At 44.2% G+C, this 559321-nt stretch overlaps 40 protein-coding genes, 7 long non-coding RNA genes and 2 other non-coding genes across 110 annotated transcripts; 29 read left to right on the top strand and 20 right to left on the bottom strand.

The window, feature by feature from the left end:
- Positions 1-271: 271 nt before the first annotated feature.
- LOC147132009 (uncharacterized) lies at positions 272-3756 on the bottom strand. The gene is made up of 3 exons (XR_015082202.1): positions 2147-3756; positions 1615-1744; positions 272-535 (listed from the first exon to the last, which is right to left on the bottom strand). It is a non-coding gene; the product is annotated as an uncharacterized LOC147132009 (long non-coding RNA).
- LOC147132010 (class I histocompatibility antigen, F10 alpha chain-like) lies at positions 1872-6019 on the top strand. The gene is made up of 7 exons (XM_086015072.1): positions 1872-1984; positions 2161-2421; positions 2533-2811; positions 2907-2952; positions 3051-3073; positions 3199-3253; positions 3366-6019. The coding sequence occupies exons 1-7, from the start codon at positions 1894-1896 to the stop codon at positions 3433-3435; spliced, it is 825 nt and encodes a 274-aa protein (XP_085871198.1). The 5' UTR covers positions 1872-1893; the 3' UTR covers positions 3436-6019.
- A 146-nt stretch (positions 6020-6165) lies between these two features.
- On the top strand, positions 6166-10882 carry LOC147132011 (major histocompatibility complex class I-related protein 1-like). Of its 4 annotated transcripts, XM_086015040.1 has the most exons (8): positions 6166-6331; positions 6866-7132; positions 7244-7522; positions 8262-8570; positions 8682-8798; positions 8897-8914; positions 10047-10125; positions 10226-10882. In XM_086015040.1, the coding sequence occupies exons 1-7, from the start codon at positions 6244-6246 to the stop codon at positions 10103-10105; spliced, it is 1137 nt and encodes a 378-aa protein (XP_085871166.1). In that variant the 5' UTR covers positions 6166-6243; the 3' UTR covers positions 10106-10125; positions 10226-10882. The 4 variants fall into 4 exon arrangements, 3 of the variants coding, with proteins under 3 accessions (XP_085871166.1, XP_085871164.1, XP_085871167.1); XM_086015038.1 differs by lacking the exons at positions 8897-8914; positions 10047-10125; positions 10226-10882 and adding an exon at positions 8946-10020; XM_086015041.1 differs by lacking the exons at positions 10047-10125; positions 10226-10882 and having other exon boundaries at positions 8897-8922.
- Positions 10883-11573: 691 nt separating this feature from the next.
- On the top strand, positions 11574-17003 carry LOC147132012 (proteasome subunit beta type-9-like). Of its 4 annotated transcripts, XM_086015074.1 has the most exons (6): positions 11574-11729; positions 12876-12943; positions 13712-13843; positions 14123-14252; positions 15858-15999; positions 16625-17003. In XM_086015074.1, the coding sequence occupies exons 1-6, from the start codon at positions 11685-11687 to the stop codon at positions 16750-16752; spliced, it is 645 nt and encodes a 214-aa protein (XP_085871200.1). In that variant the 5' UTR covers positions 11574-11684; the 3' UTR covers positions 16753-17003. The 4 variants fall into 4 exon arrangements, with proteins under 4 accessions (XP_085871200.1, XP_085871201.1, XP_085871203.1 ...); XM_086015075.1 differs by lacking the exon at positions 12876-12943 and having other exon boundaries at positions 11594-11729; positions 13764-13843; XM_086015077.1 differs by lacking the exons at positions 11574-11729; positions 12876-12943 and adding an exon at positions 12954-13392 and having other exon boundaries at positions 13764-13843.
- Positions 17004-17578: 575 nt separating this feature from the next.
- LOC147132013 (antigen peptide transporter 2-like) lies at positions 17579-23676 on the top strand. Of its 2 annotated transcripts, XM_086015010.1 has the most exons (12): positions 17579-18437; positions 18688-18802; positions 18916-18984; positions 19087-19217; positions 19349-19554; positions 19685-19882; positions 20069-20197; positions 20853-21041; positions 21194-21367; positions 21775-21934; positions 22754-22890; positions 23073-23676. In XM_086015010.1, exons 1-12 carry the CDS (start codon positions 17897-17899, stop codon positions 23268-23270), a joined length of 2247 nt encoding a protein of 748 aa, XP_085871136.1. In that variant the 5' UTR covers positions 17579-17896; the 3' UTR covers positions 23271-23676. The 2 variants fall into 2 exon arrangements, with proteins under 2 accessions (XP_085871136.1, XP_085871137.1); XM_086015011.1 differs by lacking the exon at positions 18916-18984 and having other exon boundaries at positions 17581-18437.
- Positions 23677-24914: 1238 nt separating this feature from the next.
- Positions 24915-26993, bottom strand: LOC147132014 (uncharacterized). The gene is made up of 3 exons (XR_015082204.1): positions 26777-26993; positions 26253-26382; positions 24915-25172 (listed from the first exon to the last, which is right to left on the bottom strand). It is a non-coding gene; the product is annotated as an uncharacterized LOC147132014 (long non-coding RNA).
- On the top strand, positions 25933-28923 carry LOC147132015 (uncharacterized). Its single transcript, XM_086015094.1, has 6 exons — positions 25933-26268; positions 26791-26999; positions 27101-27146; positions 27245-27267; positions 27393-27447; positions 27560-28923. Exons 1-6 carry the CDS (start codon positions 26205-26207, stop codon positions 27601-27603), a joined length of 441 nt encoding a protein of 146 aa, XP_085871220.1. The 5' UTR covers positions 25933-26204; the 3' UTR covers positions 27604-28923.
- Positions 28924-30333: 1410 nt separating this feature from the next.
- On the top strand, positions 30334-37571 carry LOC147132016 (major histocompatibility complex class I-related protein 1-like). 13 transcript variants are annotated; one of them, XM_086015033.1, is made up of 9 exons: positions 30334-30475; positions 31010-31276; positions 31388-31553; positions 31616-31666; positions 32407-32715; positions 32827-32943; positions 33042-33059; positions 33306-33388; positions 35678-37571. In XM_086015033.1, the coding sequence occupies exons 1-9, from the start codon at positions 30388-30390 to the stop codon at positions 35707-35709; spliced, it is 1131 nt and encodes a 376-aa protein (XP_085871159.1). In that variant the 5' UTR covers positions 30334-30387; the 3' UTR covers positions 35710-37571. The 13 variants fall into 13 exon arrangements, with proteins under 13 accessions (XP_085871159.1, XP_085871150.1, XP_085871157.1 ...); XM_086015024.1 differs by having other exon boundaries at positions 33306-37571; XM_086015031.1 differs by having other exon boundaries at positions 31388-31666; positions 35678-35703.
- LOC147132017 (flotillin-1-like) lies at positions 35104-39697 on the bottom strand. Its single transcript, XM_086015103.1, has 4 exons — positions 39257-39697; positions 39039-39176; positions 38780-38941; positions 35104-37989 (listed from the first exon to the last, which is right to left on the bottom strand). The coding sequence occupies exons 1-4, from the start codon at positions 39680-39682 to the stop codon at positions 37969-37971; spliced, it is 747 nt and encodes a 248-aa protein (XP_085871229.1). The 5' UTR covers positions 39683-39697; the 3' UTR covers positions 35104-37968.
- Positions 39698-43245: 3548 nt separating this feature from the next.
- LOC147132018 (major histocompatibility complex class I-related protein 1-like) lies at positions 43246-47953 on the top strand. 8 transcript variants are annotated; one of them, XR_015082196.1, is made up of 9 exons: positions 43246-43411; positions 43946-44212; positions 44324-44489; positions 44552-44602; positions 45342-45650; positions 45762-45878; positions 45977-45994; positions 47119-47197; positions 47298-47376. XR_015082196.1 is itself a non-coding variant. In XM_086015051.1 (8 exons), the coding sequence occupies exons 1-7, from the start codon at positions 43324-43326 to the stop codon at positions 47175-47177; spliced, it is 1137 nt and encodes a 378-aa protein (XP_085871177.1). In that variant the 5' UTR covers positions 43246-43323; the 3' UTR covers positions 47178-47197; positions 47298-47953. The 8 variants fall into 8 exon arrangements, 7 of the variants coding, with proteins under 7 accessions (XP_085871177.1, XP_085871176.1, XP_085871180.1 ...); XM_086015051.1 differs by having other exon boundaries at positions 44324-44602; positions 47298-47953; XM_086015050.1 differs by lacking the exon at positions 47119-47197 and having other exon boundaries at positions 44552-44646; positions 47298-47953.
- On the bottom strand, positions 43265-59971 carry LOC147132019 (uncharacterized). The gene is made up of 3 exons (XR_015082208.1): positions 59763-59971; positions 52931-53203; positions 43265-46432 (listed from the first exon to the last, which is right to left on the bottom strand). It is a non-coding gene; the product is annotated as an uncharacterized LOC147132019 (long non-coding RNA).
- Positions 48499-54109, top strand: LOC147132020 (proteasome subunit beta type-9-like). 3 transcript variants are annotated; one of them, XM_086015080.1, is made up of 6 exons: positions 48504-48810; positions 49959-50026; positions 50802-50933; positions 51214-51343; positions 52964-53105; positions 53731-54109. In XM_086015080.1, exons 1-6 carry the CDS (start codon positions 48766-48768, stop codon positions 53856-53858), a joined length of 645 nt encoding a protein of 214 aa, XP_085871206.1. In that variant the 5' UTR covers positions 48504-48765; the 3' UTR covers positions 53859-54109. The 3 variants fall into 3 exon arrangements, with proteins under 3 accessions (XP_085871208.1, XP_085871206.1, XP_085871207.1); XM_086015082.1 differs by lacking the exon at positions 49959-50026 and having other exon boundaries at positions 48499-48810; positions 50854-50933; XM_086015081.1 differs by lacking the exons at positions 48504-48810; positions 49959-50026 and adding an exon at positions 50038-50475 and having other exon boundaries at positions 50714-50933.
- On the top strand, positions 54685-60788 carry LOC147132021 (antigen peptide transporter 2-like). 2 transcript variants are annotated; one of them, XM_086015005.1, is made up of 12 exons: positions 54685-55549; positions 55808-55922; positions 56036-56104; positions 56207-56337; positions 56469-56674; positions 56805-57002; positions 57189-57317; positions 57973-58161; positions 58314-58487; positions 58888-59047; positions 59868-60004; positions 60187-60788. In XM_086015005.1, exons 1-12 carry the CDS (start codon positions 55003-55005, stop codon positions 60382-60384), a joined length of 2253 nt encoding a protein of 750 aa, XP_085871131.1. In that variant the 5' UTR covers positions 54685-55002; the 3' UTR covers positions 60385-60788. The 2 variants fall into 2 exon arrangements, with proteins under 2 accessions (XP_085871131.1, XP_085871132.1); XM_086015006.1 differs by lacking the exon at positions 56036-56104 and having other exon boundaries at positions 54686-55549.
- A 1235-nt stretch (positions 60789-62023) lies between these two features.
- On the bottom strand, positions 62024-66475 carry LOC147132022 (uncharacterized). The gene is made up of 3 exons (XR_015082207.1): positions 66233-66475; positions 64615-64657; positions 62024-62286 (listed from the first exon to the last, which is right to left on the bottom strand). It is a non-coding gene; the product is annotated as an uncharacterized LOC147132022 (long non-coding RNA).
- Positions 64918-73238, top strand: brd2a (bromodomain containing 2a). 2 transcript variants are annotated; one of them, XM_086015000.1, is made up of 12 exons: positions 64918-66941; positions 68558-68864; positions 69049-69186; positions 69271-69421; positions 69590-69789; positions 69911-70525; positions 70623-70751; positions 70846-71040; positions 71126-71385; positions 71522-71841; positions 71965-72090; positions 72433-73238. In XM_086015000.1, the coding sequence occupies exons 1-12, from the start codon at positions 66910-66912 to the stop codon at positions 72558-72560; spliced, it is 2601 nt and encodes an 866-aa protein (XP_085871126.1). In that variant the 5' UTR covers positions 64918-66909; the 3' UTR covers positions 72561-73238. The 2 variants fall into 2 exon arrangements, with proteins under 2 accessions (XP_085871126.1, XP_085871127.1); XM_086015001.1 differs by having other exon boundaries at positions 64918-65533.
- On the bottom strand, positions 67571-74832 carry LOC147132024 (uncharacterized). The gene is made up of 3 exons (XR_015082201.1): positions 74565-74832; positions 72398-72556; positions 67571-68237 (listed from the first exon to the last, which is right to left on the bottom strand). It is a non-coding gene; the product is annotated as an uncharacterized LOC147132024 (long non-coding RNA).
- On the top strand, positions 74026-77464 carry hsd17b8 (hydroxysteroid (17-beta) dehydrogenase 8). The gene is made up of 9 exons (XM_086015078.1): positions 74026-74071; positions 75215-75417; positions 75577-75693; positions 75757-75852; positions 75991-76076; positions 76150-76234; positions 76691-76733; positions 76968-77042; positions 77133-77464. Exons 1-9 carry the CDS (start codon positions 74026-74028, stop codon positions 77150-77152), a joined length of 771 nt encoding a protein of 256 aa, XP_085871204.1. The 3' UTR covers positions 77153-77464.
- A 1332-nt stretch (positions 77465-78796) lies between these two features.
- LOC147132026 (uncharacterized) lies at positions 78797-120758 on the bottom strand. 4 transcript variants are annotated; one of them, XM_086014999.1, is made up of 67 exons: positions 120609-120758; positions 115528-115635; positions 107756-107996; positions 99208-99369; positions 97847-98057; positions 97471-97633; positions 97260-97382; positions 94117-95127; positions 93052-93171; positions 91263-91481; positions 90532-90585; positions 90209-90250; positions 90038-90100; positions 89891-89965; positions 89664-89750; positions 89230-89286; positions 89084-89137; positions 88947-89000; positions 88814-88867; positions 88689-88742; positions 88557-88610; positions 88427-88471; positions 88195-88248; positions 88073-88117; positions 87922-87975; positions 87802-87846; positions 87602-87655; positions 87479-87523; positions 87317-87370; positions 87197-87241; positions 87072-87125; positions 86869-86976; positions 86692-86745; positions 86555-86608; positions 86442-86486; positions 86308-86361; positions 86136-86180; positions 86002-86055; positions 85869-85922; positions 85730-85783; positions 85453-85650; positions 85325-85378; positions 85074-85181; positions 84890-84997; positions 84726-84779; positions 84591-84644; positions 84404-84511; positions 84270-84323; positions 84143-84196; positions 84007-84060; positions 83863-83916; positions 83665-83772; positions 83538-83591; positions 83374-83427; positions 83239-83292; positions 83105-83158; positions 82485-82592; positions 82326-82379; positions 82057-82218; positions 81915-81968; positions 81542-81577; positions 81403-81456; positions 81027-81312; positions 80836-80945; positions 80551-80619; positions 80237-80473; positions 78797-79985 (listed from the first exon to the last, which is right to left on the bottom strand). In XM_086014999.1, the coding sequence occupies exons 2-67, from the start codon at positions 115552-115554 to the stop codon at positions 79839-79841; spliced, it is 6483 nt and encodes a 2160-aa protein (XP_085871125.1). In that variant the 5' UTR covers positions 115555-115635; positions 120609-120758; the 3' UTR covers positions 78797-79838. The 4 variants fall into 4 exon arrangements, with proteins under 4 accessions (XP_085871125.1, XP_085871123.1, XP_085871121.1 ...); XM_086014997.1 differs by lacking the exon at positions 94117-95127 and having other exon boundaries at positions 91263-91478; XM_086014995.1 differs by lacking the exon at positions 94117-95127.
- Positions 116045-130001, bottom strand: LOC147132027 (retinoic acid receptor RXR-beta-A). 5 transcript variants are annotated; one of them, XM_086015019.1, is made up of 13 exons: positions 129898-130001; positions 129049-129197; positions 128197-128432; positions 127783-127933; positions 127375-127554; positions 126794-126814; positions 125720-125880; positions 125512-125641; positions 124689-124821; positions 123192-123227; positions 122099-122190; positions 121891-121996; positions 116045-121123 (listed from the first exon to the last, which is right to left on the bottom strand). In XM_086015019.1, the coding sequence occupies exons 2-13, from the start codon at positions 129062-129064 to the stop codon at positions 120976-120978; spliced, it is 1410 nt and encodes a 469-aa protein (XP_085871145.1). In that variant the 5' UTR covers positions 129065-129197; positions 129898-130001; the 3' UTR covers positions 116045-120975. The 5 variants fall into 5 exon arrangements, with proteins under 5 accessions (XP_085871145.1, XP_085871146.1, XP_085871147.1 ...); XM_086015020.1 differs by lacking the exon at positions 129898-130001 and adding an exon at positions 129621-129722; XM_086015021.1 differs by lacking the exon at positions 126794-126814.
- Positions 130002-140785: 10784 nt separating this feature from the next.
- On the bottom strand, positions 140786-144317 carry LOC147132028 (major histocompatibility complex class I-related protein 1-like). Of its 2 annotated transcripts, none has more exons than XR_015082198.1 (6): positions 144168-144317; positions 143568-143834; positions 142749-143027; positions 142251-142559; positions 141199-141329; positions 140786-141119 (listed from the first exon to the last, which is right to left on the bottom strand). XR_015082198.1 is itself a non-coding variant. In XM_086015065.1 (6 exons), exons 1-6 carry the CDS (start codon positions 144214-144216, stop codon positions 141097-141099), a joined length of 1044 nt encoding a protein of 347 aa, XP_085871191.1. In that variant the 5' UTR covers positions 144217-144317; the 3' UTR covers positions 140786-141096. The 2 variants fall into 2 exon arrangements, 1 of the variants encoding a protein (XP_085871191.1); XM_086015065.1 differs by having other exon boundaries at positions 141199-141315.
- Positions 144318-145015: 698 nt separating this feature from the next.
- On the bottom strand, positions 145016-148099 carry LOC147132029 (major histocompatibility complex class I-related protein 1-like). 2 transcript variants are annotated; one of them, XM_086015064.1, is made up of 7 exons: positions 147935-148099; positions 147191-147379; positions 146810-147088; positions 146410-146712; positions 145997-146116; positions 145546-145563; positions 145016-145439 (listed from the first exon to the last, which is right to left on the bottom strand). In XM_086015064.1, the coding sequence occupies exons 1-7, from the start codon at positions 148008-148010 to the stop codon at positions 145375-145377; spliced, it is 1050 nt and encodes a 349-aa protein (XP_085871190.1). In that variant the 5' UTR covers positions 148011-148099; the 3' UTR covers positions 145016-145374. The 2 variants fall into 2 exon arrangements, with proteins under 2 accessions (XP_085871190.1, XP_085871189.1); XM_086015063.1 differs by having other exon boundaries at positions 147191-147457.
- A 343-nt stretch (positions 148100-148442) lies between these two features.
- On the top strand, positions 148443-154218 carry slc39a7 (solute carrier family 39 member 7). Of its 4 annotated transcripts, none has more exons than XM_086015013.1 (10): positions 148443-148788; positions 150064-150588; positions 150643-151273; positions 151629-151753; positions 151841-152009; positions 152194-152262; positions 152461-152583; positions 152661-152732; positions 152874-153070; positions 153175-154218. In XM_086015013.1, exons 2-10 carry the CDS (start codon positions 150073-150075, stop codon positions 153427-153429), a joined length of 2157 nt encoding a protein of 718 aa, XP_085871139.1. In that variant the 5' UTR covers positions 148443-148788; positions 150064-150072; the 3' UTR covers positions 153430-154218. The 4 variants fall into 4 exon arrangements, with proteins under 4 accessions (XP_085871139.1, XP_085871138.1, XP_085871140.1 ...); XM_086015014.1 differs by having other exon boundaries at positions 148444-148788; positions 150064-150714; positions 150913-151273; XM_086015012.1 differs by having other exon boundaries at positions 150064-151273.
- LOC147132031 (C3a anaphylatoxin chemotactic receptor-like) lies at positions 153723-157627 on the bottom strand. Of its 2 annotated transcripts, none has more exons than XM_086015066.1 (3): positions 157367-157627; positions 155908-156098; positions 153723-155656 (listed from the first exon to the last, which is right to left on the bottom strand). In XM_086015066.1, exons 2-3 carry the CDS (start codon positions 156088-156090, stop codon positions 154853-154855), a joined length of 987 nt encoding a protein of 328 aa, XP_085871192.1. In that variant the 5' UTR covers positions 156091-156098; positions 157367-157627; the 3' UTR covers positions 153723-154852. The 2 variants fall into 2 exon arrangements, with proteins under 2 accessions (XP_085871192.1, XP_085871193.1); XM_086015067.1 differs by lacking the exon at positions 157367-157627 and adding an exon at positions 157221-157366.
- Positions 157628-158969: 1342 nt separating this feature from the next.
- Positions 158970-166136, bottom strand: LOC147132032 (uncharacterized). Its single transcript, XM_086015184.1, has 4 exons — positions 165718-166136; positions 164523-165429; positions 160083-160533; positions 158970-159958 (listed from the first exon to the last, which is right to left on the bottom strand). The coding sequence occupies exons 1-4, from the start codon at positions 165905-165907 to the stop codon at positions 159137-159139; spliced, it is 2370 nt and encodes a 789-aa protein (XP_085871310.1). The 5' UTR covers positions 165908-166136; the 3' UTR covers positions 158970-159136.
- A 1349-nt stretch (positions 166137-167485) lies between these two features.
- Positions 167486-175706, top strand: laptm4b (lysosomal protein transmembrane 4 beta). Its single transcript, XM_086015079.1, has 7 exons — positions 167486-167793; positions 169273-169390; positions 170799-170872; positions 170950-171072; positions 171213-171311; positions 172460-172555; positions 174180-175706. Exons 1-7 carry the CDS (start codon positions 167701-167703, stop codon positions 174252-174254), a joined length of 678 nt encoding a protein of 225 aa, XP_085871205.1. The 5' UTR covers positions 167486-167700; the 3' UTR covers positions 174255-175706.
- A 1550-nt stretch (positions 175707-177256) lies between these two features.
- On the bottom strand, positions 177257-178845 carry rpl30 (ribosomal protein L30). Its single transcript, XM_086015093.1, has 5 exons — positions 178758-178845; positions 178595-178646; positions 178154-178299; positions 177602-177732; positions 177257-177366 (listed from the first exon to the last, which is right to left on the bottom strand). The coding sequence occupies exons 1-5, from the start codon at positions 178832-178834 to the stop codon at positions 177314-177316; spliced, it is 459 nt and encodes a 152-aa protein (XP_085871219.1). The 5' UTR covers positions 178835-178845; the 3' UTR covers positions 177257-177313.
- Positions 178846-179421: 576 nt separating this feature from the next.
- LOC147132035 (uncharacterized) lies at positions 179422-182343 on the top strand. Of its 3 annotated transcripts, XM_086015097.1 has the most exons (6): positions 179422-179473; positions 179548-179639; positions 179777-180067; positions 181101-181349; positions 181666-181731; positions 181925-182343. In XM_086015097.1, the coding sequence occupies exons 3-6, from the start codon at positions 179977-179979 to the stop codon at positions 181936-181938; spliced, it is 420 nt and encodes a 139-aa protein (XP_085871223.1). In that variant the 5' UTR covers positions 179422-179473; positions 179548-179639; positions 179777-179976; the 3' UTR covers positions 181939-182343. The 3 variants fall into 3 exon arrangements, with proteins under 3 accessions (XP_085871223.1, XP_085871224.1, XP_085871225.1); XM_086015098.1 differs by having other exon boundaries at positions 179448-179639; XM_086015099.1 differs by lacking the exons at positions 179422-179473; positions 179548-179639; positions 179777-180067 and adding an exon at positions 180911-181010.
- Positions 182344-182542: 199 nt separating this feature from the next.
- On the bottom strand, positions 182543-185398 carry rida (reactive intermediate imine deaminase A). 2 transcript variants are annotated; one of them, XM_086015095.1, is made up of 6 exons: positions 185267-185398; positions 183908-184013; positions 183745-183799; positions 183609-183677; positions 183014-183069; positions 182543-182907 (listed from the first exon to the last, which is right to left on the bottom strand). In XM_086015095.1, the coding sequence occupies exons 1-6, from the start codon at positions 185344-185346 to the stop codon at positions 182851-182853; spliced, it is 423 nt and encodes a 140-aa protein (XP_085871221.1). In that variant the 5' UTR covers positions 185347-185398; the 3' UTR covers positions 182543-182850. The 2 variants fall into 2 exon arrangements, with proteins under 2 accessions (XP_085871221.1, XP_085871222.1); XM_086015096.1 differs by lacking the exon at positions 185267-185398 and adding an exon at positions 185049-185210.
- Positions 185399-186685: 1287 nt separating this feature from the next.
- On the top strand, positions 186686-189049 carry mrpl9 (mitochondrial ribosomal protein L9). The gene is made up of 7 exons (XM_086015073.1): positions 186686-187125; positions 187421-187580; positions 187661-187785; positions 187870-187923; positions 188275-188376; positions 188494-188577; positions 188650-189049. The coding sequence occupies exons 1-7, from the start codon at positions 187045-187047 to the stop codon at positions 188851-188853; spliced, it is 810 nt and encodes a 269-aa protein (XP_085871199.1). The 5' UTR covers positions 186686-187044; the 3' UTR covers positions 188854-189049.
- A 148-nt stretch (positions 189050-189197) lies between these two features.
- Positions 189198-190623, top strand: LOC147132038 (transmembrane protein 272-like). 4 transcript variants are annotated; one of them, XM_086015090.1, is made up of 4 exons: positions 189198-189543; positions 189616-189666; positions 189724-189915; positions 189986-190623. In XM_086015090.1, the coding sequence occupies exons 1-4, from the start codon at positions 189501-189503 to the stop codon at positions 190249-190251; spliced, it is 552 nt and encodes a 183-aa protein (XP_085871216.1). In that variant the 5' UTR covers positions 189198-189500; the 3' UTR covers positions 190252-190623. The 4 variants fall into 4 exon arrangements, with proteins under 4 accessions (XP_085871216.1, XP_085871218.1, XP_085871217.1 ...); XM_086015092.1 differs by having other exon boundaries at positions 189724-189904; XM_086015091.1 differs by having other exon boundaries at positions 189198-189519.
- Positions 190575-193434, bottom strand: prcc (proline rich mitotic checkpoint control factor). The gene is made up of 7 exons (XM_086015047.1): positions 192766-193434; positions 192642-192689; positions 191930-192448; positions 191760-191855; positions 191480-191626; positions 191343-191408; positions 190575-191005 (listed from the first exon to the last, which is right to left on the bottom strand). Exons 1-7 carry the CDS (start codon positions 193000-193002, stop codon positions 190919-190921), a joined length of 1200 nt encoding a protein of 399 aa, XP_085871173.1. The 5' UTR covers positions 193003-193434; the 3' UTR covers positions 190575-190918.
- Positions 193435-194152: 718 nt separating this feature from the next.
- stk3 (serine/threonine kinase 3 (STE20 homolog, yeast)) lies at positions 194153-198858 on the top strand. Its single transcript, XM_086015017.1, has 11 exons — positions 194153-194327; positions 194676-194756; positions 195024-195152; positions 195229-195343; positions 195657-195821; positions 196035-196202; positions 196276-196413; positions 196947-197072; positions 197152-197353; positions 197439-197662; positions 197899-198858. Exons 1-11 carry the CDS (start codon positions 194305-194307, stop codon positions 198055-198057), a joined length of 1530 nt encoding a protein of 509 aa, XP_085871143.1. The 5' UTR covers positions 194153-194304; the 3' UTR covers positions 198058-198858.
- Positions 198859-200194: 1336 nt separating this feature from the next.
- LOC147132041 (uncharacterized) lies at positions 200195-209562 on the top strand. Of its 2 annotated transcripts, none has more exons than XM_086015102.1 (4): positions 200195-200279; positions 202756-202845; positions 208233-208313; positions 209437-209562. In XM_086015102.1, exons 1-4 carry the CDS (start codon positions 200195-200197, stop codon positions 209454-209456), a joined length of 276 nt encoding a protein of 91 aa, XP_085871228.1. In that variant the 3' UTR covers positions 209457-209562. The 2 variants fall into 2 exon arrangements, with proteins under 2 accessions (XP_085871228.1, XP_085871227.1); XM_086015101.1 differs by lacking the exon at positions 209437-209562 and adding an exon at positions 208478-209162.
- Positions 209563-213923: 4361 nt separating this feature from the next.
- On the top strand, positions 213924-255069 carry arid1ab (AT-rich interactive domain 1Ab). Of its 2 annotated transcripts, XM_086014994.1 has the most exons (21): positions 213924-215075; positions 215142-215325; positions 229555-229830; positions 231372-231998; positions 232379-232495; positions 243685-243925; positions 244345-244434; positions 244553-244723; positions 245490-245793; positions 246251-246393; positions 246462-246559; positions 246649-246858; positions 246942-247146; positions 248646-248778; positions 248989-249164; positions 249269-249398; positions 249482-249601; positions 249937-250033; positions 250118-250937; positions 251773-251903; positions 252000-255069. In XM_086014994.1, exons 1-21 carry the CDS (start codon positions 214399-214401, stop codon positions 253782-253784), a joined length of 6735 nt encoding a protein of 2244 aa, XP_085871120.1. In that variant the 5' UTR covers positions 213924-214398; the 3' UTR covers positions 253785-255069. The 2 variants fall into 2 exon arrangements, with proteins under 2 accessions (XP_085871120.1, XP_085871119.1); XM_086014993.1 differs by having other exon boundaries at positions 213924-215325.
- Positions 255070-256539: 1470 nt separating this feature from the next.
- On the top strand, positions 256540-258397 carry LOC147132043 (uncharacterized). Of its 4 annotated transcripts, none has more exons than XR_015081948.1 (4): positions 256540-256651; positions 256722-256950; positions 257063-257175; positions 257277-258397. It is a non-coding gene; the product is annotated as an uncharacterized LOC147132043 (long non-coding RNA). The 4 variants fall into 4 exon arrangements; XR_015081951.1 differs by having other exon boundaries at positions 257066-257175; XR_015081950.1 differs by having other exon boundaries at positions 257026-258397.
- Positions 257830-279884, bottom strand: LOC147132044 (myocyte-specific enhancer factor 2D homolog). Of its 6 annotated transcripts, XM_086013567.1 has the most exons (18): positions 279691-279884; positions 276192-276497; positions 275543-275746; positions 274676-274813; positions 274502-274597; positions 274381-274441; positions 273638-273694; positions 273386-273570; positions 273064-273093; positions 271610-271739; positions 271292-271490; positions 270956-271024; positions 269875-269925; positions 262472-268181; positions 260004-260361; positions 259085-259546; positions 258862-258979; positions 257830-258784 (listed from the first exon to the last, which is right to left on the bottom strand). In XM_086013567.1, the coding sequence occupies exons 2-14, from the start codon at positions 276243-276245 to the stop codon at positions 267752-267754; spliced, it is 1704 nt and encodes a 567-aa protein (XP_085869693.1). In that variant the 5' UTR covers positions 276246-276497; positions 279691-279884; the 3' UTR covers positions 257830-258784; positions 258862-258979; positions 259085-259546; positions 260004-260361; positions 262472-267751. The 6 variants fall into 6 exon arrangements, with proteins under 6 accessions (XP_085869693.1, XP_085869691.1, XP_085869690.1 ...); XM_086013565.1 differs by having other exon boundaries at positions 273073-273093; positions 274381-274597; XM_086013564.1 differs by having other exon boundaries at positions 274381-274597.
- tmem79a (transmembrane protein 79a) lies at positions 260011-263672 on the top strand. Its single transcript, XM_086013571.1, has 5 exons — positions 260011-260189; positions 261065-261820; positions 261938-262132; positions 262489-262711; positions 263080-263672. Exons 2-5 carry the CDS (start codon positions 261187-261189, stop codon positions 263270-263272), a joined length of 1245 nt encoding a protein of 414 aa, XP_085869697.1. The 5' UTR covers positions 260011-260189; positions 261065-261186; the 3' UTR covers positions 263273-263672.
- Positions 279885-285569: 5685 nt separating the features above from the next.
- On the top strand, positions 285570-293855 carry LOC147132046 (uncharacterized). Its single transcript, XR_015081947.1, has 4 exons — positions 285570-285774; positions 287497-287561; positions 288501-288719; positions 293712-293855. It is a non-coding gene; the product is annotated as an uncharacterized LOC147132046 (long non-coding RNA).
- Positions 293856-300285: 6430 nt separating this feature from the next.
- trnak-cuu (transfer RNA lysine (anticodon CUU)) lies at positions 300286-300358 on the top strand. The gene has a single exon. It is a non-coding gene; the product is annotated as a tRNA-Lys (tRNA).
- A 142-nt stretch (positions 300359-300500) lies between these two features.
- trnak-cuu (transfer RNA lysine (anticodon CUU)) lies at positions 300501-300573 on the top strand. The gene has a single exon. It is a non-coding gene; the product is annotated as a tRNA-Lys (tRNA).
- A 3243-nt stretch (positions 300574-303816) lies between these two features.
- On the bottom strand, positions 303817-317118 carry LOC147132049 (brevican core protein-like). The gene is made up of 14 exons (XM_086014962.1): positions 316871-317118; positions 312063-312133; positions 311623-311979; positions 310614-310788; positions 310188-310315; positions 309824-310117; positions 308779-309543; positions 306893-308689; positions 305320-305427; positions 305069-305227; positions 304906-304988; positions 304601-304745; positions 304349-304531; positions 303817-304276 (listed from the first exon to the last, which is right to left on the bottom strand). The coding sequence occupies exons 1-14, from the start codon at positions 316888-316890 to the stop codon at positions 304155-304157; spliced, it is 4407 nt and encodes a 1468-aa protein (XP_085871088.1). The 5' UTR covers positions 316891-317118; the 3' UTR covers positions 303817-304154.
- A 2653-nt stretch (positions 317119-319771) lies between these two features.
- mrpl24 (mitochondrial ribosomal protein L24) lies at positions 319772-321590 on the bottom strand. Its single transcript, XM_086014630.1, has 5 exons — positions 321517-321590; positions 321118-321328; positions 320707-320802; positions 320079-320313; positions 319772-320012 (listed from the first exon to the last, which is right to left on the bottom strand). Exons 2-5 carry the CDS (start codon positions 321298-321300, stop codon positions 319876-319878), a joined length of 651 nt encoding a protein of 216 aa, XP_085870756.1. The 5' UTR covers positions 321301-321328; positions 321517-321590; the 3' UTR covers positions 319772-319875.
- Positions 321591-321757: 167 nt separating this feature from the next.
- Positions 321758-327731, bottom strand: hdgfl3 (HDGF like 3). The gene is made up of 6 exons (XM_086014849.1): positions 327287-327731; positions 326317-326393; positions 325961-326099; positions 325735-325884; positions 324129-324275; positions 321758-323806 (listed from the first exon to the last, which is right to left on the bottom strand). Exons 1-6 carry the CDS (start codon positions 327371-327373, stop codon positions 323786-323788), a joined length of 621 nt encoding a protein of 206 aa, XP_085870975.1. The 5' UTR covers positions 327374-327731; the 3' UTR covers positions 321758-323785.
- On the top strand, positions 326961-331247 carry nup42 (nucleoporin 42). Its single transcript, XM_086014848.1, has 7 exons — positions 326961-327999; positions 328746-328980; positions 329085-329173; positions 329258-329334; positions 329434-329520; positions 329686-329785; positions 329977-331247. Exons 1-7 carry the CDS (start codon positions 327846-327848, stop codon positions 330474-330476), a joined length of 1242 nt encoding a protein of 413 aa, XP_085870974.1. The 5' UTR covers positions 326961-327845; the 3' UTR covers positions 330477-331247.
- Positions 331248-331422: 175 nt separating this feature from the next.
- rims3 (regulating synaptic membrane exocytosis 3) lies at positions 331423-362835 on the top strand. The gene is made up of 7 exons (XM_086015120.1): positions 331423-331595; positions 338013-338327; positions 353736-353877; positions 353981-354093; positions 355288-355389; positions 355468-355607; positions 356318-362835. The coding sequence occupies exons 2-7, from the start codon at positions 338063-338065 to the stop codon at positions 356528-356530; spliced, it is 975 nt and encodes a 324-aa protein (XP_085871246.1). The 5' UTR covers positions 331423-331595; positions 338013-338062; the 3' UTR covers positions 356531-362835.
- A 287-nt stretch (positions 362836-363122) lies between these two features.
- Positions 363123-375035, bottom strand: smap2 (small ArfGAP2). 2 transcript variants are annotated; one of them, XM_086015438.1, is made up of 9 exons: positions 374780-375035; positions 368089-368222; positions 367704-367868; positions 367573-367632; positions 367432-367489; positions 367225-367361; positions 366956-367139; positions 366497-366819; positions 363123-365914 (listed from the first exon to the last, which is right to left on the bottom strand). In XM_086015438.1, exons 3-9 carry the CDS (start codon positions 367854-367856, stop codon positions 365807-365809), a joined length of 1023 nt encoding a protein of 340 aa, XP_085871564.1. In that variant the 5' UTR covers positions 367857-367868; positions 368089-368222; positions 374780-375035; the 3' UTR covers positions 363123-365806. The 2 variants fall into 2 exon arrangements, with proteins under 2 accessions (XP_085871564.1, XP_085871563.1); XM_086015437.1 differs by having other exon boundaries at positions 374654-375035.
- Positions 375036-376009: 974 nt separating this feature from the next.
- On the top strand, positions 376010-383632 carry trappc3 (trafficking protein particle complex subunit 3). The gene is made up of 5 exons (XM_086015243.1): positions 376010-376358; positions 376507-376604; positions 377825-377924; positions 378707-378889; positions 380090-383632. The coding sequence occupies exons 1-5, from the start codon at positions 376317-376319 to the stop codon at positions 380207-380209; spliced, it is 543 nt and encodes a 180-aa protein (XP_085871369.1). The 5' UTR covers positions 376010-376316; the 3' UTR covers positions 380210-383632.
- Positions 383633-429784: 46152 nt separating this feature from the next.
- Positions 429785-460422, top strand: col8a2 (collagen, type VIII, alpha 2). 2 transcript variants are annotated; one of them, XM_086015275.1, is made up of 3 exons: positions 429785-429823; positions 454376-454565; positions 455975-460422. In XM_086015275.1, the coding sequence occupies exons 2-3, from the start codon at positions 454394-454396 to the stop codon at positions 457876-457878; spliced, it is 2076 nt and encodes a 691-aa protein (XP_085871401.1). In that variant the 5' UTR covers positions 429785-429823; positions 454376-454393; the 3' UTR covers positions 457879-460422. The 2 variants fall into 2 exon arrangements, with proteins under 2 accessions (XP_085871401.1, XP_085871399.1); XM_086015273.1 differs by lacking the exon at positions 429785-429823 and adding an exon at positions 453026-453059.
- Positions 460423-462243: 1821 nt separating this feature from the next.
- ptp4a2b (protein tyrosine phosphatase 4A2b) lies at positions 462244-475806 on the top strand. Its single transcript, XM_086014948.1, has 7 exons — positions 462244-462407; positions 471039-471341; positions 471659-471767; positions 471873-471965; positions 472049-472179; positions 473774-473848; positions 474517-475806. Exons 2-7 carry the CDS (start codon positions 471337-471339, stop codon positions 474626-474628), a joined length of 525 nt encoding a protein of 174 aa, XP_085871074.1. The 5' UTR covers positions 462244-462407; positions 471039-471336; the 3' UTR covers positions 474629-475806.
- Positions 475807-559321: the final 83515 nt, after the last annotated feature.

Below are 559321 nucleotides of genomic sequence, written 5' to 3' on the forward strand. Positions count from 1 at the left end.
CGCCATCTAGTGATCATGGACAAACGTTTGTGTTCTGGGGCCACATTTGAGTTTGAAAACAGCCATGTCATTCGGAAATAAGGTTTAAAAAAAAAAAAAAAAAAGAGAGAGAGAAACGAAGAGAAAAGGATCACATGTAAGTTTTCGTCATTAATTCTGATTTAAAAGTGTATTATTCATAATAAAATACAAAATGATTCAATAAAGTAGATGTGGAAACAAATTCAAGTAGGTATGTAATTGTTTATCATGTATATTTTTTATTATCGTGTCAACAATATATCAATCAACAAATTATTTAATTAGATGAACAAATAAAACAAAAATGAACAATACATTTTAATGGATCGGTATAAGGGAGCAAATATCACAGTTCATTACCAACAGGGACACAACAAAGTAAATCATTTTACAAGATGTCTCAAGAATTATGAGTTGTGTGCTTACTGCTCTGTGGGGGGGGGGGGGGTGGACGCTTCTCCAAATGGCCAGTAGGTGGCGATCTCCCACTCCCAAAAGCTTGGAAGGTCGTGACCTACAAAGGATGACAGATAATTTAGGCAACATTTCAAATGCAGAACATGGTCATTTTTATTTATCTTTGTTTTGTTTTTTTTATTTGAAGTTTTATTTATTCTGTTCCATAAATTTACCTGCATGTCAAACACATTTTTGCCGCTGATGTACAGTAAATTGAAATTCTATTCATCAGAACCAGCCCCCAAGAGCAACCACAATTGTTTCTGTTACACATTCTTAAGAAAGAAAACTAGCTCGGTGTTGTATAAAAACTTAATAAAACATGATAGAAGAGAATGTAAAAAAATTAAGTGGTTTTGTCAAGCATAATTATTATACGCTGGGAAAATCCCAGTCACAACAACTGAGCTGCCTTTAAAGGGGGCGCGGCCTAATGAGTGACATCAGTTTCATGGCATGGAGAATTGTGGCCAACTTGTGGACATTCACATTTTCTATTTGCGTGTTTGAATGCTTGTACCATTCAATAAACATCCTAAAGGGCAGCACTGACTTTGAGTTTCCTTTTATTTCACTTCATTGTAAATTGTAGAATTGTGAAATGTTGCCGTGCAACTCAAAGCAAAGTGTAACCCCCAAATAAAAAAAAAGTAAAAAAAATCAAGCAACAGCACACAACTATTCAAACAAATGTTTAAAAACAAACATTTGTCAGATTATTAGCAAATATGAAAGTGAAATACAACTGAGCTCTTCTAGGGCAGTGATTATTTTGCATACCACTAGAGGGAGCCTGCGTACCACTGTTGGTACACAGACCACACGGAGAATGACTGGTTTAGAGATTAAACGCTTGTCGGCCATTCATAAAAGAAATGATTGGCCATTAGAGATCATTAGTAGCTTCTTTTGTCCTCTTTGCATCTGTTGGACGCATGCTGTGTTTAGTGCCTCTCTTTAAAAATGAGTCAAGTAGAACACCGCAAGCTTCCCAGTACATATGATGCTGGATTAGAAAGCATGTTAATCTCGTGTAATCTCGTTTCATCTCAGTGATCTCCTGGGCCTGCGTCAACAGCTTCCAGCATGCTCGAGAAGGACGTTTGCGATAACATTCACATGGAAATGGCTCACTGTATTCCAGAGTCTGGTGAGTTGGACAGCTGCGCCCAGAATTTGCAAGGCGACGACTTGCTTTGCCTGGCTGCATAATGTTGTTTTCTCACCCGCCCGTCCTGTTTGCATCTCAACCGACCAGTATTTGCTGCAGACAAGAACAGCGAATCAAGGCCTCTCTTTCATTTGAAAAAAGCGTAAACTATTTCAATTTATATTTTAAATTGAGTGACATTTTGTGTTAGGAATTAAAGAGGGAAAAAAATGCTTTTATTTTTTTGTAACTGTAAATCGCCAATGAGGGGGTGTCATTCTCTCTCTCACTCTCATTCACACTCTCATGCTCTCTCTTTCTCTCTCTCTCTCATCCACATAATTATTGACAGCTGTGAGTTAAAAAAACACAAAATGAATTAAGAATGTGGGTTGATAAGGTTGCTAAAGACATACGAAGTGTGAAATGTTTCAACTGCAGATGGAATAATTCAAAATACAAATTGTGTAACATTGATGGAACTAAAACAAATGAGTCAAATTTGTGTCATTTTACCATTTTTCTTTCAGTGATTCACACGCTCAAGTACTTCACGACAACATCCTCCGAAGTCCCAAATCTACCAGCGTACTGGGAGGTTGTTTATGTTGATGATGTTCAGATTTTGCACTTTGACAGCAACAGTAGGAAAATACAAATCAAACAGGACTGGGTGAACAAAATCACGGCAGATGAGCCACACCGCTGGGAGACATGGATCAGTCAGAGTAATGAGCAGGTCTCCAAAGCCAACATTGAAATTGCTAAAGAGCGCTTCAACCAAACTGCAGGTTTGTTTCCGTTCAACCTTCGTCTTATGAAATTCACCTGACGCGCTCAAACAAACACGTCACCGCTGGCTTCTGCTGTCGCTTCATCGTGTGTGCGTGCGATACTTTCAGGTGTTCACATGGTCCAGGTGATCCGTGGCTGTGAGTGGGATGACGAGACCGGTGAGGTTGACGGTTGGGCTGACATCAGTTATGACGGAGAAGACTTCATATGGTTTGAGGTGAAGACGATGAGATGGATCGCAGCCATTCAACAAGCTGTCATCACCAAAAACAAGTGGGAACAAAGGGAAGGATTCAGTCAACGCAGAAAGCATCGTCTCACTGAGATTTGTCCAGCTGTGTTGAAGAAGCATGTGAGCGATGGGAGGGACTTCCTGATGAGAACAGGTACATTGCTGTTGTTAGCACACCCCCAATAGGAAGGTCACTGTCATTACAACCTGCGCTCAACATTTTCTCTTCATCTTTGCCTCGGTGTGCAGAGCTTCCCACGGTGTCTCTGCTGCAAGCGTCACGCAACCAGACGAGGTGAGCGACACAAATGTTTGGCTGACCAAAGAGAAGATTTTTGGCCTCGTGCCGTTTGCGACGGAAAGTAATCTTCTCTTGCTTCTCTTTCATTTCAGCCAAATACTCTCAAGCTTGTGTTGTGAGTAAACTTTGCTTTGAGCCGCAAAAAACAAGGCAGCTCAAGATTCATTCAGCTCGGTAGAGCAAATGTACTTTCTTCACGAGTGCGATTGGTGTTGATTCACATCTCACGTTGTTTCGCAGCCATTGCCTACGATTCTGAGCTCGTTTCCAAGCTCGACGCAGCAGCCGTCACAGGGTGAGTTGGCTGACGCGGGCCCCGAGCGATCTTTCGGATTCTGGAGATGCTTTGGGCAGCGTTGGTTTGTGTGCACTTAACGCTTGCGTTTGCTCTGCTCTGCTTCCTCCAGGAGTCGCATTACAGGAGAGATCTCTCCTTCCGAGGCCTTTCTGATTCCTCCTGGATTTGAAAACAGATGATGTTTATTTGTATTTGTTCTGGTTTTGGTGTATCAGGTTAGATTTGAGGAGTTCATTGGATTGCTATCTTCTGTCTTTGTTCGTCTTTGCGCGGGGTTGGATTGTATGAAACCCACCAGGGTTGCGCTATGAAAAAGGCCTCTTCTTTTCTGGTGTCATTGAATCCATCCATCCATCCATCCATATCCGAGCCGATTATCCTCACGAGGGTTGCGGGCCACTATAATAAGATTACCGATGCTCCCATAACCGCCGTGGGAATGATCGTTGATATAGTAAGTACGATCATTTGATAATCGTACATTTGCTGCTCACGATGCATTCATAAACTAAGCGCGAGGAGGTCAGGTGAAGTCACGCTAACCATTGCTAATATGAAGGTGATTGCTGAGATTTCCTGCCACGTCCTTGATTTCTCTACTCATGTCTGACCGCACATGTATGGAGTAATTTTCCACCGACATGCAGACACATCGACAAGTACGAGACGTTTCAACTGCCCTTTTGCTCACCCCATCCTTTAGAGTTGGAACGTAGGGATGTGAGAATAAAAAGAAGGGAGACGGAAAGACTTTTTTAGAACGCCTGGAAGAATCGTATTGTACAGCTCTTCTCCCTTCTCCGTGCAAGCAGAAAATTCAAAGAGAGTGTCTTCATCTCCTATTTTGTGCGGTTTTCATAAATGTCTCTCCGATGAACCCGGCAACCGCTTTGACGCCAACAAACGACTGTCAAAGTCGATGTCGATCTGGACGTGACTTGCGATTTGAACGGCGGACGAACAGAGTCGACCCAAACAATTGATCAATGACACACGCGGAAATGCAAAACGGCGCGCACTACTTGGCTGCGACCAGCAGAGGCGCTGTTGACGCAGGCCCCAGGGGTTTGCCCGTCCGTCCAAAGAGGTTCGGAGCAAACCACACACAGCGAGGCCAAAACAGTCAAACGCTTGATTTTCTGTCTCTCTGTGCGGGGACTGCGGCAAATAAAAATGTTGTAAGAGATTTGAAAACTGAAAATTTGACAATCTGTGTGTCCACCTGTTAATCTCCATGAGAGAAAAAGGACAAGGCGATGCTGTCAGCCGTGAGTGATCTTGTGGCATTTTAGAGTCATTCAAGTTAATGGAAACTCAATTCCATGGACTTAATCGGGCTGTCACACAAATGAAAATAGCGCCAACTTGAAACTAACCTATGGACCACTTGACTAGCATCCACCTTGAGCTTTTTGAGCTTTCTCTGGAGCGATGGCCCAAAATATAGTCTGTACTATCGATTTTCTGCGTGTGGGAACAGCAACAGGTCTAAAATGCTAAATTCCCTTTAATCGGGTGGATGCCTGAGAGCTGAACTTTTACTTTTGTTTTCAAACACGCCACACTGCGGACACGCGATACTTTAGCTTTATTTGGGCTCGTCCTGCAGCTTCAGCCTTTGTGTTTTCACGCAGAAACTATCAATGGCGATCACCAGCGCGTCGATTGCCTTTCTGCTCATGTTAGCGTTAGCTAAGAAGGGCATTCTTAAGGAAAAGTTGCTTAGTCGCACAACACGTCATGTAATTGTCTCTGTGCGATATTTCGTTTGAGTGGCATGAAACCGTTACTGTTCAAGCGATCGGAAATGTGGACAAACCAGTGCGATGGGGAGCTTCTTGCTCGCAGCCAACAAGGCAAGTCGGACAAGCCCAACGTCAGGTGGTTAGCCAGGAAACCAGACAAGCACTCACACCAGCTACTTTGGGGCGATTTTGCAAAACACTGTAGACGACATTGTAATTAACCATCTGGAGGCGGGTTTCACCAAAGGAAGCCAACATTGTGCTGTGCACATACAGGATTTCATAGTATTGGCCACAAAGGCATCGCATTCTCTTGGCAAAATGATGTTACAATGGCCAAATATGATCCAAAGTCATTGGCTGTGTTGGGATTCACGTTCTAAACTAACCAATGAGTTGCGATGGGCAAAATATCCTTAATATGAAAGGAGAGCAACACAAATGGACAAAAAGAGTTGTGCGTTCACTTTGTAAAACACACCATAAACAGCTTGAAGATTTTTGGGGAATTCTGCCAACCTGCTTTTTGTTTTCAATGAGTTAAGTTGAATGATCTGCCAATATAAACTGTAGCGATTATACAGTCGGGAATAAGTCATTTGGAAAACCATAGCTCAGCCTTAAAAGCTTTACCGAGTGCCCCTCTTTTCCACATCCAATACGGCGGCGGCGTTAACATACGTTTAGCAATCAAAGTGGGCTCATGGACGTTTGCATCTCGACGGTAACGACGCACTCGGGTCACGTGATTTCAGAGAAAGCCAAACTAGCGCTTCCTTGCTGTAGTTACCGCTCGCTACCAGGAGGAGGGCGTCGCTGTTTTCACCACAAATCTCACAACCACTTGTGCTGCTTTTCACCCCATCTGACGTCTTCTCACACACACACACACACACACACACACACACACACACACACACACACATACATTTGCTGTCGTTTTAGCAACAGATGCAGCATGACGGAAGTGAACTGGTTTCCATTCGGGTCTAAAATGAATCGCTGCCATCAAACTCGAACGGGCACTATCCAGTTTGAGTGCTGCGTGACGTCTTCGCCACGCTGTACTCTGATTGGCTCAGGTGGGGTAGTCAAAAGCGAGTGCTGCGTGACGACATGGCCACGCTGTACTCTGATTGGCTCGGGTGGGGTTGTCAAAAGCGCGTCCTACCGTTTTTTGTCATTTCGCGTCAGCCTTTCGGACGGGCAGCCGCCCCTTTGACTTGTTCGTTGCCCAGCTCGATGAAAACAGCAAAACAACTTTTGATGCCAGCTATGAATGTATTTTTCCTCTTTGTTGCGGCTGTACAAGTGCACAGCGTGACGCCTGGTAAGTGCGCTTTTTAAAATAACTTTATTATCCCATTGCTGTCGCTTGTCGCTCTTGATTTTGAGGCCAGGCCTCAAGTTTTTCATTTTCTTCATTTGTCCGCTGGGTAATAAAGTTGATCAACTTAAAAGACGACACAAATAAAGATGATGCACACCAGCATGGCAAATAAATATGAAATATGGAAAAGCTAACAGGCAGCCGTGAAATGTTATACTGTGTCCTTCTAGAAATCACTTTTATATTTCTTTGTCTGTTCGACGTGGGGGGTAATTGCTAAAACAATAGAGTTACACTTCAAATGCTCTAAGCCGTCACATTGTCACAAGTAGAAAAAAATCGAGTGTGGGTCGTCACTCTCACGGGCGGGGAAGGTTGTGAGAAACAATGCGCCGAGATCGAGATGATATCAATGACGTCAAGTGTGTCGACGTTCACACTGCAGGCAGAATTATTTGAAAGAGGAATTGCGCAAGATTGCTGAATGTAAAACAAGTGAATAAAACGGGGGTCATTTTCCTGTTTTTCTTCCAGCTGGTCACACGCTCGAGTATTTCCTGACAGCGTCCTCTCAAGTTGCAAAGCTACCCGAGTACTGGGAGGTCGCGTACGTTGACGGCGTTCCGATTTTGCACTACGACAGCAACGGCAGGAAAATGCAAATCAAACAGGACTGGGTGAACAAAATCACGGCAGACGATCCACACTTCTGGCAGAGAGAGACGCGGGGCAGTGTTGAAACTGAGCAGGTCTTCAAAGTCAACATTGAAATTGTTAAAGAGCGCTTCAACCAAACTGGAGGTTTGTTTCCCTTCAACCTTCTTCTAATGAAATTCACCTGACGCGCTCAAACAAACACGTCACTGCTGGCTTCTCCTGTCGCTTCATCGTGTGTGCGTGCGATACTTTCAGGTGTTCACATGTTCCAGGTGATCCATGGCTGTGAGTGGGATGACGAGACCGGTGAGGTTGACGGTTGGGAACACTTCAGTTATGACGGAGAAGACTTCATATCGTTTGAGGTGAAGACGATGAGATGGATCGCAGCCAATCAACAAGCTGTCATCACCAAAAACAAGTGGGAACAAAGGGAAGGATTGAGTCAACGCAGAAAGCATATTCTCACTGAGATTTGTCCAGCTTTTTTGGAGAAGCATGTGAGCAATGGGAGGGACTTCCTGATGAGAACAGGTGCAGCGGCCTCTCACACCTTCGAGCCTCACACTCTCGCCATGGTTCGCCCTCTCACACCTTCTTTCATCCTGGCCCACGTGTCCGTCGTTCGCCTCTCGCCCTTTTGGCCATCTTCTGTCCTCTCACACCTGGTCTCCAATCTTTGGATGCCCCCCAGTGTTTGTACTCTTGCACGTTCGCTCCCCTCTTTCACTCATCCTCGCATGCTGTTTTCAGTTCCACATTCGAACCCACATACTCTCAAGATCCCTCACATATTTCTTCCATCCGTCCTTCTCCGCACATTTTCTCACGTTGTCTTCATGCCTACTCTCTTCAACTTTCATCCTCTCACAGGTTCATCATTCGCCTGTCCTGTTTTCCTTCCATCTTGAGTCACGTCACTCATTCTCTCATACTTTTCGCGTTTTCCTCTCTCACGTCTCTGTTGAATTTGCTCTCACATTTGCGCCGCCCTTTGTCCTCTCACACATTTGTCATTTTCCATCTTTCATCCTTTCACACTTTGTCTCCAGCTCTAGTCCTCTCAGACATTGTCGCAACGTTTCTCCCTCTCACACATTTTCATCGTCTTTTGTCCCCTTGCGACTTCATTTCCTTTTTCTTCCCCTCTTTCTATCTTGCAGATTCTCCTTGTTGTCTCGTCCACATTTCTTTCCTTCTCTCGCACATTCTCTCCATCTTTGGCTCCTTCCATCTTTGCTCCCTCACGCCTTCTCTCCACCTCCGTGTGCAGAGCTTCCCACGGTGTCTCTGCTGCAAAAGACGCCTTCCTCTCCGGTCACCTGCCACGCCACCGGTTTCTACCCCAGGGCGTCGGCCCTATTTTGGAGGAGGGACGGCGAGGAGATCCACGAGGACGTGGAGATGGGGGAGACCCTCCCCAACCACGACGGAACCTTCCAGACGGCGGCCCACCTCAAAGTGGGGGTGACGCCCGACGTGGAGGGCAAGTACGAATGCGTGTTCCAGCTGGCCGGCGTCGAGGGAGACGTCGTCGTCAAGCTGGAGAGAGGAAGCGTCCTGAGCAACGCGCGCATCCAAGGTGACCGGCGCCCACCCGCTTGAATTGTCGCGTGTCGGGCACGGTGGCCGACCGGCGTCTTGACAGCAGTCGGTCACGTGTTTGTCTTCATCTCTTGCTTGCCTTGTGAAGAAGAAGAAGACCGAAAGAAGGCGGTGGCCATCGCTGTCTCCTTGGCGGTCCTCGCTCTGGCGGCGGCGGCGGCGGCGGCGGCGGCCGTCCTTGCCAAGCGTCACGCAACCAGACGAGGTGAGCGACACAAATGTTTGGCTGACCAAAGAGAAGATTTTTGGCCTCGTGCCGTTTGTGACGGAAAGTAATCTTCTCTTGTTTCTCTTTCATTTCAGCCAAATACTCTCAAGCTTGTGAGTAAATCCTTTTTTTGTTTCCTTAGAGTCAAAATAAACCAGGCAGTCCTCAGAAGGCCCCGTTTAGACCTTTGCCACCCAAGTGTGAACGAGGGGTCACTTGACGCCACAAAGTCGGCTATGTTACAATGCACGCATGAATATTGACGTTGACGCAGAACCTCCGTGAGAAGATGTCGATGTGCGAAAAATGTACATTCGTGCCTTGAGATATGAGTTGAATCCGTCCAGTGACCACGCTCGTAACTAGGGACGTAACGATTCACTCAAGCCCCGATTCGATTCGATTTTCAGTTCCCGATTTTAAAAAAAAAAAAAAAAAATCCTTACCATGCTTGTCTCTGTGCTCAAGTGTGGTGCTGCAGCCATCCGCCAACGCAATAGGCAATGATGTTTGGCGCGAGCGCATAATTTCATCAACACAAGCGAAATGTGGTATGCATCTGGAATGGGAAAAAAAAGTTGAAAAATGAGGAGGACCTACATTTTTTAGCACTCTAAATGAGTATATTCTAATGACCTAGGTCACGAGAATGTTATGTTATGTCGGTTGTTAGGTAATTAATCGATTCGATTTTTTTTTTTGGCATCGATGCGCATTTTAAGCAGTTTCAATCGAGTTTCGATGAATCGTCGTATCCCTACTCGTAACTTGAAACACTCGCACCTTGAATCCTCTTTTTCCAATGAAATGAACAGAAGTGCCATTAATCAGCTCCAGTATTCCCCAAAAACAAAAAATTGAGGAAAATAGCACTCCATAATATTGCATTAAAAATAAACATACAATAATGAGATCATGAAAGAGAACTTCAAAGTATGGAATTTTTTTGTCTCACTGATGATTGATGGTCATTGCGCTCCGGTCACCTCGGGCAGTTCAAGTCAGACAGTAACTGAGACATCTCAACTCCTCTCAGCTCATTAGAACGGCGTAACATTCGCTGTTTCTACACAGAGGACAAAGAATATACAACCTGACTGCGTGTACTGTACAGTGGACACCCGCGAACATAAACGAAATAAGTTGTATGATAAAAAGACGCAAGGAGAACATTCATTCGGCGGTGAACGCCTGGGTGGAACAAATACTTTTCTCTCGAGTCTGAGTCGAGTTTTGAATTCACAGCTCGATGTGAATGCGCTCCCTCGGCCGTTTCCGACGATCTTGAGCCCGTCACCGAGTGAGACGCGGCAGCCGTCACCGAGTGAGTTAGCACACGCGTGATTTTCACATTCTGGAGATGGTTTTGGGAACATTTGGATGTGGATTCATGTGCACTATTTGCTCTGCTCTTCTTCCTCCAGGTGTTGGAACACAAGAGTGTCTCCTCCCGGGTACATTCTCATCACGCATTAGAGAACACAGCCGATTTGATCTTCTTCAAGTAGACGCTTATTGCAATTTAATTTGAAGTCATGCTCAAAGGTTTGGTTTTTTTTTTTTTTGCTTGTTTGGGTGGGGTTTTTTTTTGAACAGTTAATCGAGTTGCTTTCTTCTTTCTGTGTTGACCTGTTTGTCGGTTGAGTTTGTATGAAATCCTTGTATCGGGCAGTTGAATCATTCAAATATTGAATGGAACTGAGTTGAAGACAAAATGCCATTGCACTGTCCTTCAAAAACGTGCTTGATTGTTTCACCAGGCCGTATATGCATTGCTCCGACCTTCCTTCTTGTTTGATTCCATTTCACATTTGAAGAGTTGTCGACGTTCTTTGTAATAATTCATACATGGAGATGGCAACTGCGGTGCACTACTTGGCTGCGACCAGCAGAGGCGCTGCCGAGTCACGCTCAACAGGCGTGCTGTCTCAACAAGCTCAGCGTGACGTCAGCGACGGGAGGATGAGCGACAGCCCTGCCCGCTGGAAATGTTTTGTTAATTTCTCATTCGTGATTCTGGGACACGCCCAGAATCATGTTTGTAACTCTGTGGAAATGCCAATAAATTCTATTGGACTCTAGAGCGACTCCCTCTGTCGAAATGTTTATATCTCGACTTGTGACTTATTTCTACACTCTTGCAGTATGCCAAGACTCTCATCCTGATTTTGGCCTGTTTTACTCCCTCTTCTCTCTCTTGCGTCAACTGGGAGTCCATTTTAAGGCACATACAAACAAACAATGAATTGCTCACCGGCCAATGGGGGCGCAGGACATGTACAAACAATGCAAGTAATTATGAAACGTGGTATTGTACACTCTAAAAACAGTTGGGTTAAAAATAACAACATTTGGGGTCAAAAGTGGACCGATCGACAACTTGGGGCCCAAAAAAATGGATGGTTTGTACAGAACAACCCCCAAAAGTGGCCTGTTTTATATCAAACAAAGCAAGAAAGTGGGTCAAATGGACCCAATTTGTGTATCGGTCCATTTTTGACCCAAAATGTTATTTTTAACTCAACTGTTTTTAGAGTGTATATGATTGACAGTAAATACTCATTTTTAGTTTGCATCTCAGAGTCTGTCCCACGCTGCAATACTTCTGCTTTTATGAGTTGCTTTTTTTTTTTTTTTTTTCAACGCAATTCTATGTACTTATACTTACTCCAAGTAAAACGTGTGAGTACTTTTGCCAAATTTATATGAACCCATTGAGGCTTCCCGGTGACTGCAATGACAACGCAATCAAACCGCGAGCTATACTTTGACTTTGACTTTCACTTTCATGTTCAACGCGTCGGAGTCCTGACAATCTTTTGGTTTTATTGGGGCTCGTCCTGCAGCCTCGTGAGGAGGAAGACGCAGCCGGGTTCGGAGAGCATGTTGGACCAGTCGGCCGCACGATCCGAGGAGGTGCAAACCGGGGTGAGTACGTTCACGCACGCACGCACGCACGCACGGACGCACACACACGCATTGGTGATTGTTAAGAGCTGATGTTATTTGAATGATTTAGAGCTGTTAATAGTACATGCCGTGAAATTCGGAATGTGTTCGACCACATTTCATTCGGAAGATCAGTTGTCGTATTTAACTGAAAACGGACAGCATTAGTTGTGTCGTCTCAGTGGACACTTTATTTTATTCTGGCTATCATTTTAGCACGCATCTTCCTGTTTGTTTGTTTGTTTTTTTGTTCACAAACAGGATTTGGAAGCTGTTTTTTGTGTTGCCTCCAAGTCCCTATCCTCATTTTTCAAAAGTCAGGCTTTGTATGTCTGGCTCACAGCACCAAAAGGTTTTAGGTTGTGAGCTCCTTCTTGCGCGGAGTTTGCATGTTTCCCCCGCGTCCTCGCACATTCCGCAAACAAGCATGTGAGCCTGTTTGAGGGGGAGGTCCTGTCTCATGCAAGTGCGCGACTGAGCCAAAGGCGAGTTCAGCTTTTGTTACAATAGCGAAGGTACGGCGCGAAAGCGTGAATGAATTCAGTGCCAACAAAACTCGATGCAGCTCTGCCTTTCGGCTTTGACGTGATCGGGTTTTACACAGTGCTGTCCTGCCCGGCTCTGGATATTTGGCTAGCGTCGCTGCCGAGCCAGGGGCGAAGAAACTCAGCATAGGGGCGGAGTTATGCAAACGAGCCTCGCTGTAACATCACAATGGGGCAAAAGTTGATAAACTGGCAAGCTCATTAAAGCAAATGTGTACTCTGAAAACATTGCAAGCGTTAAAATGTGTCGAAATCACCGTACGTAGTGTCGTGTCCGTGCGCTAGATTACGTGCCTGTGCGTTTAAGAGGCGGGGCCTGGAGGGGCGGCATTGGCGGGTCGATGTGTTTCAATGTTCACCTATCCTTCGATAAATGTCTGATTGCGGCTCCCCTTTCCCACATGCGAGTGTACTGCGGGAAACCAAAATAAAATCACTTTTAAAAATACACAATATAGCGGGCCGCCGACAATCAACGCAACTCACTTGGGTGCTTAATTTCACACCTGATGGATGGGACACTGCTGACAATACCTATTTGCGTAGCCTGACATAACATGTTGTCTTTTTTGCTTGGCAGACGACAATCATCGCCACGGAGTTCGATGGCGGGGTCGTGCTGGGCTCGGACTCGCGCGTCACCGCGAGGTGCGCCCCCACTGCCTCCCCGGCAACGCACGCATGCCCACTTTTAAAATAGTCGTTTTCATTTCGATCGAAAACAAAACAAAAAACGTTTATCCTTTAAGAATTGAAGAAGTCTGCGTCGTACTGTGACTGAAAGACGCCGTCAAGTGAATTCAAAGACTAGTTTGCCACTGGATGATACATTTTCTTGTAGATAATTGCTGGAAAACAACAACAACAACAACAACAAAAAGTGGGCAGAACAGCTAGGTGCCATTTCTGAAATTCTCAATCCAAGAGGTGTTGCCGTGGATAAGCCTGCCGCCCATCCTCCGAGTGAGGCGCCACCAGAGGCTTGTTAGCTCGCAAGCTAGCTGCCGGCTAGCGACTCTTGTCATTTGGCCTTCAGCAGCTTCATGCCCCTTTCTGAAGAATTGTTCACTATTTGCCAAACGGACGCTTACTGTGAAGTGAGTAGATCTAAAACTGAAAAAAAAAAAAAAAATCGATGCTAACCGCTTTGTTAGCATCAAGCTAGCGGGCTATTCCGAAAGCAACATTGTTTTCAGTGTAATTGTTCATTTTATGTTATGTTTGACAATGAACTTTTAGTGGCATTAATCTGCTTTGAAGCCCCTTTTCGAGCGCTTGTATTTAATCTGCGGTATCTGTCAATCCAAACGACGACCCGTATCTCTAAGAACCTGTAAATCAGACTACCGGAGTCTCGAGGCACCACAGGATGACCGTGCGCTGCATGGCGAGCAACTCACTGTGTCGCCCGTGCAGCAATTCCGTCGTGAACCGCGTGATGAACAAGCTGATACCCTTCCACCCAAAGATCTACTGCGCTCTCTCCGGCTCTGCGGCGGATGCTCAGACGGTTGCCGATCTGTCCCGCTATGAGCTGCAGGTTCACAGGTATGCAAATAGAACAGCCTTTGTTTGGTAAGCTTCCATTTCCAATTGGCGATTGAAAACTGAAATATGAAAAATGGAGTCTTTTTTTTTTTTTTCTTAGTCAGTCCACCAAAAAATATACATATATTTTTTAAAAGGACAGATTTTCCACATTCTAATTTCCGGCTCAGATGAAGATTACGAAGTTGAATAGCGAGGAAGTGAATGACATTGTTTTTATCCGGTCGTGTCGATACGGTACACGTTCGCGCAATATCTTCTGTCTTTTACTCTCGGCAGCTTGGAGATCGAAGAGGAGCCGCGGGTGGTTGCCGCCGCAACCCTGGTGAAGAACACGTCGTACCGCTATCGGGACGAGCTGGCCGCTAGTCTCATCGTGGCCGGCTGGGACAGAAGAGGCGGCGGGCAGGTCAGAGGATGGCCGCCGCGTGTGCATGTTGTCGCAAACGTCTACAACAAGGGTGTCCACATTTTTTCTTCCGGGGTCGTATTCCAAAAAAAAATAAATAAATAAAATAAATAAAATGCAAGGTCGCAAGATCCGCTTTGACATTCTTAAACGTGAATCGATCAAACATGCTGAACAACACAGCAATGTGTACCAAGCTAACCAGCTTTAAATCAGTGTTTACTTGAGGATGTTTAATGCGGTATGTTAAAAATCGGACGTTAAAACAGACTCCCCTTCGTCTACGATCAATTCAGCGGGCTTTACAACATAAGGACACACGTCAAAGATAAGTCACCCCAAAATGTCCAACAAAGAGGAGTAAGCGATGTTAACTTCGCCGGCTGGGCCAACATGAGCTCACCTTCGTGTCAGTTGGCCATTTAATCGAACGACCATAAAGTCATTGACTTTATTGCATTAAGGCTGGGAATAAGTCACTCGTGTTTGCCATAAATCGGTCCGAAGTCCTTCAGCCGAGCCCCCCCCCCCAAAAGAATGATATGATGGTACTTCAATTGGTATCGTGAAATGTAATAATTGACATTTGTGTGGGGAATCTGCACCCCTGCCATGAAGACAAAGGAGCTTTTAAGCACTTTGCCAGGAAACAACAGGAGAGATTCTTGAGATCAAGCAAGTAGGACACTGTCATTGTTCTCATGTCTCCGTAGTAAGAGGAGGATACTAAATTGGAGCTCATTCGTACAAAGTGACTGCGAGTGTCATGTACTGTGGCGACGCTGAGACTGAGAAGAATAGATTCTTTCGGTGAACAGGATCAGCAGGGCGAGCAGGCAGAACACCGGCCACACCCAGCAAACGTCAAAACGAAAGCAAAAGCCCGGGGAAGCAAAAGCCCGGGGAAGCAAAAGCCCGGGGAAGCAAAAGCCCGGGGAAGAAAACGCCGGCACATCTACTACAGCGGTGCCTGGAGAACTCCGTTCAGCTTGGCTAATATTGAGCAAATGAATCCCGAAAGGGACTTCAAGCTGTTTAGCGCTTACTCCAAGTAAAAGTTGACTGTCAAACTAAACGTCAAACAAAGAGCATGACACATTTGTTATTGCCAGATGGGGGTGGTTTGCATCAATGGCGGGTTGACTTTTATATTCTTACCCACAGCTAGTTCTGATTTGAGATATTCAGGGCAATTCTATTTTAAGCGGCGCAGCACTTTGCCGCAGCGACGGAACGTATTGGCCGGTTACATGCGAGGCAAGTCGTTGCACGTGACCTTGCTCAGCCAATCAAGTCTGCATCTGAGACTCGGCAATTGCAGACAGTGAAAGTCGACATCAGGGGAACGCTACTCAGCGTGAAAGTTGAGTTCAAGCGCAAGAGAGGTAAAAAAGGACAGAAAATGACCGATAAAGGGCATTCGGGAACAAATGGCGCTCTCCCCCTCCCAAAAATCTAAATGGAACGGCCAGTCGGGTTCGTTTCTACTTTTGGAGTTAACTTGACTTGACACATTAACGCATTAACTTGCGTGACACTTGAAAGTTAAGACTTCAAACGGATTAGTCGCACCTCTGCTTGACGTCTTCCTCTGTCCTGTGGCAGGTGTTTTCCACGCTCAGCGGCGCCCTGTTGCGACAACCCTTCGCCGTGGGGGGCTCCGGCAGCACCTACGTGTACGGCTATGTGGACGCCACGTATCGCTCCGGCATGAGCAGAGACGAGTGCCAGCAGTTTGTCCTTAACAGTAAGTGACGCCTTCCTGGTGACGCCAGCTGGGACGTGAAGAACTCGACCCAAACGCGGCTCCGAGCCGTTTCATGGCGCTCCCGGTTGGCCATCAAACTAAACACAAATCAAAGAAAAATGCCACACGTATTTAAAGCAACTGCATACCTTTGCCTTTAAAATCTTATAGCTTCACGCTAACACATAAAGGGAAACGCCACAAGCGGGCTAACCAATAGCATCTTTGTGGCGGTGTTGTAACGCTTTACATCATGAATATTTGAACGCAAACGCTGCATGGAGACAGGCAATTTAACAATTTGGGTATATATTCTTTATCTTCTGTAAAGAACATAATATTGCGGCAGTTTACAGAGTCAATTACAGAAGTTGTGAAATTCTTCTCAAGTCAAGTATATAGTGTGATATTTTCCTTATTGAAAATAACATTACAAATATTTGGGTCGGGTTTTTTCATAGAGGCTGGCATTTCCATTTGATTCTGTCAAGGCACGACAGTGATAGATAGCAAAAAAAACCAAACAAAAAAACCCCACACACAACAGAGGGAAAAAAGCAGCCAGGAACTTCAAAGTTAAACAGGAAAACGAATCACAAAAATGGTTTTCTCTCTCTTTTCTCAGCCCTCACTCTGGCCATGAACCGGGACGGCTCCAGTGGAGGCGTGGCCTACCTGGTCACCATCGATGAGCACGGTGCAAAGGAGAAAGTCATTTTAGGGAATGACTTACCCGCCTTCTTTGACAAGTGACACATGCCGATACGACATGAACCCTTTGGTGTCTGTAACTAAATCTTAGTTCAGACGGTGTAAGATCACATTGCATCAAAAGTCTCTTAAATAAAGGCGTCTTATCGTCTGTCAAATTTGTCCCCGCTAATGCAAAGAAACTTACACAGAAGTCAACAGTAACTATTCTCACTTTTCTGTAGTCCTCCATCATGCAGACTGATTATCTTTGTGTTTAATCCCAATAAATCGTTTGCAAACATCTACTTTGACCTAGGAAATGATGAATATTTTTCACTGATTTCAGACATGTTACAGACCAAACCAGTAAATGAATCTTTGTACGTTTTCTGCAGTCAATTAGAGATAGTGTCCTATTTTGAATAATAAAGGAAGGACATTTGGATTATTAAAAAAAAAATCGAATTCATCAATTAATTTAAAAAATGACAGATGAATCGATTATTCAAATACAAGTTAGTGAACAGCTCTAAAATGGAATCATGTGCAGCTAATCCATGTAGATTGGAATCGGTATCGTCTGAGCTCACAAGATCATGATTATCTCTTATTTTTAAAGTCAACCCAAACATATTTTTTTTTCAAGAATATGTTCTATGCAAGCCCACTGGTTGAAACAAGGAATTCTGATAAATCTCGCATTTGTGGAATAAGAGTTATTCGACCGGTTCTTAGCCATCATTTTGTCACTTCTGTCGACTGAAAATGACATCACAACTGCTCAAATAACGACCAATCACGGCTGACCCTGTTTTCTCCAACTGGGCCGTGACGTGAGCCCTGAGCAGTTGTGCTGCTTAACTCATATTGCACAAACGCAATTCTAACCAGAATGCCGTGTTTCAACTAGTGGGCCTGCTGGGAACATATTCTCGAGAAAAAAAAATGTGTTTGGTTGATTTCCACTTTAATGTAGAATGTTTAGAATAATGTTAATGTTTAGAAACAAATCTCTGAGTTCACTTTACAGGGTCTTTGAAATGAATCTTGCTTATCAGAACAGGAAATGTTGACCTGGTAACGTTTGAGACATGTCATCGAACGCATATGTATCAGAAGGGGAATATCAGAAGAGGAAGTGTTCCAGTAAAGTGAAACCGAAAACAGATAAGAGTTGCTGCGGGTAGTTCGACACGCGGGCTGCATGTCCTTGAAAATGGGGAGAAAGAGTTCGACGCTTCGCCGAGCTTTTGCTGCCCTTTTTGCGCTCGTCGCGGACGCCTGCCTGGTTCAAGCCGCGGCGCCGGTGGTGAGCGCGGCGAGTTTATTTTGGCTGTCGGTGTGGCTGCTCGCGTTTCTCCGGTGTTGTTTGGCGCTGGCCGCCTTCTCCCTGCTCAACCTCGGGGAGCTTGCCGCGGCGCCGGCTCGTTTCCTCGCCTTGCACAGCGCGCTGCCCGCCGCCCTGGAGAGCTTCGCCGCCGCCGCCGCCGCCTGGCGCCTCGGGGACCCCCCGTGCGGCGCGACGATGACGGCGGGGGCGACTGGGGTCGCGCGCTACTGGATGATGTGCGCCGGAGCCTCGCTGGCCGCGGCGTTGTTTTGGGAAGTCGGCGTGCCGGACTCGAATGGCCGAAAAGAGAAGCAACAAAAGCCAAGAGCTTTGTTCATGAGGGTTGTTCGCATGTACAGGCCGGACTTGGCTCTGCTGGTCGGAGGCGTTTGCTTTCTCACCCTGGCTGCCGTCTGTAAGTATACGCCATAGCGATGACGATGACGATGATGATGATGATGATCATGATGAAGAGGGGGTCGAAATGAGCGATATTACTGTATCACGTAATATGCAGTGGTACCTTGACTTACAAGTTTCATTCGCTGCATGGGTAAATATACTTGTCATAAAACATAAGAGAATGTAAAGAAATACGACATAAGAACTACCCACTGAGGGAATTTATCTGTGTGTGTGTGTGCGCGTGCGTGGGTGTGTCTCAGGTGAGATCCAGGTCCGGTTTTACACGGGCAAGGTAATTGACAACCTGCGTGACGATTACGTGCCACATGAGTTCTTGTCAGCACTGCTTCTGATGGGCGTGTTCTCAGTGGGAAGGTGAGAACATGCACCCTGGCCGCCAAAATGTCAGACCCTGTCATAATCCCAACGCTACTGGAACATAATGAGCACTAAACGCCATAGGATTTAAAAAGTTGCCTGTTTTCCAGAAACAACATCTTTCCTATTTTTTTCCTGAGAAGAGGTTGCTTTATTGTGTGTTTTCCGATTGCCCTTATGTAGGTACGCCACTTCGTATGAGAATGATATGGCATCATTTGTCACAAATCATTTGTGGGCCCAAGTTAAGGTGAATGTCCGTCCCGTTTTTGTTTGAGCAGCTCGGTGGGCACAGGCAGCAGAGGGGGTTTCCTTAAGTGGGCCATGAGCTCCTTCAAATGCAGAGTGCAAGGAAATCTGTTTCAGGCTCAGACCAAACAGGAGATTGCGTTTTTCGACACCACAAAGATAGGTAAGGCATGATAACAGAGAGCTTGATAGACAAAGACTGCACAGCGAACAAGCTGCCATCTCTCTCTCTCCGACCCGCACCAGGGTACTGTTTCCTAAAAAGGAATATATTTCGATTTCTTCCGGGTGCAGGTGAGCTCACCTCTTTGCTTTCCAAAGACATCCCCCTGATGGCGGAAACGGTTTGTCTGAACATCAACGTTCTGCTGAGGACCCTGATCAAGACGGCGTACACGCTGAGCCTCATGTTGAAGCTTTCGTGGACGCTAACATTTTTAGTGCTCTTGGAGGTCCCCGCCACCGGCCTCCTACAGACCATCGCCAACAAACACCGCCAGGTAAAGCAGACAGACCGATCGGATCCCCTGATTGTCACGAGCTCGGTTCAGTCCCATCCCACGGATGACTTGGGCCGGTTGAATTTGACGAGCCGCCCAGCCCGACGAATGACCGACCGTGCCTTTGCAGCGGCTGACGCAAGCCACGCACGACTCCGCGACCGCGGCAAACGAGACGGCCAATGAGATCATCTCGGCCGCTCGGACGGTGCGGAGCTTCAACGCGGAGAAACTGGAGGCCCGTCGCTATGACAACCGGCTGATGGACACGCACAGGCTCAAGACCCAACGAAACACTGTCCAGGTTGTGTCCCTTCTGGCGCAAAGGGTGAGATGCCGGTAACCATTTTGGAGAGGCCCTCGGCAAAACTGGATTTCGGCGGCGGGGGCCTCTGTTTCGGCCAATAATATCGATTATTGACCTCTCTCCTATCAAGTCATGACAGGAGTGCGACACTCCAAGAGCAGACCGAGCTTGATTTGCGCATATCTGTGTGTGTGTGTGTGTGTGTAGCTGATAGGTTTGGCCATTCATGTGCTGATGCTGCGGTATGGCAGGCTGTTCGTCCAAAGCGGCCAGATGACCACCGGGAACTTGATCTCCTTCATTCTCTACCAGTCAGACATCGGAAGCAACGTCAGGGTATCGGCGCCGAAAAGCTTATGTCATAAAGCAGAGGTCTTTCAACCGGTGTTCCCCTGGGGTCCGTAAAAGTGCATGCCTGCGCGTAATAAAGCAGTTACTCCTCCCTATTCAAAGAGGGAAATCTACCCAAACGTATTTTTTTCAAGAATATGTTCCGAGCAGGCCCACTCGTCGAAACACGGCATTCTAATTCACATTGGGTTTGTGGGATATGAGTTCGGCAGCAAAATGCACTCGTTTTTCGCCCTCTCTGTGGGCGGCCATTTTCACAACGGCCGGCCAATCGCGTCTCGGACTCAGAAAACAGGTCAGCAGTGATGGGTCGTTACCTGAGCAGTTGCGATGTCACTTTCGGTCGATAGAAGTGACAAAATGGCCGCCCCCGGAGATGGCGAAAAACGAGTGGATCGACCCTTATTCCACAAACGCAATTGATCAGAACGCCTTGTTTCAACTAGTCGGCAGGCACGGAACATATTCTTGGGGGAAAAAAAATGTTTAATGGATCTGGTATGATTATGGCCTATCGCCACATAAATCCAACAGCTCCGCAAGAATAAAGTCGGGTTTAGCAGAGTTGCCTGTGCATTGTGGGTCATGTGGGCGCGGATAACGTAGGTACACTCCTCATATTGGGAATGTCTCGTGCCAGACAATGATCTACATCAGCGGCCACATGCTGACCTCGGTGGGCGCCGCCGGTAAAGTCTTTGAGGTTCTGGATCGCCAACCTCGGATCAGGACGGATGGGAAACTCGCACCCGAGTGCCTTGCGGGACACGTCATCTTCCGCCATCTCAACTTTGCCTATCCGGCACGCCCCGATGTGGCGGTGCTGCAGGTGGGCGTCACAATGGAGCTCTTGGTTTTTGTTGAGGACGTTTCAACGTCACTCACCAGGGACATAAATCGGTGGACGGCAGTGGCCTGCCTTCAACCTCTGTGAGCCTTTATTTTTGCACTGTACTCAATTCAAAACGTCTTTGTCGTCAGGACTTCTCTTTGGAGCTGCCAGCGGGTCAGATGACGGCGCTGGTCGGTGTGTCCGGAGAGGGAAAAAGCACCTGCGCCAGTCTGCTGAAGCGCTTGTACGAGCCGCAGGACGGACAAATCCTGCTGGACCATGCCAAGCTGGAATCGTACGACTGCCGCTATCTCGGCAAGAAGGTGAAAGCCCAAAGCAAAATTGTCGTTTTTTTATCCGATAACTGACTAGTATGGCTGCAAACACTACTTGTTTTCGGGTTTGGATCTTTTGGAACGGGACGAAGGCGGAAGGCGGTCCCACACGTTAGGTGAGAGACATGTTGTCTCAGTTGGCTGAGGCCAGTATTTTACATTTGAAAAATCTCACAGCATGCCAAAATACAAAAATGTCAAAAAAGTTTTTATGTGGACATAATCATGATCTCGTATCATTTTCCTCACAAATTCACTTTTCGCATTCCAAGTCCACAGACGGCCATGTGTACTCGCTCATCCTGTTTTTAACATTGAAACGTGCGTCAGTGCCACCTACAGGACTGGAGTCAAACGGCCACAATCCGAACGACAGTCTATTTGTGCTTTGACAGATTGCGGTGGTCAGCCAAGAGCCGGTGCTCTTCTCCGGCTCCGTCAGGCACAACATCGCCTACGGTCTGGAGGACTGCTCTTTGGACGCCATCCAGGAAGCGGCGCACCGGGCCAATGCCCACCATTTCATCACCCAGCTGGAGAAGGGCTACGATACCGGTGAGCAGAAGTGGACTTAAAGTGGAAGTCAACGCAAAAACTTTTTTTGTTTTGTTTTTCAAGAGTATGTGCTATGCCAGCCCACTCGTTGAAACAGGGCATTCTGATAAATATTGCATTTGTGGAATAAGTGTTAATCCACTCGTTTTTAGCCGTCTGTGGGGGCGGCCATTTTGTCGCTTCTATCGACTGAAAACGATATCACGACTGCTCGCGACGACCACTCGCGGCTCCGTTTGGGAAAACAGGTCAGCCGTGATTGGTCGTTGTGAGCAGTTGCGATGTCGTTTTCAGTTGACGGAAGACAAAATGGCCGCCCCCCGGAGATGGCTAAAAACGAGTGCGTTTTGCTGCTTAACTTATATTCCACAAACGCAAAATTAATCAGAATGCCGTGTTTCAACGAGTGGGCCTGCTGAGAACATATTCTTGGAAAAAAAAATGTTTGGGTTGACTTCCGCTTTAAGGCTTATGTAACCGGAGCTCATTTTGAGACTCGGGGCTTGCGTGGCTAAAATTTGTCTTGGTATTGCTGAGGCTCGACTTGAACTAGATGACATGACAATTCTTGCCTGTTGACGTTTAAAATTGCTTTCAAGAATTGAAAAAAAGTTCAATGCGGTTTTCGGCGCTTGATATTTGGTGAGGACCCGGTGCGAATTTTGACCGAGTAAGTTGCTTAGTTAAAGCTTAAAAGTTTCAAACTTGACTTACTTTTGACTTGCACGCTTCCACCTCTGCCGGCGAGCGTGTGCGGTGTTAAGACGGAGAAGCGCGTGTCGGCCGGAGCGCTGGACTGATGATTTGATTGTCTGTCAGAGGTTGGTGAGGGGGGCAGCCTGCTGTCCAAGAGCGAGCGGCAACGCGTGGCCATCGCTCGAGCGCTGGTCAGACGGCCGCAGGTTCTCATCCTGGATGAAGTAACCAGCTCCCTGGATGAGCAAAGCGAAAGCAAGGTACAGTCAAGAAGGGATCGAATCACGAAGAAGAAAAAAAACCCACAAGCTTCTGACGTATTCTCCCAAAACACTCAGCGCCGTCTCAAACTCATCTTACGACATTAACCTACATTCAAAATAAAAGCGTGACAAAAGTTTACGATATCCACTGTCGTGAATGTTTGTCTCACCCGGCGCAGGTCCTGCAGGATCTGCTGAGGCGCTCGGACCAAACCGTGCTGCTGATCACTCACAGGCTGAAGACTATCGACAAGGCCGACCAGATTGCGGTGATTGGCGGCGGTGGCGTTGAGGAGCGAGGAACCCACCGCCAGCTGATGGACCAGAAGGGAATATATTGTAAAATGAGAGAGAAGATAGCCGCCGCGGGAAGCTAACGTGACACCAATTCGGTTGGCGTACTCACTATCAGAAGCTCTGACCAACACATTCGCAACCGGGATTGTAATATAATATTGGTTCCATCAAACTGTATTCATTTATTCCCAATGGTCTATTCGCTTCATTTTGTAGAGTTTTTCTTGGCTGAAGTGCTTTCAGTACGTAGATTTGGTGAGTTTATTTTTTTTTTTTTCCCCCCACCAAATCAGATTCCAGACTCTGTGTGTTGCCGTGTCAATATAATATGCCCAGGACTTTTACAATCGGTAGCTGATGGCCCTCGATTTTTATCGTCCTCTGGTTGGTCAGCGCAAAACTTGTTACAGCCACTTCGACTGGCAAAATACCGTATGTCTGTAGTGATCCGCACATATTACTTTCAATAAAAAAAATCCACAACTATGGTGAGTATAATGTACGGTATTTTGGTTTGGTTTGGTTTTTGTAGGACTACATATTTGTTTTTGGAGAACTATTTCTTTTCTGCAGTAAAATGTCTCAATGAAATCAATGAACCAGTCATGTCAAACATAAATGTCCTGCACTATATCTACAAGTGTTTGTCGGTGAAAACCTCTGACTTGACATTTTTCAACTAGTCCCACGCTACTGTAGTTAGTTGGTTCAAGACAAAACTTTGAAATTGCACCAACGAACACCAACGTTAGTAAGATCGGAAGATGTCAAGATCTCCTACTAAAAATGTTTTGTTTCAAGAGCACTGGATCTCAGACCAAAAATAAAAGTTTGAAGTTTAGAATATCTGACCAATAGTTTTAGTAATTGTACAGGTACATTTTGCATACTTTTCATTAGCGCGTTGACATTTCACAGTACAGGACAGCAAACTGGAGATATTCACCGGATGTAATAAAATAATGATTCCAAATGATATCATTTCAAAAATAATTACAAATTATTTCATTTGACATATCGAGTAAATTTGTCTACCCCCTAATCAAGATTGTTTGAACTAAAAATTAAAATGTTATCATTCTCACACCGTAAAATGCACATTGATGGCTTTATCTCCCGGCACGCTTGCAATAAAACGCTTGGATGGCCTTTGCGGAGTGGCCTTGAAAGTGGAGAGCCAAGACAACAAGTGCAGCTTTTTGAATTAGTTAAACTCATCATATACGGCTGCAAGCATGACACAACGCAAGCGTCCTGTCGTTGACGCATTTCACGCTTACTTGCTTTGCATCGCATTGGCTTCGTTTGTGTTTTCCTGCTTGAGGAGCAACTATGCAGGTTTGAGGTCATGGTTTTGAAAACCTGGTGACGCCAAGCCAGTTACAGTATTAGTGTCCGCTGAAAAAAAAAGGCATGAGGGAGGTGGAAAAAGCATGGTTTCGTAGCGCCATCTAGTGATCATGGACAAACGTTTGTGTTCTGGGGCCACATTTGAGTTTGAAAACAGCCATGTCATTCGGAAATAAGGTTTAAAAAAAAAAAAAAAAAAAAAGAGAGAGAGAAACGAAGAGAAAAGGATCACATGTAAGTTTTCGTCATTAATTCTGATTTAAAAGTGTATTATTCATAATAAAATACAAAATGATTCAATAAAGTAGATGTGGAAACAAATTCAAGTAGGTATGTAATTGTTTATCATATATATTTTTTATTATCGCGTCAACAATATATCAATCAACAAATTATTTAATTAGATGAACAAATAAAACAAAAATGAACAATACATTTTAATGGATCGGTATAAGGGAGCAAATATCACAGTTCATTACCAACAGGGACACAACAAAGTAAATCATTTTACAAGATGTCTCAAGAATTATGAGTTGTGTGCTTACTGCTCTGTGGGGGGGGGGGGGTGGACGCTTCTCCAAATGGCCAGTAGGTGGCGATCTCCCACTCCCAAAAGCTTGGAAGGTCGTGACCTACAAAGGATGACAGATAATTTAGGCAACATTTCAAATGCAGAACATGGTCATTTTTATTTATCTTTGTTTTGTTTTTTTTATTTGAAGTTTTATTTATTCTGTTCCATAAATTTACCTGCATGTCAAACACATTTTTGCCGCTGATGTACAGTAAATTGAAATTCTATTCATCAGAACCAGCCCCCAAGAGCAACCACAATTGTTTCTGTTACACATTCTTAAGAAAGAAAACTAGCTCGGTGTTGTATAAAAACTTAATAAAACATGATTGAAGAGAATGTAAAAAAATAAAGTGGTTTTGTCAAGCATAATTATTATACGCTGGGAAAATCCCAGTCACAACAACTGAGCTGCCTTTAAAGGGGGCGCGGCCTAATGAGTGACATCAGTTTCATGGCATGGAGAATTGTGGCCAACTTGTGGACATTCACATTTTCTATTTGCGTGTTTGAATGCTTGTACCATTCAATAAACATCCTAAAGGGCAGCACTGACTTTGAGTTTCCTTTTATTTCACTTCATTGTAAATTGTAGAATTGTGAAATGTTGCCGTGCAACTCAAAGCAAAGTGTAACCCCCAAATAAAAAAAAAATAAAAAAAAATCAAGCAACAGCACACAACTATTCAAACAAATGTTTAAAAACAAACATTTGTCAGATTATTAGCAAATATGAAAGTGAAATACAACTGAGCTCTTCTAGGGCAGTGATTATTTTGCATACCACTAGAGGGAGCCTGCGTACCACTGTTGGTACACAGACCACACGGAGAATGACTGGTTTAGAGATTAAACGCTTGTCGGCCATTCATAAAAGAAATGATTGGCCATTAGAGATCATTAGTAGCTTCTTTTGTCCTCTTTGCATCTGTTGGACGCATGCTGTGTTTAGTGCCTCTCTTTAAAAATGAGTCAAGTAGAACACCGCAAGCTTCCCAGTACATATGATGCTGGATTAGAAAGCATGTTAATCTCGTGTAATCTCGTTTCATCTCAGTGATCTCCTGGGCCTGCGTCAACAGCTTCCAGCATGCTCGAGAAGGACGTTTGCGATAACATTCACATGGAAATGGCTCACTGTATTCCAGAGTCTGGTGAGTTGGACAGCTGCGCCCAGAATTTGCAAGGCGACGACTTGCTTTGCCTGGCTGCATAATGTTGTTTTCTCACCCGCCCGTCCTGTTTGCATCTCAACCGACCAGTATTTGCTGCAGACAAGAACAGCGAATCAAGGCCTCTCTTTCATTTGAAAAAAGCGTAAACTATTTCAATTTATATTTTAAATTGAGTGACATTTTGTGTTAGGAATTAAAGAGGGAAAAAAATGCTTTTATTTTTTTGTAACTGTAAATCGCCAATGAGGGGGTGTCATTCACTCTCATTCACACTCTCATGCTCTCTCTTTCTCTCTCTCTCTCATCCACATAATTATTGACAGCTGTGAGTTAAAAAAACACAAAATGAATTAAGAATGTGGGTTGATAAGGTTGCTAAAGACATACGAAGTGTGAAATGTTTCAACTGCAGATGGAATAATTCAAAGTACAAATTGTGTAACATTGATGGAACTAAAACAAATGAGTCAAATTTGTGTCATTTTACCATTTTTCTTTCAGTGATTCACACGCTCAAGTACTTCACGACAACATCCTCCGAAGTCCCAAATCTACCAGCGTACTGGGAGGTTGTTTATGTTGATGATGTTCAGATTTTGCACTTTGACAGCAACAGTAGGAAAATACAAATCAAACAGGACTGGGTGAACAAAATCACGGCAGATGAGCCACACCGCTGGGAGACATGGATCAGTCAGAGTCATGAGCAGGTCTCCAAACATTGCTGTTGTTAGCACACCCCCAATAGGAAGGTCACTGTCATTACAACCTGCGCTCAACATTTTCTCTTCACCTTTGCCTCGGTGTGCAGAGCTTCCCACGGTGTCTCTGCTGCAAGCGTCACGCAACCAGACGAGGTGAGCGACACAAATGTTTGGCTGACCAAAGAGAAGATTTTTGGCCTCGTGCCGTTTGCGACGGAAAGTAATCTTCTCTTGCTTCTCTTTCATTTCAGCCAAATACTCTCAAGCTTGTGTTGTGAGTAAACTTTGCTTTGAGCCGCAAAAAACAAGGCAGCTCAAGATTCATTCAGCTCGGTAGAGCAAATGTACTTTCTTCACGAGTGCGATTGGTGTTGATTCACATCTCACGTTGTTTCGCAGCCATTGCCTACGATTCTGAGCTCGTTTCCAAGCTCGACGCAGCAGCCGTCACAGGGTGAGTTGGCTGACGCGGGCCCCGAGCGATCTTTCGGATTCTGGAGATGCTTTGGGCAGCGTTGGTTTGTGTGCACTTAACGCTTGCGTTTGCTCTGCTCTGCTTCCTCCAGGAGTCGCATTACAGGAGAGATCTCTCCTTCCGAGGCCTTTCTGATTCCTCCTGGATTTGAAAACAGATGATGTTTATTTGTATTTGTTCTGGTTTTGGTGTATCAGGTTAGATTTGAGGAGTTCATTGGATTGCTATCTTCTGTCTTTGTTCGTCTTTGCGCGGGGTTGGATTGTATGAAACCCACCAGGGTTGCGCTATGAAAAAGGCCTCTTCTTTTCTGGTGTCATTGAATCCATCCATCCATCCATCCATATCCGAGCCGATTATCCTCACGAGGGTTGCGGGCCACTATAATAAGATTACCCATGCTCCCATAACCGCCGTGGGAATGATCGTTGACATAGTAAGTACGATCATTTGATAATCGTACATTTGCTGCTCACGATGCATTCATAAACTAAGCGCGAGGAGGTCAGGTGAAGTCACGCTAACCATTGCTAATATGAAGGTGATTGCTGAGATTTCCTGCCACGTCCTTGATTTCTCTACTCATGTCTGACCGCACATGTATGGAGTAATTTTCCACCGACATGCAGACACATCGACAAGTACGAGACGTTTCAACTGCCCTTTTGCTCACCCCATCCTTTAGAGTTGGAACGTAGGGATGTGAGAATAAAAAGAAGGGAGACGGAAAGACTTTTTTAGAACGCCTGGAAGAATCGTATTGTACAGCTCTTCTCCCTTCTCCGTGCAAGCAGAAAATTCAAAGAGAGTGTCTTCATCTCCTATTTTGTGCGGTTTTCATAAATGTCTCTCCGATGAACCCGGCAACCGCTTTGACGCCAACAAACGACTGTCAAAGTCGATGTCGATCTGGACGTGACTTGCGATTTGAACGGCGGACGAACAGAGTCGACCCAAACAATTGATCAATGACACACGCGGAAATGCAAAACGGCGCGCACTACTTGGCTGCGACCAGCAGAGGCGCTGTTGACGCAGGCCCCAGGGGTTTGCCCGTCCGTCCAAAGAGGTTCGGAGCAAACCACACACAGCGAGGCCAAAACAGTCAAACGCTTGATTTTCTGTCTCTCTGTGCGGGGACTGCGGCAAATAAAAATGTTGTAAGAGATTTGAAAACTGAAAATTTGACAATCTGTGTGTCCACCTGTTAATCTCCATGAGAGAAAAAGGACAAGGCGATGCTGTCAGCCGTGAGTGATCTTGTGGCATTTTAGAGTCATTCAAGTTAATGGAAACTCAATTCCATGGACCTAATCGGGCTGTCACACAAATGAAAATAGCGCCAACTTGAAACTAACCTATGGACCACTTGACTAGCATCCACCTTGAGCTTTTTGATCTTTCTCTGGAGCGATGGCCCAAAATATAGTCTGTACTATCGATTTTCTGCGTGTGGGAACAGCAACAGGTCTAAAATGCTAAATTACCTTTAATCGGGTGGATGCCTGAGAGCTGAACTTTTACTTTTGTTTTCAAACACGCCACACTGCGGACACGCGATACTTTAGCTTTATTTGGGCTCGTCCTGCAGCTTCAGCCTTTGTGTTTTCACGCAGAAACTATCAATGGCGATCACCAGCGCGTCGATTGCCTTTCTGCTCATGTTAGCGTTAGCTAAGAAGGGCATTCTTAAGGAAAAGTTGCTTAGTCGCACAACACGTCATGTAATTGTCTCTGTGCGATATTTCGTTTGAGTGGCATGAAACCGTTACTGTTCAAGCGATCGGAAATGTGGACAAACCAGTGCGATGGGGAGCTTCTTGCTCGCAGCCAACAAGGCAAGTCGGACAAGCCCAACGTCAGGTGGTTAGCCAGGAAACCAGACAAGCACTCACACCAGCTACTTTGGGGCGATTTTGCAAAACACAGTAGACGACATTGTAATTAACCATCTGGAGGCGGGTTTCGCCAAAGGAAGCCAACATTGTGCTGTGCACATACAGGATTTCATAGTATTGGCCACAAAGGCATCGCATTCTCTTGGCAAAATGATGTTACAATGGCCAAATATGATCCAAAGTCATTGGCTGTGTTGGGATTCACGTTCTAAACTAACCAATGAGTTGCGATGGGCAAAATATCCTTAATATGAAAGGAGAGCAACACAAATGGACAAAAAGAGTTGTGCGTTCACTTTGTAAAACACACCATAAACAGCTTGAAGATTTTTGGGGAATTCTGCCAACCTGCTTTTTGTTTTCAATGAGTTAAGTTGAATGATCTGCCAATATAAACTGTAGCGATTATACAGTCGGGAATAAGTCATTTGGAAAACCATAGCTCAGCCTTAAAAGCTTTACCGAGTGCCCCTCTTTTCCACATCCAATACGGCGGCGACGTTAACATACGTTTAGCAATCAAAGTGGGCTCATGGACGTTTGCATCTCGACGGTAACGACGCACTCGGGTCACGTGATTTCAGAGAAAGCCAAACTAGCGCTTCCTTGCTGTAGTTACCGCTCGCTACCAGGAGGAGGGCGTCGCTGTTTTCACCACAAATCTCACAACCACTTGTGCTGCTTTTCACCCCATCTGACGTCTTCTCACACACACACACACACACACACACACACACATACATTTGCTGTCGTTTTAGCAACAGATGCAGCATGACGGAAGTGAACTGGTTTCCATTCGGGTCTAAAATGAATCGCTGCCATCAAACTCGAACGGGCACTATCCAGTTTGAGTGCTGTCTGATTGGCTCAGGTGGGGTAGTCAAAAGCGAGTGCTGCGTGACGTCATCGCCACGCTGTACTCTGATTGGCTCGGGTGGGGTTGTCAAAAGCGCGTCCTACCGTTTTTTGTCAGCCTTTCGGACGGGCAGCCGCCCCTTTGACTTGTTCGTTGCCCAGCTCGATGAAAACAGCAAAACAACTTTTGATGCCAGCTATGAATGTATTTTTCCTCTTTGTTGCGGCTGTACAAGTGCACAGCGTGACGCCTGGTAAGTGCGCTTTTTAAAATAACTTTATTATCCCATTGCTGTCGCTTGTCGCTCTTGATTTTGAGGCCAGGCCTCAAGTTTTTCATTTTCTTCATTTGTCCGCTGGGTAATAAAGTTGATCAACTTAAAAGACGACACAAATAAAGATGATGCACACCAGCATGGCAAATAAATATGAAATATGGAAAAGCTAACAGGCAGCCGTGAAATGTTATACTGTGTCCTTCTAGAAATCACATTTATATTTCTTTGTCTGTTCGACGTGGGGGGTAATTGCTAAAACAATAGAGTTACACTTCAAATGCTCTAAGCCGTCACATTGTCACAAGTAGAAAAAACCCGAGTGTGGGTCGTCACTCTCACGGGCGGGGAAGGTTGTGAGAAACAATGCGCCGAGATCGAGATGAAATCAATGACGTCAAGTGTGTCGACGTTCACACTGCAGGCAGAATTATTTGAAAGAGGAATTGCGCAAGATTGCTGAATGTAAAACAAGTGAATAAAACGGGGGTCATTTTCCTGTTTTTCTTCCAGCTGGTCACACGCTCGAGTATTTCCTGACAGCGTCCTCTCAAGTTGCAAAGCTACCCGAGTACTGGGAGGTCGCGTACGTTGACGGCGTTCCGATTTTGCACTACGACAGCAACGGCAGGAAAATGCAAATCAAACAGGACTGGGTGAACAAAATCACGGCAGACGATCCACACTTCTGGCAGAGACAGACGCGGGGCGGTGTTGAAGCTGAGCAGGTCTTCAAAGTCAACATTGAAATTGCTAAAGAGCGCTTCAACCAAACTGGAGGTTTGTTTCCCTTCAACCTTCTTCTAATGAAATTCACCTGACGCGCTCAAACAAACACGTCACTGCTGGCTTCTCCTGTCGCTTCATCGTGTGTGCGTGCGATACTTTCAGGTGTTCACATGTTCCAGGAGATCTATGGCTGTGAGTGGGATGACGAGACCGGTGAGGTTGACGGTTGGGATGACCACAGTTATGACGGAGAAGACTTCATATCGTTTGAGGTGAAGACGATGAGATGGATCGCAGCCAATCAACAAGCTGTCATCACCAAAAACAAGTGGGAACAAAGGGAAAGATTGAGTCAACACAGAAAGCATTTTCTCACTGAGATTTGTCCAGCTTTTTTGGAGAAGCATGTGAGCAATGGGAGGGACTTCCTGATGAGAACAGGTGCAGCGGCCTCTCACACCTTCGAGCCTCACACTCTCGCCATGGTTCGCCCTCTCACACCTTCTTTCATCCTGGCCCACGTGTCCGTCGTTCGCCTCTCGCCCTTTTGGCCATCTTCTGTCCTCTCACACCTGGTCTCCAATCTTTGGATGCCCCCCAGTGTTTGTACTCTTGCACGTTCGCTCCCCTCTTTCACTCATCCTCGCATGCTGTTTTCAGTTCCACATTCGAACCCACATACTCTCAAGATCCCTCACATATTTCTTCCATCCGTCCTTCTCCGCACATTTTCTCACGTTGTCTTCATGCCTACTCTCTTCAACTTTCATCCTCTCACAGGTTCATCATTCGCCTGTCCTGTTTTCCTTCCATCTTGAGTCACGTCACTCATTCTCTCATACTTTTCGCGTTTTCCTCTCTCACGTCTCTGTTGAATTTGCTCTCACATTTGCGCCGCCCTTTGTCCTCTCACACATTTGTCATTTTCCATCTTTCATCCTTTCACACTTTGTCTCCAGCTCTAGTCCTCTCAGACATTGTCGCAATGTTTCTCCCTCTCACACATTTTCATCGTCTTTTGTCCCCTTGCGACTTCCATTTCCTTTTTCTTCCCCTCTTTCTATCTTGCAGATTCTCCTTGTTGTCTCGTCCACATTTCTTTCCTTCTCTCGCACATTCTCTCCATCTTTGGCTCCTTCCATCTTTGCTCCCTCACGCCTTCTCTCCACCTCCGTGTGCAGAGCTTCCCACGGTGTCTCTGCTGCAAAAGACGCCTTCCTCTCCGGTCACCTGCCACGCCACCGGTTTCTACCCCAGGGCGTCGGCCCTATTTTGGAGGAGGGACGGCGAGGAGATCCACGAGGACGTGGAGATGGGGGAGACCCTCCCCAACCACGACGGAACCTTCCAGACGGCGGCCCACCTCAAAGTGGGGGTGACGCCCGACGTGGAGGGCAAGTACGAATGCGTGTTCCAGCTGGCCGGCGTCGAGGGAGACGTCGTCGTCAAGCTGGAGAGAGGAAGCGTCCTGAGCAACGCGCGCATCCAAGGTGACCGGCGCCCACCCGCTTGAATTGTCGCGTGTCGGGCACGGTGGCCGACCGGCGTCTTGACAGCAGTCGGTCACGTGTTTGTCTTCATCTCTTGCTTGCCTTGTGAAGAAGGAGAAGACCGAAAGAAGGCGGTGGCCATCGCTGTCTCCTTGGCGGTCCTCGCTCTGGCGGCGGCGGCGGCGGCGGCGGCGGCCGTCCTTGCCAAGCGTCACGCAACCAGACGAGGTGAGCGACACAAATGTTTGGCTGACCAAAGAGAAGATTTTTGGCCTCGTGCCGTTTGTGACGGAAAGTAATCTTCTCTTGTTTCTCTTTCATTTCAGCCAAATACTCTCAAGCTTGTGAGTAAATCCTTTTTCTGTTTCCTTAGAGTCAAAATAAACCAGGCAGTGCTCAGAAGCCCCCGTTTAGACCTTTGCCACCCAAGTGTGAACGAGGGGTCACTTGACATGTCCCAAATTGAGATTCAACTGCTCTCTTTGCTCATCAGTACAGCACTAATTTAGTCATTCTATATGCTGAGGATATAAATTAGGGAACATTTGGATGTGGATTCTTGTGCACTATTTGCTCTGCTCTTCCTCCAGGTGCTGGACAACAACAACAAAAACAACAAGAAGAAGAACAACAACACTATTTCAACCCACACTGACTGTTCAAACAGCAAAAAGTACGATATTCCCTTTCACCCCTTCTGAAGCACCGACACACACTGTAAACGGACTCACAATTCGCCCCTCGCGGGTGAAGCCTGAGGGCATCCATCTTGCGTTGCCAGTGATGCTTACCACTTCCGCTTGTTTTTCGCTGAAAACACCGTTCTCGGTGCATGTTTTATGCAGAAGGCGTGTCCCTGTTTCCATGGACGCTAAAAACATTTATCCGATTCGCGGACTTGCGTGCTCATGCACTTTCAATCGGGGGAAAAAAAACCTATTTTGACATGCGCGGATTGACCAAACATACCAGAAGTAGTCATAGAAGAAGCCGTAGCGACTGCTGTGTCAACAAAACATCATTCCGTCCATTTTCTTCTCCAAACCTTAGCGTTATTTCGCTACATTTTTCCCCGTTTGCACTTTTACGTCGAGTTAACACTTCCTAACGGAGCTTCAAATATCCCATTTCAGTCGCCATGTCTTTCGCACTTTGTGCTACCACTAGCTTCCGGGAATAACAGAAACGCGTAAACACAGACACGCGCAGTAAACATTTCTGAATATGTTTTCATGTGAGCCGCTCGGATTAACAATCGAAATTAAACCACCCCTCTCGTTTGGAACAATATTCACTCATTGGAATGGACTGAATAGTCCCAACGGGTCGTGTACACAAAGCCTTTTTTTCCGATCGGGCTTTTAATCCGAGTAAATGTCGCCGTTGTTGATGCTAACACGATGCAGTCGAATCTTTCAGTAGCACTTGAAGATCACTACATTCTTAGCGATGAAATGTGGTTGTAGCACTTAACAGACTTTTTGGTACAACCGTTTTTGCCGTGTCGACAGGCAAAGTGAAATTGCAAGATGGCCGCCAGTGGCTTCATTTCTCGCTACGGCGAGTAAGTGGCATTGTGAGTCCATTCATTTAAAAAAAAAAAAAAAAAAAAGTCGTTCTTTAGGGGTGGGGGAGTCGACCGAAGCAATTCCCTCTCTGTATTCGAGATGAAGTCATGCCTTTTCTTATGTAGTTTCTCGGCGTTTTCCAAGCCATTCATTAGTAGGCACTTGAAGTGAGTACTACAAATCGTTCTGTGAAATCCATCCAGATGTGGTCGGGTGGGCATAAAAAGGTCCCTTGGTATTTTGTCACCAAGTCAGGGCGAGACGCGATCGTTTTCGTGTGCAGTCTGCATCTCGTTTTGATGTTAGGCTTGCTGTTTTGATCCACAGGCATTGCAATTGTATTATAGTTTAGACCAAGTTAAATACAGCATAACAAAACGATGGAGCCTATAGTCACTGTCACCATTTGCACCTTGATCTGCCCTCGGAAAATTGTACATTTGTTTTTACTGACTTGAGGACATGTAGTAGAATTGCAATGTACCTGTTTTTTTTCAACTGTGCAGATGCCAATTAATTCTTCTAGAACAGCTATCGCTGCATAAATGTTTTTCTTGGCTTATTCCACCACCCTCGCACACGGTTAAAGCACGCGTATCGTGTAATTCGTCTCGTCTTCATGTTGGTCTCTATTCTGACGCTTCCTCTCCTGGGAGTTTCAATGTTGTTTGGTGCAATTCCATTTTTGGCCATTGGGGGGGGCAGCGCGCCATTATTTAAAATGAAGAGAGAACAGCAAGCTCAGCATTTTAAAAATCCCCTCAAAAATGATAGTAACATCGCGTGTCCTAACACGCGAACAAGCAGGCAATCAGTCATCTTTGAAAAGCACAAATTTATTAAAAAAAAAAAAAAATTTTAGTAAGAGTTAGATGTGAGTACATGCGTATAGTGGCCATCTTCAGACAACAAGGTCTTGTCTAAAAATAAACAATGAACCAATTGTGTGTTATACTCTGTAAATAAGCTTGTACACAAGCCAATTTGTAGGGTTGACAATAACTGAGTAGGATCAAGCACATACATATCATAAACATTCCATAAAATTATATGCACGTTCCGTCACTTCAGCACACACCTGAGAAATGCTACAGTAGCTAACTAGCAAGACCACTCCCACCCGAGAGTGATTAACTATTGACATTTGGTTACACCCCCCCCCCAGGGAAAAAAAACACCAATGACACCAATAAATAATATATTTTTTCTTTTGCTAAACTGCTACGTTAGTCATCCACAACTGGATTAGTGGACAAAAAGTCAGTAAGGTGAGTAGCACTTGAGGTTCCAGGGCGTAGTAGTAACACAAATGATGACCTGAATTTTAATGTCTTGATTAATTTTCATTTCGATTAATCAATGACATGCCCCTTTTTTTTTTTTTTTTTCTTCAGTCGAACCCCAGGGTTCTCTTCTCCACCTTTGAACTTTTAACTAGTTCTGATTTTAATAAGTCCCCACAGAGACCAACAGATGCTCTCTGTGAGGACTTTGCAGACCACTTCAGAAGTAAAATCGATGACATAAGATCCAGTCTTTTAGCCCGTCAAAACACAAGTTTTAATAAACCCGGACAATCATATTTACATGAGGAAACACTGGAAAGTTTTGCCCTGGTTGATGCAAGGACACTTGTTCGAGTTTTCTCCCAGGTAAACCCAACAACCTGCCTTTTGGATCCAATTCCCACATTTCTTTTTAAGACATTTTATGGATTTTTTGAAGAACAAATTTTAAATATAGTCAATTGCTCTCTTCAGACAGGCGTCTTCCCCGCTGCCTTTAAAACGGCGGTGGTGAAGCCCCTTCTGAAGAAGAGCGGTTCTGACCCGAGCGTTTTTAATAACTACAGACCCGTATCCAACTTGCCGTTTTTAAGTAAGATTTTAGAAAAACTGGTTTTCATCCAGTTGAATCATTTTTTAAATACAAATAATATTTTGGAGAAATATCAATCTGGTTTTAGGATGAACCACAGTACGGAGACTGCTCTTTTAAGGATCTTAAATGATATTAGGTGCACTGCAGACGTGAGAAAACTCACAGTCTTGGTGCTACTGGATCTAAGCGCTGCTTTTGATACAGTAGATCACCAAATTTGATTAAATAGACTTAAAAATCTAGTGGGCATCTCTGGTACTGTTTTTGACTGGTTTTATTCCTATCTCACAGACCGATATTTCTTTGTAAGTATGGATACTTGTTCCTCTAAAACTCATGAAATTAAATGTGGGGTTCCTCAAGGTTCGATTTTAGGCCCCTTACTTTTTAATCTTTATATGCTTCCCCTCGGGGATGTCATCAGGGGACACGGCATCAGCTTTCACAGCTATGCTGATGACACGCAGCTGTATATTGCCGTGTCTCCTGATGACACAGGACCCATTGATACCCTTTTAAATTGCGTTTTAGATATCAAGTCATGGATGGCAGATAATTTCCTACAGCTCAATGAGGACAAGACTGAGGTTTTAGTTATCGGTCCCGAAGGTCAGAGAGAGAAGCTTTTACCAAAACTACACATTTTTAATCCCTCACACTGTGTGAAGAACCTTGGCGTCATTTTTGACTCTGAGCTCAGTTTTATTCCTCATATTAAAAATGTAACCAAGATTGGTTTTTATCACCTTAAGAATATCGCCGGAGTCCGCCCGTTTCTCTCTCAGGCTAACACGGAAGTGCTGATGCATGCCTTTATTTCCTGTCGTTTAGATTACTGTAATGCCCTGCTCTCTGGCCTCCCGAAAAAGAGCATTTCACCACTGCAACTACTGCAGAATTCAGCCGCTCGGTTGCTGACGAGAACCAGAGGGCGGGAGCACATTACGCCAGTTTTGAAATTGCTGCATTGGCTCCCTGTGTGTTTCAGGATCGATTTTAAAGTACTTTTATTAGTTTATAAATGTGTTAATGGTCTTGGCCCATCTTATTTATCTGATTTGCTTTTATCATACCAGCCCTCGCGGATCCTGAGGTCCTCTGGCGCCGGCCTTTTATTTATTCCAAGGGTGGGGACCAAAATGCATGGCGAGGCTGCATTCAGCCATTTTGGTCCTCACCTTTGGAATAGCCTGCCAGAGGATGTCATGTCTGCAGAGACTGTTGATATTTTTAAGAGGAAGCTCAAGACACACCTTTTTAGTTTGGCTTTCAACAACTTTTAAATAATTTATCTTTTCTTTTGATTGAAGATAATTCTATGTTTTGCTTTGAATGTTTTAAAGCACTTTGAGTTGCATTTTTATGTATGAAAAGTGCTATATAAATAAAATGTGATTGATTGATTGATTGATTGATTGAGTCCAGTCACATTCCTTCAACTGCCTGTTGCTTTCAAGGAGGTGACTTCGTTCATGCCGAAGCACGTGACTACGATTTATCGACAAGCTTTATTTTTTTTCAATTCTTTTTGTCATGTTATTGGATAAACACTAACACATACGTGACACATTAGCGTGCTGGTATATGTTGCATTTCTTATTTTTTCCAAGCATTGATGATTTCTATAATTGCGTCCACCGCTGCCAAACTTAAAACACAATTGCTAATACTGCTGGTGAGCCACAAATGTAGCAACAAAAATGTGTGAAGGAGGTGAGTGTGTCTGTGACTGTGTGTAGTGACGATGATGATGATGATCAATGCAGTTGATCGACAGCCCAAACACGAGGCCGGCTGCTCCTCCTCAGCCACTGCGGGAGCTCACCTGCAACGAGGAGAGATGACAGAAGGAAGGAGGCGGAGTTATCGAGTTCCTTCCTAAAATAGCACCTGTTTTAAAATCCTGAACGGCCAGTCAGAAGCCAGAAGGAAGTCATTTCCAGAAAAGGCACAGATATGGGAATTGGAGTGAATTTGTGAGTTCAGGTTACAAATGAATTGCGCACTTAAATATAAACTTAAAGAAGCATGAATTTATTCATGTTAAGTAATTGGTAAATTGATTTATTGAAAGTTAAAAATATAGCTAAATATATATTTTAAATCGTTGGTTGATTTTAATAACTATAAATAATATGGGCCCGTAACATTAAAATGAACAACTTCCACATTTTGCTAAATAATACAAAATGCATTTATCTGATTTAGAGGCACAACAATCAAGTAGTCGATGAACACGTTTATTTGAAAACAATTTTCAGAATTCATTAATCGTTTTGGGACTTTAAAATTGTCCAAAGGTAAATACTTGAATGATTTTTGTCCAATTTCTGACAGGCTAAACTAGTCATTGAATGACAACCAATTTGTGCATTTTCTGAACGGTTAATTTCTGTTTTGGAATAATAAAGGGTGCGAAGTTAAAAAAAAAAAAAGATTTATAAATTAATTGAAAAAGCAATCAACAGATTAATCAATGATTAAAATAATTGTTAGTTGTGGCCCTAATCTGAAAACTTGAGCAATGGGAGGGATAAATGGTACAATAATCAATTCTCAACATGTCACATTGGCCCAGCACTAGTTCAGTCAACGTGTGCGTGCAAGTGTGTGACCTGGGCGATGTTGACCCCAGTTAGCTTCTCTAGTGTTTCGGGGAGTCGGGTCATGATGTCCAGAACCTCGGCGGACAGTTTGGCGGCCCCCACTTCGCCTCCGCTGGACACCATGGTCACTTTGTTGGCTTGGCACAGAGGCTTGCTGATCTCTTCCGCCATCTAGTGGAAGTAAGTGCAAAAAGCGCCTCAAGTACGTCAATCCACCATTTTCTGTTTGGGTGAGCTGGAGTCCACCCGGGACTGGTGCGTGTCTCACCAGGGGCAGTTTCTCCAGCAACATGTCCACCATGGCGCCGTCGCCGTACAGCTGGAAGGCTTCGGCCTTCTTGGCCATTTGCTCGGCTTCGGCGCGGCCCTTAGCCTCCACGGCAAACGCCTCCGCCTCGCCCTTCATCTGCCGGCGGAAAAAAGAAAAGTGTCAACAGTTTACGTTTTTGTTTTTATCTGTCGTTTTTTCTGCCCTCCCATCGGTGCATTTAAAAAAAAATTTTTTTTTTTTTTTTTTAAAAAAGCGTGCACGACTGACCGCTGGGCCTCGGCCAGCTTCTCCAGGCGGTACTTCTCGGCCTCGGCGGGTTTCTTGACCTTGGCCTCCAGCTCCTTCTCCTTGCGCGTGATCTCCTGCTCCTGCAGCGTGATCTGCTGGCTGCGCTCCACCACCTGCACCTGCATGCGCTCCTCCTCGATGCGCTGCTTGGTCTTGGCCACCTGCAGCTGGTAGGCCATCTCCGACTCGGCCTTCTTGGTGTTCACCTCCACGTCGTACGCCGCCTTCTTCAGCTCGTAGTCGCGCTGCGCCTTGGCCATGTCGATCTCGTTCTTGTACTGCGCCGACACCTTCTCCTGCATGGCGTGCGCCTCCTGCGTGCAGAAGTTGTAAATGAAAATATATATATACATGTATACAGTACTAGTATAAGTGTGGACCTGGTTTGTTGCTAGGCAGAGTTCACGGGGCACAATCAGATCTGCCCTATGAACAATCCAGTGCTGTCTCCTACAGTACATTTGGTAGGAAATTTTCATCTTCCCTGTGTCCTACTCCAACAGTTGGCGTTATTGAAGGAAACATGCTAGCAAAGGTCACGCAACATTCTGCTAGCACGAGCGACCTAGCGACGTAAACGTTTGCGCGTGTGCGGTTTCATGCCGTCGAGTGTATGTCGCGTTTTGATGTGTGTGCTCTTTTTAGAATCTGAACTTGCTGGAATGGACATTTTTTAGCCCAATTTTGCCCTTTTTTTTCCTGGCAACTCAAAAAATGAAGACTTGCAATACGTTTGGGTGGGCATGGGCAAATTGGGTCCTACCTAGTATTTACTTTTTATTATTGGTCAATTTTTTTTTCTCCCAAAAATTGGTTTGTAAGAATGTATTTATTTTTCAAATTACATAATTATCGTATAATATTTCTAATTTGTTTTGTAAATAAGGTAGTTTGTGCAGTAACTTTTTAAACTTAAAAAAAATAGTCAATTAATAATGTTACTCATGTTTTCTACACATAATCATTTCTTGATTTATTGTAAATAAAGCGTAAAATATAACCTAATTACATGTGTAATTTTAAAATTAAATTAGTTCATTGCTTATCAAATTGAGTACAAATGAAAAATGAGCATACACTTTTACGATACCTATTTTGCATACACAGACCACGCAAGTTTGTCCAGTCGTGCTTGAGAGAGAAGGATTTTTTTGTTGTTGTTTTTTTTTGTTTGTACACTGGCTGTCAAAAAATGCCGTTTTGGTGACTATTTATTTTATTAATACTGATGTTAACGTGGCTGCTGATGAAATGCGAAGAAAGTGCAAAGGCTGCTTGTCTTGAATGTATTTTAAAACTGACGCCTGTTCAGAGTCATCAAAATGTTGTCCTCCATCTTGTTTTCAGCAAGAGTACAACTGTGGATAACTAAGCAGGCATTTTTTTGTGTAAATGTTATGTTGCTGATATTTATACTGAAGATTTATACATATATAGCTAAGTCCACCACTTCAGGACAAAGGCGTCCAAACGTAAAAGGAGTCATCTTTTGTACAGTTTTGCGGGGTGGCGTTAATCTAATGTGTTTAACACAATTGGGGTTTTTTTTGTTGTTGTTTTTTTTGTTTAAATATGCCTGTTTCTTGAGTGAAGACATACTTGGCACATTTTGGAAGGCTGTTCTCGTGGCTTATTTGTGCCAAAATTAAATCCATATAAAAGCAATCAAAAGTTGTTCTTGTCTCCCTGCTTGTCCTGTCTCATATTACGACTAAATATTTCTCGTTGTTAGAGTCCCACTGGTGGTTTGCGTAAGAATCACTGCCTAAATTTACAGTGAATCCCAGCATGCAGTCCTAACCTATTAGCAGATATTTTTTTTCAACATTTTGTGTAGAAGGATGTTTTTGTTTTTTTCAGATGGCAGTCAACCACCACCCCCCCTTTTTTTTTATGGAACATGCTTATTGATAGTTTATCTGCTTTTTTTTCTTTTTCTTAATTTTGTGTTTGATCAGGAGCTGGTTTCACTGTCCAAACGTGCAGTATTGTGCACATACAGGACTTCATAGCTTTAGCCACAAAGGTAACACATTCTATTGGCGAAAATTACATTTATAATAGCCAAAACGTTAATAGCTACGTTGGGAATCAAACAAATTTAGTTAGTAGAGCAACACATCACAACACGGGTAGACATGGACAAGTGCTTGGTTTGTATGATTTTTATTTTATTTATTTATTTATTTTAAATCCTCAACCTAAAACAATGTTGGCCACCTGAGGGCAGTATCCTGCATCTTTGAAGTGATGATCGGTGTTTTGAAATTGTAGTCACTGTCAGTGTCTTCAGTCAAAACGGACATTTTCTCGTTTTGGGACCTTGTCCCCTGTATAATTAAAAAAAACGGCCTGGATAGATTTTTGTTGTTGTTGATGCGTTGTTTTTAATTTTTTTTGTTTTTTTGTCAACAGCTCTTTACCGGTGATGCTCTCTGCTTTCCATCAGCAGGTTCTCCTCATTTGGAAGTTAATTTTCAAACATAACTTTACTTCACATCACACTCCAGTATGGAATAAAAAAATCAGTTTATGAGTAGGCATAGATGATTAGAGGGGTGTGGGTGGTTGCTCATTTCCTTGGCGGTAATGGGGACCTGGTACAATGTGAGAGAGTCTTTATATTGGGGTGAATTGTTGTTATTTTTTGTGATAAGGATATTGCAATCCTTGAGCATGTATTCTTCCCTCTGCGATTCGGTATGGGGGCTGTTTTTAGATCAAAACACACTTTTCTCCTTTGGAGTCCAACAGGTTGTTGCTTTTGGTGAGAAAAAAAAAAAAAAATCCCTGTATTGTCCCTGTACCAATGTGTTGTTATCGGGGAAGTTCTTTCTTAAAAATGTAGACATTTCAAGACGAAACTGTTTGAATCATTGGATCGATGAGTTTATTTTGCGGTATAGATCTTTGAAATCTGTGAAGAGTAAGAAAACCTTTGAATTTCTTTCATTGATCAAGAGACCTCGTTTACGGGAAATGGGCGGTACGTCTGAGTGGTGTGGAGGCGGGTTTCAAGCCAACATTGTGCTGTGCACATACAGGATTTCATAGTATTGGCCACAAAGGCATCGCATTCTCTTGGCAAAATGATGTTACAATGGCCAAATATGATCCAAAGTCATTGGCTGTGTTGGGATTCACGTTCTAAACTAACCAATGAGTTGCGATGGGCAAAATATCCTTAATATGAAAGGAGAGCAACACAAATGGACAAAAAGAGTTGTGCGTTCACTTTGTAAAACACACCATAAACAGCTTGAAGATTTTTGGGGAATTCTGCCAACCTGCTTTTTGTTTTCAATGAGTTAAGTTGAATGATCTGCCAATATAAACTGTAGCGATTATACAGTCGGGAATAAGTCATTTGGAAAACCATAGCTCAGCCTTAAAAGCTTTACCAAGTGCCCCTCTTTTCCACATCCAATACGGCGGCGACGTTAACATACGTTTAGCAATCAAAGTGGGCTCATGGACGTTTGCATCTCGACGGTAACGACGCACTCGGGTCACGTGATTTCAGAGAAAGCCAAACTAGCGCTTCCTTGCTGTAGTTACCGCTCGCTACCAGGAGGAGGGCGTCGCTGTTTTCACCACAAATCTCACAACCACTTGTGCTGCTTTTCACCCCATCTGACGTCTTCTCACACACACACACACACACACACACACACACATACATTTGCTGTCGTTTTAGCAACAGATGCAGCATGACGGAAGTGAACTGGTTTCCATTCGGGTCTAAAATGAATCGCTGCCATCAAACTCGAACGGGCACTATCCAGTTTGAGTGCTGCGTGACGTCTTCGCCACGCTGTACTCTGATTGGCTCAGGTGGGGTAGTCAAAAGCGAGTGCTGCGTGACGTCATCGCCACGCTGTACTCTGATTGGCTCGGGTGGGGTTGTCAAAAGCGCGTCCTACCGTTTTTTGTCATTTCGCGTCAGCCTTTCAAACGGGCAGCCGCCCCTTTGACTTGTTCGTTGCCCAGCTCGATGAAAACAGCAAAACAACTTTTGATGCCAGCTATGAATGTATTTTTCCTCTTTGTTGCGGCTGTACAAGTGCACAGCGTGACGCCTGGTAAGTGCGCTTTTTAAAATAACTTTATTATCCCATTGCTGTCGCTTGTCGCTCTTGATTTTGAGGCCAGGCCTCAAGTTTTTCATTTTCTTCATTTGTCCGCTGGGTAATAAAGTTGATCAACTTAAAAGACGACACAAATAAAGATGATGCACACCAGCATGGCAAATAAATATGAAATATGGAAAAGCTAACAGGCAGCCGTGAAATGTTATACTGTGTCCTTCTAGAAATCACTTTTATATTTCTTTGTCTGTTCGACGTGGGGGGTAATTGCTAAAACAATAGAGTTACACTTCAAATGCTCTAAGCCGTCACATTGTCACAAGTAGAAAAAAACCGAGTGTGGGTCGTCACTCTCACGGGCGGGGAAGGTTGTGAGAAACAATGCGCCGAGATCGAGATGATATCAATGACGTCAAGTGTGTCGACGTTCACACTGCAGGCAGAATTATTTGAAAGAGGAATTGCGCAAGATTGCTGAATGTAAAACAAGTGAATAAAACCGGGGTCATTTTCCTGTTTTTCTTCCAGCTGGTCACACGCTCGAGTATTTCCTGACAGCGTCCTCTCAAGTTGCAAAGCTACCCGAGTACTGGGAGGTCGCGTACGTTGACGGCGTTCCGATTTTTCACTACGACAGCAACGGCAGGAAAATGCAAATCAAACAGGACTGGGTGAACAAAATCACGGCAGACGATCCACACTTCTGGCAGAGAGAGACGCGGGGCGGTGTTAGTAATGAGCAGCTCTTCAAAGCCAACATTGAAATTGCTAAAGAGCGCTTCAACCAAACTGGAGGTTTGTTTCCCTTCAACCTTCTTCTAATGAAATTCACCTGACGCGCTCAAACAAACACGTCACTGCTGGCTTCTCCTGTCGCTTCATCGTGTGTGCGTGCGATACTTTCAGGTGTTCACATGTTCCAGGTGATCTGTGGCTGTGAGTGGGATGACGAGACCGGTGAGGTTGACGGTTGGGATGACCACAGTTATGACGGAGAAGACTTCATATCGTTTGAGGTGAAGACGATGAGATGGATCGCAGCCAATCAACAAGCTGTCATCACCAAAAACAAGTGGGAACAAAGTGAAGCATTCAGTCAAAGCGTAAAGCATTTTCTCACTGAGATTTGTCCAGCTTTTTTGGAGAAGCATGTGAGCAATGGGAGGGACTTCCTGATGAGAACAGGTGCAGCGGCCTCTCACACCTTCGAGCCTCACACTCTCGCCATGGTTCGCCCTCTCACACCTTCTTTCATCCTGGCCCACGTGTCCGTCGTTCGCCTCTCGCCCTTTTGGCCATCTTCTGTCCTCTCACACCTGGTCTCCAATCTTTGGATGCCCCCCAGTGTTTGTACTCTTGCACGTTCGCTCCCCTCTTTCACTCATCCTCGCATGCTGTTTTCAGTTCCACATTCGAACCCACATACTCTCAAGATCCCTCACATATTTCTTCCATCCGTCCTTCTCCGCACATTTTCTCACGTTGTCTTCATGCCTACTCTCTTCAACTTTCATCCTCTCACAGGTTCATCATTCGCCTGTCCTGTTTTCCTTCCATCTTGAGTCACGTCACTCATTCTCTCATACTTTTCGCGTTTTCCTCTCTCACGTCTCTGTTGAATTTGCTCTCACATTTGCGCCGCCCTTTGTCCTCTCACACATTTGTCATTTTCCATCTTTCATCCTTTCACACTTTGTCTCCAGCTCTAGTCCTCTCAGACATTGTCGCAACGTTTCTCCCTCTCACACATTTTCATCGTCTTTTGTCCCCTTGCGACTTCATTTCCTTTTTCTTCCCCTCTTTCTATCTTGCAGATTCTCCTTGTTGTCTCGTCCACATTTCTTTCCTTCTCTCGCACATTCTCTCCATCTTTGGCTCCTTCCATCTTTGCTCCCTCACGCCTTCTCTCCACCTCCGTGTGCAGAGCTTCCCACGGTGTCTCTGCTGCAAAAGACGCCTTCCTCTCCGGTCACCTGCCACGCCACCGGTTTCTACCCCAGGGCGTCGGCCCTATTTTGGAGGAGGGACGGCGAGGAGATCCACGAGGACGTGGAGATGGGGGAGACCCTCCCCAACCACGACGGAACCTTCCAGACGGCGGCCCACCTCAAAGTGGGGGTGACGCCCGACGTGGAGGGCAAGTACGAATGCGTGTTCCAGCTGGCCGGCGTCGAGGGAGACGTCGTCGTCAAGCTGGAGAGAGGAAGCGTCCTGAGCAACGCGCGCATCCAAGGTGACCGGCGCCCACCCGCTTGAATTGTCGCGTGTCGGGCACGGTGGCCGACCGGCGTCTTGACAGCAGTCGGTCACGTGTTTGTCTTCATCTCTTGCTTGCCTTGTGAAGAAGAAGAAGACCGAAAGAAGGCGGTGGCCATCGCTGTCTCCTTGGCGGTCCTCGCTCTGGCGGCGGCGGCGGCGGCGGCGGCGGCCGTCCTTGCCAAGCGTCACGCAACCAGACGAGGTGAGCGACACAAATGTTTGGCTGACCAAAGAGAAGATTTTTGGCCTCGTGCCGTTTGTGACGGAAAGTAATCTTCTCTTGTTTCTCTTTCATTTCAGCCAAATACTCTCAAGCTTGTGAGTAAATCCCTTTTCTGTTTCCTTAGAGTCAAAATAAACCAGGCAGTCCTCAGAAGGCCCCGTTTAGACCTTTGCCACCCAAGTGTGAACGAGGGGTCACTTGACGCCACAAAGTCGGCTATGTTACAATGCACGCATGAATATTGACGTTGACGCAGAACCTCCGTGAGAAGATGTCGATGTGCGAAAAATGTACATTCGTGCCTTGAGATATGAGTTGAATCCGTCCAGTGACCACGCTCGTAACTAGGGACGTAACGATTCACTCAAGCCCCGATTCGATTCGATTTTCAGTTCCCGATTTAAAAAAAAAAATCCTTACCATGCTTGTCTCTGTGCTCAAGTGTGGTGCTGCAGCCATCCGCCAACGCAATAGGCAATGATGATTGGCGCGAGCGCATAATTTCATCAACACAAGCGAAATGTGGTATGCATCTGGAATGGGAAAAAAAAGTTGAAAAATGAGGAGGACCTACATTTTTTAGCACTCTAAATGAGTATATTCTAATGACCTAGGTCACGAGAATGTTATGTTATGTCGGTTGTTAGGTAATTAATCGATTCGATTTTTTTTTTTGGCATCGATGCGCATTTTAAGCAGTTTCAATCGAGTTTCGATGAATCGTCGTATCCCTACTCGTAACTTGAAACACTCGCACCTTGAATCCTCTTTTTCCAATGAAATGAACAGAAGTGCCATTAATCAGCTCCAGTATTCCCCAAAAACAAAAAATTGAGGAAAATAGCACTCCATAATATTGCATTAAAAATAAACATACAATAATGAGATCATGAAAGAGAACTTCAAAGTATGGAATTTTTTTGTCTCACTGATGATTGATGGTCATTGCGCTCCGGTCACCTCGGGCAGTTCAAGTCAGACAGTAACTGAGACGTCTCAACTCCTCTCAGCTCATTAGAACGGCGTAACATTCGCTGTTTCTACACAGAGGACAAAGAATATACAACCTGACTGCGTGTACTGTACAGTGGACACCCGCGAACATAAACGAAATAAGTTGTATGATAAAAAGACGCAAGGAGAACATTCATTCGGCGGTGAACGCCTGGGTGGAACAAATACTTTTCTCTCGAGTCTGAGTCGAGTTTTGAATTCACAGCTCGATGTGAATGCGCTCCCTCGGCCGTTTCCGACGATCTTGAGCCCGTCACCGAGTGAGACGCGGCAGCCGTCACCGAGTGAGTTAGCACACGCGTGATTTTCACATTCTGGAGATGGTTTTGGGAACATTTGGATGTGGATTCATGTGCACTATTTGCTCTGCTCTTCTTCCTCCAGGTGTTGGAACACAAGAGTGTCTCCTCCCGGGTACATTCTCATCACGCATGAGAGAACACAGCCGATTTGATCTTCTTCAAGTAGACGCTTATTGCAATTTAATTTGAAGTCATGCTCAAAGGTTTGGTTTTTTTTTTTTTTGCTTGTTTGGGTGGGGGTTTTTTTGAACAGTTAATCGAGTTGCTTTCTTCTTTCTGTGTTGACCTGTTTGTCGGTTGAGTTTGTATGAAATCCTTGTATCGGGCAGTTGAATCATTCAAGAATTGAATGGAACTGAGTTCAAGACAAAATGCCATTGCACTGTCCTTCAAAAACGTGCTTGATTGTTTCACCAGGCCGTATATGCATTGCTCCGACCTTCCTTCTTGTTTGATTCCATTTCACATTTGAAGAGTTGTCGACGTTCTTTGTAATAATTCATACATGGAGATGGCAACTGCGGTGCACTACTTGGCTGCGACCAGCAGAGGCGCTGCCGAGTCACGCTCAACAGGCGTGCTGTCTCAACAAGCTCAGCGTGACGTCAGCGACGGGAGGATGAGCGACAGCCCTGCCCGCTGGAAATGTTTTGTTAATTTCTCATTCGTGATTCTGGGACACGCCCAGAATCATGTTTGTAACTCTGTGGAAATGCCAATAAATTCTATTGGACTCTAGAGCGACTCCCTCTGTCGAAATGTTTATATCTCGACTTGTGACTTATTTCTACACTCTTGCAGTATGCCAAGACTCTCATCCTGATTTTGGCCTGTTTTACTCCCTCTTCTCTCTCTTGCGTCAACTGGGAGTCCATTTTAAGGCACATACAAACAAACAATGAATTGCTCACCGGCCAATGGGGGCGCAGGACATGTACAAACAATGCAAGTAATTATGAAACGTGGTATTGTGCACTCTAAAAACAGTTGGGTTAAAAATAACAACATTTGGGGTCAAAAGTGGACCGATCGACAACTTGGGGCCCAAAAAAATGGATGGTTTGTACAGAACAACCCCCAAAAGTGGCCTGTTTTATATCAAACAAAGCAAGAAAGTGGGTCAAATGGACCCAATTTGTGTATCGGTCCATTTTTGACCCAAAATGTTATTTTTAACTCAACTGTTTTTAGAGTGTATATGATTGACAGTAAATACTCATTTTTAGTTTGCATCTCAGAGTCTGTCCCACGCTGCAATACTTCTGCTTTTATGAGTTGCTTTTTTTTTTTTTTTTTTCAACGCAATTCTATGTACTTATACTTACTCCAAGTAAAACGTGTGAGTACTTTTGCCAAATTTATATGAACCCATTGAGGCTTCCCGGTGACTTGTTGCGCAATGACAACGCAATCAAACCGCGAGCTATACTTTGACTTTGACTTTCACTTTCATGTTCAACGCGCCGGAGTCCTGACAATCGACGTTTTGGTTTTATTGGGGCTCGTCCTGCAGCCTCGTGAGGAGGAAGACGCAGCCGGGTTCGGAGAGCATGTTGGACCAGTCGGCCGCACGATCCGAGGAGGTGCAAACCGGGGTGAGTACGTTCACGCACGCACGCACGCACGCACACGGACGCACACACACGCATTGGTGATTGTTAAGAGCTGATGTTATTTGAATGATTTAGAGCTGTTAATAGTACATGCCGTGAAATTCGGAATGTGTTCGACCACATTTCATTCGGAAGATCAGTTGTCGTATTTAACTGAAAACGGACAGCATTAGTTGTGTCGTCTCAGTGGACACTTTATTTTATTCTGGCTATCATTTTAGCACGCATCTTCCTGTTTGTTTGTTTGTTTTTTTGTTCACAAACAGGATTTGGAAGCTGTTTTTTGTGTTGCCTCCAAGTCCCTATCCTCATTTTTCAAAAGTCAGGCTTTGTATGTCTGGCTCACAGCACCAAAAGGTTTTAGGTTGTGAGCTCCTTCTTGCGCGGAGTTTGCATGTTTCCCCCGCGTCCTCGCACATTCCGCAAACAAGCATGTGAGCCTGTTTGAGGGGGAGGTCCTGTCTCATGCAAGTGCGCGACTGAGCCAAAGGCGAGTTCAGCTTTTGTTACAATAGCGAAGGTACGGCGCGAAAGCGTGAATGAATTCAGTGCCAACAAAACTCGATGCAGCTCTGCCTTTCGGCTTTGACGTGATCGGGTTTTACACAGTGCTGTCCTGCCCGGCTCTGGATATTTGGCTAGCGTCGCTGCCGAGCCAGGGGCGAAGAAACTCAGCATAGGGGCGGAGTTATGCAAACGAGCCTCGCTGTAACATCACAATGGGGCAAAAGTTGATAAACTGGCAAGCTCATTAAAGCAAATGTGTACTCTGAAAACATTGCAAGCGTTAAAATGTGTCGAAATCACCGTACGTAGTGTCGTGTCCGTGCGCTAGATTACGTGCCTGTGCGTTTAAGAGGCGGGGCCTGGAGGGGCGGCATTGGCGGGTCGATGTGTTTCAATGTTCACCTATCCTTCGATAAATGTCTGATTGCGGCTCCCCTTTCCCACATGCGAGTGTACTGCGGGAAACCAAAATAAAATCACTTTTAAAAATACACAATATAGCGGGCCGCCGACAATCAACGCAACTCACTTGGGTGCTTAATTTCACACCTGATGGATGGGACACTGCTGACAATACCTATTTGCGTAGCCTGACATAACATGTTGTCTTTTTTGCTTGGCAGACGACAATCATCGCCACGGAGTTCGATGGCGGGGTCGTGCTGGGCTCGGACTCGCGCGTCACCGCGAGGTGCGCCCCCACTGCCTCCCCGGCAACGCACGCATGCCCACTTTTAAAATAGTCGTTTTCATTTCGATCGAAAACAAAACAAAAAACGTTTATCCTTTAAGAATTGAAGAAGTCTGCGTCGTACTGTGACTGAAAGACGCCGTCAAGTGAATTCAAAGACTAGTTTGCCACTGGATGATACATTTTCTTGTAGATAATTGCTGGAAAACAACAACAACAACAACAACAAAAAGTGGGCAGAACAGCTAGGTGCCATTTCTGAAATTCTCAATCCAAGAGGTGTTGCCGTGGATAAGCCTGCCGCCCATCCTCCGAGTGAGGCGCCACCAGAGGCTTGTTAGCTCGCAAGCTAGCTGCCGGCTAGCGACTCTTGTCATTTGGCCTTCAGCAGCTTCATGCCCCTTTCTGAAGAATTGTTCACTATTTGTCAAACGGACGCTTACTGTGAAGTGAGTAGATCTAAAACTGAAAAAAAAAAAAAAAAAAAAAAATCGATGCTAACCGCTTTGTTAGCATCAAGCTAGCGGGCTATTCCGAAAGCAACATTGTTTTCAGTGTAATTGTTCATTTTATGTTATGTTTGACAATGAACTTTTAGTGGCATTAATCTGCTTTGAAGCCCCTTTTCGAGCGCTTGTATTTAATCTGCGGTATCTGTCAATCCAAACGACGACCCGTATCTCTAAGAACCTGTAAATCAGACTACCGGAGTCTCGAGGCACCACAGGATGACCGTGCGCTGCATGGCGAGCAACTCACTGTGTCGCCCGTGCAGCAATTCCGTCGTGAACCGCGTGATGAACAAGCTGATACCCTTCCACCCAAAGATCTACTGCGCTCTCTCCGGCTCTGCGGCGGATGCTCAGACGGTTGCCGATCTGTCCCGCTATGAGCTGCAGGTTCACAGGTATGCAAATAGAACAGCCTTTGTTTGGTAAGCTTCCATTTCCAGTTGGCGATTGAAAACTGAAATATGAAAAATGGAGTCTTTTTTTTTTTTTTTCTTAGTCAGTCCACCAAAAAATATACATATATTTTTTAAAAGGACAGATTTTCCACATTTTAATTTCCGGCTCAGATGAAGATTACGAAGTTGAATAGCGAGGAAGTGAATGACATTGTTTTTATCCGGTCGTGTCGATACGGTACACGTTCGCGCAATATCTTCTGTCTTTTACTCTCGGCAGCTTGGAGATCGAAGAGGAGCCGCGGGTGGTTGCCGCCGCAACCCTGGTGAAGAACACGTCGTACCGCTATCGGGACGAGCTGGCCGCTAGTCTCATCGTGGCCGGCTGGGACAGAAGAGGCGGCGGGCAGGTCAGAGGATGGCCGCCGCGTGTGCATGTTGTCGCAAACGTCTACAACAAGGGTGTCCACATTTTTTCTTCCGGGGTCGTATTCCAAAAAAAAATAAATAAATAAAATAAATAAAATGCAAGGTCGCAAGATCCGCTTTGACATTCTTAAACGTGAATCGATCAAACATGCTGAACAACACAGCAATGTGTACCAAGCTAACCAGCTTTAAATCAGTGTTTACTTGAGGATGTTTAATGCGGAATGTTAAAAATCGGACGTTAAAACAGACTCCCCTTCGTCTACGATCAATTCAGCGGGCTTTACAACATAAGGACACACGTCAAAGATAAGTCACCCCAAAATGTCCAACAAAGAGGAGTAAGCGATGTTAACTTCGCCGGCTGGGCCAACATGAGCTCACCTTCGTGTCAGTTGGCCATTTAATCGAACGACCATAAAGTCATTGACTTTATTGCATTAAGGCTGGGAATAAGTCACTCGTGTTTGCCATAAATCGGTCCGAAGTCCTTCAGCCGAGCCCCCCCCCCAAAAGAATGATATGATGGTACTTCAATTGGTATCGTGAAATGTAATAATTGACATTTGTGTGGGGAATCTGCACCCCTGCCATGAAGACAAAGGAGCTTTTAAGCACTTTGCCAGGAAACAACAGGAGAGATTCTTGAGATCAAGGAAGTAGGACACTGTCATTGTTCTCATGTCTCCGTAGTAAGAGGAGGATACTAAATTGGAGCTCATTCGTACAAAGTGACTGCGAGTGTCATGTACTGTGGCGACGCTGAGACTGAGAAGAATAGATTCTTTCGGTGAACAGGAGCAGCAGGGCGAGCAGGCAGAACACCGGCCACACCCAGCAAACGTCAAAACGAAAGCAAAAGCCCGGGGAAGCAAAAGCCCGGGGAAGCAAAAGCCCGGGGAAGCAAAAGCCCGGGGAAGCAAAAGCCCGGGGAAGAAAACGCCGGCACATCTACTACAGCGGTGCCTGGAGAACTCCGTTCAGCTTGGCTAATATTGAGCAAATGAATCCCGAAAGGGACTTCAAGCTGTTTAGCGCTTACTCCAAGTAAAAGTTGACTGTCAAACTAAACGTCAAACAAAGAGCATGACACATTTGTTATTGCCAGATGGGGGTGGTTTGCATCAATGGCGGGTTGACTTTTATATTCTTACCCACAGCTAGTTCTGATTTGAGATATTCAGGGCAATTCTATTTTAAGCGGCGCAGCACTTTGCCGCAGCGACGGAACGTATTGGCCGGTTACATGCGAGGCAAGTCGTTGCACGTGACCTTGCTCAGCCAATCAAGTCTGCATCTGAGACTCGGCAATTGCAGACAGTGAAAGTCGACATCAGGGGAACGCTACTCAGCGTGAAAGTTGAGTTCAAGCGCAAGAGAGGTAAAAAAGGACAGAAAATGACCGATAAAGGACATTCGGGAACAAATGGCGCTCTCCCCCTCCCAAAAATCTAAATGGAACGGCCAGTCGGGTTCGTTTCTACTTTTGGAGTTAACTTGACTTGACACATTAACGCATTAACTTGCGTGACACTTGAAAGTTAAGACTTCAAACGGATTAGTCGCACCTCTGCTTGACGTCTTCCTCTGTCCTGTGGCAGGTGTTTTCCACGCTCAGCGGCGCCCTGTTGCGACAACCCTTCGCCGTGGGGGGCTCCGGCAGCACCTACGTGTACGGCTATGTGGACGCCACGTATCGCTCCGGCATGAGCAGAGACGAGTGCCAGCAGTTTGTCCTTAACAGTAAGTGACGCCTTCCTGGTGACGCCAGCTGGGACGTGAAGAACTCGACCCAAACGCGGCTCCGAGCCGTTTCATGGCGCTCCCGGTTGGCCATCAAACTAAACACAAATCAAAGAAAAATGCCACACGTATTTAAAGCAACTGCATACCTTTGCCTTTAAAATCTTATAGCTTCACGCTAACACATAAAGGGAAACGCCACAAGCGGGCTAACCAATAGCATCTTTGTGGCGGTGTTGTAACGCTTTACATCATGAATATTTGAACGCAAACGCTGCATGGAGACAGGCAATTTAACAATTTGGGTATATATTCTTTATCTTCTGTAAAGAACATAATATTGCGGCAGTTTACAGAGTCACTTACAGAAGTTGTGAAATTCTTCTCAAGTCAAGTATATAGTGTGATATTTTCCTTATTGAAAATAACATTACAAATATTTGGGTCGGGTTTTTTCATAGAGGCTGGCATTTCCATTTGATTCTGTCAAGGCACGACAGTGATAGATAGCAAAAAAAAACAAACACAAAAACCCCACACACAACAGAGGGAAAAAAGCAGCCAGGAACTTCAAAGTTAAACAGGAAAACGAATCACAAAAATGGTTTTCTCTCTCTTTTCTCAGCCCTCACTCTGGCCATGAACCGGGACGGCTCCAGTGGAGGCGTGGCCTACCTGGTCACCATCGATGAGCACGGTGCAAAGGAGAAAGTCATTTTAGGGAATGACTTACCCGCCTTCTTTGACAAGTGACACATGCCGATACGACATGAACCCTTTGGTGTCTGTAACTAAATCTTAGTTCAGACGGTGTAAGATCACATTGCATCAAAAGTCTCTTAAATAAAGGCGTCTTATCGTCTGTCAAATTTGTCCCCGCTAATGCAAAGAAACTTACACAGAAGTCAACAGTAACTATTCTCACTTTTCTGTAGTCCTCCATCATGCAGACTGATTATCTTTGTGTTTAATCCCAATAAATCGTTTGCAAACATCTACTTTGACCTAGGAAATGATGAATATTTTTCACTGATTTCAGACATGTTACAGACCAAACCAGTAAATGAATCTTTGTACGTTTTCTGCAGTCAATTAGAGATAGTGTCCTATTTTGAATAATAAAGGAAGGACATTTGGATGATTAAAAAAAAAAATCGAATTCATCAATTAATTTAAAAAATGACAGATGAATCGATTATTCAAATACAAGTTAGTGAACAGCTCTAAAATGGAATCACGTGCAGCTAATCCATGTAGATTGGAATCGGTATCGTCTGAGCTCACAAGATCATGATTATCTCTTATTTTTAAAGTCAACCCAAACATATTTTTTTTTCAAGAATATGTTCTATGCAAGCCCACTGGTTGAAACAAGGAATTCTGATAAATCTCGCATTTGTGGAATAAGAGTTATTCGACCGGTTCTTAGCCATCATTTTGTCACTTCTGTCGACTGAAAATGACATCACAACTGCTCAAATAACGACCAATCACGGCTGACCTGTTTTCTCCAACTGGGCCGTGACGTGAGCCCTGAGCAGTTTTGCTGCTTAACTCATATTGCACAAACGCAATTCTAACCAGAATGCCGTGTTTCAACTAGTGGGCCTGCTGGGAACATATTCTCGAGAAAAAAAAATGTGTTTGGTTGATTTCCACTTTAATGTAGAATGTTTAGAATAATGTTAATGTTTAGAAACAAATCTCTGAGTTCACTTTACAGGGTCTTTGAAATGAATCTTGCTTATCAGAACAGGAAATGTTGACCTGGTAACGTTTGAGACATGTCATCGAACGCATATGTATCAGAAGGGGAATATCAGAAGAGGAAGTGTTCCAGTAAAGTGAAACCGAAAACAGATAAGAGTTGCTGCGGGTAGTTCGACACGCGGGCTGCATGTCCTTGAAAATGGGGAGAAAGAGTTCGACGCTTCGCCGAGCTTTTGCTGCCCTTTTTGCGCTCGTCGCGGACGCCTGCCTGGTTCAAGCCGCGGCGCCGGTGGTGAGCGCGGCGAGTTTATTTTGGCTGTCGGTGTGGCTGCTCGCGTTTCTCCGGTGTTGTTTGGCGCTGGCCGCCTTCTCCCTGCTCAACCTCGGGGAGCTTGCCGCGGCGCCGGCTCGTTTCCTCGCCTTGCACAGCGCGCTGCCCGCCGCCCTGGAGAGCTTCGCCGCCGCCGCCGCCGCCGCCGCCTGGCGCCTCGGGGACCCCCCGTGCGGCGCGACGATGACGGCGGGGGCGACTGGGGTCGCGCGCTACTGGATGATGTGCGCCGGAGCCTCGCTGGCCGCGGCGTTGTTTTGGGAAGTCGGCGTGCCGGACTCGAATGGCCGAAAAGAGAAGCAACAAAAGCCAAGAGCTTTGTTCATGAGGGTTGTTCGCATGTACAGGCCGGACTTGGCTCTGCTGGTCGGAGGCGTTTGCTTTCTCACCCTGGCTGCCGTCTGTAAGTATACGCCATAGCGATGACGATGATGATGATGATGATGATGATGATGATGATGATCATGATGAAGAGGGGGTCGAAATGAGCGATATTACTGTATCACGTAATATGCAGTGGTACCTTGACTTACAAGTTTCATTCGCTGCATGGGTAAATATACTTGTCATAAAACATAAGAGAATGTAAAGAAATACGACATAAGAACTACCCACTGAGGGAATTTATCTGTGTGTGTGCGCGTGCGTGGGTGTGTCTCAGGTGAGATCCAGGTCCGGTTTTACACGGGCAAGGTAATTGACAACCTGCGTGACGATTACGTGCCACATGAGTTCTTGTCAGCACTGCTTCTGATGGGCGTGTTCTCAGTGGGAAGGTGAGAACATGCACCCTGGCCGCCAAAATGTCAGACCCTGTCATAATCCCAACGCTACTGGAACATAATGAGCACTAAACGCCATAGGATTTAAAAAGTTGCCTGTTTTCCAGAAACAACATCTTTCCTATTTTTTTCCTGAGAAGAGGTTGCTTTATTGTGTGTTTTCCGATTGCCCTTATGTAGGTACGCCACTTCGTATGAGAATGATATGGCATCATTTGTCACAAATCATTTGTGGGCCCAAGTTAAGGTGAATGTCCGTCCCGTTTTTGTTTGAGCAGCTCGGTGGGCACAGGCAGCAGAGGGGGTTTCCTTAAGTGGGCCATGAGCTCCTTCAAATGCAGAGTGCAAGGAAATCTGTTTCAGGCTCAGACCAAACAGGAGATTGCGTTTTTCGACACCACAAAGATAGGTAAGGCATGATAACAGAGAGCTTGATAGACAAAGACTGCACAGCGAACAAGCTGCCATCTCTCTCTCTCCGACCCGCACCAGGGTACTGTTTCCTAAAAAGGAATATATTTCGATTTCTTCCGGGTGCAGGTGAGCTCACCTCTTTGCTTTCCAAAGACATCCCCCTGATGGCGGAAACGGTTTGTCTGAACATCAACGTTCTGCTGAGGACCCTGATCAAGACGGTGTACACGCTGAGCCTCATGTTGAAGCTTTCGTGGACGCTAACATTTTTAGTGCTCTTGGAGGTCCCCGCCACCGGCCTCCTACAGACCATCGCCAACAAACACCGCCAGGTAAAGCAGACAGACCGATCGGATCCCCTGATTGTCACGAGCTCGGTTCAGTCCCATCCCACGGATGACTTGGGCCGGTTGAATTTGACGAGCCGCCCAGCCCGACGAATGACCGACCGTGCCTTTGCAGCGGCTGACGCAAGCCACGCACGACTCCGCGACCGCGGCAAACGAGACGGCCAATGAGATCATCTCGGCCGCTCGGACGGTGCGGAGCTTCAACGCGGAGAAACTGGAGGCCCGTCGCTATGACAACCGGCTGATGGACACGCACAGGCTCAAGACCCAACGAAACACTGTCCAGGTTGTGTCCCTTCTGGCGCAAAGGGTGAGATGCCGGTAACCATTTTGGAGAGGCCCTCGGCAAAACTGGATTTCGGCGGCGGGGGCCTCTGTTTCGGCCAATAATATCGATTATTGACCTCTCTCCTATCAAGTCATGACAGGAGTGCGACACTCCAAGAGCAGACCGAGCTTGATTTGCGCATATCTGTGTGTGTGTGTGTGTGTGTAGCTGATAGGTTTGGCCATTCATGTGCTGATGCTGCGGTATGGCAGGCTGTTCGTCCAAAGCGGCCAGATGACCACCGGGAACTTGATCTCCTTCATTCTCTACCAGTCAGACATCGGAAGCAACGTCAGGGTATCGGCGCCGAAAAGCTTATGTCATAAAGCAGAGGTCTTTCAACCGGTGTTCCCCTGGGGTCCGTAAAAGTGCATGCCTGCGCGTAATAAAGCAGTTACTCCTCCCTATTCAAAGAGGGAAATCTACCCAAACGTATTTTTTTCAAGAATATGTTCCGAGCAGGCCCACTCGTCGAAACACGGCATTCTAATTCACATTGGGTTTGCGGGATATGAGTTCGGCAGCAAAATGCACTCGTTTTTCGCCCTCTCTGTGGGCGGCCATTTTCACAACGGCCGGCCAATCGCGTCTCGGACTCAGAAAACAGGTCAGCAGTGATGGGTCGTTACCTGAGCAGTTGCCATGTCACTTTCGGTCGATAGAAGTGACAAAATGGCCGCCCCCGGAGATGGCGAAAAACGAGTGGATCGACCCTTATTCCACAAACGCAATTGATCAGAACGCCTTGTTTCAACTAGTCGGCAGGCACGGAACATATTCTTGGGGGAAAAAAAATGTTTAATGGATCTGGTATGATTATGGCCTATCGCCACATAAATCCAACAGCTCCGCAAGAATAAAGTCGGGTTTAGCAGAGTTGCCTGTGCATTGTGGGTCATGTGGGCGCGGATAACGTAGGTACACTCCTCATATTGGGAATGTCTCGTGCCAGACAATGATCTACATCAGCGGCCACATGCTGACCTCGGTGGGCGCCGCCGGTAAAGTCTTTGAGGTTCTGGATCGCCAACCTCGGATCAGGACGGATGGGAAACTCGCACCCGAGTGCCTTGCGGGACACGTCATCTTCCGCCATCTCAACTTTGCCTATCCGGCACGCCCCGATGTGGCGGTGCTGCAGGTGGGCGTCACAATGGAGCTCTTGGTTTTTGTTGAGGACGTTTCAACGTCACTCACCAGGGACATAAATCGGTGGACGGCAGTGGCCTGCCTTCAACCTCTGTGAGCCTTTATTTTTGCACTGTACTCAATTCAAAACGTCTTTGTCGTCAGGACTTCTCTTTGGAGCTGCCAGCGGGTCAGATGACGGCGCTGGTCGGTGTGTCCGGAGAGGGAAAAAGCACCTGCGCCAGTCTGCTGAAGCGCTTGTACGAGCCGCAGGACGGACAAATCCTGCTGGACCATGCCAAGCTGGAATCGTACGACTGCCGCTATCTCGGCAAGAAGGTGAAAGCCCAAAGCAAAATTGTCGTTTTTTTATCCGATAACTGACTAGTATGGCTGCAAACACTACTTGTTTTCGGGTTTGGATCTTTTGGAACGGGACGAAGGCGGAAGGCGGTCCCACACGTTAGGTGAGAGACATGTTGTCTCAGTTGGCTGAGGCCAGTATTTTACATTTGAAAAATCTCACAGCATGCCAAAATACAAAAATGTCAAAAAAGTTTTTATGTGGACATAATCATGATCTCGTATCATTTTCCTCACAAATTCATTTTTCGCATTCCAAGTCCACAGACGGCCATGTGTACTCGTGTTTTTAACATTGAAACGTGCGTCAGTGCCACCTACAGGACTGGAGTCAAACGGCCACAATCCGAACGACAGTCTATTTGTGCTTTGACAGATTGCGGTGGTCAGCCAAGAGCCGGTGCTCTTCTCCGGCTCCGTCAGGCACAACATCGCCTACGGTCTGGAGGACTGCTCTTTGGACGCCATCCAGGAAGCGGCGCACCGGGCCAATGCCCACCATTTCATCACCCAGCTGGAGAAGGGCTACGATACCGGTGAGCAGAAGTGGACTTAAAGTGGAAGTCAACGCAAAAACTTTTTTTGTTTTGTTTTTCAAGAGTATGTGCTATGCCAGCCCACTCGTTGAAACAGGGCATTCTGATAAATATTGCATTTGTGGAATAAGTGTTAATCCACTCGTTTTTAGCCGTCTGCGGGGGCGGCCATTTTGTCGCTTCTATCGACTGAAAACGATATCACGACTGCTCGCGACGACCACTCGCGGCTCCGTTTGGGAAAACAGGTCAGCCGTGATTGGTCGTTGTGAGCAGTTGCGATGTCGTTTTCAGTTGACGGAAGACAAAATGGCCGCCCCCCGGAGATGGCTAAAAACGAGTGCATTTTGCTGCTTAACTTATATTCCACAAACGCAAAATTAATCAGAATGCCGTGTTTCAACGAGTGGGCCTGCTGAGAACATATTCTTGAAAAAAAAAATGTTTGGGTTGACTTCCGCTTTAAGGCTTATGTAACCGGAGCTCATTTTGAGACTCGGGGCTTGCGTGGCTAAAATTTGTCTTGGTATTGCTGAGGCTCGACTTGAACTAGATGACATGACAATTCTTGCCTGTTGACGTTTAAAATTGCTTTCAAGAATTGAAAAAAAGGTTCAATTCGGTTTTCGGCGCTTGATATTTGGTGAGGACCCGGTGCGAATTTTGACCGAGTAAGTTGCTTAGTTAAAGCTTAAAAGTTTCAAACTTGACTTACTTTTGACTTGCACGCTTCCACCTCTGCCGGCGAGCGTGTGCGGTGTTAAGACGGAGAAGCGCGTGTCGGCCGGAGCGCTGGACTGATGATTTGATTGTCTGTCAGAGGTTGGTGAGGGGGGCAGCCTGCTGTCCAAGAGCGAGCGGCAACGCGTGGCCATCGCTCGAGCGCTGGTCAGACGGCCGCAGGTTCTCATCCTGGATGAAGTAACCAGCTCCCTGGATGAGCAAAGCGAAAGCAAGGTACAGTCAAGAAGGGATCGAATCACGAAGAAGAAAAAAAACCCACAAGCTTCTGACGTATTCTCCCAAAACACTCAGCGCCGTCTCAAACTCATCTTACGACATTAACCTAAATTCAAAATAAAAGCGTGACAAAAGTTTACGATATCCACTGTCGTGAATGTTTGTCTCACCCGGCGCAGGTCCTGCAGGATCTGCTGAGGCGCTCGGACCAAACCGTGCTGCTGATCACTCACAGGCTGAAGACTATCGACAAGGCCGACCAGATTGCGGTGATTGGCGGCGGTGGCGTTGAGGAGCGAGGAACCCACCGCCAGCTGATGGACCAGAAGGGAATATATTGTAAAATGAGAGAGAAGATAGCCGCCGCGGGAAGCTAACGTGACACCAATTCGGTTGGCGTACTCACTATCAGAAGCTCTGACCAACACATTCGCAACCGGGATTGTAATATAATATTGGTTCCATCAAACTGTATTCATTTATTCCCAATGGTCTATTCGCTTCATTTTGTAGAGTTTTTCTTGGCTGAAGTGCTTTCAGTACGTAGATTTGGTGAGTTTATTTTTTTTTTTCCCCCCACCAAATCAGATTCCAGACTCTGTGTGTTGCCGTGTCAATATAATATGCCCAGGACTTTTACAATCGGTAGCTGATGGCCCTCGATTTTTATCGTCCTCTGGTTGGTCAGCGCAAAACTTGTTACAGCCACTTCGACTGGCAAAATACCGTATGTCTGTAGTGATCCGCACATATTACTTTCAATAAAAAAAATCCACAACTATGGTGAGTATAATGTACGGTATTTTGGTTTGGTTTGGTTTTTGTAGGACTACATATTTGTTTTTGGAGAACTATTTCTTTTCTGCAGTAAAATGTCTCAATGAAATCAATGAACCAGTCATGTCAAACATAAATGTCCTGCACTATATCTACAAGTGTTTGTCGGTGAAAACCTCTGACTTGACATTTTTCAACTAGTCCCACACTACTGTAGTTAGTTGGTTCAAGACAAAACTTTGAAATTGCACCAACGAACACCAACGTTAGTAAGATCGGAAGATGTCAAGATCTCCTACTAAAAATGTTTTGTTTCAAGAGCACTGGATCTCAGACCAAAAATAAAAGTTTGAAGTTTAGAATATCTGACCAATAGTTTTAGTAATTGTACAGGTACATTTTGCATACTTTTCATTAGCGCGTTGACATTTCACAGTACAGGACAGCAAACTGGAGATATTCACCGGATGTAATAAAATAATGATTCCAAATGATATCATTTCAAAAATAATTACAAATTATTTCATTTGACATATCGAGTAAATTTGTCTACCCCCTAATCAAGATTGTTTGAACTAAAAATTAAAATGTTATCATTCTCACACCGTAAAATGCACATTGATGGCTTTATCTCCCGGCACGCTTGCAATAAAACGCTTGGATGGCCTTTGCGGAGTGGCCTTGAAAGTGGAGAGCCAAGACAACAAGTGCAGCTTTTTGAATTAGTTAAACTCATCATATACGGCTGCAAGCATGACACAACGCAAGCGTCCTGTCGTTGACGCATTTCACGCTTACTTGCTTTGCATCGCATTGGCTTCGTTTGTGTTTTCCTGCTTGAGGAGCAACTATGCAGGTTTGAGGTCATGGTTTTGAAAACCTGGTGACGCCAAGCCAGTTACAGTATTAGTGTCCGCTGAAAAAAAAAGGCACGAGGGAGGTGGAAAAAGCATGGTTTCGTAGCGCCATCTAGTGATCATGGACAAACGTTTGTGTTCTGGGGCCACATTTGAGTTTGAAAACAGCCATGTCATTCGGAAATAAGGTTTAAAAAAAAAAAAAAAAAAAAAAAGAGAGAGAGAAACGAAGAGAAAAGGATCACATGTAAGTTTTCGTCATTAATTCTGATTTAAAAGTGTATTATTCATAATAAAATACAAAATGATTCAATAAAGTAGATGTGGAAACAAATTCAAGTAGGTATGTAATTGTTTATCATGTATATTTTTTATTATCGTGTCAACAATATATCAATCAACAAATTATTTAATTAGATGAACAAATAAAACAAAAATGAACAATACATTTTAATGGATCGGTATAAGGGAGCAAATATCACAGTTCATTACCAACAGGGACACAACAAAGTAAATCATTTTACAAGATGTCTCAAGAATTATGAGTTGTGTGCTTACTGCTCTGTGGGGGGGGGGGGGTGTACGCTTCTCCAAATGGCCAGTAGGTGGCGATCTCCCACTCCCAAAAGCTTGGAAGGTCGTGACCTACAAAGGATGACAGATAATTTAGGCAACATTTCAAATGCAGAACATGGTCATTTTTATTTATCTTTGTTTTGTTTTTTTTATTTGAAGTTTTATTTATTCTGTTCCATAAATTTACCTGCATGTCAAACACATTTTTGCCGCTGATGTACAGTAAATTGAAATTCTATTCATCAGAACCAGCCCCCAAGAGCAACCACAATTGTTTCTGTTACACATTCTTAAGAAAGAAAACTAGCTCGGTGTTGTATAAAAACTTAATAAAACATGATTGAAGAGAATGTAAAAAAATAAAGTGGTTTTGTCAAGCATAATTATTATACGCTGGGAAAATCCCAGTCACAACAACTGAGCTGCCTTTAAAGGGGGCGCGGCCTAATGAGTGACATCAGTTTCATGGCATGGAGAATTGTGGCCAACTTGTGGACATTCACATTTTCTATTTGCGTGTTTGAATGCTTGTACCATTCAATAAACATCCTAAAGGGCAGCACTGACTTTGAGTTTCCTTTTATTTCACTTCATTGTAAATTGTAGAATTGTGAAATGTTGCCGTGCAACTCAAAGCAAAGTGTAACCCCCAAATAAAAAAAAAATAAAAAAAATCAAGCAACAGCACACAACTATTCAAACAAATGTTTAAAAACAAACATTTGTCAGATTATTAGCAAATATGAAAGTGAAATACAACTGAGCTCTTCTAGGGCAGTGATTATTTTGCATACCACTAGAGGGAGCCTGCGTACCACTGTTGGTACACAGACCACACGGAGAATGACTGGTTTAGAGATTAAACGCTTGTCGGCCATTCATAAAAGAAATGATTGGCCATTAGAGATCATTAGTAGCTTCTTTTGTCCTCTTTGCATCTGTTGGACGCATGCTGTGTTTAGTGCCTCTCTTTAAAAATGAGTCAAGTAGAACACCGCAAGCTTCCCAGTACATATGATGCTGGATTAGAAAGCATGTTAATCTCGTGTAATCTCGTTTCATCTCAGTGATCTCCTGGGCCTGCGTCAACAGCTTCCAGCATGCTCGAGAAGGACGTTTGCGATAACATTCACATGGAAATGGCTCACTGTATTCCAGAGTCTGGTGAGTTGGACAGCTGCGCCCAGAATTTGCAAGGCGACGACTTGCTTTGCCTGGCTGCATAATGTTGTTTTCTCACCCGCCCGTCCTGTTTGCATCTCAACCGACCAGTATTTGCTGCAGACAAGAACAGCGAATCAAGGCCTCTCTTTCATTTGAGGGCTCTGCTTGCTGTCTATGCCGTCGTCGTTATGAGATGTAGCCCAGAAGGAGAGAAATGCTATTTTAATCTTGCAATCTGCATGACCGGGAATGTAAGACAGTACTAAAAATGCAGCCAAGCATGGCCGACTGAGCCTGTGTGTGTTGGCTGTTTGCAAACGAGAGCGAGAGAGCGAGAGAGAGAGAGAGAGAGAGAGAGAGAGAGACTACTGATGAGTCAGAGGGTGCTGACTGTGATGTAATCCTCTCCTTCCACACACCAACGATACCGAGTGGCCCGGTTCAGACTGGACCTGCTCTACCTGATGTTAAACATGTCTTGTGCATACAGTGCTCGTCAATGAATTCCAGCTCTGGCTGGCCAATACAATAAATAAAAACACAACGACAAGCATTGTTTAAAAGTGTGGCTCTCAAACTTAAAAGTAGCATCTACAAAAAATACGTGGCTCTCCAAATACCACCATCGTGATTAACTAACTGATTTTAAAATGCAGCAAGCCACTGACTGTAACATTTAGCACAATTTCAATACCGCCACTTTGCTTGAATATAGAAACAACTAAACTTCAATGATTTCATTCAAATGTATTCCATATAAGAGTTAAACAACAACTGTGTCGAAATAAATGCTACAGAACAAACGCTTACAAAAGTATTGACCTTAAAAGTTAAATCCGACTGGACTGTACTTAGGCAATGATTCTGTCACATGCCGCAAGAGGGGATTTTGAGAAGACGGCTTTAAATGAAGAATCACAAAGCGTGAATGCAAACTAGACGCTCACTAATTATATTGAGGATAAGTCGAAACTGGGACTGTGGGAAGGGGAACAAAGACAACATTTAAATAGATGTAGTTTATCACCAGGAGACAAAAAATAAAGTGAGCGTTGGCAGTGGCTTAAAACAGAGAGTGTAAATAAGGCAATTTATTTCTTCATTTACTTGTAACTACTTTAACTCAGGAAGTAAGTGGTTAATTGCTTTTTGTAAATAGCACTTCAAAAAAGTAATAGGTTGATCAAATACAGTGAAATGAATTCAGTTTTAAAATTACAAAGATTTGCTCACCCACCACCTGACTTAAAACAACGCCTTCGCCATCCTCAAGTCTCTGAAAAGGAGGGATATGAATCAAAGTGATTATTATTTGTAATTATAAATCGGCAAAGTTGCCAACTTGACAACAGGATACGCTGTAAGACACATTATACTCCTCCTACCATTACCTTTAATCAAATATGAATATTGTGTTTTCTTATATGACTGGAACCCCAAAAAATGAATTCTCATTCACTCCACGTTTGATACAGTTAAAAAAAAAAACAGCAAGACGATTGCGTCATCTCTCTGGCCTCCATTGCAGTGACGCGCATGCGCAGTGCTTTGTCTCGTCGCCACAAGACCGAGCTCGTGAGCTATCCTCTTTTCGGACAAATTGGACGCTTCTAACATCTTCTACTACAAAAACTGGATTATTTTAGAGACTCTTTGTTTCGCGGAGCGATTAGTAGAAGCAAGAACGAGTTAAGCAATCATTATTAAAGCGAGGGGGGAAACGCGTCTTGTCACGTGATGAATGCTGGCCAATCACTGAGAGACTATCCCTGACTGAATCATGCTCTTTGTTTGGAATAATGTTGGCGTTTCTACACGAAATTGTCGAGGAATTACTTGTTGAATCCCCACGCGGAGGGACGCGAAAAGGACGATTTTCTTCACTACCTGAAATAGGCACGTCGCGGACCCATGTTCGATGGGCTAATTTCAATTGCATTGCAGTCGTTTCCAAGTTTCGCTCGGTCACGTGATTTCCCCTCCCCCACCCTTCCCCGGAGAATGGAGAAGGGCGGACATGTTGGGGGGAATGTGTTGCTTCAAAAAAGTATCGAGTTGGAAGACCAGAAGATGTTTTCAAGACAAGTTTCGCTGTATCTTTTGGATTTACCAATCGACATTTGTTTTTACTTTAATCCTTAGGATTTGGGGGGTATACTTTTTTTTCCCTTTTTCAAAACATCTCTGAGCACTCAAAACTTAACTTTGATCACAAAATGCCCCCCACCCCACCACCACAATGTTGTTGTTTTTTTTAAAGCGTATTCATATTGTGCTTTGATTTGCATGTTTCAGTGACATTGTGAGTAGTCTGTAACCTTGGAGAGTGGGGGATGGGCGCATGTGTTGGGTAACCATTGACACGTTAGACGAATTTGTTGTCGGGTCTTTTTGTCTAGTTTTCTTCCATGTGGTTCTTGTTTTGTAATGTAACGGATGTATTTCACTTTAGTTATTTAATACCAGGTTGTGCTATTACTGACGCCAAATGTTGAGCAGCACAGCTAATTATTTTTTTCGGGTGTAAACAAAATTATCCAATTCAAGTAGTTTAAAGCCGGTGATAAAACTGCTGCGTCATCCTGCTGTTCCGGTTGACCAGCATGTATTAAGCGAACGTTTCTTTTGTTTTCATAAAAGTCACGCCGCTGGCCACTTTTTATATTTAATGATGTCGCTAGGCACGTTTGTGTTAATATACTCTTTGTTTGCCACGCGGGTTATGTTAGACGTCGTTTCGTTCTTTTTGGTCTTTCAACTGAGGCGAAACACGATTGTCGTTGTCGTTTTGATTCGCTCGTGACACGCAGTGTGTATTCAGATGTGTCGTTCGGTAGGTTTATTCGGATACCTGAGCACAATTCGGGATTTTAAGTCGTCTTCGTCGTGCTTAAAGATGGCGACCGGCGCCCCTTTGCGACTGATCTTCTGGTAAGTGGGGAGAGGTCCGATGCTGGATGATGGTCGCGTCATCCCGCGGTTTGACCAATAGGCTTGCAGATACATGCACAGAAAGCCCGCGTTATCTACGCATTGGCCAATCGCCGCTTTCGCTTTGCATACGTTGACGTAATTTAAGACCTTTTGGAAGCGCTTTCAACGTCCTTGCAAAAATGTGTGGTCGTAATCGCGAAGAGGGGAAGAGAACACGATAAAGGGCAATACAAAAAGGCCACAAAAAGTGATAACGGTTTTGCGCGACACTCCTTACATTAAAGGAAAATGCTTTTAAGGTTCTCAACTTCAAAGGCTTAGCAAGCCGTTTCAGGGTGCGGTGAAGTTGACTTGCAACGCGAAGAGCCAATCGCAACTCAAAGGGCGGGGACGTTTTCAGCACGCGTGGCCAATAGGGTGCGTCGTGGGTCTATAAAGTAGCTGGCGTAACTAAGCAAGCGCCATTTCCACGAAGCAGGAGGAGTGCTACGTCGCCGCTCGGAGGGAGCCGAGAAAAAAAAAAAAAAACACGGGAAGCGGAACCGAACCGGACACTGGCTTGAGTATAGCAAAACGCAATCCGGATCCATCCTGATGGATATGGCCGTAAACCATCTGATTGACAGGTATCTACTGGTAAACTAGATTATCAGATTCCCATCGGATGCGAAATTTGCCAACATTTTGTGACGAATCTTCCTTTTATTTTGGCGAGATGTTGGACTCTGCCGGGCGCTCTCTGTAAGCGCGCGGCGAAATGTACCCTGAAGAAATAGAGGGGCACACGGCAAATGTGTTGACTGTTGTCGGGCATCGGACGCGGAGTTGATGACGCGGGCCTAAAAATGTGTGTAAAGTGTGGGGTTGGTGTTTGCGTGACGCCGGCGCCATGTTCGCAGCGCTGCTGCTAGCCTTGTTCGTTAGCATTAGCTCCCCGTAATCTTGTTGTATCCGCTCATCGCTACTGTGACCCATATATTCCACGTTAAAACGTAATTAACGCATTACTATTCACGATTCGATGTTTTGGGGGTGTTAAGTCAATTGCTGGTACAAAACGTCCGTTTTTATGCCATGTCGCCGGTTTGTTATGATTGTAGCCGCCGGTGGTGGTTTGTTTCAGCCGGCAAATGTTAGTACAGAGAGGTTAACCACCCCCGGACTGGTTTGTGTGATCTGTTGCCCATGTTATTGCGCCCAGCATCAAATAAACGAGATTTAAGGTTAAAATACATTTATTTTCATCATTTTACTTTGTTTTGCTACTACTGCCACCAGCATTTCGTTAGCCTAATAACGTAGTCACCAAGTCACATTTGTATGTTTTCGGGAAACCAGAAAAACTAATTCAACAAACTAGAGTCCAGTTGTCTCGATTTAACCTTTTCCGGTTACGATGACTTGACTTCAGAGTTAACAAGGGCATGAGAAATTATATTTCTTAGCAAGAAAACTGGTATTTTTGTTTGTTTATTGTGACAATGAGCTAAAAATGACTTGGGCTTACAGTATGTTTACCTCCATTTTGTTTTCTAATGTTGTACCTTTTTTAAAGAAGAAAATAATAATAAAGCACACTAACTATCAAATGTTTCCAAAGGCTCTATCATTCAAAAATGGATGAATACTACCAGATTTGGTGTATTTTGAAAATCTTTATCACCTGCTTCTCCCACCAACCCACCCCTAAACAGTGTACAAGGCAAATGATTAAAATTCACAAAAGTGGATTTTTGTCCAGTGATGCATAATGACATTGCTGCTGTGTACAGTTGCATACTGCTGTTAGTGGTGTAGGTATAAACACAGTAACAGCAGAATCAAATTCCTCCAGCTACGTGCACCCACTAGAGGCAGTAGAGAGTCAAGGGAAGCCACGTTGCAGGTCAAAGCAGCACTTCCTGTGACAAGATGACTGCCGCCTGGGCAAAAAGCCAACACCGTTAAATCAGTCGCGCATACAATATGACATCCTGAACTTGAGGCATTCTGTTGGGAATGTGAAGAACTTTGCAGCCATGACTAACGTGGTGGAAGTTCACCTGTTTACAGACCATGTAAATAGCTTTAGGGTGGAAGGGGGCGCTGTTTAGTCAGAATTACTCAGCAGTAAGGGATTTGTAGACTCACAATTGGTTCCCCGCACGATGCAATATTTCACTTGAGCTTTAAGACAAAATTGAGCATTAAAAATCTTCTTACCGCATAGCCCTGCTAAGATGCCACACTGTGCTCTCTACAGCTCCCGCGGTGGGCTAGATGTCGGCCTAATGGGCCTCACGGCATTGGACCAGAGTTCCGGCACAGCTGGAAAAAGGATCCGGAAACCGTCCCTGCTCTATGAAGGCTTTGAAAGCCCGGGGATGCCCCCGCACAACCAGACCACTGCCCCCTGCCCCCCGCAGTCGCTGGTGAAAGACCCCGGCCGGCGGGGCAAGATGACCAACCAGCTGCAGTTCCTGCAGAAGGTTTTGCTGAAGTCGTTGTGGCGCCACCACTTTGCTTGGCCCTTCCACGAGCCGGTGGACGCCGTCAAGCTCAACTTGCCTGTGAGTATGCGTCAAAACGGCGCCTTGGAGGGGGGGGTGGTTTGCCCGTTTGGAACCGGGCTAGGCGAATCAAGAGCGGGCATAATTGACGCATTAATGCAGCTGGCCAATTACGATTCATTTCAATGTCTTTTTTTTTTTTTTTTTTTTTTCCCCCAATTATCGTTCCGTGATCCCTTTTCAGGACTATCACAAGATCATCAAGATCCCAATGGACTTGGGCACCATCAAAAGGAGGCTGGAGTGTAACTACTACTACAGTGCCAGCGAATGCATGCAGGACTTCAACACCATGTTCACCAACTGCTACATTTACAATAAGGTACGACTGTCGGAACGGACCGACAAGATGGACGTCCGCATCACATGACTGCAATTGCTGAGCCATCAAGTGTGTCTCTCGTAGCCGTCCGATGACATCGTCTTGATGGCCCAGTCGCTGGAGAAAGCGTTTCTTCAGAAGGTGGCTCAGATGCCCCCCGAGGAGGTGGACCTGAGCCCGCCCCCTCCGCGCAGCAGACCCGTCAAAGCGGGAAAGAGGGGCAGAGGAAGTGCGGGTGAGTGCCCGACAACACGGACGAAAGGACCGACGCGTCTGCTCTCAGCTCGTACATTTTTCCCAACGCTCGTTAAACATAATTGGCCGTCTTGACTGACAAAGCGACATCTCGCGCACCACATTTCGAGAACCCCTTGCGAACGTTGTCTGGTCTTTGCCCCCTCAGTCTCCGGAGGAGTCACCACCGCTCACCAGGTGCCCGCCGTCTCCCAGTCTGTGTACTCGCCGACCACCCCGGAGACCCCCGAAACCATCCTGTCCGCCCTGCCGCAGACCATCATGGCCAAGAGTCTGGCCCTCACCCTGCCCAATGAGCACGGCATCCCCTCGATGACCGGCCTGCCTCCCACGCAGCCCACGACCAAGGTGATCCTCACCGTGACAAAGAGCTTTTCTCCGACGGCTAATGTTACAAATGTTTTTTTTTTTAAATAGGAAAAATGAATGTCCGGCCTCTGATGCGCTTGTCATTTTGTTTTGATGACAGAAAAAAGGCGTGAAGAGGAAAGCCGACACGACCACCCCGACCACGGTGGCGATGCCCATCATGAGCTCCATGAGCGTGGGCGGCATGGGCGCCATGGGCGCTATGGGCTTAGGCCTGGGCAGAGGGCACGACTCGCCGCTCACCCTCAGCGCGCTCGGGGTGGAGCACGACGCTGGCTTGAGTCTTGGCCAAGGTTTAGGCCTGAGCCAAGGCCTGAGCCTGAGTCAGGGTCTTGGCCTGAGTCAGGGTCTTGGCCTGAGTCAGGGTCTTGGCCTCAGTCAGGGCCTGGCCCTCAACCAGGCTATGGGAATCAATGCCGATCACGGTCAAGTCATGCTGGGCGGCAAAGCCCCCGGAGGGTGCAGGAGAGGAGTGAGCGGGCGGCCCATCAAGCCCCCCAAGAAGGACCTGCCCGACTCCATCTTGCCCACGCCGGTGCGTCGCAGCAAGCTGACGCCGCAGCTGCGCTACTGCAGCGGCGTCCTGAAGGAGATCCTGTCCAAGAAGCACGCCGCCTACGCCTGGCCCTTCTACAAACCCGTCGACGCCTCCTCGCTGGGGCTCCACGACTACCACGAAATCATCAAGCAGCCCATGGACCTCAGCACGATCAAGGTACTACACCAGCACGTGCTAGCGAGCTAGTCAAGTTTAAGGAAAAAAAAAAAAAAAAGTGTCGTTTACTAACGTGAATTTGTCTTGTGGCCCGCAGAGGAAGATGGACAGCAGAGAGTACGTGGATGCGCAGCAGTTTTCGGCGGACATCAGGCTGATGTTCTCCAACTGCTACAAGTACAATCCCCCCGATCACGATGTGGTGGCCATGGCTCGAAAGCTCCAGGTAAGCATCTCTCGTTTGCCATGAAGCGATATTTTGACGGCTGGCTTGTAGGTCTTGGATAAGGCGCCCAACTTAACTTTGACTCCTCCCTCAGGACGTTTTTGAGTTCTGCTTCGCCAAGATGCCCGACGAGCAGCCGGCGCCCCCCAGCTCATCGTCTTCCTCTTCGTCCTCGTCCTCCTCGTCCTCCGAGAGCGAGCTGAGCAGCGAGGAGAGCGAGAGCGAGAGCAGCCCCAGCTCGGACTCGGAAGAGGAGCGAGCCAACCGCCTGGCCGAGCTCCAGGAGCAGGTTATCATCGGCGAAAGCCAGCCTCGCCCGTCCGTCCGTCCGTCCGCCCGCCGTTCTCTGACAACGCTTTCCTCTCTCCTCCCAGCTGAAAGCCGTCCACGAGCAGCTCACGGCGCTCTCTCAGGGCCCCATCGTGAAACCCAAGAAGAAGAAAGAGAAGAAGGACAAGAAGAAGAAGAGGAGGAAGAGTGAGAAGCACCAGAAGATTGAAGAAGACCTGGTGCCCATCAGGCCCACCAAGCCCCCCAAAGTTGGCAAAACCCCCAAAAATAAGAGCAACAAGGCAATGGCCGTCCCCATGATGCCAATCAAGAAAGCCCAGAGCAAGAAAAACAACAAGAGCAAGTGAGTGCTGACACCTGCTGGGCAATGTTGGTACTGCTCATGTATGATTGGTGGGAAACCATCAAAACGAGGGGGAGATTACTTCATCTTTCGGCAACCTTGCTTTTATCCTCACGTGTTTTCTCTTCTGTGTCAGGTCCAAAAAGGGAGGCATGATGTTCAGCATGCCGCCGGCCATGCCGGAGCCCCCGGTGCCCCATTTCGACTCCGACGAGGAGGAAGACACGGCGCCCATGTCGTACGACGAGAAGCGTCAGCTCAGCCTGGACATCAACAAGCTGCCCGGCGAGAAGCTGGGCCGCGTGGTTTACATCATCCAGTCGCGGGAGCCGTCCCTGCGGGACACCAACCCCGAGGAGATCGAGATCGACTTTGAGACGCTCAAGCCGTCCACGCTGCGAGAGCTGGAGCGCTACGTCATGACGTGCCTGAGGAAGAAGCCGCGCAAGCCTTACGGTGAGGGAAGCGCACAAAGAAGTGGGCGGCGATTGGCGGAAAGGGCCGTTTTGTGGGCGGGGCCGTTTTGATGTTCAAAGCCACGTTGTCCAACCTCGGCTCAATGATGCGTTCCCTTCAAAGCCATCAAGAACAGCGCCGGAAAGTCACGTGAGGAGCTGGCGCTGGAGAAACAACTTGAGCTGGAGAGAAGGCTGATGGACGTCAGTGGGCAGCTCAACTCTGGCAAGAAGCCCACCAAAGCCAAGCGTAAGTCACGTTTCGACCCACCCGGCTTGCAAAGGGCTGGAAAGATTGCAGTGAATCTCCACCCCAAGTTACTTACTGAGGCTCGTTTGACGCAGAGGTATCATGCAAGTGCAAATACAAACATTTTTGGTCACAAGTATACATCCATTTTAAATACACTTTTTGGCACTGTCAATCTACCTCAACTCTACTTGCATGAAATGTAGTTGTTTTAGTTCATGATTATGCCGGAACGTATTAAACCCCAATTTCCCTATTAGCAATCGCATAGGTTTAAAAAATAAATAAATAAATAAAATCCTCTCACCAATTACCGCTGGTTTTTTTTCTTCTTTCTTGCAGTGGAGAAACCGGCCACCGAGTCGAGCACTCAGCCGTCACGCCTCAGCGCCAGCAGTTCCTCCTCAGACTCCTCCTCGTCTTCCTCATCCTCATCCTCCTCCGACACCAGCGAGTCCGACTCTGGCTGAGGGGCAGAAGACTTTTTTCAGATTTTCTTTTCTCCCCTTTATTTTGTTCGGGGGTTGGTCACCTGACACCCCCCCCCCCCCCCCCCATTGGACTGGACCAGAACGGCCGGTCCAGCCGAGAGTCGGACGGCGCCTTCCTTGGGCCGCATGAGGGGCGCCGAGGGAGACTTGGGTCTGCGAAGTGTCTGAATGGGGCCGAGCTGGAGAAGTTTATTCGGGGCGGGGGGGGTTGGGGGTGAGATGCGTTGCATGTGTTGGGGGAAAGTTTGGGTGCTAGAGCCAGAGTCCGTTCTACTTCTGGAGATAATTTCCCTTCTTACTGTGCTCGCTGTTTTGACGGTGTGTGTAGATGTTCTGTACAGATAGAACTCTTTTCTTTTATAAAGAAGCATTTTTACTTATTCCCTTTGTGGGAACCAGCAACTGTTCGTGCGCATCGGCTTTTCATAAGTGCTCAAGAAGACAAACGTTCGTGTGTGTGTGTGCGTGCGGCCTGCTGAAGTTCTCCATAGTTTTGACGCGGGCGTTGAAAAGTGGGCGTGGCGCTCCACCCGTGTGATGTTGAAGTCAAAGTTGATTTTTCCTACCAGTGTTTTGTTTTCTCCTCTTTTCCAGTGTTTCTGTACACTCAATTGCTTCTTGTGACCAATTTGCTAATAAAAACAAAAGCAGCGAGGACATCTGTGTTTACCTTCCCCCCCCCACACACACACCACACACCCCCAAGTGAAGCAGTTTACCATGATCACTTTGGAGCTGCTCAAAAAGCAATAGTGATAGTTTTGTTTGCTAATATATAGTTGGTAATGATGTACCAAGTGTATATGCTACACTGTAATCTTAAGGAAAGTTTCACCAAAACTACTCATGAGGCATCATTTGCATCAAATGAGGTAGAAAAACATTCTCACTAAACCATGAGGCGAGACCAGTTATCTGAAAATGTTGCAAAAGTGCGTGAATAAGCATAAAGTACAGAATAGAAAACTAATCGCAGAACATTACGTTGTGTTAAAATTTGCATGGAAAACTGTCGTGTAAAAAAATGAGGCTTCAATACAGTGGCTCATTTAACTCAGTGCCAGACGTTTTCAGACCCTCTTTTACCCTAACGTTTGAAAAAAAGTTGCTATGATTGAATGGCTGGACTGTGAAAAGACAAAAAGCTCCTTGGCAGTGAATGAGTCAAATATTAACTCATTCAACCCCAAAGACATATGTCAAGACATAAATATGTCCTTGGCACTGAATGAGTTAATGTGGAATGGAATTGTGCTTTGAAAAAATATGCACAAGTGATCTGGCATTATTCAAAAGAAAAGCAAGATAATGTGATTAAAAAGGTTTAGTGTTAAATGTTGTAAAAAACAAGAATTTCTGCCTTTCTCCTCCACTTCACCAAAGCGCCCACCTTTAGCTCCATCTAGCGGCCAAACGGAAAACTACCAAAATACAAAACAACAATATGGCGACCGCCGTGCGACTTGTGTCAAGGTTGGCGGTGGTGACTGGTAAATTAACTTAGCCAATTACGATTACCAAAATGTAGCATTTAGCAGCAGTGTTCACCATTTTAAAGTTAATCGTTCAATAGGGTGTTGTTTTTTGTCATTTTAAGTCGGAGTCCAAAGTTTACAGTTCAATTAATCAGCCACAGAGTAAACTTGGAATCTGCTATTTGCAATAGTTCTCGAAAGATTTCAACTACACTCAAAAACTCATTGGCGAGCGGTCGATATGGAACGTGGCGATTTACTTCAACTAGTTCTATCACGTCGCAAATATTTGAAATACCAACCGTGCGTCGGGGCATTACAAAGAGACGGTGCATTTCGCATTTGACGAAGAATTTTAGCTGAGAAAGCAACATAATTCAGCCTTTATTATTTGCTATTACGTCAACTCCAAACAAGTCTAACCGTCTGCACTACAATAAGCAGTTCACAGTCATTATCGTTCCTCTTGTACATGACAAAAACCGTCAATAAAATACGTTGTACTCACTGGCCATGCTTATTTGTAGACAAAATCCGTCGGCGTCTTTTGGTAGCTGTGTTGGAAAAGTCAACGCGAGATAGTTGTTGCCTCTCTGGAAGTTGTTGGGTTAGTCAACGCTAGCTAGTGGTTGGAAGTGGCGATAAATCCTTTACTGTCTTGAAAACAAGCCGGCCACCTCTCAGTGTCCACTAGAACTCGAAAAAGCCACCTTGAAAATTGATTATTTCAATATCGTGCGACATTCCTCACCTGCACTTGCACGTACAGTAATTAAAAATCCCACTCGTAGCTCTGACCAACCAATGAGAGGAACGAAAAATGAAGCTGAAATCTGATTGGTTCAGATTGGTAAAAAAAACAAAAAACAACAACAACAACAGCGATTACTTTTCCTTCCTCTTCTTCTTTAAACAATTCTTTATTTAACAATAAGTCAACCACAATATATAATTACGAATAACAATTATTTATTTATTTTTACGAACAACAGTGGTTTCTACGGTGTGTGTGCGCGTGTCTGACGTCAGCAGTGATTCAAGGTTGCCCTGGGTAGCTTTCATTCAGTGATACATTTTTATGCAAAATCAAATCAGTTTGCAGCATATCAACGAGAATTACTACAAACTAAATTGTAATGACTGACTTGTCTCATCCAGGTGGCGGCAGCGGAATTGGCCGCGCTGTGTGCCAGCGCTTAGCCTCCGAGGGCGCCTCTGTGGTGGTCGCTGACGTCAACGAGGTGTCGGCCAATGAGACGCTGCAAAGCCTGCCAGGTGACCTCAGGGGTCAGGCCCACATGGCTGCGGCGGCGGACGTGGCGTCAAAAGAGAGCGTGAAGACCCTGCTCACAAACATCCAAGTTTGTCCTTAATTTTACATGTTTGCTTGAAAATAAAAAAAAAAAATCAATGAAAAAAAATGCTGACAAATAAATCGAAAGAAATGTGATTACTCACCCCAGTTGTTATGGGCGATGATCGCCCCCCCATACCCCCCCCCCCCCCGCCACCCCCGGCAGGCTCGCTACTTCCAGCCGCCCTCAGTGTGCGTGAACGCGGCCGGCATCACCCTGGACAACTTCCTGCTCGACTTGGAGGAGGATGACTTTGACAAGGTGGTCCAGGTTAACCTGAAGGTAGGACGACCGTCCGGTTCCGTCCACCCGTCCTGCTCCGTCTCATCAATGTTGTCTCTCCAGGGCTCCTTTTTGGTCATACAGGCCGTTGCTCAGGCCCTGGTGGCCTGTGGAGCCACCAAAGGATCCATCATTACTGTCGGCAGCATTGTGGGCAAAGTATGCATCCATCACCCTCATTATATCTTGATAAGTGTCCCAAATGCACCCAGAAAGACGTCATAAAAATCAAAGCTATTTTTGTCATTTATGTCCATTAATGCTGGAGGTTGTTCATCCCGATGGAATATTCCGCAGGTGGGAAACATAGGACAGGTCAATTACGCCGCCTCAAAAGCCGGAGTGGAAGGTTTAACCAGGACGGCCGCCAAGGAGCTCAGTCGGTGAGCAGAGCGCACGCCGCTGTGAAATATCAGCGACACAATGTGCAGATCTTCACGTCGTTTGGGCTTTCAGGTTTGGGATTCGGTGTAATTGTGTGCTGCCGGGCTTTATATCGACCCCAATGACGGACACGGTGCCCGAGAAGGTGATCAGCAAGGTAAAACACGCACTTCACGGTCCTGCCACTTTATCTAGTGGGGACTTTTGACTTTGAAATGAATACCTGGACACTTCTTTTGACTTTACTATGAAATGTAGGAAAGGGATTATAAAAAATTGTCAAATTATACTGTTAAAAACATACTGTGGTGAAAATGAGCTTCTTTGTGCCTAAAATCATATTTGAATGTTTAAAATCAACTCCATTGTAGCCAGTATGTTTTCTGCCTACATTGCCACCCAGTGGCCGTTAGAAAGAATGCAGTTTTGATGAGTACGTTCTAAAAACCCATATAAAGCATGTTGTGCTATTATTTATTTAAATGTGAAGCCAGTCGTGTGTGTAAAACTTGTTGATGTAAAATTTGTGTGCCTGAGCTCATGTTTTTAATAGATAAATGCGTCTCTCGTCGCTTTTAACGCTGCGTCACTGGTTGCTTTGTTTTTATGTCAGATGAAGGCTCTCGTACCGCTGGGGAGGATGGGCGAGGCAGCAGGTCACTCATTTTCACAAATTTCTCCTTATTTTGCACCATACAGGGGGACCTTGACTTGCGAGTTTAATTTGTTCTGTGGCCAAGCTCGTAACTGAATTCAGCGGCAGTGTATCTAAAGATCGCTCATAATCCAAATTGTAGCTGCCAACGTGGGTCACTCTTAAGTCAAGGCACCGCTGTATTGTGTTTGAAGTTTGCGGTCCCGACTGTGTAATGTGGTCTGTCATCCTGTAGAGGTCGCTGATGTTTGTGCCTTCCTGGCCTCGGACGATGCTCGTTACATCACAGGGGCCAGCGTGGAAGTGACGGGTACGATATGACTTCACGCGCACTCTAGCGCCCTCTGTCGGACACTTTTATATCTCTCTGCCACACAAATGTCTTGTCTTTCTCCCACAGGTGGACTTTTCATGGGCTAAACCACAAGCTTGCTGGACAATGTTTGTATGCCTTAAATCATAGGTGTCAATATCAAGGCCTGGCGGACAGACCTGGTCCACCACGTTATATTTGTGGCCCATAAAAGTAAATAAAGTGTGTCTGCATTGTTTCATGCTAAATAGATTTATTCATTTTGGCAAAAAAAAAAAATCTGTCCCAAAATGGAGATTTGACTTTTTTTTACAAATACCGAATCCCTTCCTAGCACAAAACGAACAAAAGTTGTTTACATAAATACTTGATTATTTTCTCTGACTTGTGATTCCTAAAATAAATCTATTCAAAATATACTGAACAAAAATAAATGCATTTTTGCTTTTGCACCCATTTTTCATGAGCGAGAACCCCAAGAACTATGTACACAAGTGCACATTCCTCTTAAATATTCTTAACAAATCTTTTTTAAACCCGTGTTAGTGAAAACTTCTCTTTTCCTGAGATAATCCATCCAACTCACAGGTGTGCAGCACATCAGGATGCGGATTAGATATCAGGATTATTGCTAACAATAATGCCTTAAATCAATGGATCCCAACCATCGGTTAGCGTGCCTTTTAGCACTGGGCTGCATATTTGTTAATTAAAAAAAAATTGTAGCATTCCAATATAGACTGTATTTCAGCCAATTGTAGCGTCAGTGACACTGAACATTGCCCGAAACATAGTGCCCATTTACAGTGTAAATTGCAAAAGCAGTGATTATGTGAAATTGTAAAAAAAAAAAAAAAAAAAAAAAGGAAGAAAAAAGAAAAGTGAACTGAAGGTAACACTCACCCGTGTGTTTATAGGCACATAATTGACAAGAGTCCACTGTCTTGGGTCTTCAACTTATTAGTCCGCATTGTTTCGGAGAAATTGACAGCAGCGGCAAAATCCTTCCACGGAAGTTTTCATTATATGGTGTTCAAACATTGAAAAAAGGTAGCGAAGAATAAACAGCAAAGTGTTTTACGCATGAAAAAAAACAGAAAATTGACAACATGTATGTAGAGTTGAACTGAAATTAAACATCAAATAGACAAAATGTTAAGGGAGTATTCATGTTAAAGTGCACACTCTTCCACGTGTTTTGTTTAAACTGTCCTCCCCAAAGGAACAAAGGACCTAAAATAAACTTCCAACAGAGTCACCTTGTGGCCAAGCTTGGTAATGCAAGCGTTGCTATTCTTACGTTTGGAAGAAAAACACGAGTCAAAAAGGTCCTTTTACAAAAGATTATATATTACAGGAATTAGAAAAATACTTACACACATTATAATAATAATACTTCTCTTTTTCAGCACCATAGTTTTTTTTCCCACGTTGAAACGTCTTCAACTCAATAAAAACAAACTAGCAAATGAGGTCGTTCTCTCTGAAGGACATGTTTTTTTTTTATTTCGTTTTAGGCTTTCTTGGCCTTCCCCGCCCGCTTCCCTTATATATTTAAAAACAAAATCAACAGCAATAAGATTTTACAAACAAAAAACAGAGGACAGAGGGTGGGAGGCCGGGCGGGGGCGGGGGGGACGTCGTCCGCCGGGCCCTCCGCCTCCCTCTTGCCAACACCTCCTGCCCGCTGTGGTCTCTCGCGCCGACGTGAACGGTTAGAACGTGAAAGTGAAAAGCAGCGGCAACAGAGGTGGAGAGAGTCACCTTTTAATGGTTACACTGAAATGGAAGCAACATTGAACAGCACAGGACAGTCCTGGGGGGTGGGAAACACAATCCAGCATAGCCGCAGATTTCTTTGGTCTGGTCTTCCGAAAGGGGGCCGGTGGCAGAAATAAATACAAATGAAATATACCACATGTGACGGCGGGAATATTTGGCGGTCCGTTTCTTTCCTTATCTTTCCTTTTTTTTTTTTTTTAAATGTCAAAGCACCCTGTTTTGTTCTTAAATAAATACAATAGAATATCACTATGTCTGTACAAATGGAGTGTAATGCACATTTGCCCAGCTGGAGGCTCGATGACATGATCAGAGGAGACAAACGGAGTCAAACTTTTGGCACAATTAGCACTTTTTTGCCACACGCAGAGTTCTCTCAGGAAAACAAAAGATTTTTATTCAGCGAGGACGGCATCACGCCACATTTAGTTGGTAGGAGGAAGAACCCCCGTCCGAGGACGCCGAGTGGCGGCCAGGGAAGGGCACAGGATCACGCTAACAGGTCGGAAACCTCCCCTTTTGAAGGAATTCTGTGGTTCTTTAACACGTGGAAGAGCTGAGAGACGGCGGGGGCGGAGCGAAGGCGGCGTGACGGAGAAGTGGAGGGGCGGATGGCGGGTGGGCGGAAGGAAGGCGGCCGAGGGGGCGGGGCACTTTCATGGGCCGACCCCACCCCTTTTTGATACTGCGTCGCCGGAACGAAACCGCTCCCTCTCGATGCTCCTTCCCTCCGAGACCTCTTCCGAAGTTTTTTTTGTTCTTTTTTGGTTATTTTTTGACGTCCATTAGTTGTCGGGCGGATGTTGCGTTGCTCATCATCAACAACATCATCCCTAATGTGTGTGTGCGCGTGTGCGCGTGTGTGTGTGTGTGTGTGTGTGTGTGTTACATATCATTTACAAGTTAATTTACAAATTATTGAGCATGAATGGCTTGTATGTAGGTGTCTCTAAGTGCGTGTGAGTGTTTGAGAGTGTGTGTGTGCGTGCATGCGTGCGTGTGTGTGTGAGATTAGCCTTGGAAGCACACAGGTCCCACTTCAAATCCAAACTGTTGGTTGCTCTCCCCAAAGTCCGACACTTTGATGTCCAGCAGAGGAAGATGTTCCACCTGTGGCGTGTTGATCTCCAGCACCGTCCTGTCGAAGCCTTTGCGATACTGCAGAGACACGCGCAGGAAGAGGAAGCTCAGACAAAATAAGTTCTCCGGAGTGCAACAAATCGCAACTGGAAGAATGGACCAACCGGCTTTGATTTGGTTCTACCACACGTGGCCACAGAGGGCGCTGTTGCCAAGCAAAATCACATATGGTGAAATTCGACTTGACTCGGAACTCGAAACTGTCTTGAATATTAAGGGGGGGGAAAAAAAAAAAAAAAAAACAACGTCCAAATAAAAGCCGGACTCACGGAGCATCCGTCCACCAGCGCTTTGATGTACGGGTTGGTCTCGTAGCTCAGCTCCTCTTCGTTGGCGCCCTGGAAGTGCAGCGCCCTCTCGCCGTTGCTCTTGGCGCTCTGGTCGGCCCAGGCCACCGAGCGGTGGCAGTGGTAGGTCAGGTTTTGCCGGGCGACCACGCTCAGGAGGCGCAGGAATCCCAGCTGGACCACGCCCACCGGCTCGCCATCAGAGTCCACGTAGGAGAACTGCAGGGGAGGAGGCGGTTGGCGACCGTGAGGACGCCGAGGACGACTTGGAGCTTCATGTCGGAGATGGCACTGACCTTTCCGCCTGTAGCGAACTGACTGTACCAGGAACCTGGAGTCTCTTTTTCCCACGAGCTCATCTTCACCTGCCACCACAACCACATCACATCACATCAGACAAATGACTGCTTGCAGCAATGGTTCTCAAACTTTTGGGGGTCCAGGGAATCTTTTTCCAGGGGACCCACCTCATAATCCTAACACCAATTGAGCATAACTACCACATGTACCCTTAAAGGCCACAGTCGCGAAAAAGCTGTCGGTCCCAATTGTCGACGTGACCGCGAGACGGCGGGACTGACCGTGTTGATGCTCTTGTGGGGGTACAGGCACGTCTCACCGCTGGTGAAGTTACAGAAGACCTTGAAAGAATCTCTGGAGCAGCCCTGGTTGGGGTCAATCCAGTACTCGCCTGTTTTTTGAGTTAGCGCTTGTGAATCACGGTTGGAGCGAAGCGATATTCCACGAGAGGCGGGGAAGGCAGTCTCCTTACCGTCCTGGAGCTCGGGCTGGCTGAGGCGGAGATCCTGGCAGGTTCTCGCCGGACTGTCCCGCGTTCCCATTGGGAAGCGCATCGTCTCGATCTCCTGTCGTAGCGAGTTGAGGGAACCGAAGATCTCCTCCATGCCCTCGCTGGCCGCGTAGAACTCGGCGCCGGCGGTGTCGGAGGCGGGCATCTCTGGGTCGGACTCGGGGAGCAGTTGGCTGGCGTCGATGGAGCGCTTGGACTTGGGGCTCCTTTGGATGGGGAGCGGCTGGATGACCTCGCCGGGCGGGCCCTGGTGGAAAAAGAAACGAGAAAGCGAGAACCGAGCGTGAGTCCTCCTGCGCGTGAACATTTGAATACGCGAGAGAGGTTACGTGTGTACCGGAAGTCCTGGAGATCCTGGGACACCCTTTTCTCCTTTGGGGCCGGATCCTCCCTAAAGACAAGCGCAAGAGGAAAGACTCAGGAGGAATTGCGGCAACTCCTCCATTTGTTCTCCGACGTGGAAGCACAATACTCACAGAGGCGCCCTTGGCTCCTTTGACTCCTTGAGGACCCTGAAGGCGACAGAAATTGTTAGAAGATCTCGGCGCAACATGTATCGCTCTGGAATGAGGGTCCTGATATAGTGTGCAAAGATGCCAAATCGCCGTCTCTGCAAATGTGCGTTTCATCTTCAATTATGCCGGCTGTTAGCGCAGAAGCTGAGAACCTGCTCGGGCGGAAGCCCGCAATCAAGGTGTGCAATGACCCGGAAGCGCGGAAATGCAGAGTTGAAAGGAGTTTTTGCGCTCCGTTTTGCTAATGGCCAACCACGGATGCGCGAGCCACCACGTTTGTGCCCACACATTCCGTAAATCAGGGAGGATGGGAAGGAAAATTGCGACCACTCACAGGAGGACCAGGAGGACCGGCGGGGCCGAGGGGTCCGGTGCCACCAGGCATTCCCTGTAATCAGCACCAGGCTCATCAGAACCACCCTCATCCTCATCATCATCATCATCATCAACCCCACAAATCTACGTGCAAGGCTTACAGTCTCTCCCTTGGGTCCGCTGGATCCATGAGGTCCGGGCAGACCTCGGTCTCCTTTCTCTCCCTGCTCTCCCGGAGGTCCGATAAGGCCAAGAAGACCCGGATGTCCCTTCTCTCCTTTAGCGCCCGGGTCTCCTCGCAGACCCAGCAAACCCGCTGGTCCCTGGAGAAGAGACACAGCGGAAGGCGAGAGTTACATTTTTATATATGCGAGAGGAAGCGTGGAAAGATGGTAGATCTTCCCAGGAGAGAAGGACGCTGGGGCCTTACAACAGGTCCAGGTGGTCCCTTTGGTCCGGCAGGGCCAGGAGATCCTTGCTCACCCTAAAATAAAGAAAAAAAAAAACCACTCATCTCGAGACCCAAATAGACACGCAGAGAAAATGTGCGCTCCCTGACACCGAATAAAAACGCCCATCTATGACTGACCGCTGATCCCGGGAGACCTCTCAGACCCTCCGTTCCTGGTTTTCCTGGTTGGCCTTGAGGACCGACAGGACCCGTCTTTCCCGGCGGGCCCAGGGCACCCGTGTCGCCCTGGAATGAGGGGACAAACACAATTGTAGGACATACATGAATAAACACTGAAAAAAGTGGGATGGGGAATCATCAGTTGAGAGTGCGGTGATAAAAGTGGCAACTGGATCGCACAGTTTTCAATTGTGGCAGGAAGTAAAAAAAAAACAAAAAAAAAAAACGTTCTCCAACGTTTTATTTATTGCCTTAAGATATGTATACAGTATATTTTAACATCACAGATTCATGCCGCTTCGATCACTTTTTGCACACAACTTAATATTCAAATAAATTCGGAGGCTCCCAAGGTAACTGTGCTCACGCCGAAAAGCTTTAGCCGGCGAGGCTCATTTCTTGCTGCTGACTACTGAGATTAGTCACGTAGATTTTTGAAGTGTTGACTATTATGAACTGTTTCTCCTTATTTGCATGACATTTATTGCAAAATCCAGCAAATGTGGGGAAAAAAAAAAAAAAAAAAAAAAAAGAAAGAAAAGAAATCGGAATCTAAATGACTGGACTGTGGGGCTGACCTTGGTTCCCTTTTCTCCTTGCCGCCCCTCAGGTCCTCTTGTTCCAGCAGGACCCTGCAAACAGGCAGACAAAATTCAGGACATCTGACGAAGCGGATCCGACGCTTCCTCCAAGGTGGAAGTGGTGATCGTACCCGCTTTCCTGGCGGGCCGGGAGGTCCATTCTCTCCGGGGGGACCAGGAGAGCCCTGCAGCAGGAGAGGAGGATCAGCATCAGTGATTCACTTGAAAGGGCTTCTCGTGAATAATACAATAAGCTTTGGACATACGGATTCTCCCTGTTCCCCATCTTCTCCTTGCTCTCCTTTGGCACCATCTTGACCCTGAGAGGGAAAAAAAACAAACTTGTTGGAACATCTCTTTGGGTCTTTTCTCCAACCGAGACAATAATCCACGAGAGACATTGTGGATGTCAACTGGAGGGGACACTCACTCTGGGTCCAACCTCGCCGGGGGGACCGGGATCACCAGGGAAGCCAACCGGACCCTAAAAACGTCACAGTTTCAGATGTTAAAACGGCGCAGGCGACAAGGCACGGATCTTTGAAAAAGAGTCATACAGGGTTTCCTTTAGGACCATCATCTCCAGGCCGTCCTCGTCCTCCGGCGCCGCCAGCGGTTCCAGGCTGTCCGGCCTCTCCCTTCTCTCCGCGCTCACCTCGAGGACCCTGACAACAGGCGAGAAGCATCGTTGTTGTTTTTTTTTTTTTTTTTTAGCAGCATCATTCTTTTTCTCCGCCGCCACTTGAAGATCTCACCTTCTTTCCTGGTTCTCCTCCGATTCCGGGTGGTCCGGCCTCTCCTGGCTCTCCCTATGGCGCGTACAGAATGAGTTGTGAGTGGTAGGAAACAACCTAATGCACCTCCATAGCACCCAAAGTGGGAATTAAACGTCTATTTACCTTCTCTCCAATAGGCCCAGGATTACCCAAACCTCCAGGAGGACCTTGAGGGCCCTAGAAAAGACACAGGTTTCAGTCCGGCATCAGTGTTGTCCACGAAAATCTGGTGTTCATTTTATAAGAGCCGCAAACTCACATCAGCACCGTTGGGGCCGGCGGGGCCGCGAGGTCCGGGCGGGCCCGGAGGTCCCTGTGGACATGCGCATGTTTGGTTGCTCAGCATTGATCCTCAGGTCTGCTTTGACGGCAGTCTCCATACTCACCAGAGGTCCAACGTCTCCGTTCTCTCCCTTCTCGCCTGGTGGTCCTGGCAGTCCCTGAGGGTCAAAGTTGAAAGATGCTTTCAGCTGTCTGACCCCCTAAAGGTCACAACGCAACTACATTGTTATTGATGTACCTGCAGTCCGATGGGTCCGGGTGCACCTGGGAATCCTCTGGATCCTTCGTCTCCTTTGGCACCAAAAGGCCCCTGTTGACCTCTTGGTCCGAGCTCTCCGTCAGCACCCTGCAGACCAGAGGAGAATAAAAGGATGACGCTTCCAGCTGCTGGAGAGGAGAAGGTCAAGAAAAAGTACGGCACTCACGGCGGGACCAGGTTGGCCGACGGGACCCATCGGCCCGGGCGGGCCAGGAGGTCCCTAGAAAGAAGAATTTTGAAAAGGCCCATTGAGCAAAATGCAGTGATCCAAGACATTGTTTTGTGCTGAAGTTTCACTTACATGCTCTCCTTTCCCACCCTTGGCTCCCTTCTGTCCGGGTTCGCCCACCTCGCCCTGAAATGGCAGCAACAAGAGAAGTCACGAGAAGGACGAATTGACTGAACCGGGGTCGTTCTCAACACACATTTCCACAAACGACACCCTTTGCACTCTGTGCCACCGACCTTGTCTCCATCCTCTCCAGGTCCTCCTGGGGATCCGGCTGGGCCAGGAAGACCCACTGGACCCTGAACTCCGTCCCGACCCGCAGGGCCGATTGGGCCTTTCTCGCCCTGAGTTACAGTGATAACAACAACGCATTAAACACTTACAGAGTCAAAGGCTTTGACTGAATCCACAAGCACTTACAGGAACACCCTTCTCTCCAGCGTTACCAGGGGGTCCTTGTGGGCCTGGTCTACCAGGGGGTCCGACGGGTCCGGCGGTGCCAGCAGGACCTCTCTCACCAGGAGATCCCTATAGAGGTTGCGTAATTGAGCAGACAGCAGGTCAACATCATTAAATTGATTACCGGCAGAAAGTGTAAAGGTATTACTATTTATTGTCAACAATGGTTCTGCTGTCACTTTTTGAAAGGGTTTGTTTAATTTGAAACGTACAGCAGGTCCAGGAGGTCCGGCAGGTCCTTCACTTCCCTTCAGTCCTCCACCACCCTGGAAGAAAAACACAGGAGTTCAACTTTCGGGGACAATAATACGCGGCGGTATGGCCCGTTAGAATCTCTCACCGGGGTACCAGGCAGTCCTCTCTCTCCAGGGAAGCCTCTCAATCCAGGGGGTCCATCTTTACCTGGACCTCCTGGGGGGCCTGGGTCTCCCTTTGTGCCTTCCTTGCCTGAGGGGCCAGAAAGTCCCTGCTCTCCTGGTGGACCTGGTGGTCCGGGATGGCCACGCTCGCCCAAGGGACCGGTCTCTCCAGATGGGCCCTGGAGGAGAATCCTGGTTGAGAAACATGGAAAGGACGCAACAAATTGACAACTGCTGCACAGTCATGCCTCAACTCACCTGAGGTCCCACGACTCCAGGAGGCCCTGGTGGACCCATCTTTCCTTGGAAACCCTGAACAAAAGAGATGCAGTGATTCTCTGTCACCACGGCCTAATTTTGCACTCATAAAAAAACAAAACATAAAACTTGAACTCACAACTTCTCCTCTCTGTCCAGGGTGTCCGGGCAGACCATCCTTTCCTGGTGGTCCCTGGGAGGAAACATGCAAAAACCTTCAGATCCAGCCGGATCCTGCTAGTCACTCACCAGACTCCACCGCTCGGACTCACAGGAGGTCCCTTTGGTCCGGGGAAACCGTTGGCTCCCTGAGGTCCGGGCAGTCCCTGGCGACACAGCAAATAGGATTAGGGAGGTGACCTACAAGATGAGAAGAGCAACATTGAGTGAAAAAGCAAGAACTCACCCTCTCTCCAAGTGGACCAGGGGGGCCGTCGCTTCCTGAAGTTCCCTGTTGAGCAACGACAAAAAAAAAAAAAAAAAAAAAAAAATCCAGTGAACAAAGGAATGGAAAGTGTTGGTCTTCAATATAGAGTAAATCCTGGCTGCCCGGAAAATTCTTGTGTCCAAGGACGAACCTTTGCGCCTGGCTTTCCAGTGGCACCTCGTGGTCCTCGCTGCCCTCTGGGACCCTGTTGGACACAGACAGTAAAACTATGGGGAAAATGACAAAGGAAAAACTGGAGTTTTGTGAAGGATAAACCAACTTTACCGTTGGTCCTCTTTGTCCTCTTGGTCCTGCTTTACCCGCCAGACCCTAAAGGACAAACAACACAGTCATAAACATGCAAATGCAGCAAAATTGTGACGTCTGAGACCCCTTACCCTCGTTCCCTTCTCGCCATTTGAGCCAGGGAATCCCGGGAATCCGAGAGATCCCTACAAGACAACCAGATCGGGTCAAACCACTGCACACATACGAGCCCTGCTAGCCAACAAAACCTTTGACCTGATCTTCTTACCTTGGGCCCTTGTCTTCCGGGGTAGCCGGGGAGTCCAGGAACGCCGAGTTTGCCCTGAAACCACACGGTGGTCTCTTTAATGAGCGGTAAGACAACTCAATCCAATGTTACCATCACTTGACTTTGAAATTCCAATGTACCGTAACAGAATCAAACACCTGGACGAACAACTCATACCTTCTCTCCAATGACACCGAGGGGACCGAGCTCACCAGGGGGCCCCACTCGTCCCTTTGGACCCTCTGGGCCGTCCTCACCTCTGGGGCCTGACACACCGATCTCACCCTGTCAGCAGGAGAATAAATGCACTTCAATGAATCGGAGCGTATGAAGAAACACACCTCCGAAGGTGGCAAAAGACCGAATCAATCGATCGTTACCCTCTCTCCTTTGATGCCAAAGTCTCCCTTAATTCCAGGGAAGCCGTCTTCTCCCTAGAGGCACCAAGAAGATGTTTAATCATACACTCGTGCAGAGTTTTCCTCAGTCAGAGATGACCACGCACCTTCTCTCCCTTGTGGCCCTTCAGTCCTCGGATTCCTTGCTCCCCCTGTGAGCACAGAGCATCAGAAGATTGACAAAAACTCCACCGGAAACTCCACCAAAACGCTGACGTTCAACCGACCTTGATGCCACGAGGGCCAGGATAACCAATAGCTCCCTGGGGGCCGTTGGGGCCCTGCGGACAAATACGGGATATGAATTCAATCCATGGTAATTAGCATTTGCCTCTTCACATGTTTCTCTGGTGTTTGTGGGACAGACACGCCGATTCGGTGCCACTTACCTGGTTTCCTTTGGTGCCAGTGGGCCCTTCCTTTCCTGGGTGACCCTGCGGGCGAACAATGGTGGCTGTAATGACATCGCTCAGGGCGAAGTACGCGGACACAAAACGAAAACGTATACTCACGGGAGGGCCGTCGGCGCCCGGCATTCCCGGCAGACCGGGTTTTCCTGTGGGCCCCTGGGGAAGGAACAATCGCCTCGATTATACCACACGTCGCATTCACTTGACGGGCTCAGATGGATCGCATATATGGGAGGACTGCAATCGCAGTCGAGTGATCCAGAACCCGTGTCAGCAGAATAACCTTCTCTCCCCAGTCTTACCTTGTCTCCTGGGGGTCCCATGGCTCCCTGAGGTCCTGGCATTCCCTGTGGGAAAGAACACCCACACATAGGTTCAAAGTGTTGACTCCAAATAAAAAGTAAGAGGGTTCCATGTCTTACCTGAGTTCCTGATGTCCCCTGCTGACCTGGAGGTCCGGGCTCTCCTTGAGGACCCTGATACCAGAAGAAGAGTTACGCAGGTCAACACATGACTAAACGGGGGGGGGGGGGGGGGGGGAGAAGTAAAGTGAGGAGATGACAAGGCACTGACCAGGTTGCCCTTGGGACCGCCGGGCCCATCGTTTCCTCGAACGCCCTGAGAGAAGGAAAGAGCTTTGATCAGGGAGGCTTCAGCGCTGTCGCCGGAAGAAAATAAAATCTCTTGTGACTCACAGGAGGTCCGGGAATTCCTGGAGGACCTTTGGGGCCGAGCAAGCCGCGAGGTCCCTAGAAGGAAAGAGAGAGAGAAAAAAAAACTCTGAGAGCGCCACAAATTACAGCCTCCAAAATGAGCTCTGCACTAAGAGAACGCTCGCCATTGCCGCTATGAATAATTCAGCCGAGCCCGCTTCCGAAAATCGATGCAACCGACGAGCTGCCATGTCACCAAGGAAAAAATACTTACTGCTTCACCGGGGAGACCTCTGGGTCCGACCTCACCGTCGTCGCCCTGAGGACACACAGAAGGAGAATGCCGAAAATGACAGGCGTCTTTCTGAGGTGACCGATTTTCAGATTGCCGCGTCTCTCTCTACCCTCTCGCCGTCCTCCCCTTGAGGTCCAGCGGGTCCCAGTGATCCGGTGTCACCCTATCAACAGCAACAAAAAATGAGCCCAAGAAGATGTAATGGCTGAAATTGTGTGTGGCATGCTTCAGAAATGCTTACCCTGTGTCCTTTGTCACCTGGCAAACCAGGAAGACCATCAAAGCCGCGGTCGCCCTGAGAAGACATCCACGCCATTAGTGACCGCATGGATTCGTTCCGACTTTGGGAAAGTTCCAAAGCGCTACCTTAGTGCCAGGCTCTCCAGGCATTCCCCGGGCTCCGTCAGCTCCGGCGCGACCCTGTTGGACATGGCCGGTTAGGAAGGGAGCACCGTCAAGCCTGCGCCTTTGTGACAACGTTGATTCCTTAACTACTCACTCTCCTTCCTGCTTTGCCTGGTGGTCCCATCAAACCCTGAGCTCCCCTTGGTCCCTAACGAATTCACAAGCAGATCGTTCCAGGATGCCGCTCTCACAATGTCAAACGTTTTACCGCTTCAACCGGACTGTTCTTACCTGAGGACCAGGGTCTCCACTTTCTCCTTTCAGACCGTGACTTCCTGGGTTTCCCTAAAAGACACGCATGCATCATCCGTCGCTAAACTTGCACTAGGTTACATCCCGGCGTCAAATAAAATCTCCAGGAGGTGAGGGGTCCATACCAGGGGTCCGGGACGTCCGGTGAATCCCATTGGTCCAGGAGGTCCTTTCAGAGCCATCTACAGTCAACCGATTGTCATTCATGAAAAACAACTGAGGAAGTGCTGCGAAATCACATCAGCGGGAAACTCGACAAGGAAAAAGTATTGAGACACGTAAAGGAAGTGGAAAATTGTTGTTCCTTTGTAGCCCGGAGCTGCTTTCTGCTCTACTGGGAAGACAGAAGTCTCAAGAGTTTGGAGTATTGGATTTTTTGTCCTGTTTGTGTGATCTTCACACTGGCTCATCGAGAAGGTATTTTACGGGCTCACGCGAGGGAAACAGAAAACCGACTTGCGCATACGATTGTCCAACACGCCCGCGATTGATTTGCCACTGTGTCTCAATAATTTTGTTGCGAAAAAGTGATCACTTATTCTTGCGGCAGACAACTCACCCTGGCCTGAGACAAGATGGCGGCCGCTTGGGCTTCCTGAGCGGACACGACGGGACCTTTATCTCCTCCACTCTGGCCGAAGCGGAACTGTAAAAGTCAAAAAGAAAACAGCATTTGGACCGCAAACTTGTCCTAGCAGAGGTCCGGCCCCGCCACCGGGCCACAAAAACACATTTGCCAAGTATTGGCTGGGGAAGGAGCAGCGCGGCGACGTTTCAGTGACTCACAGGCAGCATCACAGAGGATCCGGGTGGTCCGGGAACTCCATCGGCACCGGGCAGACCGGCTTTGCCGGGGGTTCCCTGTGACATGGGGCAAGCGTCTCACTCTGGTGCACGGTGAACAATACAGCTGATGCCCGTTCTCAAACTCACCCTCTCACCAGGATCGCCAACAGAGCCGGGAGGACCGGAGCTACCAGGGGGGCCAGTAGGACCCTAAGAGAGTGATAGAGAGCCGAGCGGGGGGTGGGGGGGGGTGGGGGGCGGGGGACACGTGAAAGAAAGCACTTTTGGGAGGAAAATGATGTAAGATCATGAACTCACAGCAGGTCCTTCAGGTCCAGGGGGTCCCTCGATCAGCATTCCCTGCGGAGAAGGTTCTACATGTGGGTAGGCCCCAACTTAAGAAAAAATCAAACCGCATTTGGATCTAAATACCCTACGGAAACCGATGAATTTCTCCCCCCCCCCCCCCCCCCTCTCAGAGGGCTTGATTTGCTCAAGTCATCAATTGAATACAAACAGTTGGGTTTCCTGTTTTGGTTCAGACAAATCCCAAAGAGACTAAATGTATAATCACGGTAAGTAACCTGCGCATTGCAGGGACAGTAAACACAAGGCAAGACAGTGATTGCGGGTCCACTCACAGGCTCGAGCACGGCGGGCTCTCCTTTCTCACCCTTCTGTCCTCTGACGGCCGCCTGAGGACAAATACACAGAGGTGGCCGACACAACGCGCCACAGTCGATTTGGTAAGCCTTCGCCGCACAAAAGTCGCAATCTCGCATGCAAACGGGACTCCATTGCCTCACAATGCCGACTACTCTCCGGAAAGACGTTCTCATTCACCATTCATACCGTCAACTGAGTGTCGCCGCACAGAAGTCGTGCCAGTCAACGCCGACAGCGACTTCCTGAGCGAAAAAAACCTGCTGGCGCTGCGAAAGGAACTCGCGCTCCTGCGCCGACCATCCTGCCTCTGAGCGGCCTTACACTTGAACTCGGTGACATAAAGAGCATCAGCAACGGCCGCTGCGGGAATTTGATGCGCCCTCGGATGGCTCTTTATGCACCGCGGACACATTTCAACCAGCGACGTGAGGAGCGGGGCTTGCCAATGCACTCGGCGTTTGCACTGCGGTCACCTTGGATAACACCTTTTTGACTAATACTTTCTAACGTTGACACAACAAAAAACTGGGAACCATAAAGAGTTGTCTTTTGTAGTCACCTTGGAACCCAAGAGCAAATTTGCAAAATATACGGGCAGAATGCCTTTGATGCCGAGTAAACCTGCCAAATCCTGCCAATCACAGTTGGTTGAAATGATCATTGGTGATTTTTTTTTTTTTTTTGCCTTTGAAGCAAAATGACTTACGCCAGCCTCGTCTGTCACAGCGGACAGGGCGGGGCCAATGTCGCGTTCCACCTCTCGGGCCTCGGGCATGGGCTCGCCGTAGTCCCGATAGGAATAGTCGTATTCCCTCGTGCCCACATCGCCAGTCACATACTCCTCGGTGAAGTGCTCCTCACCAACACCGTCCGTCCCGGTGGAATCCACCTCTTCCCCCGCCAGAGCCGTCTCCACCTGTGACTGCTTTGGGGGTCCGAGGGAGCCGTGAAGGAGGGGAAGAGGATGGAGCGGTGTTTGCCAGGGGGAAAGGTTAGTGACAGAAGGGAGTGGAAGGGGAAGGAAGAAATGAGGCTTACCTTTTAAAATGAGACACACAGACACAAAAGACAGCTGATGGACTCATTTGCTCTCAGTTGCCTTTGGAGCTTAGCGCGTTTACGACACAGGATGTTGGGGCTTCCGCAAGCGTGCCCTCAACGGGAAACACTTTGCCCTCGTGGACTGGCGACTGCAGCTGTGACTTACCCTCAAAGTGGATTTACGCCGGACCGGGCGTCTCATTTGAGCACAAGCCAACCTCTCTGCGAACTTTGCGTTCGGTTGCCGATGTGAATATTTGCGGCCGCGTCGGGTTCGCTGGGCGAAAACGGACGAACAGAGCGGACGACGACACAACGAGTGAACTGCGAGAAACACACACGGGCGGCGGCGCGCGCTCTCGAGTTCGCGGGGAGCTTCCGTCAAACACCAACGCGCCACATCTGGTTCCCCTTTTGTCGCAAGACGTTTGCAGTCATCCCCGCCGAGATGGCCGCCAAACCGAGTCTTGGTGTTAAGGAAAAAGGGCAACCCGCGTTAAAATCGAAATGTGGCGCATGGTCCTTGGACAGGAGGCCTCTCCTCAAGCGGTCTTGTGTGGCGGCGGCAGCGCCAACAAAACGTGTTGTGAGGTGTGAGTCACACAGTGGAAAGTATCAGAGTCAACTACAAGACCGCTACGCTATGCTTCGATGAACTGATGCGCTCCTGAATTGCGGATTGCACTGCAAGGAATCTCATCCACTAGTAGGACCGGCAAATAGACTGACAGTTGGTCTTTGGTTCCTGTCCTGTTATTAGCAACGACAAAAACGCTATATTTCAATTCGGGCTGCTTAAAGCATTAACTATGGAGATGAATTTAAAAAATGAACTCAGTTTTATTTACTCCCTGCGGCAGCTGACCTCTGCTCACTGCGCAGCCAAACTTCGAGGAGAGTCGCTGTCGCAAAGACGGATTTTTACGTAGTTTTAAAAAGTTGCTTGATGGCTTATTGGAGAAATCCAGACTAATTTGCACACAGCCAAATTCAAATACCATATTTGTTCGAAAAATATTCTAGGTCGTATTCAAGGATCAAAGGAAGCTATTCAAAGTTAAAAAATGTAATCGCTTGACAGCACTCATTTTTTCGTTGGGCATGACACATGATCATATTTTTGTGGCAAAATAAGGGTAATGTCTGGCCGCTTTTGGCACCCTTCTACCGGGGTCCCACCCAGTGTGGTAGCTTCCCAAAGAGCCAGTCCATTGATTGGTGGACAGAGAATCGTACCCGCCGTAGCTTTTACGATTTTGAGACGGTTTCATTTAAGGGGTTTCTATTTTGAAGTTTTGGCGGTAACATTTTTGTGTATTTGTTGAAGGATAACCTAAGCAGGAAAAGCGCACCAGTGGCGATTATATATATATATATATATATATATATATATATATATATATATGTATATATAAAACGATTATATCGTTGGCGAGGTCGTTAGTGTGGGTTACCTGCGTGGGGTTCTCTTCCTGTGTGACCACCTCACCCTCGGGCTCTGGCAGCGTCTCCTCATAGAAATAATCGGTCTCTGTGGGGGTGTTGCCAGCCTCGGAATATTCAGTGTCTACATCCTGATTGGTCGAGTGGGCAGAAAATGGGGGAGCAGGGAGGAAGTAAGCAGATTTGACCGGAAGAGCGAAGGTTAGTTCAAAGTCTGCTCGTGAGTGATGATGAGTTATAAGAAGAGAACACAACAGCATTGTGGTTGCCTCGGCGGCAACTCACATGTTTTCACAAATATCTCGGAAAAGAAATGTCAGCCGGCCACCGACTATAAACGTCGTCGCGTGCGAGGTTTAGGGAGTCGCCCGGGACTTAGATGACATTTCTTTTCGCTGTACGGCAGGACAATTTCGACGGGGTTCGCTAAGCGGGCGCTGGCCTACGAAAGCCGACGCTCATCCCAGGAGAAGAAAACATCGCAACCGATGCTTTGGGATGTTAGCGGCGCTCATGACCAGAAAACAACCCTCCATTTAAAAAAAAAAAAAAAAAAAAAGCAGCCTCGCAGAACAGATCTCCATGAATTCACCGCAAGGAATGAATCGAGTCCGCTTCACGTGGGAAGTCGAAACTGCCGGAGCTTTGCGCGAGGCTGCTTCATTCACATGGCCAGAAGGAAAGAGCTTGTTGGGAAAAGGCAAACGCAGAACGTGACAGCGCGAGCCGGAGTTTGTGCGGCATGTGCGTGTGCGGTCCCGGCTCTCGCTTGTGTCTCATCGCCAATCCATGCCGCATTCATCTGACTGGCGTGCCGACGCCGTCCCGACAGGAGGTCCCCGGTTTGCGCAGCTCGCGGGTAAGAAGGAAAGTGCAGAGTGAGCCATGCTTCACTGCGCACCCTTGTATCATATCATATGGACAAGCTGGCCGCACAGTGACGAGCATATGATATGTCGACAGAAAGCCCGGCATCCCGAAGGTCAGACTGTCCACCGCAGAAGCAGAAGGTGAAAGAAGCCGACCTCCAGATGGCGCGGGCGGGCGGGACAATCCGACCCAAACCGGAGTCGTACCTGTTGATAACCGGTGTCAAATTTCTTGGCCGGGACTCCGGTGCCACTCAGCGCGGTCTTGTCAAAGGGCGGGAAAGGTTTATGCAGGGACTTGACGTTGACGTCCGGCACCGCCTTGGACTTGGCGGGCCTCGGGGGAGTGGGCCGGACAGGAGCCGCGGTGGCCGGGACCTTCTTCACGACGGACGATTTCTCCACCACCGCATTCATGGATTTGCTGACGGTGGGCCTGACGAGGGGGACTTTGGAGACCACCGTTTTCACTTTGACTTCTGACTTGGCTTGAGACGTTTTCCACGCCTTCGTGGGCTCGGCCTTGGCCGCTTTTGTGGCCTTTGGCGCTTTGGTCGCTTCTACTTTGGATGCGGATGTCGCCGCACTCACGGTCGTCCTCTCGATTTTGACGACGGTCTTTGTTCTCGTGGCGCTTTCCGTTTTCCCACCTTTCTTTTCGACCGCGGTGACTTTGCTGTCGCTAGTGGCCTTAGCCTCGCCGCTGACTTTGTTCTCCGTTTTACCGTTCACTTTGACCTTGACTTCTTTCACCTCCACGCTCGTTTTCCCATTGGCCTTGGATGCGGCTTTATCGTTTCCGGCTTTCTTCTCGGCGGAGGGCTTCCCGTGACCGCCCACCTTTTTCTCGTCCACCGCCTTTCCGTTTCCTTTGACCTCGGCCGAAGCTTTCGTGGTCTTCACCACGACGGCTTTTCCGTTGGCCTTCTTCTCACTAACCGCTTTGGCGCTCTTAGCCGGGGCGGTCGTGGTCTTCACCTTAGCGGCCGACGTGGTCTTGATCTTGGACAAGAAGACAGCCGTGGCGGTGGGCTTGGCGGTGGCCTTGCCGGTGGGCTTGGCGGTGGGCTTGGATTTGGGTGGCTTGGCCGTGGAAGACTTGGGGGCTTTGTTGGGAAGGGGGGGCTTGACTATTTTGAAGCCGCCCTTGGCTGGCTTAGCCGGGGTGGGCTTGGCTTTGACGGGGGCGGCTTTGGTGGGTGCGGCCTTCCCGTTCTTCTTCTAATGTCCGAGTTATATATATATATATATATATATATATATATATATATCGGTTGAGATGTTTAATGTGTGCGAGCGAGGTGGCAAAAACACAGAAAGGAGAAGCGTAGGGTTGGGAGGGGGGACAGAAGGGGAGAGAAAGACAAGAGTGGCTGTGTTGAGAAACAATTACATCAAGATGGCAAAGGTCGAGGATGATTTACTGAGACTGCACAGGCATTACTGGATACAGCGGAGTCCTTCTTTGACATTTTCACCAATCAGGAGCACGTGAGACATTCAATTTCCCATCATTGACCCCAGTGACTGATCTCTCCAGTAATGCCATTCTCAACATGAAACAACAAAGCGGCGTCTTTTGGCCTGATCACAACCGAGCCAATTGTTGGGCGTAGGCACGGAGGGCGTGGCTGTTACAGACGGGGGGGTGGGGAGGCGGGGGGGGGACGTCGCAAATACTCAAACATCCAATACGTACGCATACGATCACGCCTCCTCAGTCATGCGCATTGACAATATGAACCAAACGAGCGCACGTGTAGCGTACAATTATAAGCGGCGATATTTGACGGTGCGTCAAATGGTGACGACGCAGAATGACAAACTCTCCTGTTCGAAAAAATCTGCTCAGACTGATGACCGTTATCAACATGTGCAAAGTACTTCGTTAAACATGCCCATCCTTTGGTCACCTGTAGAGCAGAACTTATCGAAATGACTAAAGCATTGTTTCCGCCCAAGTGGTCCGGTTTGGTCTCTGATCGCATTTCTGATGGGCGGAAGGAATGCAAGGAAAACAGACACCGGGGATGAAAGCAGACAGCTTGCTGGATGACCGTCGCGGTTGTCCCTTGACCTTCCCAACAACCCAGCCATGTGGACACATCAACACACATGACATGTAAATAAACCAAGACAAAAAAAAAAAAGAAGCAATGTTAAACCGCCGAGAGTTGAAGCGGTTGCGGGGTGGCGCGCCTGTTACTTCCTCCTTATATTTGGGCTGTTCGTGGAGGTCCTATTCCTCATCAAAGCACTGAGTGGGCGGGGTGGGCGAGGAGGGGATGGAGAGACAGGAAGGAATGCGTGATGGGGAGGGGGAGGGTGGGGGTTTGTTGGGATGAGAAGGCAGGTGAAGAAGGAGGATGAGGAACAGGGTAAACGAGCAAAAAATAAAAACCTCACTCATTTGTTCGTCCGCAACTGGACATATCGTGAAAACACGGTCTACTTTAATTGTTTTTTTTTTTTTTTTGTGTGTGTTGTTATTATCTGAAATGGCAAAAAAAAAAAAAAAAAAAAAAAAAAGTGTGAGGAGGTGCGAGCAAAGCCCCCGACATGGCCGCCATGCGCACAACCAGTCTCGGTAAGCAAAGACGCTCCGCCTTCAGCCATCTTCATGACAAATATGAACGTAGTAGCCCACTTGGCTCCGAGCCCCCCTTCCCCCAAAGGCCGGCCCACCCGCCTCGTGTTGAGAAAGCGTTTGCTCGTCCACCCAACAGATGAAGAGGAGGAAAGAAAGTGACGCCAATGCGCGGGTGGGGAGCGAGTTGGGGGAGGTGGAGGTGGGGAAGCAGCGAGTGTGGAGAACAGCACTTTGACGACACATCAAAAGCCTCCGAATTTGCTCTTTCTGCGGCCTTTTTCGACGCGGACTCTCACGTTGACGTTCGTTCCAAATATGAAGGAAGAGAAGCTCTGCGTCTGTTCTCAGTGATTCGGATGATGCTAACCCGCAAACGTCAAACGGAGGCAACTGAACTGCCCTCTTCTCGAGTGGCGATGTTGCATCTTTAGTCCAAAAGGCTTCTTTGATTTATGTCTCTGGTGGGTTTGGTTAAGACCAATAAAGCCTCCGAAAATGCAGTACGTCTGAATTTGGACAACTTTGTCCTCAAAGGAATGCGGATTTGACTTTTTAAGATTCAAACGAACCCTGATCCTGGAGCCGCAAACCCACCCGAGACACGTCCGGAACAGAAGAAGCCTTTTGGATCCAAGAAGAGTCCGAGGAGATAAGAGGAGCTCATTGCAGATACTGAAAGTGATCTCATTGGGCTCCGGTCGGCGCCGGTGGGAAACATCCGGGCCGGCAATCAAGGAGTGCGTCTGCTTTTGCTACTCACATATGTGTTGGGGTCTTGCGCCTGCGTCTTGGGCAGGGGGGAGTCGCAGTCGGGGCTGTAGTGCTCACAGAAGTCATAGGCGGCCTGAGCGTTGGAGGCGATCAGCAGCTGCTGAATGTCTCCCTGAGCGGAAACACAGCCAGGACAAAGATCAGAATGGAAGCCACTAACCGCCCCCCCCAGCTCGCTTGCCGTGGATCAACCGCCTCACCTGGAAGACTTCCTCGTCGAGCAGCCGGGCTCCGAATACGGTGATGCCGTTGGTGTCCACCTCGGCGTTGCTGCTGCGGGGCAAAGCTCGGCTCATCTTCTTCTTGCAGTCCAGCATCAGCGTCACGTTCTTCTTGGAAACAGAGATTGCGATGCGGTGCCACCTGCAGGCGGGACGAGGAAGCCAGCCGCGGGCGGATAAATGGGTGACGCGACGGCACTTTTTTCGACACGGTCGCTACCGCGCAGACGCTGCTTTTTATCACAGTCACTTCATTGAAACGTGAGCACTAAGACTTACGAGTGACAATCTCACTTGTTAATACTCTTGCATGCACTCCCCCGCCCCCTCCCCCCCACCGGCGCTGGTTACTGACTTGCCATCAGCCAGGTTGACGCCTTTGAAGAGCGGGTAGTCCTCGGGGGCCGGCTTGCCGTGCTGATCCTCGTACAGGAAGACGGGCGAGCGTCCGAGCTCGATGCCCAGCTGCTGGACGCCCTGCTCGCTGTAGACGGAGAGGAGGAAGGCCTGGAGACCGGCGTGGGCCTTCACCAGCGCCATAATGGAGAAGTTCTCCGGGAAGCGACCTGCACTTGACATGGAGGAACGCTCTTGTTCAGTTGTAAGTTCGGCTTTCTTTACAAACATGTTTGCCATCATCAGATATTATGAATGATAAATGGTCTTACATGATGGTGCCAAAGCCTGGATAATAGGAAAGTAGTAACTTGAATTGGGCTAATTTTTGCCTGTAAGATGAGTTTGGAATTATATTGAAGTTTTTTGGGTTTCATTTCTGCTTTATTAATATTGACAATTATAAACATAGAATAGAGGGGCATCAATGAGTAGCATTTTTTTTTTTTTTTTTTTGCTATTCGCACCAAGGCTGAGTCCCTAATCTACACAAATAAAAAAAAAATGGCTGCACAGCCCCTCCCGCCAAATAAAGAACAGCACAAATGCACAAATGCAGGAGAGTGAGGCGTGTCGAGCTTTCGGGTAAATACATTTGTCAGAGGCAAAGGCTGATGGGGGCTGGCGTTGGGGTACACATAATAACAGTCGGTCTTCAAACCACAAAAACTCCACTTGAGATCCTCTTGTGTCTCCTCGCTCAGACGCATAATTACAGAGCGTTTCCAAACATCACGAGCCGACCGCGTCGACGAGGATGATTGCGGGTTTGCCGCGCTGGGGAATTTCATCACGAGATTGCGTGTCGACGGGTTGTGCGGCCGAAAGCGCTTGGTTTGGTCGCCGGCACTTGACTGGGGACTTAAGCCGCCTCTTGGTGACAGCTGACAACGGTTTTGCTCGGGGCAAGCGATCGAACGCTGACGTCATCGCGCGCCAGCTATCTGAATTTGAAATCTGATTGGTTCAAGAGACAGACGTGGGTCAACACGACCGACTCTGAAGGCCATGAGCAGATTAGATTAACATGGCCCGACACAGGACTCTATTTTCGTGAGCAGTGCAAGTCTGGCACGAGGGGCGGTCTAAATCTGCGCGGGGGCAGGCTGGACTTTGTTTTGGTCACGTTGAAATGAACTAAACTGAACCAAATCAAGGGCTTGGAAAAAAAAATCAGGATACACCAATTTTTGTCGACACATATAGAGGCTGAAATCTGAAGGGATGAAAAAAAAATAATAAAAATCGAACATCCACGTTTAAATACTAGAATCTGGGTTGTAAATGTCGGCGAGCGATTGTGCTAGTGGTTGGGTCGACCTGAGAAGAGCTGCTTGGTGGGGGCTGAGATCTGGGCCTTCTTGCTGATGCGGTAGGCGTGGTCGGGGCTGCTGGAGCGGCGGGATGTGCAGAAGCCTGGGACTTTCTTGACGCCCTCGGGGAGGGTGGTAACCTGCATGGCCTTGAGCACGTCCACGGGTTCTGCGGGAGGTGGTGGGGGGGAGACAAAGAGATCAACTTTTGTACACTTTTCATGTCTGGCTGTTTTGACTAAACGACAGTTGCGTCACAATTCACGCGTGGGTGTTGATACCCTTTCGCCAAGGTTATTATAGCAAACCACCCCCGCCACACACATGCATCTAATTGACAATGCTCACACACACACCAAGGTACCATTTCACAGCACAAATAGCATTTTGCAAATTGCGATCCATCTGTAATGCCCTAATTAGCCACATGGTGCTGCTGTGGCTGGTAGGAAAGTCGTAACTGGTACTTAAACGGGTAAAATGCCATTGTATTTTTAAAAGAAATTTTGTAATATGAGTTTGGAAGCGGGGGGGGGGGGGCAGTGGGTCATAGTTTTAGCCACGTCAGGTTTAAACTATAGAGGAAACGACGTCATCAATTAGTGGCTAATTTTTGGTGCGTCTTGGGCCCTAACTCAATTTCGCTGCCTCCTCAATGGGCGAAAAAAAAAAAAAAAATCCAATGCGGTACATTTGTCGAGCACAGTTTAGTTGTATTTTTGTTTTCAAACTTTAATCCCGGTACAATTTTTTACACATGTTTTCAGAGGCGTTGCTTAGTGTACAAGGCTCGAGGAACATTTGACACGATTAGTGCAAACAATTGTTACCATACAGCCAGAGGGCAAACCAGCAGAGGAAAAAACGGAAAGTCTTAACCAGCGCGGGGACAAAGATTCCTTTCAGAGCTAGATGGGCAAACCCAAACATTGGCGCTGGCAAAGAAAGAAGCTAATTAAAGCTAATCAAAGTGAATAAAAGCGTGCCATGGAGCTGTCAGCTGGGCTGTGGAGCTGGAACGCAAGCAGTCCAGCGCTTCTGAGTCACAAATTCTGGCTGCTTTCATGTTGCACCAGACTCAAATTTTACACACTTTTCCGAAGAAAGTAAAAGTGTCGCGGTGAAGGGAAGCGGAAAAATGACACGGTGGGAAGTTCCTGGTTGGGTTATTAGTCCTAGCAAAATTAGTGATGACATCATCGGAGTGGAGCAGGGATTCCCTACCAGTGTGTCACAAGACCTCATCGAGCATGTTCGTTTTTTTTTTTTTTTTTTTTGCCCCCAAGAAAATTCTTATTCATTTACGACAAATATACATTTTTGCTCATTTATCACGCACACTCAAAATTTTTGAGGATTTTGAGCCGATAGGGCTACTTTTGTTGCCATTCACACAACAGAATTATTGAAATATCATTATTTCAGTTTACGGCTACATTGCAGTACCTGCTATATTGCAATTTTTTCTGTTTGACGTGCATCCATTTTCTTCACCGCTTATGTTCATTTGGGTCACACGCAAGGCCAATTTAGAGTCTTCAATGAACCTGGCATGCATGTTTTTGGCATGTGGGAGGAGTGTAAAATACACGCAAGCAGAGTGAGACATGCAAAGTTGCAAACTGTCCTCACAAGGAGGAAGCCCCAACCTCAGAACCGTGAGCTGGATTGTGCCGCCTCTTATTAACATATAAACTTTTTTTTTTTTTTGCATGGAAATACATTTACAATGACTGAGAATAACAGTGGTGTGCAAAAGGTGGGGGCTGAGGGGGCGGCAGCCACCCCAACATCCCACACGTTGAATTTTTATTTATTTATTTATTCATTTTTTTGAATTGGCAACAAAATATTTGTATCATTTTAATTTTTTTTTAATGGCAATTATGATTTTTTTTTTTTTTTTTGACTGTGCTGTGAGATTTTGTGACTCAGCTCAATAGCGTTGAGGAAAGATTAGACGTTCCAAAATGGCAGGATCTAGTTGCAGCTCGCACCAGGACAATGCGGCACTCTGTTTCCAGCTCACGTGAGGCCGAGGCCCTTCCTGCCAGCGGGGCCGCCGCCATCACGCCCGCTAAAACAACACGCCAGCCGACGCCCGGCCCGACTCGGCCCAAAGATGAAAGCTGACAAATCCTTATTTTTTTTTATTTATTTTTTTTTTGCATTCTGTCCTCGTCACCATCACATAAGCGCTCACAGATGGTCGCCTTCGGGTCAATTACACACGGTCATTGGGACAGGAAGCAGGCGTCAGGCACACCCACCACAAACACACACACACACACACATACTGTACACACACTCACTGTACTGCAGTTATAGCAAGTTACAGTGATGTGAGAGTATTTTGGACAAAATGCGCCTGTGTTAACCTGATAAAACATCATTTGAGTTGTTCATGAATAATCTCGGTCCCTGGGCCCGACGTACAAATATAAACGTGCATAAACATATGTCCATACATAAACAGTACACATACACATGCATGTTTATTTTGGGAATATTTTTACATTTTATTTACCCTAAATTATTTAACCGGTTATTTACGACAAGAAATTTAAAAAAAAAAAATGCAAGTAGAAATGTTATTTTATTATTTATAATCAGTTCATAAAAACGTGTTCACCAATTCTGCAATACAATTAATTAAAATATGAAACATACCTATGTATATTTACATTAGTAATTATTTTCTTTACAATAAATTGACAAATGATTTCCTAACAAATGATTTGTAACAATATATCATTTAATAAAATGAATACAAATATTGAAGTCTCTATATATTTATTTTTTAAATTTTTCTTTTATTTACAATAAATTAATAAACCAATGATTTCATGAAATAACTCCAGAAATAAATTCTTGTGCTATTTACAATATAGCAAATAACCAACTATATAATAGAATAAAATACATGTCAATATAACAGTTTATTTGACTATGATTTTCTTTTTATTATTTACAATATATTACTAAACCTCCCAAAATATTAAGGACTAAGTGTGTGACTATTTTCGAAATATCAACTGACTCATTATTTCATAAAAAATTACAAACATAAATCCGAGTATTTTACTATGTTTTTTTTTTTATTCGCAATAAATCAATTAAACACTTGTTTCATGAGATTAATGGAATTTTTTTTTTTTTTTTTTAAATGAATAAATACCTTTGAATGAACCAATTTGAGGCCCAATTACTACAACAGCTATTAGAGGACTCTTCTTAACAACGTAGCTTCTTGGCGGGCCGGATTCAGATCAAGCGGCGTACTTTTCCCGGTCCAGCTCTAGTGGTACCGCCGTGTCAAATACCAGACACACACTCCAGCTGACACGCTGACCTCTCACCTCTCACCTGCGCACAACCGCCGCATTGTGTGGCCGGCGCCACACACACACACCAACACACACATGAAGTCTGGAGCGCACAGGGGTCGCGGGTCGCTGCCTCACAAACGGTTACGGTGAACCCTGCACCTATTTGAGAGGCCACTAGATGGCGGCAAAGCCCTGGCTAGAAGGAAAGTAGTAATTGGTGTCAAGGAAGTACGCTGAAGTGATATATCTTTACTGAAAGATGAACATCTTTCTATAAAGGGGAGGGGCTACGTTTTGCCTGGGTTGTTAGTGGAAAGTAAGGAGAGTCAACATTTCAATGAAGTGTCAGCCAACTGTTGTAAGATGAGCTATAATTATGGTTTGAATGATTAATATAAGTACTTATAAACATTTTTGGGTGTGTCAATTACTCGTTGTCGATTTTGGGAAATAATTATCAGGGTCCAAGTGGCGAAGGTTTGCAGTCAGGACAACAAACCTTTGCCGCCTGGACCACAGGGCCTGTGATAGTTTATCTCGAGCCATTTTCCAAGTCAACTGACATTTTGGTATAAGTTAGCGTTTGCTCCAGATTTAGCAGTCGCTTCCGCCCATCCGCCGACCACACGAGGGAGACCGTTAAGTACAGGTTAAAAATTATGGAATTGCTAACGGGACATACAGTCCAACAAGTGTTTTTTTTTTTTTGTTTTTTTTTTTTTTTGGGGGGACGACCTAGATTAAGGCCCACAAGTTGTGAGTGTACAGTGAATGTTTACAAAAAAATAAGCAGAAACTTATGTAAATGCTGAGTCAGCCCCAAAAAGAAAATATCAGTATTATGATTAGGGCTGTTCGATCCAACTTTCTTTCAGCCCGATACCTGATTTCAATGAACACAACGACAGATAATTCTCAACAAAGACCTTTCTGAATGTGTCAAACGGCCGCAGCGTAGAACCAACTACTGGCAAGGAAGGATTTTTTGTTTTGTTCTAGGTATCGGTGGCCGGTACTGACATCCTTCACGAGTACGCAATACTTGAAATAAGGCGGGTATTGGCCTAACACTCGCCTATCATAACATTTTAATATCCAATCTTTTACGCTCAATACCAATCAGGTGAAAATTACATCATCAAACACGATCACAAGATCGGAGGGGGACAACCTTACTATCAACTACTATTAAGTGTCTATAAACACAAAACCAATTTAAAGCTAAAGCTAATGCACAAGGAATGAAATGCAAAACAATCCTGTCCTGCTTGTGAGCACATCTGCCTCACAGTGCTCAAAATTGTTAATAGGCGTGAATGCTTGTTTGTCTACATCTGCCTTGCGATTGGCTGGCAACCAGTCCAGGGTACGCCCCACCTCTGACCCCCAAAATTAGCTGGGATAAGCTCCAAACGCTGGTGCTAGTATCAGCATAGGCATACGGTATCCCTCTAGTGGCAAGTGAAAGAATTAGTGCCAAAGTACCGTTCAGTTGTATTTCACTTTTTATCGCAATATACCTATCTTCACAGGACAGCGGCGATATATGTTAATGTAATCATGATGTATATCGATATTTTTCCCTCTATATTTAAGCGCAGGTTAACCGGCAGTTTCAGGGCTCGTGAGTACAAACTGTCCTGCCACGTTTCGCTGCGCCAAGTGCGTGCGAGTGGCGCGTGCGTGTCGGCGCACGCGCGCGTGGCGCTCTTGCGGTTTTCGGGGCAGCGAGGCCGCAGCCCCGTTTTGGAAGCGACGGGTGGATGCGGACGCCGCAGCGGATGGAACCAGCTGGCCTGCAGGAGGACACACAGTCCAAATGTGAGTGGCGACCACACTCGCAGTGGCGGGTCAGTCTTTCTGTCACCACAATTGCTCTCCACAATTTTTTTTTTTATCCGGGCTACTTTCAGGAGTTTTACTAGCTTCGAGTATTTCAGAGCACCAGACTGGAAGAATGCGGGAAAATGTTGGAAGTGCATGGGTGTAAGTTGAGGGGAAAAAACAACAGAAAAAAAAAAAAAAAATCTCCACCATTGAATATTACATGATTCTTTGTCTTGAGGCGAGAGGTGAGGCACACCCTGGACTAGTTGCGTGCCCAATCGCAGACTCTTAATAATGTAAATGATTAAAAAAAACGGAGAGGCCCATAATTGGTGGGCGAACAGTACTTTACCCACCCGAGCTAACACTTAGCCTAGCCTCATCTATATCCTCTTCTTCCACGACTACTACGAGTGCGGTGCTGCCTCTCACAGGTCCGTTTTGGTACTACGCATTGCTCTAGATTTCTATATATTCATCTATCATTCATCATCAACCCACCCATTTGTCTATCATCCTTCACTCGATCGCCCATTCATCCATCCACTTTACTGATGTATCATTTATCCCAATAGTCATCAATCCATCGATCGATCTTTCTACCCATCTCTTTCCATTCATTCTTCCATCCGTCCATCCACCGATCATCTAGCCACGTTCGCATCATCTACCCTTCAATTCATCCTCCCGCACACCCACCCATGTATAATCTATCCACCCATGTGCCATTGGAGGCGGGGTTTAAACTCATAACCCCACTGTGACTTCAACAAATCCCAAAATATTCCCTTTGCGCCTAATGGGAAACCTCGGAATTGTTGTATTCAGCCACAAAAAAAAGACATTCATGGTCACATCACGGCTTACCATTCTATAGCTCGGTAGCTGTGAATATTTGTTTCCAAACTGCGCGGCGCGTGTCGATGTCTAGGAAAAGACATGACGTGCACGGGCATCATACGAGACAGGCCCAGCCGCCAAATAACAGTGAGCAGGAATAGCCTCGTCCACAGACCGCGGGCCTATCATTATGGCGCTGGCTATTCTGTGCCCCCGTGGAGCGACGCCTAGATCCTCCACGCTCAAAACCGCCGAAAAGCGCGGGCGGACGCTCCGTGTGTTGCCTCAAGCCTGCAGCGATGATGCGGTTTTGAGAAGTAAGGGTTAAGGGAGGGGTCGGATCAGCTGGCAACGCAGGAGGGATGAGCGAACCCGTGGCCGTTAGCAATGGACGCTAACACTGCGGGCGCTTCCATATTGTCCAATGAGTGGACGCCAAAGAAATATATTTGTGAGCAAATGAGCGCATCCTTACTTGCCTTGCCTTGTGGTGGAATATTCGGGAGCCACAGACATGACATAGGAGAGGAAAATTACACCGTGGCCATAGAATAGATTCAATTAGGGCAATTTGCACCTTTTTTTATTTTATAATAACTCATTTTGTTTGGTCCAAAGGGAGCTTACTTAGTGTTTCAAATACATGTATTTGTCTTTATATTTTTTACATTTAAACATTTTCTTGTTTTGTACCCCAAAAAAAAAATAAATAAATAAAAAAATCAATGATCGTTTGAATAATCATGACTTCAATTATTAACAAAATAATCGTAATTCATATTTTTTTCAGCCCTCGATACATTGTGTGCCAATTGCTCATTTGTGGCCACGAAACACTAATTAGTGGCCAGCAAGTTGTTCTCACGTACACACAAAATACAAATGAAAAACAGCGTTAGTATTTCTGGACAATTAGGGAAACAAATGAAGCGCACCTTCTCGACAAACAGTATGAAAAGGTGCGCTCCATTATCCCGCCCTAGTCACATTTCATTTGTATGTTAACGCTATTCCGGGACCGCGAATGATTATTTTGTGACTGCAAAGGACCATTTTGCGCTCATGTTGTATTTTCATTGTAGTTACATTTAATCCACTCAATGTCATGTCTGAAGCTGCACAGAACACAAACAACTTGCACAAGGGGGCAAAACGTGAGGACAAGGAAACGTGAGGCCGAGCTTCGAAAGCACAGCCCGACCCTTCGGAAGCCTCAAGAAATGCCGTTTGCCGGTTGAGCAGGAAAGTTGACTTAGCACCGGGGATGGAGAACTGAAGGTGAGGTGGAGAAATAAGTCAGGAGGCGGAGGAGGCCCTCACAGACGCTCCATTCACAGGAGGCCGTGTTGTGTTTGTCCAGGAAGACGGGCACAGAGCTTCCTTTGAGGAGCTTTGAAAAGGAGCCGTACGGAGGAGGCACATCCATGCGGGCCAAACGTTTCTCCCTTTGAACAGAACCTCTTTCATGGCTCCTTGTGGGAGACGCGCCTCCTAACTGACATCCCTCCTCCAATCACATGGGTGGATTTGGCGTCATTTCATTGTCCTGTCAGGCGCTCTGCGGAGCGCTGGCCGCCTTTTACACAACGCCCAAAACAAATCGAGCGCTTGAAGGTTAAAAAGAGCAAGAGGTTACTTTGGGAAGAAAAAAAAAAGTATGCGCGTGTGTATGTATTACAGGTGAAAGAAAAAAAGTGGGGGCTGGATTGTGAGGTGTTGGGGGGGGGGGGGGGGGGCGTGTAGGTCACTCAGCCATTATCAAACAAACTTAATAGAGAGGCGCTTTCACGCACGCGTAAACACACACGCGGGAGACACTGGGCGCTTTCTCCTCCGCACCAACTCCCATAAGAAGGCATTCATGAGCGGCAAAAGTCCACACGGACGCGCACGGCCAAAGAACACACCGAAGGGGAGGGCCAAGTCAAGTGGGAGGTGGTGGTGGCGGAGGAGGTGGTGGTGGTGGTGGTGGTGGGGGGTTGTTACGTCACAATATCACACATTGTCCTAAATTAGATTTATTTTATTTTTTCATTGTACTAATTCAGCAATCGGCCGTGATTGACGTTTAACGTGCGCGACGCCGCCGATTAGCGACGTAGGCGGCGACGCGCGCGCGGGCGCCAGGAGGCACCAATGGGCGCCAGGAGGCACCAATGGGCGCCCTGGTGCTCAGGCTTTGATGCGTGGCGCGATACGTGACAGCAAAAATAAACACTCAATTTTATTTTTTTTTTCAGAAATGTTTACAAAAGCACAATCCCCCCCCAAATTCCTATTGTAAAATGTTTTTTTTTTGTTTTAACAAGCGACCAGAGCGCAAATCGTTTTTTTTTTTTTTTGTTTTTTTTTTTCCTGCACTTGTTCGTGGATTTGCATCCATTATCGGACACTTTCCAATCTCATTTAATTCCTCACAGGTGACCTCTTAAAAAGTTCATTAACATCACACGCGGACTCAGAGGTGAATTCCGCCCAGCCAATTCAAGCGAACAATCGGCAAAGCGGAGGACAGGTGACCCTCAAAAAGACTTGAAGTCGGGATGGAGGTGGTCTTACCTGCCTGCGCCGGGGTGCTCTGGCACAGCGCGAGCACCAGGGCGACCAGGGCCACGGAGGTCAGCTCGGGGCTCCACGGCCTCCGTTTCTTCCGGAAGGGGCAATCTGCAATATCCATAGTGAGCGCGGAGCGGCGGCGGCGGCTGCTGCTGCTGCTGCTGCTGCTGGATGCGACGGTGTCCACTCCCAGAAAGCCAGCCGACGACAGGCAGCCGACTGAACCTCCTGCGAGGTGACAAGACTAAAAAAAAAAAAAAAAAAAGTAGGAAAAAAAGGAAGGAAGGAAAGAGCCACCAAAGTGACGGCAAGGGGGGGGCAAAAAAAAAAAAAAGCTTTGAGGGGCAGCCCTTAAAGCTCCATGGAGTCCGTCGAAAGTGCGGGGCACAGACACCTGGAAGCTCGCGCTTTCTCACACCCTTCCCTCACTTTCCCGCTTTACTTTCTCCCACCCGAGTAAGAGTGTGTGCGTGGAGGGAGGGAGGGAGGGAGAGAGGGAGGGAGGGAAGGAAGGAGGGAGTCAATGTGGGAGGGAGCGAGAGAAAGGTGTTGGCGTGCGTCAGTGCGCTCTGGGTGGAAAGCTTCTGAAAAGTGCACGCGGGAGACTATAAAAGTGATTGAACGACAGATTCAAAAGATGATCATATATATTCCATCTTTTTTTCCTCCCCCCCGCAAAAAAACGTTTATACGGTTTTAAAATCGCTTCTCCCCGCAGGACATGCGAGCGAGCGAGCGTCAAGTCGGCCAACCGGAGCTCCGTCCGCGCTTTAAACCACACCCCCCTGCCCCCCTCCCCCCGCCCGCGAGCCGCTCGCTAGCTGATTGGTCCAGCCGACGTGGACTACTTTGGTGATCAAAGTGACAGCAATCCATTATTATGTTTCCCACCTCATCATTGTTTTGCTCTTTCATTTTTTTTTTTTTTTTGTTTTTTTAAATGCTGTTCACATATTTGATCACTCCTTTGTAGTCTGTTTTGAACCTATTTGGTTTTTTTTTTCCCCAGTGAACGCTGTCATGTGACGGTGAGGCTGCCACTAGAGTTTGACTTCAAAACTTTTTGGGGAGATTTATTTCTTTTTTATTTATTTGTTTGTCATGTGTCCCAACTAAATGAATTTAAAAGTTCAATGCAGTCGTTGCCGGGCAGATTTTGGAGCGGCCTTTTATGGCGGGCAGCATCAGGCACGCCTGCGCAATAATCATCTTGTCCGAGCAGCTTCTTCATCGGCCGCACCTGCCAGGTGGCTGGATGAAATCGGCAAAGGAGAAGTGCTCGCTCGCGTATTCGGACAGTTTTGTGAACAATATGAGAGAAGCAGTGTCTTGAATGTTCAACTATAGAAAGACCAGAGACGAAAATAAAAGATTCTAATTAATGCGTCAAATTGATAACAAAAAAGTTCAGAACAATAAAGCACACTTGTGGTTGTTTTCCTCGCCTACGACAGAACTCTTAAACCTTTTATAGTATGAACTTTACAAGATAAGATGCGGCTCTGTTTGGCGCATCGGCCCAAAAAAGAGAGAGAGAGAGAAAAGAAGCTTTAAGGGGGTGTTACCATGTGAAAATGCAGGGTGGAGTGGGGGGGGGGGGTGAGCTTTGATGGCAAAGGATTGCGAGCAGCTGCGCACCCAAGCTATCATCTGGGCGGCTGCATCCAGCAATTATCTCAATGGAATGTATAAAAAAAGCTTGTTCGGTTTTCATACCTACATATTACTAAGAAAAATATGAATTTCAATGTTGTCGGGAGCAAAAAACAAACCATTTTTCTGTCAGAAAAGAAGACAAGCCAGGGATGCACAAGCAGAAAATTCTTGACTGTGAACACTGATTCTTTTTTTTTTTTTTTTTTTGTCTTCAAAAAAAAGGCTAAAAACGGAGTTTCTTGTCTTAAGGTTTGGTGTTTGGTTCTGGCCCAGGTCGGCCAGCGTGAGGTCTGCTGGACCAGACCTTGAGGGCGGCACGGGAAGCGGGCGCTAGTCTCTCCAAAGACGAAAAAAGCCCAACCTCACTTTGCTAGTTTGAAGGAAATTCACCTAGAGTGGTTATAAAAAGTCTACACACCCCTGTTACGATGCCAGGTTTTTGGGACATTTTATAAAAAAAAAAAAAAAAAAACAATACCAAGACATAATATTTCTAAACGTGACCTGTACAACATAATTGACGAGGAATAAAAATAAGAGGTGAAGGTTGCACAAGTGTTGACACCCCCTTGAATGTGGCTATGTTAAGAATGAACCAATCACATTCCAACTCATGTCAAAACCATTTAAAGTGCTTCTGATTACCCCCCCCCCCCCCCAAATAAAGTTCAGCTGTTCCAGTCAGGTTTTCCCGACTTTTACATTTTTGGGGATAAATCTACTTCACTAGTTTGGCTGTCAGCCGTGATCAAACGTCATAATTAGAATCAGCGGCAGGCCAATTAAAAACGCGCAGGTCGCCGTAGCAACATTCACAAGACGCTGCATGACGCCGGCTACTGTACATCCCTCTCGAGCGACAGGTGCTTCCGCACGAAAGAGAATCTCTTCCATGAGGTCATTCATCCTCCCCGTCTACATGGGGGGGGGGGGGGGGGGGGGTTGTAAGACAAGCAAACGCGAGACAGGAGCGCCCAGGAGATGAAAAATTCAGCTGCCGGGCATCTCTCTCTCTCTCTCTCTCTCTCTCTCTCTCTACCTCGCTCTCTCTGTGTTCCAAAAGTAGAAGCTTATAATTAAACTAAAGCAGCCATGTTATATTGCTGACTTCCTTAAAAGTCTGTACTTTACTGGGCAGGGCGCATACACACACCGCAGTTCACCAAAATAGATCAAGGATGGAGGGAGGGAATGGTACGTTTTAGGGGTGGTGGTGGTGGGGGGGGGGGGGGGGTTCTCTTTTCACGCCTGTGAGGGTCACGCAGTGAGGCTGCGTTTGGCACCGCTGAGCTCGGAGGCCGAGGGGTGCCAGGTAGAGAAGGAATTTAGACAGAGACTGGGTCAGTGACTCTGGGCGGTGGCCGCAGGACACGCCCAGTAAGCCGCATACCTCAAATAGGCGGCAGGCAGGCAGGGAGGGAGGGGGGGTGGGGGGTGGGGTGAAGTTGGGTGAGCACGGGGCATAAAGGAGAGGGGGGGGGCAGCCCAAAACTGGGTGTTTTATTCAGTGTGAAAATGTGGAAGTCAGCACAGTTTGATATAAAAATATATGCTATGTATGTATCGTACGTATTTCTGAAATGTAGCATGCGCTAGAGACGTACACTTTTGTGGTAAGCACTTTAAGATGAGATACAGGACATTATATGTTTGCGTCTAGAAAGTGTGCGAGGGGAATTTTTGGTGCGACACAACTTTTTAGCAGCGGTGTTATTTGGAGACTTTTTTTTTTTTTAAGTCTGGCTTTTTGGAAGGTGCGGTGGAGTGGTGTTAACTGGCGGCTGGGAAAGGGTGAGAACAGGGCATGAAACGGGATGGGGGGGGGGTAAAAAGTGCTCAAGTATTTTTTTTCCAGTGTGAAATGTGACAGTCAGCACAGTCAGATATGAAAATGTCTTCCGTGTATATGCAATTGAAAAAAAATAATTTCAGCTAATTAACTGAAACTAAGTCAGGTAAAGGTAATGCAAAAAAAAAAACAAATGTCAGAAGAAGCCTATGAGAACGTTTGACCTTTATTTGGGGTTAATCAAGGGGCACTTAAAATAGTGGCTGGTGTGTGCCGACTCCCACACGACATTTCGAATGTGATTGGTTCATTCTGAACGTCGCAAGCAAATGACCCGAACAAAGTAACTGTAACTAAATAACAAACCGTGTAACTAACTAAAGTAAAGCAAGCAAAAACATGTCAGGAAAGCCTACCAGAACAGCCGATGCAATGATGGGGGAATAAAAAAGGATTTTTGCATCCCCAAAACCTGACATTTGAACAGGGGTGTGTAGACTTTTTCAATCCAGTGTATTCCTGTAACGTATACGTGACATAACATTGAGTGGTCAGTACATCTGTGGAACGGTATCGGCCTAGTTGGAGGAAGAGGAGGGTGTTTGGGGGAGAGAGGGGGCGGGCGGGTGGTGTGGGGGGTGGGGGGGGTAGAAAGGCACGCTGAGGGTGAGCGGGAATGAATGAGGGCCATTGATGAAGGCCGAGGGAGCACATGGAGGTAAGAGGGAGGGAGAGAGGAAGGATCAAAAGCTACTGACGTGCGCGCCGACGGACAGAAGCGTCGCTAACTGACCTCCTTGGCTGCCCCCTCGGCGACGTTCGAGCCGGCGCTTGCGAGCTTCGGCGGAACACGGCCGTCCAATCGAATCAACCGACATTCAATCTCAGAGTTCGACGTACAGCTCTGAAGACGCGTTGGAACAATTCTGGGACGAAAAGCGCCAAACGGTGACCCGGAGCAGTTGGCGGGACGTTGAGGGCGAAGGGGGGGGGGTCATTTCGGCAATCATTAAGACTGGTGTCTGAGGTCTCATTTTTTTTGCCCCCATCCCCCCCCCCCAACACACACAAACTCTCCGCGCCTGATTTAAGGAATTTGTCCCGCAAAAATGGCCGCTTGAAATGAAGACACCGAAATAAAGAGCGGGAACCCTGGAAAGTGGTTCCAGTGTGCGAGCGAGCGCGGCGGACAGGAGGACCCGTCTGCCGGCCGCGGCCCGGGCAGGAATGCGCCAGGGGAGCGGGAGGGAATGTACCACTGGGGTGTTGAGGAAGGGGGCAGGGGTACCGGCGGAGGAAACGTAAGCGGGTGAAACAGAGGCGCCTTTTGTGAGACGGGAAGCAGCCGGGAGCAGGGCCCTCGTTCAGCGCAGGGGATGTGAAGCCGGCGGATGAGCGACCAAGACACCTGCTAGCATGTGGGACGGAGTTTGTTCTTTAGCTTTTCCCAGCAGCGGCGCGTTTTATTTGAAACATACGTCTTCCCGAGGGAGCTTGTAGAATGAATCCCTTAAGTAGGACTGGGCATCGGAATTTTCTCGCAAAAAAAAAAAATCGGGACTTTCGATAAATCGTTTTTTTTTTTGGCTTTTAATTCCAAGATCAAAATGAATCACGGTCAAGATGTATGCTGCTCAAATGCGTGCGGTCTTAATCAAAGCAAACAGCGGAAGCCATCTTGATTGCCGCAGTACAAAGGGGAGGCAAAAAAAAAAAAAAAAAGGTGCTGACAAGAGTGATCAAGTGAAAGTGAGACTGGCAGGAAAAGGAAAAAGGACTTGAAATAAACTGCGCCTTTGAGGAGGGTTCCATTAATGAGAGTTTTTCCTTTCGTGTGATCAACAAAAATTGAAAAAAGACGACCCGCCCTTTTCCTCTCTGCATATCGGGCCCGTCGCCTTCTCCGTCGGGCAAACTTACTTCCCGTTTTCTTTTGTCGCGGCACGCACCACGTGGCGCTTTGACCAAGTGTCCGCTCAACATTTTCTGGGGGGGGGGATGTCCTCGATCGTGCGCCACGTGCTGATTGGCACATCGGTTCAAGACAAACGGAAAACACCATCGAGTCTCGTAAATTTGGGAGTTCATCGATCCCATACAGGAAGTTAATGTGGAAGAAAATTGTTGCTAGGCAGACTTCGTGTGGGTCAGTCATAACTGCCAATATTAAAAAAAAAAAAAAAAAAAAAAAAAGCCCAAATTGTTGCAATGTAGCATTGCTGTGTATTGAATATAAAATCCTGACTGGTCTACACTATAGTCTGTCATAGACATAGAGATTCATCTCTAAACCTTGATTTTTTGTTTTGTTAGGATTCATTCAATCCACTGTGCATCTACCAAAATGAAAATGATATTGATTAGACGACGAATGAAGTATTGACTGAAATTCGGAGATTATTTGGGCCCACCGTCTAGGTTGTTCTGTGTTTGGGTCGCAGGCCTGTAATTGGGTGATTTGAACATAAATTTCCAGACTCTGGCCCGACAACAGACGCCTCATCAGGCGTACGATGTCGTCGTCCCTCAGGTTCTTTTCTCGATTAGAAAGGAGCAGAAAAACAGCCGCCGACCGATGTACAATTACGTCCTTTCAAGTCCGTCTCATCCCAGTTTAGCTCCGCGCGCAGCCGAGCGAGCGACGCGTGTCATATCATTAGAGCTGAAAGAGTTTGCGGGACAGAGACTGACCGGTGACTGGCAGAGGGAGGGGGGGTCGGTGGGGGGAATAAAAAATCCTGTCCCGTCGCACAACACAATTGTGGCCGAAAAACAACAAGTGGAACAATAGCAAAGTTCTTTGCTACACTTTGGAACAGGAGCAACAGCACCACTTAACTTTTCCTTTTTTTTTAATTTTTTCTTTTACGTGTACCGCAAATACCCGTTGACGGCCGTGCTCGAGGAAGGGACGTGCATGTCAACAAAATGGCAGTTGCGGAGAGTTTAGCCGAGCACAAAGCGGAAACGGGGCCTAAGGAGAAGTCGGTGTCAAAAAGAGGGAGAGATCATTCCACGGTTTGGCTTTTAAAAAGTCACACGCCGAGCACAAAACGATTCTCGGCAAAACTACCGCCAATAAATCATAACTAGCGACTCGGCCACGTCGACTCTTTTTTTTTTACCACTGGAACCAGCGGTTGTGTTAGCACTGGAGTTACATTTTATGTTTAATCATCCTTTATGATGTGTTCTATAAAAAAAAAAAAAAAAAAAAAGTGTTTCATACATTGATATGGATAAGATAAACTTGTCATTTTAAGGAAATATATGATTTGGGGATTTTATGGTTATTTTGTAAGGACTATGGATGTAACGATGCACTCGAGCCCTGATTCGATTCAGTTTTCGATTTTCAGTTCCCGATTTCCGTATGATTCCAATTTTTTCAAAAATTGCCACCATGCTTGTCTGTGGTATGCATCTGGAATGGAAAAAAAAAAAAAAGTTTAAAATTAGGAGGAACATCATTTTTTTGGCACTCTAAATGACTATATTCTAATGACCTATGGATGTTATGTCATTTTTTTAGGCGTTGCTATCTAGGGCTTGTGAGTGCTGAAATGTCCAAGTTGATAAACGCAAGACTCGGAGAGTCTTGACTCGAATCGATTATTCGCCGATTTTAATTTGTTTTGCATCGATGCATATTTTAAGCATTTTAGTGACATCCCTAGTAAGGGCAAATCAAAAAAATGCATCGATGATGCAATGTAAAACTTTGTCCGCAGATGTAAGTGAGCGTGCCGATTGTGAAAGGAAACGAGCCGGGTAAGGGAGAGCAAGCGAGGAGAGCAGGTGGAAGGAGAAGAAGCAACTAGGCGGAGCGTGAAGAGGAGCCTAGAGTAGATGAGCTGGAAGGTAGAGATGAGGGGAGGAAGTTATAAAAAAATAAAAAATAAAAAGCGGGTGAAAAAAGGGGGGTGGGTGTAAAGCAAAAGGGTCGAGAAGGATGGCGAGCTCAGGGCAGTCACGCAGGAGGAGGAAAGCGGATGCAAAACGAAAACGCTTGCTGGACACACCGACGGTCAGGCCACTCGGAAAGGTAACAAATGTCTCTTGAGAATGCTTTTGAACCACTTACGCTAAAAAAAAGAAAGAAAAAAAAAAAATTTGACGACTACTACGCTACTGATTCTTAAGGCCCCGGGCAGATTACATGAACACGGCAACACGTGACAGCTGAAATCTGTTGGGAATGAAACAATACTTAAATTCATGGACCAAATCTGAATGTTGGCTTGTCAATTTAGGTGAGTGCTTGTGGTACTGTTGAGGGCGGCAGCACGGAGCTCGACCCGCTCCTTGCGTGTGGCACCACTTGCGTTACCTGGGCTTGCTGACACGCAGGTGACATGCAGACGCGCACCCGGGGCCCTCGACAGACTCGCCATTGTGCAGAAGCAAAACACCGTCCTCGCCGTCACACTCGGCACTCCTAATGGCGCAGGATGACATTTTAAGCCAAACAAACATGCAGTTCTTTTATTTTTAATCCAACGGTGAACATCTTTAGGAGCTTGCATTGCATTGGTAAACCAAGTAACTAAGCTGTGAGGACGAATAGGAGCTTCCCTTAACCGCACATACAAGCTCACGTTCCTGGAAGTGAAGCAGGGCCGATGAAGAAAAAAAAAAAAAAAAAAAAAAAAAAAAGCTCGCAGGTATGCCGCCTCCTCATTGGCTGGGAGGAGGAGTTCAAAGATGACGACAGACTAAAAAGCTCAGTGCTCCCTCTGGAGGCTGAATGGCGGCAGTGCAGCAGCGCAGTGGTCAGCTGAGGCCCTGGGGGTCCTGCTGGACTGGCTGAGGCGTGCAGCAGGGAGAAATAATGCAATCAAAAGCACTTTGTGTACAGTATTAAAAGCTTTACTCGGACATAATACAACAAACAGAAACAAGAGTCAGAATTAATGACCAGGAGGGGCGGGGGGGAACAAAACAAAAAAAACACAACAATATTTCATATTTTTCTTCTCTCCAATCTCCAAAGCACACAATAGTCACGGGGCTCCACGTGTACGATGGAGTAAGATACAAACAGGACGACCGACAGACGTAAAACAAGAGGGACAGGTTCCATTCCGATTGGACGCGTGACGCATTTGTTTAATACTTTGTAAAAAAAAAACAACAGGCTGGAAGCGCATGGAGGGGCGACGGGGGAGAACACCAACAAAAGAGTCAATTTTGTTTTAGCAAAGAGTAAACAGGAAATGAAGAGTCTAGCTCTACGGGGGAAATGAGTTTTTTTTTTTTTCAGTTTCCTCCTTTAGTTGACCTTCAAAACACCCTCCATCGTAACCTTGACCTCCTAAAACAGAGCGACCCATCCCTCCGAGTTGCCCACACGAGGACAAAGCGACCTCGCGGGCCTCACCGGGTAAGAAAGTGCATCCGCGCCGGCGGTGTGACGTGAGCCCAACACACAAAAAGGTGCAGTGGAGGGGGGGAGGGGGGGGGCTAAAAAAAAAAAAGCACCGACGCACTGCAGGTTAAGCACCATGATGGGCTCCAAATGGCGGTTGTACAGTGGATATAAAAAGTCGAGGCACCCCGGGTCAAATGCTGTGTTTCTGCGATTCCGAAAGCTGAGTCCTATTCAACACGAATTTGAAATATGATTGGTTCGTTGTGAGCAACGGCCACATCCCCGGTTAGTGGGGTGTGCGCACTTGTACAACCCAAATAGCCCAGTTGTGTATTTGTTTATTCACAAAACGTGCACACTTGTACAACCCAAATAGCCCAGTTGTGTATTTGTTTATTCACAAAACGTGGCATTTGCACAGGGGTGTGTAGACTTTTTTTATATCCATTGTACTTGTATGACCAGACGGTCACACACCAGCTGCCATTCCGTTCCTATGAGACCGCTTCATCAGGTCAGGACAACTTGGCTCAACGCCCGGCTTGCGTATATGCCAGTCATAGCCTATCTTCTAGCTGTCTTTTTTTTTTTTTTTTGGAACACACACTTTTTTTCCTCAAACAGCATTTCCAAATGTAACAAAATGCACACTTGCCCATGACAAACAATGCTGCGGGGGTTCTCAAACTCATCTTGAGAGGGCGGGGGGGGGTCCCGCAAAATAATTGTAAAGAAAGTGCATTTCTACGTATGGGAAGGGCTCACCAATTTAAAAAAAAAAAAAAAGCTGTCAAGTGCAATTTTCTTTTGCCGTTTTAATGGGGTTCAGGAACACATTAATGACATTTGCATTCATTTCAATGGGAAAAGCTGATTTGAGATACAAGCGTGGTCATGGAATGACTTCAACTCTTATCTCAAGGCACCACCGCTCACTGCTTTGAGCCCTCAAGGTGAATTTCAACTTCCACCTCTTGTGCTTGGGGGGGGGGGGGGGGGGGGGGGCGTTGCCTTGCTCAAATGCACCTCGACAGCAGCCAGGAAGCTAACCGACTGTCGACTTTGCAACTACTGGTTGCCGTTTTCACATTTTCTCTGCAGCGCGACATGAACCCCGACAGATGAGCTACACCATATGAAGACGTCACTGAAGGAAAAAAAAAAAAAAGTTTGAGAACCCCTGCAGTTGTGGCTGTCCCATAAAGTAAGCGCAAGAAAGCTTCACATCCTTTAATAAAAAAAAACAAAAAAACGTCACGAGCGCGCCGATGAACGGCCTCTCCCGCACGTACTTCATTGGAAGGTTCTTTTATTCTTTTTTTTTTTTTTTAAAGCAGCAGAGGCCATGTGGATAAAGGCGGGGCTGGGGGGGGGGGGGGTCTCGCCCCCATCGTGCCTCGCCCAGAGATGCGCTCGCTCGGCCTCGTATCACAGTCGGGACTGTGCGTTAAACGTGGACGCAAACTGGAAGAACGGAAACGCACCTCAACGCGGCGGCGGAAGCGTCATTACGCGCGGTGGATTCGGCGATGAGACGCACGTACTGTTACGCTCTCCAAGACCACAATTGAGCCACTGAGAACTAGAGCGGGCGAGCTGCTTTTGGGCCATTTTTAAGTTGAGGGCAGAAGGTCGAAATCAAGGCTCAGGTCCAATTTTTGGTCAATTTGAACGTGAAATGTTGAAAGACGTTTGGAATTAGACCGCGATTGCACAAGCCTTGTTTCTTTGACGCAACCTAGACGATACTGAGCAGGTCCAACCTACAAAACTGGAGATGACAGTGCAAAGTGGCACTATATGCCGTCGGAATGTCCAAATCGGAGGAAAACCCAGCCGTTTCTGTAAAACCAAAGCACCGAGTCATCGAGTCAGTGACTTCTTTCTTCTGCAAAACGCAAAAAAAGATTTGAGGCAGCGCACTATTTGTCAGGGGCTCAATAAATCTTTTGGTAAAAGTCCACGTTGCATATTTTTGTGGAGTCATAATCATCATGACGGATCAACATTTAAGGCCAAGCCATGGACCAATCGACAGCAGCTTCTGTGAGCTGCCGGCCACGGCAAAGATGAGACGGCTCGTGCAAACGACCATTCGTCCAGCCATGTTACAAATCCAATTTTTGGGGTGCGCTTCTAAAAAGAGCATTTACATAGACACACACGCACAAGAAAAAAATAATAAAAAGCATCCTCGAAACCAGGGGTGGGCAACCTTTTGTGCTCAAGGGCCATTTTTGAATTTTAAATTGGACAAAGGGGCAATGAGGTTTAAAAAAAAAAAAAAAAGTATCTAAAATAGTATAATATAATAATACAATCATGCAATGTAAATACATTTTTAACCAGTGTTTATTTACAATAAAATAATCATTTGAGATGAATTCATTTCATTAAAATTGCATTTTATCAAACAATTTTATGGAAAAGGAATGCCACAAATAAAGTTGTTCATTTCAATAAAATAATTTGAGCACATTTGATTGTATTTAGCACATTCATCAATATCATAATTTATGAACAAATGATCAATTCATAATCTGACTTGGAAAATTGAAAAAACAATCTTCACAATCAATATTTGCATTTATTATTATTATTATTTTTTAAATGAAGCACTTTCAGTTTGCCCACCCCTGCCTGCACTGGACGCAAACTCAACGCCTTCATTCCCGCAACTCGCACGCCAGACGAGAAAAGCCAAACACTGAAAAAGATTCACCTGTCTCACAGGTCGCCTCACGGCCGGAAAGTCCTCTTTGAGAGGACGCATTTGCACTCTCACATACGCTACTGTCTTCTCCCACCGACCGTCTGATCTGCCCGTGCCTTTGCATACCGTGCATTGATTGCATTGGTGTGAGTGTGCAAGACCGATATTTAGCACCCATTCCCTGTCCATTGAGCCGCCACTTAAAAAAAAAAAAAAAAAAATGGCGTAAACAAACTTCTGACTCGAGAAATGCTCATTATCGTGAATCCAGTCGCGGTATTGCTAAACACTGCCGGTCACGTTTGGAGCCGCGCTTGGTTACAAATCACAGTAAAAGTCCAAGTGCCAATCAAGCACGTGGGTGCAAAGGCTGCAGTTTGGGCACAGTCATTGATTAGATTGGCGGGCAGCAAAAAAAAAAAAAAAAAAAAACGTTTGAAAAAGTTTGTTGGAACCACTGGCGAGCAGGATGTTTGTGATTCCCAAGTCCTCATATTTACACACCGAATGTAGAAAAGTGTCAGGTAGTCAGTCACATCCAACTCAACCCGTCGCTGCATGCATACGAACGCGTGACCAGTGATGTCATCAATCGGGGGAGGGAGGGGCGTGGCTTAGAAGGTTGCGATATTACAATCATCTCGACTGCGTTCCGCTCGTTCTACGGCCACTATTAGGTGCAGCGACCGGGCGGCGGCCGCCGCCGATTGATCGGACCCGACGCGGCGGCGAGGACGCCAAGTACCTTGTCTCCGCGACGGCGGCCATTCGGAGGGAACGTTCACGCGGGTACGACTCACAAAAAGTGCATTAACGACCGCCGGCGAAGGACCACGTCCGGGCGATAAAACGAGTTCGCGACCCCGCCTGGCGTTGAAGCTCTCAACTCCCTCAAGCTCGCCAAACTGCCAAGCGACTGCCAGACTAGACAAGAAACAAAGGATCAAATCAAAAAGAAACAAAACAACGAAAAATTCAAGTCATTCTTTTTTTTTTTTGTCTGTTTTTTTTTTTTTTGTCTTACAACGCCCGCTGTGCGCACATCAGGGGTGGAAGGACAACTTTAGAGTCTAGATTCAAAGTGCTCCCGGACCCTTTCTGGCTTTCAATGCCTTCGGGAAAATAAAAAATTAAAAAAAAAAAAAAAAGCTCTCATTTCATGAGTACAGTACTTCAAGATAGAAACCCCAAAAACGCCTTTCGGCATGATCATGGAAATACAAAGCATATTTATAATACATTTCAGGATGAAGTCGATAAGGAGACACGCTGCTGTGGCGGCGACGGCGGCGGCGGCGGCGGCGGAGTTGATTGAAATGCTACGCACCTGATTGGAAGCTAGAAACCGTCAATGAAGCCAGCGGATCTAAGATACAGAGGCGCTTTGAGATGAAGGCTAACTGATGATTACCACTCATACATCTGCATATACACACCCCTATATATATTTATATATGCATATGTATGTGCATAGTCGGCTGTATATGTGCTTGAGAAGAAGTGAAACACTGAATACAAGAAAGACAGGTGATATGAGTGCATTGTTAAAACCGTGTCGCCTCTGCACGTTAGATCTGTGTGTAATAATTTGCACGTCTGTGTGTGTGCGCGCGTGCAAGTGTGAGGGCGACTTAAGCCCAGCGGGTGCTGCGGTTGAAAAGAGTGACGCCCGACTGTGTGCGGCGCGGCCTCGTCTAGGTGAGCTGGTGGGGGGCCTCCAGCATCTCCATGAGGAAGGTGTCGATGGGCGTGTCGCCAATCAGCTTGAAGAAGAACAGGTGCTCCAGGCACTTGAGGCCGATGGAGCGCAGCGCCGGCAGCCGCAGGAGGAGCTTGGCGAACCTACGAAGGGAGCGTACGGCGCCGGTACGCGGTCACCACTAAGCGTGAACGTCACGAGAGCTAGTGCCGAGTTGCCGTGGCAAAAAAAAAAAAAATCGAGCGAGTCGGGTGCTCGCTGAGGTTTTTGTGATAGTTCAAGAAAACGGACCAAATTACTCAAACTAAAATTGAAAAAAAATAAATAAACATTTTTAAATGAAACGCTAAAATCATTCGGGATGTAGCGATTCATCGAAAAACTGCTTAAAATATGCATCGATGTAAACAAATTAATCAAATCGATTCGAGTCGATCAGAGTGTTGCGTTTATGAACTCGGACGTCTCAGCACTCACAAGCCTTCATGAACAGCAACACCTAACAAAAGCCATAACATAACGAGGTCACAAGAATATACTCATTTAGAGTGCAAAAAATAATAATAATAATAAAATAACGATGTTCCTCCTAATTTTTTTTTTCCCTTCCAGATGCAGAGCACATTTTGAACGTGTAGCTCAAATTATGCGCTTGCGCCCAACATCATTGCGTGTTGCCTTTGTGGATGGCTCCAGCACCACACTAGCTAGCATGGCAGCGATTTAAAAAAAAAAAAAAATCGAATCAAAAATCGGGAACTGAAAATCGAATCAAATCAGGGCTTGAGTGAATCACTACATCCCCAAAAGTCACACATTCACAAAAATGACCAAAACATGCGATCATGCTCGTGAAAACGCCCTTGTTTTCGCCTTTGTCGCTTTCGTCATTCCTTTGAGTGGCGCATACCTGCCCTGCTGGTCCGGGTACTTCTGCTTGCAGTAAGTCTCCAGAGACGCGTACACCCGTTCTCTCAGCAGCTCCACCTCGCTGGGGTTGGACAAGCCCTTAGCATCTTCAGGTCAGAGAGCGAGCGAGAGAGAGAGAGAGAGAGAGAGAGACAGACTTTGAGAACGATGCCGACGTGGCCGTCAGGCGGTCGGTCGCGTTTGCTTGCCTGGATTGAAGAGGATGATGGCGCGCAGGCAGCCCAGCTCGGTCTTGTCCATCTGCATGTCTCTCATCTTGCTCACCAGCTCGGTCAGAACCCTGCATGGGGGGGGAAAGAGGGCGAGTGGAGGGGGACGGTGAGGAGAGCGCAATCTCTCACCAAAGCTGTGCATCAAAGCTGAAGCGTTTGGAAGAGCGGACGCTTCTGTGGAAACATCACCGATGCGGGATGAAAAGTGCACACGGCCTATTTGGACATTAGCGCCGAATGGCAACAGGCTTGCGTTTTGATTGGCCAAGAAGCAAATCAGTCATGCACACAGGAAGTGACGAGGAGAACTTTTTTTTTTTCCTCTCCCCTTCGCTCTTAATCCTTTTCTGCCTCGCACACTTGTTTAATTAAGTAAAATCCCCAGTTGTGTTTTTCCCAACTTACATTTGACGAATCTCACCGCACGTCACCAAACGAATGTCACCAAAAGTATATAAAATGGTAGCACTGATAAGAGCCCCATGATGAGAGCTTTTTTTTTTTGCAGGCTAGAACAGATTGATGGCATTTCATAGTGTGTTAATTGCATCTTCTGCCATCTAGTGGACGACCATTGAATTGCTCCGCCTGTCATTATCACAAAAGGCTGGCTAAAAGAGACATTATTTGACGCCTTAGATGACCCAAATGCGCTCAAGTCGTCTCTCGGGCTTGCACAAGATTTTTTCCCCCCCACTGCTCCCGCGTTAGCGGAGTGTTCACATTTGCGCTAGTGACGTGTGCAACGGTAAGAGTCCCGAAAGCCGAAGAGGCGCTGCCAGGTATGCGGTGTGGACGAGTGGTAACATTTGAACGGAGGTGTGTAGACTTTTTAAAATCCACTGTGTGTACACAAATCCCTCTCATTACGTCAACCAAAGTTTAAAAAAAAAAAAAAAAGAAAAAAGAAAAAAAAAGGGAAGTTAACCCGACAGGAGCTTTTAGCACACAAAACAAAGCACAGCACACAAATGTATGTTTGCGATCCCTGTTATGGCTGGTGAACTTTTCTCAGTGAGGAACGCAGAGGCGGGGTTCAAGGAAAGTGTTTGTGTCGTGGCGTAATTACCTGTCAAATATGGCCCCAACCTCAGCATTGTGCGCCCTGCGTATGCAATCACAATGTGTTATTACAGTGTTATTACACAGTGACATCGCTAGTACACTTGTCTGTGCTTTGGGGTGGGGCGGGGGGGGCCCTCAGCAGGTGTTCTTATTAAGCCGAAGACATGTTTAGAAAGTTGAGTGGTTAAACCATGCATATTTGATTTTTGTGGCTTTGACCAGAGGTTCTCAAACTGGGCTCCACGGACATGTGGTTGTTACGTTAAATTGACTTTAGGATTATAAAGGGGTCCTTGGTCAAATATGTCGCCCATATGCTGCTCCTGGACTCAAAAAGTTTGAGAACTCCTGCTCCAGACAATAGGCTGCTACTTAATAATAGAAACGCTTCCTAAAGAAAACATTTGCACTTTGGAGAAATTTAAAGGTGAACAACGACAGACATTGGTCCATTCTTACTGTCCCGTATTTAACTCTGTCACTCCCACTCAAAATTGGAGCCATTTGTTTTGGCGCTTGTTTGCAAAAAAAAAAAAAAAAAAAAAAACGGCCGGGGGCAGTGACAAGAGGACTGTGTAATTAACAGAGAAGCAACACATTGTGATTGGATCGGCAATAATATCGGCACAGTGGATTTGCAGTCGGCTAATTATGAAGAAGGGAAACATCAGACCAGCCGGCCATTTTGACAAAGAAAGTCTTTTACACACACACACCGAAGGGAAGGAAGCAGCGGCAGCCAAAAGCAGGTGCGCGCGCGTTTGCTTTCCAGGCGGGTGCGAATCATCACGACTGGATCGACCTGCAACATAATCTGCGGTTGGGTGGCTCAAAGGGAAAAAACGTAAAGAGGGAAGCTAGAAAACTGCTGCGTTGAACGCGGTGCAGTGGGAAAAAAAATGGGGCGCACCTAACTCCTAAAAAAAAAAAGAAAAAAAAAAAGTTGGGCGCACCAGTGCAAGCATTGCAAAAAGTTAGTCTACAGTGGACTTCCTTGACACCAATTTTGAGCCTCATTTTGTGGCGTTAAAGAGGAAAGTCAACCCAAAGCTATTTTTTTCCCCAGAATATGTTCTATGCAGGCCCGCTAGTTGAAACACGGCCTTCTGATAAATTTGCGGGATAAGAGTTTATCCACACGTTTTTAGCCATCTCAGGGGGCGGCCATTTTGTCACTTCTGTCGCCTGAAAATAACATCAAAGTTGCTCAGGTAACTGTGATGTCATTTTCAGTCGACGGAAGTGACAAAATGGCCGCCCCCTGAGCTAGCTAAGAATGGGCGGATGAAAACAGCCTGCTATACAACATATTCTGGAAAAAAAAAATATGTTAGGGTTGAAATGCAAGAAAAGCAAATAAGTGAGTGTTTGGCAAAAGGCTGAGGATGGGTTCCGCTGGAAATAAAGCAAATGAGGAAATTGTTCAAGAGTCAACCGAGGCTTGACCGCCCTTGCAAAGCTGTGTCACCTGATCACGTGTGTGAGTGCGCGTGGCGGCTACCTGTCAAAGATGGCGCCGACGCCGGCGCTGTGAGCACTGTTCCGGTGCACGTGGAGGCCGGTGGCCAGCAAGATTCCGTCCTTCACCGAGATGGAGCGGTGGGAGAAGGAGGCGATCAGTAGCTCGTTCCAGCCTGTCGACGGGACGCTTGGTTTAGGATTTTCGGGAAAATAATCTGATTGCAATTTTGTTCCCTCTATATTGCGATTTAATATTCCCGCCCCGGGGTCTTTTTCCCCAGTGTACTTTTTAACAAACAAATTCATCTGCATCCTGAAACACAATATCATAATTTCTTGGTTCTTATAGGTTAGGCTTGCATCAAAATAAAGTCAAATTAGCCATGAATGAATACGAAAGTTTTTATCTACTTCAATTAGGGTTGTAAATTTACCCAACACTTGGACTTGCAGTCCTTTCAGTGCTCGCGCTAACTTGACAAAATTCTATCAAACAAGTGTGGCATAAACGCAAGTCCGTAACGTGGTTAACAATAGCTTTGGAATTTTCATTAGAGTTTGTTTTTATTTCATGTTGAGTTTGGATTTTTTAATGTAGTTTTCATTAGTTTTGCTTTTTTTAAAAATACTTTGTTTTTGTTTCATTTTTTTATTCATTTTATAACATTTTTGGTGTATTTCACGTGTGCAAGATGAAAAAAAATATATATATATATATATATGGCACAAGAAGTGAATTACATCACATGCTTCTAAACTTTGATGCATCACAAATAAAGTTGGTCGCGCTTTCCACGCCTCGTTTGCCAAGGTTTGAACTCCTCAAACGGATTTGTGAATGGGTTCACGGCGACGAAACGCACCTGCGCGTAGCAAGATGACCTGATCGTCGAGGGGCAGCTCGGAGAAGTGGGGGATCCTCTTGGCCCACTCCACCAGCGTGAAGAGCTGCTTGTCCGCCGCCTGGCAGATGTTGGTGACGGGGTCGTTGGGCTGCGGAGGAGCGGTACGGAACAGCTGACGACGGCGCCCGTGACGAGGAAGGCCGCCCCTTCGGTCGGGTCAACTCACAGAGCTCCCCCCGGAGCTTCCGTCGGCGTGAAGCTCCGTCTTCTGCTCCACGGCCATCTCCGCCTCCAGAATCTTCTCCACTGGCATCTCCTCGTTGACCACGCTGGTGGACTCCACCTCGCCCTCGCGCTCCTTGTTCCGCTGGCGCTCCTCTTGAACGGCTGGGGAAGGGGAGAGCGGGGGTGAACAAACCAGAGAACGAGTGCAGGGGAAAAAATTAAATCAAAAATATAGGGGGGGGGGAATGGATCGAGGGAAATATAAGGCCTACTATTAGTAAATCACGCCACCCCCAAAATATTTTATGATTGCCCTTTTAATCCTTCTGGTGTGCGTGCCGTGGCCACCGGGGGGCAGTATAATAGGGTCATACAAAACCATAAGCACCAAAAGAATTTCATAACTCCAGTAATTACTTATTACTTGTTGTTACTATTTTTCTGTCTACATTGTTCCACAGTTTGCATTCAAATGTCCATTGCTTGTAGCATTAGAATTTTCTCGCAAAGCCGGTATTCCTCACATTGCATTTTGCATTGTGACTTTGCATGAAGCTAGCGCGCATTCAAAGTGATGTTTTAAATACAGGTGTCATTCTCTTCGTTTTATTTCTAGGTTGACAGTAACTATGTACTAAATGGGAGCTTGTTGAGTGAGTTGAGCCACCATCGAATGCTTCTCTTTCAAACTTTTGCTCACAAGCCAAAGCAAAAAGATGTCTTTTCTCAAACCGGGTCACTTGTAAACTAAAGTCTGGCGCCATCTTGTGACCTTTTAGTGCATTACAAAAGGAGCACGAAAATATGCAGAAAATAGAATAGTTGAGCGTTGAGGATTAGTTAAAAAAAAAAAAAAAAACATGCTAACGTGTGAATTTGTGAACAGTGAATCCCGAACATGCGGGAGATTACAGCACTTCTTCACAAAATTCTAAGTCAATCTGTGTGTGGCGCACGATTTGGTCAATGACAACGACTGGAAGACATCCCCGTAGTCCAGGCATGAAAACAAATCGCTGGCCCTCACTCGCTCAATCCAAACCCGCACCCGTCCCCCCCCCCCTCTTGTCCTTACATCTGTCGCTCATCTTAGCCACTGCAGAGGGGGGAGGGAGAGGGAGGACGAGAGGGAACAAAAAGAGGAGCAGAGGGGGAAAGGGGGTTAGTGTTTGCAAAGCTTCGCCACCCCCATGTCCCCCTCCACCGCCACCATCGCTGCTTTATCCGGCGGGCAGGCCGGACTCAATCATTTACAACACACACTCTAGTTAGGTCGAGTTTGAGAGTGAAAAGTGGACGCGGGGCTTCTTTCATGCCTCCGACTCGGCTCAAATTGGAGAATCCGTTACGCGTTGCTATGGTGACCGAGAAAACGCCATCTGCCAATGAATTTGGGACCGTAAAAAAAAAAAAATCTCATCCAAATCCAGATTTAAGTCTCAAAGTTAAATGGCTGCGGTGCTTTGACGTACGATTTGAACTTGTAGGTGAGCACGCTTGGAAAAAATAATTGCATATTAAATCGTAATCACAATATTGAGGAGGGAAGAAAAAAAAAAATCGCAATTTGATTATTTTTCTAAATCCTTCAGCCGCTCTTTCTTAATGGCACAATCGCTTGCACTTTTCGTCCTTGTGGATTTTCTGTGTGCGTACCTTCTCTCTTCATGCCCATGGCCAGGCACTTCTGGTATCGGCAGTATTGGCAGCGGTTCCTCTGCCTCTTGTCTACCATGCAGTCCTTGTTGTCCCGGCAGGTGTAGGTCAGGTCTTTGCGCACCGTCCGCTTGAAGAAGCCTTTGCAGCCCTCGCAGCTGTACACGCCATAGTGCTTTCCTAGTGAGAGAGACAGACAAAATGAAGTAATTTGGTGGCCGTTTAAAAATGATCAGCCGGCCACAAATGGCCCCTGGGCCATAGTTTGGACTGGCTAAACTACTGTTATTATACTTAGCAGATTTTCACTGGTTGCTTATCTCTATGGTGTTGACAGAATGTCACATCTCGATCAAGAACTATGGAATTACGCGTTTTTTGAGGAGGACAAAGAGAATGAGTAGTCACCAGAGGATCGATCGCCGCAGATGGAGCAAAGGCGTTTCTGGGAAAGCATCGGGCCCGGGCTGTGCGCCGACAGCTTCAGACCTATCGGAGGTTTGACGTCATCTGAGCTGCTCACCGTGTGAAGTCCTGACATGGAAACTGTGGAGTTGATCTGAATGAAGGACAGCAGAGGATGACTGCAAAAAAATGGGCTTCAAATATACAAAAAAAAAAAAAGCAATGAAACTAGGAATATGTTCCTTAATTTAAGCAAAATCACCCGAAAGGTCAGGAAATGTTTACTTTTACAAGATTTCTTGAAATAAGTTATCATAGCTTGAGCTTCCATAAAAAAAAAAAAAACGGAAGTATCCAAACTATACATGATTTGAGATATTTCACCCCGATTAGCCCAGAGTAGCGACAGGAACTTACTTGCGGGCTGCTAATGGGACCGTAGCCGACCGACGGCGTTCCCGGCAGGCAGGGGGAGCCCAGCGAGGAGCTGATGACCGAAAAAGGGGAACCGATGCTACTGATGGGGCTGTTGACGCCGGCGCTGGAGATGGGAGGCAGGGAGGTCATGGAGGCCGCGGCTGACGGTACCAAAGGTGGCGAGCGCTGGCCTGACGGCGGGGAGGACACAGACGAACTGTCCGGACTCCGGGAATCTGCCAACAAGCATTTTACTCGTATAAATTATGCTGCAGCAACTTAGTATGCCACAAGACACCACCAGGTGTAAAATATTCAATTTGACTTAAATGGTCTTAATCGCGTCGCTTTTATTTTTAACGACAAATAAGGTGTCATTGTTTATGCATCATCCATGCCAGCAACCTATTGCGGCAGGCAGAGCAATTTGATGCTCTTCCACTAGAGGGCAGTAGGTACTGCCAATTTAGCACACAAGGCTCCCTATGGATCAGATTTATTATTTAAAAAAACGATTAAAAAACAAGAATACAACTATTCTGAGCTTTGATATATCCATCTGATATCCACCCTGCAACCACTGGGGAGGATACTTGAATGATGCTGAGGAGATTGCTGTGACGCTACGATGTTAACTAGCATCCATGTGTTAATGAGACATCACTAACATCAAAACAGTTAAGACAGTACCTAAATAATTTTCCTTCCTCATTGGAATCAGACAGCAGTTTGACAGGCCTCGGTTGCATCCAAAATAAATATTATTGGCACTTGAGTTTAAAAAAAAAAAAAACAGTTTCTCCATGGGGTGCGTGGCACTTTTGTTGTGGCTGACCATGCCTTGATTCTCACCTCGACTGTCTCCCATGGTGCTGCTGTCTGCGGCGAGGGGGTTCCCCGGGACTCACTGGCCGCTGCACACCGTCGAGCCTCCGCCACCAAACTCGAGACCGCGGACTGCGGCCCGGGCCGGAGCTGCTTTGGGGGGACCAAAAACGGCTCTGAAATGCCAACACATGCAAAGGGAGGATGCATTAGCTGCCAAATGGGAAGCTACAGTAGACGAAAAATAAACCAATAAAAGAGCAACGAGCGTCTTCCGAACGCCGCTGTGTAGTCGGCGTTCATGTCCAAGACACTAGATTGTGTGCATTTGCTCAATTTGTTGTCCTTTTAAATCACATTTGCGAAAACAAACAGCTGTTCGTCAAACGTCAGCTTGTCTTGAGCAGGGAACCAAGAACATGCTAAAGCGACATTAATTATGCATGAAATGCATTTAGGTCACACGTTAACATTTGCAGGGTTTGTTTTGACTGCCATATAGAAACTAAAAAAAAACAAACAAGCATATAGTTCCAGTGTTTGGCTGAAGCTAGCCTCCACATAGCTTCAACGTTAGCTCGCACTTAAAACGTCTTTACCTTTAGCCGGGACAAACATTTACTTATATCGGTGGCCAGAAAAAACGGACAAAGGGCGCATGGTGGTGCGTGTCGTTATAATTCCCCAAAAATGCGCCTTTACCCCCCCAAAGTTGGCAAAGCAAGCGAGGCGCTAACCCATGCTAGCTGGGTTAGCTAGGTGCTAACGTGTATGCGACTTAATTAAGAAGCTAACTCGTAAGCTAAAGTGTTTGCGTCGCAAACATGAGGGAAGGTGAATGTCGCAAATTGGGCAAAATGAACACGAATTACTGACGTTTAGCGGCGCAGCTTCCTCGCATGAATGTTGCCGACTAGGCCCCGAGTGTCTGTCTGCCTCCCCCCACCCCCCCACACCACCACTTCCAGCACAACGCACACACTTTGGCCCGCAGACAGCCCACCCTCCACCCCGTCAGAATGAAAACATGGTGACAGCGGTGCTGGAGCCTCTGGCTGCAACTTTAACTCAACTAAGATATGAGTTTCATTCGTCCCGTGACCGCGCCAGTTACTTAAAACACTTGTACTGTACTGCATCTCAAATCATGTTTTCCCACTGAGATGAGTGGAACTGCCATTAATCCTTGAAGCCTTCCCCGAAAAGCAACAAAAATGTTTAAAAAAAGATAACACTACTATAAAAACATCACATAATGACCAGGGATGGGCAAGTACAGTTGCTAGGTATTTCATTGTATTGAGGTCCATGGGGGTTGCCGATACCATTCACCGATACGTCACACGTAAAGACAATTGGGCTGTTTTTGTTCCGATTTGTCTCCTTCCCAAAAACTATCTTTTAAGATTGTGCTGTGAGATTATCCCAATTTCCCAGGTGGTGTTAACAGTGGGTTAGTCCCAATACGTCTGAATGGTGTCGGGGCCCACAATCCTAAATATGAAACATGTTCAGTATTTGCAGTCAAAAATCTTCACGTGGTGGAGAAAGCTGACTACTTACGAGTCGCTTGACTCCGTGGACTGTGACGTGAACGGAATGTAGCCAATCAAAGAAGTGCCCTGACTGACTAATAAAGAAGCGGCGATAAATAAAACAAAATATGACCGACCGTGGTCGTGTTTTTTGTATAAAAGTGACTTTCCCAGACGGCAAGAAGTATTTTATGACTTCACCATCTTCCAAAACTCCCGCCTCGGGTCCTCTTCGGAAACACTTGACAAACACTGACACATATCTTGAGGATTTTGTTTGGAGAGCAATGGTGGGGCAGAATCTTAATATACCCCCCCAAAAAAACCTTTATGTGTGGGGTCTGTCACAGATAACAATCTTTTAAATTTAGGAAAATCTGTACGTGTAGCGGGTTGAAGGCCGAAACAATTTGTCCTCCTTGCTAGTAGTTAGCGCAACACTGCTAGCAGTGGAGTTGAGACTACAGCAACAGTTGATGCTCAACTGCACTGCTGCATCCCTACAGCTGCTTGTGCGTGATTGTGCGCGCGTGTGTGTGTGTGGTCATGTTGACTCCCTCGTCTCTGACCGGAGAAGGCAAAAGGTCAAAACAAGTTTAGCTCACTTGCTGCAGAGGTTACTTGAGGCCACCGGAGAGCTTTGAGTGATTATTGACAAACAGAGGAAAAGGATCAATGCAGCAGAAGACTCAGAAGGCGGGGAGAAATTAAACTGTGACATTATTTGCTTTTAACAGCTGAGAGCATGTTTCCTTCTTATTATTATGAATTATTGGCCTTAACCAAAAAGTGTGTCTCATATTCCAGTCCATTCCAAAATGAATCCTCTCATATTTGTTATACATGTCAGTATTTTATCCATTTTAAGTTTAAGGTTGTGCCTCAGCGACAGAAACTTAATTTACTTTTCCTTCGCCTGTGTGTTTTTGTCCTATATATTACAGATTTTGTAGTTTTGTAGTTTTCGTCCAAAATGTTGAATCGATCCAATCTGAGATTAAAATCTGTGATTAAAAGTGTGGGACAAGACACCCAAATTATGATAAAAGTCAACATTCAATGAGAACAAAGTAAAAAAGATATATAGAATGCTTTTAAGAATGATAATATCATAATATGTACAACAGCTGCACCATACTGAGTGTGGTTCCTAATATTTTGACCCCCTCGCGCCGCTCAAAACACATGTGTCGGATCTCGTCATGCATGAGAGTCCCGCGCCAATTAGCATTAGCGCTATTCAGCAGCAGTCAGAACACAAAACGCAGCAAAAACAACGCAACAACGTTTCATCGTCATTATGGATGCAAAACATGACGTCACATGAATGAAAGACAACACGTGTTCGTGCAGATGAGCCTGTTTTTTATTCACTCAAAACAGTCAACCACCAAAAACAAGAAGCAAGTTCGTTCGTCAGATAGACGGATTGATCGCTCAAACTAAATATTTCATGAATAAAGTAACAGAATACCCGCGCATTATGCTGCAAAAATGTAGAGCATCTCAAAATTGTACTCAATAAAATCAGATTTTTCCTAGCTAACTAGAGAAATGATGACGGTTATTATTATTATTTTGCTGGACTGGCGCTCCAGTCTGTGACAGACTAGATGTTCGTGTGTGTGCGTGTGTACGTGAGTGTGAGTGCTGCGTGAAGGATTAGCGGCAATGTGTGTCCACTAGTGATTAGCCTGGTCAGTGGGCCTGTTGTGCATTCACTCCGTCCATTAGCATATTAATGCTCTCTCGCTCTTGATCCCCCCACCCCCCCCCAACCCCTTCGCCCCCTTCACCACCTTCACCAACACCCCCCGCCCCGGCACCCCTCCGCCCCGCTCTTTCTCTATATCCATATTTCCCACACTGACTTGTCACTTCCTGCAGCTCCCGTCTATAAATCTCACCCATGGCTTACGATCCGGCCGAGCGTATTTTAAGGCTCCATTTCCCTCCAGAATTTTCCCTCCTCATCCTCGATCTTTGCCTCCCTTTTCATCCTGTGAGGAAAACACACACACGGAGGCAAATTAGCCAATGCACACGCAAGCGGGTAAACACCCACGACAAGACTTCCAGCACCACGCCGAGCACGTCCTGGCCCTCATCCGCACATAGATCCTCCTCGATTTCGGAATCACGTGCCCGATATGAGAAATCGATGACATCTTTGAAATCTGAAAACTTTTTTTGCGTCATATTGACTTCGTCCCCCACTTTTTTTTAACGTCCATGTTGGGTTCTTGTGTCGAGCTCCATGAAAGTTGCTATTGAAGTGAATAATCTTCTGTCATTTTACAAACACGTTTTTATAAATAAATCTTTAGCCCAACTTGGATTCAATTCCGGCTCAGAGTCAACACCCGCCCACGTTTCTTTTTCCAGCTCATCCCTCGTCGACAGCGAGAGGTCAGGGGCGTGATGTCCATCCACAACTCCTGGTTTCACCAAGGCAGACGCAAGAATTGCGTTTGGACAATCAGCACCGGACCCCCCCGTCCTTCATTCTCGGCCGGTGGTGGGCGCGGGCCGTCCCCAATAGTCCCTTCCGTCCCTTTGATGACGACCTTTGGCCCCTCGGCCGCAGGTCGGCGCGTACGGCTGGATGTGAAGAGAGGAGATGGAGAGGAGGGAGCGGGAGAAGGTGCGGGGAAAAAGACAGAAAGCCAGAGCCCTAACTCATTCTGTGTGCGGGTGACACCATGATGAAGAGAGGGGTCACCGCCCGGGGCGGGGAGGGGGCAGGCCGGGGCCGTGCCGGGGCCGCCCCGCGTGAGCTGCTACAAAAGAACAAGTGCACGTCAAAGAAGACAAAAGCTCGCCGTGATAACTCAGCACATCAAGATGAGGAGGTGAGCGGCGGTGTGGAGCCAGCGTGGGGCAGGTGGGCAGGCGGAGGGGGACTGGAAGTTGTAGGAGGGGCGGGGGCCGGCGGGTGTGAAAATGTAAAAAAAAGTAAAGCTCTGACGACCCCTGATCTAATTTGCTAACATTTTCTCTTTCTCTGCCGGGAGGCGTTTTCTGCGTTCTTTGGTGAGGCCGGGCCTATTCATGGGAACCGCGTGTGCTGTGCCCACCATTGAGGTGCAGAGCAGCATGGCCACAAAGGATGCCAGAGCCCTCCCGGAGCCCCCCCCCCCCCCCCGACAGCTCGCCCAGACCCGTCCCATTTCTTATTGCGCTCGCTTCCAAACCACGCCGGAAGCCGCTCGCGCGACCACGCGTCCAAACGAGCGAAGCAAAGGCGCAAACTTTTGCCTTCAAGTTTCCCGAAGGCCCGAGCTCGTCTGCTGTGTCCTCTCCGGATGCCGGAGCTCGAATCAGCTGACACGCGCTAAAAGCTCAGCAAGGTGAAACGAACGGAATTACCTCGGAAAGCACGTGATGAGTAGGGGGTCTCCGTCCTCCTCCGAGGCGCCCCCCCACCCCACCCCCTCGCTCGGCCGCCGGCTCCCCTCGCTCCTCTTCCGAGCTTGACCACGCCGGTCCCGCTCCTCCATCTTTGCCCCTCTTCGCCTCTTCCACCTCTGGTCCCGCGTCCTTCTTCCTCTCCTTCTTCAACCCTCTGTGTCCGGACCCCCGCCCAACCTCCCCTCGACCGACCCCCCACCCCACCCCACCCCACCTCCGCCTTTACAATTCCGTGGCCCTTCTCCCGGTTTTCCCCGCCCTCTCCGGCTCTCTTTCTCACTCTCCCTTTCAGCCCTCGCCCGTCTCTGCCTCGCTCACTCGCTCCCTCTCCTCATTTCATGCAGCGCTGGGGTTACCTAAGAGACTGGGTCTCAATGGAGAAAATCTCCTTTGGCACAATGAAGTGGGTGAGAGGCAGAGAGGAGGGGGGAGTACGGGGAGGAGCGGCGGGGCGGCATGGGGGTTTGGGTGGAGGAGGTGGTGGTGGGGGGGGTGTCGGGAAAGTAGTAGGATGCAGATGCATGCGGAGACGGAAGATATGAAATGCACAAATGTGATGAGCTTGTGCGATTTTGGCCCGCCTACCCAAAACCATTAGCCCTCCCCACCCCCCGCCCCACCTGCTCCTCACCCAGCTCACTTGTGGAGCATTGTGAGTGAAACCCAAGACACAAAACATTAACGTCACGCTTATTTTTTGCAATAACTGGAAAAATTGTTCATCAATATGCTGCAACGGGCAGTGCGGGCGGCGGTACGCATGGTGAGCAGAGACTCTCCTCGTTTTCCCGACCGACGATGGCGCTTCAGGAAGGCCGGAGCCGAGAGGGATGAGAATGAGATGAGAATATCCGCAAACATACTTTGTTTGGGTTCGAAAGTATGTCGAGAAGTCTGCAAAGGAAGATCCCGAGTCCTTGATTCAAACCCCAAACCTCAGAAGAGCAAGGCGGACATGCTAACACGCTAGTCCACCATGCTACCGAAGCCCTTTTTGCCCAAAACAAATATTTCTCTTCCTCGGGGGCGTTTTGGAGCAACTAAGTCGCCGTAATGATGCCAGCCAGGCCTCTTTAATCTGTCCTCTCGTGGCTCGTTTAGAGGTTTCAGAGGTTAGTTACTGATTAGCGCCAAAACCGCGCGCACTTCATTTTGTGGCGGCCACCTTATTGAGCTCCTCGGCCGCGCTATTCACTTGGTCGTTTGTCTCCGAGTTTGCAAACACAGCCCCCCGTTGCTCCGCTCTGTGTCTTTACAACTACCACCCTCCAACCACCCCCACTCAGCCCCCCCCAACCCCCCCCTGCTTCTCATCGGAGGATGTGAGAAAACAATAGGGATAATAACAGTACAGAGATAATTAACGGCACACGCACGGAGTTAGCGCTCTCCTACACGCTGGACCGCAAATAGCTGCAGTGTGAAATGGGATCTGCGCATGGCTATTTTTAACAGGCTTCCTTACCGAGGTTCTAAAAAGTCTACACACCCATGTTCAAATTCCAGGTTTTTGACGGTAAAAAAAACGCGACCAAGATGCATCACTTCGAAACAATGAATGTGCGCTATAACCTGTACAACTGGATTGATTTTTGAAAAAAAATCTTTTTCGAGATGACAAGAGAAAATAAACAACTGAGATAAGGTGGTTGCACGTGTGTTCACACCCCTCTTAAAAATGGCCGCTGTTCAAATTTGACTCCATTGGACCGAGAACAAAAATCTCTCAGAACATAACGTGGGAACGTGATGTGTGGGCCACCGAAAAGAACTTTTTAATGAATATTAATGAAATCGTTGCTAAATGCTGGATTTAATGCAAACACAACACCGCTCAGCACCAAAAGAACACCACCCCTACAGTGATGCAGTATCATACTTTGGGGTTGTTTTTCTTAGCAGGGCCTCGACTCGTTTTTTTTTGTTTTGTTTTTTTGCCACGGTGACTCGCTTGTAACTTGAATGTGAACTAACTTGCGAGTATATGTGATTTCCTCCGCCCTCAGGTGTGCTGAGACGCCAGGATCTGGGCCCTAATGGCTTCATCAGGCCTCGGTACACGGGCCCCCGCTGATCTGAGGCGATAAGGGGTGTTTGAATGCGGCACGGTGAGGCTTTGGGGAGTGTGGATGGGGGCATGTGTGTATAAGTATGTGCAGAGAGGGTGAGATATTGGGTGGGAGGGGGGTCTTAGGGCAGATTGTCCACGGTGCCCCCCCCCCGCCCCTGCCTCCCCCCTCCCTTCCAGTCGGCTCTGAATGAAGTTATTTCCAGGCCTCTGTCCATCTGTTACCGTGGCAGCAGCAGTGAGCAAGGTGTTGCCATGGCGCGCCGGACACAAAAAGGCGTGGCGTGGGAACGAGTCCAGGGGTCAGGAGTAAGGGTCAGCGGGTCAAGGGTCACAGGCAGCTGGACAGCACACAAGAGGAGGCCGGGGTGAGAAAAGAAGGCGGGAAGAGAGGCTTTCCCCCCCCCCACCCCCCGCTAGCTTTTCTTCTTTCAGACGGCCGAGGAGTGGACGCCGCTGGACGTTAACATTGAACTGATAAAGCAAGGTGGGGGGTGCGAAGCGGGCCCCCAAAACGGAGCTTTGCGAGGCTCCCTTGCATTAGCCGGCGGCGGCTAATCGTAGGCCGCATTTGCCAGCCAATTGACGGTGCTCAATGCCATGCGTGCACGCCACCATTGAGGAGACGGCGGAGGCCGGAGGGTCGGCGTGTCTGTGTGGCCCCCGCCTACACTTTGGCCGCATAAGTGACACCCAGAGCAGACAAAAGGCGGCTTCATTCCATTCATTTTGAGCTGCGACAATACGCCAATGAGTCAATAGGTGACTAAACGCTACAATACTTTTACATTTATAACGGGCGTCTCAAACTCAGACAACCTCAAGCAACTTTTGGGAAGCAAAATTCCAGTCCCGCTCACAAGATTGAAATCCCTCGACCAGTATGAGAACGCCGGGATCATGGATGTCACAATCACTGTTGCCTCCACTGAACATCACCATGGATGTACAAGACGCACAATCAACGTCAAATGACCAAAAAAAAAAAAAAAAAAAGGGCGGGAAAGTACAAATAGAAGAGAGAAAAATTGCAGGGCTCTTGTAAGAAGCTGCCGAATCAAATTAGGAATGACTTCTATAAACCCCTGCCTGTATTTCCTTGATCAAATCATCAATGCTACAACATTCCTAGGAAATCGCAATGCCCCATCCCCGGACAAACCCCTTGGAATAATTGAAACGTCCACCTGCCCCCGTAGCCAAGCCAAACAGGCAGTAGATGGTGAAGCACATCAGCGGATAAGACGTTATGACAACGTGGATAACAACGCAATTACACTCACACACACACACACACACGTAGCCACACACAACGTGTAAACACACACACACAGGGCCCCTTTGGACTTTAATGGCCGGTCGCCGAGATGAAGCGAGCTCAGCATCCCCGCTCGTCGGAGGCCGCCGTAATAGGATTAGGAGCGGGCCAAGTCCAACGCTCCGTTTGACACCTTTTGTCCGCCCGCCCCGAGACGCAGATCACAGCCATGGCGAGCGCCACAAAAAGCCTTTGAACAAATTGTGTTGTCGCTACAAATGCGTCCTGATGGGAGAACGGCGGGCCGCAGGTTCCGCGGCACATCACATTAGCGCTGATTGTTGACGACTCAATCCGCATTCAGTGCAAGAAATGACGTCTTTTCACATTTGGAGCTCAATGAGATGGGTAACTATGGCTTTTAAGTTTTTGGCAACGCAAGCACCTTCCTAGTTTCTATTTCAAAATAAACCGGTTGTGGGAATAAAATGATATGCTTATACGACTCAGCACCTTCAAGTTTCAAATGAATTTTCAGTTCTTGTTCCAAATAGATGCAATCATTAATCCATTCAAGCACCCAAAAATAAGATGTTTTTAATAAGGCAAGTTGTAGTCTTTTTTTGTACAGAGGATAAAGAATATATGCTTGTGAGTATTGTCATTTTGTCTTTTTACATATTGTTATACGGTTCTGGGTTGGAATCTGGCCTCCACGTGTGTGTTACGTTGCTCAGTGCACGTGTGTCATCGGTGTGACTTTGAACCTCGCCCCTCTGACTTTTTGGCAGGAAGCGTAGGCGCTCATAAAACTCTTTTTGGTGGTTCTCCCAGTGTGCGCTGAGGCCGGGGAGAGCACAGAGAATCTCTGTGTGGACTCCCATCGTGTGACGGGACGCGAGGACGCCGCCGGGAATGTCAATGGTCTCGCTCCAAACCAGCCGCCACCTGTTGCGTCAAAGTGTCATCATGGTCGAGGGGAGGGGAGTTCAAAGTCAGGCGTGCGATCCGCACACTTGGGCAATCACCGAATTTGGAGTTCTTTATTTCTACTTCTCCCTCTTGAAAATATGCGGTGTGTTTTTTCAAACATGTTGAAAACCGTTTGGAGATTATTTAGCTTGGTCTTGTTTTTTTATACCACAACAAAATTTGCCATTTGAACAGGGGTGTGTAGACTTTTTCTATCCACTGTATTATGTAGATTTAAAGAGGAAATCAACCCAAACATATTTTTTTCAATAATATGTTCCCAGCAGGCCCACTAGTTGAAACAAGACATTCTGATTAATATTGCGTTTGTGGAATAAGAGTTAATCCACACATTTTTAGCCATCTCAGGGGGCGGCCATTTTGGCATTTCCGTCAACTGAAAATGATCATGGCTCAGCTTCAGAAAACAGATCAGCTGTGATTGGTCGTTACCTGAGCCCTGAGCAGTTGTGATGTCATTTTCAGTCGGCAAGAGTGACAGAATGGCCGCCCCCAGAGATGGCTAAAAACGAGTGGATTAACTCTTATTCCACAAACACAATATTGATCAGAATGCCTTGTTTCAACTAGCGGGCTTGCATAGAACATATTCTTGGAAAAAATATGTGTGGGTTTACTTGCCCTTTAACACAACGGAGAACGTTTACTAGAAGGTGAACAAAATAATTGGGATTTTTTTTTTTTTTCCGAATGTAATTATTCTAATTTGGTGAGATGAAAAATTCTGTGTTTTCGTTAACTATAAGCTACCATCATCACAACTTCTGTATATTATACTAATGCATTGATGTGTATTGAAACGACATGGTAAAACGTTTAACTTACTCATGTCCATTCTCGATACTAAAAAGAACAACAGGCAGATTAATCAATACACACGATTTAAAAAAAAAAAAAAAAAAGGAGGGAAGTTGTCTGTGGTGTGAATGTGTGTAGACGCTTATGCAGAAAGCCCCGTTTACCTTGAACTCCACTCATCCCGTCTCTGGGGCGGGGTCAGGTATTGTCGCCGGGCCTGACAGGGTCAGGCGGGGGCGAGGGACAGAGGGTAGTCGCGCCCCACCCCACCCCCCCACCCCCCCCACCTCCCCCTCCCCGCCCTGCGGGGTCGTGGGCCGCTGCCCTCGCGGGGGGCCATAGAATAGGGGGCCAGCGAGGTATTGGCAGATTTTGGTGGAGTGCAGATGCTCAATATGCAGATGTCTAATCGAATTGTGCGGCCATGAATTGGTTGCCCCTCTGATTTGCATGAGGACAATCCCCGCGCCAAATGAGCAGCCGGCTGCAGACGCCCCTCCAGGACGTGTGAACTTGAAGTAGACTTTACTCAACGACAAAGATTATTGATTGATACCTGATGTCTGTGAGTCTGTCTGGGAGCACGTCTGACATCTGTCCAGACGTTGCTCAAAGTGAGAAAAAAAAATGTAAGGTCCGGAGAACCTAGTGGTGGGGGGTCAGGAGCCGGCTTCTGTGGTGGCCTCGACAATACCACAAGAACCGACGGCAATTTCTCTTATTAATAAGCCTATTTCCATTTCTCCACAGTGTTCAGTTAGCTAGCTAGCTATGCCTACACGCCAAAAATGCTTCTTTCTCTGGATGCCACAATTTTACAGGACGGTTCTGTGACTCTTGGCTGCACTGCTTTCAGTACATATACGTGGATGCTAGATTTTTTTGGACCAATCGTATTTCAGCCTGTATGTGTTGCCATGTCAAGCTAATCTGCCCAGGGCCTTCAGAATCAGTAGTTCTGAGCTATGTAACTATATTAGCAACGTGACAAAAATTTTTTTTTAACCAATAAAAATTTGAAATTCATTCTCACATGGCCAACCAATGACAGCAGCAATTTTACGTCTTCTGATTGGTTATAGCAAAAACCTTTAAGCCCAAGTTTGACGAGCAAAATGCAGTGTAGAAAACTGCACACATTAATACATTCACTGATTCAACTATGAGGTTAAAATAATAGCTGTGTATAGGCAATGTAAAAAAAAAAAAAAAAAACTTTTAATTTACTAATAAACATGTTTTTATTTTGAATTTTTATTTATTTTATTTTTTTTTACATTTTCACAATATTTTTTCAACAGTTTCAAACTTTAACACGAGTCAATCTGACCCACAATTTAACAGGAAGGTAATTTAATTAACCAATTATAGAAAGAAAGAGCTAAATGAATGCGACAAGAGTCTTGATATTGCAATTCTGCTGACAATTGACAACACATATAAGGACCCAACAAGTTCCAGGAAATACTTCGTTGCTTTGTTGAAACGTCACATTCCCTATTAATTCTCAGAAATGCTGTCCAACCATGAACGCTTTTATACTTTCATCAGTCTAAGTGGAAACAACGACCTCTACATCTGGTGATGTAGATAAAAAACATGATTTTGTGGGGGTGTTGGGGCATAATAAAAATGGAAAAAGGCATAAAAAGGGCGGGAATATACAATTGAGTTGTTTTCACAAGCAATGATTTGAAAAAATAAAATTCTTACAGTTTTATCAAATGTTGCATCTTTACAGCCTAGGTAAAAACAGGAGAACAATAAAGTACCGTTACAGTACACCATTACCGTTTTTACAAGTACAGATGTGCAATTTTTTAAACGAACAACCTAAAATGACCAGAACCATGAAAAAGCACAAAACATTGTTCACAAAAATAACCTTTTTCACATCCAGTGTCATTGTTCGTTAATACTATGATCCGCTATCTTTGAATCCTACTACAATGAATGAATGAATGATTGAATGAATGAATGAATTACTCCTCTGTGTCCACAGACAAAACGGTCTAACTGGCCACCAAATCGAAGCCTGAAACAGAATCAATGAAGGGCAACATAGATCAATATTCTCATAAATACCATTTCTTCTCTTCATTTGCGGTCCTCACCTTTGCCCTTTTTTTCCCTAAACCTGCACGATGCGATGGCACCGGCCGAGATGAGCAGCAGAACCACCACAATGCCTCCAATCACCGGTGGGGGCAGCGCCGGACCTGGAGGCAAATCTGGACACGCAAAGCTGGACAAGTATGAATTGTGATTTTTTTTTGGCAGGTGACATCATCTACACTAGAGGTTGTCAAACTTGGGTAGCAGGGAGTCGACATAAAATGATTACAGTTGTCGTGTTTCTTAGTGGGAATAAAGTCGCTCATCACTTTAAAAAAAATAGTAGCTAGTAAATAAGTCTGAAAAGTTGTTACATCTAGTACATTTTTGATTCTGGCTATTTGGTCCCTATACCTCTGAATAAGCTGGGGTCCACTGCATTATATATTATACTGCCCCCTGGTGGCCAAGGCGCACCCACCCGAAGAAAGCCCATTGAAAGCATGAACTCTTGACGCAAAAAATGTTTAAGGCTTCACGTTCTATTTAATTGTGTTACGACTGTATTCTTTTAGCAAGTAACATACTGTAGTGTGCTGTATTTCTTTTCTTTTCTTTTTTTTTTAACTATTGCTTTTTTGTTGGTGTCTTGGGGAGGGCTGCAACAATCATTTCCCATTTCCATCCACCACCGTTATTCTTTGGCCAAGATGCCACAAGATGGCGCCAAATCAATATTACACCATTATATCGAGTGAATTTTTCAGCAGATAATGTAGGCTAGGTTCCTAAAGTAAAACATTTTTTACTGAAGGCCAAACCGCGAATATGAAGGCGTTCGACCAAATCGCTACGTTGTCAACACTGACTGTGCTTTTGTAAGCTAGCTCTGCTGTTTGCAGTTATGTTACCAGTGTAGCGATGATGGTGACATATTGAATTTAACCCAGCTGAACTTGATTAAGTTACTTTCGATTAAACAGGTGATGAATATTTAGGTTAACACATTCCGATGGTGTTTTATGTCGTTTTGTTTCACTTGCGTCCCCCCAGCCCCCCGCATGCAAGAACGAAAAAGTTTGAGAATGTGTTGTCTATCAAAGATACCCACAGTTGGTTCTGATCACAGCTTTGTCCAGGGTGGCGTACATCTCGACCTGGTTGCGCTTGTCAAAACCAAAGACGCACTCGTACTGGGCCCACTCGTCCTCCGGGATGGCCGACACGTTGAGGCACAGGCTCTTCTGGAAGGTTCCGTCGTGGTTGGGCAGGATCTCCCCATGTTGCGGGACTAGCTCCTGGACCTCCTTGCCATCCCTCCTCCAGAACATCTTGGCTGCGTGGCCCGGGTAGAAGCCTGTGGCGTGGCAGCAGACCGGCGACCAGGGTGTCTTCTGGAGAAGCGCCAACTTGGGGTGCACTGCAGGAGAGGAGACACCGTGGATGACTTGACTTGCAGTGGATCCGAAAAGTGTTAGGTTACAGCCTTATTCCAAAATAGAGGGAAATAAAATCAATGCAGTGATTGCACATTTCAGCCGACAAGAACTCCACTTTGAAAACGTCATCCCTGCTGGTGAGCCGCCGATCACGAGAACGTTCCTCCTACCTATTCTGTTCAGGAACTCCCCCCCGAAGCGCATGTAGTTTTTGATCCAGTCGCGACAATCGTTCAAGTAGAAGTGCTTCATGTACTGGATGGTGGCCGTCTCGGCGTCCCATCTTTGTTTGGTGAGGTGGGCGGCCTGCTGGGGTGCGATCCAGGTCTCCGTGTCCAGGTCCAAGAGGATGAAGTCCTCGCCGTTGTAGCCGTAGCGGTTAAAACCCCTCACCACGCCCGTGTCGGTGTCAACCTCGCAGCCGCTCACCCGCTGGAGGATGTGCACGCCTGGAGGAGGCGCAACCACGTTTATTCATCCTGTTTTTTTTTCAAGAATATGTTCCCAGCAGGCCCACGAGTTGAAACACGGCATTCCGATTAATATTGCGTTTGTGGAATATGAGTTGAGCAGCTAAATCCATCCTTTTTTAGCCATCTCCGGGGGCGGCCATTTTGTCATTTCTGTCGACTGAAAATGACATCACAACTGCCGTGATTGGTTGCTACCTGAGCAGTTGTGATGTCATTTTCAGTCGACAGAAGTGACAAAATGGATGCCCCCGGAGATGGCTAAAAACGGTTGGATTAACTATTCCACAAACGCAATATTTATCAGAATGCCTTGTTGAACTAGTGGGCTGGCATAGAAGATATTATTGAAAAAAATATGTTTGAGTTGACTTTCGCTTTAAGGTCAGAAAGACAATTCCGCATACCAAAGTAGTTCAGTAGTTATGGGCAGGAAGTCAAAGATAGATTTTTTTTTCTGTGTGGATTACGTCCAAAATCTGAATGACAAAAGGAGCGTGAAGAAGGCGGTAGTCATACCTCCTGTCTGGTTGAAATGGATCTTCAGGTTGTAAATGTCGGCGTTGAAGTCTCTCCGGTGGTTCCGGCACTGGTTGGCGTACCAGACCAGGTGCTCGGGGTCCTTCGAGAGGTACTCTTGGACCCAGGCCTGCTTGGGCTCCGCGATATCTTTGTCGCTGTTATAATAGCCCACCGGCTCGTCATTCAGCATGACCACACCCACGAACTGCGACATTTTGGTGACCCCCGAGGAGGCGGTCAGGAAGTAACTGAGGAATACTTTCTCTGCAGGGTGAAGGAGATTGTAAGGATCATTTCCAGGAGACACATTCAACATTTTACCCACAATTTAAAACAGCTAGTTCCAAGGTGTTTTAGTTTAATTTTGTTTTTTTTAAACACACACACACACACACAAACAAGAGAACATGCAAACTACACGCATGTATGACAAAGACGACAGATTCTTACTCCGAACTGCGGAATTGACCACTAGTCCACTTTTAAAAGTGTATAACGAACTTTGCCGAAATGTGAAAGCGAAAGTCAAGATGAGGAAAGTTTTACGAGAGTTACAAACTAAACCCGAACAAAAAAAAAGTTGTTTTTTCTCCCTACCTGAGGACGTCAGCTGGCTGAGCAGAAGTACGAGGATTATCTTAATCATTTTATCACTTTTTGTTTATCATCTCATCCACGAGACAGTAGTGACAGAAGGCTGACTGGAAATTGTGCAGGGTCGAAAGCGGAAGTTGCGTAATATTTTCAGAATAAGGTAATTTTAACAGTAAAATTTTTAATCCAGCATACTCTACCAGTCAAAAATTTCGAAAGTTTCTCATGCTGTTGAATGAAAAAACATGTCTAAACTTTTGACTGGTATTCGTTGTATTCATAAAATGTATTGACGTTTGTTCACAATAAACTACGTCGTATATTGATTCATTTAAAAATGATTTAGCTGATTAAATAATTGATTTATAGTACAAAATAAAAGTAATAAGCACTTCGGATAATGGATGTTTTTCAAATGACATAATTTATATGTGCACTTTAGCTACTGCAATTGATAAAAAAACAATATGCTGCGGGTGTATTTATTGATTAACGCAAAGCATTTGATACTATTGATGACTCATTACTTCTGCAGAAATGTGAACAATATGGCACAAGAGGTGTAGCATTTAAATGGTTATGCAGTTATTTAAGTAATAGGTTTCAAAATGTAAAAATGATTTGTGTATTTTTCTTTTCTGTTTTATGCGTACAACCGAAATAAATCATTCATTCATTTCACCGTTTTGTTGTTTGTTTGGTGTTGTTGTTTGTCCCAACTGTCACTTTGGAAATAAAATCAACTGTAACCCTTGTGCAAAAAAGTTTGCGCTGTTTTATATGGTTGGCATTTGCATTGATATGTGCAGTAACGTGTCTAATTAGTCATGTGGCAAGTGAGTTAAAAAAAGTTACAGTATATATGTTTATTATTGCAATAAAACACAAAATATAAAAATAGTTTCCATGTGGATCACATTACAGGGAAGTGCAAAGGGCGCTTGGAAGTAAAACCTGGACTGCTTTGGGCTAATACCACAGTATTCTACTTTTTTATACTCACAGTCAATATATAAAATAACAAATAAATAATAACCCAAGTCAAAAATATGTAAAAAGTTAACTTATGCCGGAAAAGAGTCAAACAACAATTAAGGGTGATTGTTAAAAAATACATCAGCTAATTATGATTTTGGCTTCTCTTGTAACAAATTCTGGTCCTGTCGTTATTCACAGGCACCCTGGAAGTTTTACAGACATCCTCCAAGGCTCACTGCTCACAGTCTTGACCCTGGGATTGGGGTTGGCATTGGGGGAGCGCAAGTTCCACGCCCGCTAAAGATAGAAATATGGAATATGCAGCAGTTAATGGAAGATTTTGACGGAAGCCGTCACTTACGTGCAGTATCAAATACAACCAGGTGCAAGGTAGAACACTTACTGTTAACAGCCTGGAATCCTGAAAAATAAGAAGACAAATGAGAATTTCCTGCTGAGAGTCAATGATGAGACAAAAGATAAACGGCTCTCAAGAGACTTTGAACTTCCTTATCTCGGTGAAACTGACTCATTGTAAAACCTCATTGTTGTCTGTGTCGATTCTGTTATCTTGTTCACGGTAATCGCCGTTTCAATGGAGGAAACTGGACTCTTCTTGGTTGTTGAAGACAATTCACATTTCATCTCAAATATTCCTCAATTCTAAAATTCAACCCCAATGTGACCACACCAAAGGGATAGACTCACCAATTAACCAACCAAAAACAATCAATTGTCTGACTAAGCGGACGATCAATTGACTAATCAACTAACCTAATCTATGAACCATTCAAAAAACCATCTCTCTCTCCCCCAAAGATTGTAAACCCGTTATGCTTATGCATTGTTCTCACCACTGTCAACATTGTTTCTTCTCCGGATGTAACGTCCCACAACGGCGGCTGCGAGAAGGATCAGCAGTACCCCGACGATGCCGCCGCCGACCGCACCAGCTGGAAAATTTGGTCGAGGAGCTGTAACCGAAACAGAACGTTGAGTTTGTTAGGCCCGCATACAATCCTGTTGTTGTGATCTGAGATTCTTTATACGGACAAGACTTGTTCCTGCAAAGTAGTAGAGTCAGTGCAGTCATATAAATTGTATTGTATTGTAATGTCATTTTCAGTCGACAGCAAGTGACAAAATGGCCGCCCGCTGAGATAGCTAAAAACGGGTGGATCTAGCTGCTTAACTCATATTCCACAAACGCAACATTAATCGCAATGCCGTATACAACAGTCAATGCTACAGTTCCACATCGACTTACTCCAGTTGGTTTGGATGGCGTCTTTGTCCAGTTTGACGACCAGCTCCCCCTTGACGCCGTAAAGCTGAAACACACACTCGTATTCGGCCCACTCAGCGAGCGGCACCGCAGACACGTTCACGTTGACGCTCATCTGGAAGGTTCCGTCGTGGTTGGGCAGGATCTGGCCATGTTCCACGTCTTCGTAGAGCTCTTCGCCACCTCTCCTCCAGAACAGCATGGCTCGGTTGGGGTAGAAGCCCGTGGCGTGGCAGCAGACCAGCGACGTGGGCGTCTTCTGGAGGAGAGCCATCGAGGGAAGCTCTGCGCGAGAAAAGAAGAGGTGGGAGTCAAGTCATTCGACTCGAGTCCCGCACCTCTGGGCTGCGGGCCGATGTCCGGCTCCGGAATGCAACCTCACCTTTTCTCTGCAGGACACTCTTCCCGTAGCGCACGTACATCTTCAGCCACTGCGGGCACTTGTGGATGTAGTAGTTCTTGTTGTACTCTAGCCTCTCCGCCTCTCTGTCCCAAAGAAGCTTGGTGGTGAAGGCCTGCTGCGAGGGCGCCGTCCACGTCAGCGTCTCCAGGTTCAGCACGATGAAGTCTTCGCCGTCGTATCCGTACTGGTTGTAGCCCACTACCTCGCCGCTCTCGTCATCAAAATCGCAGCCGTTCAGCCGCTGCAAAATGTGGCTGCCTGCATGGCGGGGAAGTCAGAGTGCTTTCAAAGGCTCTGATGCCATGCCTACTCTTGTGACCAGAACGGTTTTATTGAAGGGTCAAAGGGAACACGCCACACCTCCAGACTGGTTCAACCGTTGACTCAAGGTCTTGAGGTTGTTCCTGAAGACCTGCAGGCTGCCGGAGCACTTGCGCTTGTACCAGTCCAGATGCTGCGGTTCGTCCTGGACCAGCTGCTTCATCCATTCCTGCTTGGGTTCCGCTGACTGGATGTCGCTGTCGCAGTAGCCCACCCGGATACCGTCCACTTCAGCAGCACCCACAAACTCGGGAAAGTTATTCACCCCAGAAGTTGCGGTGAGGAAGTATTTCAGGGAATGTCTTGCTGCACATTGTGTAAGTTAGAGGAAATAAATATGTAGTTGTTACAGTGAATATTGGTTGATAAATGTGCATTTTAAAGGCCAGCTTGTTTTGATATATAAATTAACAGAATGCTGTATACAGAAGGGGTGGGATTTCATCATTTCTGCCCACTGCTTTCAAACAAATTTTTACAAGTTTAAAATAACCTTTGGAACATTAACTCGAAAGTCTATCATTTCACATTAGCTCCCGGTCTTATGTTTTATTTTTCCAATTTGATTTCTTAAATAAAGTCTTCCAGCACATCTACTTTAAGAAAAAATAAAATAAATACATCTTCAACAATAAATAAGTTGTTGCTGTTGAGTGATTACCGTCAGTTGATGGCTAAAAATGAAACCGAAAGTGCGTTTTTCTTCTTGCGCAAATGGAGGATAAACTCAAAAGAGAGCATGTGAAATCATGGCAAAATTAGAACAAGAGAAAGCGAGCTGACCTGCAAATGTGTACTGCACACTCCAGAAGTCCAAGGCGAGCAGCAAAGTCAAAATCTTGTTCATCGTGATCTTCATCTTGTGTACTCTTGTCTGCACGTGACGTCGTTTACTCTGAGCTGAAGGAGGGCTTTGGGGCGAATGCCTGTGCCTGCAGATAAAACACAAGGAAAGAGCTGACCATCCAAAAGTATCTACATATATACAAAAATATTAAATATGTATGTGCACATATACATATATATATATATATATATATATATATATATATATATATATATATATATATATATATATATATATATATATATATATATATATATATATATATATATATATATTCTATTGGATGAATTTCTTTTGAATTTTATTTTGGTGGCAGTTTGTTTGCTCGTCCACTGTGACGTCACGAGCTCCAAACAGGATATGCCACCAAACAATCCCCAGCGAAGGATCTCGCGAGATTGTCCCCCACTTCCCCTTCCCCCCCCCCCCCACTTTCTCTCATTCTCAACCTGAAACGCTGTAAAAACGGCTCTTCCGTTATATAATTAGCGGGTCGTTTCTGTAACGTTTCAAAACACATTTATGAAGCATTATACGATTTAAAAGATGGCACATATATCCTGTGTCATGTAATACTACTTGCGGCAAAGAAACAAGGAAGGGGATGCGGACTTGGACTCGGGATGTCTTCCCGCGAGATTTGGGGACTTGTGCGAATGCCACGTCTCGGCTAGCAGCTAGAATAGCTACAGGTAGGAAGCATCCTCCGAGGTGAAGCGGCGTCGAGTTTGTCCGACGCGAAAAAGACAAACAAACACGCAGGCAACCGGACGACCATTAGTGCACTCAGGTAGGCATCTTCAACAATGTTTGTTTGCATGTTAATTTGGCCGGTACTACTTCTGCAGTTAGCATTGGCTCGCTAGCCGCTTAGCCGCCAACTGATGCTGCGTTCGCTCTCACGCTCGTTTTGTTTATTTGGTTTAGGGCTTAAGTGGTGGCAAAAGTCAAGAGCTAAATCTGCTTAGTCGGTCACGGCCGAGGCGTCAAGCGACAAAGTGAAGTCCGACTGCAAACTTGTGAAACGCGGATCTTTGAAATTGAAGTTGCAAACTTTTCATCTTGCAGCCCCCTGCCTGCAGATTCCTGTAGAAAAATCAATACAATCAGACAGCAATGCAATGCAATGCAATCAATCATCTCGATGGTTTCTATTCATTCGATTGGTGCACAGAGGGAGCCACTTAATGGATGTTTTTCTGTTGCTTGCTGAGTGGCTTTGTTATTTTCATTCAGGTCCCAAAATGACACTTTCCTCAAGTATCGCAAGCTTTTCCTCCACTAAATTCCTCCACATTAATGGAACTATAGCTGTAATTATTTTGTTGTTCATCCCCATGACCTATGTTTGTTTGACTTAAATTGTTAGCAAATATGTAATAAAAGTAAAATGGGTTGTTTTTACATGTAATTGGATGAGGTGTTTGACATTTACATTATGTTTTTTCAGCTGCAATGTGGCTCATAATATAAAAAAATGAGTTGGACACCTCCTTCAGGACATATACACAACTGCGATTGGTTGGCAACCATTCTAGGATGTACTGTACATGCAGGCACATGTGCACACATTTCACATAAGAGAAAAAAGAGTGGATATGCAGTTTAATTATGTACCTTCTGCCATCTAGTGGAAGACCGTTTAGTTGCTCTGCCTGTTGCAACGTGACATTATTTGTTGGAAATAAATGAAAAGACTACAGGGTTTATCCTGGCTCAGATTGAGGCACAGGTGGTACCATGCGCCATGACGTGCATGTTTTTTGTAAATTCAATTTACCCACTTTCTTTTGCAGGGAACATACTTTGAGTTAAGAGTTCCAATAAGAATGACTATCACGTTAAAGCATTCCTTTATTAATACTAGAGCCACATTTTTGGCTTTTTTTTTTGTGTTACTGTAAAGAGCCACATTATACATATGGGTGCACATAAACCTGAGCTGGAGGCATCCGCCTCTCAATTTTGAATGCAGGAAAAACCCTGGAGTAGTTGGGAATCACTGTTGTAGAGGATGGAGTTCATATTGGCGACCTGCTTCAGGTTTTTTTCATGTGTTCTCCAGGTAAATACAATGGGGCGCCCACATCTGCTGGCAGTGACACTGGCTACGTCTGCTCTAGTGCTGTTGTTCGCCTCCCATTTGAGCGACGCGCACGACCACCATCACGGCCACCATCACCATCATGGCCACGCCCACGGGGACGAGCACCATCACCACGGCCACTCGCACGGCCCGGAGGTGAAGATGTTCCACGGCGCCAGCAAGTGGAGCGCTGAGGCCAACCTGCCGCCACAGGAGGAGGAAGTGGATGAGCACCACGGGCACGAGCACTGGCGCGGTCATGACGATGACCACGGACATGAGCATGCGCAAAGCGATGACCACGCCGACGCCGACGACCAGGGTAATGTCAACGAACAGGCGCAAAACGTTGATTACAAGCGTACGGATGACTCGCAAAACGACGACCGCGTGCAAAACAGTGATCGGGGTCACGCCGATGACCACCATTACGACAATGACCGAGGGCAGCCCGATGAGCACGCGTACACCGATGACCTCGAGTATGTCAGTGACCAAGAGCAGGTTGATGACCACGAGCAGGTTGATGACCACGAGCAGGTTGATGACCACGAGCAGGTTGATGACCACGAGCAGGTTGATGACCACGAGCAGGTTGAGGACCACGAGTATGTCAGTGACCAAGAGCAGGTTGATGACAACGAGCAGGTTGATGACCAAGAGCAGGTTGATGACCAAGAGCAGGTTGATGACCAAGAGCAGGTTGATGACCACGAGTATGTCAGTGACCAAGATCAGGTTGATGACCAAGAGAAGGTTGCCGACTACGAGCAGGTTGATGACCACGAGTATGTCAGTGACCAAGAGCAGGGTGCCGACCACGAGCAGGTTGCCGACCACGAGCAGGTTGATGACCAAGAGCAGGTTGATGACCAAGAGCAGGTTGATGACCAAGAGCAGGTTGATGACCACGGGTGGGTTGACGAGCACGATCACGCCGATGAGGACCGTCGCGAAGATGACCTAGGCCACACCGATGACGATGACCACGAGTACGCCAATGACCAAGGGCAGGTTGACGAGCACGATCACGCCGATGAGGACCGTCACGAAGATGACCACGAGCAGGCCGATGATCACCGGCACGCCGATGACCGCGTTCAAAAGGATGAGCCCGAGGACGCGGCCGATGACGGGCAAGATGAGGACGATGATCACGGTCACGCCGATGACGACGACCATGCACACGGTGATGACCACGTGCATGCCCAAGAGAATGCTGATGACTATGCATGTGGCGCTGACGGCCTCGGGCATAGACATGGGCACAGGCATGCTTGGGCTGTCACTATAGAATATTTGTCCAAACAATTATTCCATTCATGGAATAATTGGATGAAAAAAAATCTTTTTTTTTTTTTTTTTAACTGATAACTGATTATTGTTGTGTATTGGTGTTGTTAAACGATTAAGCAATAAGGTACAAGAAGGAGAGATGTAGTCGCCAAGCTTTGTGAAATTGAGTGCTACTTTTTGGACGCTGATTAATGCAAAGGTTGAAGTGATTATTTGTCGATCAAACGATTCGTCGTTGTACCTTGCAGACCACGCGCACGCTCATGACCACGGTCATTCACACGGCCACGGGCACCACCACGGTCACGGCCACACGCCCGAAGGGCTGAAGAGTGACGCAGAGAAACGGGACACGATGGAGCTGTGGATGCAGGTTCGACAATCCAAACCATCCTCTCTCCCTTGCCACGTTGACTTTGAAAACGATCGCTAATCCCGACCTTCCCTTCCTGCCCCTCAGGCCATCGGCGCTACGCTGCTAATCAGCGCCGCGCCGTTCCTCATCCTCTTCCTCATCCCGGTTCAGTCCAACAGCGGCCAGCACCAGAACCTGCTCAAGGTGCTGCTGAGCTTTGCGTCGGGAGGCCTGCTGGGCGACGCCTTCCTCCACCTCATACCGCACGCTCTGGGTATGTCGTGCGCTTGACAATTGGCAATTTGAAACATTTTCGGGAGGGGGGGGGCAATTCTTTTTACACGCTAGCCTAGCAGCCAAAAATTGCGGCCGCACGCTTTGCTGTAATTCCGTAACGACTCGCACAGCGTGTCGAGAAAAGGTTTGAAGCCGACCTTCTGCTTCTGCCCATCACACAGAGCCGCACTCCCACCACGGCGGCGCCACCCGCGCAGCTGAGGAGTCGCACGGCCACGGCCACTCGCACGGTAACTGACACTCAAACCGCGAAAAAAAAAAAAACGAGCTTGGCTAAACGTCAGCGATTCAACCCGACTTTGAGTGAGATTGTGTGACTTGCTTATCCCAAATCATTTGACATGACTTGCTTGAAACGTGAAGGTTATAACTTGAGACTTCCTCCTGATTTGCATAAACGTGACTAGTCCCCACCTGTGCTTCCACAGGCGCCGCCCACGATCACATGATGTCAGTGGGCCTGTGGGTGCTGGGTGGCATCGTCGCCTTTTTGATTGTGGAGAAGTTTGTGCGCTTTCTGAAGGGAGGCCACTCGCACGGACACTCGCACGGTAAGATGAACGCCGAGAAATCCTCTGAGCCTACGCAGCTCACTTGCCACTTTTTTTTTTTTTTTTTTTTTTTTAAGATGTCAAGGAGAAGGACAGCGACGGTGAGGAGAAGAAGGCACAGAAAAAGAAGAAGGTGGAGAAGAGTGCTGGTGAGTAGAAAGCCGGGCGATTTAAAAAAAAAAAAAAAAAAATTTGGGGCGGGCTAAACAATTAATCGGATTCAAATTGAGACGGCACTCTAGTAGAATGCAATCTGATTTAAAATATTTTTGGCCGTGTTGTCGCTGCAGACATCAAGGTGTCCGGCTACCTCAACCTGGCGGCTGACTTCACTCACAACTTCACCGACGGCCTGGCCATCGGCGCGTCCTTCCTGGTGGGTCCGGCGGTGGGCGCCATCACCACCCTCACCATCCTGCTGCACGAGGTGCCGCACGAGATCGGAGACTTTGCCATCCTGGTCCAGTCCGGCTGCACCAAGAGGAAGGTGGGCCACGGGACTTGGGCTTTTGTCCCGCCTAGTCTGACAATTTCTGTCAATTCTCGGTTGCTTCCTTTCGACGTCAGTGTTAACTTCCTGTTTCCCATCAGGCCATGTGTCTGCAACTGGTCACCGCCGTGGGGGCGCTGGCCGGCACCGCCTGCTCGCTGCTGGCCGAAGGCGTGGGCGCGGCGGCCACCGCTTGGATCCTGCCCTTCACGGCGGGCGGCTTTGTTTACATCGCCACGGTGACGGTCCTCCCGGAGCTTCTGGCCGGCCGCTCCACTTTCGGCCAGTCGCTGATGGAGATTCTGGCCCTGCTGTTCGGCGTCGGCATGATGGTTCTGATCGCAGAGTACGAGTGAAAAGGAAAAAAAGAGGACCGCTTGAAATGACGTCTTTTAGTCGTCTTTTTCCCTTTTTATATTTGTGGGACTCTACGTTGCGGGGTTTCTTTTGGCATCCGTTTTTGTTTTTTTGGGGGTTTTTTTTCTCCAGATGGGAAAGCGTCAGGAATTGAGCTGATGGACACGTCTGGAGAGGACTTACACTTTCTCACACGCACATACTGTTTTTGTTCAAAGTAGCTGCTTGGTTTAAAGCACACATAGACAGAATGTTCACAAACTGTAAGAGTTCAATGGTAGAACCTCAGACATGACGTTGGGAAAAATTTATTATTAAGTTGTGGCCACAATATGCACGAAATGCTCATTTGTGGCCACAAAATACTGAATTGTGACCAAGAGTCGGGTATAACGTGTACACAAAGTATTCATTTGTGAATAAGAATCATGTCTAACGTGCTTCGGTTTGAAGCTCATGTCGGCATATTTGCGTAAGAGGTGAGAGCCACAGGCATTTTTTTTTTTCAAATTGTCACACAGGTGCTTACTACGTACTAATTTGCGGTCCTGAAATGGGGCAAACAAATTCCTGGTAACGAATTAGGTCAAATCTGGGCACTTTTGTCAGCATTTTTGTGCAAATCTTGTGGATAGTTTTTGTTTTTAAATCACTACAGTGTCATGCTTGGAGCTCTGTACAAAGATGATCAAGCGTGAGTGCAGTTTGTTTAGCCACTGTGAAATGAGCAGACTACAACACCATTGTACACAACTGTGACCAACAATAAAGGCTGAGAACGTTCTCGACTTCCGCCTTAAACATCACAACGCAAGTTTAACTTTGGCCACGGCGCTGCTGGGGAGCCTGGTCCAAGCGAAACATTTCACCTAGAAAAACTTCCTGAGGGAGAAGCCACGTGGCACGGCTTGACTGACAAGCCAGGGGTGTGCAGAGGGTGGGGCCAATGGGGCGGGGGCCCCGAGCATCCATCTGAGGGGGACGTCCATAGCGCGGCAGCCCCTTGGGTTAGGGTTTCAAATCAGGGTTTTAAATTAGAGTGACGGTTTTCAATTTGGGTTGGGGTTTCAACTCATGGTTTTAAACTTGGGTTAGCATTTCAAATTCAAGTCAGGGGCGTGCAGAGCGTCAGCATCCACCTGGGGGGAACCCCCCCCCCCCACCCATCGCCAATTGTAGCATTTGCAAATGTATTCCACATTCATACTGTACGCAAGATTCATATTTAATTAACGTTGAAGTGTCAATGTAGGATTCTTTGACTAATAGAATGGCATCTGACTCGCGCCCTGCGAACCGCTATTTAGCCCTGACGCTAATTTGAGGCCAAGTCAGTGCTGTTTATGCTGAAGATAGCCAAGCTGTCACAGGTCATTAAGTGAAACGGTCTCAGTTTTCTTTCTGCTTTTATTTCCTCCCTCATCACAACCGTGACCTACTCTGCCCCAAATCAACGTCGTCGGCCTGTCCCATTTGTGTGTCGTCATTTTCCGTCAGAGCGTTCCTGCACAGGACCTCCACAGACTTCTTGGACGGGGTCCTCATCTTGAACCCCACAAAGAAGTAAAGAAGCGGGTTGATGCAGCTTTTGAAGAAGGCCACGCCCTTGGCGAGGGGCATCCACGTCTTTACCACTGTGCAGTCTCTGTCCACCATCTTGAGCATCAGCAGGCTGTGGTACGGAGCCCAGCACAGGAAGAAGGCGGCCACCAGCAGGGCCAGCACCCCCAGGACACGCCACTTGCCCGGCAAGCGGGTGCGGCGGATGCCCACCCCGGCCACGATGTAGCAGGCCAGGATGACCAGGAAGGGCAGCAGGAAGCCGCACAGGAAGCGCATGATGTAGAGCGACTGTATGTTCTTCAATTTGCACTGGGTTATGTTGTTGTCGCAATGGAGGTTATGTGTGGAGAAGAAGGGCCAGCTGAAGCCCAAGACCGCCCCCCACACGCACACGGCCACCACCCGGGCGGCGCACACGGTGCGGTGGCGCCGGGTAAACACCGGCAGCCGGACGCAGAGGGCCCGGTCCACGCTGATGACGGCCAGCATGAAGACGGAGCAAAACATGTTGGCGTGCTTGGAGAAGCCGACGAATCTGCAGATGACCAAGCCGAAGGGCCAGTGGTTCAGGAACAGCTGCTTGATCAGGGACAAGATTCGGGTGAAGCAGAAGATCAGGTCCGCCACCGCCAGGTTGACCAGCCACACGTTGAGGACCGATGTCTGGGGAGCAGGCAGGACTGTATAAAGTTCTAGACATGCACTTGTAGTTGTCTGTCACATTTGTCAAGTTTTCCACCAGTCTTACTCGACGTCAGCGTCAGTTATTGATTTCAACATGAATCAATCTACATGTGCAGCCCACCAGGTTTCATGCAAATCCTACACAATTTAATCATGTTCATCTTGCAAACATTTGATTTCCTAATTACATGATTTTTAAGTGTTGGGGAGGAAAAAAAAAGAGACCCAACCGCGTTAGACTTGCATCCTGCCACCCAGATGACAGCAGAGTTGCCCGGAAGGCCGAGCAGGATAGTGATTGTGTTGAGCACCACGGTGATCACATTTATGCTGCCTTCGACACTTTCCGAGGCCGACGGGACACTAGGGGTGGCGTTGAGGAAGAGCGAAAACGCTGTTTGACTACGATGCATCGTGACACCTGAAGAGGAGACAAGAGGTGGGAGCACTGCAGTCACATGACTTCACTCCAGTCAGTTTGAAGTCGCCAATTTTAGTACTTAATTGGGACTTGCTTAGCCAAAACTTAGAAGAGACACGTTGTAAATGAATAATAAAGAACCCCTTATTTTTTCGTGCGTTGCCCGCAAACAATCAGCAACCCACCACAATCTGCGCAGTGCAGAGGCCGCCACAGTAAGTCCTAGAACGTTTTGGATTCAAGGATTATATTTGTTGTTCAAACCAGAAAAGGGACAGCATGCAAGGTTAGCAACTCAAATAGACGAGGCACAGCACCTACGACATACTTACTTTATCCACCATTAAAACCAAGACCTGTAAACATTGTTAGCTTGCTAGGTAGCCACGGACCAGTTTGATGTAAAGATATATGTCAATGGACCGGTTTCGATGATACGTTTAACATTGTTCATATTAAGACTATAAATAACATTTAGCATTTATTGTTTTTCATGTCTTGTCCTTGTTGTTCTGTTGTGTTGTTTCCAATGTGGAGACTTATGTAATACAGTACGTAAACTTGTGCTAGCTAGCTATGTATCCTAGGAACAATGGGCAACAGAACATTAAAATGAATTAATTATGAAACCAGTTAAAGAAAAAAACTCGTTGAGATTCAAAACCTCTTTTCAAGAGTGACCTGGGCAGAATGGAACCACAAAATCAAAATGTCACGCCAAATAAACACACAAGACGGTAAGTGTAAGATACTCAATTTCAACTCAGAAGCGAGTTTATATCGGTGTGCAGTTTCAAGGACAGGTTCTAATTAATAAGGAGGCCTAAGTATATATAAGACGTGACCAGATAAATTTCAACCCCAAGAACAGTTGGCAAACAAGGCAGGCGAGAAAATAGCTGCTTGCCATTTGAAAATAGAATTGTCTTTGATTTATCTGCACGCAGCACTAACTTGAGCCGAGTCGAACAAAACTGAACTGTGTCAAAGGCTTCAAGTGATTGTAACGCTGCCGAAGAACGACAATAACTGATTGTATCGTCAGCATACGAATGGAACATATCATCAGGCAAATGATCACACCAATTATTCCCATAAATTGTGAACACATCCACAACTCACCATTCCGTTGAACATGTTGTTACATCTGCGACTTTGATATGTAGCTTTAACATGCTGTGTTTGGCACGTGGCGTGCCAAAATGTAATATAATCTAATAGTGCCAAATGAGAGTGCAGTTGGATGTGTTGTCTGAGATTGGACCCACCTGGTGCCACCCCTAACGCGACAGCTCAACAAGTCTTGTCCAGTTCAGTCAGTAGCATTTTTGAAATCCTAAAGCTTTATGAAATGGGTGACACCTATTGACTGCTAAGTCCCTCCTGTACAGTAGTTGGCGCTACGGAGCACAAAGGACCCAAGAGAAGTCTTTGGTCCTCTATGAAAATTCAAATCTCATAACCTTTATGACACCTTTCCTTAACCTTCCTAGGTCGGGATGAACAGCATTATAAAAACGCTTCCCCTACCTCGGCTGACCAGTTTTAAGTTTTAATTCACCGACAGATGGCAGACGCCACGTAGCACTTCCCCCGAATCATCTTCATTACAGAAGAAGAATGTAGAGATGCTGTCAGCTGTCAGATTGATTTTGTGGAATAGTGTCGCTCAAGTTAATGGAGACTCTTTCAACACAGAGAAGATTTAGGGCTTCGACGGAACAAAACAGAATGTAACTGTTTTGTGCACTTCACAGTCATGATTTCATGTTTACAAGGAAATCTGATGATGATGTAAAAAGTTCAGCATTGCTTGTCGCAATACATCCCGGGGCCTGGAGAGAGGTCGAAAAGTACAAACGTACACAAGAACCGTTGACAGTTCGTTTAAAGTGCACTGGTATGCCCCATATTGGTCTAGATTACTACTGTCTATTTCTTGAAACTGCTTTATCTACTGTTAGTCTTACAATTTTTGAGGCAAATTTTGTTTTGTTTGCGTGTTTACGATGAGAACTTGGAGAGCAAATTCTTATTTGTGGTAGAGCTTGTTGTAAAAAGTTTGAGAACCACTGGTCTGTAACATTTATGAAACAGAAGAAGCTAAATGTATATTTTTATGACATTTTCACTTACAATGACAGCTAATGCACTACACGGAATTTAGCATTTATTTTTGATGCATGCCTCTCTCATCACACCTGCGACCTGTTCTGTCCCTGTTGTTGTAGTTGGACTGCTCCATGTCTCCGTCAATGTCGTCGTCCGGAGTGCTCTTACACAGGCCCGCCTTCAGCTTGAAGCCCACAAAGGAGCAAAGAAGTGGATTGACGCAGCTGTTGAAGTAGGCCACACCCTTTTAAAAAAAAAAAAATCATTATGCTGTGCATTTAAAAAAAAACTACATTTAAATTTAAAACTAAATTAAATCAAGCATTTTCGAAAGTATAAAAAATACAACAACAAAAAAAAAAATACCAAGCATGCTCTAATAACTAATTGAAACCAAGCAACAAAATTCAAAGCTAAATAAAAACTATAATGAAAAATCCAAAACTTTAACCCTGGGGCATACCACAACAGCACGCATGCCCCGCATATGCGTCTCAACTGCCACGATTTTAAAGAACAGCCTGTGTCGTCAAATCATGAAAACTTGGAACTTTCACGAGACTTGTGAATGTCATTGAAATGCACGAAAAGGATAAAACACACTTGAAATCCAGCAGTTCCCCGTCAGGATTTGTGGGCCGCTACGGCTACATATACCTCGAAGGATAGCATGTTTTTAAAATCCTGGCGGATTCCTGGCGACGGCTATACCTCCCCCCCAACCCGCCCCCCCCCTTTGCACGCCACTGTACAGGGCTAGTGAGCAAGATGGTCCTGCCGGTATGCGGTAGGGCTAGTTATGCAATACGTAGACAGTACGGTGTATAAGGAGAGACAGATCCATTTTTATTACATTTTAACATACAATGACAGCTACACGTTTTACAGTATTTAGCAGTTTTTTTTTTTAGCCTCCCCCTCCCTTATTACACCCGGGACCGGCTTTCCGCGGAGTCTTCATTGGTCTGCCCTGACTGTCCGTCAACGTCGTCGGCCAGAGCTCTCTTATACAGGCCCGTCAGAGACTTCTTGGACTGGCCCTTCAGCTTGAGGCCCACGAAGAAGTACAGAACCGGGTTGACGCAGCTGTTGAAGTAGGCCACGCCCTTGGCGACGGGCAGCCACATCTTGACCACCGAGCTTTTGCGCTCCACCATCCTGAGCATCAGCAGGCCGTGGTACGGAGCCCAACACAGGAAGAAGGCGGCCACCAGCAGGGCCAGCACCCGCAGGGTACGGCACTTACCCGACAAGCGGATGCGACGGATGCCCGCCCCGGCCAGGATGTAGCAGCCCAGGATGACCAGGAAGGGCAACGCGAAGCCGCACAGGAAGCGGATGAAGTAAAGCGCCGTCCTGGCGTCTTCGTCCTTTACCTCCTCTACCGTGCACTTGCTCAGGTTCTTGGCACCCGGGAAGACTTGCCGGTAGAAGAAGTAAGGCGTGCTGAAGACCACGGTCGCCGCCCACACGCACACGGCCACCACCCGGGCGTTACTCACGGTGCGGTGGCGCCGGGTGAACACCGGGCACCAGACGCAGATGGCGCGGTCCAGGCTGATGACGGCCAGCATGAAGACGGAGCAAAACATGTTGGCGTACTTGAAGAAGCCGTTGAATTTGCAGACGAACAAGCCGAAGGGCCAGTGGTCCAGGAACAGCTTCTTGACCAGGGAGAAGATTCGGGTGAAGCAGAAGATTATGTCGGCCACGGCCAGGTTGACCAGCCACACGTTGAGGACGTTTGCCTGAGGGGCAGCGAGGCTCAAATAAGACGACGAATACGTGTACAGAATTTACGTTACGACAGACAGCAACCAGGAACGGCGTAGAGGAAAGCCAACTTGGATCAAAGGAAAGATATGTGTCCACCTTGAGCTTGAATCCCGCCACCCAGATCACAATCGAGTTGCCCGGAATGCCGAGCAGGATGGTGAGCGCGTTGAGGATGACAGAGAGCGTGTCCATGTCGCCACTTTTACTCCCCTTGGCTGCCGGGACGCTAAGTGAGCCGTTGAGGAAGAGAGATGACGCTGATTCACCGGGATGCATCTTGGGACCTGAGGAAGAGACACAGTCACATGACATAGAAATCCAAGTTGGGGGCCAGGCGTGTCCAAACGGCGGGACCGAATGTGCGGGCCCCCCCGATCCCCCGAGTGGGGCATCCACAGCAGGGTCAATATCGTTTGGAAAACAGTGACAGTTTTCCAAAGTCCGGTCGATATTTTCATGCCGGATGATTAAGCAGGGCATCCGGTGACTCGTCCAGTCATGTTGAGTCACACCCGCGTTGATCTGCTCTCCCGCCGTGGGAGCGTTTCAGAAAAACAAACCGGCCAGCATTTTCGGTGAATTTGCGGCTGCCAGTCAATCACACAGCACATATAAACAGACAACGGACTGGTCGTTAGTCAACGTCACGGAACGTATGCTGTAGAGGAACAAGCATTAAGACTCACGTTCACACCTACGGACAATTTAGAGATCTCGAACTCCAGACAGGATGCCGGGAGCCGAGATTTGATCACTAAACCTCAAAACTATGAGTCAGATGTGCTAACCGCTAGGTCAAATCGCTGTCTGCAAAAAATCAATAAATACACAGATATCTCAAACTTCCCCTCGATGAGGGGTGGCCATGGGCACCACGTCACGTAACGTAGCTCTGCCCCTGCTTATTAGCCAAAAGACACTCCCCGCCGTCTCATTTCATCATGGCATCGTGATACTTCCCCTTTCAGGGAAAAGTGAAGACTGGATGCCTCCTCACACTCCTTGAGAATCACAGACTATTGCATCTTGAGAAATAATCGTTAATGAGTCGCTGTGTATCTTCACTTACGCATTAAACATGAAATTCGCCATTGGCAATTTAGAATGCATGTTTTAGTCAGGGCGGCACGGTGGTCGACTGGTTAGCACGTCCGCCTCACAGTTCAGAGGTCGTGGGTTCGATCCCGGCTCCGGCCTCCCTGTGTGGAGTTTGCATGTTCTCCCCGTGCCTGCGTGGGTTTTCTCCGGGCACTCCGGTTTCCTCCCACATTCCAAAAACATGCATGGTAAGTTGATTGGATACTCTAAAATTGCCCCTAGGTGTGATTGTGAGTGCGGTTGTTTGTCTCTGTGTGCCCTGCGATTGGCTGGCAACCAGTTCAGGGTGTCCCCCGCCTACTCCCCAAAGACATCTGGGATAGGCTCCAGCACGCCCCGCGACCCTTGTGAGGAGAAGCGGTACAGATAATGGATGGATGTTTTAGTCAGCGTCCATTCACACCTATTGGCAGGTTTGATTTGTGCACCTAATAACGTGGCAGACGTTCGCCTGTACAGTCGACATGTGTCGTCATGTGCCGTAGGAAAAATGATGAAGCGCCGTGAGCACAAATAGAACAGAATTAGCTATTATTAGTCCCGCGATGGGGAAATTCCTCCACATCCCAAAATGCCGATGGACATCAGCCACACGTGGCAATTCTCCCTGAATAACAAGTGCAATGTATGCAGATGTGGGGAGCAAACTCCACATGAATAAATAGCGACGAATGAAATGCAGCAAGACTAGTGAGCCGTGGCGCATTGAGAAACTATAAACGTGTCAATAAACAGCCTAAGCTTTTTCCCATGAATAATATGAAAAACATATACTGTATGACATAATGTGACCATGTCAAATATGCCGGTGTGGATGTGGACAATGTTGTTCCGATACCATACGGGCCGATGAATAGCCAATATGTAAACAGTCACATTTCAAACTACACTGCATAAGAATAATGGCAACACTATACCATACTGTACTATGCATACCAATATATGCAGATGTCAACAAATGCAGTAAGAGTAGTCGTACGGGACCACTGCACTTGTGTCAATATATTGTGAGGAAGAACAATTTGTGAAAAATAGGATATTATATAATATTAACAATTGAAAGATTTGTACTTGCTTGTTGAATGGCACGAATCAGGTCGGCCGTCCACTCGCTGGTGTGAAGACTAAGTGAAGACGCACACACGTACAGACTTTGATACTTCCCCTTTTGCGTCATGTGTTACACTCACACACACACACACTGTAGTGTATTCAGCACCATAAATACATTTACAAAGCAAATTACATTTTATTTTCCCAGCATGCCCAATATTTTGCTTCCTATTCAGTATGGGTAGGGAAAGACAAAGTAATCCTCAGGACAATCGGAGCTGTTGCTGAAATTAAGGATGTACAAAAAAAAAAAAAAAAAAAAAAAAAAAAACAGCACAAAAGTGGCGGTTCTAACAAGTCGGTCATGTCAGATTGTAATCGTGTCTTCCCTCCCAGTTTAGTGTCTTATATCATGTTTGTAAACTTGTTTTAAGAAGAGACACTAATATATGACAAGAGCATCGATTTTGTTTTGGAGACGCGTCGGTGAATGAAGATAAAACGGAAGAGAACCGGACATGTTTTGGTCCACGATGAGATAACACGCTTTCGACTAAAATGTGACACTTTGGTTTCCTGTGGAGTTTCTTGGTTTTTTTTTTGTTTTTTTTTATACTTCCCTTGCTGTTAAATCGTAATCCTTGCCACGAATATACAAAAACCTGTTGATGAATTTCTGCTCAGGGCGCACCGTCCATGGGCAAACAATGTGCCGTACTTAAAATACAACTGTACGGGATACAAAACGTTTAAGCCACTTACATTACACAGTTTTAATTCAGGGATTCTTTCTCATGCCACAAGGGGGAGCCCATGTACCACTTTGAGAATCACTGAAATTAATTTTTAAAAAATACACTGTACATTTTAATGAACCACATTGAGAACTTAGCCAAACATTATGATGCCACTATCAGAACCTAATGCTAATGTGCGCTAACTACAGCTCTGCTTACTTTTTTGGCTTTGACACAACAGTGCTTCCGTTGCCGCCTCCAGACCGCTTCTTTCGCTACGGAATTTTGGCGAACATACCCGATCGTGTAACTGGCTAAGAAACTTTTGGTTATGATGTTAATTAGCCCCACTGCGATGTCACTTTTGGCACACATTGTCAGAAATAGGCAGTTCACTTAGTTGTTTAATTCACACTTGAAGGGTGGACAGGCATTCCAGACACACAACTTTTTGCATTACAAGACACAAAAAAAAGTCACTATAAGACATTAAAAAAAAGTCACTTTTACACTGTCCTCTTTAGGTTGTGACCCAAAATGCTCCACCCCAGTCCAGTAGGTGGTAGTAGTGTGCATTACAATGTGGTTAAAAACTACCCATCACAGTTTCAAAAGTCCTGTAAGATTTTGTCAAGTGCTTTTTGATGACTTCATCACTCCATTTGCACATTCGGACCATCAAAAATAAAATAAAATTGAGATATAGTTGACCCTTCTTGCCCGGTTGAAACACATTAAGACTTATCAAAAAGCACTTTCCAAACAAATTGTAAATGTATTTGAACACAAAATTCAAGAATAAAATGTTGTAGAAAATACTGTGCATGGTAGTGCCTGTGCACATACATGTGCCTTTAAGAGGCGGGTCCAGGTGGGGTGGCGTGGCACATCAGCCAGTCTGCACGTGAGTGTCTGGACGTGAGCTGTGGCCCACAGCAGCTCATGTGTGAGTGTGCTTCTTGTGTTCTACTCTTCTCGCGGCATTCAATTAACGGCTGATGGCCGGCCGTGGCTCTCCTTTCCCACATGCAGTGGCATTACAGTGATTATACAATACAACCCCATTCATTTAGAAAACGATAGCGGTTAAACCAGAATTGCAATATAGTGGGATGCTAACGATAAACCGCATAGGAGCAATGTGTAACAAGAACTTCCTTTATTGTCCCTGTATGGCTGGTTTCGCTTGTATTGCATGCATACACATACATAGAAATGTGCACAAATAGTGACAGCATGCAGCATGCAAAGGGGGGGGGGTTGTTTGCCTTCAGCAGGTCTCGAACCTCCAACAATTCTGATAGGCCGAGGCCCCTCTGCCTGCTTACGACTAACTAATCCAGGGGTGTCCAAAAGTTTTCCTTTGCGTACTGAAAAATGGAACGATCGAAGGCCCACCATTTTTTAGGCCATATCACATAGCATCTAATTAGTCATAGTTGCTGTCAGACACTTTATCGCCATCTACACTTTACACCCTCCGCCCCCTCCCTTTTTTTTTTTTGTAGCATCGCAGGCGGTGTCAAATGTTATTCTTAGTATATGCCAGATTTTGGACACCCCTTGAACTAATCACAACTATATTATACAGAATATATGCTGTGGTGGAGAACAGTAATGGTCGTAGTCATCGTCTTATTGAGTTCACTTAGTGCTGCTGTTCTCCCCAACACATTTGTGCTTCTTCACCTGAAACTTAAAGGGGAAGCGTTTGTCGCACACGCTGCAGCTGAAGGGCTTCTCGCCCGTGTGTCGCCGCTTGTGCTTGCCCAGCGTGGAGCTGTCGCTGAAGCTGGTGTTGCAAATGGAGCAGGTGAACGGTTTTTCCCCGGTGTGCGTCCGCGTGTGCTTGATCAGATCACCGTTGGAGTAGAAGCGCTTGCCGCAAAACAGGCAAGAGAAGGGTTTCACGCCCGTGTGGATGTGCGAGTGTTTGACCAAATGCGAGCGGTGGAAGAATCGCTTGCTGCAAACTGGGCAGCTGAATGGTTTTTCTCCCGTGTGGATCCGGGTGTGGGAGCGCAAACGGTCCCTGGTGGCAAACATTTTGCTGCAAATGGTGCAGTGGAAGGGTTTGTCCCCCGTGTGGACGCTCAAGTGGCGGGACAAGTGGACGCGCTGGTTGAACGTTTTGCAGCAAAACGGGCAGACGAACGGCTTCCCGCTCGGGTGCCGCTGGCGTCGCGTACAGTTTAAACCCGAGTACGTGCTCCCAGCCGTCATCACATCGCCGGGAGCTGCCGTCTTTGTGTTGGGAAGTTCCGATGCGGCTCGTTGTGAGCGTGTGACCCGAGCCAAACGGCCGTGAGGTTGCGCTCCCACGCGGGCGTCTGTGTCAGCGCGGGCCTCGGGCGACTGGGCGCGGCTTTCCTCATCTTCTTCGCTCTTGACAATGACGCTTGTCACCTGGAATTTGTCGGCGGCGACCCGCTCCTCTTGTTGGTCGGCCTTGTGACTGCTACACACATCCTCCTCCGACTCCACTTTGATGTGGGGAGGCTCGGGCTCCTTCTGCTCCATCATGGAGCTCCACTCCTGCTGCCCGGCAGCAAGATCTAATGGACACAAAAACACAAAAGGTTGACTTTTTAACGACAAGCCAAACAAATATTGTGCAGAGGTTGTCTTGCATCACCTGTACCACTCTAATTGAAAAAAGAGCTTTCTTTTCATTCCATTCACTGACTTTGACTGTTCATATTAATAATTTAGTTAATTTATTAATGATTGAGTTGACACTTTATGTGACGGGCCGGGTTACTCGGAAATTTCATTTGAAGGCCATATCGCTCAGCTCTCGAGTCCGTGATCAAATGATGTCAAAGTAGAACATGACATCTCACCTGCTGCTGATGATGATCGAACCTTGAAAAGCGCGTCTAGTAGTTTGCGTTGGCGCTTGTTCTCCTCTTTTGTCCGACACAGTTCTTCCTCGTACTCTGTCAACGTTCTTTCAAGCACTACAAATATCTCCTCAACGGCATTGTTAAGTCGCTGACTCACCAAAGCTCTCAGCATTCGGATTTGACGCATTTTCAGCACGGTGCCGCCGGCGGCCGTCTGCTTTTAGCATGCGTCGCTAACTTCCGCGTCTCTTTGTTTGCAGCTAGCACGCTAAAGCTAATATAAACAACGCCGGGCCCGCAGCGAAGTTAAGCGCGACACAGACGACCTGCGGTGCTTTTGCGTCTGTTAAATGTCACACGTGTAGTGAAAGGACAGTAAACGTGGTGATAAAATGAGAGAGTAAACACAGTTTGACACTCACACTGGCGCGGTTTAGCGACGTGATGCTAACTTCCGGCTTTTTCTTCTTCAATTGTGCTATTCGGCCGACCACTTCCTCGCAGGAACGTTACTGCCCCCCTCTGGAGCCAGTGGGTTATCACATGCAAACCTTCCAGTGTTTCCCAACATTTATTGAGCCGTGGGGAACACATTTTCAGTGGGTACTGCATAGCCAAAACTTGTACTCAAGCAAAAGTAGTGCTACATTACAATATTGGCAAAAAAAAAGATGATTTATCTGTATTTTTAATCGGCATGAACGACAGATACACACAAATATTAAAGGGAAATGACATCACTTTAACCAAAACAATAAGAAATCATTGTAAAATAACATAAGGCAGTTTAGCCACAAGAAATCATCTTAAATGAACTTTAAGACCTGTGAAACAGCACATTCAACTCACCACGCAGAGATGATCAATTATATGTTATGTAAAGATAAAAATGTAAGTAGTGAGCGAATTGTAGCTCAATGTGACGGACCAAAAGTTTCATTTTAGCAAAAAATACTCATTAACCAATTTTACTTTCACATTTCATTCCAACAGGCTATGACGCAGTCACCTCTTTTTTCCTGCTCTATGGTTACCATCACTTTTCCCCTTTGGCCTCACAATGAAAAAGCACGTTAACCTCTTTGACCTGAAGTCTCAGTCAACAGATTTTGTAACGATTTTCTGTGCGCACAAATACGCATTTAAAAGTGTCACCTGCTGAGTGGACTGCACTCATTGATGTTTCCCGCAGTTAAAGAGCTTGTAGTAGTTTGTTTGGATTTTTTCTTTTTTTGTCGTGGCCGCACAGGAAAATCCCCTCATGTCAGCACCATGCATGTTATGGGTCCACCCACGCTGGAGCTTAGCACTGTGTGCTCGCCAGCCCATCTGTCAGCCTTCATCCCGCGTTTGCCCAGAGACAGTCGAGCTACATATATGTGCCCGCTCTCCGAATTGACATGTGGTCTTTATTTTTGCCACCTTACCAGTCCCTTTTTGTTTCATTTTAAATTCAACTTTTACAGTGCACAGTTGCTACTGTAACTAAGTAACAAAGTATCACTAATTGGTCGCTTTTTTTTTTACTTGACAAAAACCTGGCATTTAAACAGGGGTGTGTAGACTTTTTATATTGACTGTAACCGCGGTACACAAAGAAAAATATATCAAACAAACATTAAAATTGATTAGAAAAGAAAGTAATAGGGGGAAATTAGTCATTTACTCCAGAAACGGCGATCATGTTTTTATGACAGGAAAAAAAAAAAAAAAGAGACAAATAAATTAATAAATAAATGGTCACATGATTGTGGGATGAGCCAGATTAGATTAAGGGACTCGCTCAGTCTTTCTCTGTGTGGAGTAGGAAGCGAACATCTCGCTCGACATACGTTCGATGTGACAACAAGCTCCATTTACTCTTGTTATCACCATTTTTGTGTTTTTGAAAGCATATAATCGGAGTTCAACGGCGTTTCCCCCCAGGCAGCCTTCATGTAAATTCGTGCTCGTTTCGGTTCTCGAGAAGAACATTTGAGAATGATTTCGCCGTGGGACCGCTGGTACTCGACGAGTTGCTGCCTCTGCTGCCATGTCCGGACGGGCACCATTATTTTGGGCATTTGGTACATGGTAAGTGGTCTTCTTTTTAAAAGCACTTCAACTGAAGAAAACACGCCGAATTTGTCGATATATAGTTGATGCGCGTCACCTGCCGATGGATTTGATTTGAACTAGCTAGCGACGATGTCGAACCTCATGTGTTTGCTACGCTAAAATAATCTTTGCCTCGTTTTTTTGTCATGTTGGTTTACATTTATAAACATCCTGGAAGGTTTTTCAGAAAGGTAATAGTAAAACATGCTTATCGGCTAAAGTGGTGGATCCAATCTGTCAAAAAATATCTTGCGTTATATAAATAAAAGTGTCCAGTTTGCAGAACTATGGACACATTTAATCGCAGGGCAAAAAAAAAAGGCAAATTCAGTAGATAGCTAAATGTTGTTCATTTTAATTCATTTTGTAAAAAAAAAAAAATATATATATATTATTACACCAATTAAATTAAATATTGAATTAAGAAATGAATATCTATGATTTTAATTACTACTACAGTACATATTTATTGTGAAATATATCTATAACTAATATAATATACTAAAATGGAATACAGAAAGACTAAATATGTTAAATATAATTTTAATTAATAATTCACAAAGCAGGAAAAATATACTTATAACTATGATAGTTTCAAACATTTTAAAAATCAGATTTTTTTTCAACTACATTAATTATAGATCATATTGATACAATATTTAAATAAAAACCCAGTTATTTAAAAAGTTATTTAAAAACATGCGGCTAAGATAAATAATTTTTTAAAAATCACCGCTAATGTGACATAAAAAAATATTTTCAAGAAGGGAAGTAAATATAAACTGACGTGGTTGCACAAACCTGCCCTACATGTGCACTTTGGTTAAATTTAGCACCGATGCTTTTGTACTAACCTGAGCTTTTAAACATAGTAGCGCACCTCTTAAGCCTGCTAAATCCCCGCCTGGGCTTTTGTCAGAGTTTACGCTATATCCCCATACCCTGTAGAGTAGACATTAGTCCACACGTGTATTAAAAACATTTCAAAAATAGCATTTTTAAAAATCTTGGAGTGAGGATAAGCGGTTGGGAAAAGGGATGGATGGATGTTTCTTTCTTTTTTTTTTTTTTTTGGACTTCCGTAGTTTAAAGGACATCCTCGCTGACGCGGGTTGTTTCCACTAACAACAGGACTGCAAATAAAGAGGAGCTATTTTGCAAAAGCACAGTCAGTGATGCCAATTTAGTTATTTGGTCACTATACGCTACTCACAGTTTATCTAATAATGATTTTGTCATTTGCTTTTTATATAAGAAAAAAGATTTTAAAATCAAAAACAAGATTTTTGCTGGGATTTTTTTTAAGCCATAGTACCTTGCCCTTGTGTCCATTTAGCTAACATAGAAAATGGTGATCATACAGCAATAACATGATTCTGTAATGACATTTCAGCAGACTGTCAATGGCCACCAGTTGGAAAAAAAAAAAAAAAAAAACATCTCTCTTCCCTGCAGCTCATCAATGCGGTTGTGCTACTCATCCTGTTGTCGGCCCTCAATGACCCCGTGCAGTACCGCTACCACCTCACCAGCTCTGAGCTGGGCACCGACGTCGATGTCATGGATGACGCCAGTGAGTGCAAACATAGTCTTAGTCTCCACTTTTCATCTCAAAGTGTGTCATTTGGGGTTAAAAAGGCGGACGGGAAGATAAGAATAATGTAAATAGAAGATAATCTAATCAAACAAGACAATCCAGCTCTCTGTGAAAGAGGCTGTTGTTGCTATCTAACTTGTTCCAATTTGAATGAATACTTTTGATTCGTTGCCACCTCTGCCAGAATGCCCGGAGGTAAACAAGAAAGAGGCAGCAAATAATGTCAACATTGCTGCTAATCCTGACCAAACCAAAACATGCAGCTTGTCACATCTTGGCAACATTTAATAAATCCCGTCATGGGATCAGTCAATGGCTTGGTGAGTCATTCAAGATGGACGCCATAATCCCGTGTGGAATGAGATCCCTTTTTTTAATCAGACTCCACATTGGCGTGTGTGTGTGGCCTTGCTCTGTGACCACCACGGTCGCCTGAGGGGACGCTCATCCACTCTGAGGCGCGTCAGCTGTGTTCAAGCCGAAAGCGGCATTCTGGGTGGGTTATCCTGCCACCAGTGCATTGGGGGGAAAATGGCTTTAGCTTTAGGCTTTACAAGTGGAAAACACAAACAAGATGAGTCATTTTAATTAATGAAAAATGACACTCTGGCGGAAAGAAAGCTCGCTGACCAGAACCCGAGGATTACCCTCTGTGCATGTTTTGCTTTTTTTTAAAAAAAAAACAAAAAAAAAAAAACAATTATGTGGGGGATTATGGTCGCATTAGCCTCGTAGCATAATTGCCCAAATCATATTTGAATGTTTCTGAAAATAAGAAAAAAGACAAAAACAAAGGAGAAGCGTCCAGTTGCTATTGATAGCGCCGCTTGGCAACTTTCAATACACCTCTGGATGAACCCGGCAAATCCAATTTGATTTAGAGATCACCCTGAGTTCAGATTCCACCGGCCAATATCGGAAACAAACCACCGCTCCCGACTGTTGTGCTAGCTAAAGAGCAAGGACGGTTCCTCGAGGACCTCATTAAAAGGTCTTTTACCTCTCAGTAAGGTTTTACACATCCCTTGGAATCAAAGTCTCAAGAAGCCATGCCTGAAAGGAAACAAGAAGTCCGCCATTTTGATTCAGAGCTGTAATGTTTTTTTTGTTGTTTTTTTTTTTTGGTGGCGGGCACTTCCAAGTGTCCTAGAAATGTTATCAAGTACTTTATTTGACTTCAGCCCCTGAAGCCAGTTTCGTTTGGCTACAAGATATTCGGTAGGCATGTCTTTGATGAATGAGTAGAACTGAACTCCACAAGGTCATGCACGTCCATCATGAGTATTAAGAACTTTGTCCAACCGTATTGAAATCGGAAAGACGTAGACTAGACTGAAGGAAATGCTCAACTTAACTCTGATCCCGTTTCCCCCCCCCCTCGCAGATATTTGCATCGCAACAGCGATATCCCTCCTCATGATTCTTATATGTGGCATGGCGACATATGGTGCTTACAAGGTGAGTTAGCACCCATTTTCCCATCACGATATCGCCCACTTTCACCTCATTTAAATTTCCCGCCCTGTCCCGCACAGCAACACGCCGCCTGGCTCATTCCGTTCTTCTGCTACCAAATCTTCGACTTTGCCCTTAACACCCTGGTGGCCATCAGCGTGCTGGTGTACCCCAACACGGTGCAGGACTACCTCCAGCAGCTGGTGAGCGGCAAACCGTTTGCGTCGCCTCACCCGGGTTTTGCCGCAGTAACTCGGAACTAGCTTGAAACTTAAAGCTGAAGCTAATTTATGACTCGCGCCTCTGTTTTTTTTTTTTTTTTTTCTCCCCCCTCTCCTTGCAGCCGGGGACCTTCCCTTACAAAGAGGACATCATGTCCACCAATAATATGTGCCTCGTTTTCGCAGTCCTCCTCTTCATTGGCGGCATCCTCTCCTTCAAGGTAACGTCTTTATACGGCGACGTTGAAACTTAACTGGACACTTCATTTGCTGGCATCTACAAAGATGTTTCAAGAATTACCGTTCATGAAGCTGTGAACATTCCCACCGAGTCCACGTTCCCTACGAGGTGATCATACGCTCAAGAGAGCGGCAAGAAGCTGACTTCCCCCACGCGTGAATGCACCGATGCCAGCGGTGCGAAGGAAAAACAAGTGCAAATGCTTTGCTGCTGCACCGAAGTCGATTTTTCGGGCCTGTAGGCTGTGCAGAGCGTGAGTGATTTCACCAACTCTGACCGATGCTCCCCTGGATGCTAATCAAAGTGCACCGGGCACACGTCCAAAGAGGGGCTTTTTTTATCGATACTCTGAGGAAGAAGGATCACTTTCGTTTTTCTTACTTTTCATAAAGGGCAGATGGTTTGGTTTGTGGTGGGATTGGAGCTTCTCGCCGCTTTACTGTTGGCACGGCCAGCACGCCGCTCAGTCTTTTCACACACAAACACAATGAAGCGGCTGTTAGCCTGCCAAGTCCCACCTCAGCGCTTACCGACGCCTGATGAGATGCAGGCTGAAGGAGCACAGTAAGAAAACAGACGCTCGGCAAACAGAAAATAGAAAGTCACATTTTGGCCTGGCAAAACGATTGACACTGATTCCATCGTGAGTCAATCAGTCAATCGAGATCTCGTCCGCAAAGGGCGAAAAATCACCAAGTCCACTTGGAGAATGTAAAGAGGGAAAGGTACAGAGATCTGATTTCGAAGCAATAAGCCGTCAGAAAAATTGTGAGTCCGAGCGGTGGCGGTTTTTGCTATGTACGCAGGATGGTGAAATGTTTTTTTAGTTGGCATCGTGACAAGAAAATCATCTTGTGGCGACGTTATAAGGGCTCTTCAAGGATTATGCTAATTGGTAATTATACATGAGAGGTCATTGATGTCAAGGAAGTGATCAAATCTATGTTTGGGGGAGGCGCTAAGGTTAGCTTGTTGTCGGTAGAGCGTTAGTATTCTTTGAAAAATGTCAGTAGTTGGGTCCTGCACAGGGAGCCATTATAGCTAGCTAGCTAGCACCGCCATTGTTTTTTTTTTTTTTTAAACATTTTTATTAACAGAGAGTTACAGTCCATTAATTTGTCACTCCAGGCCTACCTGATCGGTTGCGTGTGGAACTGCTACAGATATGTGAGCGGCCGAGGCACCACTGAGGTCCTCGTCTATGTCACCACCAACGACACCACGGTGAGCCCCAAAATCCACGCCATCAACACAATACAATTTTATTTATATAGCGCATTTCATAACAGCCAGAGCTGTAACAAAGCACTTTACAAACAGTAGGCAATAAATAAAGACGATAAAAGGCCGTAATACACAAGTATTCATAAATATAGATATAAATAAGATAGCTCTGTAAGTAAATGTACTGGTCGTTTTAACAGACAAAAAATGAACATTCTCCTGCGGGGAAAAAAGCTAAATGTTTAAATGTTTGTAACAGTAAGTCAGGTAGGGATGAACCACATTTCTAAAGGTTTGAATTGTTCCAAAAAAAACCCCATTCATTATTATATTTTTACAATTTTCCTGAATATGACAGCCAGTTGGAATAAGTACAGATCAAACAATCAAAATGGGCCAAGAATACATACCTGTGGGACACCACTGTATATTTTCGGAAGGGAATACAAATTTCATTTAGTTTTCATGTCAAAATGTTATGATCATTACAGGCAAAAAAAAAAAAAAAAAAAATCAAACAAAAGGGACAAGAAGACCACCCCCGTGGGACAGCACTGTGTTAGCAACATTCCTTGCACTGGTGTTTTGTGAGGCGCCCTGCATCAAATGGAATTGGATTGGCATGATAGCCAGATTAGAGATGCTATTCAGCGTACAGAGTACACTTTGTGCGTCCGTCGGGTCCTCCCAATGGGGCTTTAAGCGTGGTCACACTTTCCATCTGCCTGTCTGCGCTAATCCCCAACACTGATACATAAGACATTAATCTGCGCTCGCCTCGCTGTCGTCACGAAGCTCGTCGTCCTCGTCGTCGTCCATCTCGCGCCGCGGCTACCGCTCGGTTCATGTGGTCGCACAATAGCAGCAAGTCAGTGCATTCGTTTCGCAGAGTGGCAAAACCATGAATATTAATAGCGCGCCTTGAATGAATACGTCTTTTTATCGCCATTCAAAAGGCAGCGGTGGAGGTTTTAGTGCCTGCTTTTATAGAAATGTCATTTTATACACACACACACATACGCCCTCCATGCTCTTTTATATGTGTCCTCTCTTGTCGCGGACATGTTACATAACGGTCTGCTTGTCCGCTTCATTTCAAATCCCGGCCGTGATGGGTTCGCAAAGGCCTTCCTCCCAGCTGATGCCTCACAATCACATTCCCTCGGAGCATATTTCTCCCGCTCGCCCGAATTAGCAACGGCAACCGTTAAAAAAAAAAAAAAAAAAAAAAAAACGCTCTATGATGGACTTTTCTTATCAAGTCATGCAACGAGTCGTGCATAACGGCTGCAAAACCCAACGTTTAATCACATGTTTATTAATGTTCACATACATTAATGTGAATTGTACAATTCTGTTGCCTGGAATTAATAGTGCATAGAACGGGACCCTGTGGGTCTCCACACAATGTTCTGGACAATCCAGAATACGGGTGAAAAAATGTCATTAAAAAAAACTGTTGGATTATATGTTTTTTTTTTTTCTAAAAAAAAAAAAAAAGAGGGACCGGAGAAAACTGTGGGACTTCACACAAATGATATTTGACTCAGATCAGTTTTGGTTTTCCTTCACCCCGACCACAAAATGACTTCACTGTCACTTTATTTTCTGTGGTCTATTTCAGGTTCTTCTTCCCCCCTACGAGGAAGTGGTCGCCATCCCGCCTAAGGAGCCCCCTCCCCAGTATGTGGAGGCTTGAGCCCACCACGTTCCTTCTCTGTAGCGCCCCTGCACCTCCATCGGTAGCTGTAGCTGAGTCCTGGATGTCGACTCTCGCCGACATTTCCATTAGCTTAGCGCCACCTTGAGACAGTATTTCTATCATCGTGACGTATGGTCCTCCCCACTCTGCAAGGACACGGACATGCACTTTGAGTCGGCCACCAACTGTTAGCCCTCCGATACTGTGAATCTCCCCCCCCCCGTGGTTGTTGAGTGAGGAGCAAGAGCACTTTTTCGTCCCCCTCCCTCTTTGAATGTAACGACGGGGTATTTTTGTATGAATTTTTTTTTTTGTATAACTGTGAGGTGGGGGAAAAGGCTTGGTGGCTGTCCCCGCAAGGAAATCACGGTCTTCTAAAAGTCTTCCTTTCAATGTGTCTGTATACCTTTAGGACTATTACACGAAAACGGCGACATCTTCCTCTTTTGCGTCATTTATTTTTCTACGCATTTGATCTCGCTCGGCAGGACTCCAGGGCATTTTCCTATAATGACGTAACATAGCGCTCTTTGTGTGCATCGCCGACCGTTTTCCAAACAAATGTCGAATGGGATCTTATGTGGTGCATTAGCTTAGCATAATAGCACAAACTGGTAGAGCACGTAAATCAAATTGGTAGTACTTTATGAACTAAATGGCATTTATGTATCCTAATAATTTGCTACTTACATTTTATGCAAGAGTCCATTAAAAAAAATGCAGATTTAAGAGCTAATGATCAAATTTGAAAGAAAATGTAACAACCGATCAGTGAAATAGACAAGAACACATAATTTTGCTCTCTTACGTAAGAGTCCATGTTAAAAAACGATCTGTGAAATAGCCTTTAGCACAAAAGACATCATTTGCTTCAGTATATGGAAGAGTCCATTGAAAAACGTGGTAATTTAAGAGTCTATCAGCTTCCCAGATTTTAGATTTTAGTAACTTGGTTCCTTTCTAATATACATTGTTTGTTATCATAACATCGGCATATAGTATACATGAAGTAATAATACAAGTCTAAAGAATAAGAAAAGACGTCAAGTGAAATTTAGCCTAATTCAGCCTACAGCATAAATCTCAACCCCAAACTCTCACTGCAGAGAAAAGTTGTAGGCATAGCAACTGGTGGGCGCCTTCCTGAGTGAGTCATGACCACTGCTTTTGCACGTGCAATGGAGCTGCAATTCGAGTGAGCTTGCACTTTAAAGTGACAGACATGACATTGCATGTCGTCATGACGTTGCGTCCGGTAAAGGAAAAAGCTGCAGAGCGGTTTGATATTCTAAGGCAGTGATAGGAGAGCTCGGCAGAGTTGTTAGCGTTAGGCAAAATGGCGGAAGCTGGCATGAGTGATGCCTCGGTCTATAATCGTCAGAATCCCTTGGACTGTCCTTTATGATCCAGTGATGTGTCCTAAATTCTAATAAATACATTCAAAAAATACATGTAGTGGGGTCGGCTGATTTTATTTAATGTGGTCATATTTCCACACTTTAATCTGTTTCTGGATAATGAAGAGTTAGCTAGAGAAAGTACAGATTGAAAAGGGGCCAAGGAGAGACCCGTGTGGTACTCCACACACTTAAAGGTAAACTTCCCTACATGCTGTCATTTTTAAAAAATTAAACTCATTAAAAAAAGACATTCAAAAAATAAATATGTATACATATATTTTATATTCATTTTTATTGATATACTGTATATACTGTCTCTATATATACAGTATATAAATGTTTAAGAATATTCCTAAAATATATTTTTTCATTTGCAAATGAAATTTCAAAAATCTTTGCCCATTTAATGTCTTTTTTTTTATCCAAATGATGTACATATTTTAAAGCAACACAATAATGTATTAGAAATTTTTGTCAGTTACAGCTCGCAGACCCCAGTTTGAGAACCCCTAATCAAATGGCTGCACTGTGGCATCCAAAATGAGATATAATCCAAGTCACGCTTTGGCCCACTTTTTCTGCTAAGCCATTTTTCCCCATTCACAGTTAGATGAAGGGAAATCTCTGCTCACGTGCAGCACTGCATCTCCTTTACAATGGCAGCTTCATTATCATTTCATGCAAGATACTGTATAAAAAAAAAAATCTAATCTATTGGCCCATAAAGCAACTCTGTTTACCTTAAAATTTAAATATATTCCAAATTCTTTTAAATTGACACACAAACAAGATTGCTTTAACTGAACGTTTTTAAAAGTACTGTAAACAAAAGAAATTAATTGAAATATAGTATTTTAGTTTTATTAAATGTCTGTGTATTTGCATTGCAAAATAAATTAGTATTGTCTAAACAGGTTATGTTACGACGAAATTTGAATTTTGTGACACTAAGATAGAAGACTGAGGCAATTATGCTACCAGACTAACAATTTTTGTTAAGTCATAAAATAAGTGTGCATGCATTTTCACTGACAGAGTGAAACACCACAAAACTATAACTCCATTAAAAATATGCTACTTACAGTTTTATGGGTCAAATTGTAAAAAGTTGTAAGAATCCAGGTCAGAATACATTTGCCGATTTAGCAGAAAAAAAAAAGTACATCACGTGCAAAGATGCAGACAGATTGTGACCCACTTGCCCGCCCGTCCGCCTTTGCAAAGTAGGTGAACGTCGATCTGTCTCACATCCAAGGTAATGCCAGGCCTCCATTTTGGTCAGCCAGACGGGAGAAATCCCTCCTCATCCCAGAGGGATGAATACACTAGTTATTGTGGTTGTAAAAGCACCGTCTCGAATAGTTTGACCCTCCCGTGCAACTGAATAAGCTCACCAGTAAATTAGAAACAGCTTGGCAGTTGAGGTTACAACTGCGTGACATGTTCACACGCTTGTCAATGTCAGAATCATTGAACACAACTAGGACCCCTGACAGTATGATTTGACAGGCCTTATCAGGGCATTGCTGCCCTCGTGTGGACACCTGCAGTACTTAACTACTGTTCATTTCAAAACAAAAGAATTAAAACAAGGACAGATATTGTCAACACCAACTTTATTTATGACAATGAGGGGGAAGGGATGGTGGGGGAGGTCTACTGAGGCTGCTGCTGCTGATCAGGCATGCTCCTGATGATGTCAGAATCGCCTGAAAGAGAAAAGAATAAACAAGTCGAGGGTCAGCATAGTGCTAATTCCTTGTTCTATGGTTACAACCCTTTTCCTCTACTACTACTAGTAGTCTTTGGTAGCATACACAAAGCCAGTAATAGATTTTGAAGCAAGTTGTTGCAGCTTTATTTTAGCAATATTTAATGATTGAGGGCAGGCTGGTGAGTGTTGTCTAAAGTTAAATGAAATCTCAGCAGTGGGTTTGGACTCACCGGGGTCGATGATGGCAAGTGTGCACACGCGGTAGTATTTGCCGCAGGCGGTGCCAAGCTCGATGTTGTTGCCGCTGTAGTGGTGCACGCCGGTCTTGGCCAGCATAGCGTAGTACTCAATCTCGGACTTCCTGCGCAAGGGCGACAAAATGGTGTCAATGACTGACTTTTACATAATTGATTAAGAGTGAACTGCTGAGCTCATTTGAATACTGTTGCTAGACAAAACAGCAAAAGATCTTTTAGAGGAATTAGACCATATAGCTGTAGCTGTGCGCAGTATTACACAGTCTTAAAAAAACAAGCACTAAGTGTACTTTTCAGTGCATAGATTGTCATGTTGACATTCAAAACACTGGAATCTTATTTTTACTCTGATGCTAACCAAAACAGCAGCAGCCAACAAGGCACTTGGAGTGGGGCAGCTACACGCCTCGTTCATCATTACCTAGCATTTCTCTGCGGCATTTTACATTATATGATGAGCATAAGCATTTCAATAGACTCAAAAGTATATAACATTTTTGAGACATTTGTTTTGGTGGTCCTTGCCTGAGAGCCGGGCAGTTGTTGGCCAGGATGACCAGCTTGGCTTTGCCCTGTCGGATCATCTTCTGGGACTGCTTGTAGCCCAGCACGTACTTGCCACTCTTCATCACCAGCTGGAGTCGGGAGTTGATGGACTCCATCGACTTTTTCTGTATTCGAAAAACACATTTCAAAGTGTCAGTGACAACGTAGCTGGACTGGAATTAGCCACCATGTTAGCATTAGCTTCAATAGACATTTCACAGGCATTCTTCCACTACAGAAGGTGGGTCACATGACACCCTTTCAAAATACATGGCTACAACGTAATCACAAGTTTGGATACATATCTGAATAGTGTGATCATTCGTGTTAGCTTGTTAGCTTAGCAGGCCTCTACTGGCATTCGCCTCCACGTGAAGCGGCCACAGCGCGTGCGGAGAGCAAAAGCTGCTTGCCACTCACCGTCTTCTTTGCGGCCACCATTTTTGCGGTTTCAAGTCCGAACCCGGCCAACCTACGGGCGAGAACGGAACAGTAAGACGTTTCGTTAAGTTCTGTGCGTGTAGACAAAGCAAAAACAGTGACTTTTGGGTGTTTTTATGGGAAAACTGCGAGAGCTTCTTACGGTGAGTTAACTCCAATATGGCCTCGGAGGGAAAGGAAGGACCAGCATGCTTTGCGGCACAGTCTGTAGGCGAGCATGCGCAAAGGGCCTCTGCGCATCCTATAGTGGGTTTCAAACGCTTGTGTATAAGGGTCGTCAATCGTGATTTTTCTTGCTTAATTTCAACTGTAATACTTGGAAAGTTGAATCTCAGAAGCTCTAAACTTAGAATTCCTTACTTAGTGGAGTCCTAATACTGAGTCATAATCAGTGCGGTCACTGTGTCAACTTAATTTGGGCCAAATTTAAACATGTTAAATGTTGAATTGCCAAAATAGAACCAAATTAATGTAAAACGTGCAAAACTATCATAAGTTCATAGAACAAATATTGAACATCTGAGTCGGAAGTTTTGCTGGAGAGTCCACTAAAGAGACTCAGTGAACGTATACCACTGAATCTTCGGCGTCTTACCCAACAGAATCACCTCGGTCAGTCAGCCGATACAACTGAATCAACAACGCAGTCCGCATCATTTGCAGTGATTCCAGTAACTAAGTGAATCAAAACCGAATCTGAGTCTACGGGATTTTCACTGAGTTTGCTAACTTGAGTCAGTGAACCAATAACCGAACATCTGAGCTAGCGTTTTCCTTATGTTCCTTATGTTCCTATCATCACTTCGCCAGAGGAATCAACAGATCTGGGTGACTCATGATTCCCGTTTCAGTGCAAAGGTTTGAATCATTAACTGAGATGATTCAGGAACTGACAAAATTGTGTTGGCTGCTACTTCTTTTTTTTCCAGCAGACTGTTCCGAGAGGTGTCCCGAACAAAAAAGATTCAGATGCTTAATTCAAACTTAATGAACACTGAAACGTTTTTACCAACCACAACTACAGGTAGGGGATCACTCTGTATACTACACATCCCCCCCCCCCCTTTACACACATGCACTCATATCACCACCCAGTGAGGCGGGACAGCCTCTGCACGCAAGCAGCCGCTGACCACTTGAATAATGTATTTTTGTTGCCAGCCTCCTGGAAACAGCCTCAGTTACAGTCAACAACAAATCCGACACTGACTGCACCGGCGTGTCTCTGTAACTCGAGGCCACCACCACCACTGTGGAGGAACCACCGCAAGATGCGTAACGACGCACGACACTAAAGGGACGAGTCCCAAATTCCACACGGTTTCTATCCTTCCCATCCAATCTCTTGTGGACACAACAGGATGGGATGTTCCACAAGCTCACAGACTTCAGCGGTGGACTCGACCAAACCTGGAGTTAAACCAGAGGAGAGCAATGGAACCAGCACCACAGGTATGAATAGTCCTCTAAGAATAAACTCTAAAAGTGATAGTTATTACTTATTATTATTATCAGTTATAGTTGTAATATTTCATGTAATTGAGGCAGGAACACGTAACGTAGCGCATTTTTAAATTGAAAGTACGTCTCAGTGAAGTTGACACTGTAATATCAGTTTGTAATGCTGTATCAATTTTGATACATTGCGAGATCCATATGTTGTTCCTTAAACAGTGTCAATCAGAAGTGTGGATTGTTAATGTTGCAAAGGCAGAATTTTATTGTCATGTTTTAAAAAAAAAAAAAAAGCTCCATCAAAATCAACAAACAGTATCACAGTACAAACAGTATCACGATACGGCGTTTGTGTGGTACACAACTGAGGCAGGAAGATGTCACATGTAACACCCTTTAACTAAAAGTATGTATCAGTGAACCCAAACAATGAAAATGAACAATAATAACATTGATGTATAATTGATATATAATTCTGTATCGATATGATACATGACAATTTTATGATATCGTCCCTTAAAGAGTGTCAATCAAAAGTAGGAAACACCATCTGGACCCCCCGGAGAGTGTTTGTTGGTTTCCTCTTCTGTGTGTCAATCATTAAAGGGACGGCGTCGAGCAAACATGGAAACGCATAGCAACACACAAACACACCCAGAAAGAGTCAAATTAAGGTCATGAGTGTTAACACCTCCCTCAAATAAATGTGACCTCCATTCCTCCAGTAGCGTATGATCATTTAAAGATTGAAAGACAAGTACAAGAATCTTAAAATGAAATCTAGGGAGGCCAGAATTGGAGCTATGGGCGAGCAGCAGCATTTTGGAGCAACTGGAGACGCTTGAGGGACGACCGGCTGACTCCAAAATAACGTGCATTGTACTCAGTACTTGTACTTCTTTTTATTTATTTTTTTGCAACTATCTGCACTTCTACTCAAGTATGGAGTGTGACTAATGATGGATGCCACAATTGCCCAATAGTTTTGTCCACATTTTCATGACGTATTTGGCTTCATTTCCGAACACAGTGAGGGCCAACGGCAACTTGGCCGATGACAGCGAGACCATTCCCGACCAGACGCCGCCGCCCCGGCCGCTGGCAGGCTCATCCGACGTAAAGCCCGTGGATGACACGGCGACGGCAACGGCGCCGCTGCCACCGCCAGCGCAGGAGGAGGAACTGCAGCTGATAGACGCCGACGCAGATGCCGCCGACGCTCCCGCCGAAATTCCGGCAGAGGCGGACGCCAGCCCCGAGAGCGCACCTCCAGAAAACGGTACGTTGAAGTTGGGTCTGTTAGGTTTTGGGGTGGAATTTGAAGATGAGACTCAAAAGCCCTATGAACATTTACAGGTGAACTTCATTTGAACTTCTGTAAACATTTAAATGGTTACAGCAAAACTCAAAACAGGTGTTTGATTTAAAAAGTTGTTGCTACGTGATTTTTTTTTTTCCTTTTAATTGCGTAAAACCTGTTATTTGCAATTGTGAGGAGGGATGCATGTTCATGCGAGTCCAATATCGCAAATATTTTGTAAGTTGTGGAAATCATTTTAAATCTCTTTTAATGTCGTGTCATTCACCCAAATTAGCATCAGCTCAAGCGGAAGCTGCCGATTCGACGGGACCAAAACAAGAAACAACAGAGGAGGCACCAGGTGGGCTCATTTCTTAGTAGGGCTGAACGATTTAAAAAAAACAAAAAAAAAACTAATTGGCATTTCCCCCCCCACTCAACTTGCAGTCCTCTAAGCTTTCATTACTCTGACAAAAATAATGCAAACAAGTTGTAGTCTCTGAAAATTGCATTTGCACAACACAACCGCTCATATTTTTTCCCCCCTCGTTTAGCCTCAAGTGATTGACATCACCCACGAGACTGTACACATACTTTCAAATTGCCAAGATGGAGAAGCTGTGATATCATCACTGTGTGCCTTCCCGCCCGAACACGACAGCACTTACTGATCCGTTTAAGAGAACGTTTTGCATTTACTGCGACTTCACAGCCAAAATGCCAAAAATTATGAATCAGCATTGATGTTATGACCCTGAAAATAAGGAACAAACTTTGTATTTGACTAAAGTGGCCCACTATCTTGGAAGAATAGACACCCCTTGTAAATAAAAGACATCCAACAGAAAACTTTTATGGATTACTGCTACACCCTGCGCCTAATTTAATAGTTTACATTTGTTTTTACATTAAGGCCATTTTCAGGAATACGACAGGTCAAACAACCAGATGTGTTTATTTTATTGAATAATATATGTTGTTCAATGAAATTAAACTTTCAATCAAAAGTAAAACATAAATCAAATGACAGTTAATTCCCATTATTATTATTATTTTTTAAAACTTTCAATGTAAAGTTTCTTGATAGTTATGAGGAATTTTTGCAACCCAGTATTCTAAACAACATAAAGAGTGATCGACAAAGTGTAATAAAATGACCAGAATCAAAACACTTCTTGCCCAGGATCTTTTATTTGAGATTGTTATACAGTTGTGCATCTTTTTAAATGAATGAAAACTACACGATTATTTGTTTTCATCGTGTAACCCACCTAACTTTGTACCACAGTCCAGACAACTTGCAAATTAAGTGCTTTCTTCCATTTACGTGGGGTTTTCTATTCAAAGGCCAGCGGTGAAAGCGGTTTCAAGGAGCTCAGAGACCGATTTAGAAAAATCTCAAGATACCCCGCGTCGGTTGCTAGAAAGTGTTTCTGAAGAAAAAGAGGCGCTATAACTTATTTGGAAGATGGCCGCCTAGTCAGGAGTCTGCGAGAGGACCGACAACCGCCACCGCCTCGATTTCCACCAGGCCACCCTGTAGAGATTAAAAAAAAAAAATCAACCCAAATTGAAATAATGCTCATCATGTACGTCAGTGTAAGTTAAGGTACGACTGTTTCAGTGTCGAGGGGGTTACTCACACGAGGCAGCGCCGCCACTTGGTAGGCAGCTCTGGCAGGGAAGTTGCTGCTGAAAACTGCAGGCAAGACAGCAAAAGTCAATCATTATTGTGATAAATTAGCTAATTCAACGACAAAAAGAACATTTGAACCAGCAAGCAAGGTGCAGGAGACCTGCTAGGATTGTTTTTTCTAAAGGACACGATGGCATAGGCCACTTGTTGCTAGCTCAGTGGGAGCAAACTTAGCTGCCTCAGCGGCCAATGGAAAAAAAAAAAAAAAAAAAAAATCCTAATCTTCTGCGTCGGTGTGCTTTTGCTGGTGTTGAATAGAACCCGGACGCTGGAGAGGAGCCTTAACTTAACATTATGTGCGGCTCTGGTGGAGGTCACGTTACACGGTGACCTCCTGCGTAGCGGTGTCCGCTTACAGCTGCGTAGTGGTCTCACTAGCTTCCGTTTCACCTCTCTGTTATCTTCTATTCATATAATGAGTGAGGGGCCCAAGACGACTGTCAACCGGCACAATGCGCTCGTATAAACGTGCGGTTACAGAGTTGGCGAGATAAATGAAGAACCCCAATCAAGCACCATAAAGTGAAACAACATTGACTTACATGTCTTGTACACTTCGTTGACGCCGTTAAAGTCATTAATGTCCGCCAGCAGGACGGTCGTCTTCACCACTGAAATAGACAAATATTTTTGTTTCATGAGAGAAAAAAGTCATCGTCGTGAGATTTGAGATGTTACCATTGGTGTAGTTGCAGCCGGAAGCTTTTAAGATCTCCCCCATGTTGACCAGAGCCTGAGGAATAACATTTACCACACAATCATGTGCACTTTCACTGAACACAAAGTATGAGTATTTTTTTTTTTTTTTTGCCACGTCTGAGTGTCTATGTGTACGCATAACCTGTTTGGCCTGGGCCTGCACGCCTCCCTGGACCAGCTGACCAGAGGCAACATCCATCCCCAGCTGACCAGAGATGTACAAGGTCCTGTCCACCAGCACTGCTTGGCTGAGCAAAAACAAACAGCAAGACTTACTTACTCAAAACGTACTATCATTATTATAATTATTACTACAATATTATCATTATTATTATTATTATTACCAGCCTCATTCTTTTCAGGCATGCATTTCCCATAATACACCACTATCACTAATCCCTTCAATTTTAAAAGATATCTGCACTACTTTGTGTTGGTATTTTGTTAAAAAAAGAAGATATCTCAATAGAATACATTCAAATTTGATTGTAAGGTCACGAAATCTTCAAGAGAGAAGAATATTTGTGGGAATGGCGACCCCAAGTGGACAATAATGATCCTAAAACGAAGCATTTTGTGCGTCATTGTGCATGGTGAATTGTATATCTGTATAACATGCTGAACTCGTGTTTTTTTCGCTCCATGTCACTTTAGCAACTCTGTTGGCTCTTTATTTTTCTTTTTTTTTCTTCGTTATCATTCTGGTGGCTGTGTCGTGATGTCACACACGGAAGTTCCAGTAGCCGCTGTCCTACACACGAAGTAAACGCAAGTAAGTTGACCAACTACGGTATTAATTCATACTTTAAAACGTGTGTTAGCCTCTGTAATGAACCAAGGAGGTACAGATACCAGCAGTTTAATATTTTATTGGACCTGAACGCAGACTAAAAGGTTAGCGGTATGCTAAATTATCGAATTGTTATTCGATGCTGCCCGGGCAACATGATGCGACATACTTTGCTCTCTAGCGCCCCGGGTGGAAAAAATGCTAATACTAAAAATCTGCTCGCGAGCAAACCCGGATAATAAGTCACTTATTATGTCCTGCTGGTTTGGGGGAGCGTATAAACACCACAAAGTAGTGTAAATTATTTGCTATTGTGGTTAGAATGTTATCTAGTGTAAATAACTGTCCTTTAACCATAACGACGGTCGGTCATCGCCCACATGCGATTGGTCATAACCGCAACTCCCCTTCGGCATGCGTGCTACGTTACAAAATAAAAAGAAAAACAATAATATATAAACTATGTGCAAGTGTGTTTTCCCCCGTATCTTACCTGTATATATCCCGCCTGACCGGAGCTTTATCCGTGTATGTAATCTGCCTGCGAATTGTCGCCATTCTTTACCGTCACCTGCTGCTCTTGCAAGAGTTTGGACTTTGTGACCTTTTCGCGAAGTTTCGCTTTGCAAGGCTTATCGGTTAAGTTGAACGACTGCTAAGACACACCTCTCAATTTATGCATTCCAAACATGATTAATATTTATTTGTTACCTGTAGGGGCCGATGGCAGCCGGTGCTTTCGCGGTGTTAATAATCTTTCGGATGAGAGTGGACATCTTTGTGTTATTCATGGGCTGCTTGTGCGTGGTTATGTGTGCCTGTTAAATTATGGACTTTGCCCCCAAGAGTGTCTGACAGGTTAGCCCGCAGGAAGTGAGGGACCGAGTGTATATTTGGACAACTGCAGAGACGTGAAGGGAGTTGTTTTTTGGGTAGTAGGGTCAACCTCTCAAGTGTTCCACTGCCGAAGGTTTATACAGAACACATGCTTATTAGGCTTCAGCCTCCTGAAAGGGGTATCACTGCACGGTTGCTTCCTAATCATGATAGATGCTTGCTAGGGTTCATCGTAGTTATTGTGCGGCCTTGTAAGAGTGCATCCTTTTTAGGGTATATGCATATATTTGGTTGCATCCTTGCTAGGTTGTTTCCGTGTTAGTGTGTATGTATTAGTTTGTATCCTTACTTAGCATCCTGGTTGGTCCAAACCCAGTTACATCCTTATAAATGTATGTCCTTGCAAGGGTGCTTCCTGATGAGGGTCCATTCTAGTTGAGCTGCATCCTGGTTAGGGTGCCTCCTTGATAGGATGAAGCTGTTGGAACATCTCAAGGATGATCAGATTTGATTTATTTTCAATTAAAAAAAAAAAATCTAAAATATAAAATACAAAACGTTTAATCCAAAAATTTCAAGAGGCTTGGGCACAGTTATTCAAACGCTTAGTGCAAAAAAATGTCCAAAACATGCAAGAGTAGCTTGTTTGCTTGCTTTACATACGTGTAAAGATGCAATCAAAATTATTTCCTTTTTTCTTGTTGCGACATAGTTGCGAAGACTGCACAACATGTCTCCACATCCTGATTGAGTTAACTGATGCTGCATTAGCATGATTCAGAATCAGGACCCTTTTTTAAAAATAATTATTATTGATGTACTGTAGACTTGACTATATAAAGAACGTTGTTCCTGTCTGATAGTATATTGTAGTACTAATTAGTTTTATTAATTTATTTTTTTGTCCTAAAAATGTTCTGCCATGTTTTTTTTTACAAAGAGCCATGCATTGTAAAGTGATATCCCCCCCCCCAAAAAATGGAGGTTCTGTATGAGAATATGCTTCTACAATAAACATTGAGTTATTTTAAGGCTTTTAGTTTGAACACATATTAACCAGAGGTGCCAATAATTATGGATATCATAAATAAAATAAGTAAATAGCATAAATGATTAATATTTATTAATATTACTAATTTATTCAATCAACGTTTCAAATTGTTTTGTTAATAATGTGAACATTATTGTTTTAAGATTGACGATAATATAAAATATATTAACATCTCGAAAGTGCGATGCATTTTAATTCAGGCTATATCTAGGGACTACTAATTAAGTAGGGGTCCTTCGAAAAGATGTAATTGTTTTTGTTCTTACGTTCGAAATTTAAAGCGTATTAACATTAGATAAGATTAAATCTTTAATATTATTTTAAAGTTGATATAATTCCTGTGATCTTTTTAATTTAATGCGGAAGAATGATTTATTCTTTGTTTTTTGTTTTTTAATCAGGCAATATTTAGGCCTTCTACTGTTTCAATCGGGTCCTTTACGTCACCATAATTGTGCTATCTCCTCGCTGGTTTAAGCCTTAAACATGCGATGAGTAGACAAATCACCATCTCAAACAAGCACTTTTTAAAACACACATTTAGGAAGTATTGCGACGAAAACCCCATAATTAATTCTAACCTTGTACACGCTCTTTCAACATGTTGAGCTCCAGCCGCCGTGCCCTTCAGGATCTACTCGGCCAAATGACCATCCGGAGCTTTTCTGTGACTGCTGTCCAGGTCAGTGTCTACTTTATTTCCATCTATTAGGTGAATGTTTCATTACGCTTTGTTTTGCATGTGCTAGATACACCCGCACACACAGGACATGATCGCAGCTATGGCAGGTGCCTTGCTCAAGGCCACGTCAACGGTGCTCTAAAAGCAAACTAGCTTCAATAATAGTGTCCATTTCTTTAATTTTGGTTGGTGGACCTTGAACCTATCACCACTGCTGAGGCCTTATCCTTAGATGGTTTTAGATGACATTTTGCAGTCGTTTTTGGATTGATACAATGAATATATGTTTTCCCAGAGCACGGTGGTGGTGGAGCGCTGGTGGCAGGTGCCCCTGTCCAAAGTGGGCAGCCCCCCAAGATTGCACCCCCGCAGGCACCGCATCTATAAGCTGGTGGAAGACACAAAACATGCTCCCAAGGAAAAGATGGAGCTCATCCTCACACAGAATGTCCCCAGTGAGTCTCACCCTGTGGATTCCATTAAACAACAACGACAACAAAATCTTTATTATATTGGAATGATTTTTTTTAAATAGGTTTGGGTGGTCGAGGAGAAACGGTGTTTGTCAAAAAGTCAGTGGGGCGGAACAAGCTGCTGGCCCAGGGGCTCGCCGCGTATCCGTCTCCAGAGAACAAGCAGATGTTTGCTGAGGAGTTAAGGGTGCGCGCTGGGGGCTTCCTAATAGTGTTATGTTACCATATATGTGATAATTGAACGCTGTCTCTCTTTTTTTATTATGATCAGCTTCTGCGTGAGGGCACCATCGAAGAAAGAGTCCAAACCAGAACTGGACAACTGGTGAGTCAGTATAAAACTACGAGTACAGAATAGAATACAACTATGTCACTGTCAGTGTAATGTTCTAAGATGAGTTTCAAATCATATTAAAGTGTTTTAGTGACAGTTCGTAGTGCACAATTTATTTGTGGTTTAAGCTACTGATAAAGGCAACTACAAACAATTTGGGAGGGGCTGTGACTTGCATTTTTTGTAAGTTGTTAGAATTGCGGAAAGTCTGTAAAACACAGAAAATGGCCAATGTTTTTTTTTTTCCTCCCACCCCTTCATTATTTATATACATGTATACTCAAGATAACAGCTCAAAGTATTTTCAATAATAATAATGATGATGATGCCTTCATTTACCAGACAGTCGAGTACCTGAAGCGCTGCAAGCTGAGAATCAACAAAATGCCCTCGGAAAACTTTAAACTGACTAGTGAGGTCGTGAGGAGGCAGTTACTTAGGCAGGTATGTTACCCCCCCCCCCCCCCCTTTCCTCAAAAGTATAAAAGTTTCCTAACTTTTATACATCGTCTATTTTTGTTTATAAAAAACAGATGTATTGAATATTATCTTTATTCTTAGCTGATTGTGGTGGTGCCTCCTCATGCCTTGAAGCTTCCATTTGAGCCCATCACAGAGTTGGGCGACTACTGGTGTGAAGTAACGGTAAGATTATTATTCTTTTTTTCTTTTTTTTTTTGCGCTGATGAAATAAGAAGTATCCGTGTGCTCTTACAGGTGAACGGAATAGACACGGTCCGCGTCCCCATGTCCGTAGTCCCCTACGAGGACCGGTCGGCCAGTCATCAGCGCCTCTTGAAGGCGCAGAGGCAGCAGGCCGCTGAGAAGGAGATTACGCAACATATGGATGAGGAGGGTGTGACGGAGACAAGTCAAGTCAATGCGACGGAGCCACCAAGTGACAACCAGAAATGGGACTAAAGGACACAAAAAGGACATCCTGTGGATTGTTTAGACATTATTGTAAAGAACACTTGGCTGAGTGAACTATTTTTATGAAAACCACGGTCATGAACGTAACTTTCATTGTATGTCTACGAAGAAACTAAAAATGCAACAACAACAAAAAAGAAATCTGTAATGAATTAAAATAAAAAACGGAAACTGCAAGTTTAAACAGTCGTTTGATAATTGGAGTTCACTTCATTACGCAATACTTTGTGATCTTTTTTTTTCAGTTTGCGCTTGACAAACACTCCATATAAAAAAAAACTAAAGCTAATACTAAAATATAAACTAATATGAATAATTTTCGGGGGGGAAAAAAAACTTACACACTTCAAAAAAATCCCAAACTATGAAAATCCTGCTGTATGTCATTTGCTATTATCTTAACTGAGTAGCTTGTTTGCTTGCTTCTGTACACATTTTGATGTTATCAAAAATGATTTCCTTTTTTTTTTTTCTACTCTCTTTCTTGTGACACACATTGCAATGACTTTGCACAACATGTCTTCACATCCTGAGTTGTGTCAAAGCTGACCGATGCCGCAGTCGCATCGCTCGCAACCAGAGCAGCGGCTCCGTTTTGGGGATTGTTTCAATGTCTTTGAACGCCAGCTCCAAAGATGGACCACATGCCTCACGGTGACGTTAAGATTTCATCCCTCGGTCAGAACTTTCCTGTCACGGTTGTCTCGATTCCGCTGCCGTACATCGTAACCGTCGTCCGTTTTCTTGCAGTGGTTGCCAACGTCATGTGGTGGACGCTGATGATGGCGGCCATCGGTTTGGGTAAGCTCACTTTGCAAACGCTTGTGGACCTCGACTAATTGCCGGCGTTGTCAACAGGCGCCAGTCATCTGAGCCAGTGCCCGGCGCAGTCCATGATCCCAGTCTACCTCGTGGTTCTGGGCGCCTCCAGCCTGCTGGCTCTGACGGTCACCTACTGCCGCTGCGTCTGGAAGGACGGCATAACAGGGATGCTAACCGCCGCCTGCACGGCCCTGCTACACCTCTTCGTGTTCTGCTGGTTCGTCGCAGGTGGCAAAACAATCTCGCGCCGTCCGTCGTTGATAGCGCTTGTCCTTATTTGTCCGACCGTCCGTCGCAGGCTCCGCCTGGGTCTACGGCGCGTATCCTCCCAGCTTCACGCCCGGGGAAGCCAGGTACTGCCACAGGATCACGTACAACTTGGCCTTCGTGGTCACCACGGTGGTGTGGGCCACCGCCTCGCTGTCGATGTGCTGCTGCGCTTGCTTCGTCACGTTCACCTGCTGCACCACGTTCACGGCCAGACGCAGGCTGACGCCCGGCCGCGCCACGTCCTACGGAACCGTTCAGATTTTTGAAGAAGACGGCGCAGCAGGTGGTGTCTGAGCCCGACAAGTGTGGACTTTTTTTTTTTTTTTTTGCGGGGGGCAGGGGGTCATTCCACCCTGACAGTATTTTTGCCTTCAAGTTCGTTGTTTTTAAATAAATTGCCGTACTGTCAATTATGCCATGTTAGTTTCAAACAAGGGTTTAGGTTTTTCGATACATGGGATACGATTCAAGAATGATACATTTTGAAAGTGGAATTACGATTCAATTCGATAAAGCGCAACTGTAGCTTTTGTCATGTTCTCATTTTTATAGGTCAAGTTGTAACAGATCAAATGAGCTTCACGCGTGTTTTCTAAGGACCAGCAATAATTTGGACATTTGTGCACCAACATGTTTATTATAAAATTCCACATCAATGTGTCTCCAGTCAAATGTGAACGTGTACTAGGACCTTTCCTGGGAAGCATGATGGCCTTTCACTAAAGCAAAAGTAACACAAAATGTTTGTTAACATGAGCGGGAATACATACAGTACAAAGGAATACATTTACAACCCGGTGGTATCTAAAACCCACCCACAAATGTCTGGAAAGGGAACTCTGTTTACTTTAAAAAGGAGTCATGATCAAACAAGTGAGGAAAATATGCATTAGTTTGTTTTTTTTTTAATCTACAGGAAGCGCCAGTCTCCTTGTTGCCAGACTCCCACACGGCGTGGCGCTTAGAAACCGTATTTGGCTTGCGTCTGCCGGCGGGTCATCCGGTTTTCCGCCCAGCTGTTCTTCAGCTCCAGCTCACGTTCCTTGGCCTGAGGAGAACACGACTAAATTTAGAGTTCTTTCGGATCAATTTCGAAACTCACTGTCTGCAACTTGTGTGGAAATTGTCACTGTGTATCAAATTATCTGAATGTGTGAAGCCGCAACAGCTATTTGGACAAGGCGACAGCCCGCTTCAGGTAATTTGCAAACAAACGGGATGGATGTTGAATTGGGATGGTGCCCTAATGACCGCACATGTGGGTACATGACGAGATGGTGGCCATTTTGTGATCCTCGACCTCTGACCTGATGCTGTGGCCAGTCTCTTGCCACAAAAGGAAATATTGACCATATATGGCCATGCCGAAGTTTGGGGTGCCTCACCTGGTGGATGAGATATGTAATCTGGTGCTTGCGCCTCTGTTGTCCCGTGGGCATTCCTCCCCGTTTCTGCAGGGGAAAAACAGTGCAGTCAGAAATTGTTCTTGCTGTCCAATCCTTGCAGTGGTTGTGGGTCCTACCTTGCTGAAGGACCCGCGGGTCTGCTTCTCCTCGGACATGCTTTTGGTGATCCACTGTTGGTGGCCGCTCAGCTGGTCGTCGCCCTTAATTTCCAGGAACTTGACTTCCTCTTTGCCACGGTTCCTTTTGCCCTGAAGGCGCATGAACTGCACAGAGGCAATGCTTATCGTCACACTTTGCCATCACCAGCACCCTTTGATGCAGTGAATTCCATTTCCTGTTTTACACTGTCATTTGTAGATTTTTTTTTTTTTTTTTTCAGGAAGAAACATTTCTTACCGCTTCATCATCAAACATGGCCGAGTTACCAGGTTCCTCGTCTTCGGGCAAGCCGGGGCTTGGATCTTGGTAATATGCTTCATTTCTATCGTATCCCTGTTGAATGAGATGATGTCACTGATGTCATCCACGTTTCAGTTGACATCTGTTAAAACTTGATGCCCGCATACCTCAGGGTAAGACTCGGGTCCAGCCATGGGCTGCTGATAGTGAGGATATTGGCCTCCCCACGCGGCAGCTCCCTCGTGCCCTCCGCCAAAGTCAAGGGGGGCGTCCGAGCGACCCAGCTCGTCGCCGGGCGGCGGCGGAGGAAGCGGCGGAGGAAGAGGCGCGGGAAGCGGCTCCACCGCGGCGACGACGCGCTCGGGTTCGTAACTCGGATTGACGGCCGGAGGCGGCGGCTCGGGGCTCTCACCCAATGAAAAGTAATTCTGCGGCGAGATGTCCTCCTCGTGCTCGTCCGTGGCTACGATCTGTCTGGCCAGCTGCCGCGCCGCAGACTTGGCGGCAGCTTTGATGGCGGAGGGGGAGGCGCTGGGGCCCAGCAGGCCTGACGCGGGAGTGCCCGGACCGACTACTTTGGCATCCGGTCGCTTGGTGAGCGTGTGGGGAATTAAAGGTCTGTCGGTCACCTTCACAGTCAGGTTTTTGGGTTGCGGCAGGAGAGAGGACAGACCGCTACCTGCGCCCTACATTTGAGAAAAGCAGGGAAACGGGTGTTTAACACAGACAGAGATGAAGAAATGTTATTCAACATTTCTTCATCATATGCAACTGATCCATTCCTGAGCTATCGACTTCGTGTCCCTTGCAGATGGAAGCCTTGAAAGAAACATCGTCAATCCAGTTTGAACACCCACAATCTATTTAAGGTGTTACTACCTGGGACTGGAGTTTCTTCTTTACTGGTTCGTCGTCATCCGAGTCAGACTAATAACAAAAACAAAAACAATCACAATCTACACTTTCTTGATCATCGTGTATCAGATCGCATCACAACACTCACGTCGTGCTTCTCGATTTGAGGTACGGTAATCCTCACAGGCTCTGTGCGCTTTTTAGGTTTGGGCAAACCTGACAAAAATCTCGTCTTGCCTTGGCGGGGGTCGTCACTCGAGGTCCTGTCCGCCGCAGAAGGCTCTTTGGGGGCTGGCAGGAGGGAGAAGAGATTCCCTGAGCCTTGTTTGCTCGACGTTCCTTCACCGTCGCTGTCATCGCTGCTGCCATAGGCGACTAAAGACATGTTAGCGGACGGTATGAAGTGCGGCTATCCCGCATGGATACCACCACTTTTCCCTCAAATCTTCCCAATCCAGAGCTTCATGGGTGTGAAATAATGCGCGTTTATTGTCGAATCGCAGTAAACCAGAAGCGGACGAAGCGAAGTATGCTAACTCTACTTAGCTTAGGCCGCTAGCCGCAGCTAACAGGAACCAGTGAGCTTGGCCCTTCTGACTTAAATCGTCAGGTTATACTTCATCCTTATTTGAAAATATATTTTGCTTTCACTCAAAATTTGTATTGCGCCAAATAAACGATCGTTCTCATCGCCTACATATACACTGCGCTCGCTTTCTTCGGTTTGTTTATCGGAGATTAGCGCGGATGCCGTTTCTTCTTCCCTATTTGCCATAAATCAAACTTTGGCGCTACTGCTCCTAATGGACAGAGTGCGAATGACTGATAACGTCCCCCCTTAAAAAAATCTCTCTCTCTCTCTCTCTCTCTCTCTCTCTCTCTCTCTCTCTCTCTCTCTCTCTCTCTCTCTCTCTATATATATATATATATATATATATATATATATATATATATATATATATATATAAAACACGAACAAAGACTCATTTGCAGACCCCAAAACAACCTAATTGGGAAACAATCACATATATTTTGCAGGTTTGCAATGACAAATAAATGGGCAAACAAAATCTATTAAAATAAGGAAACAAAATAAAAACAATATAACAAAGTAAAATGAAAATATGGTAGCAAGTATAAGGGATATTTGTATGCATCAAAAACAATGTGCGTAATTTTCTAGTTGCAAGAGCACTGTTAAAGTGACAATGCATAATAATCAGATTAAAACTAAACTATATATTTACGTTGTTTTTGGTGCCTGCTTTTTTCCCAAATATATTAGTGTGTGTTTTAATGTGTATACGTGAACCAGTAACGTTGTGCACTTTGTCAGTTGTCGCTTTGTGAAGTTCAGTCCCTTGACATGCATTACTTTACGTGGCGATTTAGACACATTCAAAATGGCTAACGCAATTACGTATTCCAGCAACGAGCCAATCTTCTCAGTGTGGATCTGGTAGCAATGGTACGCATGCGTAAAGTTGCGCTCACCTCAAAGGAACGTGCCTCGTGATTGGTCAATAAAACACGATTCGCTAGTGGCCCTCGATGGCCAGTAGCTGCTATCTTTTTTTTGGGGCAACAACAACGACGACAATGTTCATTCGGTGATCATAGAAGAAAACAAATCACTGAAACTGAACATTATTCCGTCAACTTTTTGTATCACTTGACATTCGAAAGCATGGAACAGTCTGCTCCCAAAAGGTTTGTGAACGTCTGACGGCTGTTTGGAATTTAAAGCTTTTTGACTTGCTAGCTGAAGATGTAGCTAATGCTAAGGTAGCCGGTGATGCTAATTATAGTTAGCTTTGTCGGTCTTTTCAACACTTTTGACAGTTATTACGACAAATAACTACAAATGATGTTTAATCTTATCTTGTCACTTAATGACTTATTCATTTAACTTATCTTTGTGATACAAACTAATTCCCGTAGAAAGTGGAACCAAAGCTTCGATATGTTATCAGTGACTCATCGTGATTAAATAAAAACATGGATTACTGTATTTTGCCTTTTTAGTCATATTGTTTTTCAATATTTTTTCCCAAACAGTAAGCTGAAAAAGCTGAGTGAAGACAGCTTGACCAAACAACCAGAGGAAGTGTTTGATGTCCTGGAAAAACTTGGTGAAGGGTGAGCAACTTTTTTTTTTGTTAACTTCCCCTTATGACAGGTTATTGCGGAAAATACATTTTTAATGTTGGCCTATAAATGGTTGAATGCCTGTCCACATATCAATCGTTCACCAGTATTAATTTCTGAGAATAGTTTTTAAAATGATCAGAGTTTTCATGGTTATTAATTTTGGAGGTGACCAAATTGTGAAAACAATGCATAATGTGCCTCGTTTAAAACATGTGAACTCTCTACATTTTATGTTTTTGGTGTGTGTGTGTTTAGGTCTTATGGCAGTGTGTTCAAAGCCATCCACAAGGAGTCGGGACAGGTTGTGGCCATCAAGCAGGTTCCCGTGGAGTCTGACCTGCAAGAGATTATCAAGGAGATTTCCATCATGCAGCAGTGTGACAGGTGAAACAAACAAAGCAAAACAACATTTGCAGTTTGTCCATGAGCAAAGTAGCTAATCTGGTGTCTTTCCTCAAAGTCCCTACGTAGTGAAGTACTATGGCAGCTACTTCAAGAACACAGACCTGTGGATCGTCATGGAGTACTGCGGGGCGGGTTCCGTCTCTGACATAATCAGGCTGCGCAACAAAACGGTGAGTCCCGTCCTCACAACCATCAAATGTACGCTCTCTGTTGCTATAAGAAATACAATATGTGAAGATTTATGATTGAGCTAAATAAATACCCTAATATACACTGCCTTATGTCACTTTTTGCTGTGTTTTCTTCTTTCAAAATGTGCATAGAAAACCAAACATACACCAAAAATTAGTGTTAGTCCATGCGGAAAAATAATCTCTACAAATCTTCGTGGCAGAGATTATGCTTTGACCTTTTTTTGTAATCCAATTATTTGAGTCATTTGATTAATCGTTGCAGCCCTAATTTCATTGATTGCTATTTCAGCTAACAGAGGATGAGATCGCCACTATCTTAAAGTCTACGCTCAAGGGTCTGGAATACCTCCACTTCATGAGGAAGATTCACCGAGACATTAAGGCCGGCAACATTCTGCTCAACACGGAGGGACACGCCAAGCTGGCCGACTTTGGAGTGGCAGGACAGCTAACGGTAATCGCTCCAAGATGCTCAAAACAAACAGGACGTATTACACAGTGAACTAGCAATGGACCGATACCGATCCCACAATCGTTGCCGATGCTGTACCTCTTCACGCTGTTTTGGTTAAAACACTCCCAATACTACGACACCCGATACCGGTCTGTCATATACGATACTATTTTGTCGTCTAATGTGAGTAAAGTCACGAATTTCCCTCAAAAGGACACCATGGCAAAGAGGAACACTGTGATCGGAACGCCATTCTGGATGGCCCCGGAAGTGATCCAGGAGATTGGCTACAACTGCGTGGCCGACATCTGGTCACTGGGCATCACGTCCATCGAGATGGCCGAGGGCAAGCCCCCCTACGCCGACATTCACCCCATGAGAGTGAGTGTGTATCATCTGGCAGACGTGGCAACGCCTTATTTGTAATCCTCTTTGGCGTGTCTCGTCGCTTTAGGCCATCTTCATGATCCCCACCAACCCTCCGCCCACCTTCCGGAAACCCGAGCTGTGGTCGGACGACTTCACGGACTTTGTCAAGAAGTGTCTGGTGAAGAATCCAGAGCAGAGAGCCACTGCCACACAACTCCTACAGGTTCATTACAAGCATTTCCATATTGATTCTCAAAATAAAACCATTCACCAGAAGAAGACTGATTTTACTAATTTATGGATTCCGTTTATTGATAGTAGTGACGATCGAAGTGTTTTGATTGCTTGCCGTTAGTAACTCCAGAAGCAGCGGGCGAGGTATGTTGGCGTTAAATCTATGAAACAAAGTGGGGCCGAAACCTAGTTGCAAGCTTGAGAGTCTATGAAGATTGTGTTTGGCTAACGGAAAAAACATCTTGTATCTTCCAAGCGCATGGCAAGAGCCTTGACCAAGATTTTTTTCATCGCTATTCAAAAGGCAGATAAGTCGGTATGGGCCACATTCAGTATTTTTTCTGCTTTTAGCAAAAGGATAATTGATGCTTCAGTCAGCGTCGGTGGATGTGACCCAAGGGGGTAAAATTGGGGATCATATGACTTCAAAAAAGCTCAATTGGGAACCATCAGGGCCAGAGGTTTTGCGATGTTGTAACGCAATTATTGCTGATTTTACTCATTGGAACCGCACATTTCCAGCATCCGTTCATCAGCCAGGCCAAGCCGGTCTCCATCTTGAGGGACCTGATCACAGAGGCCATGGAAATGAAGGCCAAGAGGCAGCAGGAGCAGCAAAGGGAGCTCGAGGAAGACGACGACAACTCTGTCAGTTCGACGCGACCGACTTTTGCCCGCATATTAAAAAGACACAAAACGGCAGACTGATTGTTTTGCGTCCTCTCAGGAGGAGGAGACCGAAGTGGACTCCCACACCATGGTGAAGTCCGGCTCGGAGGGCGCCGGCACCATGCGCGCTACCGGAACCATGAGCGACGGGGCGCAGACCATGATCGAGCACGGCAACACCATGCTGGAGTCCGACCTGGGCACCATGGTCATCAACAGCGACGAGGAGGAGGAAGAAGAGGAGCAGGGGTCCATGAGGAGCGAGTAGCTTTCCACCCCAGCCCGTTTGGGCGGCGGACTCAAAACAGAGCGTAACTCGGTCCTATCTCCTCGTTCCCCCGCCAGGGCACGCCACCCCTCAGCAGCCCATGCGACCGTCCTTCATGGACTACTTTGACAAGCAGGACTCCAACAAGGCGGCCCAGCAGCATCACCAGCATCAACATCAGCAGCACCAGCAGGAGAATTACAACCACAACCAGCCTCAGGAGCAGCCCGGCTACCACATCCAGTCCAAGAACATCTTCCCCGATAACTGGAAGGTGCCCCAGGACGGAGACTTTGACTTTGTGAGTAAACACACCGGGGCTGGGCCATTTTGGAGCAAAAAAAAAAAAAAAATAATCATGATTATTTTGATATGGAAATTGACTTCAAAAGTTGGTATTTAAGCTAGCATCATAAAACTCATACCATCATTGCCTCATCCCCGTTCATCCCTGCACGTTGACCACGCAACAAATTGAACTCGCCAGTCAAGGCAGCGCCGCACTTTTGATTGACGCTCTTGTTGTTGTTGGCTCAGTTAAAGAATCTGGACTTTGAGGAACTTCAGATGCGCCTGAGTGCCCTGGACCCCATGATGGAGCGTGAGATTGAGGAGCTACGCCAGCGCTACACAGCCAAGCGCCAGCCCATCCTGGACGCCATGGACGCCAAGAAACGAAGGCAGCAGAATTTTTAAGGCCAGTGACACACGCACACACTCTTTAGTGTAAATATGAGACGTCGTATAGTTTGGGGAGGAAGCAACGCTCGTGACCAAAGACAATCAGAAATTGTGTTGCCTTAAACGAGGGAGGCGGCAAGCTTTTTCCTCTCAGTGGTCTGAAAAATGTCCGCCGAAATTGATGAAGGCCACACACGTTGTTTTTTTTTGTTTGTTTGTTTGTTTTTTTGTTATAATGATGATCTTCGGTCTCAGTGCCTCAGAAAAGATTAATCACACAAGCCTCATTCACATAGCGATACCACAAAATGGCGGTCGTGGTCGTAAAGGTGAACGTTAACAAACACACTTGAGAGCCCTGTTACACTATTTAAACTACCGTCAAACTACATTCGTATAACTTGTGTCCAGACTTGTTTTGAATTGTTTTTTTTGTTTTTTTGGAGGGATTTCGGGACCAGACCTGACACTTTTATTTTTTTATTTATTGTTTCACTTGTTTCTGTTAGTGGCACTGGTTTAAATTTAGAAGCTAGTTGGCTGTTTCTATTTGTAACCTTGTTTTTCTGACGTATTTTTTTGTCTGTGTATGAAAGGCCAGGTTTATAAAAAGTGTACAGGACCGTGTGAGAAAAGCAGGTTGTATTATCATGTATTGTTGACCTAAAATCACTTTTTTTCCATTTCATTTCACCACTAAATCATGATGATACAGATCTTCGTCTGAAGCGGTTAATTTATTACTTTTTTTTGTTTTTAATAATTTTTTTGTATAAAGTGCATGATATAATAAAAGTTACTTTTAGTTAACCACAATTGCATTGGATTGTTTTCATTTGTGTTTGAGGCAGGACACATTTTGGGCTGTGAACGTTTGGAGGACCTCAGCAACTTTTTCTATTAGGATCGGATGCCGAGCCCCATTTTAAGGCACACGAAAATTTGTATGTATTTTTTAATTTTTATAGTTCATGTGAACATTTTTAAAACTTTTTCCATGCACAATATATATATATTTTAAATCCTTATTAAATTTTAAATACATTTTTAAATTATTTACTTAATTAGTTTTAATACGTCCACGTGATTTAAAAAAAATTAAATAAAATTTACTACATTTGTTTATTTCAAGTGCACATTTCATTTCTATTTAAAAAAAGAAAACATTTTTTACTACATTTATTTCACGTGCACATTTAATTTCGTTTGATCTATTTAAAAAAACAAAAATCTTTGCTTTTTTTTTTTTCAAAAATGTTTCCCATTTTGGTGCTTCTGCCTGGCTGGCTCTTCTGTCCTCCGAGTGCGCAGCCTCTCGTCCTCTTTTATTTATTTTTGAAAGCCTAACTTCAAACAAATGCAGCCGTGCAAGATGGATGATTTTACGGTGCCAAAGGAAAAGACTGCGGCGGGATGGCGGCTGTAATTGCACATAGTCTGCCTTTAACGGGCCTGTCTGTGATTATGGGATGCCTCGGCCAATTCTAGCATGGCGGCAGAAAATGGGGGGGGGGGGGGGGGGGGGGAGTTGCCGAGGCTGAACAAAACTGTCAATCATCAAAGCAAAGGGGAGTCTAGTTGTGTGAGGAGTTTGCCGGGAAAGAGGGAAGAAAACAGAATTCTTCCACCATTAAGGTATCCCAATGGCCGCCATTTTAACCTGTTAGTGTTTTGCTGCATTTCCAAAGTAACTAACGAAATACATTTTGATCTGAAAGTGTTGAATTTATTTTTTGTAGTCATTTTTTTTTTTTTTTTTTTTTTTAATTCATAAAACACAAAATTAAAGTGCACAATAATTTTTGCGCGATGCTTTATTTGGTCCATTAGTTATTTTCCACCAAATAATCACTTCAAACTGTTGCCATGGTAAAACTTTACGAACTGTCGAGGCCACGCACCGTTGAGGTTTTATTCCCTTTAGACCACCTCTGACCCTCGAGTGTAAAAAAAATTCTCTCGCTCACACACATCTTATTCCCCAGGGGTGTGATTGTAAATCAAAGCAGAATTCCTCTATTTGTCCACAGGCTTGTTAGGCAGGAAAGGGCGTCCATAAATCAGCAGACCCTTGCTGATGTTTTTGCCCGCTGGCAATGAGTTGAACAAGCGGTGAGCGCGGCCCTCAAGGCAATATCCTAAGTGGCCCTTCATGCCCGTCTGGAGGAAGATTGTGAAGAAGATGGACATGGAGGAGAGTCTTGCTCTGCCGGCTGAAAAGACCACGCTTCATTTCCGTGTTCGTAATCAAACCTTAATATGTCTCGGTTGACTGGAATCTTGAGCCTTTTGAGCGCTCTGCTTATTACCGAGGATCGCCATCCGTCCCTGCTGCTGACGATGATTTCGGACGAATGTATAGTGGATATAAAAGGTCTACACACCTGTGTTCAAACGCCACGTTTTTGTAATATTTAAAAAAAACAAAAAAAAACAGAACAAGATCATTTAAAAACTTTTCCCACCGTTACTGTGATTTTATAAGCTCGATTGGGGAAAAAAAAACTTGAGAGTGGAAGTAAAAATAACTGAAAAATAAATAAGAGAACAATAACACATTTGTGCAACCGCATTGAATTGTTTAATTTTACTTCTACTCTCAAAAAGGTTTCTGATTTTGGAGAGAGCAAGCTTCGTGTGGTATAACTATCTCTGGGTGTCTCCATATTTATGCTTTTTTTCCCCCTTTTTCTTACAACTCATAGTGCACTACGTAAAAGCCACCACAAGAGGGTGCACCCGAGCCATCTTGTCGTTTTGCTCCACATCTTTCAACCTAATAAGAGTTCCAGGGGCGCTTGAAAAGAAAGGTTGCAAGAAGTTGAAAAACCATTGTCTGCGCGGCTTCTTTCATTACGGAGCTGATTTATCCCACAAGTGTGCCTCCTGCCGGAGCACCGCGGGTGAAGAATGGGGTACAGAAAGGAGAAGGCCTCCACCACCCCACAATAACTCACGACAGGCGCTTAGGCCTCTGACCTCTTTTGGTCAACAGCCATTGTAAGAACAAACCGTGTAGATTTAACAGGCCGAAGTGTCTAGTTTAATCCAAAATGTCCGACTTCCTGTGTGTTAAAAGGCATAAGTTCTTGAGACTTTTTTTTTTTTGTGGGTGCACTCATGATGGACGTCCATCGAATTACATGTTACTGAGTGAACCTGATTGCACGGGCTAAACCTTCAAAACATCCCAGTTGACACATCCAAGTCAATTTGTAGGAGTCGACCGTTGGAATTTCGGGGTCACCACTCTGACCTGAAATTGCAGACTTACGGTTCATTTTGCAGGTCTGCATATTCACTAGTGAATGCGTGACAGTAACAAACAAGGGGATTAGCATGACCTGCTTTACAGCCCAACATAAACAATAGCTTCTTCTCCTTTTTCTTATCCGACCACCCATCCAGTCGCCACCTCAACATTAATACACCGTGTTCTGTTTTTGTTTCCAGTACTACTGTACTACCATCTACCGGTGCAAGCGAGGACCAAACTACTAAAGGATTAAACCCATGTGTCAGATAAAAAGCTTTGCGCAGCAGATGGTTGCGAGAGTATGTTTGCAAGCAAGTCCATAAACTGTCACTTGGTGGGGTCAAGGAACCTGCTTTTTGAAAGTAATGTGGCACTAAAATCAGAATGTCTTGCTTTAGATGAGCACTTGTGCGTTGACTACATTTGGGGTTATTGGTTAGACTACAGAAGTAAAATCATTAGCCAGCGCTCCATCTAAAATCCTGTTTTGATTGGCGCGGTCACAATGATGTTAATTTAACGCTGTCGTTATGATGATGTGTAGTTTTGAGTTTTCTGGAAGACTGATAATCATTCGGCTATCTCTATTTAGCTACAAGTGAGGTAAAACATGAGGAATGCCTTTTCGTAGGGTACATACTAAGCGTTATCATTTGTGAAAAAGGGTTGATTTTTGATGGGTCGCTTGCATTGGGATCTGACTCCTACCAAAGAACATTATATCATATTTACCTTCTTTCTATATGTGGAAGCTTTTACTTTATGATGTGATTACAGCCATTGCAATGAGTGCTCTGCTCTATAATATGGAACAGAACTCAAGTGTGGGAGCTTGCAGGCCTGCCTGTTTCATAGCTAGCTCTCTCTCGCGCTCTCGCTCTCTTTCTCTCTTTTTTCGCAGTTACTTCTCAAGCTCTCTCGACCATCGAGGCAAGGCGGGAGTTTACAGGAACAGCGAGCCTTGTCACATAGGCGGAGTAACACAGGAATGTATTGTATGCGTGTTGGAAAGACAGGACAGCTGGGGCCGAAGTAGTGCGCCAAGTTACTCCAAAATACCCCAAGATGACCCTAACATGTTACAGCAGGTGTTTAATAAAAACCACGACGCGAAATACTGATTTGTTTGACAATGAGAGCGGGGTGCTCGTTTGAGGTTATAAAAAACACGGGCGCATTCACGAGTCGCGGAGGGATACTGAAGGTTGCCAGCGAGTGCTTAGGCTCGCTGAAAGCACACACAGTAAATTGAAGGCTGAAGAGGCCTGGAAAACCCGGACTGGCGCTTGATTTTAATCTGCTTTTAAACGACGAAAAAACACATACAAATGTACCAAAACGGCTCCACGTTGTCTAAATATCGCGTAAGTTGAACATAATGTATCACCAGCGAACGATAATGATTGTTTTTGAAGGTTTTTACTGCTAAAATAGCCACTTTTGTGTGTCTGAGGCAGGGAACGGTTGGTGTACTATGACCTCCAGACTGCAGTTGTATCATGGAGGAGTACAACTGGTTGTACTGGAGACCTGCAGGCAGCGTGAAGGTCAGTCCGCATCCACTAGGCAATTTACACCCAAATTCACGGATTGGAGCAATACATGTCATTACATTTGCACATTATTTAACAATATTCCATTTTCCGCCTCTGTCCTCAATTTAACATGCCCCAATTGACTGTAGTGGGAAGTAACTAAGTACTGTGCAAATACAGAGCCTTGAGCTCGAGTGACTTGACTGGATTGGACTAATTGGAGTGAACTCAACTCACTTAACAATAAACTGCAGTTTTGCAGATGGAGAACAGTTCTTCAAAAAAAAAAGAAGCTTCAGGCTGTTTAGGACCACTCCCAGTTTAGCGTCAAACTGAACTTGATACGAATAGAATTCCACATTGTGTATAACTAAACAACACAACTTTGTTTTATGAACGCTATCTGATTGCTGACATGCAATGCACAGAAACGCCATGGAGCAGCGATATGGAGGAACGTGAACCAGGGAGCTTTGACGAATGGTGCAACGGTTTCGGAGCATAGATAAAATATTACCATCCATGGCCTTTAAGAGAATTGTCTGACGTTGTCTGGTCCAAGAATGATTGGCGACAAAGTCTTGTGCCGGTTAACTTCACCAACTTCGGGGATCCAAAAATGCTCAGTGTAATCTGAAAAAAGACATACAGGTAAGGTGTATATTCACTCTTATTACTAGCTAATGTAGCGTTTTTTTTTGTTAGTCAGTTCACAACATTAGGGAACATGCTGGTTTTTTTTTCTTCTTCTAAGTGGGTCATGGGTGGAATAATTCTTGGAGAGGTCAGCAGTTACCAAGAGGGCATTCCCGCCTATGGTCATCCATTTTGTGGAAAAGTCACTACAGCTACCTGTGGGGAAACAAGGAGGAGTCTATTTGGAGGGTGAGGCATTTAATTATTTGAGTGGATGCTGGACCACACCCTGGCACGGTCACCAGTCCAAAACACTGCACAGATCACCATTCACACCTCCAGTCATCCATTTTCTATTCAGGGTAACAGAAAGCCGGAATCGATATCATGGTTTAAAACCCTGCTATAATGTCAGCTTTACAGATGCCACATCTGCTCTGTATCGTGCACAGGCTGTCAGAGTTAAAGCATAGGCAGCTTGGCCAATGAGCACTTTGAAGTCCACACAGACGTGTTTAGAGCGACGCCGAGGAATCATATGGGAATGAATGCCAAAACACGTCGGCTCGATAATACCGTTTCTCGACCCTGACGGTCACATCAGCTTGACGCAAAGTGCTGCCACAAGGATTGGATGGTGGAGGGTATCGGAGGTGCGGGCGGCGGGCGCGGGGTGGCGGGGGTGGAGGGGGTTTCACCCCTCCCTTGAAAGCCCAGCTGTCAGTGGTTACATAATAGCGGAGCCTTGTTGCGCTCGCCAGACGGCTTTGTGCTCCTGTCACTGGATGTGATTGCGGGCCCAGATTAAGCGGCGGGTGTGAAGGCGCAGTTAAGGGCTTCCTACCTGCTCTCCAGCTGAGAGAGACAGAACAAACGGAATCAGAGGTCCGCGCAGAGCTTTAATGCGGCCCGGCAAGTCGGCGTATTGTTGCCTCTTTTGTGCGCTGATGAACACTGTTGCCCGCTTACGCCGCCTGGTGTTTTATGGAGTGGCCCAAAGAGGACCTCCATGGGGGACCGTAGTCAAGTGAGCATCGAGCATTAAACGTGCAAAAGACTTTTGGACACTTTTACAGCTCACAACTATCCATTTTCTACCACTTATCACGTTTAGGGTTGTGAGAAGGCTGGAGTTTCGCCAGATGACTGTGGGCGAAAAACCTGGGTAGCTCGCTGCGCATGAAATGTGCCGATGTGCCAAACGCACAGTCGCAGTATAGCGCCGACTACTGCAGAGGAGGACTTAATGTAACATTTTCTCTGCCTTATGTATCGGTGCCTGGTTTCAGAAGTATCCGCGAGTACCCGATACCAAAAAATAAGGCCGGTTATCTGCCCCTGATCCTGAGACCATAAAAGTCACCGTGTGGATGCAATAAGGGGTGCGGGTATGCGTGGGAGTTGGACAGGATAGGGTTGGGGTTGGGGGGGAAGGGGGGGTGGTCCGTTGATTGAAGAAGGATCTGATTTCCCCAGGGCTTGTTCTGTTAATTCAGTGTATTATAGCACAGTTTACCCAAAAGGACGGGTGTGGGGCGGGTGCTAGTTCAACAGGGATCCTGGTGGTGGTCCCCCCCCCCCCCCCCAAGAAATGGTTCCTTTGGGTTCCTCCTCCATCTTCTGATCCAGACCGTCTTTTCCCTCTCTCTCGCGCTCGCTGCTTATAACAGAGAGCCAAGCCTTACATTAAATCTGTGTTCTGCATAACCGACGTTGTATGAGACTCGCCCCACGCCCCCCCAACCCCCCCAGCAGTCCCAACCGCCCGCCCACAAACCCCCCATCCCCGTCCCTCGTCCCGTCCCCGTCTCTAGTCTGCCGGGCCCCTCTTCCGTCTCGCTCTTCTCCAGCTAGCGCCTCGCTATCAGCCCAATTCTTCCAGCGCGACAACAAATAAACGCTGATAGTAGGGACAGTAGACCCCCCCCCCCCGTCCCCGCCCCCCAACCCTCAGGTGTGTTTACTGAGTTTCACAAAGTACAAAGCGTCCTTTTCACTATGTTTTCTCTTGAAATAAATGAGTAAAATGCTATTTCTGCCGCCTGCCCTCCTTTTTGCCGTTTCCTCGAGTAGCCTTAATTTGTCACCGTCTCAGCGAGGATTGTGTTTTGTCTCACGAGGGATATGGAAATCTCTCAAAGAGGCGTCGAGGCAAATCCTCCCAAAAGCAATGTTGTAGTAAACAAAAAAACAAAAAAAAACACTTGCCGGAGCTTTAAAATTGAGCAGGCGGCAGCTGGAATTGTTTTTTTCTTTTTTCACCTGTTTCGATGCTTCGATTTGTGAAGGTGGCGTTTGTTTCTTTAGCCTGGGCGCAATGCAGCGCGACCACCACGCGGAATGTTGTGTGGGTGCTGCTGTTTTGGTTAGTAACAATAGTCAAATGTGCTTAACGCTTTCTTGTGGAATATAATGTCTATTTGAAGGAGGTGTTTATTTATTCAACATGGACGCACACAACATTACGGAGTGACAACATGTCAGAGTCTACCAGAACACTAGCCAAGACTAGGCCTGCTGTTTTGGTTAGCAACAGAGTTTGCATCTGTTGTGAACTGAAGTAAAGTAAATCCAGAATGTGATGGGACACGGCCACACTTGTTGAGGCCCTGCCACTGTAATGGAAATTGTCCCTCCGGGGTGGTGGAGGGTCGGGGGCGGGTGCTCTGCTCACGGTCGAAATTGCGAAAACCAACGTTATTAGCGGGACTCGGAGGGGAGGCCGGGAGATGGAGGACTGCCCTTAATTACCGTCCTGGAGGCTTTGCGGGGACGCTGTGATGATAGGGGTTCAAAGGTGGAGCTGGGAGGGGCTCGGATTTCAAACCTTAAACGCTGTCACTGGAGTACTGCGTGAAGATGCTAGCTTCTTGCGCTAGCTTGCTGCTGCTTGCATTAAGAGGTGTAACATTGCAACAAATTCCTTTTCAATACAGTCGAGAAGTTTACCAAGTTACCACACGGAACATTTTAGGGAAGAGCAAATGCCTTGTAAACAAACACAGCGCAGCTCAGCTTTTGGTTTTGGCAGTGCGGAAGACTTTTCGACTGTTCAAACTATTGAAGCTTTATGTCGCTGGCACCTTTTTCCGACGGGTTAGCATGTCAAGATGAACCGGCCTCATGGACCGCCAAGTCAAAACGAGGCCGGGCAGATACGACTTTCCAGTTTTCCCCATCTGTTGCCGGCGGATCGGATCAAAACACAAGCGCTCCCTCTGAATATGAAACGTGGCTTTGGACCACGTCACTTGGACCATTTTAGGATTTGGATCAAGCGGCGAGGAGGGTACATTTGAACCTGCCGGCCGCGGCTCCTGCCAAATAGGGCATCTTTATAAAAGGCTGGCGCGGTCCTTGACGGAGCGACGGTTGGCAGGGACGCCGTGGCCATGTGGCAGCGCCAAAGCCAGGCTTTTGCTTGGCGCTCCTCTCTGTAGTAGTCAGGGCGAAACTCAGCATTCCGGCTCAAATGATTCATTAGCAAACAGCTCTCAGATATGAGCGGAATATTGTCAACATGCTCCCTTGGAATTTGCTCATTTGAGCATGGCATACATGTAAAATAGTTTGTCTTTTTAGGAAAGTGCAGCGTCAATAGTTTGTATTTTTATTCGGAAGGAGCAACATTGATTGCTTTTCTTTTGAAGAAAGCTCAAGATTAGTGTCTTGTTTTTGGGAAGTGAAAGATCAATACTTTGTCTTTTTAGAGTACAGTACAATGCAGACAAGTGCGTCGGTAAAAGTTTCACCGACCTAAGTATTCAAGTGCAACATCATTTGTTTGTTTTCTTTTTAGGAAAGCACGACATCAACATGATGTCTTCTTTTTTAGGAAAGTGCAGCGTCATTTCTTTTTGAAGGAATGACTTACACAAATAGTTCTTCTTTCTAGGAAAGCGCCACATCAATTGTTTGTTTTCTTTTCAGGAAATGAACATAAACAGACAAATACATCAAGCAATCGTTTCGCGAGCGAAACTGATTAGAAAGTCAAATGTTACAAGTCTCGATTATTCGATGGGCCACATTCCAAACGGTGACAAGGACGTTGCCCATCACTGATGTACCGCGCGGTGACAATTGCCGGGCAGCGGCGACCAGTTTGCGTGGCTGAAAGAGAGCAGTCCTCGCACTGCGTTTCCTTTCACTTGCAAAAAAAGAGCGCAAGCACCCGCCGTCCTTGCCGGGTGGACGGCGGCTCGCTGTGGAGAGCTCTTAACCTCGCCTCGCATGCCCCCATTCACATGCTTTCCTTTCCCTTTTGCCTTTCTTCATGTCGCGCCGGAGAAAACAAGAATTCACAGGTGGTGACTCGAGCAAAGTCCTTTTCTTTTTTTTTTTTTTTAAATAAAAAGACCCCTGAGCCAATTCACACAAACCATAAAAATTTTTTTTAAAAACGAATGTAACCTGAGTATATGCTATCATTTTTGCTTTGAAAGCTTCTTAACTCGCCGAGGTCCTGACATGACAATATTGTGAGGACTTCATCGCTTTGAAGTGAGATGAGTTCAATTGATGGAACCCCTTTAGGTAAGACGCCAAAAAAAAAAAAAAAAAAAAAGCTTATTCTTCATCCGAACACTGAGCTAAACTTACTGAAATAATTATAATGACCCATAAACAGCTCTTGGGTTTATTACGCCTCTGTAGTCCGAAGCGGCAAAACCAAATTTGAAAGCGAACATAATGACATATTGAAACTTCAAGAAAATTGCCTATTTCATCATGTATAACATGCTGCAATCTTTTCTTTTTAGGAGAGTGCAACATCACCAACACCTTGTCTTCTCTCCGGGAGAGGAACGGCGCCGACAAGTGCGACAGCAGCAGCTCAAACGGTCTGAATTCTTCTGGTTCACTTTTATAATGTTGTGTTTGTTAGCTGCGATTTTAAACGTCGTTAGACACGCGGGCGCGCACACACACGCACACTGTGTCTGGGAAAGAGTCGAATGGCCATTGCACTTTGCTAAGTGGCACTTCCTTCCTCTACACACTCCAGACGACGTGTTGAACGGCTGCATGGCAACCATCTGGACAGGATCCAACTGTTGTGATTTGGTGCGTGCGTGTGTGCGTGCGTGCGTGCGTGCGTGTGGCCAGGTCGAACTGGCTTTAAGATTGCCGCTAATGTTTGGGGCGAGTGTGACGGCGGAGCCTTAGTGGCCATCAATTGTGAAATTGTGTACGTTACTGTCAGAGAGTGGGTGTGCGTGTGTGTGTACGTGTGTGTGTGTGACTGAATTCAACCACACTCTTGTTAGGAAATTCCACACCCCATTATTGGGTTGCCCGGGTGATCCAATGCCTTTTTTTTTTTTTTCCTCCCAAAGTTTGAAACCCAAAGAAATCCAATCGATACATTACAAGTCCACAGTGACGACTTGTCAATTAAATAAACATTTGTATCGTCGAAAAGTGCTGATAAAGTCATTCAACATTCAAGGATTACTACAGAAATGTAAAATATATATTTTTTTTTAAACATTCCTTGTTTTTATTTTATTTTTTTTAAATCAAGTTTAGCATTTTCCCGCCAGTACAATTCCCTCAGAATTCATAGGAATATCAATTATTTTTGTGGAATTAATGGGGCTAAATTGTGGAATATGAACTGAATATATGGGGATTTATTGGATAAAAGTTTGATGAGAATAAATCAGAACAATAAAACATTGACATCCTTCCATTTTTTGAAAGAATTTCTTCAGTCTCTTCTGTGTTCATTTCATAGCATTTCTGTTGGCTGCTCTGCTTCCAAGTACTGTATGTGGAGCTTAGATTTTACTTTTTTTTTTTTAATATTTTGGTCCAATCAGATTTCAGCCCATGTGTTGCCACGTCAGTCTAATCTGCCCACGGCCTTCAGGATCACTGCTAGCGCTGGCCCATGTGACGTAAGCGATCTCAGCAAAAGGGACTGTTTCTTTCACCAATCAGATTTCACATTCGTCCTCACAGGCCCAGAGTGCTGGCCTTGATGACGTCAGCGGTTTTCCATCCTCTGATTGGTTGATCCGACGAAAATCTTTACAGCCAACTTTGACTCTCAAAGCAGCGATCTGCATGCATTGCCACGTTTAATAATCTCTGGTGAGTATGAAGTATTATATTTAGGTTTTTTTGCGATGTCCTAAGGTAAATATTGTAAACTACTCTACATGATGTACGTGGCACAGCTGCGCGCTGAGAAATTGCGATTTCATCTACAATTGATAGTTTCTGTAATTGCCAGGAAAAGTGAGGATTAAGTCACAGGCGTCGCCTCTAAAGGCCCAGGTAGCAAATGCGCCATCCGCCACTGTTCAAATTGGCGTGGCGCGTCGGATCAAAGGCCGTATGTGGCCCACGGGCCGCAGGTTGCCCACCCCCGTGTTAAATAATCACTCGAGAAACGGGCGCTTGGATGAGGCCCAAGCTGCTGCCTTGGTGACGGCCGGGGGTGATGCATCACGCTCGCTGAGGGTGGCTTGCTGGGGACTGAGTAAACACTCTTAAATCATCTGCTACCCCCACCACTGTCACCTCTGCCACTCCCACAACACACACACACACACACACACGCACACACACACACACAATGCCAACAGTGGCGTTAGGCCAAGTTGCTCCGAAAATGTAGCATTTCAAATACAGCGTTACTTAAATCATTTCAAAGGAATTAGTTACGTTACGATAATCGGGTCTCTGTTTTGTCGGCCAAAACATCAGATTACTAATCATCTTAACATTACGTTGATATGTTTTCATTTTTCCACGACATCAGAGTGGAAAAATCTGCGATTGCGGTGTATAATATTACTTTTCTTTTTTTTTTTTTTTTTTTTAAGTAATACATTACTGATTACTGTAATACTGCCGGCAAAACTGCAATGATGCATCAACCGTGCCTTGAAAGCAGCCAGCGACACGCAATCGGGCCAAATGGGAAACCCAAGCCACATCAAGAGGAGTAATACATGTCGACTGAGGTTGTGGAAGTGTGTTTTATCAGACCAAAGTTGCCACTCACAGCATCAAAATGATAAAAGAAGTCACTCTACTGTCTAAATATATAAATGTTACATTTAAAGTATAAAAACGGACAAATGCGATGATGTGGGCAGCAAGACACGAATAGATTACAAGCGCTTAACGTCACACTACTGAGAAATGCTTTCCTCTGATTCAAGAGTCTGCATTCCAGGTCATATCAGTTGGAAGTAGGGCTGTTCGATTTTGCCCAACAAGAAAATCCCGATTATCTTCTCCCAAACCCGATTTTACTTTTACGATCACGATTTCATTGAAAAATGAAGTATTTTGAATGTCTTTTATTTCAACTTAATTTTTCTTTCTTTGCACTCAAAATGCCAGTCAATTTAACTTAACCTCGTGCTCACTATTAAGCCTGTCTTGGCGGAACGAGACCGGCGTGGAAATGTTGGACTAAACGCAGGACAAGGACACGGCATGCACATAGAAACCATTTTGCAGAGATGCGCCCCCATAATAAACAGCAAGTTTATGCTAAAAGAAAAAAAGCTCCCTCCCCCCTGCCTCCCTCCCTCCCTCCCTCATAGCCTTGTCTCTTCTGATAAAACACACACACACTCCTCCCATAGCCTATATACAGCAGCTGAATGGACCACCCCCCCTCCACTCTGCACACTCTCCTTTATTAAAAAGCCCTTGCAAAATGTGCCTTTTCGTCCCTGAAAGACACACAAACATGGCCTGTGTGCAAACGCCGACTGTTTATTTCACTGGAAGAGTGAGCCATGAGAGCAGAGAGCTGCGCATTGTCGAGAGAAAAGGGCTGAGGCAGAGCTCGCTCGCTCGCTCGCTCGACTTGCTTGCTTCCCATCCCCCACGTTCACATAGCAAAGTTCTGCTCGCTTTTGCAAGCGCCGCTGCTGCGTTCACGGGCGCCGCCCGCCCCTCGGAAACGCAGATTCTCCCGGAATGAAGGCTACATCTCGGCGTCTCTGCTGCACATTCCCGCAACATTACGGCAGTTTGTCAAGAGGCATCTTATGTATTGTAATGAATCAAGAAAAAGAGAGTAGAATATGCCAACTAAGAGTCGTAACTGCATCTGTGTGTTGGTTCTCGCTTGTCTAAATTCGTCAAGATGTGGCAGTGTCACGTTCAAACATTCTTTTCCTATCTGTCTCTGTGATTGATATTTGCCACATCTCCTCAAATGATAGTTTTTAGTCCGAATAACGGTTTCAGGCTTGTTTTTTTTTATGGCGTGTCCCAAACTCAGATGGTCAGCGAAGGCAACGCCTCGGCTGCTGCTGCTGCTGCTGCCATGAGAGCGGGAGGCAGGCAGGGAGCATTAAGAGGAGGAGGAGGAGGAGGGGTGGAGTGAAAGAGTAGAAGAAGAAAACGAAGAAGAAGAAGAAGCATTTGGGGGCGGGGGTGGCGGGGCTCTGTTCTTGTTAATTATGACCTGACCAAAGTGCTCTGCTTCAGAATTTCCTTGGAAATTTCGACTTTACTCCCCCCCCTCCCCCACTGGCAATGTGAATTTCAAAGGCCTTCCACGATGCTCACTTTTCTGACAAACTATCTTCACTTGCAGTTCTGCGTGCACTCCATCCACCCCCATCACTCTCTTTCTTACACACAAACTGCCTGTAATTTCATGCTTCCCTCTGCTTCACTTCTCTGTTACTGCACACAAATGCAATTCTCACGTGCGTCGTTGCTAATGGCCATGTGGCTATTTGGCTCTGGAATAGAATGAGATATGCAGAAACAATGGAAAGTGTTTTTTACCAAACTGTATAGACAGAACACGCAAAAAAAGCTGGGCAATTTAGAGTTGTCCATCTGTCCTGGTCACCTCATTTGGGTGCATTCCTTTGAGCAAAAATGGCTACTTCAAACCAAACTGGTCAACTTCCTGTTCAGTTTCGGCCGTGGGTCCGTCAGAAATTTTTCATGCATCCAGTGACTATAAGTCCTCCAAAATTCAGGTCAGTAACTAAAACTGGTGTTAGGGGCTATTTTTTTTCCAAAATTACGACCACTGGAATTTGACTCAAAATGTTTTGCAATTAACGAAAATAACAAAAATGGCAGACTTCCTGTTAAATTTCGAGTATGGGATCTTGAGACTTTTTGGTGGGGTCCTGTCATGATAAACAAGTACAATAAATACCATGCCAAGCCGTGAAACTGGTGTCAAGGGCTGATCAGGGGCGGGGCCCTGGGCATCCACCTGTGGACAAACCTGCCCCCCCCCCAAAACATTATCAAGGGTCATCTGGCGTGAAGTTCGGATATCAAATTCAATTATCATTGTAAAGTAATTTGGAAAAACCTCCATCCGCGTGGGCCACCAGGAAACAAAGAGAAGTTTTCAGGCATGTTGAGGCCCTCAAAAATGCGGAAGAACAATAATGAAATAATGAAAAAACAACAAATACACGCACACACCGTACTGTATGTGTCACTTTATGAATAAGACTGGAGACACAAAGTCTGTAGCTCTGAGCATGAACACACACAAGAGTAGCGATTAAATGAGCCGATTGTATACTTTTTAAGAGATGCATCAAGCTATTTGGGTCCTCTGTGGATCTAAAAGGGGGGAAATTCATGGAGTTTATTTTGCAGTCAATTGATTTGCATAGGTGAATAGAACTCGAAGCTAACATACTGGGATTTTTACGGCCGGCGACATGTTTATGTGTGAGTTCGGTTCAAAGGCATTAGCGCAGCATTAATGGCTCTTCTTGGGGTGTAAACAATGTAATTCCCAACCACTGTGCTGCAGCACATTTGTGGGAAATGTTCCAATTTCACCTAATTGGGGGGAAAATCATGATTTATTTACTACAAATACTGTCTGTTCATCTATCTATGCTAGCGACAGGGAGAACAATTAAATCGCGATATACAGCTTGAGGAGTGGGGGGGGGGTTGTCCCTTTTTTTTTTTGCAACTAAATGCCCTGAAGTACCATATTTGTATTTGTGAGTTTGTTGCCAGTTGTTTAAATTATAAAAACATACATGTTCATTTTATTTAAACATAATAGTAGAAGTGGAATAAAATACAGACTTTTCACGATTCAATTTAGGGCCCAGCTCAAAAGTATGAAATGGAAAATTGTGCCACAAGACTGAGTTTGATGAAAAGTGGAAGTGTCACACATTCCCCCCCCCCTCCTTACAATAGATAATTGTCCATATTAGAACATGTCTGACGGATCATTTAATGGATTGTGGTCTGGACTGATTGGGGTGGCTAACAAGCTATCATGTTTAAGAATGGGGGCGGGGGCGGATTAAAAAACATTAAGATTAGATTAAAAAAGAAATATCTAAATAAATCATTAGTGTGTTTTCCTGAAACTGGGAGGAAAAAAACGATCCAGGGACTGGGAAAGAGTGGCGTAAATGTAAACAATGTTTGTTCTGATCCCGCAGTCCGGATCCAGTGTTGTTTTCATGGCGTTGAGATCCGCTTCCGGGTTTTGCGTGTCTCCTCGCCCCTCACTAAGATGGCTGTGTCTCGCGGAGCCTCGTGCTGGTTCGCTCGATTTCTCGCTCGCGCTCTACTTGTGCGTTAGAATCCCCTTCTTTTTTTCCTTTTTTTAAATACACTAACGCGCCGCAAACACACTCGCACTCCCCCAGTTTAGCCGTCTCCGTATTTTTCGCGTGTTCTCCTTCGCTAAAACTTTCCCCCCTGTCCTTGTTTTTTTTCTCCCTCAAGTTGAAACGGAGTCGCGGTGGATTTACCGGATACCGGTCCGGACGGAGGGCAAAACCGGGGGAGGGGGGGGATGAACCTGGACGACGGGTACGTTGTGTTAAATGCAGTTATATTCAATGACTATTCGGGGTTTAATCGCGAGTGAGTCGCCTTGTTGAGAGGAAAAGGGGCGCTGTAGAAAGAGTGGGGAGGCGAGAGAGGGGGGATATCATGGCCGCTCAGGTCGCCAGCGTCGCCTCTCTCAACGCAAGCCCGCCGTCCGAACTCAAAAAGCCGGATCGGGACTCGCACGAGGAGTCGGCGCCGGGGGAGAAGCAGCCGCAGCAGCATGAGAACAAGGAAGCGGGGCCCGACGGCGGCTCTCCCGGCCGAAAGGAACTGCAGGACGGCGGCGACGCTGCTGGGGGAGGAGGGGATCCTGACATGAAGAACGGCAACGGGAATTTGCCCAGGGTAAATAATAATAGCAGTAATCAGAACGATTCCGGCGGGCCCGAAGGGAATAACCATCCCGGCGTGGGACACCACCACACGGGCCCCTTCCCACCACCTCCTTACGGCTACAACCAGCACTACAGCCGGGCCCCTTTTCATCAACATGGCGGACAACAAAGCCCTGGCATGGCAGCTGCGTCGGGGCCGGGCATGATGGACCCTTACCCCGCCAATTCCCACGAACATGGCTACCCCAACCACTATAACAACTACAGTCCCTTCCAGAGCAGGACTTCATATCAGGGTCAGGGCTACGGGGCCATGAGTTCCCCGCGGAACAACCAGCCCCCGGCGGCTGGGGGGCAGCCAGGCAAGCAGCAGCCAGCAGCGGCGGGAGGAGGAATGGCTGCTGCTGCTGCTGCTGCTGCTGCCTCCTCCTATAACAACCAGAGGTATAACATGGGAAGCCAGCAACCCACGTCAACGCCGACTTTAAACCAGCTGCTCACGTCCCCCAGCTTGGCCAGGAGCTACCCCAACTACACGCAAGGAGACTACAACAACCAGGAAGGGGGCACCAAGGCGGCGGCGGGGGAGATGGCGAGTGGCTACGGCGGGGTCCATCCGGCTTGGCAACATCGGGCCCACCACCCGCCTCCCATGAGTCCGGGGAACACCGCACAAGCCCCCAGTCGGAACCAGGTAAGCCCCCCCACTCGGAAACCTACCACGCTAAGCTACCAGCCATTGTCTATGGAGCAAGAGCTCTAAAATGGCTGCCTCTCTCTTTTCACACAACACCACAACCCCCTGCAATAGTGCTTTGGAACGTGCAACGAGTCGTGTTTTCCGCGTGAAAACAACTTTTTGTGGCGAGGGGGTGAGAGGGGGGGACGAGTTTGGCCAAGTACGGCGAGGAGTTTGCCAGGAGAAAGTGTGCGTTTAAAGAGCAAGGAGGTGATGTTGCCTTTTTCTTCCTCCTCTACTTCCAACCTCCATTTAGAGATTTAACTGCGATTAGCCGAGGCGCGTTTTTCGCCTTTAAAACACCCCAAAGTAGGATGTGCGCTTGATGAAAAGTGTGACATCGTTTAAACGAGGCGTAAATGACAGCCACGGACTCGGAAAAATACATTTGCATATTCATTAAGCAAGAAGCTACATGCTAGAAGATGCTAGTTGCTGCATGGTGAAGTGTGTGTGTGTGTGTTGTGAAAATGAACAATTAAGCGTTTACTTGGATCAACACGCCTGATTGTCTTTTTTTTTACGAGTGTTTTTCGTTGTATTTATTTTTTAATCTTTTACACCCTCCGTTTCTCGGCTTCCGTGTTGTCAGCCCGGCCGCCTGCACTCGGGCTTAGCGCAGATTGCCTTTTGCTTTGGGATTTGAATTATGGAGGTAAAAATCGTGCTGTCAGAGCCACAAGACAGTTGGTCTTAGGTTGACATGCGAGCCGAGATCTGATTGGCTGGCCGTCCCTCCGCTCTCGGCCATTTATAATTGAATCTAATGGGGGAAAAAAAAGGCTGCAGCCTCACCACTACCACTTTTCCCCTGTTACATACTCCTCCACCAAACAAAGTAGTGCTGCTGCTTTCCATCCCCCAAATCTGCCATTTTTGTCATATCATTATCAACAAGTGTGTTTCTATAAAATGCACCTATGCATAATGTAATCATGTTAAGATGTTTGTGGACTTGGCCAAGCACGCACGTACACAAAAATGTGCTTTTCAGTATTTTCCTCAATGCTTGTTAGGGGGGAAAATTCAGGTATGAAGAGGAAAGAGGTGGCTAGGTATAAAGCGATCCACTTTTGAGATTGATGATAATTAAGATGGTGTGATTGCAGTTGTTTACTCATCATTAGATGATTAAAGTATCTGAAAATGGTCATTATCTTGTCCATAATGTTACTGACCAACCACGGTTAGAAATTAAATGATTCACTCCATGGTCAAATTGTCACCATCATTTTTTAAAACCGTTTAGCCATCGTTATGGACTTACACGTGTAAAAATGATTAAATTGCATTTTGCTTGTGTTTTGGGCCGCATCTCCAATTCTTTTGCTCTTTCAATGGGCGTGGATAATCCAATAGCATACACATTTGTTCAAATTTGTTGAAATGAATGTGAAAGTACGATATTCGTCACAAATGTAATGAGCATTTAATTATTAGTTAATTGTCCGAAATGTGAATTGCTGTTTTTTTCCTCCTGCTCTGCAAAAGTCTGCGCTTAATTTAGAAATGAATTATTGTGTAAAAGGATATTTTTGACAATCTTGAAGCTTTCTTTCCTTGCTGTTCACTATGTAGACTGATTATTAATGTAGTTTCATACTCTAAGAGTCAGGGTGTACAATTTCCTTTTTACTTTATTGGTTTATTTGGATGGGACAATGCAACTTTGTAAAACATATCCAGCATAGTTGTGTAGTGTAAAAGTGGCGGATTTAGCACAGGGCTAGTTTCAGTCCAGAGCTCACTTATCTTGATCCCCACTTTGTTCAATATTTTTATGTTCACAGCCCCAAATTATTTTTTTAAATAGGTTTACAATTTGTTTGAAAAAGAAGTTGTACTTGTACTTACAGTGGAACCTCGGTCTTTGTGATTCATCCGTTCCTAAAAGTCTGATTAAAATCAAATCGTACAGAAACTGAATCGGAAATGATGTATAGCTAGTTCATCTGTTGTAGACACCCAAAAATATTAACCCAAAGGTTTTTTTAAAGGGATCATAATAGATTATAATAACTCAATAATTTAGTTATCCATACAAATGTATATGGCTTCAGTGTAAAAAAAAAATACCCCAAAACAACCAAACATTTCAAAAATATCAATTTTAGAGCTGTAGTTAAAATGGCATGATAGAATGAAACCGTGATATTTTTGCTTACGGTGATGTATTGCCTGTATGCTAGGTGTGTTCCGGCGGCATTACAAATTCTTGCTCTGGCGCGTCACAGTAGCTGCAGTTGTTTACAAACAGCAAAGGTGTCAGCCAAGTGTCATGGCGTTTTTTTTGTGTTTTTTTTTCCGCTTCCCTCCCTCCCGAAGGTTTACAATAGCCTCATTTACTTTCTCCGTGCATTACCATGTGAGCAGTGCTCACCCTTGCGCCTCCCTCGAGTAATACGGGTCACATTTGGCGTTTGTTTACCCTATGGTTATGTCATTTGCACAGACAGGAGAGTATTACATGAAGACGTTGCCGAAAAGGCAATCTTCGGACAACAAATTGTTTCAATTGTGTTACGGCCTTGAGACCGCCATCATCTATCACCAAATGAAGGACTATCATTGTATTTTCTTCAGGTCTAGTCTCGAAATGCAATGTCGTTATAGGATTAATTCAATTTGTTCACTCATTCAGACCTGTGTTTGGAAAGAACTGTACTTTCTCCTTTCTAACTTTTTAAGAATGTTTTACTTTTGGCCCCCAAGCCGACAGCATTTTTCATGCCCAGAAAAGATCCTGCCGACTGGTTGCAATATTTTGGAATTAAATGCTAAAGCGAATCACGCCATATCATATTTAGTGGCTTTTTATTTTTTTATTTTTTTACCTGCAGTAGTTTTTCTGTCGCCTGGTACACAAATCTGAGAGAGGAGACAAACAAATCAATGTCGGCAGGCGCGTCAGATTCCACAACGCCAACATTAAATATGTATGGTATGCTATTGCACTTTAGAATAAAATTGTGTTTCCATAAACTTTGCAATTAAATACAAAAAAACAAAAAAAAAGACCAGCGAATCTTGAGTGTGCAAACTTACCATTCCTATTTATGTCAAGCAAAACCATTGATTCACATTAATTTGAATTCCTTGTTTAATCAAGCCCTAACAGTCCTACAAGGGTAAATATACGAATAATAATAAATATAATAGACCAACCCTGCTTACTAGTTCCTGATCAAATTTTGTTTCAGAGGATGTTTTTGGCAATCCTAAACCTTTCTTGTCTATCGGGCGACTTTGCCGCACATGGCAATGATTGACGCGTTTAGGCAACAGAGACTCTTCACGCTTTGCTTTCTAGCCACAGATACATTTGTGGGGGGCATTTTTGTTAGGCTGTTCCATCTCTTCTACATCTACAGTCATTTACTGGTGAGTGGCGACTCCAATTTTTAATCACAGGAAAACTAGTAGCCCACGGGCGCCCGTTAATGAAGCCGAGATAATAATATGCATGGTGATGTTAACTGAAACCACTGCTTCAAATGGATTAGGCTTTGTTTACCATTTTGAATTATAAGTATATATAATTATATATAAATTGATGGAAAACGTGAGATGCCGCAATCAGGCATGTTTATTATTGCGTAAAATGGCAATTCATGGGTCAAATGCTTGTAATATCATGGAAAAGATCTATAAACCGTTGCAGTTGCTTGTGTGCTGATCTTTGACTTCTTTTGAAGCCTTTGTTGCTCGGCCGTGTGTTTTCTCTCGCGGCCCCGAAGTGCATTTTGTGTCTGTTCCGCTGGCCCGAAGCTTTAACCCGAGCACAGTCGGTCATACAGATGAAGTCCAGAATCGACGTCGACGTGGGTGGAAGAAAACGGTGCGCTGGCATTGCCAATTTTGAGCTCCGTAGGCAAACGGGTTGTAGTTTGCCCACCTACTGGTTTTCAATTGATTATTTTATTTTATGGCCTAGTCATGTTTCTTTTTAATACAAATATTAACCTTAATTTTGACTTTGCTATCGTGTTAGTGTTGGTTAGCGATGGACTACGGCTCGTAATGATTTGGTTGATGTTACCGGCGTAGGAGCGGAACTCTGCCCTAAACCAAGGACCAGTTTCCTCTGTACATGGTGGTTTTTTTTTGGGGGGGGGGGAATATTTTATATGGTGAACCATATTAAAACTTTTTAAAAAATATAGTTTTACTCCTTCCACTACCCTCCAACTTATTATGACATGCTTACACGTTTGAAACAGACTTTTTAAAGTGTTCCTTGGCTCCTGTTCTCACTCTTGCACACACAGTTCGCCAGAAAAGAGGCCAAGAATGAATGCTTCAAGCCCTATCACTCCCTGTTGAGTCTTGCTGTAAAACTGACGCATTAAACAAGAGAATTAATTATTGTGTTTATGTATGAACACCAGCGATCAACCAATTTCATCAAAAGTCAGCTATCTTAATACTAACCTATAATGTCAAACATCATTGACAATTTCATGGATATTAGCGTAGATGTTATGGTAATTATATACAGTAGCTGCCCTGTGGGACTGATAAATATTACTGGAGCTCAGTTGGGCACCTTCTCTGCCTCTTCTTGCTCTTAATTACGCTGCATCTCTTCCAGTGCTGCCTGGCATGTAGCGTTACAACATCGTCGTACGCTGAAGGCACGCAACTCAAACTTTGGATTTGCCTGTAAAAACCTGCAAAAACGGTCATTTAAAAATCTGCAATATGATGGAGTCGTGAACAATAACCCGCGTGTGTGCGATTGTTTATGCTTGTTTGTTTGAAAGTTGGGTCAAAATCAAGCCGCAAGAGCGCCACCACATTGACTTTCAGGTCAATTTGAGATGTTCTCCATTGTAAGTGCGGTCGGTTGTACTTTAACCCAGTTCATCAAATGCTTTCATTCATCTCTTCATTCAGAGCACGCTTCCTTTTAATGGACCGATCAACACTTATTTCAACACTTTTTTTTTTTTTTTTTAAAATGCCGGCATTCAAGTGCTTCAGACCGACTGCTGACAAATGTGTTAATTGAGGTCTAAAAATACACACTCCCTTAATTACTTGATGGCCGAGCGGTTATTTTGGAGTAGCAGTCGCGTCAGGTGGTTCTCCCATCGCTGTTAAAGACATGCTTTTTGACGCCCAAGTTTGAATTAAACCCCCGAGCAGAAACGAGAGTTGGAATCCTAATGGAAACGCACCCAAAGCAAGGCTGTTATTTATTGACTTGACTACCGCTAATGGATGCGCACGCTGCTCCGCCGCCGTCTGAAAGGGTGCACCCCCAACCGCCCCCCCCCCCCCCCCCCATCACCCGGTGCAAATTGGAAAGTAGCTTACAAATCAAACGCTCATGTAATGAAGCTGGATGATATTTATCACTGCCGTAGCATTCTAAACAGCAACACGTTTTACCAGGGGCGAAAGAATTTAGTCCACAAATGCTCTAGATGCGTTATAATAGACATTTCTACGATTGTTGCATTATATTTGTAGTAAGAGTACATAGTACCAGGGGAGGGTTGTTCTGTGTTTGATTTGTATGAGACGAGACCTCCCCCCCAAAACAGGCTTATTTAAGTGTAGGTCTCATCAGGGTATTTGTAAAATATATATCTGAAACACCATCAGTCACCCCTTATGTAGATGGAATAACCTGACCAATTCTCAAATCTTGGAGTATTAGCTCGATTATGAAAAAAATATTAATCACGATTATTTTGGTAACAATTGAAATCACGATCATTCAAACGGATATTTATTTTTTGCTACAAAACAGGAACAGGTTTAAACATGTAAAAAATATTAAGACAAAATTCTTTGAAACGCTATAATAATTTAAGTTCGTTTTGGACCCAACGTTTATTAAATTAACTCTTTAAAAAAAAAATTAAAGCGCAAATATATAAATTAAAGTATGGTTTCCTTGTATAAACAAACTAGTTAACTTGCTATGCACTTATAAATTGCCAAAGTAGTAAACTGCTTGGAGTAAAATGACAATTTTGACAGAATAAAAGACATGCTATTTATCTATACATTTAGACCTTTGTCTGGAGTCTTTTTTTGTTTTGTTTTTAAAGTAATATTTACACATAGTAAACAAAGTGAAAGTAATTTGTTTCTGATAAATTAGAAATTTAATATGCTGATTGGGTCAAACAAATTTAAATGTTGACTGTTACACACTAGAATGTAATCGATACAATATTTCTAAATTACAGTAGGCCATATATAAACTGTATTACAATATAATGACCAATAATATGTTTGCAAATTGCATTTGAAGCAATTTGAAACAAAAATGAACACAAAAAATTTGACTTCATATTATAGACTACACAAGGAATTAAACTTAAGTCACAGTAATAATGTTTAGCATGGTTTAAATTTTTGTGCTAGTAAAAGTAGTGTATTTGCATAAGATATGTTATCTAAAATAAATCCCTCATGCCGATTGCGGACGACGCCAAATCTAACTCTGTGTTTTCTTGCTTTGGTGTATCATAACATCATCGTAAACCAAACGATGGTTGAATAGATTCGTCATGTTGCCGGGGGATGCAGACACAACTTGCACTTTATACGTCTTTGCTCGCCGTCGTCCACGGCGAACCCAAAATGTAACCAAATAAGCGATTTCGACTTGCCTTGCTTGTTTACAAGTCGTTCCTGTGGCGGGTCTTGTGCCATTTTTAGGTCTGTTACTCTGTTAAAGCGTTGAGTAGGAGCGTGTGCAGTGTGACTTGCGGGGTGCGGGCTGGCTGGCTAGGAGAGTGTGGCGCTTCGGAGTAACTCGTGTGCGCATGCCTCAAAACAACTCAAAATGAGTATCGTAATCGTTTTTTTAAGATTATGCCAATTTTGTAATCGCGGAGTGCAATAATCGACATCGTAATTGAATTTCGATTAATTGCATAGCCCTATCTTGGAGTGTTTTTGCCGCCTCTCTCGACTGCTCAGCCAATGCCAAGTTGGCTTCCGTTGCCATGACAACTACGGGCATTGCTCCTTGTTGAGCCTAGAGTTGTTAGTGACGAAGCAGATTGTAGTTTTCGCTCGCGGAGGCAGCACTTCATCACCAACAATTGAAGGAGTCACACCACTTTTTTTTTTTTTTTCAGTGAGCTAGACAATCGCTTGTTTTCATTTTGAGCCAAAACGGACTTGTATGTCGTGTCAAAAGTGCTACAAGTGCTCATTGTGCACAAAAGAGGAACGCGCTCCGTTTCAGGAGGAAGTTCACTCTGCGCTCTTTAGCCCTGCACTGCTGAGTAATGATTCTCCACAGGCCACATGGACAGCATGCTGCCTTCCGGCGCCGTGCGCGTATGTGTGTGCATGAGACGTGCTTGTGTGTGCGTATGCTGGGAGAAACGGTGTCAGTGATACCCAGGGGGAGGGGGTTGTTTTGTGAATGATCTTCGTCTGCCCCCTGACAGCTGTGTGTGTGTGTGTGTGTGTGTGTGTGTGTTTGTGTTACGCTGCACTTATTTGGCGGCGGCGTGTAAGCGAGTGTGTGCGTGCTGCCGTTGCCGCCTCAGGAAGCTCTGTGACCCGCTCTTGCTCCTCGCGTCACCAGCCGTTCATCTTCCTTAAGTGACGCCTCCTCGCTTCCAGGCCACTGTCGCCCTCAAGACAGTGTCGCCTGCAAGGCACGGCGGCAGCTCGCTAGGAAACGGGACGCCGGCGTTGCTCTTGATTGACACTTCAATCTTCAAACTTTTGTGCTCCGTTGACCTGAAGACATATTTCGAAGGAAATACGTAGACACAAGTAAATAAAAAAACAAATTGTAGTTGTTGTTGTTGTTAGCGGGAGTCCTATATGTGTTTTTCTTCAACAAAGCGTCTGGTCTCATTTTGTGTTCCATAACGTGTAGTAAGTGTCATAATTGCGTAACTCCTATGACGAATGAAGTTCTTGTTCGCACACAGTTGTTGTCAGTTAAACGTAACATTTTGCTGACCAAGCGCAGCTGCGCTTGTCCCTGCAGCCCAAGCTGGCTAGCTAGCTAACAGCCACGCTCCTCGGCCTCCACAGCTTTTAAAAAAAATTTTTTTTTTGTACTCTCTGCCTTTGTACAGATGCATGAAAACTCCAAAGTCCTCCTGGAAATTGGAAGATCGGAAGACGAGGTTCCAATACACACATGATTGGCGATTAGTCAACTTAAATAGTAAAGTAGTTATGTCGACTAGTTGCTTCAACCACTAGTTTGTCGCGTACTCAAATGGAGATAAACAGTCTGTTATGTGGACAAATGCCAACGCAGGTCCCATCGCATTGGCGAGGACGTGTTGGGGGTGGTTGATCCTTCATTCGCTTTGACATTTGCCTTCTAAAAGGCTCCAGATTACAATAATAATATCCTTCTCGGGTCCTTGTGCTAGAGCGGAGACTTCATCGACTTGTTGACGTATGGTGCGAAGGCTTTCCGGATTTGAAATGGTTAACCTTTAGAAAATGGAAGGTAACGAAATGATGCTTCCGGCTAGATATTCTACATTTAATGGCTCGAGCTTGCGCATATACGAATAAAATGTATCATGTTTACTGTATTTTTTTTTAAATCAAAAATGACTGCGGGGAAAAGCCGTAAGGATAGCAACAACAACTCACGTTGTGTGCATCCATGTAGATTAAATGCTCCCTGGCCACGCCCCTTTGCATTCAAAGCACTTGTTGTGCTGACATCGGCATGCATGTAATTATCTGAATGAGCAAACCCGCAACGGCCGTGTGCGCCAGTTCACCGGAAATGCGGCGTGAAAGTGCCTCAAGTTCCATTTTATTTGATTTTAAAGGACACTTTCACATGTCATAAATCGCCAAAAACGGCTAACTTCATTTATACACAACCGCTCCAGAGAAGTGGACAAGTAAAGGCCTGCCCACAGCGAGACGCTGCCCCCGTTTTCACTCGAATAAATAACCGCGGTAGCCGCTATTTACGAGATGCTATTTGTATTAGAATAGATTGTTTTGCTTCCGTCTCTTGGCTTTGGAGCAACAGCAGTGGCCCGTTAATAGTAAAGTTGCCGAGCGTGACGCGAAGAAGCCCTGATACGAAACTATTCGAAACACTGCAAAGAAAAAGTGTGAGAGTGGAATCTTCATGATGAGATCAAAAAAGAGGCGGTCAGAGGACGAGTGATTAGGATGTCATTGAAAGTGATCGGTGTGGCAATTAAAACTATGTAAGTGCAGATACATTTGACCAATATTTCATTCTTAAGAGACAAAGTAGTGACAAACGTTTGCATGGTGCGTGTAAATAAAGAAGCGCGTGTCACCAGGACAGTACACCCCACATTTTATACAAGGTCACTGTGTACGTTTGTGTGTGCGCAGCGCAGTGTGTCTAGAGTTGAGATTTCAGCCACGAGGTAGGCATTGACTCAGCTTTATAGTTTTTTTTTCCCCCTTCCGTGCAGAACTTATTGTGTTTGTGGTGAGGAGTGAATGACAGGCTGATAGCAACGTCTTGATTTAGAGGGAAAACCAAGTAAATCTTTTGTCAGATGCTACCCCCCCCCCCCCCCTCAGTTGACTTTTTCCTTGGTTGTGACGTAACAGTTTGCCTCATTTACATAATGCCACCCACGCATTGTTTCTTTGCACACAACTTAAACGCTAGGCTAGAAGAATAAGTTGTCTTCGGTACATCCGAGCACTTTAAGCAGATATGTTTTTTACAGCGTGCAAGTTAGCGCGCTCCTCCCACCCTGAATATCTTTTTAAAAATCGCCTCTCATCCGAGTCATCGTGCGGTCAGTGGGATCTCCCAAGGTTGACGTATTGGGATGCCAGACTAATTACTTAATTGGAAACGTGGCCCCTTTGCTTGTTTTTCGCGGTCTCCCGTTTACGCCAACTGTCATTTATGGGCCCGTTCGGAGCTCTTTGCGCGTCACTAACAGTTAAACTTCCCCCAAAAGTTATTATGAGCCTCAAGTGCTCAGTGTCAAAATGTTGTTGAATCACGGAGAGCTTTGCTTTCGCTTCCTGTTCTGTATTTGTTGTTGCGATTATTCATGCGTATTCCTCGTCAATAATATCACGTATGGATCAGCAGAGCGTACCAAATGATAATCATGTCAATAATCAAAATAGAACAACACACTCAATTTGACTTTTAATGACTGTCATCGGAAGAAATGCAACTTTGGATTTGTGCCTTTTCAATTGTCTAAAATGAGATCAGAGGCAAGTCATCTACCCCTAAAGTAGAGCTGCTTGATTGTGGAAAAAAATATAAATCACGATTATTTCGGTAATAACTGAAATCGCGATTATTTCAAACGATCATTTTTTGGGGTACAAAACAAGAAAATGTTTAAATGTAAAAAAATATAAGGACAAATACATTTCTTTGAAACACTATCCTAAGTTCCTTTTGGACCAACCAAAATGTATCAAATTATAAAATAATGAAGGTGCAAATGTTTGATTTCCTTGTGCAAACAGTGCGTTGGCTATAAATGCATATTAGTAATCGTTTTTTACGGTTAGGCCAATTTTCTAATTGAATTGTAATTGAATTTCGATTAATTGCACAGCCCTACACGAAAGAGTTCTTTCTGTAGGACATTGCTTGACAGGTTACTTCATTTCTCTGTGAATAATGCATGAATTATGATGACTACATTTTGACATTTGCAGCATGGCTGGAAATCTCTCCTGGAATCCATTCCGGTGTGTGGTCGTCATGTATTTATGATAAGAATAGTAAATTCAGGCCAATTGACATCATCGGCCGCCATCTTGCTTTTTGGCCGCCGGGGCCCTGCACGAATAAGCCGTTTCTCATTCTCGAGTTTCAGAAAGCAGCAAAAGTGTCCTGGAGAGAACTTGTTCAAGCTCCGCCTCCTAAGCGGAAGCGTGTGCTTCTCCCACCGTGACCGTGGAGAACATCATCAGCGTGATGGAAGCCGCCATGCCCGGCGTGCGCGCAGCCACGTGATTTGCCCTTTTGGAAACAATTGCAGCCATAAAATTGACTCCTGTGGTCTCGGGATAGGATATCCTGTCCCCTCTTTTGTGCCACATGTGATGCGCGCCGCCTTCCGGGGGCCGGCCTTCCGCGGCGTGTGTTTGGGCTGCTGCCGCGTTGCGTGCTGAGGGGCTTTAAGGCAGAACAATGGCGCGTGCGCCGTGGCGGATTAAATTAGCAGCAGTTGTTTATTGTCTCCCCCGTAGCCGCTTCGGCCCATCTGCTCCAGAGGGCCCCCTTCCCGCTCGAGCCCTTTACAAATCCCTCCCCGCATCACACAGTCACTTTTGAATAGTCGCAATATCCACCAGCAGGCCTGTCGTGACACAGTACATCAGCCCAACCTCTTCTGCCAAGAGTACTCGGGCTTTCCTCTTATGCAGATTAGCCATGTGCTAATTGTGGTTATTTATTTATTTGATTATGGGAGAAAAAAGGGGGAGGGAGGAGTTACCTCTACAATTTGATTAGATAACCGCGCGTCAATTAAGAGACTGCTTTCGGCAGGTTTAGTTGCCATCCAGATGTTCATGCTTCTTTTGGTGGCCTTGAAGCTGTGGTCGATACAGCAATGCTATCAGTTTATTATGAAAATAACAGCTACCGGGAAGTTTATTGAGCGACCACTTTAATATCAAATTAACACCTTTTTTTTTTTTTTTTTTAAATCACCAGTGCGTTTATGATGAGAATAGCGCACATCACACATTGCAACAAGTTTTATTTTGAATATGACATTTAAAGTTCACTTTGTACACAAGATATTAGAAAGAACAGCAAAAAAAAGGATAATTTAATATTTGTTCTTACTCCTGACTTACTATATTATTAAATTAGTGACTAGTAATCCAGCACAAATAACCATAAAATGGAGTAAAATCTGTGTTTACTAATCATTAACCGTAGGATCCATAATGCTGCACACACACAGCAGCTAATAGCCAAGTGTTCTAAAAAGCACGACTCCCATACAGCGATAGACTACGGCGCTTTCCGAACTGCGTACAAATTTGGCTTGCGCCACAGCCGTAAAAAAAAAACAAAAACGCATGCAGTTGAAAACCACTAACGAGTGAGCTGACGAATGAAGGAGCGGAATAAGAAAGTCGTGAACGAACAAGCGAGCAAGCGGCATAGCGTTACCGTTGCACAAAACAAATAAACTAGCTAACAAATTGACGAGCAAACTGATACGTGAACTATGTCAAACTTGCGTTCTGAGCAACTTGCAAACAAACAGCCAAGTGATATGATAATATCAGAGTGCAAGGAACAAGGCCTACTTGCTTATCCTCGCACCAAAACAAAAGATCATATGAGGTTATAATTAACATAGAATGCAATATGTGAGTGCAAAGGCGTACTTTCCTAACACTGGTCCGCTGGGACGTGCAGCGGAATATTTTGGAATTGCGTCCCCGCGCACGCAGCTTTGGAGGAGCTGTTCATAGCGTCACGAGAGAGAGTTGAGTGGCGGCTCAGTGTCAGCAATAGAAACGCTGATTACGGTTGAGCTGTACTTTCCGGCTCTCGCTTTGTGCTGAGCTGTCAAGCGTCTTGAAAGGAAGTGGCCATCCCATTCCATCCCATCCCACGTTGGCGCACGAGGATCCGCCGGCCACCCTCAGATCAAGCTGTTGTCCGTCAAGGTCCCATGTCACATCGGGGTGGGAGAAAGTGGATGGGTGGTATGTGTGCTTCCTTGCAGACTGGGGTTAAAAGTGCATTAGAGGTCACTGGAGTAGTGGGCCTAGCGAGGCTTGTTACTTCTTCAACCCACGGTGCAGTTGGTAACGACCCAAAAGAGAGTAGTTGCCCCCCCCCCACCCCCCCACACACACACGCTCTCCCATCCGCACATACCTATGCTCCTGAACCTGGAGGAGCTCAGGGGAGCGTGGCCGGGGTGGGGGGTCTGGCTAGCCAGAAAACCTGAAGTGGACTAATGTTGCTTGACCACTCTGACAGCCTGTTGATTTTTTTTTTTTTTTTTTTCTTCCACACCCACGCACCTTCCAAGCGCACGCATTCGGACCACCTCCTGCCGCGGCGATTCCCCCCTCCGCCCCCTCCCCCCTCCGACTGCACCACTGTCATTCATAGAATGCCAAAGCCTGCTGCTTTATTAAAGACCAGGAAGCGCAAGGCCTGGCCCAGGTTCAAACGCAGTGCAGCTGGGACCTGTTACATTTTCGGCAGAGTGCCCTTTCTGTCTGGCGGGCTATAAATAGCCCTGGTGGTTGTCTCCCTTAACCAAGGAAAAAAGGTTTTGGGAGGGGGAGAGGAAAAACACACACACACACACACACACACGCAGATTAATAACCGTGGGAAGCAATGAAAGCTTTGTGTCTGCTGCCCGGGGTCAGCGGGGCAGGAGGTGTTGCTTCCTCAAAGCCGCCGTTATGGCTGGTGCCTTTTTGCTCGGCTCACGCCGACGGCGCCCCCGCCGGGAATTTCAGACCACAAATCAAGAAAACGGCCACTTCAGGAATGCGGGACGGAATTCTAGGTTTTAATTATTTACGTTTGCGTCACGTGGCGGGATTCCCTCTGCATCATCTGTTTTTATGACCTTGGACCCAGCTGCTGACAGCCGGCACAACTTCTACATTACACTACAGCCCCTCCCTCCCTCGCTCCCTCCCTCCCTTCAGAGAAGCTTTGGACCATGTGCATCTTCCAGGGTCCAGACACCATCCTGACGTGTCTCCAGCTGAGCGGCGGGCCCACGTCCAGCCGCCGCAGACACTCGTGCCTCTTCGCGCATAACTCTGCGCGACTCCTCCCTGACGTTTTCGTCTGTAACAGAATCCGCCCACTGGCACAATGAGCCTGGGCAGGAAACGGCTCCTGGCAGTTCTAGTAGGCCCCCGTTCATTCATTCGTGGCCAATTTTTTTCCTTTTCTAGTTGGAGAGTAAATCCACTTTTTGTCCTCCCTCTGCGCCTGGAAGAGGATATTTGCAAATGCCTTTTCAATTCCGTCTAAGTGTCTTGACAAGTCCATTTTCCGTAGGGCTTGTCCTCATTAGTGTCGCGGGTGAGCTGGAGCCTCTTCCTGACAAGGGGGCGAGAGGCTGGACACACACCCCGGACTGGTCGCCAGCCGCTCATGTTAAAAAAAAAAACAAAAACAAAAAAAACCAACATAAATCTGTTGTGTTTCAGCTCACTTATTCATTGAGATTCCTCATGTGTATCCTCTAGCCTGCAAGCCCCATGGACCAGGTAGGGAAGATGCGTGCGCAACCATACGGAGGACCCAACCCTTATTCCCAGCAGCAGCAGCAGCAGCAGCAGCAGCAGCAGCCGCCACCGCCGCCGCCGCAGCAGCAGCAGCAAGGGCCTCCCACGGGGCCCGGACCCCAGCAAGCGAGCTCCTATCCAGGGCAGGGCTACGGGCCTCCGGGCCCCCAAAGATACCCGATGGGGATGCAAGGTCGGGCAGCGGGCGCAATGGGCGGCATGCAGTACGGACAGCAGGTCAGTGCTTTTTGATTTGGACGTTCCTCCGTAGCTTTCCACGTCACGGGCATTCCAGGAAAACTGCCTCAGCAGAAAGATCAACTGTGAGAAGCTGTTCGGAAATGTTTACCAGGAGCCTTAATGGCTCCAACAGCTGCCCCTCAATATTTTGGTTTTGTTTATTTTTGTTCAAATGCAAGGCTGGGGAAATCAATGTTTTGTTTTGTTTTTGTCTTTTTTTCTCCCAGCGTATTTTCTCGTCATACAATCGAAAAGCGAATTTGTGCCGAACAAGACACCTAATGGACTCTCCCAGCCAGGCAGTGAAAAGCATTCATGAATCCTGCAGAGTCAAAACCTTTTTTTCCCCCTCCCTTCCACTTTGTGGTTTTTATGCCTATTGTGTGTAACGATTGTCGCGCTCGCCTGCCTGGTGTCTGACTGACTGTAGACTCCACGAGTGCCCTCCAGACATAAAAAAAAAATGGAAAACGGTTTCGATGCTCTTTTATGTTCAAGGCATGCGCAGTACTTGATGGCGTTTTAATGTGCATCAGGTCTTCACCAACTTTGTTTAGCATTTAGTCGAGAACCTCTCCAAAGCATCACATGCTTTTCTTTTTCTTTTTTTTTTTTTTTCCAAATCCCGCACAAGGTTAGTACTCTCTTTTGACACTTTCTCCATCACACTGAATTGAAGCTGTGCATAAGGAAAGCTTTTTATCGAAATTCAAGGGGATGATGTTAGAAAAACGTTTTTCTATTTATTTATTTTTTATTTTTTTGCTTCACTGTAGTTTAAAGCGCCCTGCTAGAGATTTGTACGTACTTTTGACTCAGCATTGAGGAGTACTTTTTTTAAGCACCAGTTTCAGAAATCTCTCCTTTTAATCTGAGAATGATAAAGCGCCGCTTTGGTTCGCAGCAGGAAGAACAAAATCAAGGTGATTACTTTCCCTATTGAGACATTTGAAATGAATATAACTTTAAGGGGGATCCTGTCAGGTGGTGAATATTGTAATCCTGCCGTAACATTTCAACCGCAGAAAGGCTTGTACTGACAATTCTGCGGTGCCGTGTAATCTTTCGCCCCTTTTACACGGCCTGTAAAAGCTGGCATTTTACTACCCTTTTTTCTGTGTCTGCATAAACGGCATCGACGTGGAATGGGGCGGGGACCAAGTCCACCTCACAAACCTTTAGCATCGACTGTTGTATCAGGAGTGGGGAACGGCCTGTGTGTAAGGCAGGGGTTGAATGACTCGATTATTATTATTATTATTATTTTTTTTTGTTGCTTTTGTCGATGACGTCAATGTGATGAAAGAGTCAATGACTGGATTGCTATTTTTTGGGGTGAGCCTATTTTGATAGACTGGCACGAACAAAAGCATCGTTTAAATTGACCGATGCAAGATACAAAAATGCATGATTAGGGATGAGCTTTAAACGTCAACGTGGCGCAGTCGACTCATCGGTTCAACCATTCGTTTGTGGCGTAAAAAGACGCAGCTTCCTCGATGATGAACTACAACTGATTGAGCTTCCTCCCTCTCTAGATGTCAGCCTACGGACAACAGGGGCCAGGAGGCTATGCGCAGCAGGGTCAGGGCTACTATGGCCAACACGGCGGCCCTCCTCACCCGGGCCAGCAACAGACACCGTACCCCGGCCAACCCCAGAGCGGCTCTGGAGCTCCCTTCCCCCAGCAGGGGCACCCTTCACAACCGCCCGGCCAACTCGGGCAACCCGGGCCCCCTTACTCCCAATCCCAAGGCCCCCACGGTCCCCCGGCCGGCCAGGCGCCCTATGTGTCGCCCCAGCAACAGCCGAGCCAACAGCAGCAGCAAGGTCCTGGCCCTCAGAACCAGCAAGGCTCTCAAGGCCAGCCTGGCTACCCTCAAGCCTCAGCCCCGGGCCAGCCTGCGCAGCAGCAAACACCGCCGCAGCAGCAACAAGGCGCACCGCCGCAGCCGCCAGCGCAACAGCAGCAACCACCACCACCACAGCAGCAACCGGGAAGTCAACCTCCTCAATCCCAACAACCTCCTGGCCATGGCCAGCAGAGTCAGGCATCGCCGTACTCTCAGACGCCACCACTGCCGCAGCAGCAACCACTGCAGCAGCAGCAGCAGCAGCAGCAGCAGCAGCAGTCGCCATATCAGAGGTTCCCGCCACCTCCCCAGGTAGCAACACAGCTGCGTCTGGAACACCACTCCCATTCACACACCCGTCCGTCTGTTAGCGTTCATACATCTTCAATTATTTATCAAAGGGGACCCACCTGCGATAGTTGAAAAGCCACGATCTAGGGAGACCATATCTTTTGATTCTTTATCGGTTAACCCCTCCGACACACTTTGAACACATTTAAACTTACTGAAACTCAGTATACACGGTTCAGAGAAGGAATGCATGGATGAATTACAGTAACCAGAAACACAGTATGCAACATTTGACTCCGGTGTTTGATATCGCGGGTGCTCACACGATCAGATGGAAATATTTGAAGAAATATTTGTCTGATTTGAGTTTTGTTTTTATTTATTTTTTTGTCACGGTCCAGGAACTGTCCCAAGATTCCTTCAGCTCCCAGTCCAGCGCTCCTCCTTCCAACCAGCCCATGCCTTCCAACAAGAGCAGTCAAGAAGACAGCATGCAAGGCCGGCCGTCCAGTTTGCCGGTGAGTCCTTTGTGTGATGTGTGAAGAGTGAAATTTGAAAAAAAAAAAAAAGTCCCAACTTGTTGAGTCTTAGCGGAGATAAACTTCTTTGTCAGTTTTTGATGGTCTTGAGCCCCCTGTGGCACATGAGTGTCCGTTACATATCAGTCCAGGTACTCCGCAAGTCCTCATTGGATTGACAAGACTCTTGATTGTCTGCGGACATAGTAAGTTTTGGCCCCGGGCCGCACGTGACAAAGCGCCACATTCTAGTTTTGTTTTTTTTAACACGTCGGCTGTGTTTATAGGCCACTCTCGGCAGCTAACCTCGTTGCAGGGCCTGGGGAAAGGCGAGTGAGTAATGAGATCATTAATGAGAGACAATGAAAGTGAGAGAGCAAACGTCAGCGAGGCGCCGCACGGACGTGGGGTGGGGGGAGTAGAGGGGCGGCTGATGCGGGATGGACGGGCGAGTGAGTAAATGACTTGAAATGGTGCGAGCGATCCGTCGGCGTGGGAGCTGCCGGGAGCGAGGGAGGAATGATAAGGAAGGCTGTCTCCGCCAATAAGGGATGCCCTCAGGATGTGTTACCCTCCTGTTTATTTTCTCTCCCTCCTTTATTTATTTATACATCTCTGCGGGCTCTAACCATTTGCTGAACCGGCCACGCTCGGGCTATTTTTACTTTTCTTCTATTTTTTTTTTTTTTTTTTTTCCTTTCCTCCCCCTCCCTCCGGCAGTCTTATTGGGGATTCCCTATCTGTGCTCGTTGATTGGCTGCCAGACATTAATCTGCTTGCCTCGGCGTGTCGGAGCACATGACTCTGTGTACAGATTAGACCACATTTAAAGAGCCTGACGGCTTGTGGAAAAATTGTAAATTAAGATCAGGTGTGTCTTTCCTGTTTGGAGCAACATGGGACAGTTCAATAGAGAGATGGTCAGATGCATTCTGTATTCATCCTATTGTTCACAGCCGACTTTTCGGGTGCTGATTTTGTTGAGTCGCCGGCCACAGAGACAAACATCCCTTCACATTCACACCTACGTACGGTTTAGTCTCCCGTTGGGCAGACGTGCTAACCAGCACACCGCCGTGCGGCCTTTGAGGTCATCATAGAAGTTAAACAACAACGACAAAAATATATATTTGGATTACTAATTTGTCAAGTGTTGATTGGTTTATTTTCTTCCTTGTTGGTTGTCAGAGTTGTGTTGCTGGGTGACTCAACGTCGCTCAACGTCCCACAGCTGGCATCGTGTTGGCGCTCTTTAGGCAGCAAAGTGAGGCTACAGAGCCAAGTTGTTTTGATTAATCAGCAATCAGTTCCACACACAATCGACCTCAGTCTTAATTTTGAATCAATTACGTATAGCAGTAATCTGGATTAAACAAATGAATAATCTAATCCCCACAAGTGTCTGATTTGGCCTTGCCGCATTTGTTTAGCAGCCATCGCCTCACCGCGAGTCGTTGTGAGCCAGGTGGGTTGAAATGCATGCGCACCTGCAACGTGGAGGCAGCTGTGGGGCAGGAGTTGAGATCTTGTGTCCGTGTGGGCGCAAAAAAAAAAAAAAGAAAAGCAAAACAGGCAGCAGCAGGCAACCAACTAGCTGAGCAAGTTGAACTGGTTTCTGGTTTGTTTTCTGCCCGTGGCTGCGAGACACACGCGGTTGACTGTTGAGCATTAACCGCCTAACTGCAGTCATATCCAACCGAATTTTTTTTTAATGACGTTTACGTGACTTGGTCTCGCACTCCGGATGAAAGCAAAAGTTCTTCCTTTTTCTCGTGATGACACGCATGCGATGCAGTGGTCTTGAATGACATGTCAGAGCAGTGTCGTAGCTCCCGTTTGCAGGACCTTAAAAGTCTCGGAAATCTCCGCAGCCACATCTTTGATTCCCCCCTGGAAGTGACACTTCCTCTCCATGTCGACCAACGAGAGCGGGACGTCCCCCCCCCATCCCCCACCGCCTTTGCTTTTAATCTCCCTGTTGTCCCCTCACAGGTCTTTTGTACACCCTTTCTCCACTGTTGGCTTAATCCCGCCAAAGGCCGCCCACTGATTGTATGACTCGTCTTTTTCATGTGTCTGAATGTGCTCGAGACTTTGAGAGGAAGGTCACATGTTGGTCACACACTGAGTTTGTTTTACTTCGCCTCCCATCCTCGACCCCCGCTGCCCTCGTCTATCGGTTCCTCTCACCAAAATAAGAGCCATGTAGCTGCATCAGTGACGGGCCAAGAAAAAGGCCGAGGATAGAAAGATGGTCAGAGATGACATGGCCGTATTTAACAATTACCTAAAGAAATTACATTTTCATTAATGAAAGAAGTCCGTTGTTTTTCTTGCGGCAAAATAAGCAAGCTCAATGTGTTCTTAGCTAATTAATTATTATTCCCCTAGATAATGTCAAACTATTGGGTGGCGATGCACATTTAATTTAGCATCTGACTGATTTGAATTCAGATAAAAGATTCCAGAAGAAAATCGTTGCATGTCTTTGCGATATGCATATTGCACAGCCCATTATCTCGATATCAATATTTTTGGGATATATTGTGCTGCCGTAGCTTTTTTTTTTATTTTTACTTTAAATGTCATTTAAAACAGAACCTATTTAACCAGGTACAACCCTTTCACAAGGGTGACCTGGCCCAAAAATATTGAAAAGTGAAAATATACCCCAAATAAAATACAAATGTTTGCATCTGTTCCCATTTACACAAAACATTAGCAGTTAATCATTTATTTATTTTTGTTGTTGTTGTTGCTTTTGCCAACTACTGGCCTAGTGTGCAAATTGCTTTTTTTTTTTTTTTTTTTTTTTTTAAACTGGTAATTGTTTTGACTTGCATGTGGAACTTTTTTTCATGTCGGCCTACTCCTATGAACCAACCAGGGATGTTCCGATCAGCTTTTATGACACCGATACCCATCATGCATGAGTGAGATCGGCCGATACGATACCGATTCCGATCACATGGAATATCTGTATATTTTTCCATTTATTTATAGTGACTGCTATTATGCAATATTTTCTGGAAAAAACAGCCATATTATTGCCGTAATTTTGACAAAAATCTATATATATTTTCAAAAGCATGAAGAAATACAAAACCGTTGCAGGCACAATACAATAATTACTCAGTCACCAAGATAACTGCAAAACTTAAATTGACCAGCTTTTAGTAGCACAGTTTTTAACAGGTCAAAAGACTTAATTATGCAAAAGGTCAAATAAATAACATGCCACCTAATCATTGCATGGTTCAGAATATAATCAAAGTAGAAAAAAATAGTCACATGCAGGCTTCACTCGAATAAACCATTCAATGAGTTCCTGAATTGAAACGACTCAGGAACTTTGTCCTGTGCATAGACAAACTATCTTGTGCATTTGTCAACGAGAAAAAAAAGTCCCTGTTATCTTTTTGTGAACTATAAAATGATATAGTGGGCCTGTTGCCCACAAGTGACCTACAATGCAAGAGAATTGGAACAATGCAAAGAAGTGGCAATAATGCCACTTAAACTGCGCTGTGTCCGCCTTGACCTTATTCAATGCAGTGAGCCTCGTAAACTCACCGTAGTCTCCCAATTGCTACACAAGTTGGTTGTGTTGAAACTTTTGGCCATGCTCCTTTTCATGGCATGTACAGTATTACAAGACGCAAACTCCACACAGACAGCAGACAATGCTATGTTCACACCAACTGCGGTGGTCGGAATAGTCGATCAAAGCCTTTTATTGCCGATCAAAACATCCGATCACCCGCGGCTCATGCTTCGCAGCCTTGTGTTGCGTCCCTCCCCTCTGCTCGCAGCGGAGGCGCGGCTGCGTTACGGAGCCTTTCTGGCGGCGCGTTTCAATTGGAGTCAATGTAGCTCGCTCGCTCGGGCGGGCGGGCGCGGTCGCGTGCAGCGCGGCGCGACTGATGCTTTTGGACGGGGGGACGTCGTCTCCTATTAAACAAATCAACTTTTTCGCCATTTCGTCTCGCGGCAGCCAAGCGTGAGCTGCGGGCGATCGGATGTTTTGATCGGCGATGAAAGGCTTTGATCGAACATTCCGATCACGTCATTTTTCACGAAAATCGGCCGATCGGAGCATCCCTAATCCTAACTGTATCCTGACCACTTGCTTCCTTGAAAAATGTCTTATCTGGACTTGTTGGTTTTGCCTGCGCTTTCCTTGACTTTCACTCTGCCTCCCAGAATCCCCCCACCCCGCCTCCCCTTGAGCACAGATTGCACTCACATCCAGTGTATTACCAAAGCTCCGGGACCACCCACATGAAAAAAAAAAAAAAAAACCCAACCCACAGTCCCTGTGACCAAATCATCTTTAATAAGGCAAGACTGCTGATTGTGGATCCTGATCACAGGCCGCTCTCCGCCCGTACAAAGCCTCTCATTCCCTGCTCAGCCCAGCCCAGCTCGGCGCTCCTGCGGCAGCTAAGCTTGTTTTTGCGACATAGCTCTGGAGCAATCAGCCTGACAAGGCCGGCCCACTTCCCCCCCCCCCTCCCTCTTTCGCTCTCTCTCCGAGCCAGCCCAACCCCCCTCCCTTCCTTCTTCTTCTTTTTTTTTTTTTCTTCCAATATCGCACTTTGGTATTTCATTCTTTCCTTTCCCTCTGCTCTTTTCAGCTTTGTGTTTATGCCTCTGTCGTCCAGCTCTCTAAATTCTTGTTTTCTCCTTGCCTTGCCTGTGTTCTGCCTCCCCCCACTCCTCTTCCTCCTCCTCCTCCTCCTCCGCTTTCTCGTTGGCTCCCTCCTTCAGTAAATCAGCTTTCATAACGCTGTGCAGCAAAACAAGGCTGTGACGCTGGCTTATTCAGAGTGCGGGGCCGGTTTCCTGTTGCTATTCTGGGGCCCTTGCTTCCTGTGTCGACTTGTATTATTCAGATTCCCGGGCGCCTCTGGCTCGCTCACTGCCTCCCGTACCCATCCTCCCTCCTCATTCTACACCCCCCCCCCCCCACCAATGTGTGATTTTTAATTAATGTACTCGAGAAAATTCAATGTGCTGACAAAGTGTGTTGTTTAGCTTTTTTTCCCTCGCTCGGGTGAACTGGTTTGTCGGCAGCGAGTGAGTGAGCGCGCGCGCGCTCTAGTGTGAGCCTGTACATAGAGCACCCTCCCCCCCAAGCTCCCCCCCCCCTCACTGCCTCCCTTCTTTGCTGCTCACTCTCACACACTCTCCCGCGCCCCTCCCCTCTGCCTCCATTTGTGCTAGGCTGAGCTAGTTTTGCAGCACAAAGACTGTGGCTGACTGCAGCACTGTCTGTCTGTCCCCTCGGCGTTCTACCGGCTTTCTCTCCCCCCCTGCCCCCCTTCCCGGAACTCGCCTGGATGGATGAGAGGGTCCCCACAATGAAATTACCCCTCACTCTGCCAAATAAACCTGCGCTATATAATCCCCACCCCACCACCATCCCCCTGCTAGATATTAGGCGATTTTTGCAGCGCCCTCTAGACACCCGGAATGTGTGACAGCAGCGAGGGGAGGGGCAACGCCTCTCTGTAAAGCAGGCAGACTGGCTGTAGCCGCCCCCCCCCCCCCCCATCACCTCCCCTCCCCTAACCTCCCTGTCCACATCTCCCTGAGGCCCCTCCATCCCTCAGCTCTGTGAAGGCCAGAAGTCCTCAACGAAGGCTGGGCAGCTGCCTGCCTCGCTGGGGCATCTGTGCTCTGCTCTGGGACTCCCCATTACCATTGTGACCACCACAAAAGACCCCCCCAACACACACACACCATCGCCACATTATTCACAGCAACCAGAAGCCCCTCTCACACACACACACACACACACACACACATTCCCTCCCACCTCTATCCATCGGGCGATACACAGACTGCTGCAGTGTTTGTCCCACCTTTATTGTTTTGCCCACAGAGAACTCCAATTAGGCTAATGTGGAGCATTTAAAAAGTAACTCCTTACCTTTTGATCCCAATTTTCACCTGGGGGGGTAATCCCTTTTAGATGTTCTCCTCCAAACTTTTGCCTATTCACCCTATATTGTTCCACCCACGTGGCTGCCAGTGATGAAGTAGCGACGTAATGGTGACGTGTGTGTTTGTGTCTTTTCATCGTTTTATCCCCCTTGGTCCCCCCCCACCACCCCAAAGGGTTGTGAGGCACCTATCGGATGCTCCATATCGGTACGACGTGCCGAGTGTCCCATCTGCCTGTGTTGGATGTGAAACCCTGTAATGGCTGCTTCTTGCTGCATGAGGCAGGGGCCTTGCCTTGCCTTGCTTCTCCTCCTTTCACTGCCACTTCTTTCTCTCACAGTGGAATGGGAGTGCCCCCTTATGGTTGAGCTCAGCCCTGCAAAACCTCGCGCCCGGGCTGATTCGGGCCTCTACCGAAGCCTCTGCAGCCCGGGAAGGTCTGGGTTACCATCCGGCTCTTCGCGGTGCCGTTGTTTACACGCCGGAGATGATTTGTCATCTGTCGTGAGCGACAGACACTCCGGCGGGCTTTCACTGTGATCTTATTGATATCGAGTCATGAGCCGCCTCACAGGCTGCAACATAAAAGAAAATGGCAGTCTGAAGTGCTAATTGCCGCGTCAGAGTGCGTGACAAACAAACAGATGTGTGAAGACTTCGAGGTTGACTGGTTTTGTCCACCCCGCTTGCAAAGGCTCGGCCGAGTGTGTGATTGAATAAGTGGCGCCTTTTGAGGTGTCTCTCGTTCCGATAACGGACCTCCCCCCCCAAGGCTTCTTCTTCTTCTTCGTCTCCTTTTGTAGTAGCTTGACTGCGCAGTGACCCTGGCAAGCACACAGGGAGGCCCGGGAGTGAGCGACAAGACAGAGATGGCAACAGCCAGCCAGCCAGCAGGGGGAGGGGGGAGGCGAGGGGCTGTGTCGGCCCTAATGTGTCAAGCACGTGGATCGCGGTAACCATGGCAGCCGCGCAGATGCAAGCCATACCCCTCTCCCGCTTAAGCACATGAAGAGTTTTTTTTTGTTGTTTTTTTTTTTTTTAAGGCCTAGGTAGTAGACTGTTTGACTGACAGGTGAACTCTGACCAGGTCACGCCGGCCTCCTTAGCGCCAGATCTAGTTCCACGACTGGTCTGTGTCACACATTCCAGATATGTGTCATTATCTCAAGGCCGCTTACTCTCTGCTCCCACTTGCAGGCACTTAAAAAAAAAAAAAAAAAGAAAAAGAAAAGAGAGAGAGAGAAAATGAGAGCGAGTGGCTGGCTTGGCAGACTAATGGCTGTGGTCGGGCTTGACTGACTCAGTGAAGTAATCTGCAAATGGAATACATTAAGACAGGCGGAGGAGAGCGCACATGACTCAGGAGATGTGGAGAACACAGGAATTGGCCTGCGTCCATACAGCGATAATTGCGTTTCTCACCCACCCCCCCCAAATAAAACTGTCCTTAAAATTAATTTCTGCGTCTATTTATATTGTAAATCTAAATTTAAAAAAATAAATAAAAAAATAAGTCCCATCCCCTCTGTGGCTTCAACCATCACGAGAGTTTGTCGTGTTCCCGTTGTGAAGTTCCATGTTAGGCAGAGCTGGGGAAGCACAAAATGGCTGCCGCAGAGGGAAGCTTGAAGCTCTGCGGCGAAGGGCTGCAGATTTCTCCTGTCTGTGGCATCTTTTCTGCGCTTTTTACAATGTCATAAAAATAGCATTTAGTTGTCTGTGTGCGCGTGTTGTTGTTTTTTTACACGCATTTGTCACAACATCATTACCAGAGCATCGTAACTTGCGCTCACGCGGCAACCTCACCACCACTCCACTCCACCACCTCCACCGCGCTCTGATCCTCGCTACTCGCCGTCCTTTCCCTTCTAATTAAGACTGTTGAATATCACAGCCACGGACGCCAGCATTACTATCACCGCCAATAAGCCCCGCCACCACGACCGCACCGCTCCCTCCTCTGCCTCCTCGCTGTCCGGGCCTGTGCAGTCAGCAGAACTGGCCGCTGTGTGTGTGTGCGTGCGTGCGTGCGTGCGTGCAGTATTGAGCCGGGGAAAATCGATGGCTGCAGAGTGGGAGTGTGGAAAGCAGCGTTTGTTCCAGTGTGGGTTGGTGTGTACTACGCCTGCACCGATTGGGACTCTGGGACCAGAGCTGTCACTTATCAGGTGTTTACTTCATTTGAAAGGAGCGAGAAGACTTGTTTTAAGTAGCGTTGCCTTGACTTGGAACTGCTCTGCAAACAGACACGACTAGTAGCGCTTTCATTGTTCTTTAAAAGAATCGGCAGATGTTGACGTGTCATGGAGTAGGCATGACTATTCAATCTCGCTTTTGATTAGTAGAACTTGTTTGTCGTCAGAAGGTAGTAGACCTCGTTCTCCTTCGATCTGTTGTTGGCCTCTCCAAAAATCCAGAAAGCGGTGATCAGTTGCTTTTCCTCTGTGGAATTGGCAATTAATGGAACAGACATGACCAGTGGAGCTGGAAAAGAGGGAAATAATTAGCTGTTCTTTTGCGTAACTGGCATGCGGTGGAAAAGACACGACTGGTCGAGCTCATTTGGTGATGACGAGCCCCTTCTTGAAATTTTCAGACTAGTCGATCTCGTTTGTTGTGCTACCAAAAATGTGTCAGCAATTGTTTTTGTTTTTTTCACTTTGTCAGGCTTGTTGATTGCTTTCTAGAGAGAAAGGAAAAACATAGATCAGTTGCTTTTTCGTAGCGCCGTTGCTTTTCTTGTGTGGAATTGATGTTGGAGTTCTGTTGGTCCCTTGGCCAGTCAAGCTCATCATCAGAGCGGTTCCTGTGTGGAAAATGTCAGCTAACAAAAAGAAACATACATAGCTGAATTAACAATGGACTGAGATCAGCTGCTTTTCCTGAGCGAATTTAGCATGGTAACAGAGTTCATTTGTTGTCGTCCAAAACATCAACCGGTTTTCCTTTGTGGAAATGGCAGTTAACAAAGCAGACATGACTAGCCGACTAGCCGATTTTACTTAGCGAAATTAGCATGCCACTGAACACATTTGGTGTTCTCCAAAATCGTCAACTGGTTTTCCTTTGTGGAAATGGCAGCTGTAAGGAACAGAACAGACATGACTAGTCGAATGTGTTTGGAGACACATTTAGTCGGAGATCAGCTGCTATTGGCTCGTGAGATTAGCATATTATCAGAGCCAATATGTTGCTTTTTCTCTATGGTAATGGTAGCTTGTTTGTTTGCCTACAAAATGGAATCACTTGCTTCCCTTTGTGAACACGACAACAAGAACAGAGCCGACATGACGAATCAAGCCTGTTTGTTGACTCCCGCCTCAAATCCAGTTCCAACTTTCTACCTTCTCTCTTGCTCGTCGTCTGACTGAAGTATGTCAGGTTGTCGGCCATTTGCAACGACCCCCTACCGACAGGCCTGACTCACCTTTGCCCCCTGAGAGAGGTAGCGACACGAATTGACCCTTGACCCTTTTCGCCTCGGGGTCTCGGGCGGGCCAAGCAATGGAAATTGATGGGGTGTTTTTGGGGGAACAATGAAAGGACTCTTTTGAGGATGGCGGCTACCAAGGTGGTCATTGTGCTGGCCGGCAGACACATGACTGGTCTTGTGATGTCTCAGTGGAACTTGGGTGGGAGGCGGGGTTAAATGTCAGCCAGCGATAATGGTAGGTACAAACTTGGCTGTTAAAAGTTGTGGTTCTCAAAGTGGGGTCTGTGAGATATAGCCTCTGGGTCCCCCAAAATATTTGCAATGAATCATGTCGTAAAACTTCAAAAAGTGCGCGCCAGTAAAACAAACATGTTGAAGCAATCACTTCTCCCTCTTTTAGCTTAGTGAGGTGCAGGTGTTATTTTTGCTGGCTTGGTGTTGGCATCCTCACGTTCTACCACCAGTGAGTTTGTGTGCATGGATTCAAACGGTAGGCCTGGTGAGTGACGTGGGCGTCAGCGGGTGCGCCAACTTATTTCTACGCGCAGTGGTGCGTGCAACTGCAGTGGCATTAGTCAGTGTGGCAAAATACTACCTGCAAAGATTCAAGGTAATGATTTTGCTTTGACCTTTTTTTTTGTTGTTATTGTATTATTCAAACTATTTGATTAATCGTTGCAGCCCTAGTTATGTTTAATCGGCGTTTCGGATTTCGAGGGGTTTGAGAAAGCGGGTTCGAGAAACCGTGTTTGAAGGAACGAGTTGCGAAAATCTGTGAGCGGCTCCATTTTAGCGCCGAATAATGCAACATAATGGCCCTGGCTGCTCTGCGTCGTATGTTTCACCCGTGCAGGTCAGAGAGGCCTTGGCTTGTGCAGGCAGTCTGGGAGGGGAGGGAGGGGGGGTTTGGGGGGGCCAGGGAGGGGGGGGGGGGGTTGGGCGGCTGTATTGTGAATCAGCACTCTCCTCCTGTCGCTCCCTCTGTGGTTCCTCCATCAGGTCACATCCCCAAAATAGCAACGGGCACCGTTTCAAGTGCAAAAACTGCCGGCTTCAGGGGCCGCAGCCAGCCTTGCGAGTGTGTGAGATTTCTATGGGAATTGTTGGCCACCTTCCAGCCAATGCTTTTCCCTCCGCCTCCTCCTCCTCCCCCTCGCCTCCCTCCCCGCTTCCTCCGACGTGACTGGCAGATGAGTTTGCATTTCTGAGGAAGCACATGGGCCCCACGTGAGCAGCCGGCGTGTAAACATTCACCTTCACACAAGCGTGATTGTCGCTGGCCTTTGTGCTGATGGGCGGCAAGGCTCGTTAACAATGCCACATCGGTTTACAGTAATCCAGTGCAAATATCTTAGCCCTGAATAACGAAAAAGGACACAAGTCATTGACCTCAAACATTCCACAAACTATCATCCTTAAAAGTAAATGGCTTAGAGAAGTTTTTTTTTTTTTTTTTGATGCATGGGAAGTGCGCATATGCACGTAAATGCCGTGAAGACTCTCCAACACTTCCACTAACAACCCAGGCTAAACATAGCTCTTCCTTGACATACAAGGACTTGTGAAGTGAATTTTCAGAAATAGCACCAAAACGCTTTAAAAAAAAAAAAAAAAAAGAGGAGGTAAATTTGTGAGTAGTGAGCTACCATCTTTGCTGGGGTGACTGCACTTGTCTTTGATTCTCATTGTGAGCCACCCTTATGTTTGGCTGTGTGCTTTAACACACTTTTCCTCCCGGTGGACAAAAGGAAGCTTTGATTCGATGGAGGTGTTAAAATCACAACTGACGTCCGTGTGTGCCTTCCAGGATCTGTCAGGCTCCATCGACGACCTCCCCACCGGCACGGAGGGCGCCCTGAGCCCAGGCGTCAGCACCTCGGGGGTGTCCAGCAGCCAGGGGGAGCAGAGCAACCCCGCCCAGTCGCCTTTCTCGCCACACACGTCGCCCCACCTGCCGGGCATCCGAGGGCCGTCGCCTTCGCCCGTGGGCTCCCCCGCCAGCGTCACGCCCTCTCGCACCGGCCCTCTGTCCCCCGCCGCTGTGCCAGGTAAATAACCATGTCCAAATATTGTGAGTGGTGCTTTAAGACGACGACCAATGGAAGCAATTTTGATGCGCCTGACTAAGAAGTGTAAACAAAAACAACCACTCTGGCTAATTCCAAATGCATTTCCACTGAGGAGTTGACACAGCGTCAGATGATGCATGAAAGCAGGGTATATTTTGGAGTCCAAAGTGAACGCTGGCACACGCCAAAACACGAGCGCTCTCATTTGTAATTCATGAAGCGACTTGCCAGATGGGAACATTAAGTCTCCATCTACTATCACAATGCTTGTAAACCATCCAAACAGCAGCCAGTGTGTCAGTGGCGGGGTTACATCAGATGTCGTGTTATTTAGAAACCGCTGTTTATCATTATTCTAACGCTCATTTCATGTTGATGACGTTTGCGTGTGCTTACAGGTAATCAGATGCCTCCCCGGCCGCCCAGTGTCCAGTCAGACAGCATCATGCACTCTTCCATGAACCAGTCGGCCATGGCCCAAGACAGGGGTGAGTGTGGGGGGGGGATCCTTTAGATTTTTTTTTTTTTTTTTGTGTGTGGGGGGTGCGTTAATGCTTATCTGCAATGACACTCTAATGATGGAGCTTCCCAATTCTCGCCCTCTAGTGTACATGCGTAACGCACAGATGCCTCCTTACGGGTCCCCGGGACAACCTGGCCCTGCCTTATCTCCACGCCAGTCTTCGGGGGGTCAGATGCATAGCGGAATGGGACCCTACCCCCAAAACAACTCCATGGGAAATTACGGCCCTCAGGGGGGCCAGTACGGCCCTCAAGGTGAGGCCACACTTAAAGAGTAACACGGAGATGCTAGCGTAGTATCGACTGGAATCCCCCTTCAGGATGTGACTGGCCCATTATGCAGATAACCCAGATTTCCATTTTCCTCTCACTTTCCTGTACATATCAAATTATCACTTTGCTTTGAAGTCGGGAAGGCAGCTTCTGTGAACTTTGAAGAAGTTATCCCGGTGAGTCATGGCAACAGACCACCATGGCCTGATAAAGCCCCGCTTGTCATAACAGGCGGCACAGAGGTAAATTTAGAACTGGACCACAGAGACCGATCAGATCTAGTCTGAAGAAGCTCGACTGAGAGAGGTCCATCCACTTAAAATTCAGCTTTGAAAACAGTAGGCGGTCATAAAGCAAAGTCAAAGTGTGTGAAGTAGCTTGATAGTTGGAATCAGGCCGTCGATGTAAGCGTGACATCCCCGAAATAAGATGATTGATGAGTGTACGCCGACCACCTGGAATTTTATTTGTACTTCTATTTTTTTGTTTGGTTTACTGCTCACCATTTGCGACGACGTCCACTTGCCAGAGGCTGAAATGCACTGCACTTGTTATGGAGATAACAATTGCTGTCCATTGCAGGCTGATTGCTGAAACTGATATCTCTGAACCCCACCAAATTTTCTTGACCAAAAAAGTAGTGAACAGTAATAACGGCTATGGGTCTCTTGAAATGACATATGAATAGTCAAATAATCCCATTTGGTCTTTTTCGCCTGGCTAAAGTGTTTTAATGTCATACCTCCAGGTTATCCTAGGCCGCCCGGCTACTCAGGGATGCCCAATGCCAACTACCCAAGCGGCCCCGGCATGGGCGGCTCCATGAACCCCATGCCCGGCCAGGGCAGCGGGGCGCCCTATGGCAACATGCCCCCCGGCGGCAGAGTAGGCCCCGGCCAGATGGGCGCCAGGCCCTACGGTCCCGGCATGGGCTCCAACATGGGCAACATGCCTCCTCAGGTGGTATCAGGGATGTGCCCGCCTCCGGGAATGAACAGGAAAGAAAGCGGGCCCTCCATGCACCACGGACCCAGCAACTCCATACACAACAGGTGGGTGCAACGCAACAAGGCAAAATGTGACTCATTGCCTTTGCAGCGCAAAGCTTTCAGCAGAATGAGACTGTGCATGTGTGCGCTTTCTTTGCTGTGTGACCATGAAAAATGATCAGCTTTTCCCACGTGCTGTGTTTAGTTCGAGTACATGGCAGCAGACCAAGTACTTATCTGAGAGAGAGGGAGAGAGGTGGAGGGAGGTAGAGAGAGGGAGAGAGCGAGCGAGCGAGCGGATCAGTGAAACACACGTCCTTCCCAAGCGAGGATGCCAGATCAGCCTCCAGACATTCAGTCATCATGATTTTGGCAAATGCTAGAGTCACTCGATTTAAAAACGGTGCTATATTTTTTTCCCACAATGACAGAACAAAAGCAGAGTTGTTGCAAAATATAGATACGACGCTTGAAAAGATGTGTTGGAGGAGTTTTTAAGCAATGTGATTCTCTTCAACAGGCCACCTGGATACCCCATGTCCCAAGGCATGATGGGTTCAGCTTCCCCGTACGGCCCGGCCATGAACAGCATGCACGGTATGCTGAACCAGGGAGGTCCAGGTCCTTATCCAATGGGTGCAAATATGGGCAACAACACCCCCGGTGAGTACATGATGCATAGCTAACCGTTCTTGAGACGAGGCACCGACTGAATTTGTTGGCCATTTTAGGAATGGCTCCTGGCTCAGATTTTGGCATGGACAAAATCAACCAGGCCCAGAAGATGAACAACAAAGTGGACGGGACTCCTAAGACTGAATCCAAAAAGGTGGGCGTTTGCATCCTTGCAGTGATACTTTGTCGTCTTTTCTTTTTCTTTTTTTTTAATCCAACCCAATCTCCTATGATTCACCGCAGAAGTCCAGTTCTTCAACCATCACCAACGAGAAGATCACCCGCCTATACGAGCTCGGCCCGGAGCCCGAGAGGAAGATGTGGGTTGACCGCTACCTGGCCTTCGCGGAGGAGAAAGCGATGGGCATGAACAACCTCCCCGCCGTGGGGCGCAAGCCTCTCGACTTGTTCCGACTCTATGTGTCGGTCAAGGAGATCGGAGGCCTCACCCAGGTAGGCCGGGATTTCGTGGGCCCTTTGTGGTTTGCGCGCGCAGCAATCTTTGAAGCGCAACCTTCCCGCTGTCACCCGCCCAGGTGAACAAGAACAAGAAATGGCGGGAGCTCGCCACCAACCTCAACGTGGGCACGTCCAGCAGCGCGGCCAGCTCCCTCAAGAAGCAGTACATCCAGTGTTTGTACGCCTTCGAGTGCAAGATCGAGCGTGGCGAGGAGCCGCCCCCGGACTTTTTCAATACGGACACCAAAAAGAACCAGCCGAAGATCCAGCCACCCAGCCCCGGTAGGTACTAAACCGGCAGTTTGTGAGCGGACTCTTTCTTCCAAAGGTGGCGCAGGAAAATCGAAAGATGCAACTTGGATCACTTTGACATTTTGTGTCATTCATAGTTTTTAACATACTCAAACCAGTCCAGTGTGGGCAAAGCAGTTAAAGCTTAGTGATTACAAAAAGTCAAGGATTATTCAGGATTTTTTTCCAGAAGCCCTGTGTCACCAATAAAATAGATCTGCCCTTGCACCGAGCAGCGGCAGAATCACATCTCCACATTGAGAACCAAAACAAGAGCAATGTGTACTAAGATGACCTTGACATGGAGCAGAAAATAGCGCAAACACTCACGATTCCCTTTTTTTTTTTTTTTCCCTTTGGCTTTTTTTTTTCTCTTCCTACCCAGTGTAGAACGTAAGTAGCACAATGCAGGCAAGCAAAGCCGGCCGTGTCAATTAATAGTTTTGGTGTATGGCGCGGGCTTGCAAACAACTGCCATTTTTTTTTTTACACAAATGGAGCAGCAACACATGCAAACAGCACACTGGGAGAGCATACAACATTGCGCACAGGCCGACATTCTCTCTGCTCTGTGAAAACAATTAGCGGAGTTTACAGTAGCTTGGGACCTCTTATGCGTCGGCTTCTTGTTTTTAATTTTTTCGTCTCTACCAGTATAGCTCAGTGCTGCCTGGCATGTTGTGGCACAATGTGGTACTACATGGGAGGCTTGCAACTCTAATTTGGGACTGGCCTGTAGACTTTCAAAACCCATAAATGACTGCTTAAGAATCTACAGTGTAGTGGGGGGGGCGGGGTTACTGTACATCAGGGTTCTTGTCAACTGGCACTGGTTACGATGAAGGAAGGGGGAGGAGGGGTTTCATATTCGCCGCCTGATTGGTGTCTGGCCCAGGGCTACAAAGGAAACACTCCCTGGAGATTAGTACTGAGCCAGAAATGATGAATGGAGAGGCGTGGGGGTGGGGGGTGGAGGGGGGGTTGAATGCTGGAGTGTGTAAAAGTCACACAATTTCTCTGACTCTGCCCCCGCCGCACTTCTCCTCCCCCCCTTTCCTCCCTTGTAGAAGGGAAATCCCTGCCTGGGGGAAGGGGAGAGGAGGGGGGAGTTGGTGCGAGAGGCGCGATGGTGACGTGAGACATTGTGAATAAGCGTAACCTGGCAGTGACCCCAAGCGTGCATGTGTTGTGTGTGTGTGTGTGTGTGTGTGTGTGTGTGTGTGCGCGCGCGCGCACCGCGATTTAATGAATGGGAAGCCGTGAGTCATCAGACTCGAGTCCTGAGCAGGAGCACGATACTGTGCCTCACACACAAACACAATCCATCAGGCGGGCATCATGCGCACACGCGAGCGTCACCGTCTTGACAGCCCGGCCGGCCGTTTGTCATTGTCGGAGGTGAAGCTGTTTGCCCGGTGACTTCCAAAGAGATTGTGATGGAGGCTTTATTTTCGGAATGCCTGTTTAAATGCGTGTCCTCATTTTTGCAGCTGGTTCTGGATCGCTCCAAGGCCCCCAGACTCCTCAGTCCACCAGTAGTTCCATGGCAGAGGGGGGAGAACTGAAGCCTCCCACCCCGGCCTCCACTCCCCACACACAAATGCCTCCCATGCCCGGTGCCAGGTACGACTTGAACACGACACGTTTGCAAGAAATGGCTCAATTTACGGCTTTTTTTTTTTTTTTTTTTTTTTTACACTGAATGGCTCAAGTGACACAAATATTGTTTGGCTCTCAAGTGTCACAATGGGGGACAAATTTCACCTCTATTTACGGCTTCTTGTTTATAAATGGTGGTACTTGATGCATAGGATTTCTTTTGTTTGTTTTTAGGAGTAGCGTCAATTTGCAGGACCCGTTTGCCGACGGCAGCGACCCGGCATTTTCCCGAAGGAACGCCATGACACCCAATTCTCAGAACTACCAGCCCGGAATGGGCGGCCCCGACATGATGGGTCGGATGGGTCCCTACGAGTCCAACAAAGACCCGTTCGGAGGCATGCGGAAAGGTGAATGGTTCGACCAACTAAGTTTGATCACATGCTAAAAGAGAAACTAACCATGTGGGTTTTTTTATTTTTTTTTAATTATTATTTTTTTATTTTTTACTAAGCTGGGGAACAATTCATGCCACCCGGTCCTAACAGCGGGATGGGAGAACAGTACAACAGAGGCCCACCGGGACCCATGGGAAGTCTGCCAATGGGCCAGAGGCAACAATACCCTTACGGATATGACCGCAGGTACAGAGTCAACTGGAATTTCTTTTGAGGTAATTCTGTGTCCTCCAGCGGGCTCAATTAAATACATAAATGTAAACGTACAGGCAAGAGTCAAGCATGGGTCCCGAGGGCAGCATGGGGCCCGGGGCCGCTCAGCCCAACATGATGCCTTCCGGAGCCGACGCGGGGATGTACTCGCCCAGCCGACCGCCGCCCCAGCAACGGTAAAGACTGAGATTTGACATATAGATGTCAAATGCACATTTATGTTGTTTTGCAAGTGTTTGGATCATTTCCTGTGGCACAATGATGACAATTTCCTTGAATTGGTTGGACTTTTTTTTTATTACCAATAATGTATCTCAACACTGAAATTATTAAGGGACATTGTGTGTCATTTTCTTCAAGTGGATGTGCACACAACCATACAAGTTGCATTAAATATGCTATTGACAGGAATTAAAATTGTAAACAGTATTACAAAACATTTATCGGTAAACAGTACGTAATTTAATCTCTACTGCGCGATGAAAGTGACTTTTTGTGCTTGGGTCCCTAGACACGACTCCTATGCCAATCAGTACCCTGGCCAAGGGGCGCCCCCTGGTGGCCCATATCCAAACCAACAACCGGGAATGTTTGCACAGCAGCAACCGGTAAGGGTGTTCAGATTCCAAATAAGATTCAACATAACATGTGAAATTTTAAGGATTATAAAAAGCACGTCTGCTTCCCAACAGAACTACAAGCGTCCCGTCGACGGCGGCTACGGCCCGCCCGCCAAGCGCCACGAGGGAGAAATGTACAATGTTCCTTACAGCGGCCAGCAGCCGCCAGGACCTCAATCATCAGGTCCCCAGGGCCAGCAGGACATGTATAATCAGTACAACGCATACCCCGGAGGGGAGCGGAGACCCCCGGGTCCGCAGAACCAGTTCCCCTTTCCCTTCGGCCGGGACCGCGGATCGTCATCCGGTGGGCCCAATTCCCAGACGGCTATGCCGCCGCAGATGATGGCGAGCCCCATGCCCTCGGGTCCCGACGGCCCCCAGGGCCCCATGTGGCAGGGCCGCAACGAAATGGGCTACCCCAACTACCATAACCGCCAGGGGCCCCCCGTGCCGGGCCAGGCCCCCGGCTACCACGGCATGAACCGCTCCGAGGAGATGATGACGTCGGATCAGCGCATGAACCACGACGGCCCGTGGCCCGGCCACGTCAACCAGCGGCAACCTCCCTTCGGACCCGGCGCCTCCGGCCCGCCCATGACCAGACCCCTACCGTCGACTTATCAGACATCGCAGAACCATATTCCTCAGGTGTCCAGCCCGGCACCCATGCCGCGGCCCATGGAGAGCAGGACGTCACCCAACAAGTCGCCCTACCTGCATCCGGGCATCAAAGTGCAGAAAGCCGGACCCCCGGTGCCCGCGTCCCACATCGGACAGGCGCCCGTGCAGCAGCCGATGATGCGGCGAGACGTGGGCTTTCCTCCCGGCTCTGTGGAGTGCTCCCAACCACACCTCAAGCCACGAAGACGGCTCACCATGAAGGACATCGGTATGCAACGTCAACCTCCGAGGGTGGAAGTAATTGGCTTGTTCATTCGGTGGAAAATATTCATCTAAGTCCGTTTTAACTTTGAACTGTAGTAGAAGAGGGAAATGAACATTTAGTAATGACACCCAAAAAAAATGTATGAAATCATAATAAAAGGGGGGAAAAAACACTTGACTTATTTCTAGAATAAGTCCCAAGTGTAGTTTAAAAATAGGACAAAGGCAAAATAACTTTTTTTTTTTTTAAAAAGTTATTTACTCATTCTCTGCCAATGACATACATCTTCTAAGAATCCAGACATTCGGTCCCAGGTACATATTTAAAAAAAAAAAAAAAAAAATTCACATGGTAGGGTAAAGGAAGGGTCTGAAAATGGTTGCTAGTGAATGAATTAAAAATACATATTTTTTCTCAATGACAAAAAAATTTTTTAGGAATAGACTTTGAGGAGGGTAAAGGTACTAACAATAGAAAAAAATCTAAAGATTTGAATTAAAGATTGAAGTATCGTTTTGGTGTGTAAAAAACACTTCAGGTTTTAACACTTGAGATAATTTCTTGTTGAGGTTTTGTGTGAGATTAAATCTTGTGCGAGTCTCCGATGGGAAGGCAAAGAGAATGATACAGCAGTGAAAAAAATAAGAGAAAAATATAGGAAGAGAAAAAAGGGTATTTAAAATTAGATGCACTCTTTTTTTCAAAATATTTTTTTTTCTATAGTTTGAAAGGCTGTTAAAAATTCATGAAAGTAAAATAAAAATGAAGTTGACTTTGGGGGGTGGAAAATGCACTGAAAATCAATCAAATTCATTTTGATTCTGTTGTGTGTTGGCAGGCACGCCGGAAGCGTGGCGCGTAATGATGTCACTTAAGTCAGGGTTACTAGCGGAGAGCACCTGGGCCTTGGACACCATCAACATCTTACTCTATGACGACAATAGCATCACCACGTTTAACTTATGCCAGGTACGTTTCGTAAACCCGGCATGAGGAACTTGAGTGAAGGCTCAATAAAGGTTGGAGAACACAGCCAACAACTTGTTTTGCTTTTCAATTCGGCAGCTGCCCGGATTCCTAGAGCTGGTGGTGGAGTACTTCAGAAGGTGCCTGATCGAGATCTTCGGCATCCTGAAGGAGTACGAAGTGGGCGACCCCGGCCAACGCACCCTCCTCGACCCCGACGCCGCCGAAGACTCCGACGACGACATGCCGGCGCCCGAAGGGGAGGTCGTCGGCACGGACGAGGAGGAGGAGGACGAAGACGAGGAGCCGGGCGACGCCGGGGCGCGGGTGAAGGTGGAGGCGGAGGACCGGTCCCAGAAAGACGAGGATGAAGGCAGGGAGAGGGCGAGGGTCAAGGAAGCCGCTGCCTCGGGGTCCTCCCAGGAGCCCAACGCGGAGAAGCCCAGGCAGGCGAGCAAGTTCGACAAACTCCCCATCAAGGTGGTGCGCAAGAAGAACCCCTTCCAGGGTAGCCGCGCCTCCATGCTGGGCCAGCGGCAGAGCTTCGACAGCGGCCTGCTCCACTGGAGCGTGGGCGGCGGCGACATCACCGAGCACATCCAGACGCACTTTGAGAGCAGCGTCGGGCGCCCCAAGGCCCGCAAGCGCTCGCCCAAGGAGAGCAGGCCGGGGCGGGAGGCGCCGGGCCGGCGGGTCCCGGGGCCCCGGCTCCCGGAGCCGCCGCCGGCCGCCGGCGCGCCGGTGACCGCCACCATCGACGACGTGCTGTCGGCGCGGCCGGGCTCGGTCACGGAGGAGGCGGTGCGAGGCGGCGCCGAGGAGCAGAAGGAGAACGGCAAGTACCTGTTCAGCATCAACCCCGAGCTCCAGAGCCGGCGCAACGTCAAGATCCTGGAGGACGAGCCGCACAGCAAAGACGAGACGCCGCTCAGCACGCTGGCCGACTGGCAGGACTCGCTGGCGCGGCGCTGCGTCTGCGTGTCCAACATCGTGCGCAGCCTCTCCTTCGTGCCCGGCAACGACCAGGAAATGTCCAAGCACCCGGGTCTGCTTCTGCTGCTGGGCCGCCTGGTTCTGCTGCACCACCGGCACCCCGAGCGCAAGCAGGCGCCGGTTACTTACGAGAAGGAGGACGAGGAGGACGAGGGCGTGAGCTGCGAGCGCGACGAGTGGTGGTGGGACTGCCTGGAGGTCCTGCGGGAGAACTGCCTGGTGACTTTGGCCAACATCTCGGGCCAGCTGGACCTCTCGGTGTACTCGGAGAGCATTTGCCTGCCGCTCCTGGACGGCCTGCTCCACTGGGCCGTGTGCCCCTCGGCCGAGGCCCTGGACCCCTTCCCCACGCTGGGCCCGCACGGCTCGCTGTCGCCGCAGAGACTGGTCCTGGAGACCCTGAGCAAGCTTAGCATCCAGGACAACAACGTGGACCTGATCCTGGCCACGCCGCCCTTCAGCCGCCTGGAGAAGCTGTACGGCGCCCTGGTGCGGCTGGTGGGCGAGCGCAAGGTGGCGGTGTGCCGCGAGATGGCCGTGGTGCTGCTGGCCAACCTGGCGCACGGCGACAGCCTGGCGGCGCGCGCCATCGCCGTGCAGAAGGGCAGCGTGGGCAACCTGCTGGGCTTCCTGGAGGACAGCCTGGCTGCCACGCAGTACCAGCAGAGTCAGAGCACGCTGCTGCAGATGCAGGCGCACTTCGAGCCCACCAGCGTGGACATGATGCGCAGGGCGGCGCGGGCCCTCCACGCCCTGGCCCGGCTGGAGGAGAACCACTCGGAGTTCACGCTGTACGAGTCGCGGCTGCTGGACGTGTCCGTGTCGCCGCTCATGAACTCGGCCGTCTCGCAGGTCATCTGCGACGTACTCTTCCTGGTTGGCCAGTCATGACAGCCGTGGAGGTCCTCCTTACGTTCCCCCCGCGCACCCACTTTTTTGTGAGAACAACTTTTGACTGTCCTACGTTTTTTTTTTTTGTTTTGTTTTTTGTTTTTTTTTAATTTATGCAAAATCACCTCGGATTCCACTGTTTTTCTCCCTGTACCGCGAAAAGGAAGGAATTCCATGAAGTAGAAAGATAACCGCAGGAGACAAATGGATGGGGACGCCACGCCCCCCCCCCCCCCAGTCGCCACCCTCCCCCCGACCCACCCCACGCTTAGCCCTGAAAGGACTTGTTTTTTAATGAAAATAGAAAAATGTCCAGAAAAAAAAATAACTGTAACCAAAGTTGCTGTCTCGTTTACAGTCAGTTTTGGGGATGCTTGCTTTCTCCCCCCGAGGACTCGGGATTGCTGTAATGCTCTGCCCCCCTTCCCCGCCCTACACACACACACACACAGGAACCACATTCGGGGGGCGGACTTGTGTGCTCTCCTGTGCAGTAGATTGTAGGACTGTTTTTTTTTTTTTTTTCCCCTCCCTGTACTGTACACCTTCAAAGAAAGTGTCGACATACTGTAATAATACTGTTTCACACTGAGATACGCCGACTCGGCAGCAAACTGTAGTTTTTATGTCGAAGGCGACGACGATGACGACGGCTAACACCCCCGCCCCACCCCACCCTCCAAAGTACGGTGAACCTACAACACCCCGACCTCTTCTTCTCTTTGTCCCTTGATTGTATGACTTGTACTAGGACTGGTCCTCGGCGCTAGATCCAAGCAGACCCACCCGGCTGCGCTGTATATATACCATGTTGTACATGAATTACGCAACCCTCTCCATCTCTTTCTTTCTCTGTCTCTCTCTCTGTCTCTCTCTCTCTCTCTGTCTCTCTCGCTCGCTCTCTCTCTCCTTTTGTTTTCAGTTCTGTCGCTTCACCGTTTTTAAAGATTACCACTTAACACACACAAGACACACGAGACTGTCTGGTGCGGCTGTAGAGAATATAACGAGAAAAAAAAATATCATGTCTGAGTAACAACTAGACCTTGATGAAGAAAAACGTTTTTTTTTGTTTGTTTTTTTTCCCAGTGATGCGGATTCTGCATATTTGTATTTCAGATGATGTAGCTAAAAACTTGATGTAAATTTCCCCCACTCCCCTTTTTTTTCTTCCCCACCAACCCACCTGCCCTTTTTTTTTTTGGCTCAATGAATATCATTTATTCAGTATCAAATCTTTATACTATATGTTCCACGTGTTAAGAATAAATGTACATTAAATCTTGCTAAGAGCTTTGCTGTGGATTTATTCAGTAGCAATTGAAAGTGGTATTTTTTGAGGAAATGTGGTACCGTGTTCCACTTGAGGGATAGGGACCAAGCTCTGATGTGAAGAGCAAAATATCTGTGAATGATTGACAGCAACTTAAATGCTTCAATTGCCTGTAGATGCCTCAAGATGGTGGCGAAGCACTACTTTGAGACAGCATTGCCCTGAGCTCACTCAGGACGCTTATCACCCTTGTTGGAAAGGGAAAAAAACTTACATCCAACTTTCCCCTGCTAAAATGAACTGTTTCAACACTTGGACGTACTAAAAGATAACAGCAAACAACTGTAAACTCGTCCGTGTCTCTTTTGGTCATTGGATATGTTTGGAAGCAAAATGGAAAACCGTCCGTGTCTCTTGGTCATTGGATGTTATTCTTGGAAGCAGATATAAAAAAATGGAAAATCGACTAGTTATTTCATTGTCACCGACAGCATTTCTCCTTCTGACCAGGAGATGACGACAGCGAAGCGCCTGAAGACGTAATAATAATAATGATAATGTACATATGAATGTGCTTGAATCGTAGGTGTCTCTCTTTACTCTAAGAAGCTATGCTGTGGATGGACCATCGTCTTTAACACCCACATTTTTGTCCAGGCGTGTTTAAGGAGTTGATTATTTAAATATAAATCTGCTGAACCACAATTCAAAAGCAATGTCTGGTTTTCAATGCTTAATTTGAATTAACTTGTCGTTTATTATTATTATTTCTTCAACATGGGTACCAACCATTTTCTACAATTTAGTTAGCGTTTGTGGAATTAGACTGGCATTACGATAAAATTGTATTGTATTGCATTGCATTAGAGTACATATCGCCATCTCCTGGTCAATAAGAGAAATGGGTCCGTGTCTCGTTTGGTCATTGGAAACTGTATTACGTTTGACAAAAAGATACAAAACATTGAAAGACGACTCGTTATTAGATTTTCGTTTTGACTGAAACACACAATTGAAGGAATCCTGATTTGAGAACGTGGTTTTATTTTATTTGATTATTTTGTTTATTTCCTTAACAGGTGATAAATGATACAAACCATTTTTACATGTAATGAGAGTTTGTGGAAGTTAGGATAGAAATGGAATGACAGTCCAATTCACGATATCGTCTTCAGGCGGTACACTGTCGCCATCTCTTGGTCAGGAGGAGAAATACTGTTGGTGACAACTTCGGGCGGCGGTCCGTGTTTCTTTTGGTCATTCAATAGATAACGTTTGGATAGAGAAAACGACTCATTTGATTTTCATTTAAACATCGAAACACTAAAATTGAAATACAGTTTGATTATAACTTTCACATGAACAACTTTGACATCTGGGTTAGCAAATGCCGCACACTTTCCTGGAGATTCATCGTGACAGCTCGGCCACTGGGTGGCGATCGTGTGCATTAGCGCCGTTGACAAACAAAAGAAAAAGATTGGCTTGGATTGGCCGAAGTGACGTCAGGCCTGCTGGTGATTTGGCGACAATTGAATGATGACGTGCAGCGCAGAGGTGCGGCAAGATGGCGTCCGATCGCTTAACTTCTCAGGTAAGTCAACACACGAGCACATGTTTGTCGTTTTTTGCCGTTTCTCACAGTGCCATTTTGTTTGTTGCAGGATTATCACACTTGAGGGACGCAATGGCGTTTGGCGTTTGAGCACAGCACGTCACAATTGACTTCTTTGCTTGATTTAGCAGCGCCGTTGAACAAGATGAAGAAAACGATTGGCTTGGCGGACGTGGCGTCAGGCCTGCAAGTCAATTGGCGACAGGTGTGCACGACGTGAATCATCGCGTACAGTGCACAGTGGCGGCAAGATGGCGGCCGGCCGGGTGACTTCTCAGGTAGGTGAGCTCACGAGCAAATGTTTGTTGCAGGATTTGCACACTTGAGGGACGTAACAGTGTTTGACGTTTAAGCACAGCATGTCACAATTCATTTATTTGTTTGATTTAGCAGCGCCGTTGAACAAGATGAAGTAAACGATTGGCTTGGCGTACGTGGCGTCAGGCCTGCAGGTCAGTTGGCGACAGGTGTGCACGACGGCAGTCATCGCCGGTAGGCCACAGGTGAGGCAAGATGACGACCGACCATGTGGCATTTTCTCAAGTAAGTGAACAGACGAGCACGTTTGTTGCCGATTTTCACAATGACGTTTTGCTTGTTGCAGGATTTGCACACTTGAGGCACACAACAACGTTTGAGGTTCGAGCACAGCACGTCACAATTCACTCTTTGCTTGATTTAGCACATTGTGCACATTTTTTTTTTTGTTTCACCTTGATTTCAAATTTGTTTGTTTTTAATGCTGGCCAGCTTTTTTTGTTGTAAATGACACTCCTTACAGCTTTGTACTTGGCATTTGAACTGTTTTTTTGTTTGAAGTTTACTGTCTGTGTTAATGGCTTACCTTGGGAATTGAAGTGTAATGCTTTTATTGAATATGGTGTATTTTATTTCGGGTGGTATGTAACTTTTTTTTTTCCTGGATTTTTCTAATGTCCTGATCTTAGGTTTAATGTCTGTCAATTTTTATTATTTCTTTGTCCCCCTCACCCAATCTGAGGTAGGCTTATTTGTAACTTTTCCCCCCATCCTATTTATTTGCACATTGGTGAATAACCCGCCATATTAATACAATGTACTTTCTTGGGAGTGTTTTGTCTGACCCTTGACACCGGTTGTCCTGAATTTGCTGCTTCTCCAACCTGCAGTCAGTCAAGTACATTTGTACAGCTATTTATTTACAAAAGTGTCTCAACAGCCGACCAAATGCAAACCCAAACCGGGCAAGGGGGAAAAAAAAAAAACCTCCAAAGCCCACTCGACCGGGCTTTGCAGAAGACCACAGATTGAGGGACAAATCCCCTTCCAGGATGACCAGGCTGCTAGGGAGGTTGAGTGGGCAACAATTCACACAACGAAGTGTTGTACAATGCTAACAAAAACAACACGAGACTCCATTTCATGAATCAAATGGCTGCAGGTGGACTCCAGAGAAGCGCTTCTTCCTCAATCGTCTGTCAATCCAAAGGCGACGCCTCCGATGTCGGCGCAGAATCCACACAGCAAACAGTGCCTACTTTGCCTCATCAGTTCGTCCTTTCCTCCAATCCAGCTCATCGTCCACCCTGCAAAATGTGCAATTGTGCGCATGTGTAACACTGACCCTTCTCGTGGCCTTTGGACCGCCGCCATACACCGCAAGCGGGAGGGACTCACTAAAACATCAGATGGAACAGATGTATGAATGTTGGTACCATTCAGAATAAAACAAAAATCGGCATACGATTTGAGGCCCATGTTTTTTCACCCTCCGCGTACTTTTGCCTCAAAAAAGACACCAAAAAAAAAAACACTTGGACATGTCATTATCCTGGTCCAGTTCCTCCTCTGGTGCCTCCACAACCTTGAAACACACAAAGGGGAAAAAAGGTTGTGTTGATCACTATGACTTAGTCCCCCCCAAAAAGTTGACTTACCTTTCCTCCCACTAGACAAGTACAAAGCCATTCGGAGTATTTAAAAAAAAAAATCTGGCCAGCATTAAACAAAACAAAAATAATTTGGAAACATATGGCATAAAAAACAGCACAATGTGCTAAAAAAAAAAATCAAGCAACGAGAAATGACTTGTGACGTGCTCAAACCCTGCTGCGTCCCTCAGATGTACAAATCCTGCAACAAGCAAAATGCCATGTGAGAAACTACGACAAACACTTGCTCGTATGTTCACGGTCGCCATCTTTCCTCACATGTGGCCTGCCGGCGATGACTCCCGTCGTGCACACCTGTCGCCGAGTCACTTGCAGGCCTGACGCCACGTACGCTAAGCCAAGCCGATCGTTTTCTTCTTCTTGATCAACGGCGCTGCTAAATCAAGCAAAGAAGTCAATTGTGACGTGCTGTGCTCAAACGCTGTTGTGTCACTCAAGCGTGCAAATCCTGCAACAAACATTTGCTCGTGAGCTCACTTACCCGAGAAGTCACCCGGTCGGCCGCCATCTTGTCGCCGCTGTGCACTGTACGCGGCGATTCCCGTCGTGCACACCTGACGCCACGCCCGCCAAGCCAATCGTTTTCTTCATCCTGTTCAACGGCGCTGCTAAATCAAGCAAAGAAGTCGATTGTACCGTTGCTTAAACGTCAAACGCTGTTGCGTCCCCCAAGGGTTGACAATCCTGCAACAAGCAAAATGTCATGCGAGAAACGGCAACAGACATTTGCTCGTTTGTTCACTTAGCTGAGGAAAGGTCACGCGGTCGGTCGTCATCTTGCTGTCGGTGTCATCCGTGCACTGCACTTGCACACCTGTTCCAAAAAACGCGCAGGCCTGACGTCACGCGCACAAATCCAAGCCAACCTTCTTCTTCTGTTTGTTGATCGGCACTTTGCACACTAGCGCTACCCGGCGACCCCTTATGATGACTGCATGGCTTACTGTGGAAATTGTTACTTCAATTTCTTGTTTATTGTTGTGTAAAGTACTTTGTTACAGCTCTAGCTGTTATGAAATGCGCTGTATAAATAAAATTGTATTGTATTGTATAACACTACATCGCCTTCAAGCGCCACGCTGTCGCCATCTCCTGGTCAGTATGAGAAAGGCTTTCGGTGAAAACTTCCGGGAATACAAACTAGAGCCGTTTTTCCATTTTTGTGTCGTCTTATATTCTATTTTTGTCGTAGAAATGAAATTTGAAAATCAAATTCGCTTTACTTTTCCGTATTTCAATTCTGGTATTTCTATTTTAAAACGAAGTTAAAATCCAATGACCAAAAGAGACGCGGACCCATGATAAGTGCTCACACAACAATTAACAAACATGTGAATATCGCGCATTCGTTTGTGGATTTCAAAAATACGTGAAAATCCCGAATATATTAGTGTGAATACCTTTGAGACAAAGGAGGCGCTTCGGGCGATGACGTCGCCATATAGGCATGCTTGCGTGCACCTGCCACACCTGTCCAAGCTTTTTCTCACTTCCGCTAGTGACGAACGATAAAAACTCACGAAATTTGGCATTTTTTCCACCCCAATTTGACTCACTTTAACGTGTGTGAGCGGACCTACAAGCAGGTGAGTGGACTTTTCGCGGATGTGTGTGTGTGTAAGTGGGCCAAACAAGTTCCAAAGTTGAAACTTTGCATTCCTCCACTCTTGTTTATTAGCTAGCACACCTTCGGCTAACCAGGCCTGTTTGTTTTTGTTTAGTTTCTCCCACTTTCCCATCACTGAACTGCAAATGTTCCTGTCAAAACACAAAGTAAATGGTGTTTGAAGAAGTCATTTACACTGACAGACGTTTACGGTCGTTTCTCTGGTCAAAGTCTTCCTTTTCTCCGCCTTTCTCACGAAGTGGCTACACTACAACTTATTTCCAGCTATTCATGAAGTGGTGAACTCTTTTAAGAAATATCCTTTTCCCTTAAAAATCTAAATAAAAATAATTTGTAAACTGTTTTGAACAGCGACTTAACAAGAGGTAATGTGTCACAATAACATCTCCAGTCATCAAAAGTGGATATGAAAAAAAAAAAAAAAAAAAACCATTTCAAAATATTTTCCACCTTTGTGACCTGTAACCTGTACAACTCAATTGGATTTTTAGATTTGTTTTGACAGGGAAATAACTGAGGCAATGTGGTTGCATAAGTGTGCACACCCTCCGAAGAGTGGAAATGAGGCTGTGTTCGTAATCGCATTCAAACTCATGCTACGTCAGCATACATGCCACCATTTAAAGTGCTTTCAATTAACTTAAAAGTTCACATGTTCTAGAAGGCTTTTCCTGACATCTGTATCACATCTGGCAGCGCTAGCCATGGTCTGCAGCATCACTGCACAAAAAAACTTTTTATATGCCAAGTGCATTGTTTTCAAGCTGTTCTCAGAAAACACCATGATGAACATACTTTGCTTTTTATTCACTTTGAAATGTTTTCTCCTCACAGGGAAAATTAAATGATGCTTGTGAGTATGCGGAAGATGCGTTTCTGACGGCCAGACAGCTAAATAATCACATTCATAGACAATTTTTGAATTTTTACCCCAACTCCTCGAAGAGGACTAAAACATGTCTTGCCAAGTGACTGGTGAGGAGGAGCTGGCGGTGCTTTTGCCAGTCGGCCCGATTGCGCAAGTTCAGCCGACAGGAGGTAACAAGACTGCGGAAGAGGAATTCAAGGAGGAAAAATCCGAAGTAAAAATGGAAGCCGAGGAGGAGGTTCCAGTTGCCGGCGACGTCACCCTGCCTTGGCCTGGCGACAGGGCCAAGAAGAGCGAGGACACGGAGGGCGTCTCGTCGGGGGTTTGCGTGTCTGACGCCGAGGACAAGAATGAGGACGGGCTGAGCAAAGCCAATTGGCGTGAGAGCATGGCCGAGGGCGACAAGTGGAAGGATGACCTGGCGGGGTTGCCGAGGGACAGCAAAGGTGATGGCTCGCTGGCCGATGACGAAGAAGAGGAGGAGAAGGAGGAAGAAGAAGAAGACCATGAGGAAGAGGACTCCCATTGGGTCTCGGGGAAAGCTACCATGGGTTTCACTCCTCAAGTGAAAATCGTGCGGCGGCAGTCCAGTGAGGTCGTCCCCCAAGAGAGCAGACTGGACATGGGCATGGACGACCGCCACTATCTCGACACGGAAACCGCGAGGGAGTCGCAAACGGACCCGCCTCTTGACGACTGGAATGAATCGCAGCCAAAAGACAGTGAGTACAGTACACACACCTCAGAATATGAGGACCTTGAAAGTGTAGAAAGTATTTTTGGTGTTTCTTCCATTGCGGCACAGTGCAGTCTTGCCAAGTGTGTTGTCTTGCGTTCAGGCTTGTGCGGCGACATGTGCAGCGAGAAGCTGAAGCTGGCCTTGTGGACGGCGTCAGGGGCGCTGGTGTTCCCCTTCCTGGTGTGGGGGGGATACGCACTCCTCCCGTTTGACTCCCCGCTGATGGGCAGCGCCCCCCACAGGGTGGTCTACACACTGCGCTGCGCCATCTTCGCCTCTTTGCCCATCTTGCTGGGTAATTTAGCCTCTTCAGGGTCACCATGTGCGACCGGTGTGTGTGTGTGTGTGTGTGTGTGATGAAAGTACTGCGGATCTCAAGGTTTCCCAACCGTTAATGGAAACACTACAAGAGCTGAACTTTATCTGGGCAGCCACGAGCAGAGTTATAAGGAGGTGTGCAGATTTGTGCAACCACATTTTAATTTTTTACTTCGTCTCACCAATAAAATTTGAGTTTTTTTTTTTTTTTGTTTTAAATGGAAAAAAAACCAAAAAAAAAACATGGCATTTGAACGCAAGTGTGTAGACTATATCCACTTTATGTGTCACGTTCAAACATGAAAGTTATATTTACCTTTTTTGTGTTTATAGGTGTGGCGGTGCAGGGTGTGGCCAGGGTTCGCTATGGCGAGGTGATGCCGAGCTTCCAGAACAAAGTGCCTAACAGGAAGGTGTCACTGCACAGACATTACGTCAGCCAATCGGTGGGCCTCTTCCTCTTCTACTTCCTGCAGCTGGCCGTCTTGGCGTCCTACGTCAGCCACGACCTCATCAAAATCGTGCCGCTGCTCACCGTCATCTTTGTCTTTGGAAGGTACCACAACACCAATCAGACACGTCACACACACACACGCATATAGGTAGACACTCGACGCGTCCTTGGCGGTCAGCTGCGATATGTTAGCTCATCCACCATGTTGAATGTGTCAGAGCTTACTACACAAGTCAGTAGACTGAATTTATCAGTGCAACGACCTACTTAATACAGTTACTTTAGATATCTTAAATTAAAATTCCAACCATTGAAAATGTTCTCACAACCACTCATAGATGTTGAGTGTAAATTCTGAATCGTCAATCTTATCTTTTAAATGTGTAATCCACCTGCCATAACAGCACTTGACATACTTGCATAACATTGTATTTTGACCTGTTTGCCCACGTAGTTGTTCTTGCCCTCAGGTTGATCTACTGGCTGTGCTTGTCGCTGGGCAGCAGCATCCGAGGCCTGGGCTTCGGTCTGTCCTTTTTCCCCATGGTGGTCATGCTGGCCGCCAACCTCTACTTTGTGTCCTCCTCAACGGGACCCGAGGCCGTCTTTGAAGTGGAGCCACCCACCACGGCCCCTCCGCCCCAGCAGCGCTGGTGGGGCTGAGCGGCACGGCGGGAGTTGGGGCCCGAGCAAAGCATTCTTGATATCTGCCAGCCGCCAACCCCAAACACCCCCGCACGACCCTCCCGCCCCAAACTCACAATTAAGTGGAACGAACTCTCCATTTTCAATGACAACTTCCCCTGCCAAAGTCTTTCATTCAAGTCAAAATGATCTCCTACGAAAATCAGACCAATTGTCTGAAAAAAACTGTGCAGCCTTCAAGCAACTGTAAATAAGTCATTTTGTATGAGGTTGAAATATTTCAGATTTTTGAATTTTCTGCTGATCACTTATGAGCAACCGATTTGTGCTGAAAGTTTGAATGACTATTTAAGCGAGGCCAATCAACGTGTGCGGGACTGCTGAACGTGATCAATAAAACTTCTCGAACAGACGAGCACACGGTTGAACTTCACTCCGTTTGTCATTTAATATATAAAATACAGTAAAACATACGCAAAAAGGAGAAGGTTTCAAGGGACTTGGATACTTTGGTACAACAAACACTTTTTTTTTGTAAAAGCGGTATAGAATTTCAATAACAGTGCATACTTTTGTATATGAAAATATACACAATATCGTTCAAGAAAAACAAAACGGCAAAACATCTTTACATCAAAACCCATAGCAGACTAGCTCAACACAATATATTAGCTATAAATTTCATCTTTAGTATTTTATTTGCTACATCATTATGACTGCGTGTGACATAACTGTTACCTGCGTCCCATGCGTCTAAATGTTTCAAATTCCATCAATTTTTCTTTATAAATATATTCTATATCAGGATGAAAACTGCAGCATTTAACTGGTACGTTCCTTTTATTGCATTTGCTAATACCGCATTGTCCGATCGTGCAAGTTGCTTTGTTGCTTTGAACAAAAAGGAAACCAGTTTGGATGTCGGTGATACGATGACAAAGACTTCAATGTTCCAAAAATTACAAGCTTCACAAACTAAAAGGCTCCATTAGTTGTTTGGCGCTGCACTGAGCCGTTACAAAGAAATCAATCTCCAAAACGTAACATCGTACACGACACGTAACAGGGGTCCAAGTGTCATCAACAGATTGTCATTTGACCACACGGGGCAGGATGGAGCCAATCGGGGTGGTGCCACTTTGCAGTCAGCCATTGTTAACTGATCTTCATGTTTTGGCCTTTCCAATAAAAAGCATTTACAGTATGGCCACATTTTACACATGCCTTTTATAGTTTGTTTTTTTCCCCATCGTGTTATTGTTACCCAATAATTTTGTAATGTGGAATAGAAGTTATAAAGTGGAAAAAACTATTAGTTCATTGGACAGCAAAAATGTTTGCCATATTTCTGCTTGTCTATGAAACTCATGCATATTCATATTGAGGGTTTCTAATTCTGTAAAAACTAATGGGACTTAAAAAAAAAAGTATCTTAAAATTATGATACATGCTTTTTATTGGACAAATGTTTTTGTCATGAAAATAATATTTCTGTCGACTAGCAAGAACATTTTTTACTGGCATAAACATGTTCTAGGTCAGCATCTTTTTGAGTTTTTTTTTTTTTTTTGTCATCGCATCATGCAATGATTTAAAACAAAACATCTCCATCAACGTAAATAGTTTTTGGTAACAATGTTTTTTGACATCACTTTCCAATGAAAAGCATATACCCGGTATCTTAAATTGTGCATTTAAAAAAAATAAAAACATTTTTTAAGTGACAAAATTGTAAATCAGCCGCAATCAGATGTAAACGATGCATCTCCAAATTTGGTGATTTTGAGATGGATTAAAAAAAAACAAAAAAAAAACTGAAGTGAAACACATTCATTTTTTGAATGTGTTGTCACTGTCCACCAAAATGTAAAACATTCTTAATTGGCAAAAATTGCTTCATCTGATACATTTGTACATTTTTTTGGCAATACATGCTTACTTTTAAAAATGTTTTTGTTTAATAACCATAAGCTTTGAAAGCTGGTCTTGTTAATCATAATGACTGTGATTGTCCAATCAAAACTGCACATAAAACCAGGGTGATTTAACTAGCTGTCCTGTGGTTGAAGTTAGTATCCCCGTCATGACATTTAAAAAAAAAAAATCTTGATGATTCTTGCGTGGTATTTAATTTTTAAATAAAGCGTTTTAAAATGGATTATGTTGTAATGCAATAACAGTCTTACAGAGCTTAGCACTTTAAAGCTCTCCTAAAAACATCAGCTTTTTGTTGTGTTTTTTTTTTTCTTTTGTTTTTTTTTTTCCTCAAGTGTTACAACACAGCTAAGCGCCGCCAGTTCACGCATGGGCTTAACAGTCAAGTGACCTCAGACAAGTAGGCGTGATTACGGGGGTTATTATTTGGGACTTCGGTGTATAAGGTCGGAGTAGACATCATCTCTAAATAACTTGTGCACACACATTCACACACTGAAATTATGGCGACGAAACAAATTCCTATTAAAAATGACATCAAACAATCTGTTGACTTGACTGGTTGCCGTAGAAAAAGGGCTAAATGTGCGTCTAGATAAGAAGCTAGGCTAATGTGAAGGGCAGTGATTGTGTGCGAGTGTGTGTTGCTTTTTCCAATGTGCGTGTTGGGTGTGGAGCAAAAATGACAACACGACGACCAAGCAGCACTAAGTGGTGTACGCTACCCAAACATATCAACGTCACGCTTGTTTATAATAATAATAATAATAATAGTATAATAGCGGTGTAGGAGCAATTTCATGTACATCTACGTAATTCACCAAGTTGACTGTTAGGTGTCATCATTGTATTTGTTTTCAAACCTATTGAAGTTGGAAGTCATCATTTTGCAGGTGTGCAATGAGACAGAGGGAGCAATACGTTTTTTTTCTTTTGACCGTATTAGTTCGCCAACATTACATATTCACCAAAGGACTTATTAACGCGATCAAGCGCGTCAAACACCCCACGTCTAGTCACCCCCAGTGGCTTAAATATGATCTTAACCACTAAGACAGATCCACTGAATTGCCTTTTTTTTTTTTTTTTTTTTTAGGGCTAGCTAGCAAAGTCTATGCAAATATACTCATATGTACATAACACGCGCTTGAAGCCAAAAAGCTAATGGAAGCGTTAGAAATATAGAAAACGTCCGTTCACTTTGGGGAACCACGGGAAAAGAAGATGGGGGGGCGGGGGGGATTAGCTCGTGCACGAAATGAGGACATCGACGTTTCGTGGTGGAGGTTTTCTACAAAGTGACGGAACTTCAGAGCCAGTACCATCGGAGAAGGAACACAACTGCGTGTTTGCATGGCGCCCAAGTCGTAAGGAGCCACAAGAGTGTTCGTTTTGCGTGCACCGCGTTTCGTTAGGCATTCCGAGGACTGCGTTGGCACGAGGCGCTTCCAAAAAGGAGAAGAAGAAAAAAAAAAAAAAAAAAAGTGTGGCGTGGGAGGGATTTGCTGAAGAATGGACTGGTTTAAAATGGCATCCACAGAAAAGCAGGAAGTGAGGTCCGCTGAATGTGGACTTGGATGAATGGAGGTGAGGAACAAGGACGTCAGTCAAAGCTGAATGGACCCGACTGGACTTGTCGGTTGGTGAAGATGTTTTTGATGCAAAAGGCTTCTTCATTTCTAAATTGTGGGTGGGGACTGCGAAGTTTGCCTAAATATCTCTGCTTGCCAGGTGAAGGACAGGCTGGCTAGTTGAATAGTCAACTGACTGATTGGTTGGTTGGTTTGTTGGTCAATTGACCAGATGTTTGGTTGGTAGTTCTGCTGGTGTTGCCTGGTGAATGACCAGTTTTGAAACTTTTTCATTTTCTTTTGGGGGCGCGCCGTATCGTTAATTCGCAGATCAGCAGCTTTTTGACAAATCTAATAGAATGCTGAAGGGATGATCACAACTGCAAAGACAGTCATGAAGAAATGGTTGCATTACCTTGTTTTCTTCATTTTCGTATTCATTTTAATGCCTGGTAACACGTGACTAACATGAAAGTACTGCTTATCCAAATAAATGTACCTTACGTTGTAACAGGCATTTAAAAATGAACAAACTGAAGAAACGGGTGTGGTCTCGTTAATTTTTTCCATGTCTGCAAATGGGCTGCCTTCGTCCGTTGACGAAATAACCAACTAACCAATCAGTTGACTAAAAATAACAATTGACTGCCCAACAAGTCCACACGCTCTCTCTCTCGTTCCCACTTCATGAATAAAGTGGCCACTAATAAGACGTTTTGCCACAAGGTCAATCAGCCAGACCTAAGACTGAGAAGTGAGGGAGCCTTTTGGATTCAAGGTGAAGTGTCTTAACAACCAACACGAGTCCACCTGGCCTCCATTCATCTTTTGCCTGGATGGCTGAGAACGTACACAACGCGTTGGGGCTCAAATCTTGTGTAAAAGCGCGTGGTGAGGCATTTGTAGGCACGTCCTCACCTGTGGCGTGTACGACGTGACGTGATGTGTTTTAAGTGCCGTCCGACCCTCCCTGCGTGCTCTCGGATGCCGCTTATGTCACCCAGGCGTCCAGTCTCATTCTCTTGATGTTGCCTCCCTCTTGCTCCGGCGACGGGCTGAAGTCAGTGCGGCCTGGCCCGACGCTCCCCGCGGTGGCGGTGACCATGTTGTTGTTGTTGTTGTTAGCCCCGCCGCCGCCGCCGCCGCCTGTGTCCTCGCGGTCGCTGCCTTCGAAGGAGCTGGCGTTGCTGCTGACACTGTCGGCGGGCGAGCGTCCCGTGGGCGGCTCCAGGCACAGAAGTGAGCCCGGGTACTGGGGCGGTGCCGTCAGGGTGGCGCCGGAGGACGGAGGCGGCGGCGGGGCCGGCGGAGGGCAAGGGGTGCTGCGGTCCCGGCCCGGCGACACCGGCTCCGACTTGATGCTGACGCCGCTGCTGGTGTTGACCGTCAACATGGCGCCTTGAGGTATGTGCGCCACGGGCCTGACCGCAAGAACACCACCACCGCGTTAAACAAGCCAACACCAATGTGATGACATCACGTTTCCAGCGCAAAACACGAAGAAGCCATTTTCAACAAGCCTGTGATGCATTCAGGGACCCTGTGGCTGACACACAAACGGGAAAGGTTCCGGAAGTGAAAGCGCAACACTTTGGATTCTTAGCCAGAACATCACAACAAACCAGATAAGCTAATGCTGGCATGCTAAGCTAAAAGACAATCGGGACATTGACATGCGTGATTAGTGCTACAGTTGGAACCTCTATCAAGTCGAACATGGTGGCAACTGCTCTGTAAACAAACGATTCTCTTATTTTGCTTTTTCTTTGGGTTTCTGGCATGGGAGCGACGAATATGCACGGGAAGATACTTGAACTAAACTGATGCTGTCAACACAAAATTAATCTAGTGTTTTGATCTTACATGATTACTTTGTAAAAATGTAGTGCGATAAAATGCCTTCAACTAGAACGACAGTCAGGATATTTTACTGTAAACATTTAAACTGCTTGTACATTTACTTTATCAATATTCACAGTGAAAACTTGGAAGAAAATTATTCCATGATGTCTGGTTGCAAAAGTGTCTCAGGGTGGATCGTGTTGGACCTTAAAAGAAGTTCCACTGTACTTGCGTTACCTTACTATATCATATTATTGCCAGAGCTGGGCATGGGCCCTCTGTTCTGCATATTCAGTCAACCCACGTGGTCCCGGCCCGTCCCTCGCCGGCGACAGCCAATCGGCGTCGAGAACGTAATCTTCACGTCACACGCAGGCGCCGCACGAGCAGACACGCCGCAGAACAAAGAAAAAATATCAGACAAAAACAACTGACACACACGCGCGCGCACAGCGTTGTCATCGGTGAACGAAAAAGAATATGGGACACATGCCATTGCGTCTGTGGCACCGCAAGGTATACCCCACACCCTTTTTATTTTTTATACTTTCCTTACTCGACCGGGTGTCAGGAGTGCGGCGCCCGCATGTGGCATCGGTTAGGTCCGTTCTTGACGCCGGTTGGCTCGCTCCGACCGACTGGGACCACGTGGGTCGATTGAATATTCAGGACGGAAACCCGGGGACGATGTCCACCTCTACCACTTATGTGGCTTATCATTAGCCTTTTTCCAAATGACACAAATTAGTCAGCTCGCAGTCCAACCAGTGAAACCATGCTCAAATCATCTTTTTTCCACTGAAGCTACGCTACACCAAACAAGCTGGGCGTGTTAGCTTAGTCAAGTTTGTAGCTTTGTGATGGACGACGGTGCGTTTTGACTGTCACAGTATGTTGCCATTGTAGGAGTGGAACTCTTCCACGAACCAAAGTCTGGATACACATAGTCCAAAGAAGTGCAATCCCACTTGCGATGGTTTATCTGATTTATGAGGGTTGAAACCAAAATGACATGGTTAGTCATCTGTACCGCGTCATCTGCAGTCAAAGGTTTTGTTTGGGAGTGTCCAATGAAAAATGAGTGATATGATATTGGGAATTCACTTCCAGAAGGATCAAGACGACAGATCCGGAAGCGTGACATGACATGTACACACACACTCACACATGCTAAGGACGAAGGCGGGTGCGGGCAAGGGGATTCCAGCCAAAAAGCATACATGATGACAAACGGGGGGGGGCGGGGGAGGAAAAGGAAGTGGGATACAGTACCGGCCCAACCACTCATCTCTACCCAAGAGCAGGTTGGACGGAGAGCCCAGACTGTGGGGAAGAAAACAAAAGGTTGGAGCTTCCCAAAACCCCAAAAATGGTGAACCGGACATAATTGAGCGTTGATCAATAACCGGATTTAACGTCAATTATGTCACCTGAAACAACACAAACTCTTCTGTGCTCTTCTTAATGCTACACACAACGAGGGACTCGACACTAGAACACTCAAAATGACCACAAAGACACAACGAGTTCCTTCCTGCTTCACGAATGCGCTCGTGGCTCCCTTTGAAGCGAACTGTACAGCGTCAAAGACAAAAAGACTCGACAACTCGACAGGGACAAACGCAACACAACACCCACAGCGACAAAGTGTGTGTGTGTGTGTCATTCTGTATCGACTAACATTACAGGTCCTTCACTGGCTACGGCATTAAGTACACCTGCACAATCCACGGCCTGATTTGCACTGCGCAGCTCAAGTGGTATACTTTCAGGGATTGTCAAAAACATACAGACAAATGCTGCGTGAATATGCTACATCAAGATGTGCCCATTAATTCATAATCTCAATGCAAATTGTGTAATGTGGAGGTTACCGCCATTTAGTCAACAGGACAAGCCGACTAAACATTGATGGTCATGTTGAGTAATTCGATTATTTATATATTACTGCCGCTGACGACTGAGGGATGCAAAATATTCATTTTAACAGGGACCGATGGCAGTTCAATCTGGCCCACTGAACATTTACATTATCAACATTTGGGCTGAATTAAATTTTTTCCTCCTAAAACTGGATAATTGATTTTTTTTTCTTTTTAAAAAATCGTTTATCATGGTGTGAAGGAAATTGTAAAAAAAAAAAAAAAAAAAGTATACGTGACACTTTACAGTACACTGTCCTGAGTATTGTTCAGGTGTACCTAATAAAGCGTCTAATGAGACTATGTCGTTCTCCATACAAACACAAGGTGGCGACACTGGACGCGCGCGCACACACACACTCTTGCTCAAAAACGCTCTCAGACACTCACGCACGCACATGCACACAAGCACGTTTGCAGTGGCCGTTCACCTCAGATTGGCGGCCAGACTGGACACCTGGCTAGACAGCTCGCTGCTCTGTTTGTCCACGCCCCACATGCTGCATGGCGACAAGAGCACAGAATAGACTTCAAGGGCCCGCCGTTCACACTAACGTCTGCGACCCAACCACCGCGCAAGGGGCCGGGGGTGGGGGTTCATCTGTCTATTTGCGTCGCCGGGAATAACCGCGGCCCCGAAACGTTGTTTCTAGCGCGTCGAGGCTGAAATGGTGAAATGCTGGAGAAGAACGGTGAAATGCTTGCATATAAATATGTCGTATGAGCAGCATGCGGGTGGATCAGACGGAATAGCTGAGAGGACTTACACCAAGTTGCTGAGCGACGCCAGATTGATTTGCTGCTGCTGTTGCGTTTGCTGCTGCTGCTGCTGCTGCTGCTGCTGCAGTTGCTGTGAGACGACGGGCTGCTGCTGCTGCTGCCACGTCGCCACGCTGGTGGGCAGCAAGCCGCCAGGAGACGCCAGGGCGTGAAGGGCGGTAATGTCAGCGCTTGTCAGCTGGTACTCTGCAAAATATTTGGGCAGGGTTCATTTCGGGTAGCCTTCTCTCACACTGCCTGTCAACAGTAACCGCCAGATAGCTGGATCCTCTCCCAGCTGACTTGGCTGAAACTTTGCGGCTCACCTGTGTTGTACGCCGTAGGCATGGCGGAGAAGGAGAGCCCCTGCGCCAGGAGGCTGGGCGTGGCCACCGACACCACGGGCGTGGTGAGAGTCTGGGCCACCTGGGCGCCGACTGCCAGCCGCTGGGCGTTCTGTCAGAGAGGAGAGGAAGCGAGTCGTTAAATGTCGCGACGTTTACATTTGGCAACTCTCTGACATGCTTGCAGTGACACCGTACACAGTGTAAGGATTTTCCCTTATGTGTGAAGCATACCGTAGGTGGGATATTACATTAAAGGCAATCCAATCTCTGATGTGATATGCTGGCTTATCTCAACTCTTTATGAAATGGCCCAAATAGTCTGACGTTAAATGGCTCCCAGAAATAGACAAATCTCAATCTATTCCAATGGGGAATAGAAGTTCATTATCTCCCATGCTGACTAAATTAACTGCTGAGGTCATATCGCTAACCAAAACAGCAGCACCTGTCAAGACACATTTATAGTCTCCGATGGGTTGAGTCTGACCGCATGTTGTTGCTCTGAACGTTGACGCGAAGACCGCCTCTTTATAGTCAATTAGCATTCCAGGAAACCCTTGACATATGGTCGCCATGGAGCTAAAAGGCCGCAGCCATCATTGGTGGATTTGCCGATCAGACACACTCAAGATTCGGACTTGTATTGTTTTCCTTCTTCCTGAAGACCAAACATGCCTTTAATGTAATGGCAAAAAAATGTTTAGATGTGTGTGCAAACTGTCCATTGTGCGTCAGGGAGGTGAAGATGAGTGTCAACTTGTCGGTGGAACAAGGATCATGCCATGCGGCGCTTCCCTGCTTGGTGAAAACAGTACAGTAAACCCTCACCGATTCGCTAATGACCATTTTTCAGTCTTTTGTTGATTTTCTGGAAAACACGCCTATTTGCACACTATATGGCATACCAGCTCCTTCTATTGCGCAATGTTAGCACGCGAGAATATCGATGTATCGCGGAGTCAAAAACGTAATTGGTAATATGTGTTGTGGAGTGGCCACAAAAACGCCAGCGTCCTTGCACATCTAATCTTTTTCGGGATAATGTAAGAGGTGAGTTTATTCAAATGTATTGGGATATCCCGTATGCGGCTTTAAAGTATTAATAGAGACCAATTTTGTGCGCGTGTCAGACACTCTCAATTTGTTTCTATTCATGGTAGGTCCCGGCCCCTAAACACAGCAAATAGTGAGGGTTCACTGTACTTCTTTCCTTTTGGTAAACTGTCCTGGATCATGAAGACCATGATGCCGGGACGAGAGAACAACACGGTCCTGAACCGCATGCAGTCACACTGAGTGGGGATCATCCTGAGAAATGCCAGTGAAGCCAAAAAAAAAAAACAAAAAAACAAAAAAACCCATCCAAACGAAACAACAAAAATCAATGAGTGTCTTCTTTTCCATCGTGACCATGCTAAGATGCGGACATTCACCTCATTTACCAATTCCAGCTCATCCTCTGTCTGCAAAGGGCGGCAACAGAGAGGGTTACATGTTTATACGTCGTCACAAAAGTAGAGAGCAGTAGAGGGCGTGGCTGCATTGAACGACACGCTACAAGCATGCTGGAAATACAGCGCTTGTCACTGTGTCTATGTGTGTGTGTGTGTGTGTGTGTGAACACGTTTGTAAAAACCACAAAATATGCTCACTGGCAACACCTGCAAGAATGCTGCCTGACTAGAAGACAAACAAGGCCACAAGACGGCAACAACAACAAACAAAGGATCGATATGAAAGGCATCCAAAGCTCACCATCTGCGTGAGGCTCTTCCCGCCCTGCGAGGTGATGACGCGGAGGTCCGGTTTGCGGCTGCTAACCATCTGGGGGCTGGCGGGCGGCGGCGGCGGCGACTTGGCCGGGGCCACCTTGCCCAGGCTGTTGCCGTTGGACACGGCGAGGAGGCCCGGTGAGGCCCTGGCACTGGTGTAGCCGTTAGCTGTGCAAAGGGATCAATAAGGCCAGACTAATACAACTAATGAAGACGATACGAATCAAGTACTTACGAACTGGACTTGGACATCCTCCATTTGAATTATTCAGATCACCTCCCAGAAGAGCGCCTGTTGAATCCCATCAATAGTCAGTACCCGATGACCACACACACTCAAGCGCAGCATCATTAGGAGATCCTCAAAAAAAAAAAAAAAAAAATCGGAAAAAAAGCCAGAAACCGCAGGTCTGACATTTTGACCATTTTCAGGTGTACTTCAAAGACGAACATTTTTCCGATTGCTATCAATTGCAATTTTCTGACTGCCAGTGCGCAATCAGTTCAGGGTTGAATGTTTTACAAAAAAATTGGCAATTTTGCAACTGCATGGATGGAGCGTACACTGAAAAAATAAGAGTACTTGCTTTTCAGTTGCACATGATTAAAATGTGTACATATTTGTTTATTCTTGAAAAAAAAAAAAAACACGGGAAAATGACATTGGCTTACCACATTTTAATCATGAGCAACAACTGTTCCAATTAAGTCAATCAGTAATGACGACACAGCAACATGCTTCATAACCGATCAATTATTATTTTCATAATCCTAGGATCTCGCTTCGTTGACTGGCTTGGAAAATAGCCACATGGTTCTGCTGAGGCATCCATTACATAAAAGCAATAAAACATAAACACCTTGATAGTTGCGTCACATTTTGCGGTGCGGCTTTCATAGGATGCATTGGAAAGTGAAACGCTTTCCAGTCAAAACTTTTTAGCGCTCCTTTCTGCCGAGCTCGGCAGAAAGTCTCACCTGCGCTGGCTGGTCTCTGCGGCAACCCGGGAGACATGCTGTTCCTCGGAGGGGCCGGTTGCTGTGGCGACAGGAGGTGGGTGTCGGCGAGCGACGACGCGGTCACGTAGGAGGTAGTTACCAATGCGTTGCCAGGGTTGCTGAACTGCAGCGGGCTGGGATTGGACGCCTGCACGGTGACGGGCATGGAGAAGGTCTGCGGAGGAGCCGTCGACTGCTGCCATGTTTCAAATGACAAGACGGGTGTGATGCACGCTGCTTTCTAACCACACGACCGCACCGGTTTCACACTCACGCCGTAGCGCTTGTAGAGAACATCCAGGTCCTCGGTGGTCTTCCGAAACTTGTCGTCATTCAGGGGACTCTGATCGATGGAGTCTTCGCCGTCGGGCTCGGGACTGTCACAACCATTGAAGCCTTTCTTTCGCAAAGTCTGCACATGCAAAAACAACGTAAGGACGACCTCATTTACATGACATGCTGTAAATAGACATGAGAGGTGGAAGGTACGATGTCAATATTAGAGAAAGACTGATGTTTGTTTTCTGCGCCGACACGATACATGTTATTAGTAGTCAAGGAGGCCGATAGCCGATATTTTGAGACGATATTCATTTTCAGTCAAAGGGCAAAAATTGGACTGAAATTTTTTCATTTGTTAAAGTGTCTTCAAGCATGTTTATGAACAACTTTTCAGATTTGACAAATGTTGAACTTTTTTTTTTTCTTTTTTTTTATAAATTGAAAAAAAAAAAGTTGAGGGAACTCCTAGGGTCATCAGCATGTCTTAAAAGTCAAATAGCCTCCCATTGTTTTCTACAGAAATTCGTTTTCCAAAATAAGTGAAATATTAAACGTTCACTTATCTTTCTACTAATTTCAAACAAAAGGTGCAGAGAATTCCCAGAGTCAGCGGCATTTCTTATAAAGTTTATAATCAAACAGTTTTAAAATGTATCTCATCATGTCAGAATTTTTAAAAAGACTGATGCCGATATTCATTAAATGCCGAATATCGGTGCCGTTAATCGGCCTGGCTAATAATCGTCTACCCCTAGTAATGTTGTATTTTTAATAGTGTAAATATGGAACACTAGACACATACACAATTTGCAACATTGGGACTATAATCCGCTGACTTTACTATACAGTGTGACGTTACCTCGATGATGTCGGCATTAGTGCGGCTCTCGTGTGGCTCGTTGTACTCGGTGTACTTGAGCAGAACCTTGTCCATGTCGGTGCTGGCGTACTGGAAGAGCTTGTTGGCGTGGTTGAAGATGATCAGGGCGATCTCGCAGTCACACAGCACGCTCAGCTCGTACGCCTTCTTCATCAGGCCAAACTTGCGCTTGGTGAACGTCACCTAGGAACAGCGGCACGTAAAATCACATACTGTATGCACGTGTGAGAGTGATCATCATGGGACGGCCTCTACTTCAATTGAGCAAGGGGAAAAACCCACAGATTCTCATGACACAGAGAGTCAAAGTTTTACCCAAGGTTTGCTCTGAGAGCACCATTTCTTTGCTGCGAACGTGCGAGCTAAAAACTCTCGGGTTGAGCTGCGTGTTTCGTTTCAACTTCAAAACGACAGCTGCTCGCGCAAGTGTGTCAAACATGCGGAGCATTCAGCTGCCAGCAACTGGCATGAAACTGGAACCCCCACAACACACCAACAGCAGCGGCAGCCTGAATCCAACTCGGTTGAGCTTTAAAAGTTCACTGGGGACTCGGCGTTTAGTTACAGCGGGCAAGTGTTAGTGAGGCAGGGCGCCATAACATGGAGGTCAAAAATGGCTCTCACTTACCTGCTTGTTTCTTTCATCTGTGATCCGCTGGATCTGAATCTTTTTCCTACCCATGATGCTTATGGGCGATCAAGTGAAATAAAGAAGCTCTCTCTCTCTCTCTCTCTCTCAGGCCCTGCAAGCTGTTTTTTTTTTTTTTTAATTGCCACGAAAGAAAAAAAATAAATCAGGTGCGGGAAGGCGGCGGAGGACAACAGCTGTGGCGGTGCTGGCACATTTCTCTGGCCGGGTTGAAAGTGAAGCGCCGGGCGGAGGAAAATCGCTCAAATCAAATGGCTGCCGAGGGGGCAGGGTGTCGCTCCTCACCTGCGGGAAAAGAAGGACATTTCTGTAAAACGTTACGTTTCAATCACAACATTGATACGCTATAGTGTTACTTTAAACATTGCTTGTACAGTTAAAGGGAAAGTCAACCGAAATTTTTTTTTTTTTTTTTCAATAATATATTCCATGCAGGCCCACTAGTTGAAACAAGGCATTCTGATAAATATTGCGTTTGTGGAATAAGAGTTAATCCACTTGTTTTTAGCCATCTCTGGGGGCGGCCATTTTGTCACTTCTGTCGACTGAAACTCACAACTGCTCAGGGCTCAGGTAACGACCAATCACGGCTCACCTGTTTTCTGAAGCTGAGCCGTGATTGGTCGTTACCTGAGCTCTGAGCAGTTGTGATGTTATTTTCAGTCGACAGAAGTGACAAAATGGCCGCCCCCTGAGATGGCTAAAAAAAAAAAAAAAGGGCTGGATTTTGCTGCTTAACTCATATTCCACAAACGCGACATTAATCAGAATGCCGTGTTTCGACGAGTGGGCCTGCTGGGAACATATTCTTGAAAAAAATATGTCTGGGTTGATTTCCGCTTTAAAGGTTTAAAATCATGACAGATTATTTTTGATCCAGTTTCACTGTACTTGACCAACGTTTTTTCACACAACACTCAAACACGAGGCGGTAAACCTGCTGACAAACGTGTCCATTGTCCTCCGTGATGTTTACGAAGATCATTAAGCGGAGAGTCTCTAAAACACCATGTGTGATGATGCGCTCTATTATGAGGGACTATCAGAAGAACACAGAGTTCCTTCTATTATCATCGTGGAGGAACATTATCCCAGAGGGAGATTAGATGTGTTCATGTAAGGCCACACAATGACATCCCTCTTCTTGCAACATGGTATAAAACATGATCTTGGATTGGAATGACTCAAGCCCTGCGAGGCTTCTGAGCATCCTCATTAATGAGTGCAATTGACACGTTTATGCAATGTCCGTCCCCCTTCCCTCAAGGCGCTGATGGCTCAATTAGAAGCGGCCCGGAGTATTGTTTGGACTCACTGGCAATAAGGTCGGTTTGGCTCTTTTATGAAATTTGTCCAAACCCGAACGCTGGACACCCGGAAGGGGGAGGTGGGGGGGAGACAAAGCACAATGGCTAACTTGTTATTTTAAAAGGGGTGTTGGTGGGGCGGCCATTTGGTTTATTACAGCGAGATCAAATTGGTTAAATCAGCCAAGTGATGCTCAAGCGAGCCTGATGAAGGGGGGACGCAATCACGCCGAGGGTCTTCATCTGTCTGTTGTGGAGTGCGCTCATTAGTGCCACTGACCTTTAAGTGAATTACACACTAGCCAATGAGATGTGGAAAAGCAAAAAGCACGCACGCAGACACGCTTACAGAGCAATTATTTCCACTTCTGCACTGACTCATGTTTTTTTTTTTTTGCAATAGCTCTTAGCGTAACCTTCACATCTACATAAAGGCCAGTAGGGATTTTGTCAAACACACTTAAAAAGTGACATCAAATTGTGTGCCCACGGCCAAATAAACACTATTTTAAATCAATGAGTACGAGGAAGAACATTACTACGCATCTCAGAGGGGACTTTGTGACTGTACAACAAACATGAACATACAGTGGAATCTCATAAATGGCACACGATCCATTCCGTGAACAATTTTGCCCTCATGGGAAATATTGTAGTCAACTCAGTGAATTAATGCGTTCCTCGCTACAAGTGTGGCCAACACAACACCTCTCGTTTCCAAGTTCCATTTCTGGTTTCATGGTTATCACAACGTACCCTTCTGTGGCGGCATCACAAAAACTCAAAACAAAGCCAAAGAAAAAGTCAACGCTAATGAGCTGATGAGCTGAACCTTCACGAGATTTGTTTTACTTTGTAGTTTCCACTGTATAATCACAGCGCACAAGCCTTTGAGAGCGTTTGATGCAACTCTAAAACGGTTACATTCTCAAAAGAAACACTTAACACACCAACGACCACAACATACAATAAAACATTTGTTGCAGACAATCGGCAAATTAATCCATGTCGAAACTCAAACTGGATCAAAGACACTCGCTACATGTCCAATCAGATCGGGGCGAAGTCAACCCTATCCAACTCAAAGCGCATAGCGGGCGTTGTTGTGCGTTCTGGGGGCTGCGCTACTTTTCTTGACATACCAAACTCATTTCAGAATTGAATTACAGTTAAAATGATTCAGTTGTAACTCGGTGGATGATTGGTTAGCACATCTGCCTCCCAGTTTGGAGGTGCAGATGTGGGCCTTCCTGTGTTGAGTGTCCGTTTGCCCTGTGGCTAGTGTGCATCCTCCCACATTCTCAAAATGTCCATGTTTGGTTCATTTCAGACTTGAATGTGTTCACTGGTGTAAAAGTGAGAGTGAATGGCCGTTTGTCTATATGCGCCCTGCAACTGGCTGACAACCACTCCGAGGTGTACCTTGTTTCTATCCCAAAGTTTGTCAGCTGCAATTGCCTCCAGCCCTAATGAGGCTACGTGGTATCGAAAACGGATGGATAATCTCAACTACATTAAAGACTGAATCTCGTCAAGTCAAACTCAAACCAATCCAGGTAAATATTAAGATTGCCTTACCCTACCTCACCCCCCCCGCCCCTCCACGCCAAGTGAAGCCTCAAGGACAACAATGCAACGAGATGAGCTTTGGACAAAAACGCCTTCAAGTGTGCAGTCCTTTCACAGACTTTATATGAAATGTCATTTTCTCACTCTAGTGCAGACATCTTCTCCATGGTGGTCCACATTGCATTTTTTACGGGGACTACGTCGTGGTGTCCTTTGGCAGATGGAAGACAGGCAGGCCCACTGACGCAAGAGAGGAATCACAGTGTCGTTTTAGGACATTTTTTAGCGAGCTTGAACCGTGGGAAAAAAAAACGCAACCAAAAAAATGACGTTGACACGAGAGTCCACCGGAATCGAGGCCATTAGACAATCCCTCGTAACGAGCTTCGGCCGACAGCCATTACCTTCCCTTACAACTCGGTGCGAACGCACTACTTTACATCACGGCAACTTTCGTTCGATAAAACAAGTGCTGGAGATAAAGAGATACGGCGTCGCTAAGCATTTAAGGAGATTTAAATAAGCAGAGCAAGCGGCGGCACTCTGGTGCGAAGGTGGGTGGGGGGGGGAGACGCAGGAAGGAAATGTATCACTCCACTTACCCTGAAATATTGCCGATTGAAAGCCCACACAAGATACGTCTGTCGGGCCAGGATACTTCTCAATGAAGAACAATCGATTAAACTACGCTCGCGTACCGTTTCGTTGTGAAAGAATCCGCGACATTTTATTCCATTTCATGTTTTAAGTAACTATACCGTCCACCAAGGCGATACAGTGAAAGCAGCGTATGATCGACGTCATTGACATCAGATTTTGATGGACGCCTGCGCGGGCCAATGGGAGGCCAAGGCAAGATGCGCCTCGGCCAATGGGCGCGCTCACGCTCGCGCGGGCCGGTCCCAACGGAGAGGACATGACGGAGATGACGGCCATGTTGTGCAGTGGTGTTTGTATCCCTCCGCCACATTATTTACCTTTTGCATGATTTTTGCATGTGGGCAAAAATGTCAGTGGAGACTACAGCCGTTATGCCGGAGCCCGCTAGTTCATTTGTGTCTACACTTTTCCTCATGCCGCTAATTCACTGTCGGAAAAGGACAAAACAATGTTTTATATCGCCAATATCGTCCTGACAGACGTGACGGCATCATATCACTGCACACTGTATGACGTCCATGCACTAAGTGGAACACCCCCGCCCCCCCCGCCCCCATTTATGTGGAAATTTCAATGGTCATGGTCCATATAACGGCACTGGAGACTCAATCCACTGTTTACCGTCCACATAATCTGTTTCACGACGTTTAGTCTTGAGTGCTTTTATTTCACTGAATGTATGCGAGACCATGGGTGGGCTGCATACAGCCCGCGGGCCACATCTAGTAGCTAGACTAGTGGTTGTCAAACTGGGGTCCGCACTGCAAGCCGTCTCTTGGGGGTCGGCAAAATAATTTGCACTAAATTATTAAGTGATATCAACGTCTTAAAAAACGGCATGTCTACGTATGGTTGCTGGTGTAAAATAAATAAAAATAAGCATAATAAACTGAGTATTCCTTCTTAACCTTAGCTTTGGGACAATTAAAGCCCTGATAAGACATGTCACATAAATCTGACATCCGCGCATGAATAAAGTACTTTCTTTTTTAAATAGTAAAAAAAGGTGTATTATTATACAGTCTCTGCTATTAGAGAATAATGGCGTCTTCTAGAATAAAAGGCATTATAATTTTTCAGAACACTTTGTCAGAACAAAGTTACTTTTTAAAAAACGGTGTCTTTGACACTGATTAACGTTCAGGTAAACTTGACAAACTAAAGTGTTGTCGCTCCACAATGTTGTCTAGCTAACCAAAACAGCAGCACCAAAGTCTTGCTGCTATAATGTCCATTGGTACAAGGTGTACATCAGAAAAATGAAACTTACATAATTATTACATTACACCAAGTCACTGATGGTGTGGTGGTACATTCGACTGACTTCAGTACACGCAGTGTGGGTTCAGATGCCATGAAGTGAAAGTGTGAATTGTTGTCCATCTCTGTCTGTGCTCGGCTTTACAAACTTTGGCCTGGTGATGGCGCTGTACGGCCAAAGATCCATAATTCTAAAACGAGTTGTGTAATGCATAACTGTCCACACGATGGCAGCGCAGCACCTGGAGAAATGAACACTCACCGCTTTGCTGTTTTATAAAGCGGTTTAAAATCCCCAAAATCATATAAGGCATTTAAATGTAATACACACAGATATGAATGGGGATTACAATGGATCTACAAAAGCCATGCATCTATAATTAACCAGGGCATAAAAAGATATGCTTTGTACACTGGTATAGTGTTTTACATTTGAATAATACTTAAAACATACCATTACTAACCTAACAATTAAACTTTTCAAATTAATTTTTCATTTGATTTTATGTTTAAATATATTTACGTTTAAAAGGGCAATATGTTTTTAAAACACTTTTTAAAACTTTCCACTTTTATCTGGTGTAAATAATATTTTTTTTATTAATGGGATGAGGTTTTACAACCAGCTTGTAATTGTTTTCATGAATTATTAGCCTTAATACAAAGTACTACACAGCCAATGGTACTTTTTTTTTTATCTTAAAATCATTTTTTAAAAACAGGTTAAATGGGCTTAATCCAAATATTAAAATAAATGCCATAAATCAAAACAAAAAAGATAATTATGCCACAAACATCTTAATTACTGCTGTACCTGCTAAATATGCATTCATAAATGATAAGGTAATCATTTGACTTTTCTGTCTGTACTGCTCACTTACTGATTTAGATGCTAGCTTCAGAGTCAATTGCCAAAAAACATTTAAATAGTCATGTTGATTAAGTTAGATACAGAAAGTGACATTTGAAATGTGCTTTTCATATAATGCCGCCAATATGGACAATTTCAAAAATATAAACTCCTTTTTTGATATTGGCGCTTCTATTAAATCAATTTAAAAGAGTTGATTAAAATGTTGTAATTGAGTTTCCCATTTAGTCCACTGCAGTGTTGCAGTGGAGATTTATGGCTTTGTTGCATTGAGCATAGTGAATAGACGACTATTCTAATGTGGACAACAGCTTTCTGCTTGAAAGGCGCAATCTGCAAAGAATAGAGAACACTTCTCAAGTCCTCCCGAAAACAACTTTTCACACTTTTTCCCATAAGATTTAATCGCAGCATGTCAAATACGAATCCTCCCTTACCATCCGTTCAATCCATTGGGCCAATGATTTATCTGGGGGCGGGGGGGGGAAGCAGAGGTATTTTAAACATAACATATAAAAATAACATTGTTAACTTAAAAACATATGCATGTAGTGTAAGTACTATAATTACTTTTTGGGGTGAGGTGTTGGTCTGCAGGGAACCGCATTTGGTAATCTACACAGTGCAAATGAACCATCAATTAAGAAAGTCCATAATCACAATGAAAAAGGAGTGATTTTTTTTTAACTAAAAAAATATATATGAATTAGTATTTCAAAGATTAAGCCGTAAGGTGTGCATGCATCTCGTTGCTAGGTAACTATTGCAAAGGCTGACGTGCAATTACAGTACTGAGAGAAAAACACATGTAGTTAGTGTATGAACTGCAGTAAATCCCAAGATAGCATGCTAGCGTACAGGCCACAATAATGAGCTGTAAGCACCGCACTTCCTCCAATAGTAGCCGCAATTAGTCGCCAGGATGCCTCATCGATTTAAGAAAAATAAACACCTCCGTCAGACAATGACAGGTCGAGAATTTTGTAATTATCTCGGTTTATAGACACATGAAAGAGTTCTGCTGATGAGCCCATTTGTATACTGTTGCTAACCAAAACAGCAGCACCCATCGGGCCACCTAAACAGTGCGGCATCTTTTACTGCATGTTGTAAACAGGACTTGCACAAGACAATCTCATGTCATGTGGAGACGACGACTGCTATCGCAGTGGACTCTTGACATGCGGTGACTCCACAATGTTATGTTGCTAACCAAAACAACTGCACTCACCGAGGCGCGTAAATGGTAGAAGTGGACCGCATGTTGTAAATGAGTTCACTATGCAGGACTCAAGACCATATGTGAAGACAAATTATTTAACGGTTTATAGGGTTCCAGTAGATCCCGTGTTGCTAACCAAACAGTAGCACATAACACAACCTTCCCACATTTTATAATCGAGTTCTCCAAGAGGTATTAAAGGGGAAGGCCCACTCGTTGAAGGCATTCTGATAAATATTGGGTTTGTGGAATAAGAGTTAATCCACCCGTCTTTAGCCATCTCTGGGGGCGGCCATTTTGTCACTTCTGTCGACTGAAAATGACATCACAACTCCTCAGGTAACGAACAATCACGGCTCAACTTCAGAAAACAGGTGAGCTGTGATTGGTTGTTACCAGAACCCCGAGCAACCGTGATGTCATTTTCAGTCGACAGAAGTGACAAAATGGCCGCCCCCAGAGATGGCTAAAAAGGGGTGGATTAACTCGTATTCCACAAACGCAATATTAATCAGAATGCCGTGTTTCATCTCATGGGCCTTCATAGAAAATATTCTTGGACAAAAAATATGTTTAGGTTGACTTCCGCTTGAAAGGCGATCTGACATTTGGCGGCGATGACAATTTGCATTCTGGTTGTGGTCATGCTACTATGTTGCTAACCAAAGCAGCAGCAGCAAACGTGGCATCCGACCACATGGCGATTAGCGTTCCAGGTGACGTGCTCGCCCCACAATGTTGTGTTGCTGGTCAAAACAGCAGCACCTACCGAGGCGTATAAACAGCCTCCATTTTGTAAAGGCTATACTAAAAATGACGTCACATTATAGCGAGACAACGACCTGCATCCCGGTATAGACGTGAAGGAACACCAATTGTGGGGAAATTCAGTCCATTTCTATTTGCCTGACAGCAAATCATGACTCAAATGTCGAGTTGCAGTAAAACGGTTGAGACGGTTGCTTTAGTAAAAAAGACGAGAAAAAAAGAGTGGATGAGTTTGATGGCTTCTAAATGGCTGATTTGCATGTCTGGTGCGACACAGTGTGGAGGTATGTGGCCACTCATTGAGGTGGTCTAGACAGACATGACATGGCCGGGTCAACTTCTTGCATGCAAATGTGGAGACGCCATGACTGCACATACACACACACACACACACACAATGGTCTTTGGGCGGATTGCCTTTCATTGCCGGACTCCCAACATTTGGGATTATCATGTTAATTAAGGGAACCTCGTGGAGACTGTAGCAGACATCAGCATCGTGCGCTGGCCTCTTTGCAAAAGAAGAAATGACTTTCTGACGAGTTTGCAAGCATCTCGGAGCTTTTCTTACTAAAGGCGTACGAAAGATAGTCCGTATTGGGGTTTAACGTGAGCATTGTGAGACAACATATCGATATGCCGCATATCCATACACCAAATTTGAATATCGATATTGGAAATGTGTTTTTTTAAACATCAGGATTGCATTTATTGCTTGTCTAAAATCAGTCTTAAATGTATTATATTGGCCTTTTTTTCTTTGTCTTTTTCAATTTTCTTCAATTTAAAATTACAAACTATAATAAATGTTTTGCTTGTCTTGTCTCCGCGCTTTTTAAAAAATATTTTCCAGAACAATCAAAGGTACTTGTTGTTATAACTTTTTTTCCCCATTAAGATTACTTTTATTCTGGTCACCTTATTTTCCTTACTATTTATTTATTTTTTAAGTTACATTAAATGTTGTGCCCTTATTTGTTCCCTTTTCTGAAAGAAAGCAGTTTTTTTTATTAGTATTTGAATATTTTGCTATCCTTATTTCTTTCATTTTCTTTTTAACGTTTTTTTGGGGGGGGGTTAAACATATTCTTCTGTCCTTCTGATTTTCCTTATCTTTTTAAATTTTATAATTTGGGGGGGGATTGAATTTACTGCACGGTTTATTTTGTCCTTTCCTTTAAAAAGAAAGCACTTCCTTTAATTTGAAAAAAATATACATTTAAGTTTTTTCCCTTCCTTGAAAAGTAGGACTTAATTTATTCAGCTGGCCATATTTCTTTACTTTTCATTACATTACATTTTTACAGCATTTAAAAAAAAAAAATCCTAACTGAAAGAAAACATGATAAAATTGACATATACTGTACTGCACATGAGCAAACAAAAAGCCCTTGATCGATAAAGTCCTTTACAAATTGCTCTCCAGACCTATTTCAGTTTGGGGGACTAGAACCCTGAATTCAAGTCACCAAAACATTAGAAAGAACTCATATATATGCAATAACATCAATTAAAATGAACCCCTTTTACCTTTTCTAGTGCATGTGTCAATCAAAAGTAAGCGTGCATATCTGTGCAGAGGCATCTCAGTGGAGGATGAGGAAGGTGTGGACCACTGACTCGCAAAGGGGGCGTCGCCTCGGGGGTGCATATATGATTTAGGACAAATGAGTTGCTCGTGCACTCGAAGGGACGCGACGCTGCGCGCTGGTGGCGATGTAGTCCTCTGCGGCGTGGACCGTGCCATCTCCCCCTCCTTGAATGGGAAAGGGGGGGGGGGCGGGTGGAGGATGCGAGGATGTGATTTCAAGAAGGGGAGAAAATCAATGGACGAGGCCGTTGGGACGTCACTAAATGCGCCGCGCGTGGAGGTTCTCATCTGGGACGCCAGCGGAGGGACCACCGGTAAGAAAACGTCCTCTTGCGTGGATTTGTCGAGCGCATTTGCACCGTAGGGAAGGCGTCTTTATGCGTTAGGGACGACGGCAGAGGATATACACGCAGGCCCACGCTAGCTTGTCCCGCGTGAATCCAAATCGTAATCCTCATTTTGTGGCAAAAAAAAAAAAAAAATTACAAATTCCAAGTCATCAAGAAATCGCGTGGACTTTGCGCCACTTTGCAGAGTTTGGCGTGTGCACGCACTTTTTGCGTCACAGGTGCATCTCGCAGACGACCTAGAAGACAAGTTCCCATCGGGATTCATGTGTACGAGCGTATCTTCAAGATCTCCTTGAAAGGTGACGTCCCATTGCGTATATTCTAGAGATTAATATGTGGAATTGCTCTACGACAGCGTGTCTTGTGCACGAGCATCCCCACGCGTATTTGGCCTGCTCTCGTCGTGGTGGTGGTGGTGGTTTGGATAAAGAGGGAGAAGGGTGGGGGGGTCAAAGCGGCCTCGTCTTGCACCGTAATTGCAGTTTCCAAAAAGAGACTGGAAAAAGTGTGTACTTGACCTCCGCAGTTGCGTTCACGGGTCACACAAGCCTGCAGCCTCTCCCTGTTATACGCATTACGATCGTTGTGAGACAAAAACAGATGGATTGAACTTAGCAGACACGGACAGGCACAATTACAATTAACGGATAAAGCAAAAAATTTAAAAAAACGGACCTAGAAAAAGCCTCAAAGTGTGTAGTAAAATGCCCCGAAATGTACTGCACGTGAACTCTGTGGATCCGTTCCCTAACGGGGCTCCCTTTACAGCACACATGCACCTTAACCAAATCAACCAAGACAAAAATATCCTGAAAGTTTGCGAAAACAAACCAAAGGCTTAAACCCAGAGAATTCACGGCTCACACGTCACCTTATACAATTGACGACTACAATCTTTTGAAGTCGATAGTGTACAAAAACAAACATAAAAAATCTAAAAGGTACTGCACACACGAGTCCCACACAGACCAAATGAGAGCGAAAAACAAAACAAAAATACTCAAAATGTAGGCTTAAATCAAGACTCACTCAAATGCCAATGAATGCTAATTGAATGTATTTGGATATTTTAAAGACAATAATTAACTTAAAGTGTGAGCCCTCCCTCCTACCAAGTATTGCACTTGAACTCAACAGTTGCGTTCAGGGGTCACACATTCCCTCCCCACCGTAATTACACTTAAGGAATTACGATCTTTTTAGACACTGAAAATGTCCACCACCACCCCCCCCCCCAAAAAAAAAAAAAAAACAACAAACGGAAACAAGGAATATTTGGGCACTTGCACTCAGCAGTTGCATCCACGGCTCACATGGCAACCTATACATGCATCGTAATTGCAAATGACCGATTACAGTGTTTTTATAGACAAAAAAAAGATGTGAAAATGTGCAAAAAAAGGACTGAAAAAACAGAACACGTTTACTCAACTGTTGCGTTCATGGCACACGCATACACACACGCACCCTATGCAGCACTCCGATGACGTGCATTATTACATAAGGCCCCTTCGCTTCATACCTGCTCTTCTTGATGTCATTTGGGACCATTTTAATATTCAGGAGACACTAAACAAGGTCAATTGTTTACGTGGGGAAATCGCGACTTCGAATGACCGCATTCATTTTGCCCTCAAGTCCAAAATAAGAGTTCAAATGACGTGAAGTTTTCTTGTTTACGACCAGGACCCTCAACTACAAACGCATCACGGTAGAAGTTGGCTTGATCAGGTGCCTCGCCCTCACAATAGGTAAGTCATTTAAAATGATTATTAATATGCAGTCTTATCACATTGCATTATTTTCCTCCCACTTGGCAGCATTTACGGCGTCATTTTATGCTCCTGACATAATGTTGTCATTTTACTGTCGCCACACACACCGCAGTGTCGGCCACCTGGGACGACTACTACGTGTGTCAATAATCTATGATCAAAATATAGGCTCTAAATGTGTATTTTCATTCTTCTACCCCTTGCATATCGGGGAACGCACTACAAACATCATTTCATGATTCTAAATGAAACGTGTCTTTTCTGATTAATTCATATTTCACACTAACATTAAAGCTCAAATGTCCTATTGGGAGAAAATATTATATCATGTATCTAAAAATGCATATTTAATTTAGATTTTACAACATTTACATTATTTCTAATATAAGAGCAACTGTCACCCGTCAGTAATGTGTCTACTTGCTGTGTGTGAGTGTGTGTGCGTGTTTAAAAAAAAAAAGATAGTAGTATTTTTTTCAAACCTGCCTTTTAATTAGTTAATTTTAACTAGCGTGTTGTGTGTGAGTGTGAGTGTGTAGTAATTAGTGATCACACCTCTGTGCCCCTCGCGCGGGTAGTGACGTCACTCTTCTGCACTGTCTCCTCCCCCTTTCTGCTTTAAAGAAAGGAAAGGGGAGAAATGCCATTTGGAAAAGCACAATTACAGAAAAAAAAACCAAATAAACAAAAGCAATATTTAACATGGTAAATATTGTATTTGTATTGTATACTATTTTGAAAATAACTTCAATGTGATAATACATTGTTAGACCTTAAATAAGCTGAAATTGCCCCTATTGGAAAATGCTTCCAACCTCCCTTTGAGTCCATGCTAGTTTCTAATCACATTTCATTGCATGTATGAAATGAACGTTTGATTCATGTTGTTCCCCAATTTGTGCTTGGTCCTTGCAGGTGCATACGAGGAGGCAAGTGTGTGCGTGTGTGTGTGCGTGTGTGTTCAGGCCTGAGGGGTTGTCTGTTATCTTTGGTTATCTAGCTGTATGAGTGACGTACATTCTTCATAAAGCTAGATAACCGAAAGTAACAAGAATCCCATTACATGCCTGCACCGCTGATGGAAAAATCAACCAGAACACACACACAACATGCTATGATGTCGGGGGAAAAAAGGTAGGATGGTGTGTTGCAAATATGCTAATCAGTGTTTGAATGGTCATATGTGGGCATTATGTCGATCCGTGAAAACCTAAAAATTTGATAATTTTTTTTTAGTAAGTGTTGGAAAATGAGGCAACTGACTGTCCTTGTGCACCCATTAATCCATTAGAAAGGATGGTGCAGCGTCATGTGTGAAAGGAAGACAGAGATATATAAAATGTAAAAAAAAAAAAAAAAAACAGTACACTAGTGTTAAAAATTTTTTGGGGTCACTTAGAAATGTCATTTAAAAAAAAAAAAAAGTATTTTTATTCAATAAAGATAGATAATTAAAAAAAAGAAGTCTTATTATTCGTGTGATTTAAAAGAGGTCTTTTCGAGTATATACATAAAACAAAGAAAGAACACATTTTTAATTGATATTGTGACGCTACGTTACAACTGATTTAGGCGTTTATATTTGTAAAAATATATTTTGTCTCGATTTGGTCAACTGTTTTTCCGAAAGTCTACAACCTGCTCAAATGCTCTCGGCTTCTGTATTGTCCCCACGCGCTTTAGGTTTCCCACCCCTGTTAATTCGAGCAAAACAATCCTCACTTGCGCGTTGACTGAAATGTCCTCCAAGCATGTTGTCCGCATAGCATGACGTCTTTGGACACTTATAAAACGACGACGACCCGTCGGAGTGGTGAAACAAAAGCGAGGCAAATTTGCCCTCGTTTGGAGCATCCCCCACTCTGCCTTCCACTTGTTTGGTTCCACTTTAGGACTCATTTGTGACAATGTGTCAAGTGTGTGTGTGTGTGCGCGTGTGTGTGTGAGAGAGAGAGAGAGAGAGAGAGAGAACGGCAAACACACCTCAGTGCCATAAAACGTCCTCAAATTAAAGTCTTTATGAAAAGTCTGCATTTAAGTACCACTTTCAAAATCCTTATTAGGCCTTTAGAAACTGTTTATGCGCTGCTAATTAAGTCGTTTTAACACTTAATAAACTGCTACATGAACATGAGCTGTAAATTGTGGCGCTAGTTCTTCAGCACGAGAAAAAGAGAGCGGACCCTTCTAAGTCATTTACACCAGTTCATAATACATTAACCGCAGCTTGTCTCTCAGTCATAACGAATCACTTCAACATAGTTCCTTGACACTAAGGTACTACTTTCCTATTAGTCGGGGTGCTTTTGAGTGAATAGCTGGGGATAGGAAATGTTTTCTTTTTAAATGATTATGAACACGGAATAGCGGGACGAGTGTGTGAAGTTTAATAGCAAACCATCAGGTCAATCGCTGTCGACGTCATCCGACAAGTATTTTATACGTTGCGCCAGATGCTCACGGTAAAAATGGCTAATCGCCAGATCTTGTGCTACAGCTCTCATGCGGCCATTTTGTGGGATCCCTGCAAAAAAGAGGCGTGCTGTGACCCGTTTGGCTTTATGTGGGAAAAGGTGTCGACTTTAAAAAAAAAAAAAAGCCACTTTTACGCCGTCTAGTGTTTTCACATACTGCTTTCGCTTCGCTTTGGCCTCATTCACTTAATTTCTTTCTTCTGCTCTTTTTTTTTTTTTTTTTTCCCAGCTTGCCTTCTCAGATGGTCGGGCCTGATTTGTATGCATTTGCATAATGAATGTCATTTGCATGCTCGGGGGCAGACCATACCATGAGAATGGCTGTGTTGTGTGTGTGCGCGTGTGTGTGCGCTCATGCATGCTTTGTTAAAGTGTGCGCCATATATTAAGATCATGTACACGTTTTTTTTTAAATACACAAAACGACCACATGGGGTGTTTGTAGCCTTACGACGTGCGAACGAAAATAACTTGCGCTTGTCCGTGGTGGCATCACGCCCGCCTCGGCAATGCGACTCAATCCCATAATCCTCCTCTCTCTCCCCCCACCCCGCCCTCTCCCACGCATGCGAGTCGCATCCCTGCCACCATCTTAGGTGAAAGACTGGCACAAAATGGCAGCTCGGAGAAAGCGCGTGATGGCCACCGTCCCCCCACCCCGCCCCGCTCTCCTTTATGCTTTTCCGCGCCATTGCCCAACCTGGAAACGGTGTTAATTACCGCCGCTGTGTTAATTGTAGCCCACGCCACCCCGCCCCCGGGGAGGGGATGAGAAAGGACAAAACCGAGCGGCGAAGGCTTTTGGGCGTCTGCCATTTTTGAGGGCAGCCGTGGCTCGGCCGTCACGGGACGCTGCGGCCAACCGAGGTGCGCTTTTGTTTGCGGTGCGACATTTTTACGTCACTTGGACGTGACGTTTGGGGATCCTTTGTGTGGCTCTTTTGGGATTAGAAGAGAGCGAATAACATCTCAGAGCGCAAGGTGCCATCTTTGGAAATGGCTTCAATGGGTGTGGGGAACCTACGGCCTGTGGGCCATAAACGGGCACGCAAGAGTATTTGACGCGGCCTGCACATGCTACTTTGCACACATATAAGGATTTTCCGTTTCCCATTTGGTTGCTTTCTGTTGATGGCCTAAAAGTGTTTTTCATGCAGATTTACTGTAACTCTGACATTTCGAGGTTCCAAATGAAATGGTTTTCGCAGCAGTGTAAGAATGCATGGTCACGTGGTAGAAGAAGGCACATCACTCGAAAAACTGCTGGGTTAAAAATAACACGATTTGGGGTCAAAAATGGACCGATACACTAATGGGGTCAATTTGAACCACCTTCTTGTGTTGTTTTGGACAAAACATCCCAATTTTGGGAGTCTTGTACAAAACTACCCATTTTGGGGGAATAAAAAAAATAAATTGGGTCAAACTAACCCAAATAGTGGATTGGTCCATTTTTGACCCAAAATGTTGTTATTTTTAACCCAACTGTTTTAAGAGTGCACGATCACCGTCATGCTTTAGGTTTTTCAAACGATTGTTTATATTCTATGGCCTCAAATTGTTATTAATACAACAATCTATTGTAATTAGGATTTAAATTTACATAACCGCGGCGTGTTCCGACTTAATTTCAAATTCAGGATAGATCGCCACCGCAGGAACGCTACTATAACTGCTGTAATTGTTAATATTTAATAATAAAATAATAAAACAAAAAAAGAAGAAAGTCTTACGATGGCCCTCGGAAAGGGTCGACTCATGCGTGTTGCCATGGAGATGTTTCGGCCTACGCGCTGACTTTCGCCTCTAACTGCAAGAATGTCGCAATTGTCTGTTTGTTTTGGCGTTTTCAGACGATAATAAAAGCGGGAGTTTCATTTCAACACGGAGCAATGATTCAGGATGACTTGTGTGCGGATGGGAGGGGAAAAAGTGTCGTAAGTAAACGTGAGGAGAAGGAGAGGATGAGGAAGGGGCGGTGGGGGTCGGGGGGGGGGGGGGGGGGGGGGATTGGGGGGTGCGTATAGACGAGGCGAGGCAGCCCGCGACAGTGAGATCTCAATAGTGAGAGGCCGTCTTTGTGCTTGTGTGTTGAGGTTTATTTGGGGCGGGGGGTGTTTGTGTGTGGGGGGGGTGCCCTTCCCCGGGCCCTCAGACAAGCGACACATTGTCCTCCCCAATGCGCGGCGGCACTTGTGGCGTAACGCCATTATTTAGGCCAGTGGAAGGAGCGGGAGTCTGGCGACCAGCTTAACCAAAATGCCAATTAGAGCTGGATGGCGCTGATTAATGGACGAGGGAGATTGGTAAACAATGGCGGCCATTGTGCGCGCGGGGGCCCCCCGCCGGCCAACCCCGCGCCCCGTCTCTAACGCACACAGGCCTCTACCCCGCGGATTCCGTTCTCACAGTCCGAAGTCTCACAGACGAGCCTGTTTCACGCAGAGATCCGCCAAAATAGCCGCATCACTGCATGCCCTTTCACACAGCAACCAGATAATTTGATGACTCCAGCGTCACGTGCGGCATAGAAATAATCATACACCGTCCCGCCTGCTACGGCTCGGATGCTAACCCCTCAAGCCGGAACATGTTGACTTTGATTTTAAAAATGTTTTTTTTTTTTTTTTACAGGCAGTGTAAAAGTGGCCTCAGTCTTATCTGAGAGTAAACCCACTTTCACACAGATATCACGCTACATTTACACACCCTTGTTCCATCTTTTGCGGAATCGTCTGACTCATAGGTGGCATCCTGCCTCTCACAGCTTTTACATAACCGTTTCTGTCTTATATGACACCAGCCACTTTCACACAGAGGTCTTGCAACATTGCCGCATCGGATTTACCAGTCTTTGACTTTTATACAGAACCCGGCAAAGCGGGACACTACCCTAACATTGCATTCCTTTTTACGGCTCTGTCAGAAATTTGACAGGTTGACTTCATCCCTCCCATTGTGTGCCGTTGCTGTTTACACCAAATTAGCTTTAGCCGTTAGCGCCCCGCGCCCTACAAAGTTGTTTTCCCAGTTTTGGTGCGGTGAGCTCCCGACAAATTAGCACCGCACACTTAGTTACAAAGTGACGAAGAAGACCTAAAATGTGCAAATGTGTTTGGTTATGATATGCAATATAGCGATGAATAAATAACCTAGGCGGGTTTCTCCTCATTTGTTAATCTCTCCCCCCCCCCCCCCCAACCACGCAATGCTCTATTTAGCTCTACATTTCAATACAGCCTACACTTTTTTTTTTTTTCCTTCTTAAGCATACGAGCTGCATAATTAGCCCGCCGCGTACGCCAATCCCGACCGTGCCGATGCGGGGTTGCCATGGCGACCCAATCAGGGCTTGTAACCCCCCCTTGGAATAAGAGCGTGGGAGAAAACGTGTTGGGTAGTTGAGACAATGACGGAGGGATGAGGAGGAGGAGGAGGAGGCTGGCGGCCATATTAGTGTGCCATCTGCGGGTAGTAAACTACAGTTTACAATGTGAGGGGGGAAAAAAAATGACTCTCAACGCTTTTGTATTTAACACATCGGCTAGCTTCTCGTTATATATGTGATGTAGCATACATACAGTATTCATTTATGATTATTTCGGTCTATGAAAACATTCTGTTTTGAATGTATGCTCTTGTCTGCTTACAGGGTGTTTTGGAGACTTTTTCCTGGACTGCCAAAGCTCTTACAGCAACAAACGGACTGGAGACTGGACGGACGATGTGAAACGCTTTCATGAATTGTTGCACGTCATATTTGAACATTTTTTATTAAACGTGTGATGCTTGTAAAGACACACTCCCAAATGACTGTGCTAGCACGATGCTTTGTATTTGTTAGTGATGCAATTCAGTTGTGACTAATTCAAATACGAGTGTCTTTGTAGATTTGGAGGCAAATGGCGTATTTTACAAGATATAATTTAGTTCGAAATGTTTCAAAAACAATCAAATGTTTGACAATCTGCGTCTGGTGTATTGTTACAGTATAAATGCGTTTTTGTGATGTTATCCTGCATTTGCACAATGAGCGGAATGCAGTGCTCAAAATGATGATGTAACACTTCTTATCTATGCAAAAAGAAGCAGCAGGTCATTTTTGCAATATGGGTTCTTTGCACATTTGTTGGGTTTGCACGTTACCGGCTTGATACGGGTTAGTTAGGCAAGTTAATAAATACTTCAGTATGTGAGCATATGTGCAATTTAAAAACTTTCATAAGTCCATTTGATTTCTGACATCCGAAACGTTTTGTGTTTTGTGAGTATGTAATGATAGAAGTATATTATATTCGAAAATGACCTACGACCTACTTTTGCACACATCCTGAGCTCTGTTTGCACATGACTTTGTACTATGCAATTCCGTTTTTCTATTACGTTCAATAAAAACACATTTACAGTGAGACAATACATGTCTGTTTTTCTCCCTCCCCCATCATAGTTTTCTGTTGCATCTAAATAAATTAGAATATTGTTAAAAAAAATTCTTTAATCTCTCACCCGTTTTCTATCTTAAAAAAAATGTTGTTTCAGGACTATTCTTTTGACTCAGGCGAAGTGGCTTTTTGTGAATTCACATTAAAATGATGAATAATTTTGCTCAAACGGAAGCAGCTGTTGCCGGGCGTGTTGATCAATGTTTACACGCCGTGCACAATTCCAAAGGTGAACCAGAGTCACATCTGGACACGTCTGGAGTAAAACAGGAAGGCGCAGCTGTTCTTGGGGAGGCGCAGTCGCCACTGCTTCCACATGCTGTTGTGATATCAAGAAAAAGATGCAAGGACAATAGCTGCCGTATGTGACAAATTTCAAGGCGGAAAAAGACGTCAGCCATGAGCCTCCTTCAACAGCTGTGACAACAGATATGTTTTTCTTTCTTCAAATAATCTAAGCGGAAGCGCGATCAAATCAAATTCAAATTGTATTCATTGTAAGTTTTAGTATCTTGAATATACATCAATACATTTATATTATCTCCAGCATTTAAAGTGGAAATCAGCCCAAATGTATTTTTTTCAAGAATATATTCTATGCAAGTCCGCTATGCAAGTGTTTCAACTCGTGGGACTGCTGGGAACATATTCGTGGAAAAAATATGTTTGGGTTGATTTCCACTTTAACGAATTCATGAAACCGCTTGTCATTAAAATGACAAGAAACCATCGGGCATTAGAAAGTGCTTTGGTGCTGACTTTTTCTATATCGGCGAGCTCTTGATATTTCATCATTTTGAAGGGGAATTTCAAAATAAACTCACCTCATAACACAAATTAATCAAGCATAACATTCAAATTAAAACCCCGCTATAATTTGATCTAATTAATGCAATACAATAATAAATTAGCACTAATTAACTCATTTGGGTTAAAGGCTCTGCCGAACTGTGCATCATCTAACACAGAAATACATTTTTTTTGTCGTGACCAACGCTGTCAATTAAGTTTAAAGCTGACATTGTGTGATGGTGCAAAACTGTACAGTATATTAAATATATTTCATCGGCCTCTGATGCAGTTATGATTGAGCCCCGCAAACTCTGCCTTGCGACAAGTGACAAATTGAGATTTCATTTGAACTTTCAATGTTCTGATAAATCACACATGATATATGTTGTCTTTGGCATCTAAACATAATTTCAGTTACATCATTTAATACCTATGTAATTCCTCCTGGTATGTACTTCACTCAAGTAGTTCGCACCTCAAAACAGCAACTTTTCCCCCCCCCTCAATCCCATTGTCATTGCAACTCTGAGCACTACTTCAGATGGTGTAAACTCGAGCATGCTTGACTCTGACTTCTTAATGAGACTCCGAGTCCTGATGAATGAGGGGCGCTATATGAGAGGTAGGCCCGCTGGCCCAGACAGCAGAAAAGTTACGGGAACCCTCTGATTATAATGGAATCAATAACAAGACAAAAGCTCACGTCTGGGAGGGAAAAATCGTGGGAAGTGCCGCCAAGAGCCTGATTAGCATGCTGCCAAGCAAGTCCCTGTAGGAGGGCGGGCGGGACCCTATGGTGAAGAATGGCTATGCGGGAGAGGCGGAGGGCTGCGGGGGGTGTTGAGGTTGCAGAAGGCCAGACTGGGGATGTGGAAAGTCAAGGAAGACAACTTCACAAAGACAGACATGGTGCCCGGAGGGGAGGGGGGGGAGGGGGTTGTTCTTCTGAGGGGTGCCGTAAAATTGGGCAGCGTGAGGGAAACGAGTTCAAGTTCAAGAGCAAAATGCTGGCAGATGAAGACAAAATGTATCCCTGAAAAAAAAAAAAAAATAGTGGTCTGACATAAGCGGACAGTGTGAAAGTGAAATGTAAAAATAGCATTTTAAATTTAAAATGTATTTTTTCTTTTTTTTTCTTTTTCTTTTTTTTTTTATTTTGAATAAATTTTAAAATAGTGTGCTCAAAATGAACACAAATAGCTAAATGATACCGTGTGATTTTTGGATGATGTGATTGTATTTTTATTTAAAAAAATAATAATAAAAAAAAAAAAATATATATATATATATATATATATATATATATATATATATATATATATATATATATATATATATATATATATATAAATCACATAAGCTAAATGCTACAGATAAAAAAGCTATCAACATCGGAGAAACTTTAAAAGTGTTACCCGACTTCTTATCCGACAAAAACGTCCTCTCTTTATTTCATTTCACATTCCACTGCTTATGGATCTTTGGTTACAGCCATGCGATTTCTCCCAGCACGATCAACAAAGAAATTGAATCAAAATAAGACCAAAAACTTCACATGGCTTTGGTGCGACAGGCACGCGCAGCGGAATGCGGCAGGTGTCTTCGGATGGCCAACCCTTTGCCGCTCAACGAGGAAATGACTACCACGCGGGTCGGAGGTCATTGAGCTCGAGTTTGAAAGGCCATCTGAGAGGGTCATGCAGAGCCACCTCCCCCTGAAGCCGCCGCACACACAAACACACAAGCAGGTCAATTATGTGTTGTAAGGTGGTGAATTAGGGAGGAAGTGACCATTGTCCATCTGCCCCTGAGGTCACGTCTCTTCATGTCATGCTTAATTCCTGCCGCCCCAAATAAGAACACAATTTTTCTACTATAAAGCATTGTGCTTCAGTCATCGTCCCGCATCTGCAAGCGACACTTTCATCTATGAGGCAAATATAATCTGACTTGAAGATGGGCTAAAAGTCAGACAAATATCGCCGGTTCTAGTAAAAAATGTTGTTCATCAAGCTACAACCTTCATCATCATCATATTCGTGCCACTTGTACTTCTCTTTGTTGCTTTTCGACTTGACGGAGGTTCTGCTGGTATTATGACAAAGAGCCCGTGAATCATGTCAGCATTCATTTTGCTACCAAATGACTATGCGATGCAATTTCTCCAGAGGTCCCCGTGCAGTCGCGCGACAACACTCTGCCGGACAATATTTGAGCAAACCTTCCCAGGCCGCTGCGAGATGACCGACAAAACAATATCACGCGGCTCGGTCGGGGTAAAAACCCGATCTGGGGGTACAAAACGTCGGGCGGAAATCAGCCGTGAGCGTGTCACGGCACGCTGGAGGGTCTGACTGCTTAATTAGACGTATAAAGCGCCTGGGTCAGACGGCGCAGACAGCCAAAGAAAAGGCAGGCGGGATGAGGCCCTTCAAACTGTCTGCATCGAACTGTGGATGTGTGTGTGAGTGTGTGTGTGTGTGTGTGTGTGTCTGGGTTGTGCTGTGAGAAAGTGTTGCACTGCGTCTGGGGCACATGTGTGTGCTTTCATGCAGGCTGATGTGGTTGAAGTGACTGAAGAATGTGTGTGTGTGTGTGTGTATGTGTGTAGCAACGGTCACATTAGACAACTAGCATAAAATAACCACCATGTTGCAGAAATGATGGACATATTTGAAGAACCTTCCCGATGGAATCTGAAAACTTAGAGGAAGTCAACCCAGACATATTTTTTTTTAAGAATATATTCCATGCAGGCCCACTAGTTGAAAAAAGGCATTCTGATAAATATTGAGTTTGTACAGTAAGAGTTAATCCACTCGTTTTTAGCCATTTCTGAGGGCGGCCATTTTGTCACTTCTGTCGACTGAAAATGACGTCACAACTGCTCAGGCAAATCATCGAATCAAATCAGGCGATCTGTGATTGGTCGTTCCGTTCCCTGAGCCCTGGCTAGTTGTGATGTCATTTTCAGTCGACAGAGGTGACAAAATGGCCGGCCCCTGAGATGGTGTTTAGAAAACGGTTAGAAATCAATTGTTCACGTGCCTCGGTAGGTGCTGCTGTTTTGGTCAGCGACAGCGTTCAAATGAGTAGTAAACTTTTCATGTCTGTGTTTGTACAACCAATAGCATCCGTAAACTAAGTTAATGGTAGACTTCAGGGTCGGAGAGGCATTTATTTGTCATTTTTGATGAGGGGTACACTGCACCACACTGAGAGGTGGTTTCTAAAAAAAAATCTCAGGGTGGTTACATCCAAAGTCTTCATGGTTATGACAACAGAATTACAACTGGCATTTGATTTGTCCGCACTGCTTATGTGTCTGCTCCCGTAACGCGTTTAAAATAGGCCGAGTGTGCGAGCGAGGGGCGGAGAACAGCGCATAATTAACGGTGAAAACAAGTCAGGAGCACTTGTAATGACCACTTATTCCCACTCACTCTTTGTCGTCTGGGAGCAGACGCCACAGCTCAACATGGATGCAAGTCTCCTGCTTCTGCTGCTGCTGGTGAGAACCGACTGGTAGTCCTCCATCCATCCCAGCTGCGGCTTCTCTCTCTTTTTTTTTTTTTTGTCTGCAAAGCACAGAGGAGAGGGTCAGAGTTCAAATACGTTCACAGGACGGAGGGTCTTTCACATGTTAATGCCTCAAGGGGAGCACCAGACAAACACGGCAGTGATTAGGACGTTGTCGCCAAAGTGTTTGTTTCAATTTAAATTTGATGGACGCGTCGGTTTAGCAGGTGGACGCCAATGACTTTGGATGAGGCCTAAGGCCTTGTCTACATGTAGCCGGGGTTTTTACAAACGGCGGATATTAGCCTGCGGTTAGCCCTATCATCCACACGTCCCTGGAGTTTTCCATTGAAAACGCAAAAATCCGGCCACAGTTTTGCGGATATCTCCGGATCGGCGTTTGGCCGTGGACAGTCAGATCCGGCGATTTACATTGTCACTATGCGACAAAAATGCTCTGACGTCACTTGCGCGACTTGTCGTTTTCATGCGAGTCAACATGGATTCCCGTTACTTTTCATCATTGATAAAGAAAAATGATATGATAAAGAAAAATGCTGTGACATTATGTAGATTAGTAGAGGAGCTGAACCTTGCTGAAAACCCCTCGCGTGCCCCCCCTTTCTTCTTTTATTCCTTTATTGGTTATTGTATTTATTTTATCACTTTTTGTGGTGTTTTCTTGAGGCTTGTCTGTTACTTTTTCTGTTTTATGTTAACAATGTACTATGCCAATATGTTTTGTACATTTGAAGTTCAATTAATTAAAAAAAAAAAAATACATGGATTCCTGCTGCGCTGCGTTGGTTATAGCCATTCTTGAGGCGCTTTTTGCTTACTTATTTGTCCGCAACCAACCACTACTTCTCGTTGAAAGGTTTAAAAGCCATTCTGACCTTTTGTCGGTCCTCCCGAAAGAGTTTGGCGCCGTGTTTTTGGGTTCGTAGAAGTGACGTCAAAGGACGGAAGTTCCTTCTGAATGGACGTATTTGGCTAACTACTGCCGCCTAGAGGCTTGCCGTGCGTTTGAAAACGGACTCCCGCCGTGTAGTGTAGCTGCGTTTTTAACAAACGAGGATGTGTATTCCAATACGGAGTGGGGAGAAATATTCGGCTGTTTAGCCAAAGGTCATGTATAATAAATATGAATAAAAGGACATGGGGCAAGGAAGCATTTGTGGTTGGTTCTAGCCATTTATTTGTTTTTTAATCATTGATGTCTTCCATAGCCAAACAACACCAGTGGAACCATAAAAATGGAACATGGCTGGCTTCCATTTGACAGGCCCAAAACTGTTGACATCATAAAACATTTTTTTAACTGAACAGGCAATGTTTTAAGTAACGTCATGTCAACAAATAAATGTGAACTATACGCAACCCTTGGAAGATGACATTAAGAGCTGACAGCATCGTAAAAATACAGCTCCGCCTGTTTGTACTTAACTCCGCCTAGCATCGCAAACTTCCATCGCCCGGCTAGCTCAGTCGGTAGAGCATGAGACTCTTAATCTCAGGGTCGTGGGTTCGAGCCCCACGTTGGGCGAAATGTTTTTTTTCGCTCAACCTACGATTCTAAATTACATTCCAAAATCGTTTGCATAACAGGCTAAAACAAGAAGTTGAACTGTACAATTTAGCTAGGTATAATTATTAGATAACCGACCCTGTCCTACAACTCGAGCAGCGCCCGGCTAGCTCAGTCGGTAGAGCATGAGACTCTTAATCTCAGGGTCGTGGGTTCGAGCCCCACGTTGGGCGACACGTTTTTTTTTGGGGCGCAATTTAACATCCCAAGTTTGTGTTCACTCAAGACACCGCCACATCTTCAGTTACATTTGATCTATTTTCATCAAACATTGTTTCTTTCACGTTAAAAGGAATGATGACACATTAAAGGCTATGATAGATCCGAACAGAGACCTCTGAAGGACGCTTGAGGTACTGCAGGTAGGTAGGTTTGAACAGTGACTGCATGGGAAACGCTTAAATGGCTGTATTGCTGCATATTGTCAGTTCTGCATATTACAATTTATATCAAGCAAAAGTGGAATTTAAAACTAAACAAAGAAATATTTTGGGCACTATGAGGCAGACTGGACATAACTAATATTGCTTCCCAGCCCACTTCTCCACTCCATTGCCTATGTAGGTGCTGTTTTGTTTGGCAACAGACTTCGGATGAGGTTAATAGCATTTAAATGAATCAACGGGGGAAAAAAATTATCCAGTTTCTCAGTTTTTGTTTTAGAATTATGGTTGAAAAAAAACAGAGACAAGTGAATTTTGCTATAAATTGTATTTACTTATTCAGCATTTACAAACATTGTTATGTCATTCATATGACTTTTCTACATAGGTAAGGTCTCCGATAAGAATATTTAGGGTGACAACAAATGGTTTCCCCTCCCCAGCATACTGTGTGCTCAGCATGGGTTCAAATTAGAACCTATTTGTATTTTCACACCACCGCCTGTCAATCCTTCCTCCCCCCACGCCGCTGTAGCGCAAATTGGTGCAGTGTGAACAAAGTCACTCCCCCTGCACCGTGGGTTTAATTGGCCAGGATTAGAGGAGACATTATACCGGAGGGCCCGCACCAAAGCCTGAGCTGCCGGCTCCACGTGGCGTGTGCTTCTTTTCGAAACTGATCCATGTTTTCATTTTTTTTTTTTTTTTTTGTACCTCTCTCAAGGAAGCCAGGACCAAGAAACCAGAAATCTTGGATGAATGGTTATAAAATGCCCTCAAATATTCAACCCAATCAACAGTGACTAACAAAACAATAATTAATTTGAATTCACCACATTAGACCCAAAAACAAATGTGCAAATTCATAGTTAAAAATACTAATTATATTTTGGCACTCAACATATAAAAGAGTTTCAACGCACTGTATATGACTCAACATGACAGAAACACACAAAATAAAGATTTTGTACGTAGCACAGTGACAAAGATTAATCGGCCCCTCCTAATAAAAAAAAATGTTACTCTGTTACAAGGATGCACTCTTTCAAGGATACTTTCAAGGACGCATAAGGGGTGCAGGTCGTCGTATTATTCTGACTGGTAGGTTATACATAATTGAACAATTAATTGATGGAATTTCAACCTAATTTAGTCAAATATGCTGAGATTGTCTGAGAAGACTCTGAAAACAAAAAAATCGACCATTTTTGGCTTCACTCCTCACCGCAGTTAACACCAGCTATGGGTCATTTTCGAGTGTCAAGGACCTTCCATTCACGTGTCTTCAATTAGGGAGCCACGCGTCCTTGGGTCAAAGGAGGAAGTCCACAAGGAGTCCTTAAAGGCTGGCCTCTGTTCACACTCCATCGTGACCTCTTCACCCCGAGGTCTCGGGTCACAATACGTTCCCATCTGGAAACGTGTGTTATTTGGGCCCATTGATGAACAGCCAATTCCAAATTAGCGCGTGAGCGCTACTGAAGGCCCGAAAGAAACACCTTGCAGCACATCTGCCCGTCTCGGCTCGGATAACGTGGAGTCTGTTAAATTCATAGTGGGGGTGGGGGTAACTCAGGGTCAATCCAAGATGAGAATGACCTAAAGGTAAACTTTTGTGGATGTTGGACTGGAAGTGAAATTGAGTCATGAGAACACAAACCATTTATGTTGCAAAAGCAGTGATTTATCAACATTTTGGACTTTTTTTTTTTATGCGTGGTGTGTTTCTTCTTCTTGAGAAAAGACTGAGAAAGAGCAGGAGGGGTTCATTGTTAAATTTGTTTGATTGAAGTTATTAATTTATTAAGGAGAGTTCTTGTTTGGTATCAGAGGAACTAAATCAAATCCCAAAAGGGAAAAAAAAAAGATAAAAACGTGTTCATTGAATAATCTTACTGTCATTTGCTTTTCCTATAAGTGAAGTACGGCAAAAATCAATTAAAATTTAGAATTTAGATTTTTTATTTAAAACCATATTGGCCAGCCCTTCAAGGAGTACCGGTAATAGCATTTTTTAACTTAACATATCATAACGACATGGTACATTCATGAAGAATGCAGTAGTGTCACATTTTAGCTCTGTCATTACGACATTAAAGATAGCAGCCAGTTGAACAAGAAACATAATAAAACAAGACATATGGAAAAACTTCATGTTTCGAATCTTTAAATCATGCTAACATTTACTGTGACTGTGTCGACATCGGACGAGGAGCTTGTGACGTATTTCGACGACCATTTTAGTTCCGCTCGTATCTTGAAGCAAGGACGCCATCTTGTGGTGATAAGACAAAGCGTCAACTCTACTGTCGAAACTGTTTTACGCAATTATACACGCACGCGTAAACGTATATCGTCTTGTAAGTGGATGTATTTGTTTTACTGAAATTAAAGCGACGCTTTATTGAAATTAAAACGACGCACGAAACGACAAATATGAAAGAAAACTATTGACTCAAAGAGGCCAATTTGGCCCAAATACAAGCACACGTCCACGAGAAAAACTCAGGTATCAATATCACAACGTTATCATTAAACACAGCGGAAAAACGAAAGAATAACATCAAACTCTTACCTTGTCTAACAACAACTATGTTTTGGCCACCTGTGGCGCATTCATTTTCTTAATTAATCAAGGCTTCCTGTTGTGTGACGAAATCCGGGACGCACAAAAAAGACGTTGGCACACGTCGTGCTGCTATATTGAAGTCATACGTACTTAATTAGTTCATCTTGTCTTCCCGTATGTTCAATAATTTATTTATTTTTTCTTCTTTTAAGACAATGAGTTTTTTTTAATTAATAAAACTTCATTGTCTCACTTAAAAGACTTAACAGAAGGGGAAAACAATTATTGAGCGTACTAAAGTCACGTGACCGAAGGTGCTGCGACCGTCGCTCGTTGACTTTATAATCATATCACCATATTAAAAAAATATATATATATATATTTTTAAATGTTAATTTTAGTAAAACAATCACTTTGGTTATAAATATTATCCACCCAAGAAATGAAGACCACCACATGCAACATTGGAAGAAGTGAACCATTTATTCTTTGCTCTGTTCTACAAAACTTTATTACAACATAAAGCTGACGAACAAAACTGCGTCTCCAAAAACGTGCGCAGGATTGTTTTGAAAAAGCGGGTATGTTACTTTACACTTTATATGGGCAGACAGAAAATATGAGCATGTTGTGTATGTAATACTGATGTATTAGCACCATTCTGCAATGTGTATAAAAAAAGGAACCAAAGAGTTTGACACATGTGTAACATTAATCGGTAAAAGCACATTTTTCACCTTGTCAAGGGAGAACAGCAGAATGTAGTGTGTACTGGAAGAAGTGCGTGAGCGGGGGGCTGCTTTTAAAACTTGATGTCCCAGTAAAGTGGCGTCTCTGTGGTGGTTTCAAAACCTTCTTGAAAGGCAGCCAAGTTGCCATCCGTCGACGACGTCATTTCGGCATCAGGGTTTAGACCTCCATACTCTGAAAGGAGATGTTATGTTACACCTTTTTTTTTTCAGCCTCAGCTATCAAAAAGTTTCTTTTTGGTCTCACCCGGGATGCACTGAATTTGAGGCCTCTCCCAGCTGCCCCCAGACTGACAGCGGATCAGTGGATTGAGTCTCTGTTGGAACCCCCGAGAACAGTGGTAACGCACCACAGCGTCTGTCTCGTAGCGATGCCGAGGCTTCCCGAAGGTGGAGGCGTTCCGGACCTTCGGCGGTGGGCCGCATGATGCTATTGGAATGGGGTAAAAAAATAAAAATAAACTGATGCAATCTTACAAACCTAGTGCTGAATACTCACATGTTCCTTTCTTGCAGGTGTAGGCCAGGTGGTAGTTGCAGGGCACGTCGCTCCAGCGGCCGTCGTCATGCCACACCATCACCACGCAGTCCTCGCCCGATAGGAAGTAGCTGTCCGGCTGGCCTCGGTACCAGTTCTCGTACAACTGCGCAGGCATAGCAGAAAAGACATGTTTAAAATTCAATGTAGATTGCTCACTATTCATCAATCCTTTCATTTCCACAGCATTATTGAACTGGAGGCTATCCCAGAAATACAAATACAACGCCGAACATTGGATGAAAACAGTAACAGCCACGACTCACCAACGGGTTGCCATCGGACCACCTAAAATCATTCTCAATGGTCTTATCATTCAAGCCGGTCCACTGGTACTCTTTGTAGTTGCCTGGTGATGACAAAACAACATGATACGGATAATGACTACTTGAGAACGCCGGATGTAAACAATGCAATGGATGGTCATACTGTTGATGTAGGCCTGCTCCTCAGGGGTCATTATGGAGGCCAGGTGGGCACCCTGCATGCGGCAATGCTGTTCCGCCACCTCCCAGCTCAGACGCTGGCCGAAGTGTCGATAGCAGAAGCCGTGGAACTTGTCCCAGCCTGGCTCACAGCTCTCCAGGTCTGCAAAATAAAAATAAAAAGAAAAAAGAAAAAAGGAGTGGACATGGACTGGTAAATGCCTGATCAAGTGTGCCGAACTTTAGTGAGCTCACCCTGGTCACACAGATCTCCCCCGTAGGTGGGTAAGCAAAGACACTGAACCCGTCCCTCTCGTTCCATACAGGTGCCCCCATTGAGGCATGGTTCATGAAAGCAAGCATCTGGAACACAGGGCGTCAATTCACATCAAACTGCATTGGCATACGCATTACTTGCCATTTTGGATCAACTCCCGGGATCCACTTTATGGTCCCACCTTTGACAGTTGGTCATCTTTTACCCTTTGAATATAAATGTTTTTTTTTGTTGTTTTTTTTGTTGGTTGACTCATGAACAAATAAGGACACCAAATCATGTCGCTACTTAGCCAAAAATAAAAAAACCCAAAAAACACCTCCATTTGGTTTATGCGCACAGCAATGAAGACCAACATAGAAACACTCCTCATGGAAAAATCATGAAACGGGAAAGCCTATTACAAAAGCATTCCTTCATTCATTTTCTATACAATCAGAATATTGTTTTATGTGCATGAACCAACACATTTACGACAACATTGTGCTTCTAAACACACTAAAACTCACTAGGTTCCCTCTGCCCATGGTTTGGCAGCAAAACTGGGTGAAGAATTTGCATTCTGACTTTTGGTGAGAGCGACAGGGTGCACCCTGGATTGGTCGCCAGTCAATCACACTCACCCAGAAGGACAATTTAGAGTCTCGACTTAACTTAAAGGGAAATCAACCCAAACATATTTTATTCAAGAATATGTTCCCAGCAGGCGCACAAGTTGAAACACGGCATTCTGATTAATAGTGCGTTTGTGCAATATGAGTTAAGAAGCACGATCCGCCCGTTTTTTAGCCATCTCAGGGGCGGCCATTTTGTCATTTCTGTCGACTGAAAATGACATCACAACTGAGCAGGGCTCAGGTAACGAGCACCAGCGTGATTAGTCGTTACCTGAGCCCTGGGTCTTTAGGATGACTTTAAACAGAGAAGCAAGGTACGCTCTGGACTATTCACATTGCATACGCATTCATACCTATGGGCAATTTAGAGTATTTGATGAACTTAAAATGCATATTTTTGGAAAGTGGGAGAAAGCCTTCACAAGCACAGGTTGAACAAACAAACTTAGACTCTAACCCAGAAGCTCAGAACTGTTGAGCTCTCTGGTAACTGTTTTTTTTTTGTTTTTCTTTTTAAATGGCATGACTACTTTAATATGTGAGTTAACCATCAAAATACAGCAATAAAACAGATGTAACATTCAACATATTGCCCAGGATCCCCTGTTGGCCTACTTGCAGATTGTGATCTGACATTTAAACGTGAACTGACAAGACATTTCACTGTATTATATGACAATACTTCACAGAAGTCAAAGAACAAGGAAGACAACATCACATGTAACAAGACTGGACAGTTAGACAAGTGTCAGATGGAGTTGTTTCCCAGTTGAGACGAAGAAGAAGAAGAAGAAGAAAAAAAAACGAGTCTTTTGGAATGGACAACAAGGCAACAAAGACACAGACGGACAAGGCAGGTCGGAGGCGCGGAGGTTTTAGTGCGTTGTCAGGAAGAAGAAGACGGTTAGGCCAAGGAGAGTGACGTAAGTGTTACCTGCGACTTTCACTTTACCGCCTGCTGCTGCCGCCCTCTCATTGGGCAAAACCTGGTTGGTGGGAACCTGGGTGCGGTCATAATCAGGTTGGAGGGTCGTCGATCTCCAGGGCTCGGATGAGCGCCGTAAGACGTCGGGAGGGCCGGTGGTCGGCGGACTCCAGGTGCGCTTTGACCGCCACGTGGTGGCCCTGAGCGTGGACGTGACGGACGAGGATTTGGTGCTGATCTCTAAATCCTTCATCCACTCTTGGGGTCTGGCGGTGGTCGTCAGCAGAGCCCAGCGGGACGCCTCGGAATTGTACGGCAAAACGGTGATCTCCTCGTCAAATGCGGGGCCAGTGGAAGCGCTGTCGTCAAGCGCCGTCGTAGTTTCGAGAGCTTCCGACTCCATCGAGATGATTTTGGCTTCTTTTTCAAATATTCCTGTTGCCTCCTTGTCGTATGCCGGTGTTACTGTATCTTTGTCAACGTTTAGGGTGATGGTAGCCTCCTCGTCAAATCTTTGCCTTCCTTTTTCAACGCTTGGCATAGCCGTAGCCTCGTCAATTATTGGCGGAACATCAGTTGATTCTTCTGGGTTTAGCTTAGCTTTAGCCTCCAATTCAAACATCTGCGGTAATGTTGGTCCTTCTTTTGGGGTTACTGTACCTTTGGCATCGTCTTTAAATCTTGGTATAACTTTAGTTTCCTCTTTTGGGCTTAGCGTAACTTTAGGCTCCTCAAATGGCGTCAGTGCAGATCCTTCTTCGGAGTTTTGTGGCGCCTTACCCTCTTCAAATATCCATGTTACAGTAGAGCCTTCTTTTGGGATTACAGTTGCTTTGGAGACTTCTTTAAATACTGGTATATCTTTATTTTCATAGTTTGGGATTAGCGTAGCTTTAGCTTCAAATAATGGTGTAACTGTAGAGCCTTCATTTGGGGTAACGGTACCTTCGGCCTCCTCTTTAATTATTCCAACTTTAGTTTCTTTCGGGGTGACAGAGGTTGTTGCCTCCTCTTCAAATATCGCTGTGACTGTAATTCCTTTTTCTGGTTTGAGCGTAGCTTTAATCTCTTCTTCAATTGTGACTGGTGTGGTATCTCCTTCTATTGGGTGAAGTAGTTCTTTAGCCTCATATTCAAATCGTGTTGTTGTTGCTTTAGCGCCTCCGTTGGGATTTGGGGTAACTTCATCCGTTTCTTCGAGAATCGTAACTATATTTGTTTCCCTGCCGACATTTCCGTCGGGTGAAAAATTCTGCGCAGAACTTTTGGAAATAATAACTTGCTCTTCAACGCTATCTTCATCAGTCGTCTGTTTGGTAGTTGAGTTAAAAGCAATGCGCCCTTGAGTCAGCGCAGGAACTACATCGGGTTCGAGTCCACTTGCCTCCTCATAGCTCACGGTGGAGCTGTCCAAGAGTACCGCGTTACCTGATGGTTGATACAGTGCCGCCGTCGAGTGCGTAGGCATTTTGGAGGACATCTCGGGAGCTTCGGTGGTGGGCGAACTGACCCTAAAACGGGTGGACATTGTTGGAAGCAGCTGTCTTTCATCGCTGTCCATGCTGTCTTCAATTTCCAAACTGGTGCTGCCCTCCTGCGTGGAAACTAAATCCCACAAGTGTGATGGTGTCGAGAAATTAGCCGAGGCAAGACCGGGCGAATGCTTTGATCCGGGCACGGTGGTGGGATCTCGGATGGTTGTCAAAGACTCAGGAGGAGCGTGGCTGGTTGAGGCAGAAGGTGTCTGGTGCGTGCTGGACTCTGACTTGGGGATGAACCCGAAAACGGCAACTTCCTGACGACTTTCTGGAAAAAAAGAGACGCTTTCGTTAACACTAACACTAACACATCAACGGTATCGCATTGGTATACGCTGACGTTAATTGGATTCTTACCTTGAGAAGTATCGCCGGATCCACTCAGAGGGATCAAAACTGAGGAGAGAGCCGAAGGGGTTTGGGTTGTTTGAACGAACGGTGTTGCGGGCTCTCCTTTCTCAATGGGGTCCAGAGTTACACGAGGAGCTTCCAGAATCTCCTCTTCCGTCTCATCTTCATACATCTCAGTGGGCATACTGTTCAAATCCATATCCTGCAGCGATTTCATTTTCTCGAATGACTGTGTGCTCCCTTTGGGGATGTTGTCTGTCAAGTTCTGGGCATGGGTGGCGTTAGAATCGTGGAGATTCGTTGTGCTTTCTATTTCAGATAGCTGGTAAGTAAAATTCTGATGTGATTCTGTGTCGTTGTAAAAATTGGATTGGAGAGAAATGTTTCGAGGGGAAGAATACATTTCCGTGCTTTGGATAGTGTTATTTAGTCCTGCAGTATGTCCAGAGTCATATTTCTTTTCTGTAGAAGAGGATGTTCTGTCAAAAGGTCTTAGGATGTCTAAAGCATCGGTAATAGCCAAAGGAGGCTCTGGTGTGTCGGACACGAACGTCGGCCGCTCTTCAACCGCATTTCCATTATTGGGAGGGCCCGAGAAAATGGGGATGGTTTCTAGAACACTCTGAACCTCCCGTTCGATTTGTTCCGAACTTTGCCCGAGTGGCAATTCTTTGTCTTCGTCCATTAAGATGACAACATCTTGTTCAAGGGTGCTAGGCTCGGGCGTGCTTGTGACGTCCATGGTAGAGTCGGTCGGTGTAGTTCCGTTACCTGGAGATGGGACGGATAGAGAGAAAAAAAAAATCTGATTTAACACATACCAAATTAATTAACGTTGTAATCACTGTACCCTCAGACACTCCAACACAATCCATTTCGGAATGATCTTCAACCATTCATTTGTTCTAGTTTGGCTCGGTTTGCAAATGTTTGTTTTTGTACCGTCAAAAGTTTTTGGATTCTTCCAAAACTAAAATATTCCCGTTTCGAGGTTAGTCACAGTTGGCACAATACAGGTTTTAGCCCCATCTTTTGGTCCACACGCACACACCTCTGAAACAATATACGTCGTAGAGGCTGGACGGCTCGGGGAAGACCGTTTGGTTGACGAAGCGATACACAGTCTTGACACCCGCCTGTGGGCCCCCACAACGCTCTCTGGGGGTCCTGATGGGGTAGCGCACGCTGCCGTCAGAAAGCCAGCCGGGGCTGCAGTTGTCCAGACCTTCGCTCCACGCCAGGTAAAGTTGCGCCGCTGAGGCCAGCTGAGCTCCGGCAGCCCTGCAGTACGCCCGGGCCGCTTCGAAGGACAACTGCTGCGGGACGGGGTCGTGGAACACCTCCCCTATAAATTGAATGTTATAAAGGTGCGAAAATGTGCCGTTGGGTAGATATAGTTGGGGCGTACGTCATACCGTGCATTTCTTCCACGTAGCAATATACGTCAAAATGATCCTGTGGATTCATCAACCCGTAGTTTCTCACTCCTGGCTCTCCATCCATATCTCCATAGCAAGGTTCACGAGGTGTTTGGATTGGGTACCTAGGGAAGCGGTGCAAAAGTGGAAATAATCACCAAGGTTTTTTGGTCACTCACCGTTTCCGAAATGATGGTTCGAACATTGGCTTCGGCCTTCCTGGAGTTGCCATTTTCTCCCTGTGCTTGTGTGGGTCCGGGTACTTCTGCTTCCTCCCGCATTGCCAAAACATGCATGCTATGATCATTGAAAACTCTTACTGGTCAACAGCTGTAAATGCGAATGTGAATGGTTGTCTACATGTGTCCTACGACTGACTGGAAGGAGGACATAGAACATTATAGAAAAAGCAGCCAAACCTACCTGACAGTCTGGTCTTCGAGCCAACCTGCGTCACACTGCTCATAGCCGTCAAAATAAGCCGCCCGAAGTTGGCTAGGAGTCGCAATTTGGGCCCCGACGGTCTCGCAAGCCCTCGTGGCCTGATGGAAGTTAAGTGCATATCGACCCATGGCATCTCTATAGTGAAATACGACACCTAGACACAAAATTGGGCACTGTCAACCAGTGGCATCCAAGAAGGAAGCAAAAGTACTCTGGTAAAACACATTATGTATGTGTTTTTTGTTTTTTTTTCTGATCAGAGAGAATTTTTGAATGCCTTGAATGGACATTGTTGGTAATGCTTCCTTGTTGGCCTTCCTCCACATTGATTCTGTCCCCGTTTCTTTCTGTCTTATGAGACCACAAAATCTCAATCACTGTTGACTTCACCTCTCTCTAAAAGTAACAAGCCTATTCTAAAAAGCGAGGAGTTTAAAATGGATGATTTCAAGTGTAGGGATTCAAAGTCAAAAGTCATCACAAAAACACACAAGTACAGATAACCTGGAAAAAAAAAATACTTAAGGGGAAGTCAACCCAAACATATTTTTTTCAAGAATATGTTCAATGCAAGCCCACTAGGGAAACAAGGCATTCTGATAAATATTGCATTTGTGGAATAAGAGTTAATCCACTCACTTTTAGCCATTTTGTCCCGTCTGTTGACTGAAAATGACATCACAACTCAGGTAACGACCAATCACCTGTTTTCTGAAGCTGAGCCGTGATTGGTCATTACCTGAGCCCTGAGTAGTTGTGATGTCATTTTCAGTCGACAGAAATTACAAAATGGCCGCCCCCGGAGATGGCTAAAAACGGGTGGATTTTGCTGCTTAACTCATATTCCACTCACACAGAATGCCGTGTTTCAACTAGTGGGCCAACTCGGGACATATTCTTGAAAAATATGTTTGGGTTCGATTTCCTCTCTGAGTACAATCTTAAAGTACTTGTACTTGGTTACTTCCCACTCCGTTTTTTTCATTACCTTTGACCTTGAATTGGACAATGTCACTGGTGTCCTCCAGGCCTTGCTGCACCTCACAGCGATAGTGCCCCGAGTCACTGGAGCGCGTTTCCAACAGCCACAGTGACAAATCTTCGGGCGAGAAGCGGTAGTTGAGCAAATCGGCACGGCCTCTGTATGCCTCGTTGACTTTCACCCTGCCGCCCCGCGCCACCAAGATTTGCGTCTCGGTCCTGCCGGACATCAGCGTCCACTTGACCCGCGGCAGCGTGAGAGGCGACGAGGACGCAGAGCAGGGGATGATGATGGCTCGGCCCAGCGGGGCGTAAAGGACACCCGAGTGGGAAATGTTCACCCGGAGCGGCGTCTGGACATCGTCTGGAAAACCAACACGGGATGTGAGGATTGATTTTTTTTTTTTTTTTTTAAAATATTGATGCTAATGGTCAAGGATTACTCACCGTGTGCAGACGGGAACTGAGTAGGAAAGGCCAGAGAGAAATGAGAAAGTACACCGAGTAGGGCAACGATTCTGCGGAGACAACGACAGCCATCATTCAGGGTAGCAAGAGCGCATAAAGATAATAAAGACGTATTATTTCTCCTTACCAGTTTCCAACTTTCCAATTTCACACATGTCTAAACATAAAGAGCTGTTTCTTCAGGTAGCCCCCACCGATCTCAACCCAAATGGATTCAACCAGAGGCCCTTTCTATCGGCCTCTAAGCTCAACAGCGAACCAACAAACAACTAGTAGATACATATGAATAGACAATAAAGCAAAAATCAAGCAACCTAGTAACCTCGAACCAAAAAGATCGAGCAATAGAAACCTGCGGGGTTTAGACCCTTGAGAACAAACTTGAATGTTTTGGGCTCTGGAAAACCTGATTCTCAATTTGCAGGCTTACAACTAAATATGACCGATGCCTCGAACCGAAAAGGTCAACCTGAATAAGAGTTCATCCGCTCGTTTTTAGCCATCTCTGGGGGCAGCCATTTTGTCACTTCTGTCGACTGAAAATGACATCACAACTGCTCGCAACGACCGATCACGGCTCAGATTCAGAAAACAGGTCAGCCGTGATCGGTCGTCGTGATGTCGTTTTCAGTCGAGAGAAGACAAAATGGCCGCCCCCAGAGATGGCTATAAACGAGTGCATTTTGCTGCTTAATTTATATTCCACACACACAAAATTAATCAGAATGCAGTGTTTCAACTCGTGGGCCTGCTGGGAACATATTCTTGAAAAAAAATATGTTTGGCTTGACTTCAACTTGAAGGCTTTTTTGTGGACATGGAAAAACAGGTGCTCATTTTGCAGCCTTACAACCAAATTTGTACGGCTGCAATGAGGTTTCTCCTCTGGGAACTGAGAACGGTGGATAGCCGAGAACCATCCTTCCATGGAAAATGAGCGGATTGGCCGTTGAAAATTGGACCATCATTAAAAACCAAAGACTGAAATAAACATTATGCTTGGAAGATGCGTATCAAAAAAACTGCTGAAGCGCTGATTTATTGCATGGCCGCTGTACTGGCCAGCCTTCCTGCCCGGAAAAAAAGCAGTCCCGGAAGGACACTTGAAACCATCTGAGCGACTGCTACTGTGCCTTCGGAAGGTGCTGCCGTTTGGTTTAGCAACGGCTACTTGAGTAAATAATGCATTGCGGCTCAAAAGATCTGCAAAGTGAAACCGCGTCTCGACTAGCTTGGACTGCAGGAAAAGGGGAAAAAAACCCAAAAAAAAACCGTTTGGTTTCCAAGCGCAGGCTCCTCCTGACCGCAAGCCGTGCAGTATGCGTCCCCGGCCAGTGGCACCCTGCCACGACTCTGTCACCAGTCTGGCCCTGTTATTAACCCTCCCGGCAGCCGGGGGGGCCCGTATGCTTGCTGTGCCCTCGCACGACCTCCCCGGGCAAGCCGGCAATGCTCATTTATCATTGAAAGAAGAGGTGCTCACATAGCAGCCTAATTACACTTTACGATGCCTAGTCTGTACTCTGTTGTCGTAATGGACTGCCGTTTTCTACATACTGTAATGTACTGTATGCACAACCCTTATTAAGGAATCCTGGGAATGAGCCTGGGATTCCTTCAACGTAAGGAGGATGGAAGGTCGACGATATGCCATCGATGATATATCCTCGATAATACCAAGGTAGATCATTGATGGATAGATAGAAAAATGGATGCATACTCAGAAAGGCAATCAATTGATTCGTTTTCACAACTTAACGACTGAACATTTGGTTGCTTGAACCGGAAGTCAACCCAAACATATTTTTTTTCAAGAATATGTTCCCAGCAGGCCCACTACTTGAAACACGGCATTCTGATAAATATTGTATTTGTGGAATAAGTGTTAATCCACTAGTTTTTAGCCAACTCTGGGGGTGGCCATTTTGTCTTCTGTCTACTGAAAGTGACATCACAACTGCTCACAACAACCAATCACGACTGACTTGTTTTCTGAATCTGAGCCGTGATTGGTCGTTGCGAGCAGTTGTGACGTCATTTTCAGTCGACAACAGTGACAAAATGGCCGCCCCCCAGAGATGGCTAAAAACGAGTGGGTTAACACTTATTTCACAAATGCAATATTTATCAGAATGCCCGCTTTCAACTAGTGGGCTTGCATAGAACATATTCTTGAAAAAAATATGTTTGCGTTGACTTCCGCTTGAATAAATTGTTTTATTGGATTTATGAATGGGGGACTAATTATTGAGTGACCATTTGAAATATTTTACCTGTCGATTAAACATTCAAACTGCGATTGGTAAAACAATGGTGAAAGTGACGAATTAAAGTTAGTGGTAACAGTAGCCAAGTGATGTGTGCGACATCCCAATCAGATGAGCGGACAACAAGCGGCGATGAAGTTGACTTTTCAACTGCTTTGGCCCTCAAAGGCGCTCATTGAGGGCCAAATAGTTGTTCTAGTGTGTGTTTCCCGGGCCAGCTGGGTGGGCCGTGAGCGCCCGTCACTATTAGTATGCTCCGCAAGAAAAGGGAGAAAGAAAGCGGCGGCAGCTGCATACCACTGTGCTGTACAAAAAAAGAAGAAGCTGAAAAACGCCTCCGGGTGGAAATGAAAGGAGGGACACTGGCACACTTGCTTGCTTTTTTTCTTTTTTTTTTTTTCTCCTCCATTCTTTTTCTTCTTTTGAAATTACAGACAGGACTGTCTGTTACTTACGGGATCAGATTGCGGGGCCTTCATTGCATCGCTTACGCTTGGGGGCGCACACAGCTTGTCACCAAATCAAAATGCTGCGCAATATAGAGGGTCCTTTTAGGGGGAAATCAACACCCAATTTTTTTTTTCAAGAATATGTTCCCAGCAGGCCCACGAGTTGAAACACAGCATTCTGATTAATATTGCCTTTGAGCAATATGAGTTAAACAGCAAAATCCACCTGTTTTTAAGCCATCTCCGGGGGCGGCCATTTTGTCATTTCTGTCGACTGAAAATGACATCACAACTGCTCAGGGCACAGATAACGACCAATCACGGCTCAGCTTCAGAAAACAGGTCAGCCGTGATTGGTCCTTACCTGAGCCCTGAGCAGTTGTGATTTTCAGTCGACAAAAGTGACAAAATGGCCGCCCCCTGCGATGGCTAAAAATAAGGGTGGATTAACTCTTATTCCACAAACGCAATTCTACGAGAATGCCTTGTTTGAACTAGTGGGCTAGCATAGAATCTTGAAAAAAACATATTTGGGTTGATTCCCGCTTTAAAAGAGTGGAGCTGCCACATGATAAATAAATAAATCACTATGACGAAACGTGGAAGCATTTTGCACGAGGCGCTATTCCCAGAGGACGAGTGACAACTAATTGTTTTCAGTTTTGACTCGAGGCTTTCATGTCCAGGTGAACTGAGACAAACCTGAACTCTGCCGCTTTCACTTTCACTTGACTGGCTAACACCTGACCACCGGCCAGTGGGCCATCAACTGTTCTCCCTTTTCTCTACCTTTCTACCTGCCCATTAAGATGCCTAACGGGGGGAACGGGCACTGTAAATCATGAGAGGTGCACTCAAGACTGAAAAGAAGAGGCTTGCGTGACTTAATTTACATCCTGCAGGGCAACATTGCACTTGGATCCAAGACACACTTTCAAAACAAGCTCACTCAAACTTTTTCAGGTCAAATACAAACAATAACAACAACAAAAAACCATTAATTTATTAACCGTCCCGTTTGTTTCTTTGCGACCTTTTACCGACCATATTTAAGGAAGAAAGGAAAAAAGAAGGGGGAATGGGAGGGAGGAAGGAAGTAAGGGAGTTAATAACCTAGCATGGACGACTACAAGGATGGTTTGAAATAAAGAAAGGTAAGAAAAGAAAGGAAAAGGAGCTTGGAGGGGAGAATGAAAGGAAAGATGAATGGATGCAAGGGAAGAACGGAAAACAAGGATGTATGGAAGTAAGAAGGGAAAGCGCCACAAGAAGAAAAGAAATAAGAATGGGAAAGGGTGGAAAAAAGAAGGAAGAAATGACAGAAACCAAGAACGGTAAAGGAATGAATGAATGATTGGAGGTAGAATGAATGCAGGAAGGAAAGGAGGGAAGTAAAAAAAAGGGATGGAAGGAAGAAGGTAAGGATGAAAGGAAGTAAGGATGTATGAAAGACTCTACTTTTCAGGTTTCCACATTTAAACCCACATTTGGATTTGACACTAACAGTGGCCTAGAAACGTTATCCCTTTTAAAATCCTTATCCTTTTTAATCGGAGATGCCCGTGAACTTTACTAGATGACTTTTTTTTTTTTGGTGCTGATTACAAATCTGACCTCGTTTTTTTTCTTCCTCTAGCACTTCAAAAATTCATTTAGAGACACATAAAGCCATCCATGACTCAAATATGTTTTGGACCAGTGTAATAATAAATCCCCCCCCCCCCCCCCCCGATTTAATTTGGGATCTTTTAATCAATCCGACCGGCAACGTAGCAAGATGATCCAAATGAATTTTGAGGCCATCACTGGTGTCACCCGAGCCACAGCTTGAAATGCTCTGCTCCCCCCTCCCCTCCCCTCCATAGAAATGCATGGAAAGTGATGCGCTGCAAACCACAATAATAAAAAATAAAAAAAACTTCCCTAACATTTGGAACACAATGAAAAGTAACCAGCGTGCCTGCACGTTTTTAAAAATAGAACCACGAGAGAGCAACATGATGTGCAAACAATGTTTTGCCCACTTTTCCTTTCAAAGCTTGCACCATCAACAACAATCAAAAGAGCCTACCTGAGAGTTTGAAGCTGCATCGCGTCACCGGTGTCGAGTCCCCGCGTGTCTTTACTGCAGTGCGCTTTGAGGAAGAAGGGGGAAAAAAAAGTGCGTGTCGAGGGGTGGGGGATTTCGTTGCACCGTGCTGCAGGTCCTGCAAAGGGAGCTGCGACCCGCTCGACGCGCCCCAGGAGAGAAAGAGAGAGAAGCAGTTGAAAGTCAACAAACTGCCCACTTCTTCGCTTTCTTGCGCATGCTTGTCAAGCACCGAGGGAGGGGGAAGGGGGTGGGGGGGGGATATCAAAAGCATCATGCTGATGTCCTTATAGTGGCCTTTTATTTTCGTTTTTAAGCTCCAGGGGGGGAAATCTACAAACGCGATAATGCACAAAAGTGTGCACTTTTTTTTTTTTTTTGCAAGTAGACCCCTTGGAGTGAAAAAAAAAAAATCCCAAATGGCTTTCCTAGTTGAAAAGTGTTTCAAAAAAAGTTCTTGCTGGATCACGATTTTTGGTTCTGAGCATCTGCCTGTTTGCAGTACCTCATTATAGCCAGCAGAGGGCGCTTTTAACGAAAGCCCCTTCTTTCTTTCAAAGTGTGCTGGAGCGTTGAAGTGCAGACGATAAAATGAAACGGAAATGTGTGAGTTTTAAGAACACACCGCCTACATGAGTGCGCTAGTTAACGCATCTACACCGCGTCCCCACAATCGAGACGGTTCGGGCGGTGTCGGTGGGTGCTGCCAATTTGGGTAGCAACAGAGCCCTTTTTGTATCTTTTGTGTACCGAACGGCGCTTTGTGGCGCGCACCTGAGGAATCTAACACCGGCGCACCAGCGCCCTGCGGTCCGAGAGGCCAACGTCAAGGCTGACCTGGCGGAAAAGAAGAAGGAGAGCTGCCGTGCGTGCTCGTTTGCTGCCAACTCCATTTTGCCGCTGTTCAAAGTGATCTACGCTGGTTATTAAAACCACGCGAGTTGTGGTTGACGGCAGCTTCTGCGTGAGCCTTCTTCAAACGGCCGAACAGTGCAATTGTGGCTCTCCTTTCCCACTTGCCAGGGCATTTCAGTAAATAGACTGTGAAAATCCACCCCCCCCCCCCCCCCCAAAAAAACAAAAACAGCCTACCAAGGGAACACTGTGTATTCCATGCGGCAATCCCATTGCACATTCATCTAATCAAGAACGTACCGCCCGGCTTGGTTTATGAACTCAACACACTGCCAAGGTCACGCACACGCAGGAATCCACCGAAATTAGAACCAACGCAAATGACCTCTCCGAGTGGCATTCAGGCTAACATGACATTTTCCAGTGCTGTCTTCAAACAACTCTGTGATTAAAACGCTGCCCAGTTTAGATCATTAGGTCAGCGACATGACTCAAACGCAGCAATTTGCTTTCCTCAAAGCATCTTCAGATGTCGAAAATCAACTCTCTGCAAACGTTTAGCACACAAATATGCCAGGTTGGGCATTTTAATCGCAAGATGCTGCAAATGCATGTCAATGGGGGGAAAAAAAAAACAACACCTTTGTGTAATCCCAGACGGACACCAACCCTTTGAGTCATTTTTCCTCCTGTGAGAGGCAAAAAAAAAAAAAACCTCAAAAGCTACTTTCCGCTGACTGGCCAGTTTTATTCTTTTTTGGATGTGAACAAGACAGAACGGTTGGGTGGGGATTTAAGGGGGGTGGTCTTGAGCTGCCCTCAGCGCCACGTTACTGCATTGACGGGCAACGGCGACAAATCCAGACTGTGACGCATTCAATGACTTTGGCAGCTGGACACAGTCAAAAAATAACTTAATAGTCGGCCCCAAATTTTTTCATAGGAAATCATGGAAAGTGAATTCATGGTTCCAGCCTCAAACCGTCTGCATCGTGAAATCTGTATTAACTGTAAGACAATATTTTAATTGAGGTTTTAACATTCCTCACTGTCACACAAGTGTAAGGAGTTGAATAGTGCAAAGTAAAACGACTTACCAATTTGAAGACTCCCGACACATCATTCATGAACTGCACAGCAGATATTTCAAGTATAAATTTGAACATTAAACGCCAAACAAGTAAAAAAACAAGGGCTGCGTCATGAAACTACAATAAACTCAAACTACTCACCCTTTTGATACATGAGAGATGTTAACCACGGCATTTATGAACCCCAAACATTAAGTACTCAGTAAAAGGACAGTAACTTAAGTTACTTACTGTATGATAAAAGTAAGATAAAGTAAAAGTACTCACCCTTTGACGATGCCGGACAAAATTCGCAGGATTTTAATAATTAAAAAATTGTTTTAAAATCTATACAAATGATCCTTGATGTTAAAGCTGAGCATCAGTGGAAACTTTTTTTTTTCTTGCTGACACTGAAATAAGAATGAGTTTTTTTTTTTTCAAGGTGCATGCAGGGAAGAAAGGGTGCGCCAACTGGAAGCTGAAGGGGGTATGCGCTGTAAAATGTCAGTTTTTACTGCATGTGTTTTTTTTTTATGAAATAATAGGCAATGATTAGCATAGCAAGGGTGCTGTAATTGGCTCTTAAAGGACAGCAAGCTGCTTTAAAAGGAAGCTTAATGATTTATAACTATAAGACCCCTATATGTACATAATAAACATAATAAAAAAGGTGCAGCATTCCCTGCAGCGATTCATACTTGCGGCCATGTGAGGAACGTCAAGTCCATTCTTTTCTGTCACTTTCTCTCACGGCGAAAATTCCTGACTCGTTACTTTTCTAAATTATACGTCTGCCTTTGGTTTTTAAAAGCAGCGTTAAGTGGAAGTTTTACCGCGCAGTAAACAAGAAAAGAAATGCACCAAAAATAAATCAGCGTAGTCCCAAACTACTGTATTTTTGTCAAATAAATGTAAACATTAAAGTCAGGCTGCTCTATTTGGACAAAGGCATACATAGAGTATTAATTGTGACATTTATTCATGATGTAACAACAACATACAGTCCATTTTCAACAAACCATCCTGCGGTGTGTTCAGGGGAAACGTGGGCATCTAGGCTCAGTACCAGTAGGAGCGCCGGTTCCTCCTGTCCTCTTGGATGCCCATCTTCTCCATTACTTCCTCCTCCAGGGTATTCAGGGAGGGCGTGTAGGTCTTCTCCAACGTGTCCTCTGGGCTGGTGTCTTTGGGACCGTCTAAAACCAACAACAAATTTGAGAAAATGGCAATCTATTACAATTTTATTTTATAAATCTCCTCACCTTTCCACTGCTCAGGCACAATGCCATCTCGCCGCTCCACCACAGGCTTGGGGATGATGCGACCGGTCCGGAGCGACACTCGCACCCGCTCGCCCTCCTCAGTGAACCTCCACTCCACCTCGGTCGGCTTCCTGTCAGCGGGGTCGACGAGGCCGACGTCCCGAAGCAGGATGGGAGCTTCACTAGCGATGTAGGTCCCGCGGTAATCCTCACTTTTCCCGATGTATCTGTAATGCTTCATTGCAAAATGACAATTCATTAAAAAAGATGAATGATTCTTAGAGGTGCAACGATTAATCAACAACTAAGCGATTATCAAATTGATTGATTTTGTTCAAATGCTTGGAATTCCAGCTTTTCAACAGTAAATATCAGATTTCTGTAATACTCCATGAAAATAAAAAAACAAACAAAAACAAAACACTTTTGCTTGTTCTTTGGAAAACAATGACCAAACATTTTTGCCCATTTTCTGATTGATAATGATTCTGGTACGGCTCAAAGCAATAACTGAATCATAACTATGTTAGCACGATTTCTATACTGTCAATTTGAAATAATGACCTCGAAATTAAAACGTTTTTTGGATCTTATTTATTGACAATATAACAAATAAATGCAGGCTTACTGTGTTGAGACCCTCCAGTATGACCCAGTTTCTGCGTCTGAAGACCTGGGTGACTTTCCCCTGTTTGCCTTTGTCCTTCCCAGACAGAATCTCCACCTGAAGAACATAACAGTCAAAATATTTCATGACAAAATATATAATGAGCCTTTAGTTTCACGAGACGCTGCAATCCTACAGTGAATAATGAGTTATGAATGTTATACCTCCCCCTAGTGGCCGAGGCGCGCACACGCAGCTATTAAAGTCAGTGCCTGATAGAAATTAGTTACTCAGTACTTAATAGTAGTTCATTACTAAATACGTTTACTCAAATCATTATCTGGGGGACTATTTTGTACATTTACTTGAGTCATATTATCCAACTGTTACAGTACTCTTAAAACTACGTAACGTTGAGTAGTTCGTGCTCACCGTGTCCCCTCGGAGCACAGACCAGTCCTCGTTGGCGATGGGCTCCACGAACACCTTGTTCCGCATCTTGCCCGGCGGATTACGCCGCTTGGCAGCCACTGTCCAAGGCCTGTTGGTGCCGTAGCGGTAGTTCTTGGGCACCACCACCCGGGCGGCCATGGACAGCACCGCTGTCAGTCTCATGATGCCGACCGGCCGCTATCGGGAGGAACTGAACAATGGAGGGAAGCTATTGGTAGTTAGCCGAGAAGCTAAGGGGAGAAACGCTAGGCTAACGTGAGCGTGTGGTTGAATTGCAAATTAACTGCCATCACCCGTGTGCCACAGTAGCCTTTTGCATTCGTACGGGCAAAATTACAGTAAATAAAATTAATCTAAACAAGTGTACGTGAGTCTCACCTTCTTCACAATGTCACGCAACGTGAAGAGTACCAAACGGCAGCAGCGCCACCTATAGGACTGGAAGATCAACTATCCGCATGCGCAGTATCCAAACTGCTTCAAGCAACCATTTGAGCACTACCACACATGAATCAGACTGTAGTAAAACAATGTATAGATCTTAAAGGTCAATGAAACATTAAAAGGGTAAATTGACAACATATGTAACTATTCAAGTCAGACAAAGCTAAAACATGACTTTGTAGTAAACATGTTTATTAAATGGACCAGCAGCTACAATATTAAACTAAGCGCAGCATATTAAAATAACAGGGGGAAAAACGATAGCAACAATTACACTCAGAGAACAAATCAATTCGGCGTGTACTTTAAACTGCAGAGTGAAAAACGATGCATGACGTGTGTCAAAGTCACATTTCGACCACGTTTATATCCACTTTTTTTTTTTTCTTTGTCTTCGTTGGCTCCCACTGGGTTCACGTTGCGGGGGAAGACTTGTGGACTAACAATGACGTCACACATTGAACAAAATAAAACACTCCTTGTTTAGAACATCACAATGTTGTTCAACATAAGACTTGTACATAAGTACAGTGTGTGTGTGTGTGGGGGGAAATATATAAAACGCAAGACTCAAATTCCAGTTAAGCAATTTTGGAGATCAAACATGTTACAGATGCTTCACTATCAAAAACAAAACACTTGTAAGCAAGTACACCGTATTTCCGCGAATAGTGGCCAAGATTGGGCATTAAGTTACTCAACTGCAAAAAGTGAAGGTGCATTTGTGTGGTGATTACGACTTATGCCAAGTGAACGTATACTTTTAAGCTACATAAGAAGGACGAGCAGGCAAGCTGGCTTTGCCAACAAGCTGTGGGACGTCAACATGGCTGCACACAACACTGTGGCGTGACCACACAGAACGCGAGCCAGCTCCGCGCATCAATGTAGTCTTCAACAGCCACCATCGGCTTGAGCTCGCTTAAAACATTCACCAAGGCTCCACGCTCTCCGGTTATTTGAGAGAGGCGTTTACTTGGCCAACTGGGTCACTATTTGAGGAAATACGGCACACATGGAAGATGGAAAAACGGGTTACAATCGTTGAACGCAATGCAGTCAAATGTTCACAATAACATCAAGACTTTTTTTTTTTTGTTTTTGGGGGGGTTTCTAATCATATTGAATGGTGGATAAGATGATCTTGAAGAGTGTCAACGTTTGAAATGGTTTAACTGGGCTATATGCTAACATGGCCGAGCATGTGGGAATGTCTTGCTGCTTCCGACTATGACCGCAACACACAATCCTCAGAAGTAGTAACAGATTAAACGCTAAAATTGACGCTCTGAGACAGGGTCTAAATATATATATATATTTATATATAATATATTCAATACACAATCAGATGTTAAATTATTCACACGTGGGCACCCTCAATGAGCACAACACCACCAAAAGTAAGCAACCAAATACCACCGTACACTGAACAAGACCATGTTTTTGAATGGCAGGCTTTCCTGAACACAAAACGAACGCCTATTGTGTTGAATGGCAGGGTTTCACCCCCCCAAAAAAATGGAGGCCTATTGTCTTTGAGTACTCATCAATATTTGAAATAAGTATGCTTTTCGTTCTGTAGTAAATGCACATCTCTTGTGTTTATATACAGTTTTATGTTGATGTTATGGCAATGCTTTGGGAAACCCCGATTACGTAAACGGGATAGAAACTGAAAGTATCCGTGTTTTAATGTAGGACGCCGAGCAGCTAATGCGGAACAACCGGCAGTAAAACACTTAAATTTAAAGCTGAAAGCATGAGTGAAAATGTTGTTTTTTTTCTCTCTTACCATATACAATATTACAATATCCATAATTGGATGTAAATGAGACTATTTTCAAATCTTGAGTTACCCTTTTTGTTTGCCATTATTTATGTTTGACACCTGGCATTCAACGCCGTGTAATTACTTAATTGCACTTGGAAATAAAAAATATGTACACACCAAAATCCCCATTTATAAACGAGCCCTAAACAGCTCAATTGGTTTTGAAATCCAATTGTTATTCTTACTATTGGGATATATGATATCCCAATTGAACAAATGAACATTTGTTTGTCCCAACATACAAACGCTTTTTGTTGCTGTTGTTGAAAATATTAATGGAACTTGTGAAATCTGGCTTCCTGCACGTTATGGCGCCCACGCTTCTGTTCCTGGTGAGAAGCATCGACGGGTTCTTGACTCAAGAGGTTGACGTTAAGCGCTCTCTGTCACGGCCTGCGGGGAAAGAAAGAAACATTCTGATGGCTTAGCTTTCATCGTTGAAAAGGAAAATCAGCACTTTCGTAACATAAAAGTTGTCCTACTTTTCTATTAGACAGGGCTTTGGCGCCATCTTAGGACATTTCAGAAAGAGCGAAGAGAAAAAGTTTCCATGAATAACGGAGGGCGAGTTAAAAAAAAAAAATATCCGCGGTGAAGGCTAAATTCCTAATCTGACCAAGAAAGTTCTGCTCCATGCTTAATTATCTGTAAAAATGGAACGTAGATGCAAAAAAGATTCGTGACCATCTCGAGTATTGCTATTACAATAACTTGCCTTATCTGCCGTTTGCTTTCCCGGCGCTGCGGCATTCTCCTCGCCCGCCTTGGGTGCGGCCACGTCATTGACCTTGCCCTCTACCTTAGCGTTGTCTACGTCGGAAGCGGCCCCGGCGTCGGCGTCCTTCGGCCGCTTGGGCGACCCCTGACAGAGAGTGGACAGGCTGATAAAGTGGGGCGCAAACATGCTGGTAGACACATTTGATCAGTTTTTCTTCTCTTTTGATTAAAGCCAGCAGAGGCTTGATTTTTGGATGGCCCTCAAAGATTATTTTAAATGATTATCCTGTGGTGGTGTGTGCTACGGCTGATTTTCCTGCTTGACTGTGCTTGAAAAGCACCCGTGGCCAACACTAAAACCTAAGAGCAGTAAGCACAGACAGTTTTTTTTTTCCTCATGTATGGGTTCTTTCCCACTTTAGAAATTGAAGATGGGTTTGAGGGGAAAATAAATAAATAAATCATTATCAGTGTTTTAAGTGTACACACTCAAGTCCATCCATCCATCCATTATCTGTACCGCTTCTCCTCACAAGGGTCGCGGGGCGTGCTGGAGCCTATCCCAGCTGTCTTTGGGCAGTAGGCGGGGGACACCCTGAATTGGTCGCCAGCCAATCGCAGGGCACACAGAGACAAACAAACATCCGCACTCGCAATCACACCTAGGGGCAATTTAGAGAGTCCAATCAACTTACCATGCATGTTTTTGGAATGTGGGAGGAAACCGGAGTACCCGGAGGAAACCCACGCAGGCACGGGGAGAACATGCAAACTCCACACAGGGAGGCCGGAGCCGGGATCGAACCCACGACCTCTGAACTGTGAGGCGGACATGCTAACCAGTCGACCACCGTGCCGCCCACACTCAAGTCATGTTTAATTATTCACATAACGATAACACTGGTCAACTAATATTAATCAGAGATGGTTTTATCTGTCCCTAAACATAGTTTTGACACTGTAAAAAAAATAAAAAAATAATAATTTAAAAAAATGGCTTCACTTTTTTTCTGCCACATGAGGTTTTTGAGAAATCTTAATTTTGTTGTTTTTCAGCAATGTGGATGTTACCATGCGTTGTAATTTATAATTATGGGGTTTCAAATAAATAAATAAATAAAAATCCACCTGTTGCTGAACCGAACCCTTCATACCGAATTCATAGACATTACTAAATAGATGACACAATTATATATTATATTGTTATTATTATGAAAACCTGATGTGCTAAGTGTTGAACCTGTTCAATGTCACAATGTCAAATACATGTACTTACAGCCAATAAGGAGGCAACTTGAAGCTCGTGCCATTGACGACAACAAGATGAAGCGTTTGAAACTAATTAGCAGATAAGCTAACGGTTGGCTTAGCAGTTTCTATTTTGTCTACTACTACACTTTGCGTTTTCAGACAGTCTGGATACACTGCGACCTCAGTCTTGGGACTAAAACGGACATCTGGAGGAGGCTTGCAATTGTCGGTGGATATTATCATGCATGTAATCAGTCCACCACAACCTCAGTAAATACACACTCGCCAACTCTTTTCCTGTGCGGCCGTGGAGCCTCTCATGTTGTAAAAATGGGCAAATGCGAGACACTCACCTCCGCCGACTCGTCCGCCTTGCGCTTGCTTCCCCCTCTGTCGTTCTTCTCGTCAATGACCAGGGCACCCTCGTCCTCGTCGCTGCTGCCCTCTGCGTCGGCTTTCTCCGAACCGGCGGCCTCCTCGGACACGTCGTCCTTCTTTGATGACTACCAGCATATTCGTGCTCGTTTGTAACATTTGAATATTTACGTTTGAGCCAAGTGGAAAAGAGCGGCGTCTCACCTTGTAGCCTTCATGCGTGACGGTGGGATTGTTCTCAATTTCCCAGAGGCCCTCGGCGAAGCCTTTCCTCTTGTTGGCCTTTCCGAACTTCTCTTTGCACTCGTCGTACGGGAACAGGTCCTTGGCCCCGAGGGATGCCCTGAAACACCAAACGCTCATGTCAAACCTTCATTATGTGGACTTAGAACACAGCAAAACCTCTGCACAATGGTTAAGTTGTTTCTCTACTGTGAGTACTTCTCGTAAAATCATATAATACATAATGACGTAGAATTAATCTGTTGCCTTTTGTTTAATTCACTATTTTGTAATCAGGCAAACGCAATAAGCCGCTGGACTGTCACGACGTTACTTACGTCTCGTGCGTCCCGAAAAAGAACACCTGGTACTTGTTGGAGGGCGATTTCACTGCTCGCTCTGGGAACTCGTCAATCTGCAAACAGGACAGCAGCACCACGTTTAATAATGCTGTGAGAGTCTTATGAGAATAAATCATGGATTGCTGTGACAAGGACGTATACTGTACAGAAACATTCTGAATATTTAGGTAGGATATTACTTTTGTACAACACATTGCATTGGGGTCATTACTTGATTGGTTTCCAATATTTACACACAACATGTGTATTACAGTAGATTACAATGTTAAATATAATAACCTCTGTCTCGAGTTTCATGACTACAGCGCTAGAGTATTTTCATGTTGACCATGATAGCGGTACTTAGAGAGCCAAGTATTTTTTAGTATTATTTGGTGCAAATAGTTTGAGCACCACTATCACTGACCCATAGAAACGCTTCCAGCATTTTACTTTGATCTCATAAAAATGGATTCGCGACCCACAGATTGGATAACTGTATTGCCACCTCTATTTGTATTGTTGCAACAAGTGTCAACCTCGCTGCTAACCCACTCAACTCAATATCGTCCACCAACACTTCTCGACTCGAACGTAACGAAAACAAAGCACAAACACGCCGAATTTTTAAAAACGTGTTTATAAGGGGCTGGTGCTACTTTAACTCATTTGACGTAGTCTTCCAGCGTCTACAAACGGCTTGTTGTGCTGCGCGGGCGTTAGTCAAGTTACGCTTGGGGATACAACAAGCACGAAAATGTAACGCTACTTGTGTTTCGAATATGGCTTAAGCGAAGAGATACGCGCGCGCCTGTGTGTGTATGCTAACTAGCGACCTAGCTAAGCAAAAAGCGCGGTAGGCTAAGACGCGCAAGCTAGTAGGCCTCTCGTCCAAACAAGCATCGTTTCAATGAAAAAACAAAAAGCCTGGCATATTCCACAGTGGTGGTGGCGGAATGGCGCTTACCCTGGCGGGCCAGTGCGGGTAGCCCTTCATTTTGGCGAAGACCAGGTCTCCTGGTTTGTACTCCCGCTGCCTGTTGGACCTCGGCATGTTTTTTCCCCGCAAAAATCGGCGTCGTCAGAGCAGCGAAAAGGGCAGTTGGAACACGATAAGACACCACACCTGAACCCGGCGTCGTTTTTCAAAGAAATCAACGGAGAGAGCGCGCCACTCGTCTTTTTTCGGCGCGAAATAAGCGACTACGCGACCTTTGACGTGATTTAAAAAAAATATATTTATCGTTGTCCGTTTTTTTCCCTTAAATCGCGTCGCCCAATCCGATGGCACTGGTTCCCTGTGGCCGGGGTTTGAAATTGAATCCCGCTTTTCCCTCCGACGGACGCGCCTCCACCGAGTAGATAGCGTTGAGGTTGCCTTTCACACGCCGTCCGTTAGGGGACAGTAAGCGCCAGTCGGTGCTTGCTTTCAGAAGCGAGAAGAAGAAATAGTGACGTCATAGCCCTGCGACTTTGAGTGGAAAGACGAAAACATTTGGCCTTGCTGACTCAAAAGCCGAAAAAGCATGACAGTGTGTAACTTTTTTATTCAGGGCCGTTGTCGTTACGGCGATAAATGCTGGAACGAGCATCCGAGAGGAGGCGGTGGAGGATACAACAACTACAGCCGCTCTTCAGCTCCACAGCATTCCCGAGGCGGAGGAGGAGGAGGAGGTGGAGGTACAGGACAGTAGTTTAAGTAGTTTAAGGAGTTTAAAGTGTTAAATTTGTGTAAAATTTCAAATAACAACTCATTTACACCAACCCAGTATTATAAGACATATCGTTTAAAGGCAATTCCAAATCAACAAGTTCTGTATAATTCTCCTCTGATAAAAATTAAGAAAGTTATGAGTCTTTCCACTAGTTTCTATTTTGTTAATTGTAATAACTTTCTTATTCTTTGTCCTATTTACAAAAGGTCGGCATCGTTGGAAAGCTTGCTTAACAAAGAAACTGACAACCTATAATAATGATGTTAATTGTTTTTAATTAATTAATTCCAAAGTCAAATTACAAAATTTGGCACTCAAAACATGATAAGAAAAAAAAAACACATTGTTAAAATACATAAGGAATATAGCACCACGTAGAGGCATTTGTAGTCGATAGAAATAGTGAAATTAGTACTGGACGCTAATCACTTAATATCCCAAGTAACCAAGATAGCGGTGGGTCCCAAAAATGTGTATGCAAATGACATACAGCAGAATCACAGAAAAACTCAGATTATTATAAGGATTTGAACATACATTTAGTCACCTTCGAGGTTCATACCACCCGTTTGTCACGTGTAAATTTCAGTGTATGTCTGTCTGAGATTTGTAGCGGGTGTAGCTCGTTGAGTGACCACTGCCGAAGTCAGTCTGTGGCGGATACTTCATGGATTCCACAATATTGATTTGTTTGGCGTGTGTATGTTTCAGTGTATGGCAACAAAGTATGGGTGAATCCCTCTCAGCAAAAAGGAGGCTTCAACCAGCAACAGCCCTCCCGCGGGAGCGATCAGTGGGGTGGGAGAGGACAGGACGTGAAGAGCTCCGAATTTAGCTTTTCTTCTCAAAACAGATTTTCAGCACTCACCAACAATAACAACTTTGAGAGGGGAGGTGGTGGAAGAGAAGCAACGGCAGCTGGTGAAGAAGATGATGAACAGAAACTGTGAGTCTGCTTTTTGTGATGTACAGTACTTTAAAATACATTCACACGATTGAATTTTAGTTAAATACAACAATTGCGTACGTGTCCTTTTCCCCATCATCCAGGGAGATCATTCAGAACGACATGAAAAGTTGGGAGAGCTCGGGTCAATGGGGCTTCTCATGTTATTGTAGCTTCAAGACACATTTATCTGGTTTGTAGCAAATACATCATCTATATTATATATTTTTTTTGAGAGCGAACACGGTGATTTACGCCGACCTTCTCCCCTTTGTAGGTTTTACTGATCTCTCTCCAGAAGAACTTAGACTGGAATATTACTCCACCAAAGCATCAGGAGACCTGCAGAGTTATGTACGTGTAGTATTTTCATTTGGAAAGTGACGTGTCGTTATCTCACTGTATCTGTCTGTTGCAAGTATGAATGTGCTGTGGTTCCTCCATGTCTTTTAGTTGAATGGCATCAATCTGTTGCTCAGTCAGTGGAGAAGCAGAGTCCAGGAGCTGCTGCTAATGAATCCATCCACTCGTGCAGCTTTGGTGAGACGCACATTGTAACCATCAAACATATTTCCATACTTAATATACAGTGGTGTCTTGACTTCTGTGCGTCTCAAAAGACTCGTAGCGTAAGTCTAGGTACCACTATAAAGCGTCTAGGCACAGTAACTGAGGTTTTGATTGCATTTTTTTTTTTTTTTGTAGCTTGCAGAACTGAAAAATCCATCACATCAGGTGTCGTCGAGTGGCTTTGGCTCCACAGCTTCTGGATTTGGGTCATCTTCGTTTGGTTTGGGCAGTAAAGGTAATTGCCAAGGTCAAACCTGCAATAACCTGCCATTGTTTTAATTCAGTGTACCTTGGACCCTCTGAAAATGCCTGAACCTGATTTTTAAAATGGGAGCGAGCGCACCCTACATATGAAAAGTGAATGTCGCAACCTCATTGCGCTGGTTCACGATTTTTCTTTTTTTTTTTTTTTTTTTTTAAATTTAGGATTTGGAGCAGCACCATTCGAAGCAAGCACTTTCAGTTTTGCCGCTCCAGCAGGTGGATTTGGCTCTTCAGCAGCGCCAACATCCACACCAGGCTTTGGCAGTGCCATCTCACCCCCGACGGGGTTTGCTACCCCCTCCTCGTCGTCTGCTTTTGGTTCTGGTGCTCCTTCAGCTGCATCGTTCTCCTTCGCTACCCCGTCCAGCAACCAGCCGGCGGCTTCTTCTTCAGGGTTTGGCTCGGCCACCGGCTTCAGCTTCTCCTCCACTGCCAACAACAACAAAGGCGCATTTGGAAGCGGTTTTGGGTCCGTGGCACCTCCGGGAAGTTTGTTCGGACAGTCCGGTTCTTCTGCGGGCTCAGCTGGCGGCGCCTCGGACGTGCTGTTCTCCCCCGAGAGCGAACTGACCCCTGAAGAGTTGGCTCAATTCAAAGCACAGCGGTTCACTTTGGGACAGATTCCTTTGAAGCCGCCTCCTGCTGAAATGCTCCGGCTTTGATGCGCAAAGTATTTTGTGATCACAGTCAAGTGGCTAAGATGGCTAAGTTGTTGCGTTAGATATGAAAGAATAAATAAAGATCGACCCACGCGTCCTTTTCAAGTGGTACCAACTTGCACATGGTTGATCTCTATTGCTTTGTTGACGGATGACAGAAACGGGTGTGCCCACCACCGCTTGAGTGGCCTCTCACTTAGGCATGCCAGTGAGCTGATTGGGATTCATTGGCGCTATTAATGTTTGATAGGGGTCTCATTCCACTCGGGCCCGCTTCGGTGCCGCCGCAGACAACAGAAGGGCTTTGCAAGTGGAACATTTAATTGTGTTGTGCCACTGTGGTTTGCCTGTTGGGAGTAGAATATTGATCCTCAGCCTTATAGATTTATGTTTGCAGTAGTGACTCTTTGCGCTGGTTACGTTGTTAAATACATATTTCACTTGTGTATGTCGGATTGGGTTATCATAGCAACACATTGACAGTAAGAATAATTAATACCAAAAAAAAATGCTACGTAAAGTGGTTTTATATTGTGTAAGGTTGTCAGATAGTGACGTTTATGGAATTTATGCCCTCTAGTGGAGTCACACTCGATAAAGGAGGTGGAGAGCAGATATCACGGTCAATTTTACACCAAGAAAGCCCAGAAGGCAACGCTTTTGAAGCAATTTCGCACTTAAATATTTTACGTACATTTTTTGTATTCAGGCTGCGAGTCTAAAATTTGAACATGTCATTTTTTTGTGTTCGATTAAAACGCAATGACAAACTAATTTATGGTGCGTTTTCTCTTCCTGTGCATTCATTTGAATTGCACACACAAGGCCACACGATGTCGCTGTTTGCCCGCGGCGGCGTCCATCTCGCTGCCTTCCCACTCCTCTTTTCTCCTCCTCAGCAGCGCCCCCTCGGCTCGTCTCGGCTCAACCCCACCTTGGATTGCAGCTCCAGCAGCCGCACAGCCAGCACAGTGCAGAGCGGAGAAGCCGTGCAAAGCGTTTTTCCTTTTTGAAGCGCCAAAATAGCACCCGAACGATGACATTGATCCACGCGGGGCACAAGCACAACAACATTTGACAACCTGCGACCTGCACAGCTCCTCTTCGCCTCCTCTCCTTGTGGTAAGTGCTCAGTTTCAGCACCACATTTGTGCACGATGCAATATGCTGTCACTGGGATACAACGCACGTGATCAGCCGAGCATCTTTAATTTGGGCTCGCCTTGTAGAATAATGCGTGGCTGCGAAAACGGATTGTCTTGCATTTTAAATGAGTTATAACCCTTCTATTCGCTCGGATCAAATTTGACCCGTTTTGACATTTGTCAGAAGAAGGCAAAAAACCTAAATGTCATTCTTTCACCATGAAATTTGAAGACGTATCGTAAAGTGACCCAAAAATTGCACAAATTAAATATTTGAGACTGTCATTCTTTGGTTACAGGTGCTACAAACTGCAACAATATGTATTTTATCTTACCAGCTTGTTTTAAATCAAGAAAAATGCAGGTGGTAATGGTTGAAATCTTGAAATTTTGGAAACCGTACACGGCACAAATGGCTTTGTTTGTATGTAACAATGTTTTTGAGGGAGCTCGGAACAGTCCGGAGAACTGTCTGTGTTCCCACCGCTTTTCCACAGGAAAATCTGAGTGATTATCTGTCAAATTCATTTTTAGATCAGCGGCCGAATTCGCCCCACTTTGATCTCAAGTGGGTGGACCAGTATAAGCTATAAATGATGACAAATGCGAATCGGTCCCATTGTTTTGGTGCAAATAATTAAAAAGAAGGAAAAAAAAGTATCCTACCATCCACATTTTGAAAATAATCACATTTATTGATAAAATGCACGTACATTTCCACCTCCATCTGAAAATCTTGACAACATCAAATGACTAATGTCCTAAAGAAAAAATATCACTACCAAGTACAGCGGAGTCAAATGTTGTCCGCTTTATTTCTTTTATGATGTGTTTTTACATGAGTGTGTGTGTATGGATATGAGTGAGTGTGTCAGGCAAAGGGAGGGCAGAGCACATAAGCATATTATTCTATATAAGCACATTACCAGCACACACTTTTCAGATGGCTCGTCCTCTCCGCCAAGCACTAGACGGGCTGGGCCAAGCTCATGCTGAGGTGTGAGATTTATATCAGATGGCGCACACGCGCACGAACAAAACACACACAGGAACCCATGCATGCAGACATCACTCCTCGACCTCCCATCTGTGGGTGGTGAGTGAGTGAGGTCAACACTTGTGTTGAATTAATAAAAAAAAAAGAAAAGCCTTTCTGATATTTGTGACACTTGCCGCTGTCAAGCTCAGAGAATTGCGTGACTGCTTAAACTGGCTCAGAGGAAAGCAGGCACTTTTTTGGCTCTTAAAAAAAGGGAGAAAGAGGATAATTATCCACGTGCTTAACTCTTGAAATCCAACGCCTGACTCCCACTTGATCCTCTGTGTAATCCACGGAGGCTGGCAAACTGAAAGAGACTCAAGATACTGCTGTGGAAAGCCTGTCTTGTAGAGCTCCATGTGTGGAGAAAAAAAAAACAGCGACAACGATGAATCGAGAGCACATGGTCTTACACTGTTATTGTGAAAATAGAAAGTAGTGGGAAGTCATGAAGAACAAATACTTTGTTCAACCCAAACATATTTTTTTCAAGAATATGTTCTATGCAAACACCCACTAGTTGAAAGAAGGCATTCTGATAGATATTGTGTTTGTGGAATAAGAGTTAATCCAACCCTTTTTTCGCCATCACGGGGGGGCGTCCATTTTGTCACTTCTGTCGACTGAAAATGACATCACAACTGCTCGGGGCTAACGACCAATCACGGCTCAGCTTCAGAAAACAGGTCAGCCGTGATTGATCGTTACCTGAGCCCTGAGCAGTTGTGATGTCATTTTCAGTTGACGGGAGTGACAAAATGGCCGCCCCTGGAGATGGCTAAAGACGGGTGGATTCATTCTTATTTCACAAACGCAATACTTATCAGAATGCCTCTTTTCAACTAGTGGGCCTGCGGGGACCATATTCTTGAAAAAAAAAAAAAATGTTTGGGTTGATTTCCGCTTTAAAGACCCTGAAAAGTGTCTATGTCTGCAGACGTGGCTGAATTGGTGTGTTTTAAAGCAAACATGGGTAAGTAGCATTTAGCTCTTATGCTGCACACAAATGAAACAACTTGCCAGTGAAATTAGCCCAGGTGTAGGAAGGATTCTAAATGAAGAAGCGTCACCTTTTTTCCTTTTGTGCGCTGTGTCAAATTTTGAAGACATCTCTATTTTCACTTTACAGACGGTTAACAGTGTCGATGGTCATTGCTCGAATAAGATATTTCTCTAAACTTGCTCTGCTCTCCTTTTAAAACGTCGGTCATAGGCATTCACGTGTGTGCGCATGTGTGCTGTTGCACCTCACAAATGGGTCCATGAGGCATGAGGCTCACTTCCCCTCTTCCAACCAGACGAGCTAATGAGACACAATAGTCCCGATTCCTGAATATTTACTGCGCGTGCTGCTGCAATGTGTACATTGCTGACAAGATCCAGTTTCTTTAAGCACATGACTTTTTTTTTTTGTTTTTTGGTTTTTTGGTGTGTGTGAGTTTTTGTATGAGTGAGTTTTTTTTTAAATATTTAAGACGTTTTGTTCTTTTTGTTGTTGTTTTTTAGTGTGTGTGAGTCTTTTTTTGGGGGGGAGGGTGACATGATAATTTTTTTAGGCAGTGTATGAGGGTTGTCCAAATAAGTTTGATGTGCATGTTTGATATATTTTTATTTTATGTTAGTGTAAGAGTTTTTGTGTGAGTGAGTTTTTGGGGGTTATGTGAGAGGCTTTGTTGGTTTATCTGTATGTGTGTGAGATTTCTTAGTTTGTGAGAGTTTTTTTAAGTAACTTGTGAGAGTTTGTGAACTTTTTTGAGGAGAAGTGAGAGATCATGGTTTTGGGCGGAGTGTGAGAGTTTTTTTGGTGAATGTGATATGTTTTCTGGTAACTGTTTTTTTTGTGAGTGATAGATTTTGTGTGCATGAGAGTTTTTTGTCGCATGAGTTTTTTTTGTTTGAATTTGAGATTTTTTGTGGGGGTGTGGCTAAGAGCTTTTTTTGGAGGAGTGTGTGAGATTTTTTTTCTTGGTGTAAATGAGATTTTTTTTGTGTATATGAATTATTTTGGCGATTATTTATTTATTTTTTTCAATTGTTTTTTTTAATGTGACAGGTAAATGTTATCTTCTATGTCGTATATGTCACTTCATATGATGATTTTTTTTTTTCCCCACATATTTTTTCACCCGCGAAACTGTACTTAAAAACGGACCCAGTCATTCATGAGGCCTTTTCATGTCTAGTAATAATCAGCGATCTGCACTGGTTGCTTCCATTGCTGCACCAAGCCATACACAAACACTACAGCCAATCTGTGGCAAAAGTGATGACTCCAGTCTCCATTGTGAAACGTTTGGAACGGAGCCTCCTCCATGATAATCATCAAATCTCCTTCTCTCCGTGCGTATCGTTTTAAATGCTCATTTGCTCGGCCCTATTTTACGCACTAATCCCCGCTCAGCTGAGCTAGCGATACAGCGTTCTCTTCCCCGCAGTGAATCGATACCCCCGGGGATGCGCGCGGGTAGCCTTTTGAAGTGAGACCACCTACAGTGCGTATCTCTTCATACGCCAGGTGGACAAAAATATTGGGCCACCTACAGTGGGTGGAAATGTTCAAGCATTAAATGTGCACTTCTGAAAGTCCTTTTCTCAAGCCGTTTTCCCCGCACTCAAATGTTGTCACGCCCTGCTCAGCTGTCGGTCAAACGGCCCAAAATGGACGCGAGCATCTTTTTCATGACGACAAATAAATACGTTTGAGCAGGGAAACGGTGTCGCCCCCCCCCCCACCACACGTTCTTTCTCCCGTTTGACAGCAGAACAAAATGAAAGGACGTCAAAATGAGTGAGTCAGCAGCAGCGGTTGGGGGGGGGTGGGGTGCTGGAAAGATAGAAATAAAACAAATGGAATGGAGGGAAACTGGGTTAACAGTGACGTGACGGATGACGACGAGCGCTTTCCCGACTCATGGCCGAGTTCCCCGGTGACTAATGCCGTCAGTGACAGATCTTGTCTCCTTCCGACCAAACCTGCCATGCTGCAAGTCAGCCAGGGGGCACTGTGGCACACCCCAAGTCTCGTCCATAATCCCATTTCAGAGCAATAATTCCTCATTTATTACCGTACGTAGCCATCATTTTTTTTAAGTATAGAGTGAACCCCCGTTATCGCGGGGGGATGTCCGTTCTCGGCCCACTTGCAGTAATGAAAAAGAAAGACCATGTCAAAAACATTTTTCAAAATATTTGTAGCCCCCTTACGTATATCAACTATTTTTTACTACTTCTTCGCACCGTATGCCGGTTCTCAAGTTAATTTGTCGCTCCCCGTTGACCTGAACTCAAAAACTGACACGTTGGAACAAAAGGGAATAAACAATGCATATTTCATCACCAAAAAGCATCTGTTATTAGCATTAGCATGTTGTTAGCATAGCATTATTCAAGCTAGACATTCACTGGCAGACATTTTCAGGCCCTCTTTGACCCTAACGTTTGAAAAAAATTGTAAAAATATCAATAAATTCCTGGGATTGACTGGCTGGACTGTGAAAAGACAAGTAATTTCGCCAATCGCAGCGAATGAGTTGCTTGATCGAGAGCAGGATGTCATCATCCGACTTGGGGTCAATGACATGATCAAATTTGTCAAAACAACAGCTAATAGGGGAAGTCAACCCAAACACATTTTTTTTCAAGAATATGTTTTATACAAGGCCATTATTTGAAACAAGGCATTCTGATAAATACTGCGTTTGTGGAATAAGAGTTAATCCACTCGTTTTTAGCCGTCTGTGTGGGGCGGCCATTTTGTTACTTCTGTCGACTGAAAATGACAGCACAACTGCTCGGGGCTCAGGTAACGACCAATCGCGGCTCAGCTTTAGAAAACAGGCGAGCTCTGATCAGTTGTGATGTCATTTTCAGTCGACAGAAGTGACAAAATGGCCGCCCCCTGAGATGGCTAAAAACGGGTGCGTTTTGCTGCTTAACTCATATTGCGCACACGCACTATTAATCAGAATGCCGTGTTTCAACTCGTGGGCCTGCTGTCAACACAACAACAAAATATATGTTTGGTTTGAACACTTTTTGTAGTCTTTCACAAACCTCTCAAACGCACACCACAGCACATTGCGTTCCCGTCAAAGTTTTAATTCCGAAGGACGTATTAAGGGCAAATTCACTCTACAGTATATGTATTATTGAAGACATCCTGCTACAGGAATGAGTGCTGTAGCATAAATAATATGCGCATCGGTCCGTACAACTATTGGCCGGTGTGCGAGGGGAAAAAAAAAAAAAAAAATGTTTGCACACACTCAGACGGCATCGTTTGCCTCAATTTGGCCTCCTCAATAAGTCGGCATACGTTAGAAGAGTGATTCGCTGCTGATCTATATGAGCTTCACACGCACGAGATGCGGCGATAAGGTTCAGTAGAAGGGCGACACTGGCACAAGGAGGTGTAGTGAAGATGTTACAAGTGACACGGGGAATTTTTAAAAAGGGCATTCTGACGTAATATAGAATGAAAATCAGATAAAAAAAAAAAAAAAGCGCTTGAAGACTCTGGGAGACACGACACAAATTCTTGGAATGCTACGATAGAACTCATGTGCGGTTTAGGCTACAATTAAGTTCATTTATGGACAACACACGCAGCCCAGTGGCTAACGGCTCCACTGTCACTGTTTAAAAAAAAAAAAAAAAAAAAGATTCCAGGGATACACGGGAGACAAACAGCAGCTGACAAGGTTGCCCGACAACAGCAGGCCATCCCTGACATTTGTGTTTGTGCGACCGCAGATATTTCTTGCCTCCCACTGACCTTTGTCTTCTTTCTTCAGCACTTACTCGAAGTTATTTTGGAAGGCTTCGGAGGAGGAAGTCATATCTGCTTCCTCGGTGTTTAAACTTTTGTCGGAAATAGGGCCTGGCTGATGTGGATTTATTAGAGGGTTAGAATTTGGGTTCGCCCAACTAGAAAAAAATAGAATAACAATTACCGTAACTCAGTTCCAATATTTGGCAGAATAAAATTCTGATAAGCGATTAATCAGCCGATTTAAAATAAATAAACGAATAAATAAAATAACTTCTTTTGAATGTCATTATCTTGTAAAGTGGTCATGTGTAAAACAACAACAAAAACAATTAGCATTTTTCTTTGCCAATTTTAGAATGGCTAATATCAATCGATTAAATCGGCCCGCCCGATTAATCTTTTGGGCCGATTCGAAAAAAAGCCGATTTTCCAGGATATGTTTGCTTTCCATTCATTGCAGATTGCGGTTAACGCCTTGATGCTCGCTAACTGAGGAACTTTGAACTTTAAAGTATTTTTCACCCACATTTTGGCTCCCGCCCGCACGATCTGACATCGCGCCTTGTCTTTTGCCGTTCCCTCAGCCCCACTCCAACGCTCCCGCCCCCCACCGGTCCTCTCGATCAACAGGACCATGATGCTGAGCAGCTCGGTGGAGGTGCCCAGCCCGGGCGGGCTGAGCGGCCTGAGCGGGCTGAGCGAAGCGGCTCGGAACGTGGTGCGCTCCTCCAGCATCTCGGGGGCCATGTACAACCTGGAGAAGAGTCCCGGGGCCGGCGGGCCCGAGACGGCGTCGCTGGCCGGTAACAAGAAGCGGCGCTCCAGCCTGGGTGCCAAGATGGTGGCTATTGTGGGCTTGTCGCAGTGGAGCAAGAGCACGCAGCAGCTCAACCAGCATGGTCGGTCATTTTCATCATCCTTTACCTAAATTCAGTTTTCTTCAGCCAAACACAATTTTCTTTTTTTCTCACCTTATCAACACCTTGGTGAAGGCAACTTTCTCTCTTTGCCTCTTTCTATTTTCTCCCTTCTCTTTGCGTGGATATTGAATAGTCGGGATGTAACGATTCACTCAAGCCCCGATTCGATTTCGATTTTCGGTTCCCGATTTTCGATTCGATTTTTCATGCTTGTCTCTGTGCACTAGTGTGGTTCTGCAGCCATCCTAAAATGCAACACGCAATGATGTTTGGCGCAAAAGCATCATTTGATCTACACATTCAAAATGCGCTATGCATCTGGAATGAAGAAAAACGTTTCAAAACATTCTTTTCTAGATGACTTTATCAACTCAATTTTCGATGAATCGAATCGATTCATCGATAAATCAGGCGAATCGATTTTTGATTAATCGTTACATCACTATTGCATAGCATTCACACCTAAAATTGATTCAATCAAGACATCATTTTCTAGATGACTTTATCAACTCGATTTTCGATTAATCGAATCGATTAATCAGGTGAATCGATTTTCGATTAATCGTTACGCACCCCTATTGAATAGCATTCACACTTCAAATTGATTCAAACTACTCCAACTGGAACATTTTCAACTACTATGTATATTTTATATATATTTGACACATTTTCCTTCTTCCGCATTTCAAGTCCCACATTGTACAATTCAACGGCTCCCACAACCTTTCAGCTCTTTCTTACTGTAATGGCATTTTCTTGTTGCTGTTTATTTCGTTCATGTCACTTTTGACTTGCCCATCACAGCTTCTTCTGTGCTTTCTCCATCACAGCTTTAGGCGGCAATATGATGTTCGCAGGGGCCTTGAGCAGCAGCAGCAGCTTGCACATATGGGCGATGTATGATAACCACGGAGCCGTTATGTTCTCATTTGTCTCCCGTGGGAATAATTATACAGTAGATGTCATACCGGCGCAACAGAAACACTCGGTCGCCAGTTGCAAACACATGGCCGCTTATTCCTGGTATGACGTCAGAAAATGAGTCATTCTGTCACGTTTGGTAAAGGTTGATTTATTTCCCATTCTAAATTCCAACCATAAAAAAAAAAGGTTAATCTTCTTTTATCATCGTGGCTAGTTTGGCTTCTCCTTTTTTTTCTTTTCAACTTTGCTCATGCGATCTTTTCAGAACAGCGTGTCCATGTCCACAATTTGCTTTCTGCTTGCCTGCCCGCTATGTGGCTGGACATCGACTGTGTTTATTTCTGGGAGACCGTTCAGCCTTAAAACCTGATCTGAGTGTTGTTGCTATCTGCTCTGTAAGTCCAGCAGAGTGTGACATTTTATAGCCTGTTCTTATCTGAGTTCAGAAGGATTTGGTTCAAATGCCAATGCACTTTATTTGGCAGAAAACCATTTTCACTTGCTTTAAAAAGCTCAGGATTGCGTCCATGGAAAAAAAAAAAAAAAAAAAAAAAATCTTACATTATCATTAATCCAAGCCTTTTTTGTCGATGGGCTAAAAGAAGGTAGAATTTTATATGCAAGCATTAGGTGTAAAAAGTCATTATTTTTGTTGTTGCTGTCTCTTTTTCTAATCTTCTGATTTAATTCTCCTAAAATGATGACTTGTGACTCGTAAAAAGTTAAACATAAACGTAAAAAGTTTTCTTTGACAGGGTCATTTCCCCTAAATTCTCATTAGGTAAACACGCATCTTTCATGGCGATGTAGAAAAAACCAAAACAAAAAAACGGTCCCAGCTTTTCAATTTGCATTTTCAAAACACATTCTCTCCTCCGTGAGAGTAAACAGACTAAACTTGATGCGTGACAAGAGCGGCGTGCACATGTCCAGCGCACATATGTGGTGCCGGCGCTAACAGAGTCACCATATGTCCCACGGGCAGTGTAAACAGGAACACACACTGTCATTCACGTGGGGACACGCATTCATCCGAATCCTGAATCATACACATGGGGTCTTCCCCTGCACAGTGACAATTCGCAAATTCACCTATTCAAAGATTTATTCCTTTTTGGGGGGAGTCCATCCTCTAGGGATGTAACGATTCACTCAAGCCCCCATTTGATTTTCGATTCAATTCGATTTAAAAAAAAAATTGCCACCATGCTTGTCTCCGTGCACCAGTGTGGTTCTGCAGCCACCGATTAATCGATTAATCGGGGCGAATCGATTTTAAATCGATTTTCGATTAATCGCTACATAGTATCGATTAATTAAGGAAGATAGTATCCTCCGATCTTCACTGAAAAACTCAACTGGCGTCTTCTTGTGCCAAGGAACTATGTTGACGTGAGGGGAGGAGCTTCTGTTTTCTGATTTGATGTCCATTTTGCGTATTTTCACCTCTTGCTGGTTGTCTCTGTCTTCACGCTGACAAAACAAACAGAGGACAAAGTAAGCATAAGGACTCCGATTGTGGCTGAGGATGTGAAGAAGAGGAAGGCGGGTGTCTAAATTTAGATGTGCCAGGAGAACATATCTCGCCTGGAACTAAATGACAGGATCATGCGCCCCGTGCGTCCACCTTCACCCGTTCGATGGCTCTTCTCGTTATGGCGGCGTCACCTCGGCTTCACCTCCACGGCAGCCATGCGTTGCGAAACCGCAAATTGGGAGACGTGGTAGACGCATAACGATAAATGGCCGCTCATGGAATAATGTTGGGAAATTAAATTACACAACACCAATTTTCCCTTTAGATGGTCTATTTGTGGGTATATAGTTGAGGTGTTTGTTTGAATAGAGACAAGAAAGGGGTTATGGGTATCGGGCATTAGCGGTGTAGCCAGAGGAACACGTTTTGGACACTTGCTGAGTGAATTTTTCCACAAAAAAAAAAAAATCGACAATGGATGTACAAATTCTACACGTTCCCAAATTTTATGATCTATTTATCCCTCCAAATTGTACACAAAAAAATATCTGTGCATTTCAGTTCAAAAACAACATTCATTTAGAGGGTGGATATTACAATTAGAAATATATGAGTAGTGAAATATATGTGCACACAGGTTTATTTTGGAGTTGTTCACTTAATTAACTGTCAAATAACACTGGTCAATATTTTTTTTTACTACATTCGTTAATCAGAGATGGAGGTTTTTTTTTGTTTTGGCGCCGACTCAGAACCTGTCCTCATTTTTTTTTTCTGAAATGATTTTGGGTTAGGATTGGGACGCATTGCAAAATCCGTATTGTGCTAGCTTTTATGGCTCAAACTTAAAAGCAAAAAATTAAAACGTCTCAAAAACCTGTTGAAAAAAAGTAAAGACATTTTTATAAATCAGCACCAAAAATATGTTTCGGGACACGTCAAGCCACCGCTAATTAAAATGCGCTATTGACCGCTGTACTCGCACTCAGATCAAACATAAATTTTGTCTGATTTATATCCAACGCACCATCATATGATTTATCATCTCCATACATTGAATGATGTTCCTATGCTCCTAAAAGTTGCCTTTCCTCCCAAAAGTGGGAACATTTCCCACAAACAAGTCTGTTTATCCAATGACCCGGTAAGAGTCTCTCCCAACCTGTTTGTTTCAGCCGCAGGAGCTGAAAATCAGACACGCAAACATCCTTCCTAACTCAGTCAATTTCAATCAGGGTCATTTTTCACATTCCTTGCTGGGGGGTCATTAGCGGCCAAATCTGCTCGGTTGTCAGGCAGCCACGTTTTCAACGGCAGGTGCATCCATTGACTGACGCGGGCCGGTCAAGTATACGCGCCGGGTGTCTTTTTTTTTTGTCAAACATTAGGGCAAAAAAAGCGTCAAAAATTGCCTGGCGTTACGTCACAGTGATCATAAAATCAAATAACAGCTTTTAAAGGGGAGGCTTAATGAAATGAGTGGAGATGAATACTATTAAAGCGCATTGCGAAGGTAATATTTGAGTGTTATTGTGTCCGCGGGCTATGCTCTGGTCACGCTGCATTTTTTTTTTTTTTTCGGTCCGTTCGCAAACATCTCTGTGAAACAAACTCTCCTGGAAGTGTTTTTTTGAAGCGAGCCTGTGTTTTAAGATAACGACAGTAAGCTTTGCAAAACAGTCAAATGAGGGGTCAATATGATGTAGATACGGGCCGATTATGTTTTTTTTCAGGACCGATACCGATTATTAGTAGTCAAGGAGGCCGATAACCGATATTTGGAGCCGATATTCATTTCCGGCAAAATATTGGTGTCAAAATAGCCCAAAAAAATTACAACTCTTAACTTTGTTTAAATGTATTCGAGCGTATTTCAGATTTGCAGAATGTTGATTGTTATTATACATTTTTGCCAATCTTTGTTGTAAAATTCCAACAAAAAGGGAGCTCCCAGCGTCATCATCATGTCTTATAAAGTGAAATGAAAACTGAAACAATAGCCCCCCTTATATTTTCCACAGTAAAAAAAGCTCCAATTTCCAAATGACTCAAATTTCACTTATCTTTGTTTTGATTTCAAACAAAAACAAAAAGCTGCAGAATGTTGCCAAGGGTCAGTAGAATCTCTTAAATAAATACTTCCTTGAAGTTAACGCGGTTTTAAATGGATTCATTATCGGCCATCAGATTTGTAAAAAAGGCCGATATCGATAGCCAGTCAAGTAGAGATTGCCAACAAATGCCGCGGAATGAACGAAATTGTTGAAATGTAGCGCGTGAGGCTTGAAATCGGAATGCTTTGAATCGCGTCGTTACACGTAAGTGGGAGTTGATTGATCGCCTGAGCAACTCCCGCCACATGCGCGACAAGGGACGCGCCCTAGAAAAGACACCCGAAACCCAACCCCCCCCCCGCAGCGCTTCGCTCACTGCAAAGGCTGGAAACGGTGAGCGCTACCGCGCGCGAATTTGTCCGATGAACATTTCCGGTGTTACGTAACGTGCACAAATCCGAGCGTGAAGCGCTAACCCGTCTTGGCTGCGCTCTCTTTGCCCTCCCGTGTTCCTTTCAACGTGGAGATAGATTCCCAATTCAAGGATTTGTGGCGGGCGTTTTCTTTTTTTGGGGGTCTGTTTGCCGTCTATTTATTGCCTGCTATTATTAGCAGCGCAGAAAAAGGAGCTCACAAAGTATTTCCGCAGCTTTTCAATGGGTGACTCACTCCTCCGCTAGGCTAGCCAGTCTTACCTCCTGCGCAGGCTTATCCGCGGCCGCAAAGGTTGATTTCGCACGGAGGGCGACCGCTCTTGAGATTCAGCGCACTAAGGAGGGTTTAGATTCATGGACGCAAGGCAGACAGCCCGTAGATTGGAATGTGTGTATTTGCCGAGCTCGTCCGATCTCGGCCTCCGCGTATTTCGGCGGCATACATCATCTCCACTATTCTGCGCGCCATTTAGCACTTCAACCCACTCAAGATTTCCTTTCAATAGAGTTTTATGTCTCCTGCCTTCTTTCTTTTAGCATGTTTATTGCCAGGGGTGGTTAATGGCACGAGCGTACGCCAGAGGCACACCAAAGCAGCCGATTGAGAGACTTTGTAAATGTCTCACACAAGAATGGACTGCTTGTTTTTCCTCACGCTAGCTTTGAATGGCTAATGGGGACATAAGTCGTTTTTTTTGGCGCTAGCCCACTAATCAAAACGTAAAACAAAAGAGAATTACATGCTGTGAATTCCAAGCAACCACATAACTTTGTGCTAACCCTTGCTAGCTAAATGCTAATGCCGTAAGTTCGAAAGAAGGCCCTTCCCCGACCACTGCTTGACAGTCAGTCTTATGTCTCACTAAATTATTTTTAAATAATGTTTTTAGATCCCTGATAATGGACAAGCCAATTAAATCCGACTGAGACTCATTTGGGGGGGTTTTCCTTTAATAAGATAACTGTACAGCAGGAAGATGCAAGCACCAAATAGGGTAAAACAAAAAACAAATGATAATAAATTAAATCCCCAATGAGCAGGCCCAATAGTCAAAAAGTCAATAATATTGTATCTTGACCTCTAATTACACTCAGGCTGTTTTCATTTGGGGACTCTGTGTGTGTGTGTGTGTGTGTGTGTTTTGGGGGGGGGGGGGGTTGTCCTACAGTGCCCTACTTTTAGCTCCTTCTGAGTCATCAGCGTTTTGGCAACGGCATTTCAAGCCTCACAATGATCACCGTTTTGGAGGGAAAATCTCTCCCCAAAGAAAATGGCTCTCATTAAGATGACTCAAGCCCTCTTGAAATTTTACTGGAAATATTTCACAACAAGGTCTCTGTTGAGTCACAACATGTCTGCAGGTGAAAGCGATTCAATCGGAACAAACCCCGGACTTTCTTTGAGGATTGCCTTGAGTACAAGGTTGCAGCACTTTTGAGTCACTGGCTCTCCCGATAAAAAGCCGACTGAGACCTTTCTCAGTACTCTTAAAAGCTTTCCGCACCCCACCGGTGCTATTCAAAAGCTACAAAACACATTTGAGCCAGCCTTTGCTAACAATATCTTTGCCTGCTGCCTCCTTTCCCCCCCCCCCACAATTTTGCTATGGAAACCCAGTTTGTTCCACAGTCCACTCCAAATACAAATGTTATGAGACTCTCGATTTGGAATGAATTTGATGACATTTTCTTGATTGGAAGAGGTTGCTTAGCGGGGATACGTTCCAGCCACAAATGCTCGATATGGCAACTATATAAGAAAAACTCTGTAAATATAATTTTACCCCGCCCACACACTTAAAACACAAAAATAGTAAAATACTAGGGATGTAACGATTCACTCAAACCCTGAATCGATTTTCGATTCGATTTTTAAAAAAATTGCTACCATGCTTGTCTCCGTGCACTCGAGTGGTTCTGCAGCCATCCGCAAAATGTTCATTTCAAAATGTGCTATGCATCTGGAATGAAAAAAAACGTTTCAAGACATCATTTTCTAGATGAATCTAATCAATCTGAGTTTTCGATTAATCGAGTCGAATCGATTTTAAATCGATTTTCGATTAATCGTTATACCCTTATAAAATACTTAAAAAAAAATTCTCTCTCACTTTGTAGACATTTCTAGACCATTGTATAACATCACTTTAAGGGAAAGGAAAAGAAGACTGTCACTCATCCGGTGCTTGCTTCAAGCAATTTGCTATCATGAGTTGATCTTCAAACACCAAAATGTCCAATCAAATCTTTTCATTTCGCCAAGCAAAAGTCTGCTAGTTTAATGCTCACATAATGTGAAACGACATAGTCGGGCTAACGCACATTTGCACAGATGTTACGTATTTATAAAACGTCTATGAACTGCTGCTTTAACACAAATGCAGGGAGTGCAACGCTACTCACAGGCATTTACTCTCTCAACAACCGCTGTTGCTATTGAGGGTTGCAACAAAACAAAGAATCGAAAAGACCAGCATATCATCCCGAACGTAATCGCAGCTCGGTGAGCGAAAGACTCACGCACGGCGTAACGCAGCTGATACACGATGATTATGTTCAATCAAAGGAGGTCAAGTAGCTGTGCCATGCAACTTTCAAATAAACAACATCAACAATACAGGAAATTGCTCCCGAGTACCGTAATTACGTTTGTGTGTTTGGGGTCTCGAGAGTATGGTGGGTGTGTTTGTGTGTATAAAAAAAAAAAATGATATGATGTGATGGTTTGGTGCATTGGACCAACACACACACACACACACACACACACTTCTCCGCTCAGCCAATGTAAACACACTGGCAGCCTTATTTCTAAATCTGTTTCATGGCGCCGGCAGACGGCCGCTGCGCCACAGGAGACTCTCCACAGGTTCCCCTCTCAAAGCCCAAATGACATTTTGCTCTCAAAATGGGGAAATCAACCCAAACATATTTTTTTTTCCCAGAATATGTTCTATGCAAAGCCCACTAGTTGAAACAAGGCATTCAGATAAATATTGCGTTTTGTGGAATACGAGTTAATCCACTCGGTTTTAGCCATCTCTCCGGGGGCGGCCATTTTGTCACTTCTGTCGACTGAAAATGACATCACAACTGCTCAGGTAACGACCAATCACGGCTCAGCTTTAGAAAACAGGCGAGCTGTGATCGGTCGTTTCCTGAGCCCTGCGTAGTTGTGATGTCATTTTCAGTCGACAGAAACGACAAAATGGCCGCCCGAAGAGATGGCTAAAAAGGGGTGCATTTTGCTGCTTAACTCATATCTCATATTAATCATATTGCCTTGTTTCAACTAGTGGACATGCTGGGAACATGTTCTCGAAAAAATATATATCTGGCTTGATTTCCACTTCAAGCCCGAGCGCAACAAATCGGCAACATATCTTCCGATGAACCCTTTTGTGTTGCTGTTGTTGTTTTTTTTTTCTTTTCTCCCAAAGTCCTTCGAAGGGAAAAAAAATAGTCAAATAAAACGTAGTACTCGTTTTTTTTTTTTTAGTTGAATAAATGATGATGAATGCATTTGTCAGCTCTGTTTCCTCTCATCCACTCGCCATAAAAGTTGAGTATTGCAGGGGAAATGACTTGAGAATTAGATTGGCCTTTTTCCCCATCGTAATGAATTGACATCGGACCGAAGCCGGCGCGGCAGATTAACTCACCGGCAGACATCCTGCAGTCCATGAAGATTTCAGATTAGTGCAAATCATTTCCCATGCAAAAGGATGCTTGGCAAAAAAGGCTAATGGCGTCTTAGCGGCCACTCTCGTCCTGCCCTGAGATGTTCATGGGATCCGTGCACACAAATACACCCCAGGGGATTTATGTTGGAATTATTTCCCTATTAAAACATAGGTAGTGAAATTACCCACGCTCCGTACTTGTGTCAAAGTACAGATTTGTGTGTTGATGAACCACTCTGGTAAAAGTCACAACATTGCGTCACCTCCTTTACTGAGGGTAAAAGTCGAAAATGTACTTAGTGTAAAAAAATGAAAATGAATTACTGTCAGTTGCATACAGTTTTTTACGAACTTGTCATAATGAAAAAAAAAAAAAAAACGTTCTCCGTTATGAACTGGCATAGTGGTATCGATTTGATATACGTCGATACCGATTTGTTTTAATAAATGAGATTGATACATCATGAAATTGCTAAAACTGAATGAGTGTTAATGACCTTTAAGTATTTTTGGTTTAGTATTTATCCTTCTGATTATTCGTGACTCAAATGTCAGGAAAGTATTTGGGCCAAGTTAGGAAGTAAATAGAACATAGTTTAGTTCCAGTATTTTTGGTCCATTTGCTATTGTGTAAATCGTCGTTTTTATTTGGTTTCAACTTTTGTTTTTAAAATTCTGTTAGTTCTAAATAGCTTTTGGAGCAAGTTTGTTGTTTTTTTCCTCCAACCTTAATTTCTGTAAAATGTTTGATTTCATTTGTGATTTTATTAGCTTTGGTATTAGTTTTAGTTTTTTTTTTTTTTTTTTGATATATCGGCGACGATATGTAATATTTGGCGAGTACAAGATGAAAAAGTGGTCACCAAGTATTGTCTAATAAGTCAAGTAAATTTGACCTTCCTGTACAGCAAATAATGAAATGCATCCATTGAAAATGATCTGAAAGCTAATGTATGATATTAATTGGCAAAGACGAAAAGTATGAAAAGTGTTTTCAGTCCTGAAAGCCAGCAAGCGTCAGAGTTTGACATTTTTTTTCCCATTTCCATTTTTGGCAAGTGCCTTTCGGACAATTCATTCAGTCAGTTATCGCAACCACAATGAGACGTTCATTTTTCTCAAAACACGTCTTTTTTGCGTGTTGCCATTGGCGCAGCTTGAAAAAAGTAACAAGCCCATTTTGACAAAGTAAGAAGTTGTTTTCAAAACGTTGGGAGTTAACGTACAAAGTCTTCCAGACATGACCCTCGGCAGGTGCACAAAAAGGATGACGAGATGGATTGAATCGCATTCGTCCGTAGAAATAAAAATGGCCAGACCCAATTTTTTTTTTTATCCTTCTTATGTAACTGACACAGATTCAACTATAAATAATCTCTATTTTTACCCTCTACCTTTTTGAAGCTTTCCCTTTTTTTGGGGGGCTCCAAATTTAGCAGAGAGGCCCAGCAGTGAAGACGCCACAACAAAATCTTTCATCGCAGACACCCATGCTTGGTTACTGTTGCTACGCGCGGCGGCTCGCTGCCGTCACCGCCGCATCCAATCGGCATGTCGGCGCAGGGAGGCTAAAAACAGCATTCTATATTACAGCTCATAATGAGAACGGCTTCATCAGTGTTCTCTCCAAATGTCAAAGTGGCTTTAATGATCCACACACACACACACACACACACACACACACACACACCAAAAATGTGCGCGTGGAGTCCGTACTTTTGTTGAGGCGCCGTTCTCTTGCAATCGAATCGATTAATTGGCCTCCACTATGTGACTTGAACTTTTATTATCTAATATCGGGATTGTTTTCGCTTCTTTCCTTTTATGTGCACAAACTTTTCTTTGAATTGGATGCCGCGTGCTTTCTGCAGGCTTGCACGTCTCCTGGGGATGAGTTATTCCTCATATCAGTCGACAAATTAAACGGCCTCTCCTCGACTCGCTTATGTAATGTTTTTTAGCAGTTGGATTTATGTCCGGCTCGCACTAATTACAGTGTGCGCGTATTTGTTTTGGCCTCGGAACAATAAGTGAGCTCAACTGTGGAGGGGGATAGGAAAACAATGCTTTTCGATTAGGGATGGACCGATTATCGGCCGGGCCGATTATCGGCGCCGATTTTCTGCGTTTTGATGAATATCGGCATCTGCCTTTTTAAAATATCTGATGGCCGATAATAAATCAATTTAAAACTGTGTTGGAATAAACAAAAAAAAGATATGTGAAAGTAACATTTTCTGTCATTTTGAAATATTGGAGAACTTCATTTACTGTCGAAAACTATATAAAGCTATTTTTTAAGTGTTTTCATTTCACTTTTTAAGACATGCTGACGATCCTGGGTGCTCCCTGAACTTTTTGTTAGAATTTGGTAACAAAGATGTATATTGTCAAAAATTTATAGTCATAAGCATACCGCCAAAAAATATCTACATTATGCAAATCTGAAAAAAATGTCAATAAACAGATTTTGATGCTAATATTTTCTTTTTTACCAAAAATGAATATCGGCTCCAAATAGCGGTTATCGGCCGCCTTGACTAGAAATAATTGGTATCGGTATCGGCCCTGAAAAAAACATATTGGTCTATCTCTATTCTCGATGGTTAGTTTGGATTGAATGAGCATTCCTTCGACTGATATCCATCTTAATGTCGATGTACTAGTATACTCTTTGTCCTCACTCGTAAGACAATTCAGCGCACTAGTAGAACGACTTTTTTCTCACTAAGTAGTGATGCTAGTTAGGGCTGCTTGACTATGGAGAAAAAAAATATTAATCCCGATTATTTTGGTAATAATTGAAATCACGATTATTCAAACGATCATTTATTTTTTGGTAGAAAACAAGAAAATGTTTAAATGTAAAGAATATAAAGACAAATAAATGTAATTAAGTTCCTTCGGGACCAAACAAAATTTATAAAATTAACTATTATAAACAAAAAAAAAAAGATGCACATGTATGATTTTCTTGTGTAAACAAACATAGTGCATTGGATACATAAATGTATCTTAATAATCGTTTTTTACGATTATGCCAATTTTGTCATGGTGGAGTGTAATAATCGTAATTGTAATTGAATTTCGATTAATTGCACAACCCTATTGCTAGTGCACTCTGGCGAAGCTAGAAGGGGTGCCACAGGGGCACCTGAAATATGTTTGGACCCCCCAGATGCCAGACCAGATAATTGATTTTTGGGTATTTTCAGATTTTTTTTTTCGGCAATTGTTTTCTACACTCACCCCCCATCCACTATAGGGAACAGTTAAGGAATATTTATCAGCGTTTTTTTTGAAGAATTTTTGAAGTTTGTAAAATTTCTTTTTTTGTTTTGCGCCCCCCCCCCCCCCCCCCCCCCCATGAAAAAAAATCCTAGCTCCGCCAGTGCTAGTGCAGCACACTAGTAATGAAAAATATTGCGAATAAGACATTACTAGAGAGGTAAAACTACTAGTGGGCATTTTGGTTCTACAAGTAGGGTCCAGGCGGCTACTCGTGCGTAACACAAACCTACTAGATGGGCCCTGTAGTGTTCCTAGTGCAGCACAGTAGTTTACTAGTCAGGTATAATTGTAACTAGTAGGCAAAAAGTGGCACTAAAATATAGCCGTAATGGATAAACACTTCTAAATACTTGCACTTACACTAATAATTGCACTTCAAAGTTAAATACAACTGAACTGTACTTAACAAGTGTGCAGTACTAGTGATCCCTAGTTGTTCTATATAAGCTAGATATCAAACATATCAGCTTTGACGTCATTGCGCGACTTGTATTTTCATGCGAATCAACATGGATTGCCGCGGCGCTGCGTTGGTTATAGCCATTCTCGAGGAGCTTTTTGCTTACTTATTTGTCCGCAACCAACCACTGCTTCTCGTTGAAAGGTTTAAAAACCTCTTGTCGGTTCTCCCGAACGGGTTTGGCGCCGTGTTTTTGGTTTCGTAGAAGTTCCTTCTGGAACTTGGACGGTATTTGGCTAACTACTGCCACCCAGAGGCTCGGCATGCGTTTGAAAACGCACTTCCGCGTTTTTAAAAAAAATTTTTTTTTAACGTGTATTCCAACGCAGGCGTGGGCGATATACGGTTGTTAAAAAAAAAAAAAAAAAACCCCGGCTACGTGCAGACAAGGCCTTAAAGCGACACCGAGGGCCAGGAAAAGGCACTCGGAGACGGCAAAGGCTGGCCGGGCGGCTCTTGGTGCAATGCAGACTGCCGTTGCCATAGCAACGGAGAAGGGGGAGCGCGCAGAGGAGGAGGGAGGGGATTAAAGAGGAAGGAAGCGATCGCTGCTCCCTAACGGGGGCCGTTTTGATATGAGGGGAGGGGCGCGCGCTAGCAAATGAGCAAAATAGTGCGACTAGCAAGTTGAAGGAGTCGCAACAAACGCTTCAAACAGCCCCAAAACAAAAGAAATGCTTCGTCATCATCCGAAACTCAATTAAGTGGACGTTTTCACACAAAGGTTTAGGATCATGACTTTTTTTTTTTTTTTTTTAATAACAGAGGTGAGCTTGTCTCCATGGCGCCGGCCGTCTCAGGTGGCAAGCTCTGCTTCCCGATCGGACTTGTCAGTCACAGCAGCGTAGACCGGCGCCCCGAGTTTGCCGGGAGCGTCACTGTCATCCCCCTCATCGTCCTCACATCAAAGTCGCGCAAAGATCATTCCGGCCTCATCGCGCGGCTTTGTTTGCCCTCGGTGACCGTTCCGGGGGTACGGTTGTCATGACGATAGGGGCGCGCATTGGCGAGGGGAGCTTAATAAGCTCGGAGTTGCTCAGGGCTAATGAAGTGGGATGGCCGGAGCCTGACAATGTGTTTTAACTCGCAACAGTGGGCAAACCTCTAGTTAAAGAGAAAACATGCGAACTGTGATTGGTCGTTCCCCGAGCCCCGCGTAGCTGTGATGTCATTTTCAGTCGACAGAAATGACAAAATGGCCGCCCCCGGAGATGGCTAAAAATGAGTTGATTAACTCTTATTCCACAAACGCAATATTAATCAGAATGCCGTGTTTCAACTGGTGAGCTTTAAAAGAACATATTCTTGAAAAAAAAAGAAAAAAGTTTGAGTTGATTTCCGCTTTAAAAGCCTTAGAAAGAACGTGGTCACGTTAAGGAGAGAGGGGCAAAGAATTTTTGGGATGCTGCTGCATGAGCGCACAGGATTTCTGTCCTATGTCCTATCCTGAGCTCTTTTCAGAGATAGCGTGCGATTATGATGCCCCGGAAGCTTCTTCTGAGGTTAGCGCTCAAGCTCTTGTCCATTCTCCGCACAGCCCAAAAGGGATCTCAAGCCTAAATGCTTCAGCCTATCACTAAGCCACCCTATGATTCTTTGTTTATTTCTTCCTCATTACCGATTTCGGATTTCTTGTCAGTTTGGTGAAAAATGGAGCACGGTGTTCCAGACTGGGAAAGGACAGGACGGCCACAGTGCTGGTGGAATATTTTGATTCCATCTGCAGTTTGCGTAATGCGGCTCATTGACACAGCTTGGAATGTATCTCTAACACCTGTGTGGAAAGTGTAAATGCAGCACGCGCGTGATTAGCATGATTATTGTGCAGCTCCGTGTCTCACTTCCTGATCACTATGATTGGATTACAAGGAAAACCTCGTTTATCGCGGGGGATGCACATCAGATTGGCTGACAACAGACAGAAAGAAAACATCCAAAATACTGTATATGATTTTTTTTTTTTTTTTTTTTAGCTCTACCTAGTGTTGGACGATTTTGGGATCATAGAATTGTTTGAGTTTTTCTTCAAAGTAGTGAAAACCGATTTTTCCACCTTAGCGGCTTATGTAGCTTGCTGATGAACTCTGTTTGAACTGACAACATGGTGGAGAACGTCGAATTTACCAAAGTCACGATTTTAGAAGTCATTTTGAATTTTGCTTGTAGTACGGAAGGGAAAAACTCTCGCTGAGAAACAATCAAAATGTGCCAAGTTATTTCAGATTGTTTTATGTAGGATCCTGTTGGAAGTCAGTCATGAAGTCGATCTCAACCAAACATTGTCAAAGGTGCATTAGAGGTCGCCAAACTGTTTTTAACTGTAAAAGTAGCACATAAAACAAGAGATTTAAACATTGTACGGTAAATATAAAGCGGAAGTCAACCCAAACAGCAGGCCCACTAGTTGAAACCCGGCATTCTGATTCTGATTCATTTTTCGTTTGTGGAATTAAGCAGCACAATGCACTCGTTTTTAGCCATCTCGGGGGGCGGCCATTTTGTCTTCTGTCAACTGAAAACGACATCAAGACGACCAATCGCGGCTGACCTGTTTTCTGAATCTGAGCCGTGATTGGTCGTTGTGATCAGTGGTGATGTCATTTTCAGTCGACAGAAGTGACAAAATGGCCTCCCTCAGAGAACGAGTGGATTAACTCTTATTCCACAAACGCAATATTTATCAGAACGCCTTGTTTCAACTAGTGGGCTTGCATAGAACATATTCTTGAAAAAAAAATCTTGCATTGACTCCCCTTTAAGGACCAAAATATTCAATAAAACCATATTTCGTCGAACAGAAATCCGCTAGCATAATGCTAATGTTATGCGTTCATGTTTTCTTCTTTTTAAAATATGTTTAAAGTTTCTTTTTAATCACATAAATGTTTTTCCGAAGACTTGGTCGCGTCGGGGAACTTGATTATGACGATTTCCCGACCCGATCAGCTGTTTCTATCACACAAGGAAGTGGCGACAGCGCTGAAGTGACGTCCGAAACTATCAGCAAACAAAGAGTTTCGCTGTGCGGGCTGAGTGACCTTTGAACTTCGTTTGCATTTCTCATTAGACGGCGGAACCAAGAAGCTTCGCAGCACCATCCGACGAAGCACAGAGACCGGCATCGCCGTGGAGATGAGGAACCGGGTGACGCGACAGGGCAGCAAGGACTCCACCGACGGCAGCACCAACTCAAACAGCTCCGACGGAACGTGAGCATCCGCCTTGTGTCGCTGCTTCTGTCCAGAGTGTCGACTCAGTAGGCCGTCCTGACTTTTTTTTTTTTTTTTTTTTTAATTTTTCTTCTTCCCCCAGGTTCGTCTTCCCTACCACGCGCCTCGGGCCCGAGAGCCAGTTCAGCGACTTCCTGGACGGCTTAGGCCCCGCTCAGATCGTCGGGCGGCAAACGTTAGCGACGCCTCCCATGGGTAAGCCGAGTGGACCCCGCACGTCAGTCAGGTCTCATTCTGCTCTAGTTGCTCTTACTGCGTGCAGAAATCACCTCCTCTTTTGTTTCTTTTTGCCTGCAATTTGCTCTTGTTAAACATTGACGCAACATCACTCACAGTTACGGCCTGATCAAATTCAAAGGATGACTTTGTCAATGTTTTCTTCACTGTGGGAAGTTCCAACATTCAAAACGTGAAGATGGCGACTGTGCTAGCTAGCTATACCGACACCGCGAAAATGCATCTTCCCTTCGGATAGTCTGTTGGAGTGCCTTGTTGTCAGCCATGAGTGCCCACAGCGGATGTGCGAGGAGGGCGGGGGGCTGGGGCCATGTGGGGGAAAGAAAGCCAGACTTGACAGCCATTGTATGGCCCGAGGCTTCACGCTGGCATGAGCGCCTCGTTGTCAGCTGTGAGTGCCTGTGGCTTCAAGTGGATATATTTTGTGGCTAAAACATATCATTATGTGTTGGCAGAAGAAAGATCCTTGATGAAGTAGCATCCATTTTTCCAGGTCATAGACATGATATTTGATAGACAGTTGACAGTTTAGTGGGTTGTGGTTTTGCGCTGGGTCAGATTAAGAAGACATATTTATTTTCACTTGATAGCGACTTTAAATGTGCCTGCGCATCCACTAAAACGTGCTTTGGTTCAGTTAAGGTTGCGAAATCTACTGTAACCTACGGGGCTTAGTGTGACACACTCCCGGGTACCTTTTCCACACCAAAACATGCAGGGAGGGATCTTCCCATCCTGTAAAAGTCAAGTGTCAAGGGGAAAAAAATAAAGCAGAAGGTTCGAGGGGAAGCACCCTGGTGATCATCCCGTGTACCGCTTAATGCACAAGTATGTAAAGTTAACGTGCATGAAATGCGATTCGTTCACGGAAAACCTCTGAAAGACTCCAGAAGGACACTTTTCAGGAAACATTATTCTATGCCTCCCTCTAGTGGTCACAAGTGTCAACTGAACACTCCATGGTCTTTTTTTTCTTAGCTTTACAAAAAAATATATATATATATTATTTCTTTATATTTTTCTATTATATCGCTATTATATACATATTATATATTTATATTTTACAAATTATTTTATTTGAAAAAAAATTGAACTTCAATCAAGCTGTGTACAGTACAGTTAAGTGTTCCCCAAATGTGTCTCTGTCTGCAGGGGACGTCCATGTTGGTATGGTGGACAGAGGAGGCCAGCTGGAAGTGGAGGTCAACCAGGCCAGAGGCTTGATCCCCAAACCGGGCTCCAAGAATATCCCAGGTACGCCGACCGTCCTTTTGTGATGTCTGTGCCAAAATCCATGACAATCATTTGCTTTTTTGCTGTGCTGTGTTTTAGCAACCTACGTGAAGGTGTACGTCCTTGAGAACGGAGTGTGCTTGGCCAAGAAGAAAACCAAAGTCGTGAAGAAGAATCTTGACCCCAGCTACCAGCAGCCTCTGTTGTTTGATGAGAGTCCTCAGGGAAAAGTTCTCCAGGTATCGCACCCATTTGATTTAATTTTGGTGTTTCTATACAGTATATGAATAAGAATAGCTCAATGTAACTCAACGCCACTCCGAGTTGAAGTTGAAACTAAACATGTATTTAAAACAACCAGATAACTTTGCCTTAGTCAAGTCTGATTAGCTTAATGCTAACAAACAATGCAAAACACCATAGACGGGCTAATGAATAGCATCTGCGTCCATGTGTTGTCGTGCTTTAAAAAGGGGAAGCCAACGCAAACCTTTTTTTTTTTTTTTCAAGAATATGTTCTATGCAAGCCCACCAGTTGAAACACGGCATTCTGATAAATATTGCATTTGTGGAATAAGAGTTAATCCACTCGTTTTTAGCCATCTCTGGGGGCGGCCATTTTGTCTTCTGTCGGCTGAAAATGACATCACAACTGCTCACAACGACCAATCACGGCTCCGATTGGGAAAACAGGTCAGCCGTGATTGGTCGCGGTGAGCGGATGTGATGTCATTTTCAGTCGACAGAAAGGACAAAATGGCCGCCCCCCGAGATGGCTAAAAACGAGTGGCTTAACTCTTATTCCACATGGGTTGACTTCCGCTTTAAGCAACAGATGTCAGTACACAAACGTTTGGACGACATAATATCCTCTGCGAATAATACCGCCGCTTACGTCGGAGTTGTGACCATCTCCTTGTACATCTAACAATACTTTCCCATGGTGCAGGTAATTGTGTGGGGCGATTATGGGCGTATGGACCACAAGTGCTTCATGGGAATGGCCCAGATCCTGTTGGAGGATTTGGACCTCTCGGCGACAGTCGGCGGCTGGTACAAGCTGTTCCCTACCTCCTCTCTGGCAGACCCCAGCATCGGACCCCTCACCCGACGCCTCTCGCAGTCGTCCCTGGAGAGCGCCACCAGCCCCTCGTGCACCTAAGGCTGAGTCATGCAAACCCTCGTACTGTACATACCACTCAAGACTGTATCATGAAGCGGCGGAGCCGACGTACATCACACTCCTCTGTACGCGCGCGGTCCGACCGAGCAATTTTCTAAGTAGGGCAAAACTCATAAATCCAACCTTTTACCTGGAAACGTAGCATTTTTCCTCCTCCATGTTCCGACATTCCCGACCATGACACATTTGGTTCACAGAGTGCCATAATACCATCCCAGGGCCATACAGATGACACTTTCTAAACTCTCTATGCCAAACTTAAGAAGGAAAAAAAAAAAAAAAAAAAAAAACATTATTTTTTAAAACCAAAGCAATTGTTATTGTTGTAGTCTTAGACGACGTCGTAGAACAATATAACGTTATGGATATGTAGCAGAGCCAACGACTTTGAAGTTACATTCTGCGGGCCAAAGGCGTAACAGGCGCAGATCTTCACGTGAAGGAAGGTTATGTGAGGTAGCCACACTGCTATTGTACAGGGCAGGGCTGAGTTTATACATAGATATGCATATATACATATAAGAGTTCAACATTTATTTGTGTTCACGTGTGTATCTGCCGCAGTGTGCATGCTTGCTCGCAACCTCTTAACGGAAAACTTTTGAAAGTGCTCCAAACGTTAACCTTTAACGTTGGACCCAGGAAAGTGGAGTGACAGAGAGAACCAAAGTGTTTCCCCACCTTTATTGAGACAATTCTCACGGCACAGCACCAAACAAAAATAGGAAATCGGGCCCCGTATAGAAAGCTGTTTAAGAGGGGGAAAATCAACCCAAACATTTTTTTTTTTTTTTCAAGAAAATGTTCCCAGCAGGCACACTAGTTGAAACACGGCATTCTGATTAATATTGCGTTTGTGTAATAGGAGGTTAATCAGCAAAATCCACCTGTTTTTAGCCATCTCTAGGGGCGGCCATTTTGTCATTCCTGTCGACTGAAAATGACATCACAACTGGCCAGGGCTCAGGGAACGACCAATCACAGCTCGCCTGTTTTCTAAAGCTGAGCCGTGATTGGTTGTTGCCTGACCCCGGTAGGGTAGTTGTGATGTCATTTTCAGTCGACAGAAGTGACAAAATGGCCTCCCTCAGAGATGGCTAAAAACGAGTGGATTAAATCTTATTCCACGAACGCAAGATTTATTAGAATGCCGTGTTTCAGATAGTGGGCTTGCATAGAACATATTCTTGAAAAAAATAGATTTGGATTGATTTCCACTTTAAGAATTTATTGTGACTTGGACACACTAGTGCAGGACATTTGTTAAGTACAGTTCAGTTGTATTTAACTTTGCAAGTAAAAATTTCCACGTATCTTACTTTCAACATTATTTTTCCCAACACTAGTGCCACTTTTCACCTGCAATTAAATCCTACTAGTAAACTACTTTCTGCACTAGTAACCTTTTCCTCCCCCATTAATAACATGGACGTACTAGTAAGCCAAACTTGTACTTCTCGTATTCAGAACTGTCATAAAGTTACTAGCAAGGCACATTCGTTCTGCTAGTAGGAAACTAATAGGACACCCACATGTTAGTAGAAGCAGTGATTGACAACTTGATGACGTTAGAAAATTCTTCTTGTGAACATTGCACCTCAGCAGTCGAACTAGTAGCGCGCAGATGTCGACTAGTGCACAGTTTTGGCTAACTTGTAACATAGTTGTCAAACTACTAGCATGCTAGATAAGTTTGAAGAAATGTCATAGTAGTGGAAAAAAAACATCACGATTAAGAGACAAAGTTAAATACAACTGAACTGTAGTTACACATTATTGGTGGTAAATGATTCATTTTTGGCCAATGAAGTCAATTTGGATGGTGGAATAACTGACTTTGATGATGATGATGATGATGATGATACTAATAATGGAAAATTCTAACTTCATTTTCCTACCACACGAGCATGGTGGGCAATACGAAGAGCTTTAGTTAAGGGTTTTTGGGCTTCCATTTTTCTGTGTGCCAGCATTTAGAGTTTTGTGAGGCTTTTTTGGAAATACGGTTAAAAGGAAACATGAAGGTGAGAGCAGCAACGTTCTAGTTGACACTAGTGTTGCACTACGGTTATTTTAAAGACAGCACTTTATTGCGAAATAATCCCCCCCCCATCCAATTAATGCAGTTTCTCATGTAATGTCGTGATTCTTTTGCATTTGAATGCCAGCATGGAAATGTAACAGCACGTTTGTTTTATTTATTTTTATTTAATTTTTTTTTTTCCATTTCTACAAGTACAACAGGTCAGTTTTACTCGTAGCACTTTGTGTCATTGATCCGACACTTGCATCTCAGTTACGGAAAATGAATTCAGCGTAACAAGTTGTAGCAGAAAGTTCAATGTAGTTCTTAAATAAGCTCAAGCAAGTAATTGGCATTTACTGTTCTTTATTAACTCTATGTATCTGATGGAAGATTTTTATTCTATTTACGAGTGTTGGGACCAGCACTAAACTTTACACAAACAAATGTCCGGCTATTTGAAAGCGACGTGACTTTGCATGTTTTTACCAAGGTATACATTCCGTTTATCAGCACCAAATGGAGCTCACATTTGTATTTTTGTCCTCACAGCACTTGCAAAACCAACAAAATTTCACAGTTCCACTTTGGATTTGAATAATGTGCGTGTTCCAATTTTCTTGACATGATCTATGGTATTGTAGGGTATTCTATACAGTATATACGTATATATAGCAGAATCTTTGTGTCTTTTTGTGGACAGCTGGCATGATGATGTAAAATGAGTACAAATACTGTATTTGCACACAATCTCTTCGGTGCACTTTTTGGGTGATTTGTTAAAAAAAAAAAAAAAAAAAAAAAAAAAAATCTTTGACGATCAAATCTTGTTCAAGAACCCCTAAAGTGAAAACCACCTTGTATAACATCCACATTCACTACTGAATGTTTACTCCTTGGCAAAAAAAAAAAAAAAAAAGAAAAAAATTGCTCTGTGTTTTGGAGCTTGTATGGAAGTGTTTGTTAACCTTTTGCTGTACAGTGTGGCCATTCTGAAAGCAAAAATGAAAGTTATCCTAGAAGAAATGTTCTTTATTTATGAGAATCCAAATCCATAGGATCCCGCAACCAAAAGCAAAGCGAAATATTGCCTTTCTTTAACGCGAGCTGTGAGTGCGCATTGTACAATGAGATTGTAAGAATGAGGACTTTAAAATGTGTAAATAACTGTCATATAATATATATTGCAGTTTAAATCATGCGAGTTTTGGCATATGAACACTATATTTAAAGTCCCTGTAAAGTGATTTGCCACAAAGAGTGTGTTTAACAAGCCTGCCCCCAAAAAATCGGCAAGTATATAAAAGGAGATTTCAAAATCGTGACAAAATCAAAAGCCCAACTTTTCCACGTTCCCCCCCCCCCCCTCGCTCTCTCGCCTTTCTTCCCGTGACATGACAACGAGGCACTCTAAGGCAAAGCCCCTAAATTCACTTTACAGGGTCTTTGATGTTCACACTAATGTATCATCTGTTTCTTTTCTTGAAAAGTGTCTTTTAAAGAATGAACCAATGGTGATTTCCGAAGATGAAAGTCGATTTTGAAGCCTCCAAAGCAGCAGGGTTGACGGTGACAGTTGGGTCAGGTTCTGGTGACATTTTGAATGTGAAGGTACTGAAACGGGTCTATCGTCGAGATGCTGGGAGAATTTCTTTTTTTTGGGGGGGGGGGGGGGGGGGAGTGGGTACGTCAAGCTTTCCACGACCGATTGATCCGATGCAGACGATGAGATTTGTCGACCAGATTTGACTTATTTGTGCGCAAAAAAAAAACAAAAAAAAAAAGTACTGTATCGTCAATCAACGTGTTGAAAATGTGTTTTATTTTTCTAATTCGAGAGGAATTCTAGAGAGGAGGCAGTGCGGGGGCGAAGCTGCCTTGTGATGATGAGGGCTCGTTCAGTTTACAATGGCCTTATTGTTTGTAATAATGATGATTATTGTATTATGGAGATCAATGCTTCACTATTGTATTACACGTTTGAACGTTTGGACAAATGTGTTTAGCTAGAAATATTGTTACTGGAGTTCCGCATACAGTATATAAAGGATATGCGTGTATAGTTTTTTGAATGTATTTCTTAACCCTTACAATATTATTATTTTTTTCTGTCATTGACTTTGTAGTACTGTCTCTCTCTTTACAAGGGACAACTTGTACTCTGCTGTATTCTTTGTGTAGTCCCTTGAAAGAAAACAGCTTGGTGGTTGAAAGAAGCATGCAAAATGATTTTTTGATTTATTTATTGTAATTGCAATGAAAGCATTTCCGCCCTCTTTCTTGCTCCAGCAAATTTCTCAACCACAACAATGGGATTGGTTTGACTTTTTCTATGTGATTTTCTTTAAGGCATGGTGACACTGACTTTTTCTTGACGGTGTAGAATGATTGTTCATTTTTAAGATAGGATGCAGTTGAAGTCACTGGGCAGTGAGAGATTTTGAAGAGATGAAAGAAATAAGTGCTGTATGGAGTTGCTAAATGGGGCAGAAATGTTGAATAGTTTTCTGAAAACTTTCTATCGGACGTTTAGCTCAGGAGTTTTGGAAATGCATTCAGTTACTGTATTTAGTTTCATGTCATTTTGTTTATTTTTAGGTACCGGTAATTTATGTTCAAATGTGAATTAAGATTGAGATTCATTTTGATTTAACCTGGAGGTCATTTACACATCCGCAGCATGGATGCAGAATGCAAATTTTCAATATGCAGCATGCGCGCAAATCACCATTTTATACAATGGAATTACTTTTATTCATGAACGATCGTTTAACCAGAAGACCCCAAAACCCAAATTATACTCAACGCCAAGATGATTTAAAATTTTTTTTTTTTTTTTTTTTAAATCTACATTTTTCATCTACAAATTTACAGTTGGTATCAATTCCCGCTAATTCCCATGGAAAGTTGCACATGATGCAAGCCTAACCTTAAAGTAGCACTGGCTCTGCCAATTTTCTTTAGGCAATAAACATCGACTGTATGTAGTTGCTGGCGAAAATACACATTTGTAGGCTTGGCGGACAAAAAACAGAACTGCTAATTTGCAGCACCTGAGACAGCAGCAGAGCAGGTAATGCATTCAGAATAACTATAAAGTAGTAGCGCCCCCATGAGCAGCCTTTTTAAACAACCCCCCCTTTTTATTGTAGCAAAGTGACACCAACATCCTCTTATAATATTCTGATCATGTTGATTAATACATCAATTTGTCCCTGTCTATAAAATCCATGTGAGCATATATTTGGTAGCCTTGATATTCAGTTCGAGATCCATGCATAAACGTTATACAGGAGTGGAAAAATGGTTCAGACACAGTCGTAGTTCAAGCCGTTTTTTAATGAATCGATATCTTTGATATCAAGCTTGAAGACGACGCACTAGTAAGCGCTTTGTCCTCACTAGTAGGACAACTTTGGCATGCTAGCAGCACAGTTCAGTTGACAACTACATGCTACCAATACTACTAGGGACTTAACGAATGTGCCCTAGTCATTTTACGAGCGCGCTGAATTGTCTTACTAGTGACAGCATACTAGTGCATGCACCTGCTGGGTGTCGATGCATGATTGTTATTTTTAAGGCTGTGGAATAAATGCTCAAATGGCTTTCCATGACGTCCATGTCGTAAAGCCACAGCAGACTATACTTCATGCCACCGTAGCCCCCCTTTGACCCCGCCCCCACCCGCCTTACCTGCAACCATTAATATCCAAGCCAGCGAAGCACAAATGTCCCTGAATGCAGCACGGCAAGGACAAAACAACGTGAGACGGTACTCACAGGAAATGCAACGATGCTCACAAACGTACACGCACATACACAGAGCAGATGAATACCTCGGCGTCACTGCAGAAACATTGAACATCCGCATTGCTGGTGTTGGTCGTCCTCTGTAGCTGGCCTTTTAGCTTTCCACTGAGGTGTTAGCAAAAGGGCAACGTGTAGCAGAGCGACGTTGTGACGGGGGGGGGGGGATGCATTTTATGGCAGGTGTAGGGAAAGGAGGAGCTGTAATTTTCTACCTGTGCTTTGTAAATGTTTTCTATGTGCAGTATTTGATAATGTAAAACTGGTATTTTTGTGGTTTGTAAGCTGCAAAATTGATTACTTAAGGTGCACGTAGTTTTTTAAGAAAATGCAATCAAATTGAGGGGTACAAAAAAAAAACAACAACAACAATTCTAACATTTTGGGTTCAGAAGCCTGTATTTGCATGTCCTTTGACCAAGCAGTCAATAAAGTTCATTTGAATCACTAATTCTGGTTGGGTGTGGCCTGTATTTGATACCTGGGCTTTCAGTGGGTTCCACAAGATGGCAGCAAAACACTAGCTTTCTCCTAAACAGTAAATAAAACGACTTCAAAAGTCCCTTGGTACCAAGATGCCACAAGATGGCGCCAAAGGTACTTTTCTATTATACGAGGCTTTGGCCTGAGCACAAAACAGCAACTAGATGGCAAAATATGTCATACTGGTGACACAATTTCTAAGAAGAAACTTTCCCCAGAATAGAATTCTCAAACTCCCAAACTAAAAAGAAAGCATTTAATCAAAGCGATATTTATTCACTCCATTTCTAGAGTATCTTACAGACATTCTCATAATGTGTAAATATGACACCAGACAGGCAAAGTATACAGTATTAAAAAAACAACAACAATCCTAATAGAAAGTAGGTGAAATAAATCTTGTTTCAGAACCATAACAGACAGTATTGAACATGATCTTGATTGACGAGTATGGCAAAAGATACATTCCTCTATTTGCTTTCACTTCACAGTCAATGTAAACATAAAACAAAACATGAACAGAAATTTTATTTGAGACAAAAAAAAAAGTTGAGACAATTTACAATCATGACTTCATGCTTCATAGTTAGAATACATCCACAATTGAATCAGACATTCAGGTGCGATTTGCTCACCAAAAAAAAAAAACATTGATTCCTATTTCTCAAGGTGTTTTGAATTTTGGTCCTATTGGAAAACGGCAAACAAAAATATGCTTGTTAAGTTGTGTGTCGGAAACAGCCAATCACAACAATTGAATCGTTGGATAAAATGTGAAAAAAAAAAAACCACACAAAAAAACTCGAAACAACACCTTGAGTACAAAATCTTTGTCATTAGTGAGACGTCCTCAAGACACACTACATTCAAGCCATTAAAACAACATAATCATTGTATAAACATTCCCTTCATGCAGTTCGGTGAAAGTGTCTGATCGCATGTAAGCTCATGAACTCGTCATAAACCCCGCCCCCATGACATCACACTTTATTTACAAACATGGTCACATGATGTCACCACATGCAAGCGATAGGTTTCAATGTCTTGCTCTTGCCGAGAAAGTTGCACAGTGGACATGGAGGAGGTGCAATACAAGCCAAAAAGTAACGCTTATCTCTCTTTCACACACACACACACAAAATGCTCACGCGACAAAAACTCTCACGACACACACTCATCAGACACAGCAAAACATCTTCCGCATGCAATAAAAAAACGCACTCACTCAAAAACTCCCTTGCACAGCAACCACACACAAATGACAAACCAAAAACCTCTCCTGATAAAACTCTCACACATACCAAAACTCTCTCACCCTCACAAAAAAAACCTCACCTCATAAACAAAAAACACACTCACCAAAATCCCTCTCACTTACAAAAAAGTACCACAAAAGAAAAAGAATTCTAGTCATAAATACCAAATATTTCACTCACCAAAACACCAACCTCATACATACCCGGAAAACTCTCACATCACCAAAAACACTCTCACACAAACAAAAATCTCGTACACACCAAAACCTCTGACGTCCAACAAAAACTCCTCTCACGAACCAAGAAACCTTTATCTCACTCACATTAAAAACCTCTCAGCTTCACCCAAAATCTCTTTCACACACACCAAACACATCTCACACATGGAAGCACTCTCAGCGAACATTGATTGGCTCTGCAATGCAATTTTCTTTGTTCAGTGTGAGGTTTTTTTTTTTTTGGTGGTGATCTGAGAGTTTTTTGGGGTGAGTGTGAGAGTTTTTGTTTTTTTTCTTTTTTTGCCAAAGGTGAATGTTATCGTTGGCCTACACAGCACCCCATAGTTATGCCCCTTCGTTTATTCCTATGAGAGCAAACTCTCCCACATTAATTTGACAGCAATTGGGCTACGTAGATACTGTATAACAGCGCCTGTTGAAATCCCCATAAAGCTAATCTTTATCTTTGGTGTGCCAAAATCCAGTTCAGGTCTCTCGCGTGCTGCAGACGAAATATTGATTGTAGATGAAGTGCTGTGCACATTAAAATAAGGGATGCTTAGCTGCCTGACTTTGTGCATGTAGGAACGCATCAACATCATGGAATATCGATTGATATTTTTTCCTCCCATATCCAAAGAGACGACGAATATATAAATGTCCCTCGGTGCTACATACAGCTTGAACATAAAATGAAAATCGACTGGTTCCAATTGGACTTTTGGAGTTTTAACCCATTCTATGCCCTAATTCATTCATTCATTACCTAATTCAAATTTATTAGCTATTTGTGCTTTCAAGTGCCCCGACAAAGTCTTTGGCTGCTATTTTAAACTACAATGCTGCAGGCTTACCGCTATAGAAATGCTGGGCTAACAATTACCTGCAATTATTAATATTATTCTGATTGTATAACTTGCAGCTTGAATGTAAAAAAAAAAGAAAAGCAAAAATACGGTTCCCGGCGATGACACACACAAACATTTGCGTGTTCTCCAAGTGCAAATAAGAACAAAATGTTGTTGTGGATGGACATCGTATGGATTTTCATGAACCGAGCAATTCAATTGTTGGCCTGTTTGAAGCTCTGACAACACTTTCATAAACACACAAATTGTTGTTGAAAATAAAATGAGGGTCTGTGTCAGTGCACATGAAAAAAAAAAAAAAAAAATAGAATGAAACAAAGTGTTCCCAATTGGATATAAAAATGTGCGCATTTGACCCTGTTGCTGCATTGACAAAACATTCCGAAGGCAAGTGTGGACATTTGTGAAGCTTGGCCGAGATGTACGAGGCAGGAAGTGGTTTGGGGGGCAGGGGCTGAGGAGAGAGGGAGAGGTAGTTGTACTTTTCTTATTCTCGTCTCCTCCTCTTTCCTTCTTGAAAACTGGAAAAGCTCGCGCAGGGAGTCCCGTCCACACGGCTCCCGTTTACGACTTGAGGAGTTCAGGGCGGATGCAATTTATTTCCAGACATGTGCTGTCATGTGCGCTGAACTCGGGGCCGCGGCGCTTGCCGTAGGTTGACTGTTGGCGGTGAAAGGATTCATGCCGGACATGTGCTGAGTCATCTGGAAGACAGAGAATATTTCAACCAAATAAAGCACACTTAGCCCGATTGAATCAAACGTATTTATAATTTTAAACATATCGTAATTGCATTTGAACACACGCAAAAACAAAATTGCAAGCACGTATACACGGATGTATGCGCCTTCACGAGGTGGTGTTATCTGGGATGTCAGTTTGTGCGTGAGTGTGAGCTGTGGCCAACAGCAGCATCTGGACTTTTTAACATTCATTTGACATACTGTACACCGAGGTGAGGACCAAAATGTCCACTCTTACCACTAAGGTATGTTTTACCTACTCTCAATTACTACTAGTAATAGTTAGACACTAGTATAGTACTGGTGAGAGCTAAAATGTCCTCTAGTAGCACCAGTATGCTGTTTCTGACTACTAGTAACGGTTAAAATCTCTACTACTACTACTACTTCTCAATCTTTTATTTACGCTAGTGCTACTAGTAATGTTTGTTTTTTATACCTTACTAGGTATTACTAGCTAGGGAATTTTTGGCTCTTATTAGTACTACCAGCAGGTGTCCTGATGTGCGCTGACTTGTCTTACTAGTGAGGACAAAGACGTACCTGTCCAACGTTCCAATGCAGCTGCTGAGCTCCAAGCGCTTGCTGCTGAGCTAGCGCCTGCGAATGTCGCATCATCCCAGCGCCCTGCTGCTGGATCACTATCCCGCTTTGCTGCTGTGCCATCACGCCGTTCATCATGTTATGGCTCGGCCCGGCGCCGTGGCGAGCCAGTCCGCTTTGGGCTACCATCAAGCCGTTGTGCTGCTGCCCCATCGTGGCAACCTGCGACATGGCCGCGGCGCCCCCCATCCCGCCCGCCTGTGCTAGCGAATGGTAAGAGCCGTACGGATGTGTCGGGTACCCCATTTGGTTCATGTACAAGCCTGCGGAATCAAAAATCGACATCAAATCCATCGCTACCCCTGTGTGTACTTCTCACAAAACGTACACGCAGATATGTCGCCGCGAGTAGGCGGAGTATAACGGCTTCGAAACAAAACGGAAAAGAGGAGCTCTAACCGTGAGGAGGCGCCATACTGCTAACGTGCATTGACGGGGTGGAGCCATAAAGGGACAGAATGGAGTCCTTGGACAGTTTCCGGAAGGTGCCGTCCGCCTTTCTGGGTGCCGGGTCCAAGAAGAGGCTGAGGTTTTCGGGCACAGACGTGGTCACTCTGCTCTGAGGCAAGAAGGTGGAGGCAACCTGAAGTGGAGGCGCTTTGTTTTAGTACCAAAAACGAGAGAAGCTTTCCGAATTCAAACGAGGCGCAGTAGTGCGTATTCCATACGGTGTTCTTCGTGAAAGTGGGCGGATCCGAGAGGTGACTGAAGAGATCCAAGGCAGGGCGCACCGGGTTAGAAAGTGCTGGACTCTCATTACTGCCTGGAACACCGTTGGACACTGCAGGACTTGGATCAGGAGCATCTAAGAGATATTACAATTATGCATGTGATAAACTTAAATCATAATATCATAATAAGAATAATAATAATACCTAATCCCAGCAAGTCCGTCACACATTGAGAGTCTATCTTTGGGCTGACGTCTTTTTTCTGTCAAGACAGCAGAAGGACTCGATGAATGCGGCACGGTTGCACGAATCGCGTGGTTCTCCGCAGCTCTGCGACGTACTTACAATTTTCATTTTCTCAAACACGACCGGTTCCTTGGGGATGTTCTCGCAGCTCTTTTCTTTCTACATTCAGAAGGTGTTTTTCAGCTCTGGAGATATTGCAGCACACTCATCGCGGGATGACGCTGACTCACCCTGAGCATTTGGATATCAATGACCTTATCCATGTACTTCTTCTTGTCATACTTGTCCCTGATGAAGCTCTCTGCCGATTGGTCGCTCTCGGGGCGCTGGAAGCATTCGGGCAGGAAGGCTTCGTAGAGGCGTTTGGCCTTGGCGTTTCCCATCTCCTGGACACACTAGAGTAGGCAAAATATGACCACGGTTATTAGTAATGTGCATGCGTGGACGGATTTCTCATTTCAAATCTGAGTGTCAGGATGGAATCAAAATGCTACGCGTGTTGGGCTTTTGGGCGAACTTTCAGGACGAACGGAAAATGCCGTTTAGCTGAAGTTTAGAGGTGGTCCGCAGCGACCATTTCCAATCGCATAAATCACAGAGAAAACGTCATCCAACCTGAACCTGCTCCTGCGTCCACTGGTCCAAGTTGACGGACTTGACTTTGGAGATGTGCACACCGAGATTTCGATGGATACCGGCACATCTTATGCAGATAAAGATTCCCAAATTCCACGAAGACCACCTGGGACCTGCAAAATAGATTGATTTAGCCTCTCCTGAGAAAGCACACCGAACAAAAGGAAGGAAGACAAGCTGAAGAACAACGAGGGAAAGAATCCCATTATTTTGAGTCCAATTACAGACACTCATGCCTGAGACCTCAATTACAAGGCACAATTCAGCAGGGAACTCATCTAATCCCGTGTAAATCAGGCAGTGTCCTGACACAAAGTAGCATCCGATAGGACAGGTAGCCTATATAGCACAGGCAATAAAGGCTGCACACACTGGAGGCCCGCAGGCATTTGAGTCTGTGTGTGTGTGTGTGTGTGTGTGTGTGTATACTTCGGTGTCTCTTGAACTACTGCCCGTATCTCTCCGGTTACAACATTAGGTACAGCGGCATATATCTTGACAGAAAAAGTGTTGGTTACAGCAAGTGGTGGTCAGAATCGTACCGCCTTTGCGTCTATTTGGGCCGAGAAAACCCCCTGCAAAACTATGAATGAAACCAATGAAAGGCAATTTTGGCGTCTCACTTGATGCCGCAGTGTATTCCTTTCAGCACTAGATGGTGGAAAAACCCTTGAATTGGTACTTCCTCAAATGGACCTTCCAATGAAAGGGGAAGTTTAGTCGAGCATTTGTGGAGAGAGACCGTCCTCTCCCTCATGTGTCTGAATAATTGCACCGAATCTCGGTTCAATTTCGTGAATAGGCTGTCTAATCGTCCACCGAAGGCTTTTTTCGGACAAACTGGGGAGACGGAGTGAAGAGAAATGAGAGGTTACCAGACAAGCTTGTCTGGCTGAAGTATTAGCTGACACGCAGGCTAATAATAGAATTACTGTGCAAATCCTGCTTAACTGCAGCAAACACTTGTGAGGGATTATCAAATATGTTGGAAACGCTCTGAATGGAGGAATCCGTTTGTCCTCGAGAGTCTTTAATGCCTCCATTTTTTCCCCCCTCTGGCCGCCTTGTGTTCTCTTTTCTCGGGCACCTTTATCTCTTTGCCACAGTTTGACCTTTCTGGTCTCCAAACCGAATTACTGCAGTTTCACACTATTGCAGCAAACACCGCCTTTGTTTCTATTGGATTTGGCCTAATCGTAATAGAACTGGACAATTTGTCTTGTGATGAGATAGGATAGTAAAACTCATTGTGAGAAATACATTGAAACTGATGCTTTTCTCACACTTTAAGAAAATTGTTTTAATCTTCCTTTTCCTTGTAATTCTTTTGCTCGTGTATTTGAAGCACGATCGGTCAACAAATTCGATTAAAAAACAACATTGCTTTTGGTTAATGACCGATTAGTTTCCTGTTATCCACCGTACTTAAAAAACTTTATGTTAATTGATTCGTTATTATGTTCTACTTAAAGAAGAAATCAACCCAAACATATTTTTTTATGTGTTTATATGTTTCCAATTCCGATTAATCGTGCGTTTGTGGAATATGAGTTAAGTAGCAAAATCCACCCCTTTTTAGCCATCTCATGGAGCGGCCCTTTTATCTTCTGTCGACTGAAAATGACATCACAACTACCCAGGGCTGTGATTGGTCGTTACCTGAGCCCTGGGTAGTTGTGATGTCATTTTCAGTCGACGGAAGTGACAAAATGGCCGCCCCCGGAGATGGCTAAAAACGGGTGGATTAACTCTTATTCCACAATATTTAATAATAATATACAAACCAATAGATACATCAGTCTAGCTAGCTAGATAGAGAGTGAAATACTGTAGATAGATTTGATAAAAAAAAAAAAATAAATAAAAAATAAATTAATATAATATATGCACACTGGTCTGCGGTACAATTAGCCCAATTATATAGTCTAATTATGCTATAGAAACATTTGTACAATCAAGTATGTTATTATTGACACATATGAAAGCCCAAATTAGAGTTGCTAGCTTTCTCCTTCTTATTGATGTTGACAAAAGGACGCATGTCAGGGATAACATATGTCGCATGCACCAAAGGTCAGGCTCATGAAGCTAATTATGCATGTGTGGTCCTGATGTTTGTAAAGGTAGCATAGCAACCAGATAAGCCCCAAGGTGGGGGATGCATGAGATGACTTGGACATGTGCGGAATGAATCACACCTGCACACTGCACCACAGTAGTCTCTTTAGTGGCGATCCGTAAGGCGTTATGTATTGTTTACTCAAACCATGTACACCTCCGGGTACTGTGAACAGAAATAGTCGGCGGAGTAGGAGGCCAAGTCGGAAAAGAAATGAAATGCGGGGCTTTAAATTTGCTTGTGTTACTGGCTTTGCAAGACCAAGACATCTTAAAATATCACTCAACATTGCAGCACTGACAAATACATCTGCTATCAGTTTATGCCAGTGATTCCCAACCAGTCAGGCGTGCCGCTGGACATAATAGTTTAGTTAAAAGTTTAGTCCGACTCGCCGACGGATGGCCGTTTAAATCTTTTTAAAAGGCCAATGACGCACAACGGAATGGTACCCACGCTGCAGGCGGATGACGAATAACGGACGCTCAATTTGTAGTAAAATGCCCAGCTCTCTTAGCTAGCATACTAGCTTAAATAACATGCTAGGACAAACACATGGACCAACAAATACGCACACTAGCGCACTTATCAGGGAGCTAACAATAAGATTTTCACAAGATGGCATCAAAGTAATACTTATTGAACGATTTTTCGAATATAAAATTATCGCCTTGGCTCAATAAAAGTTGGAAAACACTGGTGTATGCATTGACAACGACCCCAAAGAGGCTTTCCAGGGGTGACTGATGAGTCATCATGTAGCAAAAAAAAAAAAATCATCAAGTTTGCTTTAATAGCCATGAAGTAGCAGCGGTGATGATGAGAACTGTGCACAGAGGTGGAATGTGGATCGCAAACTTTCTGACACTCCGAATTCATTTGCAAACCACACAAGGACATTTTAGCCTGACTTGCTGGCTTACACGTGCACAAGAGGGCTGCAGGTGCATATGGCTCATTAGCCGACATCCCACAAGGATAAACGCCACTTTCAGCAGTTAATCCCGCAGAGCTGGAGGTATTGTCGGAGCCTATGCACTACTTACTATCACCACCCAAACACGTGGCTCCAGAACAATGTGTTGACGTGTTGACATTTACTTGAGCAACGTAAGAAAAGTCATGCGTAAATTAACATTTATTGTCGCAGTCAATGCGCATGCCGAATGTCACTAATATAAATGATCCTGCCACGATACAAAACTGTCCAAAAAAAAAAAAAAAAAAATGTCCTCCACTTCCATTTCCCCTCACTGAAAGCCCTTCAGGACCCCTGAAGCTATCCAGTGACCCAGCAGTCTTTGCTAACAAGCAGATGGAACCTGATTGATAATTTACAGACACTCTCACCATATGCATCGCAATCTGAGAAGCGGAAATCAACACAAACATATTTTTTTCAAGAATATCTTCCCAGCAGGCCCACTAGTTGAAACACGGCATTCTGATTAATAGTGTGTTTTTAGCCATCTCAGGGGGCGGCCATTTTGTCACTTCCGTCGACTGAAAATGACATCACAACTACCTTCCAGGGAACGACCAATCACAGCTCGCCTGTTTTCTAAAGCTAAAGCCGTGATTGGTCGTTACCTGAGCCCTGGCTAGTTGTGACGTCATTTTCAGTCGACAACAGTGACAAAATGGCCTCCCCCAGAGATGGCTAAAAACGGGTGGATTAACTCTTATTCCACAAACCCAATATTTATCAGAATTCTTTGTTTCAACTAGTGGGCTTACATAGAACATATTCTTGAAAAAAATATATTTGGGTTGATTGGCTGGGAAACCTTTTATTCACTTTTTGTTGTTAGGAATATGTGACTCTACATTTTAAATGGAGCCAATAAATGATCTCCCTGTTTTGTGGCTTTTCACCTATTGCAGGTGTTTCTGGAACGCATCCCCGTGATTTAAAAGGGGGTTCAGTGTCAACGCTATCACATAAGGGTCCAAACAAAAGAATATGTTGTCCTCTCTCCACGCTGCGTCGCCCTCTCCTTGACTCTGTGACTCAGGGGATGCACAGAGGAAAATCTCTACTGGCATCTGACTCCATAAGAGCCACGAGGGGAGGGGCTGGGATGCATGACGTCAACAGGTGACGTCCCCACGGCAACACAAACAAGCAGTCGTTTGATTTGTGAAGTTGTGTTCCTTGCAGTGTTCACTCTTAAGTTGGGGCATTCTTAAGTCAAGGTACCACTACAGTATGTGTTGAGTGGCTTGGCTCATGACTTAACGCAAGTAATGACTCGCGACTTATTTCTGACTCTACACGTGACCAATGATGACGTAAACCGACGTGTCGGACTGAAACAGGTATCAAGTAGGTGAACGCTTTCACTGTCCAGTACATCGCAGTGATTGCTTCGCAGCGTCCCCGTTGTGCTTTTTGCGGGTTTGCATGCGCTTTGTGTGTCGCCACTTCCTCTTAGAACACCCTGGGGGAGGGAGGTGAGAAATGCACAGTAATCTTTGTCGAGGCAAACAAGATTACAGCAACCCAAGTTGAGAGGCGGATGTTGAGTGGACAAATGCTTTTAGGGCCAGTTTGTGTTGCGTGTTTTGTGTGGTGCGCGTCTTTTAGCGATGGCAGCTCATACACTTAAAAATGCGCCAATCAGCGAGAAGGAAGAATAGCAGCAGTCTATTCACATGATTTATTATGGAGTCATAACATGCCCATTTAACGGTGGGATCAATGCACGCTCGTCTGTGCTTGTACAGCAGGTTTTTGTTCTTTTTTACAGTGCTGTCTCCCAGCAATCTCCTCTGTGATCAAACTAAAACCAGATTTGTCTCCCGAAATCATGCAACTAAAGTTATAATACCAATGCAATTCCACGCAATGCAATGTTGCATCACGTGAGTCTGATTGCGTGACGAATCAATGCTATGCAACCACTCCCGATTACCAGCTTCCCGTAAGACTGCGATGCCACCAAACGTACACTCAAGCTGCAGTGGATATAAAAAGTCTACACACCCCTGTTCAAACACTTGTTTTTTTTACAACTTAAAAAAAAAAATCAAGATATACCATTAACGTGACCTATAACCTGGGCAAGTCAATTGGATTTTCCAAAATCTTTTCGATAAACAGATGAGATGCGGTTGCTAAAGTGTGCACGCCCTCTTATAATCGGGGATGTGGCTGCATTCAAAATTGCCCAATCACATCCAACTCATGAGGAAAAAAGGGAGCTGCCGCCATTTAACGTGCGTCCAATTAATCTCAAATAAAGTTCTGATGTTCTAGTAGGCTTTTCCTGACATCTTTTTCTTCCCAGCAGATGCCTGAAAGTTTTGTGCTAACGCTGACTGCTATTTCGAACTGTTCATAATTCCCTCCACCTTGCCTAAGGCCCCGGTTCCAGCGGAAGAAAAACAGCCCCATAGCATGACGTTGCCACCACCAAGTGTTATCATTCCCCGTGTGATCATGTCTAGCTACATCATATCTTGTCTAGTGTGAGACAAGGTGGAAAGGACTAATGAATAAATCACAACATTAAAGCACTCAAGAGCCTGCTTGCTGATTCCCATTAAATATTTGTGAAGCCGGCAACTCATGTGACTCCAGTCTGCATTTAGCAGGTAAATAACGGCAAAGAAACACACACACACACACACGTGCGCCTGGAACCTGCTTAGTCATTCCACCATTCATAATAATTTCGTCAGGATGCCAGTAGTGACTTTCAATGGAGGATTTATAGCTGGGATGGAAATGCTGCTGAGTAGCGAGGGAGGCGGAATTGTGCTCCCATCGACTCATGTCTCTCAAGGGCTGAGAAATAAATAAATAAACAATCCCACTTTTAGAACTCGAACTAACCCTAACCCTTCGATATTCAGACTCTTGGCCGACTCGCTGTTTGTGTCCAAAACAGAAGCGTCTACCCACGTGGAAAAACAGGTTGAACAAATAGAGGCCATTAAGGGCAATCAATGGACACACTGCACAGTCCAAAACAACATACAAGGAAAGGCAAGTCAAGGCAGAAATATTTTACTTGAGTCAAAATGGCATTTTTACTTTTCTTTACTAGGTACATTTCAGAGTCCGTAGCTTTTTACTTTTATATTTTGCACTCCTACTTAAGTACAGGGGATGAGTACTTTTTCCACCTCTGGAAAAGAAGTGCATGTAAAGAGACATGCATCATAATGTTACATCATAAGCTTCTCAACCAGCTTCTGAACGGGAGTGAATGATTCCCTGATAGTAAAAACGCGTTCAAAACAAAACGACCCCTACTTCAAATTCTTTTACATTTTTTTTCGGGGCTCATGACTTGTTTAACTCTAAATAAAAGATATGCAAACGTTTCCGGGCATGAGGTTGATGCATCCAAGTGCACTCGCCATGAGATACACACACTGCTTGGTATGCAGGTTGTATTCAGCAAGAAGACGACCCACCTTTTGATTCGCAGTCCGCGCAGAATTTATTCTCGTCCAACGCCAGCAAAGAGTTGAGCACCGACTGGTATCTGTCGACGTCTTTCACAGATTTTCCCGTCATCATTGCGCAATAGTTGACCTCACCTCGGTCCACAGCAGCCACGCCGTCCGTGGAGTCTCAGATCACCTCCTTGATTCGATTCCTGGAAGGCAGCGGCGAGTGGCACACTGGCGCTTCTCGATGGGATGAGGAGGAAGATGAGGATGATGATGTTGAGGATGATGGTGCTGGGGATCGCCTTGATGCCAAACAGCATGCGTCTTAGTTAAGGTGCAAGGACTGGATTGCAGTCCCATTTAAATGCAAATTTACAAAAAGCAATTATTGGTGCAAAAAAAAAAAAAAAAGACGACGAAATAAATAACTAAAAATAAAACCACACCAGTGACTTTTCTATACAGTTCTCCTCAAAAAGCTCCACCCTCGCCCCTCACCTACACTCACACTAAATATGTAATTGATCAACACCGCAAGACACGCAATTATTCAAGCGCTGTTCTTCCCCAGAGACATCAAATTTTCACAGACCCCGCCTTGTTGCAGCATCGTACGTCAGCGTCATCGCCATGCTGAATGTGGCAGGAAGTCATTTCTTGTCCCTTCGTCTTGATGACCAACTTAAACATCAAATGGCACCGAGAAAGTCAGTTGTAAATAAACTCTTTCAGGTATAATTTAGTTGATGTCTTCCTTGTAATAGTCAAACAAAAATTCCAGACATAATTCCATATACTTAACTCTGTAACTAAATCCTTTTCAGCCATCTAGAGGAAGACAACAAAGAAGCAGCAATGGATGGTTGCATAACTCAGTGGAAATGGCAATCAAGTCAATTGCTCTGACAATGGGTATATATAAGATAAGTATTTTTTTTTAAAATAAATTGTTGAAACCGCCATCCATACAACAATGTTTTCCTATCTCCTCTTATTTTGGTTTGTGGTTAGCAAAAATTTCTCAAACTATGTAACGTGCGCTTTATAGTCCATTTAGTTACATTAGTGTACAGGACAAATCTGACACATTCAAAATGACGGATGGGCATCCGTATTTCTGCAAACGTGCAAAAGGAGATATTAGGTACGTTTGATATCTATGCTCTCCCCTGCCTTACTATCATGAATAATGACGCTTCATTCCTGACGTTATTTTAGACACACTCCCACCCTGTGGGCAGTTAATGCATGACACACGTTGGACATTTCACTTTCTGGCTGCTTTTGTTCTTCCTAAACGCAAGAGGGCAGTCAAGAGTATTGAAAAATATCAAGCAATGAAAATGTAAACGGAAATACAACTTTAATTTTCTTCAAAACAAAACACCTATTTCGCTCTTATTTAGTCAGTACGAGTCCTGTAGATAACGTATGATAATCTTACCCAATATGTACCATGTACTTTGCAAATATGATTTTGTTATGTTATCTCAGCAGCGCTTTGCTGATTAACGTTCCTGAATGGTTTATTTTATTCTTCAAGAAAAATCGGAAGATGCTTTTTTTTTAAATTCTAGCTTGATTGGCGGAAGCCAGTGCGGAAAGAGCTGCAACGCTTCTATAAAAGTACAAATAAAGGAATTAAAATTGACTTGCCGTCTTGCTCTGTACAACTCTCTCCAAAATGTCTCGGCAATCCAACCGAACAACAGACAGCAAGAAAATGGTATGTGTCTCTCTCTAGAAGAATGATTAAAACGTTGCTAATATAGCTCGCACATTGCTAACCGTGCTCAAGATGCATTCGTGACATTTACGCTGTTTAAAAATTCGTGTGTGAGGAATAATATGTTTTATAACTTTTTTCCTTGTAGAATTCTGAGCTGTTCACGTTGACCTACGGAGCTCTGGTCACGCAACTATGCAAAGATTACGAAAATGATGAGGAGGTCAACAAACAACTGGACAAGATGTGAGTCTGAAAAGCATCATCAAAGTAGTTTATGTATTTATTTTCGTTTTAGTTTTCTTTTTGTACAAGTGGCAAAGGCATTTACAAAAAAATAGGAAAATTAGGGCTTTTAGGGAAAAGTAGGGCTTTCATGTCAACTTTATGACGTCCATTAAATATTTTAATGCACATGTCCAATAGTTCAGGGGTTCAGTACTTTTTGCAAACTTGCTGTTCTCCAACGAGGATTTGAATAACAAATTTCAGGTACTGTACCCATAATTCAGTTTGGAGGAGGTCAATTTTTTGTTCAAATTGCATACAACTTGACTCCCACTAAGGACATAGGTCTGTGTTCAGAGTCATTCACTCATTTTGTACTTCCAACCACGACATTATATACAGATTTTTTAAAATAGTGAACTAAATGAAAAATAGGTTTGGAGCCCTGGGGCGTGCTGATTATTCTGTCATTGCTGTCTCATAATTACAAAAGATCCACATCAGCTGGTGGACCTTCCACAGTAAATATTGAACCAATAAATAATGTTAACAACATTGTGCTTTTAGGATGAGTATACCTTACAAAAAGAAGACAAAACACAGCAGTATGTCCATCTGTGTTGTGATGTTTCTGATGATGCCATTATTTGGTATACTTTAGACAAATGATTAAAATGTCCTCCTTATCCATCCATTTTCTGTAACACTTCTGTTAATAGTTCGACGGTTTATCATAATCTATTATTACATATCGCCGGCAATAATTTCATATGCCACTTTACACTAATGGTATAAATATTACTTGCCACAAATCAATAATGCTGCTCTTTCTACAGTTTTTTTCTTTTTACTTTGTTAGTTGTTTGTACATGTAATAATGCAAATGTATATTTGTGATTATTGCGTGAGGAATAAAGCTTTTCTTCTTTTTTATCAAACCACTAAGCCACAGTGCTGCCCTGTTTACCAAATATTTTAAAAGAAAAATCCCCAAGAGACAATGACTACACATACGGTGCGGCAACTCAAAGCAAATTACGGGCGTTCCTGCCTCATGTTTCCCGGCCTCAAATGAGTTTGTCAACATGGTTCAGTCGGCCAGCGCATCAGAGATGGGACCTTGAAGAGAATGAAAATCTCCTGCCAAATGTTTGAACCAACCATGTGTTCCATCCCATTTCAGGAAAATATCTATTTGACGTTCCTTTTTTTTCCTCCCCTCCTTCTCACTTTCATAGGGGTTACAACATCGGAGTACGTCTCATCGAGGACTTCCTGGCACGCTCCAGCGTGGGCAGGTGTCAGGATTTCCGAGAAACGGCCGATGTCATCGCTAAGGTGATTGGACGCTTCCAGGCTAATCAGAGCATGACCGTGGCCGTCTTCCAAACAGAACAGATAAATCCCATTTAGAGAAAGGCATCTTGATGAAACGTTCTCGAAATGCTGAGTGAGAGGATGGGAAACTCTTTTACACCCATATACAGTCAAAAGCAAGTTGGGCAAAAATTACAAGTTGGACATGAGCATTTCAAAATTTAGAGGTCACATTTAGTTCACCTGTGAAAGTTGTAGTGCACTCTAAGTTCATCCCGAAACATGAAAGTTCCCCCCAAAGTCCAATATCTTAACGTTTTTATGATGCGTTCTTATCGACAAAACCTTCATATGTACAGTACAGCTGGCTGGGACATAATCCTGTTTCCATTTCCTGTGAAACATGTGTTCACGTCTCACTTCCTTTCTCCTCACTCATGTTCTGTAAAGGTTAGTCTTCCCTTTGTGACCCCAGGAAAAAAAAAAAAAAAAAAAAAGAATTCAGGCGGAACCATGTGCGCAACTGCAACACTCGCATCTGTTTTCAATGAATTCACTGCGTCACTCCGTATACGTTTGTGCCGTTACTTTCTCATCACTAAGCAGACCGCAACACAGCCATGGTGGTGATAAAACAAACATTGTTCAGATCCTAAAAACTCCATAATGCGTACAATGAGTATTTTCCACTAGCGTGCTCACACTGCACAAGATCAGAGCAGGAAGCAGATTTGTGTGCTTTTAACACCATGGCGTTTTTCGATCCACTTTGCAATTTTAATTGCCGTGGCTTGTTCACCCAGGTGGCGTTTAAAACCTACCTCGGGGTCACCCCCAACGTAACCAACTGGAGCCCGGCCGGAGACGAGTTCTCCCTCATCCTGGAGAGCAACCCGCTGGTGGACTTTGTGGAGCTGCCCGATAACCACAACACGCTCATCTACTCCAACCTGTTGTGCGGCGTCCTCAGAGGAGCTCTGGAGATGGTAACTTCATATTACGCAATATACAGTGCATCGCAAATGTGTTAGATGTCCAAGTTCACTTAGTTGGTCTGAAAATCATTTTTAAATACCGCTATTACAAATAAGGTATTGTTGTTCAGATATATATGCCAGCAACATATAGTGACAATGATACTTTTCCATTAGATTTTTTTTTTTTAACCAGGGAGACTAACAAAAAAAAAATACAAATCCACTGGCAGAAACAGGCTTCTGCAAGTAAAAAAAAAAAAAAAGAAAAAAAAAAGATTTTTTTTTTACTGGCGGAAATGGGCTTCTTCCAAAGGAAAAAAAAATTTTTTTTTTACTGGCAGAATTTTTTTTTTCTTGTGTGTTTCTTTGCGCGGTTGACCACACTAGAGTTGCTTTGAGTGGACAGGAGGAGGGGGTTCAAAAAATGGTTGAAAATTGCCTGTCAGTCTGGTGACCTGTGGTTGTGTTGGCTGCTAAATGCTTTAGGTGGTCTGATATATTTTTTAAGCTCTGATTAGAGATATTTGAACATAACATTTTAGAATCAGCACTAAAAGCTCAATACGTTTGAGGTTTGGTATTTGCCAAATTGTCAAATGTGCACTCAAGTTGGAGCAAATATTTGAAAACAATGTTCTCTTCCTATATCAAGGCAAATCTGAAACATCCATAAAATATTAATTTCAGTATTTAAAACCATTTTAATTTAACAGTTATTTTTAGTGTTTGTATTGTCATAAAACAAGAAGATGAGCGTGAAAATGCCTGACTAGCAAAATATACCGTAATAGGGACCTCCTTCCTTGGACCTGGCTTTCTATTATTTAAACATACTCGCCATTTTCCTCAGCGTGGAACGTACCAAGAGTGACTTCATGTGAGTGATCGTTTTGTGATTATTTATTTGTTACCGTGCAACCTTGTCATCCACTTTGGATTTTCCGCCACCTACAGGACGGGATTGGAACATCATCCTCTACAAATAGGCTGGCTTTAAAAGTGTTTTGCTACTTTTACTAACAGCCAAAACGCTAACACTTTTCTAATGTACTACTGTGTTTCCATTTGTCTTTCGTTATAGTATTGCAGAGGGAGGCATTGTTGCTTTTGTGCGGGTTAGATTTGGATTTGACGAATAATTACTAGGCATTGGTCTTCTTCTCATGATGGCGCGAGTGAACTAGAATCTGTGAATGTTCCAAATTCCAGGTCCAGATGGCTGTGGATGTGAAATTTGTCCAGGACACACTGCGGGGGGACAATGTGACAGAAATCCGGATGAAGTTTATCAAGAGGATTGAAGAGAACCTCCCCGCAGGAGACGAGTGACAAAATGACACGAGTCAGTCAACATTCTGCCTCATCAGCAACATTTTTTTTTTTTTTTTTTTTTTTCCCCCCCCGTCGCTGGAAGATGACACTTGTTTTACTGACTGGAAGAGACTATTGATTCACTCAAGACAACTCTGAATCGCAACACAAATGTCTGGCCCTGCTACCTTCAATATTCTACGTATATGAACTGTCCTTAGGGCTACTTAAGAAAATGATGGTGTTATGTCATGATCCCATCCATCCATCCATTATCTCCCGCTTATCCGAAGTCGGGTCGCGGAGGCAACAGCTTCAACAGGGAAGCCCAGACTTCCCTCTCCCCAGCAACATCTTCCAGCTCTTCCGGAAGGATCCCAAGGCGTTCCCAGGCAAGCCGGGAGACATAGTCTCTCCAGCGTGTTCTGGGTCGTCCTCGGGGTCTCCTGCCGGTGTGACATGCCCGGAACACCTCACCAGGGAGGAGTCCAGGAGGCATCCTAATCAGATGCCCGAGCCACCTCAACTGGCTCCTCTCGACTCTGAGTCCCTCCCGGATGGCCGAACTTCTCACCCTATCTCTAAGGGAGAGCCCGGACACCCTGCGAAGGAAACCCATTTCGGCCGCTTGTATCCGAGATCTTGTTCTTTCGGTCATGACCCGCAGCTCATGACCATAGGTGAGAGTAGGAAAGTAGATCGACCGCTAAATTGAGAGCTTCGCCTTTCGGCTGAGCTCCTTCTTCAACACGACAGACCGATACAGGGTCCGCATCACAGCAGACGCTGCACCGATCCGCCTGTCGATCTCCCGTTCCATCTTACCCTCACTCGTGAACAAGACCCCAAGATACTTGGAACTCCTCCACTTGGGGCAGAATCCCATCCCCAGGAAACGAATCCGACTTACTGCCGGCAATTCGGACCAAACTCTGGCATCGGTGGTACAGGGACCGGACAGCCCTTATCAGGGGGCTCGGTACCCCGTACTCCCGAAGCACCCCCCACAGAACTCCCCGAGGGACACGGTCGAACGCCTTCTCTAAGTCCACAAAACACATGTGGACCGGTTGGGCAAACTCCCATGCACCCTCGAGGACCCTGCTGAGGGTGTAGAACTGGTCCACTGTTCCACGGCCAGGACGAAAACCACATTGCTCCTCCTGAATCCGGGATTTGACCTTCCGACGGACCCTCCTCTCCAGCACCCCTGAATAGATCTTGCCGGGGAGGCTGAGGAGTGTGATCCCTCTGTAATTGGAGCACACGCTCCGGTCCCCCTTCTTAAAAAGGGGGACCACCACCCCGGTCTGCCAATCCAGAGGCACTGTCCCCGATGTCCACGCGATGTTGTAGAGACGTGTCAACCATGACAGCCCCTCAACATCCAGAGCCTTTATGAACTCCGGGCGGATCTCATCCACCCCCGGGGCTTTGCCACCGAGGAACCCCGGTGACTTCAACCCCAGAGATAGGAGAGCCCACCTCAGAGTCTCCAGGCTCTGCTTCCTCAGTGGAAGGCGTGTCGGTGGAATTGAGGAGGTCTTGGAAGTACTCTCCCCACCGACCCACAACGTCCCGAGTTGAGGTCAGCAGCACCCCATCTCCACTATAAACCGTGTTAATGGTGCACTGCTTCCCCCTCCTGAGACGTCGGATGGTGGACCAGAATTTCCTCGAAGCCGTCCGGAAGTCATTTTCCATGGCCTCCCCGAACTCCTCCCACACCCGGGTTTTTGCCTCAGCAACCGCCAGAGCTGCATTCCGCTTGGCCAGCCGGTACCCGCCAGCTGCCTCCGGGGTCCCGCAGGCCAAAAAGGCCCGATAGGACTCCTTCTTCAGCTGGACAGCATCCCTTACCGCTGGTGTCCGCCAGCGGGTTCGGGGATTGCCGCCACGACAGGCACCGACCCCCTTGCGGCCACAGCTCCGATCGGCCGCCTCAACAATGGAGGCACGAAACATGGTCCGCTCGGACTCGATGTCCGTGGGAAAAGTTCTGCCGGAGGTGGGAGTTGAAACTCCTTCTGACAGGGGATTCTGCCAGACGTTCCCAGCAAACCCTCACAATACGTTTGGGTCTGCCAGGTCGGACCGGCATCTTCCCCCACCATCGGAGCCAACTCACCACCAGATGGTGATCAGTTGACAGCTGCGCCCCTCTCTTCACCCGAGTGTCCAAAACATGCGGCCGCAAGTCCGATGATACGACTACAAAGTCGATCCTCGAACTGCGGCCTAGGGTATCCTGGTGCCAAGTGCACATATGGACACCCTTATGTTTGAACATGGTGTTCGTTATGGACAATCCGTGATGAGCACAGAAGTCCAGTAACCGAACACCGCTCGGGTTCAGATCGGGGGGGGGGGCCGTTCCTCCCAATCGCACCTCTCCAGGTCTCACTGTCATTGCCCACGTGAGCATTGAAGTCCCCCAGCAGAGCGATGGAGTCCCCAGATGGAGCGCCCTCCAGCACACCCTCCAAGGACTCCAAAAAGGGTGGGTACTCTGCGCTGCCGTTTGGTGCATAAGCACAAACAACAGTCAGGACCCGTCCCCCCACCCTCAGGCGGAGGGAGGCTACCCTCTCGTCCACTGGGGTAAACCCCAGTGTACAGGCGCCAAGCCGGGGGGCAATAAGTATGCCCACACCTGCTCGGCGCGTCTCACCCTGGGCAACTCCAGAGTGGAAGAGTGTCCAACCCCTCTCGAGAGGACTGGGACCAGAACCCAAGCTGCGCGTGGAGGTGAGCCCGACTATATCTAATCGGAACCTCTCAGCCTCACACACCAGCTCAGGCTCCTTCCCTGCCAGAGAGGTGACATTCCATGTCCCAAGAGCTAGTTTTTGTTGCCGGGGATCGGACCGCCAAGGTCCCCGTCTTCCGCCGCCGCCCAGCTCGCACGGCACCCGACCCCTTTGGCCCCTCCCACCAGCGGTGAGCCCATGGGAAGGGGGACCCACGTGTCCTTTTCGGGCTGAGCCCGGCCGGGCCCCATGGGTGCAGGCCCGGCCGCCAGGCGCTCGCCATCGAGCCCCACCTCCAGGCCTGGCTCCAGAAGGGGGCCCCGGTGACCCGCGTCCGGGCGAGGGAAAACGTGGTCCATTAATTTTATTCCTCATAAGGGTTCATTTTGAGCCGTGCTTAGTCTGGTCCCTCACCTAGGACCTGTTTGCCATGGGTGACCCTACCAGGGGCATAAAGCCCCAGACAACGTAGCTCCTAGGTTCATTGGGGCGCGCAAACACCTCCACCACGATAAGGTGACGGCTCACGGGGGGGGGTTATGTCATGATGCTGGGAAAAAAAAAAAAAAAAAAAAAGTTGTCATGATGCTTTTTAAAATTTTTTTTTTTTTTAATATCCATATTGCTGCCAATTGTCTGGCATGTTAAATTAATGATGTTTATGCTAATAAATGCAACATATTTGATTTGATTGACTTTCGCTTGACATTTTTTAGCGCATTTTCCCTATACGCAAACGCACACAGACGGCTTCAGTGTACCGTTTTGGTGTTGCCGTCTCCTCTTAAAGTCCCGCGGCCGTCCTTCAGAGGCAAACAATAACACGTGTGTAGGCCTACGAGCGCATGCATATGCGTGTCCTCACGGGAATAGCCTGCCTCACGGGCAACTGGTTCTGGTCGTCACACCTGTGAATGGCTTAACGGTAACAGGAAGTAATGGACAAACTTGCCATTTAGATGCAGTGCACACCTTGTCAATAAGTGCAAACAGATGGCTATTCACACTCACACACAGAAAAACATGTGCGTGGATACACAAACACATCTCATATTAGGATAGAAATGTTTGGATTCTACCACTTGCTGTGTTGTGTGTTTTTTTATTTTTTTTTTTTTTGTCTTGGAAAAATAACGCATAGGGAAAACAATGAGTTCTCCGAATAACCACCAGAGAGCACTGTTGACGTGACATAACTGCTGTAAGCGTCAAATGTTCACCAGCAAGAAGCAGAAATGCGTCCACTTTGCATTTCTGCCCCTTGAGAACAACTCTGGGAACCTTTGAGCGCCATATTTGAAGGAGTTTAGTCTCGACCTGCCAGAGTACATAAATTAGAGGATACAATATCAGGTTTTGAATATGGATAGGCAAAACAATCCATAGCGGGTGGCCGGTGCCAGTATGTAGACTCTCAGGCTCATCCCGCTCCTATCTGTAGCCATTTTAAAGGATAAAGTGTGTATCGTCAGCATGCAGTGAACCCCATGGGGCGCGGGCCTTTCGGCAAGCTCTCAACTGCAGTATCGACTAAACACCCTGCAGGCCTGTGATGTGGATGTTGGATGGGGAGCCGAGAGGAAATCGTTTTTATGCAGAATTAGACCTAGCAGAATTAGAGGAGTATACCTGGGGGACGGACAGCTGGGTTTGTTTACTTGTGAAAACCTATCATTCTGCCACATGCTTGCACGGATGGATTGGACAAATGCACACAGATTATGGGGACAGGTGGTATACAGTATGTAGAGCCAAACAAGAGGACGACTAATAGCACATGTAGATATAAGGATAAATGCTTTTCCAGCTCTGAGTTATGATGGATATGAAAAGTTTACACACCCCTGTTCAAATGGCTGTTTTTTTTTCTTGTGGTCTAAAAAATGAGACAAGATAAATGATTTCAAAACCTTTTTTTTTTTTCCTCCATCCAGTATGACCTATCACTGGGCGGTTTGGTGTTTGAACAAAAAATACCAGATGAAATTATAATCAAAAAGTTCAACTTTGGTCTCATCAGACCACAGCAAAATCTCCCCAATTCATGTTGAAAAATGTGTCCTGGGCCCATGAAACTGAAAGTGTAACTTTTTAGCCATAATTTCAAAAGTAGAAGAAGTTAAGAACAACAAAACAACAGACTTGTGTCAGAATGAAAAGAAATTGTCAGTACCTTCTAGAACAGCTCAACTTTATTCAGGGTTTATCAGAGGCATGTTTAAATCTTTAATGGTGGCGGGTGAATGTGAAGGCTCAACCCCGGTTACACTAGGATGTGCACACTTCTGCAATCACATGATCTCAGTTGATTTGAAATGATGTATCTGGGTCTCACTTTTTATATAACAGAAACCTGGCATTGAGCAGAGTTGTGTCAAGTGTTTTATCGGCTCAGTGTATCGACATCGATTTTTCTGATTAGAGAAGGTCGACAAAAAAAACCAAACAATGGATCTCTGCTCTCTATTCATTCTTTGAGACACTTTCTTCTCCCCGGAGCCCCAAGGCAATGCGTGAAAAAATGCGATTTTATATCAATTGCTTGGCCCCTCCGTTTTCATTTCGAACCACCCGTGAAACCCCAGATGCAGACATTTCCTATCACTCAGGCATTTTTTTCTGGGGTCAATGTCAAAAGCAGGCACATTTAGTGCTCTGAAAATGTCGGATTGTATTTGCTTATCCATTCTAATCCTGTCCTTATTTTCCATAAAACTAATAGATAGACCTGAAAAACAAGTAGCGAATGTCATGAGCCTGAGACAATGCGCGATTTGATATTAAGCCAGTCGGATTTTTCCATGCGGCCTTTGTGGGGAAACAAATGGCGAAAAGCATGCGGTGTCAGTCAAGCCCTTTGCAGTCTTCCGTTGACCCAAACAAAAACTTGGGACATTCATTTGGACAGTCATTTATCGTTCATTTGCATATTATCTACAATAGCACGTTGCCACTTTCCATTGATTTGTGTAATTAATATTCCAAAGAGTCTCCGACTTGGAGGCAGAACTTATTGTATCACAGGCGCCTTTGCAGGTATGTTGAACTTTTAATCACCCCATATTTGCCGATTCTTGTGCGGAGTGTGTGTTAGTCTGGTCAGCAGAACCAGAGGAGGTGACAGCGCGATTGACAACACTGTTTAAGTGTGAGCGAGGGGGAGAATGCAGTGAGTCAGCAAACAAATGTTCTTGGTTATAAGAACAGGCGGTGAATAATGTTACTGGCCAGACAAGGAGAGGTAGGATGTGGTTGTCTCTGATGACAATGAAGAACAATCAACAGACCTGAAAAGACACGAGACATTTCATCCTCCATCCGTTATACATGTTCGGGATTAGGCTACAGTTCTTTCCGAGGTAATTTGTTGAATTTTGTATGTCGATCGTCACGTGAGGACCGGTAACATTTACCAATGGAGCAGTCTTATTTCATGAACTTGTGTACCAGTCGCCACTCTCAGCCAAATCCAAACACTCTCAGAGCTACTGTATGAGTTGTTATGAGCTCCTACTCCCCATCAGCCCCAAATTTCAGCTAAGTCCTCACACTCTTTAGTCAAAAACCCTACCGATTCTGATTTGTGTCTCACCCGAATGCTTGAGTCCGCAGGGATCAGATTTCATACGGGTTCATGTTCCTTGTCACCTCTCGACCGATCGGTTCATAACTATTCTTGAAATCCTCCGGGATTTTTTGTTTTCTTTCAGAGCAAGCCCCATATTGACTTTGAGTTATATCTGATCCCCTATGCTTTTTTTTTATTTATTTATTTATTTTTTTTTCTCTCAGGGGGGAAGGACTCCACGTTTTTTCTGAGGCAGTTGGTCACCGTATATAACCAAATAAAATGTACATGGCATCTGCAACCCATTTGAACTTTATCCAGACTCAAAGTGACGAAATATGTCACAGAGTCGAACTTAGTATTTTGTGTCGTAATTTAGTCCATATCTGAAGTTAATACTTGGATCGACTAGTGACGACAAAATCATAAAAATTAAAAGACCGCAGAACTGTAATGTGTTCTGGATTTCAGTCACTTTTGGTTCCGCAAGCATTTCTACACCCCGCTGGACCATCGAATGCCTTCTTTTCTGTTTCTCCACCGTCCCTCTGTTCCAAGCTTTTCGGGATGGCAACTGCTCGGCTGCCTTCGCTCTGCTTCCAATTTCCTCCAGCTCTTTTGATCTTCGTCTTCTCTACTGGATGAAGAGTTTTTGCGATGTTCCTTATGATACAGGCCCTGATCCTCTTCATATTTGCGCCTTCTTTTCTCACAATAGTTTTTCAACCTTAGTTTTGCTTTTCGTCTTGATTTTTTTTTTTTTTTTTTTTTTGTTTCCCGAAACCGCAGCCGTTCAAGCTGGAATTTTATGTAACAGCCGTAGAACTTTCCAGGTTGGAAACACTTCACTTGAGCGTGGAGTGAGTAGGCGAGAGAGGGAGAGAGAGGAAAAAAAAAAAAATCCAATGTATAAGTTTACACCGGCCGACCTTGAGGGCAGACTGCACCTGTCCTCATTATTGCGGGGTCTTGTTCCTCCAAATGCACCGACGCAAGCAAATATTTATATCGCTTTCAGGAGGCGGTAACGAGTACATTAATTCCAATTGAAAAGAAGGAATGCAAACGTTCTGCTTTGCCTCGGACTAAAATCAAACCAGGCCTCCCTCCCACAGCACAGGACTACCCTGAGGCTACACACCGTGCAGCTGCAATCCACAGGATATCACCGTTCAAGCAGGAACTGAATGTGTGCCACCGGTTTTTGAGCGACAAACATTCACAAACTACCCTGATTGGTACCTCTGTCCACCTGCCGACCCATCAGTCTCAACACTGGCTTCTTACGTCCCCAATAAAGCCTTAATCATCTGCCCCCTTCCAGCTTCCCCGACACTCTTCTGACTGATTGGAAGGGGTCTGGATGTCTTATTAGACAGGCCAGACGTTTCGGGTCTGTTCGTCGGATTTTCCATATTAAAAAAAAAAAAAAAAAAAAAAAAACACTTGATGCTGTCACGTTGGAAAATGAGACGGGCTCAAATCAGAAAAGTGTAGCAGGATTTAAGGCAGATTTACAAATGCGATGGCGACTGCGTGTCATTCTTTCATCCAGCCATTATATAAAATACGGAGAAATTGGAAAGAGCAACATTAATTAAAGTTTTTAATATGCGCAATAGCCGTAGTCTCTGAAAACATTGGGTTTCAGCCTTTGTATTTTTCATGCACTGCCATACCTAACATATGTTTTCGTTCAACGCGGTGTGAACAGCACAGAAGAACAAACATCATTTTTTTTTTTAAAAAACAATCCACTTGACAGCAACCCACAAGGTCTTATTTTATTCTAAATGTTGTTTTTGGATCGTTGTTGTTACGAGTTGACAGCTAAATCCCGATTCAGTGTTGTGATGTTACAAAAAAAAAACGTACATTCCCCGCCATTAATCCAGGATTTTTATGTTTGCATTTATCGTGTCAGATCCACCCATTATCCCTTTGATGGCTTGGTTTCACAACTTTGCATTCGACTTGGCTTGATCCGTTTCACATTAATCATTTTCCATTAACTTATTGCCTGACGTTGCCTTGCAGTTTCGACGTATCACTGCAAAACAGACCTTTAATAAGGCTGTCATTACCAATTTTGATTTTGGCTTATCATCTGATACCCTTGTGAAAGGGTTTACAATAAACGCCAAAGAAAATGCAAAAAAAAACATAAAGATATGGACCTGGAGGGAAGATTATTTTGCCAATTTGTTTAGGGCCGCTTTTCTTTTGCTTTGTGGTTCTGGATGTTTTTCCAACTTTTAGATCATATTTCCCTCGAAATTTTACGTCTAAGTCTGTGTTTCTCATCCACAAAACCATATGGGTTCAAATCCAGTGAAAAATTATTCACGTCTAACAGGAATATTTTCCCATGTCCTTGAACATTACATTTAATTTTTACGTCCCTTAGATGAGCTTTGCACATGCCTGCGTTTATACTCTTGCGCATCCGATGGCGCATCCTGTACATATGCGTCACCTGTTGGCCTCCCGGCTCCCTTCGGCGGCTCATTCAGCAAGGAAGTGTTGAAAGCCCTCTCCGCGGCCCTCATAAAGCTCAAACCTTTTTCCAATTAGCCTCCCGTGTTGTTTCAGGGATGCTTGCATCTAGTGCCAACGTGACCCAGGCCAACACCCGCTGGTACTTGCCCCAGAAGAACCACGGGGAGAGAATAAGGGATGAGCCTGTCAAAGGGTGTGTAGCATTTTGACAGGACTCCCACGGTGCAGGCCGACTGTCAACATCCACATCAGTCAAGCGGTTTAAGGACAGTCATATGGTTCCTATAAGGGGGAAAAAAAGGAAGCCAAATTTGGATCTCTATTTTACAGAAACACACGAGAATGAGCCAGAATCTTTTGTGTCTGTAGCGGAGCAGACAAAAGGATGCGTCATGTCAGCGCCGTCATCTGTTACTTTCATTTTACAGCATGCTGATTGTCACTAATAGTCCTTTGCTTTTCGTCTCTTCTCTTGTAGTCTTTCCAGCTTCCATCGTGTGTGCAATGTGGTACATTAATCACAGTGGCCAACAAGGGGAGACAATATAATTATTTTTTATAACCAGTGACACCGTAATTGTACCCCCCCAAAAAAAGCACAAAGGAATTATTTTTTCAAAATACTCCACACAGATGTATCTATTGCGTGAGGGTCTGATTCACGCCAATTCATTGAATTAGACAAAGACTTTGAAATGAATGAATGGCTTCACGACTGTCAAATTCAAACATCTCAAAAGCCTCAATACGTTGTTTTAAACAAATATACAACTTGTACTACTACTACTCTATTACAAATACTCATAATTTTTACAACTACACTTATGTCTGCGCGTATGTATGTGAATGCCAGTACAGTATGTCAGTACGGTGAAATATCTCTACAACCATTACATGAATTGCCATGAAATGGCACGTGTACTTCGACATTTATGCCCCTCGGTGAATTATCCGCTGAGCTCCGACGTCAGCGCCAAAAATACTGACTGGTCGTAAAGGCTGCTTTTGAAGCACCCAGGGGATACATTCTGATAACTGTGGAAATCACATACCTCCATGAGGTGAATATTTTCACAACTCTAGTTTTATGACAGCTACTGAACTAATGTATTTCCCACCAATCCTTGTACCCTTGCGTGTGTGTGTTTTTTCAGTTAAAGTGGTTATATTACATGAGAAAAATATCACGGCGCACCACCACACAAACATGTCACTAAGTATATAAACTAGAATAATGATGATCTTCTCTCAATTTACTCACAAATGTACTTACTGTGTGTACGTGTGTGTGACTCAGCTTATTTTGTTGAACGGCAATGGTTGAATACGGAACGTAACAAACAGTCAAACATAAAAATACAAAATGAAAACATTCACAAGGAGCATGGAGGAGACAATAATGTTGAACTAACCGCACGTTGTCCGGCGTACCTCACTAGGCCACGCCCCTCAAGGGCACGCTTCAACGCACGAATACTACAGTACACGTGCGTGTGACTTTCGGATTAATTACACTTGATAAAACCAGTTTATTTCAAAACATTCTCTTTCATTGTTTTTATATTTTACAATATAGTGTTATTTTCTTTTCCGGGTCAAGGCACCGATTGAAAAGTTCTGAGGGAAATTTTGCCTGTCCTTTAACTTTAATGGTCACTACATTATCAGTAACTACCAGAAAACTGTATGTTCTTAATTGAACTATTTAATGGATGCCAGAAAGATCGACAAACAGCCTTTCTCTGCCAGATGCGGAAGAAGGTCTTATCTATCAAAAATGGTTGCTTGTTTTTATGCTAGCTTAGCCGGACACACATAGCGGGGGGAAACTTTGCCTGTCCTATGTAATAATGTAGTACTCTGTAGTCTTAACTGGATTAAACTAGTATGTGTGCCAAGAGTTCCATAGATAAGGAAGGCCAGACAAGGAGAAAGGTCACAGGTCACAGTCACACAACGGCCGAGCTCAAGTCACCTATCTAATTATGCGCCAAAGAAACCTAATCCAACAGGTGTTTCAAAATTGATTTGATGTATGGGAAGATTGAGTTATGATCTTGGTCAAGAAACAAATTAAACTCATAAATCAAGCTACCACTGTCCAGTTTTGGACCAATTAAGTGCTATTGAATAATTTCCCATGGCTCACCTGATGATCTCTTACCAACATCTTTTCCGAATTTTTTTCAGGTTAGGCCACGTTTTAGCTTGAATGGCCTTTTAAAATGTTGAACAGAGATCCTTTCTAAAAGGTAGATTTGATTAAAGCGGTTAGGGTGGAACATGTGGTAATGGTTGCTCTAATGAAACGCAAGAATTAGGCCATGGTTGAGTGGTCTCGGTCAGAGGCACTTAGCATCCCGATGGCGACACCTCCACCATGAACGGCCAGGATCCACTCGGGTGGACCTGGTAGTGAGAGCTCAAAGGGCGGACTGTTTGCGGACACAACCCCCTCATTCACCCCCAACCTCCGGCGCTGCATGGTCTGGTTCAAGTTTACAATATGAAGGAGGGGGACTCCAAAAACATGCCCTGTCACTACTCCCGCTTTCCGAAAATGTCACTGATTTGCAACAACACACCTGCCCGGAGCTAGCCAAGTCTTTGACGTGTAACGCGTGGAAGGTGGGAGCACGGCGCTAACAGAATATTTATGTTATCATGACATCATCATCAGGTAAGGTGATGGAGTGCTGTGTCATGCTTTGTTTGGTTTTCCAGCACTAACCACATTAGCAGTCATAGCAGCTCCGGGAAAACATGTCAGCCGCGGATAAGCGACTTTGAGGCACGGCTGAAAAACAGAGAATAATAACCGGACTGAAAAGAAATATGACGTATAACATAAAAGGGTAATTATACTGAGGTGTCGTCAATCACAGGACTCAGCTTGGCCATGCGCCGCTCCGCGCCCTTCCTTTACATGTTGGTGACCCGTGAACCCTCGAACATCCCTCGGGGCTAAAACTGCGCCCCTTGTGACACACGGGGCTCCGAGTCACAACTTCATACTCAACCTGTATCCTAGTCACGTCGATGCAATGTACTGTTACACAGTCACACCTGAAGTTACATCTACATTGTCCAACTGACAAATTTGACAGTCTCGGGCTTAGTCTCGGACTGGAATCAGCCTTCTTTCAGAATCTGATATAAAGAGATCACTTGAAAATAACTGTACGGGGGGATATGTTCCAGACCCGCCATATATATTTTTTTAAATATGTGGTTTTATCTTTTATTTCTCCACTCTGTGGGAAGAACGACTATTACTAGAGCTTATTTAGGGGCCTTCTCAACCGCCATTTCTTTCTCTTAAAGTGTTAGTAAAATACAATAATATGTCATGTGTGCCCACACTAGTCCAAACACGGTATTGTCATTAATATTGCATTTTTTGGAATAGGAATTAAGCAGAAAAATCCTTCTGTTTTTATCCATCTCAGGGGGCTGCCATTTTGCCTTGTACTGCTACATGTTATTAACAGAAAATGTATCACAGTGCCAAAAGGGCACAAGTAGTGACCGTTATGGTTCACCTGTTTTCAGGATTTGGTCATGTGACTATTGCACGTGTTATTTTAGGATTAGCCCTTTAAATGATAATTTTCTGTTCATTTCACTGTACATACATTGGTCTAAACTCCGAACAGTAACATTAGAGCTGACTCGAGGGCTAATGCAAAAGTTGAGATGACGATGATCTGAGATGATGATGAATCTATGGCAATGTACTGTTCTCCTAATATAAACCATAAAGTCATTTTGAAGCTGTTATTTTAGGCTCCCAACTGCACAGCCACTGAGACCACACCGGTTACTTGACTTGACAAGATATCTGTAATTAGTGTAATTAATTGTGAGAGTTTTGAACAAGCGTGACACTTCCAGTAATTAGAAACACATTTAATGCTATCGCCATCACAAGCAGTAAGGCACGGCGAGAGTAAAATGGAAGCAAAAAAAGCTGTTCGTGGGACATGATGGATGCCTGAACAGGCAGAAGTCCCATTGTGACCCTGGGATCATTTTCAGATGTTATATCATCACACTATAAGAGTGTAGAGAGCTAAAGACCGAGCGTGACCACCAGTGTTTATAGCTCTGATGAAAATAACAGAACTGTAGAATAAGAGAATGACTGTAGTCAGCGGTAAAGGGATGGTAATGTATGACTTGCTAAGGAAAGAGTGACGGGCAACTCGGATGGCTTCGTGAACAGCGACTCTTTCATTAGCACGTCTTTATAGATTTGTATACCTCATTTAAAAATGGTATGCCGTACCTAAAAATAGAGACACTCCTGGAAAATAACATTTCATATTTCCATATTCCCATAATTGGATGCTTGCAAACTGCGTGACAGTTAAAATAAAAATTACACATTTTAAACAAACGACCTTTGCAACTGGTGCAAGGGCTGTGCACAGCATGTTCAAAATGACTTAAAATCTCATTTTATTTCCTGAAAACGGAACATATCACACTAAGTGCCAATTTTGGAAATGACATCAACTGTACAGTGAAATGCCATGAATCCATTCGTGTATCCCAAAAATCGCCACATTTTTTTGTTGCATTTTCACTGTATAGCATATAAAAAGAACAATAATGAAAATAAGAGAAGGTAAAGGAATAAATGTGCTTTACAAAGTGTAATTGAGGTAAAAGTCTCACACACAATATAGTTTTCGGGTGTTGCAGTGGGACTATGAGTGATCTGAGGAGCTCTGACTCCAGCTCAGGTTGGCCGTTTACTGCGTGGTTAAATGAATGAATGAATTCTTTATTTCCAACTTGTGTGAAATGTTGAAATAAAATTCTATTGTATATGTTCGAAGACGATCAGTCATCTAGTAAAAGAGCTTTATACAGTATCACATTACTGGCTTGGATGAACTAAGACAAAGAACAAAGACATCATTTGTTGTCAATAAATCATTCTCATACCAAGTATTTCATCTGATGATCTTTCGCAACACATACTGTAAATGTGAACTCCAAAAGCTTGTTTTGTATCAATGGCAATGAATTCATTTTCAGACAAAATCTTACAAAGTACTACCACTAGAAGTGGCCATGGCATGACGGACAATTGGATGTCCACAGTGTTGCTGTCTGTTTCCGTTCCAGGTCACAGAGAGATGGAGTTGGGAGGATGATCATTTCCTGGCACTGCTGATGTATGAGGTCACCGTAGGAAAAGGAAGTGGAATGTACTTGTTTGACCTGTCAACTGGACATAGGAAATGTGAATCGTCATCTCAGACCAAGCCAGGGCAGGTCAGTCTGGCTCAGTTTCTTACTCCTCACAAGTACTGGAACTGGTAGCTGGACAGTTCTGGTTTGGTAAACAGAATTGGTGTGGTGCGTTGGTTTCTGCTTACTAAGGACACCAAACCACCAAATCAAATAACTGGTCTTAACAATCATTAGATTAGATTTTATTCCGAGTTTTGAGAATCTATGAAAGTTCGAAGTTTGATCGATTGGAAGTTTGTTCTTGCAGAGTGCTGACAAGGAACATTTATCTACCGATCTGACCTCAAATTGGTTCTAATGTCCCTCCCCAAACCTTTGCTCTGACACTAAGCCTAGAATTCTGACTGTAACCCCTTTTGACCTCATATTGGCTTGGGTATACTTAATACATATCATATTATAACATGTAAGTCACAAACGAATACTCCAATCTTAACCCAAGAGGTCTAAAACGCTAACCTTCGACTCGCAGAACATACCGCTGTCAATTAACACGAACCCACCACAAAAATGTTTCAGGGTCAGCAACTTAAGATCGTGGTATTCTCATAAAGACCTTCATTACCCCCCCCCCCCCCATTACAAAAGTGTGCTGAAAGGACTAAGCTCCAAACAAAACGAATGGTGGAGTATCGCCTTGTGGTGACAAATTCCAGTCTGGTTCTGGTTCTGTTGACACACTTATCTTTCACAGAAAAACAACTTAAGCATTTATGAAGTCAACGGCCAAGATCATTTGATAGGTGTAAGCAAACAAAGTTGTCCTGCAAGCAAACGGTCATCCCGTTGCCCACATAAACCAAAGCAGGTTTGAGGTGAAACCAGAGAAGAACATTATACTGTGGTAGGCCTTGAGATAGTGAGGAGCAGGCAGTTCGGAAATGAAAGCAGATATTACAATACGCAGGATTTGGAATCATTGTCTAATAGAGGTGCCTCTATTTATATGAAAGGGAAACCACAGCCAGAAAGTCATCTGTAAGTCATTCTTCAGCAGTTTATAGCAAGACACTGGGTAATCATCTTTTCAACACCATGCTCCATCACCGTCTTGCGCTCGTGTTTTCGACTGCATCATTTTCCCTAATATTCAAAAATTACCTTCAAGCGGTTGTTGACACACAGGGCTCTTCAACGCACGTATGCCACTGCATAGCGAGCCCGCCCTCTTTCGTGAACCCCTCGATCTGATTTTCCCCAACTATCATGCTTGCGTATTTCAATCGGCAAGGAGCGTGAGCGAGGGGTGGCGGTGGAGGGGGTGGAGGGAGGAATGAAAAACACAAGGTCATTGAGAGAGAGACATTTCTTTCTTTCACATCATGTGTTACCGTAAGATATTCATTTCCTCTGCGATTTCTCCACCTCCCTCCAGCACTTTGTTTTTCTTCTCCATCACTGTCAGTGTTCGCTGGCGGAGGTGGTCCAGGTCGCATCAAGTCCACTGGATCCCGTTTCTATCTTGGAGCCATCCCTCCAAATCGGCTTCCCAAATTGCGCACCGTGCGGACTGCAGCTGCGGTAACCCGAGAGCCTTGTGTTGTACTTCTCGAATGCCAAAGCCCATTAAAACGAGCATGTTTGACGTCTCAGCCTGATTTTGCGATTGAACTGAAGGGACAATCTTATTTAGCAAATGTAATCCCAACAAACATCCGTTGAAAGGTGGGATTTAGAGTTTAGATTTACTGTCTGACAACAAAGCCAGTAACATGATTAATTGACTTCATATTAATAGTTTTACAACAAGCAAATGAAATGTCTCTAATTTTCCGCCGGTTCTCTGTTTATCCTCACCTTCAAGGCCCTTCCAGTTAGCCAGAACTAGTTATTTAAACTGCACAGTTTGTCTCTGAGTTATGGGACAGTCTCATCGTAAATCTGAAAAGCAAAACCCAACAGCAACTGTGGTTGTATTTCTAAATGCTAATTATTACAGCACATGGAGACAGAATTTATTCCATGTGGCAGGCAGAGCGTTCGAAAGTGCCACATGCTTCTTTTGTTGGTCCCCATGCACAGAGGGTCGATTTTCATTTCAATCTCTTTTCCCAGTTGTTAATGGACTGATTTCATCAGTGCAGACAATCAGGAAAAGGAAGAGGATGTTTTGGAAATCCAGACCGATCCAAATGAGATCTGTTTTCTCAAAGCAGATGGAACTTAATATGCAGATCCGAGGCCACACAGTCAGTCAGGTGTTCACCCTTATTATGGTTCGGTGTGCTGGACTTTGACCTGAGTAGCCAGACAAATAACATTGCCTGACTTTACAGAAACTCTCCACCTCCCAGGTGCTGCATGATCTTGTACTTGACATTAGAGAAATTCGAATTATAGCCGTAATCAAACTGAACCGGAACTGTACTTTTAAGATGCATGTAAACCTATGTGGTGAGATTATGTCCTTCCAAATCTCTAATACAAGAATCCGGTAGGGTACAAGAATCCGGAAATACAATGGCATCTTTAGTGTATTACAAAGCTACACATGGATGACTTTTGTGCTGCCGGCATGCGCTCGCCTTCCCTGTGATCTTGAACAGGATAAGTGGTGCAAAATGGACGTATGATGCCGAACTGTCCATAAAAAAAACCCAAAAAGCAAAAACTGCCTCAAGTAGAAGCTAAAACTGCAGGTGTGCCAGAAGAGTTCCAGCACTGGTGTCAGAGAAGATATTTCAAACCCAAACTACAAATTCAACGTTTTGCCCTTCATTTTGAGCCTGGCTGAGAAGAACTTTGCCGTGCTGGAGCAACATCCTTACTCACCCGAACGACCTGGCTGACTGTTGACCAGTCCAGGGTTTAGTCCCCCTTTTGTCCATAGTCAACTGGGATGGGGTCCAGCTCCACACAACCCTGAACATGATTAATGGAATAGAGAATGACTGGATGGATTCAAGTCTCTTCCTTGTTGCAACTAATTAACAAAGTTCCTAGAAACCCCTTTAGTTGTATTCCTCATCAAAACCCCAAAACACCAGGATGAAAATGTCCCTGTGCTAACATTTGGTGCAGTCGTTTCCATGTGTTGCTAATTACCTGACAATACACAGAAGTAGTAAGACCTCCAGCGCCAAGGAGAAACATTGTTAAGTATATTAAACTGCGGGGTTAAAGGTTTAACAAAATAAAAGCCAGTCCACTGTCTTCTCTCACTGTCTAAAAGCCAGTGCTGGATGCCGTGCAAAGTTTCGGGTCATATTTGCTGCTCTCTCTGGACATTTATTCACTCGCCAAAACCAGTCGCCAAGTTAAGTCTTTCATCGTGGAAAGGATTGAAGCACCGATTTGGACAATTAAGTTGCTGACCATGGCTAATAAAGGTCAAATTGTGGTTGTTAAAATCACACACCCCTCGACATGTGACGTAAACTGTGATCCAAAGGGAAAAGGTGTCGAGATCCCGCTTCAGTCACCACCAAGTGTGGCATTTAGCCCCACGTCTTCATGAAAGTGAGAGTAGCACGTTTTCGGTCCTCTCGGGCCAATTCGGCAGCTAGTGTTACCTCAGCTCATTCTTCCCTCTTTTTTTTTTTCCTTATGAAAAGGAAAACCCTGGCTCTGCCTCGCTCATGTGCCGAGCGCCATGTGTCTGAGTAAGAGGTGGGCCGCAGTGAATCGGCTCGGCCTTGGAAAAACCACATATGTGAGCGTACCCGGCCTTTAACACGTTTCCCGCTGAGAAACGTACATATCTTCTGCCCCCGCGAACACTCTGTACTTGACTTTCATCCTCACGTCTCTCTCTTGGTTTGCCTTCTCCCCATTCATTCCGTTTTTTCTTTGGTTTCACCAAGTTTCACTCTCATTCTTTTCTTACTTATTAATTTCTTACTGGTTATAGCCATTCTCGAGGCGCTTTTTGCTTACTTATTTGTCCACAATTAACCACTGCTTCTCTTTGAAAGGTTTAAAAGCAATTCTGACCTCTTGTCGGCCCTCCCGAACTCGTTTGACTCCGCGTTTTTGGTTTTGTGGAAGTGACGTCAAAGGACGGAAGTTCCTTCTGAATGGACAGTATTTGGCTAACTACTGCCACCTAGAGGCTTGGCATGCGTTTGAAAATGCACTTCCGCGGTTTCGTGTGGATGCGTTTTTTTTTTTTTTATGTGTATTCCAACGCAGGCGGAGGGGGGAGGATATACGGTTGTTAAAAAAACCCCGGCTACGTGTAGACAAGGCCTGGATCTCATACAAAACTTCAAAGATAGCACCTTTCATTTGAACCCACCCGTTTTTCATGCGAGCCAGAGTACTGTAACGTGACTGTATTGTCCCCTCTTGATAGGTTTACTAGACAAATACATTGCAATTTCGACTTCATTGTAATTTCTGATCACTGTGGCTTCATCTGTCGTAAAAACACGTATACACTCAGATATTCCTCATCGTATGTATACTTAATAGTGTAGAATGAATGTATCCAAACATTTTTGACATGAAACATAAACCATCCACCAATTCATTCAACCACACAACCGAGGCTGTTCTCATCTGTGGGCCGTCTCAACTGCACAGATGTTCCCTCTCAGGGGGATATCCAGGATTTGGGGAGTGTTTTGAAGTGTCGGGCCAGTGACGCGCTCCAAAGCCTCGGAGATTTCAGTGGCGGACCTAGAAAGAGTATTTGCCCTACCTGCTGAACTACACAGGGATGCTGAGCTGGTGTTGACAATGGTCTCTAGTGAGGCACAAAATGTGTATGCATGTACTTTTTTTGCCACTAACCTACTTAACCTCTGACTTTTGAAATGCCCCATGTGAGTCTTTCTGATCTTTGCAATAAGGCCGTTCCCATTCCCAGTAGTCAAATACAGATGCTTTGTCGCAACCTTCTGTGTTTGATTTATTTTGGAATTGGTTAAAATCCTCTCGCTGATCCAAAGTTGACAACTCACAGGCTCCTTTTCCACTGATTGATCTGATCCCAAGTTGACAGCTCACAGCTTCCTTTGCAGCTCTGCAGTATGTGCAAATAAATGCAGAGGGAGGCAGCTAAACTAACATTTTAACTTGTGGAGAGGTGATCAGGAAAATGTCATGATAACAATAATTCAAGTTTTGTCTTGGCATATAAAAGTTAAGGATGGCATCTGAAAAGCTGGAATTAAACATGACAAATAATTTCCTCTCGTGGATATTCTAAATTTGATTCCTTCAGGTAGACACTGCAAATAAGCACGTAATAAAAGGCCCACGCACAACAATGTAGCATCAAATGAAATGCCGCGAAGACTTAAAATGCCAGCATAGTTGCAGGCAGCCGGTTTTAAACAATGTACAAACTCTACTCAATTCAAATTAAATTCATGACTCCCTCCAAATTGTAATCTCTAGTTAGCCGTGTACACTTCAACGGCAGACTGAGGAATCATGCTGACCGACCGCAAATTTTAGATTGACGTCCCTCCCATCAATAATCTGTTTTACTTTCTACATGGTTTCATTTATTTCGCCTTGCAGCGATACTTGACATGTTTAGACATACATCCGTGCAAAAGGGGAACATTCTATGTGACATTTTGTTTGAAGGCCAATCTGTGATTGTAAGTATAATTTTCTCAATTGAGATGTATGAACCTCATTGCACATGTTGACTATGAACCGACAAGTCTTGCTACATGTTACGATTACAAAAAACAGTATTGTCATTGAATCGTATTCCCAATAGAGGGAAGGAATGCATGTATGCATATATTGAATGAGTATAATAAATGATTAGTCTGTAACCTGTTTCAAGATAGCGTTCCTAATTAAATATACATACCGGTATATATATAGACGTGTTACCATACAGTGTTTGCCGTTTGTACGCTTTGGAGTGACAGCCATGTTTTAGTCTCCTGTTTTGAATTCTCAGCTACAAATGAAGTATCTTTTTTTTTTTTTTCTTCTATATAGCTAATATTTATCATTCAATAGGCGAAAATGAGACATCATTGTGAGACAAACTGGCAGTTCAGACTTGATTATGTATGCAATGGAAACCCATTGAAACTATCAGCAATTCATATTCATATTAGAGTGGTAGAAATAAATCTGTCTTCTAGTGGGAGGTATTTAAGATATTGTTGCACATCTTTGTCTGGACTTTAATGTCCATTGGGCATCTGGTTGCCCTTTAGGATTGTTATGTAACAGATTCAGCAGCACCCACTGCAGATGAAGAATGTACACAACTTTGAGAACTGGATCTGAACCTTGCGTTTCAATGTGTTTCCATTTTGAAACCTCTTTGGAAAAAGAAAACTCTGGCCAAGGCTTGTTTTGCCGCAAGCACACTTGAGCGGGTGTTAAAACATGCAAACATGTTTTTCTTTTTCTGTTGTACAGAATCGCAAGGGACATCTGAACCAGTTTAAGTTGTAAGAGGGACAAAGTTGTCAACAGAGATCATCTCTCGATTTAGTAGGAAATCAGACAAAAAAAAATATGCCGGGCCTGAATTGCCGGCCGGGTTGTCGAAATAGCACCACACCTTATACTCCCTTTGGTGTGTGATTAAATAAGGCTTGTTTGTCCTACTCTCTGGTTTTTGGAGGAACCTATTCTCCATTGCTGAAAAATTCACCTCATACAGCTTTTGTGCTCAAGCCAAAGCCCTGTCTAATATAGAATATTTCTTTGGTGCCATCTTGCTTCCATGCAACTATTGTGAGCTTCATTTAGACCGGCCGTCGCCCTGTCTGATAGAAAAGTAGTGCTTTGCCGCAATTTTGTGGCATCTATAGGCAATTCCAAGCCTTTTTACAGACGGATTTTGCTATTTGCGGCAGGGCTCGCTACTGCGGATCTTGAGCAGATCACTGTACTGTATATTTTTCAGTTCGATTGAATTCATAGTGGTTAGAGGAAAGGTAATGTACTAAATGGGGCTTTTGCAAGAAACACACAAAATTGCATCTTCCAGCAGAATTCCCAGCCAAGTGTAGACTAAATACTCATGGGAACAGGCGCCATGAAAACAATTGAGCTGAATGCTTTGTGACTGTTGATTTACACGGTTGTTGTATATGAAAACCGAACTTGTTGTCCACTGTAGTCGAGCTAGCCCAATCAGTTAACATGCCATTGCAACTATCAATCGGCACACGAACAATTCCGTCATATGCGAGTCATACTAAATGTCAAACACTGTTAAGGTTGAGATAAAGTACCGGACAGTAATTAAGTACAGATTCAGAAAATGCGATGCTATTAAAATGAAGACATCGATCTAGACACAACAGTGCCTCCGCCGCTGGGACCGGTGGCACTAAGCACTAAAACCTTCCGTTTGATCCAACCAAGATGATTTCCTTTTATTTCCGCGGTCCTGAAAATTTCCACTGCGTCGGCACCGAGCGTAACTGTCTCTGGTGCTTGTGTGCTTTAAAAGGATGAGGTCGGGATTCACTGAGGTTTCAAATGGGAAACAGACCAGCGGGGAATCTTCCAGGAGTGATTATGTGGGATGGTGAGGTCTGTCCAAATGTGTACGGCGGTCTCGCCACCTCTCAGGGATGCGGAGGGGCTTGAAGACTTTATACCTGCGGCTCCAAGCACCCTGGTATGGCCACCTTAAAATGAATTATTTTTGTATCACTCCATGCCAAGCAATTCTGGCAACACTTCAAGAGTGCTGTAAGGTGAAGGTTGTTTTATTAAAAGAATGACAAGACAAGGAATATGAGACCTGTTATTTTCTATCAATTGTCATAATTACTTATTTGCTTACCGAGAGATTCCTGGCATATCCTCCTTTCTGGCACATGCTGATGTAACTTCTCGCCTTTGTTCACATTATGCTGGTGGTCCTTGTCGGGACGTCTGATTTCTCATTTTTATTTAGTTTTGCTTGTGGACAAGAAGCAGGCCAGTAATAGTCTGCATGCAGAAGGGTCAACTATTCCGATTAGTTGCAAATTGTTCCTACTTGGTGTGATTACTTCAAGATGACCGAGTTACCTGTTTATCAGCAGTGCTTCGAGACAGTCAAAATAAATGAAAGAATTATGGAATTTATCTGGACATGGCGGACTCTTACACTACTCCGTTGTTTTTTTTGTTTTTTTTGTTTAACGAGTTTGCGGCATAATGAGTCGAGTATTAAAGGAACCCCAAATAAGATAATGTTTTTGTGCTACTTTGCAAGATACAGTCGACCGGAGCAAGCTCTCTTGGGTCAACACACAGTTTCTCTTTTTCGGACAATCGTGGCACGGAGTCATAATCTGAACCGCATGTCCCATTTCGGGTTCCTCCTGCTACCATTCACATTCCTTCCCTCTTTCATTTCGGCATCCACTCACTTTGTCTGTCTCACCCCTGCAGGCTGCTTTTGGGAATATTCCCTTCATCCTCTGTTTGATCACAATATCCGAATGATATTACCTGCTTGGAGATGGCGCTTATCGCTCACCAGCAACCTTCTACGCCTTTCCCACCAGCATGTAAACTTGAATGTATAGGACGTTTGTGTTTTGAAGCGTGTTTATGTAAGTTGCGTAGTCCTCGCGTCCACCGGTGTGCAGCACATCTGCACCCCAGCTGAGTCTTCCTTCAGGCGAGGTCTGGGCTCCTTGGTTTTCAACATCTTGTATGTCCGTGCGCTTGGAGGTGTGCATGCATTTATGTCAGCCAACGACGATAAGGCAAGCTCGAAGAGTGATTGGGAAAAGGATCAATGGACGTCTTTCACGTGTCAGCCTTGTACAAATCATAATAACAACGCTTGCCAGAAAGCAGAAAACAGGTGACGTCTTTATGAACTCCATCCACCCTGTGTGCTTCCATACTCGTTCTGTTTGCGTTTGGCTCCCGGATCTGCAGCAATGGCGTTTTGATTGATTACAAGATTGATTCATATACATGAAAGGCCAGAAACAAGGCATTGCTGCCCAGCCATGCGATTGTGCTTTAGGCTTGTTTGTCTTTGTGCTCGGGCATAAACATTTATTAGACGGTTTTAAATCCTAGTGCGCATAACATTCGGCTTCTGTTTCTGTGTTGTATGAAACAGATGAACTGTTGAGAGGCAAAGAGCTTTGATATAACCTGGCAGATTGGATAGTGATTGCATACCCCAAAACTCGATATCTGGCCTGCATACAATGTGCCTCTCAGAATTATTTCTGTTATTCTCTGTTCTTCGTTTGAACCATACAGAGCTCGCTCTGTTGGGAAAGAGGGGGAAGCATTAACTTACCGGCTCTGCTAAGATATGTTTTTGTTTGGAATATCTTTTGTTATGATGAGTCAGTTCTTTCGATATTTAATAGATTTCGATGACATTTTTAGGGTTAAAATCGACACACGGCTCATATCGTTAGAGAAATTCTCTGTCTGTCTTTTGTAGTGGGCAAACCCTTCGGTAGATTTAAATAAAATAATTTCATCCAGCTCTGGTTGAGATCTCTGAAATTACGTTTGGCGTCAATCCCTATTTAAATGGACAATTCAATTGTTTTTGCTCCGTTGCTGTCAAATCAAATTTGGTTGTAATTTGTTGTGCTTTTGTAATGTATCTCATGTCATATACTAAAAACACATGTTAACGCATGCAAAATAGTACATCATAACACACCAAGTATTTGCACTAAGATGTGCTGCTCGATATGATTACACTTGTCATTGCAGTTTATCCCAAAAATTCATCTCGTGCGAAATGTTAGTGTCCAATTGCGGACTGCAAACCCAAACAATAGAGGGATTCTGGGAACCACAAAGAGCGCCATAAAAAGCGCAACACTAAATTATTGAGTGTTTTCTCTCCACTGGAGAATGCTTGACTTCATTTTTGTGTTTACTGGGGTATCAATCGGCGCTCATGACTGAGATTCAGATCAGCGCATGTGGAGTGATCACGAGGAGAGAGCGGACCAAAATAAAGTAGCATGATGTGGGATGACCACCAGGGCTCTCTGCTTTGATTTACTTCACTGACTCCCTCCTTTGAGCGTGTCCATGCAGGCTTCATTGATCGCTGAGGTGAAGCTAGTGACATTTTATAGCATCATTTTACAGTCAGGGGTCTTGTACAGGCTCGGATGCTTGTAAAGAACAGACCACCCGTGAACACGTTACACTCAACTGGCTTGTGCATCGAAATGTCATGACTGGGTTGTTTTTACGGCAGCTGTTTTACATCCACTGCTCAGTTTTGTGAGCAATGATGAAGTTCTGTAATGTACAACTCAGACTTAGTGCTGCGTGTCGGTGATTCGTTCACATACCCACTAGAGGGAGCCTGCTCGAGTGCCTCGGAATGGTATCATAATTTAGTCGAAAGTCGTACCTATTTGGTGAAAAATGGGGGGAACGATCGGTCGTTTTTTTTACATCGGATGTTTCCCAAATGCTTTCACCTCAATGACTGTATGTTTACTCAACTACAGAGAGTGCAAAGCGCATACATGAAGCAAGGCCTTTATTTACAAATGCTTATTTGTGTATGCATGAAGTTAGTCACATGTTGTCCGTTTGACCGAAAAGAAGGATGCTTCTTTTAACTGGGCAGTGACGGAAAGCAGCGTGTTTATTTGAGGGGAGGCCAGGCTTTAAGAATACACAGTTTGCAGTTTTTACGTTATTACAACAAACACGAGCGAAAAAGAAATAACCAGTTGATTGACTTGCTTCCAGCATTCACTCTGATAATGGGTAAAACTATTTAAAAAAAAATACAGCTAAACTAAATTGGGGAAGTTTAGGGAAGGTTGCACAGGACTAACCACTGATGCACATCCTGCATAATGTTTCCAGCATTTAAATGGGAAGCTAGGAAGATTTATTTCTCTACATCACTTTCCGGTACGCCTCAGCCTTTAAAGTTTTCATCTAGTTGACCATCTTTTCCGAAACTAATTTATGAAAGGCTATAATTTTAACAAGATGGTTTTGAGAACGCTACAAATTTCTCATCCAGTTGCAGTTGGCTTAAATCATTTAAATGTGTTCTCGGCCTCGGCGGTAAGATATATTGATGTCTTCTTTGTACTTTTAATGTACAGTAAATGTATATTATATTGAGGAAGTGCAATATGTCTCCGGCCATCAGCACTATCTTTTTCCCAGTGTTGTTTGTACAAATAAAAGTACAATCTACTATCTGTGCCTGAGTGCAGACAGGATATTATGATAGGCATACTTTCCCAAACAGGAAGCATTTAAACCCATGTAACAATGTGGTTTGTTCGGAATCCGGTTTGTTTAGACCACGGCAACTCTCTGACCCCCATCACGATTGTATGCAAATTCACGTTTTATTTTGACACAATCAAGCGATGAAACGTAACGGTGTCCATCTGATATGGTCAAGGTTTTTTTTTTTTTTTTGTTCTTTTCTCACCAACGTTATCAGACCATGTTTGGGTTTCTCTAATTGATACCGAGCAGGGAAAGTTGTGCTGCTTTGTTGTGTCAGTCAAGCCCACTTTGTGTCATCGCACAAAGTCAGAAGGAAGCAGGAAGTGCTTGTTGCCCTGACGCAGTGTGAAAGTTATGCCCCGACAAACACTGTCGATTGACACTTGATATGGGGCGTTATCGTACGGAGGGTTCGCGTCGCAAATATGCAGACGATTGTCAGGAGCCTGCGTGACTTTGCCCCGTCTCCCTAATGCATCGCTTCCTCCGTCTATTTGTCTTCTCACACATGGGCGGGTGACTTTGCAAAGGGGGTTCACCAGAGATAAGCTTCTGAGGCTGCGGCACGTTCATAAAATGCTCCTTCACGTCCAGGAGCTCAGACAATTTCCCAAACATTTCCGAACCTCTACGTCGACAGATTTCATTCCGGCTCAGGGCGAAGGAAAATCAATGGCTCCAAGAACGAGAGGAAAGATGACATTTTATTTAACACGTCTCACTTGGAAAAGCATTTCATTGGAATCCAAAGTGGTGGTCGGTAGGTCGTAAAGATGAATGATCGTGAGCAGAGCGCTGCCGATTGTGGCTTGGGTGAGAAGGCATTCGTTGCATGGAGTTTGGGGTGCCCTGAGGAAGATGAATGAAGTGTGGGGCCCAACCTCTGTTTTCCCCTGAAACACTCCCTCCCACCTGGTACCCTTCTCCTTATCCCTGGAAGTCACCCTTGACAAGGGTTGTATTTGTCCAACTCCCATTTGCTCTTTGTCAAACAGCAACGCGATGAATGATGAGATGTGGGGCTTGCGCAGTGCTTTTAACGTTCACGCCCAATGCGGTTGGCATGTTCATGAACACACGCGTGTCTAATATTGCTTCTCATTTCATCGAGGCTGGCTATTGTCTGGCGTCAACATGTGGGGTCAACAGACTTTTTGGGGAGGGCGTGCGCTTTACAACCAATCTATAATAACGTCAAGCCTTAGTTTTCGACCTAGCTTGGTGGAACTCATAACTATGTTATGTTTCCAATATTCGTCCTACCGCAGAAAAAAGAAACAGTGGAAGTTGAATGAAATCCAGTCATGACAGCTCAGAGTCACGCAATAGAATTTCCCCCAAAGAACATTTTAACATTCTTGTCATACCCATCTCGAAATGTCTTCGAAGACAACTAGCGCAGTCCAGTTGCAATCGAGTCAATGCCCTGAGAGAAAAAAAGAGCTGGACGAATGTACGGTTATAGAAACCGGTTATAGAAACCAACATTTTCATATCCATCCATCCATTTTCTATTCCAAAAATTGAATGAATTACTTGAATTTCAGCGTATAGTGTTGCAGGAAGACTTCCGCCGTTGAGGTTCCCCCGTACTTGGAATGAACTTAAATCACAAAAGGAAAACCAATATCAATACAACAAATAATAATTCTTCCCTACAAGGAATTTAAATCATTCTCAAATGTTTTTCCCAGTGTTTTCACATTCCAGACATGAACGTGATGAGGCTCATGTGTCTAATGTGTCACTGTTTATAAGCCCTGTATTTGCGTGTAAATACATTTCTGCAGAGCTCATGCGATGGGAAACAACACCACTCAGGCCCGGGGAGGAAAAGTATAGATTGCTCTACTGCAACCTTTAGGAAAGAAAACAACATGAAGATAGAAAATGAGAGGGTGGAGTGACTCGGAGAAAATTAAAGGAAAATAAATGGGAGGGTAGAGGGGGGGGGGGGGGGGGGGGTTAATAGAAGAAGGGGAGCAGAGCAGGGTGGAAAAGAGTGGAAAAAGTGAAGATGACTGGGGCCTGAGGGAGTGACCGCCAGGGTCGATTGAGATGTAGTGAGGGGAGAAGGGTGAGGGACATGATGATATGTTGAAAACCTCACAATTGATGGTGTTTGATTTCCTAAGTAATTACCATTCCTGGGGCTCGGCACATTCCCAATCCGGGCCTATCTTATATCCACGCCACATTCCCCAAATGATTAGCTGGCCCGCTGCTTCAGCCTTTTGCCCACATTTTGAATCTCCCAAAAAGTGAACTTATTGTGATGAAGATCCTCGTCATTATCTGCAGCAGAGCGAAAGTCGCTAAAACCTCTGCAACGACTTCACCGCGGTGAACCGAAAAAGGGGCAGCAGTCAGTGTAGCGGTGTTGCCATGACAGACTGCTTTTGTGCTGAGGGGAAGAATCAACGAAGCAGGGAAAAGACAAAAGAGAATGCTGGAATAACTCCGATCTTAGTCACGCACCGCGCCGATCCAGCAGTGGCTTTGCTCAACGGCGTAAAGAGAACTGGAATCAGCCACTTAGGATATGACCATATTCTTTTATTTTTTTCTGCTGTTTTTAGCTTGAGAAACATAAGCGGGCATCCAAGTGAGCTACGATTTTTTTGGCCTGCGCCACGGGCCCAGTGGAACCGGAGGTGTGTGCCGCAAGTCGTATATCTCCGTGACGTTTTGTGTTCGCATTTGCGTGGGAGAGATTTGATATTGCCGCATGCAGGGGAGCACATCAGCGGGACCTGGCACTCTGGAGGTCTGAGGTCCCGCCGCGATTCCGTCAGCCCGCTCATCAATCACTGTCAGCTTCGATGGCAGGAGGCTTTGCCGGGTGTCCCTGAAGTTTGTAGTGCAATAAAATCGCTCTCACATTTTCCGATATTTTCACAGGGCAGCGTGTGAACTAGCCCGAAAGTGTGTATGCACGCATCACTGTGAGCATGTGAAACAGACTTGCAGACACATGAATCACTTTAATGGATTGATCAAATATGCACAAACGGTAAGACTTTTTACTGCCAGCAATGTATCAGCATCGAAGCCTGAGCACCAGCAGTTAACTGGACCTTCAGAAGTCAAACACAAAGCCTGAGCATGTATAAAATCGAGGTTCTCCAGATATTTTTGCAAGGGTCTAATGAATGCCCGCCTTGTCGGCCGTGGTTCTTTTTCCTCATGATCCTATCAACCTAACCTCTAAGAGATAGTAAGTAGTGCATTAGCTCCCGGGTCTCTGTCTACTCTGTCGAAGGCCTTCTGAAATTCCACAATTGTTATTCATTGTGGGGACAACCATTCAATCCACTGCTGGATGATGATACGCAGCGTGGCGATGGAAGTGCTTCCTTGACTGTCTCCAGTATGACTCTGGTCGGACAGATCGGAGAATTATTCCTGCCAACTACTCTACTGTAGACTCCTGTCAATTGACAGGTTTTAAACAATGTTGGTGTGGCTGGACCCAGAATAGAGAGACATTTACCCCCTTTCTGTAAAGATTTTGGAACAAATGATTCTAGACCCACGGCAGAACTGCTGTTGGAGGGATGCCGATTTTTCTCGTTAATAAAACTAATGAACTGTCGATCAAAGTGGATCTCATGGGGGACATTTGAAGGTGTTTCCTCCTTCTGTTTTCGTTTTGGGACCTGGTAACAATCTGGATGGTCCTTTTCTCTTTTGCCCCAAGTCTTATTCACAAAATTGGAATTGTGTCAAGTTCAGCCACGTAGTTTGTACTTCAAATATGTCAGAGATCATTTCAAAGCTTGTTTTACATCTCTATTTTAATCAAACGGAAGGTTTCAACTTCATTTGGGGTCGTTACTTAGATGACAATGAAGACACACTTCATGAACAAGTAGGCAAAGCACTTACAAAGTCATTGTCATGATTTATGTAAAACGGCCTGCACTATGAAATGTAAATTATGGATTACTTTATTAGTATCTAACTCCAAATGGAATAATAGAATGTTAAAGAGTCCCTGTTGAACCCATGGCTGGGGATTCTTGTATAAATGAAAAATGGTGGATAAAAGAGAAGAAGTTGCTTCAGTTGGAAATCTCTCGAGCAGGTCGTCCACATTTTTTGCTCTTACAGAGACGTTGAATGTTTGGAGAAGTGACATTTGTGTATTTGGGTAAGGATAAGAGGATGAATTGGAGGCAAAACAGAGGAGGGGGAAATAAATGTGCAAAAACAAACAGTGAATTCAGATGCGCACTTGTGCAATGATGAATATAAAATACATTTTCTCTCGCTCTTCCAAGGTCTTATAACCCCATCTTTTATTACTTTTGAATGATCTGTGTTCCAACCTTGGTAAAGCCATTATTTGGTCCTTTTTTTCCACCTCCTCTTTGGGAGCTAGTATAAATATGATGTATCTCTCTGTTCCAAACTGGTGTCCCAAAGTATTACGTGCGCCTTATTACTTCTTGGAGTAGTGTGTTTTCCGTGCTCCCAGCTTTGGAAATGTTTTCCCTCCACAAATGCGATCAATACATCCGGAGGAAGCTTTAACAATCGCATGCTCGGAGACTGCCCAGGATTTTAGCATGATCCTATGATGCCTGTAAGTGTAGTTCTGGTGAAACACTTTGATCAGACATGCTGGAAGGAGACAGGAGGGCATTGACTGTATATGTTTTGACTATCCCAAGTGAAAACACAAGAGTGTGTGTACTAGCACACATATAGGCAAAACTTAGACCCCCGTCCCCCCCCCCAAAAAACGGTTGGCCCTGCTAAATGAACAGTATAGACAAGCATAGCTGGTGACCAGTTGGAGTCTTGTTGGTATCACCAGCTACCGGCAGGGCAACAAACGGCATGTTGGTCTTGGTTGGCTGGCTGGCAATGGCTCAGTTAGTAGAGCAGGTTGCCCAGTGACTGAATTTTTAAAAAAAATGTGTAGTTAGCATGGAGATTTTGATGTTATCCTGTCTTGGTTTAACTATCAATGTCACCATGAAACCCATTTGTACTTGAAATACGATGATTTTGGTGGTAAAATGGTGGAAAATATAAGCGTCTTTGCTTTCGAAACATTTCTCACAGTTTACATGGCAACATTCAGGTTAACGTTCTCATATCCCTTCAGTTGTTTAATTTTTTAATTTTTTTTAATTTTTTGGTGACCCTGAAAAAAATTCATGTTTTTTTCCAGCCCTGTTTCTTTATTTCAAGTGAGTCGTAAAAATAGTTACGTTAAAAAAAATGAAAATAAAAATTGTCACATATATGGAAGCCTGATGATTTATTTATAGGTTTGTAAGTGCGGGACTGTCTTGAGCCCGGGTTATATTTCACTCAACATAACTTGAAACTTCCAAATGTGAAAATAGATCCGTTAAAATAACTCAGTGCTTGAGACACCATTTTCCTCAATTAATTCATCAACCAGTGTTTAGAACAGACTCATTAGTTTCCCCTAACGCAAGTTCTAAAGCGGCATGGTTGGCCATGCTTGATGTTGAAGAACTTGAGAGCCTTGGCCTCACCCCCATCAAACACATTTGGAATGAACTATAACAGACTGTGAGCCAGAGCCTCTCTCGGGTCCAACATCGGTGACCGCTGACCCTGCAAAATCTCTCTTGGATGCTAATAAAAATCTCACATACACACAAACGTCTGCGCGTTCCATTTTTAACATTCGCGAGGAATGTTCTAGTTTTTGTTCTTTTATTTATGTTTGTACGTGAACTGAACTGATGAAACTCTTTGGGAAATAAATCAAGATGAAAATGTGTTGGGCTAGACGACATGGAAACGTCCATAGCTGATGCAACAGGCAGTATAAGGCAGCTGAAATATTCGACATTGTTAAGTGTATGGCCAGACCACAGGGGGATACTGGGAGGATAATACAGTTCCCTCAGCCAGAATTCATCTGTTTTCATTTTTTTCCCCCAAATATTGGCATTCTCCAAACTGGCCCTTTTATTCCCTAGTGACTTTTACGAAGAAACTAAAGAGAGACAGTAAAGAAAAAAACTATCCAGCCAGCGCTGTTTTAATTTATTTCAACTTCCAGGTCAAGTAGAGGGCAAGGGTCAGCTGTATTTTAATAGCCACTTGCTGTGAAGGATGAGAGAGAATGCAACAGCATGCTCTAGCAACCCCAAAGATCTTTTATTGCTGCATCCTTGACCAAAATGTTTGATCTGGAGTCATGAATCACACTTGCATTGCTAGCCCAGAGGTCGCAGCGGGTTAGTGCAAAGAAGAGTGCAGCTAAGGTGAGCCATTGAAAGAGCAAAAGAAGAAAAACATGGACCCCATGCGTGTCAAAGTTAATCCATGCCATCATTAAAATCGTCACGTTGCGCTCGTCTTTGAGCTGATAAACGGTCTAGCCACTCTTTGTGCGAGATCTCAGTCACTGTTTTGAGCTGCTCAATGCGGACACCGGAAACCAAACGCAAAAGGTTATGGAAAAAAAAATGTGTTTGGTTGATTATTTCTATATTGTAACGATGCGTCTTGCCATTAAGCTTTATGCCACGGTCAAATCAAATGCGTGCTAAGCGTTTCTGGCGGTGCGTTCCCACATGGAGTCAATGTACAGCAGTTCACGTGATCAGGCAAGTTTGCATTTGAAGCAAAAAGTTTGCTCCTCCACCCAATCCGCCGTCATAGGCTGAAGTGAACTTTTGGCGGCGGCGAGTTGGCGTCGAGAACCTACTTATTATGTCACATGTAGTCGTTGAACAAGCAGACACACAACCAAATAAAGTTGAAAAAAAAAACCACTCACACACACATGGTAAAACAATCTGGGACAATATCATTGCGGTCCGCGGGACCGAGAGGTATACAACGCAGCCGGCTTCCGTGTTTCGGATAAAAAAAAGCTTGAAAACATAACATGCTAAGAATGTGTGCTACTGCCCCATCGGAGCAGTTCTATCAGAAGCCAACCATCCACCTTGAGGCTTTTCTTCAAGGAAAAGGATTCTTTACCGCTGCTTGTCAAGTGTTTTGCTTGTAAATCTTCTAATTTGGCATCCCTCCTTTCCTTCTGTTATGGATGTACAATATGCTTTATAGGACAGTATTCACTATTACCTTCTACACTGCCGCAACCCATTTTTGTAAAGGTTCTCTCACATTTTGGCCTCCTTAAACAAAATTACCCCCTTGACGCTCTGTGGAATAATAAAAAAAAAAGACAAAGAGCAGTCCCCCTAAAATGTATAATGCTACGTATCAAATTCATCTGACGTTGGGTGTCTGGAAGAAGCGAAACAAGGCAAAGATTCGTAATGCACTGGTTGGGGTTTATAAGCCACAAACCTCAAATAAAAAGGGTAAAAATATAGACATTGTTTCTGAATGATCTAATTCCTTGTATGTCGTTTCCTGACCCTGAGCAGGACGTTATTTGCCAGAGACAGGTCCGTAGCCAATATGAGACATGTGTTGCTTTAAAACAGGCCTTGTATTAGACCTCTTTTGTGGATACACCTGGCTCATTTGTATGGAATATTAGTATGTTGAAGTCCTCTAAATTTGACACACCGTAGAGAAGAGTGTTGTTAACAACCCTGCCAAATTTGAATGATTAAAAAAAAAAAAAAAAAAGGCAAGTTTGTAAAATGAGGCTTCAAAATCATGGAAAATCAAGGCGTTCTCTCCGCTCTCAAAAGCTGTGGTGATTTTGCTGAATGCGCTGGCTGTCACGTTGCCCTTTTTACTGTCAACAATTTATTCAAATCATAAAATTGACTGAAACGGGTGATGATTCATTCACTATGTGGAAGTTGCTCATTGTTAAGGCCACAACAAGAGAAAGTGACTCGAAATGTGTTTTTTTTGGGGGGGGGGGGGGGGGGGGCTGTGGAGATTTAGAATTTATGGAGAGGGTTGACAACACAACACAGGCCCAAATCCCTAAACTGTGGGCTTCAAACTTAACAATTATGCTGTCCAATGTCCTCTTGGGGATGTTTGATCAACATCCGATTATATTCTCAGCTGCTCTCTTTACAAATTCCAGTTGTGTTACTCTGCCCGTGGTGTCTCCTTTTATTTCCTCCCCTAACTACACACACATATACACGCGTATCAAACCTTAAACACATTTACCACATTAATGACTTCTTCAGTCAGTTTAGCTTTTATTTCCTTTCACCGAATATACTCCTATTACGGTTCCCTTTCGGTCTATTTTTTTCCAGCATTTGTTTTAAATTATTAATGTAGTTACGCACGTTTTTTGGTCATCTGCATTAATGTATGGCAAATGATTTCATTGACCTGGTATTCCAACAGCGGCTATTGTAAGTCACGTCCCGTTTCGCTCCTTGTTTCACGAATGAGCTAGTTTAGCGCACCTTTGACGTAGAATAACGGTGCTGCAATTTGTTTTGGTTTGATTGATGTATAAATGTGTTTACATCACTGGCCACATGTCTATAGCGGATACATTCATTTGATGTAGCGCTGTGGTTGTGCACTCCTTGCTGTGTGGACTTAAGTGTGTTTCTGCATACTGCTGTGCTAATTTCCTCATGTGTGAGGTCCCTCCAGACAGAGTGCTACATGTGGCTGCGGTTAAAAGTAAGATTGTTTTTCAGACGTACAAAAAAAAAAAAAAAAAAAAAAAAAAAAATCCGGAAAAATAAAAATCTTCACACCCCCAGCCCTGCTTCGCCTTGTCACCACCGCAAGAAACAAATGGAGTCTAATGGCATTCTTGGCATACTTGCTCGCACAGAGACGCTGTTTCCGTATTTCATGGACCTGGACGGTGTGGCCCAGGCAGTCTGGAATTCTTGGCCGGGAGATCAGAGGCCTTGATTTATCAGGATGTACTTTCTGGAAGGTGTTTGCATGCTCGAGAAGTGCGCGCACTCGCGCATAAAGTGTCAATTCTAGAGCACTTTATGCACACTTGGTTTACGTGAACTTAAACAGTTACCCGCGACGTCGATTTGTAATTTTCGCATTTAAAGCTCGAGTGCCACTACCCACTAGCAGTTTGTGAAATGTTTTGAGAAAATAAAGGAATTGGCGTGACTGATCTACTGCTAATGCCACTCTACAAAGTCAGCAGCAACCCTACGAGGACAAGTGCTATAGAAAAAGGATGGAAATATACTGTAGTTCTGTAAGTTCCTATTCAAGTCTTGTTTTTATTACTTTGGCCGTTGCTACAAACAGTGTTAAAAATGAATCCACTCATTACAGTGTTGCTGGTGACGATTAATCCTCAGGATTTCTGCACAGTGAGTCTTTTCTTTGCGCGCGATGAGGTGAACTTTGGATATTTTGGGGAGTGACAACGCACTTAACCTTTGAGAATTGATGTGTGGTGTGTTATTTTTAAAAAATTAACCTATGGAAAAAGTGCCCCGAGCAAGAGATGCCGAACGCTGTTAGCGACGATTCAAGCGGCTGAACAGATTCCCCATTCAAGGCTCTGACGGGGTGGGAGCGCTGAGTCAAGGCGACTATGACTCTCGTGTTCACCTGCGGTATTTTGCTTGCGCACACATCACCTTTACTTCTAATCCCAACAAGGTGTTCACGAGCCTGAAAACATAAACTGATCTGGCAAAGTTTATCAAAATAATGAGTGAAGTCGCTTTAAACCAACCACATGTACGGTTTTTGCTCAGGACTGGAGCTAGCGAGGAGTTAGCACTTTAAAAACTGCTAAGAAGATTTGAATGTGGCCTCACTTCAATAATCCCCGCCCACCACACATGGCCACTACGTTGAAAGCATGACTTATTAGTAATGGACCGTTACGATAAATGGTATCGGTTTGAAGTTTTATTTTGGGGATTTAACAATCAATTTAAAGTGAAAAAGAGGTGATAAACGTAATCAAGCAGAGATGTTGTTTATTCTGCGTCGCTTCTGACTCCTCAGCTGCCCGAGGTCTTATGTCCAGTTGTTATCTAATGAGGCATGAGCATTTTATTTTCCGAAGGTAGATTTCCCGCCATAGTTTCAGCAAAGCTCCTGAAACCCAAGAGGTTCCTTAAAAATCATATCAAAGGCACACGATTAGGCCAGAGGGGGATTCTTTTATTTCTCAAATCAAGTTTACCAATATACTACTCTTAGGTCAGATAGACAGCTTTAACAAATAAAAAATGAAATACGAAAGCCCTTTTTTTCCTCCTTGCATATGTATTGCTTTATCTATTTATTCTAGAAAACCGTCCAAGCTTAGTTCCATGAAAGTCATAAAACCAGTCCACTCCACCCCCCAAAAAATCAACGGCGCGCCTTTGCATTTATTTAAAAAGGACATTTTTGGCTTTGGAAACTGCACTGAGACTCAGCTTGTGTCATACTGTATCGTCTCAGACGCTTTCGAATACTGTTCAAAGACTTCAAAACCTTCTCAAAAGCACCGTCAGTGCCTAAATGAACGATGTGAGGCAGGGAACAGTCAATCTTCCAACCCCGCGTGATATACCTGCGATGGCCTTAAAACGTTGCGCGTTCCCAGGACTTATATGAGTGCTGCGGTTCCCATGAGGCTGAGTGCTCCAATCTTTCTAATGAGAGAACCTTTCAGGCTAGACATTGTGGGCTCTGGCTCAAGTCTCCAGCCCATGCTGTTCCCACCACAAAGACACATGCCAAGTTATTCACTGATTCCTCGCTGACAGTCCCAACCTCTGCTTTGCTTTTTCTCGACCACTCTCCCCACTATGGCGGTCGGTACTATTTCTTTCACTTTTCTTAGAATCACAGCACTGATTATGAGCCAGTATGTTCACAATGTTTTCGTGTTTTTTTTAACATGGATGTGCAGCAACTAGATACATAACTCAAAACGGCAATGCAAAACTGCAAAAACATGCACATCCTTGTGAAAGGTTTAATATTTCATGTTCTATTTCCAGCTTGTTTCACGCTGGTTTGGCCCCAAGACTTGTTAGTAATGTCTTGAGTCAGAGATGGCGTACTTTAATACTTGACAGAACTTTTTGGAAATAATAATCTTTTTTGGGATGGATGGAACAGGCCCGCTACCATAATACTCATAAATGTTTTACTAAGCATGTTTTATTTTGAAATTGGCTTTATATGCTAATAGAGTTTAGCCACATCAATGGTAGGACTACCTACTGTACAACCTGTTGTCCTGTGCTGTTATTTTATTTAATTTCAGGAGGTTAATTGGTTGGTTGTTGTAAATATTTTACTAGTGAGCATTAAAAACATATTTGAATGATTCCTATTTTTTATTTTATTTTTGTACTGCAAATCCCACAGTAGTGCTAGCGATGACTTATAGGCTTGTAAATGAACAAGCGATGTATGTGCTTGGGCTGCCTGGATGTTTGATGATTAAGTTTGCTGCAAAAGAATTGTCAATTGTACTGCAGGAAGAGTCGAGGGTGTACCCCAACTCTGTCCAAGTCAGTTGGGATAGGATCTCGCAGCTAGCTCAGGCAAAACTAAAAAGTAAAAACAAACTTTTACCCGTTTTTAGAACTTGGCCCAAAACAAACAGTGGGTGTAAAAAGTCTGAACAGAGTGAACAGGGGGGGTGTCCCTGTTCAAATGCCATTTTTTTGTGATGTAAACAAAATTTTGTCCCTCTTATAACTGGGGATGTGGCTATGTTAAGAATGAACCGATCCCATTTAAACTCATGTGAAATGGGAGTCAGCATCCGCCACTATTTTAAAGGCCTCCGATTACCGTAATCTCAAATGAATTTCACATAGTCTAGTAAGCTTTTTCTGACTTTTGACTTTCTGATTTCAATGTTGTGTTAACACTGACTGTTATTTTGAACTGTTCATAATTCCTTCCGCCATGTCTACGCTTCAAAGTACCGTATGATGCTGCCGCCGCTGAGGTTCATTTTTGTGAAGGTGTTGTGTATGTGACAAACATATGTTTTGGAATTATGGCCAAAATGTTCAACCTTGAATTCACTGGATCATAAAACCTCTTTAAATTGTGTCGCCATCTGCCGAAGTTGAAAAATTAAGATGCCTGCCTTGACAAAGCAAGCACAAGAAGAGAAGAAACAGTAGCACATATCGGTTTTTCAAAAGTAGGCAGTAAAAGTAAAAAGTCATCAGAAAAAAAAATGCTGAAGTATGATACAGATACCAAAAAAAATCTCCTTAAGTACATTGATGAAATAGCTTTGTTACTCTCCATCACTGCCTAACCCTAACCGTACTGTGCCTTATGCCCATAACTTATATGAATGTGTGATGGCCTTGCGCAATCAATTATGTTTATGAGAAACACTGGTGGAAATATTTGGACGTACAATATGTGTGAAATGACCTCCATAAATCTTGATGGGCATTCATTTGGGCAATGCCGAGGGGGGGAAAAAAAAGCCACACTTTCAAAACTCTTACAGGAGCATTGCTGTGCTTGGCGTGTTCATTGAGTGACAGTGTTTGTATAGCATGTGATAGCTTGGGCTAACCGGGAGAGAGGAAATAGCACCAGCAAAAGGGTGGCCAGTTCTGAAGGAGGTGGTCCATCTGTGCAAACAGCACCAAGCTAAGGCAGTAATTTATTACCTCGGGTCAACAGCGCAAAATTGGACCTGCCACGAAATAGGAGGCAGCTCATGGAGTCCGTTAGGCCAAGAGAGAATGCACTGTAAGGTGCAGACTTATTTGTGGATTCGGAGGTGCCATGTCTTCTGCCCTAACACCACCACCCAAGTTTCTCTTTCATGTGCGCTCTTCTCTCTCCTTACCAGAGCTCTTAAATTTGGTGAGAGAAGGGTCAATGACTCTTTTCTTTTCTTCCCTCCTTTTCTCTTTCAAGAATGTCTGCAATGCTTCCCAGGAATCCTGCCTTGTTGACTTTGGTTTGGGATAAAAGGTACAGTCTCCTCTGTTCTCCTGGCTGATCCGAAAGGTGATTAGGCTGGCCTCAACATGAGCCCATGCATAACCCCGCACGCTGGCCCAGACAGATTACTCCACGTTCCTCTCTGCTCCTGTTATTCAGGGAAAACAGGGCGAGGAGATAGAAGAGATGCAAGCGATGGTTGGTTGGTTGGTTGCTTCTAGTAGAGACGTTTTCTTCACTGCATCGCGAGTTCAAAGTTGAAATGCCCGTTTATGACATGACAGATGGCAGCTACTGACTGGGTGGAAGTTAGTGGCAATATTCTATAAAACATGAGTATCTGTTGTAATCAACGTTAAACTACCTCTTAAATCAAGCCTTGAAATGGGCCATTAAACACTCCCAGGTGCTAAAAATGTCACTTTTCCATTGTTGCAAGAAATTATTGGTGTTTTGAAAAGATAAAACTTTTTTGAGACGTGCCTCGGTAGGATCAACAAGCTTGTGACGAAGTGCCAGAGACAGGAATGGGAAGTCTGGAAGGATAGCGAGCTGGCCTGATCCAATGTTGCTTTTGGTCCATTTATTGGCTACTTTGGCACAGAAAAAATATAAGATTACAACAGTTTTATCCGTAATAATGGTTTGTTTGCATGCTTGAGTCCTACAAGAGTGCCCAACGTCAGAGTTGTCCAATGGGACTTGACCTTCAAACGTGGTTCGCGAGGTTGAACCACCATAGTTGTTCTGTCCCCCAACACTTTAATTACTACTGCCTCTCCCGCCTAATACTGTATCAGGAAGTGGTAAGAAATACTGATGTGTTGGGTGGGAGCCAGTTTGCACACTTACCATACTCTTAACGCATGGCTGAGAGAAATCATGATTGGCTTCCGTGGGCCAACAATAATATTGTGTTTAATCTAGATATCATTACATGCAGAAAAGCATGCGAAATTCAAGGTCACCATTGTTTTGCTCGAGCAGTTTTTCAGTGCTCTTATGATTGGCTGTTTCCTCTGGAAACCCAACCCAGGAGAGTGCCACTTGCTCAACATGAATACAATCAGTAATTTGACAATGTTCAGATCAATTCACAATTTCAAATAGCCTACATTTTGCTGTTAGTTGTTAATTTGACATGCAAACCAACAGGCAATAAATACTAAAGGGAAAGACAACACTAAAGAGCAAGACATGGGCCTGGATGGTACATACTGTGCAGACTCTAACAGTATTGGAAAACTGTTAAAAATTAGACATGCACAATTTTTGATGCAATAGATAGGACCAAGGTGGGGTACTGCATTCCAGTTCCCTGAGCTGGTCGACTTATGAGTCAGCGACAAACAATAAAACACAAACCCTTTTTGTACCGTTCATAAAGCGCATCAACCAAAACTGGTAAATAACATTGTTTGCTAGATTACTCTAAAATTGCTAGGTTGACGCCCTACGTTGTCACAAGATGCCACCAAAGCCCGGCTAATGAGAAAGTAGTAATTGGTGTCAAGGGGTCAAAGTGATACTGTACATCTAGACTGTTCCAAGATCTTTGTACGATAGCGGCAAATGCATTTTATTAAAACATGGCTAAGTATCGAAAAGTGAAAATGTGAGCGAAAGAGTGGATTTTTCCACAGCTGATGCAAATGTATCAAAGTGCATAAAATGTTTTGGTTTATTTTGCGGCCCAGTCTGCACTGTTTTGATTTGCTCTCATTTAAATTTTCAGGCACGTGAAGTGCCTCGCTGCCTCCAGCCGTGTTTATTTGCACGGAGCGAGATCCGATCGCAAGTGGTCACTCGAGACTCGTGTTGAGACGCCCGTGCCAGCTGTGAACACATGTACTTAAAAGCTATCCATTTTGGATCGGATCACTCAGGACTCATGTTAATAACAGTTGCGCACCAGGCATGTAGGGACACATGAGAGCCTGTCTCAGGGGTCATTTTGCCACAATATGTCCCTGAAAAGGGAGGGGGTACAGTTTACATCTGGATACATATTTTCATGTTAACGCCAACCAAAGGACTACTAGCTACTTTATTCGTAGCTTGCGCATCCTATCTTTCTCACACCTTTTGCGAGACTGTGCGCTAACCAACAACTGCTTGACGCTTTTACTCCTATCCAAGAATGGAAAAGACATGATCACCTCTCGGTGTTGCTAACTCCTCACAGAGAAAGGGTAGAAGGAGGGTTGGATAAAGAGCTCACAAAGTGCCATGGGATGTGATTAGGCCAGACCCCTCGTTTATGATTTCTGTATTACAGGCACCAAAAATTCCCTACATGGAAGGAATGTCTTCCTAACCAGCTCCATGTGAATTGTTTAGGAGGGAACCACAGCCTGCCGGTTGGGTTGAGGGCTCAACCTTAAACACACACGAGTGTCAGAAATATGTGGCCGATGAAGGGTGAGAGGCTGGTGAGGAGAACAAGAGAGCAGAATGTGAAAGATGTTGAGCAGAAGGTCAGGAGAAGCGGTTGAAGGGATCTAACGTACGCAGACCTAATAGAACACACGTGTACTCCTATTGTTTTAGTCCACTTATATGCAGTTTTCGCTGAAGGCTGAATTGAGAATTACATGATAGTGTGGCCCTTCCAATAGATTGAGTGATGTGGCTTTAGATTTCGTACACAACACAGGCTAATCTCTTTTCCATGAGCTTTGTGAGCCAATACCCAAATTTAGATTAAAAAAAAAAAAAAAATGGTGTGTATGAAGGATCAAAGCTACAGAGACAAGAAACAAAGGTAAGATCTTGAATCTTAGTGTTGAGTTTTCACCGCGCCTGTCCTTCAACTCAATCAACAGGCAAAACGTTTCCAGATTGGGTCTTAACTTTTATTTGCAGATTGGTATCATCAGACACCATATGCAGTTATCTAACACTGTGAAAAGTACAAATGAACACAATATCAGTTCCAAGATAAAGACAAATTGCAGTGAAGCATAAGAGTAAGTACAACGAGGGTCCCTCATTCCGCTTGCCGAGGGGCTTAATGTAAGATTGCCTTTGATTCTTCCTTTCTGTTCCGAAGATTGAAACATGGATGACAGAACGATTAACGCAATTACATAAGTAAAAGTGAAGAACGTTTGCGAAAGTCAAGCCCCAAATTATTCATACCCCAGGGGTATGCGTAGTTTTGGGCTTGACTAGCACTATTGGAAATAGATTGGATACATTCAAGCCCGCAGTTACTCATTCACTGCCATTGACGAATTTACTTGTCTTTTCACAGACCAGCCATTCAAGCCTAGGAACTTATTTTTTTTTCAAAAATTTTCAAACATTAGGGTAAAAGAGGGTCTGAAAATAAATCTCAGTGAATGAGTCAATAACTTGGGGCTTGACTCTACATTGTCTTTTCTATTACAGATGAATGACAAATGTTCAATCTAAAATTGTGTATGGTACTGCAAGAGCACTACTAATGATAAGTCATTCAAAACCTCCCGTAGTCAAAGTCATTTTAAATCCTCTCCTTTTCCAGTATGTGCCTGGTAATCCCCTCTTGTTTATTTTCTCATCATTTTCAATTCCAAGACCGGCCCTCTTTTTTGTCTTTCCTGAACACGCGCTCCCACACCTGCGCAGCTGACAGACATTCTGACCTTGTCCTATACGAGCTCCTGGCCGTCGCTCCAAAAATAATGTTTATATGTCTGTCTCAGGAAAGAAAAGACACGCCCGCTGCTAGCAGCTAGTCAAAGCAGGAAATCTACATGTCCTAAGCCGGCATCTCGTGAAGATAAACACCCGAGAGTGTACAAACAGAATTCCCGCAAATGTACAGGGTCAGGCAATAGCACCAGGCGGGCTGCAATCGAAGAAGGCGCTAATTGGTGAAGTGATGAGTGTCGGTGGGTTCGGTGTTGGATTTGGAGCCGCGGTCCGGAAAGGACTGGAACTGATTAATCTTTTAACAGTTGCGATGCTGTACGACTAGAATGAGGTTGATCCACTGAAAACATTGCTCACAATTGGCAAAAGTACTCAAATTCTTTACTTCGGGTACGACAACTTTTCTGACACACCTCATGTTTCGTTCCTCCCCGCAACTGTTAGTGATGAAAACTTTGACCGATAACTACAAACAAAAGAAATGAAATCAAACATTAACTGAGCAAGTGTAATTCCAAAATACCACATCAAGACATGACTGTACTACATCTCAATTTATTCTCTTTGGCCCTTGGTCATTTCTCATAAAGCTGTTCTTGGAGCACATCTGTCTCCATCCATGCGAGTTATGCCCCGTTATCTGGTAGCAACCCAATCCAAGAATTTGGTTTTGATCGTGGTCTCGAACTTGACGCCTCCATGGGTGGTCCGTGCAGCAGTTTGGATGCTACATGTTTGTATAGTTCAGAGCTCTTTATTTTTCTAGCACGTCTCTCAGTGCAAAGAAAAGCTGAAGGCCCGATGTCTGTTTTCTTTCACATATAGACACACATCTCCAGGCTTCCCGAAAGAAGTCGGTGCACAGAACTGAAGACGTGGAAAAAAAATAGAAGGGCACTCAGTACAGCACAGTCCTCCGCCAAACAGAGGTTACGTTAACCCGTATGTGCCGGTATTTGGCTGTTAAGCGACTCAAATATCCGACAAAAATGTATGAAATATTCCACCGCTATCCACGGCAAATGATAAGGTGCCACCGATTGAAAATATTCTCCATTTTGTGGCCCAACACGAGGTTTGCCGACGTTAATACGTGCTTGACAGTGAACCCCTATCTAAATCGTGTTAGTGAGCACCATAATAATTGCTGTGTAAACAGAATCTTGATGTGCCACCCCTGTGCGGTGGAGGATATTGTCCAGGCAAAGTAGAAGTGCTCACGAACACAGATTTAGACAGATATGAGGACAACAATTCAAAGCAATTTAGACAGATTTTTTTCATCTTTGAGTTCGGCTCATGAAAAATACGAGCAAAAATAAAAAGGGTTTTTGTTGTTCATTGTAGTTTTACCGCTCCCACGCACCAATTCTGTGACAGGGAAGCAAACAGCGACCGAAGACAACATCAAGTACTTTTCTATTTCATCCTGAGGTGCCTAACGCTTAATGCCAACCGGCTAACGAGAGCGAAAACAGTGCCTTTGCGATTTGGGCGGAGAAACTCGAATGCCCCGCCTAATAAACAGATTTGCCACGCCCTCCCTTGGATGTACGCGACAGTTTGTGTTAAGCGTCACGTGCGGTTCACTGGCGCAGTTCACTGGCGCAGTTCTGACAGCTTCATTATTTATTTATGTTCCATTTTGACAGTTTTTTTTTTTTTTAACGCACAGACACATTTTCCATCTTTTCTGCTGCCTCAAAGTAATTCATGACAAAACTTCTTGGAGCGCGTAATGGATTCAACTGTAAATCGTACGCCAATGTTTTATGGCTAATTCCCACCCTCACCCAACAAGGTCACTCTGTTCCCTCGTTACACGCCCCAGCGTGATCAAGGAGGGAAAATGATCACCTTTGACAAGTTAAGTGTTTTTTACGTGTTTCTCAATGAGTCGCTTGTGCGCCGTTGAAATGTTTGCACACGGCGCGTTTATCTGGACGCATTGCACGTTCAAAATGTGAAACGGGTCATACGACTGAGCGCAATTTCTCACTCCCCTTGTGTTTCGGTGATGGTGGGTGGTGGTGGGACATGTGGAAACAGCTGTTTAGGGAGGAGGTTCCTGTGAGCATCAAGGTCAGGGTGCGTCATAAATCGGAAGCCGAGCGCTACGCTCCGCTTGCGTGTGTGCGTTTTTCAGGCCGAATGACGAGCTCAGGAGCAGAGGCGCGAGGCGGCCGCTTGGCTTTAAAGACGCAAACGAATAAGACGGGAGGTCAGCGCGAGGTCAGGTGGTTCAATGTGTTTGCTATATCGGGGGCTGACCATACAAAAGCAGCCATGAGAGGACAACAGCGAGGCGTTCACAAAAGCCGATGGGGACGCTGCTTCGTGTGAACTTAGGGGGTCAAAGGTCAGGGAAGGTGATTGCAGGCAGTCACAATCCGGCAGCAGGACGTGTTAGGTTTATGAGCTTGTTATCTCTGTTGGATGCAACTTCGAATCTCACTTTTTTTTTTTTTTAAATCCACATTTAAAGGGGCTCGCACTATCAGAAGCAGCCGAAATTCAAATAGTTGTTCTATCAAATTATATGAATTTATTTCCAAACAGTCTGTTTCCTTTGATAGGTTTCTCTTGGCTGCTCTGCTTGCAGTACTTCAGTACTCAGATTTCACCCTCTGTGCTGCCATGTCAGTCGAATCTGCCCCCGGGGCCTTCAGAATCAGCAGTGCTAAAAACTTAAAAGTAGCGATGGGACTGTTCCTCCAACCACTCACATTTTAAATTCCTCTTCACAAGGGCCAGTGAGCTGGTCCACGACGATGTCAGCATTTTTCCTGGTTGGTCCGAGCAAAACTTGTTCCTGCCAACTTGACAATCTGTTGTCATTTTTTTTTTTTCGATTTGATATTTATTGATTGTGAACTGCTCCGGGTGATGTACGTGGTACTGTTGCGTGCTGTCATATTGCATCTTTGGAGATGGATAGTGAAAAATTGAAGCGACGGTGTCATTGAATATGTTCACAAATGAGGTCCCAACTTTGTACCAAACATGTTCTGGGTGACTCGCCCATCTGTTGATCCCTACAATACGGAACTTTTGTCTCCCCCTTCTGGCAGCAAGAGTACTTTAAAAACGATTTTCAATAGTGTATGCTTTCAACTTATGCATGTCTGCCTACTGCAAATTTTGCATCAGCGACTCCTGTTCCGTGTCCTCCTTTTGTAATCCTTCCCTTCAACACTGAGGTGCTTGTTTCAGAGTTGCTGCTTTTTTTTTTTGGTTGATGTTGTCAGTCTTACTCCCAGCTGCTGCAGCCTACGCGATTGCTTCCACTGAATTCTGCTAAACTAATCATTGCTTGTTTGCATAAAAGACATCTTGAGCTCGGGCATGGGAAATCCGGGCTGTGTGAAACGCAGACAGATCCGTCTTACGTTTAATAGGCTGAATTAGAATTGCATCGACGTGTTTGGGCTGGAATTGTCTTTTCCTCATGGATAGCAATTAGGTTAGTTGCTGGGGAAATTACAGTTGAAAAAATGTGTTTGTGTTTGTACGCACCACTGAGACTTGGTCAATTAAAACGTACCATTTTCGGAAATCGTATTATCCTAAATGCAGGAACGCTTGGCTTTAACTTTTGCTCTCCCGACGGATTGTGAGGCAGCGCACTCGGACCCCGGGCACAAGATTTATTATCTTAGGCCGTCGCAAACCAAGCGTCACAAAACGTGCCGATTTCTGCAGCTAGTTTTCACGAGCAATCTAATTTGCTGCCGTTTGAAATTTGAATCTCAGGAGAACGGCGTGGCATACGCTCATACGTCCAAACGAGACATGCGTGACCTCTCAAAATACTTCACCTATTTAGTCTCTGATTGGCACTTTTCAAATCATGACCCATGCTGTCTACCTCCGCAGCGCCAGCTGAGCATAGTGGCAGAACCCCAAGCCGTCACTAAAGAATTTCCCTGGACAAGCTTCGTATGAAAGCTCTTAATTTTTATCGACTGCATAAAATCATATTCCCTCTGCCGTGCCATCCGTTTTTCAATGCTGCATTCCTTCTTTCCCTTGCCGCCTGCCCACCAAGCACTATCCTTCGCTCCTCTTGTTTTGTGTGCCACCATCGTCCTCTCCCACTCGATCGTTCCGTTCCCTTTTGTGCACGTGTGAATGCCTGGCATTCCTTTGAGAGGGTCACAACAGACAAAGGTGGGCCGCATCACCTGAGAGCAAATGGCTCTTTTGAATTGATGCTGGTGGGAAAACTGGCAAAGAGAAAAGAGGAACGCCTGCTGTCCTCATGTGAACCTTCGACCTTAACCTCCCAAAGGTTGAATTAAAATGTTAACGAAGCCGCATTAGAAATGGGCCCTCACTGAAAAGTGAGTTATTTGTGATTGTAACTTTTTGCAGCAATAGATGTACTGTATTAGATGAAAACCGCTTATATCAATTATCAGAAAACAAGCCTTTCCTCACAGCGAGATTGAAGTAAACAAGGTTGCGTTACAACCCTAAAGTGATTCCTAATCATTTTCACAAACACGCCTTTCAACACACGCCAACCATTCACTTTGACAAAACATGCCCAGTGCACCCCTAAACCAATTTTGGACACACACGGCTTTGACGAGAACAGACCCCCCCCCGCCCCCCATGTTAAAACATAGCAGGTCTATGTTAGGTGGGTGTGGTGTGAAGGGTGGAGTGTATCAGTTACGCCAACCTGCCTTTCATGGCTTATTTCGGGAGGACTTTGACGAATATCAATTGCAAAGTCTGTGTGATGCAACGAAATGGTTTGCCAAGGCTGTTTGTTTACACTCCTAACTGGTGGAATCGAATGAAAGGGAGTGTGGAGTTAAAAAAAAAAAAAAAAAAAAACACGACATCATCAGGTGTTTTTTTCCCTCCTTTCGGGAATGTTTCACCTTGTAAAAGTAACAGGAGGAGACTGCGTTGTGGTGGATTTTTGCTTTTCCAAGAGGCGTGTATCGGCTGACCAGCAGTTACGAATGTGCTGTGAAAGCTATGTTGATATATTTCTTAATTACTGACCCGCAGAGAAGATGGGGTTGCTTGTGTTTTCCGATTTGCCCTCCTCATAGTAGGTAGTATGCCTAACAATAAGGACCCTACTTGTTCCCGCAGAAACACACGCCCCAGGATGAATGAATAGTGGGCCTGAAAGCCACACAGGGCTCCTATTGATGACATCATCACTGGGCATCTGGTCACTCCACCCTTTCCATGTTCAGATGACTATTCAGTGAGTGCAACACGGCTCACTCACAGACATGACGGCTAGACCTTATTTGGTTTCAGATTATTCAATTTAACCAGCTCCATTCGCAATTGAAATCGCTTTTTTTTGTTTTTGTTTCCCAACATCAAACAATGGTGGTTTTGTACAATATGGTCCACATGGCTCGGTAAATATAACGACTTCACTCGCATTGTGTATTTAATAATCTGCGATCTAATTAACGACCAAAAGAGTGAAAGAAAATATTCTTTTTAAATTGTACCCTAATTATACTTGAGAAAAGTGGGCACCATTATCCAAATGTGCTCTCGAGTATGTACCGTAGCCTCAAATTCTCTCGTTTGGAAAAGCTGCCCAATTTGGATTTTAATGGTTGTTAGATTAAAGCGTAAAAAGACATTTACTACACTGCATGAGCAATACATTGTAGAGGAGATGGAGAATGCTGCCTTACAAGGGAAAGTGTGGACAAAAATCAATTTTAATTAATCGGTAATTCTAGCACTATAGTCTTTTGAATTCTAATTTGTAGAGACGGTCCGATTATTGGCCACGCCGATTATCGGCACCGATATTTCAAACTTCATTTACTGTAGAAAACTACATGGAGCTAGCTCCCTGAACTTTTTCTTAGAATTTTACAACAAAAATGGACTGTATATTGTCAAAAAATTCTTATAATAATTTAAGAAATCAACATTTTGCAAATCTGAAAAATTGTTCAGTAAAAATATGCTTAAAAACCTTTCAACAAAGTTAAGAGTTTTATTTGATTTTTTTTTTTTTTAGATTTTGCCTCCAAGCTTTTCCTTTTTACTGAAAATGAATATCAGATACTGTTGACTACTAATAATCGGTATCGATATCGGCCCTGAAAAAAGCATATCGGTCTATCTCTAGTAATTTGTGACAATTAGTATAACTACGTGCTTCTATTTTTGCGGCAAGTTCAGGATTTAAACGGCGAGAGTTTTTTTTTTTTTTTTTTTTTTTAGGAACTGAGTACTGACATCGGCCTAATCATTTTTGATAGACCTAAATATTAATACAGTCTTCCCTAACCTTTGCTCAGCTCTGCCCTTCGGTAATCCAGCGCATCAATTCCTCCAAGGCCAGATAACAAATTAATCACCATAACTAAGCCTCATAATAAATTGTTTCTAGAAAATCGTGACCAGAGTTCATCTCGCTATTATCCGCCAGCCAAATATGTCGCAAAAAGTGGGCACACAGGGTCATTCTATACCTTCTGCCATCTAGTGAAAGAGCAGTTAATATTTCGGCCTGTCACTACATGACACTGGCATAGATAGACGAAGTATCAGAAGGGATTTTCGGACAGCTTAAGTGAAACTGGATCGGTTCCCACGGTACACCCGACGATCTCTCGTGGCACACTGGTCGGGGAATTGCAACGATTTGATGTTGATGGGGTTGATGAAGCACCTGGCATGTTCTCAACGCAAAATGTAATTGATGCAACGAATAGCCGAGCAGGTTGAACGTGAATCGCGACGCTCGGGTGATTAACCCCCGAGAGATTTCGATATCATGTAACAATTATACACAAAAGGCAGCAGGCTGTAACAGGAAAACAACAAAGCCCTTCTTGTGCGTGTTGCGGTTCCCGGCGTTATGTCATGCAGGGAGATTATTAATTGCCCATTGGAGCTGCAGGCAAGAGAAGAAAAAGAAAGTTTTTGTGGGAGATTTTCGGATTAACATCTCAGGGTCGCTAAGTGCCAAAATCTACAAGTTGTGCTCGATGGGGTGGATTTCGCATGGAACAGATAGAAATATTTTGACGATTTCTTGAGAGGGCGAAACGTTTTTCCTCTCTCCCTTACGCCCTCCTCTAAACGCTACCCCACCCCTCGACGCGGGGCCGCCACCCCACCCCATCCTGCACACTCCCCTTCTCCGTCGGCATGCAGACACTTGCTTTTTTGTGCAAAGGGGGTGAACCCGGTGAACAATCCTGTCTGTCTTTTCCCAAAATAAGCCTGTGGGTTGAGGGATCGAGGAGTAAGCCAGGGAGATTGGTCCAACGAGGTGCACGGCCCCTGGTTATAAGTCCTGGAAGTGGGAGTGCACCCTGCTCGGACCTTCAGCCTTTAGCTCCATGTACATTGCTGACTACCTGACTGCCTGATTAGCAGACTCTCATTGCACTTTTGCTCCCTCTCTCTCCCTCTCCAAACCTGCTCCCTCCTACTTTCCACCCTGGAGTACGGCAGTGCGTAGACTGGGAAGGTGCTCCCCAGACCTGGGTCCGGACTGCTCCAACAGGGCACAGAGAGGATTTTCCCCTCTTCTTTTTTTGCTCCGTTTCCATCCCATCAAATTCTTACTTTGCCAAAAAGCACATGGATTGAATTTTTTCTTTTTTTTTTTTTTTTTTTTTTCTCGCTGGAGACTGACTAAACTTTATAAAAAGGCAGTTTGCTGCACCTGTGGTTGCATTAATTTTCTTTTTTGTGTGTGTGTGTGTGTGTGTGTGTGTGTCTTTTTTTTTCTTCATCACTGGACCGGTTCAAGGTGCCAGAGGACATCACTCCTCTTTTTTTGGGGGCTTCATTGAACGTCTGATGCCACCCCGTCCCATGGGAGACACACGTGGCTGAAGGAGGGAGGCAGAAGAGAAGATCCACCTGAAGATCACACCTACCCCAGTGCTGCCCCCCCCCCTCCCTCCAGCCCCCCTGCCGCTGGACACTCTTGAGGAGAGAAAGGTAAGCCCTACCTGCCCCATCTCGCCCTTGCCTGCATCTCTTTGTCCTGTCAGCCGCTGCCTCTCACTTCATCACATGTGGCCGCAGTGGCCAGGCCAAAAGAAACAGGAGTGATCGGGAAAGGGGGGGGAGGGGGGTCGACACGAAAATAAAAGTCATGGGATCTACATAAATCTCCGCAATCCTAAACTACTTCACAGAATAATAGCTTGGAGATGAAAACAGTTCACTTTAAGAAAGGAGCTTCTGTGGACAATATGCTCGAAATGAACGGATGAAAGTGATTCTCCGACTGTGTCCAGACTGCATGTGGTTTGGATTCACTTTTGAATCGGAATTGCAGGTGTACCACAGCTGCATCCAAATACTTATGATGTCGGGTGTAAAGTGGTCATTTTGGAGCTGAGAATTTCACTGCTATTCTGCCTGACTTTTGATTCAGGAGTGTTGATTGCGATCTATTTGGACTGACTGACAACGATAAGTGAAGGAATATAACACGCACACACGCACACACCCGACCCTTATCGTATTTTCACTCTCCCCCTTTTTTCAACACGGCGTTATTCTCTGCATCCTTTGCGATGCCACTGGCAAGCGCCACCACATTCCATTGAAACGACATCCGTCGATTGCAGGCGGGAGGAGCGGCCGTTGACTTCTCAGGTGTCGCCACGGGGACGGCTGGACAAAATAAAAATGTTTCTTGAAAAAAACCCTGACAGGCGGTAAACATATGCATATTTCCTACATTTTTATTTGCGTGCACAAGCGTGATTGTCGAGAGAAGTGTAGAATGAGAGTAACAGAAAGGGGACGGCCCTGGAAAAGTGAGTGGACTGGAGTTCTGATTTCCAAAAAAACAATTGGCAGCCTCGATCTGTTTCGTCTGGACTTGCGCCTGTGTGTTGCATGCCTTTAGATGACACAGTCAACTGAGGATTCTCCATGTGGAAATCAAGTTTTGGTGCAGTAGGAAAGGGCTTTTGGACCTCACTCGCATTTTGTGTTGATTTTTATTTCTCGTTGCCGAACCTGCTTCGTCACGGAAAAACACCTGCAGTATAGTGCCATATCCATGGCAACCTCTTTGGCATGTTCTCCAATGTGTGCTAGCGACTGCACTGGCAAAAAAAAAAAAAAAAAAAAAAAAAAAATCGCACTGAATACGGAGCGGCCACTCCAAACAGTGCAGGCACATATTTCAACCAGACGAACTCGCTCACTCTCTCATTCCCGCGCTTTTGCATATAGCTGACTCAATTTAGGCTAGAACATCTTCAAGTGAGACCTGAGCAAAAGGAACATCAAAATATGTCAATACCAGGCACCTCGCTATACATGCGTTTCTCATCAATATTTCCCTTCACGGCATGTGCACAAAATATCCACATTTGTTGGACAAAAAAAAAAAAAGAAATTTGCAGTGCAATTGAACCGACTGCATTTTATGATACCACTGCTGATTGTAAAGTAGTTTGCAAGTTTTGGCCACAAGGAGGCAATGTAATAAGTATCGCCCAGACAAACAGAGCTCGCTGAAAAGCTGAGGTCTGGGGCCAGAAGCAAAATTGCATTATAGGGCCCTCTATATCTGCAACTAACCTAGACTATTGGTCATTGATTGCTGAATTTCCCTTTGGCGGATAATTATGACACTACAAGAGTGGACTGGGGTTGAGCAGTAAGTGAAATAGAAATATCATAATAAAAGCAACAACAAGTGAATCAGGATACGATGTAGCTGCTCTAAAAGGGTTGTCTGGTTCATTAATTTTTTTTTTAATGCAACAGCAAGAGCAACAATAAAATGCATGAGCAAATTTTGATATAGAAAATAAAATTAAATCTAAATCCATTTATTTTTGTTACTTTGCTCTTCCTCAACAGTAACCCCCCCCAAAAAAAAAATAAAATAAAAATAAAAATAAATTCTACACTATTCTCTGTGGACTGTTAATTGCTCCTGGGAGCCCCCTAGTGGTTGCAAGGCCTCCTGCAGATTTGGAAGTGCAGTTGTATGCTTTGTTTTGAACCTGTAGACGCCCCTAACATTCCAAACGTATGGTCAAGTTCCTTCATCCATTTCAGGATACAGAAGTGTCCGTAAGAGACTCGAGTGTTGAAGTCATTTTTAGCCCGTTTTCCAGGGAGACTTAATTGACCATTACCATTCAGTGACAGGAGATGAACGTAATCGAGTATTTTGCACAAGTTGTACAACACATTAACATTTCTACATCTTCCAATGGGATACCATTTAATTTGCCATTTCACACGAATGTCATTGACGCATAGAGAAACCATTAACTCACGCGCGCGCCCGCGTGCGTGCGCACACACTCACCCACAAGAGTGAAAACATGTCCCTGCTTTCAGAACCTGGCCAAGGCTCATGCTTTCTTTCAATGCGTTTTCCTGACAGAATACCATGCCTGTAATTACAGCCACTTTAATGGCCGCACTCTTTAGTCTGCGCAACTTTAATTTCATTCTCTTGCTGATACAGCCATTGAACATTGGATTAGAACGCATCTTGACCTTTGTGGTTGGGGACTTTTTTTTTGAGGTTCCACTGTGTCTCCTATTTAATCCGTCTTCTTAGTCATTTTCTCATAGCCATAAGCCTGGACAAAAGGAAGTTTTTCCACTAAGTTGGCAGCAAAAATGAGCCAGAGAAAGAGTAAGACTTGTTGTTCCTCCTCAGTTTCCCGTTGACTCTGTCTTTAAAGGCGCTTACACCTAAAAGGGAACTTGTCAACATGCTCTGTGAAGCTTATCGCGGGTCTTGCTTAGCAGACATAAGCAGGAAAAAGTGGAAGGCTTTCATCTCGTGCACCATTTCTTGACTTGTCTTCCCGTCTTCCCAATCTTTCCATCCTGATTTACGGACTATGGACCAAATCCTGCTCTCAGGTGAACACCCCCCCCCCTGCAATATTTTTTTGGTGCCAGACTTTGCTTTTAGTCACTGAAATGCATGGCCATGGTCAAAACAAGCAGATTGAGTAATACTTCCCAGACCCAAATCTCGAGAGTCTTTCCAAGGGTATGTCTGAGTTTTTTTTTGTTGTTTTTTTTTCAGGCGAGACTCTTATGTTTTCAAAGGGAATCAAACAGGAACAAACAGAGGAATAAAAAACCCTTGGTGCTCTTCCAGCCAAAGTGTTGTTCCTAGTTAATGGGATGTGACATTGTGTGTCGACCACTGAGGTTGAGGTTTGTGGCAGTGGTGGAAACCACCCCGCTCTGTAATCACAGTCGTGAAAGAAGGGCATCCGTAACACATCATATGATATTGTTTGATTTACGGTTGGCCGTGGACTCAACTTTACGCAATACAGGTGGCTGCAGTGCTCGGGTGAATAAATCAAGTGCGCATTTTGGCATTTGACTTCAGGTAGCTGTGCAAATTAGCACGGGTAAAATACACACAGGTAGGTTTATTTGGCTTCCTCACTTCATTGCCCTTCAGTTCACTGGCTGGAAACAGTTTTTGGCAGAACTTTGGGCCAACTCGTAACAGGGGTCAATACTTGAGTTTGGAACGTATACAGTCCCTCTTTTCATCGTGTTCAGACGTATTTCACAAACCGTATGTTTATTTTTATTATTTCGCTTTGGATACAGGGTTGAATGTATCCGTCTCAAGATGGGTCAGCGGGTAAGAAATTGGAAATAGCTCTTTTGGGACCATTTGAAATGCTCCAGACTTTGTTTTTCTTAAAGTCTGAGCCTGATTTAGACTCATAAGAAGCAGTTTGTTAAAAAGGAAAATACGCCACAGGGGTTATTCTGGTGTTGAAATGCCGTTGTAATTTTAAAAAGCCATTTTATATCGGCAGTGGATGGTTTGGGAGTGACCTTTGTGTTCTACGCTTAAACATTATGACTACCGTACCTTTTGGAAGATGACGGCAAACGTAATATCAGCTGACAAGTTCTAATCCAGTAAAAACTAACTGATCTATTTCTTCCACATGCTTTGTGGCTTAACCACAAGTCATCAGGGGTCTGGTACTGAATTTTCAATCTTGAGCAAAGGCCCATAGAAAGAGAGGGAGGGAGAGATGTAGCAGTTTTTGTCCAAGGCTTCAATCACTCTTCAGGTCAAAACAGATCAAATTCCGTTCCTACATGTGATTTGTTCTACCTTCTGTATATCTATATCTGATATAAAAACAGTGTGTAGAGACCACGCCGCGACAACAAGGCGCTCTAAAGCGGATGCGCTAGCATAGGGCCCCTTCAATGGGCTGTTACGTCGAACTGTCTTGTACTTAGAACACCAGTGATTTGGTTCTTCCTCAAGACCTTCCAAATTGTTGCACTGGCTATAACCAATGTTTGTTCAATGGTTCTGGTTGCTTTTCCATGGTCTCTCACTTTCACATTCAGTGCTTGTTTTCCACTGATAGATAGCGCTCTGGTTTTCATGTTGGTATAAATGTCGTCTTTACTGTCAACGCCACAATCTGAAACATTCCCATTTACAACACATGGGTAAGAGATTCAGATTCAGAAAACCTTATTCATGTAGGGCAATAAAGGAGGCAGAGCGTGGAACAGGTATTGACACAAGTTTAGAACATAAATAAATCAAATACATAAGTGAGGGTAGAAATAAGTACAACTAGAGGTCAGCGTTCTGAAAGCTCGGGAGGATAAAAGCGGATCTCCTCCTCTGGGTCTTGCAAACGCTGACGCCGTAGCATGCGACTGGGTGGCAGTCTATCGAATGCCAGGAAGAGAGCGTGGGAGGGGTCCCTCCAGATCCGGGCAGTCATGCCGTGAACCCCGCTGATCATAAAAAGTAGAAAGATAAAAGAAAAAAGTTTGAAAAAGCTAGCTCCAAGGAATTAACTTTTGGAGCTATCTGAAGTATTATTGACACAAACTGTTCAGAGTCCTGGCCGGTCTGACATGCAAGCAGTGACCTGGAACTGGAATCAAGTAAAAACCTGAATTGGCCTCAATGTTCCAATACTTTTGCATGGGAGTATGTTTACGCTCTTCTCCTAAATAATTTCAGCAGCAGACATTGGTGGCTTGTCAAGTTAGCTTTCTACAATTCTCTCTTATTTATTCTATCCAAGCACCTACCACATGGTTTCTGATGTGCCAACCCTCTGTCCTTTAACTTAAAACCAACTAACAGAGTTTGTCCACTTCTGCCCAGATAAACATCTGAAATTCAACTTGACTCAATTTTTTCCCCTCTGAGGAATGAATACAAGGCAATTCATTCTTTAAAGTGAACCAGTACAAGTTGTGTGGTATTGTTTCTGTAAATATCGATTTGTCATAACTTATTAAGCAGCGGTTTCTACAATTTGAAGTGTGTAGCAATTTCTACCTACTGCGGCCCCACACTAAATTAGCCGCTGAAGAACTTTGACAATTTAAGAAAACACACAATTTTAGCTTGAGACATTACGATATCCCATGATTGTCCAGTGCAGGATGTTAGTTCTCCCTGGCTGTGTTTAAAAGGCCTTGGCTTAGAAACTAAACCCTTTCTGTGCAGACTGAGCCTGTTGAGCAACATGTTTTATTGTGCAACCTTCCTTGGCATTAGGTGTACAACACTACCGGTTCTTTTTTGCAGCTTTTCTTTTAATCATTTCCTGTAATCAGCAGAAAAGCTGTAAAACAATAAGATGAAAAAAAATTATGAAGTGCTCACTGAGTGCTTACGCTGCGTATACACCGAGAATATTTATCCCGCTATCCTGGGTGGTTGTGTCCAACTGATGGGATGGCTTTGAATCAGTCAGCTTGCAAGATGGTCTCAAGTAGTTACAGGAGATTAAATGTTGAGGCTTTGCTAGTCTAACGGACTATTCGTGCATACGCATCCAGTGTTGTTGGAAATGATTCTTTAACACGGGCAAGAATAGACAGATTAAAGAAGATATTTGGGGCTTTACAAATGACAAAAGCTTTAGTCGCATAGAATTATCTTATTAAACTTGAGCGAGACCAGATCGAGTTGGCATGATGTCAGTGGACTGCATGTTTTATAAATGATGAGTTGCAGAATTAGAGGATGGAAATCATGATAAACAAAACGAGACCCTCATTTTGATGCTAACCATGCAAATGTGAAATTTTAACCATTTCTGGACTGGGTGATGATGACACGCTTTCATGTGGGTGGCAGATGTCTGCGCGCTCTCTCTTTCCAATTGTGCTCACTCTTCTGCCCTGCTGCGTTGCCTCATTGCCAATCCGAAGCAGGGAAATGGTCATTTCCTAACTGTGTGCCCGGGTTGGATCCAGAGTTTGGACGTGACCTAGAGGCCAACAATGTCTGAGCTGGACCGCTCCCAAACTAGGTAGAATCCACACAAACACAAGGTCTTCCTGACATGTGGTGAGAGTGTGATAGAGCGACTGGAAATATTTGTGTGGGTTTGGAAAGGATTCAACTGGAGCAGAAAGTAGAAAAATTGGTTCAGGACACCATTGAGGCTATTGGGAGAAAGAGGAAGGAAGAGGTTAAAGAGTCAAGAAAGAGGGACGAAGAATAAAAAAAAAGCGAAAATAAACGTGGTTGGAGGAGCATTCAATTTGTTCGGAACCATGTGGTGCCTTTGATCGGGCCCGACAATTTGAGCCGTTGACAACAGAAACATGCACGGACCGTCTGTTTGCTCCCAGACACAGAATTGCTCCGCTTCACTTTGCCATGGATTCTGCTACTCGAATTCTTTGTTTACCCCTCTGAGAACACCCGGCCCGTTTTGCAATAAGCTCAGTAAATACCTCAAAGCTCCAGCAATCAGCTAAACTTTAGTTGTCGTTCATTTCTGGCCCGAAGAGAAACCTGGCGAGTTTTGTAGCGTTCAAAGGAAACATTTGAGTCAGCAAGCCTGAATTTATGTTCTGCGGTTTATTCAACGACATAATTTTTCCCCATTCGGATTTTGGAATACAAGATCCAATCATTGTCTTCCAGTCACTGCCTTCCATCACCCGGATGTTGTGATTGGAAAGAGGAAGAAGAGGAGGAGGAGGGCTATAACAGCGACAGAGCGACAGAGGAGGAAGGCAAGGATGCAGACATGTCAGATACATCCTCAGTAAAAGGATGTGACCCAAATGGTATGGCAGATAAGAGGCTGCCGATTCCAACCTCATGCTGGATGCTGAGTCGACAGTTGTTGTCACGGATGACCCTCGAAAAAGTGTTTTCTTGGAGCATTAATTATGAATATGCATTGATTGGTGGCGGAAATTACTCAGAACTACAGAAAAAAATTGAAAAAATACTCAAGTAAGGTACAGATACTCGAAAGAGCTACTTAAGTGCAGTACTGAAGGATTTGTACTTTATTTCAGTTAAAATTACCTTGAATGCCAGTGGCAGTCCTCGCTTGAATAGCGGTATGGGCGAGACACGCACAGACGCCGATAAAAAGCACTCTGACGTGATCGATTGGACTTTATATTTACAGAGTTAAGGAGCTAAAAAGTGGGCTTTCGTACCTGTGTAAGGATGTGGAAGGATACCCTTTCTTTTGGGAAAAGCGCTCATAAACGGTGGCCCCCGAGTGAACGGACGTCATTCTCTTGTGGGCTGTAAGATTAATATCAGAACCAGGTCACTTTTCTCATCCTGGTGGTTCTCAATGTTCTCAGGGACAATTTTGCTCCTCCCAAATGACTTTTCTCTCTTCTTTTTTTTATCTGAAAGGCACCTCTCCGGTAGCAGTGATGACAAGAGGTCATGGTAGTCTCAAAGCGGCCATTGCTCTTCATTTGACTTGTGGTCGGTCCAACGTCTTCTGATGGGAAGGGTTGCATTTGCTTCATGTTCCAAGTGGAGCAACTCCTCGAGTATCTTTTTGTGTGTCTCATTCAAGATGAATGTCGGAAAATGAAGGGATTGATTTCCTTGCCTTCATCACTCCATCCAGCGAGTCTGGAATGAGACCTTATTCACGTTGTATTTTTCTGTAAGGGTGGACGCTGTAACGCACACGGTTATACCAAAGTGCGTAAGTAGTGAACACATGCAGACAGTAGAGACAACCAGACAAAATAATGGAAGGTGATATTTCTTTGGCCGAATCATTTGGTCGGCAGAACCAGAAAGCAGCACTCAAGGAAATCAGGATTGGCAAGATCCTCATGTAAACCCAGATGGTAGGGCTTTGTCTCCCCTATCAGTCTAGACTTGATTACACATCTGTGTTTATGTGATAAGCTAATTGTAGCAGTTAGCTTATGAATGTGAGAGGGCACTTCTGTTGTTCCCATAGTGTGGACGCAGGCTCAAGACACACAAGCGAAAGAGGAGTGTGACCCGTGCGGGAGCCGTGGCGAAAATCAAGAGGTTTGGGGGAGGGTGGGGAGGTTTGTGCGGCTGGGTGAAAGATATTTGGCATGCTCGATGGAAACGTAGGCTGGAACCGCCGCACATTTGCACATAAACACTCACACTTTGACAAATCTGCACACAAGTAGGGAGCAGACAGCAGCACCCATCATTGAAAGAGCAAAAGTGCTTTTTAAGTAATACTAATAGAAACCATAGACTTTGTAATACATTATCCAAGAGGAGACACGGGGGGGAGGTAAGGTAAGGCTAGGGAGGGGCTTAAGTAGTAGTAAGTAATAGGAGACCTGCTTGAAATACTGTTTATTAATGTCATTCTTTTTCTTTTGCGAGGGAGGACGGTTCCATTCCGAGGAATGGATTTAACGATAAAAGATGCAAATCGGTAACAGCATCTTCTTGCCAATTGTCTTTTCGGGATGTAGTGGCTCAGACAAGAGACTTAGTGCGGCCATCGGTCCAAGTCTTTCAATGGACCACAGCAATTCAATTCGGTACTGATTAATGGAGAAAGGCATGTATCTTCCCACATGCGTATCTATGGTAACCTTATTGTGCATGGATAACTCATATGTGGCATTTACAAACATAATATCCATTTCAAGTTTTGTTGCGTGTTGACTTACAAGACACAAGCCATCGTTTGGCCATTTTTTTTTGCTTTTATTTGCGAACGAAAACAACAACACGCTCGGCTACGGCAACGTGACGAGCGTGTTCACAGCAACGCGGGGGCGAGTTTATCTGTCAGCCTCAGATCTCAAATCTTCATCCAAGCCCAACAACCACTTATGCCGCGTTGCATTCCCGCAACTGTTATTCCGGCATTTGGGTCTATTTGTACTGCTCTCGGCTGAGGGGATGTGAAAAGCCGTCTAAACACAACTCTCATACCACGCAGGCCCGGCTTGTGTTAACATAGCTGGGTGAGCGCAAATACGGAGCCGGGTGTCTGAGACGTCGGTAAACCCTCAGCATCTTTCCTACATGACTCTCCTCCAGTTTCTTCAGCATGTTATCCAGGCTTCAATCAGCCTCTGGAGCTCGCGTACCTACCGTGTTTTTACTTGGAGACCCTTCACTGCATATATGTTGCTATATGTAAAGGAAAACCAAACCCGTTTTGCTCTTGTGCTGACAAGGACTCCTAGACTAACTAGTTATAATACATGAAGTGGATTTCCACTTTCAGATCTGCGATGCATTTGTATGCACGCACTTGCTTCCGTGTACATCAGCTCGCACACTCAACCGGACCAAAAACTTTGGAGCTTTTACAGCCCATTTAAAAGTCATTAGCTGTAATTTACAGGGCCCTCGCTATTTGTGGTAAGGAGGAGATGCCACTTAGCCGTGTATCCATGTCCCACAAACCCAACATGGAGCATCAACTACTCCACCAAAGCTTCCTCGACTGAGTGAATGTCTTCTGTCCCCTATGAGTTTTATGTGAGGAGTCTGCTAATTCCAGTAACCAAAGTAGACATGCAGGCTGCCAAAAATCATACAGAGACGGGCTAAAAAGACTCGTCTGATGGTGATGGACCCTTGGTTATGGTTTCATCGCAGTGGATGACTGATTCAAAAGGAAAAAGAGGTTTTGTGGGTGACAGGATTTGGTGTCATTGTGAGTTTGTTTGCTACAGGCAGCCATGCTATCAGTCTCTCTCACTACCATTTACTATAAGTGCGACAAAAATAGCCTAAAATGCTTTGATGCAGAGCAAAGCACTTTCGATAAGGGTGACCAGATGTCCTCTACTCTCTGTTGGGATTTGAAAATGGGTCAGGATTTCATTATCACACCGGACTACAGACGGGAGCTACCATCTCTTCTGGTTATGACCACACACCGTCATCGGTGGACATGTTGTCTTTCGGGGAATCGAAATTTGACCGTGATTTCACTCTCAGCCGATATGCATTGTGTATTTGGTTGTGCGGTAGCTTTAGTTTGTCTTTCGATCCTTGTTGCTATCTGTAACAGACAGAGGCCATATGAAACATGACATGTTTTCACTCTATGCCAACAGTCTCTTGCCACTCTCTTAAATAACGTTACTAAGCATTATTATGTCACATAGACGCAAGCTCAAAGGTCGTAGATGGTCGTTTCTGACACATGTTGCCCTTTAGGACGGGGCACGAAAACAAAATTCCTGAATCGCAAGATAATGTATATGAAGGACCAAAGTTACAGGAAGAAGAAAGGATTCTATAATGATGAATCTTAAATGATATTCAGTTGTATGGTTGTCCGTTTCTGTATGTGCCCTGTTATTGGCTGGTATCACCTGTTCTCGGAGCACAGATTTGTCATGTTTTGATGAAGTTATCGCGCACTGGCGTTGCTCAACTGGAAAGACACTGTCACAAGTTCTCCATCTGGTAGCAGTTTGAATCCCACATTAGTTTCATCAGGAGTAATGCAGAAACCTGCCAGGGGCTTAAAAAAACAACTCGCAGCTGAGAAGACTGGTTACATTTTTGCTACTACTGTGACCATAAACACACGCTGACTCATGCACGCACTCACATGGGTCCATACGTAGTCTTTAACATTTGCATGACATAACGTTTGGTGGCAGATTAAGCTTGGTGACATATTTGACTCAGGTGCTTTTGTGGAACTAATAACGGGTTGCTTAAAGCTGATGAAAATACGTGGTGGAATCAGAGAGGGAGAAGAGGGGGCGTGCATCATTTTGCAGGTTCATACCTAAGTCAGGCATGTAGCTTGGCCGAGGCCTAGGATTTCCATTTAACAGCAGGTTGGAGGAACAAGATGATTATTCTAGCAGAGTCTCAAACCTGAACGTCATCTCCCTCCTCGGTATGGACATGCTGAAAAGTCTGACAGGAAAAGCTGTTTACTTTGTGTGCGTGCATGTGCTCACCCGTTTTCTATTTTAAAGTTGCCTACAGACCGAACATTGAGAGTGAGCAGAGAATTCAGTTATTTGTTTTTGGAAGCCTTTGACTGAGCTGAAGTTAGTTATGAAGATGATTACTCTTCATAATTGAAGCTGAATACAGTAATGACTTGAGATAAGAGTGACCTGACCTAGATTGAAGGGTTGCATACTCCAAGCAGACCAGGAGAAGCTTATCCATGCGTTTATCTCCAGTAGATTTGATAATTGTAATAGTCTTCTGATTGACTCCTCCAGAAGAGCATCAAACAGCTGCGGCTCATTCAGAACACTCAGCTCGGGTTCTGACCTGAACAAAGAGTCAGAACATATTACTCCTGGTTTTAAGAGATTTTTAAATTGTGCTAACTGGTCTATAAATCACTGAACGATCCTGAATACATGAAAGAAAAGCTCATGGAATCTAAATCCAGAAGAGTTTTGAGGCAAGCAGACTCTCGGGTCAACGAGTGGAGCCCAGAGTTCAAAGCAAACATGGCGCATCAGCAATTAGCTGTTATGCTGCACGTAAATGGAATAATCTGCTGTGGTACATTTGTATTTGTCTGCCACGGATCTTTGAACGCAAAAAGTGGATTCATACATGTAGAAAGATAATATAACAATACTTAGAGGCCTACATTCTTTATCCTCTGCTAAGAATGACATTATTGATTCTTACTGAGTTTTCTCCATGTATCTGTAATACACTTAGAAGAAGTAGAGCAGATTTTTCATATCGATGCATGTTAAAACATGTGTTCTGATTTTTTTTTTTTTCTTCTGATTTTGAAATTCTTTATGATTCCGCTGGAAACATCCCATAAAAGGGAATTGGAATCCTCCCACCCTTTGAGTGACATGCGCTTAATAAACTCAAAGACTAGTGATTTATTCTCCATCACGTCATCTGGATTAACCTCTCCAACTCAGCCAAGGAGGAAGTGTGTCTCCTTCCAGTCTTATAAAAATTAAAATTTATTACCCCCTCCGCAAAGATCCTAGTAAAAATACCCCTCCCCTTGTTTGTGGGAAAGAACCACCGCAAACCAATGAAGAGTGACAGGGCTAACAAACGCGATACCTGCAAGTGACCCCTCCAACTGCTTCATAATTAGACGCATTTCCTACGACATGATGTGTTGCTGCCCGATCTCAGCTGAGGGGCGGGTGGCATTCGAGTGACTGGTGCTAAGCGGATGGGCAGATGGCCGCCGAGAGGTGTGAAGTGGGAGCAAAGGCAACAGGTTCAAAGGGAAGCTTATCCGTTGCTTGTTTTTACAGTGCTTGAGGGTCACATTCCTCCCAGGCGCAGACCTTTAAATCCATCCCGGGATGTTTGAGCATGAGCTGTAAATGGATAACAGAGGATTGAGTGAATATGTTTCGCATCAAACGCCGGGCGGGGCGCTTGCCAACTAGCGCTCGATGATGAACGCGTCGACGTGCGCGAGAGGAAACAAACGCCTCGCTTTATTTTGCAGCTGCCTTCGGTCACCACAACAGAGGAGGTTGCGAGCGGAGAGGTGAATAACTCCGTGGATCAGGCGTCCTCTTAAAGCTGGAGCTAGCTCTTCTCCTCACCCCTGACTTTAATCTTTCGCCTCACTTTGATATGAAAGACAGAGTTGATAATGTGGGAGGAAAGTGGCTAAGATGTAGAAAAAGTGGAGGGTGCGTATAGGACAATAATTGCGGTGTATGCATTCCACAAGTCTGTGAGCCTAATGCTAGCATATAATGAAACTACAATGCTAAAGGAAGCCCTCTCGTAGGTGTTGCCGAAAGTAACTGTATACTGTATGTTACACATAGAAGCAGAGCAGACAAAAATACTCACACGCATTCCCTAAACTGTCGAAATAATATATATATTTTAACTAACTCATAGCTCACTCAACCGAGCGGGACAAGTTGCACCGCAGCTCCTCGCGTGTTCATGAATGAGCGACTCTGACTCTAGTACAGCATACAGAGTGAGTTGAATTTCTCTTGGAATATTTTTCCCACCAATCTTTTCATCATGTTCAGCTGCCAAGTAGTTTTCTTGGTGTGTGCCTTTGTTGCGGTGATTCTCTAGGTGAGGGCCGATCAATCTATGCTAACTCCAGACACGCAAGAATGTCCCCTCACTGCGGTTGCCAGGTTTGATTCAGCCTTATCATATCCTTCCAAAATTACACGCCGCCATTGACGATTTTGATTAAAGCATTTGAATAAAGATCCCATTTCTAATCATTTATATCCTCCTTTTTCCCCTACTCAACGTCGGCCGTTTAACACATAACGAGCAGGTTATTAGCGTGTCTAGCCTTGGGGAAGTTGAACTTGCCTTTTTTTTTATTGGCTCTTGGCGGCACTGCAAGAATTCCATGAGGCAGGTAAACAAGCGGACCGAGTTCACTCGAAGCAGCGCAATTATGGGAATTTTGTTGTCATTAAATGACTTTCCTTTTTTTTTCGGCTTTCGCAGATGAATAACAGTCAAATATGACATTCTGGCAAGAAAACCAGACACTTCTGCAGCCCATTTGTCCTGATTGTTTCGAGTTTACAGCTGTAACATGTGCACGTCTTTGATTTGCAGTAAAATATTGAGAACAATTTTACAAATATGCACCCGCTGACGGAGTTTCCTGATTTTGATCTCAAACATAGCCTGTCTTATAACAAGTGAAACACCCCGTTGTGTCTCCCGATGGCTCTACCGTGGCGATAAGTCAAGTAGAATAACGAGATCTGGTTTGAATATAAGTGCAGTGCAATAAATCACCCAGCAGGGAACGATGAACCCGGTCACCATTTGCGTCAAGCGAGTGCCAGGATGCTGGTGGAGGGTGAGACAAGCTCAAACAGAAAAACTGTGTCAGTGATGAAGAGAGAGGAAAAAAAGCCCACCTATCTCCCAGCTACTTCATACGTTTTCAGGAAGGAGATATAACTCCCAAAGCTCATGGTCCATCGAGTGCACTTTGTCCTCTACCTATTATTTATCTGCCTCAGCAGGTGGGATCACGCACACAAGTTCTCATAAAATCACCGTCGTTACATCTCGTGTTCACCAATGCGGGCTATAGCTCTGCCTTGATTTTACGAACTCTGTGGCCCCGCTCATGTTTCTATCAGCAGAAGATAAAAAGCAAATCATTCCGACAGTTTTGCTTCCTCCTCTGCGTTGAGCAGAGTAATTATTGCTTCCGTCAAAGACTCTCCGTCTCTATTTGATATCAAGGAAACAAGCACGTACAACCAGCCGTGAATGGACAGTAAATAAATGCCAAACTGCGCCCTCAATTTGTCACTGCGAGCGCTTTATGACAAATAAATATTCACGTTTAACATTTATGGCTTTTTATGTTGGCTGTTGTCCAAACCGGTGTTTTGTAAACTTTATACAAATTACCACCTGAAAAAAAAACACTACAGCCTCCAAGTACCACCCCCTTGACTAACATTTCAATACAGTAGCGTAGTAAGCAGAGGTGTTATTCCTAAAAAGTATATTTAATGTTATAACATAGAAGAGTGAGTAACAAACTTGATCACAGCAACAGATGTAGACAGACAATATAACAGTACTGAGAGTCATGCATTCTTTATCCCCTGCACAGCATGACTTAAATTAGCCCTGTACTGACGAACTGAGAGAGGAGTTGACACATCGGAATGAACAGTATGTCTTTCTGTCAAAAACGGTTTAATTCTTTCTTCTTGTGGTTTTGAAAAAAACAATCGAACTTAAAGAGGAAATCAACCCAAACTTTTTTTTTTCCAAGAATATGTTCCTAGCACTAGTTGAAACACGGCATTGTGATTAATATTGCGTTTGTTGAATATGATTTAAACAGCAAAATCCACCCGTATTTAGCCATCTCTGGGGGCGGCCATTTTGTCATTTCTGTCCACTGAAAATGACATCACAGCTACTCAGGGCTCAGCTTCAGAAAACAGGTCAGCCGTGATTGGTCGTTACCGAAAGCCCTGAGTAGCTGTGATATCATTTTCAGTCGACAAAAGTGACAAAATGGCCGCCCCAGAGATGGCTAAAAACGAATGGATTAACTCTTATTCCGCAAACGCAATATTTATCAGAATGCCTTGTTTCAACTAGTGGGCTTGCATAGAACATATTCTTGAAAAAAATCTGTTTGGGTTGACTTCCCCTTTAAATAATGATTTCATGAAAATGTACGTCTCATGAAAGTTAAGCAAACAATTTTTTAAAATAAATCGTACTTCGAGATTAACTGCAAATGGATTGAACTTAAAAGTTAAATACAACTGAACTCTGCTTGGGCAGTGGGCACATTTTGAGAGTCAATGGTCTAAACAATTCAGGCGTTACGTTAGGCTCATAATACGGCACCGACTTAGCTTGCATTTCTCTACTTGCTATTGAGGCATTTCCATTGGCAAATGCGCATGTACAGTACTACGAGGTCATGTTTCTAGTGCCTGGTCTGCTGTTGTTCCAAGCATGCTGAGCCAATACCATGTGGCTCAACCACATCTGGTCCCTCATTAGTCGAGCAGATTTTGTCATCGCCGCGTCGGGAGTCACGTTTAAAGGTCCCACTTGCTTACGTCACAAACCGTGATTTCTCTTTTTCACTGTCCCATTTTATCATTCAAATCCCTGCTGTTTGATCATTTTTATTCTCTTACAACCTCCAGCTATCTTCCAGCAACGAGACTATATTACACACACTCACCGAAGCGTGTTTTTATAACCCAGCCGATGATTTTGGAAGGTGTGAGGCCAGTGCTGGTAAAGCGTTCTTCTCCAGCCAGCACTCTCAGCCAACAGCTAATAAAGGCTGACCCTGATGGGAGGCGCAGGCCTCTGTTAGCCCCTGCGTCCAAAGGGACTATGCACCACATCCTGGTGTTTTAATATGCATCTGCGTGTGAGGGGGGAAAAAAAAAAAACGATCGGGTAGGGGGGCTTTGTGGGTTCTTTTCTCCTGCGGACTAAAGCATTCAGCTGTGGTCGTCGGCCTTTTAACTAAGTGATCAATCAAAAGAAGGCCAATCAACAGCTAATGGAGCTCAACTGGGATTCAGCTCAGTGAATTTCCATTCCGAACGCTGTGCTATAGAAGTTATTTCAGCAAGTTTCTTTTAGACCTCAAGAAGAAAGAATAATAATCAGGATTCAGGGGCAAAGAAAAATTTTGGACGTCAACATTGAGCTGAACGAGCCACATGCGCCATTATTAAACTCCATGAGCTTTAAATACTTTCGTCCGTGAAGTTGTCCATGTGCAGTGGAACCTCGGTTTTCCTGTGCCGTAGTTTTCCTATGATTTGCTTCAACAGATGGCATACCACAATGCAAGCTTTTATCAACAACGACATCCATCCAGCCATTATCTGTACCGCTTATCCTCACAAGGTTTCGCGGGGAGTGCTGGAGCCTATCCCAGCAGTCTCCGGGCAGTAGGCGGGGGACACCCTGATCTGGTTGCCGGCCAATCGCAGGGCACACAGAGACAAACAAACATCCGCACTCACAATCACACCTAGGGGCAATTTAGAGTGTCCAATTAACCTACCAAGCATGTTTTTGGAACGTGGGAGGAAACCGGAGTACCCGGAGAAAACCCAACGCAGGCACGGGGAGAACATACAAACGCCACACAGGGAGGCCGGGGCCGGGATCGAACCCACGACCTCTGAACTGTGAGGCGGACATGCTAACCATTCGCCCACCATGCCGCCTTATCAACAACTCAAGAAATTAATGTCTACTCTGTGACATTCATGCAAAATCTACATAACCCATCCTGCTTAAAGTCAAGACCTTCAAAATCACAGCATGCAGCATAGTAACACCGTTCATTTATTAAAAATATATATTTTTGTTCATATTTTGGTATGTCTGGAACGGATTAATTGGATTTACATTATTTATCATGGGAAATATTGCTTTGGATTTCGTACGATGTGGTTTTAGTCAGACTTTCTGGCGCGCATTAATCACCAAAATCTCGTTTCTACCGTACTTTGATTGGCAGCCGTCTATTACGATTTGTGCAAGAGCTCACCTTTATATCCATTTTGGCTCGCCTCCTACGACGGCCCCGCAGCGTCGACAAGAGCTCACGGGCTCGCACGCTCATTTCCCGGTCGCCGCTTTTTGAAAAGCCCACTGCACATTTAGTCAATTCTTTTCACTCAAAACCATCTTGTGTCACTTTGACTTAAGCCCCAAGTATCAGCTTCTTGAGGCCCTGCGGTTCTGCTAATATAAAAGTATCCTAATCGTTCCTCTAATAAAAGAAGAAATCCTTTTATCCTTGCATGTTGTGTCCTTCGTTTATTTCTCCGGGCTCCCCGTCAATGGCGAACTTGAGCGGCAAAGTGATGCAGATTGAAGAGAAAGCCCGGTATCATCTTTGAGGTCATACAATCTTTGAGCAGCCTTCGTACAGTCGTTTTGTTTTCTAACCGGGAGGATTTGCGCCCAACATTTTTGCTGCTTTGTGTCGTTTGACCGAAAGCTGCGCTTATGATTGTCATGTCGCCGTCGGCTGCTTGTGGATATACAGTAAGTCAATAATAACTTGGCTGCTGAAAGTATGATTTACTAATCAGACGTGAGATGATATATTATGTCCAAATATGAAATTCCTTTTCCCCCCCATCTGCGGTATTTCTTTGACCAATCACTCTCGAGTTCAGTAGCTTGAGCCTCAGATCCTTGAGGAGGATTTAAGACAAGATTTCCGGCACCCTTACTAAAGCCTAATCTCTTTGCTACCGCTCTTTTCTTTCCATTTTCGTGCAGAAAAATGGGTCTTTCCCTTCTCTTTTTGCTGACAACTTCTGCTTTTGTTTGCCTGGCGCACGCATGTGCGTTTGTGAAACCGTTTCACATGCCAGAGGATGGAGCGAGACGACTGGTGGCATCTGAAGTGGGTCAGCGCGGGGATCAGGAGCTGAAGTTTTCCCATTCTTCCCGCTTTTTTTTTTTTTTTTTTTTTCTCTCTTCCGTGACTCCACGTCTGCTTTGCGGTTTCTGACTTCAACCAGCTGCGCTTCCTCGCCTTGTTGCTTCAGTCACCGACACCCATCGCTTGATGTTACTTTCCGTCTGCTCTTATCACCACCCTTTGGTTAACTAACACAGGCCATATTGTCAATGGTTTGCGCTAGCTTAGTGCTGCATGCGGCGTCAAATTGCGGGATTCCTCCTGGAAGCTGTCCTTGGCTACTCGCAGCATCGTCCTTTTTCCACGTCTTTGCTCGAAAATGAAACAGCCGTGTAATTTTCCAGGATAAGACTCGCCTAATTGAAACCCTCGGATCACTTCTCACCTTTAGAGTATTGATTCATGTCAACGTTACAGAGAGCCAAGACTAAATGACCAAACAGGTGAGGTTGATAGACAACTGCCAACAGTTAATTGTACCCCTCCACTGCACCAAGTCTCGCGGCATGTGATTACGTCGTTTTTATATCACTTATTATAATTTAGGAACCTATCCCGCATTATTCCCCATTTATGTGCTTAGGCATTGTAAGTGTAGTATACAAGTAGTGCTTTGGTGCCAGCCTGTGGAATCTCGGTGCCGAGGAACCATGCCAAAGTGAGGGAATGAGCATCTCTTAGACAGGCCAGGTATTCTATTTATAATATAAAAGTAGTGCTTCAGTGTCATCTTGTCAATTTGTGGAGTTTTACTCTATTGAAGTAACGATATGAGTACAGTGAATGATTGGGACCAAACCCTGCCGGGAGGAGAGAAAGTCTGCAAAGTTCCTTGGTACCAAGGTGCAACAAGATGGTGAAAAAGCACTATTTTTGTCCAAATAAAGCTCCTCAACTCAATTCAACATAGTTCCAGGAAGGTGGGTTAAAATATAAATATCAAGGGAATGATTCATCTATGGCGGCACAGTGGTCGACTGGTTAGCACGTCCGCCTCACAGTTTGGAGGTTGTGGGTTCGATTCTGGCCCCGGCCTGGAGTTTGCATGTTCTCCCCGGTTTTCTCCGGGTTCTCCGGTTTCCTCCCACATTCCAAAAACATGCATGGTAAGTTGATTGGACACTCTAAATTGCCCCTAAGTATGATTGTGAGTGTGTATGTTTGTCTCTGTGTGCCCTGCGATTGGCTGCCCTAAGACAGCTGGGATAGGCTCCAGCACACTCCGCGACCCTTGTGAGGATAAGCGGTATAGATAATGGATGGATGGATGATTCATCTATCAATGGGTGAAGATTTCCGTTTTTTCCGATTTTCAGACAATTAGCTCCTTTTGCGTCAGCCCAATCAGCTCACTGCTTTACCCGCGACTCACTCAGGCCGCGTTTGTTATTCTTCTGATAATTTAGTTCTTTCAGCAGAGATGGCCAAGACAGTTATTGATTGAAATGAATTCAAGATTAGTAGATGTTAGTCAAATTGCGCTTGAATTGTTTGCCAACACTCACAGTGGGAGTGTTCACCCTGACAATGAGCTGAGCTGAGGAGAGAAGGCTTGAATTCAGTAAAAAAGAAAAAAAAAAAATCCTTTTTTTTTTTTTTTAGCTTGACTGTTTACGCCTGCTTCGTTCAATCTATAAGATATCTCTGACCCCATTTTAAAAATAGCTCATCTGCTTTTGCACTTCAGTGAGCGCACAGGTTATTGAAAGTGTTCTTGTGAATCACGTCATGAAGAAAGCACATTCTCTCCTGTCTCTGTCCTCGCACGTTCTTCTCCACCTACTATTTCCTCTTAAATTGCGCTGCAACTCTCTATTTACGCACTCCATCAGCATCCACTCAACTCTTTGTAACCTGCAGGGATGTTGGGAATCCAAAACGTTACCCCCAAAAGTACAATTTCCTGGACTGATGAGTCTGTTTTCCTCACCCGGCTCTCAATTTCACAAGGTGTGCTGTCTTTTCCCTTTAGCATTGAGACGGAATACTTTATATTCAAATGGAAAGGGGTAAAGGGCTCATGCATGTAGGGCTGCTGGATTCTGAAAAAGATATTAATCACGAATATTTTGGTGATAATTCAAATCACGATTGTTCAAACGATCATTTATATTTGTTGGTACCAAACCAGAAAACAATACAATAGTGCTCTTTGAAACACTATAATATGTACGTTCCTTTTGGACCAAAATTTCAAAATTTTAAAAAGGTGCAAATGTATAAATTCAAGTATGATTGGATTGTATAAAAAAAACGTTGGATATAGATGCATATTAAGAATAGTTTTTTACGATTATGCCAATTTTATAATCATGGAGTGTAATAATCGTAATTGTAATTGAATTTTGATTAACTGCACAGCCCTACATGCATGTATATAATACATTTGCTCACTTGAAATGTGGGTGGATTCAAGCAAAAGGTGCTTTGTCCTGAGTTGTTTAACACATGGAATAAAAGCTGGACTTCTGAATTTTTGTCGCATATTCATCGTTGCATCTAAAACCCCAAATGTCTTCAGTATACAACAAAAGCAAAGTAATTGAACTTTCCGTTCCGATACTTTTGGAAGGGACTGTATGGTATTATTTTGCCATAAAATCCCTTTCTCAGTCTTGTTTTTGTCATTTTATTGACTGCGGTGTCACAAAAGCGAGCCGAGCATTTTCTAACACGCATCGCCATCTTATATAGAAAACATTTCTCTGCTTGCATAACACAGTACTTAACAAAAGTGGTATTATTCGATACCACCAAAAACCAAGACTGATGCTCAAGTATTTGCTCGTGATTTCCAATTTCATTCAAACTAGAGTTATTCAAATGGTGCGCCCACGCACACACAGTCTAATAAAGAGAAAGGATGTGTCAACGGTTACGCCACACAGAGAGAGACAAGAACACACACATCTCCACCATAGGTCTCAGAGTAGTTTGTCTCAATAGTGCTCATTTTCAAATTCCCTGTTGGCTGATAGCGATACCTTACTAATATGTGTGTGTGTAGCCTCTCCTGTTTTCCCTCTCCAAACTGTAAAACCCATTATTATGCATTTGTCTAGACTTCAGCATTATGAGTGTTTTTTTTTTTTTTTTTTTTTTTTCTCTTCTGGTGCTGAAAAGTTCCCAACACAAGAATGTTATGTTAAATGAGGATGGCTGTGGTTGCATAACAGCAAAACCACCCAAGGCTTTATGTCTGCGTTGGCGGTCGATTAGGTCAAGGTCGTAGCTCGAGAAAGGCTAGGAGATGCAATCGAGAAACGCCTGGCCCGGCAGTACGCATCGCGAAGAGCGTCTTCCACTCGAGGCGCCGCTCAAGCGTTCACCACAAAAAACAGCAGCTTCCCTCCCCACCGTGACACCGAATCCTCACTCTCGGTGTACCGTTCACCTCCCCGCGGGCGTGCGGTCGAGGAAATAGCTGCATGGGCTGGATCCACGCTCACCGCTTTAGGGTACTGAAGGTCGAGGGGCTTCACCTCCGGTGCTGCCGATTTAATCAGCGAGCCGACGGTGGTTTGCTTGTGGTTGTCTGTGTCTTCTGACTGGCTTATGCTGACCGCTTGGCATGCTGCTTGGTCTTTGTTTGAAGGCGCTGAACTCAATTCAATGCCCTTGTTATCCAGCTTTATTATTTTATTATTATATGACTTAGTTTGGCTTTTAAATCCAATCTTACTGGTTTTTTTTTCATTCTTAGCTTCTTTTATTGTTTTGTTTTGAACTTCATTGTTTTCTGTTGTTTTTCAGTTTTCGAGCTTTTCGCCGCGGCGGGCCGTCCTCCTGGAGGCTCCTTAGGCCCGGGCGACCGGGGGCCTCTGCGCAATGCGTAGTGGGTACCCCGGTTCATCCGAGCCGGGGGGGTCTCCGGGATGGTGGGTGGCGCTCCCTGTGTCCGTGGACTGTCATTCCTCTGAGCGTGGATGAGTTCTTTCCTCATACGGTTTCCCTGTGCCTTGCCGGGTCTTCTTTTTATGTTGCATTTTGTATGCTTTTTATAGTACAGCACGTGGGGTAGTGTGATGGCTGGCACAGCGCATGAAACCGATTCACCCCTAAAACCGTCCAACCGCGCCATGGCAAGAAAGATGCTATAAAAATATTTTGACGACTGCACGCCAGACACCTGGGAACTGTTTTAAATTGCGGGGGAAAAAAAAGGCACAATATATTTCGTTTAAGTGTGTTGTATACAGGGGTCACTCAGCCTGCCAAAAAGAGGTGTTTCCACTCTTAACGGAGGCTGTTCATGTCTGACTTTGAGAGACTTCAATTCACCTCCCACCACTGGAGCGTTGAGATTTGTTTTCAGTGGGGGCTTGCGTTGAAAAAAAAAACGATAGGAAGTTAGCAATCTTAAGTGCTCTCAGCTAGATTGTGTTCTCATGCATACTGAGCGTGTTTGTTTGATTGTGTGGGTGTTTTTCGAGACTGTTCTGAGTCTCGCTCCAAAAGGCGCATGCCGCAAGCCAGCAAGGATTCTATGACACTGCAGAGCATGTCCGGGGAGCTTTTTCAACCAAAACACTTAACAGACTGCGGAGGCCTGGGAGCCGCTCGCTTGTGTCTGTTACCTATTCATGCTTCTGTTTTTAATGCCTGTCCCTTGTGGTTCTTTGGAGAGGTCTGCTGAATGGTGGGCACCTGGGGTCTCCTGATGAATCACATTTGCACCAAAACCACAGATCCCCCACCAGACCAGACATGTGTGTGTGCCAGCTAGCCTGAAAGTCGGCCAGTAAACGAAAATGCCGCGCCAAAAACGGCTTTTTTGGGCATTCCTGCCATTTTGACATTCTTAGGTTCATAAACAATTTAGTATGATTGGTGTTTAGTCGCGGGAAAAGGCTGCAGACGTGTGACTAAGAATTTAAAAATGTTCAGTGACCAAGGCAAAGTCTTTATTGAACGGCCGTAAAACAAGAATTGGAGAGTCGAGCTCGTGTGGTTGCTGAACAATCACAGACGACGGCACCAAGCGCCAAGCTATAAAGCAGACCTGATCTCAGCGCAGATGTGGCAATGAAAACACCTTAAAAAACGTTGAGTCAAGTCTATTGGCCAGAAAGTCTTGGCTTCTTATTAGTTGATGCGTCAAATCACAGGTTGACCAAACGTGCGCAGATAGAAATCCGCGCGCACGCGTCCTTGTTGCTCACTTGCTTGAACTCCTCTCATAAGCGCTAATAGTCCTGTTGGTTTAGTAACTCTTATCCCTCGTACACTTCTGAAGGCCGCTTAAGCCGTCCGTTCCTTGCTTGTGAGGTACGGCATTCAGTTTTTCACCTCGGCTGTTTTCTTTGGCGCTTAGACGATTTCAAGCTTAATGTAAGCACGGCATGCTAGCGGGCTGCGACCGCACATCATCTGTCAGGGAAAAAAACTGACAGGAAACATCTCTGTGGAAGGGCGAAAGTGGAAATGGATGCAATTTTCACACGTCGTTTCGCAAGCTTCAACCCGTCTCGCGCGCCCAACGGGTTGCACTCTCAAAGGGTACACAAGCTAGCCTCTGGTGGTTTCCTGTTCGCACCTGACCACGGTCGCGAAAACATTTGGCGCAGGGCGCTGTGGTCGTTTCTACCGGATCCGTCTGTTGAACGACCACCACGAACACACCACACGTAAGAAGCGGGCAGCGGCGGATGGATATACATTTGCGTGTATGATTGCAACTTCTTAAAGAGGGGGATTCAACCCAAACATATTTTTTTTCAAGAATATGTTCTATGCAGGCCCACTAGTTGAAACAAGGAAATATGATTAATAAGAAATATGAGTTAAGCAGCAGAATTCACCCGTTTTTAGCCATCTCAGCCATTTTGTCTCTCCCGTCGACTGAAAATGACATCACAACTGCTCAGGGCTTGGGTAACGACCAATCACGGCTCACTTGTTTTCTGAAGCTGAGCTGTGATTGGTCGTTATCTGAGCCCTGAGGGTGTGTGATGTCATTTTCAGTCGACAGAAGTGACAAAATGGCCGCCCCAGAGATGGCTAAAAACAGGTGGATTTTGTTGCTTAACTCATATTCCACAAATACAATATTAATCAGAACGCTGTGTTTCAACTAGTGGGCCCGCATAGAACATATTCTTGAAAAAAATATGTATGGGTTGACCTTGAGCTTTAATAAAACAGTCTGACTCACGGGTGGCGTTATTCTATCCACCGGTTGGTTGGTCGGAGCAAAAATTCTTCCTGCCAACACGGACTAGCAAAATATATCATGTAATACATACATGTAATTATTTACATTTCTTAACAGACTTCTTCCACGTGAACTTAAATGTCACTTGTGTTTTGTGCCTTGTTGGCCCGTGACTTCTTGTCTTCTCTCCTCCCAATTTTCTTGCAGTTCTTTGTGTGACCTCGGATGCCTGGGATGCCGTCCGCCATGCCGTTGGCCCCAATTTGTGTGCTCCTAATGCTAGGGGGGCACGTTCTGGCTGGAGGCTACGCCCCCATGCCTCACATGAAGTACATGCAACCCATGATGAAAGGACCTGTCGGACCACCGTTCAGAGAGGGCAAGGGACATTATGTCGGTGAGTAGTGCCTTGGCGTTCACCATCACAATATAGTGTCGACCATCTCTGCTGGCCAATAGGTCCAAAATAAGAGTTTTATTTTTTTATTTTTTTTTGCAGCAGTTGATATTAGGACTTATTTTATGCAGCATCATTTTACTTATACCCAGATGGGAATGTTAACTTTTTTCCAGTATGGCTCTATAATCAGAGTTCTCCAGTCCAACATCATTGAGCCGGGAGGTCTGATTGCACCTTGTTTACAGAGCTGACCTGAAGTAGCCATCTGGATGCTGTTTCTGTGTTGTTTATCCCTCATTCTTGAGCTCTGGGAAGGAGCGCAGTATTAGAAGGAGGAGGTGGGGTGGGGGTGGGGATACAAATCAGTTTAGTCAGGTTAGTGTGCAGTAATCATTTATAAGTTGTGCTTGTTGTGATTTGTTATCGTTATCAAATCATTATTATAGGGCCATAAAAATGAGTTTCCGAATTCCCTTTGTATTAGTCAATTATTTTGTTCCCCCCAAAAAGGAGAAACATTGGTTTTACAAAATGGATCAAATGTATGATGATCAAAGATGACGATGCAAAACTGTGACTGCAGGCACCTTTTCAAAGGATATTCCATGTGGAAAGTTTCAAAATAAGTTCTCTCGGAGGAGTGAAGCTAATGCTTTGCTTTTACTGCCACTTGCTGGTTGTAAGGCCACACCACATCACTCAGTGACTGAGTCAATCCAGCACTGTATCAAAAGTCATGGGAGTTCGAAACAACAGTTAGCATCAGACTACTCTTTTTTTTTACTGTGTGGGACCTTTTACATTTTCATCATAGCTTTTAAGAGGGTACATTCAGTGGTTAGAATAGATGAGTGGGATGGGAAATGTACTGATTTGGGTCCCGCAAGAATCACATTTTCTAGTCATCAAAGTTGCATGTCTAACTAACTGCCAGTTGATGAAACAAGAATCACTCTTCAATTAAAAAATGCATGTGTGGCATTTATGCCTTGTTACGTTAGCAACGCAGGCTTTTCGTTGGCCTGCCAAGCGCGGCCTGGCTTTGGCAGCTCTTGCGAGGGCACGCCACCTTGATTAACTGTTCAGGGGTAAATGCAATGGGGGAATTGTCTCGACGGTAAATGCAGTCAAGACAAGACAAGACATTAAGAGAGAACACAGAGTGAAGATGGAGACATCTGTTAGGAAAATGAATACAGGGCGTGTTTTGCCTGGCTTTATCTACAGTATTTTAGACTTCATCAAAATGTATCAAGGTGCGCACCTTTTCCCTTAAATTTTGCTCAACTTCATAGGTACTTACAAATTCAATATATTTTCTCATGAAATTATCTCCACCCCTATGAAATAAACACTATGATCTCTTGTGTGTGTGTGTGTGTGTGTGTGTGTTTTTTTTTTTTTAGACAGGCCACCTATGGTAGATGTGAAGGGCGAGCCAGGGCCCCAAGGTAAACCCGGACCAAGAGGACCCCCTGGTCCTCCAGGAATTCCAGGAAAACCTGGACTCGGGAACCCCGGCCTCAACGGACAACCGGGTCCTCAAGGGCCTCCAGGCTTTCCGGGGATCGGTAAATCAGGTCTCCCAGGACTACCGGGAAAGATTGGACCAAAAGGGATGCCCGGACTTACCGGCGAGGTTGGTCCCCGTGGTGAACCGGGCCTCAGGGGTCAACCGGGTCAGCCAGGACTGCCAGGACCAGCTGGCCTGTCTTTGAATGGGAAACCTGGGCTTCCAGGTGTTAGGGGCCCTCCTGGTAGTCGAGGAGAACCGGGATTAAAAGGCATTTCTGGCCCTCCGGGTGAGCGTGGGGTTAAGGGTGAGAATGGAAACGGGACACCGGGACCACCAGGTGTAAGGGGTCCCCCTGGGCTGAAAGGCAGCTCAGGACCACCTGGTCTTCCAGGCATTGGCAAACCTGGACTAAAGGGTTTGCCTGGACTGATCGGTTCTAAAGGTGATCAGGGCCCTCAAGGGGACCGTGGGGAACCAGGAGAGGCTGGGCTTCCAGGTCTACGAGGTCAACCAGGTCCTATTGGGATAGGGAAGCCTGGAATTGATGGAACGCCAGGAGCGCCAGGTCACATAGGTCAAAAAGGTGAGCAAGGGCTCAGGGGTTCCCCGGGCTTTCCAGGTACTCCAGGCTATGGAAAACCTGGTCTAGGTGGGCCAAAAGGAGAAAAGGGCCATACTGGCTTAACCGGTCTACCCGGAGACAAAGGTGAGCAAGGAATGGTGGGCCCAATCGGTGAACCGGGTCTAAACGGACAACCAGGGCCCCCCGGACTTCACGGCCCCATGGGACTCCCGGGAAAACACGGCTTGCCGGGACTCAAGGGAGAACTCGGGCCGCAAGGACCTCCGGGGTTGCCTGGCCTTAGAGGTGACCAAGGTCCAAATGGAAACACGGGAAAACCCGGCATACCTGGGGACAAAGGCCTACCTGGGCCAAATGGAGCAATTGGAAAACCCGGACCCAAAGGCGAAGCAGGACATATCGGTCTGCCTGGTAATCCTGGGCTGACGGGTCTTCAGGGACCTAAAGGTGAGGCAGGATTCATGGGAACGCCTGGCCCCAGAGGTCAATCGGGTATCCCTGGCCTCCAGGGGCCTATGGGTCCCATGGGACCACAGGGGGCTCCTGGCTTGAAGGGTGAGTCCGGACTACCAGGGCTTCCAGGACAGGGTAAAGTGGGAGAGAAAGGATCTATTGGTCCCCAAGGTCCTCCGGGGAAACCGGGCCCCGCTGGTCTTAACGGTAACCCAGGCCCACCCGGCCCTCCGGGTCCCCCAGGACTTCCGGGAAATGGCCAAACGGTTGTTGCGGGTCCAACTGATTCCCAGCTGGAAGGGGGTGAAGTGCCAGGAGACCGCAAGGGGCCAGCATATAGTCAAGTACCGCTCTCTGCCTCGTTAGCACCGGCCTTCACAGCCATCCTCTCCAAGCCTTTCCCTCCCTCCGGTATGCCAATAATTTTTGACAGGACTCTGTACAACGGGCAAAATGCCTACAATCCCTCTACTGGCATATTCACCGCTCCACTATCAGGCGTCTACTACTTTGCGTACCACGTGCACGTGAAGGGAACTAGCTTGTGGGTGGCCTTGTACAAGAACAATGTACCAGCTACTTACACCTACGATGAATACAAGAAAGGCTACATGGACCAGGCGTCGGGCAGTGCTGTCCTCGAGCTGAAAGAAGGCGACCAGGTCTGGGTCCAGATGCCCTCGGATCAGGCAAACGGTCTCTATTCCAACGAGTACATCCACTCTTCATTCTCAGGATTCCTGCTCTGCCCCACATAACCTTGCCCTCGATTCCAACGAGTTCCTTTATGAGCTCCTCGGAGCGGAACCAAAACCTAAAATACTTGCAGCCATACCGATTTCCAAAACAATAAAATGATCAGTCCAGCTAATATTTCAGTCATTTTTCTATCGTTTTTTTTTTTTTTTTTGTCTGCTTTACAGCCAACAGCAACAGTGGAAGAAAAAGTATAAATCACAATAGAAGGATCTCAAAGGCAGATGACGGAATTTTATTCAGTGTTCTTTTTTTTTTTTTGTTGTCATTCAAATGTGTTTTGGAGTTGTATTTGGATGTTAATTATTGTTGTTGTGTATTATTATTTTGTCACTGTTGTTTATTTTTAGTCAGACTGTTCGCTGCCTTACTTGGTAATGTGCAAGCGGGACCGATCTATGCCAGCGCGCCGTCTTGGCCGCATGTCGACATCATTAGGACCAATATCTATCACCTGACGGTTTAGAGAGAGGTGGGAGCTTTGTGTTATTTCATGAATGACAACCCTGGCCAAATTGGCATCAATACAACATACAACATACAACTCAAGTCAAAACAATTGTAAATATTAAAGAAAGGTGAAACATCACATTCACTTGTGCTTAATCACTTTAGTCCAGTTTTCTCATTACAATCACGGAAGGATGTTCAGAGTTTATGATGAGTTGGTTGCTTTCTTTCACAATTTTGTAGCTGACCTTTCAAAGCAGACATTTCTTTTTCTTACTACTTAATTTATTTTATTGAACTATCCAAAAAAAAAAGGCAATCAAGATATACAGCTTACAATAATAGCACTTCATAAACCAAGGCTATATTAGTTGACGATGACGCACATGCATAATGTTTACATAATTCTTCATTTGGTGCCAGAGAAAGGATTTGAGTCAAGTTTTTTTTTTTTTTTTTTTTTTGTCATTCCCAAGCCACTGCTTCCAAAAGAGTTACAGTTTAGCCAAACACGGTGACAAGGACAAGATGTTTCAGAACAAAAAGTAGAGCCGGCCGGAAATGCAAATCACTCCGCACTGACTCTGTGAATAAGTAAAGGGACTGACTGAGAGCTTTGCCGGTTGTGAAACACAAGTTGTGTAACATTTAACAAACACCTGGCGGATTTCTTTGTCAGGTGGTAGGCCAGAGGGTCAGAGCTGTCGATTGAAGCGTTTAAGATACACGTGGTGTGCGCGTGTATAACCCCCAGCCTGCCTGTGAGTGTGTCTATGTATGTAGCGTATGTGGGCGTCTGCGTGTCACTTTGCCCCACTGGCATTCAGGTCATGAACGCTTTGGCAAAGATAATAATAAACTGGAGTGACGTTACAATATCCAGATCAAACTTGCAGCTCTGTCAATGTTCCATCAGAGTGATGACTTGTTTGTGCCCTGGGCTAGAAAGAAAGTCCCGCACAGATTTTTGGTGCCAAGTAAGGGAATAGAAGCGGGACATTACAGGAGACTGAGAAATTAATTGACTTTCCGGGATTAAAAAAAATAAAACAAAAAATCATGGTAACACTGAATATGAAGTCAAAATGACTTGTGTGCAATAATTGTGTGTCAACACCAAAATTTGAGTAGCGTAGTGCCAAAGAACAATGTTAGACGTTGTCCAAGACAAGAAAGGACCGTCAGAATATTCCAGTATAATTACACAGCCTAAAATGATCAATACACTGAATTTAGGGCTACCTTGGTACAAGAATGTCAATACAGTGGTGCCTTGAGATACGAGTGAGCCGACTTGGCTTTTTGGAGATGTGAGCTGTCAGTGGACTGTTTTTTTTTTTCGACTTGTGAAGGCAAACTTGAGATACAAGCGGTGTAAATGCAAGTAACTTCACAATAAGCAGCAGTTTGGCAGATAATGAAAAGAGAGACTTCAAGCTGCTTAACGGCCCATACCAGTTGAAGCGTATTGTCCAAATAAACGTCAAAGACAATTTTGTATTTAAAATATGGAACAACTTTGAGGAATGTCCCCGCTAGCTTGATGCTAACACATAATGGAAAACACCATCGACGGGCTTACCGAATAGCAGCCGTGGTCGCAGTGGTGGAGCAGTACGTGTAGACAGACAATAGGAAAAGATGATTGGTCACGGAACAAACTCAGATCTCAAGGCGCCGCTGTACGCTGAAGCCAAATATTGAGCTTTGCGATCACAACTAGTATGTACTCCCGCTGACCGACAACCGAAGGATGAGACCTAATCAGTATTTTACGATTATGTAATGGCAAAAAAAAAAAAAGTTTGTAACGTGAGTCTACAAGGCAGTCCAAGGCTCGTTATGTACTGTATGTTGGCTTATTTTGGTAGCCTTCTATTTTTGGACGTATGAAATGGTGATTTGAATTACATGTGGTTGTTATTCTCTGTCCTTGTGTTTTATAGACAACGTCACTTGCTTGCAGAGTTTGCCCTGTGTGCAAATCGTTTGACAAGTGTCAGTAAGCGCCATCTTATCACACATTGCTTTCAATTGTTCTGCTTTATATATATATATATATATATATATATATATATATATATATATATATATATATATATATATATATATATATATATATATATATATATATATATATACACATTAAAAAAAAAAAAAGACAGCTTCGGTTTTGAAGGGATTTTTGTTTTGGTTGCATTTAATAAATACACGGCCATTCCCATTTGCACATGACATTATTGAAGATATTTATACATTTGTGATAATTTAATCGGGATGCCAAAACCGACCACCGAAGCCAAGAACGTATAACTGGTATTTAACAGCATTTACAACATGTAGTTAGCACCATAGTGTTATGTTTGTCCAGGATTATTTGTGGAGATTTATTTGTGTATTGTATGATGTATCTACTTATCAGATTTTTTTTTCCCTACACAAGGCTATTGCGTTACTCTTTGCGCAGTAAAATGTGAGTATAAAATGCACTCGTTTTGATTTGTAATTGTTTTTCTCCCCCCTGCTTATCAAAAATCTACAAGTACTTGATTGTATTGATACAATTATCAATAAAGGCCTTCTTCTATGTGTCAAAAGGTTATGTTTGTTGTCTTTGTGTAGCACTGTTAATGTTGAAAATTTAGTCGAATATAATGAAATGAACGCCGAGCTGATTAATCAATGACGCCATTGAGGTTTTTAAAGCGCGGCACAGCGGTCTCCAACCTTCTTTGCGCCACAGACCAATTTCACATGTTTTGACCGACCGACAGAAACAAATAAAAACAAATGATTTAAAACATAACTGACCCTCACGGTGAATGTAGTTATTATAATTCGTCTTGTGAAATTTCAGGATGAACCTCAAATACATGTGAACTTAATTTGACCTTCTGTAAATATCTGAATGCACATGTTCAACTGATCAATGTTCCAGCACTTTTTGCTGTTCTCTAACAAAGGGCCGAAAAGAAAAATTCACAACAGGTGTTTACTCAGTTGACTGTGCTGTGCTGGAATGCTGAGGTTGTAGTTCCCCAAACACCCACTAGAGGGAGACATGCCATTACAATCCGTTTCGTGGTTTAACTCCACTTCTGCTTTATTAAAGTTGTATTGAGTGGACACCACCGGGATCACGCATATGTGAGGCCGTTTCTTGGAATGCCAAGGTGACGTCACAGGTATCGGTTTAAATAGTTGGACAACAACAAATGTTTTATCATTAATTTAAATCAACGGTATTTCCGTGTCGTATTATTGAGTATGTATTTTTTTCTCATCTTGTTGTATTCTTATTTTTAACTATTTAGTAGTCATGAATGATGACTAACATGATACTTAACATGTGATTAGATTACATTCACGCGCTATAACTGGAAAGTTACCTCAGTCGTGTATAAACGCACACTATTTTAGGGAACAACACGCCGTTCCTCCCATTGTTCGTCCGTGGGCTGTCGTGCGATGACGCAAAACAAGCCACAAGCACTAAGATAATGTGAGCTTTCTGGAACTGTCATCATGGACCCGGATTCTTTTTACGTCACACTGACGTCAGACATCTCGTGCTATGTTTGAGGTCTTCGTAAACGCGGGTTTCCAGAAGGGAATATGTGCAAAAACGGCTTGACTTCGCTTTACACAAGCACTCATCTACTTTTATAAACAGCATTATACAGCAGCATACGTGTTTGAATAGTTTATTTTGTTGTTTGGATTGTCCAGGCTATTTTGTCGTTTCACATTTCACAAACACGCATTATTTAATCAGGAATCTGTCGTTATGCGTGTAATCAATCAAAATATATATGTATAAGAAATTTATCCGATTATAAGTTCCAAGCAGGCATTTGACAAAGGAAAATAACTGGAGAAGTGATTGGATTTCTCTCGCCGCTTCCTGATACAGCAACATTTCCGATCGCCATGAAAGTAAACACCAAGCAAGGTTCCTCCCTAAACAACAGACGAAGCTGCCACATTGAAGAGGAACAAAAAGACAACTTGACAGCGCTTTCCGCACTCGCTCCTCTTTCTCCGGGCTAGTCACTGGATTTCAATGTTCATCCTGCGCTTTGTAAGTATGCCAATTAGCCCAACACGAAGGAAAAATGGCCTATTTGCCCACGTTAGCGGGGTGGCCGTGTTGAGCCGCACTACACGTCGACCTGCGCGGAGATTAGCATTAGCAGCGGTTAGCTCAAGTAAGTTCAAAGAGTGTGGAGCGCTAATGCAGCCACGTTAACGTTAGCATGTAGCCGTTAGCGGCGTTCATTTGACACTGTCGTGTCGCCGTGCTTTCGTATTTTACCCCCTTCAAGTTCCTTCGGGTGAAATTAGTGCCGAGGCGAGTGTGTTATTGCACAACCCGCCGTGGTAATTACCGCGTAAGGCGACAAAGTGTCGAGAGTGGAGCTAGCCTGCGAGCTAACGATGCTACATTGCTTGCTATCGGAACCGGAGAAGCAAAGAAGAGGGCACTTAATGGTCACGACTAACGGGCATTAACATTATCCGCAGGGCTTTGTTTTCGTTTGGAGTAAATCTGACACGCTCATATCATGCAGTAATTGTCTCAACAGAACCAAGGCTGTCTGTTTCACTTATTTGAGCCAACAAACGATCAAGATAACGCTAGCCATTAGCTCCGGGGTGGAAAAAAACGAGCCTTTCCTCGTGAACTTAAACGTGCAACGTTCAGGGTTCGATTAGATTAAGTGGTCAGCGAACGCGTTTCGATGTTCCCATGTTAGATTTTGTGTACAGGTGAGCGTTTTGTGCTTGTCTGTGCGATTTAGAGATTTCCTAAGGTGTAGCTGGCGAACGAGCTAGCTGCCTTCCGCCCTTTGTGGCCAACTTGACCCAGGGCACGGTTGACCTATTTCGTGTCATATTTAACGTTATACCACGCTTATATGGTAATAACAACACTTGGGGCAACAGCTGACCTACAACAATGCACGTTTATTGTTTTCGGTACCAAATCTGCAGTGAATCTAGTAGGAGTGGAATGTGTGAAATTCCAAAGATGAATTGATTTTACACGAGACCAGCATCGTCGGACAGATCTTTTAAACCCTATTCCAAATATATAGGTATGATTTTTTCCGAGGCAAGTACTATGAAAGTTATGACCCTTTAAAACGGGTGAAATTGCAAGAATTGCTGGCTAATCTGAATGCAGAGACAATAGGGGTGGAGATTTGAGGCGTGACCTTTTTTTGTCCAGTACTTGTTTCAAACTTTGATGTCTTCTTCATCGTAATCCAATTTTCCACACATGTCGTTGGAAAGCTTGTACTTATGATCAACTTCAAATAGTTATACAAAGACGAGGGCCCAGCTTTACAAAATAATGATCAAGAGCCAAACAGAATCAGCAGATGGCGGTCAGGGGATGTGCGGTTCAATTTGGCACTCAAACATGCATAGAAAACCAGGCAGCTTCTCTGCCTTTCGCGTAGAAATGCACTAGTTGTGTCTTTATAGTACTGTAAAATTGGAGGCATATAAGACTCCGGCATTTAACCATGTGGGCCGAGGTGAAAGGAGGAAGTGTACTCGGAGAGGAAGTTGACTCGAGCAGCTGTGACACTAAAGGCCCAGCGCATTCCCATGCCTCTCAGTTTTCAATGTATGACCTTCCAACGGAGTCCCCCTGGTCGGTAATAATTTTTGGTGTGTAGCTTATGATACTGGATATGAGCATCGAAGAAGAAAAAATTGCACAATAGGGGGGTGGTCTTTTGTGTGCGATAGTTTTGGCTTTCTTAAATATGGTTTGGCACACTGACAAATGTTTTTATGACTGTTATTGCTTGCTTGTTACACACTTATATTCATAGCTCCGTCCAGCAACATAGAAAAAACAAATCCAATTCAATTAAGTTGTATGATTTGAACGAGCTCTACTTTTGACTTTTTCAATTTGAAGTATCTGCGTATCCATTCCAAAGCACTGCTGCTGTTGTTTTGCTTGCTGAATGAAACCTTTAAGCCTCTGTGATCACCTTAGGCCATAACAGCTTAGCCATCCAAGAGGTACAGGGATATCATTCATCACATCCGTAACTAAATTACCTTCGCGGAATGGTTCGTTACACTGTAACCACCTGCGGATACCACAGTAACAGATGTTTGTGTGTGACTCACACAAAGGCGCCGACAGCAGAGATGATATAGTTCAACTTACAGAACAGTCGAAAACAATCACAAGTTATTTTGCAATCCCTCAAGTGTCAAACCCTTGAACTATAATTTTATGAAAAGAGGGTGGCAGAAGTTCTTCATCTAATATTTGTATATCCAGAAAATACAAAAAATAAAATCTAGTTGCTCTTGGCTTACAACAGTATTAAACCTTGCGCGATGTATATGCACGCAGTAGGTTGATACGTCGCTGCCCAACAAAAAGCACGTCTCCACATTCCTTTATTAAATTTTCTGGAAAAAAAAAACAACAACAAAAAAACATTTCTTTTGTGATTGGATCAAAAACGCAAAATTGTCATTTCGGAGATGTGTACTTTTCATTCGATAGCACCAAAAAGAAATACAAATGCAACTTTCGTCAACTCAGTATTTGCCAAGGTTACGTATATGCAACTTGAGTTGTTGGACGAGCTATCAACAAACTTTCCAATTGTCAGTGCACAGCCGTCAATTTAAGCAGAGCGGAAGGCCCTCATTCGTGGAGAAGACAAATTCCCATTGCCTGTGTGTCCATTTCTGTCTAACGGTTTGCCGTACTTTGCGTACTATAAGCCGCTCCTTTTTTTGATTTTTTATCTCTCTGTTGGTTAACTGTCACGTTGCCAGGTCATCGTAGTTACAGTAACACGATAACAGGAGGAGAAGTGCACTCATGTTGTTGCCGTCAGGCTGCAGATCAAAATATGGAAGTGAGCATATCTGACCATTTAGAAATCCCAAAATCCTGTTTGGTATTAGTCCGTTGTGGAATGCTAATATGTGAAAGTGAAAGTTTTGTCCTCATTCGGAGGCAGTAAGCGGAAGGCCATAGAGAATTATGCGTCGCCATGGCCACCTCGTGTGTTTCATCTGCCCTGTACTGGTTAATGAATCGTGCCCTTGTTAGCGCAATGTTCGTTTACGGTTGTTGCCACAGCGCCGCGATAGAGCAAGGGACCGGCTCAGCGGCGCCGGCAGCGTCTGGCATGCTGACGACTCATCTCGATGACGCTAAAGCGACAGGTAGGAAACGCGCTATATGATCTTGTGAGCGTTGGTGAGCTCCACTGCAAAGTATTTTTATAGGCACCAGACCCGCAGATGCAAATACCTTCTTCTGCCCCAAAATTTTATAGCGTAATTAGAGCTGTAGTAGTAAGCAAATGTATGCCGCTGTTGGCCTTTACTTTTCCAGGCAGCGTTGTAGGTTCGGAGCAACTGCGGCTGAGAAACGACGGGGTAGTAGCACGAGAACAAGCTGTATTTTCTGGTTGCCGCGGCAATGTTTGACTCCACGCTATGTTCCTCATATCCTTAAGGAGGTTATTAGACGCGTGAAATGTGTGACTCCTCAACGCGGCCCCAAGCTGTGAAGAGCGGCCGTAATGGCAAGATGGCGGCTTCGATGGCGACGCACGCGCAGTCCTCCTTTTATGACTTTCTTAAAAGTTGCAAATTGAGAGATGAACGTGAACGCTGTTGCCGTGAGCCACCACCGTGAAAAGTTCCCCTGACAGCTGTCAAGTTTGGCTGTGTGAATGTTTAGAAAGCACCACGCTCGCCTCTGATCCCTTCACAGGGGATACCTAAATTCCCCACGGACACATTTGTTACCACCGCTGAGGTTATTGTCGGTATAGCAACAGGCGCCCCCCCACCCCTCCCTCCGCTTTGCTGTCCGAAGGCCAAGTTGGTCTCTAAATGTCAGGAAAAAAAAGAAAGGATGTCGCAGTGGGGCTAAGCAACCCTTGAGCAACAATTTGAGCGTTGAGAACGTTTGCTGTCTGCCTTCTTTGTTGCGGCGAGTCTTCTATTGTGTTTTTGGCCGTTTTTGTTGAACGGAGCCAAACAGGCATTTATTTTTCGTGCTTGTGACTGATAAGTGTCGAATGAAACTAACATTTTGGTTTCAACTTCCTTCTCTGCATACCATTGTTTGAGTTACTTGAGTAATTGTTTCTAAAGCGTAACTGACCAGGAGGCACTTGCATGCTGTATTAATTATTACCTGCCACCAGCAACAATTGCGCTTGAACGTACCCTTTTATGTCCTCGTTGTTTGCGCGCTCACTGGCCCGTAACCATTCGTGTCAAAATCAGATCTTGTCTTTTCATCTGGCCGTTTTAAAATAATGCGCTTGACGCCTTAATTTGTGGAACTTGACATCCCCAAAGATTGCTGCATTCTTTGGCAGATTAACACTTGGCAGGAGAAAAATATCACTTTCAAAAAATAGATGAGGCGCCCCCCCCTTCGGAAGCCTGCATTTATAATGACCAAGTTGCAACATCATCTGCGGTTGTTTGGAATGCTTGCGTTTCAACGCTCACTCTGTAATCCGCTGCAGTTTTTGCAAAGTGTAAAAAAAATAAATAAATAACTAAAGTATTGTTGAATATAGTTATGTACATGATCCCCCTAATCTAAGGGTGGAGTAATAACATTGCAGTCTGCAATCTTTGAATTTATGGCGGGCATCGGCGGTCGTAATTATGCTCCTATTTGGTATCTCAAAGGTAGCAAGCCTGGATCGCAGCCGTTGATCGCCTCACGTGTTATCTGGGACCTCTCAAGCGATTCCGCTAAGGAGTTTGATAAGTGGGTTTTATGTTTGTGAGCGCATGTGTACGTACGGGAGTGTTTGTCTTTTTGAGCTTGGAACGGTTGTGTATTAACTTGCCCTCCCTCCTTACGTACACATTTGAACAGACTTGGAAAGCAGAACGACTGCAAGGAAAGACACGGGAGCGTTTGCTTTTGCTGTCTGTTATCGAAAGTGTCATCATCAAGTATCATTCGAACCATAATGACCGCTTGAAGAGTTGGCTCTTGGTCGGACTCTAAATTACGGAACGATTTAGAATGAATGTGAACAAAAGTGATCCAGAGACTCCGGACTAGAGAGCTAATGAAGGCTCGGTGTCTCATCCAGGTTGACGCTTGCTAGTTAGCCGACGCCGCGCAACGGAAGTCTCCGACGTCCCACAGGAAACATTTGGGGATGGCAGTGGTTACATCATCTGTCAGTCATCAGCGTGCTTTGCTCCAATTGCAGTCACATCACTTGTGTTGCTGTCAAGTAGAAAGTGGGTTAACTTTGTACGTTTACATCGCCGGGGGGTGTTTAGCCTCAACTCGTCTTTCGTTTCCTTGCCTTGACGCGGTAACCTGTCACTCGGCGGCTTTCCGTCTCAGCCTTCAGCGGCTTTCACATTTGCTGTCAGATAAAGCCACCACGAAAGGGCCACCAGAATCTTTTAGAATTCGACAACGTAGTTTATTGGGAAAATGAGATCGATTGGGATCTAGTCTGAATGTATCGTTTTTGCAAAGTTTAAAAAAAAAAAAAAAAAAAGCGGTGTCGTTTGAGTGGCCGCTTCGAATGATATTTGGAGGTTTGTAGCCCACATGAATTGTTTTTGTTGATGGTTTGTGTGCAGTCAACAAGACTGGCGTCATAGCGCGCAGCCAACTAGGCCACTGAGCAGGCGTGATCCCCGGCTTTATCTCGGGCTTGTTTCTTCAATGCCTCTGGCTCATCTATTGTTCATAGCTCACGCTGTCTTCCGGACGTCTTTTGACAACGCCTTAAATGCCTTAATCCCTGGACTCTTTGAACATTTAGGAACATCTTTTTATTCAGTACACAGGTCCACTCACTGCTATGCAAACATGGCTCAGTGACACCTGGCCTCATGCTTTATTTAGGTCAAGCGGCGACAGGTAAGAGATGAAACTGGGTAGAAAATTCAATTTCAAAACGATAGCGACAAAGTTCTCAGTAAGTGTTATTGCGACATCGCTTCAAGAAGAGCGCAGCGGTTGCATTTAACAGAAAACCCGTCTGAGCGGACAATCATTCGGATGGCGACGATTGCGAGGGCGAGTCAGAAGTCGGCGTCGCCATCTACGGTTCGGGCGGTCGTCTTCGTTTTTGGGCGCAGCGGAGTTAACTGGGTGCGAGACGCTAGAGAAAAAAATATGCTAGCTGTTGTAGTAACAATGTTTTGATTCAAATTTTAAACCGTCATACAAATGAGTTTTTTTCTGTATTTTTATTGCAATTTGTCAGCATAGAAAATGGAATTCTGCCACGTGGACACTATTGTATCGCCGTTCTGGGATGTAATACAAAGTGGTGGAAAGCGCAACACTTGCAGCGCACAGTGCCTATCAAGCAGGTGTCTCCAGTATGTAGGGCATAGTTAACGTAGCCTTTATCTGCGCGCTGCGGTCCACGCCGCTCCGACTCCCAAGGAGAACCGAGCTCCCCCGCTCACCCCCCTCCTCCTTTTTCGTACGTCCTGCTTCTCCGAGCTGCGACGGATGACACCCCCCCCCCCTCCCCCACCTTGCCCCCATTGACTCGGCTCCCACGCAGCAAATTAGGCCTCCGGCTGCTTGAAGGTTGCACAGTCTGGTCATGCCCAGCCTGGAACCAGACAAAACAGGAGCCAGACTCTGGCACAACCCTCAGACCGCTAGACGGGCCGGCCTGCATTGGGACAGAGGGAAAAGGCACCGAGACATTACGTTCTGTAACCTACCAAACAAACACTTCTCGTCTCGACGTTTATGTATTTTCCTCCGATCCTTATGGCCCCAGTCCAATCAAGACGGTTTCCGTTTTTGAATTGACGTTCCCGGTTGTAAAGTGGGCGCCGTTACTCCAGACTTTCATGAATATTTAGGCGTCTTGATGAAGTGATGAGTAAGCAGTTGCAGGATACCCCTGCCCTGGTTCCCATTCTGCTCTGACACTATCACCTGTTTTAGCTTTGCGCTCTCTTCTCCGCTCCCGAGATAGCAGCGGCCGCCTTATCGGCGAGCGCAGCCTCGTTCAGCTGTCTCACAATTGCCCTTTTCACTCTTAATCGCTTTCTGTTCTTTCTCTTCAGTCAACTGTTGATTTTTGTTGGAGGCCAGCTGATTTGGGAAACCCTCCGCGAATCTCTCTCACACACACACGCACACACACACACACATAGAATTTGTAGGCCTTTCCCTTAACAGTAAAGCATGTGGTGAGCGCCAAGGGAAGTTCCCCCAAGGGACCTTTTGCCGGGCTGCAGCCTTTCTCAGCCGACCTTTCTCCCAGTTTTATTTTATACTGTAAAGGAGCTAGACATTCATTTATCTGTCCCTGCCATCTGTTAAGAGTTGAGCTTTTAGCCGTGATTATTTATTTTCATCAATGGTTCTTTTTAAATAAATAGGTTTTTATTTATTTTTTTGCATGAGTTAAGTTTATGAAATAAGTAATAATTCAAGGTTTGTTTATCATTAATGGGAATGTATTTGTTACTCGATTCGAAAATGATCTACCTTTAACTCCAATTTGACTTGAGGGGCCTAATGGTGGTTTTTTTCGCTTCTTAATGTGTGCACCTATGCAAATGCATACATAGTAGTTTATACCTTTTTTTTTTTTTTTTTAAATTAAATGCAAGTTCTAAATACAACAAAAATGCTTGTAATCAGCCTTGCGTATCTGCATCTTGTTTCCTGTGTTCAACACGCTTCGGCTTCCACAAACCGACGTACACGACTGTAGCGTGATTATTTGTTTATTTCTTTTTTTTTTTTCCCAAGTGATTTGCATGCCTTGCCGACAGCACAGTGACAGCAGGCTTGACGTTGCGTACAGTTGACCCACTTCTCTGCCGAGAAGCTCACTGGGGCTCCGTAGTCTGCGTAGCATTTTTTTTTTTTTTTTTGTGTCACACTACAGCGCGCACGATGTCCATTTTGCAGCATATAAGCAAGTGTTCTGTTTGTCTTGTATCAGAGCGGCGGCGTCTGAACAAAGCCTTGAGGTCAAATCAATGATGGGATCACCTTGCGCTACATTTTAAGTTTGGAGAGACACCGAAGACTGCAAGCGTGGGACCGGAGGGCCCCGTTTGAAGCTTTGCCCGCCCCGTAATCCTCACCTTGTGACTTACAGCCTGTGAACACGGTGCTAAAGTCCAAGCTCCCTGCCTGCGCTTCCCGCTCGCTCGCCGCCGCCTCCTCTACGTAGCCACTTAAGTTCCGGCGCGCTCTGCTCCTCTAACCCTGCCCCCTTCGCACGTTGCTCCGAGACGGCTCCAACCAGTTTGCGGCGGCCGGGTTTAGACTGTCAAGGGCTTGGCACGCTTGCGCTTGGGAGAAGTGCGTGCGTGCGCTCTCGTATTAGACAGTGAGCGCACTAAAAGGTGTCATCGGGTCATAGCTGCCTCGTAAATTAGAAGTGGTGGTTGTTATTCTTTTTTTTTGACACTACTCGAGTTCTGGTGAAACGAAAGAAAAACAAACACTTGAGAAGTTCAGAGGCCACCATTGATCTGCGAGCATAACAGGCACTTGTGTTGGAAAAAGCAGCAGCGTTTGATTTTTTTTTTTTTTTTTCTTTTTTTTTCCCCTTCTCACAGTCTGCAGTTAACTGTAATATCTGAGAAATGCAACTAAATGTCGTCACCGGCTTGCTCACCGGGTTTGACTTTGTGAAGTAATCCCTGGTTCCTCTCTCCGCAGGCTTTCTGTGTTGACTTGGGCCGTACCTATATGGCGTGTGTGAGCGGGGAATTTTGCCAGGCACAGCACCTCACCACTGTGGAGAAGTGAATCGGCTGCCCCCCGAAAGACTACGCGAGCCAGAAGCCCCCCTGATTGGCCATTGTCCTCGGAAGCGCCGACTTTGGAATTGTCAAAGGAAGAAGACCTCCCTCCTGGATAACGAACGCGTAGTCGTCGGCCCGACCGCCCCGCCAATACGCCAACTCTTTGCTTTCCGCTTTCTCTTTGAACAGCCAATCACAAACAGCTCTCCTGAATGGGGTAAACTGACTCTCGGATAGTCTGTCCATCTTTTTCTTGTTGTATTTGTATTTGTATTTTTTTTTTTTTTAAATATTCATTTTAAGTTTTGGCTTTGTATAATTTTTATTTTGACATCTTGGGCTGTCGTTGGACTTTGATCCCCCACCCCTCCCCCGTCCTGTGTACATCACCCGCCTTAGTTGACCCATCGTCTCCTTGTTGTCCTCCTTTATTTATTCCGCCATTTACGCAAGTCTCTCTTTACAGACCTCTGAGCCAAACAGTGACCTTTTGTTTTGTAAGCGTTTTGCATTGTAATTGTTTGTATTTTCAAGCCGTCTCGCCAACATGAACCGCCCCGCTGCAGTCGAGATAACCTACGAGTGCATGAGGTTCCTCATCACCCACAACCCCACCAACGCCACCCTTAACAAGTTCACCGAGGTATGTCCGCATGGCTTCCTGTGCGCATACATGCATCCGTTTACGAGTGGTCTGGCATCTATATATGCGTGGTCTTTTTATTTATTTTTTTCACATGCCCGCCAGGAGCTCAAAAAGTTTGCGGTGCACACGCTGGTGAGAGTATGTGAAGCCACCTATGACAAGGCTCCAGTGGAGAAGGAAGGGATTCAGGTTTTGGTGAGGGACCACAATGACCCTGATTCATGTATAATCTCCTTTTTGGTCATATTTGAATTATTATTTTTTTCCTTTTGGGAAAGGACTGGCCCTTCGACGACGGCGCCCCTCCCCCAACCCACATCGTGGACGACTGGCTCAAGCTGCTCAACACCAAATTTCGAGAGGAACCCGGCTGCTGCATCGCCGTGCATTGTGTGGCAGGGCTTGGCCGGTGAGTCCGGAACTGAGAGGACTGGCAGTCGAGTTGCGCTATTTTTTTAAATTTATTTATTTAAATGGTCCGAAGGTGTTCATTGTTTTGCAAACCCACTAGTTGGGTGTATTTTTCATTTCAAGCGGAGTTAATCATCCATTTTAAGCATAATTTGCAGTCGCCTCCACGCAGCGGACGTTTTTGGGTAAGGGCTTTGGTTCTTGAAATTTTGGCTCACAATACAAAGCAAAAAAAAAAAAAAAAACGAGCAAGCGCCCCTAAGGTTCCACTGTAGCGCATTCGGGTTGACCTGACTGGATCAATGTTTTATATCAGCGGCAACGTTTGCTTTCCTTTGGGGATTTGGAGCTTACACTCCAGGCAACGGCGCGTTTTAATATGGCAACTGCTATTGGCGTCATCCCTTTCAAACTCGCCGGTTGCTACAACAACGTTCAACATACCCGGGTTATTTTTAGCGTATTTGAGTTGGCCTCGACATTAGCGAGACGAGCTGCGCGGGCGGCCGACTCGGCAAACGGCACGACGAGCTGAACAATAGGCTAGCTGCCGTTTAGCAACGTGCTCACTCCCATGATGGCCCGCTGCGTTCATTCAACATCCGGCCGTGCGCGCGCTTCTCTTGAAATGGGCCCTCAGCTGCTCAGTTTAGCCGAGTTTATCGGACCTGAGCACCGATGCTTCTCAATCAAGGGCTGAAAGTCAAGCCCGTCCGCGTGCGAGCTGTCGGCCGGTCATGAGGTTGGATTGGCCAACTGCGCGCATTGGCTACCGGCGTGGCAGAGTAGTTCACACAAGCTGTACTCGGTTAAAAAAAAAAAAAAAAAGAAAGGAACAAGCCCCAAAACAAAGTAGACAGAAGCACATGATGTGGGCAAGCTAGTGAGAAAAAAAAAAAAAGTCTCCTGACCACAAAGGCACATGGAGCCAATCAGATCTGTTTGGCCTTCAGCGTTTTGCATTCTGGATGTTGTATAACTGTCATTGTTGCTTAGTTAGTAGCTTCAATTTTCTCTTCCTCAACCCCTTTTTTTTTTTTTTTTTTTTGTTAATTTTGTGCGCTTCAGTTCAGACTAGTTCACACCAGCTGCCTTTCTCCGCAACTGCTGTTCCTTTTATGAAACCTCCACCGCAGCGTTCTGTCTCTCCGTTCAGCCCCTTCTTTCTCACATTCAGTCTAACGTTGCGGGAAACCCAAAGGAAATGCCCTGCCAGCATTGAGATTTGACCTGTCCGTGGCTCGTTCAAGGTTTTTAATTTTTTTTTTTTTTTTTTGCCCTCTCTATTTATTTTTCTTCCCTGTTCTCTTTCTGGTGAGAAAGCCGCACACTGTCGTATTGTTGCGCGTGTAGCGCGAACCCGGTGGCCCCGCGGGGCAACACGAACCTGCGCACCCCTGTTGATTTCCCAGGCCTGTTTGCCAGGTTGAAAGAGCCCTCCCCTGCGCCGCCCCGCCGTCGCACCACCGAACCATGTGAACTGTGGCATTTAATCTTCTCTTCTCTTCTCCTCTCCTCCTCCTCCTCCTCCCTCGCTGATTCCCGCGCTGTCTCCCCTCACCTTGCGCCGCCGCCTTGGTCCGCCCTCCCAGCGCTCCGGTCTTGGTGGCCTTGGCTCTCATTGAGAGCGGGATGAAGTATGAGGATGCCGTGCAGTTCATAAGGCAGTAAGTCAAGTCTCTTTATTTTGCTTTAGAAGAAAGAATGCCTGTAACTGGCGTATAAAACAAGGTTGTGGAATCAAAGAGTGGCACGCCACCAAAATATATATTTATTATACTGTATACTGAAAAAATAATCATGATCCGGTCTCAAGTTTCTGCACAAATGAACTCATTGTGTACCTTCTGCCATCTAGTGGAAGAGCTTTGCATTGTTTCGCCTGTCAATATATGTTGCTGTCACAAATAGATGAATGACAAAAGAATATTAGCAGAAAATAACAAATTTCGGATCACAAACAATTGTGTTTATTTATTTGCCCAGTTGGAGATCTCTGCCTATTCTCACTCATAGTTACATAGCATTTCTTCCAGCTCAGTGTTGCGTGGTTCTATAATGAATATGTGCAACTCTAAATTTGGACTTGCTTTAAAACTTTGAAAAACAAGTGCTTAAAAAGCGCAATAAAGGTCGGGAAACACTGCAGTAATGAATAGCCCAAATGGATACTACTACTACTACGGTCCTGTTGCGCCATGGGCACATTACGTAATAGCTTACTATTAGTGGCATGAGTTTGTTACTTTGAGATCAATCGGAAAAGGCTTTGTGGCGAAACGGCGCCGGTCTCCCAAGTACGCGACACAAACCTTCTCGCCGTGTTCTCCCGTAGGAAGAGACGCGGAGCCTTCAACTCCAAACAGCTTCTTTACCTCGAGAAATACCGACCGAAAATGCGCCTGCGCTTCAAGGATCCCAACGGCCACAGCTGCTGCGTGCAGTAAAGCCAGCCCACCAGCACCTGCCTATGCACCTCGAGCGGGAGGGGGGAGGGCGAAAATAGACGGGGAGAAGCGCTATCAGTAATTGTTGTGATGATTTGTCAACACTGAGTCATGGTTAATTGAACAGAGAACAAGCGAGTAATCGAATGGAACGAATTCCGACGGTGGGGGTACACCAGCTGAACCAGTGAATGGAAGGTCGAAGCACACAGACGGGCCCACCTCCCGGTTCTACTGTCAACCACGGCCCACTATTGTTTTCAACTTTAGTCCATCCCGTTGTTTAGTTTTGAATCTTTTGTTTATTTTATTTTACTTTAGCTTTTTCTCCCTCCCCCCCACCTCATTCAGCTACAATCGTGGGATATTGTACTTCCATTTTGTGATTTTTTTTTTTTTTTTTCTAATTTTTACACATACAGTGGTGATAAAAGGATGCAATACGAAATACTATTCTGATTTTTATTTCTGCAAACAATTAATTTTATGATTGGAATAGATTCATGTATCTTATAAAGCATCTTAAACCTATTGTGACTGTCCATTTATGATATTTGGGATGTTTTTGTTGTTGTTTTTTTTTTCTCTGTCACTCTCACTCTCACTCTCACTGGGAGCACCTGACAATGCAGTAATGTTTTTTTTTTTTTTTTTTTTTCCTCTTTGTTCACTTGTTTCAAGTCACTTTCATTTTGAAAGGCTCACAGAGTATGAATATGTCTGCGCTATTTATTCACCAGGTGATATGTGTGGCAGTTGCAAGTTTGGCAGCGGGCAAGGACACTGTTTTCCAATCATTTCATTTTTCTTCCTTTTGAGAGCCATGTCTTTTCTAATATTTTATTTTTTTTTCTTGGAGTGCAATAGTCTGTCCACCTCAGTAAAGCCCACCGAACCGCCGTGACACCCTGCACACGTGCACACTCACCATTCTACATCAGACATGTATACAGGACAAAACTCAGCAACCTCGAGGTACATTTTCTTTTTCACCGTAACAATAGGACTCCCCTTAAGAGGCGCGCACACGGACCGAGACCCCCCCCTCAAGTGGATATGAATGAAAATGGTCAGTTGTATTTTTTTTTTTTTTTTTTTTTTTTAATTGTTCCCATTTTTTGAAAACATCCCCAATTCGTACTGGTTCTTTAAAGATAAAATAAATGGAATAAAAAGCACTCAACGTCTCTTCATTGACCGCCGCGACGCTTTGAAAGGTGTGTTTGTTAAAGGTTGGCTTTAGCAAGTAGGCAGTGATTGATTACTTGACAGCGAAGGTGAGTCATGGACCTCGGTAATCTGTTTTTCACCCAGGCCCGGCTTCAGAATTGTTTTCTCTCACGGGTGTTAAAATTGGGTCAGAGAAAAAAATGATGTATCAATCGGGGGCAGAGCCATTGACAGACTGCCCACTCAGTGGGATTCATGAAAGAAATATATACTTTTACATGGTTAGTAAATTATAAAATGATTTTAGAATTAGTGTTTCATTGTGTTTTTTATTTGATTGAATATCAAAAAATGGCATAATTGTGGTTGTCTAAGGAATATCCCAACTTTGTATTATTCAGTTTGTCGTTTTATTTGAATATGCGATGTGTCGGGACAGGACGATTGTGCTCAGTGAGACCAATATTCAGACCCAAATATTCCAGGCCCACCCGTTAGCTACCTTCTGGCTCCGCCCCTGCTATTCTCCCCAGTGTAGCGCCACTCCAATTTTCAACTTTGGGTGTGGAAGTTTTGCAGGTGCTCTCTGTTTATTCTTCCACTAACCCGGGCCAAAATCAAGTGTGCGATAACAGGAGGCCCTCGGAGCAAAAGTGATTTCAAGGCAATCTCGCATGACCCTCGCTTATGTGTAATGGCCGGAAGCTGCGCGCGTGTCCTTTTCCCCGGTGGAGGGTGAGTCAGCACCACGTGCAAAGAACAGGACGACGTGGTGCTGTGAAATGACTCACAGCTAGAGTACATCTGATCAACTGGGTTAAGGCCAACAGCCGGAGCCATTCGAACGGCTCCCCCTGCTGGCCGAACGCGGTCATGACACTGCACTGAAAGGGAAAATTACAGTCAACTGTCAACTCCCAAAAACCTTATGTCATTTGGGCCAAAAAAGATTGCTTTGTTATCCCCGCTGTGTGAGGCCTTTTTTGTTTTACTGAGAGGGTTTTTGGCGACTAAGATTCGTTTTTGTGTGTGTAACTGACTAAAGCAAACTAAAATTGAAAAGATATCAACAACATAAAATACAAATGAAAGCTTATGTTTTCAAATCTAACCATAATGAATAAAACAGTCATTTGAAACAATAACAAATACAATAAAACAGTAAAACAATATCGAGATTGATGCTGAGTGGAAAGCTAAACAATAAAAATGTGTCATAAGACAAATTCTAAAAACGGTATTTCATTGCCCTGGCCAGAAAAAAGACCTAATATGAATCAAACCACAATGGAAATAAAGTTATCATTCATATAAAACGATATATCTTACTGATCACCCACCTATATTTGCAACTATGTGTTAAATTGTACTGATTTATCCTGGTTTGCAATTCTTGGAAGCAGAGGTCTTTATAAAACAATTATTGCAAAATAACGTCCACTTCAGTATACGCCGGTCGAGATTTTAACGGTAGCCTTTTTCAAAGACTTGCCCTGCTCTGCTTGGAGGCAGCTTATTCAGCTCATGACCCCTGCTCACGTGCTATTTATGTTTCCGCCTTTCCTTGGAACTTTAGAGAGGTTGTTTACGGAACGTTGGTGACATTATTGCGAGGTCGTAGCGATTGCTTTATGGACTGACGTCCGAAACAACACCTTGAGTTGAACGTTACTCGTTTTGATACTGACAGCATCCTAATTGTTGACTGCAGCTCACCAATGGTTGTTGACGCTGAGTGCAAAGTCGCTGCTTCTGGAAAACTTTTAAAGATTGATATCAGGCATCACACAATAGACGCTAAAATCTTAACCGTGACTGAAAACAAGAATATGCTTGAAGGCGTTTTGGATTTGTTGCAAGTCACATGTCGGGAGCTGCGAGCGAGCGGTGGCACTGTGCGGCTAATGGATTGGAGCCCCCGAGAGCTTCCTGTTGCCAGTAAACATTTCCATCCAGCGAGACAGTCGCCATCCATTTGCGTTTCCTTCCGTGTGATGGAACTCGGGCTTCAGAAAGACATGCTATGCTGTCCTGATCACTTATGGAAAAAAAAACAAAAAACTATTCTTTTAGGAGCAAACCACCTGTTGTGGTAGAGAAAAGATAGTCACGTTGAATTTGAATCAGCACACGCCAGCCACGAGTTAAAGAGCCTCTGATTAATCACAAATAAATTTCATCTGTTTTTTTTTTATCTTTTACTTTTTAGCAGAAACCTGAAAGTTTTGTGCATACATCAACTGCTCTTTTGAACTGTCCATAACTGGCTCCACTTTGTGTTATGATCCGATGAAACCAAGTTTGACCTTTTTTTGGGCCAAAATTTCAACACTGCTTATCGACAAAACAACAGCACACCAACAGATTAGAGGTAGCGTCACTCTTTGGGGCTGTTTTTTTTTTTTCTTTTCTTCTTTTCCCAGCTGCAACTGGGGCCAGTCAAGGTGGAGGGAATTGTGAACAGTTCCAAATGGCAGGCAGTGTTAATGTCAGGCTTCTGTGAGCAAGCAACAATGTCAGGAAAATTCTATGGATAACTCATTATTTTTTATTGTGGCACTTGAGTGCTAACTCCAATTAAATGACAATTATTTACAATAACAAATCGAAATAATTCTAACTACCTGAAATAAGTAAGTTACTGTTACTGTAACTATGAAAATTTCAATGTTACTTTGACTAAGCAACTAAGTCAACGTTGTAACCAAGTAACTTGTTAGTATGTAACTAAAGCAAGCTAAGCAAAACAATGTCAAGAAGAGTATTAGAACAGCTGAAGTTGATTTGGGAGGTGTGTGCTGACTCCCATTTAACGTTGAGTTTGTGCAATCACATTATCTGTAGTTGAATATTACTTCCTCAGTTGATCTTGAATTTGTTTTAATTGCGTGTTATTAATTATACGTCACATTAATGGTGGAAATTTATCAAATGATCTGGGCGTAATTCATTCCATACCTCGTAAAACTCGGCATAACGCTAAACAATCCGCTGCCTTCTAGTGGAAGAATTGTTGCAGGCATAAATGGATGAAGAAAGTTAGCTGATTTGTACTAAAGAAGTTATGTTGGACCATTGTTGGTCCTCCTTCCATTGTTTTGACTGGAGATGATAAAAATCCAATAACAGCCAAGCAAGGAAGCAGGAGGAATGCGCCTTGTGCCAAGCTAACGGAGCCCACAAAACTCCGTTGCCAGTCTGGACTTTAAAAATTCATGTTGGCTTGTGACTGTTTCTCTAATGAGGTGTGTCTCCGATGTTTGATGGCGCTTGCACCCATTTGAAAAACAAATACGCTTAGTGTCATAAATATTTGATACGGGTGTGAATATATGTAAAAGACAAACATGAATTAGTTCTGATCTATTGTCTGCCGACGAATACACAAAGGCTTTGCGTACAGTGATTCCCCACAGGCATTCCCAACCGGGTCTTTTGTAGCGTTTCAGAACCTCAACTTTCAAAAGGATTTATTTTGTCCCTAAATTAATGTCAAAGATTAAATGCAACGATATCGTACTTAAAAGTTACAAATAATTGAACAGTACTTCATAAATGGACTATAGTGGATAAAAAAACAACTGAAATCAGTACAACTACTGCAATATGCCCACTGTCAACATTAATATAGTGCTTAAATAAAGGGGGGAAAATGTATCAAAAGTATAATAAAACCCGTACCTTAATGAATGTTTAAAAATAGTAGGATAGTAGGATAAGAGTGAATTGAGTGTGACTAGAATTTCCCCTTTGGTGAACTGTCTAATACAAGCACTTCCCCTTTCCTACCACCAGGTGGAGGTAAAGCCCCTTATAAGCAACCTCTTAATACATCACGTGACCACTGGAGGTCAGTAGAAACGTACCAAGTCGGCCTTCCTCGACTCTCCAGCTGCACTGAATGTTGTTTTGAGAAGCCTGATGATGAATTGTGTCTGGCGGCATCTTGGATGCCACCAGTCTGCCGAGACACACTTTGCCGCCGCATCGTGGATGTTTGGATTGGACAGCGTGGTCATTAATAATCACATATTTAGAGGAAACCTGGGCCTTGTTTAACTTCCACACGTCTTATTCATGGAACATGCCAGGAGAACCCTTTCCCTTGTGCTATAAAAAGCAGGGCTCAAACTAGGGTTAGGGTTTCAAAGGGGGGTTAGCGAGATTAGAAACTAGGATTAGGGTTTCAAAGTAGGGTCACAATTTGTAACAGTGGTTATAAAATTGAGTTTAAAAAAAAGTCAGTTGTCAGCACGTGTGACCTGAAATTTGAAAGTAGTTAGGGTTTCAAAGTTGGGTTTTAAACCACGGTTACAGTTTCAAAGCAGGGTTTTAAATTAGGATTAGGGTTTCTAGCTAGAGTCTCAAACAAGCGTTAGGGCTTCAAAATAAGGTTTCCAATTTGAGTTTCAAGTGAATTCACAAACTAACTAATGAACTATCAACTTATATTGTACTAGTCTGTTCCATTTTTTATGTTGTTTACGAGCTAGCTAGCGTTGGCTTGACTTTGAAGCTATCAAAACAATGTTGCCGTAACATTGCTAGCCTTGTAAACTCTTGTCATTAAAAAAAAAGATACATTAGCTGCAGATAATAAATGAAAAAATGCCAGCGCAACTTCCTTGTTCTTTCTGGCATGACAAAGACAATTTGAATGTCAGAGGCTCGTTTCTATTTATTTTTTGTTAGTGAGCACGCGACGCCGCCCGTGGCGTCGTGGCAAGCTAAGATAGCGTCTGGAGTGCGAGTGGATGCCGAATGACAGGCGGATTTGCTGCCAGTCAATCGGCGGGCCTGTCTGACCTCGCTCACGTCTTTCTCCCTCTTTTTGCGGTGCGAGGAAAAAAAAAGAAGTGTCATCCTCCCATGTGGCATCTCGGCGCCTCGCTCTCTCTCCCCCTCCCCGGACTAGTTGTGTTCCGCGACGAATCCCCTCTGGCTTATCTCCGTGGACATCCCTCCACTTTTCTCCTACATCCTTTCCCTCCTCGCCATCTTTATCCGCCCGTTTGCTTATCGGCGACGCTCTCATCTTCCGACTCCAGCTGCCGCTTCCCATCTTCCCGTTTTTGCTCACGCAGGGTCGCCGTCTAACCTCCCGTATCTGTCACTCACTGTTCCATTTTGGAGTTCCAAGAACCCCACCGCTGCTGCTGCCCCTCCCCCCCCCCCGCCCCCAAAAACTGAAAAGGCACACACATCTGCTATCTTGACTTACACCTTATGTGTGGCCAGTCAAATCAATTTTCCCTTTTTAAATGAACTGAAATGCCGATAATCTGTTTCAGGTGTGTTGTATTTTGGTGTCAAGGATCCATGTGGAAGTGAATTGAGGAGGTTCATTTGGATGTGGTATTGAATTTTTTGAAGGGGTCACGAATTGGGCTGTGTGTGTTAGCATTAAGGTAGTGGACATTTAAACAAATTAGTGCTGTCAAACGATGACATTTTTTTAACTAATTAATGGCAATATTTTCCATAATTAATAGACATTAATGGTATATTTCAACTGCAATTCTTTACAAACTGTTATTTATTTGAGTAAAATCTTGGGATTAATGTGGAACAAAAATAAAAGTAGATTTCGATTCAAAGTCTGTTCTAATAGCTTTCTTTGATCCTTGAATACGATTCTTTTCCTGTCAAATACAACAGTTGGAACGATACGCCAAAGACGTACGACTAATATGGTACTTGAATTAGGCTGTGCAAAATATTTTGGATTTCCCCAATGAGCCGTCAAGCGACTTTTTAAAGTAAAACGACATAAAAGTCCGTCTTTGTGACAGTGACTCTCTAAGTTTGGCTGCGCAGTGAGCATAGGTGAGCTGCTACAGGAAGTAAATAAAACTGCGTTAACCGAGTTAATTTTTTTTTTAGTGCGTTATGAAATTCAAATTAATCTCCATAGCTAATGCTTTAATTTGGACTGCCCAAAAAAATATTGATTTGTAGACATCCAATGTTTTATATGTCAGTTTTCAACTGGGAGTGGTACGCTTTCTCGATGGCAGATTTTCACCGATTGTGGGCGGTTCTGGTTCAATGTAAACAGCTGAGGAGCAATTTGCGCTCGAGCTGAGTCGCACGGGTAGGAATCCACAATTGAGTAAAAGGGGGCGGGGGCTTGTTTAGGCCCAAAGCATTGTGTCTCTCTTAATGCACTTATCTGCATTCATATCAATAGCCCCAAAGCAGCTGTGAAAGGCCAATCCATATTGACACACAATGTGTTAAGTGGCTGTCTTAACAAGCACCCGCGCTAATTGGCTGTTTGAGCTTTCTCCTCTCTTGTCAATTCAGGTCATGATTCGCCAGAAGACCGACAATGTGTTTCTAATTCCTTTCCCTCCACGTGGAACTTTTACTAAGTCCCTTCGCACGAGTGGAAGCGCGCGTCGCTGCCTGCGATGCGCCGAGCGTGTTCCCTACTTCGGCACGTACCTTATTAGCTTTGGAAATGACAAATTTGTAAGCGAGTCATGCGGTCTGGCACACAGACGCAGCGTGGCCCAAGTCATTAGGATCCAACTGTTGTTTCTTTCGAATTTAGTGCAGATGGAAGACCGGGGAAAAGCCACATCTGGCTCCTGGAACAAGTGCATGCAGATTGGGTTTTTAAACGCAACAGCGCCTTGTTGTTCACGCATGCATTTAAATGTTAGCGCCATGGCCGCACAGCATAATCAACTATTTAATGGCAAACTGTGGACACCCCCCCAATGGTGAGCGGTGAGTGTCACGTGCACTGACATTACATTTACAACCTAAATGTAAATTTTGATCCACGAAATATGATTATTTTAACTTGCCTGGAAAGCAACTGATATGCTTCTCGAACTAATTAGTCAAATTTATCCTCACAGGTCAGAGCAAAAGCGTTTGACTCGCACCTCTGGTGAGTATGATGTATTTTATTTCCAAGTTTGTGCCATGTAATTGGATAACTCCGAATTGTGAACGGATCCAGATGATGTGCACAGCTCAGTTTAATGTTATTTTATCGCGCGTCCGTCTGGTATTGACGACTTGTGCAATCTAAGTCACTACTTTGAACTGACATGAACGGTATTGATTCTTCCTGAGTGTGCATTCCTAAAATGAATCTAGAGGAGAGAGAGAGAGAGGTTTTGCTAAAAGCGGGGAAGCACAGGTGCAACCTTTGCAAGAGCCGCCTGGACACCTGCGAGAGGCGTGGAAAAACGGCAGCGATGGAGAAATGCAAAGCGGAGCGCTGCATTTACGCTCCCACGTCAAAGCGCCACTTTGGAGCCTCGCCACATGTTTATAAAACAAGAGTTTGACGCATTTATCTGCACAGAAATAACAATCATTATCTAAAAGTGGAGCTACGGCTGGTGGAAAAAGCCACTATTAGGCTCTAGAAATGAATGCATTGCCATCGAAATTGCTGTTGGAAAAAAAAAAAAAATCATCAGGGCCCACAGCGCAGATGGATAGATAATGTGATCTTTGCAGCAGCTGCACTACGCGCAGGGCCATTTATTTGTACCCAAAATATTCCAAGCCAACCCAAAGTTTAAATTAGGAATCAAGACGGTCAAATATGTCGCGGTCCGATGGGATTTGGATTCGCCTGACGTCATAACTCGGCTTAAAGTGCTTAAAGATATGAACCATTGATAGGACATCATTTTTTGCCGCTTTGACTTGCGAGCAAAAATCGGAGAGACGAGCGCTGTGTATGCTGCCAGTGACGGCAGCTCAGCTTGGCCCCACCCACTCTCACTTGTAGTTTACTGTCAAAGTAAACATAAAACAAAGAGAATTACAATGTTGTGTATTTCTGACATTCAAACTTTGCCTTAACGTCCACCAGGTTAATGCTAACACAATTTATAATGACACGGAGGCAATTTTTGAACAGTACATTTGTGAAGCGCCGAATATCGTGATTCAAACGATCCGCTGGAGATGGAACTTCGGTCGCGCTTCAAACCACGACAAGATAAAAGCTGCAGGTGTGAAAGCAACTATTCGGTCGACACAAATAACTTGGCGTAAGACGCTCGCGGCGCTACGTTGTCACTTGAATGAATGAGAAAGAGCGTATTGACGTAATTGGCTGTAACAACAATGGACGGATAAGGCCGCCGCGCCGCTCATCACTTTGTGGCGCCGTAGTCAAATGACAGCTTTAAAGCCAAGTGTCTCATTGGATTAGAAATTTCTTGCATCTGAGCTCTTCCTTGCCTCCTTAACTCACATCTCAGGTGCAAGAGAGGAAGAGGAGGCGATAAATCAAAGAGAGCTGTGAGTGGATTTCCCTCAACTTTGGTTTGAGTCAGTCCTGAATTACCAAGCGAGCTAAATCTTTTGAGGGCAGCGTGGTGGTTGCAGTGCATCCACGTCAAATAGTCACCCATCCTCCCACCCTCCCTGCTTTACCTGCTGCTTAGGAACTACCGGGTGGATGCTTGACGTAGATAAGATGTCGCCGAAGCCCTGTCTGATGTCAAAGTAGTGCTTTGGTGCCATCTTATGAAATTTGTTTGGCAAAGAACGCCATTGAAATGAGTGGCACAGCCTTGTGTTATGGATAGCGCTTTGGTGTCACTTTGGTGCTATGAAGAGGTAACTATCAACCTTTTTTGGGGGAGCCTCAGGGATCAGTCCCGATTTTGTCTTTTCTCTGTTTGTAGTGCTTTTTATGTACGAACGGCCTGAATGAGGACAAGTCTTCTTGAAAACGGATGGACGGAGACCATCCATCAAACACAAAGTTTGCGTTTCACTGACGTTTTCCTCGAGCAGCCACCTTTTCAGGGGCCGTCGGTCCAAGCACTTCAAGGACGTCAACATCCCCGGTGTTTTGCGCTCCGGCAGACAGCTGATCCCTTCGGAGCGAAATGGCCGCCAAGGAATGTGTTGCGAACGGCAACGATGGCCTCCGGTCTTTGGCCGACAAAACGAGCGAGCCCGTCGCCCGGGTTCAAACCGCTTATGGAATCAAAAGCGCGGCGCCACAAACAAACGCCCGACGTGACTGGTGAAGGCTAGCGTCCCCGGGACAGCATTTGATTTCGCGCGGAACGCTGTAATTCAAGTAACGGTTAAACCGTTGGCCTCGCTCTCGTCTCGCTTCCCTTTCAGGGCTGCCCTTTCTTACTATCGATTCTCATCACAATGCTTCACTCATTGACTTGTGCCAGAGTGATATGCCGAGTGGATGAGAGCGGGGTGGAGAGGCGATCTTAGCATTATCCCGAAAGTACTCGACTATTGTGGGCAGATCAAAGCGGCGCGGACGCTCTCGGGTATGTTTATGGCACACCGCTGAGCGGCGGCGACTCTCGCTCGATACGCGCTTTCAAGACTTTTACCGTTCATTGTCACATGGAAGTTCAAACGGGCTCAAGGGGCCCTCAACAGCCCGGGGGATTACTGGCTTTCTCTGCATGGATACTTTAATCTAAAATCGTTTTACAGTCTGACAAAGAAATTACCTGTAGTCAATTCAATCAAATGAATACAGTGTATAGCGGGGGACAATATGTAATGATACAAGTTTAGGGTGTAAGGAGACCTGACAAATGGACTTCTTGTGAGCTGGTAGCTCTAAGAAGCAAGAATATGATCAAAACGCGATGTTTTGGACTCGGCACCAATAAAGCATATAAATGGGCTGTCAAATGAGTTGAAGTATCGAGTCTTGCAGCGTGCCGTCAATTCCCTCAGCAGTTTTAAACACGATCGTGTGTTTTTTGGAGATGCAGAGGAGACCGGTAGCCTCTCCCGGACTCTCATAAATTAGATAAATGTGATGCACTTAAGAATAAAGTCCCAAGGTTCTGCTTTACATTTCCCGATAATAGTTTTTGTAATTTGCTTTCAACATGTGCAATATTTATAAGAGAATATGTTTTCAGGTGAAATTGAAAGATATGTAAATAGTTCTCTAAACTTTTGAATTAGCATGTCCTATATTTTCCAGCGTTTTTTATTTCAAATCTCCTCCCTCAAGAAAAAAAACAAACATGTTATTTATGTATTAATCTATGTATTTATTTTCCTACCCACCTCAAGGATGTCCACGACACCCGAAGCTCAGTGGTCACCTCCCTCCAAGAACATTTACACCATGAGGTCCTCTTGATCAATTATCAGGTGCCATCTTGATCTCATGATGGGGAAAATGTAAACAGCCCCCAAAAACTTTGCTTGAAACGAAGCCACACCCTTTTATAGCTCAAACTGTGCAGTCTGGGGAAAAGCAATAACTGCCTTTTTTAAAATTTGTGTTACGGTAGTAAAAGTTCAAATCGGCATAGTGTCGGATTCATGGGTTCGTATTTGCATCATTAGGTAAGAATTATTGTTTTATTAACCCTGTCTGATAATTTTTTTGTGTTCCTATCATCGCCGCATTTGAGCCTATTGTACCTCAAGAAGAATTGTCGCAGCTCCCGCGGTGGATCTCATTACCTTGCGCAGACAGAATCCAACTCAGATCAAATGGCACAAAAGATGTTATTTTTTTAGATGTATTATTCCAAGCCCAACATCAGGTGTTTGCATCTAATTACATGGATCCAAACGCCTTTTGAATATCCCCCCCCCCCTCCCTCCGGTGCTCAGTTTCCCACCTGTTTCCTTTGTGTGGCACAATAGCTCGCCTCGCTGTCGTAAGAGCATAGCGAGGGATGGCGGCGTTTGATAATTGCTGATAGCAAATGCACGGATTGCAGCGGGGTTTGCGCGCCTTCCCGCAGAAGGCGGGAAAAGTGATTGCAATCAGCGCCGACACGCAGCATTACACTCCACTCCAACAAGTGGAGTCGGCGGAGGACACCTGAGAACGGCGACGTAATTGACGGCTCATACTACAAAGCTGAACTCCGACCTCTGGCGGCTAGCTTCCCCCTCACCGTCTTCCCGCCAAGCCGGCTGCGGTTTGACACGCATGTATAATTCAAGGCCGTTTCGGTAGCGCAGCGCATATAAGGAAACGTCGCGTGAGCCCTAGTTAGTATTCCGAGAGTTCGCCCGCGCGGGCAAGCAGACGCCTCTTTCAGGATGTCTAACACGTTTCCTGTCGGTGTAGGTAATGGAAGCATCTGCGCAGGAAACGGCGGTGGAAAGGAGGGGTTGAGGAAATCAAGGGCTTCATGCATACGCACTCGCGTCTCCTCAGGTGCGTTAGCAAAGACAGCAGCTCGCCGGTAATACGCGCGAGCATCTCGGAGGCAATTTCCGTCGTCAACAAAGGCGGGATGTAGAAAGTAAAGTGGAGCGGGGGAAGCAAATCGGGAATTGCAGGCCTGCGGGGCCTTTATGTTCACACAAGTACGCGCGGTATAATGAGAGCGCTAAATCCGTCCGGGATCGTGCTAGTTGTTAACCGACTGTTGGGCGTTGGGGAAGGAGGGCCACCTCGGGCTTTCTCATCAGCTGCGCGTCTGTGGAAAGGAGGAGGACAGTGGAAGGTCTTGGAAAGGCTTTGCCAAGGACTGGCATCTTGGAGAGAAGCACAATGTCTCTCCAGGCTGCTTGTCCACGCGAGGTCTTTGCCTCAGTCAGACTCAGACTTGTTTGGACATGACGTCGTGGTGACAATCTCAGGCGAGCGCACATGTAAGGTTACCTCGAAGCTGGCTGGCACAAGGGAAAAAGATGCGACAGTCAAAGCATTTTGTTGGCCCTCTAAACTCACAGAATGTTTTTATATGTTCAAAATAATCCATCTCGACCTACGTTTTGCCACCTTTGGAGTAAATATATTCTCCTTTCCCCATGAGACAGGCAGCCTGCCCTCTTGTGCCGTCACAAGTCGAGCTGCGACGGAGTGAATGAATGCGAAGCGACAGGTTTCAGAAGCCCGAGTCTTGATATGCCCTTTGCAATACCTCCACAAACTGAGAAAGCTCTCACAAGCGTAATTACGCGCAGACAAGTGCCAAGTGAGCAGCTGGGGGGGAGCAGACCCATGAGTCGAATGTTCAGTTGAAGCCGGGAATATTACAGCATAAAAAGCCATCGTCAGCTTTCCTCTTCAACTCTTGCAGACAATAGATACCCAAGATGAGACATTGTTGCCTTGAATTGACCATGGCGACTTTACTTATTTATCGAGCACTTTGAAAGCAACCATAGCTCTATCCAAAGCGCTGTACATCAAGTCAAATGCTGTCTTTCGGAAAGACGCCAGGGGACATGGATCTGACTGTTGTAGTCATAGCAGTGCAAGGAAATACTATGCTTTGTTAAGGTGGAACCCACGGGTTGACAATACAATGAAAGCAGCGGAGGCCCCAAAATCGAACCGTGTGGAACGCCATGTGACAATCAAGTAAATAACCCGCAAATACTATTTACATTAGATTGACTAGGGAAAATCAGAGTGCATATTAAAAGTGCGTAATGACAATATGTTGGAGATTCCAAGTTCAAAACAGGCAACAAGTGTAGGGCTAGCTTTATTGCTAGCTTTGCTTTGAGTGAGGGATTGCGCAATCTGAGGTGAGGCTCAGCTGCTCTCTGCTGCACTTAACGTCTCACCCATGTATTTGAACAGGAAATCTGCAAACTGTGCCATCTTGACTGTCAAATAGTGATAGGAATGAAACACAAAACAACAAATCAAGGAACCCAAACTGAACTGCATGTAATCATTATTTGTTAGTATTTTCTTGTCTTGATGCTTTCCCTGACCGCATTTCTTTGCTGTTTGCAGATTGGCTGGCACATCATTGGGATCTGTATAAGAAATGAGATGGGCCCCGTATGAGTATACACACAGGTATGCACACGAGCTGTCCTCGGTCTACAAGGTCCTCAATGGTCTGCGTTTGTTCTGTTTTAGATTTTGAACCGCTACAGGTTAAGCAAACCTATCAACACTCTATTCTAAAGGACAGATTGTATTTGTTAATGAGTCTGCTTTGCCAGGTCATTGTTGTACATGAGTGTGATTTTAGTCTCAGCTGTTATATTCCTTCGATAAATAATGGTCCGAAAAAAAAAAAAAAATACTTGTGTTAAGTTGTGCATCTGGCCATGTTTGAATCCAGTTTGGGATGCTTTCAGCACTATCAGATCCCTGCTGTCACCTAGCTGCAACACGCACGTATCCATTTATTATGGTTTTGTGGCCGGCCCAGCTTGCATGGCCGCCTCTATATTTCACAATATGCCCATGTTCCAGTCAGTACGAGATATGGCTCCTGATTTCATTTATGTGAAGCAATGGCGACTCTTATCAGTGCAGGAGTGAAATAGCAGTGGATCAGTGTCGTTAATATGTCAGTCTCAAACTGATGGAGTGTTTGCCAACTGCGGAGCGACGCGCTTGCTGGAGCGATAGAGGGATGCTCCCATAAATGTTTTGTTGCCGCTTCTCGCTTTGCGGTAGTCACCCAGAATGGCACCGTCTTGTGTGAAACACTTTCAGTTGAACTCTGACATATTTGTAAATATGACTTTCATAGTTTAAATTGGTCTAGTCAGTCAATGGAGTCCGTTTTTGAATGGCACTTTTTACATGTAAGGATCCTGGGCCAAAAAAAAAAAAAAAAAAAGCAATCTAATCAGTCCTGTTTGAAAAGGTTCAGTGGGGCTAAATATTCTTGACCTGTCATGAATAACAAAACAGCCTCTATCGATTTGAGTCAGTTGAGTTCAGCAAATAATCCAAAACGAAATAAATCTGACTGACAGACCGCCTGGAAAGTGAGCGGACAATGTTTTTAATTAAAATTCCACGCAAAGGCAATTCCACTATCTTATAACGCTAAATTATATTCTTTAGCCCCATCTGTTATTGAATGTTATGGGATAGCGTGGCGCTTTGGGCTTTGTTGCTCAGTAATTGAATGTGACGGTGTGGTCCAGATGGAAACTTTGTAATCTTTGGAAAAACAAGCTGAGCTGTTGGCCCGCCGAGATAGCAGAAGAAAGAAAGCACGGACGCCCGGCCAGCCGCATCCGAACCCGCAAGCAGAACAAATGATCACACGGCTTTCTTTTTTTTTTTTTTTTTTTTTTTGCCTCTCATCAAAGCAGCAGTGGCATGCGGGGATTTTAGGTCGAACTGTACGTACTTGGAAGTATACGGCGAAAGAAGAGCGAGCGTGCGTGCGTGCGTGGCCAAATATAGACAAGCGCAGCGGCACAACATCAGTCAGGTAAAAAAAAAAATCTTCCCCGGCTTTAGCAGTGAATATAAATATCCGTGCTTGTGTTCTCTTTGCGCATCGCCCCAAATTCTCAAGCGGATGAAAAATGTTTGACTTTGTTTGAAATATGACAAACTGTCAAAAGTGTAACCAAAGCCACATAGCATCCTAATCACGACTCGGTGCTCCTCATCTGCTCTTATAAGACAATGTGGCATTTTGAAGTTCAAACTATCCTCCTAGGTGATGTCACGTCAGATGTCAGGAAATCTTGTGAGATGAAGTTCAAAGCGCATCTAAAGCCGTCGTGTCAAACTTGTATTGAGCGCAGGCTGCGTGGTAGTTAGCCAGTTCTAACAGCGACCCCCCCTAAATATATAATCGCTACGTAATGGCAAAAAAAAAAAAAAAAAAAAAAAAAATCACAATTCCGAATTCGTACGTCACTGCACTAACTTACCCGTTGCCCCAGGATGTCAGCATGTCTTCAAAGGGCGAATACACATTCCGATGCTCAATAGTCGAATGTATTTAATGGATGTGTGTTTTTGATGTTCATTTTTAAAATTTGAGGCTTGTCTGCACGGTTTGACCCGCGTTGCAGAAAGGTCCGTGTTTCTTGAGGTAATTGGACGTTGGGTTTGGAAAAAAATCGAATTAGCACTCATTTTTTTTTTTTATAGTATTGATATAGAAACACCATAACAGAAAAATACTGCTTAATTGTTTAGTTTGTGCATGGGCCGCGGCACGGCGATTGAGCGGTTAGCGCGTCGTTCGCCTGACAGTGCAGAGGTGTGGGTTCGAACGTGGTCCTGGCCTTCCTGTGTGGAGATTGCATGTCCCCCTTTCAGTTGGTAAAAATAAGCATGGAAATAGGTCAAACGGAGCAAATAAACATATAGATTTCTTAATCATTCCCATTAAAGTATTGTAAATGACCTGTTTCCTATGTTGTTTGACTGTCCCATAATTTGTCTGTACTCCAATTGGGATGACTTTTGATGTTTGTTAGATATCATATTGTGAAATGGCTCCCAGAAGTCTTTGGTGTATAGACGCTCTCAAAAGAAATGTTCCCCAAATGTCAGTTACAAATAATTTTTAAATCTTACCTAGTTTCATTTCGTCCATATAAAAAAAAATAAAAAAAATTAAATTTAATAGACTGAAATGTTTCAAGGTAATAGAATAACAATAGACTGGAAGGAACCGAAACATTTTTTGAGGGCAACTTCACTGCCGATAGTGCAGGCTTTATCTAGTGCTTTAGTCTTAGTGTGCTTGCTGTAGTTGGAGATAAAAGATGGCTGACCTTGCGCATGTGTGACCTGCATTGCGGTGGGGTCACAGATGGTGCCGTGGCAAGCACATGAGCAAATATTGGTCTGTGGCAGTTTCCAGCAGAAGTTTTGCTCGTTGCAGGATTAGCGCAGCGCACTTGAGGGTGCCATCAGTGTTTGAGCAAAGCATGTGGCAGTTCACTTCCCTTTGCATAATAGAGCACGATTACCAATGTTTTAGTATTATTCATTTTAACATGTCATAGTTAAAAAAAAATGAGACAGTGTTATTTAATTGTAGGTGTCTATGAAGTGAATATCTTGCCTTATGAAGCGGACTTGTAAAAAAATAATTGCAGTAGTTTAGCTCCCATTGGCCCCCGATGAGAGGTCAGGCAAATGTGTAAGTGCCCCACAGACTTCTACTAGTATTCTCTATTGTGCAATAAATGTAGAGACTGTTGTTTTAGCAAAGTTGATGTACTTTAGTGTAAGTTTTGACACTGATAGTTGGCATCCAAACCCTTTGCACTCCAAATACAGGCAAACATTTTCTATGTTCCTCCACTGCTGGTTGATGCATTAGCTTAGCATTTAGAGTACTTCAATAGCTAATGTAAGTGACTGTCAAATATTTTTGAACAATTTAAAAAGGATTTTGTTTGACTGTAAATAACTGTCCACAAAGGGTGTTTTGATAGCAAATAAAGTGTATTAAGATGGCCTTCATGGTGCTTTAGAAAGTGTTTGTAATTTAAAAACAAAACGCGTAGAGTAAACATCAAATGTATTTTTTATTAGCACCAAAAAAAAAAAAAAAAAAAGAATGTATCCTTGCACCAATGATGGTGTAGCATTCTTGGTGATAGTCGAGACAATAAAAGTCGCGCAGATGAAATTAGTCAAAAGTGAGAATGTGATCCTGTTCCTGGGATTTAATGTTTATAGTTGTCAAAATGTGCAGAATGTAATGTTTATTCTGTGCTGCCTCCAAACTTTAGTGCAAGTGCGGTGGAGCTGAAGCTGGAGGCACCAAGGAGGGACCGAACCATTTGGGGTGAGTTCCCAAAGAAAGTACACAAACTTAAAATGTGCCAATGGCAAAAAACAAATCAACATATTGTTGCTGTCATGTGAAAAACATCTCAATTTAATTACTATGTTGAATTTTTACTAGAATCAAATGCACATGTGATATTTTTCAGGCTGGAAAGAAAGGATGAGCAGGAAAAATGCTCCAAAATGCAGATTGTGTGTTGATGGCTTTTTGCACCGTTATTTTTGTTAGCAAGTCCTCTGGATGAGTTCCTAGAGGAAATTTCACCCACAATGAAAGTGTTAATTGTGCAGTGTGAAGAATTTTGTCTGTATGTTTTTTGTTTGCAAAGGTGAGGAGGAGAAGGGATCCCCCCCCCACCCCCCCGTTGACGAAAGGTTGCCGTCATTGTGTAAGCAGCACTTTTGTGCCCTTTTGTCTTTGTAGTAAAATGTTTGGAATGTGATAAATGGTCTCACGGAAATGGGTCTTTATATATATACATGAGCATTGGGGTCATCCCCAACTCCTCCCCCCAGGGGGGAAAAACCTCAGGAAAGTGGAGGAGGTCCGTCAACTGTCCCGTAATTTAGGCTAATGAGTTTTTTTTTTATCCCGTATATTTTTACTATCGCCTATTGCAAATACAGCAAACTGCAATCTAGTTGTAAAAAATATATAATAAATAAGGACGCTTTTAGAGTAGAAAAGCTCTCTGGATGGCTTGTCAATAATAACTATGGACACAGACGGGTTTGGAGCTCACAATGTGTGTGGTCTGTCTCCCTTTACTTTGCTTGTTTTTTAACTTGCTCGAACATACACACACACATTCTTTAAAACAGTGATGCATTGCGGCGCTCGTAATGGAGACTCTCAGCACTACACATGACAGATCCTAAACAGATAGCGTCATTCTCAGAACAAGTGGCAATCACTCCTGTCATGGGTAGAGGACAAAATGACTGAAGAATATCCATGGGGAAAAATAAATTTGGCGAGTCCACTCTTTACATTTCAGATTTCTTACACCCGTTTTTGATAATTGTGGTTTCCATATATAATGAAGGTTTACATATCGTCGCTGTCCTGTGAAAAAAACCCCACTGCACATACCACTAACTTGTCTTCCCGTTGCATTTATATATTTTTTTTATTATTTACACACCCAACATGACTGCACTATTTACCTTAACATTATATGGTACATTCTTTGACTACAACGCATTTATTCAAGGTCATGCGTTTGATGATGCGTTTGGGCCAGCCTTTCCTTGCATCCAGCGCTGCTTCCACCCTGAAAAACTAGCACGGCAACAGGCTGCACCACATTATAAACAATACCCTTGTTTATTTTCACCTGACCTTTTTGGAACCATCTGACGTCTCGTACACTTCGCCCAACTGCAAAAGCGGAAAATAATATTAAACACCATTATTTGGGTGCAGGTCACTTCATTTATCTGCGTACTCATTACCATGGTCCAACTTGCCCAGCCTTCTGGGGACAAAGCTAACTCTTCACACTGCATATTTAAACAAATGTATTAATAATAAAAAAAAATAACATTAGTGTGCAACTAGTGGCGCTATTTTCTGTGTACATAGGGAGTACAATACTTTTTTTCCCCCCCACCTCTAAACAATTACTACTAAAAAGTTACTTACCACATAGTACTTTTTTTGTACTAAAAACACTCATTTACTCAAGGGTCATGTGTTTGATGACCTTTGGCCAGCCTGACTTTCTGGAACCATCTGACTCATTGCCCACTATGCCCAACTGCAAAAAAGGGGAGGAGGAATGGGATTTAAAAAAAAAAAAAAAAAAAAAGATAACAAATATTAAAAGAAAAGGTTGTGTTCAGGTCATTTTTTTGGGGATACTCGTGGCACCGCTCCTCAAGGGGGACTCCAAAACCCTGAAAACGATTGTTAGTGACAAAATGACACAGCCCTCCCTCAAACCCAGCCTACACCAGAGCACGCACACCTGCTTTCAAACCGACAACCTCTAACTGGTCTGGATCCACACAAGCCTTGCAACTCACCTGACCATCAGACTTTCCTTGCCAAAAAAAAAAAAAAAAAAAAAAAAAAAATCCCAACCCGGGTCCACCCATCTGCTCTCACAACTACGGCAACAACCAAACACCTCCTTTAGCTACACTCAACCAAGGCAAACCACAAAGCCCGTGACTCTGACCCCTGCTGTTCAACATTTACAGAGGACCGCTCCAACGGATTATACTCCTCTCTGCCACTTCATTTGCCCAACTGCTCCTCCAGCTCCATCTCAGCCCTGCAAAAAAACGAAATTACAAAAGTGTAGTTGTGCCCCAATTGCCATGTGCTTTGTTGCCTCTGCCCAGCCTTCTGCATCCAAAGCAACATCTTTACACTGCTGATTTGATTTTGAATATACACACAAAAAAAAAAAAATACTAAATGCCTTTAGGCAAGAGCAGACCATTTATTCAAAGTGGATACACTTTACATCCATAAGTAAAATGTAACACACTGGAAACTTCACAACATAATTTTCACCTGGCCCAAAGACTTCATGCTGGTTTTGGATAGGAGGCCGTGTTCATTTTTATTTCTACAAAATATTGATATAGAAGAGAATTTACACACAAATATGATTTAGATTTTTTTTTTTTTTTTTCGCCCAACGTACCTCAAATCGGACAGATTGTCCAAGTTTGCCATCCAAAAATGGCGGCGTTGCACAAATCCAGCTGACCTGTCCAAATAGGATGAAGTGTTCCCTTTCACCGGAAACTGATGCTTGCAAACATTTCCTAAGGATATGAGTTGGTCACATCGGTGGATGCAATTTTGGGCTGCGTTTGGAGCTGAAGGGGGTTCAAATCAGCGTCGAGGCTTAGACTACAAATCACATCCAACTTCACAAAAAATAACACTGAGGGAAAATTACTCAAATTGGGAACCCAACAGTCGAGTAATAGGGGAGGGTGGTAAACGTGAGACATTTTTTCTTCATTTCTCCCCCTCTAAGCAAGCTGAAGTCATGCATCACTAAAATGACATTTTAGCATGGTAATTATCAGATTGTATGCTGGACTAAAAGACAGAAAATACGACAGTTAAAAATACATTAAAAATAATGGGGGGGAGGGGACAAAGCACAGATTTCAATGGGGTCAAGTTATCCTGTTGGCGGTAAAATTATCCATTTTAATTGCCCACTCTCAAATCAAGACCAACACCTGATGTAAAAAATCCCAATCCTGAAAAATATTTTGACAAACACGAATGCTGATAATTATGTTGGAATTTATAAATCATGGATGATTGTCTTCTTGATTGGTTTATTTGGGTCTACTTTCTTCAAACACTTCAAGTGCCTTCTCAGGACGTATCGGTGAGGATGGCCATATCCACACACGCGTCCATGTGGTTTGTTTTTGGCGGGGGGTGGGGGGGTGGGGGGCGTTTGGGAAGTGCAATCATTTCCTTAGGAGACACTTATTCACGTTTGCTGGAAAATTAGTATGGGGTGATTTTTCTGCAGTGGATGATTCATCGTTCGGTGGATCATCTGCAGGGTGTGGACCTCATTTATTCTGGTGGTAGCCAATCCGGATTATCACAGTTGGCAGGCTGCAGTTCCGGGTTATAAGATTTTGCCTTTTGACTAATACTGCCTCAAATTATTGGACTAAAATCATATGATGTCTTGATGACACCCCGATTTATCTGCACACCGCATCCCTTTCCAATTGGCAGGGTGACACATTTTTGTGCATATTCAAATGCACCTTGACGGCACTTAGCTGGAGAGTGGCCATGGAAGTGTTCAGAAAGTTCTTTCAGGTGTTTGGAAAGTTCTTCCCAGTGAAAATGCCTGAGCCACTGCAACCAAGACTACTGATTTCACTTCGCCTTTTTTGAGACAACTCTATGGAGGCTTGACTTTTCAATCCCTCGACACTACTCTTAAACACTTCTTTCCCACCTTGACCTCTGTGGTTGCAATTTTCATCTCTTCGCGGGAGGTTTTGCCCCGCGTTGTCTTCCCGTTGCATTTCATTGCCATAATGGATATTCAACACTGTTTTTGACAATAAAAACAAAACAGGTATGACAATGGGCAAAATTTACTGTCTGACTTTCACCAAACACCATTTTATAAACAACCTCTTCACAATTCAGGCTAACCTTTATCTAGCATTGCTACATCATTTTATAACTTCATAGTTAAACAATGTGGGATATACTTTTTTTTTCCCCACTTGATTAAATTCTTTAGTGCAACAGTTCAGTTGAAAGCTATAAAAGCACTTTGACATCCAATGAATACATTTTCATACAAAACATGCTCACCTCTACAGACTCCAGTCAGCTTCATGGCCATAATGAAATGGGGGAAGCTTGATAATTGGTCACATGACCACAGATGTGCTCTTTCTTAGATACAGGCGGTGTCTCACATTACCCCACAATTGTTGGGACACATAGGGCTGAACGATTTTAGGAAAATAAATGTATTGTGATTTTTCTGACCGATATAGCCATTTTTATTTAACTTGCGATTTTCTCCAAATCACGCTTCAGTGCAATAGTCACAATGTACAGCAACATTTACAATCATGACACAAAACACCATTATACTATCAAAAACATTAAAAGTATCACTAATAAGACCAAGACACTAACGACATTTTGTGAGGAAGGCAGTCCTTTTTCAAGCTTCTTGAAATGGTTCTCGTAAAGTATAAATATGCATTTATGTGTGTATAAAAAAACAAAAACAAATGTACATTTTCTTTGTACAGAAGTCAATATTTTTGCTAGAGCAATGTGGCTTGAAATCGATATGGTATCATTTGCATCTTTCCGATGCACAACTAATAATTGCTCCAATATCCCTGAAGTTCAATTCCCAAGCGGAAGGCCGTTAGCGACGTCATTTACAACGCTTAAAATACTATACAGAAATAGCTGGCCAACACAAATAAACCAATACTACTTTAAATTGTGACAAAATAAACTAAGAGCGCAATATGCTAAATTAGGCAGAAAAATAATACATTGGGATGCTGCGCTCGAACCTCAAACGCTGTTTGTTGTGTCCCTGAAGGGGGGAAAAAAAAATCCGGCAACAAGCAAAATGTCGTTGTGAGAAAGAGCAACAAAATAATGACAAACATTTGCTTGTGTGCTCACTTGGCTGAGAAAACGCCACGCAGTTACTCACCATCTGGCCACACCTGTCGACAGCGCTTATAAAGCCCTCGTGCACAATTGTCTCAATTCACTATCACCTGCGGGCCTGACGTCACCGTCCGCCAATCAAAGCCAATCCTCTTCAGCTTGCTTGGAAAAAAACCCCAAAAAAACAACCCAAAATTAAATTTCGTCACCCATGTGGAAATGTTTGCTAAAAAGTGGCTTGTGATTTTCAAATGTATATATGTGAAACTACACTTTATCACTGACATTTTTTTTTTTTTTTTTTTTTTTTTTTTACCTTTTTCAAAATCACATGCTCATAAAACAATACTAATTTTGCACGGAAATGTTGCCCAACTGACTGCTTACAAGTTGGAAAACATCTGTGATACTAATTAGACAACACGCTTTGGTTATGTCCCAATGGTCATTTTTCATCTTTTCGATGGGTAGCCTACCATCATTTTTCCCCAGGCTTATTTCAGCAGTTTATTTTTAATGGACCTGCTTAATCACAACCTTAAAGCGATGTCTGATTTTCATCGATTTCCATGAAGCTCTTATTTATTACTACTTTTATCATCATGGTTTATACTTTTTTCTCTCCCTCTCTTTAACAGAGTGAACCAACCAATTTGGGTGTGCTTAAGTGGTAGCGGTGGTCCGAGGGCTGAATTTGTGCATTTAAAAGATCCCCATTAAAACCCCCCTTCGCACTTCTTTTTGGATACGTAATTCATCCGTTTAATTTGTCTGATTTTGTGTCCTTAGCAATATTTCTATTTTTGTCTATTCTACTGAAAATCTTTAGAAAATGTAGTATGTGTTTGAAATAAAAATCGCTAACTATCTGTGTCTGTGAAAGGGGTTATGGGACATTTTTATTGTAAAACATGAATAAAATCCGGCATTCCATTTCTGTGGTGCTTGCTAGTAAACAATTTGAAGAAGTGATGTAGTGCTTCTTTGCATGGCTTATTTTTGTAACGTTATGCACAAATTGTCAGAAGATTGACACATTAAAAAAAAACTCACAGCACTTGAAATGTGGGAAATAAGATTTATGTGCAAGCTCACGATGACATTTTGAGTTAATTCTAAATGTTACCAAAGACCACAGTTGCCAAAAGAAATAATGGCCATAAGGACAGTCGGGCTTAACGACCGAATGCTTGTTTCTGAAACTGATCGATGCCGACGGGTTATTTTAGCTCATTAGTTATTGATAAAAAATAAAAAAAAAGTCCTCCCTTACTTACTCCCACCCCTTATTTGTACTGTACCTCATTATTAGTATAATCAAGGCAGTAATTTACTGAACCTAATACATATCTTAGAGTATTAATGTAACTGCTATTTGTAGTCTGTATTGCTGATTTTCTTCATACAATACATACAAAAAGTTAGCACTAACTTAACAACCCAATAAGTCGCCAACTACATTAAAGTATTAATAGTCATTTTATAAGCCCATCACCCCATTCCTGTCTATATTGCAAATCTCTATACCGCATTTCTTAATAATATTTCCAGGCAATACATTGTTTTTCCTTTATGTATTTTTTCGACTAACTGTAGTTTCGCATAATGAAGACATTGCTATCAGAGAACGTTCTGGGGCAGAAGAGGCAGTGCAGAGATTTTACCTTCAAACTAAGGTTTGTTGTCATGCTATATGCTACGTAGCCTATGTTATGTGGATGACTTTAACTTGACAATAAACTGAACATTTGTTTTAACTATGATCCATACACTGTCCCCTTTGAAGTATTTGTATATGTTGATGATCCTTCATGAAGTCGCAACGTGATAAAAGTATCATGCAGCTCTCATGCTCAGATGTTATTTGGAAAGGGGCAAAAACTTCTCCAAAGCTCCCTTGGCCTCCAACAGCAAAGGATTGGTCACATGACGGGCTCTGAAGACTCCTGAAAGGGTCATGGCCGCAAATCCTCAAATTCGTGAGCGCCAAACAGCTCCTGCTTACCTACAACTTGAAAAAGTCGTCTTTTAACATTGCTAGGTTCCAGCGACGGCAGGAAGCGCTAAAGTCCTCTTTAGATTGCCAACTAAAAGACGAGACACAAAGAACATGTGAGCAGCGATTACTTTTAAATGTGACCGGTGCGTAGTAAAGTCCACTGCTTGGTACAAGCCCAAGTATACGGTAGCTTAACTTTTGGGGAAAAGACTGTTCAAAAAAAAGGACTTTCCCTTCACAAGTTGTGGCTCTTGATCTGTACATAGAGTCCATACAATCCCCTGGGTTGATGCAAATAAAGCGCTCCGTCTAAAAGACATGATCATTTGAACATTGAAAATGATTCCACAATTTCAGACTAATACTTGACCAATAGATTTCTCTCTCTCCACGTCTTCAAGCCCAACTTGTCCACTTCCACTTGGCTTGTAGCTTTTGATGGCGGACTTTTGCTGCTACTTTGCTGTAGTTTATTAGTGAATGCGCCGGTGGGGGTGGCTGGGTTGTATTGAGGGATAAAACGCCTTCAATTCGCCAAAGGAAGTTTTAATTGGGAGCCGGGGGACAAGAGCTCCCCCCCCCCCCTTATTATTTTGCTAATTCTCTCTGCTCTTTATGGAAGAGACGAGATGGGCTCCAGCGGTCAGTGGGGAACTGGGATGCCGTTACCGAGACAAAGATTGACAAAAAAAGGTTGCTGCGATGCATATTTGTAAAACGCCAGCTTGTATTTGGAAAACAGCGGAGCCTTTTACCCACCCTAAACGTCCTTTCAATTCCGCGTTCTGCTGTCACTCAAGATTTCATCATGCATTTTGAAATGTAACGAAAGACTCGGATGGGGCTAACTGGGAATGAATGTCCTCTGCATGTAAATTGGATTTAAAAGACATTGGCATGAATAAATCAACGCTGACAAAGATTGGTCTGAGGAAGTGATTTTTTTTTTTTTTTTTCAAAGTGCCTTACCTACTCCGGATCCAGTTGCTTTCCATCCCCTGCCTCCCGAAACCCAAAACCCCACTCCACCCCCCCCCCTCCTTCCTTTTGTATTTCTTTTCATGCCAGCCCCAGCCTATATTGAGTTTCTGTTCAAGCCACTATTAATGCTGTGCCGGAACTCTAAAGAGATGTCTATCAAAACTGGACGGGAGAGAGGGGAGAATGCTGGACAACAATGCCGGTGGGAGTGACCACTCAACAGACTAACATCGCAAAGCATAATTGCCTGTCATGTGTCGTACTGTTTCACACTGCGCAAAAGTGACCCCTGTTATTCATTTCAAGTTAAGCCTGGGTTGCCAAGGTCCCCGCGCCGGTTCCAGGAGGATAATTGAACAACGTGGATTCCCGCAGCAAGGATGTCTGCCGGATGAAAAGCAAAGCATTTCAATTGGAATGCCGCCGGTGCTAACTTGACATCATGTCGTACGGGCTTGAGGTGAATCTCTATTCAGACTGTTGCCATCAGAAAAACTTTTCCAAGCTGTAGAAGCAATGTTATGTAATGTATAAGCAAGTGTAATATGAGCGAGTGCCATCATCCTTATTAAAACGTCACACTTTTCAATGACATTTCTATTCATTTCAAAATGAATAACAGCATAAAATGTCATGTGTTTTGAGTTACGAGCATGGTCACTGCAATAACACAGTTCACATCTCAAGGCAACACTGTACTACGTCACTAACGTTTGGGCAAAGATTAATTCCACTTGTTCTTGGCAAGCAGAGGTGGGTAGAGTAGCCCAAAAAAATGTACTCAAGTAAAAGTACTGTTACTTTCAGAATAATATGACTCAAGTAGAAGTAAAAAGTAGTCATCCAAATAATTACTTGAGTAAAAGTAAAAAAGTAGTTGGTGAAAAAACGACTCAAGTACTGAGTAACTGAAGCAACGTCTCATTTTCAATTTTTTTTTTTTTTTAAAACAACCATTCAGACGAAAATACTACATGATCATCTTCAGGCAAATTAAAGTCCATCCAATCAATGAAATAAATAACATTTAATTCAAGAATAGCTTAAAACAATCTTAAGGTAAATTCAAGTACTTTAATAAACAATAAAATAATAATAGTATAAATAAAAGAAATAAATTAAGCACGAATAGCACAAAATTTCAGTACTTCTGTACTTTTTTTTGGTTACAGGCTTCGCAGGCAGAATAACCCATGAACTCGCATAAACTGTGTGTGTGTGTGTGTGTGTGGAGGGGTGTGTGTGTGTGTGTGTGCTTGCATGCGTTTTCAGTCTGTATGAATGTGACAAAACATGCTAAACAAACATTTCATTCAGTGATGTCTATAAAGCTTTAACAGTAGTTGGCTCTCAAGGTTCTTGCAGTGAAACTGTGATCGTTTAGCAGTAAACAAGAGTCCAGCATGACTGAAAGGTCTCTCACAGACTGCAGATGCAGACATTTTTGATCTGTTTCATCCGAAGGAGGGGATTTAAGTAACGTAAAAAGTATAGTCCTTTAAAACTACTCCTAGAAGTACTACATTTCCAAAAAATTACTCAAGTAAATGTAACGGAGTAAATGTAACTCGTTACTACCCACCTCTGTTGGCAAGTGAGTTAAACAGTAACACTTGCCATTTTCCTGTTTAAATGAGACAGGATTTATTTATTTTTTGGGAGGGGGGCTCGAGCCAATCCCAGCTGACTTTGGCCGGAGGCGGTGTGCATCCTGGACTGGTTGCCAGCCAATTGCGATTCATGCTCTGGAAGCGGTGACACTTTGCTCTCGTTCTTTATCTCGACATTGAATGTTGGATTTAAATCCTTTCAAAAACATTCCTCCCTTTGTGTGTGAATATAATCCGCTGAGAGACACCTTAAACAACATTGTGTCAACGGAATAACATAACAATAATCAAAGCGTCATAACGCAGACGGTAAAGCTGCGATATGCGTTCCTAGCTTTACTATGCTAATGACTCCGTAATGAGTCATTTTGAGAAAGCCTTTGAGCTCATTCTATCCCAATGACATATCTATACGTCTTTTCACAATGGGTCTGAAAAGGTCTGGTAGTGAATGAGTTAAATCGAGGGTCTCTGCGCAGCATATTGCAGAGGTGAAGTTATAAAAGATTCATGGTGCAGCGGAGCCTGGGTCAGCTGGGGTTTCTCCAGCCTCCCTATATCACCGCGAGCTGCTTACCCGGCTGTCCGTGCACAAGCGGGGAATTGTGTAGTCGAGTGTGCATCTGATTTGGTCCGCTTCAGACCACTTTTATTTGGGACAGCTTTGCTTTGGGGAAAAAGAGGATTTCACAGCTTTTTTTTTTTTTTTTTTTTTTTTTCTCAGTGGGTATAGTTGTGTTATTGTGTTTTGATTATGCTCTTCTGGTAAGGACTATACAATTATTTAATGTGCCCCAAATGTACATTTAAGTAGGTTCATACTTTTTTAAAATTTTCATCTTATATAGGTCGTTCTTTGTCCTTATGAGTAGTTATTAGTAGTGATGGGCAAAATGAAGTTGCTAGAAAAGGTTCATTACTCGATGCTTCGTTCACATTAGGTCTCTACTAACACCTGGTGTGCAGTTGAATGTATAGCAGATGAAATGATCCTCATTAAATAATGTCCCAATATTTACAAGGCCAAATGAAGCTCCATGAAGCATGTAAGCTTTGTATCGTGTGCAAACCAAGTGGCTGGAAAGCCTCGATGATCAATCAACACGAATCACGGGTTGCAGTTGAACCTTTCACCTCGACAGCCAAAGTTAACTTGGCCTTCTCGACACTTTGAACACGCGTGTCCAACTGCGTGGTCCTTTATGCGTAACTTACTGTCGCCGTTGTTGAGCCACATAAATGTCCAAGGACGTCGACTTCTGCGCCTTTCTGTGACTCTTCCGGTTGCAGTTGTATTTGATTGTAGGTTCATCCTAAAATCTCCATGTAATTTACAGTGAGTCATTATTTTCAAAGGTAAAAAAAAATACAAAGTATATGGATTAGAATCTAGTAGTGTTTTTCCCCAAGCTTGGGTTTAACTCATATTTGAGAAACCTGATAGATTTTTATATAACAAGAGCGTTAGGTCACATCTTCTGTAACTTGAACCCTCTACACTCATCCTCCCTGCTTGAGCATGCTATAGAGCGCTCAGTCTGAGCTGTAGAAATATGCCAAAAGTTGCTTGTGGGCTTTTTGAGATAAGGGTGTGTGTGGGGGGGGGGATGTGGCACCCCACCCCTCCACCTTTAGCTCATAAAGCGTCGTGTCTGACAGTGCCAATGAATATGCTACTGAGACTTTGATATGAAGAGGAACAGGCAGAGAGTTCCATATCAAATCAGGTGGAAGCCATTTCAACCTCTGCCACACATTTATCATCTCATGTCATGAGACGCCAACTTGTTCTCTCCTTCTTCCTCACAGTGTCAAAACAACACCTTTGGCATCTATTGGATTTGGTAAATTACTTTTTTTTTTCATTCTCCTGAGAGAGAAAGTGAATGAGAGTGTGTGTGTGTGGGGGGGGGGGTGATCTGATGATGAGTCAATGTGATTCATAATAAGGTGCTCCGGTTGCAAAAGGAGTTTTATAATTTTTCCCTTTTGTAGGGATTCTATAATAAAGATGTTTTACAGGCATAAGCCTCCATGTCGGATTTGATGTTGGCAAAAGCGACCGCGTTGAATTTTGTGTTCTGATGCAGGAAATAATCTCTTCTGCTGGTGAATGGTTATTTTTAGGCAAAGACCTGGTGGCACGACAGAAAAAATGTCACAGCCATTTTGCTGCTATTTTCCAGGAGAAAAATACAAGCGCGTAGCACCGGCAGCCAAGCTTGGGGAGCTAATATTTTTTTTATGAGAATTCTGTGACATTTTACTAACAGCATGTACATAAGTATTGGAACGGTTAAGCCGAATCATTTATTTTTGTTTGCTGTAATTTTTTTTTCCATAAATCCCAGTTATTTTGTTTTGAATATTGCACTTACTGTTTTGTCCTAAATAGACGGACTCACAAATAGCATTGCTGTTGAGCGTTAAAACACTTTAAGCAATTTGAACACAAACGGTGGAGCAACACATTAAGACAGATAAAATATTATAATACTCCTAAGCCTTGTTCTTTATCCTCTACAAAGAATGACTAATATTACCGCAGTTTCCTGTCCAGCAGTACAGTGTCCATTAAACTGAAGCCCCTCCCCCCACAAAAAAAGTGTCAAAAACGTTTTTTCTTTACATGACATTCCCGTTCATTTCAATAGGACACAATGATTTGAGATTAGAGGAGTTTTGACTTCAAGCTTGGTCGTGCAAAATATTCAACACATGCAAACACACTGTACTTTGAAATACAAACAGAAATGTTAATGTCTCATTTTCCCCTTTTTTATGTCAAACCCAAATGTTTTCAGTCTACCTGGAAAAAAAAAATTGCCCTCGCTCTTCCAAAACTTTTGGAGAAGTGTGCACTGTACACTGTATACAAAGAGTATAGAAGAAGACCTAATGGTTAAAGTACTGTCTATTTTCGTTGCGCGGTAGTGTCTATGTGTCTGATAGCCCTGAGGCCATCTGAGCTGTGTCAATTTTATGCTGAAAAGCTGCAAACTGTGCCCAAGGCCGTTATGTTTTCTCCCTGTTCTGTGGTTCATGTGTTGTGAGCACCCAGCCATTGTCATTCTCAGCATTACTGGTCCAATAGCATGCAGGTCAATCTCAATGGACGCTACTCATTTATTCCATTCGAGAGTCAAAGCTAGTACGAAAAAATCCATTACACACGTGAGAATGTGGTTCCGTGTCGTGAAGATATAAAAAGGGCAGATTTTCACGATTTTGTGGTATTTCATGTTTTTTTCTGAAAGATTATCACAAATATTTCAATATGAATGCTTTTGAAGTGAGTGTTGGTGCTGTGAATTAGTGGAATGAACGAGCACAATTTTAAATGACTGGCTCAGCGCTACCCTTCTAAAAATCATTGTGGCGTTGATAATTACATTCAAAATGATTAAAACATAATTATTCAATGATGACAAATGGATTCGGTCAGGTGAAAGTGAAAATATCTTATCAGTATGAACAGTTTGTACTGAGATACAACAACAGGGACTTTTGCTCAAGCAAAGAATGCTCAATGATTTTATTACCTGATTAATATACAGCAGTTTGTCTCAGACAGTTGTGCTTTAGGTTCTTACAGTTATACAATATTTACATTTTGTAATACAGTGCTATTTTTTTTTTTTTTTAATATGAAAAAAAGGTAACTTTTTTGGGAGCGGGCAAGAATGGATTCATGACATTTCTATTCACTTCCAAGGGAGAAATTGATTTGATTTTCAAGTATATTGAGTTTTATCCTTGATCATGCAACTAATTTAGGAATACCGTACTCCCTTACTTGGTAAATTCCCTTACCGTTCCAGAGTAGATTCATCATCCAAATGTGAAGTTAAGGCCCTCATTACAACCTACCCGAAACGCCTGGTTGTTATGATTGAAGTGTTTGGCTGCATACTTAAGAAAATCCATGTTTTTAAATGAGACACTTGTAATCAAGTGAGTTCCTTGATTATCTTGCCACTAAAACAAACCCAAAAGAGAAGAAACCATGCGTCAAGCACCCCACCCCACCCCCGCTGTCCTCTGGCTCTCTTTTTCTCAATTTGTCTCTCGAGAGGAGCCTCTCCTAATGTCCCGGGCTAATCTCCTTTCTGTCCAAAAGTCGGTTGTTTCTCCGCAGTGCTCTGCCCGCTCCATCTCGTTGGATTTCCGATCTCCTTCCAGACATCATTAATTCATAGGATGCGGCACAGAATACCCTCACACTTGAGACAGTAGCACAGCGAAAAGTTATGCGTGTTAGTGTTTTCTTTTTCCCCATGTAAAACAAATGCCGTTAATCCACTGTAGCCTCCCCCCAAAAAACTAACACCAAATATTCTGTGTATCTTAATGAGAACAAAATAGTATTACATAATGTAATTTATATAAACATTTCAATATTTTATGATTACATTTCAGTTTAAGTATTTTTCCTCTGTACTATGTACAGGCTAAAATGAGTGTTCCTCATACTTTTTATGTAGATGTATGTTGGTGTGTATATACATCTGTATATATGTTACTGCGTATATTTACATAGGTTTGATCCTGAATGTATAACATTAATGGCTACATTATTCCGCCGTCCCTGTGTGACCTATATCTTTGCTGCTGTAACACTGAAAATTTCCCCACTGTGGGATCAATAAAGGCCTTCTTATCTTATCTTATCTTATCTTAAGGCGGACAAATATATCCGGTACATGAAGGAGAGTCAAAATTGCTCCGTGAGCCGCAATCATTTCATCTAATGAAAGTCTTAATGTTTACATCTAATCATACTGCAACATTTTGTTTTAAAAATACTTTAATTCAACTAACCTTTGCTAAAATTTAATTATAAAACCGGATTGGAATTAGCTTTATCTCCATGCTTTTTTTGGCATACTCTTTCCCAATTGCACCTGTCTAATGAGTTCTTTGGCCTGGTCGTCTTTTTTCTTCTTTAAGAGTTTGGCCTACAGACCAAAAGCTGGCCTCATTTCCACTTAAAGGGTCGGTGGGGCCGGGATGGCCACGTTTTCACTAACAAGTTCATTTTATATATTTTTTGATCAGGAAAATGAAAAGAGTTAACATTTCCTATTTTATCCATTCATTTTGGAGAAATTAGGAAATAAGTGAATAACGCCTCTCCTTAATTAGGCCAATGGCCGTGCCCCCTACCGATCTATCCTTGTTCGGCCGGAGTCGCGGGAGGAACAGATTCCAAATCCTCCATTGGAAATCATTGTACTTTCATTGCTTATAACGTCCAAAAACGGCAATCAATTGGCACCAAAATTTATGTGGACATCTCTACTAATGCCCACTTCAACATATCAAAAGGATTAACCTCTCCGTGTCTGATTTATATGAGAATGAGGAAATGTGGAAGTGAGCACAGCTACATAGATTTAGGCTGGGACGAGCGCAAGCTGCTTCTTTGTTTTAAAAAAAACAACCAAAAATGAAAAAAAAACACTGCCCCTTTACTGATCACGGTTAGGACCGGCAAGGCATTAAACACCAGTGCTCCATCTTCCGAGCTCCAGTTAGTAGGCGGGCAGCAGCATTTTGGACCAACTGGAGATGTTTGAGAGAGGACTGGTTGACTCCAAAATAAAGTGCATTACAGTAATCTAGCCGAGATGTAACAAAGGCATATGATATAATAGGGCTGTATGAAAAAATTATGTCAGCACTAAAATTCACCCCCCAAAAATAATCTGTAGTTATTTATGGGCTCCTTCTTTTATTTATGGACAAATCTGAATAAGGAAAAACATTGCAATAAAATAATGCAAACTGGTTTAACCTGAGAGTAGCTGAGATCTATCATGACAGAACATTACTCCTCACAAACAATTATCTGCCTCACTGTGCTCAGTGTCGCTGTCCTGAATCCCATCCTCTGGCTCCTCCCATAGCACGTCAACCTCACGTGACAGAGGTTGCTTTGGCCTGCGGGGTCAAGTTCAGCATTCGCTTCAATGATATCTGGCGCCATCAAGCGTCGTGAATGGGTATAATGTCTAGAGCCCGAATATAAGACTACCCCCACTTTTTCAGTCTTATTTCAATGCAAAAACACTGTCTTATATTCGGGCCAATACGGTATTAGCGATGTTATTTACGACTTTGAATGACAAAATGTAATCGCTCCCCATTGTGATGTCACACAAGGCATGGAGGGCGGAGAGGGGGTGTGGTCAAGTTGCTCATTTCTGGTAAGAATTTCTGAACACGTTAGTTTTGTACTGATTTCTCCTAAACAAATTGATAAAAGTTAAAATGCAAGCTAATATCATTTTCCTGATAAAAAAAAAAAAAAAACATTAATTGAGCTTGTTATTGAAAAATAGACCGTCTCGGTTCTCTAATCTCTTTAACACCCTTTCAAAGCAAATTAAGATTCTACCAGGAAAGTGCAAGGCTTTTTAAGAGCCCTGAGAGGAAGCAATTGCTGTCACTTTCATTTCCCATGATGAGAAAAGGGGTGTGGAGCGAGATTCTTCCCTCTTTTTACGACCAAAGAAGTAATGTTATGTTTATTTCTTAGTAAGTAGGACTATGCTCAAATAACTTTTATAATTCCCACCAAACTGTGAAGGGACTGGCCTAGGAAGAAGCCCCTCGATAATTTGCTGCAGATCCAATTCAAAGTCTGGGTGGATTTATTATTACGGCTGGCAAACGCAGTAACATGAAGGCAAGGGTGTTTTTTTTTTTTTTTTTGACTGATAAATTCTGGTATCGCGTCAACCATTAAACAACTGCCATTTTACCATGCACGTCGCCACGACACATACAAAGACAACTAACAACAATACTCACAGGCATATATGCCTCTTCTTGCGTCTTAATTAAGCTGCATGTCTTGCAGTAGATTGCAATTGTGCCCAGCAAGAGTGCTGTCAAAACAAATAAAAATGATTATGTAAAAATCCACAATAATGTGGGGGCGCAAACTATGAATCACAATATAATGGGGGAACAGGCTAAAGAATGCTTGTTGTAGCTATGTAGCATTTTAAAAACTGCAGACATGAATGTTTCAAAGATATTCCTCAACCCCCCCCCCCCCCCCCCCCCCACACGCAAATACTGCGCTTTGATCCTCTTACCAATTCAAGGGCATTGATTTTGTAGTAAACACGCTTAAACGAACATTCACGGGCTCGGATGGGACGCGAAACATTTCCTAGCGGTTCTTGTTAAATGAGAGTTCCGTCAAAAAGCCCTGTTTGGCTCTGTTTTTCTGATAAGAGCCTCATTGGCTTATCGTCCACTCTCCGACGGAAAACTCGAATTCTGGGTCACAGAATTTTTGGACAGTTAGGCGTTCTAACAAGAGGAGTCAAGAGTGCTCGTAGTCCTTGGCTTGTCGTCCATGCCGTCGTGTGGCCTTGCGGGGCACGGGGCGCATGTTGGGCCTCAAAGGAGCCAGACCTCTGCCGGCTCATCCAAGCCTGACTGTGGCTAGAGTAACTCTGGCAGGCCGTTTGTCTCGCTGCCACAATATTGAGTGCGTCTTTAGAAATGTGTGCTCCGAAAGCGAGCGCCTCGTCATTACTGTCAAGTCGGCACGACACACAGATTAGTCTGTTGAGTTTTGCGAGGGGATGGAATGGCTGCTTGGAAAAGGAAAACTGATGAGGAAGTGGCGCGGCCCTCGGTTTTATTGTCTGCGAGCGAGCAAAGCAGATTGTATTTATATAAGCGTGCATTTTCATATGATGTTTTCTCTTTTTTTTTTGTTTTTTAATTGTTGTTGCACTTGTATCATGTATGCTATGTACAGTATGGCTGTCCTTGATTGCCCAGAAAGGCGCTTAAAATACTTTTTTTGAACAATAATACCAATATTATAAATTACCTTTCTTTTCAATATGCACAAAATAAACGCATTTTGCAATGAGGCAAAAAAAATTTAATTTGGAATGAATAATTTTCACTGCACTGACTAGCGCTATATTAATCAGAGTCTTGAGCCTGCTCTTTAATTACACGGGGCTTATTATCTTCTCATTTGAGGTGGGACGTTTTTTTTATGTATCGCAGACATGACTTTCAAAGTGAAAAAGGGGAAAGAGGGAGCTTAATTGAAAAAACACCACCTTCTCCCATGAATGATTCTAATTCAACCGTAGCAGAGGTTTAAATTTAGCCATTGTTAGTAGAAGTACATGTATGCAAATGATCTGTCCAATTGTTGCATAATACAGTAAGTGCTCATAATAAGTGCCTAACACGATTCCCACGAGTCCTTTGGACTTCTTAAGAGTTCCCGATGGGGAATTCATCAATACGCACTGGATAAGATGTAAAAGAGGAACATTCTCACTTACCGTAAGTGTCTCAACTTCGTTCTGCTATTTCATTTTATCCACTGTATAACGTGACTTAAAGGGGACATCATATATGGACAATTGACACTTGAATTGCTTGTATAATTTGGGTATCTGGACATACATACTGATCCGCACACTAATTGACAAGCGAAATTTGACGGCTTGGTGATAAAGTGCTGCTTCCGCAAGTGAAAATACAGGCATTGTCTTTAAGGAATGTATTGCCATATTTAAAATTCATCCTACTTCTATGATTTCATCTTGTAGGAGTGTTCAGTGTAGAAATTACGCGACAAGCCATAACCATATTTTGTCCATTTGCTTCCAAAATTCATTTCACATGCAAATAATCACAAAATTCTGTGCCGTTGTAATCTCCATTTAATTGAATTATTCTGGTCAAATAATTGAATGAGGCTAATATAATTAAGTAGCGTTGATTAATTAGCATCATCCATGTTTATAAAAAAACAAACGGAACAGGTGAATCAGATAAGGGAAGAATACAATTAGTTTAAGGGAAACAGAATTATTGCTATTATAATTTTTAGCATCATCTGACAGGTGACACTCCAAATCTTAAGCAATCACCAAACTACCGTGCTTTATGGTCTTGCTGGGACTGCGGGGTAGATACCCTGCCCAGAAACCGATGGGACTTGATTAGAACGCAGTTAAACGGGCGCTTTAAGTGGCCTCACCCGCAGCAGAGCCCTGGTAGGTTAAAAATGAGTACAACGCTACAAAACGTAAAACCTGAATTGCTGTGAGGTTGTACAAAAAAGACAATTTCACCATGGAGGTCAAACCTTTTACACTGGCGAGAGGCGCCGCTTTGAAGTAGTTGCACCTCGGGGGCGCTGCCCAAGCAACCCTGACTGTCTGGCTATTGAAATTCCAATAAACCCAAGTACAAATATCATGTGCTTTTCATAGCAAGAATCAAAGACAAAAAGCAGAAATGAATCGCGCACTAATAACAGTTGCATGTAGAGCCCATTTCATCATACATCTTCTGTTCGGAGAACTGAATTGGAAAAGGCCGGAATAACACCCACAAAAATTGAGAGTGAGGATTTGTGTCGCAGGTGCACTGCAGGAAATGAAAAATGAAAAAAAAGAAACAAAGATGAAACACAAGGAGCACTTGTCATCCCTGATAGGAAATGAATAATGTATTCTTGCAAATTTGCCATGATATTCCGAGTGGGGGGGCATAGAGGAGTGCTGCCCCATATTGGACGAGTAGAAGCATCTGAATTATCTTTAAGGCGGAAAAAACACACACTCTTACATGTATTGTACACCATATGTATGGAAACAATTGCCAAGACCTTTTACAAGGCTAACTTATAAAAGCTTTATTTCTTCATAACTGTATATAGTCGTTCCAAAACAACTTTGGAAACATTACACCGAAACTACGCAGGAATTTGTTTTTGAGGCACAATAGTATAATAGCATTTCATGTCAGCCATGTTTGTGGGAAGTATCAACGCGGGGGACTAATGTGTTGTCACTGAGCAGTTCAAGACCTTGATAAATAAAGTTGAAAACATCTGTTCAAGTTCCAAACATATAAAAGCCAAAACTAAATTATTCGAGCAATCTGCAAATTAAAGAGCACTACGAATAAACATTAGAAGTATTAAAATGTTCACTCTGTACTCAAGACAGCGAATCCTTCTGGGTTGCCAACCTTTTCAGTCAAAATGGAGGAGAGACCTAATCTACCATCTACAGTTGTGCCTTTCCACCCCCGCAAGGCACTGTAGTTGCTGTAACTGTTAACATTCGATGTCAAGTACAAGCAAGGATTTCTATTTTTTGCACAGTACTAGGCTAGGTAGAACACTTTAAATTATATATATATATATATATATATATATATATATATATATATATATATATATATATATATATATATATATATCCATGAGGAAATTATACTACTGTACTGTAGCAGTTTGTTTGTAGGTTTATATTTAGCATACCATTTATGCTAATTAGCCCACCTATGGTGTTTCGCATTATATGTTAGTATTAAGATAATGGGCTCTTGTTAGACTAAATTGCATTGTTTGGTTGAATACTGTGGTGTTTACTTAAAAAGACTGTGATTTATTCTCTTTTTGTTGATGTGTTTTCACAGCAGACTTTAACAGAGTGACAAATAAAGACTCCCTTTACATACATGACTCCTAAACGTATTCCACATGTTTCCACCTCAATCTGGCTCGCGTTTCCACCGATGAGTGCGCAGCTGCGTCATCGATGTTCGGAAAGGAAGAAGCGCCACGACTGGACACAAGGACAGCGGTGGAGAACGCTTAGCATTTTGTGGCCGTTGTCCAAGATACAAAGTGCTGTGGTGATACCCTTTTCAGTCTTCATGGTCTTTTCTTGTATTTTTTAGTTTTTCAGCTGGATCCTTTGGAAGATTTCCAAGCAACCTTTTGACTCAAGCCTTCTTGTTTTGGAACAAACTGACTGTCTTTGTTTTGTCGGCCGTTTCGAAAAATTGCCCTTGCTCAAATTGAGAGCAGCAGTGACTGTTTGTGTTTAAATCAGAGGACAATTTGAGCAAAAGGACCACTAGTTGCTGTTTGCTCTCTGAAGTGGAGTTTTTGGATGGACCCTGCTGGCAATCTCTGGCCTAGATACTGGAGTTTCTGCCTTGGCATCTCTTTGCTGTTTTTTTTTTTTTCTTTTTTATTGCTGTCCCCCCCTAAACTCTGCGTCAAATAAACAACACAGAATACCGAGTGAAAACCCTGTTAACGTTCTTCAGCTCCTCTGTATTCTATTTTATCACATTTTCCCAGTTTAAAATTTTCCTTACAGAAACCACAATTGTTCTTTACTGTGAATTACACCAACTACAACTAAACTCTTGATATATCTGATTACCTTACTAAGGCAAATACCCGAAATGGATTTTCTCACTTCACTGCACGTACTACATGTCAATCAAGTTTGTTCACAGGCCCACAGTTCCGCAAAAAAACAACAAATCCTGATCTAGACCCTCACCCCGGACCAGGCTGCGGTGGAAGCGGAGTGGGTAACATTTATCACATGATCGACTTTTGCACAGTGTTAGTTTAAACGAGATGTCATCTAATAACGATAGTTAGATCACTTTCGTTGCTTTCATTACTTTCGTATTTTGTCACACATCTGCATCAAGCTTGGTCTTCACAATTTCCAGTAACATGGTCAGGTCAGAGTTTTACAAGCCGGGAAGTACACATTAAAAAAAGAGACAACTGCTCCCTTTAAACTTCAAGAGGAAATTGAAATAGTAGAAGAAAACAATGAATTCAGTTATCAAAAGGCCAGTGATGAATAAATTAATTTAAAAAAAAAAAAAAACTGATGGCTAAAAAGATGGCAGGGACAATATCACACGGGACCAAAACAAAAGGAACATAATGAAAAATGTAATTATATGAAATTGATCGGATCGTTGTTTGCACAAATGTATAAACCGCTTTCATGGTTATGAAGCACACATTAAAGTCAAATATGTGATGCAATTCAAATTGATGCATAATATTGATTTGCTGCACGTCTCCAAGGGCCCGCATGGACTTGATTGGAATGATTGGTTCCAGGAAAAGAGAAAATGGTGAGAGGCATGTTCCTCCTCTCTGCTTAGTCAAAGCAGTCAGTTTACATTAAAAGTGACACAGTGCCGACTGCTGGGGAACAATGACAAATACCAACAACAAATGCATATAGACGCCAGACAAAAGCTATTGTCTCTGCAGTTTTTTTTCTTTCAGATGGATAAAAGCAGCATCCATACCGAAATGTTTTTGAAACAAAATACAGTTCATGATGATTTTTCGTTCCCGTGTCGTTTAATGTCGCCTTTTAAAGACAGCGGAAGGTCATTTATCATTGTTTTCGCATGCCAAGGTTCTCCTTTTATGTTTAAATGTTTTGTGATGTCCCATTCATCGCGTCTGTGTGTAGTGTACGTGCATATAAGAGCAGCGCCATTGTGCATAACAGCTCTTAAAGGCCTTATTTCACGGCTGGCTTCATCGCGGCACCAAAGTCTCATTCATAGCATACAACATTTATTTTCCTTAGTGTGCCTCTCACAGCATAGACTATTTTCTTTTCATATCTACCTCAAGCATATGAGCTCAAATCCATGCTGCCAACTAGGTCATTTTTAAATCATTTTTACACATGGTGAGATTTGCTTTTTTTTTTTTTTTTTTTTTTCTACGCCGTCATTTAAGGATTGTTAATTCATCGGTGTCCAAACTATGGCCCCCGGGGCCATTTGTGGTCTGCCAAAGATTTTTAAGTGGACCGTGGCATATACTAAAAATAACTTTGAACATGGCCTCCAATGCTATTTATAAATGAAAAAGGCGTGAGGGAGGGCAGCATGTAGCTCTCAAAAAAGCGGGTAGTAATTGGGACTACCGCTACTACTACAACTACTACTAAACTTTTTGAATGTGGAGATGGGATTCGGCTGCTGCTCAGTGGAGGGGTGGATCTATTCTAGTGGGATACTGAACTGCAGCCCACCCCAAAACCTAATAAAAAGAAATATCCCAAACTATTTGCCTTAACCCTGTAACAGAAAGCCTCGATATAGCAGTTTTTCTAAATAACTACACAATATAAACAATGTATGGATTGACTGATTGATTGATTGGATTGGTCAAAGGGCCACTTTAATTTGTTTTTTTCTCGAACAAACTTATTAAACACGTAAAAACCAAAGTTAAATAAAAAAAAAAAAATCAAGGTGGCCCTTGCAGCTTTTTATTTTTCTGTATGCAGATTCTCAGTTCCGCATTCCAAATAAAAAAAGCCGGACATTTACTACACATTTCAGTATAGAACTTTTGCACATTTCTTGACCCAGTAAGTCTGTCAGAATTTTCTTTTGGACTGAATTTGTCAAGCACCCTCTTCAATTTCAGTCCATTTAGGAAACCAAAAAAATTGAGGAAAATGAAGATTCTATCTTATGCTCTAATGGACCAATCCATAATCTTTACAGATATCAAGATGTGTAAGGTAGTGTTATGGAGGATAAGATGTGTTACAGCTACTTGGCCTGGATGTCGCTGGTGGGGTCAAATGGCCTTGGCTAAATTGAAAAATTGAAATGTGCTATCCATCAGCCATCCATTTTACAAAGGGGCTTATCCTCACTAGGGTGCTTGCAGATAGGTCACGCTGACAAGGTTCTTCCCTTTCTGTGCGTTAACTGCAGGGCAGGAACGGATGACGGCTGTATGGAACAAAATGAGTTGGAAATATGTCATTTTATGTGATAGCTCATTAAAAAAAAATCAGCTTTTCCCCACATGCATTCGACTGCTTCAGAATCTTGAATCATATACGTAGCTGATTGAAGGTACTGCATGGTCCACCCTTTTCCATGCTAATTTATTCACCAAGGATTCGAGTTGCACATTATGCTTCTTCTGTGGGGCTGGCAAGCCATCAAGATACTGTATCTTCGTATCACTTGAACAAACCGTTTAATTTCTCCTTGAGACACAAACATGAGTGACTTCTTAATTTACAGCTTTCTTGTCCTCTGCGTTTTTTATAATGCTGGTCGAAGTAAACCGAAAGAAATTACGCTTCAGTTAGGGGTGTATTTAAGATGTTTTCATTTGTTGGTATTGTTTTTTTTTTTCCCCCCTTACTGGAGATCATTGCATATGCTTAATAATAATTTGACAAAACTTACCTCAGTAGTGTACTTTTAGTTTAGAGGCTGTCTTCAATTGCTATCGCTGTTAAAAACCAATTCTCCATTTATGGGTCACTGTAAAAGTAGGATTTTTACAGGTGATTTACCGGAGTGAGTGAGTGAAATCCCCCACATTATGGGCGCCATTAGGAATATTCAGTCTTCACAGTGTAGTCATGTAACTTATCCCTAGTCGCATCGAGCCCTTTTAATCTATTTGCCATCAATACTATGAGCTTCAATAGCAGAGCCATGCTGCTACCACGTGAAAGTGATGAAACGCCTGCGACAAGGTTAAATGATGTTGTAGCGGAAGTATTTTTGTTAGTAGAAGCTGGGCTTGGTTAGTCACATATTGTGAGCTGTAGTAAAAGATTCCCCCGTTGAAAGGGAGAGCCACACCAAGAGCCAGGGCAACCTTTGCTTTTCGTCATCGATTTGGCCTCCTAAAGGTTGCGCATTGATTTGGCTTTTGCACCTTCTAAAATCAGTGGCTTTTTTTTCTATAAACAGAGCTGGGATGAACAAACAGAATCCAATTTTGGAGTACAAAGTGATTCTTCAGATGTCTCCTTTTTAATGGCGGGGAAGAAGGTGGTAAATGAGGCGGGAGTTATGACACAAAATGAAAGCGTGGTTTACGGAGCTGGCATTAATTGGTCGCTGTACGGCATGGTGTTCGATAGGTCAGCCAACCTAGAGTCCAATCAATGTGATGAGATTGGAGGTGTTGGTTAAACCTGCCCTCTGTAAAAAACACACCGGTTTCGATTTTTCTATTCTCAAGAAGCATTTCTTCTATTCTATCTCATTGAAGCAACATTTTAATCAGCCAGCCACTGATTTTTTTTCAACTTAACTCAATTCATCTGTGCTTACTCTTTGGCTTTGACTTGATGATGGTTGAAACAGTGTAGTTGAGCTTGAAAGTGGAAGCTCGTCACCCAGCCTAGTTACCAAGTCATTGGCGAAAAGATTCTGAGTGAGGGCGGCTATTATGTAAATTAGGACCACTGTTGTGGGATGGAAATTCCCAGTGGCTCCCGTGGAGACACATTTACAGAGATAGGCGGATACAATATTTTTTTGGATCATTTCACACTCAATGAATGAGCAGTCCCTCCGGTGATCCAACTATTTGTATACAAGCAACTAAAAAAAGGCAATTTTCCAAAGTGTCCCCTTTTAAATATTTGAGCAACAAAGACTGGAAATTTGCCTGGTGACCGAAAACCATGCTTGTGCGTGCTTCGGTCCAGTTCAGATGTTTTGACAAATTTAGCCGAAATTTGGCTCTACTAAATAGAGAGTCGTGAGGATGGTTGAAAGGAATATATCATTCAATTTTACAGGCAGTCCCAAACAAACCTCTCAGATTCTCAAGCGTCTTAATCGCCTCCTCGCGCTTGTTACAAACTCCAGTTTGTGTTCGATCAAACGTGGGGGTTGTTCCAGAGTCACTCGAGCAGAATCCAATCCATGGATGGATCATCCAGGATCTTTGGTGCCAGGCCTGTGTGGATCGCCATGCCATTGTTCTCTGATCACTCTCCGGTTGACTCTAGTGGATGTGATTGTTATTCATAGTAGATTAAGGAAAACACTGAGAGGAAGGAGCACCTCTATTTTGCTACTTCTGTAACTGAATCATTGCGGTGCGTCTAATTTATCTTGTTTGCTACCGGTACTTTATTTTCCCAGCTCTCTTTCTCATTTCAGCTGTAAATTGATTAACTTAATATTTCCAGTTATTTCTCTTCCGCTGGAACTGTTTGCATAATAATTTTACTGTGAAGAGTTTTTTGTAAAGGAAATGTTTGCGCTTCAGAATGTGATCACGGCTTACAGCTACAATTGGCCTGCTTCAATTTCGGCCCAGTCACAAAACACAGAAATAAATTGTGTGCAAAGAAAGAGTCTCTTGTTATTGAGTTGTAGCATAGGAGTGGTAGCGGGAGTGCATATGAACAAGGACTCACCCCTGACAGTCTTTTGTAACGACAATAAAAGTAGACTCAAGGACACAAGTAGAACCCTCTCAGAGTTGCTTTATACACGTTTTTCTTCTATGCTAAAGCCTCATTTTTAATTTTGATTTTCATTTGGTGGTACTGTTTTTTTTGTCCCATCTACTTTAAAGTGTGCATAAAGGATTTTCTGGTGTTTTAAGAAGTTAAAAAAAATAAAAATAAAATAAAATTCTTAAGGACATCCTCGTAAACGTGTCGGCATTCCTTTTGGCTATGTCCATTACATAGATAAGCAAAGGATCAAGTGTGAATTATTTCATTCAAACTAGTATGAAAATAAGTAGACAGCTACCGCATGAATGGATAAGTCTAAGGGTGCTTCCACATTAATACTTTCTTTCTGTGGACCGAATACGTTGATGTGTTAGGAAAACGATCTGTGTCCCCCCTTGCCGCATTAATTCCGAGCATACCAAAATGTGTCACAACAAATCATGTAACATTACTTTCTTATCTTATTGGTCACAAGAATGTCAACGGGAAGAAGTTTCACTGTACGGCATAGCGTGTGACGAACGAATACAGCCCCCTCGGTCTCTTGATGAACAAAATCTGCTGGGGTTTGGTTCCACATCAGTCTGAACGTTGCTCACTCCAAAGTCTTTTCGACTAGTGTCGAAATGACAGCAGAAAGTAGAAGAAACTCAGCAAGCTACAGTACTATATAATTGTTAAGATCAACACGGGCAACAGAACTGCCTCCTTTTGGCATTTCTGTCCGTGCACTCTTCAGGGAACTCGCAGGGCTTTTTATCTTTCATTCCAGAAGCTCTTGGTGACATCTCAGCTGGTAATAAATAGCTACTTACAAAACAAGCTTAGCCAACCTAGCAGACGGCAGTTTATTTATTTTTTTAATTTTTTAAAGACTGTTTACTGGTTGTTCGGGTGTATGTTAGAGATGCCTGTGTGAACGATAAATGAACCTAGATCAAACGTGTGACGTAAAATGCCCAATTAATCTTTTTTTTTTTTTGCCCTTCGCTTTGAGTACAAAATTAAAAGCACGGACATGCCTGAAAAGCAATGGTATAGGAGTCAATTTTTCAGGTATCTGTACTTTGAGTATGTAATTTTTTCTTTTACTTTTTCTTTTACCCCCTACATTTCAAAACAGATATACGTACTCTCTACTCTTTACTTTGTCAAAATATGCTTGTCACTTTTGTCAACCTCCGCGGATGACGGCGTGACCGAAATAGAGACAGCTAATCTCAACCATGGTTGCGGTCTTGGGGAAGGCAACAGAATTAGAGAAGCAAGATATTTCGCTTCCGTGGCTTTACCACCGCAATTATACAATGTTTTCCGCTTCGAGAATAATTTGTGACAAATGTGGTGTGTCATGTGCCAGCCTGAAAAGCACAAGCTTCCGGCATTGAAAAATTCACCATAATCTGAAAACCCATAAAGTGTATTTATGAAGTTATCTCGAACTAATTTGGCTTTTTTTTTTGGTTTCTCAGTTGTTACATCACTTCTCTTTACTCAACGCACCATGGCTCGGCGTGTTGCCTGGCCCGGTCAACTCTGGCGCCGCTTCCTGATGGGAGCGCCACTCTTACTTAAGCACAAAAGTGAGAGTGCTTACGCCCCCTTTGGGGAAAACTAATCCTGACTCCAAGAAAGCAGCACTGCGCGTTTAGACTTTGCTGAGCATCTGGCAGAACCTAAAAATGTGCGCAGGTGCTCAAGCAGATGTGCGTGTGTGTGTGTGCGTGCCACTGTTTTAGGCTAACAGGAAGTATGTATTTCCCATGTTACAATTAGACTGCGGCAGGTGGTCTGATTAAAAAAACATATATAATAAAAAAAAAAAAATCCCACATGGTTGATGTGCACGGTAATGTCGACTAACGCGGTGATGACAAAAAAAAACCCATAAAAAACGCCTCTCAGAAAACGTTTTGTCAAGGCTTGGAGAAAAGACATGGCACTTGAGCGCATGGATGCCAGTGAATACATTACAGCAGGGATCAAAGAGCGCATCGTCTCTTCTCTTTTCTTAGGCATTCTTATTTATTTATTTGTATATCGTAGGGCTCTCACCGCCAAGGCGGCGTTTCGCTTTTATGATACAATCGACAGCAAGCGCCTTCTCAAGCTGTGATTTGTGAAGAGTCGCAGAGTTGCATTAACAGTGTGAATACGATCTCTTGCAGATGTCATTAGTCATTATAAGGTACGGCCCATGTCCACGCAGCACAAATACGCTAAATAATAAAGACAGCCTAAAGAGAATCAATGAAGGACGCTTTATAATGAATCCAAGTTTGGGTCAAATGCATGTATCTATTATGTTGTGTCATCATTTGGCCCTGCTACTCGTAAATAATACAAAAGGGAGAGGAAGTGATTAAAAAACATTTTAATTGGTTAGTTTGGTGGAAAATTTAACATGCACTAGGACACATTTGATCTTCAACATTTTACCAATTCTACTTGAATTGGTTCATTGACGGATGTGTCGTGGGCCTGTCAGAGCGCGTATGAATGCCATTACGATTAATTTAGTTGCAACTAGTTTGAGTCCTGCATATGTTTGTCTTCAATGAGCGGACTCCATCTCAAAAAACAAACTCCAAAGTCTTGTCTTTTAATACCGTCTGAGAAAATGTTTGAAGTGGAGTCGATACTTGCAGTCATAGGTGAGTGTCGTAAACAAACCGAAGTGACGATAGTGTCCAACAATAAATTTCCCCCAAAAAATCCAGCAATTAAAACTGCTGTAATCACCGACTCACAGCGCCTCTTTGATCAACTCAGTGATTTTATTTATTTATTTAGCTTGTTCACGCATGGTGTTTGGAGACCCCTGCTCAAGATTATTGAAATCAGATGCACCAGTCAGGCAATTAACTGCTCTGGCCGGAGATCTGAGCTTCAGGTCAGTATGCCAACGTTAGCATACTACTTAAGATTATGGTACAAAGAGAAAGAAAAGAAAAAGAAAAACCTATGGGATAGTGGCAGTTTTTAATACATTTGATTACTTAGTGGAAGTCTCTTTTACAATATTAGTACATGTGGTATTTATTGCAACTGCAAGTGTGGTATGATGTTTATCTTGATGTTGATCTTTCACTTGTCTTGTGCGCATAAACCAGAATTTGAGCCAGTGGTTTAAGTACTTGATTTGTGTCTGAAATGCTTTGGAGAAATTTACTAGAGCACTTTCTTTTTTTTCTTTTAATTAATTGAGTAGTTTAATGTTTAAACGCACCAAGCCCGCATGTGTACACACTCAGAGCCCATTTACATGGAGCAAACAGCACTGATAACTATTCTTCAGTGTCTGTAATCCCCCTTGTACGGCGACTACAATTTACAGTATGTGTGCGCAGTCCTCGAGTGTCAGAAGTCAGTATTCTAGTAATTCAGCACTTTCATTGGCTCATTACACATCATAAGACTTTGGTTTTGCGTGATTAAGATGACTCTGACGCACTATGCTCCAGTGCTGCTGAATTAAACGTGAAGCCAAGTGATTTAATAGAAAAATGCCCAATACCAGAAAAGCGGTACATTTCCCCATTTTCTGTGGCTCATTTCATCTCAGATTTTCCAATAGCGGACGAGCCACTGACCTATTTGCTGCTCTTTGTCCTGTCGCAAGTAACATTACCGGTCTAGTGTGCTCCTGATTTATGTCATCGCGCTTTTAAAAGGGATTTGATTGCTTTCTTTTCCTGCAATCGACTGTTTGTTTGCCTGAAATAACACATTGAGCAAAGGTTGTGGATGTGATAAACTGTCAATCTGAAAATAAAATGGGAAAAGAAAACCTTTTTTTTTGAGTCGCTTGAGTACGTAGGCTGGGTGACCCAGCATCGGAAATTACCTAATCCAAGACTGCAGGATCTGGACTTCGGCATGAAAGGGATTTTTCAGAAAGGCGCACTGAATCAACTCGAAAAGGCTCAGTAGGGAGTTGTGACACCTGAATGACTCAACACGCGTGTGTGCATGTTAGTTTTTGTTTGTTTGTTTGCCTTTAACTGCAAACCTTTGTGTGGATAAATGCTAGAATCTGCTTTCGCTAGTTGAAAGATGATTTATTGAAAAATAGACAAGTGCCTGTGTCTGTATGTGTACAAGCCTAAGAGCTTTTATAGTGTCAGTTACAGCAAAACCATAACGATTCGGATGCAATTAACCAAATGGTTGTATGGGCACCAGTCAGTGTTATTTAGTTTCAAAAACACTACCAGTGCATCAAAAATAAATAAATAAAAAAACACATATGGAGCCGCTGCATATTCAAGTTTACAGAGAAAGACCCACACGGGTCGCGATATATAAACGTATAAACAACATACATTAGAAATTATAAATTTGCCATAACAGTATTAACAGTTGAATATGTCAGGCTGAAACGGACTGCCCTAAAAGTCGAGAAATATATTTATTATCAAAATAAAAATAAGTACCAGTTTTTGTTAAGTGAAATATATAGAATCTTTTCCATGACTTATGTTGGATTTGATTGGAGCAAACGGGTACAAATATGATAAAACTCTAGTTAGGCCGCCATCCTTTTGGCGCATTCTGTGAACTTCCCTATCTACATCCAGTTAGAAACTCAATATATTATTCTTAATTTGTCTCCTGCTGAAAAAAAAAAGCAATTTAAGTGAAAGACACTCCACAGACGACATTCTTGGTGACACCCATACATACAGGTATGTGAAGAATTTTTTTTCCCATCATCATTTTCGACAAATGATAAAACTGAAAGTCCACAAGTATCTTCCCATTGTGTGGCGTTCTTATTCCTTTTTGGAAGCAACACTGCCCCACTTTTTAAAATGAAGTAATATACCGTTTGCATGCAGGACAGTATCTTTGTCGGTTCCGTTAGATACATGACGGTTCAAAGGCTCTGGCTCCACTAGCAATATGACAACTGCCTCTGCAGTTATCGCGCTAACAGTGCAATAAGAAGACACATTCACAACCAGAACGGACATAAAGAAAATACATCAGCATTCTCTATGTTTCCACAAATTGTCGGTGGTGTGCTCCTTGCATTCATATAGTTCTTCGTGGGAAACAGCGCGAGATTGCACTCATTTCTGCCGCTCAAAATGGCTCTGCACTGAGGGCACCTCATTGAGTGGACAATTGCCTCGCATCCAGGAGATCTAATTGTGAACTTGAGAATGCACTTTGCACCGGAAAAACAAGTGAAGGTAAATTGTCCTGTCCTTCATCATTCACTTAAGTGAGATAAAATGACACACTAGTCTCTTTGCGGAATAGAGCACTGAGCTTCGAGTGTAGGCCAGGGATGGGCGATTTCCCTTCTTTACCACAACAGACAGACGCAGAGTCCGCAATGAATTCACCATTTTGTAGCGTGGCCCTCGCTGAAAAATCTGAAATTAATCAATGTGTCTCTGACTGCTTTTAACCAAAACGATCGCGTAAAAAATGAAGTGCGTCTTTGCTTAGTGCTGAGATGAAGAAACAACTCAAAATCTATAACACGAAGGCAAGATCAGTGAATGGGCACCAGCTGTTTTTCCACCCACACTTATTCAACAGCCTATTTTATGTTATTTACCCAACATACAGTCCAGGATTTATTTGTTGGGGTTCAAGTCTTCTTCCTTCTACATTCCAAAAACATACATGGTGGGTTGATTGAAGTCTCTTGAATTGCCCATTTCATGCGAATTGTTGTCAATGTGTGCCCAGTAATACTGGCTAGCAGTCCAGGGTGCAGCCTGCCTCTCATTCAAAGTCAGATAGGCTAAAAAGTACAACATGGATTAATGGAATTAAAGTTATTGTACAACTTAATGATCTTAAGTATAGACTCGCGACTGCAACTTGGTGTCCCTCTCTACAGAGAACCTCAAAAGCTCCACTCTCAGCCCACGATGTCACCTCACCTTGGAAGAAACACCGATTGGAGCCCCCTTACGCTTTTGCCTTGCCAATAAAAAGAACTCATGTAGTGCAAAAACAGATGTGACTCCTCCTTGATGATAAAAAATAGAGGAAGGTAAAAGCTAAATAAGAGTGAATGTCCCTTTTATTATTCAAATCCCTTGTGGGCAAAAGACAAAAGGGGCTGGCAAGTGTGACAATACATTTTAAAGTGCATTAAACAGCTGAGCAGTTCAATTTATTGACACTTCAGGATCAGGGCGCATTACTGCACATTTGTGTGTGGAAACGTCATTTATCTATATATGCATAAATTTGGGTCCAACACCCTACACTGTTTCTCAACTGCTTTCTCAAATCTAATTGTATGTGTCTAGAGCTCATTTTAGTCATCACCGTACTAAATCTGATTCATCAGACACCTGCTTATGGGAAAAAAAAACTCCAGCACACAACATTATAGACGTGACAAAGAAATCCTTCCTCTGCAAGGGTCTTGGCTATGTCATTAAAAATGAATGAGGGGGCTCAGAGTCAACAGAATTGAACTCACACTGAAGTGACAGCTGGGCGGCCAATCTTTAGCTCGTAGAACAAATAAGAAAAGCCGGGCTCAATGCACAAGCTCTGCATTGATAGGAATCCATTGTTTGTGGCCAGGCCGATACTGAGTCCACAAAAAGTGGAAATGAATAGAAATGGGATTTCAGTCATACTAAAACAATGTCATTTTACATTGTAAATGTAAAATAACCTTTGCTGCCTTCTTGTCCAGCTGATGAACAAAGTGGCAGTTGAGGTTAAAGTTGACGTCTCCTACGGCGTTTCAAAGGATGTGCTAGCCAGTTGATCGTTGCTAACGCAAAAAGGATTTTGAGAGATTCATCCAGACTTTGTGAATGTGTGGTTAATAAGGCTCCAAATACTGGCTCATTATGCTCATATAATGTGTTTTTACTGGCCTCACAAATCAAAAGGAGAAATCTCCGATTAGTCTTGGAGGTATAAAGCGCAATGAGGCAAACAGGATAGATGACACAAACACATTCACTTAGTGCTTCCTTTGACGGGCACAGCGATCACAATCTTTGAATGTTCCCATGTGTTGTGACTGTCGATTACAACTTGACCTTTATCACTTCTTTTTACGGCAAGAGTACCACACTGATCCACTATTTTCAAGATGAACGGAACAGATCATGTGTTATCTCTCCTGAGTGGACCCACGCGAGGATTCGCTCGGCTTGCACGAGTGTGACAATAGATGCATTGTGGCTTGTATTGATTTTAGTGCTCATGTTACAGCATCGTTTTTGCGTTGCCTTATCTCTCAAACAGCACTCTGGCACTTAGTTTATCAGCGAGCAAGTAAATATTGCTTACAGAGTCAGAAACTTACTTTTTAGACTACATAGCTGATGCGGTAGCCTGATTCGATATGTATGAAAGAGTATGTGCAAGTAAGTGCCGCTTACCCACTGTTTAAATTTTTTTTTTCGCATCAGAACTCAACCTCTGTCCTCCAAACATGTCTCGGGGTGATTCATGGGACATTGTGTGATCACGCTTGATCAGATTACCAAAGAGGACAAAAGACATAGTGCGGCAGAGGTCAACATTGCATTGTCACCTCCTATGGGCATGCTCTAAAGGTTCAGAGTGATGAAAAGCAAAGTAACACCCGCGGGCAAGCCTCTGAACAGTGCCTCCAGGCAAGCTGCCTACTGCACTCTCAGCAAGTCGGCATAAGTGAAGAATTTTATGGCCTGCTGAATCAAAAATAGGAGGCGGACGGGGATTGCGGAGTTTTGCCATAAAGTCTACAAAGTAAGACGTACGATGACAAACTAAAGTGACTGATTCCTGTTACGAGCCGAGTTGCAGAAAAATTCGAAACAGGCTTTGGGTTGTTGACGCAGAAAAAGAAGTGGAGAAGTAAGACTGTACTGCATTCTACATTGCTGCACATTTAGCATTAAGACTTTATCGGGACACAAATCATCCGTTTTATTTTTAATCCCGCTTATGTTTAGACTTGCAGGGAAGCTGTCTGTCTGTCAATACACTTGAGATAAAACACCACACACCAACACACCAAACTCATTATTAAATATAAACTATTTCACCTGCTCATATATCATCCAGATACCAATATTCCAATTATTATTTTTTTTTTGTCTTCAAGAAAAGTAATTTGGTGGCCACAGTCAGTAGTGAGGCAGCACCATAGCGCCCTCTATTGACCGCTATGTACGTACAGTAAATGCATGACAAGTTTGTAATTTTCTTGTCCAGGTGTTCTCTACTCAATCTTGCAGTGGAAAAAGGTTCCGACTGTTTTTTCTCTCGTTTTTTATGGGGCATAACAGTTTAAGTAGTGATCATTGAACCGGCCTGTAACTATTAGCGAAATGTTGGTATTTCAGGAAATAGGCATATTCCTAGTGCTTCAGCATTTGCCATTCCAGTTATGTGTTTTATGAGAGATCTGCAATATTTACACGGGTCATAAACACAAACACACGCGCAAGCACACACCATAAAATACAAGGTAGAGAGCTTTCCACTGAGACGGGCATAATAAAAAAAAAAAAAACCTTTGACATTTGCCAGAAAATCATCCTCGAAACATTTCCATTGTGCGATAACAATGCAGACCGACATCTATTGAGGCGACTTTCATCAACCCACTGGAGAGTCTGAGACAGTCTGTGGCACAATGACAACTTGGCCAACTTGCGTGAAGTTCGTGCCCCTGGAGCATAAATGAGATTCCACCTGGGATCGTACCGCTAACAGCTGCATTGCGCCCAGCTTCACCGAGTGTATGTGTGCGCGGAATTTGATTTTATCTCTGCAGCTCTATGCTGTCCATAGCGCTGATTATTATTCTGAAAGAAAACCATATATAAGGTTGATACATATTTCATGGCGCTTGTGTTGGCTTGTGGATTTCTCATCTGTGAATTGATGAGCCATCCAAAATAGCGCCTTTTTTTCTCCCGTGGAGTGTAATATATTTCATTTCTAATCCTAAACTGTTAAAGTGGCTCTTTTAAAACCCACTCTCCGACTCACCTCACTGCTTCTGCAGTGTTTGTTTCTGTCTGGGCTCTCTTTCTCTCTTCTTCTTTGCACCAATAAACTTTCTGCACTCCTTAAAGAAAGTTAACCAGAATGATGTAGAAAATGAACAAAGCTTGTAAATCCAAACGATTATTTAACTGGCAAGATTTCTTACGGGCATATCGACAGTACGTTTGGAGTTTCTAATCCAAATATTTAGGCAAATACTGTATGGGGTGTGTCAGAAAAGCTAGTTTCTAGTTTTACTGCCTCTTAACGACATACTGTTGCTTTAATCTTCACTCACAGCGATATTGCCCAAAACCATCTTATTAAAAAACATCCTTGGTCTTCTTAACCATGTCATTGGATTGCTCCGTTGCTTTCCTTATATTTTGAAAAACGCCTTCCATTGTGCTTCACTTTTTAATCACTGAAAATGATACGCGACACCCGTGTGCAATTTCAATCCCGCTCATATCAGATTGACGGCACGTGGCGGGCCACCGCTGCAGTTTGCTCATTGTCACCGGTGAGCATCTCTCTCCTCATCGTTCCCTTCAAGCCTCCGATCATGACCACCCCCACCGGACCCCGACCTCTTTAACATCCCATTGTACCCCTGTCGAGATCCACGCTGATTTCATCCCCCCCTTATAGCTGAGGGCAGCTCACGGTTGTGGCGCTATCTCTCTGCATCTCTCTTTTAACTCATCCATCTCTGTGATTGTGCCTGCCCACTGGCCATAAAAACCTTCCAAAGCCATTTCCAGACTTAAATGGGCCAGAGTTTGAGCACAGATTTCAAGGTTAAACCTCCCCGCCTGAGCTGTAGCGCTGCTTGTTCTGATTTATCTGAAGTTTACTTTTCAATTTCTCCTATACTGCCAGTAACAAAACTTTAACACTGGAGTTAGCGTGATGTTTTACAGTAAGCAGTCTTCCATTTTTTTTTTTAGTAAGCTCTATAAATACCTGTGAAGAAATACTGTTTGGTTGAGATTGAATGAAAGCGAGTGAAATGTCATGCCTTCGCACAGGTCACACCATGATTTTCAGTACACAAAAGTGCGTCTTTTATGGCCTCAGATCTCTGTAATTAAAAATGATGGCAAAAACTTTACGCCGCCATCTGTAAATAACGTATGTCTTGCAGCTCTTTTAGTCTGCGCAAATCTCACCATAGCAGGTAACTTTGCATGCGAAATCTGGCAAAAGAACACAAAACATAAAGATGTTAATCCACTTTAGGGTCCATGCATATGGGAGAAGAAGGAGGTTGGGTTATGAGAAGTGCAATTCAATATCTAAAGCCTTAAAAGGTTCCTGAAAACAACAATAACCTAAATGTGAACCCGAGTCTGTAATTGCAGGCTGCTGTTGTGTATGCGGATATTTTCCATCCCGTACTCGCGATGACCCCGAGCTGCTTCAATGTGCTCCATATGTACCGCGCAGAGTACAACACATGCCTTTATTTACCATCAAGATGTCATTAAAATCCTGGCCTTCTTTTGGACCCCTGAATCTTACACCGTCACTGTCAACCCTTTACACCTTACTTGTAACTCTTCTAGGATTTGACCAATGACCTTACGTAGTAGCAGATGTTGCCATTTTTATAGTGGATATAGAAAAGTGATCACTGCAGTTCAAGTGTTGCAGTTGGAAAACCCTCCGAAGAAAAAGCAAGGTGACTACGAAGGCCGTGAAAACGCATGTAAAAAGCCGAATACTCTGGGGTTTTTAAAAACCCAACCTAAATCCAGCAGAAAATCAGTAGAAACTGAAGAGGTCTGTGCACAAGAAATCTTGATCTGAAAATTTGCAAAGAAGATCGTGCTAACAGATTTCTATCGAAAATAAACAGGTATAGACGTCATTAATGCAACTCTCTTATCGTTCAATTAGTGTTATTCATTAATTTATCCAACGGCAGCATTTGTAAGAGTTTAGAATTGCTTCGAATGTCATTTGTACCCCCTATAGCCATTATAAATAATAGATACATTTGGTTCTCTATACATATCCTGCAAGGCAGCTTTCACCAGATGCAACTCTGTTTGAAAAGCAGACAAAAATGCAAACAGGGAATCCCAGAAGCTTCTGGCGTAAATTGATTTAGTAGCCTGCACAACCATTAGCATGTGTTTAAAATACAACAACTGTTCCACATCCTTACAGAGCAAAGATTTGTTTATTTGCAAACTCTGTTAGGCTCGTAGTTCGCTCGTCTGCATTTGAAAGACAATGCACCGGAAGCCGTTTCAATGCGGCTCTTTGTCAACAGGCTCAAATCGCAGTACGTTCGCACAGATGCACATACAATTAACACTTGGGCTTATTCCGGATATACTGCTTACTATTGTATTTTGCTGCGGATGCTCCCAATTTGCAATTGTTATGGCGTAAGTGTTATGAACGGGGAGGAGAATACCAATTTGTTGTGGTCGCAGACCTGGGGAGGAACTATGTGATAGAACTCCAAATTGGAGTAGTTTCCCTCTGGAGTATGCACACTGCGAGTTTATGTATATGAATGAGAGTGCAAAAAAACAAAACAAAAGAATATTCTTGCTCTCACGGCCTCAACAGAGGAAAGCCGATGTTGAACAAGGGCTATTTAAACATTTACAGAACTTTTTACAAGTTGCAGTTACATGGAGTTCCAGTCTTTTAAGGTTGTTGTAAAACCTAATCATTTGGGTTACAGCTGTGGATTACTATGTTTTGCCTTGTATATACAAGTAGAATGCAATCAGAAAACATTTCAATTTTGGATTTATTGACCCATTACTTACTAATTAAAGCAAACGCACCATAAATAAGCCTAGCAGCACAACCTGGATTTAAAATCAGATCGACTGATATTCATAGAGGTTTAAAAAATGCAAATAAAATCATGCAAATGAAATAAACTGAGAGAAAATTAAAGCTATTATGCTAACGGCGGTGTTAAGAAGCCAACAAATGTGCAGCATTTACTTGTAGTAATGAAAAGGAGACCAAACAAATTAACATATCTCTACTTCTGGGGTGCAACCACATGACAAGAGACAAGTAAACAAATTGAGTGAGAAACTTTCATCTGACTACATTTTTAACGGGTGCACGTAAATAGTCGATTTGCGATATGTAGCATAGCTTGGCCTCCTTGCAGTTGACCCGCATTGATGGAAATCAACAATCGATAATGAGCACTCAATAACCTGAGTGATATTTCAATGATTTGTTCAAATTCTGTGGATTATATCCATCTGAATTATACAAATGAACAAGACAATGTTTTTTTTCTTGTAGTCTTGAACTGTGCTCCAATTCATATGAATTCACAAATACGGAAAGACAGGACATTAATCACAACTGAGCGTAGCTAACTGGTACTATTGATGATTTTAACACACAACACTCATTGGGTACACTCTCATGAGGTGTCGAGACAGACTGAACCTCGGAATGATTGTCTAACATATTGCGTGACCTGTCGCCAATAACCCGTGAAGTGTGCAAACCTCAGTGATCTCAAGTTTCCGGGTCAAGACAGCAAGGCACGGACTGTGAACGCTGCAGTGATCTGACATTTCGTAAAGTCACAATGCGTAAAATCAGAATCAGGTGCCAAGAAATAATGCAATGTGTGAACACACTGGGAGGAATAAAACACCTGATTCAAATGTCTTCTTCACATTGCATTCAGGAATTTAAAACAAGTGCTGAAGACGCCTGACAATTAAAAGTTTAAATTCAAATTTTTTTTTTAAATTATTATTAAAATGATCAGACCTGGAATATTAGATTCTGTCTGCAAGAGGATCGGACCAAAATCACTGAAACTAAAAACAACGATTATTTTCATGGCACTGCCAAAATCATTCACTCACATCCGATCAGATGGATCTGATATCACGTCGATACCGCTTACGATCCCATTTGCACAAAATCTGTGGATTGCTAATTACCATTGTATATTGGAAGCAGCAATTTCTTACTATGGGATCCCCTATAGCATTGTACAGTCTTACAGATGCCCATGTCCACCATCCAATCATTTTCGATACAACTTTTCCTCATTAGTGTTATGAGTAACTGGCTGACTTCGGGCGAGAGGGCCATGCATGGTATACTGTGGACTGATTTCCATCCTCCCGCAGGCCAACTTGTAAGTTGACTATATGAATTCATGACACTATCCCGCTGGACCACTGCATTCTGCTGAGACAGACCTGTTGCGAACATTTTGCTTCATTTAGTTACATGATTGGTTCAAAATATTACAGTGAGCTCTCAGGAAGTCAACGGAGGGAAACAAAAATAGGAGCTATGTTCCCTCTTTGGCGTTCCAATTAAGAGGTGAACTGAATGCATTTTTTTAACCACACATTTGTAACGCAAAGCTCTTTTCGTGAGTCGTGTGTGGTTTGATATTGTCGGTGGTCATGCAGTTTGTTCAATCAGTCAAAGAAATCTAATTGTTTGGGTAGTTATCTCGTATGCGCATACGATTCGGGGGTGTCCAGTCAGATAGTCTTTTTAGTTTAATGAGAATTTCAGGAAAATACTGTAATTGCAACGTTACACGTGGGGAAAAGCTGTTTATGCACTAAAATCAATGGCTTCCTCCATACTGTGCCTCTCGACAAAATTTGGAGGGAAACAATGCGGACATTTTGTGCTATCCAAAGATTAGGGGTAGAGGTAATATCTTTCAAGCTGATTTTATGCTCACCATCTAAGGTCGTCCGCAAATATGAGTTGAGCTTAAAATGACACCAAGAAATGGAGAACATGCCGTGCAGCGTGAGGAGGGTATGCAGATATACTGTACATGCAGTGCTGTTGGACGGCCAATTACATGGGCAGCCTGTGGGGAAGGAGAGGCGGAAGGACAGAGAAAAGGTGGTGGGGGATGAAGACCAGAGCACTGGATGAGAAGGCTGATGAGGGTCGAAGGACCCCGATGGCCATCAGCAGCTGATGTAAAACTCGGTCTGATCATTGCCTCTCAGCAGCCCTAAAGAGATGGTGGAGGGTGATCTTTCTTCCTCCTTTTTAATGGGCTGCCTTGTCGCTCTCTCCTTTCCACGCTGCGTCAAGCTGCTGCGTGCGGCAGAAAGACCACACTTTGATGGACGCCCTCTCATGTGTCCCTCTGTCTCTTGCCGCCCTGCCCTCCCTTCCTCATCCCCACCACCACTCAGGGTGTCCTGGATCCCCACGTGTCTTATCCTCAGAAACATCCTTCTGATGGCTCACTGTGTCTTTTGTTTTTGTTATTTCTCACAGCGTCACACTGCTCAACAACATTGGTCCTCACGCCTCTTCAATCTCTTCCTGCTGTTTGATAGACTTTTGAAGATCTCTCCGCATGGATCTTTTGTAATGACTACTCCCTTTTGCTTTGCTTTTCGATCATTTATCCGCCTATAATTAACTCCCCAAAGCTCTGCGTGGTTCAAAAATGGACAAGAACAAAACAGTTGCTTTGTTTTATGAATTCGGTTTCTTTTGAGGCGATTGTGAAAATGTGTTTACCCAACAAATGTAGCACATTTAATCTGCTTATTGGGTGTTGAAATGGAACATGCTAAAGGAATTGGGTACAAAATAAGGCTAAGACAAAGATGTGCCTCACCTCTCCGCTGTCTGTCAAAGCATCCTATAATTGGGCTTTGCCCCAAAGCGTCGCTGACAGGGACGCTCAGCAGCTATTACGTGATGTGTAACGGATCACGTCAGATGCTAAAATATTCCACCATGCAGCACAGACTGAGAAGTTGAAGTAGAGAAGAAGGCTCAGATATTAAAGATGGGGAATTGGGTAAGTATCTAAGGAGACAAGGATGAAGCCAAAACTGAAAGCAAATTACCAAGCATGAAGACCTGAAAACGGTTGAGGTGCACCACAATATACGCCTTTACGAAGAGAACAATGCTCACTTTTGATGGACACTGTCAGAAGTATTCATTTAAATTTAGTCCAAGCAGCTTGTGTATTAAGTAGAACTGCCATCATGCTGATGAGAGTTTCTGGCATTGTCTCTGTCAAAATAAGGTGGCCGAAGTATCTCAACTGCAACACAAGCCACTGTCATAGGATAAGAATCTTCATTATTATCAATGTGAGTGACCCATGTTGCAGGACAAATCAAATTCTAAATGAATACTGAGGTAATAAAACGTCAGATTGAATAGTTTGCCTACTAACCGAATATAAAACAGTTGACAAAAAGTGCATAAGCGTGAAATCGGCCGAGAAGCAGAGAGATGTGTCCAATTTGACAACATACAACTTGTGCAATTTCTTCTGCAGGATTGCGTTTGTGATGAGATTTATATATATTCATATATATTTGCCATTTCCAATGTTGCAATTCAAACCACATCCATCGTCAAAATTTTCTTTTTAAAAAAAATGCGAAATTCGAAAGGATAATGGCAACCTACAGGTTATTCTAGAGCCTCTGTGAATTTAAATGTTTAAGGAACACACAAATGATACATTTTGGACGTCTAATGTTTTGTAACTCTACAGCATATTTGATTTGTTATTCGCATTTATATTTTCACAGATCTTTCCACGTTCTCTTAGCATTTCCAAATGAAAAAAATCACTTTAAATACAAAAAAAGTTGTGAACTCTTTTGGGCTTAACTATTCAAAGAGCGGTACAATAGGCCTCATTTTTCAAAATAAAACTTCACAACTGAAATGAACAGTTTAGCTATTTAGGAGACAACATACATCAAATGAACTGATTGCAGTCTTTTTGCTGGTCACGTCACATTTGTCCTGATTTGTTGCTAGGCAGATCTGTTGGGGATCAACAAAACAAAAATGGCAGCGGCAAACTAGTGTCTCACAGTGCAGACATCCTTGGACTGAGAATCAATACAATCAGATATTTTCAGTCACACGAGATCACATTGGACAGCACTCACAAGTAGACACCCCAAAAAGACGGTGACATGGATGACAGATGTGATGAGTGGTGGAAAACAAAGTTTTGTCAGATTGCTGACAGCGCAGCGAGACACCTATTCAAGAAGGCATCAAATAAATACAATAAAATGAAATTTAAGAAAATGAAAGCGACAGGTAGGCACAAAGGCAGAGCTCTCTCTCAAGACCCAATGAAACTAGCGAAGCTTGTGGTATAGCTGTGATTACAAGTGACAGATAGTCAGCTCAAGAACTGAGAAGAAATAAGTCTGGATCTACTTACCTAGTTAGGATATCTTGTCAACTTCTGAGCAAGCCAGTGCCTCCCATTATCACTGTAAGATTTTGCTCCAATTAATACTAGATCACTAGTTAACAAAGCATTATTGATTAATGACATCCTTATATCCTATGATCTTGACTTCCCTCCCTAATGTGCTGAACATTAGGGACCTTAACAGCTAGTCCTATAAAGAAGTCCTCAGCGAAACATGGCTAACAGAAGGTTGCCAAAGCACTATTATGAATGAAGCAACACCAATAAATTTTTGTTTCCTAAACAAATGTCGCAGTGGCAAAAAAGGTGGCGGAGTTGCTGCGCTTAAATGTTGTAGTTTTGTTGTTTGCTTTTGTTTTCTCTGCTTTGCTTTTGAAATGTTAACTGTTGTGTTTGCAAATGCTTGTAGGTGTTGTCTTTGCTTGTGTGAAGCACATTGAGTTGCCTTTGTCTATTAAATGTGCTATATAAATAAAACTGCCTTGCCTTGCCTCTGGGATTTTGGTGGTTCTAAATGACAGCTCCCAAGAAAAATGTGTGATTTTGGTGTGATGTAACATTTGTGGCTTTGACCGCTTATGAAAGGAACAGCTGGAGATTCAGGTGTCATGGCAAACGATGAGAATTAAGAAAAGTGAAGAAAAATGGGCAGGCTGTATGGCAAAAAATAGCTACATTGTCTGGCATTAAGATTTAACTAAATCACACATGAGGTTAATGTCATTATGTATTGTGTGTGTTGTTTGTGCAGTGCTTGCATGCTAAAGTCAATTTTCTCAGAGTACTCAGAGAAAATAAGTACCTGTCCTTAGGGAGACAATCATGACTTTCCAAAGAGAGCCAGAGGGAGGAGAGAGAAAAACAATGTGTTGACATTTAAATGAGGAATCTGGCTAGTCCTCACAGAAAAAAATATGATCTATAAATGCTAAACAGAGAGGGGAAAACATCATTATTGTGACACTGCAAAGACAATGTTATTTTAATTTGTAGAATGTAAATGTAAAGACTCAAAAAGTATTAAATGATATATGATGTTGCAGTTTCCTCTCTCTCTCTTTTTCTCTCTGATGTGGTGAATTTTTAGACGTGTTTAGGTGCAGCTTGGCCCATTTTTGCAAATGACACCAATTTCCGTGGGTTGCAGCGGTTTGAGCAATTTGTCATTTTATTTATGTGTATAATATGAAAATAACACACAATAACATACTTTTCTGCCAACAATGACAATGATGCCACAATCTGGTGATTATGTCATTATAGAGGGATGGAAGGAAACCTTCCACGTTACCGCTTTTTTTCCCTATGCTATTTACTATAAAGAGATTCAAGGTTCAATTACTCCACAACTCAACATACTAAGATTTTGGTCATATTTAGACTTTGTAATTGCCTTAAACCAGGGAAATTGTGAGGTCTATAAGACTGTATTCTTGGATAAGTACAAACATGCCATGTCATCATGAGTCAGCTAGTAACCAGTGTTAGCAACTGTACCTTTCAAAATTGCAGAGGTATGATGAGATGTAAAAATGAAAATAAACAGTACAGCAAATAAAATTTGACGACCGTAATTTGACATACCAATCAACGTGCGTGTGTAGAGCCCGAGTCAGGTTGTCACTCACGACGACGTCGACGATCGAAATCGTAGACAATAATTAATAATGAATAATTAATAAATAATAACAATAATTTTAATCGTCGTCGTGTCTTTTATTTATATATTTATTTATTTGGCACATTATTTTTCTCTCGAGACCGCCGCGTCTCGCTCTTCTACCGTTGGCTGTTTTCCTATCTGCAACGTGCATGCACAGTGGTTGTAATCGGGTTCCTGATCTGATGTAAACAGAAGCATTGTGGGTAAAGCAGTGTCAGGGCTAATTCGTGTTGGCAACAGAGTCCGAAAGTTACGGCGCATTTCACCAAATATACTCAAGGAATGCCGGATCATTTAAAAAAAGGAAGCAAGTTATGGCTTATGCTTGATTTCATATCTGACGTAGGCACAGTGGTGTCTAGAAGCTAGCTGCAGTTAGCACACACGTCACGGTGTGTGTTTGATGTAACGCTGTAACACAATGTCCTATTTGGTACGCTAACACATCGTAGCATCTTCTATAGATTAAGCAGCCATTATTCAGTAAACTCGCATTTATTAACAACTAAAACTCTGTGTTTATGCCCGTGGTGGACATCAAAGCAGGAAGCACAGGCTTGCTGTTTCTCTTTCTCTCACTCGCGAATGGAGTGATGCGTTCATGAACTGGGAAATATCAGCACTCAATACAAAAACGACATATGTGCCACTCATAGGGATCACATAACAATAAAACCCATAATTAAGTTTGTTGCAATTATGCTGCTAAAGTGCAAAAAAAAAAAAAAGGTCCTTCCTTATGTCTTGTTTCATATCCTTCCTTTTTTTGTTAGAGGTGCATACCACATTTTGATTGTGTAGATCAATTTCCTACTTTTAAATAATGCATACTAGTGAAGAAAAACGAAACCTTTTTGATAAAGTTTAAATCAAGACAAAATTCAAAACCAATACAAGTGCTTATTTTAGTTTTCTTTAGCGCAGAGCATTTTCCCAATTTACTCCTCTGATTTCACTACCTTCCATTAAAAAAAAAAAAAAGTCTAGGTGCCAAAGAAGAGTGAAATATGTATACAAGTACTTATTTTTGTATTCATAGATCATTTCACTGTATTAGTGCAACTCTGCATAGTGTATAGTTTTGGTTCCATTTTAAAATCTCACTAAACAATTACAGCTAAAAGTTTTAAGGCTAGAGTATCGCCATCAATTTAAGTCGCTCCCTTATTTATAAACATGTCAGGGATGATGGCTTGAGTTGCAAAGTTTAATACAAGTTGAATGCACTATTGTCTTAATTGTCTTCATGATTAGTTTGTACATAAGGAATTCAAGCTGTAAGGGAATGATGGTTATTATAAGAGCAGCAGCTTGCTGCTGCGATTTGCCGCGATTTATATATTATCTGATTAGTCGACTAATCGCGATTACTGTTAGTGATTAGTCGACTAGCAAAATAATCGTTTGTGGCAAATCTAAAATACATCAGAAAATCAGACAGAGATAAACAAAACAACTTTGCCAATCATTAACTACATACTATTTGTACTAAAATACAGTAGACAATTTCAAAATCCTTTGATGTAAAATTCGTTTGTATTTATTTTTTTGTCTTCAAGGAAGGTAACGTGGTGACCATTGTCAATGGTAGACCGACTCCCTTGTGCTCTTCTATTGACCGGCCGCCACCTTGATGTATGCTTACAAGATGCGAATGGTTTGATGAATTTGTTCCTTTATGCTTTGCCTTATTTACACCGTTTTATTTTGTCCTCGTGTAGTAACACGGTATTTTGCTGAATCAAGTAAACAATCTTTTTCAGCTATTTGTTGCACGTATTGATTCAGATATGTATAAAAACACTCATTTGGTGTCATAATATGATGTGACCGCCTTCCCCGGTGTGCTCATTAAATTGGCACAAGTGCACTCACACAGCTCCAATAAGGTCAACAGTTGTTCCAGTTGGAACTCCGAGGGGGCACGTATTGATCTCGCAGGCGCGCAGAGTCGGACATTTATGCACACCACCCACAGAAAAAAGGTGTTATTAATGATAACAGAAGTACTGTTCAGCGTTCATCAAGCCAAACTGTGGCACTTGAAGCCTTGAGTGGAGTAATGAGCCGTTGTTTACTGACTGAAGCGGAGGTCGGAAAACATCAATGCACTCCCATGTGTACACAGTAAGCTAAATATAAAAAAAAACAGATTCAACAGGCAATTAGCTGTGCAGGCAATTAGCTAGTGGAAGGTGGTGGAAACAGCTAATTTGCAGACATTTCTCACATTTCAAGTGCGTCATTTCTGTCTAATAAAGTAAATAAAGTATCTTCTAGCGCGCTTGTTTAGTAGTCTTCTATGTGATAACAAGCCACTGATAAATGCTGCATCTCAATGAGACGTGAATTTAAAATCAATACTATCATTATCAAGCACAATATGATGAGATATATTCCAAGAGATCAAATTCCTTACCTTCCTTAAAGAAAGAAAAGGCACGCCTTTCATTGTCACTGACAGAGAGGTATCACGTGTTGTTGAATAAGGAAACCAAATCATTGTAACAAAAGTTCTGTTATATAATCCTGTTTGTGCAAGTAGGTGCAAACATAAAGCTATTTGGTAACTTCGATGGCTGTATAAAATTGATCTACACTCCTTTCTCACAACCAATGTGGAAAACCATGCTAATACAGTCATAATAAATGGATCATCAAATATCACAAAAACTGAATGATGTTATAACATTATATCATTAAAAGAAAGTGTAAGATGCCAGAAGACGGAAATCAAATCGGTTTGACTGCTTTGGCCTGAGAACAAAACCAGTGACCGGGTAAGTTTTTCAGCAAACAACGGAGGAGAAGTTGCCCTGCCCAAAAAACACCAAATATGTGAATTTGCAAAGGCCGAGCCACAAATGAATGGGAGTTCACTGTTACCGGTACTCATAAATGCACACGCAACAAAATGTTTGTTTTGAAAGGAGAGTGCTATCGACAGTTTGGAAAGGACAAGAGACAATCTCCCCACACTGATGGAGAGAAGTGACAACAGTTTGGCAGATTAGCCTTGCTCTGAGAAATAGACGAGAAGTTCAGGTCAGGCGCAGCATTTGTCAAAATGCTAGCAAAACGTGATAAAACCTGACAAAACTCTTAGCCTTTCCGTTCTCCTTTCTGTCTGTGAGACTTGATCCCCTTTTCCTTAACCTTCACAGAACATCTGGTTCACTTTGACAGGTGAGTCCAGGGATGGAATGAATACACTATGGTTCTCTCTCTCTCCCTCACTCGCACACCCACACACATTTAGGATCCCTTTAAAACTCCCCAAGGAGCCGCTGTCTGTCGAGGGCCCGATGAAGGTGTAGCTGGAGTAAAAGCCGGGTGTGCGCACGTGCGGTGATGTGCGCCACGTTTCTCCGTGGAGAGAGTCATTAGGTGCTTTTTGACATTGGGAATTGGCATTTTACCTCCTCGACTTGCCATTTGCCCACACAGAGCTTTGACTAGCCTGTCGCAAGCCGCCCACTCCTGACTAATTTCCACACGCTGCTGACGTGCGCACACATCCCTGTAACTTTTAGTAGGTCAACCCCTGAAGGCTGGCCCAAACTTGCACGCAGGTAAGAACACAACACATATTTCTAGATACATGGGCCTAATTAGGCAAAGAACAAAAAGATCACACTCCCGCATGCCTTGGATTTCTAATTAAGGGAAATTCCTCAGTTTCCTCTCATACCTATTCATGACTAAAATAGAAAGGAAGAAGTCTCCAAAGTAACAAAGTGGTACTCTGCCTCAGGTGATTTGTGTCAGCCCCTGGGCTTCAGCCCACTCTTTCCGTTTTTCAGGAGTCTCTGTCCGTCTCCTCCTATCACAAAGGCATGGTTATGCCACAGAAAGCGAAAAGGACAGGTGGTATCAAAGAGTCTGTCTTTTTTAAAAATGGAAATCTATTGGACTATTTGAGTATTGGGCTTCTTGTCTACTGACACGAGGGCCCAGAGCTGAACCAGAGGGGCTTCAGCGTGAAGGCAGTTTGGAGTAAAGGTTAAACTATGCAAGGGTTTAGAATTTAGATGAAGGCAGGCAATGTGTTGACAGAGAGTAAATAAGAGTCAGTGAACATGCACCTTCAAACATAAGATGTATTTTGGTGCCGTTATGCTTCTTGTGGTCCAAATGCGGAAATATTCTTCATTTGCCTCAATATACATTTATATAGAACACAGTTATGGTATGCAAATAAAACAAATAACCGAACACGTAGGCCGAAGACGCACACCGAAAATCCACATTCATCTCACCGAAAAAAAAAAATAGAAATATGAGGTAAATAAATAGCATTGGAAAGATGTGTGAAGACATGATTGTTCTTGGTTTCAGGAAATGAAACAGACAAATAAGTTATAATGAAAACACCTATTGAAATCGACAGAACTTTTTCGAGAATAAGATCAAACAAAGAAAATTAATTTCGCTCACTTGCCTGTCACAAAGTCTGAAGGAGCCTTTCTTTAAAGGCGTCACCAAAGAAAATAGAAAATTACAGGAGTGAAAACAAGTCTTTTTTGTTTTGTTTTTGGTGCAGTTCTCAGACTAGAGTGAACAGAGGGGGGGAGAGATCAAGGAGAAAACAGCGAGCCTGTGGTGTGTCAGGTTTGATGCTGAGGTACCTGCCCCCTCTTCCGTGGCAATGCTGGAGAGTTCCCTCCATTTAAAATGGCCTTTTTTCGTATATTGCATTCCGCTTGCAGCCGCGATTTGCACTCATCCCTACATTTCATGAACCCATAGGGATGTGTTCGGGGACTTCTCTCACCTTCCGCGAATAAAAGAACTCCCATTATTTTGCCAAGACCAAGAGATGATTAATAACAATGAATAATTAGTCCCACCGTTTTTGGCCACAGGCATTCGCGCTCGCATAGCAACAAGAAGCACTCTTAAATTTGAGCTTATGACAGTAAATCATTGATGGGTGGATGGGAAGCTTGATTCTTCTGGAGCTTGGAAGGGAATGAATTTTGAAGTTGGCAGAGAGAGAGAGAGGGATCAGAAGACCCCATGAATCAATAATGCACACATATCACAAACTCCTCTTGCTAATCTATCATTCTCTCTCATTCTGTTTTATAAACTTCATTCCATCACTTGCAAATCCAGGGCTGTTGCTGTGTTCATGTGCCATGTTTGCGAGACTGAACAAATATGGTGTTGCTTGATATGATTAGAAGTGAAAAAAAAAGTCTTCAAATAAGCATTCGGGCCTAATTAGGCCCAAGGTGAAAAACAAAGCAAGCAGGATTGTTGAGAGCTATGTTTGTGTAAGAGTATATTAAACTGTTCAATTACAGAGAAATATTTGAAAATGTAGATAGCACGGGTAGGATTCAACTTTGGGGTGACTTGGGTTACCTCAATTTACAGTAATGATATTCATAAATTTGACCCGAATCAAAAAGCTAAAGAATTTAATATTATATTACACTATTCCAGGCAGAATTGAGTCAGTGATCAGCACATGGTGTCATCTTCGAGCATCCTTAAGCATAATACGTTTCTGTCGGTGGTGAAATCATGACCTTTTCGCTATCCAAATACTATCCTTCCCCCCTGTGATTGCTGCTGTGGGAATGTGCAACACTGAAAGAAGAGGCGCATAGAGCAACGAGCCTAAAGATTATGGAATGAGTGGCTGAGTAGATGAGGGATAATGGGTTAGCAGTCCGGTTTGGGTAAGCACGGCGTCGTGTGGGAATTCTGGAGAGGGAACGATTCAGGCCGGATGAGAGAGCAAGCTGATTACACACCCTCCTTTTTATGTGTGGGGGTTCCGGAAGAGCACACAAATCCCCCACTTGGCAAAGTCAATCTGGTTGAGCGAAGGAAAGACTTTCAATGAACACCAGATAAAGGATGAGAAATTTTGTCATTGTGACTTTATTCAGGCTTAAAATAACATCAAGTTGGCGCTGACAGAGTTTTATAGGCTGAAAACCGCCCCTGGGTCTATACTGCGAGCCCCCATTTGGGTCGCAGGGAACTGGAGCCTATCCCGGCTGATTTTGGGTACACCCTTCACTGGACAGGTTGCAGGCCATTCAGACAACCACTCCAAAATCACATCAATGGGCCATCAACCTAGAATGTGTGTTTTAAGGGTGTGGGAGAAAGACTAAGTACCAAGCACACTAAGAACATGCAAACTCCATACAGATACTCCAACAGCAAATTGAACCCGGATCTCCTAACTGCTAGTCCGCTGCGATGTCTCCTTAAACCAGTTTGTAAATCATTCCAATGAAATGTGTGTTGTTTCGAAACCTAACATTCCATTCTAAGTTTGTAAAATTTGCCCTCCCATTCATGTATTCTGATTTCCCGGTGTTAGTTCTGATTAACAAGTCGATTTCACTTCGTCCTCCTGTGGTTTCACACCTTACAGTTTCATGATGATTAATTGAATTCCAAGCTATCCTGCTAACAACGCCCACTCTTCGCGTCTGCCATGGGAGCAAGAGAGGCCAGAGTAATTGGACACGTCTGGACTTCGTGAACTCAGAGTGCGGCTGAAAGTGGGCGAGGGTGCGTGAAAAGAGGACCTGTTAATTGCTTCAGTCCTTAAGATTTGGCTTGCTGGTGAATCTTACCTTTAGCGCGTACCTGCAGCAAGACAGGGTCCATTAGACGCTCGCTGAGTGATGAGACAGAGAAAGTTTTCATTAAAAATACATTTGGCCACAACCAGGGGGCTGTGAATTTGACACGCATTTCAGAGCTGCCACTCAAATAAACAGCGACTGAAAGCGAGCCAAGCCTGGATGGCCGAGAGAAGAGAAGCAGGTGTTTGCGCAAGTTGGTGTGCGTGTCAGTACTGCAAGGCCTGAGAGAAGGACGGAAATGAAGGACGTTGTGAAGTTGAGAGTGAATTCTGTAGACTGCTGTAAAGTAAAAAGTACAACACTGTTACTAACACCTGTCCTTGAACTGCACTTTACAGGAACGAACAGACTGAGAAGCCATTCCTTCATTCTCTACACTCCATAACTTCCCATGCAACACATCCCCTAACTAGGGCATCACTTCTGAGGCCAGCAAATATCTCATCCAAAGTCTAATTATGTCATCCTGAATCAGATTTGAAAAGCTCAGGCGGAATGAAGGCCTGGACCCGTTTCAAGGAAGGGACAACTTGTGAAGAAGAAGAAAAAAAAAAGAGAGGATTCTAATCTTGAAAGAATGTTACATAAGTGTTAGTCATAAAGTATAATGGCTTTCGGGCAACACTAACATTGAGCCTGCGGGCACAATGTCGCCCCAAGGACCACATGAGTCGCCTGCGTGGCTACTAAAAATAACTCACCCGTGATGGGACATTGTGATTGTGCTGAGAGACGTATAAGCGTTGCAGTCAATATTTAATTGCATCCTACTATGTTGAATCGTTAATAATTATTAAAAGAAATCATTGAAAGGAATCATCAGTGTAATCAGTCGTTTTCATATTGATGAATATCAGAAATGATTAATAACAAAATTAAAGGTAATTTGAGCAAATTTGTTTCAGTGGGTACAAAACTGGCAGCGCTTGGCATTAATCAGTACCTGAGAAGTAGCTTTTAGTTAAAAAAAAAAAATCTACATAATTATCTGGATGTGCAGCATGAGAGTCGGACAAATTCATGTTTTATAAACAGGGGTTGTCTGAACAAGCTTCTAGTTGATCCTCTTGTGTCAGTATGGTAGCTTTTAACCAGAAATAGATGTTTAAAATTCCTTTTTTTTTTTTAAAAAGGTATGGGTAAAAAGCAGTTTTAAACCTGGATTTAAAACTCTGGGCTGACTTCTGTTGGCAGCTTATTCCATTTGCGTGCAACAACGGCTAATTGCTGCTTCACCATGTGACTTTGAACTCTGGGCCCCACTAATTGAATATATTGAACATTTGCTTGATATGGCTGGCCCACTCAGATTTTCCACCCCAAATTGTTCATCATATATGAATGTGTCAAACGAGAATTGTCAAACACAAACCCTTATAATGGCAAAACAGTATCATCTCACCATGTAATGGTAATTTCTGATTGACTTGACTGTCTATTGAAGCCGTGCTCAGTCAATGTAAATACAGAACTAAGCAGAAAGGAGACATCCATTCAATCTTCTAACAATAAGCAACACTGTGACAGGCACTCGCAATGTTGTTAATGTGGCTGGCTGAGGGCGGATTCATCACCGCCACCCGTGTGATGGATATTTCGGATCAAGCAGTCGCTTTGCATCGTCTGCTGTTCCACAAACATCAACTGAAATAGCAGGTGCTCTAGGAGACGCCCTAGTTTTGCATGCATACTTGAAAAAAACAAAAAAAACAGAAAACTTCTAAACCAAGCGGCTCAAGGTTTTACCTTCACCCTGAGAATAGGTTCTCAAGGAGTTTGATTTAGGATTTTGAAGGCAATATAATGCGATGAAAGTGCCTGAAGCCTGTAACTGTAACTTACTTAGATAGTATTTTATTTGATTGATTTGATATGATCTGAAAGTTGGGTGAGAGTCGATGAGCACCCCAAGATTTTGGACTTTGTCTTTTGTTTCTAAAGGCAGTGACGATTCTCCAGGTGTTTTCTAACAGCAATTATCTTTTCTATGTCGCCAGGAATAAAATATCTCCATTTTGTTTTGATTTAGCTGAAGGAAATTTTGGTTCATCCAATTGTTGATTTGTTCTAGACAGTGACCATTTTAAGATGTTTTTAATGGTTGAGTTGAGTGATTGATGGCTGCATTTTGAATTGAATATGGACATTTGCTTCACCTTTAATTATCTTACACAGTACATGCAAGAACACTAATCCTGAACACATTCAATGGAGGTAATCATGCTCATAAAAGACCTTTCAAGGATTTTTTTTAATCATTGGTATTGCAGTAACCTTGAATGCTCTCTTGGATAAATTACATTATTGTCAGATCTTTTTTCTCTTCTCCAACCTTTGTCTCCATGCTCACACACCATCTTCTATTTCTACGGATTCTCTTCACATCCATCTTGCTACAGCCATCAATTGTTTGGAGGAACGTCTGACCGCTTTGAACTGACAATCTCGGACGCTGAGCCATAATCCTCGAGAGGTGTTCCTGGTTTGTACAAGCTTCTAGAGTTTAAGGCCTGGATCTCATGGATTTATTATTTTGAATTACCCTTGACGACAAGTGGGCGTGGCTCCAGAGAAGCACGACATGATCCCTGTCCTTTTTATTCCAGTTCTTTGTGTGCGCAACTCTTAGCAGTGCATCACTCGTAACAACCTCTCCTTCACTGTTCACTTTTAAATCAACCCAATAACTGCCTGTCAGAATAAATTACAGCGCAGTGCCGCATTTCAATAAGTACACGTTTCATCCAACATCTGTAATCTGCTCCGCTGAGAAAGCAGGAGCCTTAACGGGGGTGCACGGTTTAATTGAGCGTGCAATCGGAGAACGCGTTGAGGGGTGAAGGAAAAAATAATCCTCTCTCCCACAGGTGTGAACTAATGGGTCAAGTAGGAAACGAGTGCAGGCTCCATATTTGTTCCTCGTGGAGGATACATCACTATTGGAAAAAAGTATGTTGAAATAGGCTGCTGTTTCTGTGTTTTTTTTTTTTAATTACCATCCAAACCAACAGCAATAAAGGAAAAATAAATAAATATTGCAACCTATTTAGCAGAAGGCATTTTTATTTAACACTTAAATCGTGTCTTGCCAGTATGATGCATTAGCCTCTCAGTCAATTCATTCCAACGATTTTCATCTTTATGACCTTCACACTTGAATCCCGTGTTCCCGACTAAAGAAAAAAGATAAAAATTTAACAAATCGCATATTAAAGAAAAAGTGAGTGATACTTCAAGCTGTATTGCTGCGCTAGCACCCTTTGAACCGTATTTTCCTTCAACTTTAAATAGAACTGTAAAATAATACCATTTCATGTCTCATCTATAGCGACTTTCAAATATAGAATATGACACGCATGTAATTATTCCGAGGACACATTAACACACACACACAAAAACACACGTGAGCAAAATATATATTTACTTGATCACCTTAAGATAAAGCAGACATTATTCATCACTGTCGGTGATGGGTAAAATTGTAAAAGACTCATTATGTTGCAGGGATTTGGTCATAGGTCAAAACAAACAAATCAATGAACAGGCAAGCAATGCTTGACTGCAGAAAATGCAACACCACAATGAGTTGTACTACTTTTACTCACAAAGTGACTTGTAACTTAAAAAATGTGATTTGTTTTGGACAGCCAACAAACATTCACCAACAGCTAAGTGCATTTCCATGGGGTGCATTTTAGGTAAAGTGTACTTCAAAAGTCCAAAATTGAAGTTGCTAAAAACACATTGAGGAATTTTAAAGCACTTTAACATTCTAAATAGTACGAATATCTTTTCCCACGAGGCCATTTGAAGAACGAAACCAGTCTAATACCTCAAAAGGCCTTCAGGATCAGGTAACACTACCGTGAGCTCTAAAACGACCACACAAACGACTCTGGATACACAACGTTGTTGATGTGGAGAATGTTTGTGTGCATAGTCTTTGAAATGAATAAGATTATCTTTGGTTACTAAACATTTGATCAGGGATCAAATGGCACAAGATTCAAAGACTAAGTGGCCAATACTGGAACAGGGAATCGTCTCCATTTGTTAGATAGGTCAAATGCAATTTGTTAGATCGGTCAAATTTTCTTTACTAGGAAGAATATTTGCACTCTCTTTTAGATCTAATGTTAAGGCCCAAGGCTGGTTTAATGTTGATAACAAAAAGAAAACCTTACAATATACCTTAATAGAAAATTGAATATTGGTGAAATGGACACATCCTCTAGCTGAAAGTTTGTCTGCCTTTTGGCCCAGTCTCTGCCTGCACCATATTCCCTTTGACCTTTCCTTCCTCCGCCTTACTGCCCATATCTTTCCCCTGCTTCTCCTGCGTCTCATCAAATAAATGCAAGAGGTTGCCTCCCCCCGAGAGAAATGGCATTTTCTCAGTGAACCTTGCCACTGCCTTTCTTTCTCACACCATTTCACTCGCAAGGGTTTTTCATATTATTGTCATCTCTGGGGAAGGAAACGGGGGTAAGGAGGCAGCCAGAAGGAAGAAAAGCTGAATCGTAGACCTCTCTACTTGGTGTCCAATTCTTCACCACATTGTTGGTTCACCCTAACATTCCTGCTAGCCTGACCTGACAGCCTCCCCGCCTTGTGTCATACCCTGCCTTTTTTTTCCTTTTCCAATCCTCACCTCTTTCAATACACTTCTTGTTTCTTTGATTTGCAATTCCTCTTGAGATAGCAGCACAATAATCAGGTTTAGCTGGCTGGTCATGTGAATAGAAGTTTTCATACCTTAGTATGTATCTCGATCTTAGGACACGGACACATTGGTGCGCACAGGTTTGACAATCCTTAGTCTATTTTATTTGGTCAGCAATCAAACTTGGGAGATGACCAAATACATTTGTACTAAATGTTTTGGTCACAGTTTTGCTCCACATGAACTCTGGTGCAATCAAACGAATGCACCTGCTGCATTCTTTTGGACTAATAAGGGAACATTCGCAATTTTCTTTTGGGTGATACATTGAAGTTCACACATGTATTAAAATTAGGAGCGAAGAGCAAGGGAGCTTATCAGCTGCACTGATTGAGATTGTCGAACTAAGCGTAGGTTGGAAAATGACTCCAAATATGCTTTATGATTGTGTCTGTAAAAGAGGGCCAACTGTTTGCACTATTATAAGTTACAAGGCTGTTGAGGTCATAGACTGACACACTTCAAGGATGTCAATGAGTTTCCTAACTTTTAATCAACAGGCAATCATTGCGAGCTGTGTCGTAATAAAACCAGACCTTGATGGCTGATTTAAAAAAGCCAAGGAGCTTTAATCACTGAGTCATTCTTGGTGAGTGTTTACTGCAATGTCTTCTGCCCACACTCTCTGGCTATTTTAGAGTTGACAAAATTATGACAGTCCCTCCATCAGCTAAGGTTCTGAGTGTTTGAGTCTGTAGGCAGGACCCCAACTAATGACTGAATTAAGATCGCAAAGTTTGGCCACATTACTGGACTGATCTAATGAGTTGTGTCAGTCGATGCTGAAGGATGATTTCTTACTCTCACTGCTGCAACTTCATTTTAGGTTGGAATTCACATGCATTCAGTTCAGTCTTTTTGTCCTTGATTGATCTTGTGCGCTTAACCTTGCACTTCACAGTGAAACCTGGTGTACAGTAAGTATTCCCACCTACGGACCTCTGTCAAACGGAAATTCCCTCACCCGGAAAAAGAACGTATGCATTAAATTTGCTACTCCTATATTACATTCACGATCGATTTCTGACAACGAAAGTTCCGGTATCCGGAACCAATAGCGATGCCCGCAGTAGCGCAAACTCAAGCAGTCCACGCTCTATACTACGGAAAAACTTTGACCGCTCCGCCATCATTAGATCAAACAGAAAGTCCCTCACTCGGAAAAAAAACGTATGCATTAAATTTTCTACTACTATATTACATTAACGATCGATTCCTTACAACGAAGTTCCGGTATTGTATCCGGAACCCGGAAGCCATAGCGAAGCCCGCAGTAGCGCAAACTCAAGCAGTTCCCAATCAATACTTTGGACAAACTTTGACCGCTCCGCCATCATCGGATCCAAAACGGTAACATATAAGTTACTTCTTCGGCATGCCTTTTGCTGAAATTGCAAAAGATTTAAAATGTATTCATTTACATTTTCGTCTGTAGCTCATGGCGTCCAAACGAAGAACGGTGTTGTTAACTTGTTACACAGGTATTTTGTTAACATACTTGCACGTTTATACAGGACATGTACTGTAGTCGTTTCCCACATAAGGAAATTCCGTTATAAGGAAAGATTGGACAATGCAATTATGATTCCTTACTAGAGAATACTTACTGTACTTGAACTTGTAAAGTCATAGAACACTTTATTTACGCCTTTAACTTCATAAAACAAGTGACGGGTTCATATGACAATGAAATCTTCCAACTGTAAAGTAGGGATGAACATTAGACTAGATTAGGTTTGATTTTTTATAAAATATTTTAATATTGTTTCTTACCATGGTACAATTGGCTTAACCAATCAAACATGAACTCTGATATGTTGCATGTAACAACATGATCTTCTCTAGAGCATACACTGGTGGAGACTGCTAAAGGCCTAGATAGACTAAACTGACCCCTGTCGTAACTCGTCAGTAAGCGTCTGGGGGCGTTGACACATGTTGAATTGGCGTCGCCAGTCGTGACATTTGGTCACTCTGATTGGCTGTTAGCTAGCAAATCAGTGCTCGGAGCGCCAACGGGAAGTGACAAATGCGGATAAACAACGAGCATCGTTTACGTTTTTAGAATCCGCCCCCGGCCAACAGCTTTCCGGTTGGACTTTTCTAACAATGAAAAATAGTGACTACCGCCGCCGATGGAATGGAAGGGTATTACATCTTATGCATGCGCAGAAGGTCATTTAATGGTCAGCGTCGCTGTCTGTCGTTGCGGTGTATTTTTCCAGCGTGACGTGCCGACAGCCGGCCGGGAGCCACAGGGCGTAAGCGTCTGTCACCGTTGGCCAACGTCGTTTTGGTCTATCTAGGCCTTAATGCGCAGTTCACAGCATTGCTTCAAGACTCGTATGTAACAATCACACAATTACATTTGGACATGTAAGTCTAGGACACATTAATCCAGTTAATCCTCCAATTAATAATAGTAAAAAAACAATCATTATGGATCTACAGTAAGATAATCAGTCAGCTCTTTTGAATTGTATCTAGTGGATTTGTATACGTGGGTTTGTATCTTACATGTTACATTTGATTAAGAGAGCGATGAAAAGAGAAAATGACCAAGATTAACATTTTATCTTCATTCATTAGACACTTAGCATAATATATCTAGACACAAATATTTAGCCACCATTTTTTTTTCTTTACATTTAATGAACATTTACAAGGGAGTCTAAATAAGTTTGAAGCATCCCTAACACTTTCCACCCTATTAACCTATTTACTTCACACTCTCTTAAACAAACACATTATCTTTACTAAAAAGTAATGGGGATGGAGTGAAAGATTTACCCAGACTTATACAGAGACACTGGAGACATGCATTCGTTGAGCAGGTGGAGCGATGCAACGCTAATTTATTATCATTAGCTGGAGTTAATCGCCTGTGCAAACACTTTACTCTCCAAATAGATTTTTTTTGTACAGAGTGAAGGAAAGAGAAATACCACCAACATTCAAAGGTATTCCAGGTGCCTTTTAAATGGAGATCACAGTGTTACAGACAGTACTTTATAGAGCTTACGTCACACACTTTTATGGATTTGCCCTCTAATTACCAACATACATAATGGGGCAAATACAATCATCAAGTCACAGGGTCACAACATCACAACAGGATATACAGAGATACACAATCAAATGATATCCACTATCGACAACTGAGTTGCCTGGACAAAGATAACACGTTTCTACTTCATTGACCGTGTGTGTGAAATTAATTCAATTCATGTTAAACATGTTGCAGACAGCATGATGTATTAGTAGTTCGAAAGAAGCACTGCTTCACAGTTCTGAGGTGGGATTCACAGACATGGAGGGAGACGAACAGGGGCAGCAGAAGCAAGATATTTCTCATCCGTGGTGTGCGTGTGTGAGTGAATGGTGCATACTTAATCGGTGACTTTTATGAAGTTGATACCCTAACAACATGAATACCAGTACTTAGGTGTGCGTGTGGTGTTCATGTGCGTACCCGAGAAGACTGGTCGGAGCCTGCGGGTTCAGTGGATTGATGGATTTCGACAACAAGGGTTAAAATGTGTTCCCGCCCACAGTCCTTGAGTGATTTCCACAGCACGCTGAACAGAGAAAAGAGTACCTGAGCTACAATGGGAAAACACACATCCAACATTCCTCTCTCTTCTTCTACACATGCCGCCTCCAAGTGTTTTATGTGCATACAGCTTCTGTAAATCCGACACAATCTATATGTTAAAGATCACACAAGCGCTCGATTCCCTGCTGTGGGGCGTTCTGACAGGAAGTGTTCAGTTTAAGAACAAGGTAGAGCTGCTGTGCATGCTCGTCTTACATTCAGAGTGCAATAGTGCAGCAGGAAACCCTGAAGGCAGATGAATATGTTCTTTGTTTGCAAGAACATTTCTTATTTCCAAGTGAGAAAATGTTTATATATATATATATATATATATATATATATATATATATATATATATATATATATATATATATATATATATATATATATATGTATATATGAGAGTGTAATTTATACGTTCAGGGCTTTCTTATGCAACAATGAAAGATACATGTTGAGGTGTGGTCTATTTGTCTAAACCACCGACAAAAGTCTCAATGTTCACTTCCTGATAGGCTGCTACATCGGCCCTTCCAAATGGACATGCTGGCCACTGGGGGGCCTTCGTATTTCCGCGCTGCCGCGCAACCCTTTCGCATTCAGCAAGTGCAGTGTGAAAATGGTTTCAGTGTGCCTTTAGTGCTTGTGGTTAGTCTTATTGTGAGTGTCTGGACATCAGATTTGGCTAATTGTAGCATCTAGCTAGTGTTCTCATATTGTAATGGTGTGTTTGACTGATTGTACCATTCAATAAAAATCTTAAAGTGTGTTGGCAACTGTAACTGGCGCTGCCCTTTTCTTGATATCACTCATGCAGCATTTCTGAAGCTCACTCGTACCGCAAATTTTAGCTCGTGATCAAGCCACAGCTCACAACTGAAATTTATTTCAGGGCACTTATGAGTCACGGCTGTATGACATTCAGCCGTTTTGCAGAATGGTCAGTATTTGCACACTGCTGGTCATCTTACCTTGGTTAATGACTCAGTGAACTTTGGCGTTTATGTCCCAATTGTAAATTTTGTTATAGTGGCTTGTTTGCTGTAGTACTAGAGTGGATCCGTCTACCGGAGGCATGTTTTTAAGATTTTGGATTTGGCCATTAAAGATGATTTTGATTCTTATTTTTTACAGAAATGTAATATACAATGAGTCGAGTACCTGAAAAGGACAAAGTCACATCTTTTTTTCTTCATCTACTTCCGTCAGACACTGACTGCCACACCGTTCGCAGCAACACAATCCATTAATCATTGAGGATTTGTGTCTATGAGTGAACACTTCTGAATATGTACCCACAAACCACTCGGAAAATTGCAGTAATTGAAACATTCACGTAATTACTTGGGCAATCGGGCGATAGTATCTGTAAGGACTTTGTTTTGGAACCAGAGTTTCTCAGTGCGAGTCCTGCAGTGAATAAATACAAACTGCAACTAGTTGCTGGAGGGATGCAAGTCTGCTTACTGAATACTGTCGAGGTAACCCGTAAGCAATGCACTGAACAGCGACTAAACACGGTGCACTGGCTGGTGGCCAGCACATTTCTCCCTCTGTGTTGCTCAGCGAGAGAAGACATCAAGGCAGAGGGCTCCAGGAAAGATTAATAATCCGAGTGAAAATATATAACTGCCATCTTGTTGAGACTGGACACCCTGAAGTGCAGTGACAGCCGAGCATCTTGGACAACGCCTCTTAACTGTCTGCACTGTGAGAAGATGTGAGGTTGAAGACACCCTGAGGTGATACATGGAGTGCTTTGGCTCGTCTCGGTGTCACAGCCATTACGTTAGTCACTGCTTCATGTTCAAAAGGCCCCGGCTCACTCTGCTGGGAGGGGAATGGCGGTAACATTGGACTGCTCAAAAACGCGTTTTTTTTTTTTTTTTTGCTATCAACATGTACTTATTATATTATCAGCACATATGACAGTAAAAGGAAGCACAGTGGAATGTCACCAAAAATGCAGAATATCACTTTTGATATATCGTACAGTACAGATAGGACAGTACAGAAACAGCACATTAATAGCAGACTGTAACACACTTACTCGGTACTTGACACACTTGTAACAAAGTGCACAGTAGCATAAGACACCTTCCAGCTAATTTTGAACAAAACTGACATAACCCATATTAACGGAGCTGGTTTATACAGGGCCCCTAAATTAATGTGCGACTAACGGAAATCTCGTTTGATGCTTTGCTTACTCTCCTAGATTGTAAATCAAGTGTTGAATAAATACAAAAAAATATGAGCATTGGTGCCTTGAGGATTTAATTGTAATTTACCACACTAGTATCTTAAAATAAAAAAAACATTGTATCTCAAGTCCTCTTTTACCATAAAAACGAATGGAAATACAATTAATTCGTTCCAGCTTCACCGAAAAAAAACACCCCTTTTTTTGTTTTAATCAGTAAATGCATTGCATAAAAATGCACGGTAATAACATTTGTTCTCCACATAACTGGCAAACATGGAAAATGTGAGCAGAAAACATAACTGTACGCAATATATTGTCATTCCTTGTTCAGGAGCTTTATGTCGTAAAATGTTAGGATTTCATGTTAAATTAACCTCAGCATTTATTGCTTTGTGGCCACTCGGTAAAATGAATAGACAAGCTATGAACTTAAATTTACCCCATGAGTTGAGTGCAGTAGTTCAGGTTGTGTCCTGTGGAAGTTGTGTATAAACTCACGTTATTGTCTGCTCACAGTATATTTTACTCACAACAGCGATGAGTTGTATACTGTGTTTGTGTTGTTTGTGTGTTTTGTATACGCATGAGTGAGTAGTGGTGACAGTGTTGCTTGTGAAGCGGGCGCTCTGGCACGATGACAGAATGAGGTCGCCCTGCTGCAGAATGACATGCTCACCACGTCAGACTCTCTCACACTCACGCATACACTCATGCACTTACACACGCACACGCACATCACATAAGTCAGTTTGGATGAGGGTGATGCTTTTGGCTGTGGAACACTGGCCCTATTTTGAGCGCACATACTCAGACGAGACAGTGTGTATAGGTACGCAATAATAAGTGGCATGGTTATGCATGAAGCCAAGATGAGTCATGGTAAACAACGATTTTACCGTATATTTATTGTTACTCTTATTACCAAAATGACACGCACAATTTCTTAAGCAGCATTGACCTTACACCACTAAACCAGCTAACAAGATTACTAGGCTTCCCTCCCATTCAATTTGTTCCACTTATCTGGGATCGTATCGCGGGCGCAGCAGTTTAAGTCAGAAAAGTTCAGACTTCCTTCTTTCAGCCACTTTGTCCAGCTATCCTGGGGGATCCCGAGACATTCCTAGACAAATTAGGAGGAAAAAGTCTCTCCAGCATGTCCTAGGTCATTCCAGGACCCTTCTCTTGTTCGGAACACCTCAAAAGGGAGCATTCTAACCTGATGCCCGAGCCACCTCAACTGGCTCCTATCATCGCAGAGGAGCAGCGGCTCTACTCCAAGCCCATACCAGATGACCAAGCTTCACACCTTATGCCTAAGGGAAAGCCTGAACACCCGAGGGAGGAGACTGTTCATTGTGTCACAAACCAAAGCTTGTCAATATAGATGAGGATGGGAACATAAATCCACCATTGAATTGAGAATTCCGTCATGTGGTTAGAGGTTTCTTCACCGTCACAGACCGTTACAGAGTCATCATCGCTGCAGATAATGAACAAATCTTGTGTCAACCCATTTTCAGCAGCATGCCTGAGATCATTGGATGTTTCAGGTCTTTCAACGTCAGACAAACTCACTCAGGATGACTGATCAGCTTGTGTCCCAGCAGCACTGTCCCATTGATCCCACACCCTGATTGAAAGCCATCTGGATGCCTTCTCTGTAGCCTCCAGGGTCTTTCTCTTGGGCATCCTCTTCAAGCAGTGAGTAAACTTTTCCCAGTGCCAGCCAGCAAAGTCCCGGTACCCCATTTCTATGTTTTTGCAGGGTGCCTTTCTGCCTCTTCCTTGGCATTGCTCTACACGCTCCTGGTACTTAGGCTACTCCTGCTCATTTGCGGACTGTCAGTTCTATAATCAGCACTTGCCTTGGAGAGACTGATGAAAATATAATGTCTGACCTTAAAGTTGTTCTGACATGTTCTGGGAACATAAGTAGCTTGGCCAAATTTACGCTCAGCTCTTAGTCCGACTTTGAGAGAGAGGACCGGCTGATGGTTTGGTTATGACAGGGGCTGGGGGTGTTTTTGTGGGCGAAAGCTTTGGAGATTACTTCATCACCTGGTCATGCCACCAGCGACAGCCACCCTCCTCCAGTGATTTTGAGAACTGCTGAGGCTGTCTCAAGTGAATCTCTCTGGGAGCACAAAGCATAAACTGGAGAGTTGTCCATGTCCCAGAGATGGAGATTATCTGAGCTAGGTAAGACATCATATGCCACTGTGATAAAGGACTTGATGCGCTGAGGTTTTGCCTGGAAAAGCTCATCCCAGGTCACCTTCCCATCCTGTGCCTGCTTCTCACCTTTATGCTATGTCTATGCTCGTTACTGCATCCTGCTGGTGTACTCTTCCTTGACTCCTGCCTGTGCTTCTTTTATGACTAGCTGGCATTTGATTGTCCTGCCCGTGGTAGAGGAAAAATACAGAACCCTGCAGACCACTTTGCCATTGTGACCACCTAAGTGGTCTCTCAGTCTGGACAGTTTGTAACCAGATAATAGCCTACAAAAAAAAGGCACATCAGCGAGAGTGGATATAGTAGACCTACGCTACCACTATACAAATGTTTTGTGAAACAAGTTCCCAATGCTGTGTCATGGTGTTTTTTCATTGTGTTGCACTGCTCTTTAGTGCCAACTATATCAAAGGCATTGGAAGATAAAGTCAAGTTCTGCTGAATAAAACATTCAAAAGCTGTGCTATCCTTTGCTAACGCTGTAGCAAAAAGGAAAGCAAAGATGTATGCTCCTGTAGCTATTGTTTGTATTTATGTATTTATTTGTGAATGCAAGCTTGTATTTTGGCAGTCTGAAGTCACCTTTCAGATTATTCACTGTAGCTAGTTTTGTCCTTCAGCCTTGCAAAGTACAGCTGAAAATGATCTCTGCATCTCAAGGTAGTGTATACGCCTCATCCACAGCAAGGCCCAAACTTGGCTCAAACTTGAATGAAAAGATTGGTAAAACAAAACCACTGACACACTTATTCAGTATATCAAAAGTTGACCATCATTTAGAAATTCTGCCATTGTCTTGTTTAACTAAATATCTTTAAAGGGATTAAAAAACATGCTGAGTTTGCTGATATATAAACACTCACACACACACACACACACACACACACTAATCTACATAAAAAAGACTAGTAAATTGCAAGATTAAATTTGGAAACCAGCATTTATTAAAAAGCATCATCAGCCAGAAACTGATACAAAATCTTAAATCTTGAATCTCAGATTTTTCAGAGAAGCCCAGTGTGCTGATTGAGTGGAATATTCTGATGCATTACTGTACTGTATTATTAATATAATGCATAAATGTCTGTCTCACAGAAAAAAAAACAATTACTCCTGCAACACATGACCTTGGGATCTGATGCAAATGGTGGCGTGTTCAAGACTATCTGAAAATCTTCTCTAAATGTCATCCCTATAAAGAAACAGTTGGTGATAGCAAGAAGACAAAACGGAAGACTACGGATGGAAAGAGCCACTGATTGACTATACGATTTAGTATGGTGTGAATTGGGGGGTGCAACCGTGGAGTATATGATAACTCCCAGCAGTTGACGAGCATTTCAAGCAGAAAAAAATGATGGTTGAGGGAAAGCCTGAACCAGTAAAAGTCAAATTTCTAAGTTAAAGCAAACCAGCAAAGATTCAGTCATTTCTAATACTTCAGTTATACTTCAGATTGAGAACAAATCTTTTCGGCCAAGGTTACGTTTGGAGTCCAATCATTAGCTCTATGAAAGAAATTAGTGGTAACTTTACCATAAGGGCTAGAAACGGACTTGTATACATGAGCTGAGGGCTTAGCCTCACTTTTTGCTCTTAAGATGACCATTAAAGGCTTAGTGGACTGATAAGGATTAATAATGGAATTGTAGCTTTTCAAGTGAGTCGACAGAAAGGGAGAAATGTGATCTCCTAAGTCTTGTCGGTTCAAATGGAATATAAATTCTCATTAAGAATGTTTGTTAAAATCTGACAAAATAAAATGGTGTAAATGGATCAAAAATGTTAATAGTATATCCTTCGAGATTAAAATACGGTATATGCCGTATTTCAGTTAATTTGTGCATTTATGCCTGGACCAGTGTCACACAAGCACACACTATCTATAGTCTGAAATGCCAACTGAAATGCTGCCACTCTTCAGATATTTCATGTAATTGAGAAAATTATGAAAATGTGGCGTGAATTTGGCTTCCAGCATCATGTACTTACCCTACAATTAATAACTGTGAAAGTTGTTTTTTCAATTACCTATTGCTGTAGAAGCATTATTCTTCATGGGTGAGCTGGAGCCTATCCCAAAACAAAACAAAGAAAGCCCATTTGTCTTCTTCTGGCCAAACATAATTTCAGATGATATAATGTCCTAATAAGAAAAAAATAGCAGTAGCGTAACTACCAGCCGTGGCTTGCGGCAAAATATAGTGTTGGGTTAAAGCTAGTGACCTTCTACTGTTTTCTATATATGCACACCATCTGACCTCCTGCTGTGTACTTGTCATAACTGTTACGATTGCCAGAGGACACCTGCCAACTCTCAGACTTGAACATCTAGATTTAGTGAAGACTAAATCATCACAGCAAACTTAACAGCGTCAGGAACTACATTATTTGTATACCATTTAGTGAGATTCAGCGAAAAGCATCAGACATTAACTCAGTGCAGAACGCAGCCACATAAAATAGTAAAGGGTGCCTTTAAGTATGACCAGTGAACAAGAAACATTTCTTGAACTTTAAAAATTCATATGGAATCACTGGGGCACCTCGTCGGGACTGCATTATTTAGTCCTCCAAGTACAGAAGGGATTCGATGACCATCCTCTTACTCATAATGATACTGGGGGTATTGATTGTGCAAATTGCATTTGAGGATTATTTCATTTTATTTTTTGCTTGTGCTTGGCTCTAGACTAACTTTTTTTCTCTGGCGCACTACAGCAAAAGTTAGGTGCACCCCACTTTTCTACTGCACTGCATTCAACACCAGAGTTTTGGGGTTCACTCTTTTTTTAAACAAAAATGGTGCCCGTCTTTTTAGGCGATACTGACTAGTAAATGACTGCCTAAAATGTGGTCAGCATAAAGTACTTTATTTCAATCACAATTCCACACGACAGCTATATTACTCAAAATTATTGGTGCCTGAAGAGCTCTGTGTCAACTATTGGTGAGGACTTTTGAACATACTGGGCCTTAACATTCAAGATTATTTATTCTTATAATGTTATCATCCGTAGCTATTTCCCTTCTATATCTCTTGGCCTTAGCTCACTCTAGGTCACTCTTGGGGGATAGGCCTTGGCCTGTCCCTCTATCATTGGTGTTTTTTTTTTTATGCCACTAATATTTTTCACAAATTTGCACTTAAGCAAATACTAAAAAGTTGGCATAAAGGTATTGAGAGTTACTAATACCTTGCTTTCCCACCCACGCAACGCTAATCACACCGGTGCAACCTCTTTTTTTTTAAATTTTCTTTTTTAGGCGTATCATTGAGAAATTAGGGCGTGCACTCGTATTGAAGATAAATGATGCGAGTTGTGTCATTCTGCCTGGGCTGCTATTTCATCCCACTTCAGGCTCATACAGCTTCCTCTGATATCGTGATTTCCAGTACGTACAACTGCTCCTGAGACGTCGCAGGATGAGGTCTGGCCTGAGAGTATTTGCTATCTCTGCTGGGTAAAGCAAGTTTATGCTCAAGATCGACCTGCATTTCGAAGTCATGGGTCTGGTCAAGGAGGTTTCGATTTTGCTCTTGTCAATATTTTGACTGGATGTTCAAAGTGCTGCCACATAAGAATCTTGTTTGGAAGTCCATGCTTCACTGGAGGAAGGGCGTTGTTGGTGGTTCGGCCTTATAGACCTGGTTGTGCTGCTAGGTGGAACAGCCTTGGACAGACTGGCGGCGAGTAAATGTGGGATCCTCACTGATCCACAGGTGGAGGGTTTTGGGTGTTGGAAGAACATCATAGTTGGCTCTGATGATGAAGCTAAGTCCGCTTCCTTTCACTTCCCAGAGTTTCCTCCCGATGAGACTTGTGATGTTCCAAGTCTTCCCAGCTGGTGTGCTGCCCCTGTTTGGACTGCGAGATGGCCTTTGTGCATTTTTTCTGCCTGCTTCACCACCGGCTTCCTTCTTTCAGGGGATGTAATCTCATGGCATCTGAGTTGACAATGCACAAAATAA

Source organism: Filicampus tigris, chromosome 18 (assembly GCF_054856515.1).
Source record: "Filicampus tigris isolate MCC_2025a chromosome 18, RoL_Ftig_1.0, whole genome shotgun sequence".
NCBI classification, from domain to species: domain Eukaryota; kingdom Metazoa; phylum Chordata; class Actinopteri; order Syngnathiformes; family Syngnathidae; genus Filicampus; species Filicampus tigris.

What these genes read in the sequence shown, in the direction of transcription:
- LOC147132010 (XM_086015072.1), top strand. Translation starts at nt 1,894, where the DNA reads ATGAGGGGGTGTCATTCTCTCTCTCACTCTCATTCACACTCTCATGCT. An exon ending in AATACTCTCAAGCTTGTGTT is followed by an intron (nt 3,074 to 3,198) that starts GTGAGTAAACTT and finishes GTTGTTTCGCAG; the next exon opens with CCATTGCCTACGATTCTGAG. An exon ending in GACGCAGCAGCCGTCACAGG is followed by an intron (nt 3,254 to 3,365) that starts GTGAGTTGGCTG and finishes TGCTTCCTCCAG; the next exon opens with GAGTCGCATTACAGGAGAGA.
- LOC147132011 (XM_086015038.1), top strand. Translation starts at nt 6,244, where the DNA reads ATGAAAACAGCAAAACAACTTTTGATGCCAGCTATGAATGTATTTTTC. An exon ending in GCGCTTCAACCAAACTGGAG is followed by an intron (nt 7,133 to 7,243) that starts GTTTGTTTCCCT and finishes CGATACTTTCAG; the next exon opens with GTGTTCACATGTTCCAGGTG. An exon ending in GCGTCACGCAACCAGACGAG is followed by an intron (nt 8,799 to 8,945) that starts GTGAGCGACACA and finishes GTTTCCTTAGAG; the next exon opens with TCAAAATAAACCAGGCAGTC.
- LOC147132012 (XM_086015074.1), top strand. Translation starts at nt 11,685, where the DNA reads ATGTTGGACCAGTCGGCCGCACGATCCGAGGAGGTGCAAACCGGG. An exon ending in GACTCGCGCGTCACCGCGAG is followed by an intron (nt 12,944 to 13,711) that starts GTGCGCCCCCAC and finishes TCGCCCGTGCAG; the next exon opens with CAATTCCGTCGTGAACCGCG. An exon ending in TATGAGCTGCAGGTTCACAG is followed by an intron (nt 13,844 to 14,122) that starts GTATGCAAATAG and finishes TACTCTCGGCAG; the next exon opens with CTTGGAGATCGAAGAGGAGC.
- LOC147132013 (XM_086015010.1), top strand. Translation starts at nt 17,897, where the DNA reads ATGTCCTTGAAAATGGGGAGAAAGAGTTCGACGCTTCGCCGAGCTTTT. An exon ending in ACATCGGAAGCAACGTCAGG is followed by an intron (nt 20,198 to 20,852) that starts GTATCGGCGCCG and finishes GTCTCGTGCCAG; the next exon opens with ACAATGATCTACATCAGCGG. An exon ending in ATGAGCAAAGCGAAAGCAAG is followed by an intron (nt 22,891 to 23,072) that starts GTACAGTCAAGA and finishes CACCCGGCGCAG; the next exon opens with GTCCTGCAGGATCTGCTGAG.
- LOC147132015 (XM_086015094.1), top strand. Translation starts at nt 26,205, where the DNA reads ATGCTCGAGAAGGACGTTTGCGATAACATTCACATGGAAATGGCTCAC. An exon ending in TCACTGTATTCCAGAGTCTG is followed by an intron (nt 26,269 to 26,790) that starts GTGAGTTGGACA and finishes TTTTTCTTTCAG; the next exon opens with TGATTCACACGCTCAAGTAC. An exon ending in AATACTCTCAAGCTTGTGTT is followed by an intron (nt 27,268 to 27,392) that starts GTGAGTAAACTT and finishes GTTGTTTCGCAG; the next exon opens with CCATTGCCTACGATTCTGAG.
- LOC147132016 (XM_086015024.1), top strand. Translation starts at nt 30,388, where the DNA reads ATGAAAACAGCAAAACAACTTTTGATGCCAGCTATGAATGTATTTTTC. An exon ending in GCGCTTCAACCAAACTGGAG is followed by an intron (nt 31,277 to 31,387) that starts GTTTGTTTCCCT and finishes CGATACTTTCAG; the next exon opens with GTGTTCACATGTTCCAGGAG. An exon ending in GGACTTCCTGATGAGAACAG is followed by an intron (nt 31,667 to 32,406) that starts GTGCAGCGGCCT and finishes CTCCGTGTGCAG; the next exon opens with AGCTTCCCACGGTGTCTCTG.
- LOC147132017 (XM_086015103.1), bottom strand. Translation starts at nt 39,682, where the DNA reads ATGTATATATATATTTTCATTTACAACTTCTGCACGCAGGAGGCGCAC. An exon ending in AAAAAAATTTTTTTTTAAAT is followed by an intron (nt 39,177 to 39,256) that starts GCACCGATGGGA and finishes TTCCGCCGGCAG; the next exon opens with ATGAAGGGCGAGGCGGAGGC. An exon ending in CTGGGGTCAACATCGCCCAG is followed by an intron (nt 37,990 to 38,779) that starts GTCACACACTTG and finishes TCCTCGTTGCAG; the next exon opens with GTGAGCTCCCGCAGTGGCTG.
- LOC147132018 (XM_086015048.1), top strand. Translation starts at nt 43,324, where the DNA reads ATGAAAACAGCAAAACAACTTTTGATGCCAGCTATGAATGTATTTTTC. An exon ending in GCGCTTCAACCAAACTGGAG is followed by an intron (nt 44,213 to 44,323) that starts GTTTGTTTCCCT and finishes CGATACTTTCAG; the next exon opens with GTGTTCACATGTTCCAGGTG. An exon ending in GGACTTCCTGATGAGAACAG is followed by an intron (nt 44,603 to 45,341) that starts GTGCAGCGGCCT and finishes CTCCGTGTGCAG; the next exon opens with AGCTTCCCACGGTGTCTCTG.
- LOC147132020 (XM_086015080.1), top strand. Translation starts at nt 48,766, where the DNA reads ATGTTGGACCAGTCGGCCGCACGATCCGAGGAGGTGCAAACCGGG. An exon ending in ACAGAAGAGGCGGCGGGCAG is followed by an intron (nt 51,344 to 52,963) that starts GTCAGAGGATGG and finishes GTCCTGTGGCAG; the next exon opens with GTGTTTTCCACGCTCAGCGG. An exon ending in CCAGCAGTTTGTCCTTAACA is followed by an intron (nt 53,106 to 53,730) that starts GTAAGTGACGCC and finishes CTCTTTTCTCAG; the next exon opens with CCCTCACTCTGGCCATGAAC.
- LOC147132021 (XM_086015005.1), top strand. Translation starts at nt 55,003, where the DNA reads ATGTCCTTGAAAATGGGGAGAAAGAGTTCGACGCTTCGCCGAGCTTTT. An exon ending in CCGATGTGGCGGTGCTGCAG is followed by an intron (nt 58,162 to 58,313) that starts GTGGGCGTCACA and finishes CTTTGTCGTCAG; the next exon opens with GACTTCTCTTTGGAGCTGCC. An exon ending in ATGAGCAAAGCGAAAGCAAG is followed by an intron (nt 60,005 to 60,186) that starts GTACAGTCAAGA and finishes CACCCGGCGCAG; the next exon opens with GTCCTGCAGGATCTGCTGAG.
- brd2a (XM_086015000.1), top strand. Translation starts at nt 66,910, where the DNA reads ATGGATATGGCCGTAAACCATCTGATTGACAG. An exon ending in AAGAAAAACAACAAGAGCAA is followed by an intron (nt 71,386 to 71,521) that starts GTGAGTGCTGAC and finishes CTTCTGTGTCAG; the next exon opens with GTCCAAAAAGGGAGGCATGA. An exon ending in GAAGCCCACCAAAGCCAAGC is followed by an intron (nt 72,091 to 72,432) that starts GTAAGTCACGTT and finishes TCTTTCTTGCAG; the next exon opens with TGGAGAAACCGGCCACCGAG.
- hsd17b8 (XM_086015078.1), top strand. Translation starts at nt 74,026, where the DNA reads ATGGCGACCGCCGTGCGACTTGTGTCAAGGTTGGCGGTGGTGACTG. An exon ending in CCCTGCTCACAAACATCCAA is followed by an intron (nt 75,418 to 75,576) that starts GTTTGTCCTTAA and finishes CACCCCCGGCAG; the next exon opens with GCTCGCTACTTCCAGCCGCC. An exon ending in GAGGATGGGCGAGGCAGCAG is followed by an intron (nt 76,734 to 76,967) that starts GTCACTCATTTT and finishes GTCATCCTGTAG; the next exon opens with AGGTCGCTGATGTTTGTGCC.
- LOC147132026 (XM_086014999.1), bottom strand. Translation starts at nt 115,554, where the DNA reads ATGTCACCTGCGTGTCAGCAAGCCCAG. An exon ending in CCGGACCTCCTGGACCTGCT is followed by an intron (nt 85,182 to 85,324) that starts GTACGTTTCAAA and finishes CAACCTCTATAG; the next exon opens with GGATCTCCTGGTGAGAGAGG. An exon ending in AGTTCGCTACAGGCGGAAAG is followed by an intron (nt 80,474 to 80,550) that starts GTCAGTGCCATC and finishes CCTCCCCTGCAG; the next exon opens with TTCTCCTACGTGGACTCTGA.
- LOC147132027 (XM_086015019.1), bottom strand. An exon ending in CTGCGGCGATCGATCCTCTG is followed by an intron (nt 127,555 to 127,782) that starts GTGACTACTCAT and finishes CTCTCTCACTAG; the next exon opens with GAAAGCACTATGGCGTGTAC. An exon ending in GTCGGCGCCATCTTTGACAG is followed by an intron (nt 123,228 to 124,688) that starts GTAGCCGCCACG and finishes TTGCATACGCAG; the next exon opens with GGCGCACAATGCTGAGGTTG.
- LOC147132028 (XM_086015065.1), bottom strand. Translation starts at nt 144,216, where the DNA reads ATGATTAAGATAATCCTCGTACTTCTGCTCAGCCAGCTGACGTCCTCA. An exon ending in CAGCCAGCTGACGTCCTCAG is followed by an intron (nt 143,835 to 144,167) that starts GTAGGGAGAAAA and finishes TTCACCCTGCAG; the next exon opens with AGAAAGTATTCCTCAGTTAC. An exon ending in GGAGTTCCTGAACAGAATAG is followed by an intron (nt 142,560 to 142,748) that starts GTAGGAGGAACG and finishes CCTCTCCTGCAG; the next exon opens with TGCACCCCAAGTTGGCGCTT.
- LOC147132029 (XM_086015063.1), bottom strand. Translation starts at nt 148,010, where the DNA reads ATGAAGATCACGATGAACAAGATTTTGACTTTGCTGCTCGCCTTGGAC. An exon ending in GAGTGTCCTGCAGAGAAAAG is followed by an intron (nt 146,713 to 146,809) that starts GTGAGGTTGCAT and finishes TTTCTCGCGCAG; the next exon opens with AGCTTCCCTCGATGGCTCTC. An exon ending in CGCCATCCAAACCAACTGGA is followed by an intron (nt 146,117 to 146,409) that starts GTAAGTCGATGT and finishes TTTCGGTTACAG; the next exon opens with CTCCTCGACCAAATTTTCCA.
- slc39a7 (XM_086015012.1), top strand. Translation starts at nt 150,073, where the DNA reads ATGGGGCGCCCACATCTGCTGGCAGTGACACTGGCTACGTCTGCTCTA. An exon ending in TGACGACGACCATGCACACG is followed by an intron (nt 151,274 to 151,628) that starts GTGATGACCACG and finishes TGTACCTTGCAG; the next exon opens with ACCACGCGCACGCTCATGAC. An exon ending in CGATGGAGCTGTGGATGCAG is followed by an intron (nt 151,754 to 151,840) that starts GTTCGACAATCC and finishes CCTGCCCCTCAG; the next exon opens with GCCATCGGCGCTACGCTGCT.
- LOC147132031 (XM_086015066.1), bottom strand. Translation starts at nt 156,090, where the DNA reads ATGCATCGTAGTCAAACAGCGTTTTCGCTCTTCCTCAACGCCACCCCT. An exon ending in CAGGATGCAAGTCTAACGCG is followed by an intron (nt 155,657 to 155,907) that starts GTTGGGTCTCTT and finishes CCTGCTCCCCAG; the next exon opens with ACATCGGTCCTCAACGTGTG.
- LOC147132032 (XM_086015184.1), bottom strand. Translation starts at nt 165,907, where the DNA reads ATGCGTCAAATCCGAATGCTGAGAGCTTTGGTGAGTCAGCGACTTAAC. An exon ending in TCGATCATCATCAGCAGCAG is followed by an intron (nt 165,430 to 165,717) that starts GTGAGATGTCAT and finishes TGTGTCCATTAG; the next exon opens with ATCTTGCTGCCGGGCAGCAG. An exon ending in TGGCGGGATTCAAGCTCAAG is followed by an intron (nt 159,959 to 160,082) that starts GTGGACACATAT and finishes GCTGCCCCTCAG; the next exon opens with GCAAACGTCCTCAACGTGTG.
- laptm4b (XM_086015079.1), top strand. Translation starts at nt 167,701, where the DNA reads ATGATTTCGCCGTGGGACCGCTGGTACTCGACGAGTTGCTGCCTCTGC. An exon ending in TTTTGGGCATTTGGTACATG is followed by an intron (nt 167,794 to 169,272) that starts GTAAGTGGTCTT and finishes TCTTCCCTGCAG; the next exon opens with CTCATCAATGCGGTTGTGCT. An exon ending in CGACATATGGTGCTTACAAG is followed by an intron (nt 170,873 to 170,949) that starts GTGAGTTAGCAC and finishes TGTCCCGCACAG; the next exon opens with CAACACGCCGCCTGGCTCAT.
- rpl30 (XM_086015093.1), bottom strand. Translation starts at nt 178,834, where the DNA reads ATGCTCGCCTACAGACTGTGCCGCAAAGCATGCTGGTCCTTCCTTTCC. An exon ending in CATATTGGAGTTAACTCACC is followed by an intron (nt 178,647 to 178,757) that starts GTAAGAAGCTCT and finishes TCTCGCCCGTAG; the next exon opens with GTTGGCCGGGTTCGGACTTG. An exon ending in AACAACTGCCCGGCTCTCAG is followed by an intron (nt 177,733 to 178,153) that starts GCAAGGACCACC and finishes GCCCTTGCGCAG; the next exon opens with GAAGTCCGAGATTGAGTACT.
- LOC147132035 (XM_086015097.1), top strand. Translation starts at nt 179,977, where the DNA reads ATGGGATGTTCCACAAGCTCACAGACTTCAGCGGTGGACTCGACCAAA. An exon ending in CAATGGAACCAGCACCACAG is followed by an intron (nt 180,068 to 181,100) that starts GTATGAATAGTC and finishes TTCCGAACACAG; the next exon opens with TGAGGGCCAACGGCAACTTG. An exon ending in GAGCGCACCTCCAGAAAACG is followed by an intron (nt 181,350 to 181,665) that starts GTACGTTGAAGT and finishes CACCCAAATTAG; the next exon opens with CATCAGCTCAAGCGGAAGCT.
- rida (XM_086015095.1), bottom strand. Translation starts at nt 185,346, where the DNA reads ATGAATAACACAAAGATGTCCACTCTCATCCGAAAGATTATTAACACC. An exon ending in TGCAGGCCCAGGCCAAACAG is followed by an intron (nt 183,800 to 183,907) that starts GTTATGCGTACA and finishes GTTATTCCTCAG; the next exon opens with GCTCTGGTCAACATGGGGGA. An exon ending in CGGCTGCAACTACACCAATG is followed by an intron (nt 183,678 to 183,744) that starts GTAACATCTCAA and finishes TGTCTATTTCAG; the next exon opens with TGGTGAAGACGACCGTCCTG.
- mrpl9 (XM_086015073.1), top strand. Translation starts at nt 187,045, where the DNA reads ATGTTGAGCTCCAGCCGCCGTGCCCTTCAGGATCTACTCGGCCAAATG. An exon ending in TTTCTGTGACTGCTGTCCAG is followed by an intron (nt 187,126 to 187,420) that starts GTCAGTGTCTAC and finishes ATGTTTTCCCAG; the next exon opens with AGCACGGTGGTGGTGGAGCG. An exon ending in TGTTTGCTGAGGAGTTAAGG is followed by an intron (nt 187,786 to 187,869) that starts GTGCGCGCTGGG and finishes TATTATGATCAG; the next exon opens with CTTCTGCGTGAGGGCACCAT.
- LOC147132038 (XM_086015089.1), top strand. Translation starts at nt 189,501, where the DNA reads ATGGACCACATGCCTCACGGTGACGTTAAGATTTCATCCCTCGGTCAG. An exon ending in GATGGCGGCCATCGGTTTGG is followed by an intron (nt 189,667 to 189,723) that starts GTAAGCTCACTT and finishes CGTTGTCAACAG; the next exon opens with GCGCCAGTCATCTGAGCCAG. An exon ending in GTTCTGCTGGTTCGTCGCAG is followed by an intron (nt 189,916 to 189,985) that starts GTGGCAAAACAA and finishes CGTCCGTCGCAG; the next exon opens with GCTCCGCCTGGGTCTACGGC.
- prcc (XM_086015047.1), bottom strand. Translation starts at nt 193,002, where the DNA reads ATGTCTTTAGTCGCCTATGGCAGCAGCGATGACAGCGACGGTGAAGGA. An exon ending in AGAAGAAACTCCAGTCCCAG is followed by an intron (nt 192,449 to 192,641) that starts GTAGTAACACCT and finishes TCTCAAATGTAG; the next exon opens with GGCGCAGGTAGCGGTCTGTC. An exon ending in TTACATATCTCATCCACCAG is followed by an intron (nt 191,006 to 191,342) that starts GTGAGGCACCCC and finishes TGTTCTCCTCAG; the next exon opens with GCCAAGGAACGTGAGCTGGA.
- stk3 (XM_086015017.1), top strand. Translation starts at nt 194,305, where the DNA reads ATGGAACAGTCTGCTCCCAAAAG. An exon ending in CTGCCACACAACTCCTACAG is followed by an intron (nt 196,414 to 196,946) that starts GTTCATTACAAG and finishes GCACATTTCCAG; the next exon opens with CATCCGTTCATCAGCCAGGC. An exon ending in AGGAAGACGACGACAACTCT is followed by an intron (nt 197,073 to 197,151) that starts GTCAGTTCGACG and finishes GCGTCCTCTCAG; the next exon opens with GAGGAGGAGACCGAAGTGGA.
- LOC147132041 (XM_086015101.1), top strand. Translation starts at nt 200,195, where the DNA reads ATGCCCGTCTGGAGGAAGATTGTGAAGAAGATGGACATGGAGGAGAGT. An exon ending in GACCTGCAGGCAGCGTGAAG is followed by an intron (nt 202,846 to 208,232) that starts GTCAGTCCGCAT and finishes TTTTCTTTTTAG; the next exon opens with GAGAGTGCAACATCACCAAC. An exon ending in CGACAGCAGCAGCTCAAACG is followed by an intron (nt 208,314 to 208,477) that starts GTCTGAATTCTT and finishes TACACACTCCAG; the next exon opens with ACGACGTGTTGAACGGCTGC.
- arid1ab (XM_086014993.1), top strand. Translation starts at nt 214,399, where the DNA reads ATGGCCGCTCAGGTCGCCAGCGTCGCCTCTCTCAACGCAAGCCCGCCG. An exon ending in GCATGCAGTACGGACAGCAG is followed by an intron (nt 229,831 to 231,371) that starts GTCAGTGCTTTT and finishes CTCCCTCTCTAG; the next exon opens with ATGTCAGCCTACGGACAACA. An exon ending in GGGCCAGTACGGCCCTCAAG is followed by an intron (nt 244,724 to 245,489) that starts GTGAGGCCACAC and finishes TCATACCTCCAG; the next exon opens with GTTATCCTAGGCCGCCCGGC.
- tmem79a (XM_086013571.1), top strand. Translation starts at nt 261,187, where the DNA reads ATGTCTTGCCAAGTGACTGGTGAGGAGGAGCTGGCGGTGCTTTTGCCA. An exon ending in TGAATCGCAGCCAAAAGACA is followed by an intron (nt 261,821 to 261,937) that starts GTGAGTACAGTA and finishes TCTTGCGTTCAG; the next exon opens with GCTTGTGCGGCGACATGTGC. An exon ending in CTCTTTGCCCATCTTGCTGG is followed by an intron (nt 262,133 to 262,488) that starts GTAATTTAGCCT and finishes TTGTGTTTATAG; the next exon opens with GTGTGGCGGTGCAGGGTGTG.
- LOC147132044 (XM_086013564.1), bottom strand. Translation starts at nt 276,245, where the DNA reads ATGGGTAGGAAAAAGATTCAGATCCAGCGGATCACAGATGAAAGAAAC. An exon ending in GCAGAGACCAGCCAGCGCAG is followed by an intron (nt 273,695 to 274,380) that starts GTGAGACTTTCT and finishes GGGATTCAACAG; the next exon opens with GCGCTCTTCTGGGAGGTGAT. An exon ending in GCCTACGGCGTACAACACAG is followed by an intron (nt 271,491 to 271,609) that starts GTGAGCCGCAAA and finishes AATATTTTGCAG; the next exon opens with AGTACCAGCTGACAAGCGCT.
- LOC147132049 (XM_086014962.1), bottom strand. Translation starts at nt 316,890, where the DNA reads ATGCAGCTTCAAACTCTCAG. An exon ending in CGACGTATATTGTTTCAGAG is followed by an intron (nt 309,544 to 309,823) that starts GTGTGTGCGTGT and finishes TCCCATCTCCAG; the next exon opens with GTAACGGAACTACACCGACC. An exon ending in GGTCCGATGGCAACCCGTTG is followed by an intron (nt 304,746 to 304,905) that starts GTGAGTCGTGGC and finishes ATGCCTGCGCAG; the next exon opens with TTGTACGAGAACTGGTACCG.
- mrpl24 (XM_086014630.1), bottom strand. Translation starts at nt 321,300, where the DNA reads ATGAGACTGACAGCGGTGCTGTCCATGGCCGCCCGGGTGGTGGTGCCC. An exon ending in CTGTGCTCCGAGGGGACACG is followed by an intron (nt 320,803 to 321,117) that starts GTGAGCACGAAC and finishes TATGTTCTTCAG; the next exon opens with GTGGAGATTCTGTCTGGGAA. An exon ending in TGTGCCTGAGCAGTGGAAAG is followed by an intron (nt 320,013 to 320,078) that starts GTGAGGAGATTT and finishes TGTTGGTTTTAG; the next exon opens with ACGGTCCCAAAGACACCAGC.
- hdgfl3 (XM_086014849.1), bottom strand. Translation starts at nt 327,373, where the DNA reads ATGCCGAGGTCCAACAGGCAGCGGGAGTACAAACCAGGAGACCTGGTC. An exon ending in TTTTTCGGGACGCACGAGAC is followed by an intron (nt 326,100 to 326,316) that starts GTAAGTAACGTC and finishes TTGGTGTTTCAG; the next exon opens with GGCATCCCTCGGGGCCAAGG. An exon ending in AGGCGGACGAGTCGGCGGAG is followed by an intron (nt 324,276 to 325,734) that starts GTGAGTGTCTCG and finishes ACTCTCTGTCAG; the next exon opens with GGGTCGCCCAAGCGGCCGAA.
- nup42 (XM_086014848.1), top strand. Translation starts at nt 327,846, where the DNA reads ATGACAGTGTGTAACTTTTTTATTCAGGGCCGTTGTCGTTACGGCGAT. An exon ending in GAAGATGATGAACAGAAACT is followed by an intron (nt 328,981 to 329,084) that starts GTGAGTCTGCTT and finishes CCCATCATCCAG; the next exon opens with GGAGATCATTCAGAACGACA. An exon ending in GTTTGGTTTGGGCAGTAAAG is followed by an intron (nt 329,786 to 329,976) that starts GTAATTGCCAAG and finishes TTTTAAATTTAG; the next exon opens with GATTTGGAGCAGCACCATTC.
- rims3 (XM_086015120.1), top strand. Translation starts at nt 338,063, where the DNA reads ATGATGCTGAGCAGCTCGGTGGAGGTGCCCAGCCCGGGCGGGCTGAGC. An exon ending in GCAGCAGCTCAACCAGCATG is followed by an intron (nt 338,328 to 353,735) that starts GTCGGTCATTTT and finishes ATTTCTCATTAG; the next exon opens with ACGGCGGAACCAAGAAGCTT. An exon ending in TCAAACAGCTCCGACGGAAC is followed by an intron (nt 353,878 to 353,980) that starts GTGAGCATCCGC and finishes TTCTTCCCCCAG; the next exon opens with GTTCGTCTTCCCTACCACGC.
- smap2 (XM_086015437.1), bottom strand. Translation starts at nt 374,759, where the DNA reads ATGATGACGGGAAAATCTGTGAAAGACGTCGACAGATACCAGTCGGTG. An exon ending in CGCGGACTGCGAATCAAAAG is followed by an intron (nt 368,223 to 374,653) that starts GTGGGTCGTCTT and finishes TCTATTTTGCAG; the next exon opens with GTCCCAGGTGGTCTTCGTGG. An exon ending in TTGATATCCAAATGCTCAGG is followed by an intron (nt 367,633 to 367,703) that starts GTGAGTCAGCGT and finishes TTCTGAATGTAG; the next exon opens with AAAGAAAAGAGCTGCGAGAA.
- trappc3 (XM_086015243.1), top strand. Translation starts at nt 376,317, where the DNA reads ATGTCTCGGCAATCCAACCGAACAACAGACAGCAAGAAAATG. An exon ending in CGGCCGATGTCATCGCTAAG is followed by an intron (nt 377,925 to 378,706) that starts GTGATTGGACGC and finishes TTGTTCACCCAG; the next exon opens with GTGGCGTTTAAAACCTACCT. An exon ending in TCAGAGGAGCTCTGGAGATG is followed by an intron (nt 378,890 to 380,089) that starts GTAACTTCATAT and finishes TCCAAATTCCAG; the next exon opens with GTCCAGATGGCTGTGGATGT.
- col8a2 (XM_086015275.1), top strand. Translation starts at nt 454,394, where the DNA reads ATGCCTGGGATGCCGTCCGCCATGCCGTTGGCCCCAATTTGTGTGCTC. An exon ending in GGGCAAGGGACATTATGTCG is followed by an intron (nt 454,566 to 455,974) that starts GTGAGTAGTGCC and finishes TTTTTTTTTTAG; the next exon opens with ACAGGCCACCTATGGTAGAT.
- ptp4a2b (XM_086014948.1), top strand. An exon ending in CCCTTAACAAGTTCACCGAG is followed by an intron (nt 471,768 to 471,872) that starts GTATGTCCGCAT and finishes CATGCCCGCCAG; the next exon opens with GAGCTCAAAAAGTTTGCGGT. An exon ending in TGTGTGGCAGGGCTTGGCCG is followed by an intron (nt 472,180 to 473,773) that starts GTGAGTCCGGAA and finishes CCGCCCTCCCAG; the next exon opens with CGCTCCGGTCTTGGTGGCCT.